The sequence below is a fragment of the Parasteatoda tepidariorum genome, chromosome 7, assembly GCF_982258835.1.
Source record: "Parasteatoda tepidariorum strain Cologne lab strain chromosome 7, Ptep-v5.0, whole genome shotgun sequence".
NCBI classification, from domain to species: domain Eukaryota; kingdom Metazoa; phylum Arthropoda; class Arachnida; order Araneae; family Theridiidae; genus Parasteatoda; species Parasteatoda tepidariorum.
This window is the reverse complement of record NC_141761.1, coordinates 110,137,790-110,618,545: the sequence shown is the minus strand read 5'-3', so window position 1 is coordinate 110,618,545 and position 480,756 is coordinate 110,137,790. Positions and strand designations below refer to the sequence as shown.

Sequence of the window (480,756 nt, the reverse complement as noted above, 5' to 3'; positions counted from 1 at the left end):
GGCATAGCTGAGCAATCTTAACTGATTAAAAAGCACCTCTCTCTTGCTTCAATTGTGAGGTATAGACAAAACATTCTATTTTATTTTATAACCGTCGATGAACAGCAGACCCAATGTTTGGTTTTACGACTACTAATGTTCAACTCCGTAGCCTTGTCATTTTGAACCCAATCAAGAAGACAAGGGAACTACTCGATCAAGTATTGGGAGAAATTTGCCTTCGTGGGGGACTTTTTGATGGAACTAACCTGCATTTGCGTTACATGGAGAGGAAGACCACGAGAACCTAACACGGTTAGCCTGACGGCAAAGGGACTCAAACCCATGATCCGTCAACCACTAAGTATATCTCACGTCAGCACTGTGGTCGGTGCAATCCGAATGTGGTTTCGTATCGACCAGCCATCACTGGGATTTGAACCCTGTACGCATCATTGGAAAGCGAACGCTCTATCCTCTAAGTCATCATGGCTCACACACAAAAAAAATTGACTAAATCGTTTAAATAACTAAACAAACAGATTTAGACAAAAAATTGACTAAATCGTTTTATAAAACTAAACAAACAGATTTAGACACGAAATTGACTAAATCTGTTTGTTTATTTATATGAAGAGCTAGTTTTTTACCTTTTATTTCTTCCCAACTTGTAACTCATAGCTTAGTTCCAGCTTTTCTTATCACTAGCGAGGAAAGAATTTTAATTCAGATATTTTAAAACGTTCTCGCTAAACGTTCATCTTAGTGACTGTTCACTCGCTTGATATTTACGTTCTCGGTGACCAACGCATAGAAGAAATTTCTTCAATCTTATAGCAATCTGCATACAGACGCATTTCTGATTTTTGTAATAGGATAGATATTATCGAAGCGGAAATATGCACGAGGCATGTAGAAAAGGAAATATAAATAACATAAATAGTTTAAATAAAAATGTGAGAATTTAACTTCATCACTGTAAAGCTAGCTTCAATTTGAAATTTAAAAAAATCCTCTAAAATAGAAAAGTCCTTGTAGAGAGGGAAACGCATTTGCAACATTCCAATAAATATTTCACAATTTTTTTTTCCATTTTGGTTTTCTGAAACTCCATGAGAAATATGTACACACTTCAGAATAACCTTGAGTTGTTTTGAATTTAAATTTAATAATCGACACGAAGTTCAGGATAAGAGTGTTTTTTACATGCATGTACGCATTTTCATAGAAGTAGGAGTATAATCAATTTAGTGATACTTCGAAAGATAAGTTTATTTTTAAAAAAAGCTTCCCTTTTCTTAGAAGATAATCTTCTCAAAGGCATAGGCTGTAAAAGATAAAAAAATTAATTTTGTTACCGATGTAAAAGTTTTTAAAGAAATGTTCAGAAAGAAGCTTTTAAAAGCATGAACATACTGCATTAATTCTTCTCTGAAATCTGTTGAAAGTAACAGTTAACTATATATTGATTTGGTATATTTATTCCAAAACTTTTCCTTTTTTTTTTCTACATATTTTAAAAGGCACAGGTGTGGAATTTGTATTAATTACTAATCTTTAAAAATGATATACTTAATAAATTGTACGTAATCAACGCTTTTAATGCATATTTTTATAATGTATTTTTAATTTATTCATTGTTATAAGAAAATAGGTTATAAGAAATAATGATGCACGTTGAATCTGTCGAGTCGCAAAGTCCTCCACGTTCCCATAAGAAATCGAAACCTCTGGGGGTACTGGAATGGAGATCGATCGTTCTCTGCTTCAGGTCAAAACTACGACCTGTGGATGAATGAAGGGGCCCGCCCTTTAAACGGGTGTGGCAGAAGTCGAATTCTTGGCTATAGATGGCGCCACTGGAAAACAAGAACAATCGCACCTCTCTGCCTATACACGCATACGAAAACAATAAACAACAACAAGAAAATAGGTCAATAAAAATTATTATCGAGCAGAACTGCGTGACAGTAGGAGTTAAAGCATAAACATTACCTTGAATGCTAGATGTAAAATTCAGCATCACACGCTTTCATGCTTAGATGAATTAAATAATACATAACATTCAAATTCATTAAAAAATATACTGAAGTATGAAATGCTAAAGTTACGACTGAATTTCAATTAATTGCTAATTTAAGTAGAAGTACTATTTTAGTACTAACCTATTTTGTCATTTTAAATTATTGTCCGAAAAACAAACAGATTTTAAATAAGATCGATTTCATTATTATTACACGTAATGAAATAATTTTTATCACTGCGGCGTTGTTGTTAAAGTACTAAATTGTCATTCTGTGAAACTGGGGTTCATTCCTCAGGGGCAGCTGATTGAATTCCACACAGTTTACTGGAAAGAAAAAAAGGCAGGCAGGTGTAGCATGCTAACCACATTGTCTCCTTGGTCTACTATCCAGCTTTTGCGAAGTCTTTACTTTTCACAAAAAATTTAAAATTTTTATATTCAAAATATACGCTAGCAGCACAATGACTTGGACCCTCATTGGACCAATATTCAAGAACCTTGCTCAATAAATATTTTTATACATATATTTTTTATATTATGGACATATATTTATGGACATATGTTTTTTCGATATGGGCCAATATCGGTTCTATATAGAATTGCCAGATTACCCGATATTTTACAATCATTATTCAGCCAAAATAAGCCCTATATTGACCCTACATAGGCCGATATTGACGCTGCATAGGACCAATACTAAAAAATCTAGACATCCCAATATTGGTCCGTCGGAGCATGTTCATGTAAGACCCATATTGAGCCAATTTTGAACCCAACTGGGCCAATTTTGAGTCAAAGAATAATTGTTACCACGGGGATTATTTATTGAAAGTATCAAAAAATCGATGGAAAGTATTAATATTACATTTAAGGTATGTATTTTATTATGTTTGCTTCTCTTCATGCTCGTATATATCAGTTTATAAGCCTAATTAAATGTTTATGCTTATCAAAGTTGGAAATATAACTCTCATTCATTCTCTATAAACATACTAATCAAAAGTCTAGAGTAAGTAGACAACATTTCTCCTTCATTTATAAGTAGAGAATGCTCCTTCTACTCGACTTTATCATCCTGTAATTCCAGACATCGCTAAAATATTTTACTTAGGAATACTTTTGACAGAGACAGCCAGTTGTTAAAGACGGTGCATCTTTCATAAAGTTTACACTTATTTCGATGGGGTTTAGGACACATAAGGATGAGGTGCTTAAGCCGAATTCGAATGATTGATTTCTGTGTTGCACAGAACTTCTCAATGTGCTATTACAGAATTCTTTTCAATAGTTAATAATAATATATTCTTTTTTAACCCTTTGAACATTTTTATGAACTTTTCACTAAATTGTTATAATACAAATTGAAGAGCTTAGTAGAAGAGGGGTCTAGTGAAATTTATATATATACATATATATATATATATATTATTTTAATATTCTTTCTTTCTTCTCTTTTCATTAATCTTTATTATTCTTCATGTTTTCTCTTTATTTTTAACTTATTTTATGAATTATATACTCTCTTAAAATGAAAGAGTTATTTCCCCTACTCAAAAAAGAGTTAAATTTTTTTAACTCAGCTTGAGTGAAACACATTCTTATTTGAGCGAAATTCTTACCTTGCGTTTACTCAAACTTGAGTGGTATTTTTTAAGCAATATTTGAGTGCTTTTAGCTCAAACTTGAGTGATTTATTTAATATTTAATTGCTTGGGAAATATAAGCTGGAATTTCTATCGCTTTATTTTAAAAAGCAAACAATAATAAATCTAAACAAAATTGTTATGATCTGTGATCTAAATAGATTATGTCTTCGTTTTTATTTTACGTTTAATTTTTTTTGCTGGAGAATATGTCATTTAATATTTTGAATTAAGAAGAATTAAAACAACTTTTAGTTCACAGCGGTATTTCTGAAGAAGACGCTATTTCACTTTTTAGTAAGTAGATATACCTTGTTGCCTTAATTTTGAAAATACTTTTATTTTGAATGTGTTATATACACATTCCATTTAAATTAGCTGTTTTTCAGTGTTTTTTAATAAAATACTATTCATTTAAATTATTTGTCAAAAAAATTTATTAAAATTGAAAGAGTTAAATGTGGATGATTATGGAATATTAAAAAAATCTGATTCCATGCTAGAATCTTTGTCAAAGCATGTGGGAATATATTATATCTGATAAGAGTTCTAGAATTTTTTCAGATTTCATATTAAAGTTTTAACATTTTATTTTAATATAATAAATTTATATCCATGTTTTAGTTTTTTTTATGTATAATTTTGGTACAAAACGTTTCTGGATAATTATTTTCATATCATTCTATACTTCTTTTATAAGAGATATTTACGAAATTATTGTTCATACAGACTATAACTGCTGTTATTTAAATTGCTTTCTATTAATAAAGTTGACTGTCTTTAGTTTATGAAAGTTCACATTTGCAACATCTATTCATTCAAATCAGAATCTTCAGATGTTCAATGCATCTTATTATAAATATATCATTCAAAGAAAAAGTGGAAAATATTATATTTAAAAAAATTAAGCAGTATTTTGAATTTGTCTGTTTTTATCCTGTTTTTAGCTTTTATATAATTGGAATTCAGAATTAATACTATCTTCGTATCTCATAAAGTATTTATCACTTTATACAAACTATTTTTCCTTTGTTGCTATCATAAAAGTTCTTACCACTTTTCTACAAGTTCAATTTTCGAGGCCAAATTGAAAATGCAGAATTAATATTTAATTAAAAGTACAATGCTAATTAAAGTTCTTAAAAATGCAAATAAATGAGAATCTTACAACAGTTATAGATTAATAGTAGAAAAATATGAGCAGAATTAAAAATAATATTTATCATGAGACATAGTTTAATTTGAATTTATATACCTATACCCAGCTGAAAATAAATTACAGTTTTTCTGCAGAACTGAAGTAATTTCGTAGTTTTTTTTAGTTTTCTGTAGTGCAATCTTAATTGTAAAAACACTGCAGTTATTTTGCAGTTAATGCGAAGTAATTTCTCAGTAATTTATTTCGAAAAAACTTTTAGCTATTGCCTACAAAATTACTGTAGCTTAAGTGAGGTCACTTTAAAATCATAAATTTAGAAAAATCTGAAACTTTAAATCCGTGGTCATTCTGCAGTAAATTTGAAGAAATTATGCAGTCATTGTTTCAGAAGTATACTTTCTGATGAATCTACAGAAAAACTGCAGTTACTTTACATTGTTGTAAAATTGAAAGAGTTTGATGTCTTCAATCCTGCTTTCCTGGCTGGTATATTAATTTTTTGTAATGTTTTTTCATTTTTTTCTCTTTGATTATATATTAATTTCTTACAATTTGGTAAAAATTCAAAACATATATATTGATAACGGAAATAACATACACTATCTGTATTCATAATAGTTGAAATTCATAAAATACATACTTGACTTAATTGTAATTATTTATAATTCAGAAGCGATACAATTTAATTAGTTTAAAATATGCCTAAAATTAGGTATTTAAATATTTCTGTGTTTTAGTAATTTTAATAAAAATGTCGTTTTTATTAATTTTTATTATTTATTTCTTTTTGACTTAAGAAAACTATGTTTGAGCAAAGTTTATGGTAAAAACAATATTAAAGTAAAGTCAAGTAGTTAATGTTAATTAGTTAATTTTTTTATTCGAATTCATACTAAGCTAGGATTATTGCAGAACAAAAATTATACTTATTTTTTTCTAATCAAAACAAATATATATTTTGGATTTTAAACAAATTTATATTAAAAGAGTTTGCAAAATTCAGTTTGAAAAAGGGTATTTAATCCAGATTTTTTAGCTTCAAACGTCTTTTTCAAAAATTTATTAATTTCACTTAGTTTCAGAAATTTGGCTTAAAAAAATTTAGGCAATTTAAAACAATATACCTTTTTTATTGCTTGAAAATAAAGCTTTATAAATTAAACGAATAAACTTGTTCGAGAAAAAATAACTCATAGTATTTTCAATTGAACCTAAATGAGCATAATATTTATTAAACTGCTTACTTTAAAAATTCATTCAGAGCTCCTTACTTTTAAAAATTAAACTTAAAAGAAAAATGACAAAACATAGGAGAAGGAAAAAAAACTCAAATCTACAGTGGTTAGGAATTTTTCCTAAAAAAAAAACTCTTAAGTAATAATTCATTTAATTGTTGTTTTACCGTATACAATCAAAACAATTGGATAACCATAAAATGCTGCTATTCAAACTGTTAACTCTGAAAAAAAATTTTAACTGTGTTTTCACCTTATTTGATTTAACAAATAAAAGCTTTATCCTCGCCAACAAGACCCAGCTCATGAAAGTAATTAGTTCTTTGTAGCAGTCTTGACACAGGACTGTAGCCGAGAGGGTTAATCGGTGAATCTCACAACAGACGGGAATCGAGTTCGAATCACAGAGTTGATATGCTCACAGCGAAAACTTTCACAAGTACTATACTATCTAATTCGATATTTAAATTCAACAAAAGTTATGATTAAAAAAAATTCCTGTCTAAGGCTTTCCACTCAAAAGGAAATTTTTTAAACAAAACTGTAATATTTTCTATCGCTTACGATAGATGGCACCACTAAAAACAAACATTTTGTATATTAATAATAAAAATTTTGACTGCAATTTACAAACTGAAATACAGAAAATCACTCAAAAACGAGTTAAAATCACTCAAGTTTGAATGAAAACGATCCACTCAGGTAATACTGAAAATCACTCAAGCTCGAGTGAAAATAACTCAAGTTTGAGTGAAATTTTTTCACTCAAATTGAGCTATTTCCATATAACTCTTTCACTTGAGTGATTTTAACTCAAGATGAGAAGGCCGGTTTTTTCTAGATGAAAGAGTTAAATAGCACTCAAGTTGAGTTATTTTCAGTCGTTCATTTTAAGAGAGTATACTTGCATCTTAAGCGCAGTAAATAATACTTATTATTTTTTTTGATTTTGTTGGTTTTTCTCTCTTTTCTTTTTAACCTCTTTGTCTTTATTGTGTTATAAGTGATACCTTCTTTTGATAAAGCTACTAAATTTTAATAAAATCATGATAAATTCCATTTTAAGTTTTACCATTTTATACTTAACTAGTCAAAGTTATCATTACATTTAAATATACTTATGATTCCATACTTTTGATTCTATATACTTATGATTCTATACTTTTGATTCTATATATTTATGATTCTATACTATTCAATCAACTTTCCTTATGGGACTTTAAATAGATTTTCCTCGGTACATTTTAAATAAACTTTCCTCATATTTGAAATTAATATTCATTGTATTTTAAATAAACTTTCTTCATTATGTTGAAAATAAACCTTACTTATTACACTTTAAATGGATGTTTCTCGTTAAATTTTGACACTAAACATACTTTATATATTAATCTTTTATTTGAATATAAAACATTAATATATATGACTATTTCTACCATAGCCGGTCAAATGACCGGACCTTATGTTTCTTGATTGAATGTATGAAATATGGATGTTAGGAAGGAAATAAACTAAAAAATTTTTTTTTATTATAATTGAACAACATTGAATATTGCCAATTTTTATGTATTACAAACACAAAGAATAAGAATTTATAATTCATTGCTCAACACATTTTTAATATACACAAGGTATTTCCATTGTACATTTTCCGCAAACATATTTCTTCTAATTATTATTATTTCTATAATTCTTATAATTATTCTTATAATTATTCTTATAATTATAAGAATATATAATAATTATAATAATTATAATTCTTATAATTATTCTTATAATTATTCTTATAATTATAAGAATATATAATAATTATAATAATTATAATTCTTATAATTATAAAAATATATAATAATTATAATTATTATAATTATAAGAATATATAAGAATTATAATTCTTATAATTATAAGAATATATAATAATTATAATTCTTATAATTATAAGAATATATAAGAATTATAATTCTTATAATTATAAAAATATATAATAATTATAATTCTTATAATTATAAGAATATATAAGAATTATAATTCTTATAATTATAAAAATATATAATAATTATAATTATTATAATTATAAGAATATATAAGAATTATAATTCTTATAATTATAAAAATATATAATAATTATAATTCTTATAATTATAAGAATGTATAAGAATTATAATTCTTATAATTATAAGAATATATAATAATTATAAGAATTATAATTCTTATAATTATTCTTATAATTAATATTATTTCTTCTAAGAACTAATGCTGTCTTGATTGTTTCGACATTTGTCTGTTTAAAAACTAACAGTTAGTTATAAATGAAGTAAAACTATCAAAACGAAATATAAGTAACTTACCAAATCATTTAGCTTTTGTCTATTGTCCTTACACCAAAATGTCAATCTAAAATTTTAGGTACTCTCTAGAAATTTGAATTTACAGTTATTCTGATTGAAGTAACTACGCTAAAGTCTTTGCAGAAATGTGAATCTAATTGAATGCAATACGTTGACACGCATTACATCATAATTTCTGATCCGATAACCTTGTAAGGCAATAAATTGTTCTTCCGATCAAACGACCGGTTGTGGTCGAAATAGGTATACGACAAGTGCTATTTGAAACAAACAAAAAAGTAATAATAGTATATTAACTGTATATAATTGTTAGAAAAAGTGATGTAGTCAAATGTGCAAAAACGATAAGATGATAACCTCATTTTCGATGCAAAGGATCATAAACGATCATTTGACCGGCTATGGTATTATATGTTAAATAAATTTTTCGAATCAAGCTTCAAATAAATATTTCTCGTTACGATGTCTTGAATAAACTTTCTTCGGTATATTTTGAGTAATCTTTCATCGTAATGTTTAAAAAAAAAAAAAAAAACTTTTTGTCATACATTAAGCAAACTTCCGTTACTATATTATAAAGAATTTTTTTTATTATACTTTTTATAAATTTTTTTCACCATCGTTTACTTCCCCCTTCATCGAGACAATTTTGTTGCTTATTTATTGCTAAAACTGTCGCAGCAAGTGAAAAGACCGAAAATAAACTACTTTTTATTACACTGGTGTAGGAATTTAAGAGAATTTGCAGACATCATCTATTATCTCTAGAACTACTGGACCGATTTTAATGAAATTTGATCTGTGCATACATTGATACAATAACAAAACAAATAACCATTCAACAATTGTAATACACAAGCATAATTGTGAGTAGTACTCGTTGGAGTCGGAAGGTATGAAATTGAAACAGGACAATTCAGGACAATTGACACAGGAAATGATAAATTGCCTTATTTCAAGAATGAAATCACGACGCAAGGCGAGTATATCTGTAAAAGAGAACCATACCCCCAATTTAGACATTTTTTTTTGTTTATTCTGCAACTACTGTTTCATACCTTCAGACTCCAACGAGTGTTACGCAAGATCATGAGTGTGTATTACAATTGTTGAATGGTTATTTGTTTTGTTATTGTATCAATGTATGTACGTATTTGCGTGCAATGTATGTGCAATGTATGTACGTACAATGTATGTAAGTTTAAATCGGTCCAGTAGTTCTAGAAATAATTGACCCAGTCTGAAAATTCTCTTAATTTCTCACAGTGTATAATTATGTCTATTAATTTTATTATATTTATGCCAAATAAAATCAGAGTTAAGAAAGAGAGATTTAAAATCATAAGATTATTCAATTCATTCTAATTTTTATATTTTGGGAGAAAAAAAAAATTGCATACGTTTAACGAAGCAATTATGTACGACTATTTAAAAATTTATTCAAAATACATTGAAGAAATAAAATTGCCAAAACTTTAAACTTTTTTCGAATGCAACATGATAAGACATTGTAACGCTTGGCATAAGCTCGCCTCATCTGTCTCCATTTATCGCCATTCTTAGAATGGCGCCATCTAGATGGAACGGATTTAAGATTTATGCCTTCGCATGCTCTCACCTAAACTACTCTAACTTCTTCCCTAGATTTAAATCCGTCTGACATGTCTGGAATTTCGACGCAGTAAAGAAGCTATGAAGGAGATGAGGAAAACACACTTCTCATACAAATGAGATGGCCTGGGTGGACGTGAATTCTGAAATTTACTTCTAGATCTTCTGTTTGCTTGCATGGAATTTCATAAGTTTTATTTAAAATAAAAATATATTGTTTTTAAATTTTTAATATTATTATATAATTATATTTATTATTAAATAAACAATAACCGTTAAGAAACGAAAAACTTTAAAAAATATAAAGCATTTTTAAGTCAATTGTAGTCACTAGCCAAATTATTAGACGCACTATAAGATTCTATGTAAAATCTTAATTATCATGTGATACTCTATACAGCTCTATTGTTTATACGCGACTAAAACCTGTTTGCATTTGCTTATGTTCGTGTATCAATTTTTTTATTTAGACGATATATAATATAAATTTGACGATTGAATAAATGCGAATATATATTAAATAAATGTAAAATATTTATTATATCAGGTATTATATTAGTATATTATAATAATTAGACCAAATGATTAGACACACTGTAGTTTTTGAGTAATGACATGTTTTGCATGAGTATTATAGGCAATACTTTTATATTTAAACATACATGTAAGGGGTTTTTATTCAGGTGATTTTTTATAGACTTCCCATGTAACGTATTGCATTACAATGTTAACCAATTGATACACTAACGTCAACAAGTGCAAACTGGTTACATCCGCATAAAAACAATAGAGCTGTATAGTATCACATGATAATTAAGATTTTACATAGAATCTTTGAGTGCGTCTAATAATTTGGGCAGGGACTGTATATTTGTTTTTACAATTTCAGGTTCTAAAATTACAGGCATGACATGAAATAAAATATGAACAATGAAACAGTTTAAAAAAATAACAAGATACAAACTACTGATTAATCAACAATGTGAATGGCACCTATCTTCATTAAATTAATTTTAAAAAATTATAATGTTTCGTCTCTTGTTTATTGTTTTTAAGATAAACATTTTAAATGTTGATGTTAATTCACACGCTATGATGTTTTTTATGATAATTAGTTTGAAAATTTTTATTTGTTTTAATAAAATCCACAGAAATTTTTCTTCGATTAACTATCAAGAATCAAGGATCTTCTTTAAGATCTCCAAGCAAAAATTTTCCTAGTATAAGTCTTGATTTTTGTTTCTGACCAAGAACTAAATATTAATTATATTTAATAATATTTAGAAAATAAATTATTTTTGCTGTATCTCTTTCAGGAAAAACTCTTACATTCAAAGCTACCGTTTTCCACCTGCAAAAGATATGGAACTGTCGTTTCCTTTTGGAATTAAAAAACTAGTGCTGCAACTTGGAATTAAAGAACTAGTGCTGCAATGCCTGAACCCTGAATAGCAATACTGTTTTCACTCGATTTAAACTATTTTACTGTGATGAACGACTATGAAGTAAAACTGTAACCATTTTATAACCGTCGTTGAACAGCCGACCCAATTTTTTGGGTTTACGACTGTTAATCTTCAACTCTGTAGCCTTGCAATTTTGAACCCAATCCAGAAGACAAGGGAGCACCTGGATTAAGCATTGGGAGAAATTTATTTCGTGGAGGACTTTTTGATGGAACTAATCCCCATTTGCGTCACATGGTGCAGAAAACCACGAGAACCTCAAACGATTATCCTGACGGGAAGGGGAACCTAATCTATGATCCGTATACCTTTCAGGACATTTTACGTCAGCACTGTGGTTGGTGCAAGCCGGATGTGGAATTCGTATCGCCAGCCATTGCTGGTATTCGAACCCGGTTCACCTCATTTGAAAGCGAACTCTACTTTTGTTGTCTGATAAGACGTCGCCAAACATAAGAAAAGGTCAATTAGAGGTCAAAAGGCTTAACCACGAACTGTTATTTCTCAATTTGTCTCGTGAATATATTTCACCAGAAAAAGGGATTACACGGTAAAAGTACGGTATAAGTAACTGTTACTTTTTAACCGTTATTTGAACCGGAATTTAGGACCTAAAACTGGACAAAATAACTACAGATCCTCAACTTATTCCGTAAAACGCTAATTTAATGTAATTAAAAATTATTAAGTATTCTTAATACTTTAATAAAATAAGATTAGTTTCATTTCATAAAATGCTTTAAAACTTGTTCAAGCATGAATTAAAATTATGGAACAACTACATCATTACCGATTTAAGACTACAAAAGTCCTTCGATTGCTAGTCACGCAAGACCAATTTTAAATCGAGATTCTAATCTTCTAAGGTACTTTTCATTTTGCATAATGACATGTTTTTTCGAATAAAAAGCATAATTTGCACAATTACCTAATTAAACTGGATTGTTGGAAACAAATCTCTTTTAATGACATTTGTTTGTAAGTACTTGAACAAAATAAATTCTAAAAAAAAAAGCTAATGATGATGACTTAGGTTACCTAATTAATTCTTAAACGTATTTATAGTTGCGTTAAAGAAAAGAGTTACTATAACTTGCTTAATGAATTTTATTAAATTGCTTGCATCGTAAATTTCAACTGAGAGTCGGTTAAAAAAATGTTTTTAAAAAGGGTTTTTTTTTGTGTCCCTTTTTTAAATATATATATTTAATCAAATTTCCAAAATATTTTTTTTGTTGCAGGAATAAAAATTGATTGTTTCGTCAATTAAGGCATTTGTGATATTTAAATAATGAATTGCTCTATGTACTAAATGATTTTATTCATGAATGAAATTTAAATTAAAATTGATGTAAAACTAAAAGTTAATTGAATTGCCTGTATCGATAATTTCAATGGTGCATAATTAAAAAAGAAAAGCCTGATTTTTTATTTTTTTTTTAACTTGAGAATTGTTTTCTTCATTTAAAGTAAAAATATTTATTACAATTTTTTTAAAAAAAAAACATTTTATTATTGAAATAAAAGCTAATTTATTAGTCCATAGATAGAAAGTATTTCAATAGAAACATATATTACTTTCTAAGTAATTTACATCTCTACTTTAATAAAATAAATATAAATAAAAATAAAATAAATATAATGAAAATAAATTACCTATTATAATAAAATAAAACGAAGGTAATATATATACAGCCCATAATATATAAACAGGTATATATATACATAATATATATACAGCTCCCGCTACCCCAGCTGACCCAGATCCGGCAGAGTGCGTGGAGAATGCTTCTCCGGCTGATCCCACCACTATTATTGAAACTGCAATGGACACCTCTCCAAATAGAAAGTTGAAAACCCTCATCCGAGGCTTAGATATTGACACGGATATCTCTATTTTAGAGAAATATCTCATGGAATTCGGACTTTCTCCGGAAAAGATAGTACGGCTCAAGATGAGAAGTGGGCGGGTGCTTAGGCCCCTCCCACTATTTCTCATCATCCAATGGGATACAAGCAAGAGCCGAAATATCTTCAACATCAGTACCATCCTAGAAAGACCAGTACAGCTAGAGCGTTTCAGAGGCGGACGTTTTCAGGTCCAATGTTACAAACGTCAGAAGTATGGACACACTCAACGTAACTGCACAGCCACATTTCCCGCCTGCATGAAATGCGCCAAAGACCACTACTCGTACGAGTGTACGAAGCCAATTACTGAACCAGCAACTTGCATCAACTGCTACGGTGAGCACCCAGCCTGTTTTTCGGGCTGCGGTGCAAGACCCAGGAAGTTCCCCAAAGAAAGAAAAACCAAGAATGCCACGGACTCTGCCACTAGATTTCTCAGACTCTTCAAAGAAATGAAGGAACTTCTCAAGGACGAAGAGCTTCTTAAGCTCCTTCGCTCCTTCTCCCTGAGTCACAGAACTGATGAGGATTTCCACAGCCACCAAGATCTCTACTCACACGATTTCCACAGTTTCCTCGCTGTGGTAGACTTTTACATTTACATCTTCATCTTCAACATCTTATGACTCCACAACTTATGACTACATAAATTCGACAAATCAGTTAGCGGCGCTTCGCGCCGAATGCTGAGATTTCACCTATTCACATCACATTCAATTAAGAGGTACCTTTTGATAGATGAAGGTTGGCATGGTTGATAACTCCGCCCCCACATTGGTAACCTTCGGACGTGATTTGAACATGCAGTAACGCCCACTTCGATCCAGTAACTCCTACTTCGATGGATGATCCACATTGAACAGTTGACTTGCTACTTGTGATAACGACACCATCCACCTTCTCACTCTGTTGCTGCTCAGTCTCGTCTCGAACATACGCACCACGTCTGCCAGCATACACTCGATTGCTAAAGACAACACAGGAGCGACCACGTATGTGAAGTTAATACACCTCTCACATTCAGCACTCAAAAAACCCGGTGATCTTAATTCCAGCTCTCCCGGTCTTTCACAAGTACAGCAACTAAGTGGAAACCGTTCATCGAATTCTATCTCTGATAAAATTCTGCAGGGGGAGTATTGTGGCGTAACTACCACTACGAATATTAAACATCATTTCACTGGTATATAACACAGGCTAACTTAATTCAATCACGAGGTACCTTTTGATAGATGAAGGTTGGCATGGTCGATAACCCCGCCCCCACAACATTTATAATTTTTTTTAATAATTTTCATTTGAACATGAAACATATGTAATTTATTTTCATCGCTTATGATTATACTTCTTTAATTGAATCAATGTCTAATTTATCGATTAATTACGATAATTTCATGCTTGAGCTATACTAATTATATATTACATATAATACGTATATATCATATATATTTTTATTAAGTATAAAAATATATTACGGAAATATAAAGTACGCTAATCTCGTTCATAGCTTAAGGCAGAATTTGTTATTTTATCATTCTTATTATTTAAATATCAATTTAGCATTAACTTATTAAGTACTATTTTCACATGATTTATTTAAGACGGTATTAATAAATTATGTTATTAAGACACTTATTCAAGCAATTATTTATTTTTTATCAGGAGTTATTTATACATAATTTTTCATTATGATAAAAAACATATAAAATTAGCATGTATTTGTATATTAGTTTACATGATTCAAAGTCTGATTTATATATTAATTATGATTATTTCATTTACATACATAATTACAATATTATGAAAATTCGAAGTACTCTAATGTAAATCTCGTCTATATCTTTAGGCAGAATTTGTTATTCAAAGCTTGATTGATTGCGCTAGGCATTGCAAAGTCCTTATTGATGAAGTCATTATTCATTCTGTTGGACTGCCAATTACGAAATTTAAATTAGTTTTGCAAAATAATTATATTTTGAAGTGTTCTAAATTGAGATTCATCATTACATTCCTTCAGTGCATAGTTTGTATGAATTCAAACACTATCGTCACTTGATGTTTTATAAAAAAAATCTAATCAGGAATCTGATTTTGAGTACTCAAAAACTATAATAAAGTGTATGAAAAAATATTATTAGTAAAAGTAATGTTTAAAGCTAAGTTGAATAATTTATCAAAAATAAAAATTTTATATTTGAAATTATTCTAATTCAGTCTTAAAGTTGCAAATTTCCAAATTTCTCTTTTCAATTTTAGAGAAGCACTTAACAACAGGGAGCGTAGCGTTTTTAAAGAGTGTTTAAAGGTACTTATTTTTGATTTACATATTTAAAAGCCCTTAAAGGTGCTTTTTTTTATTCAGGGTTTATAAAAAATGCTTAATTTGCCATCAATTAAAAAGAGATTTTTTCTTCGCCGTGTCGATTATCGTTTTAAATTACAAAAAATGCACAATTTTCTCTGCAATATTTATCAGAAACTGGTTATTTTACCATAATTATGTGAAATGTATGAAAATTTTTTTGAATTTTATTGATTTTATGTTCATAAATTAAGAACATTAAGCGATGGAAAAAATCATTTTTATTACTGCAGAGATCCTTATTATCATTTTGATTTTGGAAAGTGATTAAAAATATTTTGTAGTGCTTAAAAAGTACTCATTTAAAAGTTCGAAATTTTTATTAATATTTTTGTCGAAAATCCTCTCAAAGCTATCACTTAAAATGGTTGAACTGCGTTTGCGTAACATATAGGGTATAATGAATAACAAAAGATTATTCTGTTCAATCAATTTTGATGCGTATTTCGCATGATCTTACACGCATAAAGTAACTAAGTCAAGATTTAATAAATTATTTTTCTAATTCGCGTATTTACGAAAATGGGTATAGCATGAAATGTAATAAGGTAAGTCTATTTCTTGATTCTTATGTGGACTATGGGAAGATTACTTCCCTCCTACGTGATCTTACATAATACTCATGTAAGCCATGATGGCTCATGTGATTGAGCGTTCGACTTCCAATGAGGTGTGACACTCTGCTGAGGAATTAAAATTCATATTTATTCAAATAGAATGTAACAAAATGATATACACATAGATAAATAAAGCAGACAAAGATTAATAATATATACAATATTCAATTTTAATCAAAAATTTAATTAAACTTCGAAATTTATGAAAATATTTTACGGAAATTCATTTTTCTCATAAAATTATAAATTATTAAAAAAAAAATTTTTTAGTAAAAAGTGAAATGGAGGATATAAATAAATTATATTTCTGTTAGAATCTTTTTTCTTATTCTTAATCCACTTATTATCAATTCAGACTTTATAAAAACTAGGCCTTTATTAGATAAGCTCAATTTTTTTTTATTCCTATTGAATATTTTTTCAAAATAATTGTCAAAAAGGATTAGAATAGCCTCTAAAGTATTCTAATTATGAAATATAACCGTTATCAATTTTAGTTATTGAAAAATTTATTTTCCGAAGGCCATAAATGTGTTAAGATTTATTATATGTTCAGTAGTAATTCATCTTCAAAATCTCTGGATTAAATGGGTCGTTTAAGCATCATATACAAATCTTCTAAAAGATGAAGTTTTCCTATTGTTCTTAATATTGGCATCCAATATGGGTATCAAAGTATTAAGCAGCTTAATAGAAAACGGATCTGTAATCCTATTAAAATGTTCAAAAGCTCTTTCATCCGCATAAGCTAATGCATGTATGTAGATTTATAATATTTCACTATTTAAATATTATACTAAAATACAAAACGAAAAAGTCTGCGAAAGTCTTACTTTTTACTTCTTTTATTTTAATGTATGCCTAAAAATATGTTTTTTTAATTTTTTTTTATGAATAAGAAGGAAACAATATTAAAGCAAACGTATACAGAAAAAATAAATCCGTAATTCTCTAAATAAATTTGTTGTTTATAATTCGCGTACAGTAAATTATAATTCCTTTTCTTCCTTAAAACAAAAGATTAATATGACTGTTTATTTGTTTAAAATTAATAATTTTATTCCTTATCCAGAAATGCCAGTTTTCTCAAAATGATATTTACCTAGACGTGTGGCATATTTGAGTATTTTGACTTATTTATTATCAAACTGTCTCAGCGATCGGAACTTTCATCGCATTATGCAGAAAATTTAACTCTTTATCAATGCGAATGATTTAAGCACACTGTTATAAAAATTGTTTTACTTTGAAAATCTGTATACAAAACGCTGCGTTATTTTAAGCACTTTAAAATTTGTTTTAATAAAAAAATATTCGATTTTAGCATTTTTTCTATTTGATTTCAGTCAAATATAGAAAAAAATGCCAAATTTCTTTTAAGCAACTTGATTTGTATTATTCTATAAAAGTGTTATTATGGCGCCCGGTGGCTGAGCGGTAGCGCTTCGCGCTGCCGTGCCACAAGTCCCTGGTTCGATCCTCGAGCCGGGCAATTTTGACTCAGCCTTTCATCGCCTCAGTGGGTCGATAAATGAGTACCAAGCATGCTTGGGAAATAAACACTGGGGGTTCCGCGTTTGGCTGACCACCTGACCGGAACATGTGCTCCTGCACCCTAGAGCCCAAGGTCAAGAAAACTGAGATGAGCACAGAATGCCTTGGCCCTCTATGGGCTGTCGCGCCGCTGAGTTTAGTTTAATTTATAAAAATGTTGTCACTTTCATAGAAACTGGGGAAGTAATATAAAACTACATAAATAAATAAAAATATTATTTTATTTTAATTATAAAACGTTTTTTTAATACCTCTTTTTTAAAAAAGATATGTATTTAACCGCTTAAAAATATGCTGAAAAATTTAAATCAGTCCAATAAAAAGCAATTTTGATTGTCCCATATCGCTAAATTTATAGCTATAAAACTAAGAACACGCTTGTAGCTAAAGTTCATCAGCATCAAACCTAGTCTAAGTTTCTAATTAAATCGAAACAATTAGAAATCAAATGTAAAGCAACGCCTTACTGGCACTCCAAATAGCGACATTGTCAGTAACCCATAAGGATTTCATAAAAGCTACTTCAATCGGTGAGGAAGGTTGTGGTTTTATGGGGAACCCAAGAAAATTTTTTTAATGGTTTTTTAATTGATGGACTAACATAATCTTGCTGGTAACCATCAATAATTCCATCGTAAACCATTATATTTTTGATGGTAGCCAACATAAGTAACCATCAACCCAAAGTATTAATTTGGACAAATTTATGATGGTCCAACATAAGAATAGTAACTTGCTTTGATGGTTTGTTCATGTTGAACCATCAGAAATTTCCATAATAATTTTTTAGTAATCAAATGTTGAAGCGGTCATGAACAACCATCATCCCAATGTAGAGATTCGAACTGAAAAAAATGATTTGATGGTATATTCCTGAAAACAAACGAGAATTCCCATTAAACCATCATGGAAATGTATAGTTGGACCATCATGAACTTTTGGTCCATGAGAATCAAACTTCTCTTGATGGTTAACTATTATATTATTAAAGTATCATTTTCGATCATGGAATGATGGAAATTTATAGGCATATCAAAAACCATGAAACGCATAACGGAAAATGTTGGATGATGGTGACCATCAAATGATGTTGGACCATCATGAATCGCACTGAAACCAACAAATTCGATGGGACCATAAAGAATTTTGAGTTGAGAAAAAAGGTAATATAGAAAAATATGTTCGTGAATTATATCCTTTAGGGCATGAGGGTTTGTTTTCGAATGCTATTGCTCCTTCATTTGTGTACTGGAACAATATTGACAAACATATTGAGAAACTGGCACGTAGTTACGTAGATTGTGTGAAAATTCAACGTGAGCAAAATTGTCTATTACTGGAAGTATCCATCATCTCCTGGGGAGCTGATACATATTGATTTTGCCGGACCATTTCTCGAGAATTATTTTCATTAAATAGTTTATGCGTACTCTAAATCGCTAGAAGCTTATCCCGTGAAAACTATTATTGCTCATGTCATTACCGATTTGTATTTAATAACAGTCGTTGAACAGCCAACTCAATTTCGAGTTTGAAAGTACCAGTATTCAACTCCGTTGCCCAGTCATTTTGAACCCCATCCAGATAACAAAGGAACTCCTGGATAAAGTATCGGAAAAATTAGCAAAAATTGCGGAGTACTTTTTTAGTGGAACTTACCCGCATTTGCGTTACATGAGGAAGAAAATCACAAAATTCCCCCACGGCTAGAAAAGGGGACTCTTAACCCTTGATCTATCTACCACTGAATATATTTTATGTCAGTCCTGTGGTTGGTGCGAGCTGTATGCGGAATTCGTATCAACCAGTCATTGTTTGGGTTCGCACGCGGGTCTCCTCATTGGGAGGTAAGCGCTTTATTCCCTGAGTACCATGACTCTGCCATTGTCGATTGCGTAAAAGTGAGTGTTTCTCAAAGGTTTGGTCTTCCACCTACCCTAGATGAGGAATTTGAAGACCTTTGAGGATTAAGGGGAATTAAGCACAAAACCTGCTCTTCATATCAATTATCAAGTAATGGTCAAACTGAAAGCTATGTTTATACGATTAAACTATTGTTTTTTTACTGTAAAATTTTCCTGAAAACATATATAAAAGAAATTCAATTCTTTGATGTATTATATGAAAACATGTAATGTTACAGTGTTAAAAAGTTTTGCCATGCTACTGTTAAAACGAAATATCCAATCTTGAATTAATCCCCTCATATCTTTATTGAAGACACACAGAAGAAAGAATCCGAAAAAGACAATATAAATCTAAAGATCAATATTTAAGAATTTTAGATATACTTGCTGTTAGAAACTATAAGAGACGCGATGCAAAGCCGAATTTTGGATAAGTAGTAAGCTACGATGGACAACTACATTCTACTGCTAACTTAAATCGACAGCTATTCGCCATAGCAACGCTCGGACTTCCCATCTGGGGAGAATATTAGTCCCTCACTATTCTCTTCTGCTCAGTTGTATGGAAACTTTCCAATCTATCATATTTTTCGCATTTAATTGTCAAAAATATTTTTTATATTTCCACGATGCTTTCTTTAAGAGCTATGTTTAATGCAGTTTTCAGTTTTCTGATTTACGAAATTTTAATCTGTTGGAAAATCATGACTGAAACTAAAGCGCTTCCAACTCCTATGACTATCCACACGCTAATGGTGCAAGCATGCGAAGTGTTTCATAAACAGTTCTGCTCTGGTCCCCCTGTAGTCCGTTTCGATCACCCATTGTGATGCCACTCTCATCAGATTTCAAGAGGTAGTCAATTTAAATATAATAAAATCTCTGAGTTTTAAGGTCCGGGGGTGACTCTCTCCAATCCCATATTCCAGCAACCACCAAAGAATTTAGAAAAATTTTAATCATCTTCCCAGTCTAAAACAAACAATGTTAGTAACAATATCCCAGTCAAAATGCTTGATGATTTTCCATTGACGGGACAACATAATCTTGATGGTAACCATCATTGATTCCATCATGAACTTTATACTTTTTGATGGTAGCCAACTTAAAAAACCATCACCTCAATGTAGGAATTCGGACTGATTTATGATGGTCCAACATAAGAATAGCAACTTGTTTTGATGGTTTGTCCATGTTGAGCCATAACGAATTTCCATTCAAATGTTGGAACGATCATGTACCACCATCATCTTAATGTAGGAATTCGGGCTGATGTATGATGGTCCAACATAAAAAAAACCAAATTGTTTTGATGGTATGTTCATGAGAAACAACAAGAATTCCCATCAAACCGTAATGGAAATGTATAGTTGAAACCATCACGGATCACATGGATTGTTGGTCCATGCGAGTCAAATTTCTCTTGATGGTTAACCATCATAGCAATAGAGTAGCATTTTCTATCATGGAATGATTGAAGTTTGTTGGTATATCGAAAACCATTAATACGTAATGAAAAATGTTAGAGGATGGTGACCATCAAATGATGTTGGACCATCATGAATCGAACTGAAACCAACATTTTTTGATGAGACCATCAAGAGTTTTGACTCCTGGGTATCTCTGTTCGTGACATTTCATCGATTAGCGAGTGGCAATTCAACAAAAGAGAACGAAAAGTACTGTCAACAAAAACTTTGTGCCCCCGTCCATCATAGTAAATTCGGAAACCTGCAGATATATTTGTTCTGTAATTGCTTATTTTGATTAATTTAAATCTTTGTATTTTTTAGGTTCGGCGGGAAGAAAACAGTGTATGGAAACGTAAGTAGTAGCATTTTATACCGAAATGGCTGTCGGTTAGGTTTTTCAAGTTAGATATGTCATGCTGTATATAACGCCAGAGATTATATAGGACTTAAACTGGACAGCTATCCGGTCGCAATTCATACATTTGTATGTCTTTATTCTAAATGACTAACCAAACAATAATAACTAAATGGAACACTACCCCTTTCTCCGAACCGCAAAGAAAATTAACTCTTTTCAGTTTTATTTCTTGATATTTTCCGATTTATGTAGAAATCGCACACAAAAGGAACTTAATATTTTACGCTGATGGACGACTACAAGTTCCTGAACTCAGAATTTTATTATTTTCAAAATTAAATTTGTTGTGTCTTTAAAAGCTACAATTCTGTACCGCTAATAATGCCGCTTTCTATTTAGCGATTTGATAAGAAAAACTAAGGATATAGATTTACAGACGAGCAAAAGTGCTTTCTAAATCAATGTAATTTAATATTGCGTGTCAAAACCTCATTGCTTCGATTCTGTGATATATTTCCATAAAAGAGACTTAAATAACATTCCCGCTTCTAGAAGTTCCACATTTTATTGTTTTCAAAACGTCACTTGTCATGTTGCTCCCTCAAGCTCTTTGTTTTTTATTCCTCGATTTATTCACATTTCTGTAGCATAAGAAAGAAATTGAAGTTATTTACAAACAATTACGAATACTTCCCGAGTCTTCAAGTTTAACTATTTTAAACTCCCTAAACTTTATTGTTTGATGTATTCGCATTTATGTAGAATAAGTGCACCAGAGTTATATTTTTTCTTTTCACATTTGAGAAACTTAACACTAAACATACCAGAACCGGTCAAATGACAGTTTAAGAACATCGAAAATGAGGCTATCATCTTATCGTTTTTGCACATTTTACTACAGGACTTTTTCTAACAATTATATACAATTAATATTCTATTATTATTTTTTTTTTGTATTTTGTTTGTGGAGTACTTTTTTTGACAGCAGAAGTTCTTAGAAGAAATAATATTAATTATAAGAATAATTATAAGAATTATAATTCTTATAAATTCTTATAATTATAAGAATAATTATAAGAATTATAGAAATAATAATAATTAGAAGAAATATGTTTACGGAACAAGTACAGTGGAAACACCCGGTATATATAAAAAATGCGTTGAGCAATGGATTAAACATTCTTATTCTTTGTGAATGTAATACATAAAAATTGGCAATATACAATTTTGTTTAATTATAATAAAGTTATTTTAGTTTATTTCCTTCCTAATATCCATGTTTCATACATTCAATTAAAAAACATTAAGTCCGGTGAATTGAACGAGTATGGTAGAAATAGGTATACATTAAGTGTTGGTATGTTTAGTGTTAAAACTTACTTATTTCCCTCTATTATTCCAGGAAATTTGTTCTACATCAAAAATAAAACCTACTTTCTTCACATTCAAGTACAAAAGCAGAAAGGCAATCATCATACTCTTATTTTTAGTTTAAAACTAAGGAAACAAAAAACGGTTGGTATATTTCAATAAAGTGAAATAGGTTTGTTTTCCCACAGGAATGTTCTGAATGCTTCCAAACCAAAATCGAATAAATTCCTCAAAGCTGCAATTCCGTAGAACAAAATGTTTTATTTCACCAATAAATGGCTCTTTAAAATGTATTCAGACTCAATTCTTTACTTGTTTCTATGTTTTGGTCCCCGGACGAATAACTTCCCATAATTTTTTCAAACAAGAGCTCTTTTCTAAGATAGAAAATTCTTGTTGTTTCAAAAAATTTCTAAATGGTTTATTAGAGTACAAGATCGATTTTACTAAGAAAAAACTGAAAGAACTATTTGTATTTATATTTATGTGGTTTGATAACCTCTAAGACAAACGAAACGCACGTGTAAACATAAAGCGTTCCAAACCACAACTACTTCTAAGCAAAATCAAGTAGAATTCTTAGTTTTTAAATAATAAGAAAAATATTCAAAATATATCTGACAACACGAAAAAAGTATTTTTCCAATTTTATTCGAAAAATAATTTTAGACGGTGAAACCGTTTCACGTAATTAAAAAAGAAAATTAGATTTTTGATATTTTAAAATTTAGCACACAATCGACAGACTGTATGATGGTAAGGGAGCCTGACTTCATACTAGAAGAGTCCCAGGGTTTGAATCCCGGGTAAGGCATGGATGTTCTTTCGTACTCTCCTCTGTTCTATGCGTTCTTCTTAATATGGAAGCAAAGTTGGCTCACTTAATATGGTGCCCCTGAAAGAGTGGTAGACGTATCATGGATTAGAGTCCTCTTGCAGTCAGGCTAACCGTGTAAGGTTTTCGCGATTTTCCTTTCCATGTAACGCAGTTGTGGGTTACTACCATCAAAGAGTCCTCCGCGATGGCAAATTTCTTCTGAAGTTCCTTTTCTTCTGGATCGGGTTCAGACTTACAAGGCTATGGAGTCGAACGTTGGTAGTCGTAAACTCAAATTTGGGTCGACTGTTCAACGGCGGTTATAAAATAAAATTAATATAACAGAACAGTTTTAAAAAAAAATCTAGACCGTTTTCTTCTTTTATTTTTTAATTCGCGAATGGTTTAGAATAACATTCAATAATTACAATAACAGAACAGTATGAAAAATTTCCTAGACAATTTTTTTCTCTTGTCGGTTTATTATTTTTTTATCTTTTTCTTTTATCTTTGTCTATTATTTTTTTATCATTATTAATTTACAAATGTTTTAGAACAGCATTTAATAACACTTCTAAACAAATTTGATTTATTTCAGCTGTCAACTTGAAAGATAGACAGGTGGCCAGTTGGCAAAAGATATGCTCTCTTTCAGTAAAAAGGACAAATGCTGTTCTTGATAACAAAGCTCAACCAGAGGTTGACTTACAAGTGATCAACTTGAAAGGCTTCGCTGTAATATCATGTTTTCAGTAATAGAAATTATAAGCAATTTTTTTTTTTTTGAAAAAGACCAGTCAAATTTAATTGCTATCTCTACCACAGATTATTTTCTTCAAAAAATTTAATTATATTTTAATAATTGCAAGGCAGAAGCAATTTTTTTTCAAATTGTTGCAATGTCATGCATAATATTTTTTAACTAACAAATAAAATATTTTATGTTTTTGTTGCGTATGCCTGTTTAGGCAGAGGGGTGCGATTGTTCTTGTTTTGCAGTGGCGCCATCTATGACCAAAAATTCAAATTCTGCAGCACCCATACGTCACACCCGTTCATAGGGCGGACCCATTCATACATCCATTCATTCATCCACAGATCGTAATTTTGACCTGAATCAAAGAACGCTCGATCTCCAATCCAGTACCCCCAGAGGTACTGATTTGTTATGAGAACATGAAGGACTATTCGACTGGATAGATTTAACGTGCATCAGTCACCATTTTACTACACGGGGAGTCTTTGGCCGGTGGGGTTTGAACTCTCGGACATGGACCTACTGCCCTACTCACCAGGCTATCCCAGCCAGATATTTTATGTAGTGTGAAGCAATAAATTAGAAGTTAATTATAAAACCATACACGCAAGCACTCAGATATGGCAAAGCAAAAACTTCTTATAAGGGTTATTAGATCGAGTTTACGAGTTAAGAACAAGGAGAATTTTTCAAACTATAAATGGAACATCTTGTTCTTTTAGGAACCCTTAACATGAATGTAATCATAAAACCGTTTGCACGAATGTACAAGATTTTAGGATCAAGAAATTCAAAGCAATCATTTCAACAAGTATGCATGTCAAAAGCAAACATTTTCAAAATACTGAAGAATTCTATTAACACAAATAACAAATTCAAAAGCAACCAATTACAAATAAAAATTTTAAAGAAACACCCTAAATACTTTTTGATCTGATGATCCGATTTTAACAATCTAGGAATCAATATTAATTGTTTCAGGGGTTGACCTCAAACGTGCTAATTAATTAGTGCAGACGATATTTTAAGTCACATAAAATCAGACATATAAACGTAATTTCTTTGAATTAACATACCTTTTTTTTTCGACAGATTTAGATTTCCATCTCCCAAAATATGGGGGGGGGGGGTTGCCGCAATCTGGTAAATATAACACCACTAGTTTAGGCAAAGGATCGCTACTAAGTTTGAACCCCTAAATGTTAATTTTACTTTTCGCGTATTTCACCATAACTTGAGAACTTATAAGGCGGATTGAAAAATTTTTACACACAATTTTAAAATTCCTTTATCCAAAGATGTTTCCATAATCAAATATTTGTAAATAATTATTTATTATTTCATTTAGTAACAGTCGATAAAAGTTTAAATTGCAAGGTAGTTAAATATTTACATCATTTCAAAGAATGTAATTTTATGAGGCAAAATAAAAAAAATTTAAACAAAATCGAACTGTTCCTGAGAAATTGTCAACTATCTTAAAAGAGTTGTATATTTAAAATTCGATTTCTTAGGAACAATTCAACCGTTTTATTTCCTGCATTCTGTAAATCAGCGCGTCAGTGCGAAACTAAATACGGGCTAAAAGCATATAAATAATATACCATAAGTTTAGAATATTAAGTTATTCTAAAACGATATAACCATTCTAATCAACTAGTCATATAACTATAGTTTGAATTGCTTTTAAACCATAAATAATACATTTTATGGTGTACGAAGAATTTACACGGAGATAATTAACAAACTATTCGCATGAAAAATTAAATGTTATATTAACGTTATCGTAAATATTAACGTTAACTAAAAGCATTTAATTATCACTTTAGTGCATCGGAATTTTTTTTCTTCTAATTATGCATTCTATGATGTACTAAACAGTTACTATGAAGATTGCATATTAAACTATTCATACAAAGCCTTTAAAATTTTCCCTTTATGGGGAAAAGTAAAGGCAACTGCACATCTATGTCTTCCCATTATTTTTACATTTTTAAAATCAGTTTAATATATGCGTTTTGCAATTTTCAAACCAAAATCTGCCTAGAGCATCGCCTTTAACAAAGCTGAGAGAAATCATTAATGAATTTTTTTTTTCATTTCCTAGCTTTAAAATGCAAAGATTTCAATGAATACAGAAATGTTTTGAAAATTATCTTTTCCGCTTTCTAAGCTTTTCCTGACATTGATAATGAAAGGCTTTACATAATTATAATTACATTGAATGTAGATTAGGCGACGAGTCGGAAATGTCTCCCCCCCCCATTTCACAATTTCTAGAAATGAAATCAGAAACAATGGTTACTTGTTTATCAAAAGACCCGCTCATCTCGATAAATTTCTGGGTTGTCAACTATTGTTACGTCATTAGGGATGTTTTTATCTGTTTGATTGCATAATGAAGGCAGAAGCAAGTTTTCTCAAACTATTTTGTTATTTCAAATTAGTGTTTCCACATGCGTGCTAGATTTTAATGTTAACGCTAAATTGTTTTTCAAGTGAATAAATTAAAAATTTATACACATGCAAATAAAACTGCAAAAACGTAATATATTTTCCTGTATAGTAATTATGTCACAAAATTCAATATTTGTTGCCAATAGTTGTATTTATATTTTGTTTTCATCTTTGATACGGATTCCGAAAATACATATTAATGGTGGTATTTGCAAAACATCTTTCGTGTGTACTTAATCAAACTTCTACAAAGAATAGATAAAAGTAATCCTTTGCTGTAATGTACCTCTTAACCTAAGGTAAATACTAAGTTAACATTGCTTGCAATTTTATTTCACTTAAAACCACTATCTTTTTTTAAACATTTATTTTAACTAATTTCAACAGAGGAGAAATAACAAAAAATTTTATTTTTTACTATTATTACGAACTACCAAAATTAATATACTTCAGATTTTATTACTAATTGTTTGCAATTTTGTTTCACTTAAAACTCCTGTTTCTTACTATAAATTTATTTTCTAACTAATCTTAACAGATTAGTAATTTTAACAGAGAATTACTAATTACAAATTTTATTGGAGAGATTTTACTAATTTTAACAGAGGGGGAAAATCATAAACAAAATCAAAATTATTATTATTTACTATTATTATGAACTATCAAAAGTAACATACTTCCGATCTTGTTACTAATAGCTTGCAACTTTATTCCACTTAAAACCCCTGTCTTTTCTTAATCATTTATTTACACTAATTTTAACAGAGAGGAAAAATCCTAAATGAAATCAAAACTATTATTTTTTACTATTATAATGAGCTACTAAAACCAACATACTTCAGATCTTGTCACTAATTGCTTGAAATTTTACATAAAACCCCTATTTTTCATTAAACATTTTTTCTAATTTTAACAGAGTATTACTAATTTGAATAGACAGATTCAACTAATTAACAGAGGGGGAAAATCATAAACAAAATCAAAATTATTATTATTCAATATTATTATGAACTATCAAAATTAACATACCTCAGATTTTGTTACTAATTGTTTGCAATTTTGTTTCACTTAAAACTCCTATTTCTTACTATAAATTTATTTTTTAACTAATCTTAACACAGTAGTAATTTTAACAAAGAATTACTAATTACAAATTTTAACGGAGAGATTTTACTAATTTTAACAGAAGGGGAAAATCATAAACAAAATTAAAACTATTATTATTTACTATTATTATGAACTACTAAAACCAACATAGTTCATTTCTTGTTACTAATTGCTTGAAACTTTATTTCACTTAAAACCCCTATTTATTATTAAGCATTTCTTTTTAATAATTTTTAACTAAGTAGTAATTTTAAAAGACAATTACTAATTTTAGCAGAAAAATTTTACTAATTTAAATAATTTTAACAGGGTGAATCATAAACAAAATCAAAACTATTATTCTCTACTATTATTGCGATCTACCAAAACTAACATACTTCAGATTTTGTTGCTAATTACTTGGTAATTTAATTTCACTTAAAACCCCTATTTCTTATTAAACATTTTTTGTGCTAGTTTTAACATAGATTTACTAATTTTAACAGAGAGATTCAACAAATTTTAACGGAGGGGGGAAATCATAAGCAAAATCAAAACTATTATTATGAACTACCAAAATTAGATCTCGTTACTAATCTCATTGGATGCTTAACCATAAGTCGTTAAAAATAATTAACTCTCTCTCGAATAAACCATACATCACCATTAAAGCCTAACACAAAACAATTGCATTAATTGAACTTCTTGTTTATTCCAAGATAGAAGTTCGTTAAAAAGCCGAAATTTCCCCCCTGAGACCCTCTGACTGATAAATAATGCATCCCTTCATCGTAACCCCCTCACACTTTTACTTTTATTAACTATTTATTATGCGATGAAGTGCTCCAGAAACTAGTTAAAAAAAAACTTATTTCTACGCTATTTTTATACATTGCAAGCAGTAAAATAAATAATGCTAAAGTATCGAAAACTACATCATGACAATATGTTTGAAGAAAATTAAGTGTATGTAAAATTAATACAAGGTGTTTTGGAATTTATGAAGTATGTAGCAGGGAAATTTTTCTTAAAGAAAAAATAACTTTTTCGTTTGAAATATTTGATGTAAATGTAAGTTATTTCCTGTATTTAGTTTATTATGCATATTTAAAAACTTTTGGAATCAGAAAAATATGTAAGCTTAAAGTGTGTTATACTTTTGTAAAAATGCAACAATGAAATATATAAAACTAAAATACAAATTTACAGCTTTAAAATTTAACTTTAAATTTTATTTAAAATTAACTTTTAATTTTCAAAATTAATTAAGAGTAAAAATAATTAAAACTAAAATAAAAAATTATTAGAAAACAAAAAAGTTTTTAAAAAAAATTGAGGAATACTTAAAAAAAGCTGTTTAATCGTAAATATTTCTTTGCAACCATAGTATATTTTTAAATATTGTTTATTATCAATAAAATATTTTGTTCATATTCGTTAAAGCTTAGAATTACATTTTGGTAATTTATACTAAATGTGAAGCATATTATAATGTTACGTGTCTGGAATATCTAATAAATTGAGTATTGAAACTGTTGTTGAAACTAGAAAGGAAAGAAATTTACTAAATACTATATCTAAAATGTAATAGATTGTAATGGGAGAAAATATGTAATAGAAGAAATGATAAATGATACAAGTTATTATAAGTTCTACAATTATATTCAGTATTTTATTTTCAAAAATTATCATAATTTTTTAACACAATATAATAACTAATTTCTCTGCAGTTATGAATGCTTATTATATTTGTTTTGTTTATGCATACTCAGATACCAGATTGCAACAAAAACGCCAGAGTCCCATTTGTGAAATCACATGAGTCCTATGCGACGTCGATGTTACCGTTTGAGAACGTCACATTTTGACGTCAACACGAAACCATAATGAGCCATATAACTGACGCAGCTACGTCACAGTGTGACATATCCATGTCTCAGCTAAGTTACACGATGACCCTCTTCAAACGTAAACGTCACAATTTTGTCACAACGTGACGCTGCTGAAACGTGAATAAGTCACATCATCGTCCCAAGGAGAACCTGTTGAGACGTAAATATGTCACAGTTTCGTCACACCATGGCCATGTTGAGACGTGAATAAGTCACATTTTCGTTACATTTAAAGTCACTGCGATATATTTGTATATATATGTAATACAGAATTTATAAATACTTTTGTATTAATAAAACCATTAAAACTCTTTCGTTTTCATAAAATGTCTTTGGTAAAGAATAGGTGTAGAAATTCCATTTTGGGACTTCAAGGCTGAAAACATACCATTGAATTATAATTAGATTTATATTTCAAAGGAGGAGTTATTTTTAGAATCTTGTCCCTCTTTCACTTCCATATTAGGAAGCATTAAATGATAATCGATGATGCGTAGAGTTACAAACTATGCACTGACTGAGCCTTTTCACCTCCAAGTCTGTGAGTATTTAATGAGGGAGCGATTGTTTTCGCATGTCTCTTCCTGAATAACGTGAACTGTTATAACCACCAACCTACCTTTAAATAAACATTTTTAGAACGTATTATGGCTCATGACTGCATTATTAAAGCTGAATACAACAATGATAACAGGACAAATTCTAATTCTTATCTAAAGACAAATTTTAAAAATTTTTTAATTGATTTTTTCCCATGGATAACTTCAAATAAAATTACAAATTTACTATAAATTAATTATTTTATAAAATGTAAATTCAAATGTAGAGTCATTTTGCAATTTGGGAGGAGTTAATGAACATGTGTGATGAAATTCGACGAAGTTAGTTTATTCAGTTAGGTAGTTAATTTACCAGCATTTTACGGCAGTTTGTCTCATACTTACATAATTTCTCGTGTTGCTTAATGCAAACATTATCTGGACTTAGTATAATTCTAATTGGTTATGCAACATATCTAACGCAAATTACTCTAATCGAAAGCAAATTACAAGATTTGTTCAGAAAAATTTCCTGTCCAATCGGGATATTATTATCTAGGAGAAGTTCGCGTAAAGATTCAGAGTTTATATAAATTGCTACAAATTAGCTTAATGCGATTAATTTGAAAAATATTAACATTGAAATACTAGAATTCAAGAAAATTAACTTGTTAACAAGAAATGGAAAATAATTTATTTTATCATGAACATTAATTTGAACGCTAGATGAGTCTGATGTAATGAATAAATCGGGAAAAATCAGTTTTCTTAGTTTCAATCAAAGTTCATTCTTCTAGACAAATCGTGTTTGCAGTATTAATAAAATCGATATAATTAAAAATAATAAAGTCATCAATAAATTTAAATTCATTCCAAAGGGAAATCTCTGCACTTTTTTCATTGAAGTGTAAAAAAAAGGTTAACGAGAATACTTGTGAAATTGGTACCTAATGGTATGCCAACAATCTGCAGAAAAATACCATATAGATAGGACCATTAAAAATTTTATATATATTATAACGTCGTTGCCGAGTGGAAGGACTAAAACAGGTCTTAGGCCGGGATACAAACGGGAAGGTGGGTACAAAATTTATTTATTAATTAATAAACAGAGCAGTCATGAAAAGTGTGTCTACGAAAAGTTGTGCTCCTTGGTTATATATTAGGGAAAATCTTGCAAAGTAAATTCCGTAAAATGTTTCAATTTAGGGAAAAAGGGAAATCTTAGTAGTTGCTACTGGTTTATGAAATAGGTCGAGCGTTTCCCACAGAGAGCAAAGGGAAAAATGCCCTGCTTTTAATTAAATGCATACTTGAGCCAAAAATAGATTTAAGAACAGGATGTAGCTTTTAAAAGTGTGATAAAGTATTTCGATTAGAATAATTAATTAGGATAACATAAAAAGATTAATTGAAGCTTTTTATGTTACATTTGTATATATATATATATATATATATATATATATATATATATATATATATATATATAAACTGAAAAAATATTGTGTAATCCGTGTAGTGTGCATAACATAATTAATATTAGTCCGAATGCTCGCAAAATAGAATAAATCATTCTATTTAAAATAAAAAATTATACAACGATTACAAAAATATTAGTTAAGTGTTCACTTAAAAATTATGTTGTTCCTTTTTCATCTGTAATATAATATTTTAAATAAAATAAATCAAAGACCGTTCATGGCTATAACATTTGTGTAAAACTTGGAATTAACATAAATCTTAAAGAAAATGCAAGCATGTACATCGATTTTAAAAGCAGATGGATACAACATCCGAATTCTTTCGTAAAATTGATAATGTAAATTTACTTAATTTTTTTCAATACTTGAACAAGGGGTGTTGTACATTTAAAATCTTTTTTTTTCTTCTGACATTGTGAACTTTAGGGAATGGAACAATATCATGCGGAAGCCATTTATTTTTTAAACTAACACATTTACGGAAACCAGTTCTTTTTTTCATAATCATGTATAAAGACTTTCAGAAATACTTAAACAGGTCACAATTTTGAATGTAATCAACGTAACCATTTACGACTCATTGTAACCGACTCAATGGAATCATTGTAATTATTTAGGTCTCATTGTAACCGACTCAATGCAATCATTTAGGACTCATTGTAACCTACTCAATGTAATCATTTACGACTCATTGTAGCCGACTCAATGTAATTATTGTAACCATTTACGACTCATTGTAACCGACTCCATGTAATTATTGTAATGTAATTATTGTAATGTAAAATGTAATTATTGTAACCATTTACGACTCATTGTAACCGACTCAGTGTAATCATTGTAATCATTTACGACTTATTGTAACCGACTCAATGCAATCATTGTAATCATTTTTGAGATTCACATAGTTAATTTTATTTTTTATTTTATAACGGTCGTTGAACAACAGACCCAATTTTTGGGTTTACGATTACTAATGTTAAACTCCGTAGCCTTGTCATTTTGAAACCAATCCGGAAGATAAGGAAACTCCTGGATCAAGTATTGGGAGAAATTTGCCTTCGTTGAGGGCTTTTTTGATGGAACTAACATTTGCGTTACATGGAAAGGAAGACCACGAGAACCTCCCATGGTTAGTCTGCCGTCAAGGGGCAACCCATGATCCGTCTACCATTGAGGATATTTCACGTCGGTACTGTGGTCGGTGCAAGAATGCGGAATTCGTATCGACCAGCCATCACCGGGATCGAACCCCACCTCATTGGAAGGTGAACGCTCTATTCCCTGAGCCATCGCGGCTCTCACATATTTAATTGTAAGAGATAAAGTTGTTGTAAATGACTGGGTGAAGAGGTTGGTCTGGGAGGGGAGATATAGAGTGGAATATATTGAGACAAGTCGCGTAAAAGTATATACTCCTGAATTCAATGAAACAAATATGGGGTAAATGAGGATAAACATGGGAACAAAATGAGACAAGTCACAAAAAAAAAACTGCTGGAACTTTAGTAGGACAGATCATGTAATGGTTCCATGTTAAATTCAAGGGAGCAAAGTGGTATCAAATATTCCAAGTGTCTTTAGTCCCAGTATATTTCTAACTATCAAGTGGCAAATGTCACAGTAAATAGTCACGGAGACATTTATGTAATATCACAAAACAGAGTAACATCAAAGTCATGTTATGACCGCCTTGAGACAATTCAGAACAATCACGCCTGTGATTGTGATTGCCGTAAACGTTTTCGATGACGTCACTGCAATAATCTGCGCTGTCTCGGTATAAATGAATTATATATATGTACATGTATAAATGAAATGTATAGATAATACGCGTCTTATACTTATAACAAATTTTATGTTATAAATATAAGTCAATTCCAATGGTTGCGCGTTTCCCTACTGAAACACTCTTGAATAAATAAGTCATAACAATTTGAATAATGCCGAAACTGAAATTGATTTTTTATTTAAAAGACTGGTAATAAAGTGAGTTTACGTGTATCTTTTGTGAACGAAAACTGAAGTTTGTGAGGCTTTTCCCACCTTTTTTATGACATAAAATTCAGTATTCTGTGCTCATTTTCTTTTCTTTTTTCTTTTTTAAAAAAAAATATATATGTAAAGTTTAAATTGTAAATCCCATGAAAGATACAGTATCAAATTGTTTTTTCAGAAATTTATTAGGGTTTTAAAAAAGATAAAAAGCAAAGTTCATTATGAATTTTAACTTCACACATTATAATAAATTTAACTAACAAAAATCACTAAAAATAAAAAAAGACCATATAAAACCAATTTATCGAAAGAGGTAAAGAACGAAAATAACTAGATTATTGAATATAGTGAGTGAAATAAATAATTAATGAAGAAGTACTCTATTTAATAAAAATATTAAAACCCTTTATAAAAATAATGATTTTTTTTATTAAAGAATTTCAGTTTTTTATTATTTGAATATTTTAATAAGCTTTCTTCCTAGTTAGTGTTTTTGTTCAGTGAGAATGTATTTATTGTATATTTTTGTAATTAGAATGTTAGAAAAAGGATTTGCTAGTAATTAATTAAATATTATTGTTAAATGCATCGAAATTGAATTTTTCTATTGCTTATGAAAGATTTAATATTAGTCAATCACTTTAAGCAATAAAATTTTCATTTATCGGGATAACAAAGTAAAGTTTTTCTATTCACATTTTTAGCTTTTTAACGATACTTTTTAGCTGATGGAAGGCAGTAAAACAAAACTATTCTGAACTAATGCTGTTGAATTGAAACATATTTGCACCCAATATTCCATGATAAAAATAACTTTTAATAAATATTTATTGAAATACAAAATTTGAATCAAATCGGTCGAATCGAATCGAGTCGAATTCCTTAGAAATCGAATTTTGAAAAATTCATATTTTGGAAATTCGATTTCTCAGGAACTATTCGACCGATTTCGCTCAAATTTTGTATTTTACCATGTAAAATTACATTCTTTAAATTGAGGCAAAAAAACTGCATACCTTACAATCGAAAACTTTTTCGGCCATTCTTAAACAAAATAATTACCATTTGTATTATTTTAATAAAGTGTATTATTTTAATAAAATCTCAAATTATCAATCAACCATAAACGTATTTATTCCTTTTATGCTCATCGTATTAGCTCAACTAAAGTTTTAAATTATGCTAACAAAATAATACACCATTTGTGCTGTTATAAATGACAGAATGTAAAAGAATAAAGATTAATCTTACTGATCCTTTCACATTTTCTCGTTTTAAAGACACGAGGAAGAAAAATTCTTTGCGTTTATTTCGTTTTCAATCATAAAAGCTAGCCAAGCGTTATAATGAACGAGAACTGAAAATAAGAAGTAAAAGATAAAAAGAAGATGAGTTATATTCAGTAGAAAAATTGATCTTTTTTTCGTGGCTACTTCAGTGTGCATTCGTTTCTTATTATAGCGAGGAAAATATTCACCTTAGAGAAACTCGTAATACATTAAGTAACAATGAAAAGATTGATCGACGACCGCTACAGATTAGAGAAAGGAAATATGTTTTAGCTGTTTATTTTGAATGTTAATGCAAAGCCTCTCAGTCAAATATGTACTAACTTAATAAAACAATGAGTCATTGAAGTTGTATGCAACAGCTTTTAGGCAGAAATGGTTTAAGTATTTGCTTTAAGTGGGGACAACAACAATTTTATTTTATTTAAAATAAGAATCGACTCTTGTAGTATCTACCCAAGTCAAACTTCTTGTCCCATCTAAACATTTTGATAGCTTCAGTTCGATTCATGATGGGCAAACATCATTTGATGCTTACCATCATTCAACCATTTTCCATTATCCGTTCATGGTTTTTGATAATGGAAAATGCTACTTTAATCATCTGATGGTTAACAGTCAGAAATTTGATTCTCATGGACCAACAATCCATGATGATCTGTGATGGTCCATGATGGTTCGGTTTAATGGGAATTCTTGTTGGTTCTGATGAATATACCATCAAAACAATCTTTTTTTTTATGTGGGCCCATCATAAATCAGTCAGAATTCCTACATTGAGGTGATGGTTACTTAAATTGGTTTCCATCAAAAATAGAATGGTTTACAACGGAATTATTGATGGTTACCATCAAGATTATGTTGGTCCATCAATGAAAAACTATCAAAAAATTTGACTAGAGCATGCATCCTAATAACAGTGTGAGAACCCTTGAAATAAATTTATATTCGAAGATATTGCAAGGATATAAGGTGAATTGCAAAGTTGCAAAACACATTACTAAGTGTGCAGGGTGCTTATGGCGTCATAATATAAAATATAAAATTCCAGGTCTTCGTAAACCGAAAAAGTAAATTTGCGAATTGAGATAAGTCTGTATTATATTATTTTACAGTTTTCAGGCTTATTCCTATGAGCATACATGTCTTTAGGTTAAGTAAAAATTATAACATCTTTTGCTCAAACAGCCAGAATTCTTACTGTTTGCAAAGTACGAAAATGACTTATATCTTAATTAAGGTCATTGCTTATTATTAAGGCTTACGATGAGATTGATTGAAAATTCCAGGTAGATTAAACGTGATTTGTAGCCTTTTAATTAGTCTAAAACATATTAGATGCTTGTAAAGATCCCAAAAGAACCAAGCAGAATAAAAAATACTGGAAACTTTTCTCATAATTCTGGTGCTTTACAAAGCATCGACAAAATGACAAAATAGGATTTTCAAATTAGTCTAAGGTGCGTACAAATAATCTAAACCTATTCATCGGCAGGAAACCAACTAAAATGGAAGATATTAGAATGCCATCTTTTATGTAACGTGACTTACTAAGATATGTTAACTATGCTAAGATGTGTTTATTTGAGTCTATCACTTAAAATAATGATTTTGAAGAGTTCCGTTTCTACTGAGGTTTCTGTATAACCGGCTAAATGGAATGACATTAACGAACCCTCACTATTCTCTATGTTTTTCTAAGATTCAAGAAATCTTTCCAATTGAAGGTATAACGTAAAACTTGTACCAAATGTTTCTTTTTTTTTCTTTTAAGGTAAGATCTAAACCTTAAGGTAAGATCTAAACCTAAGGCGAGGCATGGATATACAAAAAAGCATGGAAGTCCGCAAAGAAAATGCAATTTCTGGTTAATCATGTACAAATTTGTGAACCTTCAAATGAGGAGCGAACTTTTCCATTCACCTGATATAAAAATTTATAAATCCTAAAAGACAATATTTCATTTAAGGGAGAAATCGAAACCATCATTGCGGTTTTCTTTGTCAGGAAAAAAAAAATTAAATCCGAAAAGACAATTATTCATTAAAGGTAGAAATCGAAACGGCCATTGCGGTTTTCCTTGACAGAAAAAAATGCAATTTCTGATTAAATAAAAAATCAAAAATGTACAAAACATATTGAGTTATGACAAATAACGAAAAGTATCAAATTAATAAAAGCTCCAAATCAGAGGCAAACATTTTCAACGAGATGATAAAGAAAAAGTTATGAACTCCACAAATGTAAAGGCTAGAGTGATTCTCCATGAGACAAAACTTATAGTATAAAACAGAAACTGTAGAGATATAGTATAAACAAAGACCTCTGTTCAAATTCAAATACTGGATCTATTTGTCATGTAAATATCTTCTATTTAGCACTTTCGTAAATATAAGGTATTCTAATGATGATGAGTGGAATCGTGACGAATCATTATTTCTGCAACCTCTTAAATAGGGACAGGAAAACAAATCCACTCTACCATCCCGCTTCTTAAGAGAAGCAGATAAATCCTCTTTTCAGAATAGCTGTCTCTCAAAGATAAAAGAATAAATATGTTTGTTTAAATATCCAGTTAGGAGTACTTTAACCAATCTACTCTTACTAGGGCGTCACGTGCAATCAAAAAGTTAATTTTTAAATTGCGGCATTTACAAGAGAAGCCTCTAAGAAATTACACACGTTATTTTGAATATGAACTTAAGCATTATATGCATATATTCTGTAGTTTAATTATTACATAGTGTATAATAGTGTAATTATTTAACGCGCGTAGTGAAAAAAAGCATAATTCATAAATAAATACTCTTGTTTGCAGGGGTCCCCAACCTTTTTGTACCAAAGAGCAAATACCAGAATATCGGTCGAATAGCGGGCACCATTTATTTTTTCAAGATAAATTTATAGTTGGTAGACATAGGAAATATTACACACTGCATATAATGCACAAAAAATTTCATTTTAAAAATTAATTTAGCATATGAATATAATTAGTATTAATATCCTTGAGTAAAATAAATTATTACGAAATTGCTTGCAAAACATACAAAGTATGAGTTCAAATATGCAATTCGCGAGTGGTCAGCTATATTTTGCTTTGTGCTTATATCTGTGGGGATGGCGATTTCTATTTTGGTTGTGTTTATCATCCATATTAAAAAAGCAAAAAATATTGCATAACATTTTATGAGAAAATGGAGAACTGAAGTATTTTATCGTTGGGCACAAGCATCGCGGGCACGGGCGCACCTAAACCGATCGAAGGGCGCCATGGTGCCAGCGGGCATAGGGTTGGGGACCCCTGGTGTAGTGTTTCATTAGATTTCAAACGAGGAGCAAACTTTTCCATTCATCTGATATAAAAATTTAAAAATCCTAAAAGACAATATTTCATTTAAGGGAGAAATCGAAACCATCATTGTGGCTTTCTTTGACAGAAAAAAAATGAAATTTCTTATTAAACAAAAATTCAAAAATGTGCAAAACCTAATCAGTTATGTTAAATGACGAAAAATATCAAATTAGTAATAAAGTTTCTCTTTTTAAGTGCCAAAAAGGTAATTTTTAAATTGCTGCATTTACAAGAAAGGCTTCTTACGAATTAAACATATTATTTTGAATATGAAATTAAATATTATAAAAAAATTATAAGTTTAAGAAGTAAAAGTTCATTATGAAAAGAGTAGTGTATGAGGCTTTAACCTATTGGTCCTTGCACTGTTTATTTTATAATAAAAGGAGTAAATTACTTTAAAAATTAATAAGTGTTAGACTACTGCGGTTTATTCTGCGAAAAAAAAGGAAAGTTCTTCTAACATAATTTTTTAATAATATTTATATTCTAATTATATATTATTATCTATTAATAATGCTAGAAGGCATCGCTCTCTGCTCGCTTACGCTCAACCTTCTCTAGAACTAACTGTTTAGGAAAATTAATATTAAGAACCGAAAATTTCGGTCGCTCTCCTGACATACTATTAGGACTCCCAAACTTCAAATACCTCAAATATTTTGAAGGTCAGAGTTGAGGGGGTCACGGAAAAAAGGTATGTTTATTCAGAGAAAGTACAATGCCTTTGCGCCTGATTTAGTAGCTTAAAATATTTTCATTCCTAACTAATTTCAGTATATTTGAACTCACTCCCTCGAATCATTAAGTTCTAGTTCCAGCACGTGAAAATCCAATTATTAGAACAAAAGTTATTCAGCATTTTCCCTTTTTTTTGTAAACTTAACTAATCTATTTTATCTTGTCGATATTTTTCATTTAGAGAAAATTTTTTGTGACCAAACATTAATAGGTTAACACAGAGACGGAAACAGCTTGGAAACAGACTGTTTCCGAGCTGTTTCCGTCTAAGAATTTTAAAATGTATAGATAAAGAAGAGAATATCTCCAACCCTTATGGAAAGTCCTTCTGAAAGCGTTACATATTAAACCCCTGTACATTTTCATCACCATCATCATAGTTGGCTAAACAGCCCAATGTGGGCCAATGACTTCCTCTGAAGATTTCCCCATAACGACTTCCAATTTTTCTTTGATCTCCAATTCTTTTCATTAATAACAAGAAAATCAGACTCCACCGAGTCAGCCCATCTCAACCACGGCCTTTCCCGCTTGTGAAATGGTAAATGTACAAGTATTATTTTTAAAAGATAAGCATTTTTATGAAGAAAAAAAATAAATGTTAAAAGGGCTAAAATAATTATATATATTTAGTCATATTATATTCTGATTTTATAACGAAGAACATTCTTCAGTATCCAAACACGAAATAAAAACAAAAACACAAAGATGAAGAAAATTACAAACAAGTTACAACAAAGGAGAATAATTGGAAGGAAGAATCTTAACTTTTGTTCTTTTTATCTTGTTTCATTTTATTTACAGTATTAAATTAACCATTTCTTCACTTGAATTTCTAAAATCAACTTTTACATACCCTGGTCAAACTATTAGAAGCACTATATTCTATGCAAAATCTTAATTATCAGGTGATACTATACAGCTTTATTGTTTTTGCGTGACTAAAACCGGTTGGCACTTGTTTATGTTAGTGTATCAATTGGTTAAATTAGACGATACATAATATAAATTCGACGATTGGATAAATTAGACGATGTATCATATAAATATAGAATATTTATTATATCAAGTATGGAATTAGTATATTATAATAATTAAACAAAATTATTAAACGCTCTGTAGTTTTTTAATAATGACGTGTTTTGCACGAGTTTATAGGCAATACTTTTATATTTAAACATATGTACATGTAATGGGTTTTGATTCAGGAGATTTTTTATGTACTTCTTATTGGTATTTATTTTTAACTTATTACCAATGTTACATGTTAACCAATTGATACACGAAAGTAAACAAATGCAAATCGGTTTCAGCCACTTAAAAACAATACTGTTGTATAATATCATCTGATAATTAAGATTTTACATAGAATCTTACAGTGCATCTAATAATTTAGCCAGGGACAGCAGTGTCCTAAAATTAAAAAAAAAATCACTTTTATTTTATTTCTTTTTTTAATGCCGAAAAAATATGTGAAATTATATATAATCTTATGTTGGGTAATTTTTCGGGAAAAAAACATGCATTATAATTGAAATTGTTCACAATTGTTGGAAGAAATCAAATAACAAACATAACTAAATTCTAATTAGTTATAAATATGGTCTTATGTTCTAAAATAATAAAAAAATAAGCGCTAAAAGAAGGAAATATTTTACTATACTGGATTATAGAAAAGAATATTATCAAAGCGTCTGTATTCCTGAAACCAGTAATCTCTTAGGAGAATCTAGGAAAAAGAGAGATCCATGATGGAATTATTTTTTATTCTCTATTTTTTATTCATTTTTTATTCGGAAAATAGCTTCCCGTGTATATAAAAAATATTCTATTACTGTCTCGAATACAATTTTTCTCAAAGAATAAATAACGCTTGACTGTTTTCTATTTTTTAAATATTTTTATATTTCATTATTTTTATAGTTATTTCTATTCTTTTTTTTGACAATTTTAATAAGTTAATACTATCTTAAGAATATTTAATAAAATGATTTATCGAGGTCTTTTTTACATGATTTATTCAACTGCACTACATTGATAGCAATAGCATTGTGTTCTATATAACTTTTTTAAATTCTATGCAATTTTTATTTATTTAATTAATTTTTTTCTGCGTGTACAATTTTCATTTGTTTGGATATATTCATACTAAATAATATATCATATATTCTTTTTTATTGCTTAAGTTTATCACTCTTTCCATCAATAACAATTAGTTTTTCATTACATTCATATAAAAAAATAATTGAAAATTATTTACTCACTTAATTTAACAATTTTATTTTATTTTATAACTATCGTTGAATAAGCTGACCCAAATTAGGGTTCACGACTAACAATGCTCAACTCCATAGCCTTGTAATTTTGAACCCAATTCAGAAGACAAGGGAACTCCTGGATCAAGTATAGAAAGAAATTCGTCTTGAGAGGACATTTTGATGGAACTAACCAGCATTTGAGTTACACGGAGAGGAAAACTACGATTATCTCCCAAGGTTAGCCTGACAGCAATAGGACTCTAACCCACGATCCGTCTACCACAGAGACTATTTTACGTCAGCTCTGTGGTTGATGCGAACCGAGTGCGGAATTCGAATCGACCAGGCATCGCTGGGATTCGAACCCAATTCACCTCATGGTAGGCTAGCTCTCTATCCTCTAAACCATCACCTCTAAACCATAATTCAATATCAAAGTAGTAATTATTATTCAATTGCAAATTTCTTTACATTAGTGTCCTTTTTTACAGTTGTGTTTATTGCTCTGTTAAAATCCGCTGAAACTTGATACCGTAAGTCCTTTCATCGCAATAAAATGGTAACTTTTCAGAGCCAGTCTTACCGAACATTATCCCCAAGTTTAGTTAACAATTAAGTCTTTTCTTAAGTAACTAAATACAAGAACTTCAATATTTAAATTCCAAAAAGGGCATTCATGTTTGCCTAAATTTTGGAGATCCAACTACTAGAGGTCCAAATTCAAGTCGAGCTGCACCAAATTTCAAAACTATAACTGCTAATGTTTGCCTACAAATAGAAACTCAGAGAAATTTAAACTTTTTTGTTTTGACTCTTAGAATCGTTTTGTTTCAAATTACTTTATTTCGCGATACAACATGCAGAATAATAGGGTTATTTTCATAATATATTATTTACAAGTTTGTTGGAAGCATACTAGTACATCATAAAGATGAAAACCGCATAAATTCCTTTAAAACTTAACGTATCGTAGGTTCTCTTACTTAATATTATAAACATGAAAAAGAACATAAAATATAATTGCCAGATTCACAAACTCAAAAGATAATGTAATACAAAATTAACTAAAAGAAAAATTGACGAAATGATCAACTTAATGTGAGTGCCAACGTTTTTTTGTTCGCGAAGATGTATTCTTAATAATTCATTTTAAACATTTCGATTATAGGCACATTATAAACATATTTAGAAACAACGAAACATGTTATTACTTAAAATAAACTCCATATAAAATTCAAATTAACAAGAATAAATATTATCCAATGTCACACTGAAAAGTTTAGCTAAAGGTAGAAACTTTGGAGAAAGTTTATGCATCACTTTACTTACTCTTCGTGAGGGAATTTTATAGTATAAAACTTGGTTTATAAAGTAAAGAAGGGAATTACTTAGCAATGAGGATATGAATAATTTATGAAGGTGATAAGTTGGAGGGTATAATACTCTTCCTAAGCATATATAATGTATGCAAACAAAAAAAATTTAACAAGTGCTTGTTTACTTGTAATTTTTTTTACGTGAAGTGTCAACGGAAACTTTTTTTTGTGTCGTTTTCTTAAACTATGAGTATCGTTATTTTTTTCTGTGATAATAATCTAGCTATCCACAGGGCTCAAACCATTGCATTTACGTTACAGAAAAGTATTTAATAACTCGGAATCTCATATTATGCCTGTATGATAATCTTGAGTACATAAAAATTTCAAATTATTTTTAATGCGTGCGAACAAAAAATATAAATTTTACAAGTTCTTGTTTACTAGTAATTTTTTTACATAAAGTGTCAACGGAAACATTTTATTCATCCACTCAAGTTCAAATACATTTTTTTTAAAACTTGTAGTGTAATGACACTTGATGTTAATACAGTTTTTTCAAATATTAATTCATTCATTAAATAGGGATGAGCGAAAAATGAAATGAAATTTTGTAATTGGTTTAAGCGTTAGTCATTGTTTTAAATTTTAATATAAGCGATTCAGTTTTTCCCATATTTTAAAAATAACATCAGTGATAACTTCTAGCTTATAGCTCTAGTTGAACAAAAAAATAGTTAAAAAAATTAGTTTAAAAAAATGCATTTTTTAAACTTCTAGTGAACGATACTTGATGTTAATAGAGTTTTTTCAAATATTAATGCATTAATTAAATTTAATTAATTTATTTACATGTTATTTATAGATTCTTGTGTTGTGCATTTGAAAGGAGTAAAATTTTTATATGCCATTTCGCTCGCCGTCCATACAGAGCCAAAACCAGTATTAAGCAATTCCTCTACACCCCTACTTGAAATAGTTTCATCTCGTTAACATAGTCACTGCCACGGATTCAGATGAATGCCTAGGGGAGTTTTTACTTTAGACAAACTATATGTATATTTTTATGATTCGCGCATCAAAAAAATAAAGTAAAAGCAAAATCCACTGTATTTGTATGCATTTTGTCTTGTCTTTTTATGAACATGTTCTTCAATGTTCTTCAAATTAAGTAAAACTAGCATTGAATGCAGCAGTGGCTCAAATGTTCAGTATGCTCAATGGCTAAATCAAGTTTAAAAGTAATTGAAGATTCGAATTCTTAATATGGATAGTTAAATAAGAACAGCCGTAGTTTAATTTGCATTTATTATTTTAACTATTAGAGCTTTTTTTAAATAAATAAATCCTAAAATTAAAATAACTCTAAAAAAATTGAAAATCACATGAAAGTTTTTCGAAATGATTAAAATTGAAATTACAATATTTTCGAAATATCACAACTGTCAGTAGTAATAAAATAGCGTAATCTGAGAACAAATATATCAGAGGAAATGGAAGAAACAGTGGCAAGGATTGCAACGCTATCTGTCGATCATATATTGAACTAAAACTAGGAACACTGAGAGATGATTAATTAACCTTATCACATAAGTGTAAAGCGTGATTTTCAGCTTTTCAGATTTCTGTCTGTTTAATTTAGAAACCCCTTGTTTGTCCAATATTTATAAGCAAGCTTTACAAAAACATTATTAGGCAATGAACCAATATACAAGTCTTTTATATATTTATATTTATTTATACCAGAAACGAGATTTCATCAAAAGCTATTTTATGTATTCAAATTTATTAAAGAAGCTATTAAAACATCTATTCAGTTAATCTATTCAAAAATCTGAAAGAAGTTTTCTTTATTATAAATATTTCGTTATCCTGATAAAAATGAATTATTAAATATTTTATGTAAATGCAGACTTTCAATATTCAAAACTTAGCGTATATTTTCCTTTTTTGGAAACTTCGAGAAACCCATCTTAAATACAGCATCTATTAAAAATTCCCGAAAACTTTTACGAAGTTAAACCATCTTATTTTAGTTAGTTTTCAATGCCTCATTTGCATTTATAGTTTTGAAAAGAAAGGAGTCCGTCGTAAATATGCACTTTACGCAAAATTTATGGATCAAAACTGGCATCAATTTTATATTTATATTTTTGGAGAACATGATTGGTTAAGCGGAATAAAGAATGTTTGCTGTCTCAGTAAAATGCTTCGATTGATCAAGTAGATTTATTTTAAGGTTGTTTAACATTAGTTTACTTCATTTTTCACTCTCAGCATTGAAGGTTGTATTATAAATCAAACAGCCAAAATTAACGAAAATCATTTAAGGTATTAAATTCAACACTTGTTTTAACAAGGGAATATTTTGTGTGCATTATTTAAAATTATTTCAAACATTTTTTTTCTGCAATCAGTGCTCACATAGTTTTGTAAATTTTATTAGCAGTAAATTATAATATTTATAAATTATAATTATATTATAAATTATTATTATATTGTAAATTGTAATTATATTATAAATTGTAATTATATTATAAATTATTATTATATTGTAAATTGTAATTATATTATAATTTGTAATTATATTATAAATTATTATTATATTGTAAATTGTAATTATATTATAAATTGTAATTATATTATAAATTATTATTATATTGTAAATTGTAATTATATTATAAATTGTAATTATATTATAAATTATAATTATACAGGGTGATTAGCCAAATCTTTCAACAAAAAATAAACACCTTTTAAGTATTTTTTAGTCATTCAAAAAATATTTTTAAACACTATGTAAATTAACAAAATGCAAAATAATGTTCAAAGACTTTACATGATCATTATAAAATAACTAGAATTTTACAAAGAACTCTTTTCTTGATTATATTAGCCATTAAAAAATGATCAAGAGATTTTTCGGTTCAATTTCAGAGAGTGGAAAATGAAGCTTGAAATTGAGAATATCTTGCAAAATGCACTAGAATTGCACATGAGAGGGTAAGAATCTCACCAAACCCAGCTCACTAGACGCACATGCGAACTAGCAAGTATTTTACCAAACCTGTAAAATGATTGGCGTTTTCATACGCTATGGAATGACGGTACGCTGAAATTGATCGTGGTTGAAGGAATTCTGAAAACGCTGAATCGAAAAATATGAAAACCACGTTTTTACATAATCTACATTCCTTTTCATAAATCTTATTTTCGAATAAAAAAAGCACCTTTAAGGGCTTTTAAAAAACGAAAATCGAAAATAAGCACCTTTAAGCACTTTTTCAGAAACGCTACGCACCATGTTATACTAGGGCCATGATAGCCAGGTCGATATGGCGCTGGGCACATGTCCGAGAGTTCGTGGGTTCGAAACCCGCCGGCCAAAGACTCCCCGTGTAGTAAAATGGAGACTGATGCACGTTAAATCTGTCGAGTTGCAAAGTCCTCCATAACAAATCAAAATCTCTGGGGGTACTGAATTGGAGATTGATTGTTCTCTGATTTAGGTCAAAATTACGATCTGTGGATGAATGAATGGATGCATGAATGGGTCCGCCCTATAAACGGGCGTGACGTAATGGGTGTGGCAGAAGTCGAATTCTTGGCCAAAGATGGCGCCACTGGAAAACGCACCCCTCTGCCTTAACAGGCATACGAAAGCAAGCAAGCAACCATATTATATTATAAACTGTAATTATACTATACATTATAATTATATTATAAATTGTAATTATGTTACAAATTTATACGCAAAAAATTTCTATACAATAATATTGCCTATAAATAAATTATAAGATATTTAGTAAATTTTATTTATTCAGCAACAGTTTATTTCATTTTTTCACGCTCTTTATCAGAATCTATAGCAAGATCCAAATAGCTGAAAAATAATGATAGCTACATTAGGAAAAAATTCAACAATATTTTAACAGATATTAATTTCAGTACATTATGCAATGTTTTTTCATAGTTTTTCTAGCAAGCAGTGTTAAATAATTTCGAAAATTTTATTTCTTGAAAACCCTGCTCTTAGTTTTTGTAAAACCATATTTATACTATTAGTTTTTATTGAATTTTTCACTTTCAGCATAAGATGTCTTATAAATAAAACAGTTAAAATTAACGAAAATTACTCAACGTTATAAATTCAAAACTATTTTAACACTGGATTATTTTATGTGTGTTAAATTAAATTAATTTTTTTTTCTTTTAGTTTTATAATCTTTTTCTTCGAGATAAGTACCCGAATATTTTTTAGAAACTTTTGCTTGGAGCTCCTAGTCCCCATTTAAAAATAAAAGTATGGTTGATAACGTCATTAAAGTAAATTGTTTAATATTATAGTTAAAATAAGTTGGTTTACAATAGCTTGATTTCCCCTTTCCCCGGAAGATATCGTCGTTTAACTCCGTCAGAAGGAAAAACCCCGGTCATTCGGCTCTAAGTTTTATTTTATTTTATAACCGTCGTTGAACAGACGACCCAATTTTTGGGTTCATGACTACCAATGTTCAACTTCGTAGCCTAGTCATTTTGAACCCAATCCAGAAGACAACGGAACTCCTGAATCAAGTATTAGGAGAAATTTGCCTTCGTAGAGGATTTTTTTGATGAAACTAACCCGCATGTGCGCTACATGGAGAGGAAGATCACGAGAACCTCCCACGGTTAACCTGACGGCAAGGAGACTAACCCATGTTCCGTGTACCACTGAGGATATTTCACGTAAGCACTGTGGTTGCTGCAAGCCGGATGCGGAATTCGTATCGACCAGCCATCACCGGGATCGAACCCCAGTTCATCTCATTGGAAGGCAAACGCTCTATCCCCTAAACCATCGCGGCTTAGGGAATAGAGCGTAGCTATGATGATTAAGGATCATAGTATTTAAGTAGCATTTTCCATCATGGAATGATGGAAGTTTGTCGGCATATCAGAGAACCATGAGCACATAATGGAAAATGTTGGATGATGGTGACTATCAAATTATGCTGGACCGTCATGAATAACGCTGAAACCAATATAAACCATCAAAATTTTTTGATGGGACCATCAAGTAATTTGACTTTTTATATATAATACTGACAATTAAGAAGGGGGAATCACGTGATCACATATATGTGATCACGTGATCGTGAAGGAGCTAAATCAAACAGATTAAAACTATCAAAAATAATTTGAAATGAATTCAATACTATTTTAACAAGGGGTTCCTTTTTTTGTAAAAGTTGGATTATTATAATAGTTTTCTTTAATAGGTTCACTTCTAATGCTGCTCTGAAAAATTTACTTTTAAAGACCTTACTCCTCATTTTGTGGTAAAGAGAAAGCTAAATTTTTATAACGTTAGTTTACGCATAATTTGCTTTACATTGTTCCTCATTTACTCCATCTAAGTCAAACAAATGATTCGTGAACTAATGTTATACAAATTTAGCTTTTTTTGTCAAACTGTGTCAAACAAATTATGCGTAAGCAATGTCAAACAAATGTTAACAGCAAACTACATCTAACTATGTCAAACAAATTATGCGTAAACTAATGTTATACAAATTTAGCTTTTTTTGTCAAACTGTGTCAAACAAATTATGCGTAAGCAATGTCAAACAAATGTTAACAGCAAACTACATCTAACTATGTCAAACAAATTATGCGTAAACTAATGTTATACAAATTTAGCTTTTTTTGTCAAACTGTGTCAAACAAATTATGCGTAAGCAATGTCAAACAAATGTTAACAGCAAACTACATCTAACTATGTCAAACAAATTATGCGTAAACTAATGTTATACAAATTTAGCTTTTTTTGTCAAACTGTGTCAAACAAATTATGCGTAAGCAATGTCAAACAAATGTTAACAGCAAACTACATCTAACTATGTCAAACAAATTATGCGTAAACTAATGTTATACAAATTTAGCTTTTTTTGTCAAACTGTGTCAAACAAATTATGCGTAAGCAATGTCAAACAAATGTTAACAGCAAACTACATCTAACTATGTCAAACAAATTATGCGTAAACTAATGTTATACAAACTTAGCTTTTTTTGTCAAACTGTGTCAAACAAATTATGCGTAAGCAATGTCAAACAAATGTTAACAGCAAACTACATCTAACTATGTCAAACAAATTATGCGTAAACTAATGTTATACAAATTTAGCTTTTTTTGTCAAACTGTGTCAAACAAATTATGCGTAAGCAATGTCAAACAAATGTTAACAGCAAACTACATCTAACTATGTCAAACAAATTATGCGTAAACTAATGTTATACAAATTTAGCTTTTTTTGTCAAACTGTGTCAAACAAATTATGCGTAAGCAATGTCAAACAAATGTAAACAGCAAACTACATCTAACTATGTCAAACAAATTATGCGTAAACTAATGTTGTACAAATTCAGCTTTTTTTTACTTTACGTGTAAATCAGCTTAAGAATATGACTTTTCAAGTAGTCAAAACTAAATAAAATCATTCAAAATCATCAAAATCTATTTTTATAAAAGGATAATTTATTGCTGGCAATGTAAAATTATTTTCTTAGATTAAACAGTTTTAAAAAATTTTGAAAACCTAATTACCATTTTATTAACGTCATTGTCAAGACAAACTGCTGAATATTGTTAACATAATTTTTTGAACTTTATTAATAATATAAGTTGGTAAACATACCGGTTGATAAAATTCGTTTAAATGCGTTGCTGATAGTGTGAGACTTTGTTTTAATATAAATTGCAAAACACTGTTAAAATAAGTTGCTTATCATTATAGTTAGCATAAATCGTTTAAGTTTGTTTTTAATATAAACTATTTAACATTTTTAACATAAATTATTTAACATTCTTGATATATGTTACTTAACATTGATGTTAACATGAGACGTTTAATAATAGAATTCAATTTAAGACGTTTAATTTTCCGCATTAGGGTTTCTTTCTTATTCAAACTCTGTTAAAATAAAATTGTGTGTAACGTTAGTATTTTTAGTGATTATTTATTTCATAGACTTTTTTTTTAATTCAATGTACAAAGAATTTTGAAAAATTTGTATTTGAAAATCTATTCGGGAATAAAAGCGTGGTCAGCATTGTTGATTGTTGTCAACATAATTTATTGAACATTATTCTTAACATAAGTTGCTAAGCAGTGCTGTATTTCAAAAAACATGAAGATGGTACAAAAACTCGACAAGGTTCGAGAGCGGAGAATGGGCCCCTATTTTTGAGCGCTTCTAAGATAATCTACTTTTATTATTATCTTCATACTTGTTAGAAAGAAAAGAAGTTTTACATAAATAAGTATTACTTTACTTCATTTTTCAATAATATAGTTTTTTTCTTAATCAAATAGTTAATATTAGCAAAAAAATTACTTTATTTTAAATAAGAATTTTATGAGTAATTGTTTTTATTAGTTTATAGTTTTTATCTCTCAGTATCAAAGTTCGGATAGCTGTAAAAAAGTGGCTGAAACACTGTTTGCGTTGACCGTGATTCAGCGATTAAAATCTTTAAATCCTCACCACTACGGGCAACGACCCATATGTAAAAATTAAAGGCCTAAAAACAAACTATTTTTTGATAATCATCTATTATGTTTAACTTTGTATTATTATAGCTAATCAAGTTTTACCATCCATATCATAAAGAATGCAACATCAACATTGTGTTTTTGCGTTATTTTGACAAATTTAAGTTTAACTTGTAAATATGAGCTTTATTACTCGAAAGACGAGTGTTTTCAATATTTTTAAAAAGTTTTTGTTTGTTTATACAAAGTTTCGGGTAATTTTTCCTACGTGTAAGATTAAATTCATTTATTATTAATTTAAAGCCGTGTACTGCACGCATAACCATGAATTGAATACTGCACACCTTCTTGTAATCTTAATATAAAATACTTTTTTCCTCAAACATCTCGAAAACATGACAAAATGTTTTTATTTCTCTGAAATACCTTAACTCTACAGAACAAGAACTGTATGTCACAAGTTAAAAATAACTGCAACTGAAATTCTCTAAAATAGCAGTAGGCTTATAATTTTGCCGCTGAGCCATAAAGATCCTTAGTATGAAGTGTGCTGAGTGTACTAAGCACGTTACAGTTATTTTTCACATTTTTCTAGCCAAGTAATAAACGCCAAAACAAACTGACGACAGAAAACAGTGACTTTTAGTATCAACTTTCAAAATTAGTCCCACGAGTTTTATAAACACTGGAGAAGAATTTCCTGGAGAATGACTGTGTTTTTTTCTTTTTATCTGTGTTTATGTTTTTCTTGATGTTTTGAGCATTTTTCTCCTTTCTGATGCAATGCATTTAGTCAAACTTATTCATCTTAAAAATAAGTTTAAAAAATTTACCCTATAATGTTAAAAAATGGTTCAGAAATCATAATTGAGGCAAACACATTAGTTATTTACATTAGAGTACCTTAGTTAAAATATGCCTGTTAGTTATTTAACAAGTTGAATTAGTTTACTGTGGTTTAATAGTTTAGTATTAATAATTAAGAAGAGCATTTTAAGGGTTTTGTTTGAGGCGATACTTAAATATCTAAAATAGTTACATTAATTAAATATTTCATTAATTTAATTGTTAATAATAGTATCTTGACTCATTTAACTATAACTCTAATGGTTAAAATTGCAAATTATTAATTTTTTAAATGTCAAATATCAATATTTTGAGTAAAAAATTTAATTTTAATGAATATAATAATTACTTTTTTATAATTAGACTACATGCGCAATATAAACTTAGTTTTGAGAGTTTTGTACCATAAAATTTTTATTTTTAATATTTTCCTCGATTAAAAAATATTTTTAGTACGATAAACTTTAACAAAAACATTTAATATTTTGTAGTATGGAAATTTATTTTTTAAAACATTGCATCATAAATATTTTTAATACTGTGGAAAAGAAGTTCTGAATGTTAATAATGTTAACTATAAGGTTGATTCGAAAAGTCATAATCTATATTTAATCAGTAAATGGCAATAAACAATCAAAAAATTTTGTATACATGCGAATAAACCTTATTTTTCCCTCATAATATCAATTAGGTAGCGTTATTTCGTTAACGACTTCCCTATTGAAGAACAACCTTTATAAAAGTTTGAGAAAATACTTTTAATAACTAGTGTGTAGTAACTACTGTGCATATTTCCAAACTTATGTTTCAATAAATATTTTTTTGTTATACCTGCTTGTCTTGAACACATAAATGATACTATTGTTAATTTAATTCATATATTTTTAAAATATCCAATTTTATTGAAAAAAATACATTTGTGGTAAAAAGACATTAATAGAAATCCTAAATTTATCTTGAGTACATAATATTTTTTATGCTGAAATGATTATCGTTTTGTTGAATTTGATCTACTGGTTGTAAAATTATTATTATTTTGAAAATTGTATTAAGAAAATCATTTCTTTTTCAAAGTAATATAATAAGAATTTAAACTCAGTTGCTCAGTTTTGTATTTCAAATGTTTCTTTTCCTTAAGGCAGAGTGCCTAAATATAATGACTATATTTTTACATACTGCTTATGAAATTTTAGTTTTCATTACTTTTATACTGTCTGTGAAATTATAATGTAACCCATTAATCACTGTTAATTATGAAAATCTTCAACTATCGAGTTTTAATAGTTTCAAATTTCGCTCTCTTTCTATTATAAAGTGCTCAAATACTTTAAATCGCTTTGAATAATATCGAAAGTTGCGAGTATAAATAATGTTTCCCTATTTATTATTAACAATATTGCATACAAACATAAAAAAAAACAATAATAAGGGTATAAATGGAATTGAAGTGACAGATTTATGAATAATATTACACTAGTATGTGCAAATGACGTACTGTCAATTATGTAAAAAATCTCAAACTATATTTCATTGATATTCCTGTGATTGTATTGATATTGCTGTAATAATATTTTAACGTTGTAAATATCGCACTGATATACTGTTTTAAATGAAAGTACAAAGACATTGCTTGTAATTGTGCAGCGCAAACCTTGTTTTTAAACCCTTGCCAGTTCGCCCGAATCCAGCTCGGGCAACTACTACGTGCAGTGTTCGTGATGCCCGAACTCAGAAAAATTAACGTTTCTATTTTGTGAAGCCCGAGCAGGGTTCGTTTCTACTTTAGGATACTTAGTTCAGTATTTTCTTAATAGATGGCATTAGTGGTCCTAGTTTTTCACCGATTACGACTTCAATCGAGGGAGGGAAATGTGGGTTGGGGTTTTGGGAACTATCAATCTTTAAAAATTATGCATTGAAATACATTTTGTTGTGTTTTTATATCATATCATACTAGTTATATTATATTTAGCTTTAAAATTTTGTTTAATTTCCTCTAATTGAATTAGATGTGTGTGTAATCCATTACTTTTTTTAAGTGCATGTAAAAATTATAAATACAGTAGTTATTGCACTTAAAATTTTATTTTTGTAATAAAAAACCATTTTCTAACTTTTATAATGATATAAAGAAAAAAAATCAAACAGTCAAAAAAATTTCCATTTTTGGTCCATTTTTCTGAAATATATGTCACTGTTAAGGGGTTAAATAATTGTGCAACTTAAAACGAAAACCTGATGCAATACAGCTAAAATATCTGAAGTTTTCAGTCATTTAATTTGGTATACATGCCAGGCAGACCGAAAACTAGAACAAGACTTCAATCAAATATTGCTGAAAAGTTAGAGCTTCGCTGAAGATTATCGATTAAGCGAACACATTTAAAAGCAAATGTTTATCTTCTTAAACCGTCCACTGTATAACGCATTTAATTAACCGTTTGAATCCGATAACACCGTTGTAACTTCCTATTTAATTTCTACAGCCCGCATGTTTTGATCCAAACAATTAATTGAAATGGCTTGAGGAACATTATTCATTCTCGTGTTTTCCCCCATTTTGCCGAGATCTGAACTTTAGTTAACGAGAGTTCTCGTTGCCCCACGAGAATAAACGAGATCAAGGAGACAAAATTATTGCTTTAGTAAGATTATCTCGTCAAAATTAGTCTCACTTGCTTTCAGGAAAAGTTGCATTGAAGCGAGAAAAATGGACTTAGCTCTACCATATGGAAATCTTCATTGTTTTAATTCAGTAACTGCAACCGCCAAAGCAAATTATTTCGAAGACAAGATTTTCGACGGCATCTTTAATTCTTGGTGCAAATAATTCAATTAACTAATTCAAATAAATCGAATCACATGTTGAAAATGAATCCAAAAGAATTTTATTGCGTTGGAAACTAAGTTACCGTCGATTTTGAAAATTTTAGCATTGCACGCATCATTAAATGTTTTAGGAACATTCGAAAAGATGTTATATTCTACTAGATTATAAGTTTTTTAAGAGATATTTTTTTTAACATTCGCATCATTAAAATGAAAATTATCATCTTTAAAATTAAGTTAAAATTATCATCTTAGATACCTCCTATTGGTTGTTAGTCAAGGTGTTAAGGTTCTTAGAAAAAAGCTGTTAGTCGATTTGTGTTCTACATGGATAAGATACCATAGATGAAAGAACCACATGATTGACTAAATTTAAAATGAATAAAGTTAAAATTTAGAAATTTTCAATGATTTAATTTAGAATATATTCCAAGCAGATAGAAAAATAAAGCAAAACGTCAATCAAATATTGCGGAGAAATAAATGATTAACTGGAGATTATCGATAAAGCAAACATTCTCTAAGGGTGTTTACTACAAACTAAACGTTTGAGACCAACAGCATCGTTGTAGCTCCCTATTTAATTTCTGCAGTACATTTAAGAACCCCGAGGGGTCATGTCCCAGAGGCAGACCCCCTACTAGATGGCTCTACGACATCGTAAATGACCTGAAAACCCTAAAGATTAGAAAGCAAAATTGAGCTGCCATGGATAATAGGCGCTGGCATTTGTCAGATGTTAATGCAGTCAAGGCCTGCAAGGGGCTGTTGCGCTGACAAAGAAGATTTGTATAATAAATCTTTATTTTGCAGAGTTTAGCTTCTGACTCATAGTTATGATAGATCTAATAACATGAAGACACACCGTGATATAGAATTAATGTAGAATATATTACGTGATATAGAATAAAGATTATGTGATAAATACGTGATATAGAATAAAGATTATGTATGAGGTGTGAAAGTTTTGTATTATGGTGATATTAGGGTACTTATTCCCTTCAAAGAGCGTCAAAAACCTACTATCACATTGCTTGTTGCACTTAAGTTGGTACAATTAGATGTTCCTTATCGCAACCTTACCAGTAGTATGTAATGCCAAGTTTAATTAAGATTCACTGGCATCAATAACAGTTTGGTGAATTTTTTACCTCCTTCGAAATAAGTACCGAAATTATTTCGCCATTAACAATTATAAAAGGACGCTTAAGCACGAAAAGGATGTTTGACTAATTTTGGTAATAGGCAATACAGTCGTTACTAATTATTTTCGAGAATAACAATTAAACTAGACTATTCGTACAAATCGAAATTTAAAAAAAAAAAAATTGAAAAAGTGATGGAGAAAAGGTACGTATGAGAGGACAGCCAATGATACTAAATTAATTTTAGTGATATCTACAATTTGAAATAAATAAAAAAAGTTTTGTACTTTAATGTTTTGATTGAAAGAGTTTAACAGTACGTAAATGTATATATATCTAGATTCATCTAAAGAGAACCATACGAATCTTTTGATAAATGATGATGGTAACCATTAGTTGACCCCAAACAATGGGATAAACTTTTGAAATCCATTTTTTGCTAACGAGAAAGGCAGCAAATAATAATAACAAAATTAGAATTGTTTTTGGCTTTCTTACTTTCAATGTTATTGATGTTAAGCTAAGTATCTCTACATAAGTTGGAATGTTAATTAACGATAAGATAATTAAATACAGAACCGTGTTGCGCATCGAATGAGTTGAAATATAATTCTTTCTCGTCTAATTTTTTTACTTAACTTAGATTTATTATTTTATATATTTCATTGCAAGCAGGAAATATTTTTGTTTTGTGTACCTGGAAACTTCGAAGCATAATTGGTTTGTTTATGTTCCGCATGGCTTTGTGACTGTCCTTGTGTTAAGTCTCGGCTTAAATGTGTAGAGGGAAAAAAATTAAAATCTTTGAGTAAGAATCTTTGTGAAAGAATTTAGAAAGTGTCATTTAAGAGAATTGATACTTGACGGGCTTGGCTTACTCGAAATAGAATGGAAAAATACAGTTGCTAACGTAAACAAAGGCTACGTTTTAGCAAATCAATCAGGATCGAGATACCCACACTATGTCACTTGCAGGTATCCCGTTTACATTTTTTTCATACCGTACAAAAAATGATCATTAAGCTAGTTTCGTTCTCATTTATCAACAAACTTTATGTTTTTTATAAAATCCATGAATCTGCCAGCTTAAAATCAGTCTCTTGAGTTGGTACATGAAATGGGCGAGTTCTACTCCCAACTTTGCTTCACAGACACCAACATCCACTAAAATTTCTTACAATTCTTTTAAGGAATTAAAAATGGTAGAGCAGTAATTTCCAATTAAGTATTTCTACTTTTAATGACTAAAATTAGATTTCAAATTATTCTATTTAAAACCATGTTTTACATTATAAGAGAAATGCATTTATATACAATACACAAGAAATACAATACAAGAAGAAATAAATACTAGAAAAAATACATTTTTGACGTACAATATACGCTATAAAAATACATACATTATTGAAATAGTCATTTCATTCATTCAATATTTTGTTCCAGAGGAATCGAAAATCGTATCGCTCAACATGTCCGGGTTATGTAAAAATCCATATCAGGTTAATTTTTTTATACTTCCATATCCAACCGGCGTACAAATATTCAATCAGAGTAGCAGAAATAACTATAAACTATAATCCTAAAACTATGTGACTCCATGTTAGTAAAAAAAACAACACTCTATATATAAAATACGAAGTTGCTATGGTAGCACGAAAGTCTGACTCTAAGATAGTATTACAGACTATTTATAAGCACCAATTAAACGCCATTCAAATTTGATGAAAATTCAGATGAAGTGCAATAAATATCTCGGTAAATGTGAAGAAGATTGAAAATATATTGACCTCACTAATAATAAATTGAATTACATAAATATGATTTTAGAAAAGAAAACTAGATTTTTTTTTTCATTCTAGTTGCACTTATTTTATCAAACAATCTTTATCTCGAACGTTGCAAAAGGTTCATTTTATGAGTATTAACTCTTAACACTTTGTAATTTTCTTCACATCTAATAATTCTTATTGGAATTCTTTATGATTAATATTTTTTTTTCAATTTTCAAAAAAAAACTGTTTTAGTCAATATATATTATCGTTATCCCACTTGTTTACAACTACATTTTAAAGCCTATTCAGGATGCTAAATATTTCAATATTAATTTTTGGATGACTTTAAGGGTCTATTGAAGTCTTCAAAGAAAAATGATTCTTTTCTATAGTTAGGCTTAATTTTCTTTTCACTCAAAAATAGGGAATCGATAGTTTTACATCGGAGAATTTTCTTTCAAGTTTGTGAGGTACTAAAATAGAAAGCTGTTGAGAGGCATCGAACGAAAATCTTTAGAACTACAGTTTATTAATAAAAGAGTTTCTAACTTTATTTAACTGTGGTACCTGACTCAATTTTGAGTAGAGCGTTTTAGAAGTTAGGCTGTAGAAATTGTGATGTAATGCTGCTCCCAATTCAGTGTAGGAAAGCTTCAAAAATTGATTGAATGAATACTTTAAATTAACTCAAAAACGAGCGTCCCTACACACTTAAATGAGTTTAAATCTAAACTCCAAGAATGTGAAAGCTGACACCAAACTCAAACGCATTCACGCTATTCATAAATTGTTTTTCTCCCCCATTCAACGTTAAATGATATTTTATGCAGCTTTAAATGGTCTTTAAATTCATGATCTGTTTTTCAAATTTTCCATTTATATTATGATTATATATATATATATATATATATATATATATATATATATATATATATATATATATATATATATATATATATATATATATATATATATATATATATATATATATATATATATATATATATATATATATATATATATATATATATATATATATATATAAATACAAGAAAACACGAAGAAAGTTAAGAAAAACAATAAGTTTCAATTTGTTTTCATATTTTGTAATCTGGCAATCTTTCTGCGAAAACATTTTTAAATCTTTCTTGAAAAATTCCCGTCCATGTAAGTTGATCTGATTTCGCTACTCGCTTTATAGTCCATTTTTATACTGTTTTTTATTTTTATTTTATTTTATTTTCTGTTTTTGCATGTTATTTTTACTTATTTTTACTTTTTGTGTTCTATCTTATTTGTTGTAATTTTTATAAAACAAATTTTTGAGTGCTCCTCACACTATTGTATTAATATATTTTGCTTTGGCTTTATTGATACAATTTCAGAAAGCAATCTGTTTTGCGGATATAATCGTGTGGGCTGATGAAAAGATTATATCTTTTTTTCCGGTTTTTAAATAAAATTTTATCTTTTTTTTTTAAACTGAATTGTTTGTTATTTTTTTACTTTTTATTCCCCCCCTTTTTTTTTCATATGTCTATAATTGTTTCTTTATTTTATTCTACATTTTGAGCTTATATATATATATATATATATATATATATATATATATATATATATATATATATATATATATATATATATATATATATATATATATATATATATATATATATATATATAAAATTAAAACAGGTTACTCTATAAAATTTTGCAAGATTTATTAGTTTAATTTGTCTTAAGAAATTGTAACGTTTTCAATATTGCAGTGCAGTGAAAATTTTTGAAATATTTAATTGGTTGAAGTAAATTTTTGAAATATCAATGCAAAGGAATTTCTATTGATATATTTTAAATAGATGTATAAAAATATTTACAAATGAAGACATTAAAAAATTATTCCGTATGTCCTAAATAACAGCGGGCAATCTAATTTACAGATGCATAATATAAATATGAATCAACAGAAGGAAAATTAAGTTTTGATGAATTATTAATTTTTTGTTCAATTATACATTTAAATGCTCTCAAGCCGAAACAAGCTCCTTTGCAATGATTATACCAACATAGAAATCTTTTCAAATTATCATATAAATTTCAGAGAAATTAATAAAAACAAATGAGATATGAATAACAAAATAAAAGGAAAAAGAAAAAAAAACTCATTGCAATAAAAATCTATTTCTTGTAAAAATTAACTTGGAATTTCTAATTTACCTAACTTAATATTGCTAATATTAATATGATTATAAAATATTGTATTGACCAAACTCTCATTACCTAGGAATATAAATTTTAATTCTTTACTTTTTATTAAATTTTTATTTCATTTTTTTATGTGCTGATAGCACGCAGATAAATTAAGGCAAATAAATTTCTCCCTAATTTTTTGTAAAAATAAATAAAATTATTTTAAATTTTTCAGTAATATCAATTGAAATGCTCATTATATTAGAGTTTCGTAATTTTCATTTTTTTTTCTTCAAAAAAGTTAGTCACACGTGCTATGTATGAAACGGGTATTATACGTCAGTATTATATATGAAACGAGCCTTTAGTTATACTTTGGAACAACACAACGAAAAATACAATACAATTTTGACATTTAAAAAAATTAATCAAAAAATTCTTCCCAGACCCCTTTAAACCCGATAACTTTAATGACTGGATCTAAAGAATTTACATCTCAATTCTATTCAGATTCAAACTTAGTACATATTATCTTTTTCAATGTTAAAGCTGCTAAGATCTCTATCGTTCATCATCTTGACATTTATAGGTGATGAAGTAGGGGCGGAATTAGGGAGAAAACATATTCTACCCTATAAATATTGAAAAAGGCATCTAGTCAGTTAGTTTTTTATCATACGTGCGATAGATTAAGTGCAAAAATGCTTTTATTACCACCGGTTGATTTTGATGGATCGGGATTCCAGACAGCTAATAAACAACTGATGAGGCCTCAGTTATGTCTTACCTCTCCCACTAAATGGCCCCTGACAGTTGATCAATAATTATTCAGTGGGATGAAGGCAAACTCTGGGAGGAATCATTTAAATTAAGGATATATTTATACCTATCAATAATAATTCTGCACGCTTAATAAATTATAGATTCTTGCTCATTATAATCTAAACTTAAGACCGGTGAAATAATATATGTGTTGACATCTATTCATATGTGCGTTTCTTACGTTACATAAAAGTCTTATGATGGTGTCGCAATTTTCCATTGTTGTCCGTGCATTTTTATTGGCGGAAAATCACGAGTTAGGATCTAGTTATCCCCCGTTTTCTATAAATATCTTTGTATCTCTAATTCAAAGTTATTTTCCTGCACTGCTATTATTACGCTTTTAATTCCAGAGTTATTACAAGGTAATTCATAGTGTAATTCCTTAAGATAAAGTAATTTGGAAAGAAGGTTTAATATTTTTAACCGTTTCACAATTATTATTTTGTGGAAATAGCATTAATATACTCTAATAAATTACAGTTAAAGAGATCTGTTAAAGGATTTAAAACTTAACGATCAGCTGTACTGTGTCTACCACTACAAAATTAAAATTCCAATTCACTAGTAAATAAAACTTGTTAACTTAATTCTATGACGGGGTAACTTTTCATAGATAAAGGTTGACATGGTCTGTAACTTCTCTCCACATGGGTGACCCGAACGTGATGTGAACATGCCTACCTTGACAATAACACCCACTTCAATCTGAACACGCCTACTTCGATGAATGGTCCACTTTGACTTGTTGACTTGCTACTTGTGACTACGACATTGTCCTCCTCACGCTGTTGCTTCTCAGTCTCGATCATACATAAAGTACAACGTATGCACTCAACTGCTAAAGGCAACACTGGAGCGACCATGACCGTGAACTTAATACAGCTCCCACGATCAGCACTCAAAAATACGGTGATCTTAATACAGCTCTCCCGGCTTCTCACAAAACAGCAATGAATCAACTAGTGGTATCTGTTCATCGAATTCTATCACAGCTATAGTTCTGGTGGAGGAGTGCTGTAGTGCGTCTACCACTACAAAATTACAATTCCAATTCCCTAGTATATAAGACATGTTAACTAGATTCTATGGTGGGGTACCTTTTCATAGATGAAGGTTGACCTTTCTGCACAATGAGATGCAAGAACGTGATATTTGGACGTCGGAAGTGGAGGTGTGGGGAGAATAGAAATCGAGAACGCCAACCTTCATCTATCAAAAGTTACCCCTATATTGAATCGAGTTATCATGTCTTATATACTCTCTACGTTATTTCCAGGGCTTCTCCATAGATAGCCCAACCATCTTAGCCTATTACTGCTGATTATTTGCTTAATTTGGAGATGCTTATTTAGACAGTAGAGCTCGAAGTTATATTTGGTTCGCCAGCATACCCTTTCTTGAATTGCGCCAAAGATGGCTTTGAAGATCTTTCTTTCGAAGGAGTCCAGTGTCCGCTCTATATCTGAATTTAGGGTTCATTTTTAGCTTCCATAAAGCAGTGCAGGAAGTATATATTATACAAATAGTATTGGTTAAAATGTGATATTCGGTTTGTTTGTTTGATTGATTCGTTCATTTGCGTCGGACTAGAGCTGCACAATGGGCTATTGGCGACGGTCTGGGAAACATCCCTGAGGATGATCCGAAGACATGCCATCACAATTTTGTTTCTCTGCAGAGGGGATGGCACCCCCGCTTCAGTAGCCCGACGACCTGCACGCGAAGTCGTGCACTTTACTGTAAAACAGTTTAACGAGGATCAATGCCGCACACCCTCGGTCCCTACGCAGACTGATCCAAGTAGTCACCCACCCGCACACTGACCACAGTCAATGATGCTTGACTTCAGTGATCTGCAGGGAACCGTGTCATAACGATCAATCCACTGCGGGACATGATATTCGGAATTTACCGACATTTTTCCATGGCAAAATAAATAACTTTTAATTTCTTTCATTTGATCTTGTTGAGTTTCCATTATTTAAGTTCAAAGAGATTTAAGTTTGTTAAGTTATTGACCATTATAGCGCTTACACCATTATAGCGTATGTATCAATATAACACTTGGTTTCATATACCTTTTAATATACAAATTCAGTGGCGTCCTCCCCATACTTTGCAAAATTATTAACGTTTATTTTAATAACCTAACTTATTTTTTAGATTTTTTTTATTTGATACATTTTTTATTTTATAACCGTCGTTGAACAGCCTACCTAATTTACTGAGTTTACGACTTCTAATATTCAACTCCGTAGCCTCGTAATTTTGAAAAGGGACCTCTTTGATCAAGATTTTGGAGAAAATTGCCTTCGTGAAGGACTTTCTGATGGAACTATCCCGCATTTGCGATACAGGGAGAGAAAATCCACGAAAAACTTCCACGGTTAGACTGACGACAAGGAGACTCTAACCCATGATCCGTCTACCACTGAGGTTATATTTACGTCAGCACTGCGGTCGGTGCAAGCCGAATACGGAATTCGTATCGACCAGTCATTGCTGGGATTCGAACCCAGTTCACCTCATTGGAAAGCGAACGCTCTATCTCCTTAGCATCACAATCACCTAACTCAAATAAATCACTAAAATGTGCGATTAAACTAGTAGTTGAAAGATTATGGTTGCATGCTAGGTGTGGAAAGAGTAGTAATCGACCATGCCAACCTCCATCTATCAAAAAATACCTGTAGATTGAATCGAGTTAGCATGTCTGATGAAGTAGAAAATTGTATTGATATATTGATGTTGCAAAATACAGGCATAGTACAAAATAATAGGAACACCTGTGAAAAAATGAAGATATATTTTATTAATAAGGAGTTGGACCACCTTTAGCCTGAATGACAGCTTGCATTCGACGTGGGATTGACAAATAAAGGTCTTGAACAAAGTTCATCGGAATTTGCAGTCATTCCTCTTGCAGGGCCGTCTCGAGTTCAGAGCGTGTGCCTGGAGGAGGAAACCGAGCACGGACTTTCTTCTCAAAAAAAACCCTCAAAGGATCAATGATATTGAGATCAGGGGACTAAGGACACCACGTTAGATGTTCCACTTCATTATTATGCTCATTTAACCATGTTTGAACACAGTGAGACGTGTGAACACGGGAGTTGTCATCTTGGAACACAGAACGTTCTCTCGGAAAGAGTGTATGAAGCATATGGTGAAGATGATCTGCAAGAATGCTTCGGTAATGGTCACCTTTGGCCACCCCCCTCAAGACAACTGGAGGCCCCAATTCACGGGCAGATATAGCGCCCCACACCATCACAGAACCACCTCCATGTTTCACGGTTGGAACCAGGCAATCAACATGAAATGCTTCTGTGGTGTTCACCTTACGAACACACGTCCTGTGGTCTGAAATAGTGTAAAATAGGATTCATCAGACCAGATGACTTGTTCCCATTGCAGTTGTGTTCATTTTAGGTGGTCTTGGCGTCACTGTATTCTAATGGTGGGTATTCATCTCGTACGTTATCACCGGAAATGTACACTTGCGTTTTCGAGCGACTATCCTCTTCAACATCCGTCTATCACGGTCCGACAACTTCGACTTCCTGCCGCTGTTGTGCTTCGCAGAAGACACCTTACCCAACTTTGTGCATGCCGACAGAGTCCTTGATACAGTGGTCCTTGAAACACCCATAAGGTTCGCTGTTCTGGACACGGACGCTCCAGCGCGGCGAGCTCCGATTATCATGCCTCTTTTAAGGTCAGAGAGGTCTGACATAATCTCGCTTTGCTAGGTACAGATTTTTCTCATGCAACTCTCACGCTGCCAAATGCTAGACTGATACCTTTCCCTTCATCACCACTAGGTGACACACTCTTGCGACACGTGCCGCCGTTTATTGGACGGTCGAAGGACGACTCCATTCTTTCACAGGAGTTCTTATAATTTTGTCCCATACCAATATATTGATGTTTATATTGATGATATATGATGTTTATAAATATATTGATGTTTAATAATCGTAGTGGTAGTTACGCCAAAATACTCCCCCGCCAAACTTTTATCACGAATAGAATTCATTGAACGGATACCACTAGTTACCGTATTTGCGAAAGACCGGGAAAGCTGCATTAAGTTCACTGGATTTTGATCATTTGTCGTTAGAACTGTATTAAGCTCACGGTTGGGTGTGGTCTCTCATGTGTTGCTATTGGCAGTTGAGTGTGTTCAGGATCCCGTTGTGTGTAAATCAAACTGAGAAGCATCAGAGTGAGGAGGATAATGACGCAAAGATTGCAAGTCAACCTTTCAATGTGCACCATCCATTGAGCCATTTCGGCTAAGACGAAATGGATGTTAATTACGAAGTAGGCGTATTCAGATCACGTCCGCAGGTCACAAATGTGGGGGAGAGCAGAAATCGACCATGCTAACTTTCATCTATTAAAGGTACCTCTAGAGAGTTAGAAAGTCTTATATACTAGTGAATTGATATTTAATAGTCGTAGTGGTAGTTACGCCATACTAGGAAATCACTCCTACTATAAAATATTTATCCAATCTTATGAAAAACTTATTCGCTGGCATGTATTACGCGAACTGATGGTCAGATAGAATTTCAGGAGGTAAGGTTTACCATGTTACCAAGTTAGGTTTACCATATCTTCGAGAGTATTTACTCCAAACTTGGTGCGGATCGATTCAGAATTTAGGATTTGTAAAAGGTATGTACACTCATAAGAACTCTATTTTATTTTTAATAGATTAATTGCTGAAATATTTTGAATCATTTTTTTTATTAATTTCTCGCGTATTCGAGACAGAAGGGATGACCTTTACATGGTTTCGTGTAATTTTCAAGATCTAAAATCATCCAAAAATGAATTTTTTCAATCCATTATAAATTTAGGCAATTCTAATAATCAATTATATAGAAATCTGAACTACTGGTATTGCCATCACCGAAATTTTACTGCTAAATCCAGATTCTCAAGGGCGAATTATTTTCGTGCCTCACGCCATCACAAACAGACCCTAAGTTTCATCTCAACATTTCTATTAAATACTTCCGATTGATAACAATTTTCCCTCATCTAAATGTTTGGAAAACAAATCTCCAGGGACCACTTAGTATCGTGTCAGAACGTTCTAAAAATCGATTTCGAGAATTCTCTGAAACTTGAAAAATTAGCTGAAATGCTCAAGAGAATATATATTTCCTTTCAAACTGTTCAACTAAATACAGACGATAGAAAAAGATTTTTAAGGCTGCAGTTCCTTTCAACTTTATGTTTGAGTTTTGACGTTTTCTAAAATAGCAAATTAATTTAGTCAGAATTTGAAATCTGCAAGTTCGCTGTATAAGCTTAGAACTTTTACATTTAATCTAAAATATATTCTTTTAAACGAAATAGGAATCAGGTTAGAGGATATTTAAAATCATTTTGTTAATATGCTTGTGATGGAAATTGTTTTTAATGTATTTTTAGATAATAATAGTTAGAAAATTTTTTTTATTAGAAAAGGTTACAAAATATTTAGTTCCTAAATTTAATTCCTACATAAAATCCTTATACTAATAGTTTTAGTACAAGCATTTGATATAACCATAACTATAGCTTTACAATTTCTAACTGGCATCCAATTTCATAATATTGCAATCATTGCAAACCTGCAGTTAAAATCATTGTTATTAAACTGACAAAGTAATTTTTATCAAACTATTATAGTATTTTATTCTACCATCGTCTATGAAATACTACAGTTGTAGTATTTCATACTACCATAGTCATATTGCTACGTTCTATCATAACCATTATCATATACCGTGAGAGTAGTTCTGTCTTCTACATAACGCATAGTCTTACACACTACCATAGTTATACACTTAGGAAAATTTGCCATAGAGAAATCTATGGCAACCTATGGTTACGAGAGAAATTGTCACGGCAAGATACTATACGCCTATGGTATCTTGCCGTGCCATACAGATCGCTATGGTAACCATAGAGATCTGTATGGCATTTATATGGCACAGCACCATAAGCCTATGGCAATCATCGAAATTTCTATGGCAAGACACCACAGACTTACGGCAACCATAGAAATTTCTATGGCCCTATACCGTAGAACTAAGGTAACCATAAAGATTTGTATGGCATTTATATGGCAAGACACCATAAACCTATGGTAACCATACATAGCTGTATAGTATTTATATGGCAAGACAATCCGTTCTGGAAATGTACCATACACATATGGCAAATATATTGGAACACACCTAACTTTTATGGTTACCTTATGGTGAAATACCAAATAGTTATGGGAAAGTGACATACACATGGCAAACTTATGGAAACACACCATATATACTTATTCATATGGTGAATATATACTTATTATATAATAATTCATATAATATGAGATACTATAGTCTCTCATATTACAGAGTTATAGTCTCACGTTCTACCCTAGAGTCATAGTCCTTCACATCTACCCTAGAGTCATAATTTTTCGTATATCATACTTTTTAAAAAATCAGTTATCTTCCATAAATGTTTGTATATATCGCTGGTTCAAAACTAAAACGACACTTCTGCACTCACTTCTCATTCAAATAACATGAGAAGTGAGTGCAGAAGTGTCGTTTTAGTTTTGAACCAACGATATGGTGACATAACTTGCATAGTTGTTTGAAGTACATATTATATATTGTTATAATATTTATAGTTATAGAGTTATAATACTTATAATAGTTTCAAAATAGAAAAAAATATCGTACCTATATTACTGAAACTAATGATATCAAAAATGCATAGTGCAACGTTCTCATGAGTTATAATATTTATAGTTTCAAAATTTTAAAAAATTATTGTACCTATATTACTGAAAGTAATGATATCAAAAATAATTATATAGTACAACGTTCCCATGAGTTATAATATTTATAGTTTCAAAATTTAAAAAAAAAATATTGTAGCTATATTACTGAAAGTAATGATATCAAAAATAAATAGTGAAGTCGGTGTTTATATACAACTAAATAAAGTGGCAGCTGAGAAATGCAAAATCTAAAAATGTGGTACTTCGCTCCAATTATACTTTAGAAATTCTAGTAAATTAAAAAAAGACATTTTAATTAAAAAAATAATGAACTAAACTGAATTAAAAGTACCTGAAATTTAATCAATAGAGGATTGTGTTATTGTATTGAAACAGAACAGGTATGTTTTGATTTGAAGCAAATAAAAAAAATACACAGCAGTAATTCTGAGGCCTTTTTTGAATAACATGAGTTCAGAACAAGAAAAAAAAAGTACGTAATTTTTTTCCTTCACCCAACTGCAGCTCAATGACTTTAGGAAATGTGTTGCGAGATTTCCAAATCGAAAATTCTTTCAATCGGACATGAATTGAGATTCCTATAGCGTACTTTTCTTGAATCGAGCATGAATGTTTCATAAGGAAATAGAACAACATACAAAAGTTTTCGACCCTTATTTTCACATTGGCCAACATTTTTAACTTTGTGTTTGAACTTCAATTTTTTCTTCTACAAATATTACTTCTTTCACATAAACAAGTGAACGGAAAACAACAGTGATAGGGGTGAGGGGTCATAGGGGTATAACAGTCATAGGGGTGAAGATGACACGGAGTACCTTTTCCGGAAGTAAAGTTTACAGCTAGAAAATATTGATATACTACATGTGCTGAACTTTTCAAATGAATGTTCTGGTTATCCAAAGACAATACAACTTTTTACCTAAACATTTTTTTTGTTACATTTTGTGACAAAGTATTGAATAGTAAAGAAAAACCAAACTGACGGCGGGAAGAGGCTCATAGCTGCGGTTCTACTGAAAGATTCCAAATCAAACTTCATATACACTGGTTTAAGAAATTAAGAGAATTTGCCGAATTGGTCAATTATCTCCAGAACTACTGGACCGATTTTAATGACATTTGATGTGTACATACATTGATGCAATACAAAATAAATAACCATTCAACAATTGTAATACACACGCATGATCGTGCGTTCGGGAGCCGGAGGGTATGAAACTGCGGTTGCAGAATAAATAAATAAAAAATGGGCTAATAGAGGGTATGGACCCCTCTATTGAACTAAGGCAGTCCTGTGGTAATTGGCCTGAATTGTCTTGTGGTAATTTCATACCTTCCGACTCCAACGAGTGCTACGCATGATCATACGTAAGTATTACAATTGTTGAATGGTTATTTGTATTGTATCAATGTATGTACACATTAAATTTCATTAAAATCGATCCAGTAGTTCTAGAGATAATTGACCAAGTCGGCAAATTATCTTAATTTCTTACACCAGTGTATTTTTCATCCGACAAAGTTTTCAGGTTTATAAAATAGTTCAAAATTTAACCCTCAGTTGACACTTTAGGCTGTGTGAGTACCTTGTCGATCAACAATATGCATATGGTTGCATCACTTTCATATGGTTTTAGCAGCTCTCTGCTAGTCCTTAGATGGTCGAAAGTTTGAACACAACGATAAGCTTCATTTTTAGTGATTAGAAAACAATTTAAACTCATAACAATGTTCACCACAAAACTACAGTTATTAAATTTAAAGATTTTTTAAAATCTTATAACGGTCAGAATTCTCATTCACGAAAATCCCTCTGCGGTAATATCGCGATAAATTTTGGTTCAAGTGATCGAGGAAAGATGAGGACGTGCATTGTTCTCCATCGCAGAGCCAGCCTGAAGATATAGTGCCATATAGAAATTTTAATATTGCTTCTTATATCACTTCTCGTGTTCTTAAAAATCTTTAGTTACTTTAAGAAAATAAACATCCTAAAAAAAATGTATGTCCACTGTTAAGCAGCTATTTTTTGAAACTATTGTTTACTTTTCTAAGGGATATTAACTTAATATGGCATCTTTCCCAATTCTATTCAGCAAATCAATTTTCAATTCCTTTTAAAACTTCTTTAAGTTCTTATCGATGGTGAAATTTAGAAATAAGTAGTGTCAGTTAAAAGCTTTATTTAATTTTTGAAAATAAAAATACAACCATGCGTAATTAACGGTGAGTAAACACATTTTAATGAAGTTCAAATAATAACCTCTTTGTTTGATTATAATCTTTTAGGTCAAATTAAAGCATACATCAAATGTCGGTTCAAACACTAAAGCAAATAAAACTGCTTTATTTTCTCTTGGATTGCTTAAGTTTACTTTTAGATTCAATTAAAGTATGTCGTTCCTTCAATTTAGTTTATTAACTAAACAAAGTTAATACGATCTTTCAAGTAAGCATTGAATTTGACGTTTAGCGATAATTAAATAATCGTGTTGTTTGTGAAACTTAAAACTATTTCGAAGAAAATAAATATGAAAAGCCTTTTCTTCGTTCCTATTTCCTATTTGTTAGTTTTTATTATTCTAAGAGCTTTTCATATTCCTGATGTTTCCCAAAAAGCACAACTAATTTCAATATCGTTGGAATTTTACCTTAACTAATGGAGAAGCAAACCAGATTTGTTAACAGATGGAACAAAAAATTAAAAAGCAATTATTTCTTAATAATTTTTGGAAAATTCATTATAGTGGTACATTTTATAACAGTCATTGAACAGCCGATCAAATTTTCAGTTTACAACTACTAATGTTCAACTCCGTAGCCTTGTAATTTTGATCCCAATCCAGAAGACAAGGGAACGCCTGAATCAAGTATTGGGAAAAATTTGCCTTCGTGGAGGACTTTTTGATGGAACTAACCCGCATTTGTGTTACATGGAGAAGAAGACCACTAGAACCTCCCACGGTTAGCCTGACTTCGAAAGGACTTCAAACCTTGATGCGTCTTACCACTGAGGATATTTCACGTCAGCACTGTGGTAGGTGCAAGCCGGAAGCGGAATCGTATTGGCCAACCATCGGTGGGATTCGAACCCGGTTCTCCTCATTGAAAGTCATACGCTCTATTCCCTGAGCCACCATGGCTCATTATAGTGTTATAGGAGTTCCGTGGCTTTACGATGTGTCATTATTATAACCGAAAAATCCTTGAAAATCTCTCTCAAAATCAGAATTCAACGTGCTACTTAGCCGTTGCCCTTAATATGTGTTTTTGAATCATTGCCAAAAATAAAAATCAAATAAATATAACCTTTTGAAGTCGTAGCTTAATATTTAAGCAACGAGAGAACAAAATATATAGATTTACTTCAAAAGGAAAGCAGGACAAAAACATCAAAACCTGTTTGATTGTCAGTTAGAGCAAAATTTCACAGAGCAACACAAATTTCATGAGACACTTAAACTGGTTTTCATTAGTGGTTTGATAGATTTTGGTAGTTGTCACATTTACACTTAATGTAATGTGACAATTTAATTTCTAATTTTACCCAAGCCTTTAATTTTCTTTAAACGTTATTCCTTTTTCAATTTGGCAATTTTATTTTTAACTTTCTTGTTGACCTTTCTCATGGTCGTTGCGGTCATCGCACTTCCTGTGGGGAAAGTCAACCAACCCCTCTATTCACGCCTTTCTTTTTCTTCTTTTAATTTCAGGGGGGCTAACTAACCAATCTCTTTCCTTTAAATTTCAAACTCTCCGCCTCTTTAAATTTAATTGGTCGTAGTTTTTCTGGTCTACCCCAGTTAAGGTTTTTTTAAGTCTTTTTAAATACATTCTCTTTTTATCGAGCCTTCGGGCAGATCACCCTTTTTCTCCGAAATGCGGACTTCGGTCCGTATCGAGGGATTTCTTTTTACATTTTTTTTTCTTAACCTTTATTTTAAATTAAATCCGTAACTGTAGTAAATTTCTGTAAAATTTAAAATCAACATTTTATACCTTCAATTTTCTTCAACATTAAAAGCCCTCTCAAATTTTAACTTTCTTCTCATATTTATTTTAACGGTTAAATTACTCGTTCTTTTATATTTAACTTTTTGCATGACGCCTTTGATTTCTTTAAATTCTCTTGTCACCCATTTCCTTTTAAAAGATGTATTTTTCTGTGCCACAAAATGTGTTGCAATCATATTGTTTGTTTGTTACGAAAGGTAGCTTTACAAAAATAAATGTTTAGTTGAACAGAAAGTTTTGTGATTGTTTTTTTAGCTTTACCTTTATAACTATTAGTTATCACCTTTTTCCTTCTGTATGTGGTGAGTACCTTTTTTATTGTTATGGGCATGCATATATGTGAATTTATTAGTTTTTCTTATTGGAAACATCAGCTTACTGTATTAAATCATATATATATTTTGGATATAGCATGACTTTACCTTATTTATCTTTAATATTTAATTTATTTTAGTTTCGCCCTTTTTCCAAATTCGGTGATACCAAATCATCCAATTTGTTCAAACCTCACACTTTGTGACCCTTTGAACCTATTGGGTTATTGTTATCCCACATTAGCATTGTACTACCACTTTCCTTAACGATCACATCCCCCTTTTATTTAATTACCTTTTATATCTTTCGGCCTTATATGCACCAACAATTTTTTATTATTTAACTCTTACAGTAGTGTTTTCGTTTAATCATTGCTGAAATGTTATAGCTCAACTTATAGTATATAGTAATGTACACATATTAAAATCATTTCTGCTAAATACAATCAATGACGAAATTAACTATACATATTATCATAATTTATACATATATCATAATATATTCATATATATACCTATTACCACAAACATATTATCATAAATATAAGCGTCTAAAATTACATATTAATGACGAAGATTACGAAACTCTGTTCATATTTAATTCCATGAATAACTGCTATATATTGTTTTTTATTAGGAAGTTTGTGTTTTCCGTGTATGTTTTATGAGCGTTATTATGAAATTAAGCGTATTCCGATTGGCATTAAAGTAAATTTTATATTTATAAAATACTATTTCAGCTTTTAATGTCAGTGTTTGAAATTTTTTTATTTTAACGTGATAATACTTTCATAACAATCAAATTATCAATTATTTATAATTAACGTATTATCTATAAAAAAAAACATCGTAATGCGTTACGCAATATTGTGTACGTTAACACTCTAGTTTAAAATTATGTACAACATAAAAATTTAAAAATTTTCCTATGGCAATTAATTTAAATAATTAAGTCATTAAATGATATTTGCAACATTTGAAACACAAAGCAGACATACATGAACCTGAATCACGAAGGTGAACTACATTACCCCCGCCAAACTGCTAGAGATGCCCGTTCATAGGGTGGGCCAAATTCACATTTCACACTGAGGACAAGGACCTATTTCTTTGTCCTCTGAGTGAAAATATCAAGTGTTATCCATATCCCGAATCGGATTCCAATACACGAACATTAACTTCGCTGTCAGACATCCTGTATAATAAAACATTGAAAATTATCTAAGTTGAAAAAATAATATCTTATATAAATATAACGATAAAAGCATATTTTTCCTCTAAACCTTCAATTTTTTTTTTACTATGAAGATATACACTATTGTCTTTCCTGATTTTTCTTAAGAGTTTATGTTTCTGTAAGTTAAACATGGATTTCAAACACACGCATTCCTCTATATTCCACTTGAATATAAATCTCGAGCTTTAAATTATTATCTAAAATCTGAAGTGCAGGTTTACAAAACTTTGGAGAAATCAGAATCATCAATCAAATTCAGTTTGACAGCGAATTGCAACCCATGATTGAGAAATGTTTACTTTATAAAACAAAAGTTTCTTCAACTTTTCAAAACTTATGATTAAAAAAAAACTTTTACATTGTTTTTGAAAACTATTTCATCATTTTACAATATTTATATGTTACATAACTGTTATACCCAACATTACACTTATATAAATCTGTACACTATCAAAAATAGTTATGTATTTTAGAGAAAAACTGATGTAATAGGAATAAAGCTAACCGTTACATTTAAAACATACAAACTTGCATTTATTTTTTAAAAAAAGTACACTGAAAAACAAAGGAAGAGCTCGACAAACAAAGGGCTCGGGAGCCACAAGCTCATTATCATAAGCCGCAAAAATGTTTTGGCGAACCAAAATTTCAACATAAGCAGTACTAGTACCTATCTGGAAGTAAAACTAAGGAACAATTTAATGTTAAAAAAAAGGAAATATCCACAAATTGCCACTAATCGCCAAAAATTCCATCAAATCTTATGACGTTTTGGAATAATTAGAAGTAGCAGCTTCTACAGTAACAAACATAATTATAATGTGTATGTGATGATTTAATGTGAATTTCAATAGCACTAGCACAGATAGAGACAATACTTTTTGAAGATTCTCTGCGAATAATTTCATTATTACTTGCTCCATGCTTGTCATAAAATCTATCTCAACGCATTAAACAAGTAATTATCTAAACACATTAATATTGAAGTTAGAAATAAATTAAAACGAAGTAATGTTTTTAAAAAAATTAAAGTCAATTCTTACTTAGGTCAATAAAGAAAAATTTTATTTCAGTTACTTTTTATTAAATAATTAAAAAATTTTCTCCCATATAAAACTAAAATTAATTAATTTAATTTAATAAATGAATTAATATTTGAAAAAAAAACTGTATAAACATTAAGGGACACTACAAGTTCAAGAAATGTACTTGTACTAGACTGAATGAATAAAAAGTATTTGATTAACGATAGAAATTTGAACAAGGTATAAGGAGAGTGTGAACTAATAAAATTGAGTTGAATTGATGGATTGAGGGATCACTCGTGCTACCACGTAATGTTCTGTATTGAATTTATCTGTCACAGCGAATGTAAAATAATTATTTAAATGTGCGCAAAAAACTATGTTTTTGTTTAAATAGAGCTATAAGTTGGAAATTATCACTGATGTTATCTCTAAAATATGAGAAAAACTGAATCGCTTATAGTAACATTTAAAATGATACCTAAGGCTTAAACAATCAGAAAATTCCATTTCGTTTCTCACTCTTCCCTATTTAATGAATGAATTAATGTTTGCAAAAACAACTATAATTAACATCAAGTGTCATTCCACTACAAGTTTAAACAAAATGTATTTGAACTTGAGTGAATGAATAAAAAGTATTTTATTGACGATTGAAAATTCGAACAAGATATATAGAGAGAGTGTGATCTAATAGTAGGAATTGGAAGAAAAAATTGCTTAGACTGAGGAAATTTGGATGTGTTTTTAAAATTCAATTTTCAATTCTCTTCTGTTTCCTCAATAAATCAAAAAAGATCTGCTTTTATCAGTTCCAATTTTAACAGTAATGATTTGTCAGACTTTGATAGTATATGCTTTTTTATCTTGCTTAAATATTAATTTGCGTATGGTCGTTTGTATATTTTGTTTTAATTGATGACTAAAAAACACGCTAAAAGAACAATTAATTACAACTCATTTTACATAAATGATCTTAGTATATTATATGATTATTTATAGGCAATAAAATGTTATATAATGAATATTTATCCTTGCACCATTTTTTTATCGTACAAAACAAAAATTGCTAAGAGAAAGGATTTAACTAAGAAAACATTCCAAAATAATCTTCTAAGATACGAAGAGAAAAAGTAAATATTTATTCAAAAGTTTAACAGTACAAAATCCCCGATATTTATCTAAGTTTCTCTTTATTAGATTTGCATAATGAATTTAACATATAGCATTTTGACAAGGTAAATATTTTCATATTAAATTTGTTTTTCATTTTTGTGAAAAATATAAAACGTTTAAAACAACAGATAAAAATTCTAACTCATATTTTGATATGAAATGTAAATGAAAGTTATGAGGAAATTGGATATGTATGAAATAAGTCAATTAAATATAAAGCTCTAAAACAATATTTTGCATCGTATTTAAGTTGGCATAAAATCCAAAATTTCAAAGTAAATTCTACTATATTCATTTTATAAAAATACTCGTGTTTTATTAAAATCGTTCGAAAAAACAATATTTTTATTTGCATAAGTTCTTGTCAGTTAAATAATGTTATCTTTTAAAACCTCGAGAACTATTAAGAGATGATATTTTAATTCATTTCGTTATATTTCTTTTTCAGGACATTAAATACATTAATATACAGGCAATGAAAAATAAAACAGGGATAAATTGAACAAAATTAAAATGACAGTTTTAAAGTAACTATAACGAAATTAAATTGCCCAATTTAACGACATTGAAATTTAGAGTGAAAATTTAAAAAAATTGTCTAAAATTTTTTACCTAAATTCTTTAAAATAAATCGTGGAAAAAACATGCATTAAAATGTGAGTAAATCGAAACTTACCCATTTTTTAAAAACATATTAAAGTAATTAGTTATTAGTAGTTAAGCATATTTCGATAAACTTTGATCAGCTAAAACGATTATTTTATTAAAATTGTGGAAAAAAAATTTTTTTGCAAGCATTGAATTTAGAAATCAATTTTTTTACAAATTAACGGAAACCAAAGCACTGTAATGGTGCCAATACAGCTTTTCATTGATGCACTGAGAAAAAAAATTATTGTGAAAACTACCAGAAAATGGTAAAATTTGCCGTATTTCTGACTGTATAGGAACGTATTCTGACTGTATAGGTGATTTTTGTAAAATTAACAATAAAATATAGTTTTATAACATGTGATAAATTTTGGTAAATGTGGTAAAAATTGCTAATACCGTGACTCCGTAGACATGTCTTAAAAGCCATTTAATCAGTTAAATTTGAAATTCAGTTTCATATTTACTAAATGCGTGGGTATAAGGACCATAATTTGATTTTGATTTTACGATAATATGATTTTTCGGTAAACCATAACCATATAAATCAAAAATTATCCAATGAATGGTTTAAATACCGTATACAGACAAATCGCTATCGATCCTGACCCATCGATTAGAAATCACATATGAAGTTTAATAGAAAAATATTTATCCTAAGAATCCAAAAAATTTGTAATTGAAAATAAATTACGTTTATGGCACACTAAATTACTTTTATTTTTAAAGAAAGTTCACACCTATTAAATACCTCACTGTATATATGTTAAATTTCTACTTCATTCTTAAAATAGATAATTTTATATTAGTTAAACTTTAAATTTCTCTCTAAATACAAAATAGGTTGCCATAATGTTGCATATCTACACATTATAAGAAATAAATTAAAAGTTTTTACTTTAACTATAAATTAGACTAAATTTTTTACAAAAAATATATATATATATATATATATATATATATATATATATATATATATATATATATATATATATATATATATATATATTGCAAAAATATGAAGACAAACTACTATTGTAATTCAACAAATTGGAGTGCCGAATGAAAAATTTAATAATAGGCTGAAAGTTTAAGTGCTTCAATATTCCAATATTGTTACTGTTTTTCGTATGATAATTGCATCCCATCATTTTTATTTCTTAAAGCAGTAAAATGTTTCCTTCTGAGTGTTTAAAAAAACTAATGACATATCTTTATTTAATGAGATAAAAGCTTAATGTTTCAAAATAAAATATCCACATACTCCATCAAAAATAGAAAAGTTAACAAATAAAAACCTAGTTTTTTTGTTAGAAATTTTATTAGAAAAATAATGCACCCAACAATGGAACATAAAATTAAAAACTCGACTTTCCATGAATAATGATTTCCAACATTATTTGTAAAATTAATCTCTTTTTTTCGGAATTCAATGTGTATAAACATAATTTAATTAAAAGCTTCATATTTTTCTTTTATGACCGAACTTACACACTTTAGTTGATTTATGATTGTCGTAATTTCTACTTTAAAAAAAACCAATAATTGATTTGAAAATACTTCAGCAGGTATGAAAAATTACTGTTTTATATAGTCTTGGATCAGATCACTGAATCAGCTCAGATATTAAAATTGTCAAGTAATGACAAAGTATTCAATAGTTTTTTTCTGCCTGATTGTTTGTTAAAATGTTGGTTCTATGTATTTGGAAAATGACTTAATGGTTGATTTTTGTTTCCCTTTTAGCTTTAACATTTAACTCTAAACATCCCAACAGTTAATATATACCTATTTCTACCATATCCGGTCAAATGACCGAACTTTATGTTTCTTGATTGAATGTATGAAATATGGATGTTAGGAAGGAAATAAACTAAAAAAACTTCATTATAATTATATAAAATTGCATATTGCCAATTTTTATGTATTACGAACACAAAGAATAAGAATTTTTTATTCATTGCTCAGCGCATTTTTTACATATACAGGGTGCTTCCATTGTACATTGTACATTTTTCTTATAGTCCTAATGATAATTAGGACTATAAGAATATATAAGACAATTTTAATAATTATAATTCTTATAATTATTCTTATAATTATAAGAATATATAAGAATTATTATATATAATAATAATAATAAATAAGAATATGATTCTAATAATTATTGTTATAATTAATGTTATTTCTTCTAAGAACGTGTGCTGCCTTGATTGTTTCGACACTTTTCTGATTAAAAACTAACAGTCAGTTAGAAACGAAGTAAAGCTGTCAAAATAAACTTCTTACCAAATCATTTAGTTTTCGTCACTTTTTCTTACACAGAAGTGCCAATCTAAAATTTTAGGTGCTTTCTTGAAATTTGAATTCACAGTTTTTCTGACTGCACTATCTACCCAACAGTCTTTGCAGAAATATGCAACAAATCGAATGCAATACGTTGAACGCGCATTTCATCGTAATTTCTGATCCGATGACCTTATAAAGCAATAAATTGTTAATAATTAAGAAATAGGCATACAACAAGTATTATTCGAAACAAACAAAATGCAAAAAAAATAGAATATTAACTGTATATAATTGTTAGAAAAAGTAGTGAAGTCAAATGTGCTATAAAGATAAGATGATAAGCGTATTTTCGATGCCAAAGCTCTTAAACTGCCATTTGACAGGTTATGGTATGCTTAGTGTTAATGATGGATTTGTATCATATATGGCAGTACTTTTACTTTCGTTACTTGTACCGCCGGTACAAGTAAAAAGTACGTACTTTTACTTGTACTTCGTTACTTTTTAAATTTAGTACTTTTACTTGTACTTTCGTTACTTTTTTAGGAAAAAAGTACAAGTATTTGTAACGGAAATATCGAATGAAATTGTTACTTTTTTCTAAAACTCGGTAAGCTTTCTAAAAAAACAAAAAATTAAATTTAAAAAAAATGCTTATGTTTTTTTGATTTATAAAATTAATGTGCAATATATATGCATTCACAGCTAACTTCGTGTTTAAATACCTTCTGTTTCAACTTATACTGCACATTAAATTATTTTTTACTAACTCAAAGATCACAAAGCTATCTGAAACCCCGTGTTTGCTCTGTTTATGTTTGTGCTTTTAAAACGCGTTTCTAAAGAGTAAAACAATTTTAAATCAATGGTAATTTGAATAAATAAAAATAATAAATTAAAAATTAAAATTAATTGATAAAATTTCTTTTTCGTGCAAATTCATGAAAAGTTTGATATTAAAATTATGTTTGATTTTAAAATTATATTATACGATTATATTATAAAATTATATTATAATATTCTTCCGAATTTAAAAATAAATTAATGCCCATAACTTTCAAAATTAAAAACAAATAAATAAATAACAACAATTTTGCAGAAACATTAAAGAACTTAAGAATATTATTCAATAAAATTTTAGGTTACTTTGAATCGATTACCTAGAAATGTACTTTTAAATCGTTACTTTTTTTGTTTAGTACTTGTACTTTTACTTGTACTTTTTACTCGTTACTTTTTAAAATAAGAACTTTTTACTTTTTACTCGTTACTTTTTTTAAAAATACTTGTACTTTTACTCGTTACTTTTCAAAAGTAACGTTGCCATATATGATTTGTATTTCATTTTTAGCTTCAGCATTTAGGACAACGTTTATATATAATTAAAATTTTAAGAAATATAATTTTTATATATTATGGTTTATAGCTCATACTGAAGAATCCTTAATCTTCTTTATTTAATTGTTACTTTAAATCTGTCAAAATAGTGTGTTGTAAAAGAAAAAACTCCTTTCTACAATAATTTTATACTTAATGATTAATAGATGCCTTACCAAATCAATCACATACACTGAAATTGATGAGAACATGCGTATGCATAGCCGACCCAATTATGAGTTTATGACTACCAATGTTTAACTTCGCAGTCTTGTAATTTCGAACCCAATCCAGAAGACAAGGGAACTTCTGGATCAAGTATTGGAAGAAATTTTCTCTTATTGGCGGACGTTTTGATTTAATCAATCCCCATTTACGTTACATGGAGAGGAAAACCACGAAAACAACCCATGGTTTACCTGACGGCAAGGAGACTCTAACCTATGATTCGTCTCTAACTGAAGATATTTTACGTCAGCACTGTGGTCGGTGTGAGCTAGGTACAGAATTCGAATTCCAAACACACACTGGAATCGAATCCGGGTCACTACCTTGAATAGCCGACGCAATTTTGGCTTAAGACTACCAATGTTCAACTCCATAGCATTGTAATTTTGAATCGAATGCAGAAGATAAGGATCAAGTAACTCCAGGATCAAGTATTGGGAGAAATTTGCCTTCGTGGAAGACTTTTTTGATAGAACTTAGCCGCATTTACGTTACACGGAGAGGAAAACCGCGAAAACATCCCACAGTCAGTCTAACGGCAAGGGGACTCTAACCCATGATTAGTCTATCACTGCGGATATTTTACGTCAGCACTGTGGTAGGTGTGAGCAAGGTGCATTCCAACCTTTGCTGGGATCACACCCAGGTCACCACCTTCGGAGGCGAGCGCTCTACCCTTGAGCCTCCACGGCTCACAAACAAGTGCTGCAAAATTTTATTGACTTATATGCGATATGCCAAAAGGCATGCAGAAAATTATAATAGTGCTTTTATTTCTTTCTCTGACAGGTTGGTCCAGGCATCATAATTACAAAACAGCAAGTGTGCTGTGCCTTCCTTCATTATGAAGATCGCTAACTATAGACGTAAATAACTTATCTTTTGTAAGTTTATAAAGGTTGGAAATGCATCTTATACAAATCACCGACATTTCTGAAATATAGAAACATTGCCTGCTATGATCCTCCCAGGTATTCCCTGCATTGATTTAGTTTAAGCCAAAAGTGATCGATGTATACTTGCTGATATTCCTTATACTGATAATATATTAATCTAAAAGTGTCATTACCTAAGTGCTAAAAGTGCTTATATTTTTAAACTAAAAGTGCCATTACCCGCTATACACTTGCTTGGTATACCTTACATTGATAATTGTTTGGCTAAATGGGGCAATTTTTTCACCTGCAAGAGACACTCCATCACTGAAAATTTTTTAATCCAAATTATGCGAAATTTTCAGTCAAGTCGGAGGAAAAAAATATCCCAACAATTGAAGAAATAAATGAATAAATATGATCGAAATTAATACACAATGAAGCAAACGCAAAACGTCGAAATGCATTTTATTATTCGAAAGGTAATATTAGATTTCCAAATTTCGAAATCAAAAATGATTGATGTCTTGTATTTTTTTTTTCAAAAAGAAATACCAACATACGTCTCTTTCGTTTCTCATCATTGCTGAAAAAGATCTGGACCAGTCCTCTCCAATAGGGAAGTATTGAAAAACTAGCTCTGCATGATTGCTATTATGCTATCTTGCTGTCGGGCATGTAAATATATAATCAGGAGCACCGTAAAATACCGATTAAATGCTTCTCTACTTTTGACGAAAATGGCCAAAATGAATGATGGGAAAATAAACGTAAATAAAGAAGAAGGAAAAGTATATTTTCTATTACTGAAATATTATCGAGTTTATCGACATAAATATATAAATAAGAATTTATTAAAAAAATAGCGTATTACAGTTTATTCCCCAAGTCGAGATTATCTTCATAAAAATATAAATAAGAATTTATTAAATAAAAATGGCATATTTTTAATTCTCCAAGTCGAGAAATATTATCGGGATTAAATACATAAAAATATAAGTAAGAATTTATTAAATAAAACTAGCGTATTATTTTTTATTCTCCAAGTCGATGCTTATTTTCGATTTAAAAAAAAATCTTACTGCAGTCTATGTGCATTAGAAAATTATTCACATAAAAGTTTATAGAAACGTTTCAAAGTAATATGTTATAGAGCTTGCATGTAGTACTTAAATTTAATAATAATTCTTCCTCGGTAATAGCAATGTTTTTTATTTACTTCATCAATGCTTGCTAGGGTAAAATAGTTTTTGGAAGAAAAAAAATTTAAAAACGCGTTTTTTTACGACAATGAAACACACTGAAAGTGAAATTAGCATTAAAGAGCTTAAACTTTAGACCACTCTCATACCTAAATTATTGGAAACATATTTCCCCTCACATATTTATAGTTAAAAATCTGAATTCGTCTTAAGAAAGGTATGTTTATGCAGAGAAAGTGCGTTTTGCGAATAATTTCGTTATTTAAATATCGCCTGCACAGATTAACATGTCTAACCGCTTCCCTGATTATCACGAGTTAAGTCGGGCATGTATATATTGCAAATATTTATTATCCCGAGTAAACTCGGGCATAACAGAATTCGTCGATACGTTCTGTTTTATCACGTTTTTATTCGGCTGGAAGCAAAACAAAAAATAACAATAATCTGCTGTGATTGGAAGTTTGCCAATTTTTGACTGGGAGTTTTGCTATTTGCTCTCGAACCAGTAAGATTGAGTTCTACTTCGAGAAATCCCGCATAATAGATCACAAGTTATTAAAATACTTACAATACAAAAAGGGAACTTTTTGAGAAAGTTTTAATTGCTACATAACATGTGTATTGCATGTGTATTAACATTGCATGTGTATTAAATATCATGTACTGATTTGTACACAAATCTTAGCTCACAACTCTTATAATACCACGAGTTTAAAAATTGGAAACTATTACTCTAAAAAAATGATATGAAGCCAAAAAAATTTAAAATAACGTAATTTTTAGCGTTTTTAAGAGAATCTCTTTTAAATACTTGTTTTTAATTCATTAAATTAGAATTTCATCTAATTAAGTCTTTTGTTTCACGGTCACACGAAAGCAATTTTCGAAATCTAATTGCAATCTTGCAAATAATTTTTATTGTTAATTCGTATTGAACAGCTTAGATATTCTTTTCCGAAATAATTTTCTTAATGCGGTTAATTTCTACAATTATTCTTCCTTCAGCACTATTTTATAATGATTTTTTCTGTTAAAAGAACGTACAAAACAGAAAGGAAAAAGAATTAAGTTTTTAAACGTAGAAGTTTTGTAGCAATAATGATATTTAGAAGTAAGAATAAATTCCGTTTCTTTGTGTTTATTTGAATTTCTATGTTTATTTGATTTTGCGGTTAAAGTATATTTGTTTAAGCTTTAGAGCAAAATTTCAAAATAAATTACTTTAATTGAATTCGTGCAAATTTTTGTTTCATCTTTTATTTATTTATTTATTTTTTTGGTTAGTCAATTTTAATTTATTGTTCAAAAAACATCAGAATAAAAACTTGAATAAATGAATGAATAGATATCTATATTATTTCATGACAAATGATTTATTAAAAATGTGGAGAAACAGTGGAAAAATTACAAAACAATGAAAATAGGGAAAAAGAAAAATAATAATAAAAAAATCCAGAGAAAAAAGATTTTACAAAATATTCACAACAAATAAATTAGAACACATTAAGTAAAAATATCGCGTAAAAGCAGAAAATAAAATATAAAGAAAAAACAGAATAAAACATAAAACGAAATCTATAAAGCGAGTAGAGAATTCAAATGAACTAACATGAACGAGAAATTTTTCAAGAAGGATTTAAAATATACTTAAAACATGATTGCCAAATTACAAAATATGAAAACAGAAGCACAAATTGAGGTAAAAGCGTAAATAGAGGGACTTTTTTCATAGTGCGTTCTTACTGCTGTTTTTCTTAATTTTCTAGGTTTTTTTTCCTTTTTGTTCTTTTTGCATTTATCTATTATGATATATATACATATATATAATTTGCATGTTCGGAAATAATCGGAATCGTAATTCAGTATTTTTTTTTATTTTGTCATATATATATAATGACTGCAATATACGACTGGCTAAAATGTGCAGTTTAATGGCTGAAGAAATTAATTATATGACTACGCTAAAATTAAGAAACATTTAATAATGCATAGCATACTTTATTCAAACTGTACTAGGTAAAAAAAAAGAATATAATTGTTCCCGCTATAAAATAAAACTCTACAAATAAAATCTTATTTTTTCTTGAGACCACCAGGGGAAAAGATTTCATTCCCTCTGGAAGCAGGTTGTTCCATTTTAAGATACATAAATAACAATAAATTTTTCCATTAACGCGAATAGTATGATGTAATGAAACAAAATTGTACTGAATAAGAATAAATAATTAAAAGGCACAAGCACTACTTTGTTTAAGAATTTTCATAAAGTATTAGTTTTATTTCGTTTGTTTGCACCAAACAGAAGAATGCGCGTGCTTCTCGCCACATGTGTCCATAACATAGTGACAACAACGTTTTCAATGAGGAATTTTCTGGTGACTATAATTTAATATGGGGAATAGAAAAAAAGGTAGGGTTGTTAATCGCTTCCCTGATTAACTCGAGTTAACTCGGGTATGTATATATTGCAAATATTTATTATTCCGAGTAAACTCGGGTATAGCAGAATTCGTCCATACGCTTTGTTTTATTACGTTTTATTTGGCAGGAAGCAAAACAGGAAACAACGATAATCTGCTGTGATTGGAAGTTTTGCTATTTGTAGGACTGCAGTCGTGTTTTGTACAATTGTATATAAGATGGTTGATGAATTTACACAGAAAAAAAAAGAGTAAAAAAAATGGCGTTCGTGAGCTCAAGTGAAAGTAATGCAGATGATTTTTCAGATTATGAAGATGTGAACCTATACAAAGACTAATATTTGACTTTTCTCATTTGCCCGAGATCATTTGGGATGGTAAACTGATTGTAAATTAAATATTTTTTACACATAAAGAAAAGTAAAATTTAAACTTAGAACTTGTGTATTATGTTTTGTTTTAGTTCCTTTAATTTATAAATGAAATAAAAAAAATATTTTGATTTTCTGCATTTTTTTTTTTCAAAAAAATTGGGAAGGTAAGTGGTTAATATTACAATTGCGCTATAACGAACCAATGGATTAATTTTACGATTATTGGAAGACAATATTGAAGCAATAACTACACAACCAAACATTCGAGCCAAAAGACACACCTAAACTATGCATGAAAAACACCAGAGGCATTTGAGTGAATTCCTAACTACTTAGACACTATTTTTATTCCATTCTTTCAAAAGTGCAGATCCAGCTTTAGTACAAAACATCAGAAATTCGGTCCAAACACACGGAGAAAAAAAATTCTTGAAAATTATCCCACAGTATGGTAATAAAATTTCTGATTAAAAAGAAAAAAAACTCCAGTTAATAAAAACAAATTATACGGCCACCTAATAATTTGGTAATTTTTCCGTTTGCATGGTAAGCCAAACGATTCTTTAGATAAAAGGAACAAGCACACACAGAGAAAAAAACCCTTCCTTTTAACATATTACAGATGACTCGAATTAATTTTGCAAATTTGTATAAGCATTTTTCAACTTTTTAAGCAGTTTCTGAAACATACAAACTTCACAATTCTAATAAGTAAAACCAAAATATAGTTCTATATTTCATGTTCAAGGATTAGTCCTGTCTAGACACTTTTTTTAATAGTTCTTTTTAACTCAATGCTCCAAAAGAAATTCCGTATTATTCGTTAAAAAAATTTAAATTGACAAAAACGTTTAAAATAAATTAGAACTTTCTGAGCTCTAAATGTAAACTTTGATGGAAAAAATCTTCATAAACATTTATTAGTAGTAATGCGGGTTAAAAAATGGAAAAGAACCGAAACAGCTAATATCCAGTATTATCCTCATGGGGAAATATTGACAGACAAGGTAGTTTTTACTTAAATCTGCAGTTTAAAAGAAAGTAAAATCCCAAATGTTCTAAAATATATACATATTTTTCTTAAAAATTCTCTCAAAGTTAATAATTTATTTTGCAAATTATTTTTACATGCAATTATAATTCCCATTTTTCTAAACTGAAATCCATAAAAAAAAATTTATTTTCAATGCAATTTTTTTAATTTAAATAAATAATGACAGAAGAAGTTTCAGATTGTTTTTAAAGAAAAAAACTTTGAACAACTTAATAATTTTCAAACTATGTTATTTTAAAAGGAATTTTCCTAAATTTGAATTGAGTCGGTAAAAAATCCTGCGAAATAAAATTTAATAAACTCTGGTTTTTACTAGAAATTAAAACTCTCGCTTAGAATTAAGCAGTTTAAAACAAAGTAAAAATGTGTATATTCTATAATTTTACAATGATTATAATTTTATTATAATTAAATTTTCAAAAAAAAGTATTTTTCTCGTGAAATTAGCTTTTTTTAACGAATCTGTTGGTTGACGTAGAAAATATTTTAATCCTCCGATGCAGTGAAATAAGCAAAAGTTTGAAATCAATATTAATTGGCCGAAAATTTCTTCAATTTTCCTGACAAGATTATTAATATCATGTTTAACACATAGCGACTACCAACAAAGGTTGAGGATCAATAATCTAAATCTGTCTAAAAAGAATTTATACTATAAAAGAATGTAAAGGAATGTATACTATAAATGAATGTAAAGGAATGCATATTATAATTGAATGTAAAATAATGTATACTCAGCAGAAGTATGCTTTTGTGACTTAAAACATTGTCTTCAATAATTAAGTTAAAGATTGCAACTTTATTTAGCACTTTTAACAATACGTTATGCCAGTAAAAACACCTTACGTAAACGTGAAAAATTTTGAAAATTGTTTTGTTTTTCATAAAACTATTGCAAAATAGGATTCATACAAAAGATACTTTATTGTTGTTGTTGTCGCCAGCCATTAAGGCAGAGGGGGTACGATTGTCTGCTTTCCAGTTGCACTACCCATTGCTGAGGATTTGACTTCTGACACACCCATGCGTCACATCCGTTTATAGGGTGGACTCATTCATACATACATTCATTCATCCACAGATCGCAATTTCGACTCTAACCAGAGCACGATCAATCTCCAATTCAGTACCCCCAGAGGTATTTTTATATTTTTTATCCGTCGTTAAACAGCCGACCCAATTTTGGGGTTTACGAAGAGGTTTTGGGGTTATATTTTGTATTACCAGATTTTGGGTTAACCATTACTAATGTTCAACTCCGTAGCCTTGTAAATAAGAACCAATCCAGAAGACAAAGAAACTCCTGGATAAGTACCCCCAGAGGTATTGATTTGTTATGGGAACAAGGAGGACTTTGTGATTCGACAGATTTAACATGCACCGGTCACCACTTACGACACGAGGAGCTTTCGGCCAGCTGGATTCGAACTCCCGTTCTCACAAACGTGAGTCCAGATCCCGGCCTACCAGGCTATCACAGCCCGAAGGATTTGTCAAATTAAGTTTTTATAATTCATGTTTTATGCAGTTTAATTTATACAAACAATTAGATTTTTCTAATATTGATTCTACTTACTGGATTTATAATGATCTACCATGAACACTCTTATAATGAACAGGTAAGAGTAGCTTTATTATGAATCTAATTTTTTTTTAAAGTAAACATCTGAAAAAAAAATCGTTCTGCTTCAAATCAGATTACTAGAACACTTTATGTAAAATTTCATGTTTTATTGAACTTTGTGCTACTTCAATTCTCGAATATTCCTTCAATCTCTCAAACCACGCTTTTCTTATTTAATTTTAACGGTTGTGGAATTTTAAATAAAAAACAATTCTATAGAAAACGTGCGTCAGAAATATTTCTTAACGGCCATGCTTGCCCAAAACCATAATACAGCTATGCCTTGCACGAGACCATAACGCCTTCAAAACGGGAAAATTTTCATTCTGGTTAATAAGAAAACCGCCACTCCTTATATCTGATACGCTTAAAACTCTGAAGCAACGATTCAAAATAATTGGCAGGAAACAAGCGATCAATAAGTACGTTTAAGAGTCAACAACAGAGAATTTCTGAGGCGATTTTGGTTGAACAAGGTTTGAGTATTCTAATCATTGAATAGTAACTGTGAATGAAATATTTCAGGAGAATGCTATTTGCTCGCATTTCTCCTGTTATGATCCAAAGCACAGTAAAATTCTTGCACGTCTAAGTGTTATTGTAAAAAAAAGTGGAAATGCTGTAGTTCATGAAATAGAAAAGAATGATCGTTTATTATATGATGATTGATAGTTAGTTATATAATATTTGATCGTTATATATAAAAAGATTGATCGTTAGTTATATAATAGTCGATCGTTAGCTATATAATAGTCGATCGTTAGTTATATAATGGTCGACCGTTAGTTATATAATGGTCGATCGTTAGTTATATAATGATCGATCGTTAGTTATACAATGATTGATCGTTAATTATATAATGATTTATTGTTAATTATATAATCATTTATTGTTAATTACATAATGATTAATTGCTAGTTTTATAATGATTAATTTTTAATTATATAATGACTAATTGTCAATTATGTAATGATTGATTGTTAATAATATCATCATTGAATGTTAATTATATGATGAGTGATTGTTAATTTTAAAATAATTGATTGTTAATTATATAATCATTAATTGTTAATTATATAATCATTAATTGTTAATTATATGATGATTGTTAATTATATGATGCTTGATTGTTAGTTATATAATGATCGATATTAAACTATTGGTTTGAGTTACGCACAAAACTTTTGGTGTATAATAATTACCCCTCCAGAAAAAATGATGACGCACAAAAAATCTTTCTCGATTCATAAAATAAAGTCATCAAGTCAATTATATAAAGTTTTCCAGACAGCCAAATGTGGGCCAATGCCTTTCCTCTGAAGATCTGTCCATAACGACTTCCGATTTATTTTTGATCTCCAATTTTTGTTCTCCAATTAATTTCAAGAAAATCAGACTCCACCGAATCAACCCATCTCAACCGCGGCCTTTCCCGCTTTCCTGTTCCAGTGGGTTTAAAAAGCCATATCTTTTTTATTATATTATCATTACTCATTCGAATCACGTAGATCTTCCAATTCTCTCTATCTACTTTTATGTATTTAATAATATCGGGTTGCTTATAAACTTTTTACAGTTCAAAGTTAAATATCCTTCTCCAGTTATTGTTTTCATTTACACCACCAAGTATACTCCGCAAAATCTTTCTCTGAAATATTGCGATACAATTCTCCTCCAATTTTGTCATTGTTCAAGCTTCAGAAGCATAGGTCGGTCTGACAAGAGTCTTGTAAGTTAAAATCTTTGTTTTTTCTAGAAAGAAACCTATATTTAATACATCTTTTCAGCTCATAGCCTATTTACCAGATAGAGTGTTTTTTTATTAAAGGTGAAAATTCAAAAATGAAGACAATTCAGCTTACGACTAACCTAGGGCCTTTAAAAAAATTAAAGTTTCATTTCAAAAGCTTCATCTTAATGATGAAGCAAAATATGCCTTTATTAAGACTTTAACTGTGAGTGTGTAATTAGTAAATCTGGTTAGTATAAAAGTAACTATGGTCAGTTACTTGGAAAAATTGGAAAAATGAATCTTTCTTAAAGATGTTTATTTCAATTTATTATGACTCAAATAAGCGAATTTAAGTACATTGAAAAGAATTTAAGGAGCAATCCCCTTTTTTCTACGCAAAATAAAATTCATTCATAATAACAGTAATACTTATTGGTTTATAAATAAATAGCAAGCCTCTCTTTATGTTAGGATTAATACATATATGTTACAAAACAGTTTTATAGTAAATATTATAGTTATTAAATAATTATTTTAATCTTTCAATTTATTTTACTAATTAAATTTCAATGTTAAAATAATTTGAATATTATTTTAGTATTCACAAATATACTTTTTTTTAGTAATTAAGATAAAATTTTCGAGATTGTGGTCAATCAATAAAAGTGAATAAGTGTACAGACCGCAAATGAAAAAAGAAGTCTTATTTTTTGATTTAATGAAAATTATACTGAACCTAAAATATGGTCCAAATAAATTAGGGTATTAAGCAATTAAGAAATAAATTCGAAACTTTTTTTTACTAAATTCAAATGCAAATTCTCAAAAAAAGTCATGGTTAAATTAGTTTTTAAATTATACACAGTTAATTAATTTTGAGTTTCAAAAAAAACATTTTTTTCATATGCCTTGTTTTAGTGAATCAAAAATTTTTAAATCGACAATACATAATATCTCATTTTTCTTTAATTCAAAAGCAATGCCAGCGAATATGCAAGCGTTTATCACTCTTTAAATTGCGTGTTTTAGAGTAATTTGAAAATATATGACATATAAAATTATGTTCTAGAATGCAAATGAATAACGCAAAACAATTTTTGAAACATTATGCAAACACTTCCAGTTAAGCAAAAACTAAGACTAACACTAATATAATTCTTATAAAAAGCCATAAAAATGTGAAATAAAAAAGGAATGCTAAATGCCAGCAAAGTTTTTGTAACTAATTTACTAAACCCTCGACAAAAACAGGAATATTTCCTTTGGAAACAAATACTAAAATATTGTAATGTTGAAATGCTATTAAGTGATTGCAATAGATTCATTATAATCAAATTACTTCATCACTTCAACTTGATTCAATCAGAACACTAATGGAAAAATTAGCATTCTAATCATTTTCTCCAAATCCCTCCTCAACAGAAGTAATAAATTTTAACATATCATAATGAGAAAAATTTGAGTGAAAAGTTTTCCGACACAAATTGACAAGTTAACAAGTCTCATAAACGGGAGTTTCTAACAATGCATTTATTAAATAAATAAAAAAAACATTTTTTCTATTAAAAAAACTATTTCATTATAATAAAATACGTATTTTGTGAATTAATAGAATTCTACGGCATTTATCTAAGGCAGTGATTCTCAACCACTGTGCCGCGGCACTTTTGTGTGCCGCCAAATTCTTAAAATGTGCCGCCAAATATTAGAAATGATACAGTAAAAATTATAATGCTTCTTTTAATTATGAGTAAAGTTTAAATTAAAGAAAAGTGTATATTATATATATATATATACATATACTTTTTATAATTTTTCCACGCTTTAACCATGTGAACATCTTTGTCGGCGATTGTATTGTCTCTGACAATCTTAAAATAAGATTGAAGTGTTTAAATTGTATATGACACATAATTTTAAAAAAATGTTGTAAGAGCTAATCATTAAAGTAAGCTATACAATTAATAAACAAATTAACCAAGGATAACTAACAAAAATTAAGCTAACAATTAATAATTAGCAGAAAAAACTACTTAACAAGAAATCACAAAAAAATAACAGTTAATGTAAAAAAAAACTAACAGTTAATAACTATAGAAAACAAACTAACAATTAATAACTAGCAAAAAAGTAAATAACTGTTACTAACTAATAAAAAATTGGTCGAAAGAAATAATTAATCCCCTAATAAACGTGCTTTTGTAGTACATATTATTTTATTTCACATTCAAAATTATTATCACAAACTGTTTAACACAGTGTAAAATAGGTAATTAAACAAATTTTAATCTAATTTTTTTCATTGTGTGCCGTCAAATTTCGAAATCGTTAAAAGTGTGCCGCCACAAAAAAAAGGTTGAGAATCACTGATCTAAGGCATAAAGATAAAGATAAACAGTAATGGCTTATTGGTTGCGTAATGAATGAATAAAAATAAAACATAGTTCCAGCAGTTATTTTATTGTAATGTGCTATTTTTTTCAACAATTCCATCCGATTAATAACTTAATTGCTGTTTTTTATTTTATAACCGTCGTTAAACAGCCGACCTAATTTTTGGGTTTACGACTACTAATGTTCATCTCTGAACCATGTAATTTTGATCCCAATCCAGTAGACAAGGGAACCTCTGGATCAAGTATTGAGAGAAATTTGCCTTCTTGGAAAACATTTTTGATGGAACTAATAATTGAACCGGCTTTTGCGTTACATGAAGAGGAAGACCACGAGAACCTCCCACGGTTACCCTGACGGCAAAGGAACTCTAACCCATGATCATATATGGCAGTACTTTTACTTTCGTTACTTGTACCGCCGGTACAAGTAAAAAGTACGTACTTTTACTTGTACTTCGTTACTTTTTAAATTTAGTACTTTTACTTGTACTTTCGTTACTTTTTTGGGGAAAAAGTAAAAGTATTTGTAACGGAAATGTCGAATGAAATCGTTACTTTTTTCTAAAACTCGGTAAGCTTTTAAAAAAAAAATTAAATTAAAAAGAGTTTGCTGTTGGTCTGGTACCTTGCATCAAATTTAATTGGTTGGAAGAAAAAGATAGGGAGGAGGCTACCAAAAAATTGTCCAAGCTGAACACCCTGCTATAACTAATAACGTAACAGAAAAAAAACCCCAGGGATTTTAGATTTTCTAAAGCTGAAAACATCATGTCAATCACCAGCGACAGAAGAATTTATGGTATACATGAGCTCAAAATTCGAAACGAAAAGCAAATCAATTTTGAATCGATATCCAATCGTAAAAAAATTGTATATGAAATATAATATTGCAGTACCTTCTAGTGCTCCCGTGGAGCACTTATTCAGCGTGGCTAAGCACGTTCTGAGAAATTCTCTCAGCAGACTCAGTGACACCACTTTCGAAATGCAATTATTTTGCAAAATGAATAAAAATATTAATTAGCAAGTTATTTTCGAGTTTTATGCATTTATTTAATACATTTTAAATAAAAAATGTTGGATTTTGTCATTACGTTTTTCAATTTTCTTTTTGAACTCACTAATAATACATTTTTGTCTTAATAAATTTTTTACTAAATACACTTTTACCTAGTACATTTTTTACTAAAATTATGCTTATGCCCGACCTTGTCAAACAACGCCCAGTCAAATCTCTGCGAACTTCAAAACTATTTGTGGTACTTAAAACCTTTTATAATTACTATTTTAACTCTTGAAAACTCGAAGGTATTAATTTAGCCGATGATACTATAATTCGTTTACAAATTTTAATTATTCCGTTAGGCAGAAATGTTCGGGAAATGATTTTCTCGTTTGACTTCAGCATTAGCCATTGTTACTAATAAAACTGTAGACTGTTCTGTTTCAACTTATACTGCACATTCAATTAGTTTTTACTAGCTCAAAGATCACAAAGCTATCTGTGTTTGCTATGTTTGTGCTTTTAAAACGTGTTTCTATAGAGTAAAACAATTTTAAATCAATGGTAATTTAAATAAATAAAAATAATAAACTAAAAATTAAAATCAAAACATAAAATTTCTTTTTCGTGCAAATCCATAAAAAGTTTGATATTAAAATTATATTTGATTTTAAAATTATATTATACGATTATATTATAAAATTATATTATAATATTCTTCAGAATTTAAAAATAAATTAATGTACATAACTTTCAAAATTTAAAATAATTAAATAAATAACAACAATTTTGCAAAAACATGAAAGAACATAAGAATATTATTCAATGAAATTTTAGGTAACTTTGAATTTTCGATTGCCTAGAAATGTACTTTTAAATCGTTGCTTTTTTTGTTTAGTACTTGTACTTTTACTTGTACTTTTTACTCGTTACTTTTTAAAATAAGAACTTTTTACTTTTTACTCGTTACTTTTTTGAAAAATACTTGTACTTTTACTCGTTACTTTTTAAAAGTAACGTTGCCATATATGCCCATGATCCGTCTACCACTGAGGATATTTCACGTCAGCATTGTGGTCGGCGCAAGCCGCATGCGGATTCGTATCAACCAGCCATCGCAAGGATTCGAACCCGGTTCACCGCATCGGAAGGCGAACGCTCTTTCTTCCATGAGCCATCGCGGCTCTAGTAGCTAATTTATAATTAATAGCTTATATAACTTAAGTTAGCTTATATAACTTAGTAGCTTATATAACTTAAATTAAGTTCTAGATATCTACTGATATGTTACAGGGAGAAAAATTTCTGGTAAAATTACCGTACTGGATAGTAATGTCATTTCTGGTAAAAAAAATATTGGGCAATGAAACTAAATTTTCCGTTTTTATGGTAACTGTTTACCCGAAATTCTGGTTTTCACAACTGTTGTCCTTATTACCAGACGTTGAGCAAGAAATATAAAATTGAAAATTAAATCCAACAGCCAAATGCATCGTAAAACTCATTCTAATTTTCTATAAACCTTTATTGTAATATTTACAAGTTATAAAATGATCCACTTCTATTCTTAACATTCTCCATAAAAACATAAACTGATAAACTGTTGCCATTCAAATTCATGTAAGTATTAAACTAATGAATAAAATATTACAGCTTATGAACGATGACGTCATTACAAATTCTTTACGCGACACCAACAGAATAAATTATTTTTATGCCATTCTGTTAAATATCAAGATAAAATTAAAAAATTTCATCACATGTTATAAAACCATCTTTTATTGTTAATTTTACCAAAATCATTACGTGGTTAGGAAAAAATAAACGAGTCTTTCGGTATTCTATAGAGCTAGAAACACGCCAAATTTTGCCATATTCTGGTAATTTTGACCATACTTTTTTAAAGTATTAAAAATTTCGTGCTTCAGAACTTTGTCTTCAAATTCGTAAACGAAGAAGTCGTAAATGAAAAATTTGTAAACGACAAATTCATTAAACTAATGCTAAAACAAAAAAAAAACTACTAAGCTATCAAAATTAAAAATTACTCTAAATTACAAAATATGATCATGGTTGCACTTACAAAAATATTTCTGTGATCTTATCAATTTAATAATTAGTGATGAAATGATTTTTTAATTGAAAAATCGTAAATGAAGAAAAGGGTAACAATTTGAGACTAAGTGTCGAAAACCATCAAAATCTACAATTATGTAGCATTTGAAGAAACAAGTAATATTAAAAAAAAATAGAGTCAATTCCTATTTAGGTCAACAACGAAAAATCTTGTTTTAGTTACTTTTTAATAAATAATATAAAAAATTTTCTTCCATATAAAACTAAAATTAATTACATTTAAGTAATGAATTAAATATTTGAAAAAAAAACTGTATTAACATCAAATGTCATCCACTACAAGTTTTTAAAAAAATAAATTTGAACTTGAGTGGAAGAATAAAAAGTATTTTATTAACAATTGAAAATTTGAACAAAATATATCTATATATATAAAAATCTCTTGTCACAGTTTTAGTCTTTAAACTCCTCCGAAACGGCTAGACCGATTTTGATGAAATTTTATATGTATATTCAGTAGATCTGAGAATAGGTTTATAACTAATTTTTTTTTCAATAGATTTGTAAATTTTTTAATTCATCAGACTTGTTTTCAACGCATTACTAAAAAATTGCAAACTTTGAAGGCATATAGAATTTAAAAATCGAAAATTCATTCAAAAGTTTAGTAATCTCCTTTCAAACATTTCCCAAAACCACAATTCCTTGTTGTCAATTTTGGTTTAAAAAACGCCCTTATTCTTATGCATTTTTTAAGCTCAGTTTTAAAAAAAGAACTTTTATTTATTTTTCTTATTTCTAGTTAGAACTATAAAGTTACACCTTCATCAATTATGTATTAACTGATACTTGTTAAGCAACTCGAAATTAGAACTTTTCGGAAACTTTTTTTTGCTGTTGCCATTTTTTAAGCATCAAACATTTTTTTTTATTCAAATAACATAGCCCGACGTATTATCTTATCAAGAAAAAGAAAATGAGTGAGTAAGTATTGTATTACAAGTTGCGAAAGAAAAAATTTATGCTTTTTTTTATCTCTTTAATCCAATCTACATGTAGAAGCGAGAGTGAATTTTGTTTTTACAGCTGTATTTTTTGGTTGCTGTTTTTTTTAATTTAATTTATTTTTTTATTAGGGATATAAAATAACGATGATTTTATTCTTTGTGTCTCGTCTCTGCATTGTATAAGATTTGACGAAACAAAAGTTACGAGGAAAGCGTTATTTGAAAATGCTACTTTTTTGCATTCTTTCAATATAAAACCGGTACTTTGGTATTATCCCGTCGACTTGTACTTAATCTGTGCTAGGTTTACACAGTAAATATGATAAAGTTTGCTGTTATTTGGGCAAAAGCTACCTTTTACTTTTTGTTTTAAATGCTCAACAGCAAGGCCGTAGCCAGGATTTTTTTTCGGGGGGGGGGGGATATGGTAAGAAGCAAGGACGGTTTCAGACGTGCAAAGTAGTTGAAAACATTATAACAATTATTGTTTATTCTGTTGTTTGCAAAAGTTAAACTAGTAATTAAAAAATATTACATAATAATTATTTTTCAATTAATATTACATAATAATTATAATCAATTTGTAAACAAAGTTTACAAAGACATGTGACGGGGATTTAAAGAAAATTTTTCGATTACTTTTTTAGGACAAACCGGAATATTCCGAAATATGCTTAATAAAGTTAGTTAATAAAAGGTTTGATTCGACAGTTTTTGTTTTTCTTTTTACTGAGAGGCTCAAAGAAAGACTAAAAAGTTTGAATCCCAGAATTTCGGGGTGGGATTTGTCCCGGCGCCCCCCCCCCCTGGCTACGGGCCTGGTCAACGGATATGAAAATGGTCGACGGGTACTATAGAATACCTTTACCTTTAATATTCGGAATACCTTTACCTTTTTATTAAAATCATGTAAAGAGTATTTCACAATAACTTTACATTTATATAAAAAAAACAAGATGAGAAACAAAATAAATTATGGTTCCTGTGTCGCATAAACCTTCTTTTAAGGGTATTATAACTACTAAAGAATATAAAAGTTTTGGAATATTTACCTTATTTTATATAATTTTTAGCACCAAACGAGTAAATATTTATTTTATAAAAACTTTCGATGCTATAACTTTTTTTCGCAATTTATATGTTTTAAACAAGTCTACAATTTTGCTGTCAATATTGCATTCACTACGATTTATTTATTTTTAGCAAATTAGAGGAACTCAAATTAAACAAAGATTTTATACTTAAGATTTATGTTTATTACAGGCAGAATCTTATCTTATTATCATTTATAACACTTCATGGGTCAAACAGAAGAGTATAATAACTTAGATATCATAAATTTAAGATATTGTGACAAAAAGTGTTATAATATATATTTTTTTAAAAAAATAGTGTAAAAGGCAGATTAAATAAGATTCAAACTGAATGTATTTTTTATATGAGTATTCCATGTAATGAACATGAAGATTTAATAATATAGTTCCAATAAATGTAACGATTTAATACTATAAGTTTTATTTTGTCATTATTAAAAACTCCTTTATAAGTAGTAATTAATGAAACATTATAAACGATATATTTCATCTTATTAAAGATTTGCGGATAGAAAATAAGGAATATGGGAGACATAAGTTTAGAAATTTACAAATAGATGGGAACTAGAGTTTGAGGTAGACCTAAGATCAGATGACTTGTTTGTGTGAAAGAGGATTTTAAAATTCCAAAAATTACTAACCCGGAGAACAATTGTAAAGAAAAGGGCAGAATGGAGGAAGGTTCTAAGGAAGGCTATGGCCAACAAGGGTCTGTTGTGCCAATGGAATAAGAACTTTAGGAAAATAATGTTAATTTAGAGAATAATAATGTTAGCTTAGAGGAATAATAAGATTCGTTTAGAGGAATAATAATGTTAGTTTAGAGGAATAATAATATTAGCTTAGAGTAAAAATTATATTAGCTTAGAGTAATAATAATGTTAGCTTAGAGGAATAATAATGTTAGATTAGAGGAATAATAATGTTAGATTAGAGAATGTTAGTTTGGAGAAATAATAATGTAAGTTAAGAGAAATAATAATGTTAGTTAAGAGAAATAATAATGTTAGTTTAGAGAAATAATAATGTTAGTTTAGAGAAATAATAATGTTATGTCAGTGATATAAAATGCATCGTTTGAAAATAAAAGTATTTTATTTAATAGAACTTTATTATTGGAATACTTTTAAAAGAACTTCAAATCAAAATGCCGTATTCTTTCTAATAAAATATATTTTACACTCCCTATAGGTTGACTTGATGACGCATTAAGAAATAGCTCAAATTATAATGCATAATATCGAATAAAAACTTCAATGCGCGAAGAAATCGCTCAAAAGGTTCAAATTAAAATATATTATTATATCTAATGAAAATTTCATCATCGTTAGAATAAATAACGAGTAAAAAAAAAGTTCACATTAAAATTCCCAATTTCACATAAAAAATTGAATTATTTTATAATCATCGTAGTTTACATTGGATTACATTTTTATGCATTGAAGAATGATTCGAAGTAATGTATTATTTCAATCAAATAAGAACGTTGTTATAGATAGAATAAATGGCGCATTAAAAAGGGTTACAGCGTGTTAACTTTTCTTCATCTAAGAATAAATAAAGGAAATGCAATAATGGCCATGTCAGATTTCGTCTAACTCGTTGAAAGAACGATAAAGTTGGTTAGAACGATAAATCGATAAAAGAGCATCAACATCGTTGAATAACATGAAAAAGCGAATAGTTCTTTAAGAATTATTGGACAAGTAGTACACGGATACTCAACATACATTATGACGCTTCATAATAATCAACCATAAAACACATTATCTTGTCACATTATTTAACAAAAAAAATTAAGACTGAGAAAATGCTATTTGAAATCCTATAAAATAAAGCCTTTGATGTTTTTTAGCAAATTCTTTTTTTTATGCGGTTTTTATAATTATTTCAGTTTTTCGTGTTTATAATATTAATGAACATAGAACATTTTATTTTTTTGTTTACTAAGCGCAATAAATAAAATGCCAAAGTGTATTTGTCCCGAATAAAATTTATTGATTTCTGATTAAATGAAACTGTGCTAGTAAGGAAAATCTCTAACTGAATTGAAAAAAAAATCTTTGGTTGTTATGTTATGTTTTTTACTTATTTTTCACTGTTAAATATTAGTCAAAACAAAAACACTCCGCAATAAGAAATAAAAGTTATAGATTTACTGAAACGATTTTCTCTCTTATCCATATGAACTGCAGTCACTGACCACATTATTAGACGGACTATAAGATTCTATGTAAAATTATAATTATCAATAAATTATTATCAATCTTCTGAATTAAATCCCATTACATGCATGTTTGAATCTAAAAGTATTGCGTATGAACTCGTGCAAAACATGTAAGTATTAAAATACTACAGTGCGTCTAATAATTTGATCTAATTATTATAATATACTAATATAATACCTGATATAATAAATATTATATATTTATATCATGTATCGTCTAATTTATTCCATCGTCCAATTTATATCATTGATCGTCTGGTTTCACCAATTTATACATGGACGTAAATAAGTGGAATCCGGTTTCAGTCACATAAAAACAATAAAGCTGTATAGTGTCACCTGATAGTTAAGATTTTGCATAGAATCTTATAGTACGTCTAATAATTTGGCCAGGATCTGTAAGTATGTAGCGGAGGTAAGTCCAGAACCCCGAACTTACCGGTCCTTTTAATGAAACGTCATGTTCTTAAAAGTATAAAAAATGGATTTAAACAAAAATGAAAACCAAAATTTAAATAAGCAGCATAAAACTATCTTTAATACACAATTTAAATAAATGTGGTAGCATGTTCTTAACTGGCATGTAAACATGTTTTTTTAACTTAACCAACCCCAAAGCATAACTTGGATTGCTGTTTTAATCAAAGACTCCGTTTCTAATACACACCCACCATAAAAAGACAATTGTAGTTCAAATTACGCCCATGGCTAAAATTGGGTAGAAATGCATTTAAAGCATTTTATGATAGGAGGGAAAAAAAGCGTCCTCCTTCTTACGTTGCACGGACTAGAGGAATCTTAAAGATCAGTTATTTTCTCGTTAAAATCATATCGACTGTGAGAGAAGCAAAACGTTTCAGTTATGAGCTGGATTCCAATCATATGAGAGTATATGAGTTTAAATAGCTCCGTAGAAAATTATGCAATTATAATTTAATTAGCTCTATAAGGAAAAAAAACTGATTTCGCATTGTCTGTTCCTTATATCATCACACAGTGAGTTTTATGTATACATTTTATTTGAGGTACCTAAATACAGTTTTTTTTAATCTAAATAGCTTAAAATTTTGTAGTACCTTACGTAATCTAGTACCTTATTTTGAAAGATTTTTTGACAGTACTGTTACTGTTTACAGAGAGTTGCTTTTCTATAATATCATTCAAAAATCAAAATAAAATTGACTTCGATTTGAATTGACTGTATTAATCTGTCCATGCTATTAGGCACTATTTCCCAAGGTTTTAGTGCTGGATTTTTTTTTCCTTTTAAACTTTTTATTTTACTTACTTTAATTTAAAGTTCATTACCTATCTTAGGTATTTTTAGTCTAATATATACATTTGCATTTTTAAGAAATTACTTTAGTGCTGCGACAAAAAAAATGTTCCGTTTTCTACTTCTATAAAAGATAGACAAAAGCACTCACACTTCTAATGTTCTACAATACGTGCCAGGCTGGGACATTTAGAACGCTTGGAGCCAAAGCTACCGCTGACACGTCTGTGCTAATGGGTGGTGTACTCCCTAAGGTGGATGACCTAGGACCAAATCACCCATCGGACAGTGAGTACTGTACAATGGATGCACGATCGCTCACCCTACCACGCAGAAGAAGAAAAAAAAGAAAGAAAATGGTCCTCACCAATGTCAAAGATGACCCAACAGAACACAGAATAAATGTAGTCCTTAGTTATCTGTTTACTCAATCGCTGCTGGGCGGGGGATGATTCTTGGTGACCATCAAAAACCCTCAGTTTGCTCAACAGGTTGGACCCTATGCATATTTTAAACAATCAAGGTACTGAACTGGCAGGATCTTTGACAAGGAACTATCCATAAGAAATGTTCAAGAACATGACAAGACCATCTCTAGTCGTACTAATTATGATGAGGCTCCTAATCACCTAACTACCATAGAAATAAAATTATTCAGAAAATAATAAAGCATTCAACAATTGCACAAAATTAGTTAAAGGACAATTGGAACAGACACTATATTGTATTTAAGGATAATTTTAATATCAGATATGTTAGTTGCTTAACCTAAGCAGGAAAAAATTTATAGGAATTTATCAAATTCTTCTCAATTCTCAAGCAAAAGTGATGAATTGCATTTAGATTTTCATCAACATTAGACTAAAGACAAAATATTTCTCCAAACACAATTTTTTTTTTCTTGTTTACAGTGACCAGCTGTGTAGTACTTGAATTATGGCAGAAAAAAGGAAAGCATTTAATTTACGACGCACTAGAGCAGCACAATAGGCTATTGGCGACGGTTTGGAAAACATCCCTGAGGTAGATCTGAAAAAGTACTATCACATTTTCGATCCTCAGAAGAGGGGCTGATTCCCCCTTGTGTAGCCTGACGGCTAAGATTCGAACCCGCAGGCTCCACGCTATACACAACGTTTGACAGGCGATACCGTTCGGCTAGAGAAGTCCTGCAAGCGGCGAGTTTAATTATTTCAGTTCGCACAACAATTTTCAACACCAATCTCTGTATTAATCCAATTTTATCTCATGCGCTGCCTAAGCAAGTCTTGATCCTTATACTGGGTGCTTAAGGGTGCTGAAGAAAGTAAAAACTATTTATTTTATCTCTTTATTTATCCCCTTCAGATATATGTCTAAAGTGCGGAGTCCAACAGTGACACGGTATAAATCGTAGTGACACGGTATAAAACCGTAATCAAGTGCATAGTAGAGCACCGAATTCAAATATCACTGCCTTTGGTCAGTAAGCGGGTGGGTGACCACTTTGATCAGGCTCGCGTAGGGACCGAGGGTGCCCGGTGTCGGTCCTCATTAAACTGTTCTACCGTGTAAAGTTGACTTCACACACAGATCATCAGGCTACCAAAGCGGAGAGGAGCCAACCCCTCAGCCAAAGGATCAAAATTGTGATAGCATATCTTCGGAGTCTCCTTTGGGATGCTTAATAGACCACCGCCAATAGCCCATTGAGCATCTCTAGTGCGACGTAAATAAAATGTATACTCACCTAAATTCATTGATGATTGATTGATTTGTTCATTTACGTCGCACTAGAGCTGCACAATAGGTTATCGGCGACGGGCTGGGAAACATCCCTGAGGATGATCCGAAGACATGCCATCACAATTGTGATCCTCTGCAGAAGGGATGGCACCTCCGCTTCGGTAGCCCGACGACCTGCACGCGAAGTCAAGCACTTTACGGTAGAACAGTTTAACGAGGACCAATACCGCACACCCTCGGTCCCTACGCAGACTGATCCAAGTGGTCACCCACCCGCACACTGACCGCAGTCAGTGATGTTTGACTTCAGTGATCCGCTGGGAACTATGTCTTAACGATCAGTCCACTGCGGGACCTTACTTAAATTCAGGAAATTGTCTTATAAATTGTGATGGCATGTCTTCGGATCAAACTCAGGTATGTTTCCCTGAACATCGCCCAGTATCCCATTTTGCAGCTCCATTGCAACGTACCTAAATACCATCCTATTTATTTATCTAACCATATACATATACAAGCTTTTGTAGAGATGAAAAAATAAAAGCTATGCAACTACATTAGCGCTACCAACAGATAAATAGTAAAGCGATGACGTACAAACTCTCGTCGGTTGTGGGTAACGAATTCGAATTTCACCTTAACTTTGGATGTAATTTTGGGCTGTTCTTCGTTAATTAGTACAATCTAACTTTTCAATATGCGTTAATCAAATTTACAACTGTATATATGCAGTCCCATTAGCTAAGAACAATAAGCCCGCATATAAACGTAGGACAGAAATAAAATTATGAAAGTTCATGTTTCGAAGCCTCCCTGTCCGGCTAGTGATGAAAAGGGAAAGTTTTGGATTCGAAACCCTTTTCCTCAACCTGGAGAGGGCTTGTAAGCCGTCTTTGTACCGATCACACAAGTCTACAAATGTATGTGCACCAGCAATTAAATAAATACGACCGGGTTGTCCTCGCAGCTAAGGCCTGAAACTGCGAAGGAGAAGATTGCAGGTTCGTGATCCGAAATATTGAAGAACCTAGCTGACAAGAAAAATACTACATGCACCTAATTTTAATACTACCAGTTTCATGAATACATTTATTTTAAAGGAAAATAATTTTTCAGAACTTAATTTTTTTCAAAAAAGAAATGAAAAGATATATTATTTTCATATATGTTTTAGTTTAGGTTGAGTAAAGTCTCGCAGTGGATTGATTGTAAAGACATGGTTCCCAGTCGAGCACCGAAGTCAAGCATCACTGGCTGCGGTCAATTAGCGGTTGGGTGACCACTTTGATCAGCCTGCGCAGGGACTGAGGGTGCGCGGTATTGATCCTCGTTAAACTGTTTTACCATGTAAAGTGCTCGACTTCGCGCGCAGGTCATTGAGCTACCAAATTAGGAGAGCTGCCCCCTCTGCAGATAATCAAAATTGCGAACTCATCCTCAGGGATGTCGTCGGCAATAGCCCATAGTGAAACTCTAGTGCAACGTAAATAAAATACCTACCTAAACTTAAGTTCAATAATTTTCACTTCAATTATTTTTTTTTTTTTTTTATTTAAAATTGAAATTAGACTTTTCTCTATTGGAATAAAATTAAAGTATATTAAAAGAAAAAATATATTTTTTTCCCTTATTATTTATTATAATAAGAAAGGGAAGAAAAAAAGACATTTTTCAGAAGAAAAAGTTAACACTTTTTTACCAGATTCGAACCTGTATGATCTCATTAAATAGCGAAAGCTCTAGCCCTTTAGCCACAGGGTGTCTCATTTTAATATATTTTACCTTGTATCCAGCGCTGTAAGGCTGACACGATTCTGTCTTTTATGACTATCAATGTTCAACTCCGTAGCCTTGTACTTTTGAAACCAACCCAGAAGACAAGAGAATTCATGGATCAAACTTTTGAACAAACTAGCTTTCGTGAAGGACTTTTGATGGAATTTACCCGAATTCGCATTACATGGGGAGGAAAGCAACGAAATCCTTCCACACTTAGCCTGATGGTAAGTTAACCCATGATCCGTATACCACAGAGAATATTCTTACGACCCTATTGTGGTCGGTGCGATTCGAGAACAGAATTCGCATCTTTATTTGTTTTTATATTGAAACGAGGAGTCACGGAGAGCGTTCTCCTCCCCCAATGGGGTGCCCAGGTTCGTATCTCAGTAGTGGCAGGTTGATACGAATTCTGTTCCGATTATTACCGACCACAGTACTGACGTAAAAATACGCTTAGTGGTTAATGGATCATGGGTTATAGTCCCCTTGCTGTGAGATCGTAATAAATTTTCATGGTTGAATTGTGAGAAAATTTTTATGGTTTTCCTCTCCATGTAAAGCAAATGGGGTTTAGTTCCATCAAAAACCCTCTTCTCGAAAACATTTTGCTGGTATATGCTACTATTTTTAACCAAAACTGACTAAAATTATTTTAATATAATTCCCGGCTTTTACATTTTTTTATCAGCCCAAACAATGCAGAATCGACGTAACTTAGCAAATATTGATAGATTAGATCTCAAATGTCTTTTCATTTTTTACTAAACTGTGACTTTTATTTAATTGATCATTCGCGTCATTTTCAAAATTATCATAAGATCCCTTGGTGAAGCTGGATTATACTCAGTATGAAATTTGAATAGAACACTTGAATTTTTACTTGGCATTAAAAAGCAGTCTCATAAATATATATTTACAAAATTATTATGGAGGGTAACTTAATCCTAACAGTCATGAAGTACTGTACCTGATTTTTAGCATTAATAAAGGAAATTACATACTGAATGATAAAAAACTTTCTTATGTAAGCAGGGGCCCCCACCAGGGGGGGGGGATTTGGGCGCACGATGCGCCTACTTAAAACTTGGGGGGAATTTTTACACGAAATAAAACGAATAGTTCGGGGGGGGGATTTAGAATTTGCCCAAGAATGCGCCCAAGAGCTTGAGGGGATGGGGGCCACTGTATGTAAGAAAATTTACAAAATTAGAACAGGAAGCATTTTCCAAAGTAGTACTAAACTTCACCTATCAGTCAACGATCATTTCATAATTTATAAAAAATGCATACTGGGCGTTAGAGAGCTTTTTTATGCAAGAAACCTTACAAAAATACAAAAAGCAGTTGCCGAAGTTTAATTAAAATCTACCAACTGTAATCATTTCATAAGTTATAAGAAAATTGCAGGCTGGGTACTAAGAAGCGTTTTTTTCATACAAATAGAACCTTCGAAGAACAGCATTAATCATAATCAATTTTAAAAAATATAAATCGGATGGTAAGAGGGAAATTCTATCTAAAATTATAGACCAAAAAGAATTCTAAAGCCCTAAATAGTCCTGTATCAAACAAATATTTCTTTTGAATCCTTATGAAAAATATGTTAAACAAGGCAATATGTTACCGAATATTAAAAGTCTAAAAGAATTTTAGATTAGGAAATCTGAAAGCATTAACCCAGGAAAATCCTTTAACAATTAGAAATTTTTTACAAGAATATAATTTAATATTTTATATAAGAGATGACCTGTACTACTAACAATTGACATTAACATTTCACTTATTGTCGCTTCTGATCAAAGTCAATCGCTGAGTGCACCAAAATATTTGTCATGGATAGTGAATGATTATTCATGCATTAAGAGTGCAAATACTCAAACAGATTCTCGTCACATGGGATTGAGATACAGAATTGATTTTGCATATTTCAATGACATAAAGCTGTGAAATCAATGTACTTTATGATTAAAGTATTTGACAGAATTGATTCCGGGACTTTGTGTTAGGTTGTGTAATACTGCTTGTTTAGATATCGCCCATATGGAGTAAAGCGGAAACCTTTTATGGGGATTAATATAAAGTGGTGTCATAAAAAATGTATGTTAGTCCAAAGTATCGTTGAAGTATATTGTAAAAAGATAATAAAATGTTTATAATACTCATAAAAACAATGAAATGCTGATATGAATAATGAAAAACTAATAAAAATGCTGAAATAATAATAAATAATCATAGAATACTAACAAAGTTAATGAAACGCTAATAAAATAGTAAAAAATAATATGAGAAATGGAACACTGATGAAAGTAATCAAGTGCTAATGAAATACTAATCTAATTAAATACTAATGAAATTTACACTGATAAAATTAGTGGAAATTAGTATGCGATCGATAAATTTACTTTAAGAAGAAGAAAAAAAATTATTTTGAAGATTAATTTTAATTTGTTTTTGATTGAAAAATCACAGGTTATATTCTTGTATCAAATATTTATTTTTCAACAAATATTTATTTTTTAACAAATATTTATTTTTAACAAATATTTATTTTTTAACAAATATTTACTGCTAAAATAATACAGAAGTGAAAGGTAAGATGAAAGCTTCGTCTACGACGGCGTTAAAAAAAATCCCATCAAAATAGGTTTAAATAAAGTTAAAATTGCACGAAAGCTTCATAAAATATGCTAGAGAAATTATTTTTTAAATTTAAATATTACTTTATTTCTAAAAACGTAAAAACTTATAAATTGTCAAACTTACCGTGAAATAAAAAGACCAACCATCTTTTTTAGTAGGCTATTTATAATGAGAAAAAGAAATATCCATTTTATACAAAGAAAAAAAAACTATATAGTATAGAGATGAAAGTGTCTCAAATTATAGTAGGAAGGATATAATACATTTTACCAAAGTGAAATAGTTTTCGTTTTCAAGGGAATTTCTTTCAATATTTGCCTCTTAAAATTTTTTCCGCAGCTGAGCTTTTGATACTGAAGGGAATTTTTTTTCCGTATAGAGCACCTAAAACTTTAAAATAATTTTATACTATTTCAATTTTTCCTGTCTTCATGCACATTATTTTCTATTTCATATATATTCATACCAGTTTAAGCTATATTTTTTATCACAACAGAAAGACATCATTGGTTTTATTATGTACCAGAAATAAATAAAAGATCGATACATTATCAATATATAGTTCTATATATTATATTTGGATACTTTGCACGATGAATTTAATGCTTTGGTTAAATATAAAAGATACTAATACAAATAATATAACTTTTTTTTTCAAAACAGTATCAATTTACCTTCTGATGCTTTAACTTTTAAACTGAAAATCATTTTGAAAAGTTAAAAAATTAAGTTCAAAATTAAATATTTTTAGCAAAATTAAAAGGTGCGCTTTTTCGTTTTTTGGGTCTAATTATTCATTTTTTTCACAGTACAAAGTATGCATAAAAATTTAATATAAAATTATGAATCACAATTATGTTTTGCATTGTAATATACAGTGTTATGTTCCTGTGGCATAATAATCGAGTTATATTTCCATGCATCTTGTCATTCTAATGATTCAAAATTGAAGTATTCATGTACGGTTAACATTGCAATAAGTACGCAGTATTAGATTTATAGTCTAAAGTATACGAAATAATGTTTCACACAACTTCAAATTTCAACAAAGCTGAAACCAACAGAAGTTTTTATTAATTATAAACATCGATGAATAGAAACGCAAATTTAAATATTAAGCATTTTATAGAAGAATTTAAAAATACTAAGTTTCAATATAACGTTATTATTATACAAAGAGCAAAAAATAAATTTAAAGTGCATGGTATTCAAATTAAAGAGCTATACCTTTTCATTTTTCTAAAAACAAAACCAACAGAACGAGCAACTTCATTCATTTATTCATTATGACACTAAGTGCAGATATTAAGCACTTTTAAAATAATATTAATAATTCACAGTATTCGCGCAAAGTTATAATTAATAAAAGTTAATAAACTGCAGATTATTCGAATCATTTCTATTTTATTAAAACGAAAACCAAAGGTATTTTTTTATTTATCATAAACATAAAGTTGTAAAATAATAAATGCCAATATTATGCAAAGCACTAAACTTAAAGCACAAAGTATCCAAATTATATTTCCATTTATCATTCCCATTTGATAAAACAAGAGCCAACAGAGTGAAGCATTAAAGCGATGTTTAAATCATGTTAACAATACAAGGTATTCACATGGAAATGCTGAACTATGTGCAAAGTACTTAATTTATAGAGCAAAGTATCCAAATTATGCTTCCCAGTATCATTCTATCTTAATAAAGCAACGTCTAGCAGCGTGTGATCTATATGATGTTCAAATATAGTTATAAATTCGTATTACAAAAGGGAAACATTGCACCAGTGCCGGATTATCCATTAGGCCAGACTAGGCCATGGCCTGGGCACCCCAATGATTAGGGGCCCCCTTAAAATGGATTTTTTGAAAATAAATTTTAAAAAATTAAGAAAAACACCAATTTTTAAAAAAAAAAATCAATTTCAAATACATATTAAAAAAATTTTCAAAATATGATGATTATTTTTTAGTTCTAATTTAACAAAATAAAGTAAAATTTTATTTACTAATATCAAAGAATTAAAATAATAATAACATTGTCCTAATGCTGTTGTTATCGTAGGACTTTAAGTTAAAGGGGTTAGATTGTTCTTGTTTTCCAGTGGCGCCATCTATGGCCAAGAATTCGACTTCTGTCGCTCACCCATACTTCTCACCCATTTATAGGGCAAACCTATTATTACATCCATTCATTCATCCACAGATCGTAATTTTGACATGAACTAAATAATATACTTTGCTATGGAAACATGGAGGACTTTGTCACCTGACAGATTTAACATGGATCAGTCACATTTACTACACGGGGAGTCTTCGAACACCCGTTCTCACGAATATGAGACCAGCTCCCTCCTGACCAGGCTATCCCGCCCCCTTAGCTAACATTGTACTTAGCTTGTATATTAAACTCACAGAACAAAGTGTTAAAATTATAGATTTATGATCCATGATTTCAATTTCCCACACCAACTAAAAATAAAAATATTCACATAGGAATAACATTACACTAAGAGCAAATTATTAAATTATTTGATCAATATATACTAATTATAGTTTAAGAATCGAATTCAATCATGAAAAGCTTAACTAAAAATTCCCAAACAAAAAACAAGGGAGAAAACGAAGAACCCGATTCGTTATTCATAACATTATCCAGCTGTTTAATAACTCATTTACAATCCTAACTGAAAATAGATGTTGATTAAGATACTGAATGATGTTACTAAACACGCTACAACGTCATTTAAGATACGTCATCTTCGATTTGTCACCTAATATAGCGATCAAGTCAAGTTTTCTGACACATTTGATAGTTGACAAATGTTGAGAGCTGTTAGGGTTCACGTGATTCTGCAATTAGTAAGCTTCTTGACTTATACACTTGTTTCGATAGGCAAGGATATCTTGCGAATAGCATAGATGAAAAACTTCTCTAACTCAAAAAATGGGGCTTCAACTAAATATATTTTTGCTACTGAGTATCTAGCGAGATTAATGATAGTTAGTTTAATGTTGTTTACTTTTCTCCATGAAGAAAACTTTTTTTTTCATTTTCAAGTTTGTAAAAGAGATATGGTGAGCAATATATCATCGGAAAAATAATTTTTTGCGCTTATAATTTTTAATTTTCTTCGTATAATTCACGAATAATTAATAATTCACTAATTTAATATATTTTCTTCGTATAATTTCTTCGCATTTTAATTGAAATTAAAATTTCTTTACTTTAAATATTTAGGCACATTAATGTTTTGATTTATTAGATTCTGTAAAATCCTTATTTGTTGTATTGTTACAATGCAATATTTTTTTTTAATCTGAAGCAATAGAGTTTAAGATTTTCTGTCAAAAAAGTTGCCAAGATATTATATTTATAATGGGTTACAAAAAATTATTTAAGGGAACAAGTCACAAAAATGATATTAAATCTAACAAATCACTACAGATTAATGCAGAACAGAAAATATCAAAACATTTTTGATGGCCAGGAAAAAAAAGGTGAACGGTAACGCCAAGTTTCACCAGGCAATCATACAGGCTTCGATGTTCTTAATTCCGCCCTTCTCTTTAGAAATTCGATTTAGCTTTCGTTTTTCCTAGCTTGAACATTAATTTTTACCTCTAATGTACCTATTTTTTCATTTCAATTTTGACAAGAATTCGAAAAATATCTATTTTGGTGGACATTACGACACTTCTAATATTTTAAATTCAGTAGCCTTCATAGCCTTGTAGTCTGAACCTAACCCAGATCACGAGAGAAATCCTATATTAAGCTTTATAATAAACCGACCTTCATGAAGGACATTTAGTTCGAATTAAGGCTACAGTGAACACCCAAAATCGTGAAAATCACTCGAAAAATTGATTTTCTAATTTTGACCATTTTATGTTAATGAAATGATGTTAATAAAGCATATTAATAATTAAAATCATAAGAATTAGTAAAACATTTGACAATATTAGTGTTATTTTGCTTTTTATTACAAAAACTTGTTTTTATGAGTGTTGCGTTTCTCGAAACAAAATTTTTTCATCGAATTTCCTTCTGGAAATTGAAATAGTAGTTCCATGCGCTATAATTTTGATGACTATTTCACGAAACTTTTCTGACACACTCTTAGATCAATAAAGAAAAGTACTTGTAGAGAAAAAATTTCAAAATCGTGTGTCGCCGCATATATAGTCATTTCAATGTTCCGAAATGTTCATAAAGGGACGATTTTCGTGTTTTTTTTTTTTTTTTTTTTTTTTTCTTTTTTGCTGAAACTTGCTTTTTCTACTCTGTATGAAAATTAGTAGAAAAGTGTGCAAATTGTTTCCCTACAACTGAAGAGAAATGTAAATAGAGTTGGAATTATAGGAATGAGATTCTTCATCATCGATTCATCTTCGAGATCAATCATCGATTTTCGTATTTACCTGATTTAAAAGTTGCGCATTGTAATTCTTATTTACGCTTTTTAAATATCGTACATTATGACTCGTATTTACGAGATTTAAAAATCCGATATCGTGTTTTGTATTTATGCATTTTTGAAATCGCGATTTTATTATCAAACATCAATTTTCGTATTTACCTGATTTAAAAGTTGAACGTTGCGATTGTTATTCAGGCGATTTAAATATTGTACATTGCGATTCTTATTTACGAGATTTAAAAAACCAAGATCGCGATTTGTATTTACGAGTTTTTAAAACCCTATGTAGCTACGCGAGCTTGAAATCCGAATCATGTCGTGATGCGTTTTTGCGGTTGTAATATCGCTCGATTTAAAAATTATGCATCGTGATCTAAAAATTACGTATCATGATTTGTATTTTCGCATTTTTTAAATTCGATGTAGAGTTTCATATTCACCTGATTTAAAAGCCTCATATCGGGATTTATAATCACATGGTTTACAAGTTTAAAAATCGTACTTTTTTTGTCAAATTTTTGTTTATGTATATATATTCTTGGATTTCCTCTTTTTTATTTTCTGACTACTCTCATCCCTGAAATTAGCAAACAATCTTTGAATTTAAGGAAAAATTTAGCGTAAGGAGCTTATTCAAACTTCAAAATAAATCGGCAAATTTATAGCACGAATTCTGTTGTAATTTTTTTTTATGTTCTCTATCTAAATAAAAATAAGCCCTGCAAGTTGCAACGATGTGACATTATTTTTTTAAGAAAAACTTATTAAGAATCCGTGGTAGCCTTAATCCACATTTGCGATACAGGGAGAATAAGACCACGAAAAACTGTTTCAGTTAACTCTATGGCAAAGATGGTTAGCCCTATGGCAATTATGGATGTGAAACGAATAATTTGCTTCTTTTATGACGGAAATAAAATAAAATACATAATATAGAACAAACTTCGCTTTTATCTGTTACGGTCGAACAGTTTATTATCTTTTCCTAAAAAAACCTCACTGGCTATTATTCATACAGTAAAACCGAAAGTCTGCAACAAAGTAGAAGAAAGTGTCCTTCTTGGAACAACTCATATTGAATAGACTTTTATAAATAGCGATGCATTCTTCTTCTTTTTTTTTATTCCAATCATTTATCAAAAGAATACCAGTGAAGAATGAGGCTTATAATGAGCTCCATCATAATCAGTCTTATAGTAAATAAATGTTTTTATTAGTCGGGATCATCATTTCTGATGGATGAAGCCTTAATAAACATGTTATATAGCTTTGACACAACTTTCTTAATAAATAGCCGTAAATATATAAAGCGAGATATCTTTATCCATGTATCAAAATATAGCCATGTGAATCGATATCAAATATACTTAATACCATGTTGCTTGCAAAAAGTATAATTGATATTAAATTAAACGGGTTATTTGGCAAGATTTGTGTTAGATAAAGAGTTTTGTAATTACCATTCTTAGTCTAGATTTTTTGAACCCTTGTTTTAACAAGGGATCTAAAAAATGCAGTAAAAAAACAAATATTTTTAAGGGGTGTTTCGTAATTATGATCTTCGGTGTAATTTTTCAGAATCCTTACCCTTACCCATCCTTTTCCTTCTTAGAATTTCCTTTAAAAAAGCAATTATAATATGCAATTTTATTGTAATTATTGTATTATAACCGCTACACTAATTACACATTGTTCGATTCCCATTAAAAACGTATTACAAATATACATTTTTAAAGAGTATTTTGTAATCACCACCCTAAATATAAATTTTTAGAATGCATTAAAAATGTACATTTATGGAGTGTTTTGCTATACTTGCTCTTAACATACATTTTTGGAAAACGGGACAAAAATGCATTTTCTTATACGTTTTTTTTTTATTAATATAACCGTCGTTGAACAGCCGACCCAATTTTTAGGTTTACGAAAACTAATGTTCAACTCCGTAGCCTTGTAATTTTGAACCCTATACAGAAGACAAGGGAACTCCTGGATCAAGTATTGGGAGAAATTTGCCTTCGTGGAGGACTTTTTGATTTAAAATCCGCATTTGCGTAACATGGAGAGGAAAACCATGAAAATCTCCCACGATTTGCCTCTGACGGCAGTAACCCATGATCCGTCTTCCACTGAGGATATCTAACGTCAGCACTGTGGTCGGTGCAAGACGATGCGAAATTCGTATCTCATGGCTGGGATCACCTCATTGGATGGCGAACGCTCTGTCCCCATCAACGGCTTTATCCTCAAAATTTGAACAAATTCCTATCCGGCAAGTTTCTATTTAATCAGAAGTGCTATAAACTACCGATTAAGTTAAAACTTTGACGCCCCACTACCGCATAGTGCTGATAAATGGAGCCAAGGGGAGAAGAGAAAAATCAATTATATTTGATACTACTTTGCAATAAAAGTTTTAAAAGAAAGCGAAAGTAAAAATAACAGATTGGTAGCAATCATACTTCGATGTTCAAGCCAGTCAACAATATGGCGGCAGTTTACTCATGTGATCAACGACAGCCAATTAAAATCGAAAGCGGCTCAAAGATCGCAAGGAAAATTGTGGCGCTATTTTATCTAACTATCCAGGGCTTTAGTCATAGCAACGTTAAATACTAAATGAAGATCTCTTATCAAAGGACTTTCTGCTATACAGATAAATGAGACAGCTAAATGTGACAGATAAATGTTTTTAGATAAATGTTGGAGGCTTCTGGAATATCAAGTTATATAATGTGCTATTATATCATACAATTTTGCATCATATTATATGACAACATGGGCATGTGATGAAATTCATATATTAGGTCAAACTTATATTTGATGCTTTAATCAATATAATATAGTGGTATAATATACGGTATGATATAATATGGCATGTTACGTATAGTATGGTACGGTGTGGCATGATACAGATTTGTATGATATGGCGTGATATAAAATTACATGTGAGACGTGACATATTAGGGTATGGTATGTATTGTGTATTGAATGATATGATAGCTATTGTCAGATTTTCAAGACATTAAAAAATCTTAAGATTATATAAATATACGGTTTTCATAAATTTAAATTATTCAAGTTTAACATTCAAAAGAATAAAAAATAAGAATAAATAAATCCTCTCTTTCTGAACATAAAAATCTTTTCGTCACATTATTTTCTAAACGACCTTTTTATGTCCGTATTTTTCTCTTTCAAATGGATATTTTCTCTTTCATACAGAAAAATAAATGGTATTTTTTTCTCAACTGGTTGAAACAATTGATAGAGATTTTAAAACTAAAAAAAAACACAAAGTTTTTATAAAAGTTGAAGAAATGACAAGAATTTTATTCCATAAAATAATAACGAGACTGCACTGAAATGTTTTCATCATTTAAAGGCCAAAGAAAAAGAAAAATATGTAAAAAAAAAATAAATAGAAAATTTAATATTTTTAAAGTCTTTCTATTTGGTTTTCATACTTAAATGTTTTATACCCATTTGCTCTAATTATTTCGATGCATTTTGACGAAATCGAACTGAAACATTCATTAAATTATTCCACTAAAAATGTACAACTTTTTAGGGTTGTAGACGCTTTTTTATGAGTATTATTTAAACATTTGCTTAAACAAAACTGAAAATAAAACTTATTAAGAGACTTAAATATTATGTAGTGTAATTAATAAATCCTGGATTTTCATGATCTGAAAAATCCCTATAAATGCCATAAAAAATTCGAAAAACATCCTTTAAAATTTCATCTTTTTTAGGTAAAAATATTAAACTGAAGCAATGTTTTCCTCATTAAATTTAATTTAATTCGTGTAAAAAAAGAACAAAACATATTATTACAATATTTAAATAACAAAAAAAGGAAAATATATTAGTTCCTGAACATTTTCTTTTCGTATATAAATTTTAGTGGAGAAAAAAACTATTACTAGACATTAAAATTACATTGGATTATCAAATGTTCTTTTTTTTGTTGATATTTTGAAATGTGTCTCTTTTTTGAAAGTAAGTGTATATACTTAGAGAAGCTTTTTTCAACGTGTACTGATAAGATTTGTGCATACTTGCAAAAAGACGGTCTCACGTACAGACAATTCATCAATACTTCGAAAAGTTGTCGCTGTTTATATACTAAATTATTTTAATGGTTTGGAATCCAGAATTCTGAAAATGGCCCAAAATAAATATGAATCAAAGCCAAGATGATAATAAATTATGGAAAAAAAGAAAATCCCAGAAAGTTTTTTGAAAAAATATCTCAAAAAAGCAATAACAGAAAAAAAAATGCCTCAGATTTTAAAAAATGCTAAAAAATCTCAACGAAATGTTCTAAACGCAAAAAACATCCAAAAATGCAAATTTCATCAAAACCGAGCTTTAGTAATGACTAACCTCTTTAGATTATCTTCCGAACTCTGTCAAAAATGGAGTGAAAAAAGCAAAGGCATCTTTCTTTGCAAACAAATATCACGGAATATATCATAGAAATCTGAAGAAGGTGGAGTTATTAGCACTAAAAATTTTGAAGTATCTTGGAAAAAAAGGGGGGAGTTAATAAGGAAATTGTTAAGAACTCCTTTAAGTTTCATCAGGCAATCAAACAGGTTTTAATTTATTTCAAACCCTTAGTGACTTTATAGTTACGATGACTTTTTTATTCCTTTTTTAAAAGTTTATAAATGAAGTTTTTTTTTCTATGTATTGAAAAACAAAATTATAAAATAAAAACATAAAAGGCAGTGATTACGAAATAGCCTGTGTATCACATGTATAGACTAAAGCATTGAACTCTCTACATATGATCTAAAAGAAACACCTAAACGCAAAGAAGCATTATAAGTGATGACTCAATGATGTTATATTAAGGTCAGTGATCACGAAACACCTTGTTTATCACATTTAGTTCCAGACTACAGACTTCACATTAATTGAAACACGCAGGAAAACACAAAGAAGTATCGACAAATATTTGTTTAAATATTACGAAAGGACCAAAAGCGAGTTACATGTATTCGACAAAACTGCTGTTATGAGAAGAACTAAGCACTTAAAATGACTATAAACTGGTCATACAGCAAAAAAAAATCCTTAACGGACACTCTCGTGGCATCAAAGGACCAAAACGAAAGCAAAAAATAATTGGTCAAGTGCAATTAGTTAAAGCATCATTGGAAGGAAAGAGCATCGAACCAAATATTTGGAGATGAACTTCAACCATCACTAAATTGATGATGGTTGAAAAGGAAGATATGTATATCACCCAACCATGGCTAAGCACTTTACCTAATCTTTAAGGTACAGGTGTCACATTAAATAATACCATGAATTGCTTAGAGATTCGAAACACACGTAGTGTAATAAATGTAAAAAAAAAAAAAAATGGTGGACATGCTCATCAGAAAAAAATATCTAGAAATAAAATTGTAACGTAAACCTACATTGGGGAATATTTTTCGGGAGAAAATAAAATCTATAAAAACAAAAGATTTGAGCGTCCCTGTGTGCTTCTCACTTATAACTCCAAAACCTTTCTGGCCAGCGTCCTGAAATTTGGAAACCGGTACAAAAATTTACATTAGTCTTAAGTCCCTACAAGACAAACTAATAAAAACATTTAAATGATTTTAAGAATCGGGACCAAAATTGCTTCTTCCAGCTGCTATTTAAATTTCAGGAACTTAGCACAAATGATTCTGGAATTATAAGAGTATTCAACCTTTTTATGAAAGAGTCTATTTCGTCTATTTCAACTCAAATCCTACACGACGAAAAAGTTGGTAAAATTATAGCAATGTGAAAATATTTCTGGTGGAGAAAAAATTAGAAAAAACAAGAAGAAAAAAAAACGATTTCATTAATAAAGGCAAAATATACGGCATTTAAACCATTCATTTGATAGTTTTTTGTTCATATGGTTACGGTTTACCAAAAATTCTGGTTTTCAAAATTATAGTTCTTATTACTGCACATTAAGTAAAAAATATAAAACTGTAAAGTCAAACCCAGCTATAGTGAACACTGTTTACAGTGAACTCCCGGATATAGGGAACGAAATGTTCGCTCCCGTGCCTTGCTACACACGTATAATGTTCTTTTTTGTGGATATAATAAACCAAAAAAAAGTGAGGAACTTTTTTCTGTCTTCGACAGATTTTCTTCATTTTGTTCGTAATAATTCTTAAATATTTCAACTTCAAAATACCTACATATACCCATTTTTAAAACCATCTATAGCATGGAATGTAGCAACAAACATTTTTCTTGTTTGCTTCATTATTGAATAGCATTATTGAATTGGTTCAGCATTCAAAGAAGCTGCAATCTTCCAGTATCTGGATAAATGCTTCATGTCAAAGGCAATGATTTTGATAAGACTAATTTTATGTGCTCGAATAACTGGTTAGACAAGTTTAAAAAGCAGAATGAATGAATTTTTACCCATGCCTTAAGGTATCATGATAAAATTATGAAAATTTATCACATATAATAAAACTATATTTTATCGTTAATTTTACAAAAATCATTATCAAAGCGTTTCGGCAAAAATTACCATTGGTGTTCCCATAGAGCCAGATAGGCGGTAACTTTTCCCATATCCTCATAGTTAGGTCCATACTTTTTTTTCTCATTTTAAAAGTCATTAAGAATTTATCTTTGCTTGTTTGGAAGAAAAGTTTAAATAGGGAATTTTCTTCTTGGTTTTAGAACTAATTATTGTTAAAATAACCTGAAGATAATTCTGTTTTCATTTATTTCATACATGTAAAAGATAATAGCTATGTTTTCTTGCTTTTAATTTTGTACATGATTGCGTACTTCAATATAAATACCGATTTAATAATTATTTACTTTTTTCACACCATACCAAGGAAAAGTATTCAGCTTGTACTTTAATAAAATCGGAACCCGCTTCGTGTTTACAAAACAGCTTCACCATGCGAGGGACAAAACATGGTATCCAAAACTATTTGTGAAGAAAAAAATAATTATTTCCCATAATACACGGCTCTTTTTTCTTTCATACTAAAGTAATTTATTTCCTGAAATGACTTGAACCATTCACGTTCTAACATGTTTTCTCTGCCATCATAGAAGACACGCAAATGCGGCTTTTGTTAGAGACAGCTGCATTTGACTACGCTTTTCGCTCCCTTCAGAAAGATTTTCAAGATGTTTTAGGGAATGGCTTAACATATTGAATGTATGGAGTCAAAGTGGTGATGGCCTCATTCTTTTGTTATTATAACGATAAAATCATGCGGTGGAGTTGAAAGAAGAAAATATAGTGGTAGTTCCAGTGGATGGACCACGTGGGTTCGCAGGATCAATTCTGAAAATTCTGAGATAGATCGATTCAAGTGTAGTCACATAAGAATGACATTTTTGTTAGAGAATTTATGATATCAGATTGCTTTTAATAGACAAAATATTTTTATGTTTCATACCTGAAAAATACTTGTAAGTATATAAAAAATTTTAATGTATTTTTTAAAAAAATATATTAAAATACATATTTTTTAAACATTTTTACATATTTTTTAAAAAAAATGTATTTATGAATAAAAACACTTATGCATATGTAGGTAATATTTTATAACAGTTGTCACATTTTCGGGTTTGTTTTTATTGAGGTAAGGGTAGTTTTGTAATGGTGAACTTAACCCGGAAGACGAAACTCTTGGATTAAGCAAAGGTACAAATTTCATGGAGGAATTTTTTTGATGGAACTTACCAGTATTTGCGTTACATGGTAAAGGAAACCTCTTTAGAACCTCCTACGGTTAGCCCGATGGAAAAGGAATCCTAACCCATGATCCGTATACCACTGAGGATAACTTACGTCAATACTCATCAGTCTACCACAGAATTCTACGACGGTGCGAGTCGAGAGCAAAACTCGAACGTGGATAACCTCATTGAAGGGGATCATCCCCTGATCCCCTCCAGGCTCCAAATATGCATGATTGTTACCAAAATATATATATTATCATTGACAATAAGGAACAGAAAATTAAAATATCAAGCGAGGGAACTGTCTTGGGTGTTTAAACGTATACATTAAATGATTTCTGATTAAAAATACATTTAAGGCGTGGGTAATGAAAGGCAGAAACGATCTGAGTTATAAGTTGGGTAAAAATAAAAGCCTGAAAGCGAACAATTCACATAAAAAAAAGTCCATTCCATATTTTTTTGCCCAATTCTGAAATTACGACAATCAATGTTCAACCCCATAATCTTGTAATTTAAACACAACCCTGTAGACAAGAGAACTACAAGATCCAGCATTGGGGTCTTAGTGGAGGGATTCTTGCTGGAATTAACCCGCATTTGCGTTACATGCTGAATATAACCACGAAAAACTCCCAAGATCAGCCCGATGGCAAAGGGATTCTAACTCATGATTCGTTTACCACTGAGGATATTTTACGTCAGCACTGTGATTGGTGCAAACTAGAAGCAGAATTCGTATCAACTAGGTTTCACTGAGGTTCAAAACTGTGTCACAGCATTGGTAGATGAACTCTGTTCTTTGCTCGTCAATTATAGTACGGCAATATTTACGGCAATATAATAAATGCTTACTGCGCGTGTGCGGTATCAAAAAGCTGCTTTAAATTATCATATTTTGCGCAATTTCAATGATTTTTTTTCGAAATAAAATCATAAATTTGTTACTAATTAAAAATCAATCCAAAATTCTCATTTGATTTTGCTGAATACTTTTAAAAATAAACAATTATAAAAGCATCTTCCCTTTTTTTCAAACTTCTCTTTTTTGGTTTAAGTTCGGAGTTCTTCCTTTTCTTTTAGTTTTCTTTCAAAAATAAGATATTGTAGTCCTAAATTGTGAGTCACTAACATTTACTAGCTTAATAACAAATTTATAGATGTTTTGAAAATAACAATGAAGTTTCTTTATTAAATAAAAGCAAGTATTGTAAGCAATTCTAAATGGAAAAATAAAACACCAATACAAATAGTGAAATAAACTTTGTAGAGAGAAAAAAAAAGGAAAACATGAATCTTAACAAGATGAATTTTAATTATGTTTTGATTATACAAAATTATTATCTGATGCGAGTGTAGATTTTTGAATTTAAAATACAAGCATCCTGACACTTTAGTTCTGTGTGTTTCTTTTTCTTTGTGTTTGCACATTTATTTTTTATTCATTCATTTCTTTAATAACCAGTAAAGATTTTTAAAAGACTCTTTTAGATTTCTCTCATTTAGATTACGATTTGGAGAGCTTAAGATTAATTTCGCTGTTTAAGATAATTTAATCAATTTCCGTAATGAAAAGTTTCATTTAAATTGGGGTCGAAATTTAGATTGCTAATGCCATTCCTTCTTACACCATCATTATAAAGCATAGCAAAGACACAATGGCAAAAAGCAATAAATACAAAACATAGCAATGAAATCTTAGTAGAGAACACTCTGTTTACATAAATAAATTCATGACAAGATTTTTATTTTTTATTTTACCGCCAAAATAGCGATTCCCCATTCTGAATTAAATAAAACTATTTTATTTATATTTATTTCATACACTTTATTATGCAGACTAAAACTTTCTCTTTTTTAACGATATTTTAGCAAACAATAAAATAATTTGAAGTATACTTTTGATTTTTGTTAAATTTTGAACTAAGTAAGAAAATTTCCATTCTAAGGAATATTTTCATTTTCTTTATTTGTATCATCAGCAACAAAGAAATCTAATTTGTCAAAAGCTTACTTTTCTTCACGTGTTTGTTTAAACTCAGATAAGATAGCTTAATGATCTTTCTCTATTGTTATCTAAAGTCTCTGGAGCAGTGGTTTAGTTATTTACTTTCATTTTAAAATGCTGATTAATTGTGAAGAAAACGAGATAGCTCGGAATCTTTCATACTTAAAATCGAAAATCCACAGCTTTTTAAAAGCGTCCTTAACTGAATTTTTCTGGTTGATAATATTTATTGTAATTTAATTCATATTATTGTTTCTCTGCATATCAAAGACAAAATAGCTATAAAACCGTTTATTACTATTTCTCTGGCGAACTGTTATTGATTGACTTTCTTATTTAACTGAGATAATTTAGATTTATTAGGTTGTCATTAGCATATAGCCTCATATATTGGTCTTATGTCAGATGATATTTCGGCCAGGTGTGGTATTATTCCTTTTGTTAGTTTTTTTTTCATTGCTAAAAAAACCATTTGTTTCTTTAACTGTGTAGTTAATGGTATATATCAAAAATTTTACAAATATTTCTAAGACATTCTTTCAGACAAATTTTTAAGTCTCTGAATTATTATTCTTACAAAGCTTATTAATGTTTTAGACATTCATCAGATACTTTTTTCTATTATGTTTCTCATATATTTTTTCAATCCTTCTAAAACATTTTTCTAGATTATTTAAGTTTTTGAGTTATTCTTCTAGCACAACTTACTAATAATTCTTGAAAATTCTTCTTGTACATTATTCTATTATGCTTCTGATATACCTTTCAATTCTCCTAAAACATTTTTTTAACTCTCCCTATTATAATTACTCTAGAAACTCTTTTTAAGAGCAAAAATAATTAATGGTATACGTTGGAATTTCCAGAAATGTCGAGAAATTCTTCTAAATTCTATTTTAAGTTTCTGAATTATACTCCTAACACAACATTTCAATAATTCTTAAACATTCCTCTGATACATTATTTTATTGTGCTTTTGATATATATTTTTCCTTCTCCTAAAACATTATTTATCACTCCTTATAATAATTAATCTAGAAACTCTTTAAAGAGCATAAATAGTTAATTGCGTGCGTCGAAATTTCCGGAAATGTCGAGACATTTTTCTAGATTATTTTATTAAATTTCCGAATTATTCACCTAAAAGCATGAATAGTTAATGGTATGCATCAGAATTTCCAGAAATGTCGAGACATTTTTCTAGACTCCTTTTTTAGGTTTATGAATTGTTATTCTAACACAGCTAATAAATGTTTCTTAAACATTCCTCTGATACATTATTCTATTATGCTTTTAATATATCTCTTTCATTCTCCTAAAACATTCCTTTAACACTCCTTATTATACGTTCTGAAACCTTTAGATGATATATTACTCCTTTTTTAGGTTTATGACGTCCTAGGCTATTAGGTCCTAGATCCCTTTTTTAGATTTATGAATTGCTCTTCTAACATAGCTTATAAATGTTTCTTAAACATTCCTCTGATACATTTTTTAATTATTCTTTTGATATATATCTTTTTCATTCTCCTAAGACATTCTTTTAACACTCCTTATTATAATTTCTGAAACTTTTAGATGATGTATATCCTCTTAATATATGCGGAACATTCCCCTGACGATGGTAATAATCTTTTATAATCTTTTCGCACGTTCTTTTCGCTTTTACAATTTGTTCTACCTCACTCACCGCTAATAGTTTTGAGACATTTTTAAATCTGATGATCTAAAATGTTTCTGAATCAGAACTTGAAGTAACTGAATTAAATCAAAGTGATTGGCGTTCGAAATAATTTTTTCTATTTTTTTTTTATTTTGTTGACAGAAAAAAAAATTTACTTACCATACATTTTTCTTCCCTCAGCACAATTTATTTCAAAAAGAATATTCTTTTTTAATATCAATCTGTCACATTTCTTTTAAACCTTTTATTTCTATAAACATCTTTATTTTCGTTTCACGAAAAGGATTGTTTTGAAAACAAGTGACATTTTTTTAGCTTTTTTTTCCTCGGAAAAGTAGTATTGATCGAAAGGTATACTTCTGACCAAATAAAGATATTTTTTTCCGAATCGAAATGACTAAAAGTTTAACTTTCGAAAATCATATTAAAGTCGTGATAGAATTTGAAGCAAAACGATATAGAAATGGGAAAACTTCAAATATATAAACTCTGAAATGATTCTTTTGGAAGTGTTTGTTAGCTTAGAGTCAACGGATTTTTAATTTGACAACATAAGTAAAATTATTTTGTAACATTTTATCAAAATGTTTCTTACAACATTGGTACTGAGTGTTACGTTACCACCGCTCTTAATGTACATTTTTAAATTCTTTCTCAAAAATCAGGTCAAAGAAAACGCCTTAATTGTCGTAAATAAATATTTAAGATAAAAAACAAAAGCAAAATTATTTATTTTAATAGAAATTAATTTTTGGGGTTGAGTAAATAGAAAAGAAATTAAGAGATTAAAGATTCTAAATAAAAAGAGTTGACTTGTTAAAGGAAGAGCCATGGAGAATAAAATAGACGTTTAAAGTATGAGCAAAGTATGTTCAGCTCTATACCTTTACTTTATATTGTAACAGTCGTTGAACAGCCGATCCAATTGTTTTTTGGGTTTGCGAGTACCAATGTTCAACTCCGCAGCCTTGTGATTTTAAACCCGATTCAGAAGACAAGGGAACTCCTGGATCTAGTATTGGGAGAAATTTGATTCGCCAATCCAACCAATCTAAACCTAATAATTCACTACTGAAGAAGGCAAGACTTATATCACAAAAATCTATGTTATAGAGTGAGGAAACAGAGAAATTGAAAGATGCTTTTGAGTCACCTGAAAATGTCATCAAGCTTTTTAACTGTTTTTGATGGGAATTCTTTTTTTCATCCCACAATCTTCGTTTGTGATACGACAGATTTCGATAGTGCTTTTGTTTCCTCCTCTCTTAACTAATAATTTACATCTTTTAATGTTTTCTATTTTTTATTTCATTTTTAGAAAGGAGTCGAGAAATATATATTAAGAACGCTGTTCACGGAACACCATGAATGTAGCGAATCTGACTATTTATTTGACTTTTTTTGAAGAAAAAAAAACTGCGTAGTTTTTAAATTTAATTGTTTAAATTTAACAGCTTAAGGGCATTAATATAGGGTACACCAACCAGTGAAAAAACACTACCCAGTGAAGGAACATTATATATATATTGATTAAAAATAAGAATTTGAAAGTTTTTCTTTAGATTGATTGATAACAATAGCTTACTGCCAAACAATAGGAAGTCATCCAGCAATGTTTTAGATTACCTGGTCAAAAAGAATTCTCTGGAAAAAATTTTGAATTCGTTATTATCTCTGCAACACCTTGTTTCTTTGAAAAAATTATAAGGTGAGTGTTTGTATTTATATGTTTGAAGTAGAATTAATTGTATGTAATAGTTTTATTTTTCTCACTGTGAAAAGGAGAATTCAAAATATAGTTATTGAAGTTATGTTTTATTTTTTTAAGCATCATAGCATAACAAAGTACTGAGATAAGGGGGTGTTTATTCACTGGATCACCAAATGACGAAAAACCAGTGAAGGAACAAGTGTTCCTTTACTAGGGTTTTTTCCAAGTTAATGAAAATAAAAGATAAACTTTAATTTTCTTTTACCTTTAGTGATGTTCCGCATCAAAAGTATGTTAAAAATGCGAAAAACAACTTCCAACCAGTGAGGCAACAGGTATGTTCCTTTACTGGGCATGGATTTCCAAGTGAATGAACAGTATGTGTTAATATGTTGACACTTTAATTTTCAATTCATGATTACAAAATAAAGTTAACGTTTTCCAAGTATTTATATGTTATAATTTCAAGAATAGGCTTGTTTTTAAATATTTGAATGGCTTATAAATTCATAAAGAGCATTAAAAAATAACCAAAATTAAGTGTTCCTTTACTGGGTGTTCATTCACTGGTAAGAGCTGTTCCTTCACTTGGTCTTTTTACAGCTTGTTATTTGAACCTCCAAAACTTTAAAGCAATATTATGTAAGCTCTCTGCAATTTTTTTACATAATTTGCAATTAGTGAAAAATATGTTGACACTGTCATTTAACTAAAATTAAGAATTTTGAAATTAATATTATTTTTTAAAAGGCAAGCGAAGCTTAAGTGTTCCTTCACTGGTTAGTTTACCCTATGCATCCAAAAATATTTTTTCTCTATTACGGTATACCAAAGCTCGAGAATTTTTCTGTCTGAATTGGCAACACTATATTCATTTATAATAAATAACTCATTTTATTCGGTTGTCTGAAAAAATAATTTAAGAAGTGTTAAATAATTAGTTATAAGTTAAGAATTTTTCAGATTCATTTTGTTAGGTTGTCTTAAGGGATATTTTACGTAGTTTTGAATAGTTAGTTATACGTTTAGTACTTAATTAGAAGAATTTTTTTCCTATTTCTAGAAATAACTTAATTACGAAGAAATTATTTAGAATTATTTTTTAATCTTTATAAACTGACTGTAGAAACTTTAACATAAACGTTGTCATGGTACCGCATACTTTATATCAATTATTGGGTACAGAACTTGCCTTTTTCAAGCAATAGCATACTTATTTTATACGATGCTCAAGTTATGGCTCGAGAGGTGCTCGAGGAAGTAGTGCAGCACGTAATAGAGCATTGAAATGCTTTTTCTATTAAAGATGGAAATAATTTGAATACTTCAGATGCCTACTGTGCTGAAATGTCCCGAACTCTGTAGTTTGTATGATTTAATACCCGTCAATCAGATTTTAAATTATTACTAAAATTAAATACATAAATAACTTTGACAATATCATGGACATCAGTTGAAAATAGTTAAAAGTGAAAATAATGTACTTCCATCCGGGAAAAGCTGCAGCTAACATCTAGCCATTACATAATTTTGTTTTACTTTTTTAAAAAAATCGCTATAACGTTGAACCATATATCCATCTTGATTCATAATACGGTTCAAATTTACGTCAGCTTTAGTGAAAGTATTAAATTGAACTATGTTTTTGTTCGAATTAAATCATAGTATTGTGTAAGTAATTTACATAAGTATGATAATAAGTTTCAAAGTAGGAACATTCTTATTCAACCCATTCCGGAATGTCTAACAATATGCCTACGATCAAACTTATAATATTCCACTGCAAAAATTTATTTGCTTATGTCCCTCGCTCTTTGTCTGTACTTTATTTTTCTGTTGAACAAATTTTATATTTCATTTCAAGAACATTCATCAGGGATTTGAATTGCTGACATATTTTTGAAACTTTTAAGAATAAACAATATTTTGATATACTACACTATTTCTGGTGCAAACTTTTTTGCGAAAGTTTAAGAAATTTTGAAATATTAAATAATTAAGCGTCTTTACATTGACAAGAAGTACAACAGCAAGTTTTTAACTACTGTTAAAACATTTAGCTAAATTTAAATATGATTAATTAATTTTTCGGTAACCTTTGAAATTTATAATTTTATTTATTTTTTAAAGACAAGTTTAAAGATCATTGTGAACATGTGATTAATAGTGCATAAAAATTAATATTAATGTAAGCATTAGTTTCGTCATTAACTTTAATTTAAATACATATTAGTGCACAGCAGAAAAAAACTGCTCTTTAGTTTTTCTTGTTATAAAGAAAATTACTGAGTTCACAACCGAAGAGAAATAGTAATTTCTTTTTTCTATAAATTAATTATTATGCTATTTAAAAACGAAAATTTACTACAAGCATATCATTTGCTTAACATTGATAATATCTAATTAGAAAAGAGAATCAATGTAGGGAATAGCGGGTCGTATACCTTAAAAATATCAGTGTAAGGAATAGCAGGTAATTGCTCATTTAATTCTACCTGGTTAATCCTAGGTTATCTGATTGTTTTTGAGTACACATGAGATTTACTAAAGATTTTTCCGTTTTTTTTATTTCCTATTTTGGCGGTCGATTTTCAGTATCATATACAATTCCGGCATTGTTTAATTCCCTTAAATTGTTACTGTATTGTAGCAATTAGCAAAAATATTTATCACGGCAACAGAAGACTCAAAAACATTTCTTATATTTATAAAATTTGCCTGATTTCTTTTTAACGGTTTAATTAAATCTATAAAATTCAATAAATTTAATTAATCGAAATGTACTGAGTTCAAGTAAAAGTATATTTGAGAGAATATTTGTAAGGTACCATAAATCGGGGTAACTGTTTGAAACTTTTTTTCTTTTTTTTTATATGTCTTTTAGCTCAGAATATTTTATGAAATATATCACTACTATTCTTTTTGAATATCTTTTTGGATATTGGTATGGATAAAACTCTTTTTGGACATTGATAAAACTTTATTAAAATTTGTACCGATTTTTTTCAAAAAAAGAATGTTTTCTATGTACATATGAAAATATGATTAAACCATTTTAAAAAGTTTGCGAATATATGAACTTAGTTCTTTTCTAATAGTAAGATCTACAAATAATCTATTTGGTCATATTGCAAAAAAAAAAAAACAGCAAAAAAAAACCTATTAGTAAGTATTTTGCACCTGTTATAGAATAAGTACTTAAATAAACCACCTTAGTTTATATTTTAATTAAATATCCACATTTAATGGTAATATAATTCGCAAAAAACATCGTATTGAAGGAAATACTGTACTCGCTCACAAACCCAGAGCGATATTTTTTTTCGAATATTTTTCACAATTTACCTAATAATTGTGAAAAGTTTGTAATATAGTTTATTCGAAGTTTCTTCCTCAAAGAAAATCAACCGATAATGCTTGAAAAATGAAAGGAAAAAAAGAATTGTATTGTTAATTTAAAAACAAATCAAAATCCCATTAGAGAAAGGCCCACGCAATTAATTGTAAACAATAACGATCATTTCGCCAGTCGACTTTCCCTCATTATTCTAATGTAATATCTTTCTGTCGAATAAGGAAAATACTTCATGAACTCAAATTACACCAATCTAGTTAATATGTTTTCTTAGTAAATTGTAATTAAAATTGGTTCTGAATTAGATCTTATGATAAGAGCAAAGTCTAAGAAAAGAAAATGCTTGAGTCATTTTATTCTCTACTTCCATCAAGCTTTATTCTTCCTTTTTTTTTATCCATTCATGACTAAATCTGTAGTCTACGGGCACTGGGCCACATCCAAGAATTCGTGGGTTCGATCCCCGCCCGCCGAAGACTCCTCGTGTGAATGATGGTGACTGATGCTCGTTAAATCTGTCGAGTCGCAAAAGTCCTCCATGTTCCTATACCAAATTAATACCTCTGGTGGTACTGATCCAGGAGTTTCCTTGTCTTCTGGATTGAGTTCAAAATTACAAGGCTACGGATTTGAACATTAGTAGTCGTAGACCCAAAATTGGGTCAGCTGTTCAATGACGAATATAATATAAAATAAAGAAATACTTTCAACGTTTTACTCACGATCCATCACATTTTAATTTCTTACCCATGTTTTAACCATCATCGTTTTACCTTTTTCGGTAGTTCTATTTTATGCTTCAAAGATTTGTTAAATAAAGAGCATCATCCTTAACATCTTCGCATATCTACACGCGAATGGTTTATTATATTGTATATAACCGCTTTTACCCAAATTTATTCGCCTTTTATGTTATTACAACATACCGTTTTATGCAGTTTTAATCAATTTACACCTTTATCTGATTTTATTGACTTCTGAATGTCTTGCGCATCATGCATAGTTTTAACAATATGATGTATTTTGGCAAAACAAATATGCTTTATCTTATATTTGTTGGGGGAAAAGATATTATTAATAATTATTAATAGATATTTGTTTGAGGCAGCATGTCCTTTCTAAGACCTTGTGCCATTAAACCCCACATTCATTTCAATTCAATTTAAAAAGAGAGAAGTAGTACATAATTTCCGTCCCGCTAGAGTTGCGTAATGAGCTATTTTATTTTATTTCATAGCCGTCGTTGAACAGTCGACCCAATTTTATTGGTTTACGACTACTAATGTTCAACTTCCCAGCTTTGTAATTTTGACGAAGACAAGGGAACTACTGGATTGAGTATTGGGAGAAATTTTGCTTTCGTGGAGGACTTCTTTGATGGAACTAACCCCCATTTGATTTACATGGAGAGGAAAACCACGAGAACCTCCCACGGTTAGCTTGACAGCAAGAAGAATCTAACCCATGATCCGTCTACCGCTAAGGATATTTCACGTCATCACTGTGGTAGGTGCAAGCCGGATGCGGAATTCATATCAATTGGGATTCGAACCCGGTTTGCCTCATTGGAAGGCGAATGCTCTATCCCTGAGTCATCGCGGCTCATATGGCGACCATCTGAGAGACGTCTCAATCACAATTTTGATTCTCAGCAGAGGGGGCGATTCCCCGCGTTCTTAGCTCCATGACCTTTGTTCGATGTCGAGCACTTTACGGTTTAAAGAGGACCGTTACAACTTCGGCCATTTTGCCGGCGGGACAAAGAGGTCACCTACCTGCTTACTGGCAGAGATGCTTTGAATCCAGAAAAAAAATTGTATTTTGTGCTGTTAAAAACTCCATAACTAATTTTTTTTTTTATCTAATTTCAAATTTTATAATTTTCCGGACTAAGATATAATGAGCCATTTTATTACTTTTTTTTCTTTTTTTATGAAGGATGTTACGCTGAGATTGAAGTTTTAATTCTTAAACTATTTATAAATACACTCCCCATCCATTTGCGATATCTATATAAAACTTCCAGTTACCAGAATAAAATGTAAGTATTGAATGCTGTATTGCTTTAATTTATTGAAAGTGCTGTGTTCTTAAGTATATTAAACATAATGTTTACATAATTCAAAAAAAATCACTAAATTTGGTTAATAAAAATTATTATTTCGCTAAACCACTAAAAAATTCTATTAAACAGTATGTTTAATAATAACACTTTTTCACTTGTATGAGAAATTACTCAATTCCTTCCATTAGTTAACACTCTCCCTATATATCTTGTTCAAATTTTCAATCCTTCATAAAATACTTTTTATTCATCCAATCAAGTAGTTCAAACACATTTTTTTGAACCTGTAACGGATGATGTTAATACAATTTTTTTTCAAATACTAATTCATTAATTAAACAGGGATGAGCAAGAAACGAAATGGAATTTTCTGATTGGTTAAGAGTTAGCCATTGTTTTATATTTTACTATAAGCGATTCAGTTTTACACATAATTTAAAAATAACATCAGTGAAAATTTCTAATTTATAGCTCTGTTTGAACAAAAGATATAGTTTCTTGAGGCACATTTAAATTTTTAATTATTTTGTATCCGCTGCGTCACATAAATTCAATAAAGAGCATTAGTTGGTAGCACGTGTGGTTCACGTCTCCAAATTTATACTTTCACAGTTGTCTGATACCACGCGCTTTTTTTTTCAATTCCTACTAATAGTTCACACTCTCCCTATATATATATATATATATACCCATGTCCGCAAGTTCGTGGGTTCGAACCCTGTGTCTCCCCGTGTAGTAAAGTGACTGATGCATGTTAAATCTGTCGAGTCGCAAAAGTCCCCCATGTTCCCATAACAAATCAGAACCTCTGGGGGTACTGGAATGGAGATCGATCGTTTCCTGATTCAGGTCAAAATTACGATCTGTGGATGACTGAATGGGTCCGCCCTATAAACGGGTGCGACGAATGGTGTGGCAGAAATCGAATTCTTGTCCATAGATGGCGCCACTGAAAAACAAGAAACGTACACTCTGCCTTAAATTTGCTCGATTTCACCAAGTAGGCTTACCCGTGTGGCAAGTGACATTAGAAACAACATCAACAACAATATATATATATATATATATATATATATATATATATATATATATATATATATATATATATATATATATATATATATATATATATATATTTATAATATACAGTGTGGTGGCCAAAAGTGTGGACATTTTTTGAAAGTTTCATGTTTTTCAACTTTGTGTGTTTGTAGAATATATTAATTTTCACTTAAATGCAAACGTTTATATATCAAGTTGAAGGTAATTTAATGTAGAATTTAATAATAAATACAGTATTACAATATCTGTATTACAAAACAAGTTATGCAACTAATAGTCAGATCTATCTCAGATTTGCATTTTTTTAAAGTGATACTTACACAATCAATACTTAGTAGGATAACCCTTATTTTTTAAGGGGACATTGAACATCTCGCTGAACGAAAATGCGGCGTGAAGTGACTTTTGCAATAACTGCTACAAAAAATTTAATTTTAATGATAGGTTTCTAAATTTTTTAATATTTATTTGTTAGGTTTTTTTTAATGTATTTCTGCAGTAATATATACAAATTAAGTTAGACAATAACTTTTATTCATACAATTTATAGGCAAATTTTTTGTTAAATTTTCAAATTATGTCATCAGTAAGGTACATATAAAACTACAACTACTCAATATAATTGTCTGAAAAAAATTATACACACAATATATAGCCTAGAGCAGTAGTTTCCAAACTTTATGTTACTGCGCCTCCCTTAAAAATATTTAATCATTTGGCGCCCCCCCCCCTGAAGATTTCATAAAATAAAAACACAAACATTTTTAGTCTTATAAAATTTATTCATACAAACTAATGGAAAACGATATTTTATTATTGTTTTTAATGAGATGGATGTGCTTGTCTATTAGCACAAAGTTTATCAAATCTTGGTGTTTGTGACGATATAGCTACTCGTAGCTCTTTTTCTACAACTAAACGAGCTTGATATTTGGATTTCATTGCAGCCAAGACAGAAAATCCCGTTTCGCATAAATATGATGTTGCGAACGGCAGCAGTACTTTCAAAGCTTAGTTTGACAAAGTGTTATATTCTGTATGAAGATTCAACCAGAATTGAACCAGAGATACAGTCTGAAATTTATGTTTTAATGTAGTATCACAAGATAATTCAATCAATTTTTCTTTTTCAATACTTGTCAATCCAAATTCATCATCTTCTTTGTCGATAAATGGATTCTGTATCCACGCAAACTTTGTAAAATCAAGATCACCAAAATAATTCGAAAATTGAAGCAACAAGCCATTCAAGTGTTCCGCAAAGAGATTTTTGTTTGCTTCTATGTTATCTCGGGGGCATAAATTTAAACGTGGAAACATGCCAATCTTATTTTTTTGCAAATTTGATTTCCACAGCTCCACTTTTTAATAAATGCCTTCACTTTGTCTTTCTGTTTAAGCAAATGCATTTGCGGTCCTTGCATTGATTTATTAAGAACACTCAATTTTTCAAAACTGTCAACCAAATATGTAAGTTTAAGGATAAAATTATCATCTCTAAACAACTGCCGTCTTCATTATGATTTTCCTCGAGAAACATAGCAATTTCTTCTTTGAGTTCCCTTTGAATCACTTTTGCACGAGATAGCGAGCGCACTTCACAATAATACAGAAGTGACGTGTAATTAGCACGCATATCTTCATACAGTTTTGCGAACAACCTTGCTTTTAGTGGACTGTTTTTCATGTAATTTATAACTTTCGTTACTTTTGCAAAAGCATTGTTAAGCTCCTCGCTTATAGTTTTTGATACGAGAGTTGCTATGTGCAGCATGCAGTGCGTCCAGAGAACCTCAGGTGTTTTCATTTTAACTAGTGCTTGAAGACCAGTTTTGTGTCCCGCCATTGATTGTGCACAGTCAGTACAGAGCCCAATGCAATTATTCCACATTATGTCGTTCTCATGAAAAAAATCTGTCTATTATTTTGAAAATTTGATTGGATGTGGCTCTGTCAGGAATTGGTTTGCAAAATAAGATATCTTCAATTATATTAGTATCGTCAACATATCGAACATATGCAATTAAATGTGCGTCTTTAGCTACAGCAGTAGCTTCATCTACTTGTATGGCAAATTTTGAAGTACGCATTCGAGAAACTAATTGGTCACAAATTTCTTCAGATATGTCATCAATTCTTCTGCCAATTGTATTATCAGCAAGCGGTATTTGTCGCAGCTGATTCGCATAAGATTGGCCAAACATTGTTTTGACCATATCAATAGCTGCTGGCAAAACTAAGGTTTCTGCTATTGTGTGGGTTTTTTTACATTGCGCGATTCTGTACGACACTAGGTATGATGCTAGTAATGTATTTGATGGAATATAACATTTTTTTTTGAAATTTTGCTTGTTTTTAGATAATTCATGCAATTTTCTTTGAAAAAATTCTTGGGGCTTACCTACGTATTCAGAATGAATAGTTTCAAGATGCCGTTTCAATTTGGCGGATCTCATACTATCAGCAGTCAAAACTTTTGAACACAACAAACACATTGGTTTTTTCCACATTATCGTTAATAATATTAGTAAATCCGAACGATAAATAGGATTAGTCGTATTTCCTTGTCTTGGGAGTTCTTCCTTCCTGTACCCTGGGCCTTGTATTCTCACTACTTGTGCCAACATCAGAATCTTCATTATTAGTGGCTTTTCGCTTATGTCCTATCAAAAACTTATCCATTTGTCTGGAAATATTAGGAATAATATTATATTATTCTAAAAAAATAAAACTATTAAATTACTTTCTATTATGATCAGTGGGCAATCACGTCAATAACAATAGAAACACAACCTAACACTGCTGAACCAATTAAATATTAGCTGTGACACGAAAGAAATTGGTGCGCTAAACGTGCGTCGATCTTCTCTGAATGTGTGGCATCCAGTGGCGTTAGTGCTCGCGCATCTGGCTATTGTTAAGTTGGGTCGGTCGAGTGGAGCTAGTGTCGCCAAATTAACGACGGCCTTGGTTCAAAAGATTTGCCGGGATCTAGGACGTCTAGGTATATGGATGCAAGTTACGGAATGTTTAGGTGAACTATGCGCGATAAAGCACGATGATATTTTTTCATTTATTCTCTCATTTTTTACATAGAAAACTTTAGCAGTAATTTGGAAAATTGTTCACTGTGACTAATTATCGCGGCTCCCTTTAGACTAGTCCACGCCTCCCTAGGGAGGCGCGCCTCCCAGTTTGGAAAACGCTGGCCTAGAGTATACAGTATACCTAAAATTAGACTAAAATGCAAAATTTTTTGCAGAATAAAAAATTCACTGTTTCAAAATACCAATTTTTGCTGATTTTCGGCAATTAAATTTTACTCCAGATTTCAAAATGTTTAAATTTTTAACTAAATTTGAGGTTTACTGTATAAAACAATCAATGATGTATAAGCCTACCAAGTTTTATCTTTTTAAATTGTATAGAACAAGAGATATATGTACCTAAGTAACAAAAAATAATGTTTTGAGAAAAACAGATTTAAAGGTAAAAAAACATATAGTTAAAAATAATTCATAAATTTAAAACTCTCCAGCACCATAACTTGTTTTATCTCGACTTTCTTCAGCCTCACATTTCCTTTTTTTTAATTGTTTAGCCTTTTTAGCCTCTTTGGAAGCTAATTTTGTGGCCAAATTGGCCTCGTTTACTCTCTGTACGTCGATCGCTTTCATAGACTTTAGCATAAAATAACCAGGATCAATGCCTAAATGATTCATAACATCCATTCTCTTTTGAGCCCCTTCATTGAAACAAATTACAGAATCCATTACCCCAATATTAAGGGTTTTTAATCCGTGAAAGGATGTTTTTGGAAGTCGATCCCATACACAGCTGTTGAATGACTCATTAGGATTCTGTGTTTTTTCCATGAGTGCATTTCACGAGAAGCTTAGGGTCACTCAGTGCCCTAAAAACAGGTTTGATAGCCAATAATACGGCTTCAGGCAAAGAATTTTTGTGTGTATATGGTTCATTAGTGTGCTTTGTTTTATTGAATTTGCACCATGTATCGGGATCATTTGGGCACAGACCATGTTGCGGGTTTTCATCTGTGGACAATTTATGAAAATAAATTGCCCATACAGCTTGCGACATATCTGACACAGGCTTATTCACATTCCTCCTGGTAGCAAGGCCATAGTATGACTGAATAAGGTTAATTTCCTTATCTGTCAGACGACCACGGCGGCCAGAAATCCCTTTCCCATCTGACAACTTTTGCTTTTTTAAGGAATCTCGCAATTTACGCAGCCTTGCGCCCATCCTCTTTTGCACATGTCCTATGCATTCAAGTTTATCGATATGCACATCACCATATACTTTTTCTGCTACCACTTGATCATAGGCCTTGCAATCACCATCCCCCAGGTAATCCAAGTAACGAACAGAACAAGGCAGAATGTAAAAAAGCATAAAAAACAGTCGAATTCTAAAGTAAACAGAAAACGAAACTTTGAAATGTGGGCATGGCACTTTTGTTTACTTTTGTTTTATTGCTTTTAAAGCACTTTAAATTTATGAAAATTAGTAAACCTATATATTTTCTTAATCAGAAAAGTATAGGCTAATAGATGATGTCAAATTGAAAAAATCAAATTTTTGAAAGAATTTTACTTCACTGTCCCCTTAAGACAGTTGCACACCGTCTTTTCATCGAGTGAACGAGCGTTTGGAGTTCATCTTTCGTAATCACATGGTGCCAAGAATCAATTATAGCTTCAATAAGTTGTCTTTTATTGATTGGACGTTTTTTTCGTACAAGAATTTTCAAGCGTCGCCACAAATTTTCAATTGGATTGAGATTAGGGCTGTTTCCTGGCCATGGTAATATATCTATGCCTTTATTTTGAAACCATGCTTTGCATACTTTTGCTGTGTGGCATGGAGCTGAATACTGCTGAAAAATAAATGGTGCGTTGTTGGGGAAGAGGTCCCTGATGGAAGGTATCAATTTTGGTTTCAGGGCAGTTTCGATGTATTTTTTGGCATTCAGGATGCCATCAATCACTTGAATTCGGCCCACTGCATCTGCAGACATATATGCCCAAATCTTAACATTTGTTGGATTTTTTGTAGTTGCTTCAATGCAATCAAGATGAAGTGCTTCACCTGCTCTACGTCTCACTTATTTTCTACCATCACTACCAAAGAGCGATATTTTACTCTCATCACTCCAGATTACTTGCTACCATTGATTTTCCGACCATTTAATGTGTTCTTTTGCCCTCTTAACTCGTTTCTCGCGTTGCTTTTGAATTAAATATGTTTTTTTCCTTGGAATTCTAGCTTGTAGTTCAAATCCTGATAACATTCTTCTTATTGTTCTTGAACTTACTGCAATACCCGGTGCATTCATTTCACATCTAATGGCATCTGATGAAATATTTCTACCTTGAAGGCATAGCCGTTTCATTTATCTATCGATAGTAGCACTTGTGCACTTTTTTTTGGCCTGATTTGGCTTCCTGAATGCCAAAAAATACATCGAAACTGTCCTGACACCAAAATTGATACCTTCCATCAGGGATCTCTTCCCCAACAACGCGCCATTTATTTTTCAGCAGGATTCAGCTACATGCCACACAGCAAAAGTATGCAAAGCACGGTTTCAAAATAAAGGCATGGATATATTACCATGGCTAGGAAACAGTCCTGATCTCAATCCAATTAAAAATGTGTGGCGGTGATGGAAAATTCTTGTACGAAAAAAACGTCCATCCAATAAAAGACAACTTATTGAAGTTATAATTGATTCTTGGCACCATGTGATTACGAAAGATGAACTCCAAACACTCGTTCACTCGATGAAAAGACGCTGTGAAGCTGTCTTAAAAAATAAGGGTTATCCTACTAAGTATAGATTGTGTAAGTATCACTTTACGAAAATGCAAATCTAAGTGTCTATCTTACTAGTGGTTACATAACTTTTTTGTAATACAGATACTGTAAAACTGTATTTATTATTAAATTCTACATTAAATTACCTTCAATTTAATATATAAACCTTTGTATTTAAGCGAAAATTAATATATTCTACAAGCACACAAAGTTGAAAAACATGAAACTTTCAAAAAATGTCCACACTTTTGGCCACCACACTGTATATTATAAATATATATATATATATATATATATATATATATATATATATATATATATATATATATATATATATATATATATATATATATATATATATATATATCTTGTTCAAATTTTCAATCTTTAAATAAATAAATACTTCAAATAAATAAATTTTTTTAACTTGTAGTGGATGACACTTGATGTTAACAAAGGTTTTTCAAATATTAATTAAGTTTAACTAATTTATTTTAGTTTTATATGGGAGAAAAAATTTTAATTATTTAATAAAAAGTGAAAAATAATTCTTTATTTACCAAAGTAGGAATTGACATTGAAACAATTTTTTATATTAATTGCTTATCAACTTACATCAGTGAGAAGTAACAAATAAGAAACAGAAATTAGAAATAAGGAAAAGTTTGAAATTATATCGACTGCCTTTCATTAAGGAAGAAAGAAAAAAAAAAGTCATCAAAATCACCAAAATTGCCATGAAGCGTATATATCCTCATGCATCCTTTATGCAACAAACAAATAAGGAATTTTCTCAAGAGTGTCAAGAAATTGTATGTGTGCAATGAATACGCCATTCCCCAACTGTAAAAGCCTGAAATGGTTAACTTTTGTGCTTATTTTATTCAGTTTTAATCAAAATACTATTGGTCATAATCTCGCCAATAGATGTACATTATTTAGTGAAATTGGAACGAAAAATATTTGTAATAGAACTGAATATCTTACCATAGATGTGTTTCCAGAAAATGATTTTAATGAAGCACCGTTTAATTCTCAGTTATTCAGCAACTTTTTAAACATTAACATAAGTAATCAATGTAAGGATGGGATAATTATGTATTTTAAGGAGGTTATAAATTTAAAGCCATGGGCCCTAGAAAGTAAGTGTATATTTTTACTTCGATTTAATGCAGAGCTTTTTCTTAAATAGTGTTGAAAAACATTTCATGTTATTATATTTTTTTAAATAATTATAATTTTTTAAGGATTATTGTTTTTTTAATGAAATTTTTAATTTAGAGCCATTTAAAAAGTAAATACATAATATTGACGTCTATTAATTAAAAACTACAATCGTAACAAAGGAAATAAATTTTAGAAGTAATCTTCGCCCCCGACTTCAAAACGCTCACCAACCCCGCAAATATTACTGCACAATTTTGTACGACTCAGGTTGCGAAATTACAATAGTATCATAAAAAATAAAGATTAATGAAAAGAAAAGAAGAAAAATTTTAAAAAATAAAACACTTTCAAAAAATATTTTTAAAAAAATATATTAAAAAGCCAAAAAACAAAAAAAATTCAAGATAATCTCTTCATTAGCTCAGTAGATTTTATCAGCAAAAAAGGAGTGCTTTCTAATATTGTATCAATATAGACAAAGCAAAATATATCATAACAATAGTGTGAGGAGCATTCAAAAAATAGAAACAAAATATAACACATTACGTAAAAAATATATGAGCAAAAAAAAAAAAAAGAAAAGAAAATGAAATGTAAAGAGAAAACAGAACAAATTACAAAACGAAATCTATAAGGCCAGTAGCGAAGTCAAATAAACTTACATCTACCGGTATACTTCAAGAATGATTTAAAACATTTTCGTAATTGCCAGATAACAAAATATGAAAAAATAAGCACAAATGGAGTTAAAAGTGTAAATAGAGGGGGGATTTCGTTTTATGGAGCGTTCTTACTGCAATACTAAAGCACATTTGATTTGTTAGTTAAAAAGAATTAGCCCAAAAATGGATGTGTGTAAGGTAATAATATTTACTAGATAAGTTAACAAAGCATATAATCAATGAGTTTGATTTTAATTTGTTTTAAAGATATTTATTTCAAGGATAAATAAACGCAACTAGATATTCGTTAATTTCCATTCATTTCATTAAAAATGGTTTTTTTAAATACTTGTTTTTAGAAACATTAGAATTCCAAATAATTCGTTTATTCATAATAAAATAAAAACTAATTAATTATCATATAAATCAACAAAGTTGATATTTTCTTCTTTTTCAAAACCCAAATTCAAAAAATCGAAGATATTATCATCATGATTACGAATCAAGATTAACTCCTCGGCGTAAATATTATTTAATAAAATTGTATAATCTCGAAAATTAAAAATATTTTTTCAAATCTGAAAATCGTCATCAATAAATCTAATAACAAATTTAATCCTAACAGCATAATTTTTTTCTTCATAATAGTGTAAAAATAAGTTCACTAAAGAGATGAAAAATTAGATCCTTGTGGTTTTTCTATGCTTATGATCCATATATATAAATATATATATATATATATATATATATATATATATATATATATATATATATATATATATATATATATATATATATATATATAAGATTAATTTTTATTTTACATATATATATTTATTAGTTTTCTAGCTAAATACAGACTTTAACTGGTAAATTGAATTGGCATAAGCTTTCACTATAAAAAATTTCGGGATTAGGATTTTCCACAGTTATAACTGTAATTCTCAAAAATTATTAATAATAATAGTGACATTCTAATAATCAATTTTGGTGAACTAATATCATGACACTTTTTATAGGCCTGCTAAAAATTATTTGAGGCCCTTTTCTACTAACTTCTAATGAGCATAATGTTTTTAAAAATGGATAATAAAAGTATATGAAGTGCGGCTATTAATTTCCAAGACTCATCTAAATAGGCTATGGAAACTGTCTTCCGAATTACGTAACCAATTGGAATTTTTCTATATTTACTCCGCATGCTACTGCACACTTCTGAACTAGGTTTTAAAGATTTCTAGAATTTAAGTTCTGTTTTAGAATGTTCTTCAATTATACCGTTTTCAAGTTCCTTAGCAAATTTGTAGGTTTTAGAAATAAAAGTATCGCAGTGGACTTGATCGTAATGACACGGTTCCCAGTAGAACACAGCAGTCAAGCATCACTGGTTGCTGTCAGTAAACGGATGGGTGACCTTCATCAGCCGCGTAGGAGTCGAGGGTGCGCGGTATCGGTCCTCGTTGAACTGTTCTGCAGTAAAGTGCTCGACCAGCCCTCGCTGGGATTCGAACCCGATTCACCTCAACAGAAGGTGAACACTCTATCCAAATAGCTATCACAGCTCAAATACCGTTTATTTTATTTTATAACCGTCTTTGATAGCTGACCCAATTTTGGGCTTACGACTACTAATGTTCAACTCCGAAACCTTGTAAACCTGAATCCAATCCCGAAAACAAGGGAACTACTGGATCGAGTATTGGGAGAAATTTGACTGCGTGGAGGACTTTTTGATGGAGCTTACCCGCATTTGCGTTACATGGAGAGGAAGACCACGAGAACATCACGCGGTTAGCCTGACGCCACGGGGACTCTAAACCATGATCCGTCTACCACTGAAGATATTTCTCGTGAGTCTTGTGGTCGGTGCAAGCCGGATGCGAAATTCGTATCGACTGGGATTCGAATCCGGTTCGCCTCATTGGAAGAATTAAAAAAAATTCTATTTTTTCGAAGGAAGCCTCAGTTCAAGAGATTACTTAAAAATATATAACGTAGGCTTCAAGTATCGAGCGCATCGATTCAGAAGAATAAGAGGTAGCATTTCTATTTTAACCATCTCTTGTTTTCCGGAATCAGCACCTGGATATTAATAACCACACCTTATATAATAAGGCAGGTTATTATGAAACATGCTGTATTTTTGCATACATTTATTTTGTAGTGTTGGATGCATCAGGAAAACTTCCCAGCAGTTTCTTCGGTCAAACAATGATCGACTATGGATCTCTAGAAGACTGCATCAAAATAAAGGCAATTTCAAACGATGGGGCTGGATTATTTACAGGCAAGTATTGTATGATGCATTTGCGTCATCCTCTCTTCCAAACACCGAACCATAACCCTCTATTTGAAAAGAGCTATGATCAAGCATTCGGTGTACCTCCTGACTGGGTGAGTTTTTGTTTATTTATTTCGAAATTTATTTTCGACTTGACTATTTCATTAAGCAAAACGCCAGTTATTATTTACTGTTTTTTTTTTTTTTTTTTAAAACGAAAACAAATGCTTTATAAGTGCCATAGTTAATATAAAACCAAACAAAAGACACAAAAGCTTCTACCAACTTGGTGGTGATTAGTTCAATTTAGTGGTTAGTTTAGGTAGCATCATTGAAAGTATTAAGCATATTTTTGGTCGCTTCGGATATCTTAATTTGGATATGATATAGTGATATTTATCCTAGAAAAATGAATAAAATCGTTTAGGAAAAATTGATTTATTAAGTAAATATTAAATAGAATATGGCCACAAAGGCCTACAGTCCAATCGCCAATGATTAGAAATTGAAAGTAAATGAATTGTTTCCAAAGGGCAGTTAGTGACATGGAAAGAGATCGATGATTGGCGATTTATCGAAAGATATCATAGCCAAAAATAAAGCCAACCTCAAAAAATCAATATTAAATTTGATAATAATTTGGCGAAAGCGAAGTACCAAAGAGACTTAGTATAACCATGTAAACTGAAACATTTTTTGTGGTAAGAAATAAAGAATAAGGAGTTATAAATTGATTTTTGTTATCGATTTAGTCGCGACATTGAATTAACGAGTCTTACATTAGTATTGAAGTAAAAAGTCATGTCGCCTAGTATACTAACCACGACTTTAGAAAGGGTTAAACTACTGGCAAAATTACCAAAAGTTCAGAAAGCTTCATATTTTAAGAGTCTAACACTTCATAAAATATGTAGTTGGCCACTCTGGAATGCCTAAAATATCCTTTAACTTGTTATTTATTGACTTTGTACCAATAGGGTTAATAAAAAAAAATGCATGCAGTCAAGTTTTTCAAGTGATTACTGAATAACTTTAAAGCTTACCGATTCCTAAACAATTTGAATCTCATCACTGAAAGAAAGTCAATTATAAAAACTCTCCTAGCAACAATTAAACCTTGGCCCCAATTTGGCTCAAAATTGGTTCAATATGGGTCCTATATGAACATGCACCAATGAACCAATATTGGGTTGTCTAGATTTTTTAATATTGGCCTATATAGGGTTAATATTGCCCTATAGAGTCTGAATATTGGATATAAAATATCGGGTCAGTTTGAAAATTCTATATAAGGCCGATATTGACTGTAAAGTGACAGTAAAATATTGGACAGTTCTATATATGCGCCAATATCGGAAAATAACGGTCTTTAGAACCTTTGTTGAGACAAAATTCATGAATATTGATCCAATGAGGGTCAAAGTTATTTTGCTGTTAGGGTCATAGTGCTTGTTGAAAACTACAATGATTAAGAGAAGGTTTCGTTCAAAATTAAGCTGCTGTAGCTGTCTCATAGTAAGAAGATTTATAATAGAGTCTGCGCATGGAAATTATAAAGAAAAAGATGTGTTCTAAATTAAACTGGCACAGTTGTATGAGAATTTAATATATAATCTGAAACTACCTTCATGTATTTAAACTAAATGTAACTATCAGATTTCAATCTGTAAAAATAGTCATTGTGAGATATAGCATGTGATTTCTTTGAAGCAATTAACCTCTAAAACCTATAAAATTTCTAAAACAACGATTTTTATTTTTGGTACTAAAATAAATAATTTAAATGCATTCTTACTTTTTAAAAAAATATTGTATATGTAGTTGTAATTTTTTTTGTAGATTAGATACGATATTGAAAACGACTTACCTCTAAGATTTGGTTTCTATGGCGGAATTTGCATGCCATCGTCATGCACCGTTGAAGACCTAAACAAAGCGATCAGTACTCGTAAGATATTGTTTATTCACAAATTAAATCTTTGAATATGTATATGTTACCGTGGATGACCAAAATCAAGAGAATGTCGACTTTCACCATCAACAATCACATAGTCACTTTGGTGAATGTTCTAAATACTATTTGTTATATCCGATTTAATAGTTATTTATTCGTTGATATTATTATATTTAATCGGTACTTTAATATCTGCTGAGGATAGATTAGGAGAAACATCAGTGTTCGGAGTACCGTTTAAATGCATACCGGGAAGTGGCACTTGATCTTAAAAAACACTGATGGATGTAGGGCATACCGTGCAAATGTATATAGGGCAGTGGCACTTAACTAGACCTAGTATGTATTCCATCATTCTTGAATGTTGACAATTATTCTGTGATTGTCAACATTCACCGGTGGAAGTCAACAACCACCCATTTCTGTCATTTCACTGTAACACAAACATTATCCCCCACCTTTTTGAAATTTCAAACCAGTTATAATTTTTTCAAGTGTTTAATATTTTACTTATAACTTTATATGCATAAACCTCCCATGAAAATTGTGACATATTTTTAGACTTTTCCTCACTATACATTACGAAAGAAGCAGATTGATCTATTTTTATTCAAAAAATGCAGGTATCCAGCTTTTCAACCTCTTATTTTATGTTGAGATTTAAAATCACTACAGTTAGATAAATTTGATGTTTTGAATCATCTGCTTTACCAGCAATAAAATAAAATAGACTTGATATCAATTCAAAATATATTTCGTTTGGCGTTTTATTTTCTAACTCAGCTTACAATACTATTTGGTTACGATAACGCATAATGAAGCTGAATGCATAATACCGTTGAAACATAAATACAATATTAAAACCAAAGTTGGACGAAACTAATTATTACAGTAATCAATTACTGGTAATCATGAATACAGCATATCACGATTTTGATTACAAATGTAATAGTAAATACAATTATAAACTACAGTAATAAATAACTTGTAATCGTTATTACAACTCAGCATTATTTTGACTACACGTAAACAAAATATGACGCATGGTTCTACGCTGTAGATGAAATAGAATACAGACTGAATATGAAATATTTTGAGTTTTTTCTACCTTTAAAAATATCAGTTACTGATATACACTGGTGTAGGAAATTAAGAGAATTAAGCAGACTTGTTCGATTATCTCTAGAACTACTGGAAAGATTTTAATGAAATGTGATATGTACATACATTGATACAATACAAAACAAGTAACCATTCACCAATTGTAATGCACACGCTTGATCTTGCGAAACACTCGTTGGAGTCGGAAGGTAAGAAATCGCCACAGGACAATTCAGGACAATCGCCAGAGGAAATTATAATCTTCTTTTCTTCAAGTATGAAATCACACTGCAAGACCTGTAACCATTTTTTTATTTTCGTTTATTCAGCATCCGCTGTTTCATACTTTGCGATTCCAACTAGTGTTACGCACGATCATGCTTGTGTATTACAATTGTTGAATGTTTAATTTTTTTTGCATTGTATCAATGTATGTACATATCACATTTCATTAAAATCAGTCCAGTAGTTCTAGAGATAATCGAACAAGTCTGCTCAATTCTCTTAATTTCTGCACACAAGTGCAGATTAAGCAAATACTTCCGACTCTGGCCTAATAACTAAATTGATTTTCATGCAGTTTCTTTTCTCAGTTTCAGAACCGTTGAATTTAGATGTTACTCTCACGGACTGTCAGGTAGAGGAACCTCTAAGATTCCCTGTTTCAGCAATACTTTCTATGTAAGTAGAATATATAGATCAAAATCGAATGTAATAATTTGAAGTTTGTAATATGAACGTCTTCTGATGATATATTAGATTCTTTAAATATAATATACAGAGTGTTTCATGAATACCTCTCTTAATATATATTTTTTTAACCTTCGTCAAAAATGAAGGCAGAAACTCATACACATTAGAAACATATGTGTATATATAATTGTGGCAGTCGTATGAGCAACACAAACTGGTTCAGGACTTTAAAAAAAGCAAATTAATTTAATTTAATCATTATGTGATGATGAACGAAAGAGAGTGACACAAAATCGTCGTATTGCTCCATAGAAGTTAGGTGAAATCTTGCAAGGAAAATCAGTAAATTATCTCATTTTAGGGGAATAAGGGAAATCTTAGTAATTGTAATTGGTTTATTAAATAGGTCGCGAATTTCCACAAAGAGCCAAAGGAAAAATTTCTTACGTTTAAATAATGCATACTTGAACCAAAAATAGATAAAAGGACAGGATGTGAACTTAATGGTTCCTGGGGGTGACCTCAAATATGCTAATTAATTAGTGCTAACTATTAATTAAGTTACGAAATCAGACACAAAAACGTACTTTCTCTGAATAAACATGCCTTTTTTTTACATATTTGGATTTCTTATCTTCAAAATATAGGGGGTAGCCGCAATCTGGGAAATGTGGTCCCCATAGTTTGGTCAGGAGAGCGATTCAAAGTTCGTACCCCTTAATGTTAATTTCGCTTTTTGCGTTTTCAGTCATATTTTCAAAACTAATGAAGCAATTCAAAAAAAATTGCACCCACTCATAAAACTCATTTACCCAAAGATAATTTCATGCAAAAAATAATTTTTAATAATTATTTATTATTTTTTATTATTTAATTAAAATGAGGATGAAAAAATATTGAATTATAAGGTATGAATTTTTTTATACCATATTAATCTACATATTTTTAAATTGAAAAATCTAAAGTTTCAACTGTTTTTATTTATTAGAAGCTGAGAAAAATTAAAATTAATTATTTTTAAAAAAATAATTTGGCGACAATAAAGAAATAACTAATTGGGGCGATTAATATTAAAATGTGATAAACTTGGGAGGAACTTGACTTCGCGCGCGTAGTGTAAAATTTCATTCATATTTTTTTCGCTAATAATCGTTTGCTAATCTTTTTATTTTTATATCTTTCACACTATAAAATACGATGTTTCTTTTTTAGTCATTTAATAATTTATTTGCAATTTAGTAAAGAATTTTGAATAAAAAACACTTTATTCAACAAATGTCTAGTTTTAAAAAAGCGTGCTTCTGATAGAATACACCAGATTGTGCTTATTTAATGTGATTATTTTTTATTTTTTTTATTTTGTTTTTCAATAACTGATACAATTTCAATAATACACATACGTATGCATAGATTTGGAATAATATATTTATCAATTTCTTGAATATATATTTTATAAATATTAATAAAAATACGTAGTCAACATTTTTAAACATCTCTCACAACATCGCAAATTTCTCAACATCTTATAGGGTAAACTAAACAATGAAGGAACGCTTAAGCTTAGCTTGCCTTTAAAAAAATTCATAAAAATTTCAAAATTTGTAATTTTAGCTAAATGATGGTTTCGACATATTTGTTATTAAATGCAAATTATGTAAAAAAAGTTAGATAACTTACATAATATTGTTTTAAGCTTTTGGTGGTTTAAATAATAAGTAGTAAGATGACCAAGTGAAGGAACAGCTCTAACCACTGAATAAACACTAAATTTTCCAGAGAATGAACACTTAATTTTGATAATGTTTGATGCTCGTTAGGAATCCATAGGCCACACAAATGTCTAAAAACAAGATTTTTCTTGGAATTACGACATATAACCATAGTTAATGTGGAAAATTTTACTTTTTTTTCAGTCATGGAATGGAAAGTAAAATATGTTTGAATACATAATTTTAAAAAATGTTTTTCATTTTTTTCTCACAGTTTAATAGTCCTTTCTAAATTGTGAATGTTTATCATTGTGTAATCTGATGATGTTTTTATTATTATTATAATTCGATCATTTTTTTGTTTAATCTTTTCCTCATATTTTTTAAGCTTTTTTTAAAATCTTTTTAAGTATTTTTTTTCTCTTCGTCATGAGTAATTTATTTCTTTTCTTTTGATTTAACCTTCCTCTTTTTTCCAAATTTTTGGCCAATGTAAATGTATCTTCGAAATTTCGTTTGATTTTCCAGTTCCATTTCCAGAATTCCTCACTGGATAATAAATGAGAAAAAGGAGTTTCGAAGTTTGAGTAAAACCCACCTCTCATTGACTTATATCTAGTAGTTACTTATGAAACCAATCGTTTTTGCAACTAACAATGCCTCAAGAGGACTTATCTCAAAATCGGTTTTCAAGATACTTTCATTATTAATGTTAGTTGTCTCAGCTTCAGAGCCAAAATTTGATTATACAATTGTTCTTTTTGAAATAAATTCTTCAATATTGAGAAAAGCGCAGGCTATTGGATATTTGGGAGATTAAACTTTTCTGTCAATGTTCCTTTAAAAATCTGCAACATAACTTGTGAGATTTCCTTCTCAAGCTTCTGAAGAAATAGCGCATCGTTACTCTCGAAGCATGTGTTTTGTTGATAAGTTGTCTTGCTCATTAATTCTTGGTGTCTGTTTTGCATGCATTTGTTACAGTCAACGTTTTCTACATCGAATGAAAAAATATCGCATTTCATAAAAGCATTTTAACTTCATCAGTTGATGCCTCAAATCTTATTTAAAAATGGATGTAAAATTTTCTAGACATATTGTTTTACAATTCTTTTGTTTTCAAGATCTAACGAGATTTCCAAGAATTACGTAGAAAACTAAACCAGAAAATTTGTTTTGAGGAACAAAACTTGCTCAGTTTCAAATTGATACGAGATTTATACCTATCCAGAAGAAGCAAAATTAGGAATTTGATTGCATTTTTAATTAGCCATGGGTAGAAACATTTGCAATATATTTGTAAAATGTTGCTGCGGTCATCGTTTCATTTCATGAATAGCTTTTTCCAATGAAATATGTAGCAGGGACTGATTCTGTAATATCTCTACGAATTCTTCTGTAAGGAAAAACTACCAAGGGAGGTACTTTTTCTTTCCTAGGTACTTTAGAATATAAATCCTTATAATTTTTAAGCAATCACTTTATAAAAGGATGCCAGGGCTACTTCCCTCCTAAAGATTCTCTGAAGTTCTTAAAACCAGTATTTCGAATATTATTCTCTAAGGGAAGTTTTGCCTTTTGAAATTATCTTCGCATTGCACTGAATTATCGGTGGATGTCACCTTAAAAAAACTTCACCCATTTTTCACCTAGATAATTGTCTTTAAATGGATTTTTCCTGCCAGTTCCCGTTAGGACATTAAAGACGGCAATAGGATAATAATTTAGCTAATTATTGGCACAAAATCCTGCAAAGATTCCATTCAAGCTTTTATTATTATATTTAGTTGTTATATTTAGTTAATAAACATAGGTTATTAAGGAGTCTAAGGTATGATGTAATAACTAATCACTACATTTATAAAGATAAATAATAAATTAATTATTATTATAATTCTTTAAATAAATTTAGCAATTAAATTTGCATATTTAAATGAAATAGTTTTAGGAACTATTCATACAACATTTAACTGAATTTTAGGAGTCCTCTATGTCGCTGAACTACTAATTATCCAAGTAAAATCATATTTCACACATACTATTCATTCACTGGGAAATCTATTCTCAGTGAAGGAACATGCCTGTTCCTTCACTGGTTAGAAGTTTTTTTTTTTTTTTTTTAAACATAATTTTGATTTATAATATGACAAAAGGTACAAGAAAATTAAAATTTTTCTTTTATTTTCATTAACTTGAAAAAATCCCAGTAAAGGAACACTTGTTTATACATTGGTTTTTCATCGTTCTGTAATCCAGTTAATAAACACCCGCTAATCTCAGTACTTGCTTATGTTATGATGCTTAAAATAAATAAAACGTAACTTCAATGACCATATTTTGAATTCTTTTTTCACAATGAAAAGAAAAAGCATTATTATATGCAATTAATTGTAGTTTAAACGGATAACAACAAGCACTGACCTTATAATTTTGTCAAAGAAACAAGGCGTTGAACAGATACTAACAAATTCAAAACTTTTTCCAGAGAAGACTCAAAGACCAGATAACTAAATGCATTGTTAAAGGACTTCCTATTGTTAGGTAGTAAGCTACTCTTACCAATCAATCTAAATTAAAACGTTTAAAATCTTATTTCTAAGAAATATCTATGAAATGCTCCTTCATTTGTTGGTTAACCCTATATCATCCTAATCTTAAAAGAAATTTCCGGAAGTGTATCGCAGAACTATTTTACCAACTATTTAATAAAATTTTAACATTTTAAAATTCTTATTCTTTTCCATTTTACGTTTATTATTTCTTCATTAATATACTAATAATTTTTTTAGAACTTTAATTTAGATTTTCTTTAATTTAGGTTTCCTTTTCAAATTATAGTCAAGTTTTTTTTAAAGAATTATTGTCTGCTAGCTAAGAATAAAACCTTGTTAAGAAATTAAAAACATTCAGCTGTTTAAAATTATTTAATGCAAAACAGCTGATTATTTACTTAGCATACTATTTTTTTGAAAAAAGAATATAAATTATTGATTGTCTTTTTTTTTTTTGTTTCTTGTGACTTCAATTTAGATTATCTAAAATAGTGTTGATGTTTTATAAGTCACTACAAAGAGGATAAAGATACCGAACATAAAAAGCTGTGGAATACGTAGCCAATTTCTTTAGTGTCTTAAAATATCTCAGTATCTTAAATGTCGTCCTACTATCTTAGTTGTGAAATTAAATTTTTAATTATCTGACCACGTGTGATTCACTAATTATTTCATTATATCTTTTACTCTTTATGATACCAAGTAGATTTTTTTTCTTATAATATACTAAACTATTTTGTTTAATTTTTTACTTTAGCATGATTTCCAAGATATTATTGTAGTATAATTTGTTATCAGGAAAACGCCTTATTTTGTTAATCAGGAAATACTAAAAATTGAAATTTGTAAGGATTCCGAAGCTGTGCACACAATACACAATTTCCGACCTTATTTTAATAAAAAAAAATTTTTTAAAAAAACGTGGCAAGTAGGCTAACATACTTTTTACAGAAACTGTGAAAACTAATTTTTCCTATATTTCGTCAAAAGAGGATAAGAATGATATTGCTAAGAAGGAACCTACTCAATAATTTCGCTATTTCCAGAATGAAATCTGTTTGATCGAAACATATTATTCCTTGAAAATTACACGAGGGAAAAATTAACTTTTATTATTTATCTAAGCTTATTCCATTTATTTAACAATAGCGGTATTAAGGTTAAGGATATGCGTTGGAAGCTCCGTTTATTATTATACTATAAATGCATTAAATCATGTAGCTTGAATAATTTATTTTAAGTAAATTATTTAATAATTTTAAGCAAATAAGGGTGTAAAAATAACTCGATCGAAATACTCCGAAAGTATACCCTGAAATATATGTAGAATAAACTTTGGAATCGATATATAAAAAATACCTTTTCAAACAACTTCTAGTAGGACGGAAACGCTAACTTGTTTAAAAAAGTTGTCCTTGTTACTATTTAATTTCGATTCCTGGTACTAGGGGACATTCCATTTTCACATTCGACTTTTGAAATTTCAATTGTAAACGGAATTTTTTTATGACCTTAAACTAAAATGTTAAGGCTTGCAGCAAAAAAAAAATTTTCTTTTACTGCATTAATTTTTTTACAAAGTAGTGAATTATTATTTTTTCAATCTAAGAACCTGTGCCTATAACATATGTAAAACTTATTTTAATATCGAGTGAAATAATTTAATATGTTGTGTAACTAAATGGATAATCCCAAGAAACTGAATCGAAAATATAAAAACTTCATTGATTTAAAAAAATAATAGATGATAATAAAAATAGACATGTTTTGAGCGTCCAATAATAAAAGTCACAAGTTATCCAAGCCTGACAAGTCCTGAGAATGGGCGATTATATTTGAGAACTCGAAACATGTCGACTTTTACTTCCCTCTTCATATGTTTTGAAGCCAGTTGAGTTTTTATCGTCAATTATACTGTTTTACATTTGGGTCTTGATCATTATTTTGATAAGGATTTTACACTAGTTAAAGTAAACATATGCATTTTAATATTTTATCAGGATTCATATGATCTTTAAAAATGTAAGAACATCAATATTGTAAAAGTTATATTTAACTTAAAAATTAACATTTTGAAACCAGATATTTTGAGTTAATGAAATTAAATATTTTATCTCTTAAGTTTTTGTGCCCCCATTTCAGTATCTTAAGGATCTTACGAGCTCTGTTTAAAAAGAGATCATCAGATATATATAAGAAAGCAAAAATAACCATAGTAGCAGTATTTGGTGGTAAATGTAGCTTATTGTAATTGAAGAATATGCTGTGCGACATTTTATGGTGAATTTGCGAACGTATAAGTTTCAGAATGTATCGAAACATGAGGATGCTATTTGCTAATCATCTTTATCCAAAGAAAACGATGTAACCTAAATATCTAGTAGAATGAAGCTATTTTTTAAGCAATGAATCCTACAATTTGCAACATATTATTTCAATATCTTATTCTTAAACATAACATATTTCAATCTTTTTAAAATGCCACTAAACATTCAGCAATTCCTTGAGTTATAGAAAAAAGAAATATCGTAAATTATAGAAAGCCTTGTGAATGTGCATTAGAATTATTATACAATCTACATTTTATTTTTCAAGCACTTTTTTTTTCTTCAAACTTTCTTGCCTAGAAGACTCGATTAAAACTGTAAAAATGATTATCCCTAAAATTTTGTATATAGCTATAATAAGTTATGCTCATTTTATTTTAGTATAAAATCCTCGAATAAATATAGTAAAAACAGTGTAATCTAAATAATATCAGATAAAAAGTTCATGTATTTAAATTCTAAAAACTATCATAAATAATTTATAAATCGATTCAAATTTACTTTTCAAAGGAGATTAAAATAATATTTTTTTTGCTTTTTGGACAGAAATCCCCTAAAAAAATTGCTTATGGCCTGGAAACTTCGAGATATTTTCTATTAACAATAAATTAAGCCCCTCCGAGCAATCACTGAACATTATTTCAATTTTTTTACTATCAGAGTTTGGTTGCGTAGCAACCTAGTAAAATTAAGCACTCCTCTTTTGAATTAGTCAATGGGTTATCTTAAAATATTTATTTGCGCAGGCGACTTTTTTTGGCGGTTTTTTGGACTATCGCCAAATATATAAACCTTTATTGCGGCCCAATTTACCACCCAATTTTTTTAAAATTTTGTCTACCCCCACTAATTCAAGGGTCTAGATTCCAAATATGTAAAAAAAAATATATGTTTATTCAGAGAAAGTACATTTTTGTGTCTGATTTCGTAACTTAATTAATAGTTAGCACTAATTAATTAACATATTTGAGGTCACCCCCAGGAACCATTAAGATTGACACTTAGTTCGTGAAAATCCGATCATTAGAACGAAAATTATTCAGGGTGATTCGTTTTTTTTTTTTGCGGACTGTACCTTCGTCGCTACTGAAACGCTGATGCAGAAGGGAGCTTGACATCCCGGAAACCATTTAAATTGCAATAGTTTCGAAAATAATTTAAAAAATATTTTTTAAGAACTTTTCTCTTCTTCCTTTCTATATTAACTTTAATATATCTATGAATATATATATATATATATATATATATATATATATATATATATATATATATATATATATATATATATATATATATATATATATATATATATATATATATATATATATATATATATATATATATATATATATATATATATATATATATATATATATATATATATATATATATATATATATATATTTACGACACTGAAATGTAAATTTACTAAGGGAACAAGGTTTAGGAATGTTAAAGACACCAGGAACTAAGGCAAGAAACAACGTGAATGAAGAATAAATAAAACTACAGAAATAGGCATGCTATAGTTTCGGTTCTTCGGCAAGAATTTTCCTCGAAGTCAAAACATCAAATAACAGTAGAAAGAGAAAAACCCGTGTAAATGGGTATCGCGAACGAGGACAGAGAAACATGCTAGAACAGAAAAATAAAATAAGAGAGATAAGAAAAAGATGTTAGGGGGTCCGTTGTTTGCAAAAAAAAATTAAATTTGAAAATATTTCCAATCATTGGGAAAGAGTGGGATCAATACTAAGAGTGGAAAGGGTGGGAAGAGTGGATTCCGAAGATTGGGAAAGAGTGGAAATATCAATTATTAAATTTTTGTATATTTTTTAAAAAAATACGAGATGATTCCCAGACATCGAGTTTTTCAAAAGAAACTTTACTATGTAGGGCAAAATTTAACGATATTTAGAAAGTAGTTTTAAAGCTGTCTCTGAAAAATTTTACAGCCGATTAAAGAAGCGACTCTCCTCAGATGGAGATTGTTTTCAAGCATCTTAAATAGTCATGCAATTCACATAATATTTTAAGGATTTATTAGACCGATTCAGGAAATTAACAGCCGCATCTTTTGTTATCGAAATAATTTGTTTTCGTTTAATTAAATTAAACAAAAAAATAAAAACATTTTCAGGATTTTTCTAGTTGTTTTGTTACTTGTTTGCGCAAGTGGTACAATACTGGATTTAAAGGACAGAAAAGGGAAGGAAAATAAGCTGAAATATCCGGAAAGTAAGTTATTACTTTTGTGTATTTTATTAAAAGTTTATAACCACGGATATTCACAATTCGTGGCCTACTAGAAAATATGTAAGAATTTAAGAATCTGATAGTAAAAACTGCAAACGGATTTTTTGATGATAAATAAGTAAAAAAAATGTTCAATTCGAAAAAAGCGAATAGGAATAAAAGGCCAAAAAAATTTTAAAAGAACTTTTTTTTATATTTTAAGCTGTTTAAGTTGATTTTAACATTAGATAACTAAATATTTTTTCCAATGCCCAATCGAGTGACACTCGTTATATCATATAAAGATATCAGTAGGGCAGATTTGTTGGCCACTCTTTCAGGGGCCCCATATTAGGTAGCCAACGTTGCTCCCACTGTGAGGACAGAGAATGAGGAATATCCAATGCCTTGTCCGGGATTCGAACTCAGGACTTTTCTGGTGAGAGGTCAAGACCCTGACTACTACACAGTCCGGTCGGTGCTTAACTAAACATTCATCCAGTCGAATCTCACCATTCGCAAAGTCAGAATTTTATCGTGCCACTTTTTTAGAACATCTAATGGTTAAAAAAAATATGTCTAAAAAGAGGCTCATTGAAATGGAGGGGACATAAGAACCCTTTGAACCATGGTTGAAGTTTCAAACTGTATTTATAGCTTTACCATCAAAGCCAATAGCAAGTAATTGCTTTACGTCAAATTTTTTTTCTTCAAATGCTGATAATTTTTTTCAGCTGTTTTTGAACGATTGTTGATTGTCATAGATATATTTTAACGGGGTCAACCCTCAAATTATAAGAGGTAGCCGCAGTCTGAGATATATAGTCTCAATATTTAGGTCAAGAGAGTGCTCCATAGTTTGGACCCTTATATATCTCTAGAACATTTTAGGTGAATTGAAAAATACTTGATCACAGTTATAAAATTCGCTTATCCAATAATAATTCCATGCAAAGAAAATTAGAATTGCAAAGAAAATTTATCATTTTATTTAATAATACTATTTATTTAATAATAATTATTATTCTATTTAATAAATATTTTTGAATAGGCAATAAGGAATTTGAATTTCATTTTAAGGAATATCATTTTGCGTGGTAAAATGCTAAATTTGAGCAAAATGGGTTCAAAAGTTTCTGAAAATTTAATTTTTATGAAATAAAAAAGTGAGATGTTTAAAATTCGATTTGTCAGGAACTATTTGACCAATTTTGTTCAAATTTGGTAATTTTCATTGTGAAATAATGCTCTTTAAATCGATGCAAAAAACTGCATACTTTACAGTTCCAAATTCTTAGACAATCTATTATATGTCTCATCATCTCTTACGTGGCTCCCACATTTTGGCTGTATTTCTTTTCCGCCGGTGGCAACATTTGCTTTGTTTTGTTTAAGTTTTGAAAACACCAAAGCATTCTGCCTTTTAATGATGTGTTTCTGATCTAATATATATAATTCTCTTACGTGACTCCCAAATTTTGGCTGAAGTACTTTGTACAACTAAATAAGATTCTTTTCACAACACTTAAATATTTACTTTATTTTCTTCATATCTCAGTCGCCAAAGAATTCTGTTAGGTTAAAAAACATTTCGCTTAAAAAATAACGAATTCTAAAAGAAATAAAAATAAACAATTTAAAAAATAAAAATGCTGTTGCCAACCATAGAATTTTTTGAAAGTTATCAACATAAATCAAAATGACATAGAAGCGCAACTAGATCAAAATTATGATACCTGAGCTCTTGACGCAACAAATCCTTCAATTCTATAAGTGTTGTATCGCCAGTCCTGTATAAAATAAAAAACTTATAGTTGTTCTGCTTCTGAACACAGATAAAAACACAAAATGATGGGCTTCATCAACAATTACTTTTCTCAACAACTGAAATTTAGAATAGTGTGATTAAGTAAAATATGTGAACTGTTTGCAACTTCAAATTAATATTGAAATGTACAGGTTTAGAATTTTCTACAGTGAAAAGTTTTCGGAACTTCAGTATTCAAAAGCTAGACGTTAAGAACGTACCCAAGCGAGCGAAGCGATAGCATTGGATTGCGCAGCAATCCGAAATGAACTGCGAAAGCAGTTCCGGGGGTTGGAGAGCGCCAGCGAGCAGGGGGCGAAGCCTCCTAGTTATTAAATATAATTATAAGACATAATCAACATTTACTAAAAACTATTTTTTGCTTAATGATTATCTTTGGACAAATGAATTTTATAATTGTGTGCAAAAATGTTTCAATTCGGTTAAACAGTTCTCGGGATAAAGTTAAGTACGCAAAAAGTAAAATTAACATTACGGAGCCCAAACTTTGGAGCGCTCTCCTGACAAAACTATTGGGGCCCTATTTCCCAGATTGCGGCTACCCCCTATGTTTTGGCGGTTAGAAATCCAAATCAGTCGAAAAACGTGTAGGCTTCTTCAGCGAAAGTACGTTTTTGTGCCTATTGTATGTGCCTATTTGTGCTTATCGTAGCTTAAAATATCATCTGCACTTATTAATTGGCTTTTTTGAGATCATCCTCTAGAGCAGTGTTTCCCAAAGTGTGGTACGCGTACCCCCAGGGGTACGGGAACAGTTTAGCTGGGGTACGCGTTCTTATGCGAAATATCTTGCAACAAACGAAAATTTCAAAAAATTTTATTTAAAAATAAAGTTAGCCATTAATATTTACGATAACGTACTTTTCTATTGGCTATTCTTTGCAGAGTTAACAGTTATTAGTTATATCAACAGCCAGGTGTGATTTTTAACTTTTGTGCAATTTTTTATAGTAAAAAATACATTCATATTTTTATTAGTGGTACACACAGCTTTATGAAAAATTTAGAAAGGGTACACAAAAGTCATAAGTTTGGGAAACACTGTTCTGGAGCCATTAAAATTGAATCCTAGAAAGCGAAAATCCGATCATTAGATCAAAGTTGTTAAGAGGTCCGTTTTTTTTGTTTTTTTTTAATTTTATTTTGTTGTTGCATTGTACATATAGTTATCTACATTACATTAAGCTATACATTTTAACGAACGAATATTTCGTCTTTGTCAGGTTTAACCCGGCAAGTTCTGAAAGGTTTTTCGCTTTATACTAATACGAAAGAGTTATTTGCGGAGAACGTCAAGAAAACATCTTTAGACTACCTTAATGGACTTCGGGTTCTACTTTGTGTATTGACCGTATGGGCACATGCCATGATATATCCTACTTTTTGGAAGGAATTGCGTTATAGTAAGTATATTTAACAATAAACATACCACAACCGGTCAAATGACCATTGAAGAACATTTGCATGGAAAATGCGCTTATCATCTTATCGTTTTTGCACATTTCACTTCATGACTTTTTCTAACAATTATATACAGTTAATATTCTATTATTATTACTTTTTGTATTTTGTTCACTTCGAATAATACTTGTCGTATACCTATTTCTACCACAACGAGTCATTTGACAGGGAGAACAATTTATTGCTTTATAAGGTTATCGGATCAGAAATTACGATGTAATGCGTGTTCAATGTGTTGCATTCGATTACTTGCACATTCCTGCAAAGACTGTTACGTTCAATCAGAACAACTGTAAATTCAAATTTTAAGAAAGTACCCTAAATTTTAGATTGCCATTTCTGTGTTAGAAAAAGTGACAAAAACTAAATGTTTTGGTAAGTAGTTTATATTTTTCTTTTGATAGCTTTACTTCATTTCCAACTAGCTGTTAGTTTTTACCCAGAAAAATGTCGAAACAATCTAGACAGTACAAATTCTTACAAGAAGTAATATTAATTAAATAATTATAAGATATATAATTCTTATAAGAATTATAGAAATAATAATAATTAGATGAAATATATTTGCTGAAAATGTACAATGGAAACACCCTGTATATGTAAAAAATTCGTTGAGCAATGAATTAAAAATTCTTATTCTTTGTGTTTGTAATACATAAAAGTTTGCAATATACAATTCCATATAATTATAATAAAGTTTTTTTTAGTTTATTTCCTTCCTAACATCCATATTTCATACAGTCAATCAAGAAACAATAAGTCCGTTCTTTTGACCGGCTGTGGAAGAAATAGGTATACATTAAGAGGTTTAGTGTTAGCAAAATGCCTGAAGCATTTGTTACATGGCGGTAAAGCGTTGCTATCTGTAGAATTCTTTGGACAATTGAGATAAGGAATGTCTGAAAAATTCTTTATTGGAATCAACGCCTTTGTCAGAAGAAAAACATTTTGAATAAACCAATTCATAACCTTCTGGTTAAAAATTTTCGACGACGAAATTTGAAAAGATAAACTTATGAAAAATTCTTTATGGGTTGACAATGACATAGTTACATAAAAATATCATTGCCATATGGAGAACATTTTGAACGTCAACCAGAAAGCATAATATCTTGTGACGAAATTTTCTTTTTATTTTCACGAAAATGTTTGTACTAAAAACCTTTTTTCAATAAAGCAAAAATATTGCAGTTTGAAACCTTTCATCCTAAAAGGATTAAAAATAATTTTGTAAAACTTTTTTTAAAAAGTAATGTCACTTAGGTAAAATGGTCACTAAAGGTCCATCATGACGTTTCAGCTGACGTCACACAAGTGATGGGATCAAATTGTATTGTCCATTAAAATTTCATGACAAGGTGATTTTAGCTGAACATAAAAGACCTTGCGAAAAGAAATTTTATAATTACCTAGATTTAAAATTATTTTCACATTGAAACTAGCTTTATTTAAGGATTTTTTCACACTTGAAAACCCTAAGTCAACCTCGATTTGAGGTTTTTATATAGAAGGTTGTTTTCTAAGGTATTGGACATGCGTAATGTACGTAGAATAGAGCAGATTGTCCAAGTTCTTGTTTTAAGGTTAGAAGGTTTACACGTAAACCGCATAACAAACCATTTTAGGTTTACGTTAAAAGTTTTTTACTGAGTGAAAATAAACCTTATTTGGCTATCTGGGTCATTAACGGTCAGATTAAATTTTCTAATACATGAAAAAATTCTGTCTATGTAGACTTTGCTGTAGACACATTGATGTTTAAAAAAGTAACAGAGAGTGGATTTCTAGATCATAACTTCAAAAACACTTTCAAAATAATTTTTAATACCCTTCTGAATATAATTTTTTCAGTATGATCCATATTGTATCAAAAACATTTTTAATCTATTTTTTTTTTCCTTTTGTAGGAAATTTTCACTTCGTATTCGAATTTATGGAATGTATTTTGGAAAATAACGGCCCAGTTATGGTGGACTGCTTTATTACTATCAGGTACTTAAAATATATTGTACTCTATCTTTACCCTGTTAGTATGCTTTCTAGGTTTCCAATAATAATTTACTTAAAACGCACAATATTCGAAAAGTATTGAAATTCCTAAATATCTCAAGAAACGCACATCGGAGCAAAGAACTGAAAATACGCATCATATCAAACACTTGTACATCTGGTTAAAAGTATACTAATACGCATCGGATAAAATATCTGAAAATATACATCGGGTCAAAAATGTACTAATGCACATTGGATAAAAAAAATCTAAAAATACGCATCAGATCAAAATTATAAAAATAAACCAGTGAAATATATTTAAACAATGCACTCAATGATACCAAACTCGACCTCAAAATCTCAGGTCAAGAGATAGCAATTTCAAAATTTTAAATAAGAACCGTCATTTTGGTATCAGAATTTTGAAAATATTTCTCGTGATTAGTTTTAAAATTCTTGACGTTTGACGGTTTCCATATTATCAATTACCTGTATGCTCTTCAGGAGCAATGTCCAAAATTTATTTTCTCTCCTGTTCATTTAATCAATGTGAATCAAAAGTTTAATTTTTATCAATGATTTAATTAATAGCAAGATTTTCTTCGAATTAAACAATATCACGCTTTGAATTATGATTTGGAGTACAAGAAGGCATACTCGTATTAACGCTTATTTTCAGACAGAGTAGACTAAAGAGTACTTTACTTTATCAAAAAATTCTACAAAAATACACAAATGAGAAACATTGACATATTTCAATAATACTCTTTAGAGATCGAAAGCTTTGTGACAGACTTAAGGACAAAATTTTAAGGATTTGTAACTTTTAACAAATTTTTTATTAACAGGTTACATAATTTTTCATTTTACTTAAGTATTCAAATAATAATTAAAGTGACTTCATGTTAAATCGTACTTAACCATTTCCTTCCTAGTTCTTGGGAACATAACTTTGATAATTTTTCTACATTCCAATTCATTTGGATGGTAACTTTTCTGGTTATTACCTTATTTATAAAATGTTTACCAAAATATACTTAATAAAAATATTTGTAGATATTGGTGAAAGGCAAGAGCATAACGTCTTTTTAACAGGGTACCCACTCAATTTCAGAAAAATTTCCCTAACTTTTCCAGGTAAATAACAACTAAAATCAATACCATATTTTATCTATATCATTCCATTTTTCATCAGAAAAATTTGATTATTTTATTTGTAATGGCAAACATTAGATTGTCTGCGGTGTAAAAAAAAAATATCATTAAATGAGGATGGGAGCATTTCAGTTTGACTAAAATGTAAAAATTTTTGTAGCAAATAATTGTAATAGATTTAGAATTATTTAACTCGATTCTCAAGAACTAACTACTGTTACTGACAATCTTAAGACTGGTTATTTCACAGGTATAAAATAGGAATTCTCCAGGATTTTGTGGAAAAAATTGCAACTTGCCCTGACTATTGCCTAATTTTTGGAACTAAAATAAAATTCCCTGACAATGTCAGGTTTTCCCTGTTTAAATCGTTCATTCGTTTAATTGTAATTTACAAATGAACTGAACGCAATTTGATTGTAAAAAAAAACATAATAGCTTCTTTGAAAATTTTTAACTTGCTTTTATATAACGTTATATGCATGTATAACGCAACTCTAAAAATCACATTACGTCATCAATAATTATTGAAAATATGTAACTTTCATGTCCGCAAAATTATGCAGGTCTTAGTTTTTAATTCTTTACCACTTTATAAAATGTCTTTTCGAAGTGGAGCAGTCAGCGTCCTTGAAAAAGAATTGGTGCCTGAAAGCTATAATACAACTGCAAATTAAGACTTTTAACATAAAATGCAAGAATGCATTAGTGAATAAGACAACTAAATTACAGGGAAAAAAAGATATTTCATTGTATATGTTTTCTTATACATATATTCTTTATGTGTTCACTCTGTATAGTATAATATTTAAGTTTTCTATAGCACCTTTTTCAGCTCATAGAGCGTAATGTGAAGAAACGAGAAGAACAAGGAGCTTGATTTACATTGAAAACAAAGTGACTCTTAAACAAAAAGTCAATTGCTCTTATAAAGCAAGTGTCTACGTCTACAATCATCTTATCCAATATAAGAGAAATCCTCTGTTTTCTTTTCCATTTCACAGATGAGCTGGGCAATCAAATTTATTTAGCTCTTCATCAAAATTCACTTTTTCCCAGAAAAAAAAAACATTTATACATTATGTAGACAATTTTTGAAGCATAAATACTAGTTTTGGTAATAAACTGACAAATTAATGCTTTTTTTTCCCATTTCGCGCAGGTGAAATACAAACTGTTTCAGTTAAAAATTCAAAATACTTTAAAAAATGTTAAACATTTTTGTAAACTTAAAAAAGACTTTTATAGCATATCTGTTTTTCAAAAAAAAAACTATTAAATAAAATTTATATCATTTTTAAAATTCAACAATCAAACAAGACATTAAGTCAGAAAAATGCAATTTATGTACATCACATTATTTACTCCTTTCACTTTAGTATATAAAAACACTATTATTTATTCATTTATTTCTGTTTAACTCACTGAACTGCGCCCCCCCCCTCCGTCACTGAAAAGGAGAAGAAGATTAAAATCTGCCATTAAAACACACATTTTAAAAAACTTGACTCGGTAAAAAAAAAAAATTTCTTACTTTTTTTAGCTATATATAACTTTTAAAATATTCAATAAAATTTAAAAAATTTCAGTTTAAAAAAAATTTTTTTAAGTATTTTTCTTTTAAAATTTGAAAAAAAAATTGTTTAAAGCTGTGCAAAATCTAAGCAATTAAAATTGCTCTCTTATACAGGGCATGCGCGGGAGAGAAAAAATTAAAAAGAATTTTCATAATTTTTTGGAAGGAATAGTCTAAATTTTAATTTATTTTCAGTTTAACGAGAAAGAGAGTACTCTTTGATTTGACACAAATACATTTATCATACTGCAAATTTCAAAGTTAATTTTATCAACATTCAGGTTTTTTTTCTTGATTCGCCTTGAATTTAAAACCTTTTTCAGTTATCGAAATAAATTTAGAAAAAGAAGTCTCCGTTGTCTCAATCATATCTAGCATATGATTTAACCGTAGTGGTAATCCTTCGGTCACGAAATATTTCATTTCTATGTATAGTTTAAATAACTATGCTATTAAAATCCTAGAGAAGCGGCACATTTATAGTTTTGCCCTTCACTTTTATATAATTAATAGGAAAGTCTATTAAATATGCTTACAACCAGGAAATCTTACTACACATTCTGAGGGGAACTTGTTTTGAATCTGATTACATATGAGAACTTGAATGTGATTACTATGTGAGAGCAAAATTACTTTTAATGAATCTTATACTATAATACGAGAAATGGTTGCCAAGTCGAAAATCGCCCCAGAATTAATAAACTCCGGTAAACTTGGGGGTCTGGGGTTTTTGGCCACGATGAATCGATTGGCACCGGTTTTGAAGCGCTACGGTCGAGCAGTTCGGAGTTACAGATAGGATATTTTCAAACTTTATTAGTTCGCCATAATGGCTATAGATACTTTTCTCCACTCTTATAAATGTATGCTAATGCGAACCTTATAATTGAAATATTAATTTTCGACAACTTAAACCAATAATATACGAAGGAATTAATAATTTAATTGTAAGGTTCGCATTAGTTTACATTTATCAAAGTGGAGAAAAGTTTAACTTTTGTGTTAAAATCACCGTCAATAAAGTCCGACATTTCAACATTCATCAGATTTCAAGCTACATTTTCAACATGCAGAACGCACCTCTACATGAAATTCTTCAAGGAGCCGGAATTTTGGAACAACAAGCGATCAACTCAATTCTACCCGCAAATGGACAACTAGAAGATACCGTCATTGTCAGAATGCTTCTTTATTACGCCGAACAAGCTTACCCGACCGTCAAAGTTGCCGTACTTCACCCTGAATTTGTCGCACGCTTCTACGTTACAACAGCGGATGGCGCTTATGAAGGAATGGCTCTTCTCAACGATATCAGCGACCAGAACAAGGCTTCCAACTATCTATACGGCGTTCAACAAGGATTCGACGTGCTACTCATTCCCATTCACAAGAGAGCTCAAATGGATGCTAGGAATTTACGAAGCAAGCTATGGAGAACGTCAACTATTAGTCTGCGATCCAGTCGACAACCCGCTGCCCATCGATGCTGTTTTGAGAAAAATACTGCGACACGTTTTGAATACCGTTGTTACGAATGAAAAGCTGAAAGGATGCATCGTGAAACCTCGCAACGCTTACAACCACCAAGATGACGCGTCTTCCTGCGGAGTTCACATCGTCTTTTATGCTCGACAATACCTCTCTCATCGACGCCTTTTCCTGGACAAGAATTTTCAAGAAGCGGATGAACGGAAGCAAATTTACGAATTCATTGTGAACAGTGACCAATTGAACACGTCGGGACCATCTGAAGCCGCATCTTTCACATCTTCGACCAATATGCACGCTTTGAATATCCAAGACCCGATGATAACGCCGTTGCGCCCGACAAGAGCAGTGAAGCAGCGTAGCAAGGAACGAATCTCGGATATATTGATGGATATTAATGCATCTCAACGAGTAAAATACCGCGATTATGAAAGACGCAGACGAAAAAACGAAACAATGAAGGGCCGCAACATTCGCCTAGAGGAACAACGCCGCCGTAATGAAAGATTCCGTAGAGCTGCGAAATCTCGGCCTGCGTCAACCTACAAAAATGCTGCAACTTCCGACGTGGAATATCAAAGTCTTGGTTCATTTAACGTCGCTTGCATCCACGATGGCGCTTTGCATTTCCCAGAAGAAAGAGTGAAGAACAAAATACACGTAGATTCATTTGGCGACTGCTGCTTACATGGAAGAATCAAACTACCAATGCCCGAATTTCCAAACGAATTAGCGCTTCTATTTGCACGACAACACCGCCTATCGGAAGAATTCTACAAAAGGATCCGCAACATCGACGCCTGCTTTGCACTTGCCTCATTCAAAGTTGACGACGATAGAACCGTCAATCAACATGGAATCTACGCGTTTATCGCCGGCGGTCAAGTCCATCACAAGATCAACCTGGCAACGCGCCCGACTCAAGACCCGCAAGGTGGATTTGAACAGCCAAAGTTTGCCCAAATGTACTTCATGGACCCGGACGAGGCTACAGCTGCGCGATCTGAGCTCAACCGAGAGTTAAGTCAAGAACTATTGCAACTACTCGAGGAGATCATGCGCTTTAACAACCCGTTCGCCCAATCGTTTATGATGATGAGAGAAGTGATCGAAGAAACCAACCAACGCGCAATCGCAGCCGGAGTACAACCGCCCAATGTCCAACAATCATGATACTTGGTGCACCAGAAAACCCGAAGAGATTATGGGAACTGTTCAAAGAGGACCTCGCGGAAGATTTCATTCGAGAAGCAAGACGCACTGGTGGTTCCATAGAAGAAGCGATAAAGCGTGCCTACCGAATCATCGCGCATAAGCTGAACACCGAAGCTACCGAAGACCGCAACTTCCGATACTGGGTGCAGACACATGGCATGGAAGACATCAACAACTATGAGCAAGATTTGGAACACGATATGATCGACGTCGACGAATCAACAGCAATCGGAGACCGCATGTACCAGCAACTCAACGAAAAGCAGCGTGGAATCGTCGACACCATAATCCAAGTACTTGAAGACCCGACTCCTGCTGCGAAATGCTTCTTCATAGATGGACCAGGAGGAACCAGGAAGACATTCGTCTACAGCACGCTGTATCGCATCGTTATAGGAAGGCTTAAGAAAGTGAAATGCATGGCTTACACCGGGATAGCAGCGATTCTTCTACCGAGTGGTCAAACAACGCACCGAGCCTTTGGCTTGAAAGTCCCGCTTACATCCGACTCAAGATCATCCATCAAACCAGGATCACCGAAGGCGAACGCACTCAAAGGAGCCCACATGTGTCTGATGGACGAAGCTCCGATGATTTCAAAATACGGCTTGCACAACATCGACGAACTCCTACGCGCGATTTGCAACAACATTCCGTTTGGAGGCAAAGTCATGGTGCTTGGTGGCGACTTCCGACAGTGCTGTCCAGTTCAACAACGTGCCAACAAAAGCGAAATACTCGACCTTTTGATCAAGAGAAGCCATCTGTGGCAACACTTCAAGACTTATTCGCTCGAAAAGAACATGCGCGTTGATCCCGAAGAAGAAGAATTCGCGAAATACCTGCTAAAGGTCGGCGACGGGGAACTCGAAGTGAATGAACTCGGCGAAATAGAAGTCCCAGAAGAAATTCGCTCTGGTGGTAACCTCATCGATGAAATCTTCGGACCATGCCTCAGAAGTGGGAACTACGAAGCAATGAAGAATCGCGCTATTCTTGCACCATTGAACGACGATAAGGACAAGATCAACGAGCAGATTATCGCTATGCTTGCAGGCGAAGAGAAGACATACACAAGTTTCGACTCGGTAAAGGATCAACATGAAGGGGGAATTCAATTCGCGCCTGAATTCCTGAACTCGATCAACATCGCCGACTTTCCTCCACACAATCTGAAGCTCAAGAAGAACGCCATCATCATGCTTCTCCGAAACTTGGACGTCTCTGAAGGAATGTGCCACGGAACACGATTGATTGTCCCCGAACTTTACAACAACATCATCAAGGCTAAGATCATCACCGGTGAACATGCAGGCCGACAAGTACACCTTCCAAGGATCACGCTCGACTCCAGCAAATCACAGCTTGGCGCAACTATGCAACGGCACCAATTCCCAGTTACTCCAGCATTCGCCATTACGATACACAAGTCACAAGGCCAAACATTCGAATTCGTCGGCGTGCTTCTCCTCACGACGGTCTTCGTGCACGGAATGCTCTACGTCGCGTTTTCAAGAGTCAAGCGTCAAAGTGCGTTGAAGGTCCTGCTGCCTCCTGAGAATCCAACCCACACCCGAAACGTCGTATGGAAGGAAGTCCTGAACAAAAGAAACTCACCAGCCGCACCTGCCTCTCCGACGAGACACTACCTGGACAACATGGAAGACTTCGCAATCGATGATTAATGTTTATTATATTTATGCTGTTATAGGTTTATAATATGTTTCTTATGTATGTATATATGTTTGGTTTTTCTAAATAAATTTGTCAAAAATATTGAACTTCAACACGCTTCAATCTCTACACTGCTCACTTTGTACCATTTCTTTAATTGTATAATTTTTTGTTATCAATTACATTTTATTTCCTATGACTTTTCAAACTTTACCTTTGTATAGAATAGTTCCCTTTCCTAACTTTGTTTAGATAGTTTACAATGGTGCACTTTAACCGGTTATCTTTTCACCAATGGTTTCACAAATTTTCTTATGGCATATGTATTGTTTTGATAAATCACAATTGAAAATTTAAATCTTCGAGTTAGCTTCGATACCTGTTTTCTCCGAGCGGAGCTCGGTCACCCGCTGGTGAAATAAAATACAGGGAATCTATAAATGGAGTTTACCGGCCGTTGCCTGACTGTGAAGCTGGATCAAATCCAGCTCAGAGCATGGATGTTTCCCTCTCTGTATGTGTTCTCTGTTGTGTGAATGTGGCTCACCCTATCAACCGTTATCTGCAACAGTGGGTAATGTTACTCGCCCCCGAAACTTATGTTCACTGCTGTTAAGGAAGAAAAAAAATGGAGTTATTTCGCACGTGGTTAAATAGCTTACATGCATTAATTATCTCGCAATAAATATTATTTTTAATACTGCTCCCCTTTTTTTTACTATTAATCTATAACTAGTGCTAAATTCTAATTTATTTGTATTTTAAAACACTTTAATTAGCATTGTACTTTTAATTAAATATTAATTCTGCATTTTCAATTTTGCTTCGAAAATTGAACTTGAGGAAAAGTGGTAAGAAATTTTATGCTAGCAACAAGAGAAAAATAATTTGTATAATGAGACAAATACTTTACGAAATACGAAAATAGCGTTAATTCTAAATTCCAATTAAATAAAAGCTTAAAACAGGATTAAAACGAAAAAATTCAAAATACTATTTAATTTCTTGAAATATAATATTTTCCACTTTTTTTATGATAAATTTATAACAAAATGCATAGAACATCTGAAGATACAGATTTGAATGAATGGATCTTGCAAATGTGAACTTTCATAAATTAAAGATTGTCAACTTTATTAATAGAAAGCAATTTAAAAAACAGCAATTATAGATTGTATGAACAATAAATTATTTCATAAATATCTTTTATAAAAGAAGTATAGAATGATATGAAATTAATTATTCACAAATATTTTGTATAAAAATTATACATCAAAAATCTGAAACATGGATATAAATTTATTATATTAAAATAAAATGTTAAAACTTTAATATGAGATCTGAAAAAATTCTAAAACTCTTTACAGATATAAAATATCACCACATGCTTTGACAACGATTCTAGCCTGGAATCAGATTTTTCAATATTCCATAATCATCCACATTTAACACTTTAAATTTAATAAAAAATTTTTGACAAATAATTTTAATGAATAGTATTTTATTTAAAAACGTTGAAAAACAACTAAATTAAATGGAATGTGAATATAACACACCCTAATTAAAAGTATTTTAAAAATAAAAACAACAAAGTATATCTACTTACCAAAAAGTAAAACAGCATCTTCTCCAGAAATACCGCTGTGAACTAAAAGTTGTTTTAATTTTTCTTAATTCAAAATATTAAGCGACAGATTCTCCAGACGAAATTAAACGTAAAATAAAAGCGAATACATAATCTATTTAGATCACAGAACAAAATAATTTTATTTGGATTTATTATCGTTTGCTTTTTAAAATAAAACGATAGAAACTCCATCTTATAGCTCGCACACAATTGAACAATAAATAAATCACTCAAATATTGCGAAAAGCACTCAAATATTACTTAAATAAATACCACTCAAGTTTGAGTGAACGCAAAGCAAGAATATCGCTCAAGTAAAGGTGTATTTCACTCAAGTTGAGTTAAAAAAATTTCACTCTTTTTTGAATACAGAAATCACTTTTTCGTTTTAAGAGAGTGTATCTTAAGTAGCTCTGATTCTCTCGGCAATCATATCTTCTGTTGATGCCAGATTATTCTAAGGGTTAACCAACCTAGGGGGTTAACCCTAGGGGATAACCTAACCTAGGGGATTTTGGTTAACCTAGGGTTAACCAAATCAGGTTTTTTTTGTTCAGTATTGGAATATTCATTATGACATCAGTGATTTACTGGCTTATGGCTTCTATATAGCTGAGTTCCGCAGTGGACTGATCGTTAAGACACGGTTCCCAGCAGATCACCGAAGTCAAGCATCACTGGCTGCGGTCGGTGTGAGGATGGGTGACCACTTGGATTAGACTGCGCAGGGATCGAGAGTGTGCGGTATTGTACTCGTTAAACTGTTCTACCGTAAAGCGCTCGACTTCGCGTGCAGGTCGTTGGGCTACCGAAGAGGGGGTGCCATCCCCCTGCAGAGGATCAAAATTGTGATGCTTTGTTTTCGGATCATCCTCAGGAATGTTTCCCAGACCGTCGCCAATAGCCCATTGTGCAGCTCTAGTGCGACGGAAATGAACTACAACTACAATGAATATAGCTGAGAGAATAAGCTTTAGGGATTCTTAATTTTAGCTTTTTCACATAAACATCTTTTTTTATTAAAGATTAACTTTTAATAGATTTTTTTTATGCCGTTTTTCATAATTTTGAAAAAAGTGATCAATTTAGAGACATATGCAATGCTTTGAGATTGATTGTTATGCAAAACAATTCTTTAACATGATTGGTTCTCAACTTACCAAGTGGTCGAACGTTCAATGTGTCACAGCAAATGGCTGGAGTTCGACTCCCTCTCAGGGCATTGATGTTTCTCTCTGTATATATAACGGGACTTGACTGTATTACCCTTATAGAAATTTTGGACCGTATGGAACAATAAAAACGATTAAATTAACAACCATTTCAATATATTGCCCAAATTGAACCTTATTATAATTTAAATTAATCTTCCCCAAACTTAGTTAAACGATTTAAAGGATAAACTGGGCGGAAAACGCGGTCCCATTTAACACTTTATTAAGGTTGTAATAAATTTGCACCGTATTATAGTTCAAGACATCGATATTATTGTTCAACATTAAAATGATTTTTCCGAGAACGTAGACAGGTTTAATTCTTTGTTCAAAAAACATTCTCAATTCAAAAACAAATTTGTATATATTAAAATTCTGTAAATTTCATAACTGAAACATGACATTATGAGCAACAATTTTTTATTCAACTCCAGAGGAATCAAGCGTCGAAATTAGTATTCAACTAATTTCTCTTAGACAGTTAGAATAGTTCAATGTTTCAGTAAATGAATGTTTGGTTCAGTTTGAAAACAAATTTATATTTAAAGTTTACAAAATTCAAAAACTGAAAAGCATGATGCGTAATAATTATTAATTCAATTTCAGTGGGTTCTTGCTTACCTACACTTTATGGAAAAAAATTGAGCAGTCTAAAGGACATTTGAACGTAATTGAACAGATTTTACAAAGATGTTGCAGGTATGTAATTTGTACCAGAGCATTTTAACATTATTTTATATGCGAATCATGTGTCAAATAACTTCCAATATCTAGAATGATGGATACTTCATTTTAAATTCAGTCATATTTATGGTCCCCTTACGCAAAATATTGCAGATATTAAATCCTTTTTTATTTTATTTTAGTTCCGATTCTCATTTTTCTAAAATTGCAGAAATGCTACGACAAAACAATGCAATGTTATATACCAAAGAGAAAGGCAAGTATTTTTAACATGCGGTTTAAATATAATACAGCCCACACCTGACGATAATTTTTGCCCTCATAATGAAAACACGTGACTGTTGTGTGAATCGAGAAAGAGTATTTTCAACCTCCGTTTCTCCTTGCTGTTTCAACCGAAGAAAAGTGATTCTGACATTTTAAAGCCAAAAAATTTGGCCGCATTTGGCAGCAAAAGGAATTTTGTTAGAAGAGAACCTCATACATTTCATGGGTAAGTTAATTTATCACCTTTTGTAATTATAATTGTTTTATTTATAAATAAACATTTAGGCTCTTTTTGTTTTCCTTTAAACATCATATTAATCCCGATTATTTCATTTTATTCCTTCTAAAATCCAAATTTATACTTTTAAATCTTTCTTCCGTTTAAATATAAAAAAATACGAACACAACTTTACCATAAACTAATGATTATATAAAATTATTCACTATAAATACATGATTCTTTCTTTTATTTTAATGCTTAAATACAGTAGGTGAAGATTTTGTTTGCTGTTATATATTTTTTCTCTCGCTAATGTCTTCAGCAGAAAAAAAATCCCTTCTACAGTCAAACCCGGCTATAGTGAACATGGTTTATAGTGATCTCCCGGATATAGTGAAAGAAATGTTCGCTCCCGTGCCTTGCTATACACATATAATATTATTTTTTGTGGATATAGTGAACCAAAAGAAGAGAGGAAATCGGATATTATGAACTTTTTTCTGTCTTCGACTGATTTTTTTTCTTCATTTTTTAGTAATTTTGAAATTTCTACATAAAATACACATACCGATTTTTAAAACCATCTATTAAGTGGAGTGTAGCCATAATTATTTTTTCTTGTTTGCTTCTTCTATCTCAGCTTCTTAAATAAAAGTCATCCCTAAATTTTTTGTACACAAGACGAAGAGTAATAAAAAATTAAAAGTTAACACATTTTTCCTGACTACATATTGTTTTTTAACCATTTTTTTACTTCTTTTTATGAGTCATTTATTTAAATAATGTTTCATAAAAGGTTCGGAAAAATTAGCTACAATTGATTGCAGTAAGAATATAGTGAACCGAAATTTCTGTCCCTTGCAGATTCACTATAGCGGGGTTTCACTGTATGTATATAATTTCAATAGCTTTCTTTGGATTTATTTTGTTCATGTCATAAATTTACTCACAGAGAATATTGGTTATGAAATAGTAATTTAAAATGACTAGACAAATAGGACAAAGATTTCAACTTTTAATTATTAAAATCATCTGGTCTTTTCTCTTGAAATTTTCATATTTTTCTTAAATGTGATTTAGATCATACGTGGAAAAAATGGACTGTAAAAACTGGTTCAAAAAGTTTTAAAAAAAGAGTCGGAAAATTACAAATAGGGAAGATTATTTTTATTATTTGTAATCATTGAATCATTTTTTTTTTCAAATTTAATTTAATTTTTTGAGTTTTTGACGAGTCTGTAATCTTTTTTTTGCATACGGTTTGAAAAATTCCCTGTACCTGAAAAAACTAAGGTTCCTGTAAAATGTTATAGTCCCCGTGGCTGAATCGCAGCGACACGGCGGCGTAGTCGTTGAACGTTCTGGCAGAAAGATTTTTCTTTTGAAAAGTTTTTTAAAAAAAATACCTTTTTTTTTCTACAGAAATTTACACGTAACATTTGAATCATGCATTTAGATAATCACTTTTTGATGCGTTCAATTTACGTCGTAAATCGATGTAATGTTTCGATTGATTTTTACGTGGATCTTAAATATCCCGATATATTTTAAGCAATATGGAAAATTCGAATCGTGCATTGAGGTATTTACTTTTTAAGGTGATTTTTAGCAGTTATTGCTATTGATTTCTCCATAGTTTTTAAATCCGATATTTTTTATACGATATTATTTATTACAACAACTTAATATCGAAACGAAAAACGCATTTGTAGAGTTAGATTCACGTAATTTCGTCCTCGAGCTATTTTTCGGCAGTTACTACTGCGGATTTCATGATTTTTAATTATTTTTTGTATTGTGGTGATTATTTACGAAATGCGAAGGGAAAAAGGTGTGTCCCCAACAAAATGCAAGAATATCACCCATAGTATTAGAATGAAAAATTATTATATGCTTAATTAAAATAAATTAAATGGGGTTTTTTTCAGTAAACACAGCATTTTCTATATTTTAAATTAGTAATATGCTTGTCACTATTAAAAGTATCTTTCAGAAAAATATTAGTACTAGAGAGTTTTGTCACAGATAGCTTGAAAAAATCCTGCCACAGGGATTATAGTACTGTTTTCTATGCTGAGCTAAAATGTAAACGTGTTTTTTTAAAACTAAAATAAGTTCTTAAATGAGATGCATTCCTTATAATTATGCTCCACAAGAATATGTAACAAATATAAAACAATTTAAAAAATGAAACAAAATTTGAATAAATTCAATTTTTTTTTAAATTATATCAAAAACATTATTAGATGAAGTTATTAGTAAAATAAGTTTTAACGAAAATAACAGATTAATTAATTAACAAATAGCTTTTTGATAATTTTAAAATATGAAGTTTAATAGAAAAAAAACTTTTATAATTAATAGAAAAAGAATTTTTAACTTCTGTTAGAAATATCGTATATGGTCAAATGTTTTGCTGGTGTATTTTTTTTCTATTTCTAAAAAAGCTTTTTTTTTATACCTGATCGGTAAAATAATAAGCTATGTATTTAAAGGCAAAATTAATCTAGAAATTTTACTAGTTTGCTAAAGGAGCCGCAATGGATCAGGGGATAGAGCGTTCGCCTACCAATGTGGCGAACCGGGTTCGAATTCCAGTCGATACGAATTCCGCATCCATCTTGCACCGACCACAGTGCTGACGTGAAATATCCTCAGTGGCAGACGGATCATGGGTTAGAGTCCCCCTACCGTCAGGCTAACTGTGGGAGGTTCTCGTGGTCTTCCTCTCCATGTAACGCAAATGCGGGTTAGCTCCATCAAAAAATCCTCCACGAAGGCAAATTTCTCTCAATACTCGATCCAGGAGTTCCCTTGTATTCTGAATTGGGTTCAAAATGACAAGGCTACGGAGTTGAACATTAGTAGTCTTAAACCCATAAAATTGGGTCTGCTGTTCAACGACGGTTATAAAAATAAAAATAATTTGTTATGGTGTACGTAAAATATCGGCAAATGATATTTTAATGACGTTAATGATATTTAATGAATTCTCCCAAAGGCTCAGGAAAAACAGTCCATTTAGCCAAATAGTTTTTTCAAAACCTCCTTGTCGATAACGTAGAGCCGCACTCCCTTCACAGTTCTTTGAACCCTTCTGAAGATCTTCCAGAAGTTTTCCTCCATTTTAACCTTCCTGTCAATAGGAAGGAATTCCTGCCCGATCATCTAAAGCAACAGGCTCTCGAAATTATTCACTCTATTCAAAAACAAGAAGCAAAAATATTCACTGACGGCAGCAAAATCGATAGTCATGCTGGTAGCGGAGTCTACATCGAGACTCCTGATGAAAAATTTTCTCTCTGCCAGCGACTTCTGCTCCGTTTTCAGAAGTGAACTTCTGGCTATCAACAGGGGTCTGGAATTTGTTATGCAAAATGACCTTTACTTTAAAGACCTTTGGATATTCTCTGATAGCCGCAGCTCCCTGCAACATCTCAACAACCGGACCCAAATTGGCGACAAGACCAGTATTTCCATCGTAAACAATCTAAAACTCTTGTCCCTCCAACATAATATTCACCTGCAGTGGGTTCCTTCTCACGTCGGTCTCTATGGTAATGATTTAGCGGACAGCTTAGCTAAAGAGGGTTGCAGCCAACCGCATCCTACCTCTTCTGATCTTACATATCTTGAACTTTACTCCCTGAAGAAATCCCAGCTTCTCAGAGACTGGTTGATTACCCCCACCCACCATTGGTACAAGGGAAATAAGCCTGGAGCTTCTTTGACCCTTCCCTTTGAAAGGAGAGTCTGCACCACCATCTCCCGCCTAGCTACCGGCCATCTTAAAGGTTTTCTATTTTCCGAAGGAACTAAAATCCACCCCATCTGCCCTAAATGCCATCTACACCGGGCTTCCGCCGATCACATCCTGAACTGTCTTCTCTGGGAAGACATTTACTCTACTCCTCTTTTGGTGTTTGATTCTCTTCAGGTCAACGGGTTCATAGATCTGGTCTGACTTTGTCAGGTCAGAAGAGGATAAGCAACAACAACAATGAATTCTGGTAATTGGTACTTATTAAAAAATAAAAATAATAAGCTATGAACTAAAAAGAAAAATAATTGAGAAAATGTACTTATTCGATACGGGGTACCATAAAAATTATCACACTATTATTAACACAAAGGATGCTTAACTTTGGGAATAGGCACTATTAGCATTATGGTAATTGGGACAATTTTAATAGGTACCAAATATAAACTTATGCAAGTACAAAGTATTTTTAGAGTACATTCCTGCTCACAGTTGCATCATGATGCCTGTACATTTTTATTATTGATTTCTTACTGCCCCTCAAAGACATAAGTATAGAAGCTTGATCGTGGTCAATTTTAAATATGATGATTTGCCACGAGCAACAGCATTATGCGAGATTATACTGAATACAGTTCATCCTTATTTTGATAGAATGAGCAACTAAATATGTGCTTTGCTTAATCTAATAAAATAAAGCAACTGAGATACTTTAAATTCCTACATTTCCCACGTTAAGTGCCACCTTATAAAGTATCCTTATTTGACCTTACGAATAATTAGTTTGGGTCTGATTTGGAACTATTTTCTCTTTTATTTTATTTGAATAGTACTTTTCAGATTTAAGAAATACTGAATCTTATTGTTATAATTTTAATCTTCTTAGAATGAATAGGTGTGCTGATGATATTAATTATGTCTAAGGTTCTAATTTACTCATACATTCCCTCTCTTTTCATCCACATACAAAATTTATCAAAAGTGCATACCTTTGTTTTTCTTTTTCAGATTAACTCTCTCAGTCTTTTTTGTGACCTCACTTTACTTCGTGTGTCCATTAATTAGTTCGGGTCCAATGCTAACGATATAAATTGTGGCTTGGGCTCTAATTTACTCATACATTTTCTTTTTATCCCCTTTTAAAAATGCATTCCTTGATTTTTTTCTAGATTAACTCCTCCAGTCCTTTTTTAAAATTTTTAAATTTTTAAAAATGCATTCCTTGATTTTTTTCTTTTTTTTTCAGATTAACTCCTCCAGTACTTTTTGTGATGTCACTTTACTTCGTGTGTCCATTAATCAGTTCGGGTCCAGTTTGGAACTCATCTTGGGCGCATGAACATGAAAACTATTACCAAAATGGTTGGAAAAATTTACTTTACATTCAAAATTACAGTTTTATGACAGAAATTGTAAGTAAACGCCATGAACTATTCTTGTTTTAAAAATCACTGGTCAAGTATGAAAACAGTTATGTATGTAAGCGTTAATGAAAGGGCTGCTAAATATGATTTTAAATCAGAAACTACCATCTACTTTCCCATCTAGGTTTCATTTGAGAAACTGAGTAAAAACCAACACTTTTCTGTCAACATAAAAAGCATAATTATTTTTTGAATCTTACTTACAATATAATTTATGCAGTCCTGTCAACTTGTCCGTAAATCTTATAGACGTGTACAGTGGCGTACGCAGAATTTTTTCAAGGGGGGTGTTCATAATTTTCTGAAACTACTAAAAGAAATTCGAGTCTGTAATAAAGCACTATTATTTCCCTAATTTAGACAGCTAGACAATTTTGACTTTCTATTTAGACAACATTGTTTAGTTAAATTTTGATTTGATTTTTTAAGTTTAAGAACATAATGTAATATCTTCTAAAAAAAGTCCAATGTCATATGGCGGGGAAGTAACACTTTGAGGGCCACTTTCACATTCATCAGATTTTGTTATGCTAGAAACGTTTTCTTCAACGGAAGTGTCACATTTCTGTACAACAGAAAAACTTACATTGGTACTAGATGCTGTCACCTCACTAATTTCAGGTCGTCGTTTTTTCTCAAAATAATTATAAATTGTTAAATTCTTGCGTTTTGACATACTAAAGATCCAAGAACAGCAAGTTTCGAGCTGGAATGAATAACTTCAACGAGCACAGTATCTCCAATGGTATTGTTACTGATTTCTTCACTAGTCGAAATAGTGGCGACGACGGGTTCGGCGATTGAATGAACTTTTTGTTGAGATAAATCAAAACAGATTTAGTGACAAGCTCCGAAGGACAAGCGGCAGAGATAACTCTTAGTCTGACTAACTAACTCCACTGTCCTCCGTTCCCTCTTTTATATAATTTTTCACCGCATCTCCAAAATTCTCGAATTGTCTCAAAGACGACAGAACGTCTAGGATTCCAGAATCATCGCGTAAAGACCTCGCGAATGACAGCCATTCTCGAGAACTATACTGATAGGACAGAAAGGAACCAGTCCGTAACAGTATCACGTGAATTTGGTTTCAAAAGTACAACCCTGTTATAGTAAATGTTTTTTCAGTATTCTGAGAAATACCGTGAGAAAAAAAAAGTAGGCATAAGGCAGATAAAAATATATAGTCTTAAAAAATAATAGCTCGCATAATTTCAACTAAAAGTTTTATTTTTGCCATTTTGTCTGAGCTCAAGGGGGGTGTTTAAACCCCTCCCTTGCGTACGCCACTGGACGCATGGGCGGATCGTGATTTTGTGGGGCCCTGGGCTGAAACTTCTTTGGGGCCCTAATAGCCATTTTGTCAAAAAACTGTTTTCTATAGGAATGTAGATAAGCATATAGAAAAAAATTGGACACTAAAATAATTTTTTTTATTTATTTATTTTTATTTGTCTATACAAACAGCAATCCCTTAGGAAAATTTGCCATAGGTTTGCCATAAAAAATGCCATAGGATATTCCTATGGGGTTTTGCCTATGGCAAAAATTTTGCCATACATGTATGGCAAAATTTTATGCCGTATTAAATTTATGCCGTATTAAATTTATGCCGTACAGCTATGGCAATTTTACCATAGGCAAAACCCCATAGGAATATCCTATGGCATTTTTTTATATGGCAAAAATTTGCCATAGGCAAAACCCCATAGGAATATCCTATGGCATTTTTTTATATGGCAAAATTTTGCCATACGTATATGGCAAAAGTGTATGGCAAAATTTTACCATAGGCAAAACCCCATAGGAATATGCTATGGCATTTTTTATATGGCAAGTTTTTGCCATAAAACTTAGATGTGCTACAGCTTATGACGAAATATTTTTCCATAGGCTATGGTACACCTTTGCCGTACAGCTATGGCAACATTTCTCGTTGATATTTTATCATACATCAAAAATAGTTACTTACAAGAATCATTCGCAATGGATATTAAAAATGCAAAACTTAATAATTGTAGAATAAATATATATCCAGAAAGCTTTTTCTTTTTTTTAAATTTCTTTGATAAACCTCTCTTGTTTCACTTGCAGAATCCTTTCTGAATGCTGCTCTTATTCAAATAAATTTTAAATGGTTAGTACTAACTGTTAGAAAATGGGTCCGGCCGTCGGAGCGATCTATACAAACAGCAATCCCTTAGGAAAATTTGCCATAGGTTTGCCATAAAAAATGCCATAGGATATTCCTATGGGGTTTTGCCTATGGCAAAAATTTTGCCATACATGTATGGCAAAATTTTGCCGTACATATATGGCAAAAATCTATGGCAAAATTTTACCATAGGCAAAACCCCATAGGAATATCCTATGGCATTTTTTTATATGGCAAAAATTTGCCATAGGCAAAACCCCATAGGAATATCCTATGGCATTTTTTTATATGGCAAAATTTTGCCATACGTATATGGCAAAAGTGTATGGCAAAATTTTACCATAGGCAAAACCCCATAGGAATATGCTACGGCATTTTTTATATGGCAAGTTTTTGCCATAAAACTTAGATGTGCTACAGCTTATGACGAAATATTTTTCCATAGGCTATGGTACACCTTTGCCGTACAGCTATGGCAACATTTCTCGTTGATATTTTATCATACATCAAAAATAGTTACTTACAAGAATCATTCGCAATGGATATTAAAAATGCAAAACTTAATAATTGTAGAATAAATATATATCCAGAAAGCTTTTTCTTTTTTTTAAATTTCTTTGATAAACCTCTCTTGTTTCACTTGCAGAATCCTTTCTGAATGCTGCTCTTATTCAAATAAATTTTAAATGGTTAGTACTAACTGTTAGAAAATGGGTCCGGCCGTCGGAGCGAGTGGGGAAAGTATTGGTTATGTTGATTAGGAACAAAATATATTGAGTACAGGCAACCAATATTTGTTAAAACTGTAAAAAACAAGAAAATAGAAAGTGAGTCTGGAGGTCGGAACGAGTATAAAAAACGTTAATTTGATTGATTGGTATCATAATTAGTTAGATAAGCGTCAGATATTAGAGGAACCTAAAAGAAAGCAAATTTAAATAATGGTCCGATGGTCGGAGCGAGTATGAAATTTTTTTAAATTTTGATATGTGATACTAAGCTAAAAACTAAACAGACTACTAAAACAATAAAATACTATGAAAACTCAAAAGATAAAAAGTGGGACCGGTGGTCGAAGCGAAATTAGTTTAAAATAGACCAAAGCTAAGAATAGAAAACAGGCTAAATTAGTTGATCCCCTACTAGTGAGGGATATGAAACTCAGAAAATTTATGTTGAGTTGTGCTAAGCACAGTTAGAAAAGAGAACGCAATATAGAGACATTGGTAAATACAAAACATGTTTAAGACATGATTAAAATTGGTAAAATTAATAATTGCTATTTACACTTGGTCAGGGATAGTAAATAAAAATTAATTGGGTATAGGGCATCGCTATGACGAAAAGTTGTAAGCTTAAGGAACGATTAAATTGTTAAAAGCATTTTTGGTAACAGCAGCAGATGATATGGCCAGGGACTGTCCCGTTGATAATATTGAGGCAAAATAATTGTCAACCAGTAATCCAGCAAATCTAGTTAAGTGATGACCCTAAGCTATGTATAAATATGTAACAGAACATTGTACAAATATATGTTACAATATAGTTAAATGTATATAATATAGTTAAGAAATATTATTTGTAAGATAGTAAAACACAGAGACATGTTAAAAAACAATTTAATGGCAAGCAAAAATTAAACACAAAGTAAAAATATAAAGCCCTAACGTATGTAAGATAATGTAAAAAAGCATTGCAAGAACCTAAGTGGAATTAAAATCAAAAACTAATGAGAATGTAAACACTGACTCTGATATTGATATATGACAGTAATAAAATGAAATTATCACCGAACAAGTTAAAAGAATTAAAAAATTTTAATTATTAAAGAAATGATGATCTGGCTTGATCATAAGCACTTAACCGCGTTTTTCATCATGAAGATAGTTTACAAATTGCTATGGGGAATAGAACACCATTAAAAATGGAAAAGTGATGTGACTTTAAAAATTTATATAAAATCAGAAGGAGGGGATAAAATAAAAATGTCGTTTAATCAGAAACAGTTGGGGAAAAGAAATATAAAAAATTTAGATAAAAATATAAACAGCAAGATATTAATTAAAGTGTACAAAGCCAACAAATGGCTAAATTTTACATAGCGAAAACCTATACCCAATCGCGACGTATTTTAAAAAGATACAGATAATAAAAGTACCAGACTGCCGGAAGTTAAAAACTTAAGGCGACTGCCTGGGTACGATGAAATTTTTTTTAAAAATTAATTTTTTTTAAAAAACATATGTGTTATTGGTTCATGTGTGACATAAAATGATATAAACAAGAAGAAATATTTTTGAATATCGCATAGTTTTTAAAATATTTGAAAAATTAAGCCTAAAATGAGCGAAATTTAGAGCTTACGCCAGACACCATACACTTAATTTAAATGAATAAAATACAATTTCTTTTTCTGTACAGATTATTTTGACCCTTATCTGTGTTCTGAACTAAAGGTTTATGAAAATTTTAAAAATTACCCAAATTAAGTGGTAAAATCTAGAAAAACAGCAATTTTTTCATTTTTTTCAATAGTTTTTTATGTTTATATACCTGTAACATGACCAAATATTTAAATTGAAGCTTAGTTGTAGTTCAAAACACAGTATATATAGTTTATAACATTTTTACCAAATTTCATAAGAAAATTTCCATTAGTTTTGGAGTATGAGTGTCTGGCGTGAATCAAAATATTGAAAAATACAGTTTTTCAGAAAACGCTTTTAAAGATTTACTTATACAAAAATAGTTACATAGACTTATTCAACAAGCTTTAATTTAATAATATTTGTAGTTCAGCCCTTTATGTAGCTCTTGCTTTTTACAGTTTGCATTTTAATCCATTATCTTTTTTTTATGACCAATTTTCTATTGAGCGACAAACAGTAACTCGAGCCCGCGATTTTCTTTTTTTCAAATTGTTAGTTATGTATGCAATAATTCACAGCAAATTACCACCAAACTCTTTCTAAAACAGTTTTAGGTTGTTAGAATCAATTGGCAAACAATACCTAAGTCATTTTAGAATGTAGTATAGTTAAATATTTATATTTTTTCATAAAACAGGCAAAAATGACGCGTTAATTTTCGCTGTATTTTGTATACACAACTACATGATTAAAAATATTAACTTCATACTACACACTAATATTATTTTTAACTTTATTTCAAGCAAAAACTGTATTATTTTAAAATAAACATTATAAGATATGCCTTTCATATGAAAACACAAAATTTTACAGCACATAATTTTGAAAAAAGATTTACTATGTTAGCATATTCGTTTACTATAACTAAACAGTGAAATAAAAGTACTTAAATAACAATAAAAAGTACTTAAATAACAACTAAAACTACCGTCAATTTAATATTAAAGCTTTTTTAATAAGATCGTGGCAAATTTGAACGCTGAATAAATCATAGCAAACAGAAAATATAAATATCAAAATTGATGCCATTCAATTTCACTTCCTTTAAAAAGTTTATACATAATTTGTAGCCACATGCGTTTAATTAATATTATACAAAAAAAATTAACAAATATTAATATTTTTAATAGCGTTAAAAGCAAAAAAAATTCTTATTGGCTCAAAACTACATTGTTTAAAATTAATTTTGACGTTTTCAGTGCACTTCCGGTGTTTCGGAATCTCACTTCCGGTTTCAAAATCAGCTATAACTTTGCTTCTAATTATCGAAATTTTAAAAACAAAACATTTTTAGAATCCTAAGAGTTCATTCTTTTCAAAAATGCAAAAAACAGAAATTCGAATTATTTGATGAAATCGGTCATTTTAAGGCAGGCAGATACCTTAATAAATTCAGAAAAATAATCGCATAGGCGTTTGCAATAAAATGTTTTTGACCAAGAATGAGAGTGAAAAAATATTAAAATAAGTCGCCAAAGTTAGCGAAAGATTCCACTTGTAGTGGATGGCACGTTAATATGGCGGTCTGATATTCTAAGCCTAAAAGAATGGAACATCGGATTTCAAACACTCAAAAATAGGAAAATTGGCCACCCGGAAGCCGGAAAAGACTCATCAGGAATGCATTGCGGGATTACATGTTGAATTTAATTAACTTCGGGGTGAAATAATGGATATTTATTTCTGTTAGAAGATGTTTTTGAGGACTCCATAGAAGTTGTTGTTTCGTTGGTGGAGATCTAGATCAGCTTTTCTCTATGGTATACCGCCATACAAATCTTTAAGGTTACCATTGGCCTATGGTATACTGCCATACGAATTTCTGTGGTTGCCATAGCCCAATGGTGACGTGCCATACAAATCCTTATGGTTACCATTGGTCTATGGTATACTGCCATACAAATCTTTATGGTAGCCATAGGCTTTTGGGGTTTTGCCATACAAATCTCTATGGTAACCATAGGCGTATGGTATCTTGCCATATAAATTTCTATGGTAGCCATAGGCTTATGGGGTTGTGCCATACAAATCTCTATGGTAACCATAGGCGTATGGCATTTTACCATACAAATTTCTATGGTAGACATAGGTTGCCATAGATTACCATAGGCTTCTCTATGGCAAATTTTCCTAAGGGATTGTACAACATTATTGCAAAAGAAATTGACAGGTTAAGTGTAGTTATGTCATATAAATTATAAAGCACTCTTTATGCATTTTGGTGCTGCAAATTCCTTTATTTGCTCATCACATTGTAAGTCCTTCGTTAAATCACAATTTATGGAAAGAACTGATAAATGATTTAGTCGATGGTTCGACATTGTTCTATATTTGTTTTCTATATATGACATCCTGGAGAGAGAGAGGGCGGTCAGCTTCATAGCTAGTAATTGGCAAAGTTTAAAAAATCTTCTAAACAGTGTAGCAATTTGGGAAAACATCAACAAATTTCTTTTCATAAATTAGCATAAAAATTTCACTGCAAGAGGTGTAAGACTCTGGCTTAGACTAAAGTAAATAAGATTTTAACTGAATGCACTCATTCACTAAATGCTCGTCTACGTCATCTGGATAATAATCAACAATATTACGTACACTTTCCAGATCTATGTTTTCCATATTTTTGTCTTGCAAATCCATTAAAAATTTGAATTTCTTACTATACATCTCATAGACTTGGCTCTTTTTATTTAAATCCATACATAATCAGCTTATCCAACGCAACGTTTAGCGTGTCTCTTTTAAATTTTTCTGCGCTGCGTATACTGAGTATTTATTTGTAGACTTATCTGAAAATTTTGGAGTAATGCGTCTCTTGTTTATGTCATTGTAGTCTATTCCCACCCTAGTACTTAATTTTTTAACTTTCTGTTCGTATTCCTTTTGCTTCTGATCTGATTGGTGCCTTATGTTGTTCACGAAGTCTTTTAATGATACAATTAACTTGTTGCCTTCACGTGTCAACCACACTGACATTGATTTCTTATGTTCATTAGAATTTTCATCATTTTCTAAACAAGTTCCTATGTGTTTCCAATCAGAAAATCCGGTTGTGTATTGAGAAGAAATTTTAGAAAAAAGTTTGCAAGTCAAACAAAAAACAGTACCAACCCTGGTTGAATAACATAACCAAGATCTTTCCAATGATTGACCATTTTTCATTTTCTTAATGAAATACCTATTTGAAAATGTTCTGTTTAGTTCTTTGTATTTCTTTATTGAAGCTGAATATATATTTTTCGGATCTTTATTTTGAAAGTCAGTCATTTCATGTGAGAGTATGTCATTAATAAAATCATTATTTAGCAATTCTGACCACAAGCCCACGCCAACATATTTCTCAAACTCAAACTTAATATTCTCTAAATTTCTTTCCGCCTCGGTATTACCGTCCTCTTGATGCAGGGCCGTCTAAATAGCATGCAGGGCCCCCTGGCAAAGAAATGTTTTGGTCCCTTATCTTATAACATGTCATACTACTTAAAATCGAACTAAAAAATTTGAACAAATTTAAATACAGTTTGATTTAAATGTATTTAAATTTGTTTTTAGTAGACCCCCCCCCAAAAAAAAAAACTGAATTCACATAGAAATTTCATTGGAAGGTAGAAAAATAGATTTCGGTTTGCCTTTTTAAGTTTCCCAGTGATAAACTATTCAAATTATTGTTGTTTGCAAGATAATCAATCACTATTTGTAGAAAGAAAAGCAAAATACACATTTTATACAATATAATATATTTATTTTAAAAAAAATATATAAGGTAATTTTGTTTAGTCTTAGTTCTTTTTTAAACCAATTTATAAAAAGTGAGATTCTTTAGGGCCCCCTGAGTGCCTGGGGGCCCTCGGGCACTACCCGGGTGTGTCCATGCGTAAAGACGGTACTGTCTTGCTGAACACCAATTTAGTTTTCAGTGGGATCAGAGGGTTTCTGGTAGTCAAGACAGTTATTATTAAACTAAACAAGTTAGTCACTTTTACGACAAGAACAGAAGTGCGGGAAAAAACAAAATTGCGACGGGCGTTAAGCGGCGCTGCGGGAAGTCCCTCATAATAGACGCGAAAAAATACACTTACCAAAAACAAGCGACGGGTAATTCCCCGTTCCGTTCGAAAGACGCTCACATGCTGGGTTGATTGATCTCAGGGTTGCTAACCTTATAATATATATATTTTTTAATATTAGATATTTTTTTAATTCAAAATATTCCTATTGTTTCCAGTGGGGACTGGGGCCCTTTATGTCCACGGGGCCCTGGGCTGCAGCCCTAAAAGTCCTTAAGTAGATCCGCCCCTGACTGAACGTGTATGATTTTATGACTTCACAGTGGATAATCCCTGTGATATCCAATGCTGTATTTGCATTGAATCTTAAGTGAGACTCTCGGCTTTCAAAACTTCATTACAAGGAAACAGTAAAAGTTCAAAATCCACAAAAAAGTTGTGATCTTCTTATAACGATTTCTGGTTGCCCACTGCCCAAGTAGCACTGAATATCGAATGATCTCGAAAAAACTTCGCTTACGACTTCGATCGATGTTGTTCCGAAACATCGATCTATGTAAAAACGTCAGATTTTTTTTATATTGTACGACATTGTGAAATTTGATATAGATCGATATCTCAATAACGCCGTAGAATGTCGAGTTTGAAAAAACCATATTCCACGGCGTTTACGGATACAGTAGAACGTCGATGAATATTTTCATCATGTTATTCGTACAACAAATATTAATAAGCATTTAAAGATGCGGCAGAACACCGATCGATAATTTTGATACGTTATTCAAGAAAAAATTTTCACTGGGTATTGTAGGATATAGGTAAATTTGTGTTAATTATTTTATAAGGTTTTGCACTTCAGATTTTATTTCGCTAATTGTACTCCAATTTTTCAACAAAAAATAAGCACTCAAAAATATTTTTAATCAGTTTCCAATTATATATATAATTAGGATTTGCTCAGTAATTAATTTAAAAATCAAGTGTAAAATAGGTGAATAGGAATAAGAGTGAGCACTGTAGATGGAATATAAGAAGTGAATATTAATGTAAGGCATGATAATTATTTTAAGCTCAACTATGATTTATAAATCAAAATCAAAGACTATTTGCTTGTTTTAAAATAACCACATTTTCCACGCATGTAAATTAGTTTTCTTATTTTTTAGCATTAGCAATGCACATTTGATCTTCAGACAGGATTCAGTCACTGAAAATTAGTAATTTAATATATTGCACAACAGCACTAATAACTCAAAAAGTATTATAATTTTATGAGTTTAATAAAATTTACCCTTCTGATATGAACGTGTTTTTTAATATAGAAGGTGTGAATGCAGATGAATAAAACAAAAAGTAGCTATGAATATTTTATTTGAATAAACATTTAAAATTTAGTAAAACAAATTGGCCCATTCTTGGGTCTCCAAGTTCAAAGAATTGATCACGTCAATTATCTTAGGTTTTCGTCCTTCCCAATCAGTGGCTGTAGCAGACCTTCCCAAATTTTTCCGCAATCTCTTGGCCTCAAAACGTTTGGGAACTGTAGCTGGAAGTAAAACATTGAGTAATATTAATAAAATTTAAAAAATAAAAACTGAAAGACTAACTAACAAAACACTGTTTATTAATGAGTATATAACGAAACTTAGAGAACTAAACTGAATGAAGAGCTTACAAGGGAAACTAGGGAAGTGTGACTCGCCAATTTTGAAATAAACTAGTGGGATGTATGCCTTATGAGGAATAATTTTCGGGGGCAACATTCGTTTCGGCCCATAGAAGATCTTGTGAGAGATAAAAAATAATTCAATATATAGAAAAATCAATATTTTATTACTTCAATGCAGACTATTAGTTATTGTAATTGTCTCATAATCCAATTAATTTGTAATTAATTGGATAATTAATTAATTTGTTATTAATGAATTAATTAACATTCGTTTTGGCCCATAGAAGGTCCTGTGAGAGATAAAAAATAATTCAATAAGAATCGTAAATAATAGAAAAATAATAGAAAAATCGGTATTTTATTACTTCAATGCAGACTATTAGTTATTGTAATTGTCTCATAATCCAATTAATTTGTAATTAATTGGATAAATAATTAGCTTGCTAATTATTAAGTTATTCAGAAAATTTATTAATAAATAATTATTATTAATAATTGTTAATTAATTATTTATTAATTAATTGATTCGGAATTGCATACTCCAATTTATTTGAAAAGTTTTTTGAAAAAAAAAATTTAAAAAATTTGATGTCAATTTTTTTTTAAAAATTAACCTAACAGGTTTTTCTGAAAAACTACAGATATATAAAATTTTCGAAATCAATTTTGACAGTAAATATGCATCATATAGTACGTGAAAGTGCCACAAAATTAATTGGAGACAATTACAATAACTAATAGTCTGCATTGAAGTAATAAAATACCGATTTTTCTATATATTGAATTATTTTTTATCCCTCACAAGACCTTCTATGGGCCGAAACGAATGTTGCCCCCTAAAATTATTCCTCATAAGGCATACATCCCACTAGTTTATTTCAAAATTGGCGAGTCACACTTCCCTAGTTTCCCTTGTTAGAGCAATGTATCTTAACCTTTTTCTTTTTTTTTTTTTTTTGTTGCGGCACACTTTTTACGATTTCAGAATTTGACAGCACACAATGAAAAAAAATTAGACGTGTTAAATAGTTTGTGATAATAATATGTACTACAAACCCTTAGGAAAATTTGCCATAGAGAAGCCTATGGTAATCTATGGCAACCTATGGCTACCATAGAAATTTGTATGGCAAGGTACCATGCGCCTAAGGTTACCATAGAGATTTGTATGGCACAACCCCTTAAGCCTATGGCTACCATAGAAATTTATATGGCAAGATACCATACGCCTATGGTTACCATAGAGATTTGTATGGCAAAACCCCAAAAGCCTATGGCTACCATAAAGATTTGTATGGCAGTATACCATAGACTAATGGTAACCATAAGGATTTGTATGGCACGTCACCATTGGCCTATGACAGCCACAGAAATTTGTATGGCAGTATACCATAGGCCAATGGTAACCTTAAAGATTTGTATGGCAGTATACCATAGAGAAAAGCTGATCTAGATCTCCACCAACGAAACAACAACTTCTATGGAGTCCTCAAAAACATCTTCTAAAAGAAATAAATATCCATTATTTCACCCCGAAGTTAATTAAATTCAACATGTAAACCCACAAGGCATTCCTGGTGAGTCTTTTCCGGCCTCCGGGTGGCCAATTTTTCCATTTTTGAGTGTTTAAAATCCGATGTTCCATTGATTTAGGCTTAGTGTATCAGACCGCCATATTAACGTGTCATCCACTACAAGTGGAATCATTCGCTAACTTTGGCTACTTATTTTAATATTTTTTCGATCTCATTCTTGGTCAAAAACATTTTATTGCAAACGCCTATGCAATTATCTATCTGAATTTATTAAGTTTTTTTAATTTCCGGCTGTCTGGTACTTTTATCAGTGTTTACATTCTCATTAGTTTTTTTATTTTAATTCCACTTAGGTTCTTGCAATGCTTTTTTACATTATCTTACATATGTTAGGGCTTTATATTTATATTTTGTGTTTAATTTTTGCTTGCCATTAAATTGTTTTTTATCATGTCTTTGTGTTTTACTATTTTGCAACTAATATTTCTTAAGTATCCACATATATATGTACAATGTTCTGTCCCTTAGGAAAATTTGCCATAGAGTAGCCTATGGTAATCTATGGCAACCTATGGCTACCATAGAAATTTGTATGGCAAGATGCCATACGCCTATGGTTACCATAGAGATTTGTATGGCACAACCCCATAAGCCTATGGCTGCCATAGAAATTTATATGGCAAGATACCATACGCCTATGGTTACCATAGAGATTTGTATGGCAAAACCCCAAAAGCCTATGGCTACCATAAAGATTTGTATGGCAGTATACCATAGACCAATGGTAACCATAAGGATTTGTATGGCACGTCACCATTGGGCTATGGCAACCACAGAAATTCGTATGGCAGTATACCATAGGCCAATAGTAACCTTAAAGATTTGTATGGCAGTATACCATAGAGAAAAGCTGATCTAGATCTCTCCAACGAAACAACAACTTCTATGGAGTCCTCAAAAACATCTTCTAAAAGAAATAAATATCCATTATTTCACCCCGAAGTTAATTAAATTCAACATGTAATCCCGCAACGCATTCCTGGTGAGTGTTTTCCGGGTTCCGGGTGGCCAATTTTCCTATTTTTGAGTGTTTGAAATCCAATGTTCCATTCTTTTAGGCTTAGAATATCAGACCGCCATGTTAACGTGTCATCCACTTCAAGTGGAATCTTTCGCTAAATTTGGCGACTTATTTTAATATTTTTTCAATCTCATTCTTGGTCAAAAACATTTTATTGCAAACGCCTATGCGATTATTTTTCTGAATTTATTAAGTTTTTAATTTCCGGCAGTCTGGTACTTTTATTATCTGAATCTTTTTAAAAGTATAAGTTTGGTATAGGTTTTCGCTATGTTAAATTTTGCCATTTATTGACTTTGTACACTTTAATTAATGTCTTGCTGTTTATATTTTTATCTAAATTTTTTATATTTCTTTCCCCCAACTGTTTCTGATTAAACGACATCTTTCTTTTTATTTTATCCTCTCCCTCTGATCTTATATAAATTTTTAAAGTCACATCACTTTTCCATTATTAATGGTGTTCTATTCCCCACAGCAATTTGTAAACTATCATCATGATGAAAAACGCGGTTAAGTAATTATGATCAAGCCAGATCATCATTTCCTTAATAATTAAAATTTTTTAATTCTTTTAACTTGTTCGGTGATAATTTCATTTTATTGCTGTCATATATCAATATCAAAGTCAGTGTTTACATTCTCATTAGTTTCTGATTTTAATTCCACTTTGGTTCTTACAATCCTTTTTTACATTATCTTACATACGTTAGGGTTTTATATTTTTATTTTGTGTTCAATTTTTGCTTGCCATTAAAATGTTTTTATTATTTCTCTGTGTTTTACTATCTTACAACTAATATTCCTTAACTATATTATATATATTTAACTATATTATAACATATATTTGTACAATGTTCTGTTACATATTTATACATAGCTTAGGGTCATCACTTAACTAGATTTGCTGGATTACTGGTTGACAATTATTTTGCCTCAATATTATCAATGGGACAGTCCCTGGCCATATCATCTGCTGCTGTTACCAAAAATGCTTTTAACAATTTAAACGTTCCTTAGGGCGCTTTTTCATTACACGACACGATACCGACAAAATCGGACGACAAATGTGTGAACGACAATGTCGTTGCCGGATTGTTTAAGCAATTGTTTTTTCACCTGTCCGATATCGCTAGTCCGAGAAGTAAAAATTCTTGTTCAATAAATGTTTTGAGTGTGTAGAGACATAAAATTTATATAATTTATTTGAACATGTTTTAAAAAATTATAAGTTTTAGTTTTGAATTCGTTTTGGCAACAGAGTTATAATAAATGTTGTTGTGTTCTAAAATGTTTAAGAAATAAAATAGGTTATTTTTTTGATAAAATTATTGGTAGTATCTTATTTTGGCGTTCATTTAATTTAGTTGGCACAAAGACCCAACAAGTGAGCAGTTGCTTGTGTTCTGCTGTGTCTAAAGTTTTCTGCAAACTTTAAATATGCCGGATGATAATCGTCGTCTGAAACTTCTTACTTTATTTCAGAAGAAAAAAGCTAGCAGTGCAGAAACGTTTTTGGGTGCACGAAATGGTACTTACGTATTAACGCCACAGCAGCTACAGATTTGGCTGTTTTTAAGTGCCGCCAATCCACACTTAAAATTATGTCTGTAATCACTTAACATTACTTAAATTCTTTAAATGTTTTAAAGCATTAACGTTTTTTTCAAATCGAATTATATTTGTTTCATTTAGAATAATCTTTTTAGATGATTTTTTAAATCAGTTTTATCAAATTTATCTTATGAAGCCGTTCTATCATATTTCAAAAAATGTTTCAGTTGAATCAGGGAACAGACTTAATATTATTCAATCAAGCAGAAACCAGTAGTTAGATCGAGTTCTGTTTGAAATACATAAGGGTCTTCATTTGCCTTTTTATCAAACCATTACTATTATACAAAATACCATCCTTTCATTAAAGCATATAATGAATTTATAAAAATTTTCAATGAAACTTTTATGATTGTTTAGTCTTTCAACCTCATTATAATGTAAAAAATGCAACTTCATGAAATTAAAAATTTATAACCAGACATGAGAATAAATTATATAAAACTTTTGTTTTCGAATTTTACATTTGACGTGATCTAATAAAATATTAAAATTGATTAAAAGAATAAAATAATGATATCAAAAGAGGAGATAAAACAGGAAAGATACACAACAACTAATAAAATCGCCACGATTTGAGGAGAAATTTGCTTGCCTAACCGACATTTGATTCCGACAAGCGATATCGTCTTGTCGGATGCGACATAATCGTTATCGTATCGGTGAGTGAAAAAGCGCTCCGTTGCTGACCATGTATTTTACTTGACCCTATGTCGTTCGCCGACAATCGGATCCGTTTTGTCGTTATCGTGTCGTGTAATGAAAAAGCGCCCTTAAGCTTACAACTTTTCGTCATAGCGATGCCCTATACCCAATTAATTTTTATTTACTATCCCTGACCAAGTGTAAATAGCAATTATTAATTTTACCAATTTTAATCATGTCTTAAACATGTTTTATATTTACCAATGTCTCTATATTGCGTTCTCTTTTCTAACTGTGCTTAGCACAACTCAACATAAATTTTCTGAGTTTCATATCCCTCACTAGTAGGGGATCAACCATGCATGGCAGTACTTTTACTTTCGTTACTTGTACCGCCGGTACAAGTAAAAAGTACGTACTTTTACTTGTACTTCGTTACTTTTTAAATTTAGTACTTTTACTTGTACTTTCGTTACTTTTTTAGGGAAAAAGTAAAAGTATTTGTAACTGAAATATCGAATGAAATCGTTACTTTTTTCTAAAACTCGGTAAGCCTTCGTAAAAAAAAAAAAAAAAAAAAAAAAAAAAAAAAAAAGCTGTGAATGCAATATATATGCATTCACAGCTAACTTCGTGTTTAAATACTTTCTGTTTCAACTTATACTACACATTCAATTATTTTTTACTAGCTCAAAGATCACAAAGCTATCTGAAACCCCGTGTTTGCTTTGTTTATGTTTGTGTTTTTAAAACACGTTTCTAAAGAGTAAAACAATTTTAAATCAATGGTAATTTAATTAAATAAAAATAATAAACTAAAAATTAAAGTCAATAGATAAAATTTCTTTTTCGTGCAAATCCATAAAAAGTTTGATATTAAAATTATATTTGATTTTAAAATTATATTATACGATTACATTATAAAATTATATTATAATATTCTTGCGAATTTAAAAATAAATTAATATCCATAACTTTCAAAATTAAAAATAATTAAATAAATAATAACAATTTTACAAAAACGTTAAAGAACATAAGAATATTATTTAATGAAATTTCAGGTAACTTTGAATTTTCGATTTCCTAGAAATGTACTTTTAAATCGTTACTTTTTTTGTTTAGTACTTGTACTTTTACTTGTACTTTTTACTCGTTACTTTTTAAAATAAGAACTTTTTACTTTTTACTCGTTACTTTTTTTAAAAATACTTGTACTTTTACTCGTTACTTTTTAAAAGTAACGTTGCCATATATGGGATCAACTAATTTAGCCTGTTTTCTATTCTTAGCTTTTCATTGTCTAATACCATCTTTTTTATAGATAAAATTTTGTTCTCATGCCACCACTGGTAGCACCGTTACATATTCGGCTTTCGTCCCGTTTGGTCTATTTTAAACTAATTTCGCTTCGACCACCGGTCCCACTTTTTATCTTTTGAGTTTTCATAGTATTTTATTGTTTTAGTAGTCTGTTTAATTTTTAGCTTAGTATCACATATCAAAATTTAAAAAAATTTCATACTCGCTCCGACCATCGGACCATTATTTAAATTTGCTTTCTTTTAGGTTCCTCTAATATCTGACGCTTATCTAACTCATTATGATACCAATCAATCAAATTAACGTTTTTTATACTCGCCCCGACCTCCAGACTCACTTTCTATTTTCTTGTTTTTTACAGTTTTAACAAATATTGGTTGCCTGTACTCAATATATTTTGTTCCTAATCAACATAACCAATACTTTCCCCACTCGCTCCGACGGCCGGACTCATTTTCTAACGGTTAGTACTAACCATTTAAAATTTATTTGAATAAGAACAGCATTCAGAAAGGATTCTGCAAGTGAAACAAGAGAAGCTTATCAAAGAAATTTAAAAAAAAAAGCTTTCTGGATATATATTTATTCTACAATTATTAAGTTTTGCATTTTTAATATCCATTGCGAATGATTCTTGTAAGTAACTATTTTTGGATGTATGATAAAATATCAACGAGAAATGTTGCCATAGCTGTATGGCAAAGGTGTACCATAGCCTATGGAAAAATATTTCGTCATAAGCTGTAGCACATCTAAGTTTTATGGCAAAAATTTGCCATATAAAAAATGCCATAGGATATTCCTATGGGGTTTTTGCCTATGGCAAAATTTTGCCACACACTTTTGCCATATACGTAAGGCAAAATTTTGCCATATAAAAAATGCCATAGGATATTCCTATGGGGTTTTGCCTATGGTAAAATTTTGCCATACACTTTTGCCATATATGTATGGCAAAATTTTGCCATACATGTATGGCAAAAGTGTATGGCAAAATTTTTGCCATAGGCAAAACCCCATTGGAATATCCTATGGCATTTTTTATGGCAAACCTATGGCAAATTTTCCTAAGGGGTTACATGTTTATACATAGCTTAGGGTCATCACTTAACTAGATTTGCTGGATTACTGGTTGACAATTGTTTTGCTTCAATATCATCAACTGGACAGTCCCTGGCCATATCATCTGTTGCTGTAACCAAAAATGCTTTTAACAATTTAATCTTTCCTTAAGTTTACAACTTTTTCGTCATAGTGATTCCCTATACCCAATTAATTTTTATTTACTATCCCTGACCAAGTGTAAATTTGTCAATAACAATTATTAATTTTACCAATTTTAATCATGTCTTAAACATGTTTTGTATTTACCAATGTTTCTATATTGTGTTCTCTTTTCTAAATGTGCTTATCACAACTCAACATAAATTTTCTGAGTTTTTTTATCCCTCATTAGTAGGGGATCAATTAATTTAGCCTGTTTTCTATTCTTAGCTTTTCATAGTCTAATACCATCTTTTTTATAGATAAAATTTTGTTCACATGCGACCACTGGTTGCACCGTTACATATTCAGCTTTTGTCCCGTTTGATCTATTTTAAACTAATTTCGCTTCGACCACCGGCCCCACTCTTTATCTTTTGAGTTTTAATAGTATTTTATTGTTTTAGTAGTCTGTTTAATTTTCAGTTTAGTATCACATATCGAAATTTAAAGAATTTTCATACTCGCTCCGACCATCGGACCGTTATTTTGCTTCGCGTTCTTTTAGGTTCCTCTAATATCTGCCGCTTATCTAACTAATTATGATACCAATCAATCAAATTAATGTTTTTTGTACTCGCTCCGACCTCCGGACCCACTTTCTATTTTCTTGTTTTTACAGCTTTAACAAATATTAGTTGCCTGTACTCAATATATTTTGTTCCTAATCAACATAACCATTATTTTCCCCACTCGCTCCGACCACCGGACCCATTTTCTAGCGGTTAGTACTAACTGTTTGAAATTTATTTGAATAAGAACCGCATACAAAAAGGATTCTGCAAGTAAAACAGGAGAAGTTTATCAAAGAAATTTAAAAAAAAAAAAGCTTTCTGGATATATATTTATTCCACAATTATTAAGTTTTGAATTTTATATATTATCCATTGCGAAAGATTCTTGTAAGTAATTATTTTTTGACGTATGGTAAAATATCAACGAGAAATGTTGCCATAGCTGTATGGCAAAGGTGTACCATAACCTATGGAAAAATATTTCTTCATAAACTGTAGCACATCTTAGTTTTATGGCAAAAATTTGCCATATAAAAAAATGCCATAGGATATTCCTATGGGGTTTTGCCTATGGCAAAATTTTGCCATACACTTATGGCAAAACTTTGCCATACAAAAAAATTCCATAGGATATTCCTATGGGGTTTTGCCTAAGGCAAAATTTTGCCATTCAAAAAAATGCCATAGAATATTCCTATGGGGTTTTGCCTATGGCAAAAATTTGACATACATGTATGGCAAAATTCCGCCATACGTATATGTCAAAATTTTTGCCATAGGCAAAACCCCATAGGAATATCCTATGGCATTTTTTTTATGACAAACCTATGGCAAATTTTCCTAAGGGAAAGCACGTTTATTAAGGGATTAATTATTTCTTTCGAATGATTTTTTATTAGTAAGTAACATTTATTTATTTTTTCCTTCTTTTTGCTAGTTATTAATTGTTAACTTGTTTTCTATAGTTATTAACTGTTAATTTTTGTGATTTCTTGTTAACTAGTTTTTTTTGCTAATAAATTTTTAGCTTATTTTTTTGTTAGTTATCCTTTCCTAATTTGTTTATATATTTGGTTTTTTAAAGTTATCCTTTGTTAATTTGTTTATATTGCATAGCTTACTTTAATGATTAACTTATATTTCCATTTGTAAGTTAATATTTAGCTTGCTTTCCTTTGTTAATAAATTATTTTAATAGTCATTAAATTCCCTACTTATTTCAACATTTTTTTAAAACTGCGTGTCTAAGACAATTTAACTATTCCATCTTATTTTAAGATTGTCAGAGACAAGGCAATCACCGACAAAGATGTTCACATGGTTAAAGCGTAGAAAAATTATACTTTTTATAAACATTTCAAGCACATTTTAAGAATTTGGCAGCACAAAAAAGAGCGGCGGCACTGCGGTTGAGAATCACTGGCTTAGAGAATCGACACACGGATCAAAAAAGCTGCATTAGACACTCTTTTGTAAAACTGTCAATATTCAAGCGGCAATGCTGTATATTTGATTAAATAATTAATTCTTTTACAACAAAAAATACTATAAGAAAAAGCTTATCGGTTCAGTTTTAATTGTATTTCTTAATATTCAATTTTACTTCTATGCATTAAAGAACATTCTCTTATAATAATGTGAATACACAAAAAGTATTGAAGTTGAAAATAAGATTTATTTTTAAAATTTAGATCTGATATTGATTACTTATGATTGCATATACTTAGAAGTATTAAACAAAAGCTTAAACTTATTATAAATACACTGCACTCCCAAATGCATTCAATTCTTTAACGTAATCATTTTTTTTCTTCCTTCTACAAAGTTACTTTTTTTTGTGATCCAAAAACTATTGACGTACAACTGTGTTAGACTTTGAAAATTAAGTTTTTCAAGCCTCTCTCTCCCGCTCACTTTTTTGGTTTGGATTTCTGAAACTTTTTTGCAATATCTGGTTTCCTTTGCATGGGAGCAAATTTTTATTTTGTATTTTTCAAATAGAGAGAATCTCTTCCTAGAATTATTTTTAAATTAAATTTAATTATAATGCTGCCTTTAACTACAGCTTACAAAGATAAAAATCGACTAATGATATATACTAATACATATTAAAAAATTGTGAATATACACGAAAAATCCTGAATAAACTTAAATGTTAAGGATTAACTGCAAATTAATGTTTGTAAAATTTAATACAAAAAGAGAGGAATTCTAAATATTTTGATTTATTATTTGCAATTGGAATTATTATTCAGATAGAAAACTTCTTTTTTTTTTCTTAAAGAATTTAAAAACTGGAAGGGAAAAAAATATCACATATACATATTAATAAAAATAAATAATATTTTAATCAACAATTTTACCCAAATGACATTAGTGATGGCAGGCCCTCTTTCAAATGAGGACTTCTCTTTTCGCCTCAGTTACAATGCCAGCATATGGATTCAAAATACCGAATCTGAAAACAAAAGTTTGTTAATTTATTCAAACAGCTACAAGACAATACAAATTATGTTAAAATTTAATCTAAAAGAGAATTAAAATATTTATATTAGCTAGCCCACTTTCAAGTATTATTTAATATGTACACTTGTTAAAAATAAGTAAAATAGATGCCATCAACAACTCCGCAGCTGATACATCCCCTAAAATGAAAGTAACTATCAATTGCTTAAATCAGATTTCTGATGCATCATCTGAAACAAAAGTCATTATATCGGCCTGCCGATATATGTGTTACGTAGATATTTTGAGATGCATCGATTTATTGCCCGGTCCATATAGAATAATCATTTAAACTCTCCATTCACCCTCAAGTACAGAACAAATAAGATGGTGAAATTCTTTTTTGCGTTTTAAGGGGACAGCAAGGTTTGAAAAGGTTAAGATTCAGTGGTCTATACTTTAGAGCAAAGGTTCCTATACCAAAGGATCCTATGAGCAATTGTAATTTTTTTGATCATAATAATAATAGCTCCATTTTTAATAAAATGCTTTCTATGGAGAAAAAAATTAGGGAATGATTATAATACCATTGAATAACTCAATCACAAAACTAATTACAATAAGTTCACTTACAAGCAAACTGTAAATTCTTATCTTCTTTCAACTTTTCCTCTAATTGATTAAGATCACCATCCGAAGAAAACGGAAACTCAATACCTCTTGGTAATTCTAAAAGAACAGATGTTGAATTATCTTTCTCTTTTTCAGAGCCTTCGTTTCTTTAATTTCATTTCTTAACTATTTAATCTCCTCTTGATTTTCTAACACACAGTTACACATCTTAGTTACTAAAATAACAAATACAAGAGATTAAGTATGTGCAGTTTTATAAATGTGTTCTTATTGCTAATAATATGATTAAGTATTTTATAAAAACACCAAGTTAATTTACAAAAAATGAAAACTATATACATTTACTAATACACAAACTAAATACACTTTTTTAAATATAATAACATGCAAATTTTTCATGAAAAATAAATGAGGAAAAAATATTCAAAATACAAAATGTTACTCGAGGCTCCTAAATTTATACTAGTTTTCTCATCTTGCAATTGCTCTGTTCGGTGACAAGAATACAAAATAGTCTGATGTCATAATTTATTTATTTACTTAATAGCTAAAAGGCTGAGTAGAGCGAATTATACGCCTATGTTGGTGAAATTGCAACACAATGAAAGAACTGTGACATTTATTCATTAAATTACTGATCGTGGTATAAATAAACAAGTGCACTCCTTCTCTAAATAAATTCTAATCATTTACATGAAGGCATTAAGAATAAGATAAAACAGTAACAAATTATCACATCAAAATATAACATTTCTACTTGATATATATTGTAAATAGATATCAGTATAAGATAAGACATTACAAAATTAATTTCTACACATTAATATTTTAGAAAGAATCACAGCTAAGTTATAATCCTATTTAATAAGAATCACACATAGATCTGTTATGTTATATATATATATAAATAAACTATGTTTATATATATATAAATACCTGGTCTGTCTTGGTTTTTCTGAGAGGTACCTCTTTTGTGAAAAATTGAGATCCTTCATTCTCTGAGATCCTGCAAAATTAATAAATAAAAATATTTATACAGTAAAACTTAAAAGTTTATGAGCACTAAATGAAAAAACCCAATTTCCCCCGGGTTTTTTCAAAGCCTGAAAAACAATAAAATATTTAATTAGAAAAGCTTTGACCAATATTTTCTAATCATAATCTTAGAAACTTATAAGTTTTAGTTGGTGCACTCTTATCCAAATTATACTTCAGTTTTTAGAGTTATTTTAAAGATAAAAAAAAGTGAACAGCTTTAATATTTTGTATATTAACACATTTTGATATTATTTTTGACATTTAAATTTCCCTTTTTTATCTATAAATTTTTATTATTATTTTCAGCAAACAAAAAATTCTTTAAAGAAGTTTAAATAAACATAAAAATTTCTTTGATTTTGAGCCTTCAGTGTCTAGTTTAATTTTCCTTTAGTATACTCTTGTAACATAAGAAACACATATCATACTTTATACATAACACATACCTTACTTGATATCCAACACATTTAAAAAAAAAAAATTGTAGTAGTAACGAATTACAATCATTCTTGTACCATAAACTAAATCTTATATATTAAGAACTTTTATTTAGAGAATTATATTGCTAGACTGGATTAAATTTAGGTAAATAGAATATCATTGTTTTCAGAAATTGAAAAGTTTAACTTATTTCTTTTTTTAAAATTGTTTAATATTTTCATATTGCTTATCTTACTTTTAGACATAATTTTAAAATTTATATAACCTTTTACTACGATTCACTTACATGAATATTTTGATAAATTATGTATACTTTGAGCACAATTATGAATGTTTTAAAACGAATTAACTGTTAATAAGCACACAGAATTAACGCTGACAGACTTAATTTTTATGAAAAGTATTTATACACTCATAACTACAATGCTATGAACCTTGTTCACACAATAAATTACATTAGAAACATTTCAACTTATAAAAAATTATTTACGAAGCTAGTGAATTTATTTAAAAAAAATTAGATAGATTGTAAAACATAACATTTAACATCCCAGTCAACAAGTAAACGATTCTGAACAAACAACTGTGACACTGAATTTAAGTCATTAATTAGAAATTATTCCGATAATAATATTTAAAATTAGCGATAAGTTAAAAACTACTAACTTAATTATAATTCAAAACCAGCTACATATGATCTTTTATAATGGAATGTTCTTTTGGTAATGTAGGCTTAACCTAAGTATAAAAGTTAAACATTGTAATTAGAAATGAAGACCTGACACAATATTAATAGAGTTTATACAAGTAAATAGAAGATGAATAAACTTTGCTTACCTAAATTAAATCAGTAAGGTGACTTTTGACGACAATATTAAGATTTTAGTAGGAGATATAACACGCTGAACACATACAATTCGTAAAGCGTGACGTCAGAGCTGAAGATCACGTGACAAGCGTTCACATCGATTAACTTTGTTGATAACAATATTAAGTTCGCTTCACCTTCCAATCCCGTTCAATATCGTTTTCACGGAATTCTATTTTTTACTTTCACTAATGTGAGCAAGTACAAAGAAATTTTACTCATTTTTATCTTTCTAACAAATATTTTGAACTTTGGAACTAAAATATATTTAATATAGAGTGTTTTAAGAAAAATACTTTTAAAGTTTCATTGACGGAATTCGTTCAATAACTTGCTCACAGTATCTATATTCCTCCGCTTTCAAAATATTGATAGGAACGGCCACGGTATAGTTCGATGTTTCTGTGCTACTTGGGTGGTCAAATGCTTTTTCTTTCTGGGTGGACTCCATTAAAAGCCACAACATTTCAAATCATGAGTTGCAAAAACTGTCTCAATTGATGTTTGTCGTCTGATTGATTTTCATATCTCCTGCCTATTGTACGTGTTTCAAGACGTCACAAAATACTTTTCCTTCTTCTGCATTCATATTTATATTGAAATCACATTCAAGCAGGTACGCTAATAACAAAAATAATATAAAAATACTTTCAATTATTATTATGTAAATACATTAAAAATGCCTGCTAGTGAAAATAAAAATAAAATAACAGCAGCGGTCGCCATAGCAATGCATGCAATGACGACGCATGCGCACTGTTTACTATTACTCTTGAACACAGTTGAAAAGTGAGGACGCCATCAAATCCAAACGAAGACCCATTTTACCAATGGGTAATAAAATATTGAAGCACATACTTTTTGATAAGTTACAAGTTTCAATCCATGAAATCCTATTTTTTGTACTAAAATGTTTTAAGAGATGGCGCTTCAAGTCCTTTTCGTTCATTTTATACGCTCCAATTCGGGTATGATAAATGTTGCTCTCCGATAATGGCATGTGACTGTGACAGGTGTTGAACATTTCAAATATGCGTAACGTATTGGCCCCAACGATGCTTAACTACTTTTGATATAATAGGCACTAGTGGTGTAATGGCAATTGACGTCAATTATGCTAATTAAGTACGAAGTATTATATCAGTATATTTGGTAACTCTTAAAACTGCACTAATTATGTGCAGTTTTAATATAGATACTGTGGAAAGAGGTGTCTTAGTTCTGATCCTCGAGAGGGATTGGTACCGGAGAATGTTGTTCGTTTGTCGTAAACTTCGACAATCACAAATTGCTCCTTGTAAGGTTTTCCGCCTCTAGAGGGCGCCACGATATAGCAACAAAAACAAAAGAATTAAAATTGATGGGGAGGACGAGAACGTTTTTGGAGATAGCGGAGCGGTTTTTGAACGATGTCACTACTACTATTTCTTCATTTTTTATTTTATGTTTTTTATTTGTGATGTGGCATAAGTATGTGTAATAATACATTTGTTTTCCGCCACGGAAACAATTTAGTGTAAAATCAATTTCACATGATGGAAATTTGAAAAAAGAACCTGCAAGTGTTACTCCCCTTAAACAACACCATCATTTTAAATTATACTGAATTCAGTTAGTTTTAATTTTGATGGTATGAACACCTAAATGCCTCAGTTGCTTAATCTAACAACGTAAAGGCACTAGGAAGGGAAAAATGATAAAGAATAAAAATATATTTATTTTATTTTATTAATTGTGTCGTAACGTCTTTCAGTTTTGAGAATGATTTCGTAGCGTTATTAATTAATTAATAAGATTTAGAATTAATTACTAATATTTCATTAGAATTGTATGCTTAAATGTGCATATTTAAAAATCTGACATTGCTATTTAATAGCAATATTGACCGATAAGATCGACAAATCCCTGCCAGCCATGTTATCCCAGTCTCATCAGTCAAAGTAAAAGAGTGATTTCGAAAAAAAACCGTTTTTGTCCCTTCCCAATAAAGTGCGTGTAATTTATTCAAAATGTGGTTCTTAAAAATGTCCTTTTCTTATTGACGTTAAAGTAAGAAACTTTAATTTTTATTTCAGTGCATGGCGCATACGTGGTATATAGCTAATACGATGCAGCATTTGATTATCTCCCTCCCTTTAATGATTGTTACTTACAGGTATTTATTCACTTCTTTTAATTTATTTATTAACATGAGTTTAGAAGTTTCAATGTCAATCAATTTAATTTTGAATGGATGAAGTAAACGGGGTGTTCCGTAATCACCTCCCTTAGTATATATATTTATAGTTCCTTTCAAAAAGAAAGGCAAAATATGCATTTATTATGGGTCACAAACTAATATTTAAGCCTTTTCGGTCGTGAGTCTACTTTCAGCCACTACAGTAAAGAAGCAAATTTATTTTATTTTGCTTTAAATCATAGACTTTGCACCAATATTTTAAAATTATAATAATTCACAATAATGTTTTAAAAATTCAGCTTAAGGGTGATAACATTTTACTTTCTTTAAAAAAAATACTAACCGGTTTCGATCGAATTTTTTGTTCTGTCATTTAAAATTATGTAAAAAATTTTGTACTTTACAATTCTATTTTTTTTAAATTGCAGTTTTTTTTTTCAAGTTAAAGGAATTTAAGCTCTTGCATTTTTTTTTCGGAAAAGCTTAGCAAGATGTTACCATAACTTATTTTCACAACTGTATGGGGTAGCCGTAATTTTTTTATTTTATTCTTATTCTCCTATAAAAAGGAGGAGGAACGAGAAAAAACCTTTCTCTGGATTGAGTAAAAGCAGAATTCCGCAGAATTCGTTATTCATTGCTGCAAGAAATGCAGCAATTTTTAAAAAAGAAAAAGAAAGCCAATTTTTTTGTATGAGTAAATAAAAATTTACTCCTCTAATTAGTTCGCAGAAGCGGAAATTAATTGCCTATCTGCTTCTGCGATTGACAATTTCGCCCTGGGAAGATTGACTGCGATGATTTTAAATCAGCAAACAGTGACGTTAAACTGCTGATGATAGTAAATCATCAAGATGAAAACCTGTATCGCAACTCATTTTAGAATAACTTACAAAATTTCTTGCAGTAATAAAGATAATTTATTCTTTTAATCTTTAGTGCAATATCTATTTCAACCCAACAGGTGTCATGTAATGTCTCTTCCTTTGCTTTCCGACCCGATATATTTTTCCTTTCATTTGCTTAAATTGTTTTTCTTATTAAATAAATTCATTATCCTTTGTAGGTACCCCAAGACTGGAATATTTTTGGGCTTGCTATTTTACTTTGGACCAAGTGTTTATTTCTTTTATCTTTCTCTCGAACACCAATTTCCATTTGCATCCTATAATTCACTAAGATATACCCAGTAAGTCAAAAATTTCATTGATATTTTTAGATAAAGGTTGTGACATAAAAGCAGGTAATTCTGAGAGTTACTGGTTACTTGCTATATATTAGAGAGCTTTTGCATAAAGTTATGGTTATTTGATAATGCAAACGCTTCATAACATCTGCGGGAAAATTAACGTAAAAAAATAACTCATTCCTCCAAATATAGATTTTGCATAACGTTTGGCAAAACGTTTCTAAAATGTTTTAATTTTTAACGTTAGAAACTTTTATTGTGTGTGTTAATTTGGTTGCTTTGTGAATCGTTTGTTTGCGTTTCTGAAAGCTTGTTTTCTTTATATTCATTTATTTCATTTTAACCTTTTTTTTAACATTACACTTGATTTTCAGTATTTGTTTTAAAAGGGTGACCAATTTGAAGAAATCGGTGATATACGATGATACAAAAGAGGGAGAAACAGATAAAGCGTTTTATATATATATATATATATATATATATATATATATATATATATATATATATATAATATATATATATATATATATATATATATATATATATATATATATATATATATATATATATATATATATATATATATATATATATATATATATATATATATATATATATATATATATATATTTAAATTATGCAATTTTACTTTAACTGCAATTCTTTACTTTTCTTTTTTTAGTATTTTATTGCTTACTAGCTGAATTCTCGTTCTTCATATGGGGCAAAAAAAAAGTATCAATTAATCAATACTGAACACTACAAAATTATGCACAAAACTGTAAGACAATACGTACACAAGTATTAGAACTGAAATAATACCAATGTTTTTTATTATTATTTATTGCCTTTCTCCTTGACTTTACGTTATTAGAATAAGCAAAACACGTACTTCATCGTTTATTCCATCAAAATAATGATTTACAGTATTCGGTATCATCTGACATAATGCTGTTGCTATAACAACCCATGATATTTAACATTTAAGTTACTTTCTCTTGTATTTTTATCTATCAGTAGCCGTGAAAGCCTATTTCTTCAGTATGTGTAACGTATAAAAGATGCAGCTGTAATAGATAATAGACACAATGCAGATAATAGACACAAAATGTACTGATAAGGGCATATTTAGTACATTTTAAAACTACATTAATTTCCAAAATGCTTGTAGCACCTAAAACCAAAATTAAACATCATTGGTGTTAATAATATGTAGTATGGTGACTTTCTACGGTTCCTCATTACTTTATTAACTTCATAATTTCCTTTATTAATTTTGCTTTTTTGTACACAGCTATTTTTATAACAATTAGTACCTATTACCAAAATTAATAAAGCGTCATTGAGATCACTATTAACTTGCAATTTTTTATGTTTTCTTAGGCGAATTATTACCATTTTCCCATTTACTTTGCTTATTATTACATAGTTTATTGTTTAACTTCAATTAGTAAATATTATCAAAATTAATATTCATTGGGATCAATATTAATACTTGCTTATATTTAGTATATTTTGTAAATTTTAAAACTGCATTAATTTCCATAATGCCTGTAGTACCTACTACCAAAATTGCGAATCATTGGTGTCAAGAGAAATATGGCTACTTTCCACGGTTCCTCGTTACTTTATCAATTTTACTCTCCTCATAACTTTATAATCTTCTTTATTAATTTTGATTTTTGGTACCCAGCTATTTTTATCACAATTAGTACCCATCTATTGCCAAAATTAATAAAGCGTCATTGAGATCACTATTAACTTGCCAATTTTTTATGATTTCTTAGAAGAATTATTACCATTTTTCCATTAATTTTACCTATTATTACATAGCTTATAGGTTGCCTTTTTTTCAATTAGTAAATATTAGACCCGCGAAGGCTCAAGGGATAGAGCGTTCGCTTTCCAATGAGGTGAACCAGGTTCGAATCTCCGCGATGTCTGGTAGATACGAATCCGCATCCGGATTGCATCAATCACAGTGCTGACGTAAAATATCCTCAGTGCTAGACGGATCACGTGTTAGAATCCCTTCTGGATTGGGTGCAAAATTATAAGGCTATGGAGTTGAACATTAGAAGTCGTAAACCCAAAAATTGGGTCGGCTGCTCAATAACGGTTATAAAATTTTAAAAAAAAATTTGTAAATATTACCAAAATTAATATCCACTGAGATCAATAATAATACTGACAGTTTTTTGTTTGTTTGTTTTTTTTTTTTTTTGTTTTTTTTTGCGTTTATCCTCGATGAATTAGTAAAATTTCTCCATTAATTTGTCCCTTCAGTACAAAACATTTTATTTCTATAACCTGGGGTTTTAAATTTTTTAGATTCATTATAATACGTTTTAAACAAAATTATAAGCAAAATGAACTCGAAGCTTCAGATAACCTTCGAAATACTAATTATGTTGTCCGCCTGTCACGTTGATTTATTAGAACACCTGTCATAACGAAAAAAAAATAATCCTTACAGAATGGGCAATAAATTTTTTTTATTAGGGCTGAGGAAAGTGCTGTTACCGACAATGTTAACCTTCATCTATGAAAAGGTACCCCAACATAGAATCAAATTAACATATCTTATATACTAGTAAATTGGAATTACATTTTTGTAGTGGGAGATACATTGCAGTACTCCCCCACCAGAATTATATCTGTGATAGAATTCGATGAACGGATACCACAACTGATTCATTGCTATTTTGTGAGAAGCCAGGAGAGTTGTATTAAGATCACCGTACTTTATGAGTTTTGATCGTGAGAGCTGTATTAAGTTCACGGTTGTGGTCACTCCTGTGTTGCATTTAGCAGTAGAGTGTATACGTTGTACGTTGTGTGTGAGAGAGCCTGAGAAGCAACAACGTGAGGAAGACAATGTCGCAGTCACAAGTAGCAAGTCAACTACTCAATGAGGACCATCCTTTGAAGTAGGCGTGTTCAAATCGTAGTAGGTGTTTCTGCCAAGGTAAGCGTGTTCTGATCGTAGAATACGTTTCTGCCAAGGTAAGCGTGTTCACATCACGTCTGAAAGTCACGTGGGAAAGACCTTTAGACAATGCCAACTTTCATCTATCAAAAGTTACCTCGAGATAGAATCAAGTTAACATGTCTTACATACTAATGAATTAGAATTATATTTTTGTAGTGGTAGATACACTACAGAGCTATAAGCTAGCTCAAATGTCATCATTAAAATATTTGATTATATATTATATTATGCATTAATTATAATTATAATTATGTATTTATTGTAATTATAATTATGTATTAATTATAATTATAATTATGTATTTATTGTAATTATAATTATGTATTAATTATAAAATAATTGTAATTACAAACATGAAATTAATTACAAATTAATTATAATTAAAATTATGAAATTAATTTTAAAATTAATTACAATTATAATAGATACACTATTATATTATTAAATATAATAGTGTATCTATTATAATTGTAATAATATTATATTATTATTATATTATTAAATATATAATATATATAATCATCGTTATCATAGCTACAATTAATTTAATTATATATTTAATAATAATATTATATTATTAAATATATAATTAAATTAATTGTAGCTATGATAACAATAAGAGTATGAAGACAATAAATGACTTTCGATCCGATTCATCAATTTAAAGTTTCACTTATAAGGCGTTTTCTGCTGTCTCTGAAAATGAGTAAACTTGGCATGTTATTTTTGTTTACTATAAGTTACAAGAAATACTGGTGAGGACTTATTATTTAATGATCATACATTTTGGTAGATTGCGTTCTTTACTGAAGATTCTGAATAGCTATTATTATTTAGCTTGAACCATTTTGAAATGAATTTTTTAAGTTGCAAAACTATAATTAAAAATTCAGAATTTTTGTTCTTATTTAATTTTTTAGAGATATTTTATATCTGAATTCGGTAATTTATTTTCTTCCATCTAAATTGTCTGTTAAAATACCTTAGAAATACTGAAAATGCAAGTTAATTATTAAAAAATAGTAAATGAATTCAAAAAGTTTTAGATTTTAAAATCGTTTTCTTTTAAAGATGTACTCTACAATGTCTAAATATTAGGTTAAGTTACGATAACTAATTTATCTGTATTTTATAAAATTTAATTTAACTCCATATACTTATGTTACTTACAGAAATGATATTATCATGATTTTGCAAATAGAATTGATAAATGAACAATTCTCTCTTACAGTTTAGCCGAAAAATTCATGTCAACTGTTTACGTATCCTCTCCTTATCACCTTCCAGCCAATTTAATTGGAATGTTTGCAGGTTGGACATGCGTCAAATTTGGAAAACAGAAACTAACGAAGGTGAGTACGCATTCAATTTCTTCTATCACACTCTGCTATTATAAAATCGTAAGTACTGATGCCACTGTTTTAGATGTTAAACTTAACTTTATGATTAATTTTGCTGCGCAAAAACTATGAGTTTTAAAAGCTTGGAGTTACTCAGGACGGTAGGAAAAATTAGAGAAAGTGGAATGTTATAAAAAAAATTTAGAATTAAATTAATAGTTCGATAAAATAATAGTCCTACTAAAATATTACTTTAAAGTTGAAATTTGAAGTGAAGAAAAAGCTATTTTCACTTTAAAAAGTAACAAATTTTTTCTTTTAAATTAAAATTTGCTTGGAAGTTATAAAAAAATTTTTTCTTGGATAGTTTTATTTTTTTTTTATTAAGGATTCTCTCTAAGTTTCTTATATATATATATATATATATATATATATATATATATATATATATATATATATATATATATATATATATATATATATATATATATATATATATATATATATATATATATATATATATATATATATATATATATATATATATATATATATATATATATATATATATATATATATATATATATATATATATATATATATATATATATATAATATATATATATATATATATAAAAACTCTTCCTCGACGATGTAAGCAAAAATCAAAAATATGAATAAATAAAATATTAGATATCAGTGAAGCAGGTTTGATTTTACCAGATATAGAACTTAACATTCATATCGAAAAACTCAAGCGATATTTCAGTTTGAACTGTTATACGATATAAAGTTATCTATGAGTCTGAATGCATGCATGCCATGTAAACAAATCCACTATTCCGAACTTTTAAGCACAAAACTCGAGTAAAAACGTGGTGGATGTAATGTGTGTAAATACGTGTAAGACAAAGTGGACCTAATTGTCTATTTTAAAACTACCTCAAACAACTGGTTCGCTCGCGTGCTACATCCCAAAGAATGAGTTTTCTGCAAGATTAGATATATATTTTACACTGATGTGCAAAACTTAAGTAACAAGTGCGGACACAGCTCCCCAACAAAGTATTAGATAGTGATGAAATTGCAGTATAATATGCACGTAATTCAGTAGAAAGATTATTTGTATGCAAATTTTAGAAATAAAACGTGGTAGGTGATGTAAGTGTACATAAAACTTGTGGGTCGGCGCGCGCAGGTCAAAGCTGTGATAAAAGGATGAAGAGCACCGTAGTTAAAGACATCCGCTGCAAGTGCAAGTGATTTGTTTTGTGAAACATGTCTTCAAGAAATCATTTAGACGACTTTACTCGAGGAAGAATGATTGGGAAGCTTGAGGAGGGGCGTAGTGTGACCAGTGTCGCCGAAGAGTTCGGGATCAACAAAAGTGTTGCTTCTCGTGCTTGGAATGCCTTTAAAACTACTGGTACAGCTGTTCGGAAGGTTGGTGGTGGCCGTCCAAGGAAAACAACACCAAGAGATGACCGTTACACTGTCCTCCAGGCGAAAAGAAACCGTTTTCAGTCAGCGAGCGCCATATCTCAGCAACTGTGCACAGCCACAGGACGACAAGTATCAAGATTCACAGTGGCCAGACGCCTCCACAAGGGTGGCTTATTTGCTAGACGTCCTGAACGCTGCATACCTTTAAAAGGTAGTCATCGGCGGCACCGTTTAGAGTGGTGCAGAGAACACGAAACCAGGACACCTCATCAATGGAGTCGCGTCCTCTTCACAGATGAGAGTCGTTTTAGTGCTACAAGAGATTCTCAACGTCATTTGATCTGGAGAGAGGTTGGAGCTCGATTTTATCCCAATAACATCGCGGAAAGAGATCGTTACGGTGTTCCTGGAGTTGTCGTCTGGGGTGGCATTATGTTGAACGGGTGGATTGAGCTTCAGATCTTCGACCGAGGTTCTGTAACTGGAGACCGCTACTGCAATGAGGTAATCCTACCCCATGTGCGTCTGTTCCGAGGGGCCAATGGACCAGACTTCATTTTTGTGGATGACAATGCCCGGCCACACCGTACTGCTAATGTTCAAGAGCTACTGGAAAGTGAAGATATCACACGAATGGATTGGCCCGCTTACTTTCCAGATCTAAATCCCATAGAGCATGTGTGGGATGCATTAGTGAGACGTCTTGCTACACGACAGTATCCTCCTGGTAACACCCATCAGCTGAAAGATGCGTTAAATGAGGAATGAAGACGTTTACCCCAAGAACTCCTGGATAATCTGGTGCTTAGCATGGAGAGACGATGCCAAGCAACAATTACAGTAAGGGGAGGGCATATCCCATACTAGGGAACATCTGCCAGTTGTACTTACGCTTCTTCAGGCAATCATGTGTAACGCCACTATATGTCAAATAAAGCCTTTTTTTGTTCCATACCCTACTTTAAGCTTTATATTCATTTCTGTGCCATTATTCTTTTACCATCGTTTAAGTACAAAATAATGCGCATCATATTCAACTTTCATGTTAATCGGATGATTTCCTGTAGAGTTATGACAAAAAACGCACTTGTTGCCTAAGTTTTGCACACCAATGCATAATAAGGCGATTTTCCAGCTAGGGGTTGTAATAGGTGGAAAATTAATTTTATCTAATGATTTATTTACCCTTAATTTCCTATGTTAGGTTATTACAAGTCAAATCCTCGTTAATAATATCATTATGTATGGTAGTGACGTCATCGAATTCGTATTTTAATGGTACAAGAACAAACATGTCTGAAGCATGTATTTTTTAAGAATATATCTACAGTTAGGCAAATAGTTATAGTTTGTCCAAAAAAAAAACATAGTATTTTATCGAAAATAGAGCTAAATTTTAGTAGTAATTAATATAAATTCCCAGATCAAATTGATTGAGAAAGATTAATCAGCAAATCTCTTTAGCCTAAAATTCTGCATTAGTATCAGTTGTCACAGGCGTCATATACATATAATACTGAATTCAAAATCCCTTCATAAGGTAGTGGCGCAAATAAATAAATTTTTCTGAAAACCTGAAATGGTCTGCATTAGTACAGCACGTAGTATCAGTTGTTGCAGGCATCAACTATATAATACTGACTGTAAAACTTCTTCACTAGGTGATGGCGCAAATAATTTCAATTACCTGAAAACCAGAAATGGTCAGCATTAGTATCAGTTACAGCACGTAGTATTAGTTGTTGCAGATATCAACTATATAATACTGAATGTAAAATTTCTCGACCGGTGGTGGCGCAAATAATTGCACAGATTCAAAGGTCAAAACTTATCCTTACTGGATTCATTCTATTCGTATTCACAATAATGTTAGAAAACTATCATGTAAAATTAATCTTGGAGGTAAAATTTGTCTTAAAACCTTTTCACGCTATTGCTTAACATTTTACATGAATTAAACAGTATAATTACTGTATTTTAAAAAATGATTTCATTTCTGTTTATAGATTTGGCTTCTTGTTGGATGGATTGTGTCTATACTTTGTTACGCCTTTGCAACAGCTTTAAACTTTATGCCAACGAAAAACTTCAAGATAATGGCATTTTACGACAGTTTAAGAATCACCGGAATGGCATTGGCTACTAGTTGGATACTGTATATTTGTACGACTGGTCAAGGAGGTGCTGAAACATTTATTTTTTGTTTCAAAATCAAAGAAAGTATTTCTTTAATTAAGTGGAAGGTGTTGAAATTTAATTTTTTCCGAATCAATTTTCTATTTTTTCTATTTAAAAAATAGATGACTTGCTAAATATTTTTAGAATGATTCCATTGGAATGAAATTGCTATTCATTATTATTCAAACATTTGACCAGTTGGTGATTTTTAAAATTAAGTATTTGACAGCAAAAATTTGCTCTTTCAGGATAAACAAACCTTTTTTTTTTTTTTTTTCAATTTCATTTTTCACTATTAAAGTAATTTAATGCGATAAGATTCAAAATTTGTTTTAAATCGGCTTATAGTTTTTTGAGGAAAAGTTTTGTACCCTTAATATAATTTTTTTTCGTATTTTGCTTATATCTCGAGAACTTTTTAAGCGAATTTAAAAAAAGTTGTGCACAACTATAAAATTTATTTATCCAAAGATAAACCCATGCAACTTATAATTTTTAGTAAATATTTAATATTTTTAATATTTTATTTAATAATAGGTAGAAAAAAAATTTAATTGAGCAGGTATACATTTTTACAGAATTTCCAAGGATGTAATTTTAAATAGAGAAATGCAAAATTTGAGCGGAATTGATTGAATAGGTTATGAAAAATCAGATTTAATAAATATAGCATTTTTATAATTCAATTTCTGTGGTACTATGGCAACCGATTTCGCTCGAGTTTGGTATTTTTGCAGTGTAAAATAAATTTTTTAAACGATGTGAAAATTATATACTTCACATTTGATAATTCTTTCAGCCATCATTAAATAAAATAAAAAATAATAAATATTTGCTAAAAAAATTTATGGAATTAATTTTGGACATACGAATTTTATAAGGATGTGCAAAAATTTTTCCATTCGTTTAAAAATCTCTCGTGAACTGGCGAAACACGCAAAAATTTTAATTAATATTATAGGGGTTAGGTAGGTATTTTATTTACGTCTCACTAGAGCTGCACAATGGGCTATTGGCGACGGTCTGGGAAAAATCCCTGAAGATGATTCGAAGACATGCCATCACAATTTTGATCCTCAGCAGAGAAGATGGCTCCCCTGCTTTGGTAGCCCTACGATCTACGTGCAAGGTTGAGCACTTTACGGTATAACAGTTTAACGAGGACCGATACCGTGCACCCTCGGCCCCTACGCAGTCTGATCAAAGTGGTCACCCATCCGCTTACTGATCGCAGGCCACTGAGGCTTGACTTCGGTGTTCCACTGGGAACCGTGTCACTGCGGGACTTATAGGCGGTCAAAAATCAGAATCTATGGAGGAAAAAAAGTATGTTTAATTAAAGAAAGTACGTTTTGTGTCCGATTTTGTCAGTATATTTCACTATATTAATTATATTAGCATATTAATTATATTAGCATATATTATTATATTCAGCATATTAATTATATTAGCATATCCAGCATATATTATATGCAGCATATTAATTATATTAGCATATCCAGCATATATTATATTCAGCATATATTATTATATACAGCATATTAATTATATTAGCATATCCAGCATATATTATATTCATCATATATTATATTCATCATATATTATTATATTCAGCATATTAATGATATTAATTACATCAGCATATTAATTGGCATATTTCAGGTCACCTCCTCGAAACATTAGGATTGAGTCCTAAAACATGAAGATCCGATCATTAGAACAAAAGTTATTCTGGGTGTTCCTTTTATTATTTTGTGTGGTGTACAAGGAAATGCGTATTAATCTTTTAAGTTTAAAACTTTAGAGGGAACAGAATCACTTTCCAAAGCTTTTCATTTAATTAACTGCAAACAACTTTAGTTGTAACTGTCGTTTTACTACAACTAAATACCTACAAGGTAAGTCGAAGATATATGACCTTAGTTCTTTTTTCTTCTTTTTCAAATTGAAATGAAAGATTTAAATAGAGATACAAGACATGATTTATCCAAATTTTTGTCTCTCATATTTTTGTCATTTAGCAAATTTTGAGCACACAAAAATGAGATATTGAGAACAAAATATGAAGAAAAAAATTTGAAAATAAAATGGCAAGTAATCGTCTCTTTTTAATATCATGAGTTGGCTATCCACTACTGTAATGGGAAAATGTTAAAATTTGGAAAATAGCACATCTCATACTGTTTAACATTAAAAAAATCACGATAACTTTTAAATGACGAATTTTATCATGGAAAATAATTAAAAGGAATCATAGACTAAAAATCTAATTTATACATTCAATCTAAGACTTACTATGACTAACTTTGCCACATTTTTGACAAAGGTTTTAAAATATACAGTTCGCAAAAAAATAACCTGAATAACTTTTGATCTAAAGTTCGGATAACCTAATAACCGGATCTAATAATTTGAACGGATATCCTAACTTGATCTAATTCGGATATTCTAATTTGATCTTATCGGAATTTGATCTAACAATTGAATAATGTTTGATCACGTGCATCTTCACTAATTAATTAGCATATTTGAGGTGACCCCCATCAAACCAGTTGAAGTCCTAGAGGACTTCAACTGGTTTGATGGGGGTCACCTCAAATATGCTAATTAATTAGTGAAGATGATACTTAAAATTACTAAATTTAACACAAACTTACTTTTTCTGAATTAGCATACCTTTTCTTTAACGGATTAAGATTTCTGACTCTCAAAATATATAAACCCAGATATCAAAATAAGGTTTATTTTAACTCAGTAAAAACCGTTTAATGTAAACCTAAAAAGTTTTGTGATGTAGTTTACGAGTAAATATTCTAACCTTAAAACGAGATCTGTGACAATCTGCTTTATGCTACGCACGTTACCCTAATCCAAAACCTTTTGGAAAACAACCTTCTATATAAAAACCTCAAATCGAGTTTGACTTAGGGTTTTCGAGCCTTTAATAAAGCTACTCTCAAGTTGAAAATAACTTTAAATCTAGGCTTGCAAGGTCTTTTATGTTCAGCTGAAATCCACCTTGTCTTGAAATTTTAATGGAAAATGCATTTGGATCCTATCGCTAGTGTGACGTCAGCTAGAACGTCATTATGGACCTTTAGTGACCATTTTACCTAAATGACAATACTTTTTAAAAAAAACTTTGAAAAATATTTTTTATATACAGAATTATGTATATATATATATATATAAATAAATACAAGAAAACACGAAGAAAGTTAAGAAAGTAAGTTGATCTGATTTTGCTACTCGCTTTATAGCCCCTTTTTAATGTTTTTTCTTTTTATTTCATTTTATTTTCTGTTTTTACATGTTATTTTTACTTTTTGTGATCTATTTTATTTATTGCTATTTTTATTAAAAAAATTTTTGAGTGCTCCTCACACTATTGTATTAATATATTTTGCTTTGGCTTTATTGATACAATATCAGAAAGCACTCTGTTTTGCGGATATAATCGTGTGGGCTGAAGAAAAGAAAATATCTTTTTTACCGGTTTTTTAAATAAAATTTCATTCATTTTTTTTTAATATATATATAAACTGCTGTTTGTTATTTTTTACTTATTATTCACCCCCCCCCCTTTTTTTCATATGTCTATAATTTTTCTTTGTTTTATTCTTCATTTTGTACTTATATATATATATATATATATATATATATATATATACAGAATTTTATATACAGAAACGTATTTTCTCTGAATAAACATACTTTCTTTTCAACGGATTAAGATTTCTGACCCTCAAAATATGAAGCATAGTCGCATTCTAGGAAATATGGTCCTTAGACTTTTGGTCAGGCGAGCGACTCAAAGTTTGGACTCCATAATGCTAATTCTACTTTTAGCCTGTTTCCTCATAACTCGAAATTTTTTTAAGCGAATGCAAAACTTTTTGAGCACAATTATAAAATTCATTTATCTAAATACCGTGCCAAATATCACTTTTAGTAAATATTTATTATTTTATTTAATAATAGTCTAACATTTTTAAGCTATAAGGTATACAATTTTTTAAATCAATTTAATGACCGTATTTTTGAATGACAAAATACAAAACTTGAGTAAAATCGGTCGAATAGTTCATGAAAAAATCAAGTTTTAAAAAAGTCGTATTTTGAACCATGTCCTCTTGCATTTTTAAAGGCCCAGTGAAAAGGATAGAAGAAACTTAATTATACTTATTTAACCCATGCATTGGAGGGTAAAGAAAATTCAAAAATTGTCTCAAAACCTTACCATCCAAAAATAAAATTCTACCCTGCAACAAATTGTTTTGAAACCCTCCTCGCAATGTGTGGTAAATTATTGTACGGCATTTCCCATCATAATTAAATGGAAGGGAAGAGGAAAAAGCACTTTATTATAATATAAATGAAGAAATAAAAACAGCCAAACCCCGCTATAATGAGCACGGTTTATAGGGAACTCGTTCGGTTTATAGCGAACAAAACGTTCACTCCTGCGCCTTACTATACACATATAATGTTATTTTTTGTGGATATCGTGAACCAAAACAAGAGAGGAATTTGGATAGTATGATCTTTTTTCTGTCTAAGGCTGATTTTTTTCTTCTTCATTTTCTGGTAATTTTGAAATTTCTACAAATAATAGGAAAACCGATTTTTGAAACCATTTTTAGAGTGGAATGAATCCGTAAGCATTTTTTTTTGTTCGCTTCTTTTATCTCAATTTCTCATCTCTAACTAAAGGCCATCCCTATATTTTTTGTACGCAGAGACGAAGAGTAATAAAAAATAACTCATTTTTTGTTACTACTACATATTGTTTTTGAGTCATTTAATGGGTCATTTATTTAAATAATTCGTAATAAAAGGGAAGAGTTCAAAACCATTAGTTAAAAGGGTTTGCTGTATGGATATAGTGAACTCCCGGTTATAGTGAACCAAAATTTCGGTCCCTTGAAAGTTCACTATAGCGGAGTTTGACTGTATTTAATTATCAAAAGCTATAACTTCTAAACTATTTGTCCTATCTACTATTTTCATTCACTTTAGCTTAAAAAATGCACAAACACTACCTTTATTTTGATAGCACTGTCAAAAGTCTAAGAAAGTAAAAAGCCTTCCAATTCAGCGCAAAAGAAATAGACAACAAACACTTTTTTACCTGTATCATTAGCTATGTTGAATAAAAAAAGAATCAATCAAAAATGGTACTTCTTATACATAAAATCATCATAAAGCAAGAGCAATTACCAGTTAAATCTGCTCGAATTCGGTATTTATCATTTCAGCGTAAATATATATATAATATATATATATATATATATATATATATATATATATATATATATATATATATATATATATATATATATATATATATATATATATATATGTATATATGTATTGGGAACAATACCTCATATGTCTAAATAGCAATATGAAAGTTTCTCCTTAACTTTACCACCCCCACTTAAAACCCGATTCCTGAGATCATAGAATTTTTTACCTGTTCCTAAGAGGATGGCATTTGATAGTACTTTTACTGGTACTAGGTATCCCTTTTATTTATAATGGATAGTACTGGGTAGCACATTTATATCTGGATATCCAGATCGTGATAATTTCGGAAGTATGAATACTGTACTTTGTACAGTTTTTATAAAGATTTTGTTGATAAACACCACGGTTCCTATGTAAGCATTATTATAATTTTCCTTTGGTGCTGCAATTTAACACTAAACATACCATAACCGGTCAAATAACCGTTTAAGAACTTTGACATCGAAAATGCGCTCATCATCTTATCTTTGTTGCACGTCATGACTTTTGACGTCATGACTTTTTCTAACAATTAGATACAGTTCATATTCTATTATTATTATTATTATTTTTGAATTTTGCTTGTTTTGAATAATACTTGTCATATACCTATTTCTACCACAACTGGTCATTTGACCGGGAGAACAATTTATTGCTTTATAAAGTTATCGGATCAGAAATTATGATGTAATGCGTGTTCAACGTATTGCTTTCGATTAGTTGCGCGTTTCTGTTTCGTAGTTAGTTCAATCAGAATAACTGTGAATTCAAATTTCAAGAAAGTACCTAAAATTTTAGATTGGCATTTTTGTGTCAAAAAAGTGGCAAAAACTAAATGTATTGGTAAGTAGCTTATATTTTATTTCGATAGCTTTATTTCATTTCTAACTAGCTGTTAGTTTTTGCCCAGAAAATATCGATACAATCAAGGAAGCACAAGTTCTTTGAAGAAAAAATACTAATTATAAGAATTATAATTATTAAAATTAGTCTTATATATGATGGTCATAATGATAATTAGAAGAAATATGCTTGCGGAAAATGTACAATGGAAAAACCCTGTATATGTAAAAAAAACGCGTTGAGCAATGAATTAGCTATGGTAGAAATATGGTGGACCGGCTATGGTAGAAATAGGTATATATTAAGTGTTGGTATGTTTGGTGTTAAAGGAAATTCTACAAACTTGTAAACTCTTTATATGGAAAGTAGAAACTGCTGTATAAACTAAAGGCTCATTTCTACATTTTCACAAAATCGTTAATGCATATACTGTCATTACCTAAACACTCTCAGCCCATTAAATAATACTTCAAAAATTACTTTTGTTTAGAACCGACATTAGTTTTGATCATTTACAAATTTAGCACAATGCATTAAAGGAATTTTATTACGAAAAAAAATTTTTAGCTCTTATTTTTGCAAATTAATATTACAATATATTAAAATTAAATATACTAATAAATAATTATAATAATTACTAAGCTTTTAACAATTAGTTTATAATAATCAATTTTTATTATTATTTTTAAGATAAAATAACTAATTATCAAAAACTATTTTTCGTTTAATTTATTTTTCTCAAAGTTACAGAGAGAGATGCAATTTTTAATTTTTTTGTGGTTTTTCATTGGATTTTATTAGCATTTTTATCAATATTACTAAAATCCACTAATTTTTAAGTATTTTTTTTTAAATGTAAAAAAAAAATTTAAAAGCTACCACGCGCCCAAAAATTTAATATTCGAAATAAAAGTTAAAATTGGGAAAAGAAAAAGATGGAAAAAATTTCTTCTACGAGTTGATCACAGAAGAAAAACACAGCAGTTTCTTAAGAAATATTCAACTCAAATTTTTATAAACTGAATTAACTGTAAATTTTGTTTTTCGCAAAGTTACAACTTTTATTTGAATATTGTCCTCTCAATTAAATTACGACCTTAAGAGTCATAATAAAAGCAAATTAAATAGAGGGATTGAGACTATTTTAAGTAAGCATGGAGGTTTGCTTATTTCTGGATGAATATCGAAATTTCCAAAAAATCTTCAGTAATAATTAAACGGCCATAAAATGTAGAAGCAAAAGAATTAAAGAAACGACATAAGAAATGAAAATGGTTAAATTTCGCTATGCGATGCAACTCGTTTTTAATTATTCATATTTTTTTTTTCACTTCAATTTTGTGTTTCGCCACCGAAAAAGTACTTAAATGTGCTTTCTATGTTATATCATATTATTTTTGCTTTTACACACTGCTTCATTACTTTTTTATTAGTTTTCTTTTTTTTTTTTTAGCACTGTGCAAATTAAATGAATGCCGTTTCCTTAAATACTATTTTCTTTTTAGGTATTGTTGAGAAAGCATTTTCTTCAAAGTCGTTAGTTCCTGTAAGTCGCATAAGTTATTGTGTTTACCTAGTAAGTCCTCTTTATTTGGTATTCAGGGATGCTATTATTACTGAAAGATACTACATGGATAGAATTTCACATGTAAGTTGGCATTATATTTTTAACAACAAAAAAAAAGTTGTGAATGAAGCAGCCTGGTTGGCAGGGTGCTGAACTCTCGTTCGTAAGGACGGGAGTTCGAATCCAGCCGGCCAAAGATGACTGTGATTCTCCTTTTGTTGTCCTTGTGTGGATAACATCAAATATTTGATGCCACTTATCCTGACTCGTGCTCCGCACTTTGTTAATTTGTGTTTTTAAATTGTGTTTTCGTGTATTTGTGTTTTTAAATTGTAATGTACAGAGATATAGGAAAGCCAGAGAACTTATGGTGTCATAACCAGTCTTCTGTGCATTTGTAATAAATGAAATAAATGTTCACATTCACCGTTTTTCGAGACCTTTAAAGCAAATTGAGAATATTTTGTACATAATTATTAAATTCTTTTATCTAAATATAATTCATTGTAAAAAAAGTAATTTTGAATAATATTTTATTATTTTTTATAGGGTTTAAAAAAAATTTGAATTGTACACAAATTTTTACGTAATTTTAAAGTATGTTATTTCAAATGACAAAACAGGAAATTCAAACGAAATCGGTTAATAACTTTTAAAGAAGGTAAAATTTTATCACCCTTAAGCACAATTTTTAAAATATTATTGTGAATTATTATAATTTAAAAATATTATTGTGTCCGAAGTCTATGAACTGAAACAAAATAAAATATATTTGTTTCTTTACTGTAGTGGCTGAAAGAAGACTCACGACCAAAGTTTGTGACCCATAATAAATGCATTTTTTGCCTTGTTTTTTGAAAAGAATTTTAAATACATATACTAAGGGAGGTGATTACGGAACATCCAGTTCACTTCATCCATTCAAAATTAAATTGATTGACATTAAGACTTCTAAACTCATGTTAAAAAATAAATTAAAAGAAGTGAATAAATACCTGTAAGTAACAATCATTAAAGGGAGGGAGATAATTGCATGCTGTATCGTATTAGCTATATACCACGTTTGCGCCATGCACTGAAATAAAAATTAAAGTTTCTTACTTTAACGACAATAAGAAAAATACATTTTTAAGTACACTAAATAAATAGTTGTCACAAAATTTCAATAAATTAAACGTACTTTATTGGGAAGGGACAAAAAAGCTTTTTTCGAAATCACTATTTTATTTTTACTGATATGACGTGGTTTCCAGGACCCTAGATCACATTCGTGAGAACGGGAGTTCGAATCTGGCCAGCCGAGGAATCCCCGTGTAGTAAATGGTGAATGGTGCACATTAAATCTTTAGGGTCAAAAAGTTCCCCATGTTCCCATATCAAATTACACCTCTAGGGGTACTGGATTGGAGATTGATCGTATCTGGTGTAGGTCAAAATTACGATATGCGGGTGAATAAATGGATGTATCAATGGTTACACCATATAAACGGATGTGACGTGTGGGTGTGGCAGAAGTCAAATTCTTGGCCGTTGCTGGCGGAAAGGGACAACAAGAGGCATCGCACTCCTTGCCTTAATGGCCCACTACAACGGTTAACAGCAAAAAAAAGTTAACAATTTCTGCTTCACTAATGTAGCCAAAATTACGCATTACTTGTTCCCCAGCTCACTATTGTATTAAATCTTATTATTCAATCCTACTCTAGTTAGTCAACAAAGGCGAATCTGCGCACTGTAACTGTTAGTACACGAACTAGAATTGATTCAAAACGCGACTGAAATATTAAAGTATCAACAACTACATAATTAGAATACAACTCTGTTTGAAAAAAAAATACCATTCTAACATTAAAAACTTATCAACTTTTTAATAATCTTAAACACAACTTTTCAACCTAATAATAATCATCATACTCAACAAGTAATCAAAACTGAAAAAGCATCGGTAGCGTAACTAGATCACTTAAAAAATACAACAATAACGGAGGCTCAACTAGATCACCCATCCATTTGTAATTTATTATAGTTTTCAAATTCCAGAAAAATAAATGATCTAGTTCTTCGCTTTTTAACAAGAGCAACATAAAAGAGTGGGACCAAATTTGTGTTGAAATTCAATTATAAAAAAACAGATCATTTCTTGAGAGAAAGAAAATTTTAATATTTTGAAAGAAAAAAAGAACGCTTCTATTGATATATTTTCCATAAATTAAAAAGAACAGTTGCCAAAATCAAACGAACAAAACAAGGCAATACATCATTCAGACTGCTTACAACAACCTCGATTTGCTGATTCCATCAATAATTTCCGGTCCTGGTATTTTATATTCTTTCAATTTGCTCCATCTGTTTTTCTAGTATTCAAACTCCTGTCAGAGGTGTAGTAGTCGAAGACTAAATTATGACTTATTATAGGGTAGTGTACATCTGAAAGTAGTAAAATCGAATGAAACAGTTTTTTTAAAACAGATTTACTATTATTATTTATTAAAAATGAAGAGGTTGTTATCTGAGGTATATAATAGCTTCCATTCTAATTTTTTAGATTAAAAGTGTGCTTCTTTTGCAGATAGGAGAATTTATACTCTATTTACTGCTCTCAATATTTGCCGCTTTCATCATTTACATCGTTGTAGAAGAACCTTTCAGCAAAATGTATAATATTTTGAAAAAAAGAGCTACCAGTTCAACTCGACCAAATGATGCGACCCAAATTGGAAATGACACAGTATTGAATCAAAATGGAACTGAGAAACGTTGATGTAGAAACTTTTTAAATTCTGTTTTACAAATGTATAGCTTAAAGGAATTAAACTGGATTTATCACAACTCCCCAAGTGTTTATAAATTTCATTAACCCAATTTAGGCCAAGCATAGAACTTTAATAACGTGGTATTACTTTCAGAGAAATGTGCTAAAATTACATTCAATAAGACATAAAATGGTTTTGTGTATGGAATATAATATTTTATTTTAATAACAAGTAATATAAAAAAAAAAATTAAAGTCAATTCCTACTAAATTTCAACGAAGAAGTATTTTACTTTAGTTACTTTTTATTAAATAATTATAATTTTTTCTCCCATATAAAGCTGAAATTGATTAAATTTAAAGAATTAATAATTGAAAAAATTGTATTAACATCAAGTGTCATTCCCTACAATTTTAAAAAATGTATTTGAACTTGAGTGGATGAATAAAAATTATTTTATGAATGATTGAAAATTTGAACAAGATTTATAAATATAGATAGAGAGAGAGTGTGAACTAATAGTAGGAATTTAAAAGAAAAGTCTCGTATCAGACAACTATTTATAAATTTGGTGACGTGGACCACGCGTACTACCACTTTATTGCATTTATCTGACTAAGCGAATATAAAATATTTAAAGGTTCATAATAAACCATTTTTTTGTTCAAATAGAGCTATAAGTTAAAAATTATCACTGATGTTATTTTTAAAATATGTGAAAAACTTAATCGCTTTCAGTAAAATTTGAAACAATGACTAATGCTGAACCAATCAGAAAATTACATTTCGTTTTTCGGACATCCCTATTTTATTAATGAATTAATATTACAAAAAAACTGTATTAACATCAAGTGTCAACCATTAAAAGTTTTAAAAAATTTATTTGAGCTAGAGTGGACAAATAAAAAGTATTTTATTGACTATTGAAAATTTGAACAAAATATAGGGAGAAAGTGACTGGGAAAATAATAAAATGGTGCGTATATGTCAAATCAAATCAATGGATAAACCATTTAGTTGAGCACTAGTTTTTTATGACAGTTGTTTTATTTTGATCTTATTTACAGGACTCGCAATTTTAATCCATATAAGAACATATGATTTCTCTCAAATGAAATAATTACAGATTTTACAAAGTTTAATTTGCTAAAAACTATTTCAAGTTAAAAAACAAGCATAGTTTAAAAATTACTCAACAAAAAGTGTTTACTTCAGTTGTATTATTAATTTTTTATAAATATCTTCAGAACCCTTTATACTAGCAGAAAAATAGAAATAGACAAACATATACGTCACAGTGTTAATAAAGAAATATATATTGAAATGGTGCACATTTGGTTAATAATGTTACAGCAATACACATATAATGTTACAGCAATAATGTCACAGTCAATTATAGTAATAATAATGTCATATAAATTTTTTCTTGCACACCACCACCTCAATTGACTTCAAACCTACACAACTACTCGTCTTGTCGACATGGGTAGGTTGTACTGATAGAGTTTAATAGCGGTAAATTAAATAGCTTACTAATTACAAATTACATTTTTATATACAAATACTTTTTTTGATTGGAACAAAACAAATTAACGCTGTTCTACAAATTGAATCGCAAACTGAAAAAAAGGAAGATTTCAAAAATAGGAACATTACATTAGAAATACAGAGAAAGCGAACGATCTATTTAAAACAATAGATAAATTTTTATTTGAGTTCAAAACAATTGTTTCATTTTCAAAAGTCTGGCGTTATCTTTTAGGCATATACTATTATTTCTGCTGGTTATTATCGTTAGGAAAGGTATTCTTTAGGTTATTATTTAGAGAATTTTTGGTGTTTATCATTAAATTATTATTTACAGATTAGCAATGTACTACAGATTGAATCACAAACTGAGAACAAAACGATTCCAAAAAATGGAACATTACATTGGAAAACACTGAGAAAGCGAACGATCTTAACGATTAAAACAATAAAGCGATTAAAACAATAAAGCGATTAAAACAATAAATTAATTTAAGCCTAATAAATTAAGTAATTAATTAAAGCTTAAGCGATTAAACAATAAATTAATTTTTATTTGAGCGCAAAACAATTGTTTCATTTGCTAATGTCTGGCGTTATCATTTAGGCATAGGTTACTATTTCTGCTGGTAATCATTGTTAGGTAAGGTATTCTTTTGGTTATTATTTAGAGAATTGTTGGTTTTCATCATTAGGTAAGTTATTCGTTAGGTTATTATTTAGTGATTTGTTAGTTTTTATCATTAGGTTATTATTTGCAGATTAGCAATGTATTACAGATTGAATCACAAACTGAGAACAAAACGATTCCGAAAAATGGAACATTACATTGAAAATACAGAGAAAGAGCTATTTAGAACAATAAATTAATTTTTATTAGAGCTCAAAACAATTGTTTCATTTGCCAAAGTCTGTCGTTATCTTTTAGGCATAGGTAACTACTTTTTCTGGTTATTATCGTTAGGTAAGGTATTCTTTTGGTTATTAATTAGAGATTTGTTAGCTTTTATCGTATGGTTATTATTTACAGATTAGCAATGTACTACAGATTGAATCACAAACGGAAAACAAAACTATTCCAAAAAATGGAGCATTGCATTGGAAAACACAGAGAAGGCCAACGATTTATTTAAAACAATAAATCAATTTTTATTTGAGCTCAAAACAATTATTTCATTTGCTAAAGTCTGGCGTTATCTGTTAGGCATAGGTAACTATTTCTCTTGGTAATCATTGTTAGGTAAGGTATTTTTTACGTTATTATTTAGAGAATTGTTGGTTTTTATCGTTAGGTAAGGTATTCGTTAGGTTATTATTTAGAGATTTGTTGGTTTTTATCATTAGGTTATTATTTGCAGATTAGCAATGTATTGCAGATTGAATCACATACTGAGAACAAAACGATTCCAAAAAATGGAACATTACATTGGAAATGCAGAGAAGGAGAAAGAACTATTTAAAACAATAAATTAGTTTTTATTTGAGCTCAAAACAATTGTTTCATTTGCTGAAGTCTGGCGTTATCTTTTAGGCATGCGTTACTATTTGTCCTGGATATTATCGTTAGGTAAGGTATTCTTTAGGTTATTATTTAGAGATTAGTTGGTTTTTTTCGTATGGTTATTATTTACAGATTAGCAATGTATTGCAGATTGAATCACGAACTGAGAACAAAAAGATTCGAAAGAATGGAACATTACATTGGAAATACAGAGAAAGCGAACGATCTATTTGAAACAATAGATTAATTTTTATTTGAGCTCAAACCAATTGTTTCATTTGCTAAAGTCTGGCGTTATCTTTTAGGCATAGGTTATTATTTCTGCTGGTTATCATCGTTAGGTAAGGTATTCTTTAGGTTATTATTCAAAGATTTGTGGGTTTTTGTTGTTAGGTAAGGTATTCGTTAGGTTATTATTCAGAGATTTGTTGGTTTTTATTATTAGGTTATTATTTGCAGATTAGCAATGTATTACAGATTGAATCACAAACTGAAAACAAAACGATTCCACAAAATGGAACATTACATTGGAAATACAGAGAAAGAACTATTTGAAACAATAAATTAATTTTTATTTGAGCTCAAAACAATTGTTTTATTTGCTAAGGTCTGGTGTCATCTTTTAGGCATAAATTATTATTTCTAAAAACTTCATAGAGGATATAATCGTAGTTAATGAACAATTCAGCAAAGTATTAATAGTCACCAAAACACAATTAAAATTAAAAAAATTATTGCGGTAATGACAGTATGTAAACTCTTTTGTTTTTTAATTTAAACTAAAGTGACATCTTCGAGAAGAAAATATTAATGTAAGGAATGTCCGGTAATTACTCATTTAATTCTACCTGGTTAATATCTTAAGTAATCTGATTTTTATTGATTATGCATGAGGGTTACTAAAGATTTATGCCTTTTTATTTCCCGTTTTGATGGTCGATTTTCGGGGTCGCATACAATTCCGGCATTGTTTTATTCATCTTGTAATACATAAAAATTGTTACTTTATTGCAGCAATCAGCAAAAATATTTATCTAGGCAACAGAAGACGCAAAAGCATTTTTTTATAATTACAAAATTTGATTGATTTGTTTTTAGAAATTAAAGATACAATTTGTATGGTATCATAAATCGGTGTTGGAATTCTGCTTCAAGTTTCAAAGTTTACCTCAGAATATTTTACGAAATACATCATTACAACTCCTTTTTTAATGTCTGTTTTGATATGGATAAAACTCTTTTGGATATTGATAAAACTTTATAAAATTTGAAAACCGGTTTTTTAAACAAATAATTTAAAAGCTTGAGAAATATATGAACTTAAGTTTTTTTCTTTCTATCATTGATTTGGCAAAAATTTACTGGTTAATTGTTTATTTGCTAAAATATCAGCAAAATTTGCAACCTTAAAAAATTCTACACTCAGAAGTTTATTAGCAAGAACTATAAATAATATATTTTATCACATAGCAAAAGAAAAATATTACCGAATATTTTGCACCATTTGTAAAATTAACACTTAAATAAGCCACCTTAATTTATATTTAAATTAAAAATCCACATTTAATGGTAATATAAATCACAATAAACATCATATAGAAGGAAATACTATACTCACTCTCTAACCCAGAAAAATATTTTTTTTTCGAATATTTTTCACAATTTTTCTTAAGTTTGTAATATATTTAATTGGAATTTTCTTTCTACAAGAAAGTCAACCAATAAGGGTTGAAAAATAAAAGGAAAAAGGAATAGTTAATTTTACCTAAAAACAAATTAAAATCCCATTAATATTAGAGATCAACCCATTCGATTCATTGCAAACAATAATGCTTGTTTCTCCTCGTGCCTTCCACCCGTTATTCTAATGCATGTCTTCCTGCCAAATAAGGAAAATATTTCATGCAAATGATTTGTTTGTCATTGAAAATTGTTCTTAATCAGATGATCTTACGATAAGTACAGAGTCTAAGAAAAGAAAATGTTTGAGTAATTTTTCCTCTTCTTTCATTAAACTTCATTCTTCCTTTTTTAATTATTCGTGACTATATCTGTAGTCTGCGTTCCGGGATAGCCTGATTGGTAGGGCACTGGGCCTATGTTTAAGAGTTCGGGGGTTCAATCCCCGCCGACCGAAGACTAATAAATGGTGTAGTAACTGGTGACCGATGCACGTTACGTCTCTCGAGTCGCAAAAGTCCTCCGTGTTCCCTTAACAAATCAATACCTCTGGGGGTACTGGTCCGGGAGTTTCCTTGTCTCCTATTCTGGTCTTGTCTTCTGGATCTTGGACAAAATTGCAAGGATGCGGAGTTGAACATTAGTAGTCGTTAACCAAAAAATTGGATCGGCTGTTCAACGACGGATGTAAAAAAAAATCTGCAGTCTAGTGTGCTTAAATGGCAAGCAAATTAATAAAATTGCAAAAAAAAAATAATAAAATTGCAGAAAGATATAGAAAAGAGAGTAGTAGTACTTTGTTTATGTCCCGCTTGAGCTGAGCAATGGGCTTTTGGCGACGGCATGAGAAACATCTCAATCAAAATTTTGATTCTCAACAGAGTGGACGATTCCCCGCGTTGTTAGCTCAGCGACCTTTGTTCGATGTCGAGCACTTTATAGTAGAACACTTTAACGATGACCGACACAGTACGACTTCTGCCGCTTTACAGGCTAATCAAAGAAGTCACCCAACTGCTCACTGACCACTGGCAGGGTCCCTTCTAAAACTATAAAAGAAAACGATAAAATCTTCTGTCTAACTAGTAGTTAAGCTTGTTGCCGCATCGTGCCGCTAAAACTAATATGGTTACACTGTTAGAATTTTCATTCTAGAATTATGGTAAAATAACTGGCAGCTGTCTGTCTATCCGATTACCCGAAAAGTTTACGGTATAGAACATTTTTTCTACTTTATGGTTTTGAAACCAGTTACAAAAAGTATGATTATAAAACCATGAATAGAAAACTATACGGTTTTTTAACCCTTTACAAGTAGCATTTTTAAAAAACGTAAAAAAAGAAAATTAATTATTTAACTAGACCTAGGAGCTCAACTTTTCATAAGGTAATGGGTATTGGAAAGTGCCGGACGCTGAAATTCTTCATGCGTTGAAGGGAATGGGGAAAATAGTGTGTTGCCAACACTTGGACTCGAACTCCAGTTCTGCCGGTCATAAGATTGACAGATAAGCCCTCTCGGCTATGATAGGCACGCATTTGCAAAGAACTAAGTAGCTTCATGAGGTAGTTTTAGTTTGTGCGATAAAATTCTGGTTGTTAAATAGGATTAGGTTTTTTTTTTTTTTTTTTTTTTTTTTTGTTGTTGTATGCCTGTAATCGGGATTAAGTGAAAGCAGCAAATAAACAGTTTTTCTCAAACTTAACAGTTTGATTACCATTTTATTTATGGTTATTTGACAGTTTCGATTAAATATAGTAAAATAATCATTCAATAAATTGTTATTTAACCATTTTTCCCGAGAAATTTCTATTTTGGCACGCAATGACAAAAATATGTTTCGTCGTTTTATACGTTGAAGTTTCAGAATGAAAAATCTTTATATATTTCTTTGTGAAGCTACAGAAAAAAAATTTCCTTTTGTGCTGTTAAAAAATCCATCGCTAACTTCTTTTTCCTGATTTCAATTTTTGTAACTCTCAGAACTAAGAGATACTTATCCATATTACTATTTTTTTTATAAGGTATGGTTTTGCTAAGATAGAAGTTTTAATTCTTAAACTATTTATAAATGCACTAATCATTCATATAAGAAATCTATATAAAACACCGTTTCCTGTAACCAGAATTAATGTAAGTATTGAAAGTTGCATTGCGTTAATTTATTGAAAGTGTCGTGCTCTAATTAGATAAATTAAATACAATTTTTGCATAATTCAAATAAATCACTAAATTTGGCTAATAAAAATTATTACTTAGCAAAACCACAAGAAAATGATGCAAACAACATGTTTAATGATAATGCTTTTTCACGTTTATGAGAAACTAGCTGAATGCCAGTTCTTCGCACGGGGTGAATAAAAAATAAGTAAAGAATCAATAAGCCAGAGTAGAGAAACACTGTCAGTGACTGCAAAATACTACAGCTGAAATTTAAAAAAAAACAAATTGAATTCTTGTTAGAACTTGTTAAGGAGCATGACCATTTCTCTATCTAGGCTTTAATTTTCTATTAAATTATTTAGTAGTGGAAAAACAAATTTCTATTAGTCCTCATTCATTAAAATATTAATAAACTATCTTTGAAAATACAGAATAAAAATATTTTTTGAAATTACGGAAAATCCGTTGAAGAACTCCGTCGTAGAATTTATTGCACATAAGCTGCAAGTAAAGAGAACTCATTAGATAAGTTCAAAATGAAGATAAAACAAAGGAAAATTACAGACACATGGAAAAAAGGGGTGTAATAATAATAAAAAAATAACAAACAACTGGGGGGTAAAAAGGATAAAAAAATTTTAAAAAATCCGGAAAATGAAAGATATAATCTTTTTATCAGCCCGCACGTTTATATCCGCAAAAAAGAGTGCTTTGTGATATTGTATCAATATAGCCAAAGCAAAATATATTAATACAATAGTGTGAGGAGCATTCAAAAAAAAAATTTTACAAAAATTGCAACAAATAAAATTGAACACAATAAGCAAAAATAACACGTGAAAACAGAAAATAAAGTAAAATAAAGAGAAAAAACAGAATAACACATCTATATTATATAAAACGCTAATACGTACGTATGTATGTATCAATAAAACCGATGATATTTCTTTTCTCGCGCTGGCAACAGTTTTCATTTTTAATTGATTGGATTCGGCGCGCAAGAGCACGTAGTGAGCAACCAGATAACAATAACCAGAATGAGCATTATTAGGTTGTTCAATTCAGATTCATGCACTGAAAACATGACAATATTTAATTTAAACTCAATTAGGAATTAATTAATTGAAGTGAGAATGCTTTAAAAGGCTGCTGTTGAATTGATATTTTTCTACTGGGAGCTACCTAAACGTCTAAAAAACGTTTAAGTGTTTGTATTGAATGCATTGAATTTTTTTATATTTCGCGTTTATTTATGCATTGAATTTTCACGCTTTAAAATGCAGAATATTAGTGACGCAATATTTGATAATTTATTTTGCTAATATGTTTCTTATTTAGCTAATGTTTTGATTTTTTCACCATGTACAATCTAAATAGCTAATATACTTTCTTAAAAGCCAATAAGAACATTGGTAGAATTCTTCTAGATAAGTACCATACTATGTCTTTGATGATAAAATACTATGTCTTTGATGATAAAATACTATGTCTTTGATGATAATATATTATGTCTTTGTGCTAGAACATTGTGTTCATTGGCGAGCGAGCGCAGCGAGCCATGTTTCACGGCGTGAACCACATAGGATTGCGCAGCAATTCTCGGGGGATGGCGAGCGTTAGCGAGCTGGGGGCGGAGCCTCCTAGTAATCTATAAAGTGAGTAGCGAATTCAAATGTACTTACACGAACGGGAAATATTTCAAGAGTGATTTAAAAAATATTTTCGTAACAAGAATGCCAGATTGCATAATATGAAAACAAAAGCGCAAAATTGAGCGTAACTAGAGGAGTTTTGTTTCAAAGTGCCGTTCTTGCTGCCTTGCTGAAGTGCGTTTAGTTTGTTAGTTACCAAGGATGGGCCCGAAATGGATGTGCGCTAGGTAATGTTATACTGGATAATTTAAAGAAGTTGACCGTAAATAATTTTAGAAAATAAATATTTATTAAAGAAAAAAAATATAAAATAGAAGAGAGAAACTATGTTTCTAGGAGCATCTATTTAAATACCACTTTTAATGAAAGAAATAGAATTAAAAGAAAATGTAGTAATATTTATTTATCCAAAGAACAAATTGATAAACTCTTTCAAAATTTGATGAAATCATATATCAGCATAATCTAGGAGCATCTATTTAAATACCACTTTTAATGAAATGAGTGGAATTAAAAGAATATGTAGCAATATTTATTTATCCAAAAAACAAATCGAAAAACTCTTTCAAAATTTGATAAAACACAATGGATACCCAACTAAAGTAATAAAATTCTATTAAAAAATCATCGAATTAATCGTATATTTTTGTAGATATATTTACTAAAAATTTTCTTTGTTAATTTATATAATTTTCGCATGTGCAAATCCATTTCAGGTAAATCCGTTGCCAAAATTATTTACTAAATAATTTTCTTGCTAATTTGTATAATTTTTCCATATGCAAATCCACTTCGGGCAAATCCGTGGTCAAAATTATTTACTGAAAAACCCCTTTACTAAAAAATTCCTTTGTTAATTTATATAATTTTTCCATGTACAAATCCATTTCGGGCCAATATGTAGCTAAAATTATTTACTAAAAATTTCTCTATTAACTTATACAATTTTTCCATGTGCAAATCCATTTAAGGCAAATCCGTGGCTAAAATTATGTACTAAAAATTTTTCTTTGTTAATCTATATAATTTTTCCATGTGCAAATCTATTTCGGGCAAATCCATGACTAAAATTATGTGCAAAACAGGCAATTCATGTTTCTCTTTTCTATTTTATATTTTTTTCTTAAAAAAATATTTATTTTCTAAAATTATTTATGGTCAACTTCTTTAAATTATCCAGTATAATATTACCTTGCGCGCATCCATTTCGGGCCCATCCTTGGTAACTAACAAATCAAACGCACTTCAGCAATGCAGTACGAACGGCACTTTAAAATAAAGCTCCTCTAGTTACGCTCAATTTGAGCTTTTGTTTTCATATTTTGCAATCTGGCAATCTTGTTACGAAAATATTTTTTAAATCATTCTTGAAAAATTCCCCGTTCATGTAAGTACATTTTATTTCGCTACTCGCTTTATAGATTACGTATTATTCCTTTTTTTCTTTTTATTTTACTTGTTGTTGTTGTTGTTAATTTACGTCGCACTAGAGCTGCACAATGGGCAATTGGCGACGGTCTGGGAAATATCCCGGAGGATGATCCGAAGACATGCCATCACAATTTTTATTTTACTTAATTTTCTGTTTTTACGTGTTATTTTTACTTATTGTGTTTTATTTTATTTGTTGTAATTTTTGTAAAAAAAAATTTTCAATTGCTCCTCAAACTACTGTATTAATATATTTTGCTTTGGCTGTATTTATACAATATCAGAAAGCGCTCTTTTTTGCGGTTATAATCGTGTGGGCTGATAAAAAGATTATATCTTTTATTTTCCGGATTTTTTAAAAAATTTTTATCCTTTTTTTTCCCAGTTGTTTGTTATTTTTTTTATTTTTATTTCCCTCCCCCCTTTTTTTCATATGTCTGTAATTCTCCTTTGTTTTATCGTCATTTTGAACTTATCTAATGAGTTCTGTTTACTTGCAGTTTATTCGCAATAGATTAAACTTATTGTTTTTCTAAATTTTCTTCGGGTTTTTTTGTATTTATTTATTTTGCTGTGTTTATCTATTATATATATATATATATGTAATAACAGGACTACAACCCTGTTATCAGTGTTGTATTTAGCTTGGAATAATTGCAGTCTTAAGCCATTAGACGTTCTAAACAGGTTTATTTAAATGTAGGTTGGTATTGCTAACAGTTCAAGTCCCCACTCCTGCAAAGGAGGGGGAGTGGACAAGACTCCGGACAATCCCGGAACAGCTTATCGGGATCACATCATGATGAAAAGGACACGCAAAGCTATGCGTTCTTACGTTTTATACCAACACAGATTTGAGGTAAAAAGGCACACTTCGTACATTCCTTGTAACCTTACGCATTAAGGAAAATCATTTCTGCTTCCTTATATGGAAGTGAAAAAGGGAACGATTCTAAAAATAACTCTTCCCTTGAAATATAAATCTATTTATATTTCAATGGTATGTTTTCAGCCTTGAATTCCCAAAATAGAATCTCTCTACGCTTATTCTTTAACAAAGACATTTTATGAAAACGAAAGAGATTTAATTCTTTTATTAATACAAAAGTATTTACTTCTTGTATTACATCCCCCCAAAAAAAATTTTTTGGTGAGCCAAAATAAAAAAAATTTAGAATACTTTAAATTTAAAATTTTTAGGTTGGTACGACTGTTCCTTTTTTCCTACTACAAACAACATTTTTTCAATTATGTAAAGAAGAAAAAAATTATTACAATGACAAAAATAACAACATGATAATGCACTTCATCTGTTTAGACAACTAAACAGAAAGAAAAATGAAACATGTTTATAAACTATTCTACTAAAATTTTCAAAAAAATTTTTCACACAAAAATATGCAAAACTTTTATGCAAACGAACTGGACAACAAGTGTCATTTATTCAGAATTTAATTTCAACATTTGTGGTTTGTGATATTTCCTATGCTTTGATACATGTACTTTTTCAAAGTTTTGTTTACTTAAATTTCTTTTCATCTATTTTGTTTTTGTAATCAAGTTTCTTGGTCAATCTTTCTTTTTCCTATTTTTCCTTTTGTTTTTTGTTTTTGTTATTGTTATTGTTACCCTTTACATATTTTTTCGTCGATATTAACCTGATAATGAACGCATGCATTACCTAGATCTTCGAATCATTTCAACTTTTTGGACATTCTTTCTTTCTATTTTTTGATGTTTACTTTTACTGAAACATCCTTCTTTTCTTTTTTCGATGTTTACTTTTTTTGAAACATCTTTTTCACCATTTTTAACCTTAACATTTTGAGAATTCTGCTGTTTAATGTGCAAAGATAAGTTGTCACTTTTAGAATTAGCAGAGATGATCAGTCTCTTACCAAATAGAGTAACAACTGGCCCGACACAATCAATAAACAAACAAAAATCCCTGCAAGTTTACAACCCTACTAAAGAATATGGTAAATCAGTATCAAATATAAAACTTTGCTGAGTTAAAAATTTGGCCTATCGTAATAAGGGAGTCTCACAAATTTGGTTAAGTGTTAACTGTCCGTTTGTTTGGGTAACACATTTTTTAAAATAGGAATATTTAGTTTTGACCAAGACCGAAAAAGTAAAAGTATTACACTTTCTTTCATTTTGTTTGAAAACTCTTCATTGTTAGGTTCAAAAGAAAGTTTTGAAAAATTTAATTTTTAACGTGGTTAAATCTTGAAAGATCATTAGAAAACAAAAGTTTAAATAATGACTTAATTTTGTTTGTCGTCACTAATTTAATTGACGTTTGAATCACATTTATTTCCATTAAGAACATTTTAGATGCACGATAAATACAATACTATATCATAATTTTATATAAAAAAATATATATAAAAAAATATATATATAAACACAGGAAATACAAACTATCTCTTAATAATACTCTATTCCATTATTCAAAATAAAATATTTAGATTACTACTCATATCTAATATTACTAAAATATTTAATCATAACATTGAGAAAGATAAAAAAATGAGAGAAAAAAAAATATATATATCTACAGTCAATCCTTTCCATTTGTCCCAATTTTCTTTTGACCTTCCTCTATTTCGTTGAAGAGAGAAAAAAATATGTCATTTTTTTCTTTTTCTTTTTTCTTTCGCGCACTTAAATCATAGCAATTCATGAATATTCATGATTAAGATTCGCGCACATTCACTTTTTATTATACAACTTGAGTAGTAAGAATTTCAGGATCACTCGGTGTCGAATCACTACCATGGCTGATGTTTCTCCCAACTTAGAGGCACTATGGAACTGTAGGGTCATCGGATGGGATACTTTCACTGGTTTCAGGGGACAATCTCCAGCCATCGTCCTTCCATCCATCTAAATCAGCATTTCAGGCGCGACGAGGTACAAGTAGTACGGGTGGAAAATCGCCCTTCCTTCCTTCAACGTTTTTTTTACTGCCGATTTTTTTCTCCTCCGGGGTGATGGAAAATTTCCACGAAGCAGTCAGCCTCCGTTACGCTTAGTTACGTTACGTTAGAGATAGAAAATCTTAAATTTCCCCCAAAGGATTCCTTAGCAAGCAACTATGCTGCCGACTTGTAATAACAGGGCTACAACCCTGTTATCAGTGTTGTATTTAGCTTGAAATAATTGCAGTCTTAAGCCATCAGACGTTCTAAACAGGTTTATTTAAATGTAGGCTGGTATTGATAACCGTTCACAACCACACTCCCTACGGGAGGGCATGGACAAGACTTCTGACAATTCCGGAACAGCTTATCAGGATCAAATCATGATGAAAGGACACGCAAAACAATGCGTTCTTACGTTTCATGCCAACACAGATTTGAGGTAAAAAGGCACACTTCGTACATTCCTTGTAACCTTACGCATTAAGGAAAATCATTTCTGCTTCCTTATATGGAAGTGAAAAAGGGAACGATTCTAAAAATAACTCTTCCCTTGAAATATAAATCTATTTATATTTCAATGGTATGTTTTCAGCCTTGAATTCCCAAAATAGAATCTCTCTACGCTTATTCTTTAACAAAGACATTTTATGAAAACGAAAGAGATTTAATTCTTTTATTAATACAAAAGTATTTACTTTTTGTTTTACATATATATATATATATATATATATATATATATATATATATATATATATATATATATATATATATATATATATCATTCTTTGAAATACACTGTCTTAGCTAGCACTGGAAAAAATATTTTCTGAAACCACTGAAAACCAGTTGTAGAATTCTTATCAAAACCAATTCGCCAATTACCATTACACCAGTAGCACATATTACCGCCAGTGATAAGTATGAATTGAGCGTAATCTGTGAATGGCGATTTTTTACGATTTTCTTAACGAATTTCCCATTAATCTTTCCTCCTTGAACTTTTGCTTTTAAATACATAGCTTATTTCATTTTATTTCAATTAATACACATTCAATATTAATTGAGCATTAGTGTGAATAATAATATGCAGATTTTTACGGTTACCCAAAGCGCGAATGAGTATCTTTTCTACTTATTTTTGCTTTTTAGTTCCGATGCTACTTTTTTTATTTCAATTAATACATATTATCCACATTAATTAAGCATTATTATATCATTATGATCTTAAATAATATGACGATTTCTAACAGTTTTTCTGGACAAATAAATACCTTAACTCCGTTTCTTTTGCTTTCTAGTACACTGCTTACTTCTTTTATTTCAATATGCATATATTTCCTTAGTTAATTAGGCATCATTGGCTTAATTGAGCCTCGTTTGCGCCGATTTTTTATGCTTCACCAAAACGAATTAGTACCACTTTACCATTAATTTTCGCCTTTGAATACATAAGTATTTTTTTATATTCGCGATCGCAATGCTTGAGTACGTCCTCTAGTGGATAGATATAAGTTTTCATTTAGTTCTATCAGAATCATGTGCAGAATAAGACGCCATTTTCTTAGCAGCTAATAAGAAGCAAAATTTCCCTAAGGCAAAGGCGGAGGAACTTAAAAAAACTCTCCAGAACATTGGTAAATCTTTCAGAAACAGAACACGCCATGCATTTGAAGAAACATTTCTCAATTTTTAACTTCTATTATCAGCAAACTTGCAACTGATAACTTCCGATTTCGGGATCGCATACTGTTACAGATGTGTGTCTTACGGTAAAATAATTTTTTTTTATCTTCAATTCATTACAAATTAAAGTGAAGTCAACATTTCTTACTTTATTCCAATGAATAAATTTGATTTCAGAACCTGCAGAACTGCCAGAGTTGTAGAATATTCTTCTTCTTTATAGAATAGTGTACATTTTTGTATCTACGTAATTCGGAAAACAACAATAAATAATCATCCGAATTACTTGAAATAGTATCATTTGTGCTGAATATTAATCAATTTTTATCGTTTTCTTGGTAAGTACTTTTTAGTTTTGAAAGAATTATTTCAACTAGTTTTCAGCTATTCTGTTTTTAAGCTGCATAATAAAATTCATATAGAGATCTTACAATTTTGGTGTGTGAAATGCCGTCTGAAAGTTATGAAAGGATAATCTATGTATATATTATTTGAAAATAAAATTTTCAAGCGAAAAACATTTCATTTGGAATTCTTCGGATTTATAAATCAGGTAAGTGTTATGATTTTTATAATAAAAAATTTGCTTGTGGATAATTTCTTTTTTATTTTGATGATAGTTCTCTACAGAATGGTTTTTGCGTCCGATTGAGAACTATAAGAATAAAAAAAAGAAGCAATGTGAAAGTTTTTTATTTCAACATGAGGAATTTTTAGAATCGTATTTTTATCTAAAGAATTTTCTATCCTAAGAATCCTATTTTACGATTTTTAGTCTAAATTTTTTTGATAAAAATTGTAGTCAAAATACTTTTTTGGAAAAATTAAATGATATTACATTACATGTTTATGTATACTTCTTGCAAATTCTAATGTTTGAAGTAATATGATTCAGAAAAGTATGAAATAAAAATTCAACTGGAAATCAGCCATTCTGTTTTTAATTTACATATTGAAGTTCATATCGAGATCTTGCAATTATAAAATTTTATTGTGTGGTATGTCATCTTAAAGTAATGAAGGGATAATCTATGTATATATTATTTGTGAATAAAGTTTTCAAATGAAAAGAGCATATCATTTTTGAATTCTCCGGATTTATAAATCAGGTAAGGGCTGTAATTTTTATAAAAAAAATTTTACTTGCGAATAATTTTTTTCATTTGATGATAATTCTCTATAGACTGATTTTCTACGCCCGATTAAGGATAAAAAAAAACGTGAAAGTTTTTTGTTCTAATTTGAGGAATTTTTAGAATATTATTTTGTAAGCATTCTTTATTTTACGTTTTTCAGTTTATAAATGATGATTTTTACTGAAATTTATTTTTTGATAACAATTGTTGTCAAAAAACATTTTTTGCAAAATTAAATGATATAAAGTTATGGGTTTATGTATTCTTTTTGCATATTTTAAAGTTTGAAGTAACATGTTACATAAAACTATGGAATGTAAAGTTCAAATAGGCCTTTCATGTTATATCACTAAATTTAATAAAACAATTTTGCAGGCATTAGGCTTTAACTCTAATAAGAAGAAACATTTTTTTCTGTTTATTTACAAATATTTTTCCGATGTGTTTTGAATGTTCCGTCTCTAAAAAAAGAGATACCATTTTGTTTTAGCTTGCATAAGAAAAAATATCAAACATTTTTATTTTTTAAATTTAATAATTCAATGATCCACGCTACATTAAAGACGTCTCCAGAGCAACTGAATTACTGTTCATAAAGAAATTGCAGGTATTCGTCTCATACAACAACGCCCCCTATAGTTCGTTGCGATCGCGAATTAATTTTACCGTTGGTTTTAAATACGTAATTTTTTAGAAACGTTTTTAAAGGAATTAATATAAATAAAATAAGAGCACGTGGAATCAGGCAAAATATAAATTTAGTGACGCAGACCACGCGTGTTACTACGTAATGTTCATTGAATTCATCTGACATAGCGAATATAAAATAATTAAATATTTAAATACGTGCAATAAACTATTTTTTGTTCAAACAGAGCTATAAGCTAGCAATTATCACTGGTGTATCTTTAAAATATGTGAAAATTGTTTCATTAAATTTAAAAGAATGGCTAAATCTTAACCAATCAGAAAATTCGACGTCGTCTTTCGATCATCCTGTTACAGCAATTTGTCGTAGAATGTTCTAATCTCGACAGTCACCTTCCTCGTGCCTTGAACTATCTGTATGTAAGGTTTCATAGCTTCCGGTCATAGATTCTATAAAGGGCATACACGCACAGACATTCACTTTTATAAATACAGATGATTATTTATCAATTAAAATCAGTGAAAAGTAACAAATAAGGAAAATTTTGAAAGTATATCGACTGTCTTTTAGTAAGGAAGAAAAAAAAGACGTCAAAACAAATATAATTGCGATCACGCTCTGAATTCATATACTTCCGCACACAAGTTCTCAGCAAAATACAATAAGGATATTTGTTAAAAGTGTAAAGAAATTGCATCTATACAATGACTACTCAGTTTCCTAATTGTAAAAGTTTGAAATGGTTAATTTTTGAGCTTATTTTATTCAGTTTTAATCAAAATACTATTGGTCATAATCTCGTCAATGGAGCTACATCCCTAAGTGAAATTGAAACAGAAAATATTTGTAATAAAACTGAATATCTTACCATAGATGAGTTTCCAGAAAATGATTTTAATGAAGCGCCGTTTCCTTCTCAGTCATTCAAAAACTTTTTGAATAGTAACATAAATAATCAATGTAAAGATGGGATAGTTACATATTTTAACGAAGTTATAAATTTAAAGCCATGGGCCCTTGAAAGTAAGTATATATTTTTACTTATATTTAATACAGAGCTTGTTCTTAAATACTATTGAAAAACATTTCATGTTATAATATTCTTTTAAAATGATTATATTTGTCTATTGAAATAATCTTCATACGGATTATTGTTCATTATTTTTCAATCAATTTTTTAATTTAAAACCATTTAAAAAGTAAATACATAATATACCCGTTTATTAATTAAAAAGTACAATACTTAAGTAGCAAAGGAAATAAATTTTAAAAGTGAGCTTCGCCCCCGACTTGATAAAAAATATATCGTGCAAAAAATAGAAAATAAAATGTAAAGAAAAAACAGAACAAATTACATAACGAAATCTATTAGGGAATTCAAATGAACATACATGTACCGTAATCTTTCAAGAATGATTTGAAATATTTTCGTTATAAGATTGCCAGATTACAAAATATGAAAACAGAAGCACAAATCGAGTTAAGAGAGTAAATAGAGAATTTTGTTTTATGGCGCGTTCTTACTGCGATACTGAAGTGCGTTAAATTTGTTAATTACCAAGGAATTGCCCAAAAGTGGATGTGTTCAAGGTAATAATATTATACTGGATAATTTAAAGAAGTTTATAATTAATAGGGTAGATATTTAACAGTAGAATTTTAATGATATTAGGTAATAAACATCTATTTCAAGTTTTTCAAAAGAGAGAGGAACATGATTTGCCCATTTTGCTCAGATTTTAAGAAACTGATTTGCCCGAATTGGATTTGCTTATGCTAAAAATATAAATTAACTAAGTTTTAGTTAATTAAATCTTTAGTTAATTTATTAATAATAACATACAATTCACGTAATGATTTTATATATAATTCAATCACTTTAAATGCGTACCCATTGCTTTTTATCAAATTATGAAAGAGTTTCTCTATTTGTTTCTTGTATAAATAAACATTACTACATATTCCTTTAATTCTATTCATTTGATTTAAAATTGTGTAGAAATAAATGTTTTTAGAAACATCAGAATTTCAAGTAATAAGTTTTTCTATATTAAAATTAAAATTATTTATTTCATTGTATAAATCAACAAAGCAGGTATTTTCTTCTTTTTTTTTACCCAAATAGGAAAAAAAAATTTAAAATTAATATTATCATCATGATTACGAATCAAGTCTAAGTTCTCGGAGTAAATATTATTTAATAAAAATGTATAATCTACAAATCGTCAATAAATCTAAAAACAAATTTAATATTAAGTATATATATATATATATATATATATATATATATATATATATATATATATATATATATATATATATATATATATATATATATATATATATATATATATATATATATATATATATATATATATATATATATATATATATATATATATATATATATATATATATATATATATATATATATATATATATATATATATATATATATATATATACTAGCTGACCCGGCAAACGATGTTTTGCCATATGAATTATTTCTAGAGTATGAAAATATATCTTATCTATATTACTATCTATATTATATAAAACGCTAATACGTACGTATTTATGTATCAATAAAACCGATGATATTTCTTTTCTCGCGCTGGCAACAGTTTTCATTTTTAATTGATTGGATTCGGCGCGCAAGAGCACGTAGTGAGCAACCAGATAACAATAACCAGAGTGAGCATTATCAGGTTGTTCAATTCAGATTCATGCACTAAAAACATGACAATATTTAATTTAAACTCAATTAGGAATTAATTAATTAATTGAAGTGAGAATGCTTTAAAAGGCCGCTGTTGAATTGATATTTTTCTACTGGGAACTACCTAAACGTCTAAAAAACGTTTAAGTGTTTGTATTGAATGCATTGAATTTTTTTTATATTTCGCGTTTATTTATGCATTGAATTTTCACTCTTTAAAATGCAGAATATCTGTGAAGCAATGTTTGATAATTTATTTTGCTAATATGTTTCTTATTTAGCAAATGTTTTGATTTTTTCACCATGTACAATCTAAATAGCTAATATACTTTTTTAAAAGCCAATAAGAACATTGGTAGAATTCTTCTACATAGGTACAATACTGTGTCTTTGATGATAAAATACTATGTCTTTGATGATAATATATTATGTCTTTGTGCTAGAACATTGTGTTCATTGGCGAGCGAGCGCAGCTAGCCATGGTTCACGGCGTGAACCACATAGGATTGCGTAGCAATTCTCGGGGGTTGGCGAGCGTTAGCGAGCAGGAGGTGGAGCCTCCTAGTATTATATAAAACGCTAATACGTACGGATGTATGTATGTATCAATAAAACCGATAATATTTCCTTTTTCGCGCTGGCAACAGTTTTCATTTTTAATTGATTGGATTCGGCGCGCAAGAGCACGTAGTGAGCAACCAGATAACAATAACCAGAGTGAGCATTATCAGGTTGTTCAATTCAGATTCATGCACTAAAAACATGACAATATTTAATTTAAACTCAATTAGGAATTAATTAATTGAAGTTAGAATGCTTTAAGTGGCCGTTGTTGAATTGATATTTTTCTACTGGGAGCTACCTAAACGTCTAAAAAACGTTTAAGTGTTTGTATTGAATGCATTGAATTTTTTTATATTTCGCGTTTATTTATGCATTGAATTTTCACGCTTTAAAATGCAGAATATTAGTGAAGCAATATTTGATATTTTATGTTGCTAATATGTTTCTTATTCAGCTAATGTTTTGATTTTTTCACCATGTACAATCTAAATAGCTAATATACTTTTTTAAAAGCCAATAAGAACATTGGTAGAATTCTTCTACATAGGTACAATACTGTGTCTTTGATGATAAAATACTATGTCTTTGATGATAATATATTATGTCTTTGTGCTAGAACATTGTGTTCATTGGCGAGCGAGCGCAGCTAGCCATGGTTCACGGCGTGAACCACATAGGATTGCGTAGCAATTCTCGGGGGTTGGCGAGCGTTAGCGAGCAGGAGGTGGAGCCTCCTAGTATTATATAAAACGCTAATACGTACGGATGTATGTATGTATCAATAAAACCGATAATATTTCCTTTTTCGCGCTGGCAACAGTTTTCATTTTTAATTGATTGGATTCGGCGCGCAAGAGCACGTAGTGAGCAACCAGATAACAATAACCAGAGTGAGCATTATCAGGTTGTTCAATTCAGATTCATGCACTAAAAACATGACAATATTTAATTTAAACTCAATTAGGAATTAATTAATTGAAGTTAGAATGCTTTAAGTGGCCGTTGTTGAATTGATATTTTTCTACTGGGAGCTACCTAAACGTCTAAAAAACGTTTAAGTGTTTGTATTGAATGCATTGAATTTTTTTATATTTCGCGTTTATTTATGCATTGAATTTTCACGCTTTAAAATGCAGAATATTAGTGAAGCAATATTTGATATTTTATGTTGCTAATATGTTTCTTATTCAGCTAATGTTTTGATTTTTTCACCATGTACAATCTAAATAGCTAATATACTTTTTTAAAAGCCAATAAGAACATTGGTAGAACTCTTCTACATAAGTACAATACTATGTCTTTGATGATAAAATACTATGTCTTTGATGATAAAATACTATGTCTTTGATGATAAAATACTATGTCTTTGATGATAAAATACTATGTCTTTGATGATAAAATACTATGTCTTTGATGATAATATATTATGTCTTTGTGCTAGAACATTGTGTTCATTGGGAAGCGAGCGCAGCGAGCCATGTTTCACGGCGTGAACCACATAGGATTGCGTAGCAATTCTCGGGGGTTGGCGAGCGTCAGCGAGCAGGGGGCGGAGTCTCCTAGTATTATATAAAACGCTAATACGTATGTATGTATCAATAAAACCGATATTTCTTTTCTCGCGTTGGCAACAGCTTTCATTTTTAATTGATAGGATTCGGCGCGTAAGAGCACGTAGTGAGCATCATATGGCTAATCTATATTATATAAAGCGCTATTACGTTTTAATTTATAGGCTTTGGTGCGCAAGAGCATGTAGTGAATATCATATGTCTAATCGGTTGAATTCTCACCGAATTATCAAGAAAATTCTCACAAAATTATCTTCATCGAAGGCGATGCTTTACATCCGGCGTTCAGAACTATTACATATTGTTTTACAACACATTGTTTTAGCCCTCTGGTGGGAAAGACTTTAAAACAAAACTTACAACAGTTACTTTTCTCAACAACTGAAATTTAGAATAGTGTCATTAAGAAAAATATGCGAACTGTTTTCTATTTCAAATTAATATTGAAATGCACAGGTTTAGAATTTTCTACAGTGAAAAGTTTTCAGAACTTCAGTGTTCAAAAAAGTATACAAAAGCTAGACGTTAAGAACGTATCCAATGAGCGAGCAAAGAGAGCATCGGATTGCGAAGCAATCCGAAATGAACTGCGAAAGCACTTCCGGGGGTTGGCGTGCGCCAGCGATCAGGGGGCAAAGCCTCCTAGTATCTTATTTATTGTAGATGTGTGCGTATGTGGTATATGAGAGGCATGGAGCGCTGTGAACGATGACGGAATGTGAAAGTAACAACACACCAAATAATTTTTTTTTTTAAATTTATTGCAACTTTTTCTTATAAATTATATATACAACGAATTCTGAAAATATTAGTCAACAATATTAATCTCTTAATGCAATGGAGTGTAAAATATTTTTTGTCATTCCATCTTTAGCTAACACAAATAAACTGGATGGTTTGCCCTCTCGAGAGTATGCCACGTATCTGTGCGAAAAACATGGTGTGTTCAAATCTAAGACGCAAACAGACATTGTTTGGCCTTATCATTGCGAATGCCAATCTAATGTGGAACAACTGAATGCGTTTAAATTGAATTGGCCCATCTCTGGGGGCATAATAGGCATAATAGGGTGCATAATAGGGATTGGCACATAATAGGGATTCGTGGAAGTAATATACTTTCATCCCGGAATTTGTCATTTAAAATAATGATTTCGATGACGTTGTTCATTAATTTTTAATGACTAATCGCGTGCCGTTGCACAGCCAAGGTGGGTTCAAATTACGAAGCAAAATAACCGGAGATCCTACTTTGAGTACTAAATAATGCGGTGATATGCCAGGTAAATCCAATGAGTTTAAAAACTCTGTTGGAAAATTTGCAGCTTCAATGGGATCGCAAACTACATCAACGGATTTGCATGTCACCAAGTTACCTGGCAATAACTGTTGCATCTACAGATTCAATTCGTTGACGTCCACATTTTTTGCTGCTAAAATCACCCTTTCTGCCAGCCACTCATGATGAATGCATTGCGTGTGTACATCGAGAAATATTAGGCTAATGAGAGCATCTTGTGAATCAATGATTGTGCGGAAATCGTCCGGTAATTTAAGCATCCAGTCTCATCCTTAGTAACCTTTCCATCACCGGTATCTAACAATTGTTTTGAGAATGTTTCAGCAGATGGATCTTGAAGCATTTGGACGCGCATATTTACTTTTAGTAGAACTTTTTCTACATTACGCCAAAGTGGAGATGATCTCAAGAAAGCATTGATCTCATCAGCGTACATTAAACGCGGAATGACGTGAAGTGTTTGTCTGAAATCATCTGAAAGGATTAACAGAGTGCCGCCAAATAATTTGTCATTATTTTTTTATATCTTTCAATGTCCTGTTCAACGCCTCAAGCGATTTTTGTGTTCCGTAGTGCAATCATCCCAGATGATAATTTTACTGTGTTTTAACACTGTGGCCATAGAAGAAATATTTTTTATGTTGCACACTGCATCTGGGTTGTTTTGAATATTTAGTGGCAGCTTAAATACTGAATGAGCTGTTCTGCCTCCGTCCAATAAAATTGCCGCAATGCCGGATGATGCAACGGCCAACGCGATGCCATTATTTGATCGTATTTCACCGAGAATTAGCGAAGTAATTAATGTTTTTCCAGTTCCACCTGGTGCATTAGGGAAAAAAATCCACACTGTCTTGCTGAAACTGCGAGCATAATGCGGTCATAAATGCTCCTTTGTTCCTCATTCATCAGTGGAACATTGCGAGTAACAATCGCTGCCATTTTTATCATATTGTATTGAAGTTCACGATTCATGTCAGTGTTTAATAAATCAGATGCACTTCGATTTGGCGAAAGCATACCGAAATGACTGAGTGGCAATTTGGCAATAATAATGTAAAGATCCTCAATATCAATCAGTGCTTCATTGTACATAGCATCGCTGAATACGGATGAAACGTTAGATCGTTGGAACGTGTGCGATATTGATACCGTATATCATCTGTCATCGAATCTTTGTGATATTCTCATAACGTTTCTATACGGACCGGGAAACATGTAGCTAATACTATAGCAAATAGTAGACAATTTTGCTTTACAGTACAGTTCAATGCTGCTTCAGCAAGCATACATTCCCACTGGTTGTCCTCCTCCAACAAGCCGAGTGCTAATCATGCATATTTATATACTTTGGATGCTGATTTCCATCGACTTAACATATATCTTGAAATGACAATGAGCCGGTGTAATTAAGCAACAACAGTCGAAAATAAAAGCACTCAGTCTGCCTTGGATTGACTGTAAATATTCTCCCCAAGGCGTTTGATTTGAATAAACCGGGACATGCATCAACCGGTGTGCCTTGCTTGTGGGGTGTCCATTTTTTTGAACCCATGTGAAATAGGGTGGTACTTCTGAGTAGAGTAATGTCCATGCAAAGACGCCAAAAGCATCCGTACGATTAACCAATTCAAAAAATTTGGCGAGTGTAGTTTTTGGTGGATTTATAGCTCGGTCAATCGCTGTCTCGTTCGTGAAATATACGCTCTGACCGTTTTTAAGATGGATGGCTAAATGAATAACGGTTGGATCCCGTTCATTAATTGGGAAACCAAAGATACGCCAAACAGCGTCATTGGAGCTGATGTACCGGCCTATTTGGTACAGCGTTATTTCGTCGTTGTTATTCACTGGAAGAGCAGTCACATTTGTATTTTCAACTCGAAATACTGCTATATCATTGCCTTTATTCACATACTTGCAAATATATTTGATGCTCTTTTTTTAAGGGCATGCATAAGTATTAGATTTTAATATGACTTGTTGCAACGTGCGTGAATATTATTTTTGATTTATTATGTTTCTATGTCTAGTTTGGATCCGAAAACGATTAAATAAAGATATGTTTAAAATATACATTAAATCTCTCCAAAAAATGAAAAAAAATTAGATACAAACCATTCCCGAATCCTTCTGAAGGTACACAGAAAATTTCATTTAAATCGGCCCATCCGTTTAGGAGGAGTTCAGTGACAAGCACACGAACAGACGAAATATATATATAAAGATATATATATATATATATATATATATATATATATATATATATATATAGAGAGAGAGAGAGAGAGAGAGAGATAGAATTTCTCATGCGAGTCTTTCTATATTAACTGGTAAGCTTAAAACATATGTTTCTTATCAAGTTTAAGATGTAGAAGTCGGTCTCTCACAAAGAGCCATAAAAAGTCAAAATATACCAGATAAGGCCGGATAAAAGATTATTTTCTGAAGTTAATGGGCAATAATTCGTCGATGAAGATAGTCCCAGAAAGCTCCCACCGTTAGAGTGGCGAGATACTTTTAGCGAATCAAAACCTTTGAATTTTATAAATTGAATGACGTTTTATAGAGATAAGAAGATCCTTGCAACCACGCCCTCTCAGAATCTCACTTTAAAAGCTCAGGAGAGGCAAAATTGCGTGTCTTTTTCATATTTTCAATGGCTAGATAAAGCTGGGCCAAATCCAAACAATCCCTGCAAAGGGGGAAACCTGATGTAAATATCCCACGCATAATGTTTGCAATACTCCATATAAAGTAATAAAATGCCTTTTTAACAGAAGCCGCCTAAGTCTCTTCAATTATCTAGCCTTTAAAGACATAACATTACAAGCCGGCAGTGGCAAGTAATTTGTTTGGAAATAATGGCCCCAGAAATAAACAGCAAAGAACATATCCATCGTTTCTCTTCAACGAAAAGATTAGAGAATGCATATGTTTTACCTTCCGAAAAAGAAGATGAAAAGAAACAACAAATAAGTCAACAAGTTCCGATGCATGGGGTGAAAAAGTTAAATTCTGTTCAGTTCCTTCCCAAAAGAAATAAATAGAAAAATATGCAAGTGGATCCTCAAATCAACAAAAAAAGAAACTTTATCGTCTGCTAAACTCGAGATACAACCATAGAAAAAGATTGTGTCACAATGAATATTCATTCTAATGTTCTCCACCGCATCTGAATCAGTCAAAGAATCATCAAAAGCCATATGGAGAATTTCAACTCCAAACAATCCCCAACCCCATATAATATATATATATATATAATATATATATATATATATATATATATATATATATATATATATATATATATATATATATATATATATATATATATATATATATATATATATATATATATATATATATATATATATATATATATATGTATGTATATATATATATATATATATATATATATATATATATATATATATATATATATATATATATATATATATATATATATATATATATATATATATATATATATATATATATATATATATATATATACATATAATGAAGTGTGGCTATCAATTTCCGAGACTAATCTAATAAATTATTGAAATAAATCTTCTGAATTACGTAGCTATTTGAAATTTTTCGATATTTTTATTCTGAATGCCACAATACATTTCTAAACCTGACTTAAAAAGTTTCTAGAACAAAAATTCTCTATTAGAATGTTCTTCAACTATATCGTTTTCAATATTTTTGGATTTTGCTTCGTTAGCGAATTTCTCAGTTTTAGAAACAAAAATCTGGATCATAAAGACGCGGTTTCCAGTAGATCACCGAAGTCAAGATTTTTCGATTGATTGAATGTAGAGTTTAATGGCACAAGATCCAAATGAGGACATGCTGCGCCAAACAATATGTTTATACATGTCCAAAATAACGTGCATACTTACTTATTTTTCATAAAATACTTTAAAAAAGGTCAGGAATAAAATCAGGTCAAAGTGAAAACACATTAAAATTTTGTAAGACGTGCAAAATAGTGTAAAAGTAAAAATATACTTCTAAAAGTAAATAAAATCATGAATAGAATAAAACTTATAAACAATTTAAAATGCCAATAGCACGTAAAAATACAAAAATGTTACGATGATGTGAGTCACCTAACAAATTTCACATAGATAAAATAGAACTACCAAAAAAGGTAAGTAAAATAGTGTGAATCGAAAGTGAAACATTACAAGTGTTGCATTAAGGAGGAGGTTCCCCGAATAACATATGAAGATGGGTATGGCCAATTCGGAGCCGGGTAAGTTTAACATCTGCACTGCAGAGACGTGCACAGGTAAAGAGTTCAAATCAAATTTGACAGAGTGCAATTTATTGTTGATATGGGAGTCCCTTTGCTGTTGCCATAATGATCTTATAAAATGTCGAATATGGGATTTCGTGTCTAAGAAGGGTACAGGCAGAGTCAAGGGGGTAGTACCAGATCGCGCAGCTGCGTCGACTAAATCATTACCCAGGATTCCTACACGGCTTGGAAACCAGCAGAAAAAAGTATCGAAACCATTCTGATAGAGATTAAATAATAAATGCTGTATAAAGCACAGAATGTGATGAATTTCACTACCAAAATCTTCCAGTTGGCGCAAAACGCACGTATTGTCCGAGCAAATGCAGTATTGCAGCGTCGAACCTGCTGAAATAAGTCGCAATGCCAATAAAATGGCAACGGCTTCAGCTGTGAACACGGAACATATTTCAGGCAGTCCAACACCCTATCAACCAGGCTGGTTCGCAGAGACGTGTTGCTTTGGTTACGGATTCAAATGAACTTTAAAACATATGACCTTTCCTGGTTAAAAATATTTCGTTTGGAAATACAGTAAGGATATGCAGAGAATACCGTATACCGTAGGAATACCGTAGTAAGGAATACCGTAAACAATACAGTAAGGATATGCAGAAGTATGGGGGAGGAGAGTAGTTATTATAGTTTTAGATCAGTAGTAGGTAGATCAGTTCTAGATAGATCAGTTCTAGATAGAGATGATAGATAGTATCAGTTTAGATCAGTTCTTAGTAAGGACACATAGTATTTTATATCAATGTTATCAAAAGAACTGAGAAAGATTGCTAAGCAAAGAAAGACCTATAGAAGCAAATACTCTTACACTTCTAGTTTACAATGTTTTTGAAATGTCTCGAGACTGATTACAAAGCCAAGAAAAAATGACAAGACACAGGACCAAGACCTCCGTCGAAAATGATAGGTCAAATTTTTGCCAGCAGGTGGCGTTCTTAAATATTAAAAAGAAAGGTAGCAGTTCAGTAAATATGTAAACAGCAGCAGATTATTTTATTATTTTACAATCAGCGTGCTGTACGTGCTTACCTTGTCAGTCAACTCAATGCATATAAGGTTGCATTAATGCATGATTTGCAAATGGTTTTAGCAATAAATGCCATTAATTTTATTTTATTTTATAACTGTAGTTCAACAGCAGACTCAATTTTTTAGGGTTTACGACTACTAATATGCAACTCAGTAGCTCAGTAATTTTGAACCCAATCTAGAAGGCAAAGGAACTCCTGGTTCAAGTATTGAGAGAAATTGACCTTCGTGGAGGACTTTTTGAAGGAACTAACATGCATTTGCGTTACAAGGAGAGGATGACCACCAAAATCTCCTACGGTAAGCCTGACGGTAAAGGGACTCTAACCAATGGTCCGTCTACCACTGAGGATATTTCATGTCACTTTGTTCGGTGTAAGCCAGATACGGATTCGTACCGATCAGCCGTCTCTGGGATTCGAACCCGGTTCACCTCATTGGAAGGCGAACAGAATTTACTATTTTTTCGAAGAAAGCCTCGGTTACATGATCAAAAAATTATTAAAAAAATACAACATAAGTTTCAAGTATCACTCGTATCCATTCAGTAGAGCAAAAGCTTGCATTTCTATTTTTCCCATGTATATTAAGGCAGGTTATTATGAAACATCCTGTATTTTTGCGCACATTTTTTTATAGTGTTGGATGCATCAGGAAAACTTCCCAGCAGTTTCTTCGGTCAAACAATGATCGACTATGGATCTCTAGAAGACTGCATCAAAATAAAGGCAATTTCAAATGATGGGGCTGGATTATATACAGGCAAGTATTGTATGATGCATTTGCGTCATCCTCTCTTCCAAACACCAAACCATAACCCTCAATTTGAAAAGAGCTACGATCAAGCATTCGGTGTACCTCCTCACTGGGTGAGTTTCAGCTTATTTATTTCGAAATTTATTTTCGACTTGACTATTTTGTTGAGCAAAATACCAGTTATTATTTAATGTTCTTTTAAGTACCTTATATTTGCCATTCTCAATGTGAAACCATCCCGCAGTGGACTGATCTTTAAGACACGGTTCCCAATAGAACACCGAAGTCAAGCATCACTGGCTGCGGTCAATGTTTGGGTGGGTGACCACTTGGATCATTCTACGAAGGTGTACGTACCGAGGGAGTGCGGCATTGGTCCTCGTTAAAATGCTCTATCGTAAAGTGCTCGACTTCACCGCAGGTCGTCGGACTAGCAAAGCAGGGGGGGCATACCCTCTGCAGAGGATCAAAATTGTGATGATAGGTCTTCAGATCATCCTCAGGGATGTTCTCCAGGTCATCGCCAATAGCCCATAGTACAACTCTAGTGCGACGTAAATTAATAACAAAAACAACAATAGTATTGAACCAAGCAAACGACACAAAAGCTTCTCCCAACTAGCAAAGCTTAGGACTCAAATGCTTTTAGAAGAGTCAGATATTTTATCCAAACCTGTGATAAAAGGGTTAACTTTGATTTACCTTTTCTCAAAAAATACTGACACGAATATTAAAAAAAAAATTTAAACGTTCATGTCTTCCTCCTGTTACTGTAAACAGGAAAGCTCCTTATTTTTAACTTGGAAATTTTGACTTGTGAAATCAATCAAATGTTCTTCTGCAGATTTAAAAAGGAAAAAACTGTTTAAAAAAAGAGAAAAAAAACAGTTTAAAAACTACTTGTAAACTGTTGACAAAAATACTAAAAATTCTGAAATCTTTAGTTTTTAATTTTATTTTAAATTATTTTCCGCTCAACTCCATGGAAATGATTAAAAAATTAATGAATTTTTCAATCATTCCAATTCATTTGTGTCAAATTAGCACATAACTGTCTTTTGATAAACCTTTTAAGCTACTGACAAAATTATCAGAATAGGATCAATAGTGTACCTTCATTATATAGGGTTAATAAAGGGCCTTTATCGGCTGAATATTGCATATAAAATATCGGGTGAATCTGACAATTCTATATAGAGCCAATATTGGTAACTGTAAAATATCGGGTGAACTTAATAGTTCTATATAGGGGCCATATTGGAAAATAATGGTCCTTTATTGAGACAAGATTCGTGAATATGGGTCCAAAGAAAGCCCAAGTCGGGTGAATCTGACAATTCTATATAGGGTAAATATTAGTTACTGTAAAATATTGGGTGAATTAGGCAGTTCTATTTAGGGCCCATATCGGGAAATAATGGCTCTTTGAACCTTTATTGAGAAAATATTCGTGAATATTGGTGAAAAGAGGCCGAAGTTATTTTGTTGTTAGGGGTTTTGTGCTTGGACAAGCTACAATGATAAGGACAAATTTAATTGGAAATTAAGCTGCTGTTGATGTATCCTAATAAGACAATTTATAATAGATCATGCGCGTGGAAATTATTAGTAAAAGATGTGGTCAAAATTAAACAGGCATAGTTGTATGAAAATTTAATATATAATCTGAAACTGCCTGCGTAACCTTTCGTGGTTTTCCACTCCATGTAATGCTAATGCAGGTTAGTTCCATCAAAAAGTTCCCCGCGAAGACGAATTTCTCCCAATACTTGATCCAGGCATTCCCTTGTCTTCTGTATTGGGTTCAAAGTTACAAGACTACGGAGTTGAACATTAGTGATCGTAAACACAAAATTGGATTGGCTGTTCAACGAAGGTTATAAAATTATAAACTACATTAATAAATAACTTGTAATCGTGATTACAACTTAGAATTATCTTAATGACACGTAACCAAAATACATAATTACTTGCAATCATTATTACCCGTAGCATGATTACAAGTAATCAAAATATAAGATTAAAAATCATCTATCTGCATGTATTAAAATTAAGGGTACAGGGGACCTTCAAATTTGAAAAAAAGTGACCATAATTTCGATTTGGAGATTTTTATTATTTCAAAAAATTGACGTTATAAGCTTTCAAACAAAAAAAAAATTTTGGAAATCGAACCTTTTTTTACTGAGTTATGAGGATTTTAATTAGGCCACGTCCATTTGTTTACATTCAGAAAACAGAAGTCGGTAGCTTGAAGCAGCCGATTTTTTTAGTTTCGTTTTAAGCTAAAAGAGCTTTATATTATTCAAAATACACGAAAATTAGTGATGATCAAAATTATAGAAGATTAGAAGAACCCTTCTATTGTGCGGGAGGATTTTAAGAAAATTTTCTATATTTGACTCGCACACAATTAGTTTTTACATTTACATTTGAATCAATGTTTCATTCTTCGTTTGATATATCATTCATATTTTTTAAAATAAATTAATTTCATGCTTACTGACTTATTTTATGTTATTACTTTAGTGAATTTATCTGCACTAAATTTTGAATAAGTAAATATGCTTGTTGAGTACGTTTGTGTATTTCTTTTGATAGGCACATATTAAGTGGAATTTTCATCCATTTCAACATAATAATGGAGATAAAATTACAGATATATGCTTAATTAGTCATTTTTCAGATATTATACACAGCTAATAGTGTTATTTTAAATACATTTTAAAAAAATGCTATTTTCTCAAAATGAAATTTTGACGGATTTTTGTGTTTTCGAAATGCTCCATGAATCTCAATTTTTTTTTGGCGGGGGGGGGGGGTTGAAACTTGTTTTATGTGTACTATGTATGTATGTAATTAAAACTTACCATGTTTTGTCACCTAGAATTTTGATAAAATTTGTTTATAGTAAAAAAAGTTTTAAGATTTTTAAAATTTTTCCTGAAATTTTCATGAAATAGATGAAAAATTTGTTTTTTGAGCTAGAGCAATATAATTAGCCACTGATTGATGGTAACTTTTATTTGGAAATCAAAAATGAGTCATATAAAAAAAGTATGATTCTGCGGTGAATTTTAAGCCGCATGGAGTGTTTTGACTTTATCGGATTTTATGCTATTTTGAAATTTTAAAAGTTCAATAACTTTAAAAATTATTATCAAACTACATGGAATTTTGTATACAGCTTCTTAAAGATATTATAAGTAAATACTGTGAGTTTCATAAATGTAGCATAAAAACTCTGAAAGTTGGTTTTTAAGGTCCCCTGTACCCTTAAGTGTTACTCTCAGATTTCAATTTGTAAAAAAAAATAGTCATTGTGAGATATTGTTTGTGATTTCCTTTTGAAATAATTAACCTGCAAAACCTTGAAAGTAAATACAATTTCTAAAATAACAATTGCTATTTCTGATAATTAAAATAAATAATTTAAATGCATTCTCACTTTTTAAAAAAATATTATATATGTAGTTTTAATTTTTTTTGTAGATCAGACACGATATTGAAAACGACTTACCACTAAGATTTGGTTTCTATGGCGGAATTTGCATGCCATCATCATGCACTGATGAAGACCTAAACAAAGCGATCAGTACTCGTAAGATATTGTTTATTCACAAATTAAAATTTCTGAATATGTTACACTGAATGACCGAAATCAAGAGAATGTCGACAATCACAGTCACTTTGGTGAATGTTCTAAATATTTGTTATATCCGATTTGATATTCATTTATTCTCAGATATTATATTTAATCGGTACTTTAATATCTGCTGAGGATAGATTAGGTGAAGCATCAGTGTTCCAAGTACCGATTAAATGCATACCGGGAAGTGGCACCTAACCTTATACAAACGTTGATGTAGGGCATACCGGGCAAATGGGCAGTGGCATTTAACTAGACCAAGTATATATTACCAAAGGGACTATGTGATTGTCAACATTCACCGGTGGAAGTCAACAATCACCCATTTCCGTCATTTCACTGTAACACATACATTATCCCCCACCTTTTTGAAATTTGAGACCAGTTATAATTGTTTCAAGTGTTTACTATTTTACTTATAACTTTATATGCATAAACCTCCCATGAAAATTGTGACATATTTTTAGACATTTCCTCACTATATATTACGAAAAAGCAGATTGATCTATTTTTATTCAAAAAATGCAGGTATCCAGCTTTTTAACCTCTTATTTTATGTTGAGATTTAAAATCACTACAATTAGAATTTTATGAATCATCCGCTCTATACCAGTAGTAAAGTTAATTAGATTTTATACCTATTCAAATTATTACCATTTTTTCTTCTAACTCTGTATATAATACTATTTATAGAGTCAAATGTTTAACAATCATGCATAATGGAGCTAGACGTATAATACAGTAGAAACATAAATAATATCTAAAAACCTGTGTTGGGCAAAAAACATTATTACAGTAATCAATTACTGGTAATCATGATCACAGCCTATCATGATTTTGATTACAAATGTAATAGTAAATACAATTATAAACTACAGTAATAAATAGCTTGTTATCGTGATTACAGCTTAGCATTATTTTGATCACTCGTAACCAATTACAGGATTTCAAGTAATCAAAATATAAGGTTAAAAATCGCTTGCCGTTTTATCTTCTAATTCTGCTTACAATATTGTTATTTTTTTGCTGTATTTTCAATATTTTTTTTTAAAATATATCCTTCTGAAACCCCGGGGCATAAATGCCACGTCTTTATACCTAGAAAGTGAGTTTGTCTTATGTCTTGCCTCGATAGTTTCTTGCTTTCTTAATTGGGTTTCAAATCACAAGAATTCAATGTCATTTAATACACGGTTTTACGCTGCAGATAAATTCAAATAAAATACAGACTGTTTATGAAATATTTTGAGTTTTTTCCTCCTTAAAAAATCTTTTTCAGTTACTGATATAGATTAAACAAATACTTGATACTATTGTCAATAACTAAATTGATTTTCATCTCTCAGTTTCAGAACCGTTGAATTTAGATGTTAATCTCACGGACTGCCAGGTAGAGGAACCTCTAAGATTACCTGTTTCAGCAATACTTTTTATGTAAGTAGTATATTATATAGATCAAAATAGAATGAAATACTTTAAAGTTTGTAACATGAACGTCTTCCGATGATATATTAGATTCCTTGAATATAATATACAGGGTGTTTCATAAAGACCACTCCTAATATACATATTTTTTTAATCTTTTGAAAAATGGAGGAAGAAACTTATACGCATTAGAAAGTCCGCATTTCCTAGCAATGGAGCAAAAACAATAGGGCGTTACTGATTTATATGACTGTTTGGAACATTTTAGTAGGAATAAATATGACTTTTTGCATCGATACAGAGTAATGTAATCAGGTATGTACGCTACATTAAAAATAAAACATATCGGCAATGTCAATAACTGAATGGAGAGAAGTAAGTGCAAATTTCCTAGAATGGTTAAGAAAATTAACAGTTGCCTGAAAAATTTCAGTTTCAAATGCGAATTTACCAAACATTTTTTTTAATACGAATGATACCATATTATCAACCACCTAAAAAATTTAATACTATCAACTGAAAAATTGCACAGAATTATTAGAACATTTTTAGGATTAAATCCGACAATAAAGCCTCGTATGGCAAAGAGGTCAACGCTATTTGATCAAGACAAAGCAAAATCATCCCAAGTCGATAGTTATGATACCAAAACTTTCAATTGCATTTGAGCTCTCAAATAATACTTCACCCAATTATACAATTACTAGACGCACTGAAAGATTCTATGTAAAATCTTAATTTTCAAGTGATACTCTAGACAGCTGTAATGTTTTTAAGCCGCTGAAACCGGTTTACACTTGTTTATGTTCGTGTATCAATGGGTTAACATTGTAATGCAATACGATAAAAATAAATACAAATAGGAAGTATATTAAAAATCTCCTGAAAAAAACCCATTTCATGTATATAAAAGTATTGCCTATAAACTCGTGCAAAACATGCAATTATTAAAAAACTGCAGTGGGTCAAATCATTTGGTCTAATTATTATAATATACTAATATAATACCTCATATAATAATTATTCTACATTTATATAATATATCGTCTAATTTACCTAATCGTCGAATTTATATTATACATCGTCCAATTTAACTAATGGATACACGAACGTAAACAAGTGCAAAGGGCGTAAGAACAATAAAGCTGTATAGAGTATCACCTGATAATTAAGATTTCACATCGAATCTTATAGTGCGTCTAATCATTTGGCCACAGACTGTACATTCTCGAGATATAGCCCCTCGGTGACTATTTTATTACCTATTTACAAAATAAAATGGTATTCCTTTATAATAAAATTGAAATTGACTAAAAGAAACGTTTAAAACCACAAATAGTAAAATTTATTAAAAAAAACTCAAAAGCGTTTCACTGTCACACAATAACACTTTCATTAGTAGTACGAACAACATCTTTTCCCTTTTCTCAAAGAAGTACTTCAAGCTACACCAGGAATCTCCATATGACACTCCATACAAATGTCCTATAGAAAATTGTAGTGTATTTCTCTTTCTAACTGAGAAAAGCTATTTAATTACTAGAGACATTTAGGTAAGGATACGTCACTGTGAAAGAAGATTATTATTTTTAGTACTTAGTCTCAGAGTTCCTGACCGATTATTTACTAAAATATATTTATTGTTTATGCTTATGATATGCCATATAAGAAAAATCACTTGTTGATTTAAATCATAGAAAGTGAGTTGCTGAGTCGGACGTGGCTGATTATGAAAGTAGAAAAACAATCCTTATTGTTTGTAAAAATCAGTAATAGTTCGTTTTACAAAATGCGATTAATAATATCTTGCCATAGAAGCCTATTATTTTCTCATTAATTTTTGCCATAAACCTAGGATGAACTTTTCTTCACAAGGTACCTTAGGAGTTTGCCATACATCCGCGGCAACAGTTCTCCATACCTCTATGGCATAAGGCTGTTGACTTAACCAGAAAATTGTTGATTAAGTTCAAGAAACTTGAGGAAGAAGAGAAAAGAAAGTTCAAGAAGAAGAAATATAAACAGAAATTCGAGGGAAAATGAAAAAAAGCTCGAAAATTGTCAGGAAAAAAGAAATAAATGATGATATTCTATAGAACTTGTCTTGCCGTTGACTTGACCACAGTAGAAATTGCAGAAATTGAAATACTGTTTTTTTAATTCACACCGTTTCACAATTGAAGTCAATTTTAAATAAACAAAAATTTCTATTAAGATGGACAAAATTATTTGAAAAGTACTATTGTGTTTGCAGGATTGGCTTAAGTAATTCGAAATTGAGCTGGAGTGACAGAAAAAACACATTAGCTTCCCTCATCCCACACATTTTAATGAATTAGTGGTATAGTGTGTTTCCATTAGCTTCTTATATATGTAAGGTATATAAGCTCCTTCATAAGCTCACTATAACTGTATGACGGGTTCCCACTAGATTAACATACGTGTATGGATCCTATAATTTAGCTATATATAAACTCTATAACAAAAAAATCGACGCACCAAGAAGGAGTTGTCCGATTGAAACGAAAATTGGTGGATAGGAAGACAATGTACAGAATAGTAAATGATTTAAATTTCAGAACAATTAAATAATTTATTGCAGAGTTACAGTAACAAGTTCAATAAGGTGTTGACCCGCCTCAAGCCTGGATGCAAGCTGCCACACGGCGTGGCATAGACCGATAAAGCTCCCGGATGGTCTCTTGCGGTATTTCCTGCCAAATTCAATCCAATTGTTGAACAAGGCCATCAACATTCCGTGCCAGATGCAATCGACTTCCCATCATATCCCAGACATGCTCGATGGGAGAGAGATCTGGTGATCTGACAGGCCAAGGAAGAGTTTGACAAGCTTGCAGACAGTTCATAGCAACATGTGCCGTATGTGGTCTGGCATTGTCCTGCTGAAAGAACAGCCCAGGGCGCTGCAAAAGGAACGGTGGCAAAACAGGTCAGGGCGCTGCAAAAGGAACAGTAGCAAAACAGGTCTTAGGATGTCGTCGACGTACCGCTGTGCAGTAAGTGTACCTCTAATGACAACCAAATGGGTCCGGCTGTCAAAGGAAATGGCACCCCAGACCATAATGCCTTGTTGAGGGCCGGTGTGGCGTGCAATAGTGAAGGCAGGATCCCCCCTCTGCCCTGTGCGTCTCCAAACACGTCTTCGATGATCGTCAGGACACAGTTGGAAGCGGGATTCGTCGCTAAAGACTATGCGTCCCCAGTCATCATCATTCCAGCCATATCTGTTCAAAACATTCATGCATATGAGATTTCGAAGCAATCGGATGATTGCTTCTTGGTGCGTCGATTTTCTTGTTATGGAGTGTATATATAAGTTCAAATTGTAGAGAAAACATGGAAAAAATTACAGAACAGTGAAAAAAGGGGGAAGAGGAAAAATAAAAATAACAAGAAACTGGAAAAAAGTTTACAAAAAATTTTAATAAAAAATTTTACAATTTTTTTAATATATATATATATATATATATATATATATATATATATATATATATATATATATATATATATATATATATATATATATATATATATATATATATATATATATATATATATATATATATATATATATATATATATATATATATATATATATATATATATATATATATATACACAGTCCAGTCACATTAATGTGACCAACACCTACTTTCGACGTCAACGTGAAATAACCAATCACAGAGTGCAGGTGGCAGCACATTACAGTATAGTGTATATATTGGATGTCCTAGGGCATCGAAAAGCCTTTCAGTCGTTGGCGCAATGCAGAAATGTAGCGATTTATCCGACTTCCAAAAGGGCATGATTATTGGCTTTCGGGCCAAGGGTGGAGGCATTTCGGAAACGACTGATTTTGTGAACTGTTCGCGTGCCGCCGTGATAAAAGTATACCGTGCATGGCAAAATGGCACTATACAAAACAAGCGGCGTGGCACATGTGGTGCACCGCGGGCCAAAGATGGCAGAGGCGAACGAAGGCTACGGAAATGCGTTCAGACGAATAGACGTGCAACTGTTGAGCAACTGACCGTCCAGATGAACCAAGGGGCTACCAAGAGTGTATCCTCAACAACTGTTCAGCGAACGTTGCTGCACATGGGTCTCCGCAGCAGACGCCTGGTCAATGCACCTATGCTGACTGCTGTTCATCGGTGACGAAGGCTGGAATTTGCACGCCAGTACCACAACTAGACGTCCACAGAGTTGCAACATATGGCTTTTTCCGATGAATCACATTTTATGCTCCATGGGACAGATGGACGTTGGCGTATAAGGCGTAAAACGTCTGAAAGCAGACACCCTGCAATAATTGCGGGAAGACTGCAGGCTGGAAGAAGGAGCGTTATGGTTTTGGGAATGCTTTCCTGGCATTCACTGGGTGCACTCATCATTGTGGAAGGCACAATGTATCAATACAAGTACGTATCTGTCCTTGCGGACCATGTCCACCCCTACATGCAAATGATTTTTCCTCAGAATGATGGCATCTACCAGCAGGACAATGCGAGGTGTCATACAGCTCGCAGTGCATATGCGTGGTTCGAAGAGCACCAGGATGAACTTACCGTACTCCCCTGGCCAGCAAACTCACTGGATTTAAACCCTATCGAGAATCTGTGGGACCACCTCGATCGGGTTGTTCGGGCCATGGATCCTCAACGGCGCAATCTAGCGCCGCTGGCCACGGCACTGGAGTTGGCATGGCTCAGCATCCCAGTGAACTTTTTCAGAAACCTAATTGATTTTCTTCCTGCACGTTTCGAAGCGGTCCGCTCTGCCAAAGGTGGTTATTCTGGCTTTTGACAGGTGGTCACATTAATGTGACTGGACTGTATATATATATATATATATATATATATATATATATATATATATATAATAAATAAATAAATACAAGAAAACACTAAGAAAGTTAAGAAAAACAATAAGTATCATTTATTGCGCTTAAGCTGCAAGTAAACAGCACTCATTAGATAAGTTCAAAATGAAGAAAAAAACAAAGAAAAATTATAGACGTATGAAAAAAAGGGGGTGGGAAAAAATAAGTAAAAAAATAACAAACAACATATTATTTAAAAATAAAAAAATAAAAAATAAAAAAAATATATGAAATTTTAATTAAAAAACCGGAAAAAAAGCCGGAAAAAAAAGATATAATCTTTTCTTCAGCCCACACGATTATATCCGCAAAACAGAGTGCTTTCTGATATTGTATCAATAAAGCCAAAGCAAAATATATTAATACAATAGTGTGAGGATTTATGTTTCTCTTTTCTATTTTATATTTTTTCTTAAATAAACATCTATCTTCTAAAACTATTTATGATCAATTTTTAAAATTATTTAGTATAATATTACCTTGCGCACATCCATTTCGGGACCATCCTCGGTAACTAACAAATCAAAACTCAGAATAACAAATCACTTCAGCAGTGCAGTAAGAACGACACTTTAAAACCCTCTTGTTACACTCAATTTGCGCTTTTGCTTTCATCTTTTGTTTTCATATTTTGTAATCTGGCAATCTTTCTGCGAAAACATTTTTAAATCATTCTTGAAAAATATCTGTCCATGTAAGTTGTTTCGATTTTGCTACTCGCTTTATAGTCCCCCCTTTTTAATGTTTTTTCTTTTTATTTTATTTTATTATCTGTTTTTACATGTTATTTTTACTTTTTATGATCTATTTTTATGTAGTTATTTTATAAAAAAATTTTTGAGTGCTCCTCACACTATTGTATTAATATATTTTGCTTTGGCTTTATTGATACAATATCAGAAAGCACTCTGTTTTGCGGATATAATCGTGTGGGCTGAAGAAAAGATTATATCTTTTTTTCCGGCTTTTTTTCCGGTTTTTTAATTAAAATTTCATATATTTTTTTTTATTTTTTTATTTTTAAATAATATGTTGTTTGTTATTTTTTTACTTATTTTTTCCCACCCCCTTTTTTTCATATGTCTATAATTTTTCTTTGTTTTTTTCTTCATTTTGAACTTATATATATATATATATATATATAAGTATATATATAAATATATATATGTATATATATAAATATATATATTATATATATATATATAAATATATATATATATATATATATATATATATATATATATATATATATATATATATATATATATATATATATATATATATATATATATATATACATGCATAATGCAATAAAGACAAAAAGGATAGCAGAAACGAGAGATTAACGAAGAAAATGAAGGAAAAAGATAATAAGTTTTATTTAGCACTTTTTTTTTTTGGATATAATTGTGCGAGCTGATGAAGAGATCATATATTATCCTTATTTTATTTTCCGGCTTTTGATATTTTTCTTAAAATTTAATAGTTTAAAAAAAAAATTTAAGTAATTTTTTAATAACTTTTTTTCTTCTCCTTTAAAAAATATTTATATTTTTTCCATGCTTTCTCTATATTAACTTTTATATATCTACAAGTATATATATGCGAAACTGAAAAGTAAATTTACTTCAGGAACAAGGTTTACGAATGTTAAAGACACCAAGAACTAAAGCAAGAAACAACATGAATGAAGAATAAATAAAATCACAGAAATCGACATACTATAGTTTCGGTTCTATAAACAAGAATCTACTTCAAAGTCTGAACATCAAATAATAATCGAAAGATGAAGAGAGAAACCCGTGTAAATGGGTTTCGCTAACGAGTACAGAGGAACAGTGCTAAAATAGGAAAATAAAATAGGGGAGACTAGAAAAAGGTGTAAGGAGGTCCGCTGTTTGCAAAGAAATTAAATCAAAAAATATTTCCAACCATTGGGAAAGAGTGAGATAATAGACAGATCAATAACTAAATTATTGTAATTTTTAAAATAAAATATTAAAGCTGTCTTTGAAAAATTTTACAGCCGATTAAAGAAGCGAGTCTAATCAAATGGAGATTGTTTTCAAGCATCTTAAATAGTCACGCAATTCACATAATGTTTTAAGGATTTATTAGACCAATTCTGGAAATTAGCTGCAGCATCTTTTGTTATCGAAATAATTTGTTTTCGCTTTATTAAATTAAACAAAAAAATAAAAACATTTTCAGGATTTTTCTAGTTGTTTTGTTACTTGTTTGCGCAAGTGGTACAATACTGGATTTAAAGGACAGAAAAAGGAAAGAAAATAAGCTGAAATATCCAGAAAGTAAGTTATTACTTTTGTGTATTTCATTAAAATTTTATAACCACGGATATTAACAATTTATTATCTGCTAGAAAATGTGTAGAATTTAAGAATCTGATAGTAAAAACTACAGACGGAATTTTTTGATGATAAATATGTAAAAATATGTTCAATTCGAAAAAAGCAAATAAAATAAAAGGTTGAAAAAGTCTTAAAAAAATTTTAGTTTATATTTCAAGTAGTTTAAGTTGATTTTAACATCAGATCATAATATTTTTTTTTCAATGTCCACCCGATTGACACTCGTCATTTAGATACCTGTAAGGCAGATTTGTTGACCACTCTTTCAGGAGTACTATATTAGGTGTGCCAACTTTTCTCCCACTGTAAGGACAGAGAAGGAAAGAACATTCAATGCCTTGTCCGGGATTCAAACTAAGGACTTTTCTGATGTGAGATCCACTCTTTGACCACAAAACAGTCCGGTCGGTGCATAAGTAAACATTCATCCAACAGAATCTTACCATTCGTCAGTTTAGCAAATTCGATATGTTACCGTAACTCTTTTTTAGGACATTTAAATGTTTAAAAAATATATCTAAAGGAAGCTCATTTTAATGGAGGGGACAAAAGCATCATTTTAACCACATTTCAACATTAAGAACTGTATTTATAGCTTTACCATCACAGCCAATAGAAACAACCCAGAAAGCGTGTCACCTTACGGCAACCTTGCGTCGGAATTTTCTCTTTACTGTCACGGAAATGTCACGCACTAAAAACATTTTTTTCAATAAAGCAAAAATATTGCAGTTTCAAACCTTTCATCCTAAAGGAATTTAAAATTATTTTTTAAAGCTTTTTTTAAATAGTACTGTCACTAAAGGTCCGTAATGACGTTCTTGCTGACGTCACACTAGCGATAGGATCAAATTGCATTGTCCATTTCAAGACAAGGTGGATTTCAGCTGAGAATACATGACTTAACGAAAAGAAACCTTATAATTACCTAGATTTAAGATTATTTTCACCTTGAGACTAGAATTTTTTTTCACGCTTGAAAACACTAAGTCAACCTCGATTTAAGGTTTTTATGTGGAGGGATGTTTTCCAAGATTTTGGATTTGGGTAATGTGCGTAGAATAAAGCATATTGTCACAAATCTCGTTTTAAGGTTAGAAGGTTTACACGTAAACCGCATAACAAACAGTTTTAGGATTACATTAAAAGGTTTTTGCTGAGTTAAAATGGACCTTATTTTGATATCTGGGCAATCGCTTCCCGTCAAATTGATTTATTTTTCAAATATTGATACATTTTTTCAATTATATTGGATTCATAACTATTTTACGAGTGTCTCGCGTGTGGTAGATATATTTTACCCAGTTCTTAAATTATGTGCTCTGTCTATGTTGTCCTTTCATGCATTTTTAAACAAAATTTTCTTGAAATAAGAACTGCGTTTTTCTCCTATCGAAATATATTCCTTACACGTTGACGCCGTTGTGTTTATTTTGAAGTATATGTTTAATTACTAAGTTTGCGTTTTCTACGCTAAATAGTTCACGCAAAGACGCAATGACAGTTGTTTCCCTGTTTGAAATTCTTTCTTTCACTTATTACAGCATTAGCAAGAAGCAACAGGCATCACCTGTTTTTTAATGTTTTAATGTAAAATTACTTTTTAAGATACACTTTTATAACTGAATAGGCAAATAAAATCGGTATTTCTACGTGTGTTTAATATTTTAAGCATTTTACGCCCTTCTGTTTTTAAATCTTTCTGTTTCTCTTAAGCAAGTTCAGTATTTCTAGTAGGTTGTTGGTCATGCAAAAAATTTTAGATCTGTAACAATTTTTATTTTTATTTTTAAACTTACAATCAGTGTTTACAGCACAAATACGGATACTTTGGTTTTCACGAAATCAAGAGAAAATGATTGTGCGCTTACATGTTTAGCTTTAAACAGCTTTGATTTAGCATCAGCCATGAATCCTTAACTTATTTTCTTAAAGCTATACTTTTGGGAATAAAATCAAATTGTAATAGGTGTATGATAGTTTCCATTAACTGTACTATTCAAATATAAGGAGATCAGTATACATTGATTCGAAGAAGTGTACAACTGAACTAAGAACGAGGAAAAGCTGCTCTAAGAGAAAAAGCTAAGAACGTCAATTTTTGCTTATTTCAAAAAACTTAAGAGCTTATGCGTGACCTCTTTTTATCCAATGCAGGCATATGAAGGGCAAATTTGTTGGCCACTCTTTCAGGGGCACCCTATTAGATGGGCCAACGTTGCTCCCACAGTAAGGACAGAGAGAAGGAAAATGCCTTGCGAACCTTTCTGATGCAAAGGCAGTTCCCCAACACCTACACAGTCCGGCCGGCTTATACGTGACCTAAAAATTTTAAAAAATAACTATTATTTTGTCATATTAAAAGAGCGTTGAAGAATAGTATGTGAATGGTACTAGAACAAAAAAAATTATTTTTTTCCTTTTTGTCAAATTTTGAAGTTTATGTGCGACCTAAAGATCTAAGTCATTTTTCAAAATAAACATTTTCTGCCCACCCTAGTACTCATGCAAACTTACAGTATGCTACCAGCCAGAATAACTTTTGATCTAGTGATCGGATTTTCACCTTCTAGGATTCAATATTAATGGTTCGAGAGGGTGACCTCAAATATGCTAGCTAATAAGTGCAAACCATCTATATTAAATTACAAAATCAGACACAAAACACAAAAACGTACTTTTTATGAATAAATATGCAATTCTTTTTGACGGATTTCGATTTCTGACTCCCAAAATAGAGGGGATAGCCGGAATCAGAATGGTCAATACTTTGGTCAGGAGAGCGTTCCAAAGTATGGAATTCTTAATGTTAAACTTTTTTTTGCGTATTTCGCTATATCTCGAGAACTTTTTGAGCGAATTTAAAAATGTGTGCCCAAAATTATAAAATTTGTTTAACCAAAGATTTTTTCTGTAAATTTTTGGGTACTAAATTTATTTTTTCCATGCAAGAAAATAAATTTAATAAGTATCTATTATTTTTCAATATTTTATTTAATAACGGTCGAAAACATTTTGAATATGCAAGTTTTTGCATCATTTAAAAGGTTAATTTTGTAGTTTGCATGACAAAACACAAATTTCGAGCAAAATCGGTCAAAAATTTCTAAAAAATTGAATTTCAAAAGAAGTTAGATATTTAGAATTTGATTTCTCAAGAACTATTCAACCGATGTAATTTGCAGCGTAAAATCATGTTCCTTAAAATCATACAAGAAATTGCATTCCTTAGAATTCAAAACTATTTCGACCATTATAAATAAAATAATTAAAAATAATAAACATTTACTAAAAGCTATTTTTTGCACAGGATTATCTTTGCATAAACGGATTTTATAATTGTGTGCAAAAATTTTTCATTTCGGTTAAACAGTTCTCGAGATATAGTGAAATAAGCAAAAAGTAAAATTAGCAATAAGGAATCCAAACTTTGAAGCTCTCTTCTTACCAAAATATTGAGACCATATTTTTTTTTAATATATATGTAACCGTCGTTGAGCAGATGACCCAATTTTTGGGTTCACGACTACTAATGTTCAACTCCGTAGCCTTGTAATTTTAAACAATCCAGAAGACAAGGGAACTCCTGGATCAAGTAGTAAGGGAAATTTGCATTCGTGGAGGACTTTTTGATGGAACTAACCCGCATTTGCTTTACATGGAGAGGAAGAGCATGAGAACCTCCCACGGTTAACCTAACCGCAAGGGGACTCTAACCCATGATCCATCTATCACTGAGGATATTTCACGTCAGCACTGTGGTCGGTGCAAGCCAGATACGGAATTCGTATCGATTAGCCATCGCCGGGATCGAACCCTGGTTCACCTCATTGGAAGGCAAACGCTCTATCCCCTGAACCATCGCGGTTCATTGAGACCATATTACCCAGAGCGTGACTACCCCCTATATTTTGGGAGTCAAAATTCCGAAAAAAGTAGGCTTATTCAGAGAAAGTACTTTTTTGCGATTTATTTCTTAACTTAAATTATCGTCTGCATTTATTTATAAGCCTATTTGAGATCACCCTTTCGAGCCATTAAGATTGAATCCTAGAAAGTGAAGATCCGATCATTAGATCAAATGTTATTCAGAGTGATCCGTTTTGGTTCTTTTTGGCGCACTGTACATATAATTAACAAACTATACATATTATCGAATATTTGTCTTCTTTTTCAGGCTTAACCCGACAAGTTCTGAAAGGTTTTTCGCTTTATACTAATACGAAAGAATTATTTGCGGAGAGAGTCAAGAAAACATCCTTAGACTACCTTCATGGATTTCGGGTTCTGCTTTGTCTATCGATCATTAGGGGACATATCATGGCATATCCCACTGTTTGGAAAGAATTGCGCTATAGTAAGCATATTATTATTTGTTGTTTGATTCGCCCTATCCACTCTAAGGAAATCATTATTATAAAAATATTTTTTCTAAAATATAGTTAATAAACTAGTTTAGGTTTTGAAGAAGAAAAAATTTCTGAACTGTGAATATCAACATTTTCCAATTTTTGAAATTCTAACTTTTATTTTGAGCTTTTTCTTTAAAAAAATTATGAAATTCCTAAAGATGAAAATTAGAATTTTTTTTTTTAGAAAAAAATTTAAAAGATGCAAGTCTGAAAATTTTTAAACAGAAAACAACGATTTTCGTTCATGAAAATCAAAAAGATAAACATTTGAAAAAACTCTTAAATTGATAAGAATTGAAAATATAACTAATGTGTTTTGGAGAATATTTTGAACATTTAAACATTTTAGAAATATTTATCGTTTAAAAAACCGTTATAGGAAGAAGATTTCCTTAGATCGAAAATATATTTAACATTTTTGAATGACGGTTAGATTAAAATTTTCATTGAAAATAAAAAATAAAAAAACAACCTTAAAAATTTCAAAAATGACGAAAATTAAAAAGATGAGCATCTGAAAAATTTGTTACTGGAAAACAAAGACTTCATTAAGTGGAGAATATTTTGAACTCTCAGTTTAATAATTTCAATGAGAATGAAAAACATAAACGTTTGGATAATTTACTTTAGAGAGACAACGACTTTGATACTTGTAGAATATTTTAAATGCATAAAAACGCATCGTTCCGATTAAAAAATTCTGACAGAAAAAAAAATAATAAAACTTTTATGGAAATGAAAAGATAAACTTCTGAAAAATTCGTTACAGGGCTCAAATTTCATGGTCATAGAGAAAATATTTTAATGTTATTTAACGTTTAAATTAAAACTTTGTACAAAAATGAAAAATGAAAATTGTTTGAAAAATTCTGAAAATAACGAAAACTGAAACAATGACGTTTGAAACATACACAATAGGTATAAACAGACATTGACGTCGCCATATGGAAAATATTTTTAATGTTATTTAACGTTTAAATCAAAACTTCGATGTCAATACAAAAGATTGAACGTTTGAACAAAAATCCCAAAATAACGAAATTTGAAAGTAACTCGTTATAAGGAGAAAACTACTTCGCGGAGAATATTTGGAATGTTTAAATACGAAAATATAAAAAAAAGGCTCAAATTTCAACGGAAGAAAAATATTTGAAAAGATAAACGGAGGGGTTTTATGATACTAATGAATGCATCAGTGGACTGTATGATTAAGACAACTAAATTTTATTTGAAATAAGAAACAAACAACCGAGAATCCTTGGCTAACAAGAGCGATTGACCCGCGTGATTCTCCGTCTAGAAGAGGGAGAATGAATTGTTATTTCCCGCGTGATGAACGCCATCTCCACCCACTTATGATGATCCTTTAGAAGACCATGCTTTTTTGTTAAATATTTTTCTTCGAATTGAACATATCTATAGTCAGCGTTGATAAAATGTCTGAAACCTTTGTTATATGAAGATAAAAAACCTTGCTATCTATGGAGTTCATTGAATGTTTAACGTTTCGATTAAAAATTTCGCCAAAGATAAAAAGGATAAACGTTCGAAAAATATTACTAAAATTGAAGAGCTGAATGTCTGAAAAATTCTTCATCGGAATCAACGCCCTTGTCAAAAGGAAAACATTCTGAATAAAAAAATTCACCAGGTTAGGATAAATAAATTGTCAGGACAGTCTTGACATACGCTTCTGAAGCTTGGACAATGACAAAATTGTAACACAATATTTGAGAGAAAGATTTCGTGGAGTAAACTTGATGGTGTAAATGAAATCAATAACTGGAGAAGGAGATTTAACTTTGAACTGCTCGGGATCTATAAACAACCCGATATTATTAAATACATAAAAATGAATAGAATGAATTGGATGACCTACGTGATTCGAATGAGTGATGACAATACAATAAAATAGATACTGCTTTTTAGACCCACTTGAACAAGAAAGCGGGGAAGGGCGCGGTTGAGGTGGGATGACTCGGTGGAGTCTGAAATCGGAAGTCGCTATGGAGAAATCTTTAGAGGAAGGCATTGGCTCACATTGGGCTGTCTGGCCAACTATGATGATGATAAAACCGATTCGTAACCTTCTAGTTGAAAATTTCCCCTGAAATTGAAAAGATAAACTTATGAAAAATTCGTTATGGGGAGGCAATGACATTGTTATATAAAAATGACATTGTGATTGCCATGTGGAGAACATTTTGAATGCCATTGACGAACAGTTTAAAATGTTTGTAACAGAGAAAAATTCTGCAAAGGTAGAATTTGCTGTTTGCTCATTGATGTTTGAAAAGTTTCAGAAAGTGGATTTCTAGATCATAACTTCAGAAACAGTTTTAAAATAATTTTAAAATAATACCCTTCTGAATATAATTTTTTCAGAACAATCCATATTGTATGAAAAACATTTTTAATCTAATTTTTCCTTTTTGTAGGAAATTTTCACTTCATATTCGAATTTTTGAGTTATCTTTTGGAAAATAACGGCCCAGTTATAGTGGACTGTTTCATTACTATCAGGTACTTAAAATATATGGTACTCTATCTTTACTATGTTAGTACGTTTTCCATGCTTCTAATAATTTACTTAAAATGTGCAATGTTCGAAAATTATTGAAATATCCAAATATCTCAAGAAATGGGCATCGAAACAGAAAACTAAAAATATATATCAGATCAAATGCTTAAAAAATGCACACCAAAACAAAAATCTAATAATAACTTCGGATCACCACTCTAAAAATGTACATCGCGTAAAAAATATACTAATACATATCGGATAAGATGTCTTACAATATAAATCGGGTCAAAAATATTCTAATACACGTCGGATGAAAAATCTAAAAATACACGAGTGAATTATATTCAAACAATGCACTCAATAATGATACCCAACTCGACCTCAAAATCCTTGACGGTGAAGATTTAAAAATTTCAAATAAGATCTTGGTATCATAATTTTGAAAATATTTCTCGAAATTCATGACGTTTGACTGTTTCCATATCATGCTCAGTATCTATAATTTATTTTCTCTACTGTTTACTTAATCAAAGTGAATCAAAAGTTTAATTTTTATCAATGTTTTAATTAATGTCAAGATATTTTTCGAACTGAACGAAATTGCTTTGAATTATGAATTGGTGAGGGCCTACTCACGTTAACGCTTATTTTCAGACAGAGCAGACTAACGAGCAATTTACTTTGTCAAAAACTTTTTCAAAAATACACAAATTAGAGATAACAGTCGGCATATTTCAAGAGCTCAAAAACAGGTACCCAATTTGAAGACTTGCCACACGTGAAAGAGAAGAAGTTACTCAGAAAAATGGAAAAATAAAGGTAAGAAACTAAACTATGAAAACCACAGTAGCTGATAAAGATAAAAGATGAAAAACAATGCAAAAAAAACACAAATCAATCAATATTTTCCCCTGATTTGTGTTTTTTGGTAGGAAACATTACGCTTTGCATTTCAAAAAACCTTTGTTTCTTTTCAGTCACATCTGGCAAGTCATGAAAATGGGCGCCTGTTTTTGAGCGCTTGAAACATGTCAACTGTTTTTCCCAATTCGTATATTTTTGAAGCAAATGCAGTTTTTAATCAAGCAATATCTTACCGCTTCAGTTTTTTTAGCATTATTTATTTCACGAGCGATTATCTCCAAGGCATAAATGATATCAAATATATTTTCTATTTGAATAAAATTATTTTTTTTTACTTTCATGTTAATCACCACGCTATAATATAACAAACGTATAATTTAATGAAGTAAAATTCGTTTTTTTTTTTTTCGTGATGTTTGATACTACAATGGAGGGACCTCACCGCCTGTTCGCTTCGCTTCCACCCCCGATTGCTACTCATTAAATTTTGTTTTGAATCATAAATTGAATTTTTATTAAAATAAAAGGTACTTCGGGACTATACCGAAATCACGACAACGTTCACTAAAATTCGCAAATCCTTTAAGTCTATCATAATAAAACGCAATTTCCAAAATAAACATTCTAAACACATTAAATTTATCAAATAAAATAATAATAACAAAAAAATTTAAGTGTAAAAATACGTAATAAAAAGAATCAAAACAAAGTAAAAAAAGGATAAAATGTGATGCAACAAAATAAAAAATTATAAAATGGAGTGATAAAATAAATTTGCGGTTATTGGTGCAAAAGCTATTTTCTGGTGATAATTCTGTGTTTGGCGAAAATAGTCAACGGTATAATCCCAAAGTACCAAAAAAACTATTTAATTAAAGGATCCTTTTTTTTCCAAATTAACACAGATAAAACTTCAGATTTTATTAGGATAAAATTCAAACCCACTCATTTGCTGATATATCATAGTAACTTCATCTGCGACTTTTTTAAAAGAACTTGCATTTAATTTTTAGTTTCTAAGAAAATTCATAGTAATGTTATACAGTTTTCTATTCATTGTTTCAATTAGATGTCTTAATTGAATTCAGTTATTCACAAAGCTTGCAATAAAAGTAACTATATCTTATGTATCATTTAATATTTTGAAAACAGTCAATACTGATTTAAAAATGTAGCATGCTGTTGAAACACGAACTACAACTGATTAAAAACACAACTGAAATATTAAAGCACAAACTAGAACATAATTAAAATACAACTCTGTTTGAAAAAACTACCAATACTAACGTTAAAAATTTAACAACTTTTTAATAATTTTAAACATATACCAGTTCTACCAAATAATAAACATCATGCTCAAGAAAAAATCAAATCTGAAAAAATCGGTAACGTAACTAGCACTTAAAAATTACAACAATAACGAAGGCGCAACTAGATCATCCATCGTTTTCTAATTTACTATCGTTTTCAAATTCCAGAAAAAAATGATCTAGTTCATCGCTTTTAACACATGTGATGATGAAGTAATATCATACGATTACTTTATAATAAGGCTCCTCTTTATAATAAAGAAACAACGCGGTGAAAGTTTATAATAGGGTGCTTTTCTTATTTTTGTGTCAGTGCAGGAAACTTGGAAATGAATTGGAAGTGAGGTTTTTTTAATATTAAGGAATCTCTATAGAGAAATAATAGGAAGATGAAAGATTTTGTAAAAAGTAAAAACTCAAAATTCCAGTGACAAGGGGTACTCTAACCAAGAACTCTTTAAATAGCCATCAATTTGAAAAATAATCAAAAGCTTAATAACAGAAAATATTAAGAAGGGTCAATAAGTATTACAACAACATTTTGACCTATATATAGAATAATGTAAAGAATTTGTCTGTTTACATACCGGATTGTGGGTATATTGTTGGCACTTAAAATACGACGTTCAAAATGTAGCTAAATGACATGAAGTTCGGCAACACCAGCGAATTTCATGAATTTTTATTTGTTGTTTTTTGGTGTTTAAACTTTTATCAATAAGCTCTAAATGACTGAACTTCGGCTTTTGATTCGTTATTTTATTTTTTATAACCATCTTTGAACGCAATTTCGGGTTTACGACTACTAATGTTCAACACCGTAGCCTTGTAATTTTGAACCCAATCCAGAAAACAAGGGAACTCCTGGATCAAGTATTGGGAGAAATTTGCTTTCGTGGAGGTTCTTTTTAATGGAAATAACCCGCATTTGCGTTACATGGAGGGAAAAACCACGAAAACCTCCTATGGTTATCCTGACTGCAAAGGGAGTCTGAGCCATGATTCGTCTACCACTGAGGATATTTTACGTCAGCACTGTGGTTGATGCGAGCCGGGTTCGAAATGCATATCGATCGTGGTAGACGAAGTATATAATCTCTGGGATTCGAACCCGATCACCTCATTCGAGGCAAACGCCATGAGCCACCATGGCTCTTGATTTGTTATTGCTATAAGCGAGAACTTTCAGCGAGGGTGTTGCAGAACTTTTTTAACAGCCTATTATAACCAAATTATGCAACACCAATTTCCGGTTTTTTAAATAGACTGTCAATTACGAATTTTTTCAAGCAAATTGTTTATTTTTTTTTCTTCTTTTGTGATTTTTTATGTATCTGCATTTTGATCCCACCGCTTTCAAACGAAAGGCCTACGAATTTTAGTATCTTTTTTTTCCATCGTAATGTTCAAAATTCTTTCCTTCAAAGTGAGCCATTTCATTTTTGGGACGATTTTTTCTGTTTCAAAAAAAAATAATTCAAGAAATCCATTTTTTCGTCATCTATTTCTCCCGACATTTTTTAATTGGGATCTGTAAGTCTATGGTATATATTATTTTCAAATTTAGTAAACATGTATAGTAATCTCTCATTTAAGATCAAAAAGAAGGAAAACAAATAATATTTTTTAATTAATTTTTAAACATACCTGCATGTTAAGTAGTTCTGATTCTCTCGGCAATCTATTGTTGATGCTAGATTATTTTTATTTTCGGGTCACGCATACGCTTAGGGTCAGCTGCCAAATCGGGTTTTTTTTTGGCAGTATTTGAATATCCATTATAATATCAGTGATTTATTAGCTTATAACATCAATGTAGCTGAGAGCATGAACTTTAGAGATTCTTAATCTTACGTCCCGCAGTGGACTGATCGTTAAGACACGGTTCCCAGCAGATCACCGAAGTCAAGCACCACTGACTGCGGTCAGTGTGCCGGTAGGTGACCACTTGGATCAGTCTGCGTACGGACCAAGGGTGTGCGGTATGGGTCCTCGTTAAACTGTTCAACCGTAAAGTGCTCAACTTCGCTCGCAGGTCGTCGAGCTACCAAAGCGGGGGAGCCGTCCCCTCTGCAGAGTATCGAAATTGGGATGGCATGCCTTCGGATCATCCTCAGGGATGTTTCCCAGACCGACGCCAATTGCCCCTTGTGCGATGTAAATGGACTGTAGTGCAACGTGAATGGACTACAACAACAACTTAATCTTAGCGTTTTCAGTTCCCTTGTCTTCTGGATTGGGTTCAAAATTACAAGGTTGCAGAGTTGAACATTAATAGTCGTAAACCCATAAAAATTGGGTCGGCTTTTCAACGACGGTTATAATAAAAAATTCTGGGGGCAATGATGTGGATCAGGGGATAGAGCATTCGCCCTCCAATGACGTGAACCGGATTCGAATCTCAGCAATGGCTGGTTGAAACGAATTCTGCATTGTGCGTTTAAAAAAAATTTCGCTCTTTAGAATGGACAGCTGACTTAAATATTTCAAGAGAGATTAAACTTGTATAAAAGACGCCAATTCAACCAAGAAAATAATTATTAAAATCAATCAATAATTCTCATCTTTTTTTGTAAATTTTTATGAGCATACAAAATGTGTAGCAATGGATTAACTTTTTAAATATTAAAAAATAGATAATAAACTCTTTCTATTTTCACAAAATTAAGACTTTTCTTCGTATCAACGTTTTGCTCCATTTTTAAAAATAGTTCAGAGAACGCTAGCTGAAGTTGAGTTAAACTAAACGTTCATGAATAACTTGTCAACTCACAGCAGTTATGAAAATTGCAAATAATTTGGAAAAACCTGTATTTTTTCAAGCAGACAGAGCTTTCGAAAAATAGCTTCAACCTAAAACAAGCACTTAGCAAAATCTCTATATATTTGCAAACTAATAAGCCGATGGGTATAACATTTGACGGTATTAAGGTTTCTTTCCTGAAAAAGGTATCTTTTTTTTCAAAATATTACCTTTTAAAAAATGTTGGAGAGTATGGGACCTTAAAAACGATCAAATGAACTACCATTTCAATATATTGCCCAATAACTTATTATAATTAAAATTAACCTTCCCCAAACTTAGTTTCCCGATTATAAGGATAAACTGGGTATAAAACGTGGTCCCATTTAACACTTTATTAAGGTTGTAATAAATTTACACCGTATTCTAGTTCAAGACATCGATATTATTGTTCAACATTAAACTGATTTTTTCTGAGAGCGTGGAATGGTTTAATTCTTTGATGAAATAACATTTTCTTTTCAAAAACAAATTTATATTGAAATTCTGAGAATTTCATAACAGAAACATGACATTATAACCAGCAATCTTTTATTCAACTTCAAAGGAATCAAGCATCAATATTAGTGTTCGACTAATTTCTCTTAGGCAGTTAGAATAGTTCAGTAAATGAATGTTTCACTCAATTTAAAAACAAATTTTTATTAAAAGTATACAAAATTCATAATTGAAAAACAAAATGAGTAATAATTATTATTTCAATTTCAGTGGGTTCTTGATTACCTACACTTTATGGAGAAAAATTGAGCAATCTAAAGGACATTTGAACGTATTTGAACAGATTTTGCTGAGATATTGCAGGTATGTAATTTGTACCAAAACATTTTAACAATATTTTATGCGCGAATTATGTGTCAAATTAATACATAACTTCTAATATCTAGAATGAAGGAAATTTCAGTTTAAATTCAATCATATTTGTGGTCGCCCGACACTAAACATTGCAGATATTAAATTTGAAATCTTTTTTTCAATTTAGTTCCTCTTCTTATCTTACGTAGAAAACGTGAAACTGTTACGACTAAACAATGCAATGTTATATTTCAAAGAGAAGTGCAAGTTTTTAAACATTGAGTTTAAATATAATAGAGCGCTCACATGACTATAATGTTTGTCTCAGTAATGAAACCACGTGACTCCTGTGGGAATCAAGAGGGAATATTTTCAATCTTCGTTTCTCCTTGTCATTTCAATGGAACACAATTGACGCTGATCTCTTAAAACCAAAAATTTTAATATATGGTGATTTATTATGCCGCATTTGGTGACAAACAAAATTTTGTTAAAGATCTTATACATTTCATGGGTAAGTTAATTTGTCACTTTTTGTAATTGCAATAGTTCTATTTATTATATAAATAAGCATTTAGCCTTTTCTCTCCCTTAAAGCATCATATTAATCCATATACATTAATATCATATACATTCCCTCATAATTAATATCATATACACTCCCTCATAATTAATATCATATACATTCCCCTTTCATCCACGTAAAAAATTAATAAAAAATGCATACTTTGATTATTTTTTTTAGATTAACTAACTCTTCCAGACCTTCTTGTGATGTCTCTTTGCCTCGTGTTGCCATTAATTAGTTCGGGTTCAATGCTTATGATATTAATTGTTACACTAATGATATTAATTGTGGCTTAGGTTCTAATTTACTCATACATTCCATTTTCATTCACATGAAAAATTTATAAAAATTTCATACCTTATTTTTTTTTGTCAGATTAACTCCTCCAGTCCTTTTTGTGATGTCACTTTACATAGTGTTCCCATTAATTAGCTCGGGTCCAATTTGGAACTCATCTTGGGCGCATGAGCATGAAAACTGTTACCAAAATGGTTGGAAAAATTTGCTATACCTTCAAAACTACAGCTTAATGACAGAAATTGTAAGTAAACTCTATGAAATATTCTTGTTTTAAAAATCACTGGTCTTGTATGAAAACAGTTATGTATTCAAGTGTAACGAAAAGACTGTTAAATATGATTTTAAATTAAAAACTGCCTTCTACTTTCCCATCTAAGTTTGATTTTAGAAACTGACATTTTCAGTCAACATAAAACGCATAATTATTTTTTGAATCTAACTTACGTTATTACAATCTAATTTATGCAGTCCAGCTAATTTTCCGGTTAATGTTGTAGAAATATATATTATTTCCCTGAGGTATAATTCTCTAAGGAAACATAGAGGACTTTGTGACCCGACAGATTTAACGTGCGCCAGTCCTCATTTACTACGCGGGGAGTCTTCGCATTCAAACCTCCGTTCTCACGAATGTAAAACCAGCTGCCTGCCAAACATGCTTACCAGGCCTCAGTAAAAGTAAAATAGTGATTTCTAAAAAAAAATGTTTTTGTCCCTTTCCAATAAAACATATTTATTTGATTCAAAATGTGACAACTATTTACTTAGTGTACTTAAAAATGCCCTTTTCTTTTCGACGTTAAACTAAGAAACAATAACTAAGAAGCTTTCATTTTTATTTCAGTGCATGGCGCAAACGTGGTATATAGCTAATACGATGCAGCATGCGTTTATCTCCCTCCCTTTAATGATTGTTACTTACAGGTATTTATTCACTTCTTTTAATTTATTTATTAACATGAGTTTAATAAATGATCATGAGTTAATTAATGACATTCAATTTAATTTTGAACGGATGAAGTGAACTGGGTGCTCCGTAATCAACTCCCTTAGTATATAGATTTATAATTCCTTTCAAAACAGAATGAAGTGAACATGTTGTTCCGTAATCACCTCCCTTAGTATATAGATTTATAATTCCTTTCAAAAAGGAATGAAGTGAACATGTTGTTCCGTAATCAACTCCCTTAGTATATAGATTTATAATTCCTTTCAAAAAGGAATGAAGTGAACATGTTGTTCCGTAATCAACTCCCTTAGTATATAGATTTATAATTCCTTTCAAAAAGGAATGAAGTGAACATGTTGTTCCGTAATCAACTCCCTTAGTATATAGATTTATAATTCCTTTCAAAACAGAATGAAGTGAACATGTTGTTCCGTAATCACCTCCCTTAGTATATAGATTTATAATTCCTTTCAAAAAGGAATGAAGTGAACATGTTGTTCCGTAATCAACTCCCTTAGTATATAGATTTATAATTCCTTTCAAAAAGGAATGAAGTCAACATGTTGTTCCGTAATCAACTCCCTTAGTATATAGATTTATAATTCCTTTCAAAAAGGAATGAAGTGAACATGTTGTTCCGTAATCAACTCCCTTAGTATATAGATTTATAATTCCTTTCAAAACAGAATGAAGTGAACATGTTGTTCCGTAATCACCTCCCTTAGTATATAGATTTATAATTCCTTTCAAAAAGGAATGAAGTGAACATGTTGTTCCGTAATCAACTCCCTTAGTATATAGATTTATAATTCCTTTCAAAAAGGAATGAAGTGAACATGTTGTTCCGTAATCAACTCCCTTAGTATATAGATTTATAATTCCTTTCAAAAAGGAATGAAGTGAACATGTTGTTCCGTAATCAACTCCCTTAGTATATAGATTTATAATTCCTTTCAAAACAGAATGAAGTGAACATGTTGTTCCGTAATCACCTCCCTTAGTATATAGATTTATAATTCCTTTCAAAAAGGAATGAAGTGAACATGTTGTTCCGTAATCAACTCCCTTAGTATATAGATTTATAATTCCTTTCAAAAAGGAATGAAGTGAACATGTTGTTCCGTAATCAACTCCCTTAGTATATAGATTTATAATTCCTTTCAAAAAGGAATGAAGTGAACATGTTGTTCCGTAATCAACTCCCTTAGTATATAGATTTATAATTCCTTTCAAAACAGAATGAAGTGAACATGTTGTTCCGTAATCACCTCCCTTAGTATATAGATTTATAATTCCTTTCAAAAAGGAATGAAGTGAACATGTTGTTCCGTAATCAACTCCCTTAGTATATAGATTTATAATTCCTTTCAAAAAGGAATGAAGTCAACATGTTGTTCCGTAATCAACTCCCTTAGTATATAGATTTATAATTCCTTTCAAAAAGGAATGAAGTGAACATGTTGTTCCGTAATCAACTCCCTTAGTATATAGATTTATAATTCCTTTCAAAACAGAATGAAGTGAACATGTTGTTCCGTAATCACCTCCCTTAGTATATAGATTTATAATTCCTTTCAAAAAGGAATGAAGTGAACATGTTGTTCCGTAATCAACTCCCTTAGTATATAGATTTATAATTCCTTTCAAAAAGGAATGAAGTGAACATGTTGTTCCGTAATCAACTCCCTTAGTATATAGATTTATAATTCCTTTCAAAAAGGAATGAAGTGAACATGTTGTTCCGTAATCACCTCCCTTAGTATATAGATTTATAATTCCTTTCAAAACAGAATGAAGTGAACATGTTGTTCCGTAATCACCTCCCTTAGTATATAGATTTATAATTCCTTTCAAAAAGGAATGAAGTGAACATGTTGTTCCGTAATCAACTCCCTTAGTATATAGATTTATAATTCCTTTCAAAAAGGAATGAAGTGAACATGTTGTTCCGTAATCAACTCCCTTAGTATATAGATTTATAATTCCTTTCAAAACAGAATGAAGTGAACATGTTGTTCCGTAATCACCTCCCTTAGTATATAGATTTATAATTCCTTTCAAAAAGGAATGAAGTGAACATGTTGTTCCGTAATCAACTCCCTTAGTATATAGATTTATAATTCCTTTCAAAAAGGAATGAAGTGAACATGTTGTTCCGTAATCAACTCCCTTAGTATATAGATTTATAATTCCTTTCAAAACAGAATGAAGTGAACATGTTGTTCCGTAATCACCTCCCTTAGTATATAGATTTATAATTCCTTTCAAAAAGGAATGAAGTGAACATGTTGTTCCGTAATCAACTCCCTTAGTATATAGATTTATAATTCCTTTCAAAAAGGAATGAAGTGTACATGTTGTTCCGTAATCAACTCCCTTAGTATATAGATTTATAATTCCTTTCAAAACAGAATGAAGTGAACATGTTGTTCCGTAATCACCTCCCTTAGTATATAGATTTATAATTCCTTTCAAAAAGGAATGAAGTGAACATGTTGTTCCGTAATCAACTCCCTTAGTATATAGATTTATAATTCCTTTCAAAAAGGAATGAAGTGAACATGTTGTTCCGTAATCAACTCCCTTAGTATATAGATTTATAATTCCTTTCAAAACAGAATGAAGTGAACATGTTGTTCCGTAATCACCTCCCTTAGTATATAGATTTATAATTCCTTTCAAAAAGGAATGAAGTGAACATGTTGTTCCGTAATCAACTCCCTTAGTATATAGATTTATAATTCCTTTCAAAAAGGAATGAAGTGAACATGTTGTTCCGTAATCAACTCCCTTAGTATATAGATTTATAATTCCTTTCAAAACAGAATGAAGTGAACATGTTGTTCCGTAATCACCTCCCTTAGTATATAGATTTATAATTCCTTTCAAAAAGGAATGAAGTGAACATGTTGTTCCGTAATCAACTCCCTTAGTATATAGATTTATAATTCCTTTCAAAAAGGAATGAAGTGAACATGTTGTTCCGTAATCAACTCCCTTAGTATATAGATTTATAATTCCTTTCAAAAAGGAATGAAGTGAAGATGTTGTTCCGTGATCACCTCCCTTGGTACATAGATTTATAATTCCTTTCAAAAAGAAATGAAGTGAACATGTTGTTCCGTAATCAACTCCCTTAGTATATAGATTTATAATTCCTTTCAAAAAGGAATGAAGTGAACATGTTGTTCCGTAATCAACTCCCTTAGTATATAGATTTATAATTCCTTTCAAAAAGGAATGAAGTGAACATGTTGTTCCGTAATCAACTCCCTTAGTATATAGATTTATAATTCCTTTCAAAACAGAATGAAGTGAACATGTTGTTCCGTAATCACCTCCCTTAGTATATAGATTTATAATTCCTTTCAAAAAGGAATGAAGTGAACATGTTGTTCCGTGATCACCTCCCATGGTACATAGATTTATAATTCCTTTCAAAAAGAAATGAAGTGAACATGTTGTTCCGTAATCAACTCCCTTAGTATATAGATTTATAATTCCTTTCAAAACAGAATGAAGTGAACATGTTGTTCCGTAATCACCTCCCTTAGTATATAGATTTATAATTCCTTTCAAAAAGGAATGAAGTGAACATGTTGTTCCGTGATCACCTCCCTTAGTATATAGATTTATAATTCCTTTCAAAACAGAATGAAGTGAACATGTTGTTCCGTAATCACCTCCCTTAGTATATAGATTTATAATTCCTTTCAAAACAGAATGAAGTGAACATGTTGTTCCGTAATCACCTCCCTTAGTATATAGATTTATAATTCCTTTCAAAAAGGAATGAAGTGAACATGTTGTTCCGTAATCAACTCCCTTAGTATATAGATTTATAATTCCTTTCAAAAAGGAATGAAGTGAACATGTTGTTCCGTAATCACCTCCCTTAGTATATAGATTTATAATTCCTTTCAAAAAGGAATGAAGTGAACATGTTGTTCCGTGATCACCTCCCTTGGTACATAGATTTATAATTCCTTTCAAAAAGAAATGAAGTGAACATGTTGTTCCGTAATCAACTCCCTTAGTATATAGATTTATAATTCCTTTCAAAAAGGAATGAAGTGAACATGTTGTTCCGTAATCACCTCCCTTAGTATATAGATTTATAATTCCTTTCAAAACAGAATGAAGTGAACATGTTGTTCCGTAATCACCTCCCTTAGTATATAGATTTATAATTCCTTTCAAAAAGGAATGAAGTGAACATGTTGTTCCGTGATCACCTCCCTTGGTACATAGATTTATAATTCCTTTCAAAAAGAAATGAAGTGAACATGTTGTTCCGTAATCAACTCCCTTAGTATATAGATTTATAATTCCTTTCAAAAAGGAATGAAGTGAACATGTTGTTCCGTGATCACCTCCCTTGGTACATAGATTTATAATTCCTTTCAAAAAGAAATGAAGTGAACATGTTGTTCCGTAATCAACTCCCTTAGTATATAGATTTATAATTCCTTTCAAAAAGGAATGAAGTGAACATGTTGTTCCGTGATCACCTCCCTTGGTACATAGATTTATAATTCCTTTCAAAAAGAAATGAAGTGAACATGTTGTTCCGTAATCAACTCCCTTAGTATATAGATTTATAATTCCTTTCAAAACGGAATGAAGTGAACATGTTGTTCCGTAATCACCTCCCTTAGTATATAGATTTATAATTCCTTTCAAGAAGGAATGAAGTGAACATGTTGTCTGTAATCACCTCCCTTAGTATATAGATTTATAATTCCTTTCAAAACAGAATGAAGTGAACATGTTGTTCCGTAATCACCTCCCTTAGTATATAGATTTATAATTCCTTTCAAAAAGGAATGAAGTGAACATGTTGTTCCGTGATCACCTCCCTTGGTACATAGATTTATAATTCCTTTCAAAAAGAAATGAAGTGAACATGTTGTTCCGTAATCAACTCCCTTAGTATATAGATTTATAATTCCTTTCAAAAAGGAATGAAGTGAACATGTTGTTCCGTGATCACCTCCCTTGGTACATAGATTTATAATTCCTTTCAAAAAGAAATGAAGTGAACATGTTGTTCCGTAATCAACTCCCTTAGTATATAGATTTATAATTCCTTTCAAAACGGAATGAAGTGAACATGTTGTTCCGTAATCACCTCCCTTAGTATATAGATTTATAATTCCTTTCAAAAAGGAATGAAGTGAACATGTTGTTCCGTGATCACCTCCCTTAGTATAAAGATTTATAATTCCTTTCAAGAAGGAATGAAGTGAACATGTTGTTCCGTAATCACCTCCCTTAGTATATAGATTTATAATTCCTTTCAAGAAGGAATGAAGTGAACATGTTGTCTGTAATCACCTCCCTTAGTATAAAGATTTATAATTCCTTTCCAAAAGGAAGGCAAAATATGCATTTATTGAGGATCACGCACTAATATTTAACCCATTGTGGCCATGGGTCATTCAGCAACCACAGTTTAGAAACAAACATATTTTATTTCGCTTTAGTCCATAAACTTTGGAGGCAATAACTTTTTTATTTAATAATAATTCACAATAATACTTTTAAAATTGCTCTTAAGGGGGAAAAAACTTTACCTTCTTTAAAAATTATTAACCGATTTCGATCGAATTTCTTGTTTTGTCATTTAAAATTACATACTTTAAAATTATGTAAGAATTTTTGTACTTCACAATTCTAAACGTTTTTTTAAACCCTATAAAAAATAATGAAATAATATTCGAAATTACTTTTTTTACAATGAATTATATTTAGATAAACGAATTTAATAATTATGTACAAAATATTCTCAATTTGCCTTAAAGGTCTCGAAAAACGGCGAAATGTGAACATAAAGGGGGACAAACTTTCCAGCGCCCTCTTGACTTTTGAGATTAAGATCATATTTTCTAGGTTGCAGCTCTATCCCCCCCCCCTATATTTTGATAGTCACCTCTATCGAAAAATGGTTCTATTCATTTCGAGGAAGTTATATCAATCTCCTTAACTTAAATAAAAATTAAGATTAATTAGTTAACATGTCACCTTTTTAACTTCTAAGATAGGAAGGTATTTCAGGAAATATCAATCTCCAAAACAAAGGTTATTTAAGTTAACGCCTTTCTATTTTGCACTCAGTATCCTAAAGCAATTGAATTTTAAGATTTTCTTCTAAATAAATATATCTTATTAACTAAACTATATAAGTTTAATAATTTCATTTTTTTTTAATATTTTAGCCTGTCCTTCCATTCTAAAGGCAAGATTAATTTTTATGGTGCGTTTATATAGTTTAAAATAATAGTTTTGTTTCAAGTTAAAGAAATTCAAATTTATGCGTTTTTTTTTTCTTTTTATTTGTGGAAAAGCTTCGAAAATACAAGATGTTACCAAAACTTATTTTCACAACTGTATTGGGCGGCCAATGTTTTTTTTAACTCTCAAATAAAAAGGATGAGGAGAGAGAAAAAAACTTTGTTTGGATAGAGTAAAATGGCACATTTCCCAGAATTCATTATTCATTGCTGCAATATATGCAGAAATTTTCAAAATAAAAAGAAAGCTAATTTTTATTTATGTACGTGTTGTTAATGGCGGTTTCGCAGAATCAGAAAGATAGACGGAGAAAATTTTAAAACAGGAAACAATGATATTAAACTGCTGGTGTAAGTAAATCACCAATATGGAAACCTATATTGCAACTCATCTTAGAATTACTTGCAAAATTTCCGATAATGAATATAATTTATTCCTTATGATTTGTCTTTACTGCAATCCCTATTTCAACCCAACAGGTGTCATGTAATGGCTCGTTCTTCGCTTTCCAACCCGACATATTTTTGTTTACTGCAACTCACTTAAATTGTTTATCTTATTCATAAATGCATTATCCTTTGTAGGTATCCCAAGACTGGAATATTTTTGGGCTTGCTATTTTACTTTGGACCAAGTGTTTACTTCTTTTATCTTTCTCTCGAACACCAATTTCCATTTGCATCCTATAATTCACTAAGATATACCCAGTAAGTCAAAAATTTCATTGATATTTATAAATAAAGGTTGTGACATAAAAACAGGTAATTCACTAAGCATCATTTAACTCACTAATATATACCCAGTAAGTCAAAAATTTCATTGATATTTATAAATAAAGTCTGTGACATAAAAACAGGTAATTCACTAAGCATCATTTAATTCACTAAGATATAGCCAGTAAGTCAAAAATTTCATTAATATTTTTAAGCAAAGGTTGTGACATAAAAGTAGGTAGTTCTGAGAGTTACTGGCTACTTGCTATATATTATAAAGCTTTTGCATAAAATTATGGTTGTATCATAACGCAAACGCATAGCATTTGCAAGAAAATTAGCATCCAAAATAACTTATAATAAAATTAATTGTAATTATAATTTTTAAATTAATTATAAAATCATTTGTAATTATAATTATGAAATTGGTTATAAAATTAATTGTAATTATAATTATAAAATTAATTGTAATTATAATTATAAAATTAATTATAAAATTCATTACAATTATAATATAGTTTATATTATTAAACACATAATTAAATTAATTGTAACTATGATAATAATATGAGTATAAAAACAATAAATGATTTTTGTTACGATACACCAACATTCGATCCGTTCATCATTCAATAAGGGAAAGTGTCTCAAACAATTTTCTCAATAATCTCAACAATCATCTCAATGTCTCAAACAATCTCAAGAATCATATCAGTTTCACTATACGGCTTTCTATGCTGTTATATTGAATTTTCTGGGAATGACAAAACTTGGCGTGTTACTCTTGTTTACTAAAAATCTCAAGAAATGATGGCGTGGAATTATTATTTAATGAAGATAAATTTGGTGGATTGCGTTCTTTACTGAAGATCGTGCAGGTTTCGAACAGTTATTATTCTTCAGCTAGAGTTATTTTGAAATGAATATTTTAGGTTATGCTCTTTGTAAAACAATTATTAGAAATACAAATTCAGAATTTTTGATATTATTTTTAATTTTTAAGAGATGTTTCATATAGGAATTCGATAATTTATTTTCTTCTAACTATATCGTCTATTATAATTCCTTAGAAATATTAAAAATGAAAGTTAATTATAAAAATAGTAAAGAAATTCAAAAACTTTTAGATTTTAAAATAGTTTTCTTTTAAAGATGCACTTATAAATATTAGGTTAAGTTACGATAACTAATTTAGCAGTATTTTATAAAATGTAATTTAACTGCATCTAATTTATATTACTTACAAAAATGATATTATCTTGATTTTGCAAATAGAATTGATAAATAAACAATTCTCTCTTACAGTTTAACCGAAAAATTCATGTCAACTGTTTACGTATCCTCTCCTTACCACCTTCCCGCCAATTTAATTGGAATGTTTGCAGGTTGGACATGCGTTAAATTTGGGAAACAGAAACTAACGAAGGTGAGTAAGCATTCAATTTCTTCTATCACAACTCTGCTATTATAAAATCGTAAGCACTGATGCCACTCATTTGGATGTTAAACTTAACTTTATAATTAATTTTGCTGCGCAAAAACTATGAGTTTTAAAAGCTTGGAATTACGCAGGACGGTAGGAAAAATTAGAGGAACTGGAATGGCATAAAAAAAATTTAGAATTAAATTAATAGTTCGATAAAATAATATTCTCCACTTTTTCGCAAACATTTTTCCACTGGATGGTGGCTTAAATAATTTCAATTGCCTGAAATCATTAAATAGTCAGCATTAGTTTCAGTTGTTACAGACATTGACTTTATAATACTGAATGCAAAATTTTTTCACTGGGTGGTGGCATAAATAATTTCAATTACCTGAAATCATTAAATAGTCAGAATTAGTTTCAGTTGTTACAGACATTGACTATATAATACTGAATGCAAAATTTTTTCACTGGGTAGTGGCATAAATAATTTCTATTGCCTGAAATTATTAAATAGCCAGTTACAGTATCAGTTACAGCCCGTAGTAACTTGTTACAGACATCAACTATATAATACTGAATGCAAAACTTTTCCACTGGTCGGTGGTGCAAACTACTAGTTACTTGTTCATTCAACTCGCATAATAACTACTGAATAACTACTACTGAATAACTACTATTGAATAACTACTTGTTCATTCTATTCGCATGCACTATAATGTTAGAAAACTATCATGCAATATTAATTTAGGAGATACAATTTGGATTAAAACCTTTACACGCTATTTCATAACATTTTACATGAATTAAATAGTATGAATATTGTATTTTAAAAAAATTATTTACTTTTGTTGATAGATTTGGCTTCTTGTTGGATGGATTGTTTCGATATTTTGCTTCTTCTTTGCAACAGCTTTAATTTATATGCCGATAAAAAACTTCAAGATAATGGCCTTCTACGACAGTTTAAGAATCTCCGGAATGAGTTTGGCCACAAGTTGGATACTGTATATTTGTACGACTGGTCAAGGAGGTGCCTGAAATATTTTTTTTCAAAATCATAACAAAATATTTCTTTAATAGGGTGAACGGTGCTTCAAAATCTAGTTTCTATCTTTACTATTTAAATAAATAATATATAAAAAAAATTAAAGTCAATTCCTACTTACTCTCTTAAAATGAACGAGTGAAAATCACTCAACTTGAGTGCTATTTAACTCTTTCATCTAGAAAAAACCGGCCTTCTCATCTTGAGTTAAAATCACTCAAGTGAAAGAGTTATATGGAAATAGCTCAATTTGAGTGAAAAAAATTTCACTCAAACTTGAGTTATTTTCACTCGAGTTTGAATGATTTTCAGTATTACCTGAGTGAATCGTTTTCACTCAAACTTGAGTGATTTTAACTCGTGTTTGAGCGATTTTCAGTATTTCAGTTTGTTAATTGCAGTCAAAATTTTTACTGTTAATATTCGAAATTTTTGTATTTAGTTGTGCCATCTATCGTAAGCGATAAAAAATACTATAGTTTTCGTTTCAAAAAAATTCCTTTTGATAGGGAAAGCCTTAGATAGGAATTTTTTTTATCTTAACGTTTATTGAATTTAAATATCGAATTAGATAATATAGTACTTATGAAAGCTTTCGCTGTGAGCATGTCGACACTGGCTGGGATTCGAACTGGCTTCCCGTCTGTCGTGAGATTGACCGATTAACCATCTCGGCTGCAGTCCTGTGACAAGACGGCTACAAAGAACTAATTAGTTTCATGAGCTGGGTCTTGTTGGCGAGGATAAAGTTTTAATTTGTTAAATCAAATAAGGTGAAAACACAGTTAAAAAAATTTTTCAGAGTTAGCAGGTTGAATAGCAGCATTTTGTGGTTATCCAATTATTTTGATTGTATACGGTAAAACAACAATTAAATTAATTATTACTTAAGATGTTTATTTTATGAAAAATTCCTAACCACTGTAGATTTGAGTTTTTTTTCTTCTTTCCCCTAAGTTACGTCATTTTTCTTTGAAGTTTAATTTTTAAAAGAAAGGAGCTCTAAACGAATTTTTAAAGTAAGCAGTTTTATAAATATTATGCTCCTTTAGGTTCTATTGAAAATACTATGAGTCATTTTTTTTCGAACAAATTTATTCGTTTAATTTATAAAGCTTTATTTTCAAGCAATAAAAAAGGTATATTGTTTTAAATTGCCTAAATTTTTTTAAGACAAATTTCTGAAACTAAGTGAAATTAATAAATTTTTGAAGAGGACGTTAAAAGCTAAAAAATCTGGATTAAATACCATTTTTCAAACTCAATTTTGCAAACTCTTTTGATATAAATTTGTTTAAAATCCAAACTATATATTTGTTTTGATTAGAAAAAAATAAGTATAATTTTTGTTCTGCAATAATCCTAGCTTAGTATGAATTCGAATAAAAAAATTAACTAATTAACATTAACTACTTGACTTTACTTTAATATTGTTTTTACCATAAACTTTGCTCAAACATAGTTTTCTTAAGTCAAAAAGAAATAAATAATAAAAATTCATGAAAACGACATTTTTAATAAAATTACTAAAATACAGAAATATTTAAATACCTAATTTTAGGCATATTTTAAATTAATTAAATTGTATCGCTTCTGAATTATAAATAATTACAATTAAATCAAGTATGTATTTTATGAATTTTAACTATTATTGTAGCAAATCTGTAGCAACCAAGCGATGCCCTGTGGTGTCACCTATGTCCTCACCACCGAGACTCAGTTCAAGTTCAGATATGAAACCTTAAACATGACTTTTCCCCTATCCCCGAGTTTACTTAAATTTTAATTCTTTCTTTTACTTTTTGTTTAAGTGTAATTTATGTTTGTGTCTGTGGTTATTAATTAAAATTATTTATTAAGTGCACTTTTAGTCACTTTTGTCGTAATTTACAACGTATTTGAGCTAGCCGATATTCCGTTACACTACATAAATGGCGCCCAACGTGAGACGCCAGTTGTAATAGACGCAAGATGATGAAATAAAAATATCATCACTATGAGCTCAATATTTTTAATTATAAAATCACATTAAACATTTAACAATAAAGAGTAAAAAAAAACATAACATTAACTAACAAAAAGAACTAGAAAGTTTTTACTCAAAATGAGTAGGAAAAGGGGAACCAGGATGGTTCACAGAGCTCGTCCTGCGTCATCTCATATTAAGTCAGAAAAAAATAGTTGTTGATATCGTTTTTGGGATAGAGGGGTAGCGCCATCTAGTGCTACAAATAAACTACCCGTTACATTATGAATATAGATAGTATACGTTATTTCCGTTATCAATATATATGTTTAGAATTTTTACCTAATTGTAAGAAATTAATATATAATCAAAAAGAAAAAAACATTATAAAAATTTAATATACCAGCCAGGAAAGCAAGATTGAAGACATCAAACTCTTTCAATTTTACAACAATGCAAAGTAACTGCAGTTTTTCTGCAGATTCATCAGAAAGTATACTTCTGAAACAATGACTGCATAACTACTTCAAATTTACTGCAGAATGACTACGGATTTAAAGTTTCAGTTTTTTCTAAATTTATGATTTTCAAGTGACCTCACTTAAACTACAGTAATTTTGTAGACAATAGCTAAAATTTTTTCGAAATAAATTACTGAGAAATTACTTCGCATTGGCTGCAAAATAACTGCAGAGTTTTTACAGTTAAGATTGTACTACAGAAAATTTGCAGTTAACTCTAGAAAAACTACGAAATTACTTCACTTCTGTAGAATAACTACCGTTCAGCTGGGATATAGATATATAAATTCAAATAGAACTATATCTCATAATAAATATTACTTTTAATTTTGCTCCTATTTTTTTTTACTATTAATCTATAACTATTGTAAAATTCTAATTTATTTGCATTTTCAAATACTTTAATTAGCATTGTACTTTTAATTAAATATTAATTCTGCATTTTCAATTTTGCCTCGAAAATTGAATTTGAAGAAAAGTGGTAAGAACTTTTATGCTAGCAGCAAAGGAAAAATAGTTTGTATAATGTGATAAATACTTTATGAAATAAGAAGATAGTATTGATTCTGAATTCCAATTAAATAAAAGCTAAAAACAGGATAAAAACAGAAAAATTCAAAATGCTGCTTAATTTTTTTAAATATAATATTTTCCACTTTTTCTTTGAATGATATATTTATAATAAAATACATTGAACATCTGAAGATTCTGATTTGAATGAATGGATGTTGCAGACGTGAACTTTCATAAATTAAAGACAGTAAACTTTATTAATGGAAAGCAATTTAAATAACAGCAATTATGGACTGTATGAACAATACTTTCGTAAATATCCTTTATAAAAGAAGTATAGAATGATATGAAATTAATTATCCAGAAATGTTTTGTACCAAAATTAAACATCAAAAAAACTAAAACATGGATATAAATTTATTATATTAAAATAAAATGTTAAAACTTTAATATGAAATCTGAAAAAATTTTAAAACTCTTATCAGATATAATATATTCCCACATGCTTTGACAAAGATTCTAGCAAGGAATCAAATTTTTTTAATATTTCATAATCATCTACATTTAACACTTTCAATTTTAAAATTTTTTTTTGACAAATAATTTAAAAGAATAGTATATTTTATTAAAAAACGCTGAAAAACAGATAATTTAAATGGAATGTGTATATAACACATTCAAAATAAAAGTATTTTCAAAATAAAAACAACAAAGTATATCTACTTACTGAAAAGTAAAACAGCGTCTTCTTCAGAAATACCGCTGTGAACTAAAAGTTGTTTTAATTCTTCTTAATTTTACAAATTAAATGACATATTCTCCAGAAAAAAAAGAATTAAACGTAAAATAAAAAGGAAGACATAATCTATTTAGATCACAGAACATAACAATTTTATTTAGACTTATTATTGTTTGCTTTTTAAAATAAAACGATAGAAATTCCAGCTTATATCTCGCACACAATTAAATAATAAATAAATCACTCAAGTTTGAGCTGAAAGCACTCAAATATTGCTTAATAAATACCACTCAAGTTTGAGTTAATGCAAAGCAAGAATTTCGCTCAAATAAGAATGTATTTCACTCAAGTGGAGTTAAAAAAATTTAACTCTTTTTTGAGTAGGGGAAATAACTCTTTCATTTTAAGAGAGTAGGTTAACAAAGAAATATTTTAGTCACTTTTTATTAAATAATTATAATTTTTTTCTCCCATATAAAACTATAATTAATTAATTAAATTTAATGAATGAATTAATATTAGAAAAAACTGCATTAATATCAAGTGTCATCCTCTACAAGTTTAAAAATTGTGTTTGAACTTGAATGACAGAATAAAAAGTATTTTAATAACGATAGAAAATTTGAACAAGATATATAGGGAGAGTGTGAACTAATAGTAGAAATTTAAAAAAAAAAAGGCGCGTGGTATCAAACAAATATAAAAGTATAAATTTGGTGACAACACGTGCTACCCCGTAATGTTCTTTATTGAATTTATTTGACACAGCGAATATAAAATAATTAAATATTTAAATGTGCTCACTAAACTATTTTTTTGTATAAGTTAGAAATTATCAGTATTGTTATCTTCAAAATGTGTGAAAAACCGAATCGCTTATAGTGAAATTTAAAACAATGATTAACGCTTAACCAATCATAAAATTATTCAAAATTTTTATTTTTTCATTTTAATTTTGAGTTTTGGCTCCGAAAAGGTGCTTAAATGTGCAGTCTATTTTACATCATATTACTTTTGCTTTAACACATTGCTTCATTACTTTTTTACTTGAGCTCTGTACAAAATAAATGAATGCAGTTTCTTTAAATACTATTTTCTTTTTAGGTATTGTTGAGAAAGCATTGTCTTTAAAGTCGTTAGTTCCTTTAAGTCGCATGAGTTATAGTGTTTACCTAGTACATCCTCTTTATTTGGTATTCAGGGATGCTATTAATACTGAAAGATACTACATGGATAGAATTTCACAAGTAAGTTGGCATTATATTTTTAACAACTACAACAAAAAAGCTGTTATCGGGATAGCCTGGTTAGCTGAGTGCTGGACTCTCGTGCATGAGAACGGGAGTAGGAAACCAGCCGGCGAAGATGACTGGTATGACTAGTAGTGTGTTGCACGTTAAATTTGCCGAGTCAAAATGTCCTCCATGTTCTCATAACAAATTATGCCTCTGGGGATACTGGATTGGAGATTGATCGTTATCTGGTCCAGGTCAAAATTACTATCTTTGGATGAATGAATGGATGTATAAATGGATCTGCCCCATAAACGGATGTGATGTATGGATGAGGCAGAAGTCAAATTCTTGGCCATAGATGGCGCCAATAGAAAACAAGAGCCATCGCACTCCTTGCCTTAATGGCCAATGGCAAGGGCTGACACCAAAAAAATAGTTAACAATAGCTGCGTCACTAATGCAACCAAAATGACGCATTACTTGTTCCCCAGCCCTTTATTGCATTAAATCTTACCATTCAATCCTACTCTAGCTAGACAACAGAGATGAACACTCTAACCACAATTTCGATTATTTAGTTATCCTCCAGATTTCACACAACCATTGCTGGACTTTTTAGAATCAAACAAGTGCATTAGCTTTTCTTTAGGAACATTAAGATGGAAGAAAAAATCTTTTCTGACACTCTTCCTTTAACTCTAGAAAGACTAAACATTACTATATACTTAGAAAGACTGAAAAGGAGAATTTGGCTTTTTACAAATTTTTTGCATAATATCAATTGATCAATCAAAATCTGGAAATATATTCATAATTAATTTTATAAAAACATAATATAGACTTGATGATCCAAGTTCTATGGTATTTAACTCGATTTGGTCGAAATATTTTATTACACGGGACACTGACTTATCAATTATACTTATAACTAGTTTCTTAGATATTTGAGTTTCCTTTTCTCTATAAATAATATGTTGAAATACTTTATTTTTAATAAAATACTTAAAGGATTATTTTATAACTTTAGAGATGCTTAGGTCATGCGACTTTTCATACTTAGCAATAAAGTTTAAAGCTTCCAAAAAAGTTAAAACCGTTGAAACGTAACCTGCAATAAATTACGAAAGAAAACAAATATTTTTGAACACCCTATGGCAGAAAATCAAACAAAAAACTTGCCAATTGTAATTTTAAAAACTTGTAATTTTACTTGCCATTTCTAATAACTGCACAAAGTTTCGTAAACCTCGAGCAAATATTTACGGAAATATAGATATTTTATGGAAGAAAATTTATTTCGCCTTACGTTTTTTTATTATAACTTTATAGATATTCAATGGAATTAAACGAAATTTTGGGAACAATTCAGGATTAATTATGAAATTGTTGTTTTAAAATTTTAAAAAAAGGTTCGTTAAAAACTGCGCAAGTTATAAGTATTTAGTTCTTTTATGCTGCGCATGCACTGAAAAAATTTTAAAAAGTTTTTCCTTAATTTTGTAGTTAATCGCATTTAGCAACTAACAAAAAAAATTTATTTGAATACCTTAAAAATTTAAAAATTCCATGCAATTTTCTAAGTAGGTTTTTTTACTTTTCAAAAAAAAAGCTCAAAACAATCAGGGAATCTTCAATTTTTTTTTGTATCTTAAGACAAAATTTAATAACAATTGATAATACCTTACAATAATCATCCGGAAACTAAACTTTGATGGTATATATAAAGATAACATGGAAAGAATACATATTTTTATGGGGGTGATCACCCATAATGCCGGTTACTTTTTTAATAAATCCTGTTCAATAGTGCAAGATGAAATTTGTGGATAATCCATTATCGTTTTGAGCTTTCTTTTAATAAGTAAGAAAAACTACGCAAAAAATTGCTTGAAACTTTTTAAATTTTTATGATATTCAAATAAAGTTTTTATCATTAGTTAGTAGCTTTTATCAAAGCTTTTATCATTATGTAGATTCCCTACAAAATTATGAACAAAAACTTGCGCATGCGCAGTATAAAAACTAGTTAACACTAGAAAGACTGAAACTTAGTATTATACCTATATTGCCCAAAAGCAGTCAAAATGACTGGATTGTGAAAGAATAGATTATGCGTAAAGAAATTTGTTTAAAATTAAATTTAAATATTTTTCTTAATATTATTTACAGTTATATAACAAGTTTTCAGTAAATATTAACAATAAAAAAAATTATATGCTGTACGAAAAGTCACAAAATTGTAAGAAATTGTGTCGTTATGTATTGTTTTTCTAATTGAAATTAAAAAGCTGGGCAATCTAGTGTTAAATATTCATATCTTGAGCAATTTTAAAATTTTAAATCATAAATTACTATTTTTTTTAAAAATTTAAATCAGCAATTTTGCAATTAGTCATGAATTTTTCCAAAAAAAATTTTTAATTCCATTGAATATTTATGAAGTAACAGCAAAAAAACGTAAGGGGAGGAAATTGAAATTTTTATAAAAATGCTCATATTTCCATAAATACTTACTCCAGGTTTAAGAAACTTTATCCAGTTATTAAAAATAACAACTAAAGATATAACTTACAAGTTTTTTACTTGATTTCCTGGCATAGAGTGTTCAAAAATACTTGTTTTCATTTGTAATTTGTTATAGTTCTTCCAAACCTTAAAACCAAAGCATTAAATCTTATTGCTAAGAATAAAAAATCACTTAACCTAACCACCTCGAAAGTTACAAAATTATTTGAATTTCACGAATTTATTGAGAAATTTAAAAAAAAAACATCTAAAACTGAAATTGTCTCTTCCATTATAGTCGGGTAGTGTACATCTAAAAGGAGTAAAATTGAATGAAACTGTCTTTTTTTTAAAATCAAATTTACTATTTTTGTTTATAAAAAACGAAGAGGTTGCTCTCCGACACTTATAATAGCTCCCAATCAACTTTTTAGATTAAAGATGTGTTTCTTTTGCAGATAGGAGACTTTGCACTCTATTTCCTGTTCTCAATATTTGCTGGTTTCATCATTTACATCGCTATAGAAGAACCTTTCAACAAAATGTATGATATGTTAAAAAAAAGAGTAACTAGTTCAACTCCACCAAATGATACGACTCAAATTAAAAATGACACAGTATTGAAACAAAATGGAACAGAGAAACGTTGATGTAGAAACTTTTTAAACTCTGTTTTGCAAATGTATAGCTTAAAGGAATAAAACTGAATCTATCACAACTCCCCAAGTGTTTATAAATTTCATTAACCCAATTTAGGCCAAGCATAGAACTTTAATATTGTGATATTATTTTTAGAGAAATTTGCTAAAATTGCATTCATTAAGACATAAAATGGTTTTGTGTATGGAATATAATATTTTCTTTAAGAAGCAAGTAATATATAAAAAAAATTAAGTCAATTCCTACTTAGGTCAACAAAGAAAAATTTTATTTCATCTTCTTTTTATTAAATAATTTTAATTTTTTTTCCCATATAAAACTAAAATTAATGAAATTTAAAGAATTAATATTTGAAAAAACTATAGTAACATCAAGTGTCATCCACTACAAGTTTAAAAAAATCTATTTGAACTTATATATATAATATATATATATATACTTTATAGTTATCCGATACCACTCTCCTTTCCTTTTAAAATTCCTACTATCAGTTCACACTCTCCCCATATCTATATATGTATATAAATATATATATATATATATATAAATATATATATATATATATATATATATATATATATATATATATATATATATATATATATATATATATATATATATATATATATATATATATTATATATATATATATATATATATATATATATATATATATATATATATATATATATATATATATATATATATATATATATATATATATATATATATATATATATATATATATATATATATATATATATATATATTCAAAATGAAGAATAAAACAAAGAAAAATTATAGACATATGAAAAAAAAGGGGGGAGGGGAATAATAGGTAAAAAATAACAAACAACAGTTTATATAATATATATATATTAAAAAAAAGGATGAAATTTTATTTAAAAACCAGAAAAATAAAACCGAGATAAAAAAAGATATAATCTTTTCTTCAGCCCACACGATTATATCCGCAAAACAGAGTACTTTCTGATATTGTATCAATAAAGCCAAAGCAAAATATATTAATACAATAGTGTGAGGAGCATTCAAAAATTTTTTTTATAAAAATAACAACAAATAAAATAGATCACAAAAAGTAAAAATAACATGTAAAAACAGAAAATAAAATGAAATAAAAAACATTTAAAAGGGACTATAAAGCGAGTAGCAAAATCAGATCAACTTACAAAGACAGAAAATTTTTCAAGAATGATTTACAAATTTTTTCGCAGAAAGATTGCCAGATTACAAAATATGAAAACAAAAGATGAAAACAAAAGCGTAAATTGAGTGTAACAAGAGGGTTTTAAAGTGTCGTTCTTAGTGCACTGCTGAAGTGATTTGTTATTCTGAGCTTTGATTTGTTAGTTACCAAGGATGGGCCCGAAATGGATGTGCGCAAGGTAATATTATACTGGATAATTTTAAAAATTGATCATAAATAGTTTTAAAAGATAGATGTTTATTTAAGAAAAAATATAAAATGGAAAAGAGAAACATAAATTGCCAGTTTTGCAAATAATTTTAGCCGCGGATTTGCACAATATGGATTAGCACATAGAAAAATTATTTAAATTATCAAAGAAAACAAAATTTTTAATAGATAATTTTAACACGGATTTGCCCGAAATGGATTTGCACATGGAAAAATTAACAAAGAAAAATTTTCAGTAGATAATTTAAGCCACGGAATTGCCCGAAATGGATTTGCACATGGAAAAATTTTATAAATTAATAAAAAAAATTTTAGCAAACAATTTTACCCACGGATTTGCCCGAAATGGATTTGAACATGGAAAAACTGTATAGATTAACAAGGGAAATAATTTAGTAAAGGAATTTTTAGTAAATAATTCTAACCACGGATTTGCCCGAAATGGATTTGCACATGGAGAAATTATACAAATTAACAAAGAAATTATTTAGTAAATAATTTTGGCAATGGATTTACCTGAAATGGATTTGCACATGGGAAAACTATAAAAATTAACAACCAAAAAAAAATATTTTATTAAATATATCCACAAAAACATACGATTAATTCAATGATTTTATATAAAATTTTATTATTTTAGTTGGGTATTCATTGCTTTTTATCAAATTTTGAAATAGTTTATCGATTTGTTTTTTGGATAAATAAATATTACTACATATTCTTTTATTTCTGTTCATTTCATTAAAAGTGGTATTTAAATAGATGCTCCTAGAAACATTTGAATTCCAAGTAACTAGTTTATTAATATTAAAATTAAAATCATTTCTTTTATCGTATAAATAAACAAAGCAGATATTTTCAACTTTCATAATACCCAAATCCAAAAAATAGAAATTAATATTACCATCATGATTACGAAGTAAGACTAATTCCTCAGGGTATATATCACTCAATAAAATAGTAAAATCTTGGAAATTAAAGATAATTAAGTCATCAATATATCTAAAAACAAATTTAATATTAAGAGTAAAATTTTTTTCATAATAATGCAAAAATAAGTTAGCTAAGAGAGATGACTAATTAGATCCTTGTGGTATTCCATTAATTTGAAGAAAAATATCCTTTCCATTGTAAAGATAATTACTAAGAAGACAAAAATTAATCAGAATTTCCCAATAATCAAAATCGCAACAAAGGATATTTTTAAAATCATTGTAATAATTCAAAAGGACATCTTTTAGTTTAGAAAGGGGAATGCTATTGAAAAAAAAAATTGGAAATCAAAAGTCGCAATAGAATTAATTTTATTATATTTAATGAAATCTAAAATCGGTTGATTATTAGTGATAATCCAAGAGAAACCTTCTTTAGTAATATAGTTAATAATCTTATTTAAGTAGTTAGAGAAAATGGTGCCAAGCTTAGTTAAATAAGTATTAGACCAACATGTGATAGTTCTAAATTTTACTGGAATTTTATGAAATTTAGGACTGATAATTAAGTAAGGAAATTGTATATTGCTAATTTTAATTTTTAATCTCTTGTAAAAAGCTAAAAAATTTTTAATGACAATATTATTATTGAAATTACTAAGTTCAAAATTTTTACTATTTTTTAATTCCGTATTTAAAAGTTCAGCATAGAATTTTTTACAGAATATAGCGTAATTATTGTTAGCTTTGTCTCTGGGAGTAATTACAAAATTTTTTTGAAGTTGCTTAATTGATTGAACAATATTAGAAAAATTTGTTGAATAGTTATTCTTATTTAAATTATCCTTATTATTGAAAATAAAGTTTTTAAGGAAATAATAAACTCCCCATTTCCATTCTGTTAGCATACCTAAAGGTAAGGAGAATCTATTTGATATCTTTAAACAAAAACTATTGAGATCATTAAGAAAGTATTTTAGAATCTTATTGATAGATGTATGGTAAATGGGTCTAAATTTTGTGCCTTTTATCATTAAATTTTTAAGTTCCAAGTTTTCTATAATATTTAAATTACCAGTAATAATAAGTTTATGATGTTTATCAACAAAATCAAAATATTTATCCTCCTCACAGTGACATTCATAATCGGATATATTAATACTCCCTAAATTTTTGCTTATATCATTATAGTTAAATATGGTTCTACCAAGAGATTTGTTATATTTAAAACTTTTAATAATGTTAAAATCTTTTAATGGAAATAAAGCTTTAAAATTTTCAAAAATGTTGTGAAATTTGATCTTATCGAAAATAGGATTTTGAAAGTTAATAACGAAATATAAATTATCTAAACTTTTCTTTTTATTAGGCAAAATTTTGCTCATTTTGGCTGTTATAAGATCGAAACAAAGAATTTTGAAATGTAAATTAATAAAAGAAAAGTTAATAATTAGATCGTAGAACTTATATACTTCATAATTCTTAAGGGAGAAAACAAAATCTTTAATTGGTTAATGCTATCCATTGCCAAAATTATTTACTAAATAATTTCTTTTTTAATTTGTATAATTTCTCCATGTGCAAATCCATTTCGGGCAAATCCGTGGTTAGAATTATTTACTGAAAATTCCTTTACTAAATTATTTCCTTTGTTAATCTATATAGTTTTTCCATGTTCAAATCCATTTCGGGCAAATCAGTGGGTAAAATTGTTTGCTAAAAATTTCTTTATTAATTTATACAATTTTTCCATGTGCAAATCCATTTCGGGCAAATCCGCGTTAAAATTATCTATTAAAAAAATTTTTTTTTGATAATTTAAATAATTTTTCTATGTGCTAATCCATATTGTGCAAATCCGCGGCTAAAATTATTTACAAAACTGGCAATTTATGTTTCTCTTTTCCATTTTATATTTTTTCTTAAATAAACATCTATCTTTTAAAACTATTTATGATCAATTTTTAAAATTATCCAGTATAATATTACCTTGCGCACATCCATTTCGGACCCATCCTTGGTAACTAACAAATCAAAGCTCAGAATAACAAATCACTTCAGCAGTGCAGTAAGAACGACACTTTAAAACCCTCTTGTTGCACTCAATTTGCGCTTTTGTTTTCATCTTTTGTTTTCATATTTTGTAATCTGGCAATCTTTCTGCGAAAACATTTTTAAATCATTCTTGAAAAATTTTCTGTCCTTGTAAGTTGATCTGATTCTGCTACTCGCTTTATAGTCCCTTTTAAATGTTTTTTATTTTATTTTATTTTCTGTTTTTACATGTTATTTTTACTTTTTGTGATCTATTTTATTTGTTGTTATTTTTATAAAAAAAATTTTTGAATGCTCCTCACACTATTGTATTAATATATTTTGCTTTGGCTTTATTGATACAATATCAGAAAGCACTCTGTTTTACGGATATAATCGTGTGGGCTGAAGAAAAGATTATATCTTTTTTTTCCCGGTTTTATTTTCCCGGTTTTATTTTTCCAGTTTTTTAAATAAAATTTCATCCTTTTTTTTTTTTCTTTTTTAATATAGATATTATATAAACTGTTGTTTGTTATTTTTTACTTATTATTCCCCCCCCCCTTTTTTTTTCATATGTCTATAATTTTTCTTTGTTTTATTCTTCATTTTGAACTTATCTAATGAGTTCTGTTTACTTGCAGTTTAAGTGCAATAAATGAAACTTATTGTTTTTCTTAACTTTCTTCGTGTTTTCTTGTATTTATTTATTTATTTATTATATATATATATATATATATATATATATATATATATATATATATATATATATATATATATATATATATATATATATATATATATATATATATATATATATATATATATATATATATATATATATATATATATATATATATATATATATATATGGGGAGAGTGTGAACTAATAGTAGGAATTTATAATGAAAGGAGAGTGGTATCGAATAACTATAAAGTATAAATTTGGCTAAACAAAAAAAAAGTATAAAGTGGACCGCACGTGCTAAAACGTAATGTTCTTCATTGAATTTATCTGACACAACAATTATAAAATATTTAAATGTGCCCAACAAACTATCTTTTTTGTTCAAATAGAGCTATAAGTTAGAAATTATAACCGATGTTATTTTTAAAATGTGTGAAAAACTGAATAGTTTATAGTAAAATTTAAAACATTGACTAACGTTAAACCCATCAGAAAATTCCATTTCGTTTTTCGTTCATCCCTATTTAATGAATGAATTAATATTTGAACAAACTGTATGTAAAACATCAAGTGTCATCCACTACAAGTTTAAAAAAAATGTATTTGAACTTGAGTGGAAGAATATAAATTATTTTAGTAACTATTGAAAATTTGAACAAAATGTAAGGGGAGTGTGAACTAATAGTAGGAATTAAAAAAAGATGACATGCAAATTATTTTTCATGCAATGGAGAAACCATTTAGTTAAACTCTGGCTTTTTTCTTTTTTTCTTCTTTTTTTTTTCCTTTTTTGACAGTTGTTTCATTTTGATCTTATTCACAGGACTTGCAACTTTAATCCATATAAAAACAAATGATTTATCACGAATGAAATAATTATAACTTTTCCAAAAACCAAATTTGTCAATAACTATTTCAAGTTTAAAAAGCATAGTTTAAAATTACTCACCAAAAAGTTTTTACTTCAGTTGAATTATTAATTTTTTATAGATGACTTCAGAACCCTTTATAATAGCAGAAAAATAAAATTAGTGAAAAATATACATCACAGTGTTAATAAAGAAATATTTATTGAAATGATGCACCTTAGGTCAAAAAATGGGTGATATAGTGTCATAGCAATAATGTCACAGTCAATTATAGTAATGATAATGTCACAGTAATTTTTCTCTTGCACTCCACCACCTAGATTGGTTTCAAACCTACACCAGTATTTGGTTGGCCGTCATTGGTTTGGCGTAGGGATAGAGTTTAATAGCATTTAATTAATTGGTATATCAATTACAAATTTAATTTTTATAAGCAAATATTTTTAATTGGAAAAAAACACGTTTGCGCTTCATTAAAAATTGAATCAGAAACTGAAAAACCAAAATTTTCGAAAAAATTAACATTACATTTGAATTACAGAGAAATCGAAAGAACTATTTAAAAAAATTAATTTATTTTTATTTTTTTGAGTTCAGAACAATTGTTTTATTTGTTGAAGTCTAGCGCTATCTTTCAGGCATAGGTTATTATTTTAGTTTTATCATCGTTATGTTGGATATTCATTAGGTTATTATTTTCAGATTCACAGGTTATTATCATTTATTAGCGCTATATTACAGATTGAATCACAAACTGACAAAAAGTGATTTTAAAAAAAAGAAATTCATAAGAATTACAGAGAAATCGAAAGAACTATTTAAAAAAATTAATTTATTTTTATTTTCTTGAGCTCAGAACAGTTGTTTTATTGGTTGAAGTTTAGCGTTATCTTGTAGGCATAGGTTATTATTTTAGTTTTATCATCGTTATGTTGGATATTCATTAGGTTATTATTTTCAGATTCGCTGGTCATTATCATTAGGTTATTATTTACAGATTAGCGCTATATTACAGATTGAATCACAAACTGAAAAAAAGTGATTTTAAAAAAAAGAAAAATCGCATAAGAATTACAGAGAAATCGAAAGAACTGTTTAAAAAAATTAATTTATTTTTACTTTTTTCAGCTCAGAACAAATATTTTATTTGCTAAAGTTTGGCATTATCTTTTTAGGCATAAGGCTGTTTCTAATATATGTGCCCTAGAAATTCCAAGTAACAAAATAAAAGAAAATTTCAAAAAAATATTAAGTGCTTTTTGACAAATATGGGCATTTTCAGAAAAAGTACACACGCTGCATGGAACTTCGCTGAAACAAACTCGTTAGAAAGTATTATAGCAGAATGGGACAAAATACCCCTGTGACTTCAGAAAAACAAATTGTAAAGGGATTTTCATGTGATGTTTGAGGGATCAAAGTTGCAAAAAAGTGGCAGCAAAGTTTCATAGTTACTTTACTCACAATAAAATATAGCTGAAACTACCAATTGACAAAAAATAATAATAAATAGTCAGTGAGACTTGTATGTGGTAACATGAGATACAATAACATGAAAGTCACATTACGACCATCTTTATCATAATTCAAAACGATCACACCTGTGACTGCGATTGCTGTGACCTCTTCTGACTTTTTTTATCTGTGCTATCTGGGGAAATGATATTCTAAATTAAATGCGGGAAATGAAACAATCCAACAAAAGCTATTTCATTGTAGGTGCTTAATATATTTTTATTATCTAAAGCAATAAGATCGGCCGTTTTCGTTCTTAAAGTACCAAATTTTTATTCGGAAATAGTTTTTTTTTCTTCTTTCTTTTAAGTTTAAGCATGAGGAATGATAAATGAGGCGCTTGTGAGAAGTAATACTTGAATTGGTATAGTTTTTCCCCTCGTAAGATTAAACTATCCTAAAAAAGAAAACTGCCATACATTTTCTGAGATTTACGTTTCGAAGAAGAATATAAACGCAAAAAACAGTTTCGTGTAAGCTACAGAAGGAAAATAAACTAGAAATAGAACTTACGTCAAAAATACGTTCAAAACTCCCGAAAAAATAAAAGCAATCAAATTACTCGGAATGTCTGCATTTTACTGCTTTATGGAATGTAAAAAATTAATGTAAAGAAGTATTTTGGACACATATTTTTATCGTACGTATTGTTTCCATTTCTTCGAAAACTTATTATAAAGTAACTATAAGTTGATCATTAAATTTCACTATGTTTCATGTATGCATATTTTTTGTTGAGATTTCATGCAAAATAAAACTAGTTTTAAATATAGAATAATTTAAAAAACGTCACGCAACGTCACAGCTTAAAAAAAATTTCATTGCATGATATTTATGTCCAAAAAAAATTGTGGCTGCAAAGATTATTTTCATAAGAAAGGAAATTATATTTACGGAGGTATATTTTGAAAAATGAAGGAAAAAGACTTATTTTTGTTTCAACATATGTTCTTAAATAGATTTAAGAAATACTTAAATAAAATATAAACCGCTTTATAAACAATAAATAATTGTTTTTCTACAATATGAAATGATTAGAGTGCAGGACAATATATATTGCGCAATAAAAGTTATTATTATTGTCATTATTATTTATATTATTATTATTAGTAGTAGTAGTATTTATATAATTATAAACATTATTATTTGTATTATTATTATTACTTTTATATTATTATTATTATGTTGTTGTTGTATTTCGGTTGAAAAACTCAATATGAAGCCCATATGTAAGAGTTCATGAACAGAAAATTAATATCTCAATTTATTTTCCACTTCAATTACGTTCCATACAGAGTATAAAATTTTAGTGTTCAGTCCCGGGCCAAATTATTTGACTTACAATAAGATTCTATTAAAAATCTTAATTACCAAGTGATGCGGTTTTATTCTTTTTACGTGACTGAAATCTGTTTGCACTTGTTAACATTCATGTATTAATTGGTCAACATTATAATACAATACCGTAAACCCATTTTTACAGTTTGTCAACTTTCAAGTGGTCAAAATTTTGTAAATATTAAAGAAAAAAGGCTTTTAGTAGGTGTTTCGCTATTTATCCCTCTTTAAAGCTGTGAAATCGATTTTAGAAAATATTAACAGTTACGCTGTTACTGTATATTTTTATAGAACTGCTGACAAATCTCTCGTATGGGGCGAGTCTACCCATTCTACTAAAATGAATGTTAACATTGTAAATAATCAAATTTTACTATTAAATTGTCATTTTAGTTACTATATAGGATATTTATGAAGTAAAATTCATAACTTTATTATATATTCCATTTTCTTATTCATAAAATAACACAAATTGAGTATTTGATCGATTATCACATTTTGATCACAGTTTTGTTTTTATAATCATTAACATTATAAAATAACATTTTTTTTCTGATTATTGTTGATAAAAATAAATTAAAATTAATATAAATTTACAATTAAATAATTAATAAATAATAATAATTAAAGATTATTAACAAAATCGAAATTCAAACATTGGGAATCACGAAAAATCCTTTTCCCATTCTTTTGGGAGGTGTGATTTTTCTTACAATGTTTTCTCGTTGAAATATAATATTAGATAAAAAAAGTTAATTTTGTAATATAAAAATTGAAAAAAATAGGTAAAATAAACATATTTTGTATTTACATTTATATTTAACCTATAAATTTTCTTATTGATGATAAATTTATCAATGCAGAATTAAAATAATATACTCAAATTCATTTAAAATGACTTAATTTTAATGTAAACAAAGTTCTAAATTATATTATTATGCTTTATTAAAACTGAATACGAATGGGTAGACTCGCCCCGCGAATTCCGGCTTTTTGTTTACAACAGCAAAACTTACATTCTTTTTGTTTTTTTTTCATATAAAATTAATGTGATCTCAGTCTTAGATAAGTTTATCACTTAACCAAGGTGAAAATAGTAATAATAATAATATACTTACGGAGCACCAACTAAAAGTTTGCTGATTTTCAATACAAATCTCTCAAAAGGCGTTTGAACAGGTCGGTTAAAAAGACACCAAATAAATAAAAACGGATCAAACTACTACAGCGCTATCGTCCTTAGAGTCTGAACTAAGTCCTCCGGTAAAAAAAAATTTATATGCAATTTAAAATAGTGAAAATTAAATAAAACTAAAATGGGTAGACTCGCCCCGGTTTACGGTACGTTAAAGATAAATACAAATAGAAAGTATATAAAAAATCTCCATAATAGAAACCCATCACATGTATGTTTAAATATAGAAGTTGCATATAAACTCGTGCGAAACATGTAATTATTAAAGAAACTACAGTGCGTCTAATAATTTGGTCTAATTATTATAATATACTAATATAATACCTGATATAATAAATATTCTAGATTTATTATATTAGGTATTATATATTATTATATTTATTATATTACTTATACAATGTAAGTATATATATAATAGTTTGCTGATTAGCGTTAAAAAAAAGGTAATTCGAAGTCAATATTGTGTATTACAACATGGCCATTTATCTCCCCTTGATATTGACCCCTAATATTCAAATTGAACCACATATTATATTACCGGATAATAGTGTACCCCACCAGAGGAAATTATTATAAGCTTTTTAGGAGGTACACAATGTGGTCCTATAGGTTACTGTCAATGTATATACATGTTGCAATATGGGCGTATATCTCATCTCAATATTGATCTATAATATTCAAATTAGACCACGCATTATGTTACCGGGTAACATAATATGTACCCAACCAAAGGAAGTAATTACAGGCTTATTAGGATGTACACAATGTAGTCCTATAGGTTACAATGTAAGTATATAGATAATAGTTTGTTGAATGGCGTTATAATGAGGAAATTCGAAATCAATATTGTGTATTAAAACAAGTCCCTATATCTCCGAGTACTGGTATATTACCGAAATATTACCGAGTACTGGTGTATTCCACCAGAGGAAGTAATTATAGGCCTATTAGGGGGCTCACAATGTGTTCTTATAGGTTATTTTGTATGTATATTTAATAGCGTTAAAACGAAGAAATTCGAAGTCAATATTATGTATTATCACATGGCCCTATATCTCCCCTTAATATTGACACATAATACTCAATCAGGTCCACGTATTATATAACTGGGTACTTGTAAGCCCTATCTGAACAAATTATTTCTTTCAAATTAGGGGGCCCCCAATGTTGGCCTATAGCTTACTATGTAAGTATAAATATAATAGTGTGTCTAATAGCCTTAAATTGAGAAATTCGATGTAAATATTCCGTTTTACCACATGGCCCTATATCTCTCCTTAATATTGCCTATATTGTTCAAACTGGGTCATGTATTATATAACTGGGTTCTAGGGAACCGTACCAGAGGAAATCATTATAGGAAATAATTATAATTTTTTTATAAAAAAAACAAGCAGACGAACTCTTCCAAAAATTTAAAAAAAAAGAAATAATGGATATCAAACTAATGTATTTAAATTCTATATAAAATCATTGAGTTAATTATATGTAATAATTATTACTGAATTTATTTTTAAAAAAATTTTAACTAAATTTATATTTTCATCAAGTGCAAATCCGATTCGGGGAAATCCGTGGCTGCGCTATTAATTTCTATAAAATCATAGATGTTAAAATTTTTTAATTAAAATTCAACTTAATTTTTTTCTTTCTTAATCTTTTCCATATTTCTAGTATAATATTTTGTTGCGCACGTTCAGTTTTGAGCCAATCCAAGATTAATAACAAATCAAACGCGCTTTTGTACTTCAGTAAGTACGCGCCATTAAAGGATCCTCCATTTACACTTCTATTTTCATATTTTGTAATTTGGCAAACTTGTTACGGAAATTTCTTAAATCATTTGTAGGAGATGCTATTAAGTGGAAGTACATATGAATTTGTTACTCGCTTTACATATTACATTTCATGTTTTTTCTGTTTTTTCTTCAATTTTCATTTTCTATTTTTTGCTTGATATGTTTTATTTTGCATTTTTGGTCAAATTTGTTCTATTTTCGTCTTAATTATTTGATTCTTCTCACACTATTGTTTGATATATTTTGCTCTGGCTATTTTAATACAATGTTAGGGCGCTTTTTCATTACACGACACGATAACGACAAAACGGATCCGATTGTCGGCGAACGACATAGGGTCAAGTAAAATACATGGTCAGCAACGGAGCGCTTTTTCACTCACCGATACGATAACGATTATGTCGTATCCGACAAGACGATATCGTTTGTCGGAATCAAATGTCGGTTAGGCAAGCAAATTTCTCCTCAAATCGTGGCGATTTTATTAGTTGTTGTGTATCTTTTCTGTTTTTTCTCCTCTTTTGATATCATTATTTTATTCTTTTAATCAATTTTAATATTTTATTAGATCATGTCAAATGTAAAATTTGAAAATAAAAGTTCTATAAAATGAATTCTCATGTCTGGTTATAAATTTTTAATTTCATGAAGTTGCATTTTTTACATTATAATGAGGTTGAGAGGCGTAAACAATCATAAAAGTTTCATTGAAAATTTTTATAAATTCATTATATGCTTTAATGAAGAGATAATATTTTTTATAATAGTAATGGTTTGATAAAAAGGCAAATAAAGACCCTTATGTATTTCAAACAGAACTCGATCTAACTACTGGTTTCTGCTTGATTGAATAATATTAAGTCTGTTCCCTGATTCAAATGAAACATTTTTTGAAATAAGATAAAAAGGCTTCATAAGATAAATTTGATAAAACTGATTTAAAAAATCATCTAAAAAGATTATTCTAAATTAAACTAATATAATTCGATTTGAAAAAAAACGTTAATGCTTTAAAACATTTGAAGAATTTAAGTAATGTTAAGTGATTACAGACATAATTTTAAGTGTGGATTGGCGGCACTTAAAAACCGCCAAATCTGTAGCTGCTGTGACGTTAATACGTAAGTACCATTTCGTGCACCCAAAAACGTTTCTGCACTGCTAGCTTTTTTCTTCTAAAATAAAGTAAGAAGTTTGAGACGACGATTATCATCCGGCATATTTAAAGTTTGCAGAAAAAAATCACAGCTGAACACAAGCAACTGCTCACTTGTTGGGTCTTTGTGCCAACTAAATTAAATGAACGCCAAAATACGATACTACCAATAATTTTATCAAAAAAATAACATATTTTATTTCTTAAACATTTTAGAACACAACAACATTTATTATGTATCTAACTCTGTTGCCAAAACGAATTCAAAACTAAAACTTATAATTTTTTAAAACACGTTCAAATAAATTATTTAAATTTTATGTCTCTACACACTCAAGCTCAAAACATTTATTGAACAAGAATTTTTACTTCTCGGACTAGCGATATCGGACGAGTGAAAAAACAATTGCTTAAACGATCCGGCAACGACATTGTCGTTCACGCATTTGTCGTCCGATTTTGTCGGTATCGTGTCATGTAATGAAAAAGCGCCCTTAGAAAGCACCATTTCTTGAGGATATAATAAGTGAACTGATGACGAGATTATATCTTTTCCATATTTGTTCGGCTTTTTAATTTTTTATTATCTTTTAAATTTTCTTATCTTTTTAGACATTTTTTAAATATATTTAATTATTATTATATATATATATATATATATATATATATATATATATATATATATATATATATATATATATATATATATATATATATATATATATATATATATATATATATACAACATTTTTGCACAACATTTTCACAACATTATTGCAATTTATATTGTATATTAATTTAAATAAACATATTTAATAGAGAAAATTTTAATATACAGGAAATTTTTTGTTTAAAGAGTATTTTTTAGATAATTTTAATGAAAATAACTCATTAACGGAAAACACTCTACACAAAAAACTATTGTACATACAGCTATCTAACTTTTTGAGCCGTTTCGTATAACCCTCTGAAGTGTTATGAACCTCAACTTAAATGATATCATGAAATTAAAAAAAATTATGGAGTGTTAAGCATATTTTTCCATTTTTTTTCACATTTTCTTCACATTATCTACTACAAAATATCTCATAAAACAAAAAATAATACAGTTATCTGAATTCTGGAGGTCTGTTATATAACCACCAATACGAGAAACAATCTCTGAAAGTTTGAAGACAAATTTATTATAATTAGTTGAGTTATCTTGTTTTCCGTAGACAAAAAACAGCAAAATTTTCATTTTGAGAAAAACACAATTAAAGTTTATAATTACATTTTTTCTAAAAACTATGAACGTTTGTCAGTAGGAAGTTATTATATTTTATAGGGGGCACATTTCTTCACACATTTTCTTAGTTTTATTTAACGTAGCGATATTTTAACGTATTATTTAGCGATATTTTAAAGTATTTAGTGAATAACATCAAAAGTCTACTACTTATAAAGCATTTAACACAGGAACAATTTCTTATTAAACAACCATCTTACTGTATTTTCACACTTTATATGTCTAAATATAGTTTTTATTAATAATTAGAAGTAAAAAATATTTTTTATGATATTTATAATAGCTCAAATCTAGAATTTTCTTCTAAATGCAATTTGTTATCATAGCAAACCGGACAACATAATGAATCTAATATCATCATCAGAATCTCAATATCAATTATTCGATTGCCACACAGATTGTTTTTATCCAAAGGCATCAGTTCTTTATTGACATCCATAGAAATCGATAATTTTGAAGAGCTTGAAGTAATAGATTCATCTGCTTTACACAATTTTGAATAAATGGTATAATCAACTTTACTCAAATCATCGCTTTTGGTGGCATGTTGATTACCGTAATATTTACGTTTCTTAGATCGAGAAGTACGTCCTTTACCCATTTCAATAAATTTATCAAAATAAATAACAAATTTTTTTGAAAAAAATCAATAAATTTCTTCAAAAGAAATCAAAATCAAGATATAGAAAGTACGCTTCAAATGTAAACAAACTATCAGAAAATATGCTAACTTTTCATGTTATTCACAAACAGTAACCACGAAACGTAAAATCTAATTAAAATATAATTCAGATTATTAGCCGTGAGTTTAAGAGCTTTTAAAAATTAAATATCTAAGAAAAATAAACACACAAATAGAAATGGAACCGAAACTATTACCTACTACCGGCTTCATTTTTGTAATTTCCGGTAAGTTGGACAGCTGTCATCTGTTACTAAAATAGCTATAACTAAAGTTCTGCTTGACGTGCATTCAAAAACAAAACAGTTTTGAAAACTAGAAAAATTGGGCATTATTATAAAGCAATAAAATAAAAAAGTGATTTTTTGTGAAAATCCTCTTTTTTAAGGTAGTCGGATACCTTAAACGATGGTAAAAGAAAAATGGCGCAGAAATGAATATAAAGCTTAAAGTAGGGTATGGAACAAAAAAAGCCTTTATTTGACATATAGTGGCGTTACACATGATTGACTGAAGAAGCGTAAGTACAACTGGCAGATGTATGGGATAGTATGGGATATGCCCTCCCCTTACTGTAATTGTTGCTTGGCATCGTCTCTCCGTGCTAAGCACTAGATTATCCAGGAGTTCTTGGGGTAAACGTCTCCATTCCTCCTTTTACGCATCTTTCAGCTGATGGGTGTTACCAGGAGGATACTGTCGCGTCGCAAGACGTCTCCCTAATGCATCCCACACCTGCTCTATGGGATTTAGATCTGGAGAGTAAGCTGGCCAATCCATTCGTGTGATATCTTCACTTTCCACTAGCTCCTGAACATTAGCAGTACGGTGTGGCCGGGCATTGTCATCCATAAAAATGAAGTCTGCTCCAATGGCCCCTCGGAACAGACGCACATGGGGTAGGATTACCTCATTGCTGTAGCGGTCTCCAGTTACAGAACCTCGGTCGAAGATCTGAAGCTCAGTCCACCCGTTCAACATAATGGCAACCCAGACTACAACTCCAGGACCACCGTAACGATCTCTTTCCGCGATGTTATTGGGATGAAATCGAGCTCCAACCTCTCTCCAGATCAACTGACGTTGAGAATCGCTTGTAGCACTAAAACGGCTCTCATCTGTGAAGAGGACGCGACTCCATTGATGAGGTGTCCAGGTTTCGTGTTCTCTGCACCACTCTAAGCGGTGCCGCCGATGTCTAGCCTTTAAAGGTATGCAGCGTTCAGGACGTCTAGCAAATAAGCCACCTTTGTGGAGGCGTCTGGCCACTGTAAATCTTGATACTTGTCGTCCTGTGGCTGTGCACAGTTGCTGAGATATGGAGCTCGCTGACTGAAAACGGTTTCTTTTCGCCTGGAGGACAATGTAACGGTCATCTCTTGGTGTTGTTTTCCTTGGACGGCCACCACCAACTTTCTGAGCAGCTTTACCAGTAGTTTTAAAGGCATTCCAAGCACGAGAAACAACACTTTTGTTGATCCCGAACTCTTCGGCGACACTGGTCACACTACGCCCCTCCTCAAGCTTCCCAATCATTCATCCTCGAGTAAATTCGTCTAAATGATTTCTTGAAGACATGTTTCACAAAACAAATCACTTGCACTTGCAGCGAATGTCTTTAACTACGGTGCTCTTCATCCATTTATCACAGCTTTGACCTGAGCGTGCCGACCCACAAGGTTTACGTACACTTACATCACTTACGACGTTTTATTTCGAAAATTTGCAGACAAATAATCTTTCTACTTAATTACATGCATATCATACTGCAATTTCATGGCTATCTTAGGCTTTGTTGGGGAGCTGTGGCCGAAGAACTACTTGTTGCTTAAGTTTTGCACACAAGTGTATATATGTATATATACTAGAGGGCTCCTCTCCCTGCTCGCTACCGCTTGCCAATCCCCAATAATTACTGCACAATTACATTTTTGTTCGCTTCGCGAACAAAATTAAAGTCGTTTTCCTGGAGATTATCTGGCAATTTTTCTGCACCAACATCACATAGAAAGAATATGATAGGATTGTAAAATGTCAGAAGTCCTTGTTATCAGCATTATAAACTTATATAAAGCAATTTTAATACAAACAATATTATAAACTTATATTAAGCGAGGAAGCAATATTATTTAACACATTACTATAGGGCATTAGCCGGAGATTAATCTCCGTATCCGAAGTACGCGTGGCAGAGCTTAACTTGGGTAGACTATATTTGAGGGAGCGTTAGTTGAGGTACACAGATTCTATTCATGATAAATTTGGACAGTATCTAACTGCTATTAAAGAATTCGGTGCACCTAAATCTGAGAATATTCAAGCTTAACAAAGAAGTAAGTTGTTGTTTTTTTTTTTCTGTGCTTACTCCATTAATTTTTGTTTCGATTCAAAATGCATTTTATTGGGTTTATTAATTTTGCTCATATCGGGTTCATTGCAATTTTATAAAATTTTGGCCGATGTTTCATTTCATGTTGAAAATTTCCAATGTTTTATTGAAATATCGTTATATTTTGGCAGTCATTCCTGTTACCACGGTATTCCGCGCAAACAGGAATGCCACCAAATATAAGTCGCCAATTTCGCCAAGGGGCAGCCTCAAGTACATTTTTACCCCTACTAACTCAAATCATTGTTTATCTTATAGGATGCCGAACGCTCCCTATATGGTGCTTCGTCTCCCCCCCCCACCAGTAATTTAAATTTTAAACTGAAAACAATTAAAACCTAATGAGAAAATAACTTTAAAATATGGCAAACAAATTAAAACATGTAATATTAATAAGTTGATGCTGAGTAATATTTCAAAAGCAAATACCATTGCAAATAATTGCCCAATTCACTTCAATACTGTCAACTGACAAAATATTTTAGTTTCAATCAGACAAAAGCAAATTATATAATTAAAACATATGCAACTGAAATTCGACAAATTAAATTAAGCAATTAAATTTTTTTGTCATATTGAATACTAATTAAAAAAACAAATGTAAAATGAAATAATTATGTTATCAATGATCAATAAACATTTTTGTCTGAATTGCTATAAGAAAATAAGGTGAAAACAATAAAATTAAAAATTATTTACAATAAATCTCAATCAATCAATATTCACAAAACCTAGCTATTTGAATTTTTCATTGATTTTTTTTCCACACATTGATTTTTTTGTGTACCAATGATTTGCACTTTTATGCATTATTTAAGAAATATCTCAAACAAATATGAACTGCTAATTTATATTTCTGGCTGAACAATTTTTTGGAAGAAAGTAAGCAATTAAAAGAAAGGAAAAACAATGATAAAATTAAAAATTATTTACAAAACCTCCTTATATACAGCATTTTTTGTCAATTTCTTTTCCATATTGCTCATTTTCATTGATTTTTCTTTTCACATTTTTTTGTGTACCAATGATTTGCACTTTTATGCATTATTAAAGAAATATCTCTAACAAATATGAACTGTTAATTAATATTTCTGGCTGAACGAATTTTTGAAAGTAAGTGAAAAATAATTAAAAGTAAGGAAAAACAATGATAAAATTAAAAATTATTTACAAAACCTCCTTATATACAACATTTTTTATGAATTTCTTCTCCATATTATTCGTTTTCATTTAAACGTCTTGATTCTTCAACGTTTCTTCGCCGCGCGTTCCGCCGTCGCGTATTGATAGCACTTCGATTACTTTCCAGGTAATTTTGTGCTGCTAAATTATGTTCAGATTTATGTCGCTGGTGATATCGCCTAATCGATCTACTTTTTATAAAATATATAAGTATTTTAAAGTAAACTCTGTTCAAAATACTATTTCAAACACATCCCATACAAAATAAAAATCGCTACAAGATTCAGCGGGTAAGTTTAGTTGTAACACTTCTGCAGACGGCATTATTAAAAATTATTATTTTTTCACACACATGCGTTCTCAATTTTGATTGGCTGTTTTGTGCGTTACTAACCAGAAGTCTTCTGTGATTGGCTATGTGTTATCATTCCACTCTCTTCTTATATATAAAGATACATATATAAGAGTTAAAATTTAGAAAAAAATTGAAACGAAAATAGGACACATTAAATATACATATGCACAGTACCTATCCAAATTATTAGACGCACTATAAGATCCTATGTAAAATCTAAATTATCAGGTGATGATATATATTTTTATTGTTTTTACACGACTGAAACCAGTTTGAACTTGTTTATGTTCGTGCATCACTAGCATAAATTAGAGGATCTACAATATAAATTCGACAATCAGATAATTTAGACAATATAACATATAAATATAGAATACAGGTATTATATGAGTATATTATAATAATTCGACCAAATTATTAGATGCTCTGTAGTTTTCTTTAATAATTACATGTTCTGCACGAGTTTATAGGAAACACTTTTATATTTAAACATAAATGTAATGGGTTCTTATTCAAAAGATTTTTTTATATGCTTCCTATTTGTATTTATTTTTAACGTACTGCGTTACAACGCTAACCAATTAATGTACGAACGTAAACAAGTACAAACCGGTTTCAGTCGCGTAAGAACAATAAAGCTGTATAGTATTGCATGATAATTAAGATTTTACATAGATTTTTAAGTGCGTAGAATAATTTGGCCAGGGACTGTATATATGTATAGGAAAATACCTTCTGTATATTCTTTCATTATTTAAATGCTTATACAAACTTCAGCTTAGTGGACATATACCATCTATCACTGGAGAACCCCATTGAGAGATAGAAAAGCCGAATTCTGGCCACAATGGGACTTATTGTTATGGAACAGCTGCATCTGATAGCTTCATTCACTCTTAACTGCATCGACAAAGACTCCATCTTGTTTTAAGTATGGCTTTACATAGTGAATGTTTGGAGTGAAAATGGGTAGATAACCTCCAATCTTTTGTGTAAATATCAATAAAGTCACGTGTTTTAACTCCTATCATAAAAGAAAGTAATATTTCATTCAAGTTCGAGCTCTCTGGTCTACAATATTGCTGTGATGCTTTAAAGATTCCCGGTGGATAATAGACATTGATTAAGGAGCATTTTAAAAGAATAGCCATTTGAACTTTAACTTGAATTTAAACAGTAAGCATAGGTTTCTTAGGGTGTGGCATCTTCATAATACCATTATATCACGACTATATTTAGAAAAATCTGAAAATAATTCCTCTTGAAATAAATGCAGTCAAACCCCGCTATAGTGAACACGGTTTATAGTGATCTCCCGGATATACTGAACCAAATGTTCCCGTGCCTTGCTGCACGCGTATAATGTTATTTTTTGTGGATGTAGTGAACCAAAAAAAGAGAGGAAGTTGGATAGTGTGAACTTTTTTCTGTCTCCGACTGGTTTATTTTCTTCATTTTTTTTTGCAATAATTTTGAAATTTCTGCTGCAAAATAAATACGTATACCGATTTTTAAAACAGCATCTATAGCGTAGAATGTAGCAACAAGCATTTTTTCTTGTTTGCTTCATTATTGAATAGCATTATTGAATGGGTTCAACATTCAAAGAAGCTGCAATCATCCAGTATCTGGACAAATGCTTCTTGTCAAAGCCAATGATTTTGATGAGACTAATTTTATGTGCTCGAATGCCTGAGTAGGTAGATTTAAAAAGCGGAATTACATAAATTCAGGAAAAATTATCGGAGAGTCGGGAAATGTTTCCATATCTGATCAGCTAAAGATAACTAATTTTTTTTGTACGCAAGACAACGAGTAATAAAAAATAAAAGTTAACATATTTCTTTTACTACATATTATTTATCAGTCATTTTTGTATTTTATTTTATGTGTCATTTATTAAAATAATGTGTAATAAAAAGAGGAAGTTTGGAGGCATTAGTGAAAATTGCTTGAGGAGCAGATGTGGTGAAGTCCCGGTTATAGTGAACCAAAATTTCGATCCCTTGAAGGTTCACTATAGCGGGATTTGACTGCTTTAGGAATCCATGCCGAAATGGAAGCAAAAAATTCCATGCATATAAGATGTTCCAAATTTACAATTAAACTTCGGAAAAATTGGAACGATGCCTGAACATCTCGTATCACTAATGAGAAAAGTGTGATAAAAAAAAAAAACTAGAACGGATTTCCAACAATCTTTTAAATTTCGATGCTGCTTTTTTCTCTTGTTTCTTTTTGTCTCATGGTATACCTTTTTATTTTATTTTATAACCGTCGTTGAACAGCCGACCCAATTTTGTTATCAAATTTTACAAACATTTTTGTCGGCACAATGATTTTGCTCAACCATATTAAAGTTACATCAAACATACATGATACGATGCACTACAAAAATTCTAACTGTGTCTTAGGATCAAAAATGATGCGAAAAGTGATTTACATACTCATATACTAACTTGTGAAATTTGTATGTCTTGCTATTATTTTGTATCATTTAATGGATGTGAAATGAGTTTATAATATGGATTCCATAAATAACCGATAATTTGAAAAGAAAAATTACAAAAAAAAAATTTAATTAAATAGATGTACGGCTTTTTTTTTTCCTTCTTACGAATCCAGAAATTTCTTTACACCCAATTTCAAAATTGGTTACACAGTTCATCGAAAGATGGCGCTATTAGGTAGCAAAACAATAAAACAATGTTTCCCAAACAACCCCTATTTGTAGTAAGTCAGTTTGATGGGTCTAAGGTGCAACAGAAAACATTGTTTTATAGCTTTTCCATTCATCAACGCCACCTGTTGAAAAATTGTTTAACCCCTTAACAGTGTCATATATTTCAGAAAAATGGACCAAAACTGTTTTGACTGTTTAATTTTGTTCTTTATATGAATTATAAAAGTTGGAAAAGGGTTTTTTATTACAAAAATAAAATTTTAAACGCAATAACTACTGTAGTTATAATTTTTGCATATACATAAAAAAGCAATGGATGATACACGCATCTTATTCAACTAGAGCAAATTAAACAAAATTTTGAAGCTAAATATAATATAACTAGTATAATATAATATAAGAACACAGCAATATGATTTTCAATACGCAATTTTTCACAAATCTTTCACAGTATGGCAACACCTCCAACACCCACATTTTCCCTCCCTCGACAGAAATCGTAATTCCCTATTCCCCCCCCCCCATTTCCCTATTAAATATCCATTCTTTAATTTCATATACTGGCCAAATTATTCGACGCGCTCTAAGATTCGATGTAAAATCTTAATTATCACTATACAGCTTTATTGTTTTTACGCGACTGAACTTTACGTTCGTGTATCAATTGGTTAAATTAGACGATAGATAATATAAATTCGACGATTGGATACATTAGACGATACATTATATGAATATAGAATATTTATTATATCAGGTATTATATTATAATAATTAGACCGAATTCTCAAACTTATTGTAGTTTTTTTAATAATTGACTGTTTTGCACGAGTTTATAGACATTACTTTTAGATTTAAACATACATGTAATGGCTTTTTATTCTGGAGATTTTTCATGTACTTCCTATTTGTATTTAATTTTAACGTATTTCATTACAGTGTTAACCGATTGATACACTAACGTAAACAAGTGTAAACCGGTTTCAGCTGTGTAAGAACAATAAAGCTGTATAGTATCACCTGACAATTAAGATTTTACATAGAATCTAATAGTGCGTCTAATAATCTGGACTGTATATAACTGCGATCGATTTGTTTACTAAATTTTACATTTTTAGGATAGAAATATTTTTACAAATTTTGTAAAAGCTACTTTAATAACTTTGAAAAAGTTTTTAAAACACATACAAACTAAAAAAATTTAAATTTAGAAACTGAGCTAAGTAGAACACGTTTTAATGCATGAAATGAACCATGAAAATATTAGTTTGTTACCTAATCGATAATAAAATTACATTCAAATCATTATCCATATGCAGGAAGTAGAATCCGTCTCCCGTCTAAAGGAAGTCCTTAAGTATAACATTTGCATACACCATGAATTATTTAATGCTAAAAAAATTTTAATGTGATATGAAAAATAATATAAGTGTTCAGTAGAATTTGAACACCTAATATAATATAAGTGTTCAAATTCTAAAGTTGCATCTAACAGGAAGATTATTTTACATGAGCCCTAATATAAATCGAAGCACTTTTTTCATAATTGAAATTTGTAATAAACTTTATTGTAGTGTATCTACCACTACAAATATATAATTCCAATTCACTATCATATAATACGCGTTAACTCGATTCTATGTTGAGGTACCTTTACATAGACGAAGGTTGACATTTTCGATCACTCTCCCTAGATGGGTGACCCAAACGTGATGTGAACATGCCTACCTTGACAGAAACTCCCGCTTCGATCTGAACACGCTTATCTTGGCAGTGAAGCAAACTTCAATCTGAACAAGCCTACTTCGATGGATGGTCCATATTAAACAGTTGTCTTGCTACTTGTGACTGCGACATCATCCAACCCCTCACGCTGTTGCTACCCAGTCTCGATCACACACAACGTACAACGTATGCACTCGACTGCTAAAGGCAACAGAGGAGCGATCACAACCGTAATCTTAATACAGCTCTCCCGGCTTCTCACAAAACAGCAATGAATCAACTAGCGGTATCCGATCATAGAATTGTATCACATATATAATACTGGTGGGGGAGTACTGTAGTGTATCTACTACCACAAAAATACAATCCCAATTCCATAGTATATAAGACATGTTAACTCGATTCTATGTTGGGGTACCTTTTCATAGATGAAGGCTGACATTGTCGATTACAACTCTCCCCACAGTTATCAGTATAAATTCAAATTATTTTTCACAATAGACACATTTCAATAAAGAAGTGAAGTAATTATTCCTATCTCAATTGCATTTTTCTATTGCGGAAATGAAAGTGTTTTGGCCTAATCCCAGAAAAAGAAGCACTTTACTTAAGATTAAATCAATTGAATAAAATGATAAGAACACAAATTAAAGTTAAAAAGAAAGAAAAAATTTTATGATCACATTCATAGAATTTTTACTTTTTATTATGACATTTCCAGAAAATATTTCAAATAAAAATAAGATAACATTCCATAATTCCTTAATATTTAAATAGTTATGTCATAGATTAAGTTAAGATTTTTTTTTAATTGCAGCTCTGAAAACGTAATTCCACCTCAATTTACTGAATTACCTAGAAAAGTTCTGTTTAAGTTGGAGATTTTTTTTAACATTTATTCCCAGTTTATTTTCCTTTTAAAAATTCAAAAATTTTGTAATATAATAGTTTTAGTAAGTTAATGCAATTAATAAATTGCTATTATAATAAAAAGTTTTGTTTTAGGCATAAAGATATATTTATATTTTATTTTTGAATCATACTTAAACTTCCTAACGATACTTTATTTAAAGTTCTAAAATTAAAAGGTAGCTTTTAAACACTAAAAGTGTTATTTTATTTTATTTTATTTTATTTTATTTTATTTTATTTTATTTTATTTCATTTCATTTTATTTATTTATTTATTTTATTTTACTTTATTACTCTTTGGCAAAATGGGTCTTAATTTGGATTTCATGGCGTCTCACTTTTCAACTATAATAATCAAGAGTAATAGTAAATAGTGCGCATGCGTTGCTATGGCGACAGCTGCTGTTTGGTAAAATGTTTTTTTTTTAATTCTTTTTCTCACTTTTAATTTTGTAACACATTAAATTGGTGAGTTTATTTTTAAGATATGGGACCAGAGAGATCCCATAAATACTTCTTGAGTTGTGAATAAAAGAGAATTTCATCATTTGAACGATATTTTTTGTTTTTATTGTTTTAATTAAGAATCAGAAATTCTAACCTACAGTTCAAACTGGATCGTTTTCAATACTAATTCAGGTGAATATAACACATAAGGAGGATCCAAACTGATTGACACGGTCCCAAAAGCTAGAGTTGAAGCAAGAAAAAAACGATGTCAAGACCTAAACTTACCGAGGCTGAGAAAGCCGAAGCCAAAGAACGTAGATGGGAATACATTAAGCGTTACACTCAAACGGAAAAACGAAAGGATTCCGTTCGTAAACGCAAGCATGAAGAGCGTCCCTCACGGTGGTTAAGAGAATAGAACCCTACCGAAGAGCGAAAGGTGACTCTCCGAACCCTTTTCATGCAAATACGAGAACTGGGTGTTGATCACCAATTAGGGATAAAAGGATCCATTGTCAACGTACCAAATAACTTGCGCAAGACCGTAGACTGTCATCCACGCAATATAAATGATTCATTAACTGTTCGTGTAAAATTGAAAAAAAGCCTAGCTTTCAAATCATATTTCATGTATGAACTTGTGAATCTGTAACGGGTGTATGATGCAGCTTACCATCTCCATCAAACACCATTGTACCCATCCGAAAATAATAATATTGATCTCGATTGGCTGTTCAATGTCTATTCAGTCATCCAAAGAACTTACACAGGATGTGTCTGAGCTGCATTCAAATATGTCTGCGAAATTGCGTACCGAGCAGTTCAGGGTCAACAGTTAAAGATGTCCAAGATGAAAACACAAAAAAGTTTCCTTTCCAAAAAAAATTAGACAACAACCAATGCCAATGGGTAAATGCACTCATTGCAATGCACTATTTGACTTACCAATGGGTAAGTCAAATAGGGCAATTTTGTTATAGTTCAAAACACAAAAATCGTACTATAATTACCTAAAAAGGAAAGACGAAATGGAGAGTCAATTAATGGAAAACGGAAGGAATTAAAGATGCACGATTTGCTGCGTTCTGCTTAGGAAATCAAGAATTTGTTCTGACACAAAGTTTAAAAATTAGTTTAAATGCTTATCGGCACTGCTGAAAAAATTCCATAAAGCAATACCTTAAAAACGCCCACCGTTTGCAGAAATGAAGTAATGCACTCCAAAGACGAAATTAATTGACGCCTTTATAAACATATTTCAACTAGAATGGTCCATCATGTAACAGAAAATATTGCATTATCCCACCAGCAGACGTCTATAGACGAACTGCGCAACTAATTTTAAATTTTGTGCCATAATGCAATTGAAAATTTATCTTAAAACATTGAGAGAAACTTTCTCTTGAAATATTTTCAATTCCAACAGAGAACATTATCTTGTAGTATTTCCCTGTTAGCAATACTGTTTGTTGACGAAATTTGTAACTTATTTTGAAGCTTGGTGCAAAAAATGTTTAGCTTTCTAACTATAATACAGCAAAACCGCGCCTAGTTAGAATATAATATTTTTAAAAATAATTGGTTAAATAACTGTATTTATTTTATCTGTGTATTTTACTTTTATAATCAAGATGATATTTTATTTTTTTATTTTATAACCGTCGTTGAACAGCCGACTCATTGTTATGGGTTTACGACTACTAATGTTCAACTCAGTAGCCTTGTCATTTTGAACCCAATCCAGAAGACAAGGGAAGTCCTGGATCGAGTATTGGGAGAAATTTGTCTTCGTGGAAGACTTTTTGATGGAACTGACCCGCATTTGCATTACATGGAGAGGAAATCCGCGAGAACCTCCCATGGTTAGCCTGACGGCAAGGGGACTCTAACCCATGATCCATCTACCACTGAGGATATTTCGCGTCACTGTGGCCGGTGCAAGCCGGATGCTGAATTCGTATCAACTGGGATTCGAACCCGGTTCACCTCATTAGAAGGCGAACGCTCTATTCCCTGAGCCATCGCGGCTCATCAAGATGATATTGTAGGATTTGGGATACATAGAAACCAAAAGCTGATTATGCTTACATACAGCAAAATCTATAGTTTGTCTACGGTGTGAACTCCCCCCGCCACAAAGTCAGAGGCCGTCTGTTGCTATGGAAACATTATATTGTGTATTTCAGGGAGGGTAGCTTCTCTTCACTCTAGGACTAACACAAGAGACCAAAGAAAAGCCCTTACTCTGACCGACCTGAGTCAAAACCTGTTCTATACATGACCCCCCACCCCACTTGAAATAGTTATACACCGCTATAATGGTCACCGCCACGGGTCCAGACGAATATCCAGGGAAATTCCTACTTTAGACAAACTATAGCTACTCTATCTTTCATACTGAAAGTTTTACTTTTAAAAATAACCGTGTTTAAGCTCACATAAGCGGTATCAAACAATACGTCACGAAAATGCTTTGATTTTTGCTCTATTTTAATGAAAACAAATGAGGTTAAGTTTCAAGTTAATATTTGAAGCAAACTTAAGAAAAAATGAAAAAACTTATACAACTAATGTTTAACTACTTTCGTCTGACATTTTACGAAAATAAAATTTTAAATTGCAACAAGAGAAAATCCCACTTAATTTTTTCAGAAGATTGAAACTAAAAACAATAAAACTAGTTTTTTTTTTATCATCTGTTAATTTAATCCTAAGAAACTTATTTATATTTCCCACCCTGCTCGTTATTTTTGCAACGATATTTCTTCTTTTTCCATCTTCCCTCTTAAATACAGTCAAACCCCGCTAAAGTGAACATGGTTTACAGTGAACTCCCGGATATGGTGAACGAAATGTTCGCTCCCGTGCCGTGCTATACACATATATTATTTTTTGTGGATATAGTGAACCAAAAAAAGATATGAAATCGGATATTATGAACTTTTTTCTGCCTTGGACTGATTTTTTTTCCTTCATTTTTGGGTAATTTTGAAACTTCTACATAAAATATATATACCGAATTTTAACACCATCTATTGCGTGGAATGTATAGCCATAAGCATTCTGTCTTATTTGCTTCTTCTATCTCAGTTTCCCATCCCTAAATAAAGGCTATCCCTAAATTTTTCTACGCAAGACGAACAGTAATAAAAAATAAAAGTCAACACGTTTTTTGTTACTACATATTGCTTCTTAATCATTTTTGTGTTTCTTTTTATAGGTCATTTGTTCAAATAATGTGTAAAAGGGAGCTGTTGGGAAAAATTAGTTAAAATTGTTGTAGTACGGATATAGTGAACGGAAATTTCGATCCCTTGAAAGGTTCACTGTATTTTTAAATATACGTCATTTTTTACATGCACGAATTTTTTTCTCCGTTTACGATCATGAAGTCAAAATACACGCTTTTCTTTGCACTTTTTCATTGAAATTTGGTGAGTTGTTAAAGTGGTTTAATCAAAACTGAACAGGAATGTTTAATTTCAGCGCTTGGTTATCAAAACACTTATGTTTGGCAGAAAGTGTGTGATTGGATATATGAAAAGAATTTCATTACTCTAAAGGCAGTTGAGTGACAAGAATGAAAATTGTTTTAAAATACACTGCAGAACGACCATTTTGATTCATTTGGACTCGCAGAAGAAAAATGTTATTATATCTGCATAACCTTTTTTACTTTTCTCTCATTTCCTTTACTACAGTTTAATATTCATATTCACACTTTATTCACTGATTTAATTTGCACTGGATTTGCATATAAGCTTCCAAAATGCATGGAAATTGTCAAACAGCTCGAGAGGCACGCACGGAATCAAAATTCTAACAATACGCATGGGAAATATTTTCAAAAGTAGTTCATTTCATTCAGTAATTACGAAACTTATCCCCCAATCTCAATCCTTGAAGATGTACAGGGAGTAACTAGAAATTCATAAGTTGTGACAGTCATTTTTATTCCAGATTTAAATTCTCCAGATGAAATATCAATTTGAAATACAAGTTTGTTCTTCTTGGTTTCTCAGAAGATGCTGAAGTCACGAAATGGAAATGAGGTAAAACATTTTCCAAACAACTCTAGAAATACATGTCCAATCGCGTTAAATATTATGAAAAACCTAACTAATGGCACCGAGCTTGACCCCCACCGGCTTACTTGGACCCACCGAAGCATTATTTAAAGAAGTGGGGGTACGCAAGGAGGATTTTTTAGTGAGTTCATAAACAATGGCCCTTTCAGCATGCCAAATTTTAACTATGTAGTTGCCTTCCAGCTGCCTGTAGATCGGCCCGAATGGTATTTTTTCCAATAAGTTTTAAAATTATTAAGGATTTTTTAATGTAGACAGAAACCCTGAAGTTGATTTACACTCTCCAGGATGAAAATTATAGGAAACAATTCTGGAGAAACTTTAATTTAATTAGATTTAAATTAACAATGTCGTTTTATAAGACTCAAATTAATATGAAATAATACTTCCTATTTGTGAAATTGAAAGCAATCCATGAGAAATAATTATGTTCCAAAATATAGCGCATAAGTAAAATATCTTGCAAAATCTATTCAGGTTCAATGTAAGTTTTTGATACAAAAAAAAAACATTTTTTTCTTATGTACCGTAAACCGGGGCGAGTCTACCCATCCAGGGGCGAGTCTACCCATTTTAGTTTTATTTAATCTTCACTATTTTAAATTACAAATAAAAATTTTTTTACCGACGGAGGACTTAGTTCAGACTCTAAGGAAGATGGCGCTGTAGTAGTTTGATCCGTTTTTATTTATTTGGTGTCTTTTTAACCGACCTGTTCAAACGTCTTTTGAGAGATTTGTATTGAAAATCAGCAAACTTTTAGTTGGTGCTCCGTAAGTATATTATTATTATTACTATTTTCACTTTGGTTAAGTGATAAACTTATCTAAGACTAAGATTACATTGATTTTATATGAAAAAAAAGCGAAAAGAATGTAAGTTTTGCTGTTGTAAACAAAAAGCCAGAATTCGCGGGGCGAGTCTACCCATTCGTATTTAGTTTTAATAAAGCATAATAATATAATTTAGAACTTTGTTTATATTAAAATTAAATCATTTTAAATGAATTTGAGTATATTATTTTAATTCTGCATTGATAAATTTATCATTAATAAGAAAATTTATAGGTTAAATATAAATGTAAATATAAAATATGTTTATTTTACCTATTTTTTTAATTTTTATATTACAAAATTAACTTTTTTTATTTAATATTATATTTCAACGAGAAAGCATTGTAAGAAAAATCACACCTCCCAAAGGAATGGGAAAAGGATTTTTCATGATTCCCAATGTTTGAATTTCGATTTTGTTAATAATCTTTAAATATTATTATTTATTAATTATTTAATTGTAAATTTATATTAATTTTAATTTATTTTTATCAACAATAATCAGAAAAAAATGTTATTTTATAATGTTAATGATTATAAAAACAAAATTGTGATCAAAATGTGATAATCGATCAAATACTCAATTTGTGTTATTTTATGAATAAGAAAATGGAATATATAATAAAGTTATGAATTTTACTTCATAAATATCCTATATATTAACTAAAATAACAATTTAATAGTAAAATTTGATTATTTACAATGTTAACATTCATTTTAGTAGAATGGGTAGACTCGCCCCATACGAGAGATTTGTCAGCAGTTCTATAAAAATATACAGTAACAGCGTAACTGTTAATATTTTCTAAAATCGATTTCCCAGCTTTAAAGAGGGATAAATAGCAATTCCGAAACACCTATTAAAAGCCTTTTTTCTTTAATATTTACAAAAGCTTGATCACTTGAAAGTTGACAAACTGAAAAAAATGGGTAGACTCGCCCCGGTTTACGGTACTACTAAATTTGTTAAAGTAATCAAAAGAAATGAAATTAAATACACCAAAATTTATCTAAATATTTGTATTATAAAAAATTAATTAAACAAATTTCTGAATATAAAGATAAGAGAGATATAAAATTCTTAATCTATCTCGGGATCACAAGAAAGTATTAAAAAGTACGAAATTCTAAATATATATCAAACTAAGAAAAGTATTAAGAAGTATAAAGTTCTAAATAGATACCGAACTAAGAAAAATATTAAAAGCTGTAAAATTCTATAAAGATATCAAACTAAGAAACTTTTACAAGATATAAATTCTAATTAACCATCAAGATAAAATGAAAGCTTTAAATACATCAATTCTTATTCTGACTTGATATCAAAGTAGGAAGTTTTAAAAAGCTCTGAATAGGTGTCAAAAATAAGAAGTTAGCTTTCAGAGATGTTATATTCTAAATGTAAATTTAAAAATGAATTAGAGGGACACATTATTGAAATGAATTAATTTAAGACTTTTACATAAATTATCCTGGGTTGTAACTAGGTTGAATTACGTTTATTTTTCTTTCACTTGAACTTTGCATATCTTGTGGTTAGTGGATAAAGTGAGGAGGAACTATAACCTCCTAAACTGGTTATAAAATTTCATTTAAATACCTATATAAGTTATAAAACCTCTATTTCTTATAAAGAATTTTAACTCTAATAATAGTAAAATCATTAATATTCAAAGCATTTTATTTAGTTCATCTGAAGTATGGAATGCGTGTATAAGACGTATTCAATTTGCATTTTAAATTATTTTCATTTTGGGAAGGCACTTATATTTTTGCAACATTTTAAGAAATATTGGCCATTTATATTATTCCTTGTAAGACATCAATTTTTCAAATAACATTCGAAAAACTATTGCTGTTATATCAGAATATTTCTACACTATATTTTTTGTGTACGTCGTAAATTTTATTTTTTTGTATTGGTAGCTAAGTATATTGGAAAGTCCAAAGTAAGAAAACTTGGTTTCAGTTGATCTTGCGAAAACTAGCCCAACGAAAACCAATATTCCTTTAGAACCAGTAAGAAAAATAAAATAAAATAAACCAAAGAAACTATGGCAGAGGCATCTGCTTTGTCAAAAAGATGAAAGAATCTTCAATGTTGGTTTGATGTTTTAAATTTAAAAAACTATTTGCTTGGTTAAATCTTTTTGAGTTTTAATTATTAATGAGATATTTAATACTTTACATTTAAATTAATTTTAACTTGATTTTTAAAAAACAATTTAAATCATTTTTAGTCTCTTTTTAGGTTTTTTAGAGATTTCTTCATATACGAATCTATTCGTGAGATAAAAGAAGTTTGACTTTTTTTTATTTGATGTTTCAAACAAAATCTACGATTGCTAGATGCTTCAAATAAAATAAACAATAGTTTGATTAAACTTATCTGAATCTAGATTTTTAATTTTAAGTCAAATTAATATTAAACCGATTTCAATTTTATTTTTAATCAATTTCAATTTAAGTCTAAATCAATTTCGATTAGATTTTAATTCGATTTAAATTTTTTTAACATTTAACAGGATCATTTTCTTAGCATTCGTATGCAAAAATATTTTTTGGAATAAGATTGATTTATAATAAGAAATTGAATTTTCTTATTAGCTAAAATTAATTTGATTTTCAGGACTATTATTATTATTTTCTACTGAGATGGTGATCGTGTATTTTTAAAAATTTCACCTGCTGCAAAGAATTGGACACAAATTTTAACTTTTAAGCTAATAAATAACCGAATTTATAAGTTCTGTATTTATAAATACAAATGAACTCAAGAAGAAATAATCAAATGAGCAAGCGCATAACGCACAGGGTAACGTATATATATATATATATATATATATATATATATATATATATATATATATATATATATATATATATATATATATATATATATATATATATATATATATATATATATATTGTATATATATGTAATATATATTATTGTAATTTTATTTTATTTTATAACCGTCGTTGAACAGCCGACCCAAGTTCATGGGTTTACGACTACTAACGTTCAACTCCGTAGCCTTGTAATTTTGAACCAATCCAGAAGACAAGGAAACTCCTGTATCAGTACCCCCAGAGGTATTGATTTGTTGTGGGAACATGGAGGACTTCGAGACTCGACAGATTTAACGTGCATCAGTCACCATTTACTACACGGGGAGTCTTCGGCCGGCGAGGATCGAACCCACGACCTCTTGGATATGGGCCCAGCGCCCTACCGACCAGGCTATCCCGGCCCCATATATTATTGTAATTGTAATAAATAACCGAATTTATAAGTTCTGTATTTATAAATACAAATAAACTCAAGAAGAAATGATCAAATGAGCAAGCGCATAACGCACAGGGTAACGTATATATATATATATTGTATATATATATGTAATATATATTATTGTAATTTTGTATTATATTAATGGTGTGGCAATGTAGTTCATCATCTTCATAAATATCTGACAGCAAATGTTCCAAAAATTATTTTCACTTTTGGATTTTTACCTTCATTTGTTTAAAATAAATAAAAAATAAACTTCAAATTTAACCCACAACAAGTATTTACCTTTAAACATTCTCTAGAACAATCTTCTTTTTTTTCACTTTATCACTTTAATTTTCATACTTCTTTTCTTCCTAGAAATTGAATTTAAGACAAAAGCAAACTAAATAAGTCCTAAAGTGAACATTTAGATTTCATTTTTTGTAAACAATTGTTCAAAATTGTCCCAACTAAGGGCACTTTAATTCACAATAATTTTTTTTAAATAATAATTATTCCCATCTAATAATATATTTCTTTACTTTCTTTAATTTTAATTTTGTTAAATCAATTTTATACTAATTACTCTAAATCTTGCCTACGTAACAAATTGTGACTTTCATTTAATTTTTTTATTCCTTTTCTTTTTTTTCTAATTTAACTGACCTGATACCTCTGGAATTAATTGGATCAAATGTAACGAACTAAGTAAGATTTTACGGCGAACTGTAATAGTTTCGAAAAAATAATTGCTTTCTTACTTGCACCAGGAGTAATTGACCTCGGCGACGATGAAGGTACTCGGCCATCGGTTCGACAAATTGTCTTTTTGTGAGCTAATTGCTAGATAGATAAATCGATTATCTGTTACATTTATTCTCCAATTTTCTCAAAAAGAATAATTTCAACATTCATTCTGATTTTTAATAAAAACCAGAATAATCGATACTAATTGTTTACACTAGCCAGAACGATACCAATTATTTTTAAATCGATTTTTTGACTATATCTGGTATACTGATACCAAATGTGCTTCCGTTTTAACGAAAAATTTGTTAAATGGGAATCTAATGTAAAAATATAAAGTCACAGAAACCTGAATGGAGCTGCTGAAGGCCGGGGGCAGTGTCATTAACATGCGAAAAATATTGAGCAGGATGCGGCAATAATTGCCATAAATTTTATAACTATGAGCCCATTTTTGTTACTACTACTTTTGGGACATAGCTGCTCTGTAAAAGATTTTAATGTATCTAAACACAAAAAGTGGTGGCAACTACTTTGCACCAAAGTAGTGCTCAACTGAGTATTTTTCTACACCAAGGAAAGAAAAATATATATATATATATATATATATATATATATATATATATATATATATATATATATATATATATATATATATATATATATATATATATATATATATATATATATATATATATATATATATATATATATATATATATATATATATATATATATATATATATATATATATATATATATATATATATATATATATATATATATATATATATATATATATATATATATATATATATATATATATCAGAATTAAAATGGCGAAATTACTACTCATATGCTGTATAGATAGATGGCCCCATATCTCAGCTTAATATTAACCTATAATTTTCAAACTCGATCAGATATACTATACTGATATAGCATATATATTATAATATACTATACTACCAAACCAACGAAAATAATTATACACAAATTAGGGAGCTTACAATCTTGCACAATATGTAAGTATGTATGTTTATAAATCAAATTACGTACACGCATTTTCTATGTTACAATTTTTCATTTAAATTCACTTAATTAATGTATCAATAATTGATTTCGTAAATTAATGAAATTTCTATGATGAATAACAGCATCCCTAGGTCTAAGTCCTAGGTCTAAGCAAATTTGAAACATTATTCTTTGGAAGTGAGCTGTGTTTGAATTTTATCTTAGTGAAGAAGATTTTACTTTTAACACAAAGAACGACACCGGTGTTTCATGCTGTATTTCTTAACCATAAACTATGAAATTGTGTTTATAAATGAATGTAATATTTTTTTCTTATTTAAACCTAAATTAATTCAAAATAATGAAAATTTTTGAAAAATATGTTTAATAAAAGTTCTGCATCAAAGGGTTAAATGCTTCAAACATACACCAAGATTAAAATTACCAAAATCAATAAACGATTCTCAGATTTTGCATATTTTAAATAATGGAGCACTGTAGTATATTTTTAAATATTAAAAAGATAAACAACATAAAATGCTAAATATAATATTTTTCTATTATTTTGACCTAAACTAATAGAAAATAATGCAAAAATATGTTTAATTAAAATTCTACGTCAAAGGATTATTATTAAAATAAGTTTTTTTAAACCCAAATTGTAAAAAAATCGAAAAAGAACTATTTCCTACAATAAGCTTTAAATCACAGTAATACAAATTCGAATTGTATTTTCTCTTCCATTTCAAAACACGTAGATCATTTTTAGTTTTTACAGACATCGATTTTTTTTAGGATATTTAATCTTTGCTGATTTTCTCAAAAATATTGGATTTTTTCCCCCTCAGATTTCGGAGGTTATTGAAAGCAAATTTCATCAAACATTTCAATATCTTTTACTTACGATACCAATATCGAGTGGAAAAGAAATTTATGTCACGGTCAAAGTTATGTCATAAGACAATATCTTATTTCGACACAAAATATTTTCAAACGAAGGAGGAAAGTGCATATATTTTTTTTAAAGAAATATCAATATCGGGTTAGCTAAATTATCGCTATTCAAAATCCTTTTTTATTTCGCAATATAAATCTAAAGGCGGTTCTGTAATGACAACGCTGTATATGTGTAGTTTTATAACTCTTGCTAAAAACAAAATAAAAATATAAACATCTGAAGTTGTAAATTTATGTTTAAGCGAGGAACAAAACAAAAATGAAATCAAAATGGAATGAGTAACGTCTGAAGACAGCGGAGATGAAAATATCAAAATTTGTTTGATTTCCAGAAAAAAAATTGAGAAAAGTTTATGAGAGATTATTTCAAACCTCCCATAGTTTAATTAGGCAATCAAATTGGTTTTGATCGTTTTCTTCACTACTTATTTAAGAATTTTTTGTTTCATCTTTGTTTGAATAGTATGATTGTTATTATAATTTTTTCTTCATTTTCATTATTACCTGAACAGAAATTTATCATGTTTATCATTATTATTTATTATTTACAGTCCCTAATGTGCATACACTTCGAAATCCTTTTTTAAAAAGTATATTAAAAATACACATTAAAGGGGTAGTTATAGCTGGATTCGGACCCGCTATCTGCACGCTATAGAGATTTTGGAGGATGATAGGAGGTTCTTGTTGAATTTCAACTACATCTTTTGAAGTGCGTAAGAGCACTCGATTCTGTGTTAATTTTGAATTAAATAATTAAATTTGGTATTAACAGAACTAAATTCGGATAAGTATTACACCATGAGCCGTGATCGCTCAGGAAATAGAGCATTCGCCTTCCAATGCGGTGAACCGAGTTCGAATCCCAGAAATGTTTGGTCTATAGGAATTCCGTGTCCGGCTTAGACCAACCACAATGTTGACGTAAAATATTTTCAGTGATAGACGAATCATGGGTTGGACCTTCCTTGCCGTCAAGCAAACCGTGGTGGTTCTCATGGTCTTCCTCTCCATATAACGCAAATGCGGGTTAGTTCCCTCAAAAAGTCCTCCACGAAGGCAAATTTCCCCTAATACTTGATCAAGGAGTTCCCTTGTCTTCTGAATTGCATTATATGATCGTGAATTGAATATGCTCGTATGTAATTAAAGATATTTATTTATTTAATGATTGATTATTATACACAGTTTTATTCTGCACATATCAACAACAAAAGCATTTCTACAATGGATAAAAGAATTAATTTAAACAAATCATGGTCAATGTAACGCAAATGCGTTAGGTTATTTTTTTTTTCAACTCTCAGATAGTGGTATAAGGGATAAACGAAGAACATCACTGTGCAATTTAATTCTGTCATAGTCTTTAAACGCTGCTTGGATGCAGAATGTAATAAAGTTGTAAAATAAATTGATTTGAAATATTTTAAATTTAGATAATATTATTAAAACAATTTCCGATGTAAATTATTATAAAATTAATTTTAATGTAATTTTTTTATAAATTAATTAAAAAATTCCTAAGATTATCATTTTAATTGTGGGAGAAGTTTTTGAAGTTGTTCATAAAGATATTAAAGTTAACTTTATTATTCGTGCTGACAAACTGACTGCTAATCACTTTAATAAGGCCCGGGAAATTAGACTGTGTCAAAATTTCTTAGAATATCACAAATTCAAAAATGTCTGCTCCTTACTCAATATCTTCCAGGCATTTTGTTTCCTCTGAAAGCTTCAAGATTAATGAAATTTTACAATATTTTTTCGTTTTCTTTGTTTCCTGTTTATTGTTAACTGTTTCCTTGCAAATTAAAGTGTAGTAAAATTAAAAACTATCTCATTGTGTGTGCTACTCTTTTACTTTCATTATACTTAACTAAATTGTTAAAATTGTTCTCAATAGTTATTTTTTGGAATTTATTTACATAAAAAGAAAAAATTAACTTCTCACCTTTGTCTTTTTTTGAGTTTCTTAAGTTGAGTTACTTACTATTAGCTTAAAATGACTGTTTTGTTAACTTCTAAGCTAATATGTCATTTTCCTCGCCTTCTAGTCATTTTCCTGGCATTCAAAATTTGGTGAATTTCTATTTTATTTTTTTTTCTTGAGCAAATCTCAATACACTACACTGCTGTCTGCAAAATATTAATAAATGTAACTAAATTAATATACAAAAAAATTAGATCATTTTGAAGACTTTAAATTTGAAGAAATTTTTTTTCCGAATTGTCATGTTTCCAAAGAATCACCCATTTACATTTAGTACAGTTTAATTTCGTACAGCCTACCTCTTTAATTCTAAAACAAGATATTTTTAAAGAGGGGAGAAAAATAGTTTTTATTGATTATTCTGGAAATACTTCGTTGTTTAATATTTCATTTATTTTATAACGTACAAAAAAAAAATTCGAAAATATAATTAAAATCTTACCTGTTGAAAACGATGTGTGATAATAATGAAACGTGATAATGATGAAAAATATGCGATATTTTTCATTATTATGATTTAATTTTTTTCCTCATTATTATTACCTGAACAGAATTATTTTCATTATAATCGTTATTATTTTAGTTTCTCGCTTACCGATTGCCATTTGTCGTCAAAATTTAGCAGCCATTTTACGAAAATCTACCTCTTTTTTTGTAAAAAGATGGACACACAAAACTGGGGCTCCCTAAAATCTTTTCTTTTTTTTATTTTTCCGTCATACTTAGTTTATACCATTGTCAATTTTGTTACGTTAAGTACGTAATATAATTTATGTTTGACACAATGTAGCTGTCTATACATTTTTTACAACAACAGCGTGGCATACAACTTTTCATTCCACCCTTTTAAGAAGGAGGCGAGGCATGCATCAACGGAATACAACAAACAAAATTATTATTACTTAAATAACAACACTATGAATAAATTATTATTCCCATATTTAGAACTCATATTGAAACACACCGAAATGGAAAAATCTTTACTGAGTTTCTACTAAAAAACTAAACCACTTGTATTTCTTTCCAATGATAAGATAGAAATGCCTTTATTGCCATCTAGTGAAAAAAAATAAAACAATTTATTGTAATCATTTACATATTATCTATACTAGATATTTTTAGTTTTTAATATTTTTTGAAATTACTTTTTATTCTAACCTAGAAATAAAGAGCAATATTTCTTTTTTGCATCAGCAAAAACAGTTGTTTTGAATTGTTTGGCTTAAATCCGATCACATAAAATCTTATGTGTTTTTTTACAACGAAGAAATATAATACAAAATATGTCATAATTAAGGTCCGGATTTTGATGAAATTTGCATTTTTTTTCCTGTATTTTTTGCATTTTTGGACATATTTTGTCCTTTAGAGCATTTTTTTAGATTTATAGGGCATTTTTTTTTTAAATTTTGGGCGCATTCTGCACTTTAAAGCATTTTTTAAGTTTTCTGTTAATTTTTTCCAATTTTCATTATTTTTCGGGGTATTTTTATTACATGAAATGCAAGATTTGACTTATAATTTTACATTTCATATTGTAACTCTTAAAGAATGTTTCAAAACATTTGCTCCTAGTCAGCTTTGCCCCCTAAACCAGCAATCACACGATGGGGTACCTGGTTAGATGCATGCTTATACTACAGTGAAAATTTGAAGTCTATCGTCAGTATTGACTCAGTCATCAATTAAGATAGCGCAAAACGTGCTGGCCTCTGATAAAATCGAAGGAAACTTAGCATTTATAAAGTCTAACTTTGCTATTGTGTCCTCGACAATTACAAGCTTGTAGAAACAAGAATTGGAACTTTGCGATGCAATAAATTATATTGACGTAGTGAGTCAAGCGTTGCAAAAAGCAAGGGGAAGGATAGGACAAAGTGTAGCAGCTAAATTGAACAAAGTTTTGGAGCAGAACACTGGCTTCCAAACAATGAAGAAAATCTCAAGGATATTAACAGGTGAAGCAACAACTTTTCAAATGAAAGAATTGTCAGTAAGTGAGACCGTCTTTTTCAAGTACGCACCATTAACATCAATAGACGTTTAAAGAAGCTTCTCCAGGTATAAAAATTTACTATCAGACAAGAGACGCTCGTTTACATTTCAAAATATCAAAAAACATTTAATAATCCTAAGTAATTCTGATATTCAGTAATATTATTAGATGGAAGTTGTTACATTCATTAAAGTTTCTATACAAAATGAAAATGTTTCGGATTCAATATATTTTCCTTTTTTTTTTTTTTTTTGTTATTTTAGGATATGAAACATATTTTTCAAACTTTAATGAACGTAAAGCAAGTATTGCATTGCTTTATATTTTTTGAAATGACTCATAATAATTTTAAAGAGTAAAACATTGTTTTGGTTCAATGTTTTTACTTTATTTAAGTCATGCCATAAGGCATTTTTAGCGCAATTTTCGCATTTTTTAAGGGCATTTTTTGCACTTTTTAAGGGCATTAGTTGAGATTTCTTAGGTCATCAAAATCTGGGCTCCAGTCATAATCACCAAAAAACTGTATAATTACCTCAGGAATTAAATATTACCTTCATTACTCACAGAATTAAATTGTGATTTTTTAAAGCTTTTGTAAATTGATTTTATCTTTTAATTAATTTACAAAAACTAAATAAATCATAAAATAATAAAATTAAGCAAATAATTAATCATTATTAATTAAATAATAAAATTAATGTGTAAAAAGTAAACTTCTTTTACAATCTTAAAAACAATAGTTTTAAACAATTTGACTGAAACACTGTCTTAGAAAATATTATGTATTCTTTATAAAAAAATAAATGTTTTATTTTTCAACAACTGGAAACTTTTAGAGAAAAAATGCAACATCACAGCAATGTAATAACCATCATTGAAACTAAATATCTCCATAATTACTAGAATTAAATTTTAGCTTTGCATATTATTTTTGTAAATTATTTTTCTTTTAAATTGCAAGGGAAAAGTATAAACTTTTTTGCTTTTTAATATCGAGAAGAGTAGTTTTAAACAGTTTGTTTTTTATTTTATCTCAGAAAATCTTAAATGAATTGTAGGAGAAGAGAATTATTTCTTTTTAAATGGCAAAGCAATTTAGAATGTATCACCCATCCATGAGGAAATTTTGAAGAAAAGATGGAGAGAACACTGGACTGGACATACCCTTCGTTAAAATGGGATCAATTACACTTACCTGGGCACCTGATGGAAAATGTAAAAAAGGAGGTCGAGACTTTCTTGGCAAGGATACATGCATCAAAGAAAAACTAATTAATAGATGGAAGGAACTGGCTCAGGTAAATTGAGACCTTATGTGCCAGCTGCCTCATAGAAGAAGGGTAGGTAATTAGAGAAAAAATGTTGCTGTTGTTTCTAAAGTCACTTGCCAATAGCAACAAGCCTGCTTAGTGAATCAAAGCTTATTTAAGGCACAGAGTGCGTTTCTCATTTTTCAGTGACGCTATCTATGGCCATGAATACAACTTCAGCTACACAGACACGTCATAGCCCATTTCAAAGGGTGAATCCATTTCATACATGCATTCATTCATCCACAGATCGTAACTTTGACCTTGACCAGAGAACGAACAATCTCCAATTCCGTACTCCAGAGGTATTGATTCGTTTTGGGAGCTTGAAGGACTTTTTAAACGGGCAAATTTGACGTAACAAGTCACCATTTACTACGAGGAGTCTTCGAAAGATGGGAATCGAGCTAACAACCTTTTGATCATGAGCCAAAAAATTTAATAATCATAACAAGAAAGTATTAATCTTCATAGGGATTTAACATTATCTCCGTAATTCTCAGAATTAAATATGAATTCTAATTTTTATAAGATTAGTTTTAGAACTTCATTAATCCAGAAACTCTTTAGAACAAATTTCAAATTTTTTCTAAATGTTCATTTGTTCAAATTGTTTGAATTCAATAATTAAACAATAGCAAAAGTTTTATTAGAAAGCAGCATTGAATTTAAGAAACATAACTAATATTATTCAAGTTTCTACACACAACACGCACAAACACTAATTCCCAACAATAAATCTTCTCCTAATAATCTAAATTACGTAATTATAAATCTGCAATATTCATCTTAAAATTAAATTCTCTTGGGAATTATTTTTTATCAAGAATTGCTTAGTGAATAAATTTCGTTGAGATTTATTTTAAAGCATAATACTGTAAATCGCTCTTTTTTTTTCTTCGCAATCAATAATGATAAATTGATTGGATTTTTTTCTTATAGATATGGCGGTATAATTGGATTAAGAGAGAAAAGCTGGAATGTCTCCAAAACTTTTTACTAGGTATTTTGAATGAAATGTTTAATCAATTTAAAGCAACAAGAGCAAAAATGTAACATCAAATTATCTTTATTTCAGCAGAAAATCTGATTTTTCTACTTATTTTAAGACCAATTAAATATCTAAATGAATCTACATCATGTAAAAAAAAAAAACTGATAGTTGCAAGCCAAAAATAACGAACTATTTACCGGCGTTTTTCGTGAAGAGTTTAACCAAAGAGTAAATTCTTTAAAATGATGGAAAGTTTTATTTGTTGATTTTTATTATTATTATTGTTATCGAAAATCAAAAAAATATGTACGTATTTTAAGCTTTTTTTTTCTAACAAAAAAGATGTAATAAAGAATATAGATCTAAGGGGATTTTTTTTAAAATGATAACAATATCGTTTGTGCACATTTAGGTATTTTCCAACAAAAAAGAAGTGATGAAAAATAATCTGGCGGCAACTGATGACCTAAATGCAATGGAATATAATTTGTTAAAATCTGACAATCTGATTACAATCGTTCTTTTCTCGAAAAAATGCATATAAAATTATTTTTATATATTTTAGCTTTTTGAACAAATATAAAATTAAGATGGAATATTATCTCAAATAATCTTATGATCTAAATTTGATGGTATTTGTTTATGAAAGTCATTGTAAGAAATTAATTTGAAAAACATTTAATTTTATGTTCTCTAAAATATGAGTATACATGATCTGATGATTTAGATGTGATAGATTTTTTTCCTCGAAAATGTAATAAAATGCTGATATAATAAAGTAAAATCTGACGAGATTCGATCTAAATGTGAAGAAAATTGGCAATTTAAATGTTATGTCCTTTTATAAATCATTGTTCGGAAACTATTTGAAAAATAAGTGCATATGTTACGTTTTGTTCCAACAAAAAAGAAAAATTATGATGTGATATAATTTGCACTATTGTAACTGTTATGAATTTAACATCTAGGAATACTTATTCCATATTTAGCCACCACCCTCTAATGGAAATTGTAAAAATGCAAAGGGAAAAAAATTCATGCAGAAAGTAACAACTCTGCAAAAATAACAAATACTTGTTATCTAATTTTCTATTACTTAATGAGTTATTTTCAATTGTTTGAGTTCTTAAAATTATACAGAGATGAGAAATATTCAGTGTTTTTAATGATTTTCATCTCGATGAAAACTCTAGCCAAATCGAACACTTGCAAGTGAAGCCATGCAAATCTAAATTTAGGCATTTGTTGATACTACGATTCAGCAGCCAATCAGAATCGACGGTCCAATCATGTGATTTTAGCGGTATTCCTCTTCTCGAGCTGAAAGTACCCAATTGGATATCTGCTAGCGACGTCATTGTATGTATGAATACGGTTTGCCTGTTGATACATAGCATTTCTTTATGTTAGCAACTGTTCTTTTCCTTCTATTTCGAGTAAACCTAGCCCGCCAAATATGAATATTTTTAGTGACGCATTCTATATTCTTTCACAAAGAAAGATTTCGTTTATTTCTTACTGGACACAGAGACACGAAGCCATGTAGGGCCTAGGTAAACTAAATATGCAGGAAAGTTGACAATTACACAAAACAAGAATAATCATTTTTACAGTAAAATATCTAACCAAATAATAAATCTAATTAAAATAAAAGACGGAGACAAGAAAGAATTATACTTTAACAATTTCTACTTGCAATACGGAGTATTATTCAATTAACTTTAAGTTAATTAAGAGAGGACAATAGCAATATCTAGAAAATTAACACGCCATTTTGTTTATAAACAACCAGCTGGAGCTGAGGTCATAGGTCAGGAAGTTGTGTATCAGTGCTTTTCTTCTTTTCGAGTATCCCTTTAGTGCTTTTTTATGTATATATGTATATATATATTTAAAACTTCGTTTTTCGAGTTAAGAAAGTTTTCTTTAGCAAGAGGGTATATGTTGTTTACAATAATTCTATAATTCTTCTTTCAATAATTTTAAGAACTCCCAAAAAAAGCTCTTAAAACTGTTTTTTGATGGCTCCGTCTCATGAGAAAAAAATGCTTTTTTCGCGAATAATATGCTATTTCTATAACTGTTATGAGTTTGCGACAAATATTCATGACTGTTAGATCAACTTAAAACTTTATATCAATTCTGAAAATGGTACCTAAGAGCGTTATGAAGAAAAACCAAACATTTTTGAAAATGAAGAGCGTTTGTGATCTAGCTCCTTAATATTTGAAAAAATTACACACTATACTATCTGGGCTCATAAAAATATACAAGAACAGAAAATTGTTTGAAATGAAATTTTGACAATTTTCATCTAAGAGTAAAAATCTGGACCAAATGGTGATTTTTATAACAGTTTTAAAAGACAAGTTTCATACAAGTATATACAAGTTTATAACAAATTTTAAAACATTTAACTTACTAGTTCGTTTTGAAGTCCAGTTTAAAATTATAGCTTTATCTTAAGTGTATAAGACACTTATACTGTGTTTTTTTCTCGGTGGTTTTTCATAGTTCTTCACAAAACACTGTTAATGGTTTAAACACTGTTAATAGTTAAGCATCCAGACAAATTAGTACTTCTTTTAAAAAGTTCAAATTTTCTCAACCATTTAAGCTATTAAACTCTTTTAAAGTCAAAATAATATTTTCCAGCAAAATGGCGCATCTAGGATAAAATTAAGGCTCTTTTTTCGAGCTTAAGGCACTTACACTGAGTTTTTTTTTTCCTTTGATGAAAGAGATTTGAAGAACCTCCTTATTCCAAACGAAACATTATAACAAGAATATACTAAATATTTTTAATATTTACACTTCAGTATTTAAATAAAATAGGGCTTAAATATTGCGGGAAATATCACAAAGTATGAGAAAAACCTGACCTAAAGTTTCAGTCTAAAAGTATCAGAGTTTTTAACGGTATATTTTTATCTTAAAAGCCCTTTTCATCAGCATTTGTGTTCATGCTCCCGTAACTTTCTCATCAATTATTAATTTGTGATTTTAAAAAAAAGTACTTCTATCGTATGGACGAAGTTTCCTGATTAAAAAATTTTCCAGGCATGCTGATAAAAATAAAAACCAAATTTAATTATGAAAGAAATTCAAGATTTTTTTTATGTACGACTATTTTTGATATCTTTAATTATAATATAAGACTAGACTCTTGAATAAACCAAGTTATTATTCTCAAATTTATCGTATCATGTTTGATTAAAAATTTAAATTAAATTGCTTTAAATTTTCCTTATTTTTAAAATGTTATATTCCAAATCAAAAGTGTAGTATAGTATACATGTTTTGCAATGGCTGCCCTGAATATATATTTTTAAAATACTTTTTAAAAACAAAGTCTAAAACGCTTCTATATTTCTAGCAAAGAAAATTCCAGCTTATTATCTATCTATTAATCTAATTAATCTATTTACTTAATTTTATTCATATTTTATTTGATTTTTAATTATTTATCAATATACTTAAAGTAAAATTTAAAAAGCTAAAAAGTAATAATATTGTTCATTTATTATTTTACAATGTAAAAGAGTAATATTACCTTACAAAGCAACATTTTTTATAAAATATTTAATCACCATTTTACATTTATTAAACTGTAAATAGTTTCATTTTCTTTTTAATGAGTTGTAATTACTTTTATGTAAATGTTAGGTAAAACTGTGCTCAGTCAACGTATTCAAGCAAAATTAAGAATACAAAACAAATTTTTAAATGCTTAAACAATATTAAGAATTAACCTTTCCCACTAATTACTATTAAATAGTCTCTTTGGCGAAAATATTTAACGTTTTTTATTAGTAAAGAAAAACTTAAAGAATTTCTAAAAACTATTTACGTATGATTTTGCATAGTTACATAGCAAAATGCTTAGATTTAAGTTTTATTCCAATATAATCAGAAACTAAACACGTGGTTCAAAATCTGTATCAGTATAATAATATATCATGGAATTTTTCAACTGAATTTTTATTTCTTATTTCAATTGGGTATAATATGAAAAACGCACAACTACTTCCACTTACTAGGAATAATATTTACCTTTTAGTTTAATTAATAAACTGAGTTTTAAATATCCTTACTAAATTCATAAACTTCGGTAAAACAACAATATAAATTATTTCCAAAGGAACTAAACTAATACAATTCCAACCTGGCGAGTAGCGACTTATAACAAGACACTTCGTTTGATGCTTTTACTTGTTGCTAGAAATCAGGTTCGCAGAAAATTCTGTTTACTAGTTAAATTTAGTAGGAATAACACGATCTGAGACGTAGGCTATAGTATACCCAATTAGATATTTTTTTTTATTTTAACGTAATAATGTATTTTAAAAAAGGCAGCAAAACAAATACTTAAGCAAGGCGAGCTGGAAGCATTGCATGCATGAATAGAAGTCGGTATATTTTCTATAGTAATACAGTCCTGACCAAATTAATAGATTCACTGTAAGATTCTATTTAAAATCTTAATTATCAGGTGATACTCTATACGGCTTCATTGTTTTGACGCCATTGAAACTGGTTTGCGCTCGTTTACGTCCGAGTATCATTTGGTTAAATTAGACGATTTATAATATAAATTTGACGATAAGATAAATTAGACGATATATTACATAAATATAGAATATTTATTAGATCAGGCTTTATATTAGTATATTATAATAATAAGATCAAATTATTAGCCCCATTGTAGTTTTTTAATAATGACATGATTTACACGAGTTTATAGGCAATACTTTTATATTTAAACATACATGTAATGGGTTTTTATTCAGCAGATTCTTTTATATACTTTCCATTTGTATTTATTTTTAACGTATTGCATCACAATGTTAGTCAATTGATACAGGAGCATAAATAAGTGCAAACCGGTTTCATCCGAGTAAAAGCAATACAGCTGTATAGTATCACCTGATAATTCCTATTTTACATAGAATGATATAGTGCGTCTAATAATATGGTCAGGGACTGAAGTTGAGAGAAATATCTCAGAACCTTGCTATAGCAGACCTTTAATCAAATTTAAAAAATACACATTTTTGCATATTCTCTAACCCAATAAAAAGACTACGTATTACGAAACTATATTCAGAAATTCCTCGTCCATTTTATTTTCGATCAAAATTCTAGGTCTTTTTTTTTTCAACTTTTAACACCATTTTCCAGAAAAACTTTCAAGTATTCTACTTTGGCTGCACTATAACGGAATAAAGTTACAGTCAAATAGACTTCCTCAAAAGATTTTTCAAAAATTTCCTGGTTTTATAGTAAACCATCTGTGCTATTTCCCATTCAAGAAAGATTTAACTGTAAGTTTTAGAGTTCTCTATAAAGATATAGAAATAAATTATGATTAAGGCACTTTTGAATGGTGAATATATTGATTTATACAAAAGTATGTATACTTGCATGAAAATATAAAGAGGGTGTTAAATAGTCTCAGGTGTTAATAGTTGCAGAATAGTAATAATGATTATAATATGTAATATTATAATCATGATTGTTTCGAGGGTTTTCTATTACTAATGTTCAACTCCGTAGTGCTGTCATTTTAAGCCCAATCCAAAAGACAAGGGATTGGGAAAAATTTGCTTTCGTAGAGGACTTTTAAAAATACAATTATAAATTTCAGAACTTCGAGCTATCACCGTAAAGCTGTCCAATGACATAACTATTAAGAACTTGGCAATTTAATTTTTAATTTGGATGTCGCGTTCTGAGAGACATCAAAAGTCATAACTGTAAAATTCAAAATTTTTATACCTTAGTAACTAGTAACCCTATTTCTTTATGAATTTTAAAAATTATGTAAAAATACTGTATTACGCTTTTTAAATGATTTAATAATATATTTATTATTAATATCATGTGATCATACATATTTTAAATGATTTAGTAGTTCAAACAGTATTTCAAAGTAATCAAAGTGCAAAGGGTTAAGTTGAAGGATTAATTATGTTTTTTGAAAGCAAAATAACCCGACTTACTCCTATTTTAATGAAAAACAATAACAATGAATAAAATTATTACTATTGAATCTGTATAATTATAATATATATATATATATATATATATATATATATATATATATATATATATATATATATATATATATATATATATATATATATATATATATATATATATATATATATATATATAGCACTCAAAACAAATCAATTGTATGAGTGCTATATTGCCGTGCAATAGAAAGATCAATGCAAGCAACAAAAAATCATTGTATCATTGTTGCGATTTTGCACATTTGTCATTTTGAATTATTGCAAAATTATTAATTATTGCAAATGACTAACTATTGCAAAAAAAAATGTTCTAACAGTTTTCTGAAGGTCATTTTTTGCTTATATGTCCCTTATATAAGAAAAAATTTATATAATTCTTAGTATTAGCAATAGAAAGAGAATTTTCTCAACATGAAGCACTTACGTTGTTTTTTCAATTATCCGGCAGTATAAATATTTTGGAATTGAATTACATAAACCATTTTAGAAACAATTAATTCTGATATAAATATGAGAACTTATTTTAATTTTTTCTAACAAAAAGCTGTTTTTTTTTTAATTTAAGAATGTTTGAATTTATTTAAATAAGCTGATAATAGCTATACTGAATTTAAAAGCTTCTAAAAATTATAATAACACAAAATCGAAACAAATATTAATTAACTTCATTATTTTGCAAATCCTTCTTAATGAAGGAATGTTTCGAAAATTCTATCATGCTATGTTGAATTATTTCTCTAACAACTTTAATTGCATTCTTAATAAACCTTCAATAAATCTTTTCGGATGATTTATTCACAAACAAAGTTTAATAGAGATTAAAATTTAAATGAAAGATTTGGGACTTTCATGGCGTGTAATTATTGAGAGTTTGACGTCTTTCGTGTCATATTAATAGATATTTACACATTTTCGTTTAAAAATTGAATTACTTTCAATCAAATATGTTTTTCTTAACAGTATTTTCTAGAAAATTAATTCATCAAATCATTCTTTCACATATGATTTTATAAAACTCAATAAATCCTTAGCTAAGGCATATAATTAATACTACAAGGCTATTTATAATTATCTTGAGGGTTTCAGGAAGTTTGCACTAACAAAACAGAAAAAATAGAATACAACAAAAGTAAAGCAAACACAAAATTTAAGAGGATGAGCTGCATCCAGTAGTAATCCAATAAACAAAAGGTTTTATTTGCTTTTTATTTCTTTTAAACAATCACAAACAAATTGTTCAGTATCTTCTTAAATTTAATCCGATTCACTAGCTGACAGCTAAAGTTGCATTTTTACATTTAATGCTATATTTACTATTTTTTTTATTTAATTTTTGTTTGCATTTTTATAATTAATGCTAGATTTACTTTTTTTTTAATTAGAAGATACAACACAAAAAAAATAAACCAAGCATGGCCTAAAAATGAGGAAAACGAGGGAAAAAAAACAAATAAAACTCAATTAAAAAAAAACTTTGGTAAATTTTTATTTGTATCTCCCGCAATGCAAAATAATTCGAATTTTTAAGCTGTTTAACGACGCTCATAAAAAAAAATCGATTGTATTGCCGTGGAGGCTCAGGGGATAGAGAGTTCGTCCTCCAATGGGGTGAACCGGCCTCGATGCTGGTCCCAGCTATGGCTGGTCGATTCGAATGCCTGACTTGGTCCGCCCCGACCACAGTGCTGACGTAAAGTGTCTTCAGTGGTAGTCGGATCATAGGTTAGAGTCCCCTAGCCGTTATGCTAACCGTGGGAAGTTTTCGTGGTTTTCCTCTCCACGTAAAGTAAATGCTGGTTAGTTCCATCAAAAATTCCTCCATGAATGCAAATTTCTCACACTATTTGATCCAGGAGTTCCCTTGTCTTCTGGATAATGTTCAAAATTACAAGGCTAAGGAGTTAACATTAGCAATCGTAGTTGAGCGGCAGACTCAATAAATTGGGTCAGCTGTTCGGTTATAAAATAAAGTAAAACCCGTGTACTTTCCTTAATTTATTGCTTTTAAGTTTGGTGAAATTATTGTCTTTATATTCTTCTGACTCCCATTACCTGTTTTGACGCAATGGTATTAATGCGAATAAATTACACTATTCGTAAACAAAAAAAAAAAGCAATATAGCAATATACGTATACAATATACGTACATTAATATAACAATATTCGTAAAAAATATATGTGTAAACTTAATAACGTACTCAGGGTAGATTTACTTTCGTAGAACGTCAATGAAATAAGTAATTTTCACGCTAATGTTACGGAATATAAGAAGGGCAGTACTTAAGTTTTTAGAAAGTGATACAAGAAATAATTTCTTACCTAAAGTATATGTTTTATTGTTTCTCAAAAAATTCTCCTGCAGTATCGATACATTTTTGCATTCGAATAAACCAATTTTCAAATAATTTATGTCACTTCTAAACGTGGTACAACAGAAACATGGCATTTGTAAACTTCAACTGCTCTTCCAGGTTATAAAAACAATTACCTCTCATTTTATCTTTTATGAACGGAAATAAAAAGAAGTCATTTAGTGCTAAGTCCAATGAATATAAACAATGAGACATCAATTCAATTTTTCGAGCTTCAAATAATCCATAGTTATGGAAACTTCATGTAAGCTTGCGTTGTCTTGATGCAAAATGATGAGACGTTTTGAATTGTCTTTTTTTTTTTACCTCTGTAACTACGTCCGGCAAGCAAATTGCGGTATACCAAAGAGCATTGACTGTTCTACGATCCTCCAAAGGAATGGTTGCAATATGACCAGATTTACAGAAAAAATAGTAGCCAGTTGTAATCGTTGTCTTCGATGGTGCTTCACTACCAAACGTCGATTCCATTCTATAGCTACACCGTTTTCGTGTCAAACCTTATTGAAAATCACAAAAAAAATCAAGGTTCTGAAATCTCTTAGACATAATTCCATAATTACCTGGCACTTGTGTTTTTTGAAAAATCTCAGTAAATAGGATTTCACATCTTTTGATGCTCTTTAAACGCACACATCACGTAAATGTTTGAATTTTGATAAAAATCGTCTGCGCTGAAAGTAGCTGTGTTTTTGTCACCAGATTCTGAAAACTTAAGTACTTGCCCTCGTGTAATGGCGATCAATGGGCAACAAAATGGCTACACTACTCCAATAAATGACGAATGCTGTTTTAACACCACGTTACGACAAAAAAAAAACTTCCATTTAGATAAGTAAATTTATCGCTTTCTTTTATTAGTTTTAATTGATTTTATGAATTTCTATATTCACGATCGCAACGCTAGAGTGCGCCCTCTAGTGGGAGACTGAAAATATCCGCATGAGTTTTATCATACCCATTTTGCAAAGACCTGCAATTTTCTATAGAATGGTTTTCTACGTCCGATTGTGAATAAAAACCAACAAAAAAAAAATTTGAAAGTTTTTTATTTTAATGTAAAGAATTTTTGGAATTGTTTTTTTTTTCTGTAAGCATTCTTTATTTTACGTCTTTTAGTTTCTAAATAATTATTTTTATTGAAACTTAAAATTTTCGTCAAAAAAGTTTTTTTACAAAATTAAATTATATACAATTATGAGGCTTATGTATACTTTTTGCTCATTTTAAGGTTTGAAGTAATATGATTCCTTAAACTATGGAATGTAAAGATTAAATAGGCATTTCATGTTATATCATTAAATTTAGTAAAACTATTTCTCAGGCATTAGGTTTTAACTCTAATAAGAAGTTAAATATTTTTTTCTGTTTATTTACAAATATTTTTCCGATGTGTTTTGGCTGTTCCTTCTCTAAAAAAGAAAGATATACAATTTTGTTTTCGTTTGCAAAAGAAAGAATATCAAACATTTTTCGTTCTTAAATTTAATAAGCCACAATAAAAAAGGAACGTTGCAATACTACATGCTACATTAAAGACGTCTCCAGAGTAACTGAATGACCTTTCATATAGAAATCGCAGGTATTCGTCTCATACAACAACGACCCCTATAGTTCGTTGCGATCGCGAATTGTCGTTTGGTTAATCTTCTGGCAAAGTTCTGTTAAATGCTTAGATTTTACTTTTTTGAAGATGAATGAATTTTAATGAAGACAAAAGGTTAATTTTATAAGGTAAAATAAGATTTTTTTTAAATAATTTAATTTTCCCCATTTTTCTCATTTCTAATTTTACTTTGATGTTGAATAAAATACATATTTGTATGGATGGCATGCACCATTACTCCTTTTAAATAAAATAAATTCCAAAAAGCGTTAATAATATAGGTTTTTCCTTTTCTTTGTTTATACAATTTATTGTATGACAAAATGACATAAATAGGAACAAATGAAGATGTGACAGAGACGCATTTTACGTATAAGAGTGCTAAAATCTAAAATAGAAGATTTGGATATGGTTATAAAATTTTATGTTTCTACAAAAAATGCACAATATGAAAAAAAATTCGAAACACTTGCATAAACTCGCGCAATCTTTTATTACTCCTATCTTTATTAAATTATATTTACTGGAATAAATCAAGAAAAAACAAAACTTTAAATTTTATCATATTCAGAGAAAAGTATTCCATTCCTTCATGCTGTAAATATAATCATCGTAATGATATAATAGTACAGAAATAAGCAAATTATGACAGAGATACTAAATTATAACCGTAGAGTAGCAACTATTCAAATTTACTATACACACTTACTGTTTCCTTTTAGTGATGCTAAAGAGTGCAGAGGGTTATTGTGGGATAGGAGTAACTTTCAGAAAAACGTCGTGATGACATTTGAGTGGATTGTCTTTGAGTATTAAAGTTCATGCGTACAGCATTATACGACAAAAATATTTTTAAACACGCACACCACGCAAACGCTTTACTGAGTATTTTTCAGATTAATAAGAGAATTGTAATTATACTATGGGGCTAAGCCCCCTGTTCGCTGCCGAATACCGACCCCGATGATTGCTTCTCAATAGTTATTGCTACTTGGTTTTTTTTGGCTTTATTATATATTTCATATTGATTATTATTTTATATTTACAATATTAATGGTTTATGTATACTTCTTGCATATTCCAATGCTTGAAGTAATATGATTCAGAAAAGTATGGAATAAAAATTCGGTATTCACGTATTAACGCCACCACAACTACAGATTTGGGGGTTTTTAAGTGCCGCCAATCTGCACCTGAAATTTTTGTGACAAATCATAAAATAAAACACTTTATTTGAAATCAAAACAGTTTCAAAATTCAAAATTGTTTATTTAAAATCAAAGTAGTTAATCGGATTTCGGTGGAAAATGGGCCGATATAGAGTTAACATTCAAAACATTTCAGATTCAAAACAATCTCTATTTTCTTTCACCTGATGCTGTCGCCATATGAACTCTGATAAATAAGATTCCAAATGAAATTACACTTCCAAAACGTACGTTTACCATAATAAAGTTTCATGTCATGAGAATTGGTACATTTTCGTTTTTTTTTTCTTTTGCTTCATAAGCATTCTTTATTTTGCGTTTTTTAGTTTCGAAAGAAGGATTTTTATTAAAACTTGAAGTTTTTTGATAAAAATTGTTATCAAAAAACTTTTTTTACAAAATTAAATTATGAGGCTTATGTATACTTTTTGTTTATTTTAATGTTTGAAGTAATATGATTCTTAAAACTATGGAATGTAAAGTTTAAATAGGCCTTTCATGTTATATCACTAAATTTAGTAAAACTATTTCTCAGGCATTAGGTTTTAATTCTAATAAGAAGATTCATATTTTTTCTGTTTATTTACAAATATTTTTCCGATGTGTTTTTGGATGTTCTTTCTCTAAAAAAAGGGAGATACCATTTTGTTTTCGTTTGCATAAGAAAGAATATCAAACATTTTTCTTTTTTAAATTTAATAAGCCACAATAAAGAAGGAACGTTACAATGCTACACGCTAAATAAAAGACGTCTCCAGAGTAACTGAATGACTGTTCATACAGAAATCGCAGGTATTCGTCTCATACAACAACGCCCCCTATAGTTCGTTGCTATCGCGAATATCTTCATGAATTATTAATTTAATGCTGATGGCAGTTTTTTCAAACATTAATTCATTCATTAAATTTATTTAATTAATTTTAATTTTTTATGGGAGAAAAAATTGTGATTATTTAATAAAAAGTAACTAAAATATATTTTTTCTTTGTTGATCTAAGAAGGAATTGACTTTAAAAATTATTTTCTTATATTACTTGTTCATTGATATTTCTAAAAGAATACTTAATATTTACAAAGACTGAAACACGTTAATGTTACCTTTATTCTCAAAATGTAGATATTTATAATTCAAAAGGGCGAAATACCTTTAATAATTCCAAACTGCTATTCGTTTAATTACAATATGAACACATTAATTTTTGAATATCATTCAATTTACAATGCATAAATTCCCATGGATGAAAACAGAGAATTTAAATTCGTAGATACCAATGGATAACACAAGTCATAAAAAGAAAAGAAACCGAAATTAACATTCACCGGAAACTAAATTATACGGGCGCAGCCATGAACCACAAAGCCGTTTCAAACGGATTAAAATTACCAATTGCGCAAGGATTACATATCCGGGGAAAATAGGGGCTTTAGAATAGAAAGATAATAAGAAACGGGATAAGATAATAGGCTTTGGTGGAAAATTAGATATCTGAAGCTCTCTACTTTCAATCGATGCCTGTAATTAAATTTCCAATCCAAAATGTTGGTTTCTATTATGTAAGGAACTTATCAAACCAGTGTTACTGAATCCAATTGGCGACTTTTAGAAACTACCAATTTTAAAAAGTTGTTTAATATTCCTTTGGCGACAGGTATGTTTAAGCATTTGACAGTTAGTATTGAGCGTAAGGCTTTGAAAGTAAATTGAAGTTATTCGCATCTAATTAAAAGTTTCACTAAAATCTGTTATTTAAAGCTTCACAGTTTTCTTAGAAGTGTACATATATATCTGATGTATACGTTTTATTAATTTTGAAGTAAGTGGGAAATTATTTCTTATCTATGATTCAAAGGTTATAATTAGTTTTAACCTTTATAATGCTTATAAGTATGTGCTAAATAAAAATTTTGTATGCTTAATTTCTTGTATAGAATTTAATACATAATTTCGTCGCAAAATTATGTGCTTTTTGTCGGAACGAGAACTTTCAAATATTTGACCGAACTATTTCTTTATTTTAGTACATCTCAGAACATTCTGAGAATTTTTTATATTATTTCAAAACAGCAGTGCAGTGTGTGAATAGTATAAGATTTCGTGCAATAACTTGTAAAGTCATGTTCGACGGATTCGAATTCGGTTTTGCAATGACTCATTGCTTTTCTTTTTTTTTTTAATTTATGTAATATTTCTTAATCGTCTTATTTACTGAGTTGCATTAAGCCTAATCGTTCTGACGAAATGCGTATCCTCAAGATAGTAAGTTATCTAGTTTGATGAAATGTTCGCTTAGAGTATTATTCAGGAAAAAATTTTGCATCCAAATTTCATAGTGTACTCTCTAAACAATTTTACCTCTATATTACAGTCAGTGTCTAGCAATATTACAGTCACTGACCTGAAAAATAAATTTCTACCCGTAAAGTTAGACTCTTGACATTGTTTGAGACTCAGGTGATTTGTTTGTTGAATAGGGTGACCAGACGTCCCCGATTTCCGGGGATTGTCCCCGGCGAGGACCTCGTGTCCCCGGTCGGTTTGCGTCCCCGGTTTTGTCCCCGGTTATAAAATTAAAAAATTTTGTGTAAAATATTTGATAAAAATATATTATATGCAATTTTTATTTTCTCAAAAATTTTCATACAAATTAATGTAAGCATTGAAAATTAAATGTAAACTAGTTTTTGAGAACGCACTATAACTTATACTACAGAAATTTTGGAACACATAACTTTAATATCTAGTTATGTTTACATTTTTACTAGGCTGTACGCCAGACAAGTTTATATAAGAAAAGAAGTTTAAAACAAGACGTAACATGAATATTAGTTGCTGCTTTTAAAACAATTAATATCTTGGGTTATTTAAACTGCCAATATTAGCTAATTTCCACTAAAAACAACAACAATTACTACATTTCCGCTTTATTTTAGAAAAATAACTAAAACATTTTAAAATCAGGTAAACATTTTATAAATATCTAACCAATAAAGTATAAAACCATTTTTTATGAAATTGTTATTAATATCACTTACGACTAATTAATTTTCATAAATTCTAATTATTCTACATTTTGAAAACCTCATAATTTGTTATCGTAATAGATATTTAGAAAAATATTTTTATTTCTTTAAAATAGATGTCAATATGGCAACATAAACAAAAAAAAGAAACTGTCATTATTTGGATGATTGGAAAAACGAGTTTCCATTTATTGAACCGAATCCTAATAATTCTTCCAAAGTAAAATGTACAATGTGTAGAGCAACGTTTTCAGTTGGAAGTGGAGGACGAACAGCTATAGCAGATCACATTCTTACAATTAAACACAAAGAAGCTTTGGCAGCGAAAACAAAAACGAAATCGGTCAAACAGTTTTTTCGTAAGCTGGAACCATCCAAAGAAGAGTTTGACTTAGCAACATATGAAGGAACGCTTGCATTTCACACCATTCGTCACAACCAATCGTTTCGCAGCATGGACTGTACTTCAAATTTACAAAAGAAATTTGTAGACAAGAAATTTTCTTGTGCCCGAACAAAATGCGAAGCTATCGCTGTCAATGTTTTTTCTCCGTGGGCATTTCTTGAATTGAAGAAAGATTTACGATACTTCCAATCACAATCATGTAAAATTACTTCCTATTTTAGTGGGGTATTTTCAGTGGGACAGTGCTAAAGATCCAATTAATAATAAACTTGTATCACTAAACGAAATTAAAGGAGAAACTGTAAAGATTTTATCTTCAGAAATATTAAACGCACTATTCGAGTTCCAATTGAAGGATAAAATGGCTGGTTTGTCTGCGGATAATACTAACACTAATTTTGGAGGATGTTAAGAAGGGGAACAGAAAATGTTCATGCTAAACTTCAAACTGAGTTAGGAAGAGATATTTTTGGTTTTGGGTGTAATGCGCATATTATACATAATGGCGCTAAAACTGCTTTTGATTGTTTGCCTGTAGATATTGAAGTTATGGTATCTAAACTTTTTAGTTATTTTAAAATTTACACAGTCCGAATTGAAAGACTGAAAGAATTTTGTGAGTATGCTCTGACCAAGAATATCATAAAATTTTAGGACACATTCATGTTAGGTGGTTGACATTACTTCCTGCTGCAGAAAGAATTCTTAAAATTTATTTATCTCTTAAAGAATTTATGTTGTCTGAAAAAAAGTGCCCAAAAATCTTGAAGAATTATTTTGAGAGTGAAACAACCGAGTTATGGTTGTTTTTTGTGCATTCGCATGCGGCAATTTTTAATCAAAGCATCTTGAAAATTGAAAGCGATGACAAATGTGTTATTGAATCTGGAGCGATTGTCAAGGATTTGATATTTAAATTGAAAGCACGAAAGAATGCCAAATTTGTTCCACTTGTTATAAAACCTGAATTGACTAAATTGATTGCTGAGAATATCATTACTGAAGATTCTTATTCAGAAACGTCGAAAGAATTCTATGAAGCTGCGATTTCATATTTAGAAGCTTGGAACGATAACAACGATGATATGTCTGATTTGAAGTGCCTTCTCTTAGATTGTAACCCTTCACGGAGAAGAATGGGATAACAACACGATCGATACAAAAAATGATGATCTAATCTGGTATACCGATGGATCAAAGAAAGGTAACCTCTCAGGACTGGGTGTCTGTGGCTTGTCACCAAGATTCAACCTTTTTGAAGGTCTTGGGGAGTATGCTACTGTCTTTCAGGCGGAGGTACTTGCTATTGTAAACTGTCTGCAGATAAATATTAAGAAAGGCTACCATGGTAAGCGGATTCTTATTTTCAGCGACAGTCAAGCAGCCTTGATGGCTCTTTATTCATTTCAAGTAAAATCAAAAATTGTTTTGGAATGCAAGAATCTCCTAATAGAACTGGCAAAAAGGAATAAAATCATTCTTATTTGGGTACCAGGGCATATGGGAATTGATGGTAATGAAAGAGCTGATGAACTCGCAAAACAGGGATCCTCTTTCAATCCAATAGGAACGGAACCCTTCTGTGGAATCAATATGAAGACTACAAAGAAGGCTGTCCTAAAATGGGAAAAACAGGAGATGAACAAAGTTTGGCGCAATTCTCCTGGACAAAAACATGCTAAAAGCATGATCAGCAGCCCTTCTGCAAAAATTGCTTCTGAAATTCTTAGGCTCCCAAGATTGAAGATTCAAACAATTGTAGGCTTCATCACTGGGCATTATCATTTCAGGAAACATCTACATAGATTGGGACTTTTCGAACAAGAACCAATATGTCGGAAATGCCGTGAAGAGGTAGAATCAGCACATCACATCCTATACGAATGTGATGCCCTCGCCCTTACGCGCCTCACCACCTTAGGCAATCCATATCCTAAAGAGCTTCACCTTAATTCCATTAAGGGACTGTCAGACTATATTAATAAAGTAGGCGACCCGAGACAATGGAACTAGGAAAAATTGGGCTTGGAGTATGGTACAAAATGCAACATGTGCAGAGGTGCCACATATCTGACAAGCTCAACCAAGAAGAAGAAGAAGAACCCTTCACGGTCTGAATTCGACGAGGCAGTTCTGTCTCTCTCTTCAAAATGTGCAATTTTGAATGTTAATTCCGACGATTTATTTGACGAGTTTACTTATCTTGAAGGTTATTTGGATTCAAAAGACGATAAATGGTACCAATCCGTACACATAACAGACAAATGGCGCGAAATAAACAATTATTTTCAAAAAAACAATATACCATTTACAAATATCAAAAGAATTGTTGAGCTTGCAATGTGCTGGCCAAGCATCAATGCGCCTGTAGAACGGGTATTTTCGCGCATAAATAACTATTGGACTAATGAAAAATCGCGAATGGATGTGAATACAGTGAAAACGGTTTTATCTGTACTGATTAATTTTGATTTTTCATGTGACATATTTTCTCAATTACTCGAAAAAAATCCTGAAATTTTAAAGAAGATTCATGCTTCAGAAAAATACGGTGTTTAGAAATAGTATAATTTTAAAAGCAATACAATTGTTTTGTTAACAGATTTTAAACTTGTGTAAAAATGTTATGATCACGATTTTAACGATATAATTTATATACTAAATTATAAAAAAAAATGTAAACGAAAAAAAAAATATTTTTTAAGATAAATGATCAAATTTTTTTTTAAATTTTTTTCTGTCGTTTAAATTGGGGGGGGGGGTAGAGATGAGTGTCCCCGGAATTGCCCGAAAAAATCTGGTCACCCTATTGTTGAATCAAGATGAACCTGGGAACGCGGAGTAATAGTGTAGCGTAGCCATTTGTCATGGAGTAAGAGTGTTGCGTGTTCGTTTTCTGTGGTCACCAGTGTAGAGAAAATGAGAGAGATCTTTGTCACCGGCTGGGATTGAACCAGGGATCTTTGTATCTGCTGCTTGATGTTGTAATCACCACTGAAAAGGGTGTGCAGCCCCGAATTGAAATGGGAAATTTAATATAATTAGCGCATAAATATAGCGATAGCGATCTTTGTCACCGGCTGGGATTGAACCAGGGATCTTTGTATCTGTTGCTTGATGTTGTAATCACCACTGAAAAGGGTGTGCAGCCCCGAATTGAAATGGAAAATTTAATATAATTAGCGCATAAATAAACTGTTAACTTTACTAAATTACTACAATTAAGAGTTCTGTTTTTTTTTTCAAAAATAAAGAGCTGGTTGTATAAATTTGCGGTTAACAATACTAATTTTGCCGAATGTTTATTACAACTATGCACAGTGAGCATTTTCTTTGAAGAATGTCTCTGGCTGCATGAATTAACGGTCAACTCTCCTAATTTTACGGACATTTCTTAAAGTATTAATAGATTAAACGATGAAGCAAGTATTTACCATATCGAGGCTTTTAAACAAGCTACCATTTACTTAAAAAACAAAAATAACAAATATGCGAAAATCTATACTGATTCGCTGTCCTCGTTGCAAAGTCTAAATGACTCAAGAAATAGAAGCAAGATTATTGAAGAGATCAAGGAAAATATAACGCCAAGTATTCGACTTTACTGGGTTAAAGCCCACATTGGGATTGAAGGTAACGAGGAGGTGGATCAGCAAGCCAAAAGGGTCACGAGCTTTAGCCGGGTGGAACCGATGCTTCCAATGGAAAAAACTTTCATCATTAGATACATAAAGCAAGCCACAATGAATAAATGGAAAGTACATAGGAGTGAATCAGCATATATTTTCTTTGAATATCCCACACTAACTCACCTGCAGTCAAACTTCTATTTAAATCAATTCTTAACTGACCACGGGGTTTTCGGAACATATCAACAGAAATTCTTCAATAAACGAGCAACTTGTAAATTTTGTGGGAAAACGCAAGACATTGACCATCTTATAAAATTTTGTCCCAAATTCCGGACGTGGCAGAAAATGGGACCAATATACTCAACATCAACTTTATGCTGTTATTGACTGTAGGGGGAAAATCATTGAAATTCTTACATATACCTTGGAAGATCTGCTTGCCCCCGAGAGTACACCTGACTAATTTTATCTAGGTTTTTTTTTCTTTTTTAGACTTTTGGCTTTTTGATTTCCTGGTTTTAATATTTGCTTTTAGCATTTTACCTCGGCACTTACCGTGCTCTGGTGACTTTGTCCTCCTCTTGGACTAACATCCTCATCATACATAAAACATTCGAAATGAATTTTTGGATCTTAGTGAACTTCAGCATCCTCAATCTTACCTGGTGTCATCTTTGAATATTTATCCTTTTTAGAGAAACTTTGGTTTACCTTAGAGCATTTTTAATCCTAGAGGCACTTAGCCTTGAAAGGGGGACACTTGAACTTTTAAACTTTTAGCCGACTATTTTAACTATTCTGTTAATCTTATTTAAGTCCTATATGTTTTTATTGTGATTTTTCGTAATTTTAACATTTGATGTTTCACCTGACCTTACTTCTATATGTTTTTATCTGTATTTTTGACACTTTTATTGTTGGTTAATTTTACTCATTTAGGTATTTTAAGCGCTTTTAACTTTTTTTGAGGATTTTGTTTTATTTTTATCTGACTGATATTTTCGATTTTGTGATTTTTTCTTATGTATATCAATCTTTTTGGTTTTGTTTTTACTTTACTGTAATTTCATAGTGTTTAGTTCACGTGAAAACGGATGAAACCCTTATCCGAAAACTCCTTCGGGGGTAGGCCGGTTGCTATTACTCTTAAAGTATATGTCAATTTACACTACCATGCATTTCAATTTTTGGTAAACAGTTTTTTGATGTTTCTCTACATTTTAAAGCCAATTTTCTCGAATTGATTGCATTTTTCACAAAACTATTAAATTGTAGACGCATAATTTACTTAAAAACAATACCAAAATTTTAACTATTGAAAAACACACTATGATCCTTTTAATTCATTAAGCAATTAAAAAAAATTGAAAAAACACCTCAAAGCATGAATTTTTCATTAAATAAATACTGAATAATTACGGGATTTAAAATTAGCTTTTTAAGAAACAGCTTTGCATGAAATGATTCATTTCTCAGAGCATTTGAAAAATGAGAATATCGACAAATGATCATTTTTCACTGTTTTTAGAGCCTCAATTAATCTTGGGTTTTCCAAAACGGAAAACAGGAAGAAAAAAACACAAATTCCATTAGCCAAAGAGCAATCAATCAATACTTTCCTAAGTGCATATCTAAGTAATATTAAAGAACATTTTTTTGTAAAAGTTTTGTTGAAGAATAAATAACGTAAGCCATTTTCACTTATTTTATTCTAAAATTGTAACAAAAGCTCGTATAATGAAGTTAGACACGTCTATCAATTATTTACTTAAATGCTATATAAAGAAACAGTCTAATACTCAATCAAGTGACAGTAAATAAATCTTAAGTAACAATCTTTTTAAAATATTAGTCTATTACAGTTTCTAATTCAAGATTTAGTTCTGAAATTTGATTCATATTTTTTATAGACCATCATAAATTTTTTATCAATTATTTACTTAAATGCTATATAAAGAAATAGTCTAATACTCAATCAAGTGGAGGTAAATATATCTTAAGTAACAATCTTTTTAAAATAATAGTCTATTCAATTTTTGCTTAAGGACTTAGTTCTGAAATTCGATTCATATTTATTATAGATCAATATAAAATTTAAACAATACATTAATTCATTCATTTAATTAAAACAGCGATTTTTTAAAATTGGTTGCATAAGTCGGATTTATTTTGACACAATCTAGTTCTGCCTGACTCGTAACATGTTTATGACATAAATTTTTATTTTTGGATCATAAATAAAGGCATCATGGTATGTAAAGCTGAAGTGGAAAATGTCAGGAAAAAATTTTCCGTATCGATATCCATAGCAAAAAATATGTACTACTACATTTTTTTAACCTCCTCTGATTCTTAACTTTAAATAAAAGCAGAAAATGCTCTTTTTTTCAGAATTATACTTAGACGAAAACTCATGATTACGATTTAAAAAAAACTTTTATAAAAAACCAAGTAATTAAACTTAATTATTAGATTTAAATTATTTTAAATTATTGTATAAATTATAATTTTTAATATTGTTACATACGATTGTTGCATACATCATAGTGTATTTTATCACACATTGACCTTGAAACAAAGCTCACTTGACTCAGATAATAAGATATTTTTGTCCATAAAATTGACCAAAATGATGCTTGATTATAATTTCTCTCCTTTCTCACGATTATTCAATACTATTTTTTGTATGCTAAAATTATACCAAGTGCTGAATTATATATTGAATGCTGGAAGATAAAGATATTTTTCAATTAAGACCACTTTTTCTGGTCAGTTATGAATTGGTTAAGGTCTTTTAAAGCAGTTTGTCCCAGAACTCTCGCAAAAAGTAATTTTGATGTAAAACACAGATTTTTAAAAGATAAATATGTGTGTGTGTTTTTATTGATTTAATAACTAAATACTTCGAACGGTGTAAAAAAAATCAATAAATCAATACTAAACAGCACTACAAAATCATGCACAAAAATGTAACACAAATACCGACACAAATAATAAAACTAAAATAATTCCAATGTTTATTTTGTTATTTATTATTATTTGTTGTTCTTACCGGCGGGTTTAAGTTATTAGATTAAGCAAAATAGGTATTCAGTAATTAAGCCCATCCAAAAAAAGATTAATTAAATTCATCTGGCATAATTCTGTTGCTCGAGGCAACTCCTGATTTTATTTTACAATATTGTAACGTTAATAAAATATTCCCTTATTCATTTAATTTTTCATTGTGAGTGCATTTATAATAAAACGGTTAAAATTAAAAAAAATTTGATGCTTTTAAAATTCATATGCTGTGTACACATAATGCTCCATATTTCTCTTTAATATTAACCTATAATTTTGAAACTCAGTCAGATACTGTAATATAATACACTACCATACCAAGAGGAATAATTATGTTTTATTTTATAATCGTTGAACAGCCGACCCAATTTCGGGTTTACGACCACTAATGCTTAACTCCGTAGCCTTGTAATTTTGAATCCAATCCAGAAAACCAAAAACTCCTGGATCAAGTATTGGGAGAAATACGCCTTCGTGAAGGACTTTTTGATGGAATTAACCCACCTTTGCGTTACATGGAGAGGAAAATCACGAAAACCTCCCACGATTTGCCTAACGGCAAGGGTACTCTAACCCATGATCCGTCTACCACGGAAGATGTTTTACGTCAGCACTGTGGTCGGTGCAAGTTGGATGTGGATTCGTTTCGATCAGCCATCGCTAGGGATTCGAACCGGTTCACCGGGTTCATTGGAAGAGGAACGCTCTATCCCCTGAGCCATCGTGGTTCCAGAATAAATATAGACAAATAAGTGTTCGCACAATGGGTAGCAGTATGGTTCCATTGAAAAAGCGTGGAAAGTACTTAAAAAAGTTTGTTAAAAGTCTGCCTACCAGGTGAACCGGTAGGGTTACAAGATTTGAAACAACAAATTCCTAACGCCGAGGGTGGGAGTTCCGAAACGCAGCAGTGATCTGGTTTTTAAAATTATTTTTTTTTAAAAAATTTACAATATTGTGACGTAAAACAATATTCCTTTACTTATTTTATTTATTTCCTTATTTAATTACATATCTGTATATTTTTGACACGACAAACCGCAGAAGTTGCTTAAGAAGCTTGCGAAGCTCTACCGGTTCACCTGAGTAAAGTGGTTTGAACAACAGGCTGCCAAATCTCGTGGGTCAAAGGTTCAAAACCCATATGTCATCAATTTTTAGAAATTATATAATTATATTGAAGGGAAATATTTTTTTTAATTTATTTCACAATATTGTAACGTAATTAAAATATTCCTATACTTTTTTTAGTAAGTGCCTTCATAATAAAAGCGTTAAAATTACATAAATTTTATCTTTATATTCTGTATATATATATATATATATATATATATATATATATAGATAATGCCCCATATTTCATCTTATTATTAACCTATAATTTTGAAACTCGATCAGATATTATGCTGCAATATAGCAAACTACCATACCGTGTTGAATAATTTTGGACAAACTAAATAGGGTCTACAATGGGGAATAATATGGTTTCCGCGACAAACAGCAGAAATTACTTATGAAGCTTGTTATAGCTCAGGTAAGCCGGTAGGATTAAGTGGTTTGAAGCATTAAATTGCAGGTGACGAGAGTCGCAGTTTCGAACCACAGAAATTACTTAAAAAACTTGCCATGAGTCTCACACAAGACTTTAAGACTCATAAGACCTTTACAACTGAACGACTCATTATTAGACATCTAGTACATTCTTAATATTACATTTTGTCCGTTGAAGGTTGATTAAACTATAGCCAGTTTTCAAGACCGGCTTTTTCAGAGTTTCGCCAGTCCTGCATGTTCCAAGCGGTACGCTACGTACAAAAGAGTACGTAGAGCTTAGCCATACGCTTCGGGACGTATAAGTATACGTCGCAGACGAATATAGAAGGTGTTTATCCAAGTATATATGCAACGTAAACGTATACGCTTGTATACCTACGATTACGAGCTGTTATACGAGTTGATCTCCCGTGATACTGAATTAATATCCCGAGCATTTGTTCTTCGGTCGCTTGAGTCAGAAAAGCTCGTTTCACATGACACCTTAAGAGATGATCTTGCGATCAGGTATGTGGGATCACAATCCTAAAGAAGTGAAACAATTTTTCCACGAGTTTTATTTAGAATTATAAAAATAAACTAAAATAATACAGCTGAAACACCTATTTATTTTTTTAATTATAAAATAATCCTCTTATTTTTCCTATATTGTAAGTGCTTAATTGAAAATTTAAATTTAATGAAAACATTTCCGTTTTTCCTGTAATTTTGCATCAATCAACTAATCTAATTTCAAGGAAATTGTTTCCAAATTCTTTCTAATAACTCGTTATTCTTGATAATAACTTTATTTTTTTTTTGTTATCCAACTTTTTTACAGTATTTATCTCTGATGCTAATTTTTGGAAAATTCAAACAATATTTCATTACTTTGTGACGGAAAACTTATTTCAATAGTTCAAAAAACACGGTGCATAATTAATTAAATTATACCCAGGGACATTAAATTAAGTAAAAATGTTATAATATAATTAGTTTAGACAACAATAATTCCTTACAAAGTTATTTCATTAAGTATGCATCAATTAGTATTCAACGAAGTAAAAGTTATGAGCAAGCTTAAAGTTATGAGTTACCTAAAATATCAAGAATAGTCACTCCAAAGCTGCCACTTTCAATTTTCCGAGCCAATGGAAAATCTTTATGGCCAAGAAAAAGACAATTTTGGCTTATTTTTCATTCGCTGTAATATTTTTTTTCCGAAAAAAACGTCAAGTTGTTCATAAAAAATCATCGAAGCGTCAACTTAGAAGAAAACTTTAGCACTATAAAGATCGTTGTAAAAAATTGCAAATATCTAATAAATGCGTCTTTTCACAAGTGAAAGTTGGAAACTTTCATAAAACTATTTTGTATAATAAAAGATACAGCGTTGAAATGATTTAAACTTATAGTTAGAATATATGGCTATACTTTCAATATTTTTTCATAGATAGTTTTCACTATAACATTCATATTCTAGCTTTCTTTCTTACTATCATTCTCTTGAAATATTGAAATGTAAGAAAAAATTTTTCATCCAGTTTTCCAATTTTATTAAATTACTTAACTTATTGTAATTGATTTATTCTTATATAGCAGCTATTCCTTTCTTTTTTTTTATTTTATAAAAATGATTTATTATATTTTATTATATTTCATATAATAAAACAAAAAAAAATAGAAAGTTTATATTATAACTTTTTTTCCCAAATATTGTGCTAATGCCATTAGATTAAGTTTTTATTAACTTGAGATGGTACTTCTAAAAAGTGGGGCCGGGATAGCCTGGTTGGTAGGGTGTTGGACTCATGTCCGAGAAGTCGTGAGTTCGATCTCCACCGGCCGAAGACTCCCCGTGTAGTTAATGGTGACTGGTGCACTGTAACTCTGTCTGGTCACAAGTCCTCTATGTTCCCATAACAAATCATACCTCTGTGGGTACTGAATTAGAGACTGATCGTTCTCTGATTCAGATCAAAATTACGATCTGTGTATGAATGGGTCCGCCCTATAAATGGGCTGTGATGTGTGTGTAGCTAAAATCATATTCTCAATCATAGATGGCCCCACCAAAAAACAAGAAACGCACCCTCTGCCTTAAATTAGCTTGGTTTCACCAAGCAGGCTTGCAGGTATTGGCATTCGTATAGGTATTCGTATAGGTATTGGCATTCGTGCAGGTATTGGCAACAACAACACTTCTGAAAAGTGATTTGCTATTATTTGAATCTCAGATTCTTTGATTCAACTAATCGCTGCTATTTTTTTTTTCCTTTGTCTCATTCGTTCCATCATTTGTACATTCATTCTCTTATATATTCTCTATTGCATTCCTTCTTTCTTTCTCTCCTTCATTCACTCTTTTATTTACCCACTAATTGAATGATTTACTAACTTTAAATGGAGGCCAACTTTTTTAGCTTTGTGGGAAGATTTCTTTTAGTGGTAGTTAAGTTTATGTTTTAGTTCTTTAGAGTTTAGGTTGTTTAGTTAAGTTTATGTTGCTCTTTCTTTTTGCAAACTCGGTTTAAGGTTATTTTCCACGCCACTACATATGAGGAATTCAAAACGTCACTTCACTGCAGATGGTGATGCTTTAAAAATATTTCATTTTATCTTCCTACCGGTGTAGAACATGTGACTCAATTCTGAGTTCGCAACTATCAATGTTCAACTCCATTGCCTTGCAATTTTGAACCTAACCCAGAAGACAAGAAAATTCCCAGATCAATCATTGGGACAAGCTAGCCTTCTTGGGAGACTTTTTGATGGAACTAAGCCACATTTGCGTTACATGGAAAGGAAGCATAAACCACCATGATAACCTCCCACGGTTAACCCGATGACTAGGGGGTTTTTAACCAATGATCCTTCAACCACTAAGAATAATTTACGTCAACACTATGGTCAGTGTAAGCCGGACGCAGAATTCATATCAACTAGTGCTGGGATTCAAATCTGGGATATCTCATTGGGCGGCAAACGTTCCATACACCCTGAGTTTACTTTTTGTTTGTCTGCCATTCTATAAATATTTTGCAGAAAGCGTAGTATTTGGCTGGCTTTGTATCAAGAATCATTTTCATTAATGTTAATCATCGCAACAGTAGCTACAGCGGCAAGCTAATTATTGCTCATTATTTAATAATTTTCCTTAAGTCAAAATCTTTATTCCTTACACTAATATAGGTTAGTTATAATCTTTAAAATTTTTACATAATGTAAGTAGTTTAAATTTATAAAACTCCTAAAAATTTAAATAAAATGAACTTCCCAAAAAATTAAAACTCACAAAAATCTTAGATATTTCAATAAGATATCTTAAAATAAGTCTAATCGCTATATATAAAAAACTACTCACTCTTTAATGGTAAACAAAAAAGCAAAATTACAAGAACGTGTTTACACGAATGTTCTTAGCGAGAAATTGTTAATGATGCATCATAAGTTAAAAGAAATCCACTCCGATTTTTTTAATACATATATATCTTATCATGGGAAAAAGAAAAGTTTCCCCGCTAGTAAAACGCCCAGAAGGAAACAAATTTCGAACAAAAAGAGTGATTAAAACAAATTCACTCTGCGAAGTGCTCTAAAAAAGCTAAAGGCAATTAGCAAGGAGATCGTGAAATTTCAAAATCTTTTCCTAACTTCCCAAAAATTTCTCTTCTAAGCAAACATTTCAGCTTCTGCCTCGCGTCGTTATCTAAATTATCACACAAAATGACGGCCAGCTGGTATTTTGACGGTGTTAATAAGATTCAAAGACGCCTCATAAAACCTGACCGCATGGGGCAAAGTGTTGGTTAGAACAGCTTATTTATATTACTTTACTGCACACATTCTTTAGGATGTGAAGTCTCGGCAATGTGTGAGGTAAATAGAGGCAATATTTTTTGATTTTCTGCTGTCAGTATAGTGAAAAAGAAAGTAGTTAATGGAACGAATATCTTCAAGTAGGGTTAATGGTTTCAGTCATTTTGGAGTTATGAGGTGATAGGTTGAATCATCAGCAAGTAAAATCAAAACTTGACCAGATATGCATAGTTTTCTGCTTTATTAATTTTAAATGGTACATACTTATTATCAAAATAAAAATTTCATTCTCTTCAAAAATATATAAATAGGAAATAACAGTCGACATGTTTCAAGAGCTCAGAAGCATACTCTAATTTTAATATATATATCCGAAAAATACCTGCCTGAGGCAGCCAAGGCCTGCAAAGGGTTGTTGCGCTCCTGAAGAAGAAGAAATGCACAAATATACATTTAAGGATATATAAACCTGTATTTTAAGGACCTGAAATAGCTGCCAAACTCCTCATTTTAGCACCATTTCCCTATTTTATCATTTTCAGAATGAATGGCTAATTTGTTACAAATTAAAAATAGCATTGAAGCCTAATAGATTTCTTTTTAATCAATCTTAAAAAATGTATTTATACAAAAAAAATTGAGAAGTTTCAAAAATTGAAATCCCAAATTTTAATTTAAAACAAACTTAAAATGCAAAAAACTATGAAAAATAGCTACATATAAGCCTTGTAAGCATTAATAATTATCTTGACGAGCGGTTTGGACTAAATCAGATTTTTTTTTAACTCATTAAACGCCGCTATATAAACCGTTGAGAAAAAATTGTAACTTCGGTATGTTTTAAGGTGTAATAAGCATATCTAATCATATGAGCTTTAAATTTTTTAAAAAACTTTAATTATTTAAAAGATATAATATCATCCCAAAATAGGAGACTTGGCGTTTAATGGGACTAAGATAGCTCACTTACACACTACACTATAAGTTGAATGTTTAGTTTCATTACTCGTATATATATAATGATAAAAATCGCAAAATCTGTTTCAATGGGATCAATAAAGTTTAATATTATATAAACATGCTTGAACGAAGAAGCAAAATAGTTCATTAATATTTTTACCTGTTTTATTCATCTTCTTTAAATTTGTCTGTTTTACATTTTTGTATGAAACAAAATCGTACAATTTTTGTGAAGCATTACTTTACATTTTTCACAACACAAACGAGTGTTCTTTTTGCACCACTTACATTTTGACTGCTTACCAGCCTGTGTAATGAAGTGATTAACTCCATCAAAACGTATGTTGGTATTTACTTGCCCATGCGGTCCAAGTCCATTATGCACAGTTTCTTGTCTTTCGGATTTTATTAAACCCATAACTACATCTCGAAGAAATGTTAATTGTGACATTTGTCCATTAACCTTACGATGAACCCTCCATGCTGCTACCACAGCCATTTTAAGAGTGTTGGTGAAAAAGGGCCACCACCACTTTTTACCTTTTATTTTAGGTCTGTAAGTACTCAAAAATCGGTCAAGAAGATCAACACCACCCATGTTTTAATTATATGAGGCAACTATTCCAGGCTGAGGTAAATCAATTTTCCTCCTTGACTTTTGGCACCAACGTTTTGCTTGTCCTATAGGTTCCATTCCCTCAAAATTTGATACCAGGCAAACAATTTTATTGTCTTTCCATTTCACAACACTAACACTCTTTGTTGTAATGCAGACAGATGTTCCTCTTTCTTTTTTCACTAAGTCCTTACTGTCTTGCAAAGGACAATATTGAAGTATGTTCTCTCGCACCGTTCCAGTTATACGGAATCCCCTTTTTCGCATTTCTTCCAGCAATGTCAGAGAGTTGAAAAAATTGTCAACATACACTTTATGTCGTCGGCTGTTTTCTATACATTCTATCAAATCTAAGACAACTCTTGTTCCGAGGGGTGTATTACATTCAGCTGATGTTTCTTTTCCCACATAAACCTGCAAATTATATGGATATCCTTTGAAGAAGCGAGAACCCACAATTTATAACCAAATTTTATGGGTTTTCCTCGCATGTACATCTTTGCAGAATGTCTCCCTGTATACGGAATCATTTCCTCAAAATGTTCCAAATGTTCCAAATTGTTGCAGTGTTCCAAATTGTTGCAGTTGTTGTTCCAAATGTTGAAAATGTTCCAAATTGTTGCAGTTTCTTACAAAACATCTCAATAAAGCATCTCACTTTGGCCAACTTGTCAGAGGTATCAATTGTATCATTATTGCATAAATGAATGTTCTTTTTTATCTCTCTAAATTTTTGCCTACTCATGGCATTTTGTATAAAGGGCAGATTGCAATCTTCTACATTGCTCCAGTATAAATCCTCTTGCGGCAATGAATGGTATCCGCTAAACAATAAGATTCCTAAAAACACGTCTAAGGACTTTTCAGATAAAGAAAATGCATAGTTGTTGTTCTGCTTAGCGTATCTTACGTCTCTTCTTTTATCAGATTCAAAATATCATAATCAAAATACATTTTAAAAAGTTCATACGGAGTTTTACCTGCTAATTCAGGGTTAATTTCTTCTAATTGTGGTGTTTTTTCTGATTGAATAGAATCCAATTGATCAGCTTTGTCCCAATTATAGAATTTTCTTTTAGATTTCTTCTTGTTTTGCGTTCCAGTACCGTTTGTTATAACTGAGACTGATTTCATCATTTTCGCGATTTTTTTAGGTTTTACTTGCTTATTTTCAATTGTAGGCAAATCATCTTCATCACTCGAAGAATAATTTTCAGGGAGAGACCTCTTCTTCTTTGTCAAAGATGGTTTTTTCCTTGAAGAATTCCGTGTTTTATTAAGTTTTACATTCAGCTCTACTTCTCCGCAGACGTCTACTGGCAAAACGTCATCTAAATCATTTTCTTGATAATCTTCCTCGTCAGTTACCTTACTTGGATCAGGTGGTAAGCACGTAATACTACATTCATCACCTGAGAATTCATCAGAATCTAATGTTTCCATATAATCCAATGCCTGTTGTACAGTTAAAAACTTGCGAGCCATTTTTGGAAAGTTCCTTAGAGAAATAGAACCACACTCACCAAACGATCAGATAAACTACTGAGAAAAAAAAATTTTATCTCACATTTTGAAACATTCCATGTGACTGAATGGAAAATGGGAAGGGTTACAATGAGTAATTCAACACCTGCACTGATAACATTTGACCTTCAACAACAAAAGAGAGGGTACTAAGTATGACAAAGAAGAATCCAAGAATATTTCCCCTTTTGTAAATGTGTTGAGGGTGGGGTTAGTCACAACTGTAAAATCGTTCTAAATCAATTTTTTTAAATTTTGTTTGTGACTTTATGAAGACAGAACAATTGTTTTGTATATTCAATATTTTTAAATTTCTCGAATTGAAAAAATTTTTTTTTCTGAAATTATTTTCATTTGAAGTAAAAAAAAGCGATTTTGATAAAATTTAGTCAATTTCTAAACATATAATTTACACTTCGAACTTTCTGTGAAAATTTCTAATAAAACTTAAAACTTTCAACAGTCGATAAAAAAATATAAAAAATATGCACGTCAATTGCTCAGCGAGAAAAAAATTCTTAAGTAAAGGTTCCCAAAATGGGAGACTTGGCGCTTAATGGGGCAAACAATATTTTTCTATAAATTTGTTTCTATACGGACGTGCACGCCTATTTTAAGGCCACCTATACATTTTTCTTTTTGCAAAAGTATACAAAGTACAAATTAAATGAAAAATTATACATTTCAATTATGCAAAAAATTAATTACATCATTTGTCAACTTTTTGTGGATATCATCCGGACTTCATAGTAAATGAGATAATTTAAAAAGCTCTCGATGATTATTTCTGGGCATAAATGGTGAGTTTGGGTTAATATGACACCATATTTTAATTCAAAACCAATTTTAAATAAGTTCCTCAGTGCAAGAGAGCCAATAGCTCCCAGACCGTCACCAATAGCCCATTGGGCAGCTCTAGTGTGACGTAAATAAAGTACCTACCTACCTACCTAACCAATGAAATCATAATTAAAACTTTTTTAATGAATGCGTAAAAGTTGTGGAAATAAGAAATTTTGAAAATGGAGAACGAATCGCAGTAAGTCGCTAAAAGCGTCCCGGAAAGGCACAGCCAGACAATGTTCATGCTACTTCTCCTCGTATTTTTCATCTGCAATTGAACTTATGAAAATTCATTTTAACGTTCATTTAAAATTCCTTCAAATTAATAGGATCCAGCTTTGATTTATACACAACTTTGCTTTATTTTCAACAACGCAATTTTAAATGACTAAGAGATGACCCCAGTTAGGGGCCACATAATATAATTCGAAAAGCACACTTTAACAAATATAAATATATCATTTCTAGTACTTAGAAAAATGATCCCAGTTAGGGGTCACATAAAATAATTAGAAGAACACACTTAAAAACAAATGTCAATTTTAGTTCTTAGAGAGATGACCCCACCCAGGGTAACATAATTTAATTACTTCAACACACTTAAACAAATATAAATGTCGTTTTTAGTACTTAGAGAAATGACTCCAATTAAGGATCACAAAATTTAGTTATACATTATATTAGAACATTATACATTATTTTAGAGCATTATGTTGTCATTTTTATGTGACCTCAGTTAGGATTCACATAATTTAATTAGATCAATGCACTTAAACAAATATAAATGTCATTTTTGGTACTTTGAAATATTAAATTACAGTTAGGGGTTGCAAAATTTAATTAGAACAACTCACTTAAGATATAAATGCAACAAATTAAACAAATAAATAAATAAATATACCCAATTTTGTTTCCCCCTTGTTTTGTCTACAGTTGTCTTTGTAATCTGTCATTAAAAATTAAAAAAATAAAAATTCCGTTAAAAATTTCTTAAAAATCTCCTCAAATCAAAATGATTTGAAATCATTCCAAAGTTTCTTTTTTAACTATAAGAATAAATAAAATTAAAGGTTTAATAAAATTTTAAGCGATAAACTCAAGGAAACTTTACTTGCTTCTGATCATGCTAATTTGTATACAATATATCTTATATACGCCATTTTATAAACACAAAATAGCCCTCTAGAAAACTTTATCCAGTTGAAATATTTTATTGTAGTTCATTCAAAGAATATTTTACTTTAAGTTCATTAATATGCATGAGAAGGAGTTTTAAGGTAAAAATAAATGTACTAAGTGGTTTTTAAAGATAGCATTAATTTAAACTAAAAGTTTAAACTTGAAGGGGGAGAAAGCTGTATTTAACTTTCTAAAATTAGAATGCTGTACAAAAGCTAAAAATATTGCTTAATGTAATACTTCTTACGAGATAAAGTCTACTTTACAATCTTAGCACGCAAAGCTATGTTTGTATTAGATATGTCTTTAGATTTTTAAAGTTTCAAGAACTTTAAGATTAAAATTTTTCATATTTTATCTTTAAACTATCAAATGAACAATTCCCAATCTTATTTTATTTTTATTTACTTGAAGAAAAAAAATATAAATTTTATACTGAACATTTACAGTCCCTGAAGACGTCATTAGAAGCACTATAAGATTCTACGTAAAATTTTAATTATCAGGTGATACTCTATACAGCTTTATTGTTCTTACGCGACTGAAACCGGTTTGAACTTGTTTACGTTCGTGTATTAATTGGTAAGATTAGGCGATATATAATATAAATTCGGCTATTAGATACATTAGACACTGCATTATATAAATATAGAATATGCATTATATCAGGTATTATATTATTATATTGTAATAATGAGATCAAATTATTAAACACACTCTAGTTTTTTTAATAATTGCATGTTTTGCACGAAATTATATGCAATATTTTTATATTTAAACATACATGTAATGGGTTTTTATTCGGGAGATTTTTTTAAGTACTTTCCATTTGTATTTAATTTTAACGTATTTCGTTACTATGTTAACCAATTGATACACGAACGTAAACAAGTGCCAACCGGTTTCAGACGCGTAGAAACGAAAATGCTGCATAGTATCACGTGATTATTAAGATTTTACATATTGTGCGTCTAATAATTTAGCCAGGGACTGTATGTTAAAATTAGAGAGCTCCACCACTTGCTCGTTTCGCTCACCAGCCCCAATTATTGCTACGCAGTCATTTTTATTTCCCTCTAATAAACAGATCGTTACATCAAAATTAAAAATCATTCAAATAAGAAATCACAAAATTTTTAACATAATTAGCACAGATTTGATTCCGCAGATTAAGTTTCTTATTTTACTGGGATGAAATTTAAACCAGATCGCAATTTTCTTTGTTACCATTACAACTTCATCTACGAATTGTTTTGTTTGATCTCCTATTTAATTTATAGTTGCTAAAAATACTTTTTTTTTTAAGTTCTTTACCTTTATTTAGTTGTTGTACGAAAATCTAATTCCTGGCAGAGTCTTACAAGTGCACATTAGTTATTCTAATTAAAAATATTCACTTGACTCAGTCGAGTCGTCGAGGAAATTTTATGAAATATTTGTGACAACTAAACACGAAAAATATTAAGATAAGGGAAAATACCGTAATACATTCTTATACAAATGAGAAGAGGAGGACAGGGAAGGGGGCGGGTCAAGACATGAAATTGATCTTCTCCCTCAAATGGCGTATTCGAGCGTTGATATTGCGAATATACAAGGTATTCTGTGATCACCACCTATAATATATATTTTAGGAATTTTTTTTAGAAATGAAGTCAAATTCTGTTAATTAAAGGAGATAAAGTAAATATTTAAGAGAGCAAAAAACAGAAACACTATTGAAATCTGTTCAGCTCTACTAAAAAGAAGTTGGATGAGAAAAAAATACACTAAAACAAGTTTGATCGAATTTGAAGATGTTTCTAAGAATCATCATTCATTCAATCATGCATACAGTCATGTTTCCTCTGTCTATCAATCCTATTTTGGTTGCTTTCAGTTCAGCCTTCTTCAATAGTGATTAGCAGAGCCTGACTAAGGCAGGGACATACGGGGCTGTTGCCCAGGGCCCCACATCAGAGGAATGGAAAGTTTATTTTTGGTTTCCTTCCTTAATGAACTTTTTTAAACAAAACATCCGTACAATGTAAAATTCGTCAGTTATATGTTAGTTTCTTCATTAATCTATCGTATGAATACAAAAAAAATCTATATTTCGTAAATCCGTGATTTTCTAGTGCGGAATTCAGCTAAATTTTCGCAATTACGATGGAAAAATTTGGCCAATCAAAAGCCTGTATTTTTACATATAGCAAAATGCGATATGTTTACAAGATTACAGACTTCTGATTGGCTTAATTGAGCCACCAAAATTGCAAAAATTTAGCTGAATTCCGCTCTAATGTCAATAAGGATATATATTTTCGCAGCTAGATGACAAAGGTAACAATCAGAAAACTGCATTCGGCATGATGGAAATAGAATTGTCAGAAAATCAGTAAAATGCACTGAACGATATTTCGTCTGACCATTAAAAGGGGGGGGAGGACTTAATAGCTATTTTAGGTTCTAGTAAATTTTTTCTTGTTATATATGTATAATGAGGTGAAAATTTGAATACTTCCGTAAAGTTCGATTCTTCATTACTGAAGTAGTAAAGCAGAGAGAGGCCCCCAAGGAAGTTTTTACCCTAGGCCCCAATTAAGCTAATTCGGGCCCTGGTGATTAACAAGACTTCTATTTATGTTTCATATTATTATTCTAGCTTGAACGCTTCTGTACGCTTTTTAACCTTATTTTTATAAAGATTATAAAAATATAACATCGTGTATATTTTTATAACATATCACTATTGCCCAATCGATACAATTCTGTTGTTTCGTCCGTAAATGCAAAGCGGCAGAAAAGTTTATTCAAACATTCACTTATGTTCGCGTCTGTTTTAAAATGTAGAATATCCTTCCTCTCCATGTCGAATAAAAATAAGCTTTTATGCTTGTAAAGTATCAATTTTTCAATTCAAAATCTTACCTTAAGGCAAGATATATATTTCATTCCGCTCGATGCAATCATATATCATCACATCCAGTGATATATTCAATGGTACGGAATAATAAAGTATTAAAATATATTCAAGCAAAAGCATAAAATTCAATTTATCAAGAAGGAAGTTATTCGTTACTTTCGCAGAAAATTTATGCTACTGCTGCGGGGGTCTTCCACGGGGCTTATATAAATATGTATGATCATATTTCTTAGTTGCAGAATTTTCCGTCCTATGCTTATTTTATCATAATTCGTAAATTTCCAATATTTTTCACCCCCACATCTCTTTCAGATGCTTTTTATTTCAGCTCTATGAGTTTGAAAGTAAGCACTCAACAGTGCAGAATGAATGATAATTATTTTTCCATGTTTGATGCGCAATAACACTCATTTCTTACTTCGAGTCCGAATTCTATAGCAAAATTCTTTTTTTGTTTTTAAGCAGCCCTAGTAATATTTTCATGACTTTCTCGCGTTAAAAAATCGTAAAATCGTTAACAAATCGTATGAGTCACCGCCGCTGTTTTGGGTGTTTAATTTCTTCTCACATTTCGTTTTGTAGTGCACAAACTTTAGACTTAGAAACTTCGAAAAAGAGAACTACGAAGATGTGTTGGGAAATGTACAGGAAATACGATGGAAAAAAAAGAATTAACTGCAAAATTAAAAAAAGAATTTGCTGTTAAAAATGTCGTAAAAAATAACTTGCGGAGCGCTCAACAGACCGGAGAAATAGAAATACAGAGTTGAAATTTGACGTACTGATAGGGTTATATTTGTTTAAGGAAATGAAACGTATTTGTTTGTTTATTTTCAAAATTCCAAATTATTCGAAAATTACAGCAATTTTTGATGTTTTATTGCACTGAATATTGACTATTAATCCATTGTTGTAGAAAAATTTATTTTTCTCTCTCGTAATCTTTATTTTATAAGCTCATGCTTGAGTTGACGTCGAAAGTCACCTCCTCTCCTTAACAAAAAATAAACAAAAGAGAGAGTGATTAATAGTTGCCAGATTTAAATCTTAACATTCGTATTCAAGTTCTTAAATATAAAAACTGAAGCAATAAAAATTATTCTCTGTTTGAATTGTTATAAGTCTTGTCAATGAATAAAATAACTTTATTTATTTCTTGTTGTCGTTGTCGAATCACAGGATCTGTATTCCATACGTTTAATATTTTTCTTTTTTTCAAGTACAGGTGATCCATTTTCAAATCCACGCAATTGTTCGTTTCGTAGCGATTAACATACATTGACAAAATGCTCGTACTACAATAATTTTAGATTTTGTTAACAAAATTGTTCTCTTTGTTTTTTGTTGAAAGTATTGACATTTAAGGGGAAGGGGGGGTAAAAACTGATAAACAATTACAGGGGTTGGTGAGTAGGAACAGCAGCTCTCTATTAAACTTTTTAAAAAAAAATTATTACTTGATAGAATTGCTTCCCTCTCCTTTAAAAAAAAACATTTTCTCAAAACTGCAACTTTCAATTTTACATTTGTAATAACATCTATGTTTCCACATAAAAGCAGAAAATTTTAGAAACATTCGAGACAAACAATGGCTTAATTGTAGTAAACCCTAAGTACTGGAATGTTACACCCATCAAATATAGCAATATACTATAGTCTGTATTTCCCCCAAATAATAGAAATTTGGCCACATATTCTAACAAACGTCTGTGTATTTCACGTCAAGTTTAAAAATTACTGAACAATTAGGGCATCAAAAGGTTAAAATATCCTCGGAATAATGTCATTTGATCAAAAGATATTCCCTCAAAGCCTGGTGGCGAAATTCGTCTAAAACAATGGTTGTTTAGTGTTCGTGATATATTGAGCTATTAAGTAGTGGACTGTGACAAACATAAACATTTATTTACAAACTTAATAACATAAAATTGACAAGATCGTTTTGAGTAACAAGAGATGTTCTCTGTTCTAGAGTTGAATGGCAACTGAATAAAAATGTGTTATATGATATGAGCGCCGCCTCGTGGCAATTCTTAACACTCCCCGCCGATTGGATGTTTAAATCCAATCATTATTAATTACAATGCTTATTACATAATAAAATAAAATGAAAAATTGACAATATTCATACAAAACATCAAATATACATACACGTAATTTCAACTTTACAATTATAATGAAAATTTTAACACAAGAATATATAGGTAAAATACAAATCTTGCGTACTGATCTTTTAAGTATATTGCCTTGTGGCAAACGTATATTTACAACTCTTACCTTCCCATCACTTCCCTTAAATATTTCCTCAATTCTTCCTGTTAACCATTTAGTTGCTGGCAAATTCTCTTCTTTCACCAACACTAAAGTTCCAATTTTAACATTATCTTTACTGAACTGCCATTTGTGGCGTTCTTGGAGATTACTTAAATAATCTCTCTTCCAAAGTCTCCAAATTTTTTGAGAAATTTTAGAAATCTTTTCCCATTTACTGAGTCTATTTTCATTGATATCTGCAAGTTGGGGTTCTGTAATGGAAGTGATGGGTCTCCCAATAAGAAAATGCCCAGGTGTTAGGGTATCAAAGTTTTCGAAATCAGCTGACAATGGAGTCAATGGCCTGGAGTTTAATACTCCTTCAATCTCTGCTAAAACTGTAATGAATTCTTCCAAAGTAAAATTGGAGTTTCCAGCTATCCGTTTTAGGTGGAATTTAAAAGATTTAACGCCGGCTTCATATAATCCTCCAAAATTTGGTGATCTTGGGGGGTTATAACGCCAATCAATTGTTTCCTCGGCAAAATATTGAGCCAAAGGTTCATCGGGTGAATTAATAATTTTGAAAAGCCGTTTCAGTTCAGCGTCTGCACCCACGAAATTTCGTCCATTGTCAGTGAAAATTTTAGAGGCCTTACCTCTTCTAGAAAAAAATCTTTTCAAGCTAGCTATAAACCCTGTTGATGTTAAGTCACTTACAAAATCTAAATGTATTGATTTAGTACAGAAACATACATAAATTGCAACATATATCTTATTTAAAACACCTTTCCTTTGTCCTTTAAATTTTATATAAAATGGTCCACAAAAATCAATACCTGTTATGGTAAATGGAGGAGAAGGTTCGATTCGTTCTTTAGGTAACTGACCCATTAATTGTTGCTCTAAAACTGGTTTGTTTTTTGTGCACGTAACACAATTGTGTATTACCAACCTGCACAAATTTCTGCCGTTCACAGGCCAATATTTTTGACGTATTAAGTACAACAAAGTTTGTGCTCCGACATGTAAATATTTCAAATGAAAATAATGTACAATCATATAGGTTAAGGGATGTTTTGCTGGAAGGACAATTGGATGTTTAGTATAATCATTAACACTTGAATTTACAATTCGACCTCCAACACGTATAAGACCCTTTTTATCAATAAAACAATTAAGAGAAGACAATTTACTTTTACCTTTCACATTCTCACCTTTCATTAAAGCATTCAATTCTTCTAAATATTCACTTTGGGCAAATTTTAAGAGAAAAGTTTCGGATTTGTTCAATTCTTCAGAATCTAAATACCTACCTGCCTTGTTCTTTGGATTTTTACAGTTATAGATAAATCTAAAAATATATGAAACTATACGAACAAGTTTAGAAAAATTATTGGTAATTTTAAGTAGGTAATTATAAAACATAACATTTTGATTAGTTAAAGCAAAACACATATCCTCTTCAACAGAGGAACCTTTTTTTAACTCTGAAAGGTAAGAGTTTTCAGCAATGGAATTAGAGCACTCAAACACTGAAATCTCATCTTTTCTTAAAAACTCGGGACCTGACCACCAGGCCTCATTTTTCAGAAGAACTTCTGCACTAACTCCTCTCGTAAGAATGTCAGCAATGTAAAGTTTACCGGGAACGTGTGACCAAGATTCAGGATTGCTAAGGGCTTGAATCTCTTTCACTCGATTGGAAACAAACTGTTTCCATTTATTATGAGGTCCTTTGATCCAGAACAATGCGATCTGGAAATCTGTCCAAAAATGAACTGTGGGGGATCCTTTTCGTTTTACAATCTGTTCTATTTCCTTTGCGAGTCTGGTTGCAAGTAATGCACCCATTAGTTCTAGTTTTGGAAGAGTCAGTTTCTTTAATGGAGCAACACGACTCTTTGATGCTATAAGATTAACTGTGATTTTGTCACTGTACTTCACTCTTAGGTACACTGCTGTTCCGTATGCTCTTTGGCTGGCATCCGAAAATACATGAATTTGAAGTACCTTGGCATCATCTAGACTGGAGTCTAGAATCATTCTAGGAACTTGTAATTTTGAAATGACAGGTAACTCAGACCTCCACTGAATAAATTGTTGGCGAATGTCCGGTGGAAGTTCCGTATCCCACGGACACTTTCTAAGCCACAAGTCTTGGAGTAAACACTTGAGTCTTATTGTGTACGGACTAAGAAAACCCAATATGTCGAACAGTTTTCCGATAGTTCTTAAAACAATTCTTTTAGTAATGCTTTCTTTTCCATCGAATTTGAGCAAGTCTTTCAGTTCTACAGAGATGTAGTCTTCATGCACATGCCATGGCAGTCCTAGAACTTTGTGTAAATTGGCTGTAGGATTGGCTTCCGAATGAATGGGATGGGTTTCGAACCCGCAATCCTTCCATAATTGTACTAGTTCCTTGCTGTTTGAACTCCATTTACACAGATTCATGCTTGCTTCTGCCATAATTTTCTTGGCTTCGTCCGACATCTGAAAGGCAGATTTCACGTCGTCGAGAGCTCCTATGAAGTCGTCGACATATAGACATTCATTGAGCATATTCGTCGTAGCGAGATGCAACTCTTGATATTTTTTGATATGTTCCTTAATTGTGGCAGAAAGCAAGAAGGGACTAGCGTTGACACCAAAAAGAACTCTGCAAAATCTAAAAATATTTATGTCATACTGCTCACTTATGGCCGGGTTCGAACTTGGAAAAAGAAATCTCACTGCATTTCGATCTGTCTCATTCAACGATATTTGAAGGAACGCTTTTTCGATATCTGCTAAGATCACCACAGCATTCAAACGAAAAAATATAAGCATGTTAAATATCAGGGGATTTAGGCTAAGTCCTGCGTATAAACAGTCATTTAAGGAAAGTTCACCTTCTTCATGTGAGCTGGCATCAAAAACTATTCGTTTACTAGAACTGACTGATTCTCTGTAAACCATGGAAAATGGTAGATAAAATAGCGGTTTATCTGTTTGTATTTTGTCTTTTGGGACCTTCTCTATAATGCCTTGATTTTCATAGTCTTTCAGAATTTCACGATAATCTTCATACAGTTCTGAGCGTCTCTCAAATTTTCTAATCAAATGATCTAGCCGTCCTCTGGCTACAGTTAAGTTATCGTTTAATTCCCTAAAATCATGTTTCCATGGTAGCCCAACTTGATACCTCCCTTCTTTGTAATCTACAGAATTTTTAAAGAGAGCTAAAGCAGTACTTTCCTCATCTGTATTATCATTTGGAACTATCCCAATTGACTCTAATTCCCAAAATTTATTTAACCCTTCATCAACATTGTCCTGTATGAAATAACATTTGGAATCATGTGGGTGTGTAGAGGGGATCGAACCTGTAACCATCCACCCGAAAACTGTTTCAATTAAAATAATAGAATTACCCCTTAATCGAATTTGATTTCCTTTTAACAATTCATAAAATACGTCTCCTCCTAAAAGAATCGATATTTTTTGCGGTAAATAAAAATTAGGATTAGCGTACTTCACGTTTTCGGGTAAATTCAAATTATAAATATTTATTTCTTCCGAAGGAACATTTCCGGCTATTTCTGGCAAAATTAACAATTCGAGTTCCTTACTAAATGATTCCTCATCATTACTTATACGCGAATAAATCTTTTCAGTGATCGGAAATACTGTATTTTTCAATCCAATTAAATTTGATCTACAACGCGATCTTTTTAAACCCAATAAATTAGCTGCCTCTTCTGTAATAAGAGATTTCATACTTCCAGAATCGCATAGCCCTGTCAAATGCAAATATTTTCCGTTCGATTGCAATATTTTAACTTTCACTGTAGAAAGAAGAACGTTTTTATTTACATTAAAAGAATATAAACATGGTGCCTCTTGCGGTTTGTTATTAATTTCATTTTGCATTTGTGATTGCGTAACGTCTTGTTCCGAAACTGAATTATTTCTTTCTTCCCTGCTCATTGGCGCCACACCCGTATTTTTGTTTTGATTTTGTCTATCGAAGAAAAAGTTCGCTCCGTGTAACATTTTACTATGATTCTTGTTACAAGATTTACATTTTAAATGAATTTTCTTACATTTAGACATTGTGTGAAATCCGAGACAATTAAAGCATAATTTATTCCTTACAGCACATTTTAATCTATCATCTACATTAGAATCGATAAACTTTTTACATCTGAAAATAGGGTGGGATTCCATGCATCCTAATAAACAATTATTTTTGTTTTCGTTTTTCACCATTAGAGTTTTGAATTTCGGGGTTGGTTCCCGTTTAAATTCGCCTGAATTTCTGTTTACATTTTCTAGTGCTTGACATCTTTTAGTTAAGAATTCCGTAAATTTTTCCCAACTCGGTAATTCCGAACCCAATTCCATTTCGTATAATTTACGTGAGTCAATATCAATTCTTTGAATAATTATATAAATTAATATTGCTTCGCAAAGAGGGTTCGTTTCTAATTCTAGTTGTTTTAATGATCGCAAATTACTTTCAATTTTATCGAGCATCTGTCTTAAACTAGACGCAGATTCAGATTTAACTTTAGAAAAATTAAATATTTCACCAATATGACTCATAATTAGCAACCGTGTATTTTCAAATCGTTTTTTCAATGCTTCGAATAAACTGTTGTACGTATCATTTACCGTAATTAATTGTTTAGCGTTACCCTTAAGTGCCGACTGAAGGTAAAACAATTTTTGTTGTTCTGACAACTGTTTGTTATCGTCAATTAAAGACATAAATTGCGTTTTGAATGACAACCATTCAACATATAAACCTGAAAATTCGGGAAGATTAATTGACGGTAATTTTAGTTTACAGTTACCAGAGGACGAACTATTTTCATTCGAATTAGAATTTGGATTTAAAAGTTTTTGAAAGCTTACCTCGCATGTTTCGAGGTCAATTTGCAGCCCATCTAAACTTTCTTCAAAATCTGGCAAATCCTCATCCGACAAAGTAGAATAGCATTCGCTGCGTAGATCCTCTAACTTTGTTCTAAGTTTATCCAAAGTTGATAATTTTTGAGTGATGTCCGTATTCTCTACAGGTAAATCAGTATTTTGCTGAAGTGCATTTTCAATCCTTGTCAATTGTCCTCGTATATAACCCCGTTTTCGGTTAAATACTGTTATTTGTTCCAAAGCCATTGTTCGTTTCGATTTCGTACTCAATTTCCACAAGCGTTCGGTTTGTCTTCGTGCTCGGCGATGACCACTTTTTGTTTAGTGTTCGTGATATATTGAGCTATTAAGTAGTGGACTGTGACAAACATAAACATTTATTTACAAACTTAATAACATAAAATTGACAAGATCGTTTTGAGTAACAAGAGATGTTCTCTGTTCTAGAGTTGGATGGCAACTGAATAAAAATGTGTTATATGATATGAGCGCCGCCTCGTGGCAATTCTTAACAATGGTTAATAGTATTTTCATTCAGTTGAAGTGTCGCCATCTATAGGCATTAAAATAATTGAGTTTACTTGTTTTCCGTGTCCACCAGATTCTAATTAGTGTTTTGTACAAAAGGGGCTGTCCAGATATTACCTAAGAATCATTTTGGCAATTCTGAACTACTCCTCTCCCTTGTCATCATACAGGGGTGATTGTGAGCCCAACTCAAAAATCCTGAAAATTTCTTGAATAAAATCATTAATGACGCATTTCAAAAAATTAATGTCCTTATAAATTTAAATCATTGATATTTTCAAAACATGAATTTCTAAATAAATTATATGCAGCATAATTTAGACGGATTATTATGTATAAGTTTACTTTTAACTCTAATCACATTTATCATTCTACCAGAAAAAATACTTACAGATGAAAAAGATGCCAAGTATAAATTCTAGTTCGAGTATTTTTAAATAAAACATACAAGAATTTTTATACACAAATGTGATGGATGATTTCTTGAAACTTCTGCACCTTGGATTTCAGGATTGCGGCTAGCGAAAAATCAGAAATTTTTCCAGAGCACAGTTTTTGCATTATAACTTTTACTTAAGTTCAAATAAAAGATGTTAAATTGAATTAAAAATGCAAAATAAAGTTTATGTTTAAGTTCATGTTGTAAATTTTAGAGTGAACCTTTCTTTAGGAATTCCTTGTGTTTTCTTTTTGTGTTAGGAATTCTTGACCATTGAAATTCATTCAAGACTTTTTTTTTCCAAATTTAGCCTTAATTCCAAATTTGAAATTTTTTCCTGTGTAAATTTTTTGTTTCATTTTTCTTCTTGGTTTAAGACAGATTTGAAAAAAAAAGAGTATTTTTACGTAAGTAAACATAGCTCATAACCCTCCTCTCTCCTTAGCTAAAATAAGCAAATCACAACCAACACCCTCGCTTAAGCTCTTACATAGTATTAGAATGATCCAAAACAAAGCAAGTAATATAAAAATAAAAAAAATTTAAAGTCAATTCATACTTAGGTCAACAAAGAAAAGTTTTATTTTAGTTACTTTTCATTAAATAATCACAATTTTTTTCTCCCATATAAAACTAAAATTAATTAATTAAATTTAATGAATGAATTAATATTTGAACAAACTGTATTAATATCAAGTGTCATCCACTACAAGTTTAAAAAAATTTACTTGAACTTGAGTGGATGAATAAAAAGTATTTTATGAACGATAGAAAATTTGAACAAGATATAGGGAGAGTGTGATCTAATAGTAGGAATTGGAAGAAAAAATAATTTTAATGAGCTGTAATTATATATTTAAGTACTTGTTGGTATCTTTCAAAATTTTAACACAACCTCTTACAAAAGGAAAAAAGCTTCAAATGAATTGTGGTGCAAAAATATATAAAAAAATTCTTAAAATGGCAACAAATGACATTAAATTCAGATACTAGGTGTTTCGGACAAAATGCAAATTTTTTAAAAATGTGCCTGAAATATTTCTAGAAACTTGCGGGTATTTTTCAAATTAATATAATTTTTATAAAAACTTTCACTAAGAGTAAACCTTTACATACTGCTACAACATATAAAACAGATGGTGAAATAAACCAAGCGTAACGTTAAAAAAATTAATAAAACTAAAAATTTACTTTAAAAAAATAAAAGTTTTCTTAAAATGTTGCGACTGGTGCTCAATTTCACTGGTTAAAATTTTAATTAAAGGACACTCTCCGGAAAATTACAAAATAAGGTGAAAATAGCAGCTAACAGGTATTTATAATCAGATGCCTAAAACATAGTAACATCGATTTACTAATGTTCTATGCATTAAATCATTCTATTATTTTCAAATATGATGCCATCACTGGTCTAATTAAGCTGTTTTATTTCTATTTTTTATTCCCCCCTGAAAAATAACGAAAATCGATTGTTATTCAATATGAAAAATATGAAAAGAAAATTTTTTATGTGTAATATGTGTGTTAAGATTCAACGAAATTAAAATATCTAGATAATATATTTGTATTTTTAAAAAGAAACTGCAAGAAATTGTACATATTTAAAATTATTTATTAAAATGGCAAAAAAGAGATGATAAATTGGCATGTACATGATTAATATTTTACATATTATGATTCTGCACAAAAAAAAACCAGAAGAATATGTCCAGCAGTAATAATAAATTTTTATTCGGCAAGTTCTAGTCGTTGAAATTTATCTACATCATAAAAACCAGCTTTAACAACTCTGCCTCCAAAATAACGTCCATTCAAATCAACAACAGCTGCAATAAATAACAGCTATTAATGATTAATAATAACTGTTGATTAATAATAATACAATGTTCGTACAGCTACAATAAATAACAGCCATTAATAATAACTGTTGATTAATAATAATGCAATGTTCGTACGAATAGGCATAAAAAGATACAAAAAATTATTGAAAATTTATAACTCAATCCATTGTGTACTTTTTTTCTTCAAAGGATGATTATGTCACTTGGTGGTAGGGTTTTGTGTATTAGTAATATATCCCATAATACAAAAAAAAGAAAAAATTCTCAAGAAAAAGTTTTCAAATAAGGAAAAACACATTTTTTTTTTAATCTTGTAATAAATAGTGGTTAGGGCAAACATAAATTTCAATACAGAAACTCATTATTGATTTGATTCATAATCAATAATGATTTGGAACTCATAAATTTTGAGCTTTCCGTTGTCATAAAAAAGTGCATTTTTTTTAAAAATATTTAATGATTTATCCAGTAATTACATATAATGCACCAATAATTGTTGCATATCAACCATTAATGATTTAACATAGTTACGTAGATGCATAACGGGAAAAAATTGGTTGAAAAGCTCTAAACCTGCACATGATAATTATGATTAAACCAATAATTATAAATAAATGTACTACTAAAAATCAAGCACGAAAATATTGCATTCTAATATTCAGAAAATATACAAAAAATGCTTGGAAAGTTCTAAGCCTATCAATGGTGTATTCTATTGTAGAAAAAAAAAAACAGTTGGGAAATTTACTTCAAGATGAGGATTAACCCTTCCGTGCCGATTGCCACCTGTACGTGCCAGCAAAAAACACACTCACTTCCCGACACGCCCGTGTGCAAGACTGTTTTCTCATTAACCCCCGGCTGTCACCCATTAGTGCCAGTGTCCTGGAGCGTTTTAAAAAATAAAATTTTTGCCTGAAGATAGCATTGTATGTCCATATGGTTTCAGATACATGTAGATTTGACCTTCTACTCAAAATGAGAGAAGTATGACTCAGGGGGAAGGAACGAAGGAGAAAGGAATGTTTCCGAATATCATGCTTTATGACGGCTCTTTAAATTCCCACATGGTATTTGTTTACAGTAAGCAGAGGAGGGTTTTTTCCGCTACAGCGGTGGGTATTTCGATTTGCAGTTCAGTTTTTAATGGAATGTTAGTGTTTTCAAATTTTTCATACGAAAAAAGAATTTTAAGTCATATATTTAGTTTTCAGATATATAATGTTAAAAGTTATTAAATGGTAAGTACATAATGAAAATAAAATGTGTAAAATATATATTTAAACAAGAAATAACTTAAGTAATTAAAGTATCTATAGAAATATATATAAAGCATATGTCATTTAAATACTCTACAGAACATTATTAAACAAAGCATTGATATTTCGGTAATTTCATGGATTTAGGCTTAACAGCAAAAAACCCTAGCAGACACTAGCGAGAGAGGTTGCCGGCCTCATCGATAAGCACACTTTTGCGCTTCCCGTCGCGAAAGGGTTAAGAAAATAACAATGAAAGTACAGCCTCTGAAGAAAAAGTTTTGAAGTAAATAACGAAAAAACTAATTTCTTAGCACCAAATGATACTTTTATAACACTTAATACATTTATTCCCAAGGATCTCAAATCATTAAATAATAGCACTATTTTTGTTTCAGACATTAATAAATTAAATTTATTCCCCTTGACCAAAATTGAATTATTTTTTTTAACTGACAATTGTACTTTGCCCACTTCATAATGTAAGCCTCATGTTATCATAAATTATATAATCTGCTTTGCCTTATCAATCAGTTAATCATCTGCAATTGGGATAAATTGTATTTTTCGAGATATTTTAGATATTTATGATCAATTATTTTATAAAATAACTTTCAAATTGTTTATTTTACACTTTAATAGTCTATCACTAGTTATTTCAGAGAATAACTAGTTATTTCATAGAATGAAAGTATGAAATTTTTCATCTATTATGTACTTTAATTGACTTGTCTAGTTATTCCATGAAATACTATGAAATAACTGAATGCAATGCATTGAATGAATTATATTTATCCTACATATTGGGAGTACAAATTAGTTCGGTCTGTTTTCAAAAAAGAACTCTGGCTATTATGAATGTTTCATAGTGACAGCTGGTTTCGATGGTTTCAGAGAGGTTAGACATCTGTCAATGATATTCAGTTTATATCGCTTTGAGTTTCATACAAAAACCCTGTTTTTTACTTTGTTGAATATGTCAAATTTTGTAGTAGCTAAGCAGCATCTGCGGGAGGTTTCATGTTTCTGCTTTAATTGGAAGAAAAGTGCAGCTGAAGCACATCGAATTCTAGTAGAAGTCTATGGTGATGGTCAAACAGATAAATCACATAAGGAATGGTTTCGACGTTTCAAGAATGTTAAATGGTGAACGGTGTTGTATACTATGAGCTGCTACAACCTGGCTATTACATTACAGGCGATCGGTATAGGCTACATTTGATTTGCTTGAGCCGTGCATTACGAGAAAAACAGCCGAAATACGAGCAAAGACATAGTTATTCTTCTGCATGATAAAGGTCGGCGTAATGTCGCAAAAGTCATACAAAAATTTTTGGAAAATACTCGAGTGGGATATTTTACCTCACCTGTCGTATTCACCGGACATTGCTCCTTCTGATTACTGTTTGTTCCGACAGATGCAGCATGATTAGGCAGGTCAACAGTTCATTTCTTTCACAGAAATCGAAAATTGGCTCCTAACTTGGATTGCCTCAAAAGACGAGACATTTTTTTTGAGATGGAATTCGAAAATAACCTGAGAGGTGGAAAAAAGTAGCAGCCAGCAATGGACAATACTTTGATTAATCTGTGCATTCATTTTGTTCCAAAATAAATGCATTTTTGACCACAAAAAACTAATTTGTACTCCCAATACTTCAAAAGATATTGCTAACTAGAATATATGGCACTCTGTATGAGTTTACTCAATAGCAAATTATTTTAAGGGCAATATCAATATGCTTTATTCATTCATACATAAAATTGTTCTTCCAGCTATACAATAATTATTGCCCTGTTTGTGAAATTATACAATAGGAGATACTATTAAAAATTTTATTTTTTATTTTATAGTTGTAAACATAACTATAAACTTTATTAAAGGAAATACAATATTATTATGCTTTATTTCTTTATTAATGTTATTATTTTGTATGATATTGCAAAGCTTGCGAGTGATAAAAAATTCAATAGACTACATTGATTATATGTATAATTTTGCAACAACGCAGTGAATAAATATATAGCTTGTTAATTATGCTCATAATAAAAAAAATTCAAGTATTTCTTTTAAAAATGTGGTAAAAAACTCAGAGTAAAACAAAAAAATTTAGTCTAAAAAAGAATATATATATAATTTTACAGCTGTGCAGTGAATAAATATAACGCTTGTTAATGATGTATATAATAATAAAAATTTAAGTATATTTTTAATATATGTTAGAATAAACAGAGTAAAACAAAAAAAATTAGTGCAAAAAAGATGAATGTAACATTAAAGTATTGCAAAATATACCTTTAATAGCAGATTCCAACCGCTTAAATTCTATAAATATTCTCACGGATTCTTCTTCGGGGACATTCCCACCAGGTATTTCAAAGATTACACATTTAATTACTTCACCATATTTACCACATTCTTCTTTAGTCTCTGGCTCTAATTCTTCATCCACTTCTCCAGGACCAACCATGTTCTTAAATTGAAATAAAAAAATAAGATAATGGAACTCAAAAATTTGTTGCATTGAAGCTTGGCCTAATCTCTCAACAAGGATAGATAACATTAAAAATCCCTTTTAAAAAAGAATATAAAAGTAGAAAAATAGAATTCATTGAAAAATAGTTAATATCCATTAATGGGAAACTTTTTCCTATTTAGCTTAGGTTAGGTTACTTTTAAGATCATTTCTCTAAGAAACAACTGAATCAATTTTTAAAAAAAAAAAAAATCTTTATGTTTTTCAACTTTTTGTTCCTTTATTCTTAGCTTTTTTTTCTTCTTTCCTTTTTCTTTTATAAGAAAATTGGATTTTCGAAACCAAAATGCAAAATCTACCAGTGACTTCACACGAAAATCAAAGTCAACAATGAAGCTATTTAAAAAAAAACTGAATAAAATGCGTACCTAACGAGAGAAACGAGAGTTTGTAAGGCTTTGGACACAATACTAAACTCATCATCTTTTTTTTTAATAAAAAAATTGGATTTCTGAAACCAAAATGAGAAATCTACCAGTGACTTCACATGAAAATGAAAATCAACAATGAAGTTCTAAAAAAAAATCTGCATTAAAATGTGTACCTAACGAGAGAAACGAGGGTTTATAATACTTTGGACACTTTGGAGCTAAACCCATTATCTTGTTGTTTTTATTTTATAAGAAAATTGAATATTTGAAATCAATGTGAAAAATCTATCAGTGACATTACATGAAAACTAAAATTAACAATAAAGTTTTTTTTAAAAAAAATCTGTAATAAAATGTGGACTGAACGAGAGAAACGAGGATTTGCAAGGTTTTGGACACAATGCTAAACCTTTAAGTTTTACCATTCTCTGCAAATTTGTCTAAAACTATTTTGTCTACTATCTAACATTCTATTATCCATGCTAACAAAAAACAGTTAACTTCAATTTAAGCACTATTAAAACACCAAGAAATTAACTATAAACTGCAATACAGAATTAAAAATTTATCAATTTAACTACCATTAAAATATTTTAAAAAGAAAATTTCTATTAAAAATAGCTTGTGTGAACCTTTTAGTCTTTAACTGTTCAAAACAAGATAGTATAGAGTAATTTTATGCATAAAATACTAAACAGTTAAGAATTTAGGAAAATGGAAAGAACTGTAACAGGGGAAAAAATTATTAATTTAATTACTATTAAAATATTTTAAAAAGATAAATTCTATCAAAAATAGCTTTTGTGAACACTTTGGTTTTAAACTGTTCAAAACTTGATATTGTAGAGTAATTTTATGCATAAAATACTAAACAGTTAAGAGTTTAGGAAAATGGAAAGAACTGTAACAGGGAAAAAAATTATCAATTTAATTACTATTAAAATATTTTAAAAAGATAATTTCTATCAAAAATAGCTTTTGTGAACACTTTGGTTTTAAACTGTTCAAAACTAGATATTGTAGAGTAATTTTATGCATAAAATACTAAACAGTTAAGAGTTTAGGAAAATGGAAAAAACTGTAACAGGGAAAAAAGTTAAGTAAAAAAAATACAAATCAAATTATCATTTCAAATTGGGAATCTGGCCTTTAAAACTCATATTTTTAAAAAAATATATAATAATAATATATTTATATATATAACAACTTTTAATAATTCAAAATTATTATGAGCTGAACATTTTTAATCTTAACAAGTTTATTTAAATTTATTGAACTATTCTATTTCTATGCAATTATACATTTTATATATAAATGCAATTACTGTGGAATTTAAGTTGATAGACTAATATTTAAGATTAAATATTAGTAAAAATTATAGTTAATTGATAGCTTAGTACAATAGATACATGGTTATAATATTTGGAGTAATAAGTATTCTAACTATTTCTGAATAATGGGTTTTTGGAAACAGACTGACTGAGCATTTGGTACGTTATATTTTAAATTACTTAGGAAATGTAGAATTTAATTGTTTTCATTTTTGAAAAAAAATCTATTCTAGTTCACTTACTCTTAAAAGAACAACTTTCGATGGACATTTCATTATTTCAGTTATTGAATCAACTTGCGAGCCTGAAGCTGGAGAATTAATTGAGGGGGGTGGAAGAGGGGCTGGGGCTTGGAATTCTGGTGGAGATGGAGGTTGAGCATCTGACACTGTTAAAAAATTAAATTACTTTATTAGCAATAACAAACAAGCATATGATAATCAATCAAAAAAATATGGCAACTGTTTTATGAATGATTGTAATCCATAGCTGCCAACATGGATAGGAAAAAATCCAGTAGATTTTAAAAAATAATATAAATTTCATGAAAATTGTTTCATATTTACTAAATATTTAACACATAGGGGATTTTAGGGATTTTTAATAGTCATCAAAAAAAAAACTACAATATTTTCCAATTATGATTACCATTAAACATATTGAAATGATTTGTATTATGTTTACTCATAATTTCTAATATTAATAGGCATTTAATTCATCAAAGATAATTAAAAGATTTTTTTAAATTATTTAAAAGGAGAGTTCTGAATAAATATAAACTGAACATTTTAGAATGAAAAAAGTTTTGAGCTAATTTCTATAAATGAGGTTTGCTTCATTATGTATTAGTCATACCTATTTAAATATTTTAGCAAGCAGGCAATAATCTGTACAGTAATTCTATTTCAATGGGGATTTTTTAAAGAAATTTACTAAAATGTTGGGGAATTTTCTAAAATATACAAAAATCAGGAGAATTTTAATTAAACCAGTAAAGCAGGAAAAACTGGCAAAATCCAGTAGTCTTCTGGAAAATCCAGTAGAGTTGGCAGCTATGTTAATCACATAAATTTTTATTTTGATGACAAGGAAGCTTATAAATTGTTCACTCTTCCAAAACTTAATATGTATTATGTAGTAAAAAATCAAGCTGTAATTCCTAAACGTAAAAAGCAGCAAAAAAAATTTTTATATCAATGAGCAAAAAAATTAACAGACTTCCCTAAATAACTTTTTACCTAATGATCGGATCTTCACTTTCTAGGTTAACCTCAAATACGCTAATTGATTAGTGCAGATGATATTTTAAATTGTGACATCAGGCACGAAAACCTACTTTCACTGAATAGATATACATTTTTTTAAACACAATCGGAATTCTAACCTCCAAAGTATAGGGGGTGAACGGAATCTAGGAAATATGGTCTCAATAGTTTGATCAAGAGAGCGTTCCAAAGTTTAGGTTGTTTAATGTTAATATTACTTTTCACATATTTTGCCATGTCTCAAAAAATTAAGAAAACTGAAAAAAATTTTACCACAAAAATAAAACATTTTTATTTAAAGATAATTTATTGCAAAATAATAACTTTTAGCACATTTTTATTTATTTAATAATAGTAAAAAAAATTGAATGGCATGTAGGGTACGCAATATTTTTATATTATTTTAAAGAATGTAATTTTACATGGCAAAATACAAAATTTGATTGAAATCAGTTATATAGTTCTTGAGAAATTGAATTTTAAAAACGTTGTACAGTAGAGAACCGATTATCCGGAACGATCGGGACCATCGCTATTCCGGATAACTGATTTTTCCGGTTTTCTGGATCGCTACAAAAAGCCGTTTTTTTTATTGTTAAAACCAACTAAAAAAATAATATTTGGAAATAATCTTAAAAAGAAGAAAAAACGATGAAGTAATACACTAATGATTATTTCCAAAATAATGGTAAGGTAAACATCTTTCAAAAAAGAAAGAAAAATCCTAAAATCTTATGAGAAAAAAACATTATTTTTCTAAAGAAATGGCGGGAAAATTACCGAATTTCGTTCCGGTTTTTTGGTTTTCCGGTTTTCTGATTTTCGGATAACGGGTTCTGTACTGTATTTTTAAATTTCCATCAAAAGTTATTCAGATAAGATCAAAAGTTATTTGACATGGAATCGAGTTAATATGTCTTATATACTAGGGAATTGGAATTGTATTTTTGTAGTGGTAGATACACTATAATCATTTTGTTCATTTAGAGGCTATTCTCCATAACTTGAGAATTAAAAGTCTAATCAAAAAAAGTGATTGGGACAGAGAAAACTATGATTTTTGAGGGGAAATGTATTTTTGTAACTGCATTGTAAATAAATTGTTTGCACCAATAAATATGTATACATGCAACAACAATGCATAAAATTTCATTTAAGTGATATAAAATAGTTTAATCAGATCAAAAGTTTTATAAATAAAATGTTATCAATGTTTAAAAAGTTACCTCATGTAAATATTAGTGTAATAAGAATTAAAAAAAACTTCCAAAGAAATTCTGAATGGCATTAAATTTTATGATCTGGACAACCATTTCTAAATATCAAACAGATTTTAACACATACGTGCCAACATAGGAGAAATAAAATAATGGAGATTTTAGTAGTGACATTTTTAGCCTATGATTAGAGTCTTGAAGCATGCATAAACATGTAAGTCAAAAAGAATCTAAATCTAAAGATTTTTTTAATCCATTATTTATAATTAGTCAAAATACTAGCACTCAACATCAGTACTGACAATAGCACCATCTGTTGAGGAATAAGAGAAGTATTTTTGAAATCAGTGGATATTTTATCGCTTTAAAATTATAATTAAAAATATGTTCTTTTGTACACTTCTCCATTTTTAATAACACTAAAACATAAGTTGTCCTACAGCCTTTCTTTTTGATTACAAATATTTTATAACACTTTAACAAATCTATCATAGACACTTGATATAAAATTGAATATGAATTATCATATGATTTCTGCAACAAAAACAATTCAATCTATAAAAGAATATAAATAAGAAATAATTGGTGGATAATTACTTTTAGCAATATCTTTTTCATGGATGATTTTTCCACCTCTTTTACTGGTTTTCTCTACTTGTAAGGCTTGACTCATCCCCTGTTCTTTTTTTCCTAAACCTTGACCTTCTTTAAAGCCATATTTAGCCATAATTCTAGCAGCCACAGAACTCCTAGAAAGAAAATTTGAGTATAGGCATTAAAAATTATTAACAATAAAAAAAGCTACAAATTATTTCATTTAAATCAAGAAATGTTTTATAAAGGCATTTTCAACAAAGAAATAAAAATTTAATTACAAAGATTTTTTAGGACTATTACTATTTATTGCTTTAAAATGCTTATCAAGTTTTTGAGCTACTATATCATTTTTGAGCTACTATATCATTTTTAAGCTACTATATCATTGAGCTACTATAACATTTTAGTTTTTGAGCTACTATATCATTCCTACTGTGAGCAACTAACCAGAAGTACTACCAATTTCTTAAAAAAAATTCTTACTTTTGGTTTGTAACTTACAAATTTACATAACTAGTAAATATGAAATCAATTTATTGCAATCTGCCAAAATTGTACTAATAGCTTACAATCCATGGTTCGCCGATCATTGCTTTGATCTCATTTGAATAAAACTCGAAATCATTATTATAATTATTTCTATATTCTATTATTGTCAAATCAGTTTTATATAAAATTTTACATAAGAAATATAAAGTTTGTTGATAAAATATTATTTTTCAAAATTAAAAAAAAAAAAGTAGACATTATAAAAATTTAAATTCCACAAACAAATTATTTAAAAATACCAAAACAGAACTTGCAGTTTTTAAAATTCATGGCATTGACAAAACATTCTGCATTTAAAATTCCACAAAAAAATTTATTTTAAGAAGAGAATAGGGCATTTTTACAAACATTAGAAATATTAAAATATATTTGCACACTTTTTAAGAAATTAGAATGAGTATGCACATTTTACACGACTAGCAAAATGCAAAATAATTTGTTTGAAAAAAGTATTTCTAATTTTAATGAAAAATAATATTGCACAGTAAAATTGTCAGAAATTTTTAAGTAATCAATTCTACAGCCAGCATACTTTTTTAGAAAACATCTTATAATTCTTAACTTCTGTTTTAGAAGAAAATATGATAAAACAATTACTTTTTTGGTTTATAAATTGCTTTCTAGTTATACTTAATATTTTGCCTGTAATTTAAAAAATAATTTTCAATATCCCTAACATTATAAAGCAAAGCATTCTTCTAACTGGCTGTAGTCCGTCAAAATATGGTTTCCACTAAATAGCTGTCCAAGGTAAAATACCGAGAAGTGATACACCAGCAGCGGATATAATTCTATACAGGGTGCGTTGCCAAATCTTTCAACAAAAAATAAGCACCTTAAGTACTTTTTAAGCAATGAAAAATATTTTAAAGCACTGTATACATTAACAAAATGCAAAAACTTTACATGTTCATGATAAAATAACTAGTTTCTGACAAAGAAATCTTTTCTTGATTATATTAGTCACCATAAAGAGATCGAGAGATTTCTCGATTCGATTTCAAAGGAAGTTTCCTGTAAATTATTACAGCCAAGTTATTACATACAAGTTTTCCTGTAAATTATTACAGCCACAAAACTACTTGGCTGACTATAGAAATAAAACTACAGAATAGAAATCTTTGTTTTTCTTTTTATTTGTACAAATGATGAATCTAGATAAAACTAAAATGTGTTAATTATTTATCTTCTGAATTAATTTAACTAATACTGTTTTATTTTATAATGACTTTACATTTTCCATTAAAATTTGCATAAATTGAATCTGGGGTATTAAATTTTTCAGAACGAAGCCTTTCCTAACCATTTTGATTAATTGAAAGTTTACTGCTGTATTATCAAATTAAAACCAAACAAATTTCAAGGAAAGCATACATATTATCACATAGATTTCAAATTAACAGTTAGAAACAAATTAAATTACAGATAAGATATACCAAGGGTCAGGTCAATTTAAAAAAATTCTTCTTACCCAGACTGAAATGGGATGGAAGGTATTGACGCAGGTTCCCTTTTTTCAGCCGTTTCCAATAAGGAGGGGGGCGGTGCAATTGCTGCACCAGCATTTGGAACTGAAAAGTGTTTTAAAATATTAAAGTAACTTATATCAACAGAGTACAACGTGTGATCATAATGCCATGATTACAACAACAACTTCAGACATTTTATTTTCTATAAAAATCAAATGAAATATTATTGTCCCAACAGTAAAAAATATGAATGAGTTAAAAACACATAAATGTAAGTCAACTTTTCTTAAATTGTGCAAAATTGTGTTAAAGTTGCTTTCAAGTTATAAAAAATCTCTAAAACAGTACTTCTATTACACCTATTTTGTTTCTAAATTTTAACAAGAGTGAAACAAGATGTTGCGTAAGAAATCGTAAAAAAAAAGTTACTTTTCTGAAGGACTAGAAAGAGTTAATATGTACTAGTCCACAAACAATATCACTGGTCCACTCAAAATTTAACATTAAATAAATTTATACAATGCACAAAAGTAAAAATGAAACACTGAAAAAAACATTAACAATAAAAATGAAAAACAACATTAAAAAACGAGCCTCCAAAATTTAGTAGATTTTTCAATGAAACCATTTATAATTTAAAGCAAAACAAATCTTATCCGCAGGTGTTCTTTTCAAATCCTATCATATCCCTCAAAGGTGTAGCATGAGGCAGGCACATATTTTATGCTAGAAAATTGCCCCTCTATTTTCAATTTTATATATCCATTTATACATAAACAGTTATAAAAAAATTTATATGCATATATACATATAACTTAAAATAAACGAACAGTTTTCTAAAAATAAAAAGTGCGCCTCCCTTATTTTAAATCAAAAGCAATAACAATTGATATTTTAAAACTGAAAAAAAGTACCCCTGCGAGGACGATCATCTTCATATTCTTCCTCAGGTGGTGGTCTTTCCAGCTCCCTATTATTTCTATCGTAATCTCGATTTCGATCATATCTATCTCTTCTGTTGTACCTTAAATAGAGACAAAAATAATTACTTTTATAACATTGATGAATTGAGCCTTAGAATTAAGATACTTGATAATTTTTGTTTAGACCACCTACATATATATATTTATGACAGTACAATTTACAGCTTAGGGGTCAAAAGTAGACCTCAATGGAATATGTTTATAAAGATAATAGAGCTTTATGGTAGTCTTTTAATGTACCTGCCAAGATTGGAGAAATAAAATAACGGAGATTTTACTAGTGACATTTTTTTAGGTTACGAGTAAAGTTCTGATATATCATGCATAATCATGAAAGTCAAAAAGAGAAATTCAAAACTGGAAATAATATAAGCACTTACATTCAGCGAAGTAAAAATATGTATATAAATCGTAATCTATAGAAGATTTTTTAAAACCCATTATTTATAATTACATAAACTATTTTATTTTATAACCCTCGTTGAACAGCCAACTCAATTTAGGGTTGCAACTACTAGTGTTCAACTCTGTAGCCTTGTAATTTAGAATTAAATCCAAAAGACAAGGGAACTCCTGAATCTAGTATTGGGAGAAATTTGCAGTCATGGAAGACTTTTTGATGGAACTAACTCGCATTTCCTTTACATGGAGAGAAAAACCTCGAAAACCTCTCACAGCAACCGTCAGGCAAATCGTTCTAACTCATGATCCATCTACCTCTGAGAATATTTTACGTCAGCACTGCGGTCGGTGCGAGCCGGATTCAGAATTCGTAACAACCAGTCATAGCAGGGATTCGAATTCGGCTCACCTCAATAGAAGGAAAAAGCTTTATCCCCTGAGCCATCACTTAACATACTGCAATAGCACCATCTGCTGAAGAATAAGAGAAGTATTTTTGCCATTAGCAAATATTTTATCACCAATTTTTTTTTCTTTTAATTTCTTCAACAAATACTGAGAAATTTGAGAATATGCGGGTAAACAGGAGATAGTTGTAAAATACAGGTGTCTTCGCTAGAAAACAAGAGACTTGGCAGGCATGTTTTCAAATATCCAGAAATATCCTAAAAAAATAGTCATCCTTTTCTTTACAATCCACTTTCATATGTATATCATTAGTAATATTGCAAATTACAATGAACATTATTTAAAACTAACAAATCAGTCTTAATTGCTAACAAAATTGGCGAGAGGAAATAAGTAATAAAAAATTTTTTACCTATCGTTTCTTCTAGGCTTTTCCTCGTAATCTCCTCGAACATAATCACGATCCCTTTCCCTGTCTCGATCTCTATCTCTATCACGATCCCTATCTCGATCTCTGTCTCTATTGTCACGTTCTCGTTCTCTTTCTCGATTACTCTTCCTATCTCTTTCACTTCTGTCTCGCATTATTCTTTCGTAGTCGTTGGGCCAAAGTGGTTCATATTCTTGTCTGATGTCCCACTCTCCTCCAAGTAAAGTTGTATTTCCCTTACTTTCCTGAAATAAACAGTACACCAGAATAAAAATTATTAATAAAACTTTAAAAAGAAAAAAGCAAAGAAAAAATACTTTATAATTAAACAATGCAATTAAAGTAATAAATTAGTCAACAGCAAACATTTTTACTAACATTGTTCACACGGTACAGTCTAGTATAGGAAAAGGAAAAGCTTTCAAAGGATTAAGTAAATAATTTATATTAGTGATTTGTTAATAGTACAGTTATAATTAATAAACAAGTAATATAAAAAAATTTGAAGTCAATTTCTACTTAGGTCAACAAAGAAAAATTTTTATTTAGTTACTTTTTATTAAATAATTACAATTTTTTCTCCCATATAAAACTAAAATTAATTAATTACAATTAATTAATGAATTAATATTTGAAAAAAAACTGTATTAACATCAAGTGCTATCCTCTACAACAGTGATTCTCAACCACTGTGCCGCGGCACTTTTGTGTGCCGCCAAATTCTAAAAATGTGCCGCCAAATATTAGAAATGATAAAATAAAAATTATAATGCTTTTTTTTTATTACGAGTAAAGTTTAAATTAAAGAAAAGTGTATATATATATAAAATATTATATATATATATATATATATATATATATATATATATATATATATATATATATATATATATATATATATATATATATATATATATATATATATATATATATATATTAATACACATTTTATAATTTTTTCATGCTTTAACCGTGTGAACATCTTTGTCGGCGATTGTCTTGTCTTTGACAATTTTAAAAAATGTTGAAATGAGTAGGAAATATAATGATTATTAAAATTATTAATTAACAAAGGAAAGCAAGCTAAATATTAACTTTCAAACTTAAATAAAAGCTAATCATTAAAGTAAGCTATGCAATTAAAAGTTATAAAAACAAATTAACAAAGGATAACTAACAAAAAAATAAGCTAGCAATTAATAATGAGCTAAAAAAAAACTAGTTAACAAGAAATCACAAGAAAAATAACAGTTAATAGCTATAGAAAACAAGCTAACAATTAATGACTAGCAAAAAAAATAAATAACTGTTACTAACTAATAAAAAATTAGTCGAATGAAATAATTAATCCCTTAATAAACGTGCTTTTGCAGTACATATTATTTTATTTCACATTCAAAATTATTATCACAAACTATTTAACACAGTGTATTATAGGCATGTAAACAACTTTTAAACTAATTTTTTTCATTGTGTGCCGTCAAATTTCGAAATCGTTAAAAATGTGCCGCCCCCAAAAAAAGGTTGAGAATCACTGCTCTACAAGTTAAAGAAAATGTATTTATTTGAACTCGAGTGGAAGAATAAAAAGTATTTTATTGAAGATTGAAAATTTGAACAAGATATAGGGAGAGAGTGAACTATCAAGATATCAAGATACTGTTCCCTATACTATCAAGATATAGGGAGAGTAGGAACTGAAAAATATGTTTATTAGAAATTTAGAGCACACTTTCATTTATTATCAATCTTTGCTTTCTATGTTAGATTAGCTACCTGGAGCTGGAATTCTATCTAATGCTTTGCAACAAAACATGATAATTACAATATGAGGGTATCATCAAAAATTAAACACATCTCACAAATTAATTTACCATTTCTTTTAAATAACAAACCATTGCATTTTTTAAACAAAATTTGCAATAATAAGAGACAACAATTGGTTCAAAATTTTTAATTATTAGGTATTCCAAAGCGTAATCTTTAATACAGGGTAAAATTAATTGTACTGCAAAATTAGGGGGCAGATTTCTAAATCACTAGAACTTGCTCCAAAAAAAAAAAAAAAAAAATTCTCCTAGGACTTTGATAGTTTTAAGACATATGTAGCAGTTTTGAGCACTTTCTCTGTGTTAGGAGGTTAGCACAGGCAAAATCAATATGGATAATGGTAGCAACAGACTGAGCATTTGTACACAGGATCCCTCCCCGTGGCAGAATCAATGCGACATTGTCGCAGAACGTTGCCAAGTTCTTGCAGAAGGATCTTTTCTTTGAGAAATAAAAATTTTTGCTTTTCTTTACTGCAGAAATTTTCAAAAGATTTTATCTTTTCTTCAAAATTACATTCAAAAGATGACATTCTTGCGCATCGGAGTAGAAAGAGAAAAAAATGCTTCTGATTTTTCTATTCTCATTTGAAAATAATGAATTAAAAAATTTAGTTTTCTTTTCTGTAGAAAATTTCGTTCTATTTTTTCATGCAGTTATTAATACTGATTTCTACATAGCTTTTTAAATCCGATATTATTTATTACAACAACTAAATCTCAAAATGAAAACACCTATTACGTGATTTCGCTGTCGATCTTTTTTTGCTCAGTAGTTGCTGCTACATATTTCGCGTTTTTTTTCTTTTTTTTTTAATGTGATGGTGAATTACAAAATGTGAAAAAGGAAATAATTAGTGTGTTATCTAAAAGGGAAATAATAAATGTGTTATCTTTCTACGGAATTTAGTACTAGTGTTTTTTCCTATTACAAAATGTGAGAATATCGCCCATATTAGAATTAAAAAAATACCGCACATTCAATTAAAAAAATATATTTTATTTGATTCAATTTTTTTTATTTATTTTAAGTTAATGTTTCTATTAGTTTAAATTAGTACAGTGGGTGATCGGTTAACGAACATAATCCGTTCCAGGACTTTGTTCGCTATCCAAATTGTTCGCTAACCGATCATCGATTCACCATAGACTTCTATGTGAAATTGATTAATTCGTTCTGGAGACCCTAAAAATTAAATTTTAAAAAATGTATGATTTCTTAGTAAGTTTTTTAAAAAATAATACATATATATAGTCTTGCATATTAATCAGTCCTTTTCATTTTTTGTTTATGGGGCATTGAAGAACATGTCCAATGTCGATTGCTTTTCTCTCTTATTCAGGATTTTAGGAAAGTAATTAATAGCATTGTCGTTGTAAAGATCCCCAACCCTACTGACATCAGCTTGGCTTGTGTGCCTTTCTAAGACCATTGCTCTGACATCCTCCCACTTTTTCAAAAAATCTTTAATGGCAGATGTCGTCATTGGTCCTCTTTTGTCTTCCTCTTGTTCAGAAGGAGACACATTTCGCTGTGTTTCTTGGTGTTCTTCATTCAAAATTTCCTGGAGTTCTTCTGTCGTTAGTTCATCTTCATGTCCCATTATGAGCTCTTCTATGTCATCCTCGTCACCTCCACTTCCAGATCTCTAGCAGTTGTCAAAATTTCATCCATAATTTCAGGGGTGTCTCCCTGATCACCTCCGTCTCCTTGAACGAAGGATGGACACAGCTTCCGCCAAGCAGAAATCAACTGTCGCTGTGTGACTTCTGACCACGCCTTTTGAATGATACGAATAGCTTCAAGAATGTCAAATTTTTCTTTCCGAAACTTTTTTAAAGTCATTGTTGAGGAGAATTGGCTTGCTTCAAAACACTGACGAAACAGCGCGCGAGTGCACAATTTCTTGAAAGCCGCAATAACCTCCTGATTCATCAACTGAAGAAGTCGTATTCGGAGGTAAAAACTGAACTGTCAGCCAGGGAAAGTCTGTCAACAAATTATCTTCAAGATCCTTTGGGTGCCTTGGTGCATTGTCCAATAGCAGCAGTGCTTTCAACGGCAAGTCATTGGCATCAAGGTAGTACTTGATGCTCGGGGTACAAACTTTAAATAGCCATTCTTTGAAAAGATACTGCGTGACCCATGCCCTCTGATTCGATCTCCACAATACAGGCAATTTGCTCTTAATTATGGAATTTGTTTTTAATGCTCTGGGATTCTCAGAGTGGTAAACGAGAAGTGGTTTAAGCTTCATATCACCACTATCGTTAGCTCCCAAAAGTAACGTCAATCGGTCTTTCATAGGTTTATGCCTAGGAACACTTCTCTCATCTTTCGTGATGTAGGTACGGTTCGGCATGCGCTTCCAAAACAAATCAGTTTCATCACAATTAAATATTTGTTGTGAACGATACCCTTCTGTTACAATGAATTCTTGAAATTTGAGACAGTACTTCTCAGCTGCTTCTTTATCTGCACTAGCAGACTCACCATGCATTAATACATGTTTAATTCCAGACCTTCTTTTAAACTTTGTAAACCAGCCAGTGGTAGCCTTGAATTCTAACTCCTCGGATGACGAACCTGGAGTTTGTTCTTTCAATTTCTCAAAAATTTCTCTAGCCTTCTCTTGAATGATAGGCATACTAGTTATATCTCGTTTCATTTCCCGTTCATTTATCCAAACTAAAAGCAACCTTTCCATTTTATCATGGATGGCACTTCTTTGTGTCGCAGATGTGATTTTCGTTACTCCTTCAGCTCCTCATAATAATAATTATTGAATGACCTTTAAATTCATTGTTAATTCAAGTTTCATTTAGTAATTATTAATACTAAGCATGCTTTAAACATTTCCCCTTTCAGAGATCTTATTTTGTATGCAAAACGATAACAAATGTTTAATATTAATTTTTCTTCAGGTCGAGAAGTGTTTGTTAGAATTTGTTTTGTTCATTAACCGAATATGTGTTCGTTGTCCGAACTCAAAAAATCTTTTTTGAAAGTGTTCGTTATTCGAACACAAAAAACTTTCGTGAAAGTGTTCGTCAACCGATCTGTTCGTTAACCAATCACCCACTGTAATATGTATATCTGTTATTTTTAAATAACTTGCAGAAAGATATTAGTATTAGAGAGGTATGTCACAGAAAGCCCGAAAAAATTTTGCCACAGGGGGACCCCTTTACTTCAAAGTATAGTACTTATTAGAAAAAAAGATTATTATTTTTCAATGGTGATACAAAGTACTTTTTTGATTCTATTTACAAATTGGTAAAGATAAAGTAATTAAAGCTTTCGAAACTTATTATTCAAATTTATTTTATCAGGCCCATTTTTCTAGTTGTCCTAATAGTCACATGATTTTCATAAATTATATCAATAACAAATACTTCTGAAAATACTACTAAATATTTTATAAGATTTTGCATATTATACAGACTTAACATTTATAATTCAAAGTTAAACAATTAAGAACTTCGAAATTTATAATTCAGATATTTTTTATGTACTTTATTTTAGTTGTTCAACTAATTGTCAGATAGTTTTCATAAATTACTGCTTTAATCTTTGAAATTGTTTGCAAATATTTCATATGATCTAATATTCATTACAGACTTTGATACTTAACAATTAGGATTCCAAGTTACATATTTATGGTCTGCATCCAAACTAGCCTTTTTGCAAAGACTGGGAAACAAATTTAAACTCTCGGACTTACTTTTGGCCCAAGACCCAATATGGGTGAGTGTATTTCTTCTGAATCATCTCTTCTGGACTTTAAATCAACAACTGGAGGCAGAACGGTCCCACCTTTTTTCATTTGTTCTTTCTGAAATAGATAATGCAGGAAAATTCAGTTAAATAGAGAAGTAAGAACTTTAAATTAACATCAGCTAATAGATAATAAAGGAAAACTCGGTTACATTGAGAAGTAAGAACTTTAAATTAACATCAACTAATACACTAGTGTGCAAAAGTTTTTGGTCAACACGTGAAAGGCATTTCAACCTTTCTATGCGGTTTCATTTCTTTTTTTTTTGTAGAGATAATTTCTGTTTTATTTAGTCAAGCCAACATAGATATTGCATTTGATTTCAGAATTTTTACTTTTCTTGCAATTTAATGGAAAATGTAATCTTCTACGGATTAAATTTAAATCTTTGCACTCAGTTCAGTTGAATATTTCTTTTTTTTTTTATATAATTCGAGTCTTGTAAAAACTAATTCTTCAAAAATAAATGCCAATATTAAATTAAAGTTAAAATCACGATTTCCGTAAATAAATATGCAAAGCTTATGCTTATTTGTTAAAATTGTATCTTTCAATTTTATTTTTATCCAATTCTTAGATGTCAGAAAATCGCTTCAGGAAAAACAAATACCCGACTGATATGAAAATTGCATTTAATTTAAAGTGACTTTCAAAGCGCTAATTTTGCTTTCTGGTTGATAAGCATATCAAAACTGTTTAGGAAAAAAATTATACATTATTTATTGCATATCCAATTAACCTTTTGCACGCAATTATAATCTTTTGCTATGATCTTATAATCCTTTGCACGCAAGTGTAGATAATAAAGGAAAATTCGGCTAGATTGAGAAGTAAGAACTTTAAATTAACATTAACTAAATTATTAGAACGAGATCACTATACATGAAAAATAATTTTAAAATAAGCCAGACAATGTACAAGATAAAACACAAAACCCCATGTCTTAAACACAAATGGAACATAACAACCATTTCTGTTACATAGAGGTGCATAGTTTGTCTATGGTAAAAACTCACCCCCCCCCCCGCCACAAAGTCTGAGGTCGTCTGCTAATATGAAAACAAAAATCGCACATTTCAGGGAGGGTAGCTTCTCTTCACTCTAGGACTAACACAATAGACCAAAGAAAAGCCCTTTCTCTGACCGACCTGAGCGAAAACTTATTCTAAAGATTAACCCCCACCCCTACTTGAAATAATTATACCTTGTCACCATAGTCACTGCCACTGGTCCAGATAATGGCTAGGGGAGTTCTTATTTTAGACAAACTATACCTTCATTAGGGCCAAAACAAAACAATAAAAAAGAAGAAGAAAAGAAATTACATAGAAACAATAACATAAAGAAGGGGGATTTTAATCATCTAAGAGAATATACAAATCGTTAGTAACATAGCTGCCAATATGAAATAAAATAAAAAGATTTGAAAATAAGAGTACATTTGAATTCATTGCAATCTTTCTAAGAAATTATGTGCATATGGATATTTTAATGCTCAATTGTTAACTGATCTCATTGTTTAACGATTGTCTGTTTTTCGCACTAATCGTACAAATTCGCTTGATTTTCTCATAATCTTACACGTTGTAAAAGTCTGAAAAAGGATATTGCGGACTCTAATAAGCTGATTTTATATTCTATTGAAGGCCTTTGCTAAAAATCAATAACCTTTGAATTCCTTAACTAAAATATCGATTTTCGCGAACAAGCAAAATATTTGCAGCTCACAGAAAATGGATTGTTCTATGTAAATCATACAATACAAAACATTTTCCATATTACAAAGGCCTTTTTGAAAAGGGATGACTGTAATTGAAAAGATACAAAAATAATTTGTATAAAATGAGAGTATCCTGAGCAAGATTACATAATAATGTAAACTGATAGATATGACTATTACAAGGAAAAACAGAAATTAATAAAATTGTAATAAATAAAATTTAAATAAAACATAAAATAATTTTTTTTTTTTAATTTTACAATTTAAGCTTAAGAAAGCATAATAAAAAGACTATTTTTACTTATTTATAGAAAGGTTTTTTTTTCCCCTCTACACCTTTATGGCTAAGCTTTCTATAACTTCCTTCTTGATATGCTGGTAAGAGATAGAACTTTAGAATTAACTGTTATCAGAAGTTTAATAAATAGATGCATTAGAGTTATGATGGCTGTGGGAATAGAGCATTCACCTTCCAATGTGGTGAACCAGGTTCGAATCTCAGCAATGGCTGGTCGATACGAATTCCACACCCGGCTCGCATTGACCACAGTGCTGACGTAAAATATCCTCAGTGGTTGACGAATCATGGGTTAGAGTCCCCTTGCCAACAAGCTAACCCTGAGAGGTTTTGCGATTTTCCTCTCCATGTAATGCAGATGAGGGTTAGTTCCATCAAAAAGTCCTTCCAATACTAGGAGTTCCCTTGTCTTCTGGATTAGGTCCAAAATTACAAGGTTACGGAGTTGAACATTAGCAGTCTTAAACTCAAAAAATTGGGTCGGCTGTTCAGAGACAGTTATAAAATAAAATAGATGTATTAAGCAATAAAAATTGATGGAATATAAATGTTGAGACTGTTTTTACCTTTGCTTGGGTCAATGCTGCTTTCTTGAGTTGCAATTGAGACTGTAATAACTTAATACCAGAAGACCATCCAACTAAAATTGCATAGTTAGAATAAGCAGATGAAACACAAGCATGAAAATATGTTCACACAAAATGCATAGGAGTTGTGCCCTTATGCATTAAAATCTAAACCTACAATTTCAATTTTTTATTCTCAAATTAAGAATATTTTATAAAAATAATAAAACAGTTTAACTACTGAGATGTTTATCCTTAAAAGCAATTTTGAAAATTTTAAACAAATAAGATAAGAGTGCATAACCTGCAGCACCACAGTCGGCCCACAGACTGTTGATGTGCGACTCGCAAAAGCTTCTGGCCACACACAAAAAAAGAATTTTTTCGAAAATATACAAAAAATGTGGTTTTTTAATGCGCCCGATTTAAACCAATTCAACTGTAAATATATGTTGTATCGTGATCGCTTTTTCCATGGTTATTGTAATAAAATTCTACATGGTTTTAAAAAATCCAATATTTTTAATACAATACTACAATTTGCGAATTTCAGTAATCACTTTTTTTTGACTGGCTATATTTTTGCGGTTTTCATTGGAAATCCAAGTGATTGTTCGATAGGTTTCTTTTTGGCATTTATAACTACCAATTTCCATGTGGTTTTGAAAACTTTGGTACATTTATCATGACATTCCCACTCGTGAGTTATGAATCGCTTTATCGATCACATTTAATCAATCACTTTTTGATGTGCTTTATTTGTGCCGATTTGATACTAAATCTGAATGATTGTTTCTTGCTTAAAAGGCAGTTATTGCTACACTTTTACATGTGATTTTGAAAATCCCATATTTTTACAACACGTAATCACTTTTTGAGGCAACTTCTTTTTGCTAATTTTTATCGTGAATCCAAGTTATTTTTCAAAAAAAAATTTTTTACAGTTTTTGTGATTTTTTCCTCCATGGTTTAAAAAACTTTGATTTTTTATTAAGGCATGCGAATTTTAAATCACGCATGTAAATAATTACTTACTGACGTGCTTTATTCCTGCAGATTTCATCAGAAATGTAAACCTTTTTATTTTTTGGAAATTACCGATATTTCTCAACAATTTTGTCACTTAAAATCATGCAGTTAAATAATCACTTTTTGATACTATTTATTTGTGCATATTTTATTATAAATAAGTTAACTTTTTCGTCCTTTTTTTCTGCAGTTAACGCCATGCATGTGTTGGTGGTATTTAGAATCCAGATATTTTAATTCACAGTATTCAACCTGAAAATTTTGGAACTGAAGGAAAACATGAATTATTTGTAATTTTTTTTTTTTCAAAAGTTTTTGTAGCTTAGGTGATTTTTTTAAGAAAAAAACTATAAAAGAAGTGTTTGCTATTTAAAATTTCTAACAATTAAAGAAATAGAAATAACATCTGAAGTATAATACCAAATAAATAGTGAATCTTATTTGTACTCTAATGGTTTTTGTTTTAATTTTTGCTTAAACCCTAAAAATTTTCTTTAATTAAAATATGTATGCATTTGTTTTACACTTTCGTGCTGTGAGCATAACTATTTTTTTTTTTAAATTTATATATTTTCTCCCAGTATATATATATATATATATATATATATATATTCCTTCCATAAAAAAAAAATTAGTGCTTAGACTACTAACGTTTGAACGAAAATTATCAGATTCTGCAACTAAACTAAATATGTGTATATAGCAGAACAAAATATGTGTGCAGCCGTTCATTGATCAACCTGACGTGCAAGCGACCTTTCGCTAAAAAGGTCGTGTATCCCTAAAATAAGATCAACATCTTTCAAGTTTTAAATAATATTTTTATGAACAATAATAATTGTTTCTATAATTATTGAATCATTCAGAGATTGAAGGTCAAACCATGTTTTCACAAAAATAAAAATTTTACATTTGTATGAATAATTAAAACTTGATGAATAATATGAATATAAATAATAGACTTGAAGAATTGTATGATTATAAATAATAGCCTAGTTTATAACAAATAACATATAATTAGTACCAAGATCATTTTTAGGATCTCTCTGAACCTTCTCTTTAGAATCCAATCCAAGTCCATCATAGAGAGACATTATTCTAACAAATAAAGAAATGATTATAATAATGATTATTTATGAATAATGATTAAGTAATCAAACAAATGTACAGGGTATCTGCTACATTTTAGATTTTCAAATTTTTGATTTTCCATGACTAAATCCAAGAATTTTTCGTGACTTATAAAGTTACTATTTTCCCTGACAAAAACTACAACAATACATTTAAAAAAGCATTATAACAACATTTATTGAAATTATAGGTAAAACTAAAACTGTTATACTTTGCATCTTTACATTTATAGATTTTAAATCTCAAAAACAGAGTAAAGAAAGAGTTGAAGCAATAAAATAGCTGAAAAAATACAAAAGCAAAGATTTTTTTTTTCCTTTTTCCTGTAAAATTATGTTCTAAAGATACTTTTCTTGTTCATCAGAGAGGAAAGAAATGCTCATAATTTTTCTGTTCTCATTTCGGAATAAAAAATATTCATCAATGACTGGCTTGCTTCATCTAGAATTTTAAATTGATAAAAAAATAATAATAATAATAACAAAAATTCTGAAATCACAGAAATTTAAAAGATAATTCGCTCTAAAAATTATGTTTTTTCTTACATTTTTTGAAAGAACACCATAATTTTTAAAGAACATGATAAAACATTTTATATTTTAATAAAATATGACTGTGAATGGGGATTTTATTACAAATTCAGGTATTCGGAACACCATGAAATTGGGGGAGGGGGTGTAAATTCCATTTTGAAAATTAAATTTTTTAGCGACCTAAATCCATGATTTTTTTTAAAAAATAGTTAAAATCATGACATTTCATGACAAATTTTGTTCAATACCCAAATTCATGACTTTCTAGGTGCGCAGATACCCTGAATTTAAAAGGTTTTACACAGAAAAAAATTTATTAAACTAATCCTATGGATAGTTAAAAGTGAATAATAACTAGTGCCAAGAAAACTATTATTTTCAGAAATATTAAACATCAATTTACACTACAAAGAAAAGAAAATCGTCATAGATAATAGGTGATGGCAATATGAGAGAATTCAAGAATAGCAGATCCAATTTTAACAATTTTCAAAAAACATATATAAACACATTTATTCCAGATTTATTCAATTTTTAAACTTTGAAATTAAAAGCTTTGCAGACAAATAAAGAAAATATATTGTCATAAAAATATGCTTATCTCTTTCTCCTGCCTTCGTTATTTGCTTTTCGAGAAGTTGTCTATTTGCAGTATACTAAAAATGACTCAAGTAAGAACAGGTTTTAATTAACCCAGAGTTTATAAAGTCATTATTGTATCTGACTCTGCATGGCACGACATGGTAAAGAGAAAAATCTCATTTTCGAAAAGGGATTTTAAGCACTTTTTAAAAACACCCAATGAAAAAAGCACCTTTAGAGGCTTTTAAAAAACGAAAATCAAAAATAAGCACCTTCAAGCACTTTTTAAAAATGCTAAACAAAATTGCATTGATAATAAATGCATAATATTTTTACTGTCTCCCAAAACAGAGTTGCATTTTATTAACTTTCTTAATTTTTTTAGCACTCAACCAATTTCAGAAGCATCATAACAAATAAAAATGTAAAACTTATAAATTAAAGATATCTTTCTTTTGCCACTTGGAATATGAATACAATGCAACTAAACTTTTTATATTATTTTCTAAATGGAAAGATTTCTGAATGGGTACCGGCCAGGGTTGGAGTTTTTGCCAGGACAGTGGCAAAAACCTGGTAAAAACCGGCAAAAACTGGTAAAAACCGGCAAAAACCAAATTATCTAAATTGCTGATTAAATAATTACAAAATACTTTAAACAAATTTAAATCAATCATAAGGAATAATAATTTTGATACATTACATGAAAAAATTATTTTTAACATATTAATAATTAATATAAGGGTAATAATTTTTAAAAGATTGAAAGTTTTTGATCTCTTTTCATTTTAGAATCCTAAAATAAATGTTTTTTTTTACAAATAAATAAATATTATTATTTTTATAATATTATTATTTATTATAAAAAATTTTATTTATTATTTGTACAATAATTAACTACACATGTTGATAGATATTTTATGCTTTAAATTATAGTTATATTAATTTAAAATAAGTTCATTTCACTTGAAAAAAGGGAATAATCACAAATTTTCCAATCAATAATGTTTTAAACTACTAAAATGATATATTATTACATTATCATTCAATTATGGAATAATAATTTTGTTAATTTTTTTGTAATTATTTATATTCATAGTATATATTTCAATTTTGTATCAAAAATGTGTTTTTGTCCTCTCATCATGGAAAATATAGGTTTTTGCCACTTTTTGCCAATTTGCTTGGTAAAAACCTGTTTTTGCCAGGACGGTTTTTACCGGTATTTACCATGGTTTTTTCCACCTGCGGCAAAATCTTGCCAACCCTGGTACCGGCTACAAAATAATTGGCGGGTTCAGTGACATCCAGGTATTGACGCATAAGAAACATTAAAAAAAATCAAAAACCTGAAGGAATAACTCATAGACAACACCTGGCAAACATCTACATATTTCTTTTAATTTTTGGAAGTTTAAATACCCTTTGGCAATTGTATTTGGCACACACACACACAAGAACCAAAACGGAAATACGAGTTCCCTCCTAAGTTATTAATATACATTTTTTTAGAAATGATGAATATTATTTCTCAACAAAAAAAAAGATTGAAGGTTATGATCATCAAAATTCAGTTCTTATAAACATCTGCATTTTTATAACAGTGCAATTGATATTTTTTTTTCTGTTGAATTAAACATAGATATTTGAAGTTTATACCAAAATCATTCAATAATTTCTCCAAGAAAAGAGAAAAGCACCACCAGGTTTCGCCAAGAGCTGATCAAGCAGTTCTGTAGAAGCGAGGTTTTGTGATTTTATTGCTTTATTATCACCACAATTTAGAAGCAGTGGTAAATGTTCAGACCCTGCAAAAAATTAAACAATTTTATGCCAAAGAAAATGCATGATCATAGGAAAAACAAGTAAGCATAGATAGTAAGATGACTTTCACAAATTTTATTAAAAAGAAGATTGGGCAAAATGAGTTACGAATTGAAGTATGCACGAATACATGCTTTTGTTCAAGTTAAAATCTTTAATTGCTGTATAACACAAATGTATTAGAATTAACATAATTTTCTAACAAACCTCCGAACAATATACTGAACAGCTATGATGTCCATAAAGATAAAACAAGGAACTCATATAAAAGAAAAAAAAATTTTATATTGATGATAACTGCCTATAAATGTTGAACAACAAATTTTAAGCAATTACAAAAAATACATTTTGAGAACAACAGAGATAATATAAATTTACACTGTTTACCGATTCTGCCTCAACTTCAGCCATATCAACAATACGCTTCCGGCAGCTTAAGTTTGTAGTTTCATTACTGATAACTGCTTAAAAAGCCTGTTAAATATTCGATTTAAATCAAATTGCAAGGGAACTATTTGAGGAGTTATGCTAAAAAAGAATGCTTAAAATATTGTTTAGCTCTGCAAGTGATATTTATGATATTTTCAGTTATTTTAATTTTTCTTTAATAATCGAATCTTTTATCTGAATCTAAATCGAAGGCTTATTTGGTCACGTGACTTTTGAATAGCTGATAGCGGTTGCGATCTTCTAGCGTCTGATTTCGGTTGGCATTTAAAACAACAAAAACATGAATTTTGATAATATTGACAAAACTTTACTTTTTGTTTGATATGAAAGCATTTACATTTTTTTACGAATTATCAAACAAACAGAATTTCTCTACTTATTAACAAATTTATCTAATATTAAATGAGAAAATATGTGATAAAATTTAAAATAGCGGTTAGCATTTTCAAAACAAACTGATCTGCATTGAAACACATATAGATATATGTGTTATCTAGAAGGTTTGTAAATTAGTGTTGTAACTGTTCTCAAAAGCTTGCTTTTTTTTGCATTGAATGATTGCTGATTAAATGTGAAAATAGATTAGCTTATTGCTTCAGTTTAGTTTGGTTTAAAACTCGACTTACCTAATATTTTCTTTTAACTTTCTAGACTTTTGAATCGGCTTTTTCAATTATATGCATGTCTTTTCCCTTCTCATACATTATATTTACAAGACAAGCGCGTAGGTATATCATTTCCATGGGTGGTGTTCAGGAATTCAAAATTGAACTGTTGTTAAATGAATTGTTGTCTAATACTTATGTCTTATAGATTTTTAAATGGAAATTGGTAATGTTTTAAAAATCAAAACTAAGTACTGAATTAATAAATTTAAAACTAAAGCAATAACAAAAGGGATCAAAGAATACAAACTGGAGTGAATAGAACAAAAAGTTAAAAGAATTTTTATGCATAAATAATACTTCTTTTAGCACATTCTGATGTATATACTTTATATTGCTATCCAGAAACTATCTGAACACGTAATATAAATTTTCCCATGCAATTTTTCGCGCAAGTTAGCAGTTTATATGTTATTTACACATTGCTATACAGACAAGTGAGGTACTGTTTCGTGTGCATTTTTCTCGCGTAATTGAGTGAGACAGTACGCGAATCATATTTCGAACATTAAAATTATTTTTTTATAAGTAAAATCTAGTTTTAATTAACATTTATTATAAAGAAAACCTTTGTAACTTTTATTCTATCAGCTCAAGGATCTTGTTAAATTCTGTATAATAATTTAATCGAAAAATGTGCCTCACATGTTCAAATAGCTCCTAGATAGCAAAGTAAAAAATGGACTAAATCATGTAAAAAATAGTACTTTTTTAAGCATGAAATTGCTTGAAACTTTTAAACTGTTCATTCTATTGGTTTGTGTATAGTCTCATTCAATTCTTAGAATTTTAAACATGAATAGAATTTTAAATATAGATATGAAATCTTAGAATTTTAAAAACTATTAGTCCAATTGTTTCAGGATGGATATCATTCAATTTAGCGGGGGGAAATATATTGTAATAGATGCCTCACTTGCCACTTTAAAAAAAATTCAATTCTTCTAAAATCACTCACATTTTCCTCAAAAAGATGGAAAACATTCTGTTTTTTTTTTTTTTTTGTACGAATTTTTTTTAGGAAATTATTAGCTTATTGTTTTATTAAATTAACTTTTTATATAAAATCACATGAAGTAAAACATTTCAGTTATCTGATTTTTACAAGAAAAATTTGAATTTAAACCAGTTGAATACATAAAAAAATAAGTACATGATTGAAAAAAAAACTTTGTTAAATTGTAATACATTACACTTACTGCATAACTTACTAGGTTTTTAAACTTTTCAGCATTTGCTAAGATGATTTACTACTACTTTTACTACAGAGACAAATACAATGCAAAAACAAAATTTGAAAAATCCCCACATTTACTGTCAACTGTTAAAAATTCAAGAAATTAGTGATTTTGTTGTGAAGAAAAGCAATAGTATTTAAATAATAATATTTCTACAGTACCACCAATGTCGTAGACATTGCCTGAAATTCAATGTTGAACGATGAAATCAATTTAAATATTTGTAAAAGGATCAAAATTTATTAGAATCTTCACAGACTTATTGAGTGTTTATTATATTGCAGTCATGAACATCAATGTTAAATGATATACCGCTATGCAAAGTTCTGGAAAAATAAAAGTAGCAGATCTCAATAATCTTCTCACATGTGTCATCTGCAAAGGCTACTACATTGATGCAACTACCATTGTTGAATGTCTTCATTCATGTAAGATTCTTTGTTTTACTAATCTTTTTTTTTTTTTAAATAATGAATTAACAGTTAGAAATTATGTTAAATTTGTTTCAAGACAGGGTTCATAGTTGTCCTGATTTTCCTAGTGTTTAATATTTCGTCCATAATGGTCTTGATAATCCTCATTTATGTTAGCATCCCCCTCTTTTTTTCTGAATACAATAGCAGCTTTTAATCCCTTAACGATTCGTTAATTTCCGAGAAAACAATCATAAAAGTGCCTTTTTTTTATCCAATCACAAATACATGTATTTGATTAGTGCTGACATCTAGTTTAAAATAAACTATTACCTTAAAAATATTCTGGTACTGCCATCTGGTGTGTAAATGAAATATTTTCTGGGCAAAAGAAATGAATTCGTTTTATTCTTATTGGTGCATTACTACTGAACACTCCAGCCTGGAAATATCACGAGAAAAAGAAATAGAGGGTGAAACGTCATTTTCGCGGGAGCAAGAAGGAAGGGGTTAAAATAATCAATTTGGATTTTCAATCTTCAATTTTTTTTTATAGCAATTATGCTTATAAAAATCTCTAAATTTGACAGTTTTAACTTGGGGGCTGAAGTCTTTTAGTATGCCTATAATTATTTTTTATGAATTAAAATTTTTTCTCTTGTTTTGATGAAATATGTATATTTAGCATAAAAGGGATACTAAGATATTGTTGAGGGAAAAATTCAGTTATTACATATTATTACGCATTTTAACAAATTCTTACGGTGTTAAATGATTGTCCTTTTCTGTGAGGAAGAGCCATCCCCTCTTCAGAGGATCAAAATTGGGATGTCTTATGATTATCCTCAGGGTTGTTTCCTAAACCGTCACCAATAACCCATTGTACAGCTCCAGTGCGGCGTAAATGAAGTACCTACCTATAATGATAAATCGGTCGTGTTTTTTGTTTTTTTTTGTACTATGTTTAAATTGTTGATCTTATTTGTTGCATTACAGTAAAATATATTTCCTCTTGAATTTTAAATCTAAACATTTGGGTAATCACTTTTTTGTTATTTTGCTATGTTTATCTCTAACAACTAATCATGCCTGCCGAATCTCCTGTTTTTTAATGAAGAGTCTTGTATTTTGTGACCATCTCCTGTTTACCTGCATATTCTCAAATTTCTCTGTATTTGTTATAAAATATTTTTTTTTTTTTTAAAAAAAAACCTGTTTTAAAATATCCACTGATAGCAAAAGTATTTATCTTATTCCTTAACTGCACTGCAATATGTTGAGTGTTAATAGTTTAAGTTGAGCCGTGATGGCTCAGGGGGTAGAGTGTTTGCCTTCACAATGAGGTGACCCAGGTTCGTATCCCACAGATAGCTAGTTGATTCAAATTCTGCTCTGACCACAGTGCTGACGCAAAATATCCTCAGTGGTAGACGGATCGTGGGTTAAAATAGCCCATTACCGCCAGGCTAACTGTGGGACGTTTTCGTGGTAGCACAAATACGGGTTAGTTTCATCAAAAAGTCCTCCACAAAAACAAATTTCTCACAATACTTGATCTAGGCAGGGTATCTGCGCACCTGGAAAGTCATGAATTTCGGTATTGAACAAAATTTGTCATGATTTTAACTATTTTTCTTTTTAAATCATGAAAAGTCATGGATATCATGACGAATATCTGAATTTGTAATAAAATCCTCACTAAGTCATATTTTATTAAAATATAAAATGTTTTATCATGTTCTTTAAAAATTATGGTGTTCTTTCAAAAAATGAGAGAAAAAACGTCATTTCTAGAGTGAATTATCTTTTAAACTTCTGTGTTATTAGAATTTTTGTTTTTACTTTTTTTTTATCAATTTAAAATTCTAGTTGAAGCAAGTAGTCTTTGGCGAATTTTTTTTATTTCGAAATGAGAACAGAAAAATCAGGAGTATTTCTTTTCTTCCGATGAACAAGAAAAGTATCTTAGAATATAATTCCGCAGAAGAAGAAAAACTTTTTGCTTTTGTATTTTTTTCAGCTATTTGATTGCTTTACTCTGTTTTTTAAATTTAAAATCTATAAATATGAAATGCAGAGTATAACAGTTTTGGTTATATATTTCAATTAAATTTACTATTGAGTTTTTGTCGGGAGAAAGTAATAACTTTGTTAAGTCATGGAAAGATATGAAAAGTCATGAATTTGAAAATCTAAAATGTAGCAGACACCCTGCCCAGGAGTTCCCTTGTCTTCTGGATTGGGTTCAAAATTACAAGACTACGGAGTTGAACATCAGTAGTCGTAAACCCAAAATTGGGTCTGTTAGTAAAATCTCCGTTATGTTGGCAGGCATGACTAGTGTTCAATTTGTAAACATTCAACTGTGCCACAAAGCATTGCCTTATTAGTAAGTGAATTGTTTTTATTTTGCTTGATTAATTAATTGATTTTCAGTGAATAACTCAAAAAATTTGATTTTTTTTTTTTTAATTTTATATATATATATATATATATATATATATATATATATATATATATATATATATATGTTACTAACATCTTTAACTTCTTTTTTTTTTTACTTGTATACAATTTGAAAACTATATTAGGCATTAATCTTAAAAATTTGATTAATTTTCATTGGTTGTACAAATTTTAGTGAATATATTTATTTTAGTTTCCTTAAACATTTTTTACAATGGTATTTCTTCTACTTGATGATTTAATGAATTAATTTTTTTAGTTTGTCGAACTTGCATTGTACGATACTTACAAACTGAAAAATATTGTCCCAAATGTGAAGTTCAAGTTCATAAAACTAGACCATTGGTTAATATAAGGTAATTATGATTTATTTCTTTTAAATTTTTTTATGTAAAAATACTATACCTAAAATGAAACGAAATTACCTTTTTCTTTTACAGATCAGACCAGACACTCCAAGATATCGTTTATAAACTAGTTCCAAATTTGTTCAAAAGTAAGTTAAATTTATTTTCAATTTTGAATTGTATATATCAATCAGTTATAATTTTTATTATTTTAAACATCTGCACGATATTTGGACACCTGGAAAGTCACGAACAATCATAGAAAGTCATAGATTTTGATATTGAACAAAATTTTTCATGATTTTAACTCTTTTTTTTTTAAAAAAAATCTGATTCTTAAAATGGAATTAACTCCCCCTTCCCAATTTCACAGTGTTCTGATGTTCCAAATATCTAAATTTGTAGCAAAATCCCCACTCATCATATTCTATTAATTTATATAAAATGTTTTCATGCTGTTCTTTAAAAATTAGAAGAAAAAAAACGAAAGAAAAAACATAATTTCTAGAGGGAATTATCTCTTCACCTTCTGTGATTTCAAAATTTATTTATTTTTTTATTTTATCAATTTAAAATTCTAGTTGAGGCTTTTTATATTACACATACTTTAAAGAAGAAATAAAACAACTTTAAATAACTACATATATCTGACAGTATTTAGCTATTTGCTTTCGTATTTTTTTTTTCAGCTCTTTTATTGCTTTAACTATTTCTTTACTCTGTTTTTTAAGTTTAAAATCAATAAATAAGAAGATGCAGAGTATAACAGTTTTGGTTATAACTATCATTTCCATTAATGTTATTATGATGCTTTTTTAAATTTCTTGTTATGTTTTTGTGGAGAAAATAGTAACATCTGTAATTCATGCAAAATTCTTTGGAATTATTCATGAAAATTCATGGATTTGAAAATCTGAAATGTAGTAGATACCCTGCATCTAAGATTTTTAAAAAAATTGAAAGGAAGCCTAATATGATGAGTAAAAGGTTTTATTAAATCTGTTTCTTTTTCTTGTGATACTTTTGTTTTTTTATAAAGTGTAATTAAATAATTTTTCTTTTTTTGTTGTCACATATTTTCTTTCAATAGATTAATTAAATTATTTTATTTTGAAAGCACTGATAATGTTAAATATCCCTCATAGTCCTATGAGATATCTTACATTCACCAGTTCGCTTAACTCTCTATTCAATAGTTCAATTACCTATTAATTTTGTGTCATTTTATATAATCACTGAATTATTTTGATTATCTTTTGTTTAGTAAGTTAGTGTTGCTTTTAAATGTCCCTTCATTAATTTTCTTAATTTTTTTTTCAGATGAGATGAAAAGAAGAAGAGATTTTTATTCCCAATCAAATATTGGTAAATATTTTACAAAAAAATAGGAATTAATTGTTAAAATGCATTGTTAAGGAATTTTAAATTGTTTTAAAACTTTTCCAAATGATAAAACCTTTTGTTATAACTTTTTATAATAATTTTGTCTTTTTTAAGTTATTATTATCAGGGATGCAGAAATTCTCAGAATCTAATATTTTCCCAGAACCCTACTTTTTGATTTGAAAATTTTCTCAAAATTATGGCGTTTTTTTATTGTTATTGTTGTTTTTCAAAATATTATTAGAAAGTAAATTTTGAAAAAATTCATTTGATTTTACACAATTTGTGAATAATCTATGTGTATAGAAATCAAAATATATTGAAATAGTAATGATTCATAAAACTAAGTTAGAGATCCCACTCCTAAATTTAACATAACATGAATTTTGTTGCAATTTTCTTTCTTTAATTTAATCTAAAATTTCTCCAGAACCTTGTTCACGTAATTGGACATATTCTGCACTCGGTGGCCTAATTTTTCCGGGCTTTATGCGCGATACTTTCAATAATAACCAGGATGTATGTTACTAATTTAACAAGATTGCTGTGTTTTAAAAAAAGTTTTTTTTTTTTTTTTTGTATATGTAATATTTTTTATTTTAATATTATGCGTGATTTTCTCTTATTTTGAAAACTATCATCACATTAAAAAAATAATTAAATATCATGAAATCTATAGCAGTAATGAACAAAAAACAGATCGACAACGAATTCACCCGAATCGGACTCTTCAGAAAGGGGTTACTCAAATACATGTTTCGTTTCAAGATTCGATTGTTGTAATAAATAATATCATATAATAAATATTGGGTTTTAAAAACTATGTGGAAATCAAAAGCAATAACTGCTAAAATTATCGATAGAATCATTGCCTTATGAAGGATCAAATGCACAATTCGAATATCCCATATCGCTTGAAATATATCGGGATATAAAAGAATGACACTGTAATGAAAGTATGGGATTGATTGAACTTCAGTATCTGCTTGCCTAAACAAAATATGTACTATTGTTGTATCTAAATTTGTTTGAATTTTCATTTTCTCTTAACATTTGGTATGCTGAACAAAGTTAGGATTATTTTTTTTAAAAATATATATTATAAGAGAAAGAATAAATAATGATGAAGCAAATAAAAAGTGGACATATAAATAGCTTTAGGAAAAAATGTGTGGTTTATTATCAGGTGATTGATACAAAGAGGTCTACAAGGTTAACTAGTATTTTTATCTTGTTTGCTGCAGAGATGATTGTGCTCCGGAAAAAATCTGTACGTCCAGATTTTTCGCTAACCACAATCCGGAAATCGAAGTTCCAGAAATTTCAAGAAATTATTGATCACAATTATGTATAAAAGTTCTTGTATATTTTATTTAAAAATATTAGAGCTAGAATTTTTACTTGGCATCTTATTCATTTCTAAATAATTATAATAAATGTGATTAGAGATAAAAGTAAACTTATACATAATTATTCTCTTGTTAATAAATTATGCTGCCTATAATTTATTTAGAATTTCATGTTTTGAAAATCTTGATGATTTAAATTTATAAAAACATAAATTTTTTGAAATGTGTCATTAATGATTTTACTAAAGAAATTTTCAGGATTTTTGAGGTGGGCTCACAATCACCCCTGTTGCTGTGAAAGAAGAAATTAACAAAATTATTATGGAAAGATACATTTTGGATACAGTTAGCTATAAGTTTCTGAAAATTCTGGTAAATGACGGTAGATAGTGTTAATTGTCAAAAATTAAGTTCAGTCTTGAAATTTTTTTAGAGTGGCACCTAGTGGTTTTGTCAATCCTATAATGCTCCATCAGAAACGATGCAGACCAATTAAAGTTTTATTTTTTAACTGAGACTTAAATTTCTGTGAAAGTATCAATTTAATCATTTATTTTATACAGTTCTTAAAATTACAAAAACAAATTCTCTTTTTCTCATTATAGTTGATGAAAAATATTGTCCATATTTTAAAGCTTCTTTTCTTTCTTAATGACTTATTTCTTTTTTCAAAAAAAGAAGGGGGGAGTTCTGTACCTTCGGAAATAATCTCAAATATCCAATTATAAGAAATAATTTAACAAAATATAATGATAAATTTTAATATAGAACTCTGAAGGGGGAAAAAATTTTCGGACAGCTTTATCTCGCTTTGATCTCCAGTGTTTTCATCTCAGAAAAAAAATGGGTGAGAATTTCTCACCCTTTCTCAAAAACAGGGTGAGATTTCAAAAAGTTAAGTGAGATTTCAAAAATTAAAAAAAAAAAAAAAACGCAAAGAAACTTGAAAAAAAAAATTTTTCTTTAATTATGATGCATTTTTAACATCTAATTTTTAAAGCATTGAATTTTTTTGCTTCATCATCATATGGAAAATGTTCTGCATCTACTTTTTCATTCAGCTATTCTCATTAGGTTGCTCAAATGCGTATTTGTTTCATTTTGATCGCTTCTACCCACATTTGTTTCATTTTCATTCGTCCGTTTCGGAGTAGAAAATATTGGCTTTACAAGGTATTTGTCCATCTTACATTAACGAGCAAAAACTTTTAACGTCTTACATGAAGAAACCTTACCTACGGTAAACACGTGGTTGCAGAGAAATGCGTTCTGAAAGAGGTTCCGTGGTTCGGAAGGATGGTGTTCTGTTGTTCTTAAAGGTTCTGAACAATACTGGTAAATAGGGAAGCTAGATAATGGGGCAGATGTTGAAAATAATAAAAGATCCAGGAAGAAAAGTGAAACGGATTTTATTCTAAATGGCGCAAAAGAGAAATTTTTTTCAAAATGCGAGAAATTCGCGAATTTAGAAATTTTTTAATAGAATGCGCGAATTTCTCGCGGTAATCATTTTTTAATGCGAGAATATAAAAAAATATGCGAGATTCTCGCGCTGTAGTGAAAACACTGATCTCTAAGGCCAAGAGAAGGAGAGCTTACATTAAATGTTTTTTATAAGAAAAACTATAATTTTTATTATTAATAACATTTTATACTTAAAAGATAAGCTTGTGCGTTTGAACTGTATAAAGTGAAAACGTTTATATAATTTTTTTTCATTGGAGAAATTCCTGCTTTTCTCAAGCTTAACTAAATAGTAAATTAGAAAATAAGCATTTTTACAAGAAGAAATTTGCAGTTTTGTAAATTTTTAAAAGCCTTATTTATCTGTAATGCATATGCATTCATCTCTTGTTTTAAGTTCTTATGTCCATTTCTTAGAAAAAAATTTCTTTTTTATATAGGAAAAAAAATAAATTATAAAACAGTGTCCGATGAGAAGTAATTAGTAATTGAGAATTTCCAATAATATTACTCTACATCAGAATTAATAATTCATTTTTCAAAAATTTGTACCATTTAATGAGCATAGAGGAATTTTTTAAATTTACTGAAAATATGTTTAATTTCTGTAATATTCATATATAAATTCAGTATCAACTAATAAAACTTTGTTCTTCGTATATATTTTAATGTATATTAAAAAAATAAGTTGTGTGTGGCATTCTAGATTATGTACTTTTATTTATTTTATTTTATTTTTTTTTTTTTTTTTACTAGATATCAGAAACATTCCATCCTCTAGCGAAAAACGTGGAGATTTATGGGGTTGTGATAGGCTTATTTTTACTGCAGATGACATCATTAGCGTCTCTTTGGAATATTATCCTCTGTAAGTTATGTACATCTATTTTCTTACCATATTTGAATTTCGATTTTACTTTGCTCTTTTTATGTATTAAGGGTCAAGTTTTTGTTACTTTTTATATCTCTTTTAGATTGTAAGATTAGTTTTATAAAAAAAAAATTTGTGTAAAATTCATTAAAATAACAACTAGCTTTTACAAAATTAAATGAGCCTGCAATTTTTCTTCCTGTTTATGCTGGAAACTTATAGACTATTTTAACTATATGTGTTACACTAATTTCAAATATACAAGGAGTATTCTTCTATCAAATATACATTTGAAAATTCAAAGTAAAATTCTTAGTTCTACAAAGGAGAATTTAGAGAGTTTTATCATAGTTAAAATGAATCTATTAAATCAGTACATGGATTTAATTGAACTACAACAAGTCTTTGAAAATAAAGCTTTTAAGGAATAAAAATTTTCATATTTCATATAAAAAATTTCATTTCATCAGCATATCAGTTTGAGAATTCTAAGATCTAAACAATTCATTTTAGCATAAAAAAGTTGCATATATATTAATTTACATTTGTTTAAGAATTAAGGCTCTTCTTTTCAAAACATTTTATTAGTTTTCAGTTAATAATTTTGTTTTAAAAGCTATTATTTTTTGCAGTTTAGGTGTTGTTTTTTTCATTGATTAATCTTAAAAATATATTTATTATTAATAAAGTTTTTTATATATCAAAATGTTTTAAAAATAATTTTTTTCTTTTTAAAAAATTTTATTTCAATTGTCTTATGTGCTCTTTTCCATAGAATGCACTAAGTCAATTCTTCAAAATTCTTTTAGGTTCCATAAAAAATGCACTTAAAAAATATGTGAGTAATTTATATGTAATTAGAGTGTTGTAGGAAAAATCAGATCATATGGTGTTTTTTTTTTTTTTTTTTTTTTTTTCAAAAGAAATATAAAATAGGCCAATGTGTTCTAACTTCTCTATTCTTAAAATAAAAATAAATTTTTAAAAAAAACTTATCAAGTCTGTTTAAATTGCTTCCATATAACATAAAGTTATATTATTAAATGAGTTTTAACTTTAATGATACATTTGTGATAACTATACAAACACCGGGTTGATTTGTTTACTCATAAAAATATTCATTTTATTTTATTTTTTCTTTTGCAGATACGAGCAGCTGATGGCAAAATCTTTTTCTATTAAGGTGAGTTTTCCGAACTAATTATGAACATGCATGATGTAAAAACATTACTTGTTACCAAAACACTGTTCTCATAAGCAATTTATAAACATAACACCTTTCCTCTTTAAACAATCTGTAGGCAAGACTAATAGAATTTAAGTAACGTATCTAGTATTTTTTAGGAGTTTTTTTTGTAACCCTCCAAGCTCTGAAAATTGTTTGGAAATTTGTAACGAAATATTCATCCTTTGAATAAAATGGAGGGAAACAAGTTTTTTGAAGCAGGAAAGTTAGCAGCTAAAATTTCAGGAAAGTCGGGACTAACTCTCAGAGGATTAAATAATCCTTGTAAGGATTTAAGAGATAACAACGTTGCAGCAAATTTTCAACTGTGCATTTTTTAAATTTTATAAAAATTATCCAAAATCAACTTCAAACTGTATATTGATTAAGATTAAAGTCAGGTGCTCTTGATTTCGATTTTTTAATGTGGTTTATTAGAAGACATTTACTAATTAATTTTTGAAAAATTATTTGTGTCAATTGAAAGAAGAGTTCTGAAATGTTAACAAAACTTGCTGTAAATTATTATTGTATAATTTTGATAATTTTTACCTTTAATACAAGCAGCATTAATACAAAAATGCCAACAACTAATAAAATTCGGTGTTCCCGGATTATAATTTTCGAGATTTTTCTATTTTTACTATTTGTTTTATTTCTCGACCTTTCTCTTATTATAATTTTTAGTCCAAAATCTGTCAATGTATAACTTTTTTGTCAAGATTCTCAAATCCATTGTGCTAAAATGCTTCAGCATCCATATGTTTGACAATTTTGATGAATTTATGCTTCCCTGTTTCTAATGACTTTTTAATGAATGATTTTTAAATAAGCAAAATATATTTTCAGTCTCACAAGCGCTACTTTAGATGCCCTGGTGCTTTGAAAGTTTACCACTTGAAAAAACTGCTTTGTGCTAAATATAATCTTGAATCAAATATGGTATGTTTCTTCTTATTATTATTGTGTACCTGCTTGTTATAAATTTGTTGCATACTGAAAATCTCACAATTTGGAAACTTTTACAAAACAGCTCTCATTACTGAAATATTTTTAATTGGTCGTGAATCTTTTATAAATAAATCATTATGAACCCTCCCTGCAAAGCAGAAACTCTACTAACCAGGCATGAACCGTCATTTATGTCCTGAGATATTTTTATTGATCTTTTTAAACTAGGAGTGCACAACCTTTTTGAGTGAAGAGCCACATGCACAGTAGATTGACCGATGTAGGGCCGCATGCCAAAGTATTTAGACAGACATATTGACAGCAATTGTAGGTAGTAATTGTTATGTAAACATCATTGTTCTAGGCACTAAATTATTTTTCTCAGTTAACCTCGTAATATCTTTGCATAAAATTAAATACTTTTAAATGTTTAAAATTTGAAACTGCAAAACTGATTACTTAAAAAAAAAAATTCCGAAAATCAGAATCAATTTATCTGAAAAAAATTTAGATCAATTGAATTAATTAAGAACTATGAGAAAATTCATGTTTATTTTTATCATATTACATTATACAAAAGTCCATTTAAACATAAATTTTAAAAAATAAATATTCTAGTTATTAAACTAAATGCAAATTAAATACTTGGATATAAAGAAAGTTTATAGGGTTAAAAATTATTAAAATTAAAGCATAACCCCTTCACCAGAAAATAAGACTTAGTAGGGAATATTCTTTAACTTTAAAACATTTATTTTAAATAAATTATAAGAGATAGGGGCTAAGAGAGGGAAGAAAAAGAAAGAAAACATGATTTTGAAGAAACCATTTTCCTTAATAATTAAAAACTATTAACTTGTTTACAAACTGTTATGATGAATATTTTTTTTAACATGGCACTTACTATTTACAGTTAATACACATATATACTAGCAATTAATAAAATTTACATTACTTTACTGAACTTATCTTGATTAAATTTTTTTACAGTTAAAATTTAATGCTATACAAATCATTTCCCAGCATATGATCATAAATGGTCTTAAGTAGGTGTAAAATGGTTTAAAAAGTTTCTAATTGGTTATCGTGTAATTAGCAAAATTTTTTATTGTTGTGATAATTTTATTTACTTAATCATGTGATAGCTTTTTCGAGGCATTAAATAAAAATTTAATGATTTTGTTTAAAGACTGCTCTGTAATAACAGGCCAAATTCATTCTAGAAAACAGTCTTTCAGCAGAAGCTCTTGTAGTGGGCAGTATTAAACTTCAGGCAAATAACTTAATCAGTTTTGGAACCTGTCCTAATTAGTATTCTTCCTTTCCTGATTTTTAAATCGTGTGAATATAAATAGCAATGTGTTATTTTTAAATTGCTTGACTACGAATCGAGATCTGTGATTTTAAACTGCAAATAGACGACTCAGAGCATACGATTTTTAAAATGTATGAATATGAATCGTGATTTGTGGTTTTTAAGTCACGTGAATATGAATCAAAGTGTATAATTTTTGAATTCCGAGAGAGTAACAACATATGATATTTTAAACATGAAGCGCGATATGTGATTTTAAATCTTGTGAATACAAAATGTGATGTGCAATTTTAAGATAGCATAAATACGATTTATAATGTGATTTTTAAATCATGTGACAACAAAAAGAATAGGTTGGGTATGTGTTAAGCTTGCACATGTTCATGGGACTAAGGAAATATGCACATGCTTTTAATTATTAATTTATTTATTTTTTGTAAAGGGGACCATGTTTAATATAAGTGTACACACCTCGTTTTTTGTATTATTATTCTCTTCATGAAGTTGTCGATTTTGCCAAGATATGTAATTACTTTTTGAACTTTAAGAAGTATATATATACGGAATCGAATTTCGCAATTTGTAATATTGTGATAAAATATCAGGATATTCTAAATCACAAGTAAAAATACTGCAATAACGAGAAAGAAAAAAGAAAACATGTTTGAAAAACCTCTTATATTTATGTTAAAATCGGCACAAAAAGATCATGTAAAAAGTAATTATTTTAATTTGCATTCAAAACTTGCATGCTATCAAATTATAATATTAAAAATACCAGAATTTTTTAAATCACGAGGAAAAGCGCAGTAATAATTATTAAAAAAAATTTCAAAAGCCCTTTATATTTATGATGAAATTGGTGCAAATAAAGTGCTTCCCAAATTTATGTTTTTAAAAACAGGATTTGAAATTAGAGTGTCGCAATAGTGTATAAAAAATATTGGTTTCATCACTTTCAGTGATGTGCCAAAATTGTTACACTGTGATATTTTAATGTATTGTTTATATCTTTTTTAGATTGATGTATTGTATAAAGATGACATTCTCAAAAATGAGTACACACTTGTTGATCTAGCATATATATATCCATGGAAAAGGGTATGTATATTTAATTTCATATTTATCAGGGGTCTGTTTAGAAGAAATTTGGGTCCGTTAACGGGCGCTTCACAAAATATCTTTTCATAAAAACGAACTCTTCACAAAATAATTTATCTTTTAATCGGACCCTTCACACATTTGTTTATCTTCATTGTTTTGTTAATCGAATAAACCCTTCCGGGGGGGGGGACAGTTAGAGACAAACAAAGTTTTCCTAAGTTTAAGTTCTAAATGTAGTATTCTAAGGAAATGTTTCTACTTTTACAAACACCTTTTCTCCATTCTTATTAATATTAAATCATATTTTTTTTTTTTTTTTTTTTTTTTTTGTAAAAAAATAATTGATCAATTTATATTTATTCATGAAATTAATTAATAGAATATTATGTATTACAATTTTTTAAATAAAATATTATAAATTTAAGAATTGTTTAAGTTTACTTAATGCGTAACACATTAAAAGTGATACATAACTAAGTTGTGTTATTTAAAATATGTCAATTGAAATTATTAAAAATGTGAGTGATTTTGTTTCCATTATTCGTCCGAAATGAATATTCTGTGTTGAGCAGTATAGGCTAAATACCAAATATTCGTATGTTGCATCTCTAATTTAGTAGCAGCAATTGTTGAGCAGAATCTTGTATCTATTTACAATTTAAGAACTTCTTGAAAAGGTTTTTAGCAATTTTTGCAATAACAGGACCCTATTTGCACAAATTCACAAAAGCAGGGCCCTACTTAAAAGAATGTGACTTAACGTTTATTTTATATTCACAAATTATGAATAGTTTTTTCACAATTTTACAAAAGCAGGGCTGCACATTATTTGGCTGCACACCCTGTCTTTTCAAATCATGAATTGACAGGGAATATTTTAAAACTAAAATCGAACTATTTATACATACACATATGTATAATCAACTTCATTTCTCAATTGTTATGAAAATTAACGTTTGTCTTTTATATTTATCCTACGAGTTTTTTTTTTTTTTTTTTTTTAAATTTTTACCTAATGCTTATTCTTGATATTTTAGAGTGAACCAATGCGGTTATTTTTTAAAACTTCAAACGATTCCATCTGCAACTCAAAAACTTGGGAATTTCCATCACTAGAAAACGACAAGCAGATTTTCATACCTTCAGAGACCAATATTTCTCCTCCTTGCTCTGCCATTAAATTGGAATCCCCGACTCCCTCCATGGCAACTGCACCTTCGTCACGCCATCCCTCAGGTCCACCCTCTCCAAAAATGGCCGAAGAGCCCAAAGAAATCAGCTTAGAAAAACCAAATTGTGCTGCAATGCAAACTCCTAACAGTCCCCAATTCCAACCAAAAGTAGTCTTAGAGCATAAGTTAAAGAGTGCCCTTAAAAAACCTGTACATAATTCCAACTCTTCCGTTATTCCAGAACTTCCAGACGTTGATACCTTAAAAGAAAAATTTCTAAATAAAGTTAACTTACCATCTCATAGGACTTCCAGAGGTGATCTACTTTCTGTTAATGGTTTTCAGAAGAAAAAGAAAGTCACTTTCAGTCCAGATCTAGTTCAAGACTCTTATCGTAATATTCCATTTAGGCACAAGCTTCCAAAGTGCAAAGACAGAAATCTGATTAAACTCAAATCTCCCGATGGCACCACCCTACGCAGTGTTATTCAGATGAGGAATAAGGTGCTGTCTAACAAAAGTTCCTGACCTATTAAATGGTTTTTTTTTTCTATTGACCAAACATTCATGTACCAGAATTAATCGCCATATTTCTTGTCATAATTGTTCCTAAAATGTGTGTTCAATCACTTAAAAATTTTCATAACCATAAAGGTTTTAATGTAGTTAATTTAATGATGATTTTTAATTATTATTATTTAAATATTATCTATGTATCGCAAAAACAACTCTACAATTTTCTGGTTGACTACTCATTTGGTTTTCTAATTTAATTTATAAATATAGGTTTTGTACTTAAAAAATTCCCTATTTGTGGAATAGTCTGCATATGATTTTTTTTCTGTTAAAAATATACTCTTATTCTTAAAATCTATCATTTTTCCACCTATATACCCATAGGGCTCATTATTATCAGACTCATAAGTTTTAAGAATGTATACAATACAATATATACAACTTATTAAATTTAATAGTTTTTTTATTAAATCATTTTATTTTATTAAGAGTACTTAATTTTATGCAGTAGAAAAATTTAAAGCCTTTGTTTCTTGCATGATATATCTCTTTAATTTTTATAACTTCTTTTTCTTTCAAATTAAAATAAAATTCTTAATGTAAATAAAAGTTAAGTAAGTTATGGCATCTAACCATTCACTATCTTCTATAAGTGAGAAAATGCTTGAAAAATTTATCAATATTCAAGCTTTTGTCCCTATGCATGCTTTTTGTTATTTCTGCAAGCTAAGTTAGAATAACAGAAAATTTCCAAAATATACTTTCTGATACTTTTTTATTTATTTTTTTCAGTTTTATATGACTAATTTTCATTTCCCTCAATTTAGATGAAAATTTTTACACATAAAGGTAAAATTATTTACGGTTCAATATATTTTTAGGACTTTTTGCAATTTAAATAACAATGAAATATAATGTTTATTATATAATTTTTTGTTTTAAAAAAATTAAACTCTTGGAATTATTGTTTCATTTTGTTTTTATCATTGAAAATAATATGCAGAATCGTCTCTATTTTCTCTTAATAAGCTATCATCGACTACAGAAGAGCATTGATATTTTTTTATACTGTAAAATATATACAGTAGGGAACCGATTATCCGGAACGGTCGGGACCATCGTTATTCCGGATAACTGATTTTTCCGGTTTTCTGAATGGCTACAAAAAGCCATTTTTTTTATTGTTAAATCCAACCAAAAAAAAAAAAAAATTGGAAATAATCTTAAAAATAAGAAAAAACGATGAAGTAATACACTAATGATTATTTCCAAAATGATGGTAAGGTAAACATCTTTAAAAAAAGAAAGAAAAATCGTAAAAACTTATGAGGAAAATAAAAAAAAAATTTTTAAATGGCGAAAAAATTTATCGAATTTCGTTCCGGTTTTCTGATTTCCGGATAACGGGTTCTGTACTGTATATATGTATAATTTTATTACTTATCGATATTTTAATGCGCTTAAAATAATTTTTTGAATCATCTCTACTATCTCTTCTAAAAAAGTTTATAATTTTATATTGAATCAATTCTTATTCATATTTTGATACACTTAAAATTATTACTCGAATCTCGTATATTGTATATTCCTATGGCATTAGTTTTTACCTTATTGTAAATTTCTATTGTCTCAGTGGTACATTTTTTACAATAAAATACTTGTATTAGATTTATATATTTGACTGTCACAAAATAGGATTGAAGTCTGATATCAAAATTATATTAGAATTTGAAAATTTTAAATACTACCTATTGTTAATCACATGAAATTTTATTCATATTAAATGCATGTAACTAAATATATTTATCTGTGTAAATGTCTGATACATATCAGGCTTCAAAATTTAAGTACAACACTAAAGGTATTAGTTTAAATGTATTTAAAGCATCGTAAATTCAAATCAGGGAATATGTGTGATACCTAATGTTCCAAACTCAATTTTTAAATGTCTTTCAGAAATCTGCTCAATTTTTCATTTTTTAATCAATTTTTAATAACTTCTATCAATTTATACCATATTTTTTGAACATTAAAGAACAATTTTCTACCAAAAATATTTAATAATTATTAATGCATCTTAAAAGAACTGAATTTTTAATATTGATACTAATGTTTTGTATTTTATAAGCTATTATACAAAGTATTTTATAATTGAGAATTTAATGTTTATGCAAGGTAACATTTCCTCACTAAACTCATAGAATTCATGCATTAGATGAAGTTTTATATTTTAAAACTTTGTTGCTAAAATTCTTTAGAACAGAAGCAGATAAATGGTTTAAACATAAGCCTTTATTAATTTAATGTTAACATTTATTGGGTTACTTAAATTACGTAAGTGGTATCTTAAACTTACCCGTCCCGCAGTGAACTGATCGTATCCCAGTAGAACGTCGAAGTCAAGCATCACTGGCTGCTGTCAGTAAGCAGATGGGTGACCACTTTGATCAGCCTGTGTAGGGCCTGCGCAGTATTGGTCCTCATTAAACTGTTCTACTGTAAAGTGCTCAGGCTGCCAAAGCAAGGGAGACATCCCCTCTGTAGAGAATCAAAATTGTGATGGCATGTTTTTGGATCATCTTCAGGGATTTTTCCCAGACCGTCACCAACAGCCCATTATGCAGCTCTAGTGCAACTTAAATAAAGTACCTACCTAGATTCAAAGGTCTCTGAGGCCGTAATTTAATGCTCTAACTACCCTGAAAAAAAATGTACACCCTTGTCCAGGGCGAGTTAGGGAACTTTATATTGTAATCTCCATATATATTTTTCATTTAAGTTCTATAAAATCTACTCTTGCTATTTATTTTTTGAGTTCTTATCAAAAATGAAGTAAATGGTGTTGTTTCTAATGTTCATCCCTTATCCTCCATGCCGATTTTGATTTTTAATATCTTGGTTGTAATATTGAGCATCGATTTTTACGTCATTTAAAAACTACACCCTGCGATTCGTATTTATGCGATTTAACAGTTCAATCTCTCGATTCATAATTGCATTACTTTAAAATCCGATATTCGGATTCTCGTAGGAAGTAAGTTTTTTATTAAATTTAAATAAGTTACTATAAAGGAGTGATATTCAGAAATTTGGGTCAAATATGAAACAGGCATAGTGTATAAATTGATATTGAATTTTTGGACGTAAAAGTTTCAGGGTTTTTCACTTTGTAGCACAATCACTCCCCTATGTCACAAATTGATTGTTTAGAGGCAGGGCTGATTGTGCTCCGGAAAAAATCCGGATTTTTCGCTAGCCGTGATCCGGAGATCGAAGGTTAAGACGATTAAAAAAATCATTGATCACAAAGGTTTTCGGAAATCAAGTTTTTAAAGGTGGAACTTAAAAACTCAGTTTATTTTATTTGTTTGTAAGGGAGAGCCAGATACTTTATAAGCTTATATTCAAGATTAATATTCATTTTTTTTATCAGTAAATAGTTATTATAATCATAAACTTAACAAAGAAAGACATATTTGTAAATTTCTATTACTTCTCCAAATCATCATTGGTATGTGTAAATGGTATAGGTATGTGTAAAATTTTAAATATATTTTAAGTAAACTAAGAAGTATTGAGAAAAAGGAAAAACCCTCGATTTAAAGAAAAAATAATAATTCTTACTTCCGGAATTTTGACTTGGGCGCACAATCACTCCTGTTAGAGGTTAATTTTCCTTTCTTTTTTTTTATTTTGTATTCGACAAAATTGGTACATAGTTGTGCATGAAGTACATATATAAATTATTGGAACCAAACATATGACTTTATCATCACTCTTTTCTTTTCATGCTACTTTTTAAAAAACTCATGCAAGTTAACCCACTGGCGGGTAAGGAAATGGGCAAAATTGGGTGATTGTTTCTCCCCTACACACAGTTCCCCTATCTATTAACATGGGAAAACCGGTTTTGCTATGCAGGGAAGACTGCAGGTTAAAATGCGACTTTTTACGTGCATAACCATCAGTGGGTTAAAGAAAAAAACAATATTTCCTAATATGCAATGCAGTTGGTGTATAAATATTATTTTCGAATGCTATGCTGTTCACATTTTTGATCTTTTAACTATCTTAACTTGTTATAACGACAGCCAGACTTTTGACCTTTTCCTGATATTTTTGGAAACAGTCCCTACACTTGGGGAACTTTTTTTTAAAAAATAGCGAATGTAATCTAGCTCATGCTTGATTGAAATTGGAAAAAACCTATTTCTCTACTAGAGAACTTAATTCCCTTTAACACTAAGACCTTGTTGAAATTGTGTAAAGCAAACATTAGCAAAAAGGGGTGACACTTGTTCTTAAGAAACAGTTTTCCAAAAAAAAAAAAAAATTATTTATTTATTACTTTTTCTTAAAGCGAAGGGGGGTTTTGATCGATTTAATTTATTGATGTACTGTATTTTGAACTATCTATTTAGGTTCTGTAAAAAAAAATTATTGCTTTCTATGAGTTTAGCTTGGAAAATTTTTTTATCAGTTCTTACCTTAATTTTTTTTTTTTTAATTCTGTTTTAACATTTGTAATGAAATGTATATAAAATATAAGGTGTTAGCTATGTTTAAAATATTGAATGAATGAATTTGTATTATTTTAATTCTTTTGTTGTTAAGTAGCAGCTATTTTATTTTACTTTTTTAGTAGTGCTGGAAAAAATATTGAGAGTAAGCCAAAAACATAAATGTTTTTAAATTGACTTGTTTGAATTGTGTACATTTAACAACGTGATAAGAATAATTTCAACTATATCCAAAAAACTATTTTGAAATTTAGGGGAGTTATTAATTAATGATAATGCTTAATAACTTATTATAAAAATAAGATTCAATAAATTGACATAAAAACAAGCCTACCATTACTCTACTTTTCCCCCTCCTCAAACAGGGTCTGTTAGCTATTTTTTAATTAAAAAAATTTTATACAGCCTTTCAAATTTTGACTCTCTACAGAAATAATTTGTAATAAAAATTTTTAAAAAAAGTAGTTTTGTAATTGTTAAAATATCGCATTTTCTAGCTTCATCTCATTATTCATTTTTTTTTCATCACTGTATAAAAAGTGAATTATATATTATTAGTTTGGATTTTTGTTTATTATTTTTTTTGTTTCAAATTTCTAAAACATATTTGTTTGTGCAACAATTAGTTTGCAGTGCTGTTTTATTTTTCAAATTTTATGTTTTTTTAGCCATCCTCTTATACAAATTTTTTGCTATAAATGAACTCGTGTACTTGTGCGAAATTATGCTTATTGAATTTCAGGAGAGCGCAAAAAATCCGATGGTATCTAATTTTTGTAATCAAAATTCTGTATTATCTGTACATTTATTTTTGTCTATACTTATATCAAAATAATTGTGTGTTTTACTGTGGTATGTATGTATAAGTTTTATTGCTATTGAATAACAGTTTAGATATACTTGCTTTTATATGTTAGATTTGTAATAATATTCTGCCTGTTTAAAAGTAGCCCTAATTAATGAACTTTTTACATTTTTGAGTAAACATTTTGAATATTAGTGTTTATTCCTTTATTTAATCCTTCAAATTAAGTCTGGTTTACACTTTCATTCCTTTTGAATGAAATTTTATTATATTGTACAAAACTTATTTTATTCTGCCATTACTGAATTGAATGTCGTGTATTTTATATTAGAATTGGGTAAACTATTTTTTATCACTAGTCTTTTTCACTTACAAGGAAAGTATCAGAATTGCCTTTTAATGAAGTTACAAGTGGTTTTAAAGTAGCATTAAGTTATACAGGGTGCATAGTGTTTTTAAAAAGTACTTAAAGGTGCTTATTTTCGTTTTTTAAAGGCTTTTCTATTCGCATTATTTTATTCAATGTTTTCACAATTTATTCAACTACAATAATAATATTAGGATGTGCGCACGAATAAAAAAAAATTTAAAAATTTCAAGATTATTTAGTACATTGGCGATTGTAATTGCTGCGACAGATCACAATAGGAAATATCCCCTTATATATTTTTTTTAAATAAAGAGTTGACAAATATTTTTGGGGTGCTTCAGAGGGGCTTATTTTTTGTTTAAATATTTGGTTACCTACCCAATTATAGTCTTTTAAAAACAATTACGCAGCCAATAAGTCTCCAATTCATGTTTGCTTTATTTAAGTATGTTTTTTATTAAAATGATTTCAATAAGTACTATATTAAAATTAGCTTTCTAATTTTGCGTAATTTTCACCTACTTTTATTAAAATACTTTTACAAAAAAAAAGATATTTGTGGGGTTTTATTTTAATTTATAGTAAGAAAAATGTTTTAATTTTTAACAAAAAAATTTCAGCGCATTTTTTTATAATTTTAACTTTCTTCTAAAAATCAACTTTTGATTTATGTATATAACGTCGTTGCCAAGTGAAAAGATTAAAACAGGTCTTAGGCAGGGAAGGAGGGTACAAAATTTATTTATTAATTGTTAGACAGAGAACGTTCTTCAAATTGGTCACGAGATGTTGTGCTCCTCAATATAAGTTAGGGAAAATCTTGCAAAGTAAATCAGTAAAATGTTTCATTTTAATTAATAAGGGAAATCTTATTACTTATTTTTGGTTTGTAAAATAGGTTGCGCGATTCCGACAAAGAGCAAAGGGGGAAATGCCTTACTTTTAATTAATGCATACTTGAGCCAAAAATAGATTAAAGGGCAGAATGTGAATTTAAAAGTGTGAGAAAGAGTTTCGTTTTCAATAATAAATTAAGAAAAGGATTTACAGAAAAGAATAACATATTGTAAAATTAAATGTAATTTTAATTGAAGCTTTTTATGTGACATGTATATTAATATCTGAAGCTCTTCCTTTGCAAAATGTTATTCGATATATTATTTGCTTTAACTCCTATTTCAACTCATAGATGATTGAGATCAGCAATTGTTCAATATGGAAACTCTTTCAGTTATTTGCTTGTTTTTAAAAAATTTTTGAAATGATCCTAACAATTGTATATTTGACGACAACTTAGTTGTAAATTTTTAACAATTTACCATAACCAAACCAAAATAGTCAAATTGTTTACAAATGGCAGTTCCTGTACCTTCCTTGTTAGTAAATGTTAACATTCCAATACTATTTTGTAACAGTTTAGAATTAACACATCATTCCTAATGTTTTTAATCTTTTTATTCCTGTACTTATAATTATTTTTGGAGAATTATTTTGAATTCAAATTCTATAAAGAACAAATTGTTTTTTCTTTCTTTTGTTTTTGTAAAATTGGCTATGAGTTGTTTGATAAAGATGTGTAAATGTTTAGTTTAAATTATATTTTTCAAAATATAAGTGCCTGTTGACTCTATGTAAGTAAATTTTAAAACTGCTGAAAACATGCATGCTAAATATTTCTTACCGTAAACTGTTTTCTAATCCAATCTTACCAACAACTTTTTGCCTTCAACATTTTGTACATATGTCCATAATTGCTTTACTTATAAATGTTTTTCTTGTTACTGAATTTAGCTTAGTTTACTAAGAAGTTAAAAGGTGCTCAAATTTGTTATTTACTTTACTGTATGCCAAGTTTGCCAAAAATTTTATAAATGATATCTTAATAAGTATCACAATCTGTTTTTCATTCCAAATAAAACTGTGGAAGCCCAAACTTTGAGGACCCACAAAATAATTTTTGATATTGCTTTTACATACCTGACTTGGCTTAAACTCAAAAACATAGTTGCCTACACTACTGGATTTTGCCAGTTTCTACTGGTTTAATAAAAATTTTCCTGGTTTTTTAACATTTTAGAAAATTCCCTAAAATTGAGTAAGTTTCCTAAAAAAAAAAATACCTATTGAAATATAATTTTTTCATTGATTGTTTATTTGAATATTTAAATAAGTATTATTAATACATCATGAAGCAATCCTCATCTATAGAAATCAGTTTAAAACTTTTTTTTTTGTACTAAAATGTTCAGTTTATTATGCAGAATTCTCTATTAAAATAATTTTAAAACTAATTAACTAATTAAATTAATTTAAATTAACTTTCTTTGATCAATTAAATTCCTATTACTATTCAAATTATTTTCTATTACTTTCAAGTACATTTAAGGTCAATCATAACTGGAAAATATTGCAATTTTTCTATTTTAATGACCATAAAATTCCTTGTCTATAAAATATTTAGTACATTATGCAACAATCGTCATGCAATTTATATTATTTCGTAAAATCTACTGGATTATTTTCCTATCCATGTTGGCAACTATGCATATAACTTATTTAATAAAATTCCTATTTGATCAAAACTTTTTGTATTTGCAGTTATCTTACTAAATAATGAAAAGTTACGTAATTATCTTTAAAATAAATAAAACAAGGCAATTTCTTTTCTTGCCGCAGCTAATTGAAATTGTAAACTTTTGGTTACTTCAGATCTGATTACCTCCCTTATATGTGAAATCAAATTATAGAAACAATCTCAATGTAGAAACTCAGATTCCAAATTAAACTTTCTAGCTTAGTATCTTAACATTGCGGTTCTGAATCCATATCATTAAATAAAAATTATTGACAGATAATTTTATTAAGAAAACATGTTTTGAAAAAAAACTTTTACTCAAAATTTAGATTGTGCTAAAATTATTAACGAGAACAGAATATCTATGAACATGTTTAAAATAAATAGACTCCATTGGGCCTGGTGAAAAACATTGAGTTCTACATGGAAATTTTCAAGTCTTTAAATTGGGAAATCTTATAAACTCTGACTATGATAATACATTTCTACCAATTCAACATTAGCAGAGGTGTGGTGTAGTAATCATATATACCAGTAAAGTCATAAAAAAAAATAGTTATTCTATCATTTGTATACAATTCTAAGTACATAATCATTCAATAATCATGTGTTTAAAATTTTAATTTGGATTTTTTTTTTTTTTTTTTTTAGAAAACAAAACATTTACACGTTAAGATACTGATTTGCTTAAGAATTAAATTAATTTTTCTATCATATTTTTACAATTTTAAATGTTTAATCATTTAAGAACCAGTATGCTTATGAATCCTATTTACATTTTTACAAAAAAAATAAAATATATTTCTTATAAAAACAGACAGAACATATACATTATTAAACTTCGATGAATTTGGGATGTTTGTTCGATCGGTGATAAGATTTATGTTATTTTCTGTAGGTATAGTCATTTTAACTTTACAAAGTTGCCATAAACTTTTTATTTGGTTTTTTATGTGTGAATTTTATGTTTTAAATGTGCCACAAGTTGTTTTATCTGTATAACTTTTAATGATTATTTTTCTTAACTGAATGGTTTCTTCAACAAATCCCTACTTTCTCAATTTTTATACTTAATCATTTATTTCACACTGCTGACTTTCATACAGTATTTCTAAGTGATATTTTACATTAAAGCCAGCCAAAGATGTTCCTTTTTTTAAATAATAAACAAGTGGTTGATGTGTTCAAATATTTGTAATGCACCAAATTTATTATGAAGTGTCATTTACATGAATTTAGTCTTAGCTTTATACTTCTCATTACCTTTGTAAATAAAAATTATTTTTGTACCACATTTACTTGTATTATATCTTAAATTTCACTGTAAATAAAATGTTACATAAAATTTTATTGCTTTAGTTTTCTCCTTAATTTAAGTTGTACAATAGCATACCTGCCAACTTTTACGCATTTGGCATAAAATTTTATTTCTTTATTTAAAGTGGTAGTAAAATGTATACTTTCTATATATTCTTTGCATTTATAAACTTAATTTATAAAATTTTTGACAACCATTATTTTTAAAAAAATTAAGCATATATATTAATATGTAGTACTGACATGGTAGTCTGCATAAGCTTTGTCAAAATATAACCTATGTTTCTGCCTGAAATTGTAATTTAAATTCCATTTTACTACCACTGGGGAAAATCGTCCTCGAAAGGATTAAAAGTTGGCAGGTATGCAATAGACACACTACATTTAATAGATATATATCGCCAGCTCATTTAAAAAAAAAATAATAATAATCTTACGAAAATATTATAATATAAATATTCTTATCTATAAATGAAAAGGCTCATAGTTAACCTGTTAGATTCAAAATAATTTAGTTATGAGGTTATTTTTGCTAGAAATTTGCTTTTTATAAAATTAAAAGTTTAATAAAAAATTAGATTTCATGTTGAAAAACTCTAATTATTGCTAAATTGTACTATATTGATCAGAATATAACTATAAACAGTCAAATTTTAAATTAATTGTAGTCAGCCAACCGGAGAAAATATTTAAAATAACTTTGAATTACATACATTTTCATACACAAGTGGAAGTGATAAATAATAAAAAAAAACTCCATGATCAAAAATAATGAGTGAATTAAATTTGAGATGCATGAAAAGGAGTTAAATTTATACTTGTTTTTTCTAGATGAAATTAAATTTATTAAAACGTATAAATTTATTAAAAAAAGTTGTACTGTATTTTAAATGTTAGTTTTTTTTCCTTCATTAATTTAAGCACAGCAGTGAGCAAAAAAAAAATTTTATTCAGCATTCATTAAAACATTTACAATTTAAAAATAAAATATCAATTATACAATAGATTTAAAGTAATCTGTTTTTTCTAAATAAGTTTTGTGCCATTCATTTGCTAAGTAGAAAAAAGGTTCTTCGACTCCTTTGTTTTCCCTCTGCAATAGAAAAAAGTATATAATTTTAAAAAATTTCGCACTACAAAACTCGTAACATCGTTGACATTTATAGAAAAGAAAAAAATTTCGAACTTAAATGTGTTAGGAGAGCTATAGCAGGGTTCCCACGGTACTTGAAAGTCCTTGAATTTAGTTGAAAAAAATCAGGGGCCTAAAAAGTCCTTGAATTCTGCCTAAAGGCCTGGTTTCTTAGGACAGGACGCCGTCAACTGGAAACCAGCGCTAACCTCTGATTGGACCATTTGTGAGTTTGATAGTATACGTCATCGAACGCTCATCTTGAACTACAATTGCCGTCCAACTCAACTGCAGTTGGATTACAACGTGACGTTAACCACAGAAGCAATGGCGGACAACAACCAACAGCACATTGAAATCAGCCAAGATTTTGATTTTGACATTAAACATAGCACTCTTCATTAAGCTCAGCTATATTGTGTTTTTTCTAAGACAAAGTCATTATTTGTTCTCTAAAACACTGATCGAGAAAAACAAAATCAATACAAATTCAAAATAAATATTTGTTTACGTTATTAACGCATGCGCAATGAGAGATAATGTCTGCGTTTGACCGACTGCTCACGCTGAGCTAACAAAAAAGTATTTTTTTGGTGTCAGCTCTACGCCAATAACAGAAGTATTTTTTTTGGCGTCAGCTCTACGCCAACTTTCCGCTGACGCCCAGATAAGGCGCTTGTCCTAATAAACCAGACCTTTAGGGTACTTGATTTTTTAGGATTTAAATTAACACTAATCTTTCTTACAAAAAACCAGTAAAAAAAAATAAATAAATTCAAAGGAAGATTATAGAAATTCTGTTAGATGCAATTTTTAATGCTTGAAGTGAAAAGGGGTTACAGAAAATGCAAAGCTTTTCTCTCCTACATTTTCCACACCAGATTATTGTTCATCTCTGATGTTTTAAAAGCTGAAATTTCTAGCAAATTTTTGGTTTTGTAGTCATAGTTTTCGAATGATATGTAGTGTTTAATCGATTTAGAAATATGTTCAATGTGTTAACTTCATTATAACGACAGGTTAATATTGTTATCCTACTTGTTCTTTTAATTTATGTACGAAGGATAATTAATTTTTTATCATTTATAATCAAATTTTTACCTTTAGTTTTTACTGCTAATAAATATAATTTAGTTCTACAGGTTTCATTGAATATGAATAAACATCGTGATTTACATTAAACTGATTCTTGATTTATGAATTGGAATTCATATAAAATGTTCTACGAATTGAGATTTAAATTAAAGTGATTAATGACTCACATGTCGAATATTACTTTAAAGTTACTTGCAAATTACTCATCAGGATTCGTATTAAGGTATTTTATAAATCATACATCATGATTCACATTAAAGTGATTTATCAATCACACATCATGATTTCAATTAAAGTTATTTCTGAATCATATAACGTGATACGTATTTAAGTAATTTCAGAATCATGCCTCACAGTTCTTATTCCAGTATACAAATCACGCATTGCAATTCACAAAAGAGAGATTTAAGAATTACCACTCCCAATTCTCATCAAAATGATTTAAGAATCACACATAGTTTCAATTTACAAATCACACATTGTGATACGTAATTTACGCAATCTTCGAGACGTACTTCACCTTTCTTATAATTTGAATTTACATATTGTATATTTAGATTTGTATAAATGCGATTTAAAAATTATGCTCAGTGAAAATTACGCATATTCACAAAATTTTAATAATCACGCTTCACATTTTAAGGATATATTTTAAAGAAAATTAAGCTTGGTAAGTCTTAGTTATCTGTAAAATATTTCATACAATACAAAAGATTTTATTATGTTCGAAATACATTACTGATATTCTAAAGTAACAAAATAGATAATTTGTTTTTAAAATTGAAACAGGATATATTTTGATATTTTATCTAATTATATGCATTTCCTGTAACCTAAAATTTGATCTAACATATTAAATAAAAAGTATTTATATTTTAATAACCGTACAATCACACAAACTTTATCAATTATTTACTATGCTTGTTTAAAGTAATATGCATTATTTATTAATTCTAATTCACTTCATTACATTTTTCATGAAGAGTTTCAATGAAGGTAGTTTTTAAATGTTGGCTAGTATCGTTCGTATGTCAATTGGATTTTTTTTTATTTATCAGTTGGAATTTTTTAAAGTGATTTGAAACAGCCATGTAACTATCAACCATTTGTATTATTAGGTGATAAATTTAATAAATATTTTTTTGTTGTTGAATAAGCATTGTGCTTTAAATATATACAATTTCTGCTTCTACGTAATTGTAAAATTTGGCATATAACTAATACCGAATAGGTCCTTGAAAGTCCTTGAATTTTTTTGAAAAATTGAGTGGGAACCCTGTATAGGCAAAACCAAACACTTTAATGTTTATAACATTAGTTACAGAAATACTGGGCAGATTTTCTCTATCCTTGTATTGCTAGAGTTCTTAAAATATTAAAAATTTTGAAATTAAAATAAAAATTTTAAAAAAAACTTTTTAAGATTAATTAAGAATTTTCATTGTTTAACTTTACGTTCTTATTTTTAATGTACATCAAACGAATTTTAATCTACCATCCTAATAAGGCCTAACACTTTCATTTGTTATTTGTCTAAATTTAAAAAACATGTAGCAAAAGATAAAACATTTTAAAGAAATTAAATTTTTACAATTTAGGATTACATACAATTTTTATAGTTTGAAAGAGAAAATAAGATCAATTTAAGCAAAAAACTTATCTACTGTACCAAAGGTCAATTACAAGAAAATGTACTAGAAAATAACAATCTAAGTAAAAGAAATGCATGGACAAAATTTTGATAAAAACATCACAACTAATAAAATAACGATATGCTGCTGCATTTTTATTAACTTGCTATTGTGTCAATAAAGGTTGAAACTTGCAATCAAAATTTTGATAACTTTCCAACTAGCTGGAGCACTTCAATCTGTACTGAAAATTTATGCCTATTAACAATGCCAGCTGCAATTGTTTTCTGGCTGTAATAAACAGAATTTATAGCAAAAGATAATCTACTGTCGAACAAAATTTTGATTACTTTTAAACTAATTTTCCTTGCTGCTGCAGAATTATCACCCATCAAAATTTCAACTATTTTCCTACTAACTAGAATTTTTAAATCTGATCTAGAGCTGTGATGACAATACAAGTTTCAATAGTATCCTATATGCTGCAAGCAGAATTAATCTCCACTCTCAAAATTTTGACTAATTATAGTTCCTGAATCTCCACTGTCTGAAGACAATTCAGTTATATGTCTGATGACAATTCAGGTTTCAAATGTTTCCTGACTGCTACAAACAAAATAAAATCTATAGTCAAATTTCAACTACTTTTAAAATAGCTTTCTTGAGTACAGAATAATTATCAATCAAAATTTAGACCTCTTATATACTAGAGTGCTTATGTATCCTGTCTGCTACAAGCAGAATTTAACACCACAATCAAAATTTTGACTAACTATAGTTCCCAAATTTATATTGAAGCTCTACGTCTAATGAAAGTACATGACAGTTATGGACAGAATTTATCACAAAAGAAAGCCCACTGTCAAAAACAGTTTTTGAATGCTTTTAAACTAGCTAGTCTGCTGCTATTTTAAATTTTACTTTATTTTATATTTCTCAAGTAGATAAAAAAAAGAGAGAATATTTTTATTGTTGGACCCATTATTTTCACAACCACAGAAATTCCCTCTGTGTCTTTCGAAAGTTATGAATTCAATGTTTTGCATTGACAAAAATAAAATTATTTCCTCTTATTTGATCTAATTCAAAAATATGATTTTTAAAATTTTTAGTTTATTATTCTAACACATCGAGACGAATATAAATTATCTATGTTTTTTGTGTAGATAATGAAGAATTAAGTACATTTTGAAAATACCTAAAAATTACTTACAGATGAACACTCAAAATACTGTAAATTATTTTTTCTAGAGTAATCTTGAGCAATGCTTGCTTTAACTGCTCTTCTCTCTTTTAAATCAGATTTTGCTCCAATTAATACACCTTAAAGATAAGTAAAATAAAGGTTTTAAGTAAAATTGCTATGTTAAAAGATTGTGATGTTATTAAATTATGCTAAAAATGTAATATACACAATATTGGTAATTCAGAATATAGTGTGAACAGGGTTGGCAGGTTTTTGACATGTAACAGTTTAAACCGTCACGTCAAAAACCTCACTGTCAAAAATGTCGAAAATGTCAAAAACCTATATTCATATGTGAAATTTAATTAATACATAAAATTTATATATTTTTTAAAGGGTAGTGTTTCTAAATATGTTCGAGAAAAAATAAATTTTAAATTTTGAAGAAACACTTATATTTTGAATAGTAACCAAAATCTTGTACTTTTGAAAACTCACATCTTTTGTAATATTATGAATTCATTTTCATGTGTTATTGAAAATCTGCAGTGATATTATTAAGAAATTTATTTATAACCAAATTTAGTGCATAGTATAGATTATACTAAAAATTAGACATTTTTAAAGATAAACATTAGCAGTTTTGTACATTAGACATCTTCTTTTAAAGAAAAATCTTTTTAATAGTCTTTTAAATCTTCTTAATAATCTTTTTAACATAAGACAATACAAATTTAAGTGCTTTCTGTTAAATACACAGAGTAGTTAGTATCGATTTACAGTATATTCAGCCTATTCATTTACTATGCTGAAAATTTAGTTTATCCAAATACTTGTGAATTTCATTTTGCTGAATACGATATAGTTTTGTTGAATATCTAAATATTCAGCTGTTGAATAATTACTTCTTGCTTTCAAGATATGCATTATTTGTATTCTTAATACAAGTGACGAAAAAAAAATTAAGAGATAAAAATTGTTTTAAAATGATAAGTGTAATAATTATAAATAAATATAATAAACAATATGAATTATATTTATCATTATTCATAAATATAACTACTTTTAAATTCAAATTAACATATTGGATAATAAAGATATTCGGTATAACATTAAAAAAAAAACTTTTATACACTTGTATCAAGTTTGTATTTATACAACATAACTTGTAAGTTCCTTATAAATAAAGCCCGGATTTTGATGACATTTGCATTTTTTTGCATTTTCGGACATTTTTTGACCTTTAGAGCATTTTTTTAGATTTATAGGGCATTTTTTTTAAATTTTGTGGCGTATTTTGCATTTTAAAGCATTTTTTTAAGGTTTTTGTTAATTTTTTCAAATTTTTTATTATTTTTTGGGGTATTTTTATTACATGAAATGCAAAATTTGTCTCATAATTTTACATTTCATATTGTAACTCTCAAAGAATGTTTCAAAACATTTGATCCTAGTCAGCTTTGCCCCCTAAACCAGTAATCACACGATGGGGTACCTGGTTGGATGCATGCGTATACTACAGTGAAAATTTTAAGATAGTGAAGTCTATCGTCAGTAGTTTTGATTCAGAAGAAAAATCTGATAAAATCGAAGGAAATTTAGCATTTATCAAGTCTAACTTTGCTATTGTGTCCTCAACAATTACAAGCTTGGAGAAACAAGAACTGGAACTTAGCGATGCAATAAATTATATTGATGTAGTGAGTCGAGTGTTGCAAAAAGCAAGGGGAAAAATAGGACAAAGTGTAGCAGCTAGATTGAACAAAGTTTTGGAGAAGAACACTGGCTTCCAAACAATGAAGAAAATCTCTAGGATACTAACAGGTGAAGCAACAACTTTTCAAATTGGAGAAGAATTGTCAGTAAGTGAGACCGTCTTTTTCAAGTACGCACCATTAACATCAGAAGAAGCTTCTCCAGTTATAAAAATTTACTTTCAGACAAAACACGCTCGTTTACATTTCAAAATATCGAAGAACATTTAATAATCCAATATAATTCTGATAGTTAGTAATATTATTAGATAGTTAGTAATATTATATTCATTAAAGTTTCGATACAAAATGAAAATGTTTCGGTGTCAATACATTTTCCTTTTTTTTGTTATTTTAGGATATAAAACATATTTTTCAAACTTTAATGAACGTAGAACAAGTATTGCATTGCTTTATAGTTTTTGAAATGACTCATAATTTTAAAGAGTAAAACATTGTTTTAGTTCGATATTTTTACTTTATTTAAGTCATGTCATAAGGCATTTTTAGCGCAATTTTCGGATTTTTAGAGCATTTTTAAGGTCATTTTTTGCACTTTTTAAGGGCATTTTTAAGGACATTAGTTGAGATTTTTTAGGTCATCAAAATCCGGGGGCTACTTATAAATATTAGTTATATGTTCCTTATATGTCAAAAATGCATAGTAATAAACTTTTAATTTTCTTAAGTATCAAAAAGAAGAAAAAAAATTTTAAATATAAATATTTAAACAATTTTTGTGCAAAATTTTTCTGCACATGCATTTGAATATAAATTTCTGAGATTTTAAATCTGTTATTTTACCTTAATTTTAATTAAAAAATATTTTAAAACCTGCTGATTACCTATAGTATAATTAAATTACAATATAATGCATGGCAACTGTTGGTAGTTTTGAAGTTTATATATTTTCTTGGCATACTTCAGTTTTTGACATTTTTGATGGGTTTTTGACGGTTTAAACCAGTATTATACCCTTGTCATGTCAAAAACCACTTTTTGACGTCAAAAACCCAACCCTGAGTGTGAATAATCATTTCAATTATAGCTGTTTGAAGTGAAAGACAACAATAACAATATTACGCATAGTAATGTGTGTTTCTATCCTCTTTACATTTCTTCTAAAACTAACACCATTATACTTTTGAACAACATGTATGTTTTATGAAAACATTTGCAATTTTAATACAAGAAGTGCATCCATAAATTCAGACAGGATAATTTTTTTCTTATAGTTCTTATTGAAATTTTACGATGTAATGCCACAAATTTAGTCTTTAGTAATAATTCAAACTATTCTGAAGTCTTAAGAAAAAAGGGTATTTTTTATTTTTCTTCATTATTAGGCTTTTAATGTTTATTATACAGTTCTAAAACACAGTCAAAAAGTTCAAGAATCTATAAATATTATCATGGAATAAAACGAAAGTAATTCAAAATTATATAACAAAATGTTATGTTATAATCCAAAATTAAACAAAAACCATTCAAAAATGTTATTTAGTTATGGAACAAATAAGGAAATTTTGAATACGTTATTTTCTGTAAATTAATATGAAGGAAGAAAAATTCTTTTTTTAAGAGGACTCTAAAGGGTACTGGAAGTTAGTTAAATTATTTTAAGATGAAATATATCCTAAAACACATTTTCAAATGCTAAATAAAACTGACAAAAGACACCAAAATATGCATAAATCGATGATAATGCAACACATTAAGTATGACTTAATAATGTGATTATTAAAAGCACAAATTAATGACAAACCTGGTACTGTCATGTAACGTCCAGTGTTTCTTACTAAGTCTAACCATTTGGAACAGCTATTAAATGAATTTTCATTCGTGATGTCATACACAACACATACCACAGAAGGATGTTGCCACTAAAAATAACAAAACAATTTTAAATAATAATGTGGGGAGAGCTGTAATCAACCATGTCAACCATCATCTATAAAAAGGTACCCAAACATAGAATCGAGTTAGTATGTCCTATATACTAGTGAATTGGAATTGTATTTTTGTAGTAGTAAATACACTACAGTACTCCCCCTCCCGAATTTTATCTGTGACAGAATTCGATGAACGGATATTTCAAGTTTATTCATTGCTGTTTTGTGAGAAACTGGGAGAGATGTATTAAGATCACCGTACTTTTGAGCGCTGATCGTGAGAGCTGATGTTGTGTGTGATCGAAACTGAGTAGCAACAGTGCGAGGAGGTGGGTAATGTTGCAGTCACAAGTAGCAAGTCAACTTTTCAATGTGGACCATCCATCAAAGTAGGTATGTTCAAATCGAAGTGGAAGTTTCTGTCAAGGTAGGAATGTTCACATCATGTCCCAAGGTCACCAATGTGGGGAGAGTTATCAACAATGTCAACCTTCTTCTAAGTAAAGGTACCCCATCATAGAATTGAGTTAAGATGTCTTATGTACTAGTGAATTGGAATTGTATTTTTGTAGTGGTAGATACACTATAAATAATAATAAAAAATATTTCTAGAGAAACAGTAAAAGTTTTCTAATTTTTTTCACCTGAAATAATCAGGGAAAAAGATTTTCTTTTGTTTTACCTTTAAAAAATAGAAATTTGTTTTTCTATTATTTAAATATAAAACGGTCATAAATTTTTTTCAAAATTAAGTGAATAAAAAAGCTTATTTTTAATACATTGTAATATTTGTATTAAACATTAAAATCAAAAGCAAGATCATTTATCAAGTTATACTTTTTTTAATGTTGTAACATTGTTTAAGAACTTACCATTTGTGTTTGGATGTCTAAATATGTATCTTTTCCAGAAGAATCAATTATTAGAAGCTCCTAAAATAGATTGAATATTTCTTATATAGTTTTAAAATACTTTTTGGGTCAAATAAGTTTTATTTTATCATTAGGATTTTATAAATAAAATCACTATTGGATTTCAAAAAGAAATAGAGAAATACAGTAGATTAAAGAATCGAAATGTATACAACAGCACTAAACTAAAGATTAATATATAAAATTTTAGATTTACCTATAAAATATGAAAACAACAGGCATAACATTTTTAAATATTTATTTCAATATAAAAGAGAAACTAAAACTTAAGATTTTACTAAAAAGCATTAACCGAGATCTGAAAATAAATTCTTACACAAAAAACATCGAAAGCATATTATTGTTTTCCATGTAATTGTCTCTTTCTTTTGGTTTCGAACAAAATAATGCTGAAATAATATGTATCCATGATCATCTTTACAAATATATTTTAAATAGTTTATTGAAAAATTTTATATATAGAGCCTAAAAAGCATGAGAATAAAAATATCAATAATATTATTTCCTGTATACGGAATTAATATTGATTTAAAATTCAATTAGTTTATTAAATATAAGGTATTCTTAATTACCTTATATATAAACAGTGTTCTTCCCAAACGTTTTTAGTCGGACGATACGCCCTTTGATCCCTATAAATCCACCCTCTTCATCCTTTCTGTAAAAAAAAAGCCGCCAATCCCTTAAAAAACACTGCCTTTTTATTCATATTCTATTTTAAAAAAATAATTCACAGTTTAAGTAATAATTGCACACTGGTAAAATTATCTGTGATTATACGTTTAATTCTGATTACTGTAACAAATATTAACTTTGCTAGGATTATTTTCAACTCTCTTTTTTCAGGGGGGGGGATATTAATAAATTTTTTTAATGGTTTTAATTTTTTTTTTAAATAAATAACTTTTCTTTAAAAAAAATGCAACATCTAATGTTTATTTTCTCATAATTTTCAGTTTAAATTACATATAAAATTTTAAAGTTGTTTATCCATTAATATTTTTTTAGTTTACTTTTTTTGAAAAAAATTTATGCCCAGAGATTGTCTATTAGTACGCCTTTAATTGTTTTTATAAACTATAAATTTTTCTCTTATTCTGATAATGAGAGAGAGTCATTTTTTGAAATAACACATAAATAGTATAAGAGGGTAATTTAAAAATAGTTAAAGATCAAATTCAATTATTACATAATATTACACATTTTGATAAATATTTACGATGTCGAATGAGTGCCCTTTTTTATTCTTAGGGAAAACTCTGATATAAACACATAAAAATTTTTTAACCAACTAGGCATTTCGGATTTAGGAGGGTTTATATTGAAATTTTTCTTCCATACACCGTTTTCTCATGGAGAAACAAGGGAGAAACCTGCTTTTTTTGGTTGGTAAATCAAAAAAATGAAAAAAGTTAGTTTCCTGTAAGTCACCAAATGAGTAGAGGAAAATAGAATTAGACACAACTGCAATTTATTATTATTTTTTTTTAGTTGAAACTATTATAATTAAAAAAAATTGGAATAAAAATAATAGCTAGAGATTTAGATATTATCCCTGTGGCAGAATTGTGGCGATATTGTCGCAGAAAGCTACAGAGTTTTTTGCAGAAAGATTTTTCGTTTGGGAAGGAAAAAATTTTAATTTTCCTTTCTGCAGAATTTTTCGAAAAAAAATTTTTTTTTTTCTGTAGAATTATTTTTTAACGAAGTCTTTCTTGCGTATCATGATTTTTCTATTCTCATGTGAAGAATTTTTAAAAAATTGGTAACGAGCTAGAACTTTAAATTAATAATATAAAATAAAAAATTCAGAAATCGCAAAAGTTTTAAAGATAGTTTGCTCTAGAAATGATGTTTTGCCCTTTTTTTTTCTTTAAAGAACACCATATTCGACATACACTTATTTGAGTATCTCTTTTTTAAAGAGTCCTATTCACGTGATTCGTGATCTTTATTTTGGGAGTTACTGCACGGAATTTACGATTTTTAACTCATGTACATATTTTAATTTATTATCATTTCATTTATTTACAAACTTTAATTTGTGCGATGATTTACAAAATTCGAAAGAGGAAATAATTCTCGTATTTTTCCGCCTACAAAATGCGAGAATATCGACTATGATATTAGAATTAAAAAATATTACTTTTACAATTAAAATTTTTTATACATTTATATTTTATACTTTCTTCTGTAAACACAAAGTTCCTGTTACTAAAGTAACAGAAACTAGTAATTATTAGTTGTAGTAATAAATAATTGCTATGATTAAAAGTATCTTAAAGCAAAATATTAGTGCTAGGGAAGATTGCTGCAGAAAGTCCAAAAAAATTCTGCCGCAGAGGAGTTTACCTGATATAAATATTTAATAATAAATGAGTTAAAGAATTAATAGTTTTTATTTATTAGTCAATTATGGATGTTGTTTCCTACATCATAAAGCACTGCAGACTCTTTGCCACTAATAATTCAGTGCTACTGTATCCAGTGTATTTTGGGGTCATTTATTTCAATGTGTCGACAGTGAATAATAAAAAGACAGTAAAAATAGTGAAGACAGATCAGAATAATAAACAGAAATGGGGAATAAGACAGTAAAGATGTGGTTTGAGAGGTAATAAAAACTTAAAATTTAAAGTTAGAAAAAAAATCGTTACAAAACACCTATTACCTTGTCAACAATATACTAACTTTGAAACTTAAAACTAAATTATAATTTGCAAAACAAACTTTTTCTCGCTACTCTAATGATGCTTCCTATATCATAAAGCACTGCAGACTCTTTGCCACTAATAATTCAGTGCTACTGTATCCAGTGTATTTTGAGGTCATTTATTTCAATGCGTCGACAGTGAATAATAAAAAGACAGTAAAAATAGTGAAGACAGATCAGAATAATAAACAGAAATGGTGAATAAGATAGTAAAGATGTGGTTTGAGAGGTAATAAAAACTTAAAATTTAAAGTTAGAAAAAAATCATTATAAAACACCGATTACCTTGTCAACAATATACTAACTTTGAAACTTAAAACTAAATTATAATTTGCAAAACAAACTTTTTCTCGCTACTCTAATGATGTTTCCTACATCATAAAGCACTGCAGACTCTTTGCCACTAATAATTCAGTGCTACTGTATCCAGTGTATTTTGAGGTCATTTATTTCAATGTGTCGACAGTGAATAATAAAAAGACAGTAAAAATAGTGAAGACAGATCAGAATAATAAACAGAAATGGTGAGTAAGATAGTAAAGATGTGGTTTGAGAGGTAATAAAAACTTAAAATTTAAAGTTAGAAAAAAATCATTATAAAACACCGATTACCTTGTCAACAATATACTAACTTTGAAACTTAAAACTAAATTATAATTTGCAAAACAAACTTTTTCTCGCTACTCTAATGATGTTTCCTACATCATAAAGCACTGCAGACTCTTTGCCACTAATAATTCAGTGCTACTGTATCCAGTGTATTTTGAGGTCATTTATTTCGATGTGTCGACAGTGAATAATAAAAAGACAGTAAAAATAGTGAAGACAGATCAGAATAATAAACAGAAATGGTGAATAAGATAGTAAAGATGTGGTTTGAGAGGTAATAAAAACTTAAAATTTAAAGTTAGAAAAAAATCATTATAAAACACCGATTACCTTGTCAACAATATACTACTAACTTTGAAACTTAAAACTAAATTATAATTTGCAAAACAAACTTTTCTCGCTACTCTAATGAAATACTAATTCTCGTGTATGCATGGGGCACAAAAAGAACATATAGTAATAAAAAAGTCAAAAGAAGCTAAATCAAAAACATAAGTTCTCTCTAAATATAGCAACCATGTACAGGTGTGATTGTGAGCCCAACTCAAAAATCCTGAAAATTTTGTGAGTAAAATCATTAATGACGCATTTCGAAAAATTTATATCTTTATAAATTTGCATTATTGATATTTTCAAAATATGAAATTCTAAATAAATTATTTGCAGCATAATTTAGATTGATAAGTATGCATAAGTTTACTTTTATGTCTAATCACTATTATTATACCAGACAAAATATTTACAAATGAAAGAGATGCCAAGTATTAATTCTAGTTCTAATATTTCTAAATAAAATTTTTCCAAGAATACATAATACATAAATATGATCGATGATTTCTTGAAACTTTTGGACCTTGGATTTCCGAAAACTTCCGGTCGTAAACTGCCTAACCAGAAGTCGAGTAGGTAAGCAGCTCGAGATTTGTCTTTCGTTACATAAAGCAAAATCCATAAACCAAAAATATTTTATTTTTAAACCTTTGCAAAGCAATGAAGCAGAATTTTAAATGAGAAATTGATAATATTGCAAAATGTTTCAATATGCATACCTTTTCAGGTTACAAGTAAAATTTTGATACACCATGCGTAATTATGTAAGTCAAAATTTTAAATAATATGAGCACTTAAATTTAGAGAAGTAAAAAATATGTATATATATCTTAATCTAATGAAGATTTTTTAAACCGTTATTTATAATTACTTTAACTATTTTATTTTATAACCGTCGCTGAACAGCCGACCCAATTTTGGGTTTATGAGTACTTATCTAGTAGCCTTGTAATTTTGAACGCAATCCAGAAGACAAGGGAGCTCCTGGATCAAGTATTGGAAGAAACTTGCCTTCATGGAAAACTTTTTTGATGGAACTAACCCACATTTGAGTCACATGGAGGGAAAAATCTTTCATGGTTAGCTTGAAGGTTAGGAGACTCTTATCCGTGATCCGTCTATCACTGAGGACATTTCGCGTTCGCACTGTGGTCGGTGCAAGTTGGATGCGGAATTTATATCAACCACTAATCGTTGAGATTCAAACCCGGTTCACCTCATCGGAAGGCCAACTCCCCTGAGCCTTCACGGTTCAACTTAAACTATTAACATTCAACATACTGCAGTACTGGCAATAGCACCATCTGTTAAGGAATAAGAGAAGTATTTTTAACATTCGTGGACATTCAACAAGCTTTTTTTTTTTTCAATTTCTTCAACAAACACGGGGAAATTTGAGAATATACGAATAACAGGAGATAGTAGAAAAATACAGGAGTTCTACTTTTCACAGGAGACTTGGCAGGTATGAATATGTATTTTCACAAATTATTATTGGAAGCTTAAATCTGTTGTTATAATGTTAATATTTTTCATTATGACTTTAAATTAATGAAACCATTGTAATATATGCAATACAATACAATATACACTATATGCAAACTTACAACATATAAAAAAACTGCCGTGCTGCATTCTACAGTAAAAGCAACCGTTCCAGATAATAAATCTTAATATATATGAAGAACATACAACTATTTATTTATAAGTGTATATCATAAATTAGAAATAAACTACTTACAACTGCATCATCTGTATCGGGAATGGCTATTCTTTTAGTTTTTATGTCAATTCCACACGTCTAGAAGGGGGAAAAAAGGTTACACAATAGAATACATCAAAACTGCTAAGTAGAATACATAAAAGTGGTAAGTAATACCCACCATTACATAGTTCTTCTGAAATTTATCAGTGTCGTGTAAAAATGTGTGAAGTACTGCAGATTTTCCCGCAGCTGGATCACCTAGTAATATGTACATTAAAAAATTTTAAAGACTTTAGAATCATTATCATAGGGCTTTTAAGAAACAAGAAAAGAAAATTCTAAATGTAACTGAATATATATGTGTACAGCTTTTGAAATTTTTTAGATAGTATAAAAATAATTTAGATGTTGGAAAATTTCTTAAAAAAAAGTCACAGAACAACATTTTAATGATATGGCAATTAAACACCCATTTTAATTACACAAGCAAGAAGTAATTTAAGAATACATGTCTGTTTTTTTTTCTTAAATATTTTCGGGAAAGCTTAAGAGGTAGTATAAAAAGACCGTTACAGGGTTTGCCAAGTGGGCCCACCTTGAAAAAACCCACTTGGAACGATAAGTTGGTTTTTTCAACAAAAAAAAAAAATTATTAAAACGTATTGATGCACATTTAATTTTATATAATTTATTGTGCAATCTGTCTAATTGTGTAATATAGTTGCATGATTTATATGATTAAGTTTTTAATATTTGTAAAGTAAAAGAAACTTGAATCTATAATTTTTTACTGTTGAAAACTTTAAGTGGGTTTTTTCAAAGAGTAATATTTTAATGTAATTAAATCAAATCGAAATTTAAATAATGTAGTCTGAAAGGATCAATTTTTCAAATATAATTCGTGTTTTATATATTAATATTATTATCAATTCATATGTTTAAATAAATTTAAAAGAAACAATTTTTTTTTTTTTTTTTACTAAGTGATACATTAACAAATTTAAAGTTTTATTTTCTGGGTTTAAAAAAATAAGCTGAAACTTTTTATAAGAGAACTTTTTAAAATTATTCATCTAAAAATGAAATCATTTTCCTAGGGTAAATTATTTGAAAAAAACTGGGACAAGAAGTAACTGATACTCTTTATAATTATATATAATTTCAATTTCTTTTAATCTTATTATAAAAACATGGAAGACCATTATATATTTATTTCAGTTTTTTATTAAAGTCAAAAGTCAGATGAAATTTTAGTTTTTACTGATTATAAATATTTACTGATGATAATTTTATAAAGGGTAATATAAGTTTAAGAAATATAGTAAATAAATGTGTGTGAAAACAAAAAGATTAATAAACTTGTTCCTTTTATATTACTGCATTTATATTTTATAATGCTTGAGTTAAAAATTGTGAAACGTTATGTACCAAACAATAAAGAAGATTCAAATATGTATTAGTGGTATTGCATTATTTAAACTTAATATAAAATACATATAACAAAATTAAAATAACTTTTCGGATTTATTTCTATTTTTAAGCTTATACAACACTTTTTAATAAATGAAAATATGTACACAGTAAAACTTAAAGTTTATGAGCAATAATTGAAAAAACCAATTTTTCCTGGGTTTTTTCAAATAAAATCCAATTTTCCCTGGGTTTTTTCGATAAAACCCAAGCGGGTTGGGTTTTTTCAAACCCTTTGCGGCAAAGTTAAGTTAACATTCTTTGATTTTTATGGAACTTTAAAGATTATTATTAAATATGTTTATTTAAAAAAACATTTAATTTAAATGTTTTTGTTTAAAAAAAAACCACTTTTGTGAATATTTCAAAACTTAAAAATAAAGCAAGATTTTTCCTATGATAACAAGCATATCATAATCATGCACTTCTTGTGAAAAAACTAAAGTATCTATAAAACTTTTCTAAAAATCAAAACATTATTTTATAAAAATTTTCCATACTTTTCACTAATTACAAACATTTTACTACGGTCTCTTTAAATTTCTTATTTCAATAATGTTCTTTATTTCTTGAAGTACATTTTTCAGCATTTGATTTTGCATACAAGACTACTTCTAATATTAATAAAGAACTAAAGATATTTTTTGTTTTTCATCAAAAAAAAATATATGTGTTCTTAATGAAAAAATTCTAGTATTTAGTGAGGTAAATAATGTGGTTATAAAGCTTATAGACTCCTTTTGTTAAACTTTGTAGATCTAATTTTTACATAAAAATAAAATTAATTTAAAATATCATAAATAAATCTTTAATGAGCTAATTTCAAAAATAGATGCAATCAAGATATACTAGTAATGCTCTATATAACACAATAAACTACAGTAAAAATTTTAGAACAAAAATATATTTTGTGTAAATATAAAAACCAACCTTCATTCAAAATGGATTTAATGATAAGCACAAGTTATAATGAACATAATAATTGTACATCCTTGGACATTACACTTATTTTAACTCAGATTTTGTATTTCTACAAGCTATCATTAAAAATAAACACCATCCTGTTTTTAAAAGTTTCAAAAAACATTATCTTTAACGTCGTGTCTTATTAAATTGCAGGTCTGGTAAATTTTTAAAAAAAATTAAGACTTGGATCTTAATAAAATTCTACAAAGTAAAACATTTTTAAAGTGATAAAAGCTCTATTATTATTTTCTTACCAACCACAATACACTTAGCACGCAAGATGTTAGGCATGTTTAAGCGAACTATGCCACTCAAAGAACTTCGTAATTCATATGAATTAGACTTTCGACGATCACAACATGTCATTAATACTGACTAAATTTATTTGAATCTTGAATACAATCAAATCATTGCATAGCAATGATAGTTTATTTCTCAAATGAAAGGTAATCTGCACATTCGTACCCAAATGTATTCAAAACAGAAAGCTAAACTTAGTTGCTTAGCAACAAACATTGCCATCTCTAAAAAGTATATATTAAAATATTGTTTGCAAGCTAGAAGCGGCATTGATGATAAATAAAACGCACCTGCGGGTTTCCGTGTAATGAAATCCCGATGAGAGAAGAAGGAAGGGGGAAAAGAAAGGCGCTCTCTAATAAGAAGAGAGGATTTTATTTTATATTATAACAATAGTTGAACAGCCAATCCAATTTCAGGTTAACGACTAATAATGTTCGACTCCGTAGCCTTGTAAGTTTGAACCCAATCCAGAAGACAAGAAAACGCCTGCTGGATCAAGTATTGGGAGAAATTTTTCTTCGTGGAGGACTTTTTGATGGAACTATCCCGCGTATTTGCGTTACATGGGGAGAGGAACCTCCCATGGTTTGCCTAATAGAAAGGGGACTCTAACCCATGATCTATCTATCACTAAGGATATTTTACATCAACACTGTGGTGAGTGCGGAATCGACCAGTCATCTTTGGGATTCGAACCCGGTTTACCTCATTGGAAGGTGAACGCTCTATCCCCCGAGTCATCACGGCTCAAGAAGAGAGGATTGGAAAATAATTGTGTTATCGTCGTAATATCAGAAACGGGGAGAGAATCGAAGTAGAAGGTACAACGGAAGAGATTAAAAATATTGCATGCGGAATGTCGACAGAGGTACGAACCTGTAAAAGTATGAAGGTAAAGAAGCAAAAAGAATAAAAGGCAAATCAAAGAATAGACATAAATAAATACTTATTTTTCGGAATCTTATTTATATTATATGTTAATCCATGTTGAAAGTGACAATTTTCTGTGATGACAAATACATTTCTGTGATGACATAGGCTTTGTCATCACAGTAATGTATAAGTATTCTAAAATTATTTAAACTTCTGGACATTCCCAGCAATTTAAGCACTCAGGATATACCTAAATCAACACTAGACAAGAATAAGCTTTAAATACAACAATCTTTTGAATTAAAGCAAAATTACAAATATTTTTCAAACAATAAAGAATATGTTTAAAATGTCACAAATTAAACATTAATTTCGGTGACAGAGTTCAAAAAAAAAGTTATTAATAATTAATGCAAATTAATTTCTCATAAATATTTAAACATTAAAACATTCGAAGGACAATTTTGCTGACATTTACGCAAATTAATAAAGTCATAATTTTTGTATACATAAATTTTGAACAAAATCATACTGATTCTAAATTTTTATTTTTGTTCTTTAAAGAAAAACAGTAATATTTAAAAGTAAAGAAACATTACTTCTAAATCACGCGTAATGAAAGTTTCAAAATACTAGGGGGGGGGGGGACGTACATGATAGACAACACGCAAAAAAAATTTTACAAAAAGTAACTTCTTTGTAAAATTAGTAGCTTTGCAAATTTTAAGTTTTTCGAAATGTCTTTGACCGTTTCATAGGTTTTTATTGGAATTGTTGTTTCTAATGCCACTTGCCAATATCAGCAAGCCTGCTTGGTGAAACCAAGCGAATTTAAGACAGAGATTGCGTTTCTTGCATTTCAGTGGTGCGAGCTATGGCCGAGAATGCGACTTCAGGCACACACACGTCACAGCCCGTTTATAGGGTGAACCTATTAATTCATACACACATCGTAAGTTCTAACCTGAACCGGAGAACGATCAATCTCTAATTGAGTAGAGGAGTGAAAAAAATTTGTAGAAACATAATTTATTTCTTGTAGTCAAAATTAACAATAACTATTCTGTTCCCTTAATACAAAGGTAAGATAAAATCCCCTATTTCTTATAACATCAAACATGTGAAAAAAAGTTTTTTTTTTAATGATATTTTGTAAAAACTCATTATTAAAAAACAAATTAATATTGGACAAAATAAATTATCTTAAATGGTCAAACAAGCTGTTTGGGAAGTAGGAGTAGTAATTAATGTATATCAATTTCATTATACAAAATATATGACTCAATTATTGAAGGGAAAAAAAGAAAAAAACAAATCCTTGGAGCTCTTTGTGGGGCAGAGCCTTCCTCCAATCTGATCTTTTCTAGTGCTACTCCTTATATATAGAAAGTCTGAAATAATTTCAGAATCTAAACTTTTTAGGTTTTTAAATATCAAAAACATTAAATTTTAAGATGATGAGCATTGCTTACGCATTATATTAACATTATGATGATTTTAAGAACATTAAATTTTAAAACTGATGTGCTGTGCTCAAAAAAAAAAAGAAGAAAAAAAAAACCTTAAGTAATTTTTGATCCCTAATGATCGAATTTTTACGTTACTAAGAATCAAGCTTAATGGTTCACGGGGGAGACCACAAATATGCTAATTAGTTAACCATTTATTTTCGGTTAAGAAATCCGGTATAACTTTTTTTCGACGCATTTGGATTCTTTACCCTGAAAACAGCCGTAATCTGGGAAATCAATAGATTGGTCAGGAGAGCGGTACAATGTTAATTTTACCTTTTTTGTGTATATCACGAGAACTTTTTAAGTAATTTAAAACATTTTCCCACTCAATTATAAAATTCGTTTATCCAAGGATAATTGCATGCAAAAAATAATTTTTGATAATTATTTGTTAATATTTATTTAATAGTAATCGAAACATTTTTGAATTGCAAGATAGACATTTCCGTATAGACAAATACCGGTTCACGCATTTCATTCCAAAGAGAGAGTTTTCAACAGGACAAAATCCGGGTTTGAATCACAGCTGTGGTTGATCGATGCGAATTCCGCATCCGGCTTCCACCGACCACGGTGCTAACGTAAAATATGCTCAGTAGCAGACGGATCACGGGTTAGAGCCCCCTTGCTGTCGGACTAACCGTGGGAGGTTTTCCTCTCCATGTAACACAAATGCGGGTTAGTTCCATCAAAAAGTCCTCCACGAAGGTCAAATTTCTCCCAACACTTGATCCTGGAGTTCCCTTGTCTTCTGGATTGGATTCGAAATTACAAGGCTACGGAGTTGAACATTAGTAGTCGTAAACCCAAAAGTGGGTCGACCGTTCAACAACGGTTATAAGAAAATAAAAAAACTTAATACAGTACTAAGCACAACTTAGAACAGTACTATACCACAGTGCCTATGTTAAGCATCTGTGGTATAATAGACACTAATTACCACAGCCCCTATAACGGCCATACCAGTGGTATTTAATACAGCATTTATTTTAAGCATCACAGGTGTCAATAAAAGTTAGGAGATTTTTAACGGTCTTCGAAATAAGTGTCGATATTAGTTTGTTCACCAAAAATAATTATGAAAATATTAGTGTCGTTACTAATTTTTTTATGATTTCCAATTAATTAATTTTGGTTAAAGGTACAAATTGAAACAGAAAAAAAATTGAGTTAAATTTTTTTTTTTAATAAGTGACGAAATAGTGCTAATTCGTGAGATCCGTGAATAACTGCCTTAGTGTAACACGGTGCGTAGCCAAATCTTTCAACAAAAAATAAGCACCTTTTAAGCACTCAAAAATATTTTTAAGTACTATATACATCAACGAAAATAATTTTCCAAGACTTTACATGATCATGATAAAATAACTAGTTTCTGACAAACAACTCTTTTCTTAATTATATTAGCCGTTATAAAATGATCAAGAGATTTTTTGGTTTAATATCAGAGGGTGGAAAATGAAGCCTGAAATTGAGAATACCTTGCAAAATGCAGTAGAGTTGCAGATGAAAGTGCAATAATCTCACAAAACCCAGCTTTGTAGACTCACATGCGAACTCGCAAGTATTTCATCAAACATGTAAAATGATGGGCTCTTTCATACGCTAAATACCGACGGCACACCGAAATAGATTGTGATTGAATGAATTGTGAAAACGTTGAATAGAACGATGTCGTGAAAAACACGCTTTTACATAATGCATGACGAAAATCGACATTCCCTTTTCAAAAAGGGAAAATTAAACACTTTTTAAAAACATCCATGGAAAAAAGCACCTTTAAGGGCTTTTAAAAAACGAAAATAAGCACGTTTTAAGAACGCTACGAACCATGAAGTTATTGATACTTAATTTTGGTAATAACTTTTATCATATCACTTGGTGCTTTTTAATCTGTACTAATATACTAGTATTGGTCCAAAGATACTATCTTTAGATACTGTGGAAATAGGTTTCTTATTGCTAAACGAAAGAAATAAGTACCTGAGAAAATTGCTAATTTTGGTAATTTTTGACTATCGACTATGGTTGAACTCGAATAATAGCATTATGCCAAACGATACTAATTAGAGTTAATTTTATGATAAATAGAGTTAATTATATTAATAATGGATAAATTTCTAAAAGCATGTTCTGCTTAATCTAATAACGTAAAAACACCGGCAAAGGCAAAATAAAATTGGATATGTTTTAGCTCAATTAATAGCATCAGTACAGTAGTGTCTTTCAGTCTTTAACACGATTTTGTGACGTTGATCAATACAGATTTGATTTATTGAACAAACGATTTATCGAAACATCTATACTGTATTCAGCTAGTAGTGAAATAAAAAGAACCGCAACATCAGACCCAGATAGCAAAATAAGGTTTATTTTCACACAGCAAAAACCTTTTGATGTAAACCTAAAATGGTTTTTATGCGGTTTACGTGTAAACCTTCAAATCTTAAAACGAGATCTGTGACAATTTGCTCTATTCTACACACATTACCCTAATCCAAAACCTTGGAAAACAACCTTCTATATAAAAACCTGAAAAATGAGGCCGTCTTAAGGTTTTCAAGTATGAAAAAATGCTTGAATAAGGCTAGTCTTAAGGGGAAAATAACCTTAAATCTTGGTAAATATAAGGTTTCTTTTTGTAACGTCTTGTATGCTCAGCTAAAATCCACCTTGTCATGAAATTTTAATTGACAATGCAATTTGATCCTATCGCTATAGTGCAGTGTTTCCCAAACTTAAGACTCTTGCTTACCCTTTCTAAATTTTTCGTAACGCTGTGTACCACTCTTAAAAAAATGAATGTATTTTTAACTATAAAAAAATTACACAAAAGTTGAAAATCACAACTGGCGGTTGACACCACTAATTATTAACTGTTAACTCTGCAAAAAATAGCCAATAGAAGAATACGTAAATTTTCATGGCTAGCTTTGTTTTTAAATAAAGATTTTAGAAATTTTCGTTTGTTGCAAGATATTTCGCATAAGGTAGCAAACCCCCGCTAAATTGTTCCCGTACCCCTGGGAGTACACATACCACACTTTGAGAAACACTGCTATAGTGTGACGTCAGTACAACGTCATTATGGACCTAAGTGACCATTTTACCCAAGTGACAATACTTTTTAAAAAAACTTTAGAACTAAATTTTAATCCTTTTAGGATGAAAGGTTTGAAATTGCAATATTTTTGCTTTATTGAAAAAAGGTTTTTAATACACACATTTTCATGACAATAAAAAGAAAATTCCGCCACAAGGTTGCCGTAAGGTCACATGCTTTCTGGGATACAACGGGATAAACAAAAATTCCCTTTCATCGGATTGAAACAGTCTATCAACAATCTCTCCAGTAAAGTCTCGAAATCACTAGAGGCAGTGTCTTTATAGAAATATCACGAGTTCTTTTTGTCTTTGAGGGATGATATCAGATATTGTTCCAAGTCACAATCGAATGTAACCCTCTTCCTCGTGAAAAAATCGACGAAAGTCTTTGGCAATCTTCTTGACATCCAAAGATTGAACAAGAACTCCCAGCATCCAACAACGTAAGAGTAATGAGGACTGATGGCACATACTCCTTCAACCATTTGATCCACAACTTTGCCTGGATCTGGTAGTACTGTAGCTTCGTTGAATTTACGAACGCTATCGCTGAATTCGTCGATGTAATCATCATCGTAGACATCGCCTGCGTACTTGCTTGAAGACATCGACCATGTTTGTTTAATACTTCGGGAAACATTGGATGCATCTGTCATACCCGTTCTAAAAAAATATTCAAGATGTTATCACAACACAGCATAAAAGGGGAAGTTTTCCGTATAGTGATATGTGGCAGACTTCCAGGCAGCGGCCTGCGAGAAACTTGGAAAAAAAAAAAAGAAAAAAAAAAACACAGAAAAGGACCAACTCGAAGTGTATGACTCGTAGCCACCCTAGGGCAAACATCTACATTTTTTTTTAAATTAACAAGTTTAAAATCTATTTGGCACCTAGGCAATTATAGATGCCTCGACAAATCACTATATGGAAATATCCCCCATAATAGCGTGCAGAATAATGAAATTAGATGTAATAAGTATATCATTAAAGAGCTAAATTGAGGAAAGCTCTAAATAGCATTTTAGTAAATTGAAATATTGCTTTTTAAGTTTATGCGTTGACTATACGTGAAAAAATATTATGTTTAGAATATATATCTTATCCTCAGTCTTCCCTTTATATAAACCTACTAGGGGACTAAGCTCCCTGTTCGCTGCCGCTCACCAACCCCGTTGATTGCCTCGCAATAATTGTTGTTTCTTGGTCGAAAACAGTTCTTCTACTAAAGCTAAAATTATTCACTTAATATATATCTATACTAAAAGGAACTCTGTTTGCTTACGCTTGTGCCTCCACTTCCCATGTCCAAATATTATTATCTCTCAGTATTACAAATATTTAGATCTATTGGAGAACTGAAGTAATTTTTAAGCAATCATTTTTTTAAAATAACATTTATATTGTTATAGCATTATATTGTTCAAATAAATTTGACGAGTTCACAACCGTTATTTCGCTAACCAAACCGGTGGATATATTAAATACTATTTTTAATTGCATGAAGCAGATCGTTCATTCAACAGATCTCTTTAACTGTAATTTATAACAGTATATTGATGTTATTTGCACTAAAATAATTATTGTAAAACGATTAATAAGATTAGACCACCTTTCTAAATAACTTCATCTTAAAATGCAGGGCAGAATAACATAATAATGAAAAAACGACAATTCTCCTAGTTTTAAGCTCTAAAATTAAAAGCATAATGATAGCATAAATAACTTTAAATTAGGAATACAAAAATATTTAAAGCAAAACAATATCTTCATGACTTTTATTAATTTTATGTTGAAAACGATCAAAACAAATATGGAAAATAAATGAGGAAAAACTGGATCCTACTCCGTGATTTTCCGGCCAATAAAAATGCACAGACAACAACGGAAAACTGCGGCACCATCATTAGATTTTTATAGTTAGAAAGATAAATAAATCCATAACAGTTTCCGTCATAGCATCTTCACTCTTGGCATTTTATTTCCTTGCAAAAAGACAAATTTTCTAAGATTTTCGGGATCATATTGAATTGTTGCTAAATGCAGTTTAAATATTCCACTCCAAAAGCGTTTAAAACTGTCACTTAGTTCCTAGCTCACTAAGATCATCTATAAAATCAAAAAGACTAGGCGAATTAGAATTGTGTATGATTAAATAAAACTAAAATGAGATCTTTCTTAAAGATATCTCCATTTTCCCCTAAAACTCCCTGACTTTATTGACTGATTAAAAATCAAGGGAAAAAATAAAGCACGTCATAACTAAATATTTAAATGAAGAAGAAAAAAAACTAATGGGCGTCTCCAAATTCTGATTAAACATTATTGAAGTTGGACATTATTATTAGGCCATTAAGGCAAGGGGTGCGGGTTTTTTTGTTTCCCAGTGGCGCCATCTATGGCCGAGAATTCGACTTCGGCCACACGCATACGTCACAACTCGTTTACAGAGCGGAACCATTCATACATCCATTCTAGACTTTCACCATTCTAACCTGTATCATACATCCATTCTAGCATACGCAGATCGTAATTTTGACCTGAACCAGAGAACGACCAATCTCCAATTTAGTACCCAAAGAAGTATAATTTGTTAAGGGGATATGGAGGACTTTGTGACCTGACAGATTTTTTTTTCCATATCCGACGTTGAATAGCCGACCCAATTTTGGGTTTACGACTATTAATGTTCAACTCCGCAACTTTGAACCAATCGAAAAGGCAAGGAAACTCCTATATCAGTACCCCATGAGATATTGATTTGCTATGGGAACATGGAGGACTTTGCGACCCAACAGATTTGACGTACACCAGTCACCATTTACTACTAAGGGAGTCTTCGACCGGCTGGATTTGAACTCCCGTTTTCCGGGACGTGAGTTCAGCAATCAGCCAATCAGGTCATCTTGGCCCCAGTTGGAAGGATAACAGTAGGTATTAAAATAATCAAATTATATTGCAAACGAAATTGTAAACAAATGTAGTAAATTTTGATGGATTTTGTAACTAATTCAGCATCCATTTTGGAATGATTTTGATGTGTTACCTTTTGTGATACTTACTGGTAGGAAAATGGTTCTATAGTTATAACTTTGACTCCAAATTTAGCCATTTCCATTCGTAAACCCTCACAAAAGGAACTTGTGGCATGTTTACTCATGCAGTAGGGAACAAACCCAGAAAAAGTGAAACGCCCTGCAAAAAGGTACACAAAAAGTATTAATTTTAAAAACATTTTACAATATCGAAGTGTGAAAATAATTAACAATTACAATTGTATTCAAATTATAATCTGAGCTGCGTCGAAATGTGAGCCTTAATTTATAACCAGATGTAACTGTCTAAAATAAATTTCCTTCCTTCTTTTTTTAAGAGAAGTTGTTTTTTTTTTTTTTTTTTTTTTTTTTGCTAAGATGTTTCTTAATAATAAAGTTTAAAAAAATGCATATGCATGCTATAGGGTTGCAAATAATGATTTAAGTGAGAGAAAAATTAAAGAATGCTATCGAAATCTGCCGAATCATTAGCGAGGAACTAATATATAAATAATAAAACTAGAATGGAAAGCACAAAAATCAATTTGTTTGTTTGCTAACAATTGGATGTGTTTCTAATAATCACTAAACAAGTTTTTTCCCCGTCAATCAACCAGATTTTCGATGCTTTCAGCAGCAATTTCCTCAATAGTGATTCGATAATATTTTCGTTTTTTCTCTTAGACGTAATTTGCAATCCTAATTGTCAAAAGTGATCATTTTAGAAGAAACTTACATTATTATTGTTACAATATTATTACTGTTATTATTGATACAATATCATTATTGATACAATATTATTATTGCCACAATACTACTGTTGTTATTATTGTTACAATGTTATTATTATTATTGTATCAATATTATCACTGTTATTATTGTTACAATATCATTATTATTATTATTGTATCAATATTATCATTGTCATTATTGTTACAGTGTTATTATTATTATTGTATCAATATTATCATTGTTATCATTGTTACAAATTTATAGTATCATTATTTCTTAGAGAAAATGCAGATTTGATTTTAGCTGGCAGCAGCTTTAAATGATAAAATTTAATAGTAGTTGATGTTTCAAAATTTGATTTGTCATTTTATTTTATTGTTTTATAAAATACTAGGAATTACATTTTAGATAATTTGGATGATCTTGCAAAAAATGAAGTATTGTTTGAACTTCGTTTTTTGTGGGAGACAATTGCAATTGCAACAAATCAATTGTAATTTAAATATAGACATAATGCTCATTTTTTATTTTTATTTTTTTCAGCCGAGATAAATTTCCGAAACTAAAATAGTTCCTACAACTACACACTAAAACGTAAATTTAATTTTAATTTTTTTTAATAATTTTTGTACAATATTTCTAAATTTTATAGGTAAAAAGATAACAAATTTGGGAGAACATGTGACTTATCTGGCTCACTGGTAATTTTTAATGAAAATTTATTTACATTGTTATTAACAATTTATATACATTTAAACTACTGAAAGATAATTCCACGCAAAAATAAAATTTTAAAATTACTTAAATTTTATTAATTTTAATCAAATAATAATCTTAAAAATCTTATTAATAAAATGAACAAATTTTTATGAAATTTCAAATTTCAAACTAAGAAACCCAAAATTTGAACGAAAACGATGAAATGAAAATACGACTTTTCTTTTTCGTGAAAATCTTATTACTCACACGGAAACATTCTCAAGTTACACTTATAGAATTCAATGAAATTTTTGCAGGTGTTAGAAGAGCTTATAGATAAACCATTCCCCCCCCCAAAAAAAAAGTCAGCTGTTCAAGTGCATTGGGGCCGGAGTAAATAGTATTGAAAATCGGCTAATGGTTATTAAAATCAAACAGTTATCAAAACTTTGCGATTTTTTTATTTTTGAAAACTAAAAATAATAGAACTCTCGTATTACAATATCCTCACAACATTGAAAATATTTATCTGAGTTATGACATTATTATTTTTAAGTCTAATAATAAAATAAAAAAAATTTTTTAAAAATTAAGAGTTTTAAAAACCAAAGAATTCCACCGACAAAACTTCTCAACATAAAAAATAATTAAATAAACATCGTGTTGCTAATTTCTTCAACTTATGAATGGTCAGAATATACGATTAAATTTAAAAATGTAAAAACTACTTTTTATTATGAAACAAAAGAAAAAATTATAGCCATTCGCTAATTCGTTTAACTTGTAAATACGGATAACAGAAAATGCATTATGTAACGCAAAATGTATTTTTAAATCTAGATTCGAATACAGAATCACTCTCCAACAAATTCACACAATGAAAACTTGGATTGCTTATCAATTATTGTAAATTTGTACAAATGTATAATTTAGCAGCATTAATTTATAATTTTAAGACTTCACCGTTATAATTTAGCAGCTAATCTTCAAGATATGGATTTTCGATACCTGATCGACAATTCATCTAATACCTGTATCGTATGATTTTAATTTTGTAGCATTTCCTAGTCAGAATTTATTAGACCGATTTTGCAAAAATGTTCAATTTGTCTTTTAAACTGTATGGTAAGAATGATGTAAAAATTTATCAATGCATAATTTATCAAATTGAATAATTAAAAATATTAAATAATTGTAAAAATAAATTATTTTTTTTTTTGCGAGCGAAATTATATTTGCAAAAAAGAGTTTTGTAATTTGGAAAAAAAAAATTCAATTTGGTGAAATTTTTGATGACAGTCAAAAAATTTTATGCTCAGAGGATCAAGAAAATTTTAATTAGTTTAACATTTGATTTGAAAAAATATTAGAATCATATTATTGTATCTGGGATACAAAAAGAAATTTAAAAAAAAACTAGCATTCTTTCTACTAGAACATATTTTCTATTCTATATTTTTTCTATTAGAAAATTTTAATTAGTTTACACTTCGATTTGTAGAAATATTAGAATCATATTATTGTATCTGAGATACACAAAGAAATTTTAAAAAACAAGCATTCTTTCTATTAGAACATATTTTCTATTCTATATTTCTTTCTATTAGAAAATTTTAATTAGTTTAACATTTGATTTGAAAAAATATTAAAATCATATTAATGTATCTGAGATACAAAAAGAAATACAATAAAACTAGCATTTTATTCCATTCTTTCTATTAGAATATATTTTCGATTCTATATTTCTTTCTATTAGAAAATTTTAATTCGTTTAGCATTTGATTTGAAAAAAATATTAGAATCATATTATTGTATCTAGAATACAAAAAGGAATATAATAAAACTAGCATTTTATTCTATTCTTTCGATTGTAATATATTTTCCATTCTATATTTCTATCTCTTAGAAGATTTCAATTAGTTTAACATTTGAATTGAAAAGATATTAGAATCATATTAATGTATCTGGGATACAAAAAGAAATATAATAAAACTAGCATTTTATTCTATTCTCTCTAATAGAATATATTTTCTATTCTATTCTATATTCTATTAGAAAATTTTAATTACTTTAACATTTGATTTGAAAAAATATTAGAATCATATTAATGTATCTGGGATACAAAGAGAAATATGATAAAACTTGCATTTTATTAAAAAAAAAAAGTTTTATTTTTTTTATACCATCCTTAAAACAAATTAGAATTCAATAATATTAATGTAAGAAAGAAATATACTTAGAAATAGAACAATGTACTTAGAAATAGAATCATGTAATTAGAAATAGAAAGAAAAAGTAACGTAACCTCCAACACTTGTGACAGTAACAATTCTTCCTTTGTATCTTCTGAGTAATGGAAGAAAAGCTTGCGTGACTCGGACTACACCAAATGTATTTACTTCGAATTGCTTCTGGTAGATCTCCATTGGTGTCCATTCCAACTCTCCACGTTCGATGACTCCAGCGTTGTTGACCAATGCCCACAACTCTAAACAAACAAATTTAGGCAATGTAAACTAACCAAAACTAAATAAAATGTAATTGCTTGTTAGTATTGTTAACTTATGTAAAGACGTTTCGTGTCATCCCCATTTGTGGAGACATACCGCGCTGCTGTGCGGCCTAATAGACCGAGAGTTCGGTCCTGCATCATCGCTATATATCCTCACCTCAATTGGTGACCCGGATTAGTGATGCTGCATGGCAAAAAATCGAAGGTTCTGTTCTCTACGCTATCACCAATATTCGCATCAATAGAAGTATTTGGACTATAACGCATCTTTCTTTATAAATGACAGAGCCGTGAAGGCTCAGGCGATAGAGCGCTCGCCTTCCAATGAGGTGAACCGGCATCGAATCCTAACGATGGCTGATCGATATGAATTCTGCATCCGGCTACAATCGACCACAGAGCTGACGTAAAATATCCTCAGTAGTAGACGGATCATGGGCTAGAGTCCCCTTGTCGATAGGCTAACAGTAGGAGGTTTTCGTGGTTTCCCTCTTCATGTAAAGCTAATGCGGGTTAGTTCCATTAAAAAGTCCTCCACGAAGACAAATTTCTGCCAATACTTGATCCAGGAGTTCTCTCGTCTTCTGGATGGGGTTAAAAATTACAAGGATACGGAGTTGAACATTAGTAGTGGTAAACCCAAAAAATTAGGGCCGGCTGTTCAACGACGGTTATAAAATAAAATATATATATCGTAACCATCTGTCTCACTGTGTAATAAACTCAAGTACTCTGGATCTTTCAAGGTAGATAACGCTAGATTAACTAACTAAGCATTATTCCACAGATCAAATGTAAGTTGACAAAACAAGGCAGCCGCACCACAACTCTCCAAGATACGGTACTGTACTAGTGACATGACCACGTGAAACGCACGTGGTCTTTGACTATCACTTTCTTTACTCTATTTTCTGGAAGGGGAATATTTCATTTTTTAACCGTCGTTGAACAGCTGACCCAATTAATTTTGTTTACGGCTACTAATGTTGAACGCCTAGTCTTGTCATTTTGAACCCAATCCAGAAGACAAGGGTACTCCTGGATTAAGTATTGGGAGAAATTTGCTTTCGTGGAGGACTTTTCGATGAAACTAACCCGCATTTGCGTTACATGGAGAGGAAAACTACGAATACCTCGTACGGTTAGACTGACGGCAAGGGGTCTTTAACCCATGATCCGTCTACCACTGAGGATATTTTACGTCAGCACTGTGGTCGGTGCAAGCCAGATGCGGAATTCGAGAGACCAGCCATTACTGGGATTCTAAGCCGCTTCACCTCATTGGAAGGCGAACGCTCTATTGCCTGAGCCCTTACAGCTCGGAAGGGGAATATTTTAGCGACACGTAGCTTTACAAAGCAATCAAATCTATCAAAATTGGTGATCACCATTAGTCGAAAGATATAGCAATCTAGTATGTAATCGAGAAGATTCGAACACCGTTACTGCATATTCTCAACTCTCTAGTAATCACAGTTTATGATTATATTTATAGCTGCGATTGCTAGTAATCATGATCAAACGATTTTATGTAACCATGACCTAAGATTACAACTCTAAATATAATTTACTTTTACATGTAATTAGGATTACTTTGAGGCAAATTATAGTGTTTTCAGGATGTCATTCACCACATTATCTATTACTTATCTCTACGCATTATAAGTTATATATTTAATACAATTCTATTTTCATTTCTTTCAATTTAAGATAAAACAGTGTCAAGAAACGTCTTCCGAAAATGATGAAGGCCTTGAACTTGGTGCTATACAGTCTAGGGCCAAATTGTTAGACTCACTATAAGATTCTATATAAAATCTTAATTATCAGGTGATACTCTATACAGCTTTATTGTTTTTAGGCGGCTGTAACCGGTGCTCACTTGTTTACATACGTATATCAATTAGTTAAATTAGACAATATATAATATAAATTCGACAATTGGATAAATTAGAAGATATATATTATATAAATATACAGGGTGCGTAGTGTTTTCAAAAAGTGATTAAAGGTGCTTATTTTTGATTTACGTTTTTTAAAAGCGCTCAAAAATGCTTTTTTTTATCGGGGTTTGTAAGAAGTGCTTAATTTTCTATCTTTTAAAAAGAGATTTTTTTTCTTTACCATGTCGATTGTCGTTCTAAATTTTCACAAATTACTCTGCAGTATTTATCAGAAACAACCATGTTTTTTTTTTCACGGTTATAATGTTTTTTAATTTTACTGATTTTATGTGTATAAATTAAGAAATTTTAACAATAGAAAAAATAATTTTTATTACTGTACAGATCCTAATTATGATTTTTTTTTGGAAAGTGATTAAAAATATTTTTTGAGTGCTTAAAAAGTACTTAAAAAGTGCTTATTTTTCGTTGAAAAATCTGGCTACGCACCCTGATATAGAATATTTATTATACCAGATATTATATTAGTATATTATAATAATTAGACTAAATCATTAGAGACACTGTAGTTTTTTAATAATTATATGTTTTGCACGAGTTTATAGGCAATACTTTTTATATTTAAACATACATGTAATGGGCTTTTATTCAGGAGATTTTTTATATACTTCCAACTTGTATTTATTTTTAACATATCGCATTGCAATGTTAACCAATTGATACACGAAGTTAAACTAATTCAAACCGGTTTCAGCCGCGTAAAAACAATAAAGCTGTATAGTATCACTTGATAATTAAGATTTTACATAGAATCTTATATTGCGTCTAATAATTTGGACAGGGACTGTTTATAAATAAAGCAAAAACTTAATAAAGATGCCTCTTTTTAAACGACATTATTTTAAACCTTCGAATGTGAAATAAATACACTAATGTTTAAGAAAACTGCAACACCATGAAGGAATTGTTGGAAATGAATGAAATTTATTCAACATCTTACTGTTCGAGATACAAATAAGCATTAATTTCTAAATACAATTACAGTACCCTATGTGAAACAAAATTCAACAACTTTTATGTCAAATTAGGGTTTTTTTTTCTTGGAAAATCCAAATCTGAAATTTAAAAAAAAAAAAAAAAAAAAAAACTGGGTTTAATATTTAAGATTTTGATGGCGCCCTCGCTTCAACGCAGAGGATAAGATTGGTGGAAGGGGTCTTGTTCGATATATAATATTTCACAAGTGAAGTTTGGAATAGAATATTTCACTTAAAATATTTCAAAAGTGCTTTTTTAGATTTCGATTCGATGTGTACTTCTCGAGATATTTAACAGTTTCCATATGTTTTGGAAGCGCTATATATCAAGCGGGCAATGTTGTTTAACCTTAAAAAAAAAAAAAAAAAAAAAAAAAAAACATCAGTGTGAAGAATACCGGGCAACGGCTAATATCTAAAGGTGTAACACTTCGAAAGAGATGATATTCCACCTTCGTTATTTCTTACACACTGTAATTCAATTTTATTTTTTTGGGAATGTATAACTAGGGAAGGAAACTAAATGCTCGGTTTCAACCTATTTCATAAATTCGCTATATTCTTAAATGTGCCCTATTCGCGGCTGCTAATATACAATCGAGCGATCTTTAACACTAGAAAGACTGAAATTTAGTATATGCCTATATTGCCCAAAAGCAGTCAAAATGACTGGATTGTGAAAGAATTTGTTTCAAATTAAATTTTAATATTTCTTACATTATTTACAGTTATATAACAAGCTATTAGTAAATATTAACAATAAAAAAAAATTATATGCTGTACGAAAAGTCACAAAATTCTAAGACATTGTTTCATTATATTCATCATTGTTTTTCTAATTGAAATTAAAAAGCAATCAAAATGACTTCCTTGGGCAATCTAGCGTTAACCACTCGCTTTAATTTTTTTTTAATTGGTTGCAATTATAACACTAACTTTTATTTCTTTTAAAATTAGATACCTGAACTAAAAAAAAAAAATCAAGAATCAAAATATTTTTTTTTTTTTAATTTAAGAAAATGCCAAACAGGAGACGGTGTCGTTAAACGTCGCTGGATTGGAAATCGATTCCCAGCTCTGTCCAGATTTGGAGATGTAAGTTCACGAATTTTGTCCAGGATTACTTGTTCCAAATTGGGTATAATATAGCCTACGTCACAGGTTGTGTTGTTCCTACTAAATTTAACCCATGAACGGCATTTTCTGCGAGCCTAACTTCAAGCCACAAATAAACAAACGAAGTGTTCTATTGTTTAAATAGCTGCTCGCCAGATTTTATTGCATTATAAAGAAAAGTTATTGAAACTAAATACAACTAAATAAACAACAACAACTAAAGCAAATAACAACAACTACTAATAACAGTAACTAAATAAACAACAACTAAATTCCATTCGTTTAGCATTGCGTCATATGTTGTTCCTACTAAATCGAAGTAGTTGTGTTTTTTTCATATTATACCCAATTATACGATGGATGAAAAATTATAAAATAAAATGAGTTGAAATAATTTTACCGCAATCTCCCAAATTATTTTTTACTTCTTCCTGCGCGCAAGATACGCTTTCGTCTCTAGTGACATCAATTTTCACTAAGGAAAGTCTACTCGACGCAGTATTCTTCAGTTTCTGAACATCTGCACCAAGTGGATCGAGGCATCCTGCAAATACTTTGAAGCCCAGACTATCTAATCTTCTCGCCAATAGAAGACCAAAGCCACGATCACAACCTGGAATAGACAAAGAAATAACAATTATTTGCAGAAGAAAAGTTCTTTTTCGGAGGCTCTTTGTTGTCGCATGAAATTACCTTTCCCCCCCCCCTTCCCATTTGAGAACAATATGCTATTTTCACAACTGCTGTGAGCTTGCAACAGGGATTCATGATTGATAAGTCAAGTTAAACCAGCCTGCTCTGAGCTAGAGCCCCTGAATTAGACTGGGCTAATTCTTAAAATGATGTAATAAGTCAAAAAAGGACAGGTCAAAATAATTTGGAGCTATAGGATAAATCTCGCAAAATCGGCGATTTTTTTAAAAAGTCTAATAACTAAAATAATTTAACCATTTGCTCGTTTTAAAGCCAAGATAATGCAAGATGATATATAAAGTTTAAAATTGTAGGTTTGCTTGAAGTGCAAGACACTTAAACTGTGGCTTTTTTAATTTCCTCGATGAAAAAATTTTCAAGAATATACTATTGCTGAAAATACTGTTAAGAAATTTTCTGGGTGTTCTGTAATTACCGCTATTTTATATGCCTCTAAATCTATGAGTCTTAGTCTATATATACATTTATTATTAATGTAAATAGACTACAAACGCTTCTATGTAGTCTATCTACATTAATCATACATTTATGCAGTGGTCGGAAAAACTACATCATTTTTGTAGTCTATTACAACTACAGTTACTTTTTTTTTCAAATGCAGCAACTATAAATTACTTTGGAATTGTAGTAACTGCTTCACTCACTTTAAAGAGACGAAGTTACGTTAAATGTAGGGAAATAATTAAGAAATATTTATTCATGTTTACGTGAGTCACTTTGTTATTCAAAAACATTTTTTTCTTTCGAATTTATCCTTTAACATTTTTAAGCCTTTTTCGACAACAAATATTTAATTTAAGAAATGTGAAATTATCAAATACTTGAAATTTTTTAATGCCCTTTTATTTCCTCTAAGAAATTAAGTACATCAAAAATACGCTCCTTCTGATTAAATTAGCATTGATGTTATTCCCTTTGAAAAAAAAAAAAGAAAAAGAAACATTCTAAATAATTTTTGATCTAATGATTGGATCTTCACGTTGTAGGACTCAATTTTTTTTCCCCTACGGATTTGAATTTCTGACCCCCAAAATATAGGAGATAGCCTCAATCTGAGAAATATGATTCCCATATTTTGGTCAGAAGAGCGATCAAAAGTTTGGATCCCTTAATGTTAATTTTATTTTGCCCATTTTGCTATATCGATTTTTTTTAAGAGAATCGAAAAATATTTGCACACAATCATAAAATTGTTTTTTCGAAGATATTTCCATGAAGAAAAGAAATTTTAGAAAATACTTATTTCTTTTATTATTTTATTTAATACTGGTCGAAAAAATTTTGAATTGTGAGGTATATAATTTTTTATGCCATTTTAAAGTATACAATTTTACATAGCAAAATACAAAATTTGGGTTGAATCGGCTGAATAGTTCCTGAGAAATCGACTTTTAAAGAAGTCGAATATTTAAAATTCGATCACTCAGAAACTATTCAGCCGATTTCGTCCAAATTTTTGTATTATGCCGTGTAAACGGCATTGCTCTGCAATGATTCGAATCAATTTAAAGACGCGATTGAACTATTTTTAAACAGAACAAATTTAAATTTCAATGAATGATTTTTTTTTTAATTGTGAATTTATATCAAGTTAGGTGGTATAAAATTTAAAACTTTCTTAAAAGTGTAGAATTATAAATGCTTATTTTGTAAAGGAATTCTTTATAAATGCTTTATTATTGTCATTAAATTTAATTATACGTATTTATAAAATATCGCAAATTTAATTTTTTGCTTTTATTTCCTTAACAGCTGTTCTTTGAAGGGAAAAATAAAATAAATAGATAATCGATAAATTACTATTACCCAAACAATCATGCACTAATCTGAAAAGGCATGCACCAAATTAAAGGTTGAAATTTTTTAATATCTGGTATAAAAATACCACGCCTGTTTCAAATTGTCAATAGTAATAACTAATTTGCCAATTTTTCAGCTATTGTTTCATATTTTAATTACAGTTTTTAATCGCAATTAACTACATTTAATTATAATTTATACTATTTAAAATTTACAAGGTATCATTACACTAACAATATATACGGATAATTATCTACAACTTTTAAAATAAAATTTACTCTTAATAACAAAACTAAAAAAAAAAAAAAAATTTTTTTAAATAATTTTTATTATTTTAATATGCGTAATAAATTTACCAACCTGTTATAAACACAGCCTTCTTGGCAGAAGTTGCTCGGAATCTAGGAAGAGCATTATCAATAAAACTCGCCAACAAATAAGATATACACAAAAAGCAAGCTAATCCTGAAAATTTGAAATATAATTCTCGAAAGCACTCCCCTCCGATAATCACAATAAACGCTAAAAATACTAAACAAACGATATGTGTAATCGTAGTATTGAACATATCTTTGCCGGTTGGCGTCCTTATTATTGAATCATTTTCCTCTGATGAAGTTCAATGTGTGTTCATCACCATGCTCTGTTTATTTCAGAGATTATTCTCAAAGAACAGGTTGACATACCTTCCTTCTGAGTAGATTTGGATTCTGTTGGCGAGATATAAACAGGTTCAGTCGACTTTTGGCTTATTTTTATTTTATTCCTAACTCGCGTGTGAAAGGAAAACTGAAATCGATTCCTTTATGATTATTCCTTATTCCTTAATCGGTTATCATAAATGCATTCGAAATTCGAATTGTAAGAACAGAAATGGCGCGGATTATTAACGGTGGTTGTTCGTGAAATTTTATATTCCTCTCTAAAAAAATTTTTTTATTTCATTTGGCGCTATTTTTATGCAACTGTAAAACATCATGTATTTTAGGTTTTATATAAAGCTTCATTTTAATGCGATTGCAAAGCTATTATTTGAATTGTTAGTTGTAAAACTTAATTTATTTTCTTTATTATTTTACTTATAAAATAAGTTTCCTTAATTTTTTTTGTTATTGTATTTATACTGTTTTTTTTTTTTTTAAATTAAGATCATAAGGAAGTTGTTAGGAATTGGGAAGTTTTCTAATAGAAATAGAATTAATAAAATTAATGAATTTTAAAACTACTTTAAGTAATTAATTAAAAATAATTAGTTTATGATGTCATAGAATTATTATTATTTTTTTGTAGGTTTTTAATTGTAAAATTTATCTATTATTACTTTAAAAAAGCGGAAAAATTTTCGTATCGTGATCTGCAGCAGAATAATCGCCAAATCTTGGCAACTTCCAGGCTGATTAAAACGAGAAAGAAGGCCTCAGCGCGGATCAATTTAGTAGTCTGACGTAACGAACTTAAAACTGCGCAGTGGATGAAAATAAGATAGATGTCACTACGTTCGGGCTACTAAGCTGCGCAATGGTTGTAAATACGAAAGATGTTATTACATTTGGACTACTAAAGAATCAAGACATTCAATTTAATTCGAGCAAGTACAAATCATAATTTGATACATAATTTAAAGCGCAAAATCATTATCTTTTTCTTAATAAACATTCCATCAGATTTTGGACTTAATGGTTTGAGACGAATTACAAAACATTTCTAACAGTGTTATTGAAGTTAATAAGCCATAAATACTAAAAAGACTCATTCTTGTATTAATTTCTTTGTTTACGAATATATTCGGACGGCTCTTCATGAATTGAAATTTGTCTGATTTATGGGAAAGTGTTACACTATTTTTTATCTCCTTTTTAAGGAAAGCTTAAGTGTAAAATAATGAATTACATTGATTTTTAAAAATGCATGTTTTTAAATTACACGCTATAGTGTATCATGCTGAGTTATATAACACGTTACCGATACGAATCGTCAGACTTCATCAAAAACCTCTCGAGAAAAAAATATATTTCAATCTCTACCCTTCGATACATCTGAAACTATTCAACCAATTTCTATTTTTCCTCTACGAGATTAAAAATTATCAAAGTATCTACAATATAGAGCTTTATTAATTATGAATTTTTATAATCGTCATTCGTTTAGAACCGTCTAGTTAAAGTTTATTTTTCAGAATAATGTGAAAGAGTAGATTAAGAAAAAATACAATAAAAGGATATCGAAGACCTCATTCGCTACATTGTCGAGAATTAAATTATTTATATTTTTTATTTTTAGCTTTTAGCAGTAGCACTTGATGCATATATCATTCGCTTTCTTAGACCCTAAGATATTCCCCAATTAATTATTATTTGAGAAAAAATGTCGATTTTTCTGAAGAATTTCTAATTGTTTATTTTGAATCCACCATTAATTTTTTTTTCTTGTGCTTTTATATAATATCGAATTTAGTAAAGCTATAAAAAATTGCACTCTCTTTTTGAGTTGTATAATTATAAAATAAAACTTGCTTCATGTATTTGTTAGTTTTGAAATTACAAATTATTAAAGTAGTATTCTAATTAAAAATGAATAAAATAATAGCATTAAAGTAAATTAGATAGGATTGATTAAAATCTTAATTTTTATTGAAAATGAATAACGTTAAAGTAAAGCACTTAAAATGTATTAATGGCTTTCTCAGGTCAATTTTTTCAGATCTATCTTAATTTACTATTTGCGTAAAAGTATAGATTCCTTTGAGAATAATTTTGTACATGTATTTCGAATTCAAAATTATCACTTTTTTCTGATTAAATGTATAAAATACTTGATTTGGCGAAACAAAAGATTTAATAAAATTTCTTAAATCTAAAAAGGCAAACAAGTGAAGCAATTTTCATCGCAATTAAAAATAAACAAAAAATTAACGTTAAAGTTAAGTATTTTAAATGTGTGTCCTTAGAACCATTTCCTCATATCTATTCCAGTTCATTATTAGAGTAACAATATGGATTTCTTTGTGGAGAATTTCTTATGTGTAGTTCGAATCCAAAAAAAGATTTTTTTCCTAATTACCCATCTGAAATTCTCAAATTTAACGATAAAGGAAAATTTTTGCAATGCATAGCAATAAAAATGCTTTTTATAACATTTTCTTACATTTGAAATTGCAAACTTTTGAGGTAATTTGCATTAAATATTTTAAACGCCTCATCTTGCTTTCTTAGACCCGTTTTCTTCATTATATATCTTGATATAGATTTCTTTGAAGAATTCCTTAAATGCATTTTGTATTCAAATTGTATAGTTTAGTTAAACCTTCATCCCATTTAAAAATGAATAATATGTTTTGAATTAAACATGAATTATTGTTCAATATCATTTTGTGGTGCCTTTCCTAAATGTTAGACTCGCGACCTGCAATAATGTATATTTAACAAATAGCTTTTAAGAATGGTAATGAACAAATTTAAACACAATAATAAAACTTCCTGTAGGCACAACATAAGTCAAACATACATTCTTGAAAATGATGCAAAAATAACCTTACAATTAAAAATTTGTTCGAATATTATTAATTGCAAATAATTGTAGTTTTCGTTAAAAAATATTTTCTTCGCTAATCTTGCTGTGTAATTTTTATTTTATCCTGCTTTTTATCACAACTAAGTGACCAGCTTGAAATTTTAATAGAAAAATAATTCGCACTGATTTAAAAACATAGTTGTTGTTTTAGTTAAAACGTTAAAAGAAAAAGGAGAAAGTAACTTATTGCAATCCTAAAGAAGAATGATCGTGAAAACGGGACACTGACCTGGTTATTCAATATACCTTTTTTTTTCCCCCTCTCGATTCGTGAGGTAGTTAAGAGTGTGAAAGAATGTCTGTTAAGTTTCTTAAAATAGGTAAAGATATCGTTGATAAGAGGAAGTTTTTCCTCAAGTTGCTTCATGTTTATAAACAATGCGAATTATATGTTATTCAGTAATTTATTCGTTATTTTATCGAGCTATAGGATACATCGTTTCTTTTCCCTTCTTTTCTTTAGTTTTAAGTGGAAAAAATTCAAGCACTTAAAAATGTTTTATTTTCTTTCAACAAAAAAAGAGGGTCAAAATTTACAAAAAATTTGATTTTGAGGTTATCACTTTAAGAGAACACTAAATCATGGGAGAAACTTTTCATAGCAAATTCTCCATAAATAATTAAAAATTTCAAGTATTAAAAAAGTGAATTCAGACAAACCACGAATAAGCCATGAAGTTTCAAACACTGATACGAAATTTTCAAAATGAAAATAAATTCTAGAGGATAATTTAGGATTAAACAATGAGGAAATTCTCTTTAAAAAATTTTTTTGCTTTTCTTTTTAAAATTTTTTTGCAGCAGTTGAAACTTCAGGGCTTATTCTAGGTTTGTCTGAATTCACTTTTTTTATACTTAAAATTTTAAATTAGTGAAGCAGGTGAAACAGAATTTGCCATGAACAGCGTCATTCTCAATATAGCTTCCTCTTAAGCCATGCGGCAAGTACTTAGTTTTCCAATTTCGTATTGTGCTTACGTAAAATCTATTTTTAAGGATGGTAAACAGAAAATTTAAAATCTGTGAGCACGTACTATTTTCTAGACCGCGTGCTCTTTTGACAGGCTACAATAAACTTTGAGATTATTTATGAACACCAAGAGCACCCCAGAGTATTCATTGTCGTCTTATGCAACTCATTATCAAGTTTGTTATTATTATTTTTTACAACCGTCGTTGAACAACCGACCCAATTTTTGGGGTTTACGACTACTAATGTTCAACTCCGTAGCCTTTTAATTTCGAACCCAATCCAGAAGACAACGGAACTCCTAGATCAAGTATAGGGAGAAATTTGCCTTCGTGGAGGACTTTTTGAGGGAACTAACTCGCATATACGTTATAAGGCGAGGAAGACCACGAGAACCTCCCACGGTTAGCTTGACAGCAAGGGGACTCCAACCCATGATCCGTCTACCTCTGAGGATATTTCACGTCAGCACTGTGGTCGGTGCAAGCCGGATGCGGAATTCGTATCGACCAGCCATGACTGGGATTTGAAACCGGTTCATCTCATTGAAGGCGAACGTTCTATCCCCTGAACCATCACGGCTCAAAAAGTTTGTTATTTGTGAAATTCGTTTGACTTAATGGTTTGAAACTATTCATATGCATTGTTTTACCCCCCTCAGGGTCAACGGAAAGCGAAGGCCTCAGCGCGAATCAATTTAGTAGTCCGACGTAATGAAAGTAAGCTGCGCAGTGGATGAAAAATAAGAAGGTTGGAAACCACTGTTATAGAGCATATAATGTATTCAGAATATGAGAATTTTTCAGATGGAAGCTAATGCTAGTTCATAATAATACACTGAATTTTGCTTCATTTTAACCCATATTCACATTGTGTAATTGTATTATTCATATTGTGTGTGTATTTGTGGCCTTACTTTTTCACAAAATAAGATATTAAATGCATTCTGAGAAGGGGAAAAACTAAATAAATAAAAAAAGAGAGAGGGCGTACGAGATACATGTATACCTTGGGCTTGCTACTAGAAGCAGACAGTTATTAAGCCAATCATTTACAATCTTTTTCTCTCTTAATAAGATGCCTTTTGTCTTTGATGTACAGTGAGCAAAATAAAAAAAATTGACCACCCTTAATAACTTTTGATCTAATGATCTGATCTTCACACTCATTCTTAATGGTTTCAGAGGTTGACCTGAAATATGGTAATTAAATAGTGCAGACAATATTTTAAGTACGAAATCAAACACAAAAATGTACTTTTTCAGAATAAACATACCTTTTTTTCGACGTGTTCGGATTTCTGACTCCCAAAATATGAAGGGTAGCCGCAAACTGGGATATATGGCCCCAATATTTTGATCAGGAGAGATATCTAAAGTATGGACCTTATAATGCTAATTCTACATTTTGCGTATTTCACCATATCTTAAATTTTTTTAAGCGAATTGAAAACTTTTTCCACACAATTGTAAAATTCACTTATCTAAAGATAATTCCATACAAAAAATAACATCAATAAATATTTTTAATTTTTTTATCGAATTTTTTTAGTCGAAAAAATTTTGAATAGTAAAGTAAGCAATTTTTTACATTCTTCTAAAGAATATTAATTTTTCATAGCAAAATACAAAATTTGAGCGAAATCGGTCAAATAGTTCCTGAGAAATCAAATTTTTAAAGTACAACTTTTATGAAATTCGATTTCTCAAAAACTATTCGACCGATTTCACTCAAATTTTGAATTCTGCCAAGTAAAATTATATCCTATAAAGCGATGCAAAAAATTTCATACTTTACAATTTAAAATTTTTTCAGCTAATATTAAATAAAATAATATAAAACAATAAATATTTACTAAAGATTATTCTTTGCGTGCAATTATCTTTGCGTGCAAAACTTTTCAATTCGCTTAAAAAGTTCTAGAGAAATAGCGAAATGCGCCGAAAGTAAAATTAACATTAAGGGGTCCAAAAATGGACCCCTCTACTAACCAAACTATTGGGACCCTATTTCCCTGATTGCAGCTACCCCTATATTTTGGTGGTCAGAAATCCGAATACATTGAAAAAACGGTTTATTCAGAGAAGGTACATTTTTGTGTCTGATTTCGTAGCTTAAAATATCGTCTGCACTTATTAATTAGCATATTTGAGATAACCCTCTCAAACCATAAAGATTGAGTTCTAGAACGTGAAGAACCGATCATTAGATCAAAAGTTATTCAGGGTGGTCCGTTTATTTCTTTGCGCACTGTGTAAAGAAAAATAAAACATAAAGTAACAAAAAGAAGATAAAAAAAAATGTAAATGTATTAATAGATAGAAGCCAGAGCGTAATTAATAACTATGATAGAAGCAAATGTTCTGTGAGAAACATTAGTTTAAGGACGACAGAAAAATGCTGCATGAGGAACGTTTGGGAAAGTGATATTTAATTCTCTCTAACTTCAAACATTTCCTTTCTTTTAGATATAAATGCTTCTTTCAATGCTTAACAAAAATTGCAATACAACTGTTTTTTCAACGAATCGAAGCATAAACAATTTAATTTTAATTTTTCTACTTTAAAAATATGTTGTTGTTTTTTTGTCTTAAAAATTTTGGAAAGAATTTTTAAAAACTATCTTTACAAAAGTTCTAGAAAATAAAATAAAAATTTCTTTCTAAAGTTTCTTTATAAATTCTTGTACTTTTTCCTAAAAAGAGTGATGAAAATACAAGTAAAAATATGATATTTATATGAAATATATATGAATATATATAGAAATACATATAGAAATTGTATGAAATTATATTTTTATTTTCATTATTTGTAACAAAAATAAAGTATTTCCATGTATGCCTTTAATTACACGCATTTTCCATGCGTTTTTATTCATTTAACTCTATTTCCTTAATGCTAAAAGACACTAAATTACTTTTTATGGCAGACGGAAAAATAACTAGTAAATAACCTTACAAATGACCTCTAGACAAACAGTTATTATGAAATATCCATTTCACGTGTCTTGTACCGTGAGTAAAAATTTTGGTACAATTAGTTAGAGTTTAGGCCGAAACAACAAAAAAAAAAAACATAAAGATCGTATAGTTTTAACAATATTAAAAATAGTACACAAAAGAAAAAAAAATAATAAATTAACCTAAATTTGCCGAAAGGTTCGATTCAAAAAAAAAGATTTATTTATAAAAAAAAATCACTTACCTAAAGCTTTAAAATACACATGCTGAAACAAAAAATACCCCCCCCCTTTCTTCATTACCTAAAACATGTTTAAATACAATGGGAAAAAAAAGGAAAACCAAAATTTTGTTGAGAAATGACTCCAATCATTAAGATAAAAAAAAATTATTTATTATAATAGCATGGTTATCAGGATATATTATCAGGATTATAAAATATAATTTTAGGTTTTAAGGTTTTAAAATGCAGGGTAGTTGGCAAGGTTTACAATTTGTTAAACTAAAAGTTCATTAGATGGAAAATAACTGTCCGGTAGCTGCATTCACACTATTACTATTGCAATTAAAAAGGAAACGAAATCATACCACGTGCCCCCTGGCACGGACTTGCTGGCACCTCCTCATGGAGTTAAATGAACAAGATCTTGATCACCATTTTATCTTCCTTTCATACTAATCTGCATGTACGCTTCTGTGCCGCATGGCACGCGTTTCTTTCCAATTCCACATGGCTTTCTTTCTTCAGCCAAAACCTCGTGGAGCACAACGTCTATCAGGTAGGAGAGCGAGAGAGAGCAAGCTTTTTTGCACATCGCGCACACTTCCTTTTATATACTTTCCAAAAACGCCACCATTGCCAACACCTCAAAACTCACAAACAGAAATAATTTTTCAAAAATAAAATTATTTTAACAAAAATTGAAAGATAATTACAAAATAAAAATACCTTGCATATGTTGTGAAATAACTTAATCATTTAACTATTTAACCAAATTTAAAAATTTAATTACACAAACATATCAAATCAGCAGAAGAAAAAAAAAACCTCAACTGAATAAACTGAAGTTAAGTCATGATTGATGCTGCCACCTGTCTGCTAAAAAAGAAACTAACTGAACAAATGTTTTAAAAAAAACAAACCTGTTCACTATTATTCAAAGAAACAGTTAAATAAATCTTTAAAGAGAAAAAGTTATTAGTCTAAAATTTAAATTAAATTAAATACCTAAAAAAACTGAACTCTTACAAGTAAGAATAATAAAGTTTACCAAAAATAAAAGAAATTTAAAAAGTTAAAGGTAAATAAAACATGTAGAATTTTTGAATTCTACAGTCTACTTTTAATTTATGTTGTCCAATAATTTTAAAAACATTTCATATTTGTGGTCTTGTGTAATCATCAATTGCACTGAATTTAGTTACTGAATTACCCAAACATTAGTCATAATTAGAGCCCGGATTTTGATGACCTAAAAAATCTCAACTAATGCCCTTAAAAAGTGCAAAAAATGCACTTAAGAAGGGCAAAAAATGCCCTTAAAAATGCAAAAAATTCCTTTAAATAAAGTAAAAATACTGAATAAAAATTTTTTTTTGTTCTTTAAAATTATTATGAGTCATTTAAAAAATATAAAGCAATGCAATACTTGTTCTACATTCATTAAATTTTGAAAAATATGTTTAATATCCTAAAATAACAAAAAAAGGAAAATATATTGACACCAAAATATTTTTATTTTGTATAGAAACTTTAATGGATATAACAACTCCCATCTCCTAATGTTACTAAATATCAGAATTACATTGGATTATTAAATGTTTCTTGATAATTTGAAATGTAAACGAGCGTCTCTTGTCTGAAAGTAAATTTTCATTCCTGCAGAAGTTTCTTCCAACATCTACTGATGTTATAGGTGCGTACTTGAGAAAGACGGTCTCACTTACTGACAATTCTTCTTCAATTTGAAAAGATTTTGCTTCACCTGTTAATATCCTATAGATTTTCTTCATTGTTTGGAAGCCAGTGGAATAATGAAAATTGATAAAAAATAATAAAAATTGGAAGAAATTAACAAAAAAACTTTAAAAAATGCAAAATACGCCCCAAAATTTAAAGAAAAATGCCCTATAAATCGAAAAAAATGCTCTAAAAGACAAAAAATGTCCAAAAATGCAAAAAATGCAAAAAAAATGCAAATGTCATCAAAATCCGGGCCTTAGTCATAATTCTTACAAACACTATAATCACTGCACTTATATATTTTTATAACTCTAATCGAAAATGAAGTCAAAACATTGGGCTTCGAAAAATAATATTAAGCAAAGAAAATTCTATCAATAGCTGATAAATTATTGATGAGAAAGGCGGGAGTACAAATTATCCCACTACTACCTGTTTGAATGTCGGAGGAAATAAAAAGGAGTTGAAATTCGTTTGTTAAACACACACCTTCGAAAGAGGAAATGGAAAACGATTATTAGAAACCAAGAAGGAGAAAACAAGTAAATGTTATGTAAAATTTCGCATAACTAATTAAATGAATTAAAAGGGTAAATTCTCTCAATTTCTTTGAAGTTTGTTGGAAGAGTATTCTATCCTCGATTCCTCTCATAAAATTATTTATGCTTGATAATTTTTGTTTCTGTGAGAAATGTATCCATTTCGAATCAGATTTTAAATATTGAAATTTGATTTCTTAGGAACCAGACTTCACTTAAACTTTGTATTTTACCATGCAAAATCACATGCTTAATGATTTAAAAAAAAGAAGGTAAACCTTAAAATTCAAAATTTTTTCCACTATTATTTAATAAAATAATAAATAGTTACTAAAATTATTATTATTTTTTTGCATGGAATTATATTTGGATAAAGGAATTTTATACTTGCGGGCAAAATTTTTTCGATTGGCTTAAAAAGTTTTCGAGATATGGTGAAATACGCAAAAAGTGAAATTAATATTAAGGGGTCAAAACTTTGAATCGCTCTCTTGATCAAGGAAACCATATTTAGGATACCCTCTATTATTTGTACACCCCCTATTATTTGGGTGTCAAGAATCCGAATCAGTTGAGAAAAAAAAAGTATGCTTATTCAGAAAAAGTACGTTCTTGCGTCTGATTTCGTAACTTAAAATATCGTCTGCATTAATTAATGAGGATATTTGAGGTCACCCACCTCGAACTATTAAGTATGGGTCCTAGAAAGTGAAGATCCGATCATTAGAACAAAAGATAGAGATAGAGATCGATTTTTTTTTTTTTGGCGCATTGTACGTTTTTTTTCTTTTCTTTCTTTTCTTTTTTTTTTCTAATCAATTCAGAGCTTTATAATTTTATAATTTCGCTCTATAGAATTTGAAATAAAAGTACATTATATAAGCAGTTGGTACCGCATTTTTATTAAAAAATAAAAACTGTACTGTTTGACTTATTTTTCCCGTAACTGCGTTATTTTTCCTTCTATTCTGCCGCTAACAGCACAGATCGTTCTGAAATTCGCGATCGCAAAGCTTGAGTACGCCCTCTAGCGGGAGCCTGATCAGGCATTTATTTATTAAGTTTTCATTTAGTTCCATCAGAATCATTGGCAGAGTCAGATGCCATTTTCTAAGCAGCAAATAAGAAACAAAATTTCCCTAAGGAAAAGGCCGAAGAACTTGAAAAAACTCTCCGGAACATTGGTAAATCCTTCAGAGACAGAACACGCCAAACATTTGAAGAAAAATTCCTCAATAATTTTTAATTTCTATTATCAACAAACTTGCAACTGATAACTTCCGATTTCGGGATCGCATACTGTTACAGATGCATGTATTAAGGTAAAATACGTTTTTTCTGTCTTCAATTCATTACAAATTAAAGTGAAGTCAACATTGCTTTCTTCATTCCAATGAATAAATGTGAATTCAGAACGTACAGAACTGTAATAGTTATAGAATATTCTTCCTCTTTAATAGTATATATTTCTGTATCTATATAATTCGGGAAACAACAATAAAGAATCATCCGAATTACTTGAAATAGCATCATTTGTGCTGATTATTAATAAATTTTTATCGTTTTCTTGGTAAGTATTTTTTAGTTTTGAAAAAATAATTTCAACTAGAATTCAGCTATTCTGTTTTTAAACTACATATTGAAATTCATATCGAGATTTTACAATTATAAAATTTTGCCGTGTGGTATGTTATCTAAAAGTAATGAAGAGATGATCTATGTATATATTATTTGAAAATAAAATTTTCAAACGAGGAACATTTCATTTGGAATTCTCCGGATTTAAGCAGGTGAGTATTATGATTTTTATAATAAAAAATTTTCTTGTAAATTATTTCTTTTTCTTATTGATGATAGTTCTCTACAGAATGGTTTTTTACTTCTGATTAAGAACTATAAGAATTAAAAAAAGAAACAATATCAAAAATTTTTATTTCAATATGAGGAATTTTTAAAATCGTTTTTTTTAAAATCCTAATAATTCTTTATTTGACGTTTTTTAGTTTATAATTTTTTGATAAAATTGTTGTCAAAATATTTTTTTTTTTTTGAAAAATTAAATGGTATAACGATATGTGTTTATGTACACTTCTTGCATACTCTAATGTTTGAAGTAATATGATTCAGAAAAGTATGGAGTAAAAATTCGGTACTTACGTATTAACGCCACCTCGGCTACAGATTTGGCGGCTTTTAAGTGCCGCCAATCTACACCTAAAATTTTTGCGACAAATCATAAAGTAAAATACTTTATTTAAAATCAAAACACTTTAAAAATTCAACACACTTTATTTAAAATCAAAGTAGTTAATCGGATTTCGGAGGAAAATGGGCCGATATAAAGTTTAACATAGATTCAAAACTATCTCTATTTTCTTTC

The 480,756-nt window shown here is 29.7% G+C and overlaps 8 protein-coding genes and 3 long non-coding RNA genes across 19 annotated transcripts; 3 read left to right on the top strand and 8 right to left on the bottom strand.

The window, feature by feature from the left end:
* Window positions 1-70,841: 70,841 nt before the first annotated feature.
* Window positions 70,842-224,254, bottom strand: LOC147807386 (uncharacterized). Of its 2 annotated transcripts, none has more exons than XR_015435674.1 (3): window positions 224,138-224,254; window positions 99,988-100,253; window positions 70,842-72,469 (listed from the first exon to the last, which is right to left on the bottom strand). It is a non-coding gene; the product is annotated as an uncharacterized LOC147807386 (long non-coding RNA). The 2 variants fall into 2 exon arrangements; XR_015435675.1 differs by lacking the exon at window positions 224,138-224,254 and adding an exon at window positions 105,891-106,410.
* LOC147807388 (nose resistant to fluoxetine protein 6-like) lies at window positions 136,376-219,423 on the top strand. Its single transcript, XM_087168481.1, has 15 exons — window positions 136,376-136,789; window positions 139,641-139,870; window positions 141,597-141,705; window positions 143,406-143,493; window positions 152,234-152,331; window positions 155,380-155,559; window positions 157,525-157,609; window positions 168,165-168,257; window positions 173,736-173,901; window positions 199,647-199,726; window positions 200,817-200,939; window positions 205,163-205,283; window positions 208,721-208,895; window positions 216,530-216,672; window positions 219,161-219,423. Exons 1-15 carry the CDS (start codon window positions 136,462-136,464, stop codon window positions 219,350-219,352), a joined length of 2,211 nt encoding a protein of 736 aa, XP_087024607.1. The 5' UTR covers window positions 136,376-136,461; the 3' UTR covers window positions 219,353-219,423.
* LOC147807389 (uncharacterized) lies at window positions 183,857-199,640 on the bottom strand. 3 transcript variants are annotated; one of them, XR_015435670.1, is made up of 6 exons: window positions 197,541-199,640; window positions 197,370-197,441; window positions 196,161-196,230; window positions 195,225-195,439; window positions 194,510-194,604; window positions 183,857-184,050 (listed from the first exon to the last, which is right to left on the bottom strand). It is a non-coding gene; the product is annotated as an uncharacterized LOC147807389 (long non-coding RNA). The 3 variants fall into 3 exon arrangements; XR_015435668.1 differs by having other exon boundaries at window positions 197,370-199,640; XR_015435669.1 differs by lacking the exon at window positions 197,370-197,441.
* On the bottom strand, window positions 203,420-224,126 carry LOC147807387 (uncharacterized). Of its 3 annotated transcripts, none has more exons than XR_015435672.1 (5): window positions 223,991-224,115; window positions 218,869-219,018; window positions 217,587-217,666; window positions 208,289-208,401; window positions 203,420-203,966 (listed from the first exon to the last, which is right to left on the bottom strand). It is a non-coding gene; the product is annotated as an uncharacterized LOC147807387 (long non-coding RNA). The 3 variants fall into 3 exon arrangements; XR_015435671.1 differs by having other exon boundaries at window positions 218,872-219,018; XR_015435673.1 differs by lacking the exon at window positions 218,869-219,018 and having other exon boundaries at window positions 223,991-224,126.
* Window positions 224,255-236,126: 11,872 nt separating the features above from the next.
* On the top strand, window positions 236,127-292,512 carry LOC107454571 (nose resistant to fluoxetine protein 6). The gene is made up of 15 exons (XM_087168480.1): window positions 236,127-236,720; window positions 247,850-248,079; window positions 251,459-251,567; window positions 252,962-253,049; window positions 260,155-260,252; window positions 264,490-264,669; window positions 267,163-267,247; window positions 272,934-273,026; window positions 273,961-274,126; window positions 274,730-274,809; window positions 281,713-281,835; window positions 283,147-283,267; window positions 284,126-284,300; window positions 289,159-289,301; window positions 292,253-292,512. The coding sequence occupies exons 1-15, from the start codon at window positions 236,402-236,404 to the stop codon at window positions 292,442-292,444; spliced, it is 2,202 nt and encodes a 733-aa protein (XP_087024606.1). The 5' UTR covers window positions 236,127-236,401; the 3' UTR covers window positions 292,445-292,512.
* Window positions 292,513-362,546: 70,034 nt separating this feature from the next.
* LOC147807385 (uncharacterized) lies at window positions 362,547-364,046 on the bottom strand. Its single transcript, XM_087168920.1, has 2 exons — window positions 363,542-364,046; window positions 362,547-362,995 (listed from the first exon to the last, which is right to left on the bottom strand). Exons 1-2 carry the CDS (start codon window positions 364,044-364,046, stop codon window positions 362,547-362,549), a joined length of 954 nt encoding a protein of 317 aa, XP_087025046.1.
* A 6,837-nt stretch (window positions 364,047-370,883) lies between these two features.
* LOC147807384 (uncharacterized) lies at window positions 370,884-376,431 on the bottom strand. Its single transcript, XM_087168919.1, has 4 exons — window positions 376,107-376,431; window positions 372,722-375,095; window positions 371,290-372,619; window positions 370,884-370,895 (listed from the first exon to the last, which is right to left on the bottom strand). The coding sequence occupies exons 1-4, from the start codon at window positions 376,429-376,431 to the stop codon at window positions 370,884-370,886; spliced, it is 4,041 nt and encodes a 1,346-aa protein (XP_087025045.1).
* Window positions 376,432-378,743: 2,312 nt separating this feature from the next.
* Window positions 378,744-405,658, bottom strand: Spf45 (splicing factor 45). Of its 3 annotated transcripts, none has more exons than XM_016074203.5 (12): window positions 405,490-405,658; window positions 404,938-405,086; window positions 402,057-402,130; window positions 400,004-400,077; window positions 397,366-397,476; window positions 391,794-392,056; window positions 390,503-390,612; window positions 389,591-389,690; window positions 387,571-387,722; window positions 384,734-384,879; window positions 382,549-382,726; window positions 378,744-378,978 (listed from the first exon to the last, which is right to left on the bottom strand). In XM_016074203.5, exons 3-12 carry the CDS (start codon window positions 402,124-402,126, stop codon window positions 378,881-378,883), a joined length of 1,302 nt encoding a protein of 433 aa, XP_015929689.3. In that variant the 5' UTR covers window positions 402,127-402,130; window positions 404,938-405,086; window positions 405,490-405,658; the 3' UTR covers window positions 378,744-378,880. The 3 variants fall into 3 exon arrangements, with proteins under 3 accessions (XP_015929689.3, XP_015929691.3, XP_015929688.3); XM_016074205.5 differs by having other exon boundaries at window positions 405,481-405,595; XM_016074202.5 differs by having other exon boundaries at window positions 405,310-405,538.
* Window positions 405,659-405,755: 97 nt separating this feature from the next.
* On the top strand, window positions 405,756-422,622 carry LOC107456349 (polycomb complex protein BMI-1-B). The gene is made up of 10 exons (XM_016074207.4): window positions 405,756-406,052; window positions 407,740-407,883; window positions 410,594-410,690; window positions 410,775-410,830; window positions 412,002-412,046; window positions 415,634-415,745; window positions 416,895-416,931; window positions 417,823-417,915; window positions 420,260-420,340; window positions 421,381-422,622. The coding sequence occupies exons 2-10, from the start codon at window positions 407,772-407,774 to the stop codon at window positions 422,041-422,043; spliced, it is 1,296 nt and encodes a 431-aa protein (XP_015929693.1). The 5' UTR covers window positions 405,756-406,052; window positions 407,740-407,771; the 3' UTR covers window positions 422,044-422,622.
* A 9,925-nt stretch (window positions 422,623-432,547) lies between these two features.
* LOC107456344 (intraflagellar transport protein 27 homolog) lies at window positions 432,548-449,561 on the bottom strand. Of its 2 annotated transcripts, XM_087168478.1 has the most exons (7): window positions 449,288-449,561; window positions 446,776-446,855; window positions 446,634-446,693; window positions 441,181-441,240; window positions 440,182-440,299; window positions 436,690-436,799; window positions 432,548-432,711 (listed from the first exon to the last, which is right to left on the bottom strand). In XM_087168478.1, exons 1-7 carry the CDS (start codon window positions 449,397-449,399, stop codon window positions 432,613-432,615), a joined length of 639 nt encoding a protein of 212 aa, XP_087024604.1. In that variant the 5' UTR covers window positions 449,400-449,561; the 3' UTR covers window positions 432,548-432,612. The 2 variants fall into 2 exon arrangements, with proteins under 2 accessions (XP_087024604.1, XP_087024605.1); XM_087168479.1 differs by lacking the exon at window positions 446,634-446,693 and having other exon boundaries at window positions 449,288-449,545.
* A 5,342-nt stretch (window positions 449,562-454,903) lies between these two features.
* On the bottom strand, window positions 454,904-469,084 carry LOC107456350 (retinol dehydrogenase 7). The gene is made up of 5 exons (XM_016074208.5): window positions 468,735-469,084; window positions 466,261-466,473; window positions 461,597-461,779; window positions 457,888-458,020; window positions 454,904-455,491 (listed from the first exon to the last, which is right to left on the bottom strand). The coding sequence occupies exons 1-5, from the start codon at window positions 468,940-468,942 to the stop codon at window positions 455,119-455,121; spliced, it is 1,110 nt and encodes a 369-aa protein (XP_015929694.2). The 5' UTR covers window positions 468,943-469,084; the 3' UTR covers window positions 454,904-455,118.
* Between the last annotated feature and the right edge of the window lie 11,672 nt (window positions 469,085-480,756).

What these genes read in the sequence shown, in the direction of transcription:
- LOC147807388 (XM_087168481.1), top strand. Translation starts at nt 136,462, where the DNA reads ATGTGTGCAATGAATACGCCATTCCCCAACTGTAAAAGCCTGAAATGG. An exon ending in TTGGAAGGAATTGCGTTATA is followed by an intron (nt 155,560 to 157,524) that starts GTAAGTATATTT and finishes TTCCTTTTGTAG; the next exon opens with GAAATTTTCACTTCGTATTC. An exon ending in GACTGCTTTATTACTATCAG is followed by an intron (nt 157,610 to 168,164) that starts GTACTTAAAATA and finishes ATTCAATTTCAG; the next exon opens with TGGGTTCTTGCTTACCTACA.
- LOC107454571 (XM_087168480.1), top strand. Translation starts at nt 236,402, where the DNA reads ATGACTACTCAGTTTCCTAATTGTAAAAGTTTGAAATGGTTAATTTTT. An exon ending in AAACAAAGCGATCAGTACTC is followed by an intron (nt 251,568 to 252,961) that starts GTAAGATATTGT and finishes TTCATCTCTCAG; the next exon opens with TTTCAGAACCGTTGAATTTA. An exon ending in TTGGAAAGAATTGCGCTATA is followed by an intron (nt 264,670 to 267,162) that starts GTAAGCATATTA and finishes TCCTTTTTGTAG; the next exon opens with GAAATTTTCACTTCATATTC.
- LOC147807385 (XM_087168920.1), bottom strand. Translation starts at nt 364,046, where the DNA reads ATGGCTCGCAAGTTTTTAACTGTACAACAGGCATTGGATTATATGGAA. An exon ending in AATTAACCCTGAATTAGCAG is followed by an intron (nt 362,996 to 363,541) that starts GTAAAACTCCGT and finishes GCTTCTTCAAAG; the next exon opens with GATATCCATATAATTTGCAG.
- LOC147807384 (XM_087168919.1), bottom strand. Translation starts at nt 376,431, where the DNA reads ATGGCTTTGGAACAAATAACAGTATTTAACCGAAAACGGGGTTATATA. An exon ending in TGAAAATAGTTCGTCCTCTG is followed by an intron (nt 375,096 to 376,106) that starts GTAACTGTAAAC and finishes TTCTTTCTACAG; the next exon opens with TGAAAGTTAAAATATTGCAA. An exon ending in TCCTCTGTTGAAGAGGATAT is followed by an intron (nt 372,620 to 372,721) that starts GTGTTTTGCTTT and finishes ATATATTTTTAG; the next exon opens with ATTTATCTATAACTGTAAAA.
- Spf45 (XM_016074203.5), bottom strand. Translation starts at nt 402,126, where the DNA reads ATGTCTCTCTATGATGGACTTGGATTGGATTCTAAAGAGAAGGTTCAG. An exon ending in AGATGATCGTCCTCGCAGGG is followed by an intron (nt 389,691 to 390,502) that starts GTACTTTTTTTC and finishes AACACTTTTCAG; the next exon opens with TTCCAAATGCTGGTGCAGCA. An exon ending in GTTGGAATCTGCTATTAAAG is followed by an intron (nt 378,979 to 382,548) that starts GTATATTTTGCA and finishes TATTTATTGCAG; the next exon opens with CTGTTGTTGATTTGAATGGA.
- LOC107456349 (XM_016074207.4), top strand. Translation starts at nt 407,772, where the DNA reads ATGCAAAGTTCTGGAAAAATAAAAGTAGCAGATCTCAATAATCTTCTC. An exon ending in AGACCATTGGTTAATATAAG is followed by an intron (nt 410,691 to 410,774) that starts GTAATTATGATT and finishes TTTCTTTTACAG; the next exon opens with ATCAGACCAGACACTCCAAG. An exon ending in TTATTCCCAATCAAATATTG is followed by an intron (nt 412,047 to 415,633) that starts GTAAATATTTTA and finishes TTTTTTTACTAG; the next exon opens with ATATCAGAAACATTCCATCC.
- LOC107456344 (XM_087168478.1), bottom strand. Translation starts at nt 449,399, where the DNA reads ATGACATGTTGTGATCGTCGAAAGTCTAATTCATATGAATTACGAAGT. An exon ending in TGCTAAGTGTATTGTGGTTG is followed by an intron (nt 446,856 to 449,287) that starts GTAAGAAAATAA and finishes ACATATTACTAG; the next exon opens with GTGATCCAGCTGCGGGAAAA. An exon ending in CCGATACAGATGATGCAGTT is followed by an intron (nt 441,241 to 446,633) that starts GTAAGTAGTTTA and finishes AATCTATTTTAG; the next exon opens with GAGCTTCTAATAATTGATTC.
- LOC107456350 (XM_016074208.5), bottom strand. Translation starts at nt 468,942, where the DNA reads ATGTTCAATACTACGATTACACATATCGTTTGTTTAGTATTTTTAGCG. An exon ending in AAATAATTTGGGAGATTGCG is followed by an intron (nt 461,780 to 466,260) that starts GTAAAATTATTT and finishes TTGTTTGTTTAG; the next exon opens with AGTTGTGGGCATTGGTCAAC. An exon ending in ATAGAACCATTTTCCTACCA is followed by an intron (nt 455,492 to 457,887) that starts GTAAGTATCACA and finishes ATATTTTTTTAG; the next exon opens with AACGGGTATGACAGATGCAT.